This window comes from Mus caroli, unplaced genomic scaffold (assembly GCF_978045245.1).
Source record: "Mus caroli unplaced genomic scaffold, Mus_caroli_1 scaffold_5, whole genome shotgun sequence".
Taxonomy (NCBI): Eukaryota; Metazoa; Chordata; class Mammalia; order Rodentia; family Muridae; genus Mus; species Mus caroli.
In genome coordinates this window covers 68,431,053-69,007,768 of record NW_028227260.1, presented here as the reverse complement: position 1 = coordinate 69,007,768, position 576,716 = coordinate 68,431,053, and the positions used below count along the sequence as shown (strand labels likewise).

Here is a 576,716-nt window from a genome sequence, read left to right as displayed (position 1 = left end):
AAAGAAAGAAAGAAAGAAAGAAAGAAAGAAAGAAAGAAAGAAAGAAAGAAAGAAAGAAAGAAAGAAAGAAAGAATCTCAATGAGAAGGTTTCTAAGATTTCCATAAAACGAGGCTAAAAGAAAAGCCGCTGAGCTCAAGTTAAAGCTGTGTGCCATCTTGAATCAAAGACCAAGTCTGAGAGCTTTTCTTATCTAAGATCCAAATGTCAGGGGTAGGCACCAGAATAGGAGCAGGATTGGAATGACTTCTAGAGAGAATTTGGACATTCATTCATCCAATAGGACTTCACTAAATACCTACGACATTTCAAGTGCCACTCCTAGAGGCCTTCATCACTCTGGCTGCTTAGTAGAAATATTTTGATAGAACCAAATGGCAGATATAGAGACAAGTGTGTAGGTGATGTTACTATCATCACACTCAATGAAGGCAATGGAGAGAGGTGGACAGATTAAAGACAGCTTAGGAAATGAAGGAAATGAAAAAATAGGGGAAAAACTAGACTAATTGCAAGTGGAGATTCAGGATGAGAGAGACCATTCTGAGATAGCTGAAGCTCTGTTTCTGTTGTTAACGATGGTGTCATCAGCAAAGATAAGGAACATAGGACTCTTGATTCTGTGGTTTTATGGTAGAAGATTCTAGAAGATAGCAAACCTTGGTCGGGAACACTTAAAAGTTGAAGAAGTGGAAGCGAAAAGATAGAAGATGCCCAAGCTTAGAGTTCAGCCTCAAGGCTTGACCTAAAAGGAAGATGTTGGTAATCCTCACTATACAGTTGTCTTTGGAGATAATATATGCAAGAAAATCCCCACTTGACAATTAATTTTCCAACCTTTAAAATGTACAAAAGACTGTACATTGTATGGCCATGAAGACTTAGAAGAAAGAGGGAGGGAGGTGGGAATGAGCCATGGTACAGGAGAATCACAGATGCCAATGGAGTATTTTAAAAGGCTGAAGTGATTAGCACAGATGGTGTACATGAAACAAAAAAGGTCCGGAATGTCTGAATGGGTTCTGCCCTAACCACTACTTTTGTAGTTCTTGGACTATAGAAGACCCCATATCCAGTTGAAATAGAACTGAAAAGAGAAGAAATGGAGACAATGAGTTAAACTGATTGGGCTCCAATAAATGAAGATTGTAGCTGAAAGGAAATATAAGCTCAAGAGAGACTATTTTTTAGGAGATGGGAGAAGTGTGTGCGCGCGCGCACACACACACACACACACACACACACACACCACGAGTGCATGCTCATTCTCAGTTATCAGAAGATGAAGCTGACAGAGATTGAAGAGTCAACAAAAGGAAATACATGATGACATATTCCACAACATGGGAAGAATAATTAGCCCTGTACAGGAAAAGAGTAAAAGGAAAAAGGAAATATGGTAGAAGAAGGAAACAAGCTTGCAGTTATGGAAAGGTAGTTCTTAAACCATAGCTGGTACCTACAAAAGTGCAAAGGTTTAAAATAGTGGCCAAGGAATATGAAAGACAGGTAAAAAGAGAGAGAGAGAGACAGAAAGAAAGACAGAGAGACAGAGACAGTGGGGGGAATAAAACTCACAGGGTAAACTATGTTTATAAACTAAAATTAAAAACCACATATTTGTAGCCACACTCATATAAATGGTACGCAGCTTTCTTCAGACATTCTGCCCAAAGATCAGAAAGGTTGGCGGCCATCTTGATTCAAGGTTTGGGATTTTTAAGGTTAAAAACAGTTAGGCAAGAAGGCTTTGGTGATAAGGTTGGTGATGAGAATAATCAACCCTGGGAGTCAGGATAGGTTGGGGATGGAGCAAGGATCTGGGTGCAGTCAATGGTCTGAAATTTTACTGAGATGGATGAGGAAAGTAAGAAAGCCATAAGACGGACCTATTATTCTTGGGATATCAAAACGCTGATGCAGTAAACTTCTAGGTGATTCTTATGTATGATAGCAGGCAGTAGGTTGTCTTCCTAAAGTGTAGAAGAGATGAGAATCTTTAGATTCAAAGCAGTATGTGACCAAGCTGGAGCCACAATGGACCAAGGTGGAAGTGGCAATGGAAAGCTTAAAGTCCATCCTTGTAATCCTGGTCCACTAGAATCCTTTGAGAATTTAGAAAGTCATGGAAAAATTGTAGCCCTGAAGAAGCAGATTCAACTGGCTTGAGCTAGCTGCAAGCAATCATACTTTCTAAAAGTTTTCCAAGTAATTTCAGGTTAGAAATGACTGAGCTAGAAATAGGAGTAGAACAAACCATCTACAGCAAGAGAAATCAGCCAGTGCTTCAATAAGAATTGGAATGGAGAGGGATATAACCCTGCCCTGACACTTTGTTGATACGCTGCACTGATCTATGAGTAGAGAGACAAGAATTTAGTGGACAATTTGATATTATACGAATGTATCAAACTAATGGCAGTAGTTTCACTCTCTGAGGCCCCTGAGCTCCCCAACTATAGGCTGCTGGCCAGATCTACAGTATGGTTTACAGCATATATTTCTTCTTGTGGAGTGGGTCTTAAATCCAATCAGAACATAGCTGGTTACCACCATCACATTTATTGCTCCCATGGGGCTATCTTGCCATATCTGTCATTATTGCATTTCATAGGGTTCACAGCTGAGTAAGACAGTTGAAGACTATGTGACACCCCACCCCACCCCCCAGCAACCTATATAGTAGTGCTATGGAAATTAGCTGACAAGAAGGAAGCTTCCTAGTCAGTCCCAGCCTGATTTCACAATGTCCTGGGACTAAGGTGTATGGTATACTTCAGGCCTTTTGAGGTCTCAATTGAAGATTAGTAATAATAAAAACACAGAGACATCTGTATAGTTTAAAATTTTTGATCTATTTGCTGGGGCAGTCTCTCAGCCAGCCCATCTAACTTAACCCAGCTTCTCTACCATTGAGTCCCCCATGTGGCTCTCACTGTCCCACCTCTGTGCTCTGTCCTGTCCTGTCCTGTCTGCTTTTCTCTTCCTCACTTCTGTCTGCCAGGTCAGTTGTTCTGCCTCGGCTTCAGCCACTAGCTCTTTATTTTACAAAAAGCCACGTCCCTTAGTCATCCAATCTGAACCAAACAGCAACAGGACAACACTTATCCCATCTTCGCTGCCTTTTGGCACTGACAGGCTTCATGTCCTTCATCAGGGCAGCATGCTTTATAACATTATAGTCTCAGAGAATCAGCTTTTGGGCAAGTAAAGAAGGACAAGCATTCACATAGAGAAAGCAGGTAATGGGCCATAGAAATGACAATACTAAATATCCTGCCAGCACTTGGCTCTGCTGAGGCCCCTGAGCTCATACAGGTCCACACCTATATAGCCACTTGATACAATGTGTGTTGGGGGTAAGTTATTCCAACAGTGGCATCAGGTTCTGGTGAACAATGAAGAGCAATGGCAGAATCCTATATTGTTTTGAGGGTTTTCAGTACACCTTTCACCAACAATGGGAGGGGAGATGCCCCACACCAGGCAGAGGGCTTTGTCTTTACCAACCTATGATTTCTGAGAGAAACATAATCTCCTGTGTAGGGTACTTCTAATTGAATTACTTTAAAGAGCTGAGTATATGTGATAGTTTTGCCTCCTTTCACCTCCTCCTCTGCCTTGCATCCCCATACCCCTCTCCATTTAAACCTCGTCACTGTCACTTGCCCCTTCATATCATCTATATCCTACTACCACCACCCCCCCCCGCACCCCGGGTTAATGCAGAAACTCACATCTGCTGAAAGTACAGAGAGTGTGTTTTGAGCATTTGACCATAAATAGAATATCTATACCACATACCCTCCACACAAAACTCAGGCTTCACTTCATCTCAGAGGCAGTACCTGGAAGATTTTAAGGACCATGGGCCTGGGAGGACTAGAACAAAACCTTTTTTCCAGGATCTTATAGGACTACAGCTCACGAATTCATAGCAGCAGTGGTTGTCTGCACAGGACCTGCTTACAATCCACACAGTCAATGTTTCAACACAGAATAGGAAGAGACTCATGAGCCCCTACCCTCTGCTAAGGAGCTATTGATAGTCTGGCTGTTGGGAGAGAGAAAGTCGGTTTTCCTTAAGGATATGGTCCCTGGTAGGTCTACCATGCTACAATGGGTGGTCTCACACCCATGAATATATGGGCATAAGAAATTGGACTTGGTAAATTATAACAATTTTAAAAGGAAGACATGAAGTTGGAAAGGGGTGGGAGGAATATGGAAGGAGTTAAGGGAGGAGTAGGAGGTGAATACGAGCAAAATGCATTGTATGAAATTTTCAAAAATTAATAAACATATATTGAAATTTTTCTGACAATGGAGAAAATATAAATGAGAATGTGAGCAGATGGAGCAGTAGGAAGGATGATAGCCTCAGATGAAGTGTGTATGAAAGGCAGAAGAGACCACACTTCAGCACACATCAGTGGCACGGAAGCAGCTGCAGGGACTAGGGTAATGTAGCCACCCCCATTCTGAGATCCTCTGCAGCTTGGGTTGGGAGGAGCTCTGTGGCGCAGGAAACATAGTACCAGATAAACCTGATTTCAACAGTTAGCTTGGAAGGTAGATCATGAACACTTAAGAAGAGGATTTGAGGGCAGGGAAGTTTGCTGACCTTTAAATTCCATTTCCATAGCGTATACTGGAATCAGGACTGGTACACTGCTGTGCCCAGAGGTTCAATTTGCATTGGTAATGACAGAGTTTGGGAGTAGATTATCACAGAGAAGGAGGTGAGAGAATAAAAGAATGTTTGTGAAGCTGAGACTCCTGTGTTTCTTATTCTTTTTCCCACATCACAGAGGGCTGAGAAACAGATCTGGGGTCCCATTCAAGTGTGTTTCTTCTACCGGCTTTCCCCTTAAACGCTTGTATTTCTCAATCAAATTTTTCACTTGGATTTTTCTTGGCTTCCTCAGCCATTTTACTCTGTACAATCTTCCAGCAGCTCCAGCTTGAAGGGACAATATTACAACTTGATTTCACCAAGAACTAGAAATTTTGGGCTGGGGATGGCACAGGAAACCATAGGTTCCATTCCTCGCACCATAAACAAAGAGTCAGAGAACTATCTACTCTGTGGTTGTGGCTGGCCTACTAGGCCCACTTGATCTTTGGATACAAAGATTGGATTGGCATTTTATTCCATATCTTGGTTCTTTTGGCAGAAGAGACATTACAGGAGTCTCACAGAAGATAGAAAAGATTCCATAGTTTAAAAAAAAAGCCATGAGTTAGCTAACCTAAGGGTTCTTTTTCTCCCTCCCTCCTCCTACTCTCTCCCTTCCCCTCCCTTCCTGACCCCCCTCTCCCTCCCCACCCCCTCTTTCTTTATTGAGGAAGAATATGCAACCCAAGCTGGCCTCAAACAACTCTGCCTCCCAAGTGCTAGTATTACAAGTGTGCAACCACACCCAACTCCCAACTCTGTTTTCAAAGAAAAGTCTCTTATAGTGGCAGTGGCATTGTGCTCCCTCCCACACACGTGCTTCCCTCCCCTCCGCATCAGACCTGCTTGGTACAAATAGTGCCCCATTCTAGCTTTGCTAGAAGCAGACAATTATTTTCCTAGAGATGGAAAAAGTATCAGTAGACGGTTCACAGCCTGTTACATGCAGAATTTCAGGATGGCTTTCCCCCTTAACATTATAATTCGCATCATCCCTCCTCAACAAGCCAAGGTGAGACCCATAAATACAATGGGCAGTAATTCATATTATTACATTGCTATATGGGAAAAGAGATGTTTCATGTGTAATTAAGATCCATAGTCAGTTGACATTGAGCTTAAAATAAATGGCAATTATTCAGAGTGGATCTAATTTAATCATGTGAGTCCTTAAAATCAAGAAATAGTGTTGCTGCATTTAGATAGACATAGGCAAATAATAAAACTGTTCATGAAGTAAACACCTTATATAAAAACGAATTGAGGGGCTGGTGAGATGGCTCAGTGGGTAAGAGCACCCGACTGCTCTTCCGAAGGTCCAGAGTTCAAATTCCAGCAACCACATGGTGGCTCACAACCATCCGCAACGAGATCTGGCGCCCTCTTCTGGAGTGTCTGAAGACAGCTACAGTGTACTTATATATAATAAATAAATCTTTTAAAAAAAAAAAACGAATTGAAAGGTGAGGGATATGCTGGGGTATAGCTCAGTGTTAAAGTATAGTTTGTGTTTTTGTTCAGACAAAGTCTCATGCAGCCCAGGGTGGCCTTGAACTTGTCATGTAGCCAGAGATAACCTTGAACTCCTGATCTTCCTGCTTCCATCTCCCAGGTGCTGAAATTACAGACCTTCAACATCACAGCTAGTTTTCAGTAGCAGAACATTGTTAGTATGCACAAGACACTGGATTTGATCCCTAACACCAAACCAACCCAAAAAGAAACAAGAACAAACCCTCAACTTAAAAGGGAGTATATATTTTAAATATGAAGTGTAAAACCATAAAGCACAGGAAACGTAGGAAATCTTTAAAATATAAGAACTGATGAAACATTCTTAGGCTTGATATGAAAATGATAACCCATAAGAGAAATAAGTAACAAAGTTGACTTGATTAAAATCATAAATTTTGTGGGCAGCAAGGTGGTTCAGCAGGTAAGAGCACCAGTCCTGTGGGCTGACTACCTGTTTTCAATCCCTGGGATCCAAAGAGTAAGAGAGAACTGTCTCCCAAAATTGTTTTCTGACTTCAACATGTACTACCGTGCAGGTGCAACCACGGTCACACTCATAGCACTCACACACAGGAATATATCAATGTTAAATAAAAATGTAAAAATTTAAATATAGTTTTTATCTGGTACACACTTCTGCTAAGAGGGGGAGAAGAAGCTACCTAGAGGGAAAATATTTATAAACCATGTATGTGATAACAGTCATTAGCTAGACTCCATAAAGTAGTCTCAAAATATAACAGTAATCAGATAAGTAACCCAATTAGACAATAAGGAAAAGGCATGAAGGAACATGGCACAGAAGAGCATCTGCAGATGAGACCCATGTAAGTGCAAAGATACTCACCACTGCTATCCATTAGGTAACTGCTAATTAAAGCCACCTATCCCAAAGGCTGAAGGAAATCATGGCAACATCAAATGCTGGTGAGGATGTGAGAAACAGCAGCACACTTTCCTTGCTGGTAGGAAGATAAATGCATAGTCTGGGGAGGACTGGACATGTTTATTTAAAACTAAACATCTACTTACCACATAATACAGAATTATACTTTAAAGGAAAAATAATTGGCTCAGGAACTCCAAGACCAAGGCCTCAGATCAAGTTCTCAACACAAAGGAGATTGATTTGCCCCAGAGAGATAGAGGGCAGGGATAAGGGACAAAGACAAGAAACAGAGGAAGAGGGAGAAGGGGAAGGGCACAAAGGAGAGGGGAGGCAGGGGGAAGGGAAAGGGGGCAGGGATATTTGTCCCAGAGTAGGACAAAGAACTGCCTCTGGATAGAGAAGGGACCGAGGTGGCACATAGGACAATGACAGTTTATAAAGGTACAAGGGGAAACCCCATGTTAGGATGAGGTGTTTAATTTTAATTGAGCATATCAATTACATGAACCAAGGGGGGCTTTTGATTTCTGGACTTCAATACTTCGATAGGTGGACTTTAGTAGTCAGTCTCAGGAGGAGGAAGTAGCCAAATAAGGGACTAGACATTTGTGGCTAGCTTAGTAATGTAATCTAATGGATTTTAGCAAGGTGGAGGGAATGGGAGAGATAGGAAAGGCCTGCCAGAGCCATGCTCGCCATGCTCTCACCATGCTCACGCTGGCCCAAGTCCCTTCAACACTCGTGGACATTTATTTCAGACCAAGAAATAACTATGTTGACACAAAAATCTTCACACATTTGCTTATAGTGTCTTTATTTGCAATAGCCAGAATTAAAACCACTAAAATGCCCCTTTCTAGGTCATTGACTAAAACTTGTATGTTCATAATATGGGATACGACCCAACAATAAAAGAAATGTGCCGGGTGGTGGTGGCACATGCCTTTAATCCCAGCACTTGGGAGGCAGAGGCAGGCAGATTTCTGAGTTCAAGGCCAGCCTGGTCTACAGAGTGAGTTCCAGGACAGCCAGGGCTACACAGAGAAACCCTGTCTTGAAAAAAATTTAAAAAATTAAAATAAATAAATAAATAAAATGAACTACTGATACAAACACACAGATGAGACTGAAAGGCATTAGGCTGAGTGGACAAAAAGTCATTTTAAAAAATGCCACATATTGTATGGTATATAAATTTCTCAAAATAAAGTGATTATAGCATTTGTGGGTACAAGGTAACCTTTAATGACAGGATCAATTCTGAAATTTGACTGCATTGGCTGGTCATTTCAGGAATCTACATATGATAAAATGGCATAGAATTTAACAGTGCCAGTCTCTAGGGTATGATAATGTAGTATAATTTCATAAGATGTTGAAGAGGTCAGCTGAGAGCTTTGGAATTTTCCAAAGTTCCATTGGACCCCTCCCTTCCTGGAAGAGATAGGTCAGAGAGCATGTAGGCCAGAAGGGAGAGGCTGAGTAAGCCCCTACTACCTCGTTCCCTAAAGACCAATCAGTTTAAAGGGGGCATTGTTCCACCAATCATACTGTGCCTAGTTGCTGATGCTCTATTCTATCCCTGGAAACCATATAAAAACTCGCCTAACGGGCTGCTGGAGGTTGCCACCTCTCCTTCGGGTCTGGGACCACCCCAGTGCACTGGAACAATAAATTCCTCTTGCTTTTTGCATTGATTCTGGCTCCATGTGCTTCACTCAGGGGGTCCCCAGTAAGCTAAGGCTCCCCGGAGTCTTACAATGTGATTATTGGTGGTGCTATGGACAAGGCTTTTGACATGCAAGTCTGATTACCTAAATTGGATTCCTGAGAAAGGTACAAGGAGACAACCACTCCACGTAACCTTCACATGTGCACCATAGCATACACACAATCGCTAGGCTGGCTAGTTTTATGTCAAGTTGACACAAGCTAGAGTCATCAGAGACAAGGAAGCCTCAGTTGAGAAGATGACCCCACAAGATCCAGGTATAAGCAAACCTGTAGAGCATCTTCTTAATTGGTGACTGATGGAGGGAGGGCTAAGCCCACTGTGGGTGGTTCTATAAGAAAGCAGGCTGACTAAGCCACAGGGAGCAAGCCAGCAAGCAGTACTCCTCCAGGGCCTCTGCATCAGCTCCTGTCTCCAGGTTCCTGTCCGTTTGAGTTCTTGTCCTGACTTCCTTCTATGATGGACTACAATGTGGAAGTGTAAGCCACATAAATAAGCTCTTTCCTCCCCGTCTTGATTTTGGTTATAGTGTTTTATCATAGCAGCAGTAACCTTGAGACACCCACAAAGAGGGTGAATTGTAGGGGAAGGAAGGAGAGAAATTGTTTTTGACACTGAAGAAGCAATCATATTGAGAATTACTTATGGCAAGAGGTTCATGGCAAGGACCTCAGGTTGACCCCTAGTGAGGAGAGTAATTCTTGACCAACAGCTGGCAAGAAAATGGGAGCCTAAGTCCTACAATCACAAGAAAGTGAACATTTCCAGCAACCAGATAAATTGTAGCCCTGCAGACACCTTGATTTTAACTTAGGGAGACCTGAGCAGAGAACCAGCTAAGCTGTGCCCAGATTTCTGAAAACCAGATTTTGGTTCATGAAAACCATGAACCAAAAAGTCCTGCTGTTTTAAGTCATTAGATGTATAGTAATTTGTTACACAATGGTGGATAACTAATGCACAGCCCCAAGGCCGAGATGCCATTAAACAACTGAGAGCTTTGCTCCCAAAGGCCACATCCTAGACCTACATAGTCTGACAAAAGAAAGCAGCAACACTGGGAGAGAGGAGCCAGTCTCAGAGTTGAAACAGATGCTCATGGTCTTTCCCCAAAAAATGACTTTTCAGTTCAGAGTCTTGAACTGCTTCCAAACCACCCCAGCTCTGCTGGCTGCTTGACCCTGCACTCTGCTGTCACATCCCAAATATGCTGTTCACAATCACAAATGAATTGCACATTGATGGCACTATGCACTTGCCCTTCTTGCTGCAGATGTTCAGCTGTAGCTAATTCCCTTTGCAACTTTCTTGGCCTCACTTCGGGTGGTGGCCTTGCACCCAGAGTGCCAGCTGCTCTCACAACACTGCCCTGTCCATGGACAGCTGTACCAAGCTAGCCAGAGACTTAGACACTAGCCCTTTCCCCCATTCCTCCCAGACTGTCGAATCCAACCCTGCAGGACACCTAGGCTGGCCCCCAGTGAATGCTAGAAAGGTCAAATACACTGTGCAAAGATTGCACAGTGGGCCAGGAACTTCCTTTAAGTCTTTGTTTCTGCTGCTGTGTATCATGATCACTGAAGTAGTTAACTTGAGTTGCCATAACAAAAATACTCCAAACTACATAGCTGAAACAAGAGAATATTAGTTTCTTACTCTTCTGGGGACCATAAGGCCACATTCCAGGTACTGGGTAGTTAGCTTCTTCTTGGAAGAATTTTTCAGGCTTCCAGGCTGATGTCTTCTCATCAAATTTTCATGTATTAGAAAGGCTGATCTGGTGTCCCTTCCTCTTCTACAAGGGCACTAGCCATACCAGATCATGGTCTAGTCCTTATAACCTCATTTAACTTTCTTGGTCATATCCTGGGCTCTGTCTCCCAAAGGCAGTTACACTGGAGGTTAGGTTACCAACATATGAGTTTAGATGGGACATAGCTTTCAGTCCACAGCAGTCACCATCTATTGTGCTGGCAGATTTAGAGATCCCAGTGGCAGGGTTTAGTGAGAAATAACTGCAAGAACCACCTGGTCATTTCCTTCCAGATTAGGCATTGTCTTCTTATTTCAAGACTTAGGAGGCAGTTCCAGTCTGTGATCCAATGCATGTTTCTTTTTTTTGTAATTTTTAATATTTTTATTACATATTTTCCTCAGTTACATTTCCAATGCTATCCCAAAAGTCCCCCATAGCGCCCCCCACTTCCCTACCCACCCATTCCCATTCTTTTGGCCCTGGCATTCCCCTATATTGGGGCATATAAAGTTTGCAAGTCCAATGGGCCTCTCTTTCCAATGATGGCCGACTAGGCCATCTTTCGATACATATGCAGCTAGAGACAAGAGCTCCAGGGTTCTGGTTAGTACATCATGTTGTTCCGACAATAGGGTTGCAGATCCCTTTAGCTCCTTGGGTACTTTCTCTTGCTTCTCCAATGGGAGCCCTGTGATACATCCAATAGCTGACCGTGAACATCCACTCCTGTGTTTGCTAGGCCCCGGCATCATCTCACAAGAGACAGCTATATTTGGGTCCTTAGAGCAAAATCTTGCTAGTGTATGCAATGGTGTCAGCGTTTAGAAGCTGCTTATGGGAAGGATCCCTGGATACGGCAGTCTCTAAATGGTCCATCCTTTCATCACAGCTATGAACTCTGTCTCTGTAACTCCTTCCCTGGGTGTTTTGTTCCCAATTATAAGAATGGGCACAATGTCCACACTTTGGTCTTCATTCTTCTTGAGTTTCATGCGTTTAGTAAATTGTATCTTATATTTTGGGTATCCTAAGTTTTGGGCTAATATCCACTTATCAGTGAATACATATTGTGTGAGTTCTTTTGTGATTGTGTTACCTCACTCAAGATGATGCCCTCCAGGTCCATCCATTTGGCTAGGAATTTCATAAATTCATTCTTTTTAATAGCTGAGTAGTACTCCATTGTGTAAATGTACCATAATTTCTGTATCCATTCCTCTGTTGAGGGACATCTGGGTTCTTTCCAGCTTCTGGCTATTATAAATAGGGCTACTATGAACATAGTGGCGCATGTGTCCTTTTTACCGGTTGGGACATCTTCTGGATATATGCCCAGGAGAGGTATTGCTGGATCCTCCGGTAGTACTATGTCCAATTTTCTGAGGAACCGCCAGACTGATTTCCAGAGTGGTTGTACAAGCTTGCAATCCCACCAACAATGGAGGAGTGTTCCTCTTTCTCCACATCCTCGCCAGCATCTGCTGTCACCTGAATTTTTGATCTTAGCCATTCTGACTGGTGTGAGGTGGAATCTCAGGGTTGTTTTGATTTGCATTTCCCTGATGATTAAGGATGTTGAACATTTTTTCAGGTGCTTCTCTGCCATTCGGTACTCCTCAGGTGAGAATTCTTTGTTCAGTTCTGAGCCCCATTTTTTAATGGGGTTATTTGACTTTCTGGAGTCCACCTTCTTGAGTTCTTTATATATATTGGATATTAGTCCCTTATCTGATTTAGGATAGGTGAAGATCCTTTCCCAATCTGTTGGTGGTTTTTTTGTCTTATTGATGGTGTCTTTAGCCTTGCAGAAGCTTTGCAGTTTCATGAGGTCCCACTTGTCAATTCTCGATCTTACAGCACAGGCCATTACTGTTCTATTCAAGAATTTTTCCCCTGTGCCCATATCTTCAAGGCTTTTCCCCACTTTCTCCTCTATAAGTTTCAGTGTCTCTGGTTTTATGTGAAGTTCCTTGATCCACTTAGACTTGACCTTAGTACAAGGAGATAGGAATGGATCAATTCCCATTCTTCTACATGTTAACAACCAGTTGTGCCAGCACCATATGTTGAAAATGCTGTCTTTCTTCCACTGGATGTTTTTAGCTCCCTTGTCGAAGATCAAGTGACCTTAGGTGTGTGGGTTCATTTCTGGGTCTTCAATTCTATTCCATTGGTCTATTTGTCTGTCACTATACCAGTACCATGCAGTTTTTATCACAATTGCTCTGTAGTAGAGCTTTAGGTCCGGCATGGTGATTCCACCAGAGGTTCTTTTATCCTTGAGAAGAGTTTTTGCTATCCTAGGTTTTTTGTTATTCCAGATGAATTTGCAGATTGCATTTTCTAATTCGTTGAAGAATTGATTTGGAATTTTGATGGGGATTGCATTGAATCTGTAGATTGCTTTTGGCAAGATAGCCATTTTTACAATGTTGATCCTGCCAATCCATGAGCATGGGAGATCTTTCCATCTTCTGAGATCTTCTATAATTTCTTTCTTCAGAGACTTGAAGTTTTTATTATACAGATCTTTCACTTCCTTAGTTAGAGTCACGCCAAGATATTTTATATTATTTGTGACTATTGAGAAGGGTGTTGTTTCCCTAATTTCTTTCTCAGCCTGTTTATTCTTTGTGTAGAGAAAGGCCATTTATTTGTTTGAGTTAATTTTATATCCAGCTACTTCACCGAAGCTGTTTATCAGGCTTAGGAGTTCTCTGGTGGAATTTTTAGGGTCACTTATATATACTATCATATCATCTGCAAAGAGTGATATTTTGACTTCATCTTTTCCAATTTGTATCCCTTTGATCTCCTTTTGTTGTCGAATTGCTCTGGCTAGGATTTCAAGTACTATGTTGAATAGGTATGGAGAAAGTGGACAGCCTTGTCTAGTCCCTGATTTTAGAGGGATTGCTTCAAGCTTCTCACCGTTTACTTTGATGTTGGCTACTGGTTTGCTGTAGATTGCTTTTATCATGTTTAGGTATGGGCCTTGAATTCCTGAGCTGTCCAAGACTTTTTATCATGAATGGGTGTTGGATCTTGTCAAATGCTTTTTCCGCATCTAACAAGATGACCATGTGGTTTTTGTCTTTGAGTTTGTTTATATACTGGATTACGTTGACGGATTTCCGTATATTGAACCATCCCTGCATCCCTGGGATGAAACCTACTTGGTCAGGATGGATGGTTGTTTTGATGTGTTCTTGGATTCGGTTAGCAAGAACTTTATTGAGGATTTTTGCATCAATATTCATAAGGGATATTGGTCTGAAGTTTTCTATCTTTGTTGGGTCTTTTTGTGGTTTAGGTATCAGAGTAATTGTGGCTTCATAGAATGAGTTGGGTAGAGTACCTTCTGTTTCTATTTTGTGGAATAGTTTGTGAAGAACTGGGATTAGATCTTCTTTGAAGGTCTGATAGAACTCTGCACTAAACCCATCTGGTCCTGGGCTTTTTTTAGTTGGGAGACTATTAATGACTGCTTCTATTTCTTTGGGGGATATAGGGCTGTTTAGATCATTAACCTGATCTTGATTCAACTTTGGTACCTGGTATCTGTCTAGGAACTTCTCCATTTCATCCAGGTTCTCCAGTTTTGTTGAGTATAGCCTTTGGTAGAAGGATCTGATGGTGTTTTGGATGTCTTCAGGATCTGTTGTTATGTCTCCTTTTTCATTTCTGATTTTGTTAATTAGGATGCTTTCCCTGTGCCCTCTAGTGAGTCTGGCTAAGGGTTTATCTATCTTGTTGATTTTCTCAAAGAACCAGCTCCTTGATTGGTTGATTCTTTGAATAGTTCTTCTTGTTTCCACTTGGTTGATTTCGCCCCTGAGTTTGATTATTTCCTGCCGTCTACTCCTCTTGGGTGAATTTGCTTCCTTTTGTTCTAGTGCTTTTAGGTATGTTGTCAAGCTGCTAATGTGTGCTCTCTCTAGTTTCCTTTTGGAGGCACTCAGAGCTATGAGTTTTCCTCTTAGAAATACTTTCATTGCATCCCATAAGTTTGGGTATGTTGTGGCTTCATTTTCATTGAACTCTAAAAAGTCCTTAATTTCTTTCTTTATTCCTTCCTTGACCAAGGTATCATTGAGAAGAGTGTTGTTCAGTTTCCACGTGAAGATTGGCTTTCTATTATTTATTTTGTTATTGAAGATCAGCCTTAGTCCATGGTGATCTGATAGGATGCATGGGACAATTTCAATATTTTTGTATCTGTTGAGGCCTGTTTTGTGACCAATTATGTGGTCAATTTTGGAGAAGGTACCATGAGGTGCTGAGAAGAAGTTATATCCTTTTGTTTTAGGATAGAATGTTCTGTAGATATCTGCCAGATCCATTTCATTCATAATTTCTGTTAGTTTCACTGTGTCCCTGTTTAGTTTCTGTTTCCACGATCTGTCCATTGGTGAAAGTGGTGTGTTGAAGTCTCCCACTATTATTGTATGAGGTGCAATGTGTGCTTTGAGATTTACTAAAGTTTCTTTAATGAATGTGGCTGCCTTTGTATTTGGAGCATAGATATTCAGGATTGATAGTTCCTCTTGGAGGATTTTACCTTTGATGAGTATGAAGTGTCCCTCCCTGTCTTTTTTAATGACTTTGGGTTGGAAGTCAATCTTATCAGATATTAGAATGGCTACTCCAGCTTGTTTCTTCATACCATTTGCTTGGAAAATTGTTTTCCAGCCTTTCATTCTGAGGTAGTGTCTATCCTTTTCTCTGAGATGAGTTTCCTGTAAGCAGCAAAATGTTGGGTCTTGTTTGTGTAGCCAGTTTGTTAGTCTATGTCTTTTTATCGGGGAGTTGAGTCCATTGATATTAAGAGATATTAAGGAAAAGTAATTGTTGTTTCCTGTTATTTTTGTTGTTAAAGTTGGCATTCTGTTCTTGTGGCTGTCTTCTTTTAGGTTTGTTGAGGGATTACCTTCTTGTTGTTTCTAGGGCGTGGTTCCTGTCCTTGTATTGGTTTTTTTCTGTTATTATCCTTTGAAGGGCTGGATTCGTGGAGAGATAATGTGTGACTTTGGTTTTGTCGTGGAATACTTTGGTTTCTCCATCTATGTTAATTGAGAGTTTGGCTCGGTATAGTAGCCTGGGCTGGAGTTTGTGTTCTTTTAGTGTCTGTATAACATCCGTCCAGGTTCTTCTGGCTTTCATAGTCTCTGGTGAGAAATCTGGTGTAATTCTGATAGGCTTGCCTTTATATGTTACTTGGCCTTTTTCTCTTACTGCTTTTAGTATTCTGTCTTTATTTAGAGCATTTGTTGTTCTGATTATTATGTGTCGGGAGGTATTTCTTTTCTGGTCCAGTCTATTTGGAGTTCTGTAGGCTTCTTGTATGTTCATGGGCATCTCTTTCTTTAGATTTGGGAAGTTTTCTTCTATAATTTTGTTGAAGATGTTTGCTGGTCCTTTGAGTTGAAAATCTTCATTCTCATTCACTCCTATTATCCATAGGTTTGGTCTTCTCATTGTGTCCTGTATTTCTTGGATGTTTTGAGTTAGGATCTTTTTGCATTTTACATTTTCCTTGATTGTTGTGCCGATGTTCTCTATGGAATCTTCTGCCCCTGAGATTCTCTCTTCCATCTCTTGTATTCTGTTGCTGATGCTAGTATCTATGGTTCCAGATTTCTTTCCTAGGGTTTCTATCTCCAGTGTTGCCTCATTTTGGGTTTTCTTTATTGTGTCTACTTCCCTTTTTAGGTCTAGTATGCTTTTGTTCATTTCCATCATCTGTTTGGATGTGTTTTCCTGTTTTTCATTAAGGACTTCTACCTGTTTGATTATGTTATCCTGTTTTTCTTTAAGGATTTGTAACTCTTTAGCAGTGTTCTCCTGCAATTCTTTAAGGGATTTTTTGTGCTTCCTCTTTACTGTCTTCTACCTGTTTACCAGTGTTCCTTTGTATTTCTTTAAGTGTGTTATTAAAGTCCTTCTTGAAGTCTTCTACCATCATCATGAGATATGCTTTTATATCCGTGTCTAGCTTTTCCGGTGTGTTGGGGTGCCCTGGACTGGGCAAAGTGGGAGTGCTGGGTTCTGATGATGGTGAGTTGTCTTGGTTTCTGTTAGTAAGATTATTACGTTTACCTTTCGCCATCTGGTAATCTCTGGGGTTAGTTGTTGTCGTTGTCACTGTTTAAAGATTGGAGCAGAAGCTGTGTTCCACTCACCAGCAGTCTCAAAATCCTGTGGCTGGGGTCCTGGGTAGCTGGCAGGTGTCAGCTGACCCTGCGCTCTAGCTACCCTGGTGCTGGTCCAGCCGGAAGAGGCCTGTGGTCCTACTCAGGCCGGTTTTCTGCTTCCCTAACTAATGCAGTCTCAGGTCCCGCGCGCAATTGGATTGGAGCAGAAGCTGTGTTCCACTCATCAGAAGTCTTAAGATCCTGTGGCGGGTGTTGTGGGTAGCTGGCGAGTGTCAGCCGACCCTGCGCCCTAGCTACCCCAGCGCTTTTCTGACCGGAGAGGCTTGTGGCCCTACTGAGGCCGGATTTCTGCCTCCCCAACCAAAGCAGTCTCAGGTCCCGCGTGATTGGACTGGAGCAGAAGCTGTGTTCCACTCACCAGCAGTCTCAAAATCCTGTGGCGGGGGTCCTGGGTAGCTGGCGGGTGTCAGCCGACCCTGCGCTCTAGCTACCCTGGTGCTGGTTCGGCCGGAAGAGGCCTGTGGTCCTACTCAGGCCGGGTTTTCTGCTTCCCTAACTAATGCAGTCTCAGGCAGGTGTTGTGGGTAGCTGGCAAGTGTCAGCCGACCCTGCGCCCTAGCTACCCCAGCGCTTTTCTCCCAATGCATGTTTCTTTGTAGAGGTTGTAATGCTTTGGATAAGTTTCTAAGCCTCAGTTTGCCTCTGTCAAATGGACATATGAAACATTTCTCTCTCAGTTTTTAAACTCAGCATCAGCACCTTGTACAACATAGGTATATGGAACAGATGAGTATCCCACAGCATTGCCCAGATCATTCTCCATCCTAGCCACTACACGCTTACCCTTCTCCAGATAGTCTTCTCCTTTACTCAGAGGTGGGAAATAGTATCAGTCCACATCCTTGGAGCAGATACTGAAATAAACAGAATTTCTAAGAAAATCCCCAAGATTCTAAGTCCTAATTCCTAGAATCTATACATGTAGTAAGCTATGTCTCTCCCAGTCATTATATTCCATGGCCCATTTGCTCTTATAAAAGGGAGACCCTGATACATGCTACAACACGGACAAACCTGTAAAACATTATGCTACGTCAAAAAATTGATAAAAACATATATATGCCAGGTGATGGTGGTACACGCCTTTAATCATAGCACTCAAGAAGTAGAGTCAGGAACAACACTGTGAGTTTGAGGCCAGCTTGGTCTACAGCGTGAGTTCCAAGACAACCAGGGTTACACAGAGAAACTCTGTCTCAACACACACACACACACACACACACACACACACACACACACCAGGTTTCTACCCGGCTTGAGTTCCTGTCCTGGTTTTCCATTGTGCAGGAATGTAAGCTATAAGATAAAATAAGCCTATGGATATGGAACCTGAAGAGGTAGCCAGGCAGGACCTCCAGTGGAGGGATAAGGACACCAACCCACCCACAAATATTTCAACCCAAAATTTGTCCTGTCAACAAGAAATGTACGGACAAAGATGGAGCAGAGAGTGAAGGAATGGACAACCATTAGAGGCTCAATTTGAGACCCATCCTATAGGCAAGAACCAATCCCCGACTCTATTAATGATACTCTGTTATGCTTGCAGATAGGAGCCTAATATAACTGTCCTCTGAGAGGCTCTACCCAGCAGGTGACTGAAACAGACGCAGAGGCCCACAACTAAACATTGGACTTAGCTCAGAGACTCTTATGGAACAGTTGGGGGAAGGATTGAAAAACCCAGAGGGGATAGGAACTCCACAGAAAGACCAACAGTCAACTAACCTGGACCCTTGGGGGCTCTCAGAGACTGAACTAATGAGCAAACATGGGACAGACCTAGCCCCCTTCACGCACAGATATGCAATTGTTCAACTTGGTCTTCATGTGGGTCCCCCAGCAATTGGAGCAGGGGCTGTCTCTAAAACTGTTGTCTGTAGGTGAAATACATTCCCCTAAATGGACTGCCTTGTCTGGCGTCACTGGAAGAGGATGAGCCTAGTCCTGCTGTGACTTGATGTGTCAGGGTGGGCTGATACCCAGGCAGAGGAGAAGGGGAGGAGGAAAGGGGGAGGCACTGTGTGAGGGGGGATCAGGAGGCATCGATGAGGATGTAAAGTGAATAAATAAGTAAATTAATGGGAGAAAAGGATGAATTAAACCTTTTCTTCTCTAAGTTGCGTTTGATAATTGTCTTCATCATGGAAACAGAAAGTAAAGTAATACAGGAGGTTTTATTTGTATCTTTTTTAATGGATTCAGTGTTTCACTTTGGGGAAATCAAAATGTTCTAAGGCAGACTTTGACAATGGTGGTTACCTAACAGCATAAATGTATGAAACATATAAATAGAGTAAGTGACATATTTTGTGTCTATCAGCACCATAAAAAGAGATCTCATCAGCTGATATATGGATAATGAAAGTGTGGTATATTTACACAGTGGAGTATTGTTCAGCTGTAAAATCACCATGAAATTATGCAATCTTTAGGTAAGGTGACAGAGCTAGAAACAAAAAAAATCATCCTGAATGAGGTAACCTAGACCCAGAAAGACAAATATTACATATGTTACCTTGCTTATGAATGTTAGATTTGAATCTTCAGATATGTGTGTTTCCTTTGAAATATTCATAGAGGTCAGGAAAGGAGAAAGGGCTTAGAGGGGATTGGGGGCTTTAGAGAGAGGAGAAAGGGAAATAATGGAACAGAAAAAGGTTAAATCTTGCTGGGGGATGGAAGAGCAGCAGATAGGAGGAAATAAGGGAGGGATCACTGACACTAAAGATCTTTCCAAAATGCCATGTAGACATGTACTGCTCCAGAAGCTTCTTGAAATACATACATGGATATGAAATGAGTCTAAATAGGCCCACCCTATAATGGGATGGCAGTGCTCCTACTAGACGTCACAAACTAACAAATAAAAGCCCTGGTGCCAGGGATGGGTTACCCCTTTTAGTGTTGTTGGTCCATGAGGTCCTATTGACTCCTCCAATACTACAGGCTATTGCCAGTTATCTTAGTTATCTTCCACACTTGATAGTAATACCTTATTGCTGAAGACAGCACACTACCTGAGTCACAGAACTTGGAGAAGTCAGGTTAATATTCATCTGAAAGCAAGGTTAATACTGACTGGCTGTCATAGGCTAGAAAGTGCTATACACACTTGAGGAGAAAAGTAATAAGGAAAGTCTTACCCAGCTGCCAATCTCCAATCTCCAACAGCTACAATAATGACTGGCCTGGAAAGACAAGAATACCATAGGAGTAACCAACCACTTTCTGATTGGATTTAAGGCTTGCTCCACAAGATAAGACCCATACCTGGCACTGTTACTGGAACTAAGAACATAAAGCTAGAGAGACATCCTAGGGGAGAACCTACCAAACTAACTTCTAGTGACTTGTTCTTTATAACCATAGATTATTACACCTCTCAACCATCATCAGAGATGCTTCTTTTTGTGGAAGATACAGTTTAACACAGAGACCAAAACAAGACAAGGTTCAGAGAACAAGAGATTGTGGGGTGGTCATACCCCTCTTCCCAAGGCTCAGGGATCATTAAGAGCCAACTGCAATAGATGACTATAACAAAACAGTATATTCTGGACACAGCAGAGCGGTTGTACATAAAAACTCACAGCGATTATAACAGCATGCACAAGATCTGTGCAAGTTCAAGCCAGACCAAATCTCAACATGGAAAGGGGAGGTGGACATGAAGTTTCACTACTAGCTGGGGGGCTATTGATAATTGATAGCTTCTGGAAAGGAAGAGTTCCTTTGCTGTAGGGATATGACCCCGGTAGGTCAATCACACTGCAGTAAAAGGCCACACATTCAAGAACTTGTGGGCCACACAAATTAGACTTAATAGGTGGGTTTGTTTTTGTTTTTGTTTTTAGAAAAAAGGAGGACACAAACCAGGACAGGGGACAATCTGGGAGGTGTTGTAGGAAGGAAAGTAAATGCGATCAAAAGACATTGTAGAAAATTCTCAAAGAACTAATAAAAAGGGCGAAAGAAAAAGGAGGACATCTGGATGGATCTAATCTAATTATGAGAGTCCTTAAAAGCACTGAACTTTCTCCATCTGTTGGCAGAAGGCAACGACAAGGAGATGAGAAAGACTTGAGGCACTGTTGCCAGTTTGAAGAGGGTGCATGAGAAGAAATGCAAGCAACCTCTCCTAGCAGTGAGTGACCTCCAATGACAGCCAACAGGGAAATGTGGTCTGAGACTAACAGCCACAAGGAAGTGGAGTCTGCCAATAACCTAAATAAACTTGGAATTCAATACTTACTTGGCTTTAAACTTGCAAGCCAGCTCAAACCTTGATCTTAGGCTTATGGGACCTGTAGAGAATTCAGCTGAGCCCACTCAGATTTCTGATCTACAGAGCTGTGAGCTTGTCCACGGGTGCTGTTATAAGCTGTTGTTTTGTGCTAGCTTGTTATAGCATTCCCAGAAAACTAACTCCTGAGCCTACAGATCTTACTTACAGAGAGAAGGTCACAGCAGGCCCTGAAATGTATTGCTGTCAGCTTTACTCATTTAGCTATCTCCCCCATAAACATTTCAGCATATTTGAGTGACTCCTATGTGATGGATACTGTGCTAAGGCTTAAGAGTACAATACAAAGCATGGCTCTATCTGTGAAACTTGAAGCCCGGTCCTAGAACTGGACAATGACTGTCCATCCCCATTGCCAAGGCTGAAAGCTAGGACATATAGGAAGCCTCACTCTTTACCAATCCCTCTATATATTTAAATGCTTGGTACCAGCACCTAATGCTTCTTCTGGGAATGGCAGAAAGGGACAAAGATAGGAAAGTACAAGTTGGCAGCCTGCCTGATACCCAGAGCCTGGGTGTTGTAATGGTCCCACAGCATGTAGGTGTTATGGAGATTGAACAGGGCTCTTGGTGACTTCAGATAACTTAAATAACTATATATCAAGGATACTGAAACAGGGAAGGGCAGGAGGTAAAGTGTTCCATGGGGTCATTTTCACAAATCCTAGGGGCATTTGAAAACTAACCCATATGGGGTGGTGGTACATGGTGGCAAAACCATTTTGTGGCTATTAAAATGTGGTTCAGGATGATGAAAGACTGCCAAAAGATGGCAGAGATATACAGAGGAGATGGACAAGAGCCCAGGCTTTCAAGCAAAATGAGCTGGAGTGGGATTCAAGATGGAGAGGCCCAGGAAGAAAGAGGCAGTGATTGACAGGGAGGCCCACACCATCCAGCTCAGCTGCTCAGAGCTTGGGCAGAGATTAGGTTTTAGAGACTCAATCCCACTTCCAGGCCCTCCTGGGCAATCCTGAGGCCTAAGCGTTGGGGTAAGTGCCAGGGACAGCTTAGAACTCTCCAGCCCTTAACAGCCCTTCCTGACTCACTGGTAATCATTTGTTTATATGTTTGTTTGCAAGATTGGTTTCTGCTTCAGTGAGGGGAGTTTGGATCCCTGCCCTGGGGGCTCAGGGTTCTGAGTTAAACAAACCCTCTTGGGGCAGACTCCCTGCCCCATTTGGCTGACTTTCCTCTGCCCTCACTTGTTTGTTAGGCTCATGAACAGTGGACAGAGATGTTGGGAGTGGGAGGAGTCTGGTCTTTCAGAACTGGCCAGAGAAGCAAAGGGCTCTGGTTCACCACAGGCCCAGACATCTGTGGGGGGAGCTCTGGGCAGAAACTCTGGCTCTATGGGAATCCTGAGAAAATCAGACTGAAATCCTGCCCAGGGAAAACTGCAGTTGTCCAAGGAGAGCTTCATTTCAATACATGTGGTAAGTTTTTTTTGTTGTTGTTGTTGTTGTACTCATTCAGTCTGTAGCAGCTGCAGAGGGAGAGGCCCATGAGGGGAGCAACGGGGCTGGAGCTGGGTGGCAGGGAAGGGAGATGGTAAAGGCTGAGTTACTACCAGAAGGAAGAGCCCAGCAAGGGGAAAAAAGAACAAGCTGAGGCAACCAAGGCTGGACAGAGAAAGTTGTGGGGAACGCAGGGCTGTTTCAGGGAGAAGAGAAGGGGGAGGGCTGCAGCCTGTGCCCGGGGTGTGAGCCTGATTGGAGTGGCACGTGATGTAGAGACAGAGTTGGAGGGGCCAGAGGAGGGAGGGCAGGAGAAAGCAACTATTTTGCCATTGATGGATTTTGTCTGTTCCTAAAACTCAGCATGTGAAGTGTCTTCCTACTGCAAAACTGAAGAAAGAACATTCTGGAAGGTCATTCCCAAGGGTAAGGGAGGGGCAGCTGAGTGAATCATCAAAGAAAACCTGGGGAAGTGGGTTCATAACCTGAGCAGAAAAGGGGCTGGTGACTCCTGGGGCTCAAAGCCTGGCTCCTCTCCACATTGCCAACGAATGGAGAACTGGAGATGCCTTTCGACAAGACACCAGAACTCAGGGAGTTCTGTTGCATAGGGGAAGCAGACTAGGGGTTGGAGGAGCAGGAAGAGATGGGGCATCTGATGTTGACCCTTGAAGGAGGCTGTCCTGGTCCATAGAACTAGCAGAGACCTTGTGATTGTCTAACCCAACCTCTATTTTACACACAAGGAACTGGAGCTCAAAGAAAGCAAGAAATCTGTCCAAGGTCACAGAGTTAATGAACTAGACAAACAGACATCAGAAGGAGGCCACACAGGCTCATAGGCAGAAGCACTCCCAGATATTAGCTCAGAGGAGGTCTGAAAATACCTGTCAAACAATGCTACTGTTCGCTCCTTCGCCTTGGGAGAAACTTAAGCCTAAGTTCAGTGCTGATTCTGCTTCAAAGTCATTCTTAGCGGAACAGCTAGCAAAATGCTCGAATAGGTAAGCATTTGCATGAACAATGAAAACAATCTCTTTTCAGGCCCAGGACAGTAGTCAGAGAAGGATAGAGTTGCCCATGCTCCTCAACTTACAATGGTTGTAGAGCTGGATATACCCGTCATAAATTGAAGACACTGTAAAAGTTAAAGAAATCCAACTTGATGCATAAAACTCATGTTTAGCAATATGTTATACTGTGGAATGTGAGTTATTTAGCCTTGTGATCATATGATTGACTGGGAACGAGGCATGTCACTGGCTCCAGAAAAGATGAAAATTGAAGGTATGTTTTTTTTTGAATGTGTTTTACTTCCCCACACTACAAAACAGAACAAAAAAACACTGTAAATGGAGGACCATTTATAGTCCTGATGCTTTGTTCATTACATGTCAATGTCTAAGTCTTATTTGGGTGCAAGGCATAGAAGAAAGAATTGCTGCAAGTAAGGACAAGAATCAGTACTGTTCTGCAGCCTCAAATGGAAGTTAGTGGCCCATCTTCATTAATGCATCACCACTCATGGTGGCCCAGCTTTAATGACTGGCTGCCACGCTATGTATCCCAGTACCAGTTCCAGGTTCCAGAGAATTACGTTGATTGGGTTAACTTGGAACAGATTATCAAATCCTGGAACAACAAACGATGTGGAGGGAATGAGATCATACAGCACAAGGTTGGCTTGGTCTCTGGGTCTATGAATGGAGGGAGGCATCCCTATTTAAATGAGTCAAGACCTGCTCAACAAAAAGGATACTCTATCTAGCACTGGAAACCTTGTTAAACACTCAGTGCTAATGAAGTCATAGTTATTAGAAGAGCATCTACAACCAATAATTTAATAAATAAACCAGCATAATACCATCAATCTATAAAAATTTGTCCTTATAGATACAGGAAAGTGGAGTCTTTACCCCTCATAAAGGAAACTTCTCTTGGCAACAGAGCCCAGTACAGAAGCCACAACCAATCAAATGCAGAGTTGTGGAGCTCAGTACCAAATCAAACAACTCCCACACTGAAGGCTCAAGGAACATTGAAGGAGAGAAGGCAGACAGATTTTAAGAGCTAGAGATCAGGAACTTTGCTGTGAGATTATGTCTCCTAGTAAAACAGGAGCTATACACTTAACGTCTCCCTACTATGGAAGTCCAATTGTGAGCTGAACAAGGATGATGCCAGTGAATATGCCAGGTGGATGAGGAAAAGTCCATGAGGCCTCAATCCTACACAAAGAACTAGAGGTAACAGAAGAAAGCTGGGAGAAGACAAGGTGGTCTTCCCCAGGGAACAGTACACCAATTGGTTGTCCAGTGCCAAAAGGTCAGCCCCCAAAACGAACATACAAGCTGCATAATAGGGACAGAACATGTTATATTTAGGAATATATATATATATATATATATATATATATATACCCACATACAATAACAATAAAAAAGAGTCAATGAATTTGAGGGAGAGTGGGAGGGGTATACTGAATGGAGAAAAGAAAGGAAAAATGTAGTAATTAAATTACAATACCAGAAAAACAGTAAAACATTAAAAAAAAAGAAGCAGGCAATGAAAAACAGAAAAAAAATCACAGTTTATTTTTAATGTTATTATTATCATTATTTGGTTAGCATACAAAATAATGGTTTCCATTATGGTATCTTCATAAGTGCATATCATTGTGATTTTCTCACTGAGCCACCTAAGAAGAGTTATGGAAGCACTAGCTGGATAGCTAAAGTATAACAGAGACCTCTTTTGTGTTACAAAGGGAAAGTGCCCTCCTTACCCATGGAAGCAGACTAATTCTCTCAGGAACCAGAAAAGGTACTGGGCAAGTACAGAGTTTTAGAGAGCCAAAAGATAATGTAGTGAGCAATACTCTCCAGTCCTCTGGCAAAGTTAGATGGATAAATCGGATTCTGGAAAGGACAGGGAATCCTACCAGACCGTGTGGTGGCACCAAGCCAAACTTTCCAGGTAACAAGTCTGAGTAAGATGGTCAAGCATCCAAGGCAGACAGGACCAAGGCCAAAAATAAGAATGGGGATTGCGTGCTCTGTAACATGTGCCAGCCGAGCCCATCTGACATCTACCAGAAAAAAAAATCATCATAAACTGTAAACTCATTGATTTCAAGGCTCAGCAGATGAAGAGCATAGTTCTGATTCCTAGAACTATCATAAATACTGACTGGTCAACCTGTGATCCCATTGCACAGGAGGCAGAGACAGAGTCCCACAGCAAGCCTGCTATGGTCATCTCTGGGTTCAACTGGAAATCCTCATCTCAGCATATAAGGTGTACAACAACTGAAGAAAGTACTCCATATCAACTGTAGGTGTTTGCATTCTTGTACATATAAAGATATGTGTGCACATGTTCACATGCATGCACACACTCACACACATATGTGCACTCACATCAGAAAACAATATATATATATGTTGTTTTCATTTCCAATGAAAAGCATTTAGCTACAGGAGGATCAGTGAGACTAGAAAGCTTATTAACTACACAGGAGAAAGGAACATAAAAGGATAGGCCCAGCTAAAGTCTCAGACTGAAGACATGGAGCTCAAGCTACAGGTAGAGGGAACATTTTCAATGAGATTTAAAGGTTCTTGTTACTTTACCTCTTGGGAAATGAGTGTAGATGAATGTGATCCTAATAGGATACTATTTGAGGACTTTGAGCCTAAAGGCAGGATGAAGCTGGTAAGAGCTGGGGATGTTGCTCAGTGATAGTAAACTTGCCTAGTGTGTGCAAAAGTTCTCTTTTTAGCACTGGAAGAAAAGAACTTGTGATGATTCTGGCTGTAAACCAATAACACACACACATCACATGTTATGTTATGTAGTCACATAAAAACACATTTTCCAACAGACAGATCAGATAGAGTTAGGTTTAAAGGAAATATATACATTCTTGAGCCACAGCAGAGAGATAAGAACCAATAAACTCAATAAAGTTCCCTTTACTCCTTTCCTGTCCCCCCACCCCTGTAATAAAACTTGTGCTACAGACTATAATAAGGGCTAGAGATTCAGATGTGAAATAACCACTGCCTTCTAGTATTTCATAGTATAGACAGAAAAGAAGATAGGTAAAGAAAGTGTCCTTTGCAATGAAGTCTCTAGGAAAGGTGTGTGTGTTTGAACAGACTCTGTGGGAACATGGGGATAAAATGACCACAGCCTACTCTATTAAGTCAGGAAAGGTTTCATTGAGAAAGGATCATGTGATATAGGCTCTAAAAGGTGAGCAAGATTTGGTGACCAAGAGGCTTGGGAGAAGCTTTTGAGGAAAGTGTACAGCCAAAGCCCAGAGGGCTGAGAGAAAAAAAAAAAAAAAAAAACCTCATTCAATATTACTGAGGCTGTATATACTAGCCTGTTAAGCAAAGGTCAATTCTATCCCAGAACCTAGGGTATGTACATACATTATTAAACACTTTGATTAAGAAAGTGTATTATTTAGAGATGGGGAGATGACTTAGTGGTTATGAGCACTAGCTGATCTTCTGGAGGCCCAGGTTCAGGTTCTATTCTCAGCACCCACATGGCAGCTCATAACTGTCTGTAACTCCAGTCCCAGAGAGACTGATGCCCTCTTCTCACCAATGAGGGCACCAAGCATACAAGTAGTACTCTGATCTATGGTTCAGGTAACACATCCATGCTAATAAAAAGAAGAATTTTTAAAAAGTGGATTATCACAATAACACTGGTATTTAGGCTAATCTGGGAGTATAGTGAAATTAAAGGTTAGATAAAATGATTCTGGGCAAAATGAGACTAATTGGAGCAGTGGTAACTAGGGTTGAAGAAAAAGAGCTTCTTCTACCTGTTTAGCAGGAGCTAAGATGAAAGGATGGACCATCCAGAGACTGCCCCATCTGGGGATCCATCCCATAATCAACCACCAAACCCAGACACTATTGCATATGCCAGCAAGATTTTGCTGAAAGGACCCTGGTATAGCTGTCTCGTGTGAGGTGTTGCCAGTGACTGGCAAATGCAGAAGTGGATGCTCACAGTCATCCATAGGATGGAACACAGGGCCCCCAATGGAGGAGCTAGAGAAAGTACCCAAGAGCTGAAGGGTCTGCAATCCTATAGGTGGAACGACAATATGAACTAACCAGTACCCCCAGAGCTCGTGTCTCTAGCTGCATATGTAGCAGAAGATGGCCTAGTTGGGAAGAGAGGCCCCTTGGTCTAGCAAACTTTATATGCCCCAGTACAGGGGAAAGCCAGGGCCAAGAAGTGGGAGTGAGTGGGTAGGGAAGCAGGGCAGGGAGGGGGGAGAGTATAGGGGACTTTTGGGATTTCATTTGAAATGTAAATGAAGAAAATATCTAATAAAAATAAAATTAAAAAATAAAATATGTTCTTATGAAAAAAAAAGAGCTTATTAGAACAAAGCTTCTGAGAAGGCTGAACCTTTGGGGATGAGAAAGAGAGGTGGTGACCCTCCTGTGACCTGTTCAGCGAGTTTTTATATGGTTTCTAGGGGCAGAATAGAGCATCAGCAACTAGACACACTATGATTGGCAGAGAAGTGCACCCTTTAAACTGATTGGTCCTTAAGGAATGAAGTAGTAGGGGCTTACTCAGCTTCTCCCTTCTGGTCTATGTGCTCTCTGACCTGTCTCTTCCAGGAAGAGAGGGGTCTGGTGGAATTTTCCGAGGGCTCTGACCTGATCATCAGTCAAAAGATCCTTGGTATGTTCAGGGTATCAGTCCATAGGCAACTCAGAGAGGAATCTGAGCTAGGAACTTAGGGAATATCATTACTAGGAACAAGAAAATGGCAGTGTTTAAAAGAATACAGAAGTACTTAAGGAGGTAGTCTGACTGTTCTTTTGAAGGTTAAACACAGAGTTTCCACTTGACCCAGCAATTCTAAGTACTTGTCTTGTTGCTGTGCAAAAATACCTGGAAAATATACTTGAGGAAGGAAGGGTGCTTTTGACTCATAATTTGAGGGCACAGTGCACCATGGTGGAGAAGCCATGATGGCAGGAACTGGAACAGTCTGGTGGCAGGAAGTTGATGTAACTGATCACATTGTATCCACAAGAAGCAGAAAGAGATAAATGCTGGTGGTCAGCAACCTGTCAGGATCCCTCTGGCATGATGCAGATCCTTTATCTGACCAGTTATCTGACTGACTGAATAAATAAATGAAACAGATGTATATTAACAAGAGAGTGTGTAAATGTTGGCATATAGGAGATGTTTAATTTCTCTGTAGAGGGGTCAGGGAGTGTGAAAATACAACGCATCAGGTTTAGTGGAGGAGAATGTAGTCTGTTTTGGCAGTTAAGACCAAGCAGAAAAAAAATGCTCCTGAGACAGTGAATAGAAACTGGTCTCAGGGGAAGCAGAGGAATGGCCAGTCCATGGCCATTCCAATTCCACAACTGAAAACACTGACGAAGCTAGCAAGCAAACTGCACAGCCAACATTGACATAAGGCATCAAATTCTTCCTCTTAGAGTTGGACACAATCACATTAAGAAAGAAAGGGATTTTTTGAATTATGGGATATGTATCTCAAGGTTCAATTGTGACAGATTGCTCAAGGGAAGGGTACTTGGAAAAAGAGAGATGAGGGACCAGCCAGAAGAGAAAGATGTGACTGGACAAATGAGATTAACTGGAGATGCCAGATAGGAGGTAAAGTCCAGGCAAGCAAACAATGAAAAGCTACCCTAGGGGAGAAAAAGCAGAATGTCTCACTTCTTCCGTTGGATACCATTGACTTAGAATACAATGTAATTGTTTAGTAGGGGATTGTTGTAATAATACAGTGAGCACAGAGCTCATACCCAACACTTCTGTGCATATGCCCCTATACCCTGTCCACGTTTGTAGACTAAATCAATGTAGAGTGGCTGAATGAGAAGAGGCATGTTGCCGTGATATATAGTTCAGGAAATCATTCTAAGGAAGGAGGGGGGCTCTATGTGTAATGATGTTTATTGTAACATCATCCATAGTAGTGAAAAACAGAAATAAGAAAACAATGTTATATCCACTCAATGAAGCATTATGTGGCCATTAAAGAGTGATAATGATGAATACACTGTAATAACTCAGCAAATGACTATGAATTTTTGTTCATGTTATATTACAAGGATGTGTAAATGAGCTATATATATAACCAAGTCCTAGTGAGAGGGACATAAAAAATAGAAACATATGACTCATTGTGGTGGCAATATTGCCAAGGAATCAATCAATCTTTCTTTCTTTCTTTCTTTCTTTCTTTCTTTCTTTCTTTCTCTCTCTCTCTCTCTCTCTCTCTCTCTCTCTCTCTCTCTCTCTCTCTCTCTCTCTTTCTTTCTTTCTTTTTTGTTTTTCAAGACAGGTTTCTCTGTGTAGCCCTGGCTGTCCTGGAACTCACTCTGTAGACCAGGCTGACCTTGAACTCAGAAATCTGCCTGCCTCTGCCTACCAAGTGCTGGGATTAAAGGCGTGCACCACCACTGCCCGGCTTCTTTCTTTTGTCTTTATGTTGGAGTTGTTTATGGAGGAAATAATGTTGAATCCATGACCTTGAAAAACCAGAGTGCTGGGAACAGAGATGAAGCTCACACAAAGTTAGCTGAAAGCAGACAAAGAGTGGATGAGGAGCTGCTGGCAAGGAAAAGGAGGGGCATGTTTGGTACACACACATGGCTGCTGTCTACCTTCTGCCACTTTGCTCATCCATGACCAGGATAGGTGGGCTTGCGGTGTAACTGAGAGTCAGGAGTTTGAAATCAGATAACTGACAATCTGCTCACTATCTGTGGGATCTACTGGATAAATCCATTGACCTCTCTGAGCCTCAGTGCAAGAGTGTGTAAAGTATAGGTAACAAGGCCATCTCTCAGGATGACTGGGTAAGGTAAATGGAAGATTGCAGATGAAAAGCTATTTGGAAATGAAGAGGACCACACACAAATATAATGAGATAGTAGAATCCTTACTGTCATCATCTTAGCTGTCACTATGTATTCCAGCTTAGCCTGGAGTTCCATCTGTAAGAGAGTTATTTCAGTAACATGGAAATATCTCTTTAAGAACTCTAATGAATCAAGAAGTCAAGATAAGCAGAATGAGTGATCCACACCTGAAATCTTAACTCTAGATCAACCTGGAGGATTGAGCTTGTGAATTTGTAACCAACCTGAGGCTACAGAGCAAGTTCCAGGCTAACCTGTGTTATGTGGTAAGGCACTGTTTAAAAAAACAAACACATAGAATAAGTACAGTCAAAATAACCTAGTCTAGTGGTTCTTGACTCTGGCTGCTATTAGTATTTCCCAGGAAGTAATTTTTTTTCCTAAATTGATGAACAGGTCATACACTCTAGAGATAGAGTCTGGGCATATGCACCTTTCAAATTCCAAAATTGTATTTGAAGCTGAGATTCACCCACAAAATGGTTCTTGGGGCAGATAGTCCTGGTTTTGAATGACAGATTGAATTTTCTATCCTCTAACTTTTATGTACTTGGATTTGGAGTAGATATATAACTTCCCCACACTTCACTGCCTTTCTCTTTGAAACAGATAACAACTCTCTCTCTCTCTCTCTCTCTCTCTCTCTCTCTCTCTCTCTCTCTCTCTCTCTCTCTCTCTCTCTCTCTCTCCCCCCCCTCATAGTTGCTGTGAGGATGACAGGTCTTAATAAACATAAATGATTTTAGCACAAAGCCTGGCACACAGACCTGTCATGAGGCACTGACCATTTTGCTGTTTGTTGTCTTTGTTTTAATCCCATGTGGAGGGACACATGGGATTGAAACAAAGACATCGAAAAGAGAATATACAACCTAGGGGTAGGCTCATGACCACTTATTCCTTCATAGACTCTCTAATACTAAGTTCCTTGTGTCTCACCAGACATTCCCATACTTGAGCACTCGGTCTCTGACTTGCTTTTTTCTTTTTTTTAACTACTTGATTCTTAGTGAAACTGGTTGCCTCCTGACTTCATATGCTTATTTCTAGCATCGTCACCATCTACACCTTCTGTATGCTATGGCCTGGTTTTCAATGCGACTTCAACCTTGCCTCCCAGAATCCTTCAATGCATTCTGATCCCACCATCCTACTTTAATCTCACTCTTACCTCATCAGTTTTTACTTAACTCAAACCTTGCTTTGTAGATATTTCTGGAAACAAAACAAAACAAATACACTGGATGTATATCTGTCTTTCTGGAACAATAAACAAAGACAAGTGAGCCCAGATTTATTCCCTGGTCGGAAGCTTACTAGCAGCAAAACCAGGCTGGATGGATGGCAGTCTTCACGCTACATAGTCTATACTGATGACAAACAAACAAACAAACAAAAAATGCCTGGCCATGTTTTGCACTTTATATAGTATTAGGTACAAAGAAGACTCCAGTCCCCCAAACTCTAAACGGCAGTCCAAATATCCAGAAATAGGCACAATCTGAACTAAAAGAGGATTTCTCATGGTTAGATAAAAGACTGCATTCCTCAGGAACTTGTGCTCCTCTCAATCAAAAGGGTGATGTTCCCTTATCACCAGCAGAAAGAACAAAAGGCTACCTGTGGTGCCTATTAGCATACCAAAGCACAAGCTGCTCTCCCGGCTTCTTCAGCATCACAAGTACCTGCTTCAAGTTTCAAAGTTCATGCTAGCATTCTAGCCCTTCCCATCTCCTCCCCCTACCCTAAAGTTCCTAGGGCTCATTGGATTCCTTCTCCCCAGCTATTCATCCTCCTTTATAGCCCTGCTATTTTTATATGCTTGTCTCCCTCTAAATTTCTCCCCTATCTCTCTCCCTCTTCTTCTCCTCCCTCTTGTTCTCTCTCTCTCTCTCTCTCTCTCTCTCTCTCTCTCTCTCTGTCTGTCTGTCTCTCTGTATCTCTCTGTCTCTGTCTCTGTCTCTGTCTCTCTCTCTCTCTCTCTCTCTCTGCTCCTGCTTCTTTCCTGGGCAGATCCAGTCAGCTGACTATGTCCAGTCTACTTTCTCTCTCTGCTCTGGGTTCTTCCAGAGACGCCTCTCTCATTTTGACAATAAGAAATATTCCCCTTGACCATACCATAGAGCTGTTATGTCTTCAGTTTATACACATAGTTGATCCTTCACTTGCAATGGTTTGACTTTTGATGTTTTTAACTTTATGGTGATATGAATGCAATAGACATTAAGTAGAAACCATTCTTTGATCCCTGAACTTTGCCTAAACTAATGATATGCAGTGAACTGCCCTATCAGGATGTTGGACGGACAACACAAGTGAACAACTAACAAGTAGAGAGCATGTCTAACCAGTGGCCCATCAGCCTCACGTGCCCTATGATAGCTATGAATGTGCTCCACCATATGTGTAGATAACAGAGTCATGTCACAACATGTAAAGGTTGGAAACCCCTGCTATACTGGACTGTTTTGCTAATATGTAACAACCAGTACAGTGTATGCAGTGAATACATTTTCAGCTTTAAAACTTTTTAAAATTAGAAGTCTGATGAGATAGAATGCCATTGTAAGTCAAAGAACATCTGTTTTAGTTTCATATGGCTGTGGTAACCAATGTCCACAAACTCGGTGACTTAGGGTAACACTCATTTATTTTCTCAATCTCCTGGAGGCCAGACATCCCAAAGCCATATCACTGGGCCGGAATAAAGGCTTTGACAGGACTACGCTCTTTCTGAAGGCTCGAGGGGAGAATCTGCTTCTCATCGCTTCCAGCTTCTGGTGGCTGCTGGCATCTCCTGGCTTGTGGCCACATCTTTCCATCTCTGTCTCCATGGTTGCACTGCCTGATCCTATTATCTGCATGTCAAAGTTTCTTCTGTCTCTCTCTTAGAAGGATGTATGCATTTAGCACTCACTCAGATAATTCTGGATAATCTCTCAAGCTTATGATCTTTAACAAACATCTGCAAACTTGTTTTCTAGCACAAAATAGCATGTACAGTTTCAGAGGATGTTTATATGGAAGTATTGTTAGGATACATTTTTAGCCTATCTCATAGTCCAAGGTGTTTTCCCCTTTAACTCCCCTTAGGCGCTTTGCCTTGTCCTTTGCTGCCTGAAAAATGAGGCCATTCAAGCTTCATGACTTTTGTTTGTGTCTCTTCTGTCTACGTTTATGGTCTGTTTGCTGTCTGTTATTCGATTGAATGGCCACTGCGGGGCTCTGAATACCCCGTGGCCAGGGGATTTTAACGTTCTTAAAAAGAAATTCTCTCTTTGGCTGTGTGGATCTGGGCCCCACAGGAGCAGACTTTGTAGAAGCTGAGTGCTTTCTCTGGAGAGATGGACCAGTTGCAGGCCTGGAGCTTCCTGCCCTGTTTGCTCTCCTTTCCCCATTCAGCTGCTTCTTGTTAGTCCCCACTTCTCAGACATGGCTTGTTTTGCGCTGTGCAATAAGGCTGCACTACAAGTTAGAGAAACCAGAAGCAACACCAATAGAGAGAAAAATAATGAAGGGAAGCCTGCTGAATGTAGTCCTAGGATGCTATAGTGCCCGAGAGGTACATATGTGGGTCATCTGGAAGGCAAGACCTGCCCTAGGTGTCCAGAACACCCTTACTTTACTTTCCCCAGTTCTTCTGGTACCAAGATTCTTCAGGATGTAGAATGCAGGCTACCAGAATAAGTACCCTTGGATTGGTGTTCTGGCTTTGTTATTAGATTGCTTATTGGACTTGGCTAACTTGCTGTACTTTTTTGAGCCTCAATTTCCTCTGTGCTAAAATTGAAGAGGTGGAGTGTTAATAACAGCAATTAGACTAGTGGGCTTTGAGAGGAGCCTGTGAACAGAGTGTGTGGAGGGCAGTATACAAATCTAAAGCACCATCACCTGTTCCAGTTTATCAGTCTGAACTCAGCATGCAGTCTTTTTCCTATTGTCCACTCTTCGGCCCCCTGAGGGAATTTCATGCTAATCTTTTGTTTCAGCTAATTCAATCCTGATTCGTTTATTGTTTCCTGAGTCCTGCCTTGCTTTCAACATACCAGGGAACAATTTGTTTCTCACCTATTGTTCTGCTTCCAAGGCAATTGCTTGCTGGTCATACATTAACATTTACAAACAACATGTATAGAGAACTGTTACTTCAAAGAGGATTGTAGTGATTTCAATGGAAAATGTCTACCCTGGGCTCATGTATTTAAGCAGTTGGTCCCTAGTTGGTGGTTCTGTTTGGAGAGATTGTGGAGCCTTTAGGAAGTGTAGCCTTGTTGAAGGAAGTATGCCACTGGTGGCCAGTTTTTAGGATTTATAGCTTTGCTGTACTTCCAGTTCTTTTCCTCTGTTTCCCGAGTGTGGATCAAAATGTGCTCTGGCAGCCTCTTGCTCCTGCTGCCTTCCTATGCTTTCCTTGCATTGCTATAGTGAACTCTATTCCTCTGGACCCATTTACTAAGATAAATCCTTTCTTAAGTTGTTTTGGTCAGGGTATTTTATCATAGCATCAGAAAGGCAACTAATAGGGAGATTGTTTATCACCTGTCCAAATGTATGCCTTGTCTAGACCAACCATGTCTGTGGAGTTTTAACCACTCAATGGAACAACTACAATATAGCAGGTACTGTGTTAAGCACTAAGTGTACAAATGAGAGCAAGACAGTCATAGTCTTTGGCTTCAGGGAATTCACAGACTAGTGGAAGAGCTAGGCCCCCAAACAGGTAATTTAACTTCACTGTGAAGTTCAGTGATTTGATACTCAGGGTACATGCATGAGTTCCTGAGTTTTATCTCTAGAACTACCAAAAAAATATCTCTTATGGTTGTATGGGAGAATAACTTGGACCCAGGATTGAATGCAAAGACATCAATTTTGAAGGCCCACACAGGGATGAAAATGAGAGGCCATCTTGCCCTGGATGGTGTGAGGGCAGCAGAGTTAGAATAAACTGGAACAATGCAGGAGAGTTTACTGGCCCTAACTGGCAGGCCTACAATGATCATTGATCAGATATAGGGACTGAGGCGAAAGAAGAGATCCGGGCACCTTCCCTGACAGAGGAGAGGTGTCCGCCCAGCCCAGGAAGCCATTGCCGGAGCATCTGCCAGAGACATCTTGGTTCCTGGATCCTGCCAAGACTAGTCTGCACAGGCTCCAGACATCTGGGCACCTTCCCTGCCAGAGAAGAGGTGTCAACCCCACCTGGGAGGGCTTTGCCAGAGCATCTTGGGGAGCCATCTTCATTCCCGGATCCTGCAAAGACTAGTCTGCACAGGAGAGAGCGTGGACTACAGAAGCTAACAGCTTCTAGCTTCTGGGACAAGCAGGAGCCACAGAGCTTCTAAGGCAGGACTCCTTTCAGGCTCCAGACATCCGAGCACCTTCCCTGCCAGAGGAGAGGTGTTCACCCCGCTGGGGAGGGCTTTGCTGGAGCATCTGTGGGAGCCATCTTCATTCCGGATCCCGCCAAGACTAGTCTGCACAGGTGAGAGTGTGGACGACAGAAGCTAACAGCTTCTGGGACAGGCCCTATTTCGGGCCTTCATCTTCTACCAGGAGGCAAATCTGAACAACAGATATCTGTGCATCTTCTCTCCAAGAGTAGAGCTTGCCTGTAGAGAATGCTCTAAACACTGAAACTCAGGAAAGAGCTAGTCTCCCAGGTCTCCTGGTAGAGGCTAACAGAATCACGAAAGGAACAAGCTCTAACCAGAGACAACTATAACAACTGACTCCAGAGATTACCAGATGGCGAAAGGCAGACGTAAGAATCTTACTAACAGAAACCAAGACCACTCACCATCATCAGAACCCAGCACTCCCACCTCAGCAGTCCTGGGTGCCCCAACTCACCCTAAGAGCTGGATCCGGATTTGAAGGCATATCTCATGATGATGGTAGAGGACATCGAGAAGGACTTTAATAACTCACTTAAAGAAATACAGGAGAACACTGCTAAAGAGTTACAAGTCCTTAAAGAAAAAGAGGAAAACACATCCAAACAGGTGATGGAAATGAATAAAATCATACTAGACCTAAAAAGGAAAGTGGACACAATAAAGAAAACTCAAAGTGAGGCAACGCTGGAGATAGAAACCCTAGGAAAGAGTGGGCTAGGTGCGAGCATAGATGCGAGCATCAGCAACAGAATACAAGAGATGGAAGAGAGAATCTCAGGTGCAGAAGATTCCATAGAGAACATCGGTACAACAATCAAAGAAAATGGAAAATGCAAAAAGATCCTAACTCAAAACATCCAGTAAATCCAGGACACAATGAGTAGACCAAACCTATGGATAATAGGAGTAGATGAGAATGAAGATTTTCAAATTAAAGGGCCAGCAAATATCTTCAACAAAATAATAGAAGAAAACTTCCCAAACCTAAAGAAAGAGATGCCCATGAATATACAAGAAGCCTACAGAACTCCAAATAGAATGGACCAGAAAAGAAATTCCTCCCGACACATAATAATCAAAACAACAAATCCACTAAATAAAGAGAGAATATTAAAAGCAGTAAGGGGAAAAGGTCAAGTAACATATAAAGGCAGACCTATCAGAATTACACCAGATTTTACACCAGAGATTATGAAACCCAGAAGATCCTGGACAGATGTTATACAGACCCTAAGAGAACGCAAATTCCAGCCCAGGCTACTATACCCAGCCAAACTTTCAATTACCATAGATGGAGAAACCAAAGTATTTCATGAGAAAACCAAATTCACACATTATCTCTTCACGAATCCAGCCCTTCAAAGGATAATAACAGAAAAAAAAAAAAAAAAACAATACAAGGACAGACACCACATCCTAGAAAAAGCAAGAAAGTAATCCTTCAACAAACCTTAAAAAAGACAGCCACAAGAAGAGAATACCAACTTTAACAACAAAAATAATAGGAAGCAACAATTACTTTTCCTTAATATCTCTTAATATCAATGGACTCAACTCCCCAACAAAAAGACATAGATTAACAGACTGGCTACACAAACAGGATCCAACATTCTGCCGCTTACAGGAAACCCATCTCAGGGAAAAAGAGAGACACTACCTCAGAATGAAAGGCTGGAACACTATTTTCCAAGCAAATGGTCTGAAGAAACAAGCTGGAGTAGCAATTCTAATACCTAATAAAATCTACTTCCAACCCAAAGTCATCAAAAAAGACAAGGAGGGGCACTTCATACCCATCAAAGGTAAAATCTTCCAAGAGGAATTCTCAATTCTGAATATCTATCCTCCAAATGCAAGGGCAGCCACATTCATTAAAGAAACTTTAGTAAAGCTCAAAGCATACATTGCACCTCACACAATAATAGTGGGAGACTTCAACACACCACTTTCATTAATGGACAGATCATGGAAACAGAAACTAAACAGGGACACAGTGAAACTAAGAGAAGTTATGAAACAAATGGATCTAACAGATATCTACAGAACATTTTATCCTAAAACAAAAGGATATACCTTCTTCTCAGCACCTCATGGTACCTTCTCCAAATATGACCATATAATTGGTCACAAAACAAGCCTCAACAGATAAAAAAACATTGAGTCCCATGCATCCTATCAGATCACCGTGGACTAAGGTTGATCTTCAATAACAACATAAATAATACAACGCCAACCTTCACATGGAAACTGAACAACACTCTTCTCAATGATACCTTGGTCAAGGCAGGAATAAAGAAAGAAATTAAGTACTTTTTAGATTTTAAAGAAAATGAAGCCACAACATACCCAAACTTATGGGACACAATGAAAGCATTTCTAAGAGGAAAACTCATAGCTCTGAGTGCCTCCAAAAAGAAACTAGAGAGAGCACACACTAGCAGCTTGACAACACACCTAAAAGCTCTAGAAAAAAAGGAAGCAAATTCACCCAAGAGGAGTAAACTGCAGGAAATAATCAAACTCAGGGGCGAAATCAACCAAGTGGAAACAAGAAGAACTATTCAAAGAATCAACCAAAGGAGGAGCTGGTTCTTTGAGAAAATCAACAAGATAGATAAACCCTTAGCCAGACTCACTAAAGGGCACAGGAACAGGATCCTAATTAACAAAATCAGAAATGAAAAGGGAAACATAACAACAGATCCTGAATAAATCCAAAACACCATCAGATCCTTCTACAAAAGACTATACTCAACAAAACTGGAGAACCTGGACGAAATGGACAAATTTCTAGACAGATACCAGGTAACAAAGTTAAATCAGGATCAGGTTAATGATTTAAAAATTCCTATATCACCTAAAGAAATAGAAGCAGTCATTAATAGTCTCCCAGCCAAAAACAGCCCAGGACCAGATGGGTTTACTGCAGAGTTCTATCAGACCTTCAAAGAAGATCTAATTCCAGTTCTTCACAAACTATTCCACAAAACAGAAGCAGAATGTACTCTACCCAACTCATTCTATGAAGCCACAATTACTCTGATACCTAAACTACAGAAAGACCCAACAAATATAGAGAACTTCAGACCAATTTCCCTTATGAATATCGATGCAAAAATCCTCAATAAAATTCTCACTAACCGAATCCAAGAACACATCAAAACAATCATCCATCCTGACCAAGTAGGTTTCATTCCAGGGATGCAGGGATGGTTTAATATACGGAAATCCATCAACATAATCCATTTTATAAACAAACTCAAAAACAAAAACCACATGATCATCTCGTTAGATGCTGAGAAAGCATTTGCCAAAATCCAACACCCATTCTGGCGGTTATCATGTAGAAGAATGCGAAAGAACCCAGATGCTCCTCAACAGAGGAATGGATACAGAAAATGTGGTACATTTACACAATGGAGTACTACTCAGCTATTAAAAAGAATTAATTTATGAAATTCCTTGGCAAATGGCTGGACCTGGAGGGCATAATCCTGAGTGAAGTAACTCAATCACAAAAGAACTTAAACAATATGTACTCACTGATAAGTGGATATTAGCCCAGAAACTAAGAATACCCAAGATATAAGATACAATTTGTGAAACACATGAAGCTTGGGAAGAACGAAGACCAAGGTGTGGATATTTTGCCCCTTCTTGGAATTGGGAGCAAGGCACCCGTGGAAGGAACTACAGAGACAGAGTTTGGAGCTGAGACAAAAGGATGGACCATCTAGAGACTGCCATACCCGGGGATCCATCCCATAATCAGCCTCCAAACGCTGACACCATTGCATGCTAGATTTTGCTGAAAGGACCCTGATATAACTGTTTCTTGTGAGACTATGCCCGGGCCTAGCAAACACAGAAGTGGATGCTCACAGTCAGCTATTGGATGGATCACAGGGCCCCCAATGGAAGACCTGGAGGAAGTACCCAGGGCGCTGGGGGGATCTACAACCCTATAGGTGGAACAACAATATGAACTAACCAGTTTTCCCCCCTCCCCCGAGCATGTGTCTCTAGGTGCATATGTATCAGACGATGGCCTGGTTGGCCATCAGGGAAAAGAGAGGCCCATTGGTTGTGCAGACCTTATATGCCTCAGTATAGGGGAATGCCAGGACCAAGAGGTGGGAGTGGTTGGGTGGGGGAGTGGGTGTTGGAGGGTTTGGGGGACTTTTGTGATAGCATTGGAAATGTAAATGAAATAGCTAATAATAATAATAATAATAAAAGATTCAGAGCTGTCAGATATCTAACTAACTTAGTTTCTTAGATGGATGGCAATACCATGTACTAGGATATGGAGTATTGGAACAAGGGTAGGTATAGGGTGAAGATTTTGGGATGCTTTGTTTTTTAAATGCCTATAAACATTCTAATAGATATGTAGATATGCATAACTAAAGATCATGCAAGAGATACATACCATGCATTAGGGTTATGTGATAAAAATGCCATGCACTCCTAAGCTCCACATGGCTTGTACAACCTACTCTGTTGCACAACTCAGGACCACCAGACCAGGGGTGGCACCACCCACAGTGAGCTGGGTCTGCCCACATCAATCAAGAAAGTGCAGCAATGCTTACCTCAGGCCAATTGAGTGGTGGCCTTTTATCAATTGGTCTTCCCCCTGTCTAAATGACTCCAGCTTCAAGCAAGTTAACACAAAACTCTCCAGCACACATGGGCTTCCTAACATTGTGCAAAGGGGGTAGTTTGTAGCAAGGTTAAAAGTTTGAAGCCAAGGTCTGCCCTACAGGAACAAAGAAAGCTTAAGATCCCTGAGCTTGCTCCAAGATCACAGAATCCCACCAAGCCCAGGCCACCTTGGAAAGCTCCGCATCCCAAGAAACCCTATAGAAAGTCTGCCTCCTGCCCGGTTCATTGCTGCTTCTTATCTGAGCAGAGGCAGCCACCCTCTTGTGTCTTTCTCTATAAATTTCTTGCATGAGGATGTTGTACAGTGTGACTTTGTGGTATTTCCTGGCTCCTGGTTGTCAGGATACCTTTCCCCTTCAGAGCTGCAAACTCCAACATATATCAGGTCTTTATTCATGATCTCTTCATATCTAAGGCGACCTAAGTTCAAGATGGCAAATATATGTGATCATCCAACTGAATAGTAGGAATTGCTTGACGTGATATACTGAGGAGTCAGAGGCTGTACATGGACATAATCTTAAAGTACTAGAATTGATTAAGGATGTCTGTCAAGGGTGAAAAAATGGGAGTTGTAGGACATGGATCAAATTTTTGTGATGTTGGCCTGGACTTTCCACTTTGGCCTTATCTTCTTCATCACCATCTGAAGCTGCGGGAACGAGGATACAACCTCCTCAGTTAGTCATGAACTTGCAAGTCTTCTCCCCTTAGACAATTTTGTCTTCATGAAAATAAAAATGAGTACTTGTTGAGAACTTATCTACTGAGCAAATACCAAATAACTTGTCTACTCTAGGAAAGGAAACTAGCTCCTAAGGATTTCATACAGGACACACAGTTGTGCGCTATATGGTGGACTACATTGTGTTGAACGAATGGGATAAGTTTCAAATGTTGGTATTCACATGGCAATGGAGCAGGATTATCTTTATTCCCAAAGAACGGGTAATGTCCACATTTAAGCTAAGTCATGCACAGACAGTGAGGGTCTCTGTATTACAATCTAGTTCCATATTTTTACCTTAACTTATATCATGTTTACTGGCTAGTAAATACAGAGAAGGAAAAAAAGCTATTTCTTTTTACAAAGACTTGTAAATCATATAACCTCTTCAGCACAGCCTAGCATACTTTCTCACACATAGTCACTGCTTAAAGCTTGTTCTGTGTTTCCTCTCTTTTTAAACACCCCACTCTTCATCTTTGTATTCCTGCGAATACCTCTGTGGAGTTCAAATTCTCACTTCAGGCTTGTTCCGGGTATGGTGTATTGCCCTGCAAAGAGAAGATAAGGAGTGCTCTCTTGAGCTCATATAAAAAGCTCCAGGGCCAGTTCTGGAGACTCAAGAGTGATAATCAGTCCTCTCCAGTAAACTGGCTATGAACTGGGTAGTCACTTCAGGTCAGACACCGGAATTGCAGTGTGAACCCTTTCAAGGCTTAGGAAATTGGAAGCAGCAGAGTGGAGTTTTTAGCTGCTGTTAGCTAGAAATGGAAAGACTGCAGGTGGTAGAGTTTGGGCCCAATGCATTTGTGAGCAAACAACAGGGAGGATTCAGGACAGAAGGCAACAGGAAAATAAGAGCTGTTGAAGCTGCAGAGTCGTGTCAACTCATCAGCACCTCTCAGTCACCTGCCTGCAAAGGGAGCTGGTGCCCACTGCAGTAAGCCATGCAACTGAGAGCTGTGGAGCAGGGGGAAGCCTGGGACAACTGTCCTAAACCATCTGGTTTGTTTCAAGAGAGGGTCTGCAGGCTCAGGTGGAACTGTGGGATTCAGAATCTGTAGTATAGAAACCTGACTTAGACTTTCTATTTTCCCTTAGGATTCAATAAAATTCTTTACAGGATGTAAACTGTGCTAAGGAAAACAGAAAGCTGTTTTGTTTTGTTGTGCACTGTGAACCTGGGTTTTAAAGGGAGAGCAAGACAGCCCAAAAGGTTAGGCATTATGTGTTCAGATATTAATTCTTTAAACAAATAGTTTAATATTTGTGTGTGCTAAGCATTATGCTAGCTGCTGAAGATTTATGGAGGAATAAAATGCATTGCAGAACTTAGTTTCTAATATGGGAACTTATTTTCTAATACAGGGGACATTCATGTAAACAGGCCAGTGAACTAAATAATTAAAAATGGCTCTGAAATCTAGCACTACGCTCAGGGATGTGGGGTGTTGAGATATAATCAGGGCAGAAGATGGTGTAATAGGGTAAGTCCTGTTAGTTGTTGTAACAGATGAACTCTCAAATCTTCATGACTAAGCTCAACAAAATGTATTTCCTGCTCTCACTCAGCAAGGGTAGATTTACTGCACAAAGACCTGTTGCATCAATCATTGTGGGCACTAAGATCACATGGCTAGAATATTAGGAGAGAGACAGAGTAGGGAAGGCATACTCTCTCATCACTATCCAGGCGCACAGCAGTACAGTATGTGCTTCAGGTAGCCCTACATAGATGTAAATCGTCCCAGAGATAAAGTCTAATGATAATTTGATGTTTGAGGCAGGATATGGTGACCACATTTTCCTGTCCATCATGAAATGGTCATTCTTGGGAAGGGAAGGAGAAGCTTCAAAAAGAAGATCATCTTTGAGTTGGATGTCTTAGGAGAAGCAGTTCTTAGGCTCTGGGGTGCTGCTATAGAGCCTTAGAATAAATAAAAAGTAGGGGATAACTTGGGGTCACTGCTGCAGCCATTTCTTCCTACCTAGAGAGTATTCTCAGAACTCATTTGTGCGATATCATCTAGCTCTCTAATCCATGCCTAAGTTTTTAAAAATGTTTTTTGAGATTATAATTATACCATTTTCCTTTTTCTTTTCTTCTCTCCAAACTCTCCCATGTATCCCCTTGCTTTCATTTAAATCCGTGGCCTCTTTTTCTTTGTTAGCACACACACACACACACACACACACACACACACACGTGCGCACGCACACACACACACACACACACACACACACTCACACACTCCAGAGTATAAAATAAATCCTGCTCAGCCTACTTAATACTGTTTGTATGCTTATGTATCAGGGGCTGATTATTTGGTACTGGATAACCACTTGGTGTTCTCTTCCCTAGAGACAACTATTTCTCTAGATATAAGGATTCTTCATTTGTGTGTAGTTCTTTTTCTAGGGCCCAGGCTTCCTATACTTTTCAGCTTCCATATTAACATTTCTATTGCTATCATCCTTCTTCAGGCCATGGTTTGGTTGCCATGTTGGTGAGATTTTATATTTATGCTTTTCTGAGACTTCTAGGAGACAGTTTCCCAGAAAAGTCCTTCTTGTTTCTCTGGTTCCTAAAATCATTCTATTCCTTCTTGCATAATGATCCCAGACTCTTAGGTGGAGGAGTTGTGTTACAGATATATCTGTTGGAATTGGGCTCCACTACTTTGTATTTTGATCAGTTGTAATTTTCTGTAATTGTCTCCATTGAAAAAGCAAGTTTCCTTCATGAGGAGTGTGGTTTAAAGGTCAGTGTTTTGAATAATGTTAGGGAGGAGGCTTTCCGGGAGATCCAGCTTGGGCCTTCTAGATACTCACTTGTTTTCACTCCTAGCAATCCTGAAAATCTGGCCTTTACTGTCACTTAGTTCTAGAGAGTCTTCTGTGATTATTCCACCATGGAGGGTTCTCCTACTAGGTTGCCCTATACCACTTACTTATTTTATGCAATTATTTAAATGTATATTCTTATATTGTATGTATCTTAAGGTCAGGAAATATGTCTGGCCTTCAGTGAAAAGGGTTAGCACTCTCTACTACACAGTAAGCCCTTGATAAGAATTGGGTAAATGAACCAGTCCCCTTTTCCAACCATGTCCTTTCATTATATTTTCCTCAGTCATTTATGTTGTCAGTCAACAGATACTCAGTTCTTATTAAGTGTTAAGTATTTTTCCATGTACTATAATTAGTGACAGGTAAAAACTTGGGGGATTTCTTTGTTTGAGCTTTATTGCCCTGAAAGGACAGGGTGACCATTCTCTTCTGTGGTATGAAATGCTCTCCAGCTCTAACTCCATCCCCATCCTTATTCCCCACAGATAAGTCACTTTGGGGAAGACTTTCTAAGCACACAAGAGTATTCTATTGATAGATTTTGGTGACAAATATTCATATATATATATATATATATATATATATATATATATCTCAAGTGACTTCCAGCTGCTGAACTTCTTGAGCCACAGACTCCTCTTCCAGGAAAACATCACCTACCTCATAAGATTGTTAAAGAATGAAGTGAAATTCTATAGGCATCTCCTAATACACTGCTCAGCACAAATAGGCCTTTCAGAAATATCTGTTGCCTTCCTCCTTCCCTTCTTTGAGAAAAGATGTACATTTATTTATTTATTTATTTATTTATTTATATATCTCTTGTTCAAGACATAGCACAGTGGGCCACAATTTTTTGCCAAGTTGAATTGTCAAATATCATGAATTTGAGGGGTGGCAAAGGCTAAGTTAATTACTATGAATTTGGTTTTAACATGTGGAAAAAAATGCCTGGCAAAACATTTTTTAGTCTAAGCAAGGCAGGATTTAATTTGGACCGTGGTTTAAGGGTATATAATCTATCATTATGGGAAAGGCATGATGGTTTTGAAGGGGCAAGAGTATGAGGCTCGCTCATATCTGTGCTGATCAGAAAGTAAAGTGCTCAGGCAGGAAGCAAGGCAAGATTCTTCCACCTAGGCACTACCTCCTAAAGGATCTACAATGTAGATTCAACCACATCCCAAAACAGCATCATTAGCTGGGCCTCAAGTGTTCAAATGCATGAACCTGTTGGAGACATTTCCCATTTAAATCATAACACCATTTCTGCCTAATTCTGCCAGTGACATCATATATGTAATAAAATTATATACCTCATGTTTAATCTTCTCAGATGAATCATAAATTCCTTCGGGGAATGTGCTTCTTTGTAGCTTCCATACACTGAAAAGTGCTGACTATATGCACCTTTTTTATGTATTTTAACAGTTGAGCTCTTCTCACTTTGACATATCTGACTTTAATATGAAACTTGTTCTTAATATGTAGGTATCATTTCTGCTCAACTAAACTGGAAGTTCTTTTAATAGTATAAGCTGTATTTCTCCTGCAGGGCTTAGTGTTTGTTCAGGTACATGGTGGGTGCTAATTGCATGCTATTTAATTGATAAATGCACGTTCCCCCACAAGAGGGAGATGCCATTTCACTTCAAAGAATTGTTCTACTCAACTAAACATTTACAAGTTTTGACATGTTAGGTAAAATTTGATTCCCACATTAAAAAAAAAGAGAACAAATATATTTTCTTTCATTTACTATAAAAATATGAAAACTAAGGGATTGCCCTAAATATCATCACGCAGAAATAATCAGCTAATCAGCCAGTGTTAATATTTAGCGAATACCATTTCAGAGATCTCCCTATGCTCATGTTCTGAAATGAGATTGATGGTTCGATAAAAAATGATTTTTATGAAAACAGAATCTTGGTGTGTAGGCCAGTTTTATTAAAAATAGTCAATTTAATTTCATTAGAATTTTAAAAATATTTTTATTACATATTTTCCTCAATTACATTTCCAATGCTATCCCAAAAGTCCCCCATAGCGCCCCCCACTTCCCTACCCACCCATTCCCATTCTTTTGGCCCTGGCATTCCCCTATATTGGGGCATATAAAGTTTGCAAGTCCAATGGGCCTCTCTTTCCATTGATGGCCGACTAGGCCATCTTTCGATACATATGCAGCTAGAGACAAGAGCTCCGGGGTTCTGGTTAGTACATCATGTTGTTCCAACAATAGGGTTGCAGATCCCTTTAGCTCCTTGGGTACTTTCTCTAGCTTCTCCATTGGGAGCCCTGTGATACATCCAATAGCTGACTGTGAACATCCACTCCTGTGTTTGCTAGGCCCCAGCATCGTCTCACAAGAGACAGCTATATTTGGGTCCTTTCAGCAAAATCTTGCTAGTGTATGCAATGGTGTCAGGGTTTAGAAGCTGATTATGGGACGGATCCCTGGATACGGCAGTCTCTAAATGGTCCATCCTTTCATCACAGCTACGAACTTTGTCTCTGTAACTCCTTCCCTGGGTGTTTTGTTCCCAATTCTAAGAAGGTGCACAGTGTCCACACTTTGGTCTTCATTCTTCTTGAGTTTCATGCGTTTATCAAATTGTATCTTATATCTTGGGTATCCTATGTTTTGGGCTAATATCCACTTATCAGTGAATACATATTGTGTGAGTTCTTTTGTGATTGTGTTACCTCACTCAAGATGATGCCCTCCAGGTCCATCCATTTGGCTAGGAATTTCATAAATTCATTCTTTTTAATAGCTGAGTAGTACTCCATTGTGTAAATGTACCATAATTTCTGTATCCATTCCTCTGTTGAGGGACATCTGGGTTCTTTCCAGCTTCTGGCTATTATAAATAGGGCTGCTATGAACATAGTGGAGCATGTGTCCTTTTTACCGGTTGGGACATCTTCTGGATATATGCCCAGGAGAGGTATTGCTGGATCCTCCGGTAGTACTATGTCCAATTTTCTGAGGAACCGCCAGACTGATTTCCAGAGTGGTTGTACAAGCTTGCAATCCCACCAACAATGGAGGAGTGTTCCTCTTTCTCCACATCCTCGCCAGCATCTGCTGTCACCTGAATTTTTGATCTTAGCCATTCTGACTGGTGTGAGGTGGAATCTCAGGGTTGTTTTGATTTGCATTTCCCTGATGATTAAGGATGTTGAACATTTTTTCAGGTGCTTCTCTGCCATTCGGTATTCCTCAGGTGAGAATTCTTTGTTCAGTTCTGAGCCCCATTTTTTATTTATTTTTTTTAAGTTAAATGAATATAAATTATTTAACCTTAACAAGAGAAAGAAATAAGAATTTTTAAACTATGAACAAAGATTCAGAAATGTGAGAAAATCACAAATATTAAAAACAAACAAATGAAAAAATCATAAAAGGAATCTTAACAAGGGATACAGATAAAGTAATAACATGTGAGGGCATAATAGATAAAAACATAAGAAACTTCATGATCAACATTAACATATCTATCAAAGAATCTTAAGTATCACAAGCAGAATAAAGACATTCATAACAAGATATAATCAAGCTACACAAAGACAAAAAGAACATCCTCTGAAGGGAAAACTATGACACAGGTGAGCATCAATATCATTAAACACTAACTTCATCCCATGGTAAAAAGAAGTCCATACTAGAAAATATTCAAAGCTTTCAAATGAATGAATGAATGAATGTGTCTGGCTGGAGAAATGGCTCAGCAGTTGACTGCTCTTCCAGAGGTCCTGAGCTCAATTCCCAGCAGCCACATGGTGGCTCACAACCATCTGCAATGGGATCTGATACCCTCTTATGGTGTGTCTGAAGAGGTGTGTACTATCATAAAATAAATAAATAAATCTTTAAAAAAGAAAAGAAAAGAAAGAAAAGTGTCAAGCATTTTGAATCTACAATATCAATAAACTGAAGGCAAAATATAGTCATTGAGAAAGAGTTGCTACCAGCCTTGCGTAAAAAGAAATATTGAAGAAAATGACACTAACTTGTAACAGAAATACATAACAAAAGATAAGCATTCCAGAACTAGTAAAATTTGTGGGTTAATTTTAACAAATGTGTAAAGCTAGCTCAGTAATACAAGCCTGTTATTGAGGTTTTTAAGAAGTAGGAAGAACAGCAGTTCAAAATCATGCTCAACTGTAGAGTAAGGTCAAGGCCAAGTTGGTCAAGGGAGACTGTCTCAAAGGTGGGGGAAAATCCTATATTGCTTCCTCCCCCAACCCCAAATTCTTAGAATATGTACATGTAAGAAAGAGAATGGATACCAGCACAACTAATGTGGTGCAGGGATCTAATGTGTATGCCAATAGCAAGATGAGAAGGGAGAAATTCAAGTATATTTAAGTAAAATAATATTTACACTTAGGATGATCAAAATTGGTCCGGTTATAAGGAATCAACTTATTTTTTTTTCTTTTTTTTTTTTTAATATTTTTATTACATATTTTCCTCAATTACATTTCCAATACTATCCCAAAAGTCCCCCATAGCGCCCCCCACTTCCCTACCCACCCATTCCCATTCTTTTGGCCCTGGCATTCCCCTATATTGGGGCATATAAAGTTTGCAAGTCCAATGGGCCTCTCTTTCCATTGATGGCCGACTAGGCCATCTTTCGATACATATGCAGCTAGAGACAAGAGCTCCGGGGTTCTGGTTAGTACATCATGTTGTTCCAACAATAGGGTTGCAGATCCCTTTAGCTCCTTGGGTACTTTCTCTAGCTTCTCCATTGGGAGCCCTGTGATACATCCAATAGCTGACTGTGAACATCCACTCCTGTGTTTGCTAGGCCCCGGCATCGTCTCACAAGAGACAGCTATATTTGGGTCCTTTCAGCAAGATCTTACTAGTGTATGCAATGGTGTCAGCGTTTAGAAGCTGATTATGGGACGGATCCCTGGATACAGCAGTCTCTAAATGGTCCATCCTTTCATCACAGCTACGAACTTTGTCTCTGTAACTCCTTCCCTGGGTGTTTTGTTCCCAATTCTAAGAAGGTGCACAATGTCCACACTTTGGTCTTCATTCTTCTTGAGTTTCATGCGTTTATCAAATTGTATCTTATATCTTGGGTATCCTAAGTTTTGGGCTAATATCCACTTATCAATGAATACATATTGTGTGAGATCTTTTGTGATTGTGTTACTTCACTCAAGATGATGCCCTCCAGGTCCATCCATTTGGCTAGGAATTTCATAAATTCATTCTTTTTAATAGCTGAGTAGTACTCCATTGTGTAAATGTACCATAATTTCTGTATCCATTCCTCTGTTGAGGGACATCTGGGTTCTTTCCAGCTTCTGGCTATTATAAATAGGGCTGCTATGAACATAGTGGAGCATGTGTCCTTTTTACCGGTTGGGACATCTTCTGGATATATGCCCAGGAGAGGTATTGCTGGATCCTCCGGTAGTACTATGTCCAATTTTCTGAGGAACCGCCAGACTGATTTCCAGAGTGGTTGTACTAGCTTGCAATCCCACCAACAATGGAGGAGTGTTCCACTTTCTCCACATCCTCGCCAGCATCTGCTGTCACCTGAATTTTTGATCTTAGCCATTCTGACTGGTGTGAGGTGGAATCTCAGGGTTGTTTTGATTTGCATTTCCCTGATGATTAAGGATGTTGAACATTTTTTCAGGTGCTTCTCTGCCATTCGGTATTCCTCAGGTGAGAATGCTTTGTTCAGTTCTGAGCCCGATTTTTTAATGGGGTTATTTGACTTTCTGGAGTCCACCTTCTTGAGTTCTTTATATATATTGGATATTAGTCCCTTATCTGATTTAGGATAGGTGAAGATCCTTTCCCAATCTGTTGGTGGTTTTTTTGTCTTATTGATGGTGTCTTTAGCCTTGCAGAAGCTTTGTAGTTTCATGAGGTCCCACTTGTCAATTCTCGATCTTACAGCACAAGCCATTACTGTTCGATTCAGGAATTTTTCCCCTGTGCCCATATCTTCAAGGCTTTTCCCCACTTTCTCCTCTATAAGTTTCAGTGTCTCTGGTTTTATGTGAAGTTCCTTGATCCACTTAGACTTGACCTTAGTACAAGGAGATAGGAATGGATCGATTCGCATTCTTCTACATGTTAACAACCAGTTGTGCCAGCACCATTTGTTGAAAATGCTGTCTTTCTTCCACTGGATGTTTTTAGCTCCCTTGTCGAAGATCAAGTGACTATAGGTGTGTGGATTCATTTCTGGGTCTTCAATTCTATTCCATTGGTCTATTTGAATGTCACTATACCAGTACCATGCAGTTTTTATCACAATTGCTCTGTAGTAGAGCTTTAGGTCCGGCATGGTGATTCCACCAGAGGTTCTTTTATCCTTGAGGAGGGTTTTTGCTATCCTAGGTTTTTTGTTATTCCAGATGAATTTGCAGATTGCACTTTCTAATTCGTTGAAGAATTGATTTGGAATTTTGATGGGGATTGCATTGAATCTGTAGATTGCTTTTGGCAAGATAGCCATTTTTACAATGTTGATCCTGCCAATCCATGAGCATGGGAGATCTTTCCATCTTCTGAGATCTTCTAGAATTTCTTTCTTCAGAGACTTGAAGTTTTTATTATACAGATCTTTCACTTCCTTAGTTAGAGTCACGCCAAGATATTTTATATTATTTGTGACTATTGAGAAGGGTGTTGTTTCCCTAATTTCTTTCTCAGCCTGTTTATTCTTTGTGTAGAGAAAGGCCATTGATTTGTTTGAGTTAATTTTATATCCAGCTACTTCACCGAAGCTGTTTATCAGGCTTAGGAGTTCTCTGGTGGAATTTTTAGGGTCACTTATATATACTATCATATCATCTGCAAAGAGTGATATTTTGACTTCATCTTTTCCAATTTGTATCCCTTTGATCTCCTTTTGTTGTCGAATTGCTCTGGCTAGGACTTCAAGTACAATGTTGAATAGGTATGGAGAAAGTGGACAGCTTTGTCTAGTCCCTGATTTTAGAGGGATTGCTTCAAGCTTCTCACCATTTACTTTGATGTTGGCTACTGGTTTGCTGTAGATTGCTTTTATCATGTTTAGGTATGGGCCTTGAATTCCTGATCTTTCCAAGACTTTTATCATGAATGGGTGTTGGATCTTGTCAAATGCTTTTTCCACATCTAATGAGATGACCATGTGGTTTTTGTCTTTGAGTTTGTTTATATACTGGATTACGTTGATGGATTTCCGTATATTGAACCATCCCTGCATCCCTGGGATGAAACCTACTTGGTCAGGATGGATGGTTGTTTTGATGTGTTCTTGGATTCGGTTAGCAAGAACTTTACTGAGGATTTTTGCATCAATATTCATAAGGGATATTGGTCTGAAGTTTTCTATCTTTGTTGGGTCTTTTTGTGGTTTAGGTATCAGAGTAATTGTGGCTTCATAGAATGAGTTGGGTAGAGTACCTTCTGTTTCTATTTTGTGGAATAGTTTGTGAAGAACTGGGATTAGATCTTCTTTGAAGGTCTGATAGAACTCTGCACTAAACCCATCTGGTCCTGAGCTTTTTTTAGTTGGGAGACTATTAATGACTGCTTCTATTTCTTTGGGGGATATAGGGCTGTTTAGATCATTAACCTGATCTTGATTCAACTTTGGTACCTGGTATCTGTCTAGGAACTTCTCCATTTCATCCAGGTTCTCCAGTTTTGTTGAGTATAGCCTTTGGTAGAAGGATCTGATGGTGTTTTGGATGTCTTCAGGATCTGTTGTTATGTCTCCTTTTTCATTTCTGATTTTGTTAATTAGGATGCTTTCCCTGTGCCCTCTAGTGAGTCTGGCTAAGGGTTTATCTATCTTGTTGATTTTCTCAAAGAACCAGCTCCTTGATTGGTTGATTCTTTGAATAGTTTTTCTTGTTTCCACTTGGTTGATTTCGCCCCTGAGTTTGATTATTTCCTGTTGTCTACTCCTCTTGGGCGAATTTGCTTCCTTTTGTTCTATTGCTTTTAGGTATGTTGTTAAGCAGCTAATGTGTGCTCTCTCTAGTTTCCTTTTGGAGGCACTCAGAGCTATGAGTTTTCCTCTTAGAAATGCTTTCATTGCGTCCCATAAGTTTGGGTATGTTGTGGCTTCATTTTCATTGAACTCTAAAAAGTCCTTAATTTCTTTCTTTATTCCTTCCTTGACCAAGGTATCATTGAGAAGAGTGTTGTTCAGTTTCCACGTGAAGGTTGGCTTTCTATTATTTATTTTGTTATTGAAGATCAGCCTTAGCCCATGGTGATCTGATAGGATGCATGGGACAATTTCAATATTTTGTATCTGTTGAGGCCTGTTTTGTGACCAATTATGTGGTCAATTTTGGAGAAGGTAACATGAGGTGCTGAGAAGAGGGTATATTCTTTTGTATTAGGATAGAATGTTCTGTAGATATCTGCCAGATCCATTTGATTCATAATTTCTCTTAGTTTCTCTGTGTCCCTGTTTAGTTTCTGTTTCCATGATCTGTCCATTGGTGAAAGTGGTGTGTTGAAGTCTCCCACTATTATTGTATGAGGTGCAATGTGTGCTTTGAGATTTACTAAAGTTTCTTTACTGAATGTGGCTGCCTTTGTATTTGGAGCATAGATATTCAGGATTGATAGTTCCTCTTGGAGGATTTTACCTTTGATGAGTATGAAGTGTCCCCTCCCTGTCTTTTTTTAATGACTTTGCGTTGGAAGTCAATCTTATCAGATATTAGAATGGCTACTCCAGCTTGTTTCTTCATACCATTTGCTTGGAAAATTGTTTTCCAGCCTTTCATTCTGAGGTAGTGTCTATCTTTTTCTCTGAGATGAGTTTCCTGTAAGCAGCAAAATGTTGGGTCTTGTTTGTGTAGCCAGTTTGTTAGTCTATGTCTTTTTATCGGGGAGTTGAGTCCATTGATATTAAGAGATATTAAGGAAAAGTAATTGTTGTTTCCTGTTATTTTTGTTGTTAAAGTTGGCATTCTGTTCTTGTGGCTGTCTTCTTTTAGGTTTGTTGAGGGATTACCTTCTTGTTGTTTCTAGGGCGTGGTTCCTGTCCTTGTATTGGTTTTTTTCTGTTATTATCTTTTGAAGGGTTGGATTCGTGGAGAGATAATGTGTGACTTTGGTTTTGTCTTGGAATACTTTGGTTTCTCCATCTATGTTAATTGAGAGTTTGGCTGGGTATAGTAGCCTGGGCTGGAATTTGTGTTCTTTTAGTGTCTGTATAACATCCATCCAGGATCTTCTGGCTTTCATAGTCTCTGGTGAAAAATCTGGTGTAATTCTGATAGGCTTGCCTTTATATGTTACTTGGCCTTTTTCTCTTACTGCTTTTAGTATTCTGTCTTTATTTAGAGCATTTGTTGTTCTGATTATTATGTGTCGGGAGGTATTTCTTTTCTGGTCCAGTCTATTTGGAGTTCTGTAGGCTTCTTGTATGTTCATGGGCATCTCTTTCTTTAGATTTGGGAAGTTTTCTTCTATAATTTTGTTGAAGATGTTTGCTGGTCCTTTGAGTTGAAAATCTTCATTCTCATCCACTCCTATTATCCATAGGTTTGGTCTTCTCATTGTGTCCTGTATTTCTTGGATGTTTTGAGTTAGGATCTTTTTGCATTTTACATTTTCCTTGATTGTTGTGCCGATGTTCTCTATGGAATCTTCTGCCCCTGAGATTCTCTCTTCCATCTCTTGTATTCTGTTGCTGATGCTCGTATCTATGGTTCCAGATTTCTTTCCTAGGGTTTCTATCTCCAGTGTTGCCTCATTTGGGGTTTTCTTTATTGTGTCTACTTCCCTTTTTAGGTCTAGTATGGTTTTGTTCATTTCCATCATCTGTTTGGATGTGTTTTCCTGTTTTTCATTAAGGACTTCTACCTGTTTGATTATGTTATCCTGTTTTTCTTTAAGGATTTGTAATTCTTTAGCAGTGTTCTCCTGCAATTCTTTAAGGGATTTTTGTGCTTCCTCTTTAATGTCTTCTACCTGTTTACCAGTGTTCCTTTGTATTTTTTAAGTGTGTTATTAAAGTCCTTCTTGACGTCCTCTACCATCATCAGGAGATATGCTTTTAGATCTGTGTCTAGCTTTTCCGGTGTGTTGGGGTGCCCTGGACTGGGCGAAGTGGGAGTGCTGGGTTCTGATGATGGTGAGTGGTCTTGGTTTCTGTTAGTAAGATTATTACGTTTACCTTTCGCCATCTGGTAATCTCTGGGGTTAGTTGTTGTCGTTGTCACTGTTTAAAGATTGGACCAGAATCTGTGTTCCACTCACCAGCAGTCTCAAAATCCTGTGGCTGGGGTCCTGGGTAGCTGGCGGGTGTCAGCCGACCCTGCGCTCTAGCTACCCTGGTGCTGGTTCGGCCGGAAGAGGCCTGTGGTTCTACTCAGGCCGGTTTTCTGCTTCCCTAACTAATGCAGTCTCAGGTCCCGCGCGCAATTGGATTGGAGCAGAAGCTGTGTTCCACTCACCAGAAGTCTTAAGATCCTGTGGGGGGTGTTGTGGGTAGCTGGCGAGTGTCAGCCGACCCTGCGCCCTAGCTACCCCGGCGCTTTTCTGACCGGAAGAGCAATTTTATTAGAATTTAACATAAGTCTGAAATAAACCCAACCTTTTGATAAGTATTATTTCACCTTAAGAGATACTGATTCCATACTATGGAAGATAAGATTATCCCTGTAATACCCCATTCACCCCTTCCTCAAATTCCAAATATTTATTAGTTATGACTTTCCTTCTTGAATATTAACTCTAACATGCTGTTCTGCCACCTATACTGTATATTTATTTAAGATCCGTATATAGAGTATAAATATTTATTTACTTTAATGAATTCAATGCCTCCATTTATCATGAGCTCTCTATTCTCAAGAATTCTTAAATTTGATTTTTCTTGTTGGATGGATACATTAGAAGGTCTTATGAATGTTTTGTACCCTGAGTCATGCTTTTTGCCTTTTTATTTGAAAAAAGTAGTTGATTAGATATGATATGTTCACTTCACACTTGACCTTTCAATGTTTTATATTGACTTCATTGTCTTTGATTTGGGAAGCTAGAGACTTGGCTGATTTTTTTTTTATATAAACAGTTCATTTTTTTTCTATCTAAAAGTCTGAAACCTTGTTTCTTTATCTTTGATATTCCAAAGTTTACTGTGCCCTGGGTCTTGATGCAATCCACTTTTTAAGTATTTGTCTAGAACACAGTATGCCTCTTTCTGCAGATTCAATTTTTATTTCTTTATTGGATATTTTCCTGTACTATATTTCTGAATACATTTCAGTACAAATTTCTAGTGTCTCTATTAAAAGTTTAGGGCTCTTGACTGGCCTAGTTAGGCTTTTTTTGTTTTCCATAACTATAAACCTGTACATGATTAGATAGTCTCTCTTTTTTAAAATCTTTGATTCACTTCAATTACAATATTCACATAAATCTAAGTAGTTACATTTCGAATTATGACTAGTTTATAAAATATTATTTCTGTGTATTATCTTTAAAACAATCTTATTTTGCTCATAATATATTCACACAGGTCATTATGTTGTATCTTATTTTTTCTTAAGTTGGTTACTGAATTCTTATTCAAATACCAAATTCTCCAATTGTAATTGTTCGTGTGTTCTTGAGCTATGTCTTCCCCATATATTTTCCTTTTCAAGTAAATTTTTATTGGAACCATTGTAACCTCACATTCTATTATGAGAAATAATCTAAGGAGAACTTGCATAGCTTTTATCCAATTTCCTGTGAAGGTGATTATAGTTTTATACCACCACACCTGAAAGTTATCACACATCTTAAGTCTAATTGGGAAATTTGATGTGAATGACTACTTTGTGACAAATCAGCATTGAAGAAGTCCATGTTGGCACTCTTTGTAACTTGGATGTCTGCATGTAGAATGAAAACTGAACCATATTTATCACCTTGTACAAAGCTCAAGTCAAAGTAGATCAAGGACCTCAACATAAAACCAGATACACTGAATCTAATAGAAGAGAAAGTGGGAAAGAGCCTTGAATGCATTAGTAGAGGAGACAATTTCCTGAACAGGACACCAATGTCTCAGGCTCTAAGATCAACAATTGATAAATGGGACCTCATGAAACTGAAAATGATCTGTAAGGCAAAGGACATTGTCAATAGGATAAAATGGTAGCCTACAGATTGGGAAAAGATCTTCACCAACTCTACATCTGCCACAGGGCTGATATCCAAAATATATAAAGAACTCAAGAAATTAGCCATGAATTTTTGAACCACTACTATCCTATGGCTAGAGCTTTTATTCTATGTAGTTGTTGCACTCCTGCCAAAGAGCTAGGGTCATCAATAGTTTAGTCTTCATCACCTGGGAAAACCAAAATTGAAACAAACAAGCAAACAAACAACCCCAAACCCTTGGCTACCATACAGTTTTTCTTTCACGGGGGTGAGAACTCTGAAGTTCAATGGACTTTCCAAAGGCCTTTGTACCTTTCCACCAGGTGTTTAATTTTGAACAGAAATAGCATTAAGACAGGTCTTCCAGTTTACAGATCTCAGTGCTCTACTTGATTCCTACTATCCCAACATACTCAGGAGATACATTAGCCATCCCAAAATATACAAACAGGAGATTATCTGGAGCAAGGATCTGGCAGAGACTGCAAAGTTAATAATGGTGAGAAGTAACTGTTGGAACTTAAGAGAAAGTCGTAGGCACAATGTGGTTGTGTATTGTGTAGAGATTATCCTTGTATTATTCAAATGCTGATTTCTGTGCCCCCATATCTGATTGAAATCCTTATTGTGAGGATATCCTGTCTGGATGTGGTGTAAACACAGCTCCCCAATTATTCCCTGATTGCTGATCAGCCAATGACTGAGAAGGGGGGAGAATAGTTTTGGACTTCCTTCCAGCCAGAGAAGGGGCGGAAGAAAGAGGAAAGTGGGGATTTGCCATGGGGAGAGAGTTCAGGAGATACCATGAGAAAACACCTGGATACCAGAGAGACAGATCAATACTAAAATGCAAATATCTCTAGAATTTTGACTTAGAGGTAGTAAGATTAGTTTAGAAGATTAAGAATAATACTGCTCAGTTGTTATGCCCTTAGAGCTTGTTAAATAAATATAATAGTCCAGTCAGAGTAAAACAGCAAAAGACACTTTTGCTGTTTTAAGCCATTAACAGAGGTTAGCTCATAAAATAATTGTATCACTGCTGACACAGTATTTTGGTCATATTTTTCAACTCATTCCAGATCCACCCCCACTTCTATTACAATTAAACTTCAAATTGTCTCTCTTTTTAAAACCCATCGAGTCTAGATTTTTGTTGCCCAAATACTTTTGGATGTGGAGCCCTCCACAGATTGTGGTTGACCTACCAGGGTTCACACCCTCAAAGAAAACTGATTCTCCCAGCAGCTATCAATTGTCAATGGTTCCTTTATCTAGTTACAGGACTTCCCTGCTTCATGCTTGGATTTTTGTGTAGCTTGATCATTCATACATCTCCTGCATGCTGTGACAATATGTGAGTGTATGTGTGCAATTGCCTTGTATTCAGAAAATTTTGTTTTCTTATGGTTATCTATCACTACTGGTTCTTACAATATTTCCCCCTTCTCTTCCAGACAGATCCCTAAGATTTGGGGAGGGGTGTTATTAGATGTCTTATTTAGGGCTGAACATTTTATACCCTTTAATTTTTTTGTACTTTAACCAGTTGTGTCTCTATGCTAATTGATGTGATGGTTTGAAGGAGAATGACCCCCATAGGCTCATATATTTGAATGTGTGGTCCTCAATTGGTAGAACTCTGGGAAATATTAGGAGGTGTAGCCTTGCTGGAGGAACTGTCACTGGGCATGGACTTTGAGGTTTCCAAAGACTAACATTACCAGTGTGCTCTCTGTTATCTCCTTGTAGATCAAGACATGAGCTCTTAGGCTATTCCTGATACCATGCTTTTGGTCTACCATCATAGACTCTGAAATGATAAGCCCAATTTAACATTCTCTTTTATCCACTGCTTTGGTCATGAAATTGTTTTCAGAGCAATAGAAAACTAACCAAGACGACTGCCAACTAGTACAAGAAGAAGTGTTGAAAGATGTACTAATCTATGGATATAATGGTAAGTCACTGAAAATTGGCTTACTACTATTCCTATTTGGAAGAAAAATAGCAGTAGTAGACCCTCCATTAGAGCTTATGACCTGTCTGGCCACAGATGCTGAGCCCTGATGATGTCAGATGTAGGTTCCATTTCATGAAACAGACCTTCAATCTAATCAGAAAGTGGTTACTTCAGTAAAATTCAAGCAACTATTGCGCCAATGAGCATATCTCACTAGGGCAGTCATTATTGTAGCTGTCAAGACTCACAAGTGTTTACAGTAAGATTGTTATTCTGTTTCTCTGCCTGTAGCACATGAAAGCCAGCCAGTAGAGATGGATTCACGGAAGTGAATATAAGCTTCATTTATTCAAGATTTGTGTGTGGGGTTTTTCAGCAAAAAATCTAACCAGTAAATTCTGGAGGACAATTAAGAATATTAGCAATAATTTGTAGTATTTGGAAGTCTGTGGGGCTCCACTTTACAATAAATGTAACCCATTCCAGGCACGGGTTTTTTTTTCAACCCTGTGGTTGCCATTTCATTATAGGGTAAGTACAGTTTGAGGACAGCCAAAGATATCTCTCTCTCTCTCTCTCTCTCTCTCTCTCTCTCTCTCTCTCTCTCTCTCTCTCCCACCCCCACTCTCTCTCCCTTGCTCTATTTCTCTCTGTCTTACATGCTTCTGCAGTAGTAGATTCTGTATGGCTTTTTTCAAATGGCCTTTAGCATTAATTATCCTTTCCCATATTCTGTTCTCTACCTTGCCCTACTATTTTAACACTGCTTAATCCTTCTTGTTCCATTATCCCCTTTCCCCTCTATACCACTGTGTTCTACCTCCCCTCTTTGAAAGATTTCCCCCTCCATCTCCTTACTAGTTTCATAACCTCTGCAAGTATTCCAAATGAAATATACATACCTAAAGGTGCAAAGCTACCATCCACTTATGTGAGAAATAAAGTGATTATCTCACTCAAGATGATTATTACCAGGTCCATTTTGTTTTTACTTTCACATTTCATAATTTAAGTTTCTTAACAGATGAATAATATTCCATTGTGTGAATATACCACATTCTCATTATCCATTCAGCAGCTGACTGACATCTGTTTTCTTTCCATATGATGGCTATTGTGACTAGGACATCAATGAGCATGGATGAGAAATTACCTCTGTTGTATATTCTTTGGCTGTACAGTTAAGGCTGGTGTATCTAGATCATATGGTAAATCCATTTTTAGTTTTTGTGGAACCTCCAGTCTGATTTCCATAGTGGCTCCAGTAGTTTATATACCCATCAGCAGGGAATAAGTATTCCCATTTCTTCACAGCCATACCAAGGCAGTAACTCTTCTTCTCCCTCAGCTCAGTGCCAGTTTTATACAAGATGATACAGTAATCTCCAACTGCAGCTAACTAGTGATCCCATGAATCTGTTAGCCTCCAATATTAGAAAACTTCAAAAGAAGTTGCTTTGATATATCATTTTTAATTTTTGTTCTCTTGTCTTGGGTTTTTCTTTATCCCCATTTGCAATGCTTTTACTATTATTTGTTTTTCAAAGCACCTTACAGGGCTTTTTTGAGGTGATGGGTGTTGAACTCGGGTTTATCTGCTTGCTACACAGTACTACATTGCGCTAACCCCTTAGTTCCCAGTTTAATTCTTATATCTATTCTTATATTTATATACTTTTACTTATATATTTTGATATGCATTTCATATATTATAATTTTACTTATATATTTCAGTTATTTATCTCTTACTTTCCCCCTCCATTTTCTCTATACTTGTATCTTTTTTTTTTTTAGATTTAAAAAATCTATTTAATCTTGATTCTTCTTTATTCTTTCCCTTTTTCCACACCCTTCAATTATTTTATTTAATTATTATTTTTGGGTTTAGCCCAAGTAATTTTAATTTCAGAGCTCACTCTACATTATTTTCTCTGTGAATCATATAATACTTGACTTTAATCAATTTAAAGCACATTTCTCTATCTAGTTTGTTTTGGTGTCACAGATGCTATAGAAATTCATTTTCTCCTGTACTGAGATTGCATCTTCTTGTGCAGGCCTAAAACTACAACACATCTAAATAACAACAGGAGAGCTAGGCATCCCATCAGGTGCACAAACTGCAATACTGAACACAACATGATAAACCAAGGAGCATTACTCCTCCAAGAGACAGTGATTCTTCAACCATCAAAGATACCAAAACAGATAAAATGCTGGACAAAAATTCAAATATTTATTTGTAAAAAGGACCTATGATTTCAAAGAATATATAAGCATGAAGATAAATGAAATCGGCAAGTGAATTCAGAAACTTTGTTAGTAACTGATCAGTCTGGGTGAGAAATAGAGATGTTAAAATGCAAAAACAAAACAAAACAAAACACACATGAAATTAATATCAACGAACCAAACTAAGCACCAGAGAAAATATCAGGGGTCAAAGAATGAGTAGAGGAAATGTAACATTGAGGTGTCCATTAAAACCTTAGAAATGGTCAAGAGACCAAACCTAAAAATCCACCGGGCAGGAGAAGGAACTCAGAAAAAAAAAAACCCTAAAGGCACAGAAAATCTATTCAATAAAATTAAAGCAGAAGAATATGAAATTTAGGAAAACTAAGTGGATATCCAACCCACAAGAGACATCTAAAACCACAAACAAACATTACCAGAAACCTCTCTATAATGTACTATAGTCAAGGGAAACAAACTGCAAAACAACAAAAACAATGCTAAAAGTTGCAATACAAAAATATCTTAACTCACTTAAAGAAATAAATGCACTGGAAGAACATCAGACCTCTCAACAGAAGCCCTAAAGGGCAGGAAAGCAGAAACTGCTAACCAGTATAGCTGTATCCAGTGAAGTTTTCTTTTTTAGTTGATGGAGAAATAAAGACACCCCAGAACAAGCTTAAGCCAAAGAAAATCATAACCAGCAAGCCAGAATTGCAGGAGATACTTAATGGAATCCTAAACAAGACAGATCAACAGTTGAGGCCATGGAAGAGAAGAAAAGAATCAATTTTATAAGAGGACTAGATGAACCAAGTAGAATAAGAAAGAATAAATTATGTACAACTTAGCAAACCACAAAGTGCTACTGCAGAGAAAGAAGAAGAAAAGAAAAAAAAACCACAAGCAATATCCCTTAACTAGAAAAAAGAGGAAAATTACCAAAATGAGCAAACCTTTCTCAATAGTAATTTTAAAATAACTGGACTTAATTCTACAATTACAAGTTGCAATCAAGCTGATTGAATTAGAATACAAGGCTGGGTTGTTATCTTCAAGAAATGTGCCTCAGTGGCAAACACACATACAGAACGTTAAATGGTAGAAATCGACTTGTTAAGAAGATGAAAACTGAGACTAAGTAAGCACAGTTATTTTTATATCAGCTAGAGCTAACTTCAAGGCAAATTGCGTCAGAAAAGTTAAAGGCTACTAGATGTAAAATAAAGGGAACAATCCATCAAAAAGAAGCGATTATAAATGCATAAGTGTTGAACTATGGTGCTCCCAGTTTCATAAGATAAACACTGTGGACATAGAAGTTGAGACAGACAGACAAATATTTCCCCATACAAAACCAGTCAGTTAGTTATCAATAGATAGGTCATGGGGACTAAAGTTCCACAAAGACACTCCTAAATTAAGCTGTGTCATGGCTCAAATGGACTTAACAGACATCTACAGAGTCTTTCACCCAACAGATACAGAGTATTTATCTTTCTTTTTCAGTAGCCTGTGAAACTTCCCCTAAAATAATGAGTATTTTGTGTCATAAAGGAAGCCTTAAAGAGAATGAAATAAAAATAATTCATTTTGAATTACTACATGATAACAAAATAAAATTAAAGTCTATCAGCAAAAGAAATCATAGAATACATACAAATACTTGGTGGTTAAACAGTATATTCTTGAGTCCTTGAAGAAATAATGAAAGAAATTTTAAAATTCTGAGAATCAAGTGAAAATCAAAATACAACTAATCAGAGCTTTGGGGAAAACAGTAAAGGCAGCTCCAAAAAGAAATTTTACAATTACGGGTGGTTACATTTTTAAGACACCAGAGCAGTCACTGTGTATGTTCCTCCACTCCTTGGCTCAACAACACAAGCAAAACCTAAAAGAAGTAGACATAAGAAATTAAAGAACAGGGCAGAAACTAATTAGATGGAGATAGATTTTTGAATAAAGAATCAATGAAGCAAAGAATTGGTTTTTTGTTTTGTTTTGAAAAAAGGAAAAGAAAAAGGAAAAGGAAAAGGAAAAGGAAAAGGAAAAGGAAAAGGAAAAGGAAAAGGAAAAGAAAAAGAAAAAGAAAAAGAAAAAGAAAAAGAAAAAGAAAAAGAAAAAGAAAAAGAAAAAGAAAAAGAAAAAGAAAAAGAAAAAGAAAAAGAAAAGTGGGCCCAATAAATCCCTGGCTAAAGCAGCTAAAAGAAAATAGACTTAGAGTAAAAAAATGGGACATTACCACAGATTGTGAATAGTGTGAGAACACATTCTTTAAAACTGGAAAAAAAATCAAGAAGGGATGGATAAATCTATTTATCCACATGTATGATGTATTGAAATTAAATCAAGAGGCTATAAACAACTCAAACAGATTATAATAAATAACAATAGTAAAACAATCATAAAGATTCCCTAATCCAGAACATCCCAGGTTTCAACAGGTTACTTCTATAGGACCTCTAAAAGAGAGCTAACACAAGCCCTTCAATTTATTCCATCCAATTCAAAAGGAAAGAACATGACCAAACTCATTCTATTAAGTTAGTATTACCCTGATACCAAACCAGATGACTTACTTAGGATTTCTATTGATATGATTTTTAAAAATGATCAAAAGTAACTTAGAGAGCCGAGGGTTTACTTGGCTTACCAATTATACTGTATCATTGAGGGATGCCAGGGCAGGAACCCAAGGCAGTAACTCAAGGCCATAACCTGGAGGCAGAGACTGAAGCAGAAGTCAAGGAGGAACTCTACTTATTTTTTTTTAAAGATTTATTTATTTGTTATATGTAAGTACACTGTAGCTGTCTTCAGACACTCCAGAAGAGGGCGCCAGATCTCGTTACGGATGGTTGTGAGCCACCATGTGGTTGCTGGGATTTGAACTCTGGACCTTCGGAAGAGCAGTCGGGTGCTCTTACCCACTGAGCCATCTCACCAGCCCGAAACTCTACTTATTAACTTGCTCCCTATGGTTTGCTCAGATTGCTTCCTTATATATACCAGTACCACGTGTCCAGGAAAAGCATTGGGACTTCCCACATCAATTATTATTTTTTTTTATAATTTCTTTTTTTTAATTTATTTTTTTATTAGGTATTTTCCTCGTTTACATTTTCAATGCTATCCCAAAAGTCCCCCATACCCACCCCCACAATCCCCTACCCACCCACTCCCCCTTTTTGGCCCTGGGGTTCCCCTGTACTGGGGCATATAAAGTTTGCAAGTCCAATGGGCCTCTCTTTGCAGTGATGGCCGACTAGGCCATCTTTTGATACATATGCAGCTAGAGACAAGAGCTCCGGGGTACTGGTTAGTTCATATTGTTGTTCCACCTATAGGGTTGCAGTTCCCTTTAGCTCCTTGGGTAATTTCTCTAGCTCCTCCATTGGGGGCCCTGTGATCCATCCAATAGCTGAATGTGATCATCCACTTCTGTGTTTGCTAGGCCCTGGCATAGTCTCACAAGAGACAGCTATATCTGGGTCCTTTCAGCAAAATCTTGCTAGTGTATGCAATGGTGTCAGCGTTTGGAGGCTGATTATGGGATGGATCCCCTGGTATGGCAGTCTCTAGATGGTCCATCCTTTCATCACAGCTCCAAACTTTGTCTCTGTAACTCCTTCCATGGGTGTTTTGTTCCCAATTCTAAGAAGGGGCATAGTGTCCACACTTTGGTCTTCGTTCTTGAATTTCATGCGTTTAGCAAATTGTATCTTATATCTTGGGTATCCTAAGTTTCTGGGCTAATATCCACTTATCAGTGAGTACATATTGTGCGAGTTCCTTTGTGATTGGGTTACCTCACTCAGGATGATGCCCTCCAGGTCTATCCATTTGCCTAGGAATTTCATAAATTCATTTTTTTTAATAGCTGAGTAGTACTCCATTGTGTAAATATACGACATTTTCTGTATCCATTCCTCTGTTGAGGGGCATCTGGGTTCTTTCCAGCTTCTGGCTATTATAAATAAGGCTGCTATGAACATAGTGGAGCATGTGTCCTTCTTACCTGTTGGGACATCTTCTGGATATATGCCCAGGAGAGGTATTGCGGGATCCTCTGGTAGTACTATGTCCAATTTTCTGAGGAACCGCCAGACTGATTTCCAGAGTGGTTGTACAAGCTTGCAATCCCACCAACAATGGAGGAGTGTTTCTCTTTCTCCACATCCTCACCAGCATCTGCTGTCACCTGAACTTTTGATCTTAGCCATTCTGACTGGTGTGAGGTGGAATCTCAGGGTTGTTTTGAGTTGCATTTCCCTGATGATTAAGGATGTTGAACATTTTTTCAGGTGCTTCTCAGCCATTCGGTATTCCTCAGGTGAGAATTCTTTGTTCAGCTCTGAGCCCCATTTTTTAATGGGGTTATTTGATTTTCTGGAGTCCACCTTCTTGAGTTCTTTATATATATTGAATATTAGTCCCCTATCCGATTTGGGATAGGTAAAGATCCTTTCCCAATCTGTTGGTGGCCTTTTTGTCTTATTGACGGTGTCTTTTGCTTTGCAGAAGCTTTGCAATTTTATGAGGTCCCATTTATCGATTCTCGATCTTACAGCACAAGCCAATGCTGTTCTATTTAGGTATTTTTCCCCTGTACCCATATCTTCGAGGCTTTTCCCTACTTTCTCTTCTATAAGTTTCAGTGTCTCTGGTTTATGTGGAGTTCCTTAATCCACTTAGATTTGACCTTAGTACAAGGAGATAGAAATGGATCAATTCGTCCCACATCAATTATTAATCAAGAAAATCGTCTACATACTTGCCTACAGGAATGTGATCAAGACATTTTCAATTGAGCTTCCCTGTTTCAAGATGATCCTAGGTTGTGTCAAGTTGACAAAAACAAAACAAAACAAAACAAAACATCAACAAAACAATAACCAGTACACCAAATAAGGACACAACAAAGAAGAAAGCTATAGAACACCAGTTCTCGGGCTCTGGGTCATGATCCCTTTGCACATCAAATGGCCCTTTCACAGGAGTCACATATCAGGTATCCTGGATTTCAGATATTTATAGTATGACTCATAACAGTAGCAAAATTATAGTTATGTAGTAGCAACAAAATAACTTTAGAGTTGGGGGTCACCACAACATGAGAGACACATTTTAAAGGGTAGTAGCATTAAGAAGGTTGAACAATGTTGCTATAGAACAATTTTTTGCTAAGCATAGACACAAAATTTCTCAATAAATACTTGTGGAATGAATTCAACAGCACATTAAAAGAATCATTCAGATTGGGGTGAGATGGAATCCCAGTGGTTTATTGCAGCACTATTTCCAAGAGCTAAGTTATGGACAAAACCTAAGAATCCAACAACAGAGAAATGAATAAAGAAAATACGTCATGGATTTTTTTGTTTAAGTGGGAAAGAAAAATGAGGTTATGTCACTTGGAGAAAAATGAATGCAACCAGTGGTAATCAAAGCAAGCAAATTAAGCCAGTCTTTGAAACACAAATGTATTTTCTCTCATTTATGATTTTAGATTATTAGTTACATGAATTCATTAGTGCCTGTACAAAATGAAAGTACGAATTAGGCTTTCTAGGGAAACAAAGGGGACATATTGAAGGTGAATGGGGGAAAAATTGGAGACATGGGCAGAACTATACTCAATATGCAAAATATACCTTTGTGAAAAGTCTTTAAGCAATTTTAAGATAGGAATTTTTAAAAAACAAAGGAAAGAAAGCAAGAAAGAGAAAAGATCACATACCATGGTGCAGAAAGTTTTATTCCAGAGATTCAAGGATGATCCAACATATGCAAATCAATGTAATACAATGCATAACTACGACTAGGGATAGAGATGATCATCTTAAAGGATGCAAACCTGACCTTTGGCAAAGCTCAACATCCCTTCATGACAAAAGCCCTGAAGAAAGTAGAAAGAGAAGAACCCCAAACTGAACATAATATATGTAATATATATCAAATACATTGCAAATATGCTAAATGGAAGGGGAGACTAAAAGTATTTCCTCTAAAATGAGGAATGAGATAAAGGTACCCACTCTTCACTCTGGTTTAATACAGTTCTTGAAGAATTAGCTACGGCAATAAGGTGTGTGAAGGGATACACATGCACACATGGAGGGAGAGGGGGGAGGGAGGTGGAAAGAGAGACAGAGAGACAGAGAGATGGAGACAGAGACAAAGAAACATGCAGATCACTTCCTGTGGAGACAGGAAGATGGCATTGGATGCCTTGGAATTGGAGTTATAGATGGTTGCGAGCACCATGTGGGTATTGAGAACTGAACCCAGGTCCTCCGCAAGAGGAGCCAATGCTCTCAACTGTGGAGCTATCTCTCCAGCCCATCATATCATTACTTTTATTGTGGAGTAATGCTCTGTGGTGTGTGTATCACCATTTGTTTAACCATTATCCCACTGAAGTACAAATGAGTTTGTGGGTTTTTATATAATTACAATTTTTCATTTCTCTAGGATAAAGCCCAAGACCACAATTGATGCTCAGTGTAAGTTTACTGTCTTGCTTGCCTACTGTTTCTTCTTCTTTTTTTTTCTCACTTTTGTTGTGAGGGTTGGTTTGCACAGCAACCATACAGTTTCTCCCTTTTGCTTGTGCCTCACATGGGAAAAACTTCTATTTGCTTTAATACAGCTTTGCTTAATTCTCCACGATAGCCTTCCTAATTTGACTATAGCCCTCCTGGTATTTCCAAGGTCTTATTGGAAACTAGAGCATTACATCCTGTACATGTACACTGTGGAAAAGGGAGAGCTCAGCCAAGACTCCTCCTATATCACTAAACAACCCAGACTCTCATTGGTTTTCAGATGTTTGGGTCAGGATTCATATATGACCCATTTGTACCTTCCAGAAATGTTTTCTCCCATTGAAGTAGAGAAACAAACAAAATACAGAGTCTGGGGGTGGCAGACATGAGCAGTCCACCCTATTTTGACTAAAATCTTCCAGTAAAATGTTAACATTTCTCCTCTCAAGGTCTGGACATGGCTCCAAATAATCTGTCTTGTTGACTACTTCCTAAATTGACTGGTTTCAGCTATTAGTAAATTCTAGGGGTTTTGTTGATTTCTTATTTTCTATTAGTGCTGTTTCTGGGGTGGGAACAGAGTTTACAGCCATGGCTGATGCTTCCAGGGCCTGCAGTTTGCTTACCCAGCTGCCAGCCCTTGAAATTGGACTCCTTTCCTTGTTTGTTTGCTGCCTTTGACACTGTGGCCATCTTTTCCTTAATGATTTGATGTGTATTTGTTTTGTTAGACATCTGTCAATTGTATTAGTCAGTCTATCATCACATCCCACCAAATAGCCAAGATAATCGATTTTCAAAGCTAAAGGGCTTGTTTGGGCCTCAGGCTTTGTTTGTTTGTTTGTTTGTTTGTTTTTGTTTTTTTCGAGACAGGGTTTCTCTGTACAGCCCTGGCTGTCCTAGAACTCACTTTGTAGACCAGGCTGGGCTCGAACTCAGAAATCTGTCTGCCTCTGCCTCCCAAGTGCTGGGATTAATGGCAGGCATGCGCCACCTCTGCCCGGCTCATGGGCCTCAGTTTTAATTATCACATTCCACAAAATATTGGTGCGGTTGCTCTAGGGCCTTTTTCCAGGTAGCACATCAGAGTTGGGAGCATGTGACATCTTAAAACTACTAACCCCATAGCCAAGGAGCAGAAGATAAGGAGAGTCCTGGGCAGTCCCACAATCCCTTTCGAGGGAGGGCAGACTCCCAAGTATTTAAAGATCTCTAGTCAGACCCTCCATCCTCTCTCTCTCTCTCTCTCTCTCTCTCTCTCTCTCTCTCTCTCACACACACACACACACACACACACACATGAAAAGATGGAGGTACTAGGGCTTTGTTGAGACCAGCGAAGGAAAAGCTACATGTGAAGTGACACTCAAGTTTCCTCCTGAGTCTGAGTTTTCATTTATTTTATTGAAAAGATTAAGAATCCACAAAAGGGAACCCCAGATTTCTCCATCACATTTGCAAGCCTGGGTCAGTTTCTAAATTAATTCATTTTGCATATGCTTTGCTTTCAAAGATATCTCCCAGTTTCCAGAAAAAACTCAGCCCCCCCCCCAAAAAGCCCCTTAGCATGGTGTAAAATAATAAGAGTTTCTAACATTTTTATCTACTTGATTCTAGGAACATTTTAATTGATTTTAGTATGATGAATGGTTTTAACCTCAAAACAAATGTTTCAGGTGGTGGTTGTAATTATTCTCATTTTACATATGAAGAATTTAAAGAAAAGGAACTCTCAAGTATTTCCAAGACCATACAAGCAACTATGTAAGAGAAATGGGATTCAAATACTGGCAGGATTGTTCCAATTCATGCTGTTAAATCATAGATAGTGTCACCTTACCATGTACCTCTCCCCCTTTCCTCCCCGATCTTCTCTCTTCTCTCCTCTCTCTCTCTCTCTCTCTCTCTCTCTCTCTCTCTCTCTCTCTCTCTCTGTGTTTCATCTGAGACAGGCTGTAGCTCAGGCTAGCCTTGAATGTACTATGTGGGCCAAGCTGGCTTTGTACTTGTGATCCTCCTGATTCAGGCTCCCAAGTGCTAAGACAACAGAAATGTCCCACACTATGCCTAGCCTAGCAATCCTTCCGTGGACAGCATCCCTGTACAGCATTCTGTCCAAATCAAGCTATGTGCTATCTTCTGAACGTACTTTCACTGCTTTGTTGATTTTCACATGGTCCACTTTCACTATCATCTGCTTACTACAACTTCATATATTTATTTTCTGGTGCTCTAATTTTGTAGTTCATGGCCTTCCACTCAATAGTATACTCACTCAGCTTTCTCACTATAGTCAATAAGGCCCAGCAAAATCTACCCTCAACCATCACATTTTCATGTTTCAGATACAGCCCTTATCATACAATCATGCAGCTAAATAATCCCCTTTAGGAAAATTATCATATATTTTAAAAGTTTGCTTCACGGATGAGCATATCAGTACACATTTATAATCCTAGCACTCAAGGAGCTGAGACAAAAGAATCATGAGCTTCGGGCTAGCCTGGACTACATAGTGGGCACTTACAAAAAAAAAAGTAAAAATGTAGACTAGAATTTGTATCTGGCATATAATTACTACTCAAAAAAACCAGTTGTCAAATGACTGAATCTTAGTTTCTCTGGTACCTAATACAGGGCAGGGACAGTGGGTGCTCAATGTGTACTATTTAAGTATGGACTTAAGAAGTGCTTAAGCCATGTCCTCACTATTATGTGCTCTTTTTGAGGCATTTTTTTAACTTCAAGATTTTTTTCAGTAAGAGCTCTCAGTACCCCTGCGCCGGCTCTCAATGCCATGGGCATAGCATGAGCTTGGATACAATGGCTTTGGGAAAAGGGCCAAGCCAAAATGTATTTAGAGCTTAGGCAAACCATTGGTTACCATCTAACAAGCTCTGGTGTGCAAAGGTAGCTCTCTCTCTCTCTCTCTCTCTCTCTCTCTCTCTCTCTCTCTCACTAATTCTTCTTAAATCCGTGATTCACAAATCTAAGTGGCTGTCAAAATGGATAGAGAGTCAAACCCAGACACTATTACATATGCCAGAAAGATATTGCTGAAGGGACCCTGTTATAGCTGTCTCATATGAGGCTATGCCAGTACCTGGCAAATACAGAAATGGATGCTCACAGTCATCTATAAGATGGAACACAGGGCCCCCAATGGAGAAGCTAGAGAAAGCACCGAAAGAGTTGAAGGTGTCTGCAACCCTATAGGTGGAACAACAATATGAACTAACCAGTATCCCCAGAGCTTGTGTCTCTAGCTGCATATGTAGCAGAAGATGGCCTAGTCGGCCATCACTGGGAAGAGAAGCCCCTTGGTATTGCAAACTTTATATGCCCCACTACAGAGGAATGCCAGGGCCAAGAAGCAGGAGTGGGTGGGTAGGGGAGCAGGGTGGGGGGAGGGTATAGGGAACTTTTGGGATAGCATTTGAAATGTATATAAAGAAAATATCTAATAAAAAATCAACCGGGCTTGGTGGCGCACGCCTTTAATCCCAGCACTCGGGAGGCAGAGGCAGGAGGATTTCTGAGTTCGAGGCCAGCCTGGTCTACAGAGTGAGTTCCAGGACAGCCAGAGCTATACAGAGAAACCCTGTCTCGAAAAACCAAAAAAAAAAAAAAAAAAAAAAAAAGGCTTCTTAAAAAATAAAAAAAATATGAAAGAAAAAATAGGGAGTCATTCTCTACTGTGTCTGCATATCTTGGGAGCAGAGGCAGTGCTGTCATTCTGGACTTTTTACTTTCAAGGGTGTATTTGTACAGCAAACAGCTTTGCAGGAAAGGTATACTACTCCCTCCAGAATAAAGAGTAGGCTTATTTCTGTCCTATATTGTATAGATGATTTTACCTTCTGAGGGTAAAGATCAAGTATGATTACCAGACATTACAAAAAACAAAAACAAGACCTACATCTTATGAGAAAAGGTAAGAAAGGGTTCTTTTATTTGACTGATTTCTCCAGCTTATATTTCAACTATTTGAGCACTTATATGTTCTAAGTACTTGCTTTAGATATTGTAAATACAGAGCAATAAATGAGACAAATTTCCTGCATTCACAAATATTGTAGTATAGTGGCAGCACACACAGCAAGCCATAGACAAAACAAGTGGATATTTCAGATAGTTAAAAAAGAAAAACAAAGAGCACCACAGAAATGCAAACGAGAATGTCATGATCAGCACTGAGGGCCATTTTAGTGACAGTACAAAATGGGCTAGAGTCCTTGATTGGAATGAATGAAGGCCTGCATTCATTCCCCAGTGCTCCTCCTCTCTGAGGAGGTAATGTGTAAGATGAGACCTGATTAAAAGTCTCGTTACCCAGGATGGTGACGCCTTTAATCTCAGCACTTGGGAGGCAGAGGCAGAGGCAGAGGCGGGCAGATCTCTGTGAGTTTGAGGTCAGTCTGGTCTACAGAGCGAGTTCCAGACTAGGCAAAGAACTTGTCTCAAAACATAACCAAATAAAATAAAACAAATTTTGTAGCTGCCATGTCTGCAGAGCAGCCACTAGCCCATTTACTAGAGCTGGCGATCTCTAGCCTTCAAATTGGCAGCCTCGTCTAACTCATGCCGTGTGTGAGCACACATGTATTAGGGGCTTCTTCCCAGTGATGGCTGATGTTCTGAATCAACCTCTTCTGCACTGGGAGAACTGTCCAGTGTATTTGAGGTACTCTAGTCTGAAAAGCTGGCTTTCATTCATTTGACAGACATTTATGGAATATATCATGTATTTGTATTACGTACTTCTCATTATTTTTACCAAATTCCTGACAAGACGCAAAGTAAGGGAGCAAGGGTTAATTTTGGTTTGGAGTTTGAGGATACATTCCACCATGGCAGAGGTGTAACTTTCAGCTGTGGCAGCAGAAATAAGAGGCTGCTTGCTCACTTCTGAGGAGAGCAGGAAACCAAATGCAGCGAGGAAGCAGGATGAGATGATAAATTCCCAAGGCTCACGACCAGTGGGTGACACAACCCCTCCCTCAAAGCCCCACTTCCTAAAGATTCCCCAACCTACCCCAAACATTGCTATCCTCTGAAGACCATTTAAATATTTAAAGATGGGGCCATGGTGGCAATCACAGCACTGTGCTAGGAACTAATATACACAGGAGATAAGGAGCAACAAGAGAGAGCCCTGCTCTTCTGGGACTTTCTGGTTTGAACTCGATTCCCACTGTTCCATCTCCGGAGCCTAAACCCTGCATACTTTCTCTCTCTGGGTTACCAGAGGAATGATGAGAACATGGCATGCTTCTTCAGCTCTGGACTGGACTGTTCTTCAACCAGATCAAACCCCTTGCATTCAGAAATTTCTTCCCATGTTTCTATGATTATGACCATTATGCAAATACTAACTATTCCTGATAGCACGATTCCATGTTGACTCTCAAGCTAATGTAAATAATAGTTGAAATATCCTTATCCCCATGAAGCTTGAGACTTGGACTTTTGGCCAAGTCCTTTTTTCATTGGGGCTGTATGTTCCTGAAGCGCCCTTCTCCCTATTGCTGCCTGCTGCTCTCCTCTATTCTTTCCCTGTTTTCAAGGTCACAGCATGCCCATTGCTGTAGGTTTGAAACTGATTCTCAAAGCTGCTTCTGGCTTGCTTAAGCTTTGCCTGGTGATCAAAGCTAAAATGTAAGCAAAGAAATTGGAGGTAGCAGGGCCTGCATTGGCAACTCCTCGCTGGTGAGGTATTTCTTCCAATAAGGAAGAGGTTGCTCTGGCAACCAGACTTCTCACTTCTAACTTATTCTAATCCCTCTCTTATCAATTTTGTATTACAATTGAATGAGTTTCTTTTATAAGACGAATTTCTCAACCATTTTTATAACCTGCTTTGTGGTGCCAATTAGCCTTTTCTTAAAGGGAACACTTCTTTATATTTCAGAATACTTTTAGTGCTCGTTAGTTTTAAAAAAAAGTATGCTGGACCTTGGTAGTTTCTACAAAAATGAAAAATAATTAGGATAGAGGAAGAAGAGCACTGGATTTGGACTCAGAATACCTGGCATTTTAAAGTAATTTATAGCTGCCTTACAAGAACATATTAAATAGCTAAGGGAACACAAAGAAGTATACCATTTTAAAAAAGCACTCAGCTATTCTTTTCAAGTACAAGTATTATCTTTCTTTTGTTAAATAATTATTATGCATGTATAAACATAGATGCTCTTCTCTGAGAATAGCATCACCTTTTTTTCCCTATGAGTTATTGAGCATTACCTCTACTGGCACATATCTCTTACATCCTTTTTTATTTTGTTGTTTTGACATAAGATCTCTCTGTGTAGGCCAGGCTCTACTCAAACTCCTGATGCTCTTTCCTTTACCTCCACAGTGCTAGGATTATAATCACGTGCTACCATCAGCTACCACTGTATTATTTTTAGTGACTGGCTAGTATTTCACCATATTGATGTCAAGTTCCTTACTGGTGACAGACATATCAGTAGTGGTTTTAATATAATGAATCTACATGGAATATCTTAATACATATATTTTGGTGGAAGTCGTAATATTTGTGTGAGACAAATTTCTAGATGTGATATTACTGGACAACAAGTATACATATTTAGCATCTTGTGAATATACTGCCAAATTGTTCTCCACAGCAATTGTAATGATCTTTCATCTCAACAGTAGTGTATTATAGTAAGTACTGCCCATGAAAGTATAGTTTTAAATCTTATTGTTTTTTGATAAGTGTGACGTTGGACAAATTACTCACCCTTGATAAATTATGGAGAGATAGAGATGATAATACTTTCTTCACAATTATGAACATAAAATTTGAGTAAGATAGTTTCAAAGATTAAGACAGAGTTACCATATGAACCAATAATTACACTCCTGGGTATAAATTTCAAGAGAAACAAAGATATTTGACAACACAAAAACAATTGTTCATAGACATTTGTAGTAGCTTTATTGATAATGGCCTCAAAGTGTGTTCATCAACTGACAAATCAAAAAATAGTGACATATATATATATATATACATATATATATAATCAAATACTACTTTGAAGTACAAAAATGAATCACTGATACATGCTTTAATGCAAGTGAATCTTGAAAAACTGTTTTGTGAAAAATATCAGTCACAAAAGGCCTCTTTATATGAACTCAATTGTTGGATATCACCAATATAGACACATATATAAAACAAGATAAATTAATTATTGTCTGAATTTGGGATGGTTGCTACAGCATTTGATTAGCATGCATGACGTCCTGAATTCAATACCTAATTGCACATAAACTGGATGTGACAGTGCATACTGTCTGATCTGTCATTCCAGGACTGAGGAGTTATAGACAGAAAGATCACAAGTTCAAAGTCATCTTTTATATATTGAGTTCAAGACCATCCCGAATACAAGACCTCCTCCTACTCCTTTCCTTTCCTCTCTCTCTCTCTCTCTCTCTCTCTCTCTCTCTCTCTCTCTCTCTCTCTCTCTCTCTCTCCTCTCTCTCTCCCCTCTCTCTCCCCCGCCCTCTCTTTCTCTCTCTCCAGAGTCATACACAGTTGCTTGGGACTAAGGAAGGGATTGAAAAATAGGTACCGTGTCTTAAATAGATAGGGAATTTATTTCTGGGAGTAATAAGAATGAATATTCTAAATTGGATTATGGCAATGGGGCAATATAATGGCCACATATATGGGTTTTGCAGCCTCCTTTTAGATGATGCAAGGAATTGAACCCAGGCCTCAAACACACCAGGCAAGTGGTCTATCTGTAAGTTACAATCCTAGTCCTGATTTGTACACTATGTGTATATGTGTGTGTACACATTTGTGTGAATGTATTTGTATGCATACATATTTATTTGTGTGTGCATATATATTTGTGTGTGTTCATATATATTTGTGTGTAATGGTCAGAAATCAATATTAGATATTTTCATCAATTGCTTTTCACCTTAATTTTGGGACAGGGTTTCTTACTGAAGCAAAAGCCCATAGATTCTGCTAGATAGACTGACAAATTCCTGTCTCAGACTCCCTAGCATTGGGATTATAAGGGTGTACCACTATGCCTGGCTTTTTATGTGGATGTTGGAGATCCAACTCAGTTCGATAGGTGTATGTGGTAAGCATCTTACAGAGTAAGCTATCTCTCTATGCCCTAATTTTTATAGTTTTAATGGGCAATTGTCTAGAGTAAACTTTATACCTCAATACATTCATATAAAATGTTAAAATGATAATACTTCTGCTTCCAGCCAAGATGAAATTGCTAATGCCAAATGTATGTTCCTATTTAAAACAACTCCCTCTAAAAACTCAGTGAAGTATTTAAAGTATTGTTTTTGAGATACATCTATCAAGCACCAAATATATGTATGTATATATATATATATATATATATATATATATATAATAACTCTTGAGAAATGAGAAGCAAATGAGGTGAATCCAACACTTGCCTAGTTTACTGTCATCAGAGAGATTTCAGGTCAGAACACACGGAAAAGGAATTGACACGAAGACCAGCAAACTCCATAAGGGGAAAAGATGGAGAACAGGTACACTTGGGGAATGGAAGTCACAGTCCATCGTCTTGAAGAGGAGACAACTGCATGAAGACTTCCCTGGAGATTTACAGAGACTCCAGCAGTCAGCAAAGCTCTGATTAACACAGAGATGTCAAGAAAAATACTTTTAGGCAGAGAAAAAGCCATTATAGAGAACACAAGAGTCACATGGGGCCAGTAATATTACTTGTTCCCACTAGCCAGAATAGAATAACTCATAATTCACAAAACATTGCTTAGAGTATTCAAGAAGGTCTTTTCTCAGTAATGGGAAATAATTAACTGTAGATTGAATAGTACTCCAGATTCACATAACAAATATTAAAAGACTTTTAAGGGTCAAAGACTTTTATTTTTCTCAAGTAATATAATTGTATCCCACAGCCAGCTTCAAGGCTTAAAGGAATGCAGAAATATCCAGTACAAAACAAGGTGAAATTCACATTTTTTAGCATTGTATCTTAGGTTACTAGGCATGCAAACAAGTAGGAAAACACAATCCATATTTGGGATAATATTCCATCAGTGGAAACCACTCAAGTGAGAAAGGTAAGCATAGGAGACAATTCAGTATCTTAGGGCCCCCATATCGTTTTGGGTTATGCTCGCCCCACCCTTGTAATGATGAACTTGACAGCCTAGCTCCTCTACTTGCATGTACTATATACACTTTTGTCCCTCACTAAACAATGCACCTAGCAATGTCAGCTCTTCATTTAACCTTCAGCCTGCATTGGGATACACAGACTTCCATCCATGAACAATAATATATGAGTTTCTTCACCCCTGGTAACAATAAAAATTTAGACAGTTTCTATTCAAATAGATTCCCAATGTATCCAGATCTGAGGAATGAAAAGACATTCCCAATGTATTCAGGTAAATGAAAAGACCCATTTGGCCTGAGTTAGTTTTGGGTGCATGTACAATAAAGCAAAGTATGGAGAAGTTCCTATTTTTTTCACAATTAGGCACACACACACACTTTAATCATATATATATCATATATATTATGGGAAGGGACACACAGCAGAAAAACAATGATTGTATCACTTAATCTATCAATTAAACTGAACTGTGCAAACTATACCCTTAGTGAGTACTCCTACTTCTCTTAAACTCCATAAAAGAAAGCCCGAACAACAATCCCTGCTTTTGAGTACACTTGTGTGGCACTGTCAGTCTTGACAGCCTATCTCCCTAGAACCTGTATTTCCCTCCAAATAAAGTTATCTTTGCTTTTGTCATGAGCCCCTATTTTCATTATTTTAGGTAAGAGGCCAAGAACCGAGAAGCATCTGGCCCAGCTCTCGGCCACTGACACCATCTTAACTGACACAGGTGCTTAATCAGCAAAGGCTGCAGGAAAGAGTTTGCTAGAAAATTTTGTAACATGTGTTCAGAGAATGAACTGGAAACATAAAAGATACCGAAAAGACCCTAATTGAACCTCTGGAGATAAAAAACTATAAGGTATAAGATGAAAAATACACTGAACAGGATTGAAATCAAATGAGACATTACAGAAAAAAATTATAAGTATGAAGGCAGAACTGTCTACAGTGAAACACGTGCAGAAAAAATATTTTTAAAAAATAGAAAGAGCATCAGAGAAGTCGGGACAATTTCAAGCAATTCAATACATATGCAACTGGAGTTTCTGAGAGGGGTGAGGAGCAAACAAGTATTTAAGGAAATAATAGCTAAATTTTTTTTAAATTAGATAAAAGTACCAACCTACAGATTCAAAAAGCTCAAAGAACCTCATGAAATATAAAACCAAGCTAAATCATAACATAATCACATTGCTTGGAATCATTGATAAAGAGAAAATACTTGAAGCAGCTCGAGGGGAAAAATAAACACATAAGTGAGGAGGAGATCATGAACGGCAGCAAGAGGGACAAAGGCACAATACATTCAAAGGAACAAAGAGTAAGCGAGTTCTTGCTGTAATGATGTAAGACAGGGGACAGTTGAACAGTGCCTTTTCAAAGACTAAAAGAGAACAAGAGCTGTCAGTATAGAGATCTTTGTCCAATGGATAGGTCTTTTACAAACGAAGATGAAATGATGGGGTTTTAGACACATAAAAGCCAAGAACATTCATCACCAGCAGGCCTGCTTTAAAAGATGTGTAAAATGAAGCTCTTCAGAAACAGGAAAATGATCCCAAGTGGAAAGATGGAAGGAAACAGGTGGAATGTGTTTAGTGGAAAGGATGAGTGTAAGCACAACTATGTAAGGGCTTTTTCTTTATTATCTAATTCTATTTTAACCTATAATTGAAGAGCACTAAAATATCAACAAAATAATCACGATGTATCACAAGGTTAATAATGTAATTAAAGGTGAAATAGATGGCAATAACACAAAGGTCAATTATTCTTTCAAAGCTCTATCAGACAAGCATGGTGGCACACACTTTGAATCTCAGCACTCTGGAGGCAGAGGCAGGCAGATTGCAGTGAGTTCAAGGCCAGCTTGGACTACAGAGTGAGTTCTAGGACAGCCAGAGCTACACAGAGAGACCCTGTCCCATTAAATTTCCATCTGGTGTGTGTAAGGCCCTAGGTTCCATCCACACTACCACAAAAACAAAAACATTTTTAAAGTTCCAATAGCAAAACAAGGCTCTCCAACAAATACACTACCAAAAGGGGTGTACTGGGATCTTTCTGAAGACATGGTTCCATAGGTAAAGCTGCTCTTCCAGAGGACCTATGTTCTACTGCCAGCACTCATGTGGCAGCTCACAAGCCTTGGAAATCCCATTTTCAAGCGGAATCTGATGTCTTGGTATACAGACACACAGGTATTCAAAATACACACACACACACACACACACACACACACACAATAAGATAATAAAAACTGGACTGGGGTGTAGCTCACATAGAGTGTGCTTGACTAGCATGGGTGAAACTCTGAATTAAATTCCTAGTACCCACATAAAATTGAGTGTGGTGGTGGGTGACTGTAATCCTAGTACTCAAAAGGTAGAGACAGGCAGGAAGATCTGGAATTCTGCTCATTTTTACCTTCAAAGGGAGTTGGAGGCTAACGTGAGGGTATATAAAACCTGTGTGTGTGTATGTGTGTAAGATAGAGAGAGATGAGTAGACTAGATTTAAACTCATCAGAAATCCTATTATATGTAAATATTTCTCCCTCCAATTACAAAGCAAAAAATAACAGATTAGATACAAATAACAAGTCTCAACTCTGATGAGTTTTTTTTATGTGCTGATTTGGCTAGGCTGTAAGTTCATAATTATTTAGTCAAACAGAAAGGTAGGTGTTGCAATGGAGATACTTTGCAGATGTAACTAAAGTACCTAATTAGAGAACCTGAAGTAAGGAGTGTGTGAGTGTGTGTGTGTGTGTGTGTGTGTGTGTGTGTGTGTGTGTGTGTGTGGTGTGTGTGATTCATGCATGGTTATTGGGGGAGAGGTGCCTTTACCCAGCAAACCACCACATCAGCCCTTGATTTAAAGAATTTTATTCTTAATAGACTTAAATGAGTCCATTGAAAAGCTGTAAAGCAGAGCTAAAATTTCCCAAGAAGACTAAAGTTTCAACTATGGAAGACCACTGGAGTTTCTGCCCACACAGGTCCACTCTAGTCATGTTTCCTTTTTGAGTGCATGAAGTGAAGACAGACATTCCTGCCTGTGTCCATAGGTTTTGAAATATTTGTGAGCCCCTGTTCAAACTCTCTCCCCTAAGAATTTTGGATTTGTCTATTATAATAGCTTAGGTTAGCCTCATACTCATGAAAATCTCCCCCAAACCATCTGGTTTACAAGACAATTCTTCATAAAATAATCTCTCTCCCTCCCTCTCTCTCTCATCTCATCTCATCATGGATTTTAATTGTTTCTACCAGTCACCCTCACGAAGCTCCTCATCTCTGAGTACACTTGGACAGCTTTATTTAGCTCTTTCATGACTTCATATCTCCCTTCTCTTCAACTGTTGAATTTCTCTCGCTCAATCTCCAGAATTCATAATCAGTCATAACTAACACCCTCTGTTTTCACCAGTCCTTCTCTGTACATTGTCTTCATGCTTACTTAGCTGAGATCACACATTACTGAACAGTCATTCTCCCCTTAAAATGGGGATGACCAACTCAGCTACCACTAAGGTTCAGAGCCAGGGTTTTGAGTTGGCCCATCCCAACACCTACCCAGTCTGAAAACTACTGGATCATGTGAAATGGCTGGCCCTGCAGAACCAAAGCTGCAGGATCTCCATGACACAGGGCAACAACGGGATATTTGAGAGGTGTCCTGGTGAGGATCCAGTGTTGATAGTGTAGCAGAAGCCAGAGGCCTCCAACAATTCATACATGTTCACGGAAATGAACATTTGCAAATAAAGATGCATGGACAAAAGGATATACTATGTGACACACTATGACACACTACAACTTCCATGGCAAGATGCTCCTTGGTGTTGTTTTGTTCTTTTATTATTTTTTGTTTGTAGGAAGAATTGCAAGGGCAGAGGTCTGATTCAAAGGCACAGGGAGATGAGTGGGATTAGGGAGCATGATGTGACATTCACAAAGAATCAATTATCAGTTTAAAGTATCCTGTCTTAATTGGGGTTTTATTGTTGTGAAGAGACATCATGACCATGGCAGCTCTTAGCAACAAATAAAACAAACAAACAAACAAACAACCAAAACCACTTTATTGGGGCTGTCTCATAATTTCAGAGGTTTAATTCATTGTCATCACGGCATGAAGCATGGTGGCTGGTGGCATGCAGGCAGACAGGGTACTGGAGCTGAGAGTTCTACATCTGGATCCTCAGGCAGCAGGAGACTGTGTGCCACACTGGGTGTAGCTTGAGCATAGAAGACCTCAAAACCCACCTTCACAGTGTTACATGTCCTCCACCCAAAGCCACAGTTACTCAAACAAAGCCACATCTCCTAATAGTGCCACTCCCTATGGGCCAAGTATTCAAATACATGAGTCTATGAGAGCCAAACAGTCCTCCATTGTTGGTGGGATTGCAAGCTTGTACAACCACTCTGGAAATCAGTCTGGCGGTTCCTCAGAAAATTGGACATAGTACTACCGAAAGATCCCGCAATACCTCTTCTGGGCATAAATCCAGAAGATGTTCCAACTGGTAAGAAGGACACATGCTCCACTATGTTCATAGCAGCCATATTTATAATAGCCAGAAGCTGGAAAGAACCCAGATGCTCCTCAACAGAGGAATGGATACAGAAAATGTGGTATATTTACACAATGGAGTACTACTCAGCTATTAAAAAGAATGAATTTATGAAATTCCTAGGCAAATGGTTGGACCTGGAGGGCATCATCCTGAGTGAGGTAACACAATCACAAAAGAACTCAAATGATATGTACTCACTGATAAGTGGATATTAGCCCAGAAACTTAGTATATCCGAGATATAAGATACAATTTGCAAAACACATGAAACTGAAGAAGAAGGAAGACCAAAGTGTGGACACTTTGCCCCTTCTTAGAATTGGAAACAATCACCCATGGAAAGAGTTACAGAGACAAAGTTTGGAGCTGAGACAAAAGGATGGACCATCTAGAGACTACCATATCCAGGGATCCATCCTGTAATTAGCCTCCAAAGGATGACACCATTGCATACACTAGCAAGCCTTTGCTGAAAGGACCCTGATATAGCTGTCTCTTGTGAGACTAGGCCGGGGCCTAGCAAACACATAAGTGGATGCTCACAGTCAGGTATTGGATGGATCACAGGGCTCCCAGTGGAGGAGCTAGAGAAAGTATCCAAGGAGCTAAAGAGATCTGCAACCCTATAAGTGCAACAACATTACGAACTAACCAGTACCCCAGAGCTCTTGACTCTAGCTGCATATGTATCAAAAGATGGCCTAGTCGGCCATCACTGGAAAGAGAGGCCCATTGGACACGTAAACTTTATATGCCCCAGTACAGGGGAACGCCAGGGCCAAAAAAAAAAATGGGAATGGGTGGGTAGGGAAGTGTGGGGGAGGGTATGGGGGACTTTTGGGATAGCATTGGAAATGTAATTGAGGAAAATACATAATAAAAAAAAAACCAAACCACCAAAACCTCCAAGTGATGCTGTCTTCTCTCATGTGCCTTTAGTATCATGAGTTGGAGAGAAAGACTTGTCTTACTGTTATGGCTTCCTACTATATTCCACTCCTCAACTGCCCCAGCCTTGCATCCCATGTTACCATTTACCATCTATCTTCAAGGCAGACAACTACTCCTCCCAGGTCATTCAGACTTATGCCTTGATGTTTGTGGCACTCTCACCTTGGGTACTAGTGTGCCTGTCTGAATTCTTGGGGATTTATTTAACAGTAAAATATATTACTAAATATATTTACTTCATATTATTACATTATATTATATTAACTATATACTATCAATACTCTAATTTCTAATTCTCCCTTTTCCAGGCACCCCATTTTCATCTTTCCTCTGCACTCTAAGTCATTCATTTGTTGCTCTGCCTCCAATGATACTTTTTCTTTATTCATTAAATCTATTACTCTCACTCTCCCTCATAATTGAATTTGAACAATCTTGCTGTTTTGTCACATCTTATGTTCATGACAGAGATCAGTCTGTAGCATTCTGTCCATGTAGCATCTTTTCCTAGATCTAGATTTAGCTTTATGATAACACCAGCCTCATTCAGTATATTGAGAAGTGCCTTCACACACACACACACACACACACACACACACACACACACACACACACGCACGCACGCACATGCATCTATCTATCTATCTATCTATCTATCTATCAATACACACACATATATACATCTATATATATATGAGAAGTACAGTATATTGAGAGGTACCTTCATATATATATGCATGTATGTATATGTACATATTTGTATATAGGTACATATATGTGTATATATGTATAAATGTGTATATATGCATCTATATACATATGTATATGTGTGTACATGCATATATGTATATATGCATATATTTTCTTTTTTTTAAATTTTTAATATTTTTTATTACATATTTTCCTCAATTACATTTCCAATGCTATCCCAAAAGTCCCCCATAGCGCCCCCCACTTCCCTACCCACCCATTCCCATTCTTTTGGCCCTGGCATTCCCCTATATTGGGGCATATAAAGTTTGCAAGTCCAATGGGCCTCTCTTTCCAGTGATGGCCGACTAGGCCACCTTTCGATACATATGCAGCTAGAGACTAGAGTTCCGGGGTACTGGTTAGTTCATCATGTTGTTCCAACAATAGGGTTGCAGATCCCTTTAGCTCCTTGGGTACTTTCTCTAGCTCCTCCATTGGGGGCCCTGTGATCCATCCAATAGCTGACTGTGAGCATCCACTCCTGTGTTTGCTAGGCCCCGGCATCGTCTCACAAGAGACAGCTATATTTGGGTCCTTTCAGCAAAATCTTGCTAGTGTATGCAATGGTGTACATGCATATATGTATATATGCATATATTTTCAAATGTGTATGTGTATATGGTTATATACACATGCATATCCATGTACATATATGTATAATATATATGTATGTAATATATATATATATATATATATATATATATATATAGAGAGAGAGAGAGAGAGAGAGAGAGAGAGAGAGAGAGAGATGGTATGGTGCTAGATATGCTGGTATGTTTCTTTTTTCAAAAACGATTTTTTATTAGATTTTTTTCATTTACATTTCAAATGCTATCCTAAAAGTCCCCTATACTCTCCTCCTGCCCTGCTCCCCAGCCCACCCACTCATACTTCTTGGCACTGGCATTCCCCTGTACTGGGGCATATAAAGTTTGCAAGACCAAGGGGCCTCTCTTCCCAATGATGGCCGACTAGGCCATCTCCTGCTACATATGCAGCTTTAGACATGAGCTCTGGGGGTATATTCTTTTAATTCCAGCACTAAGACAGAAGCACATGGATCTCTGTGAACTGGAGGCCAGTGTGATCTATATAGTGATTTCTAGAACAGTCATGGCTATATAGGAAGGCCTTGTCTCAGAAAAATGTGTGATCAGAATATAATGTATGAATTTCTTTTCTTAATAAAAGTATATTGTGTTAAATTGACTTTAATTATTTCTTAAACATTTAGTGGAATTTCTAGGTGCAACCACCCAAGTCTGCAAGGTTTTAATTGAAGTTATACACCTTATTTATTGTAGGGAGTATTGATGGTTTGTTTTTGTCAACGAATTACCTTGTTGCACTTAACATGTCAAATTTAAAGAAACAATGTTATTGTTTAGCACTTATTTATTGTACTTTTATGTTTGAGGGACTATAATAATTACCATATCAAAAGATGGTTGGTTACAACAGATAATTCAAAAGAGAAAACAAAATGTACTAAGAGATACTCTGAGCATCCCAACAAAGAGAAAGAGGAATAAGAGAACAAAACTCAGAATTGACAAATATAAAACACAGAGTAATATAATAGGTTTAAATCCAAGCATATCTAAAATTTTATTAAATGAACATAACCTCAACAGTCTAATGAAAAGACCGAGTTGTCAAGCAGTACAAAAGGAAGATCCAACTATATTTGCTACCTAAAAGAAATATGCTTGAAATATAAAAATGGAACTGGGTTAAAAGCACAAAAAGGGGGGGGGGAGAATGTGCCATGGTAATTTGTCAAAAGCAATCTAGAGTTACTATTAATATCAAACAATGTAGATTTCATAATAAAGGTTGTTATTAGGAATGAAAAGGTCATATTAGGAATAAAAGTTTTCATTTATTGGAATAAATATCATTTCTAAATATTATACATCTAATAAAAGAGTCAAAGTATATGAAATAAAAAATGGTAAGACTGCAAAGGAAAATATATACATTGGGAAGGTGGCTTATATTTATAATCCCAGCATTTGATGGAGGCAGGAGAATCCCAAGTTCAAAGCCAGACTGGGCTATGAGACTATTTTAAAATCAAAAACAAACCACTAAAGAATGAGATAGACTATCATATCATCTGCAAATAGTGACGCCTTTACGTCTTCTTTACCAATTTGTGTCCCTTTGATCTCTTTTTGTTGTCTTATTGTTCTAGCTAGAACTTCAAGTACTATAATGATTAAATATGGGGAGAGTGGGCATCTTTATCTTGTCCCTGATTTTATTGGGATTGCTTCAATTATCTCTCCATTTAATTTGATACTGGCTGTTGGTTTGCAGTAAATTGCTTTTATTATATTTAGGTATGGGCCTTGAATTCCTGATCTTTCCAAGACTTTTAACATGAAAGGGTGTTGTATTTTGTTAAATATCTTTTCAGCATCTAAGGAGATGATTGTGTGTGTGTTTTTTTTTACTTTATTTATATAGTGGGTTATGTTAATGGATTTTTGTATATTGAACCAGCCTTGCATCCCTAGACTGAAGCTCTGAGCACCAGCAGAAAGAATGGAAACAGGCAACCCCAGGAGGTAGGAGATGTGTGTGTGTGGGGGAACCTCCAGAATGTACTAGAGACCAGGGAGGTGAGAGACTCTCAGGACTCAAAAGGAGGGACCTTAGATGAAATTCCTACAGTGGGGAGAGTGAACTTGTAGAGTCTACCTCCAGTAGAAAGACAGGGGGCATCAAGTGAGGGATGGGGTTGGCATCCCACAGTCAAAAACATTGACCCAGAATTGTTTCTGCCTAAAAAAAACCTGCAGGGACAAAAATGGAAAAGAGCCTGAAGAAAAGAATGTCCGACGACAGGCCCAAAGTGGGATCCAGCTCAAGGGGAGGGCCCAAGACCTGACACTATTACTGAGGCTATAGAATGCTTACAAAAGGGGGTCTATCATGGTTGCCCTCAGAAAGACCAACAAGCAGCTGAAAGAGTGAGATGCAGATATTTGTACCCAACCAATAGACAGAAGCAGCTGACCTCTGTGGTTGAATTAGGAAAAGGCAGAAAGAAGCTGAGGAGGAGGACAATCTTGTAGAGGACCAGCAATCTCAAATAATCTGGACACCTGAGATCTCTCAGACACTGGACCACCAAACAGACAGCACATATTAGCTGATATGAGGCCCCCAACACATATACAGTAGAGGACTTCTGGGTCTGGTCTCAGTGAAAGATGTGCCTTCTTTCTGGAGAGGTGGGGGGGTGTGGAGAATCGGGGGTAGGGAGGTGAGAATATCCCTGTGGAGATGGAAGGGACACGGAGGAGATATGGGATGTGGAACAGTCAGAGGGTGGACCAGGAGGGGGATGAAATCGGGTATGTAAAAAAAAAAAAAAAGAATAGAATGAAAGGAGAGATGGCAGCCTAGGAGGGCTCTGACTGCAGGAGCAGGTGAGGGAGCCATCTTGTGTCCTGGGTCCCTCAGAGACCAGTCTGTGCAGGTGAGAGTGCGAACTGCAGAACCAACACAGCTTCTGGGACAGGTCCCATTTTGGGCTCCAGACATTCGGGTACCTTCCCTGACAGAGGAGAAGTGGCCCCCTGGGAAGGCTCTGACCACCAGAGCAGGTGAGGGAGCCATCTTGTGTCCCAGGTCCCTCAGAGACCAGTCTGTGCAGGTCACCTCGCTGACTGCTAAGGCTGAGCTAGTGACTGCAGAAGCCACACAGCTTCTGGGACAGGCAGAAGCAACACAGCTTCTGGGACAGGCAGAAGCAACACAGCTTCTGGGACAGGCCCCGTTTTGGGCTCCAGACATTCGGGCACCTTCCCTGGCAGAGGAGAATTGGCCCCCTCGGAGGGCTCTGACCTCCAGAGCAAGTGAGGGAGCCATCTTGTGTCCCGGGTTCCTCGGAGACCAGTCTGTGCAGGTGAGCACGCAGACTGAAGAGGCAACACATCTTCTGGGACAGGCCCTCTTTCGGGCCTTAATCTTCAGCCAGGAGGCAGGTCTGAATACCAGACCTCGGAACACATGGCCTGCAGAGAGTACTCTGACCACTGAGACTCAGGAGAGAACTGGACTCCCAGGACTGCTGTCAGAGGCTAACAGAAACACAGGAGGAACAAACTCCAGCTAGAGACAACTATAACAACTAACACCAGAGATTACCAGATGGTGAAAGGCAAACATAAGAATCTTACTAACAGAAACCAAGACCACTTACCATCATCAGAACATAGCACTCACACCTCAGCCAGTCCTGGATACTCCAACACACCCGAAAAGTAGGACTCAGATTTAAAATCATGTCTCATGATGCTGGTAGAGGACTTTAAGAAGGGCATTAATAACTCACTTAAAGAAATACAGGAGAACAATGCTAAACAGGTAAAAACCCTTAATTAGGAAACACAAAATCCCTTAAAGAATTACAGAAAAACAAAACCAAACAGGTGATGGAATTGAACAAAACCATTCAAGATCTAAAAAGGGAAGTAGAAACAATAAAGAAAACCCAAAGTGAGACAACTCTGGAGATAGAGACTCTAGGAAAGAAATCAGGACCCATAGATGCAAGCATCAGCAACAGAATACAAGAGATGGAAGAGAGAACCTCAGGTGCAGAAGATTCCATAGAGAACATCGGCACAACAATCAAAGAAAATACAAAATGCAAAATATCCTAACTCAAAACATCCTGGAAATCCAAGACACAATGAGAAGACCAAACCTATGGATAATAGGAGTAGATGAGAATGAAGATTTTCAAATTAAAGGAAGGGCCAGCAAATATATTCAACAAAATTATAGAAGAAAACTTCCCAGACCTAAAGAAAGACATGCCCATGAACATACAAGAAGCCTACAGAATTACAAATAGACTGGACCAGAAAAGAAATTCCTCCCAACACATAATAATCAGAACAAAAAAAATGCACTAAATAAAGATAGAATATTAAAAGCAGTAAGTAAGGGAAAAAGGTCAAGTAACATATAAAGGCAGGCCTATTAGAATTACACCAGACTTCTCACCAGAGACTATGAAAGCCAGAAGATCCTGGACAGATGTTATGCAGACTCTAAGAGAAAACAAATGCCAGCCCAGACTACTATACCTAACAAAACTCTCAATTACCATAGATGGAGAAACCAAAGTATTCCACAACAAAATCAAATTCACACAATATCTTTCCACGAATCCAGCCCTTCAAAGGATAATAACGGGAAAACACCAATACAAGGACAGAAACTACACCCTAGAAAAAGCAAGAAAGTAATCCTTCAACAAACCTAAAAGAAGACAGCTGCAAGAACAGAATCCCCACTTTAACAACAAAAATAACAGGAAGCAACAATTACTTTTCTTTAATTTCTCTTAACATCAATGGACTCAATTCCCCAATAAAAAGACATAGACTAATAGACTGGCCAAACAGGACCCAACATTTTTCTGCTTACAGGACACCCACCTCAGGGAAAAAGACAGACACACATCTGAGTGAAAGGCTGGAAAACAATTTTCCAAGCAAATGGTCTGAAGAAACATTCTGGAGTAGCCATTCTAATATCAAATAAAATTGACTTCGAACCCAAAGTTATTAAAAAACACAAGGAGGGGCACTTCATACTCATCAAAGGTAAAATCTACCAAGATGTATTCTAAATTCTGAATATCTATGCTCCAAATACAAGGGTAGCCAGATTCATTAAAGAAACTATAGTAAAGCTCAAAGCACACATTGCACCTCACACAATAATAGTTGGAGACTTCAACACTCCACTCTTACCAATGGACAGACCCTGGAAACAGAAACTAAACAGAGACACAGTGAAACTAACAGAAGTTATGAAACAAATGGATCCAACAGATATCTACAGAACATTTTATCCTAAAACAAAAGGATATACCTTCTTCTCAGCACCTCACGGGACCTTCTCCAAAATTGATCATATAATCAAATGGTCACATATGGTCACAAAACAGGCCTCCACAGATACAAAAATATTGAAATTATCCCATGCATCCTATCAGATCACCATGGACTAAGGCTGATCTTCAATAACAGCATAAATAATAGAAAGCCAACATTCACGTGGAAACTGAACAACACTATTCAGTGATAAATTGGTGAAGGATGAAATAAAGAAAGAAATTAAAGACTTTTTAGAGTTTAATGAACATGAAGCCACAACATACCCAAACTTTTTTTTTAACATACCCAAACTTATGGGACACAACGAAGGCCGTCCTAAGAGGAAAACTCAAAGCCCTGAGTGCCTCAAAAAATAAACTAGAGAAAGCATACACTACCTGCCTGACAGCTCACCTAGAAGCTCTAGAACTAAAGGAAGCAAATTCACCCAAGAGGAGTAGAGGGCAGGAAATAATCAAACTCAGGGCTGAAATCAACCAAGTGGAAACAAAAAGAAATATTCAAAGAATCAACCAAACCAGGAGCTGGTTTTATGAGAAAATCAACAAGATAGATTAAACCCTTAGCCAGACTAACTAGAGGGCACAGGGACAGTATCCTAATTAACAAATTCAGAAATGAAAAAGGACACATAACAACAGAACCTGAGGAAATCCAAAACATCATCAGATCCTACTACAAAAGGCTATACACAACAAAACTGGAGAACCTGGATGAAATGGACAACTTCCTAGACAGATACCAGGTACCAAAGTTAAATCAGGATCAGATTAATGATCTAAACAGTCGCATTTCCCCTAAAGAAATAGAAGCAGTCATCAATAGTCTCCCAACCCCCCCCCCAAAAAAAAAGCCCAGGACCAGATGGGTTTAGAGCAGAGTTCTATCAGACCTTCAAAGAAGACCTAATTCCAATTCTTCTCAAAATATTCCACAAAATAGAAACAGAAGATACTCTACCCAATTGATTCTATGAAGCCACAATTACTCTTATACCTAAACCACATGAAGATACAACAAAGAAAGAGAACTTCAGACCAATGTTGAACGCCTTTAATCCCAGCACTCAGGAGGCAGAGGCAGGCAAATTTCTGAGTTCGAGGCCAGCCTGGTCTACAAAGTGAGCTCAAGGACAACCAGGGCTATACAGAGAAACCCTGTCTCGAAAAAAACCCAACCAACCAACAAACAAAACAAACAAACAAAACAAACAAAAAACCAAAAAGAAAGAAAGAAAGAAAAAAAAACTCAATAAAATCCCTGCAAACCCAATCCCAGAACACATCAAAAGGATCATTCATCATGACCAAGTAGGCTTCATCCCAGGGATGCAGGGATGGTTTAATATATGGAAATCCATCAAAGTAATCCACTATATAAACAAACTCAAAGACAAAAACCACATGATCATCTCCTTAAATGCTGAAAAAGCATTTGACAAAATCCAACACCCCTTCATGATAAAAGTCTTGGAAAGATCAAGAATTCAAGGCCCATACCTAAACATAATAAAAGCAATCTACAACAAACCAGTAGCCAACATCAAAATAAATGGAGAGAAACTTGAAGCAATCCCACTAAAATCAGGGACTAGTCAAGGCTGCCCACTTTCTCCCTACCTATTCAATATAGTACTTGAAGTCCTAGGCAGAGCAATTCGACAACAAAAGGAGATCAATGGGATACAAATTGGAAAGGAAGAAGTCAAAATATCACTATTTGCAGATGATATGATAGTATGTATAAGTGACCCTAAAAATTCCACCAGAGAACTCCTAAACCTGATAAACAAGCTTCAGTGCAGTAGCTGGATATAAAATTAACTCAAACAAATCAATGGCTTTTCTCTACACAAAGGATAAATGGGATGAAAAAGAAATTAGGGACTTTTGGGATAGCATTGGAAATGTAATTGAGGAAAATACGTAATAAAAAAATTAAAAAAAAAATTATATATTTTTCACATCACATGTAATTGCTATTGTTTATTATTTTTTAACCACTTAAAAATGAGAGACCATTCTTGGCTCTTGAGGCCTACACAAATAGGCAGTGAGACAAGCCTTCTTAATAAAAGCTAGTTTCCTAAAAAAAATAAAAAATAAAAAAATAATTCAAAAAAGAAAGAAAAATGAGTCTAGCAGAAGGCATATTACTTACAGTCCTAATCTACAGAAACCAGTCAGTTACTGGTTTCCAGACTGGATTAAATTAGACAAACTATAGAAGAGCTAACTTACTTAATTAAGGGCACACAGACAGACTAGAAAATAGAGCCAGAATGAATCCATCTTAGAAATAGGAAGGCATTAGCACCACTGGCGTGCTACAAAAAAGAGGGGGGATTTTTTTTCTTGATAAACTTGAAAAATATTTCATTTCTAAATATAATTGTACAAGATCCTTTGGCAAATAGAAAAAAAAAAGAAAGTAAATGAGAAGGATGATGAAGGGAACATAGTGCAGTGTTGGAGTCCTTACATGGTATACACAAGACACTAGTCTCAATATCCATTACCAGAAACAGAATGGAGGGGTGAGGTGTACATGTGTATACATGTGTGCAAATGCTATTGTTTCTGTATATACATGATATGTGGGTATGTGTACATGCAAATGTGCAAGCCCATGTGTGCTTGTGGAGGCTGGAGGTTAATGCTGGGTGCCTTCCTTAGTTACCATGTACTTCATTTCACTGAACCAAGAACTTGCTTATTTGGCAAGGCTGGCTGTTAGGGAAGCATCCACCTCTCTTGTACTCCTAGCACTGAGGTTAGTGCCACAACTCAATTTTCCATTGGTAGCAAAGATCCACATTCAGTTCCTCATGCTTGCACAGGCAAGCCTTTTACTGACTGGGCCACCTCTCCTGCCCCATGAATACATTTTTTTTGAAAGAAAAAAAAACCTACTCAATCTCACATAAGAAAAAGTTGATAATCTGAATGGCATTACATTGAGTAATAAAGCTGAATGCTTAGCAAAAAGTCTTTCTCACAGAGAAAATACCCAGGCCCCAAACAGGTTCAGCAACCAATTCTTTTCTTGAGATAGGGTCTACATGGAGTCCTGGATGGCCTGAAACATGTTATGCACACCAGACAGACCTCAAACTCACACAGATCCACCTGCTGAGATTAAAGATATGTGCCTACACACTAAGTAATAAGTTAGATGTAAAAATTAAGAGGGAAATTATATTAGTTTGATATTAACTCTAACAGAAAATGGAAAATAGTGCAATATTTGCAGTTTTATCCAGATGCCAAAATTTCCTATAGGAACAGGATTTCTTATATTCTTTTTTTTAACTGAATACACTTTCAGCAAATTGACTCTAACAATATATAAAGGGACAAATAAAAGACCTACCAGAAGCCACAACCTTTAAAAAGCTCTATTTCTCTCTCTCTCTCTCTCTCTCTCTCTCTCTCTCTCTCTCTCTCTCTCTCTCTCGCTCTCGCTCTCTCGCTCTCTCGCTCTCTCTCGCTCTGTCTCTCTCTGTCTCTCTCTCTGTCTCTCTCCCTCTCTCTCCCAATAGCTCTTCAGATAAAGTTGGAACTTCTTACCCATCTCCATCATCCATGGTAGTATTCTGTTTTGCTTGAGCTTGCATAGGCCTTATGCATACCAATGGCGACAGTGGATGAATATGATTAAAAAAAACAAAGTTTGAAATTATTAAATAATTGATAACAAATTTCAAAAGATTAACAATGTCTCACAACGAGGCAGAATTTATTCCAAAAACATAGAGTGAATTATCTTAAAAATCGAGCAAAAAGGAAAAAAAACCACATAAATTAACAAAATAGCAAATGATGAAATTCAATACTTATTTCTGATACAGATTGTCAATAGCAATGTTAGAACGGCACAGTAATTCCTCTAAATGAAGAGCAGCTACAAACTCCTACTGCTCATAAGGCATCAGGATGAAGTAAAGCATGTTTCACTTTCAGTCTTCTACTCAACATTGCTTTGGATAGTCTATCCACTGCAGTAAGTCATGGCTGTAAAATAGAAGACATCCAGATTGAAAACGAAGAAGTAAAACTGTTTTATTTATAGATATGATCATCTGTGTAAAATATCTGAAGGAATTTTCAGAAAGTATTCTTAAATCATTGTGTTTATCTAGCAAGACTTCAGGGTATAAGATTAATATACAAAAATGAATTGTGGCACTATATATTAGCAATGAGAAGTCAATAATTGAGATTAAGAAAGCAATACTATTTACAAGAGCAATAAAGTTTGGGGCAACGAATCTAATAGCTAATCAGAAATCTTACATATAAATCTAATACACTGTGACAAATCTCTATAATGAAAGCTACAGAAGATTACTAAAAGAAATTGAAGGAGACCCAAATGATTGGGGAAATATATTTTGTTCACAGGGCAAAAGACCCAATATTGTCAAGATGTCAGATCCCCCTAAATTGATCATTAGATTCAAATGCAACCCCAATCAAATTCCCTGCAGTCTGCCATTGAAATGACATGCTAAATCAAAAGTCCACGTGGAAATGGATATGCAATAGTCAGAAGAAACATCAGGGAAAACAAACACATGAGCTAATGTTACCTGATCACATTTTCCTCTGAAGTTGCAGCAGCAACACAGCCACCACAGCACTGGTGCACACATGGATAAATAGAATAACATAGAAAGTCTAGAAACAGTCTTTCCTATATATGGAAAAGTGATTTTTAATGGAGATAAAAAGGGTTTCATTTGGGGCAGGATAGTTTTTTCAGTAAGTGATATTGAAATAATTAAGTGTGTGTGTGAGAGAGAGAGAGAACATGTGCACATCTACATATATAGTTTGAATACAGTTATGCCACTTGGAGTTATAATATTCCCAACAAGAGCCTTAAACTATCCAGCACAAATACTCCCATGCCAGGCATGGGAATCCTCCCTTTGAGTTGTAAGACAAGGAAGAAAAGAAATCTTCTCCAATAGTATAGGCTATTATTGTTGCCATTGGCTGTTTCTGAAGTTTAATATCAGACCCTATTGCTGAAAATATGGCACACTTCTGATACAACACCCTGAAGAATCAGGCAGGAAGTGACCTATTAGCCTTATTCCTTAGGACTGGCTTTTATAATATCCCCAAATGCTTTACAAGTTGTGGAGAGAAACAATCAGTAAATATTCTTATCCTGCAGTGAAGACTGTGACTCACAATAAGACTAGTATGGATAGATACCCCAAATATTTCAATAGTGGTACATATATTATGGATGCAGCAAGCATCTGTCTAATTGGACAGTTCATACTCATCAAAGGAGAAATCTACCAGGATGAGCTCCAAATGCTAGGGCACACACATTCATAAAAGAAACTTTACTAAAGCTCAAAGCACACATTGCATCTCGCACAATAAAAGTAGTCTTCAACACTGGACTCTCACCAATGGACAGACCATGGAAACAGAAACTAAACATAGAAACATGGACACTAACAGAAGTAATGAACCAAATGGATTTACCATATATCTATAGAACATTTCACCCTAAACCAAAAGAATATACCTTCTTCTCAGCACCTCATGGTACCTTCTCAAAAATTGACCATATAATTGGTCTAAAGCCGTCCTCAACAGATACAAGAAGATTGAAATAATCCCATGCATCCTATCAGATCACTATGGACTAAGGTTGGTCTTCAATAACAACAAAAACAACAGAAAGCCCACATATATATGGAAGCTGAACAATGCTCTACTAAATGAGAAGTTGGTCAAGGGGAAAAAAAGAAGAAATTAAAGACTTTAGAATTTAAGGAAAATGAAGGCACAACATACTCAAACTTATGGGACACAATGAAAGCAGTGCTAAGAGGAAAACTCAGCTCTGAGTGCCTCCAAAAGTAACTGGACAGCATATACTATCATCTTGACAGCACATCGGAAAGCTCTAGAACAAAAGGAAGCAAATTCACCCAAGAGGAGTAGACAGTGGGAAATAATCAAACTTAGGGCTGAAATCAGCCAAGTGGAAACAAGAAGAACTATACAAAGAATCAATCAAACCAGGAGCTGGTTATTTGGGAAAATCAACAAAAGAGATAAACCCTTAGCCAGACTAAACAGAGGGTACAGGGACAGTATCCTAATTAACAAAATCAGAAATAATAAGGGAGTTCTTCTGGTCTGACCAGCACAGGGATAGCTAGGGCGCAGGGTCGGCTGACACTCGCCAGCTACCCACAACACCCGCCACAGGCTCTTAAGACTTCTGGTGAGTGGAACACAGCTTCTGCTCCAATCCAATTGCGTGCGGGACCTGAGACTGCATTAGTTAGGGAAGCAGAAAACTGGGCTGAGTAGGGCCACAAGCCTCTTCTGGTCTGACCAGCACCAGGGTAGCTAGGGCGCAGGGTCAGCTGACACCCGCCAGCTACCCACGACACCCGCCACAGGATCTTAAGACTTCTGGTGAGTGGAACACAGCCTCTGCTCCAATCTTTAAACAGTGACAACTATAACAACTAACCCCAGAGATTACCAGATGGCGAAAGGTAAACGTAATAATCTTACTAACAGAAACCAAGACCACTCACCATCATCAGAACCCAGCACTCCCACTTCGCCCAGTTCCAGGGCACCCCAACACACCGGAGAAGCTAGACCCGGATCTAAAACCATATCTCATGATGATGGTACAGGACATCAAGAAGGACTTTAATAACACACTTAAAGAAATACAGGAGAACACTGCTAAACAGGTAGAAGACATTAAAGAGGAAGCACAAAAATCCCTTAAAGAATTGCAGGAGAACACTGCTAAACAGGTAGAAGACATTGAAGAAGAAGCACAAAAATCCCTTAACGAATTGCAAGAAAACCAGACCAAACAGGTGATGGAATTGAATAAAACCATCCAAGACCTAAAAAGGGAAGTAGAGACAATGAAGAAAACCCAAATTGAGGCAACGCTGGAGATAGAAACCCTAGGAAAGAAATCTGGAACCATAGATGCGAGCATCAGCAACAGAATACAAGAGATGGAAGAGAGAATCTCAGGTGCAGAAGACTCCATAGAGAACATCGGCACGACAATCAAAGAAAATACAAAATCCAAAAAGATCCTAACTCAAAACATTCAGGAAATCCAGGACAAAATGAGAAGACCAAACCTACGGATAATAGGAGTAGATGAGAATGAAGATTTTCAACTCAAAGGACCAGCAAATATCTTCAACAAAATTATAGAAGAAAACTTCCCAAACCTAAAGAAAGAGAGGCCCATGAACATACAAGAAGCTTACAGAACTCCAAATAGACTGGACCAGAAAAGAAATTCCTTCCGACACATAATAATCAGAACAACAAATGCACTAAATAAAGATAGAATACTAAAAGCAGTAAGGGAAAAAGGTCAAGTAACATATAAAGGCAAGCCTATCAGATTTACAGCGGATTTTTCAACAGAGACTATGAAAGCCAGAAGGGCCTGGACAGATGTTATACAGAAACTAAGAGAACACAATTTTCAGCCCAAGCTACTATACCCAGCCAAACTCTCAATTACCATAGATGGAGAAACCAAATTCACACATTATCTTTCCACGAATCCAGCCCTTCAAAGGATAATAATGGAAAAAAACCAATATAAGGACGGAAACCACGTCCTAGAAAAAGCAAGAAGGTAATCCCTCAACAAACCTAAAAGAAGACAGCCACAAGAACAGAACACCAACTCTAACAACAAAAATAAAAGGAAGCAACAATTACTTCTCCCTAATATCTCTTAATATCAATGGACTCAACTCCCCAATAAAAAGACATAGACTAAAAGACTGGCTAAAGAAACAGGACCCAACATTTTGCTGCTTACAGGAAACTCATCTCAGAGAAAAAGATAGACACTACCTCAGAATGAAAGGCTGGAAAACAATTTTCCAAGCAAATGGTAGGAAGAAACAAGCTGGAGTAGCCATTATAATATCTGATAAGATTGACTTCCAACAAAAAGTCATCAAAAAAACAAGGAAGGGCACTTCATTCTCATCAAAGGTAAAATCCTCCAAGAGGAACTATCAATTCTGAATATCTATGCGCCAAATACAAGGGCAGCCACATTCATTAAAGATACTTTAGTAAAGCTCAAAGTACACATTGCACCTCACACAATAAGAGTGGGAGACTTCAACACACCACTTTCACCAATGGACAGATCATGGAAGCAAAAACTAAACAGGGACACAGTGAAACTAACAGAGGTTATGAAACAAATGGATCTGACAAATATCTACAGAACATTTTATCCTAAAACAAAAGGATATACCTTCTTCTCAGCACCTCACGGTACCTTCTCCAAAATTGACCACATAATTGGTCACAAAACAAGCCTCAACATATACAAAAATATTGAAATTGTCCCATGCATCCTATCAGATCACCATGGACTAAGAGTGATCTTCAATAACAAAATAAATAATAGAAAGCCAACACACACGTGGAAACTAAACAACACTCTTCTCAATGATACCTTGGCCAAGGAAGGAATAAAGAAAGAAATTAAGGACTTTCTGGAGTTTAATGAAAATGAAGGCACAACATACACAAACTTATGGGACACACTGAAAGCATTTCTAAGAGTAAAACTCATAGCTCTGAGTGCCTCCAAAAAGAAACTAGAGAGAGCACACATTAGCAGCTTGACAACACACCTAAAAGTTCTAGAACGAAAGGAAGCAAATTCACCCAAGAGGAGTAGACGGCAAGAAATAATCAAACTCAGGGGTGAAATCAACCAAGTGGAAAAAAGAAGAACAATTCAAAGAATCAACCAATCGAGGAGCTGGTTCTTTGAGAAAATCAACAAGATAGATAAACCCTTAGCCAGACGAACTAGAGGGCATAGGGAAAGTATTCTAATTAACAAAATTAGAAATGAAAAGGGAGACATAACAACAGACCCTGAAGAAATACAAAACACCATCAGATCCTTCTACAAAAGGCTATACTCAACAAAACTGGAGAACCTGGATGAAATGGACAAGTTTCTAGACAGATACCAGGTACCAAAGTTAAATCAAGATCAGGTTAATGATCTAAACAGTCCCATATCCCCTAAAGAAATAAAAGCAGTCATTAATAGTCTCCTATCCAAGAAAAGCCCAGGACCAGATGGGTTTAGTGCAGAGTTCTATCAAACCTTCAAAGAAGATCTAATCCCAGTTCTTCACAAACTATTCCACAAAATAGGATCAGAAGGTACTCTACCCAACTCATTCTATGAAGCCACAATTACTCTGATACCTAAACCACATAAAGACCCAACAAAAATAGAGAACTTCAGACCAATTTCCCTTATGAATATTGATGCAAAAATCCTCAATAAAGTTCTCGCTAAGCGAATCCAAGAACACATCAAAACAATCATCCATCCTGACCAAGTAGGTTTCATCCCAGGGATGCAAGGATGGTTCAATATACGAAAATCCATCAATGTAACCCATTATATAAACAAACTCAAAGACAAAAACCACATAATCATCTCGTTAGATGCTGAAAAAGCATTTGACAAAATCCAACACCCATTCATGATAAAAGTCTTGGAAAGATCAGGAATTCAAGGCCCATACCTAACCATGATAAAAGCAATCTACAGCAAACCAGTAGCCAACATCAAAGTAAATGGTGAGAAGCTGGAAGCAATCCCACTAAAATCAGGTACTAGACAAGGCTGCCCACTCTCTCCCTACCTATTCAACATTGTACTTGAAGTCCTAGCCAGAGCAATTAGACAACAAAAGGAGATCAAGGGGATACAAATTGGAAAAGAAGAAGTCAAAATATCGCTTTTTGCAGATGATATGATAGTATACATAAGTGACCCTAAAAATTCCACCAGAGAACTCCTAAGCCTGATAAATAGCTTCGGTGAAGTAGCTGGATATAAAATTAACTCAAGCAAGTCAATGGCCTTTCTGTACACAAAGGATAAACAGGCAGAGAAAGAAATTAGGGAAACAACACCCTTCTCAATAGTCCCAAACAATATAAAATACCTTGGCGTGACTCTAACAAGGAGGTGAAAGATCTGTATAATAAAAACTTCAAGTCCCTGAAAAAAGAAATTAAAGAAGATCTCAGAAGATGGAAAGACCTCCCATGCTCATGGATTGGCAGGATCAACATTGTAAAAATGGTTATCTTACCAAAAGCAATCTACAGATTCAATGCAATCCCCATCAAAATTCCAACTCAATTCTTCAACGAATTAGAAAGGGCAATCTGCAAATTCATCTGGAACAACAAAAAACCTAGGATAGCAAAAACTCTTCTCAAGGATAAAAGAACCTCTGATGGAATCACCATGCCTGACCTAAAGCTGTACTACAGAGCAATTGTGATAAAAACTGCATGGTACTGGTATAACGACAGACAAGTAGACCAATGGAACAGAATTGAAGACCCTGAGATCAACCCACAGACCTATGGTCACTTGATCTTTGACAAGGGAGCAAAAACCATCCAGTGGAAAAAAGACAGCATTTTCAACAGATGGTGCTGGCACAACTGGTGGTTATCATGTAGAAGAATGCGAATTGATCCATTCCTATCTCCTTGTACCAAGGTCAAATCTAAGTGGATTAAGGAACTCCAAATAAAACCAGAGACACTGAAACTTATAGAGGAGAAAGTAGGGAAAAGCCTCGAAGAAATGGGTACAGGGGGAAAATTCCTGAATAGAACAGCAAAGGCTTGTGCTGTAAGATCAAGAATTGACAAGTGGGACCTCATGAAACTACAAAGCTTCTGCAAGGCTAAAGACACCATCGATAAGACAAAAAAACTACCAACAGATTGGGAAAGGATCTTCACCTATCCTAAATCAGATAAGGGACTAATATCCAATATATATAAAGAACTCAAGAAGGTGGACTCCAGAAAATCAAATAACCCCGTTAAAAAATGGGGCTCAGAACTGAACAAAGAATTCTCACCTGAGGAATACCGAATGGCAGAGAAGCACCTGAAAATATGTTCAACATCCTTAATCATCAGGGAAATGCAACTCAAAACAACCCTGAGATTCCACCTCACACCAGTCAGAATGGCTAAGATCAAAAATTCAGGTGACAGCAGATGCTGGCGAGGATGTGGAGAAAGAGGAACACTCCTTCATTGTTGGTGGGATTGCAAGCTGGTACAACCACTCTGGAAATCAGTTTGGCGGTTCCTCAGAAAATTGGACATAATACTACCAGAGGATCCAGCAATACCTCTCCTGGGCATATATCCAGAAGATGTTCCAACCAGTAAGAAGGACACATGCTCCACTATGTTCATAGCAGCCTTATTTATAATAGCCAGAAGCTGGAAAGAACCCAGATGCCCCTCAACAGAGGAATGGATACAGAAAGTGTGGTACATTTACACAATGGAGTACTACTCAGCTATTAAAAGGAATGAATTTATGAAATTCCTAGGCAAATGGATGGATCTGGAGGGCATCATCCTGAGTGATGTAACATATTCACAAAGGAACTCACACAATATGTACTCACTGATAAGTGGATATTAGCCCAAAAACTTAGGATACCCAAGATATAAGATACAATTTGTTAAACGCATGAAAGTCAAGAAGAATGAAGACCAAAGTGTGGACACTGTGCCCCTTCTTTAATTGGGAACAAAACACCCATGGAAAGAGTTACAGAGATAAAGTTTGGAGCTGTGAAGAAAGGATGGACCATCTAAAGACTGCCATATCCAGGGATCCATCCCATAATCAGCTTCCAAACGCTGACACCATTGCATACACTAGCAAGATTTTGCTGAAAGGACCCAGATATAGCTGTCTCTTGTGAGACAATGCCGGGGCCTAGCAAACACAGAAGTGGATGCTCACAGTCAGCTATTGGTTGGATCACAGGGCCCCCAATGGAGGAGCTAGAGAAAGTACCCAAGGAGCTAAAGGGAACTGCAACCCCATAGGTGGAACATTATTATGAACTAACCAGTACCCCAGAACTCTTGACTCTAGCTGCATTTGTATCAAAAGATGGCCTATTCGGCCATCACTGGAAAGAGAGGCCCATTGGACTTGCCAACTTTATATGCCCCAGTACAGGGGAATGCCAGGGCCAAGGGTTGGGGGTGGGTGGGTGGGGGACTGGGGGGTGGAGTGTATTGGGGACTTTTTGGATAGCATTGGAAATGTAATTGAGGAAAATACCTAATAAAAAATAAAATAAAAAAGAAATAATATGGGAGACATAACAACAGAAACCAAAGAAATCCAAAAAAAAAAAAAAAAACCATAAGATCCTACTACAAAAGCCTATACTCACAAAATTGGAAAATCTGGATGAAATGGCCAATTTTCTAGACAGATACCAGGTACCAAAGTTAAATCAGGATCAGATAAACCATCTAAACAGTCCCATATCCCCTAAAGAAATAGAAGCAGTCATTAAGTCTCCCAACAAAAAAAGTCCAGGATCAGATGGGTTTAGTGCAGAATTCTATCAGATCTTCAAAGAAGACCTAATACCAATACTCTTTAAAATGTTATACAAAATAGAACCAGAAGGAACACTACCCAGTTCATTCTATGAAACCACAATTATACTCATACCTAAACCATAAAAAGACCCAACAAAGAAAGAGAACTTCAGACCAATTTCACTTGTAAATATCAATGCAAATATACTCAATAAAATTCTCACAAAGTCATTCAAGAACACATCAAAACAACTGTCCATCATGATCACGTAAGGCTTCATCCCAGGCATACAGGAATATTTCAATATATGGATATCCATCAAAATAATCTAATATATAAACAAATTTTAAAAAACCCACATGATCCTTTCATTAGATGCTGAGAAAGCTTTTGACAAAATTCAACACCCCTTCATGATAATAGTTTTGGAAAGATCAGGAATTCAAGGCCCATAGCTAAACATAATAAAAGCAATATACAGAAAACCAGTAGCCAACATCAAACTAATTGGAGAGAAACTTGAAGCAATCCCACTAAAATCAGGGACTAGACAAGGCTGCCCAGTCTCTCCCTACCTACCTATTCAATATAGTACTTGAAGTTCTAGCCAGAGCAATTAGACAACAAAAGGAGGTCAAAGGGATATAATTTGGAAAGGAAGAAGTCAAAATATAACAATTCACAGACCTCAGGGAGCCAAAGAAGGAAAACCAAAGTGTGGATGCTTCATCCCTTAGAAGGGGGAAACAAAATACTCATGGGAGGACATACGGAGACAAAGTGTAGAGCAGAGACTAAAGGAAAGGCCATCCAGAGACTGTCCAAGCTGGAGATCCTTCCCTTATACAGACACCAAACTTAGTTAATATGGTGGATGCCAAAAAGTACTTGCTGATGGAAGCCTGATATAGCTGTCTCCAGAGAGGCTCTGCCAGAGCTTGACAAATACAGAGGTGGATGCTCGAAGCCAAACACTGGACTGAGCACAGAAGTCCCCAATGAAGGAGCTAGAGAAAGGACCCAAGGAGCTGAAGGGGTTTGCAGCCCCATAGAAGGAACAACAATATCAGTCAACAGATACCCCAGAGCACCCAGGGACTAAACCATCAACCAAAGAGTACACATGAAGGGACCCATGGCTCCACCTGCATATGTAGCAGAGGATGGCCTTGTTGGACATCAATGGGAGGAGAGGCCCTTGGTCCTGTCAAGTCTTGATGCCCCAGGGCAGGGAGGCAGGCGTGGGTGGGTGTTTTGGGGAGCACCCTCACAGAAGCAGGGGGAGGGCAATGAGATAGGGGATTTCCAGAGGGGAAACCAGGAAAGGGGATAACATTGAAATGTAAATAAATAAGATATGCAAAAAAAAAAAAACTGTAAGAGTCAGAGAACCAGGACATCTGCTGTAAAACTATGTTTTATAGAAGATAGGAAAGCTTCTCTCATGAAATCTCAAAATTGTGGTTGCCTAAATAAGCCCCACATGATGACAACACCAATTGATATTCTATTGTAGATAGGAGAAATACCCCGAGGCCCCATCCTTAGATGAAGAGTTACAGACAATTAATGAATGATTGCTGAGAAAGAGAGAATAAGTCTTCTCTAAGGATGAACATTTTGATAGGTTATATAATAATTCCAATAAACTCAGCGGGGTATTTCATATATTACATGTGCATTTAAAGAGGATATCATAAATTTTGAAGGTAGTGAGGGAGGGACACAGGAGGAGTTGTATGGGAAGAGAGAGGGGAATAAATGATAGAAATACATTACTCATGCATGAAATTCTAAAAAAAAAATAAAAATTTTATTTAGACATAGTGGTAGATGCTTTTAAACCCAGCAATCATGAAGTAGAGGCTGGCTCAAGCACTGAATTCAAAGTCAACTTAGTCTACCTAGAGAGTTCCAAGAGAGCCAGGCCTAAATAGGGAGACTCTATCTAAAGAAATTAGAAATTTTAGTTAAAAACAGAGAGAACACATGAAGTTAGGAGGGAAAAGTAGTGAGGGACCAGGAAGGAATTGAGACAAGGGAATGGGGCAAGATTTGACAAAAACACATTGTGTGGTGTTCTGAATACAAATACCTTGACATAGGCTCATCAGGGAGTGACACTACTTGAGAAGAAATAAGAAGTGTGACCTTGTTGGATTAGGTGTAGGTTTGCTAGAGAAGTATTTCACTGGGGGTAGGCTTGAAGTTTCAAATGCTTAAACCAGGTCTAGTCTTTCTCCATCTGTTTCTGTCTCTGTCTGTCCATCTATCTCTCTGTCTCTGTCTGTCTCTGTCTCTCTCTTTCTTATGCATCAAGATGTGGCTCTCATCTATGTCTCCAGCACTGCACCATGCCTATCTATGAGCTACCATACTCCTTGCCATGGCCGTGCTGATAATGGCGTAAATCTCAGAAACTGTAAGCAAGCCCAATTAATTTTTTAAAAAATTATTAGTGATGCCGTTGTTATGGTGTCTCTTCACGACAATAGAACAGTGACCAAGACAATACGCATGTATGAAATTGTCAAATAGTAAAATTAAATTGTGTGAACTTGGGTTAGACAAGTTTTTCTTAGACAAAACTCCATCCCTATCAAAGGAGCTAATGGCAGCAACTCTTCAAATGAAAGCATTTAATTGGGAATTGCTTATAGTTCAGAGTTTATTGTCATCATGGCAGGGTGTATGGCAGCAAGCAGGGAGACATGGTTTCAGAGAAGGAGCCAAGAGTTCGACATCTGGATCAGCTGGCAGCAGGAAGGTATAGTAAGCCATTGGGTCTGGCTTGAGCTTCTGAAACTGCAAAGCCCACCCCTTCAGTGATAAATTTCCTCCAACGAGGTCACATCTACTCCAACAAGGCTACATATACTAATCTTTCCAAATAATGCCACTTCCTAAGAGCCTTGAGGGGAGACTTTCATCAAACCACCACATATTATATTTATTTATTGATTATCCCCCTTTTATTGAGAATAGATTCTTTTCTCATACAATACATCCTGATTACAATTTTCCCTCCATCTACTCCCCCCAATTCCTTCCCACATCCTCTCCTATCTGGATCCACTCTAATTCTGTCTCATTAGAAAACAATAGGCTTCTAAGAAATAACAACAAAGAATAACAAAATAAAATGTGATAAGATAAAAACAAAAACCATCCACAGGCCAGACCCGCCCCCGGAGTTCCTGGGAACTGGACCACCAACCAAAGAATACACATGGGGTGACTCATGGGGCTGGCCACATATGTGGCAGAGAATGGCCTTGTTGGACATCAGTGGGAGGAGAGGCCCTTGGGCCTGAGGGTGTTCAATGCCCCAGTGTAGGAAAATGCCAGGGCGGAAGGATCAGAGTAGGTGGGTGGGGGAGTACCTTCATAGAGGCAGGGGGAGGAGGAATGGGATAGTGAGTTTCCAAAGGGGAGACCTGGAAATAGGAAAACATTTGAAATGTAAATAAAGAAAATATCCAGACAGAAAGGAAGGAAGGAAGGAAGGAAGGAAGGAAGGAAGGAAGGAAGGAAGGAAGGAAGAAAGAAAGAAAGAAAGAAAGAGAGAGAGAGAAAGAAAGAGAGAAAGAAAGAAAGAAAGAAAATTTCCAAAATATTTAATCACATTAAGGAAAAAATGATATTTAATAAATAATTTCACTTTGAGTGATTAAAAAAAATTGCATCAAAGTTGGACAAGGCAAATCAATAGAAGAAAATGATCTCCAAGAAAAGGCACAAGAATCAGAGACATAGTTAATCACATACACAGGAATCCCATTAACATACTAAATTAAAAGTCATAATATCTATGCAGAGGACCTGGTGCAGACCCATGCTGGCCCTGTGCATGCTGCTTCAGACTGTATCAATTCATATGAGCTTTGGAGTTTATTGAAGACAACAATTTATAGCTGTGTGTTTCAAGGTATCTCTCTTCCTTTTTCTTCTCTTTCTCTCTCAATAATGCTCGGCTGTAGGTCTCTGTATTTGTTCCCATCTGCTGCAGGAGGAAGCTTCTCTGATGATGGCTAGATAAGGCACTGCTCTATGAGTGTAGCAGAATGTCATTAGGAGATGTTTTGTTACTTTTTTTTAACCAGTAGTAGTATTTGGTGTGACCCCAAGTCTGTGGGCTATTCAGTCTTAGCTTCTTGGTCATTGAAACAGTTTCATGTATGGGTTGCACCTTGTGGAGTAGGCCTTAAGTCAAACCAGACTTTGGTTGGTTATTCCCACAAGCTTTGTGCCATCATTGCCCTAATTTATTTTGCAAGTAGGGCAGCATTGTAGATTGAAGGTTTTGTGGCTGGGTTCGTTCTTAGGTTTCTCTTTTGGTAGCCTACAGAGTCCCTTTCTATACCAAAGACACTAGAAGGAAGGAATGAAGGATTTTTTTATAGGCTCCAGCTTGATCCCTCTGTGTTCAATGAGGTGTGTGTGTGTGTGTGTGTGTGTGTGTGTGTGTGTGTGTGTGCTGTCCTTGTCAGTGGGACTATTGTTAGTTTGTGAAGAGCAACCTATTGTCTTGGCAACAGCCTGGGTTGTTTGGGGCTTCCCATGGGAATCCCATTGACCAATATCACACAGTCCCAGTACTGGAAGTGTCCTTTGGTAACAAGAGATGGCCAGTCTCCCTCATAATTGGAAACTTCATTAACATAGCTTTCATATGTAAAAATATCACTTTTAATACTGCTCAGATATGGGGAGTTGGATCCAGGGAAAGAGAGAGGAGAAAGGGAGAGAGGGGGAGAGAGAGGGGGGAAGAAGGGAGGGAGGGAGAGAGAGAAGAGAGAGAGATTTTTAAAAATTTTTATTAGGTATTTTCTTCATTTACATTTCAAATGCAATCCCTAAAGTCCCCATACCCTCCCCCCACTCCCCTACCCACCCACTCCCATTTCTTGTCCCTGGCGTTCCCCTGTACTGGGGCATATATAAAGTTTGCAAGACCAAGGGACCTGAGAAATATCTTGGGCTGTCCTCAAACTATTTAGTTATGTGGTGCAGGATAACCTTGACCTTCTGCCTCTACCTCCTGGGTTTTGGGATTGGAACACCACACTGCTTTATGTGGCACTGAACATCACAACCAGGCCTGCAAGTATGGTAGGCAAGCATTTTGCCAAATGAGCTACATCCCCAGCCCCTTGACAATTGCATTTTTATTAAGAAAAATGAATACAGTAAATACAATATAACAGAAAATCTAGAAATAGACATGCCCAACTGATTTTTGACAATAGTAGGAACTCTATTCAACTGAGCAAGCAGATACTTTACTAAACAATGCTAGAGTAAACATCCATAAACAGGAAATTTATGTCTATCTTGTGTAAACCATGCCAAACATGGATTACAGGCTTAAATTTATTACACATAAAGCTGTAAAAACAAGAAATTAATTGGGATTCAGTTTTAGGGTAAATTCTGTACCATATACTAAAAATATGATCTGTTTTAAGAGGAAAAAATCAGTAAATTGGGCTATACCAAAGTTAAAATAAAACTTTGCTTGTATCAAGAACGGTGGAACATATATGCAAATTCCAGGTCTTGGGAGACTAAAGCAAGAGGGTCACTAGTTAAAGGCCAGTCTGAGCTTTAGAGCAAGATCTTGTCTGAAATAATAAAAAGAAAGAATAAGGAACGGAAAAAAAACCCTTTTGCTTTGTGAACAATTATATTAAGAGGATGAAAAGACAAGCTGCACACTGCAATATTTGAAAAAGAAGCTGTATAGACTATTTTATAAAGAGCTTCCAAAATTAAGCAATTAAAAAATGATAATCCAGCTTAGCCTGCAGTGGTACAGCCCTTGAATCCCACCTAGGGAGACTGAGACAGGTAAATCACAAGTTCAAGGCCTACATAGTCTACAGAATGAGCTCCAAATCAACCTGGGTAACTTAGATGGATCCTCCCTCCAAATTTTTGGGAAAAACAAAAGATAAAACAGGGCAGTAGAGTGCTTGACAGTGAGACACCCTCCCTCTGATACCCTACACACATGCATGTGCACATGAGTGCATCAGTGAAACAGACAGAAACACAGACAGAAACACATAGAGAGACAGGGTCAGAAAGCGACAGAGACATAGAGACACAGAGAGACTGGACCTGGTATGGGCTTTTGGAACCTCAAAGCCTACCTCCAGTTACACACTTCCCCCAGCAAGCTCATACCTCTTAACCCTTCCAAAACAATTCCACTAACCAGTGAGCAAATATTAAAATATATGACCCTATTGGGGCCATTCTCATTTAAACTACCACATTTGGTTTAGGGTAAAAGGAACAGAGCTCTGAATATTGGGCATGTTTTAGACATGTTAATGCTTCATGCTAATGTCTCAGTTGAGGTCCTATTGGTGTGATAAAGAACAACAATGACTAAAGAATAGGTATGAGAATCATTGTAATTGGTATTATGATTGTGCATAGGGATAAATAAGATCATCAAGGGAACAAAAGAAGCTAGAGAGACCATAGAAGGTCAATAGTACTTGTTGGGATAGCATCTCTACTACATAACACATAACATATACAACTTTGAATTGTCTTTGAACTTTCTGTGAAGCCCATGCTGTCCTCAAACTGATAATCCACACCCCATAGCCTCCTAAGTGCTGAGATTATAAGAGCATGCCACCATCCCTGCCAGGACCCAGGTGTTTCTTATTTCTGCTAAGAACTCCTTTTAGTTATGAAAGTAATATAACCTTATTATATAAGATTCAGAAATTGAAATGATTTTATTATTTTGAAGTATCTTTGTTTTAAGCATTTTACGTGCATATTTCATCTAGGGTGCACTTACTGCCAGAGTCTACTCCCAGAAGTTCAGAATAGCTTACAGGCTAGAAGATAAGATACCCTGGCAAAATGAACAGAAGTAGTTAACCAATGAAGACTGACATAAAGGAATGTGATATTCAACTGTTACTGGTAGCTTTATAGAGCCAAAACAAATCTGAGAGTAGATGACGAGTTTTTAGTTTGCTGACCAAAAATGGGTGTGAGGGGGAATAATGTCTTGAAATGTTACTAAATCCAGGGAAGTTTTTTTTTCCTGTTTATGTGAGGGTGTCAGGTCCTCTGGGTTACAGAGAGTGTGAGCTGCCATGTGGTTGCTGGGAATTGAACTCAGGTCCTCTGGAAGAGCAGCCAGTTCTCTTAACCACTGAGTCATCGCTCCAGCCCTTGAAGGGTTTTTGCTTGTTTATTTGCTCATTTATTTTTAACATGAATTGTATATGAGTATGTGTACAGAGGAAGAAAGGAGAAGAAAGAGAGAAATAGAAAACATTGTCACCAGCTGTCCTGGTGTCCGGGATGCCGTTTCTATGGAAAAAGAGATTAAGATAAAAAGATGAAAGAATAAAAGGCTTCTTTCTCTGACACAAGAAAGAAGAGAATGGATAAGAGAGAAAGAGAGAGAGGGGGGGGGAGATGATGATGATGATGATGATGATGATGATACAGCTCATACCATGTGAAGAATAGCTGCTAGTCCCAGCCTAGTAGAAGGTGGATTCAGGGTCAATTTCTGAAAGTGAAGAAGACAAAAGAGGAGTATGGGCTTTCTGGACTGAAAATTGTTTGGATTTGTTAGAGCAAAAAGCCAACAGGGGGTTGGAGAGGTTGCTCAGCCATTCTCTTGTAGAGGTCCCAGGTTCAATTCCTGACACCCATGTCAACAACCACTTGGAACTTCACTTCCAGGGTTTCTCATGCTGGCCTCTGTGGGCAGGAGGCATGTATACAATACACACACATTCAGTCACTCACACATAACATAAAATAAATGCAGTCTTTAAAACGAAAGTTAACAAGATTGCAGAGGAGACTAATGGGTAACTGGAGACTGATTTTGAATTAGAGGAGGCTTCCAGCTTCATGCAGTCCAACTCCTCCCAGAGGAGAGATGACTGAAAGGTGTATCCACCACCCAGTTAGTCATAGTTGAAGACAGAATGTGAATTTAAGGCTTTTAAATCCCTCTTCAGCCCAGGAAAGCAACTCCAGGGTTTTCCTTCTGATTTGTCCCATGAGAGTGATTATTTCCCCCTGTCTAGCCAGAAACAGAATAGAGCAAAACCTAGCAACAATTTAATTCCAAACTCTAGCAATCTGCAAAAGCTGCTTGTTGTCTGCTTTCTCTTTGAGAATTACCTTAATGGACTGTCCATTGTCCACAATATTGGAAAGATCTATGTTGGCTTTCTAAGAGGGCTTGGAAGGCTTTAGCCTCAATCAGCTAGATAGTACTCCTCAAGAAAAGCTTCCTTCTTTCACAACCGAAGTAAATGAAGGCATAGAAAAGAGCTGAAAGCATATTTCAGTGACCAGTACTATAGACATAGCTCAATGAGTGCTGATCCATCAAGAATGGGAAATATGCAGCCATTAAAGTGGCTACAAAGACTGAGCAAAAAACTCACATTTATGACATGGTGACAAAAGAAAATATAGAATTCGATTATACACAATAGAGCTATAAATATGTAAAATAATTCTTCCTATTGCAATTAACATTCAGAAAGGGAAATTTTGTCCACATGATAGAATTATCAAGTGTTATGATTTTAAAATATCCTTTATTTTTGAGATAAGGTCTCACTTTATATCTTGAGCTACCCTGTAGGTTGGCCTTGAACTCACACAGATCCACCTGCTTCTGACTCCCCAATCTGGAGACTAAAGAAATATTGCCATCAAGCATAGTGAATTTTAAATATTTTTCATTGTTCTTATATCATTGTACTGGCTATTTTTGTGTCAACTTGACACAGCTGGAGTTATCACAGAGAAAGGAGCTTCAGTTGAGGAAATGCCTCCATGAGATCCAACTGTAAGGCATTTTCTCAATTAGTGATCAAGGGGGAAAGGCCCCTTGTGGGTGGGACCATCCCTGGGCTGGTAGTCTTGGGTTCTATAAGGGAGTAGGCTGAGCAAGCCAGGGGAGGCAAGCCAGTAAAGAACATCCCTCCATGGCCTCTGCATCAGCTCCTGCTCCCTGACCTGTCTGAGTTCCAGTCCTGACTTCCTTTGGTGATGAACAGCAGCATGGAAGTGTAAGCCGAATAAACCCTTTCCTCCCCAACTTGCTTCTTGGTCATGATGTTTGTGCAGGAATAGAAACCCTGACTAAGACAAATTGGTACCAGCAGAGTGGGGTATTCCTGTGACAACCTGACCATGTTTTGGGGAGGACTGTGGAAGGACTTTGGAACTTTGGGCTTGAAGATCCATTTGTTGTTAAGAGCTCTGTCAGATGTTGTGTAGGAGCTTGGAAGATAATGCTGAGAACAGTGCAGAAGATGGAGGCCTGGTTTGTGAAATTTCAGAGGGAAAATTAAAAACTTTCTTCAGGGCCATGCTGTTTTTATTGTGAAGATTTTGTAGTTCTGGTTAGCTGGGGCTGAAGAATCAGCTGTGATTAACAAGATACCAGAACTACTAAAGCAAAAACTTTGCATTACTGGGACTATTGATGCTGGTTAGCTGGAGCTAAGAAATTAGCGGTGATTAAGAAGAGACTAGCATCGTTGAGGTGACATCTTCTGGGAAGTGTTTTCTGAAAGCACAAAGAAGCTGTGTTCCAGAGATAGGCAAGGTTGTACTCCTTCTGCAGTGGGACTTGGTAATGTGTAAGGGTCACTCAGGTGGTACTGGTTTTGAAGGCATGAAGGGGTCATGCAGAGGAGCTGAGGCTCGGCACTGTGAGAGGCCATGGAAGGCCATTGGTGAAGGTGCAGCCTCAGTTGCAATTGAAGGCCCAGGACTGAAGGGGTCATGCAGTGTTTTGGAGATGCCAGTACCACGAGATGACCACCAAGAGCAGCAGCAGCAGTGGAGTACAGGCATCTGGAGCCCAGAGGACGACGTGTGTGCTACAAAGGGCATGGCTGGAGAAGTGACCCAAGCCCTTGGAGGAGCCCAGAAGATCGTGAGTTGGATCCCAGACGTTGGACGGTTGGAGATTGATTTTTGCTTTGATTGTGACTGTGCCCTGATATTTTCCCTCTTGAAGGAAGAAACTGTTTTAGTGGAGCCCACAGTTAAGAGACTTTTAATTGTAAAAAGACTTTGGATTTTAAAAGAGATGGATATTTTAAAGAGATTGAAATTTTAAGAATATGTAAAGACTGTGGGACTTTTAAAGTTATTTAGATCTTGGGGATGAATAAGAATGTAAGGGTTGAGGCTTACTAGTGATGTGTTTGTGTGTCAAGTTGACAAGGGGTCAATTGTACTGGCTATTTTTGTGTCAACTTGACACAGCTGGAGTTATCACAGAGAAAGGAGCTTCAGTTGAGGAAATGCCTCCATGAGATCCAACTGTAAGGCATTTTCTCAATTAGTGATCAAGGGGGAAAGGCCCCTTGTGGGTGGGACCATCCCTGGGCTGGTAGTCTTGGGTTCTATAAGGGAGTAGGCTGAGCAAGCCAGGGGAGGCAAGCCAGTAAAGAACATCCCTCCATGGCCTCTGCATCAGCTCCTGCTCCCTGACCTGTCTGAGTTCCAGTCCTGACTTCCTTTGGTGATGAACAGCAGCATGGAAGTGTAAGCCGAATAAACCCTTTCCTCCCCAACTTGCTTCTTGGTCATGATGTTTGTGCAGGAATAGAAACCCTGACTAAGACAATCATCTACCTAAATAATCATTCAATTAAATAAGAAATAACCATTGTGTCCTCTAGGAAAGAAGCAGCTATTTTGCCAGTTGCTGACAGCCAAGGTTTTCTATTATTAAATAACACTTAGTGGGATTGGAGTGATCCTGGTCCTTTGGAATGCTCACGTTCTTTGCCACAATAAGCAGAGGTAGTCCAAAGCAGTTTTCCTGCCTTCCACAGACACTTTTTTTCTTGGTTGCCTCTTCTTTAGCAACTCCCCTTTTTTCTCCATGTCCCTTCTTCAGGAGTAGGAGCAGATGACAAGAGCTGGTAGATCTGTAATAGCTGCGCGGGGAGGGTGGATTCAAATATTAGGCTTCTAGGTGTTCGACCAGCACTGCCTTTATTCATTTATTTGCATTAGAGGTTTGAAGTTTATTTTTACAACTATATGCCATGAAAGGAATAAAGGGGGCAGGATTTTGTCTTTCTTATCCTACCACAGAATACAACTGTATCCATGTGTCTCTTTCTTTTAAATAAAATATAATGGTACAAAACAAAAACTAACACTGGAAGTGGATAAAACAACAAATAAAATGAAACCCCCAGGAGGCGGCACAAGACTCAGAGACCCAGTCATTCATAGACTCAGGAGTCCCATAAAACATTACACTGCAAGTCACAATAGATACACAGGTGTAGGCCCATGCAGGCCTTGTGTATGCTGCTTCAGTCTAAGTGAGCTCATATGAGCTTTGAGCCTTGATTTAGAGGATGTTGTTTTCTTGGCGTCCTCCATCCTCCCTGGCTCTTAACACTTTCTGCCTCCTCTTCTGTAGGCTTCCTTGAGCATTGAAGAGAGGGATTTCATGGAGACATTCCTTTCAGGGAATGAGGGTTCCAAGATCTCTCACTCCCTGCATGATATTTAGCTGTGGATCTCTGGAATTGTTTTCCATCTGCTGCAGGAGGAAGCTTCTCTGGTGATGGCTGAGCGAAGCACTGATCTGTGAGTATAGCAGAATGTTATTAGGTGTCATTTTATTGCTATGTTCTTTTAGTAGGACACTAGTATTTGGTTTTACCCAAAGTCTCTAGTCAATCTAATCTCAGGTTCTTGTTCACCTAAGCAGTGTTGGGTATGGGTTCTATCTTATGGCATATCAGATAGTGGTTGGTTACTCACATAGGGTTTGTATCACAATTGCACTACTATATCTTTTAGGCAGAACATCAAAGTTTGTGGCTAGGTTGATATTTATGCTTCTCCTTTGGTAGCATGCAGAGCACCTTCCTGTACCAAAGATGCTAGAACATGGGGGTGAAGGCTCTATATAGGCACTGTCTCAACTTCTCCATGTTCAGTGGGCTGTGTAATTGTTGTCTTTATCAATGGGGCCTTGCTGCCAATTTGTGTACAGCAACCTATAGTCTTGGCAATAGCCAGGGTGTTTGTGGATTCCCATGGATCCCCTTTGGCCAACAACTCAATTATATCAATTAGATACAACCCAATTCTAGTATTGGAAGGTTCAATTTGGTGACAACTTGATGGCCACTTAGGGCTCTGTCTTCTCTCCTTATCTGGTAATCTCACTTAAATTGCTTTCATATATGCATATATTTTAGGAAGCTTCTACTGAATTAGGATTCCATACTACCCCTCAAATGGCCCTTAGTTTTGGCTGTCTCTGTATATATTCCCTTCTCACCCCCATGTTTCCCACCCCTCCCTACTTGATCCTCCTATTCCAGTCCCCACATCTCTCCATAACTAACTATTCTATGTTTCTTTCCTAATAAGATCTATTTGTATTCCTCATCCCCTTACCCTTTACCTAACGTCTGTGGTTCTATGGATTGTAGTTTGGTTATTTTTCACTTAAGAGCTAATACCCACATATAAGTGAATAAAAGCCACATTTGTCTTTCTGGGTCTGAGATACCTCACTCAGGATATTTTTCTAGATCCATACATTTATCTGCTACTTTCATGATTTCACTATAACAGCTGACTAGTACTCCCTTGTATATACTTACCATATTTTCTTTATCTATTCCTCTGACAAGGGACATTTACGTTGCTTCTAATTTTTGGCTCTTAGGAAAAAAAGCAGCAATAAACATTGTTGATCGAGTGGTTCTATGGTAGGATAAAGCATCTTTTCTTTGGGTATGGGCCCAAGAGAGGCCTACCTGGGGTATCACATTTTCTTTACTCATTCTTTTATTGAGGGTCATCTAAGTTGTTTCCAGTTTCTGGGTGTTATGAAAAGAGCAGCAATGAACATGTTTGAGCAATTTTCCCTGTGGTATAGTGGTGCATCTTTTGGATATATGCCCATATTGAGGCACACGTATTCTCATTTTCACGAGGAAGTCCTACATTAATTTCCATAGTGGAAAACACTGTACACATTTGTACTTCCACTAACAGTGGTTGAGTGTTCCCCTTACTCCATATCCTTGACTGCATTGCCACTGGTTTTATTGTTCTTAGCCTTTCTGATGCATTTCCCAGATAGCTAAGGATGTTGAACATTCTTTTAAGGGCTTCTCAGACATTTCAGTTTCCGGCTTTGAATGTTCTCTGCTTATATCTTTACCTCATTTAAGTGGATTGTTTGTTTTATTGCTACCTAGTTTTTTTGGAATTCATTACCTATTTTGGAGATTAGTCCTCTATGGGATGTATAGTTGGTGAAAACCTCTTTTCCCATTAATAATAGCCAGTGTGGATAAAGAAATTGTGATAATGAAATTTGCAGGTTAATGTATGGAACTAGAAAAATATCATCCTGAGTGAGGTATCCCAGACCCAGAAAGACAAATGTGTTATTTATTTACTTACATGTGGATATTAGCTTTGTCCAAATAATAGCGCCCTTTGCCTTATGAAGCATTGCTGCTTCATGAGATTCCATTTATTACTTGATCATCTTAGTGACTCTGCTAATGATGATCTGTAAATAGTTGAGTTTTGTGAAGAATGATAAGTAAACATCTATTTGGATTCTTCTACGTGCAACCATCCCGTTTGACCAGCATCATTTGTTGAAGGTGCTTTTCCCCACGTACGTGTATGTATGTGCCTTGTTTATTAAAAATTAGGTGTCTATAGGTGCGTGGATTTATGATTTGATTCCATTGATCTATGTGTCTGTTTCTATGCCAATAAAATTATTTAGATACATTGAAGGGACAATGCTCTATTTCATATCTAAAAACAACAACAAAAAATCCCAGCCAAAAAAAAAAAAAAATCTTACCAATAAAAGAACTCCTAGAAGCATCACCATCTCTGGTTTCAAGTGGTACTACAGAGCTGTTAGAATAAAAGCATGCATGCTGTGTGTGTGTGTGTGTGTGTGTGTGTGTGTGTGTGTTTCCATATGAAGCTGAAAATTGTCTGTTCAAGATCTCTGAAGAATGATGTTGGAATTGTGATGTGGATTGCATTGAACCTAAGATTGCTTTTGGTAGGATAGCCATTTCTATTATATTAATCCTACCAATCTTCAAGGACTTGAATTTTTATCATGCAAATTGCTTGGTTTTTATCATACACTTGCTTGGTTAGAGTTACTCTAAGATATTTTATATTATTTGTGGCTCATGTGAAATGTTCTGTTTCTCTGATTTCTCAGTCTGTCATTTGTATATAGAAAGGCTACAATTTTTATTTTTTATTTTTGTTGTGAGATAAGTTTGTAATCAGTTACTTTACTGAATGTGTTTATCAGCAGTAGGAGTTTCCTGATGGAATTTTTAGGGTCACTTATGTCTACTATCTCATGTATGATAGTATACATCATATGTATCTTTTGCAAATAAAGATACTTTAACTTCTTCCTTTCCAATTTGTATCCCCTTAATCTCCTGCAGTTGTCTTATTGCTCTAACTAGAACTCCAAGTACTATTTGAATAGAGAGTGCACAGCCTTGTCTTTTCCCTGATTTTAGCGGAAATATTTTAAGTTTCTCTCCATTTAGTTTGATGTTAGCTATTGGCTTGCTATGCCTTTATCTTGTTTAGCTATGTCCCTTGTATACCTAATCTCTCCAGGACTTTTATCGTGAAGGGGTATTAGATTTGTCAAAGGTCTTTTCTGCATGTAATGATTATTGTGTGGTTTTTGTCTTTCAGTATGTTTATATGGTGGATTACATTGACAGATTTTTGTATGTTGGACCGTAGTGCCAGGGAAATGTTAATGGTCCCCCCCCAAAAAAAACAGACAGGAGCCAATCTGATGCAACTCATATCAGGGTATTTAAGCTAGCTCTAGACCCCCCAAGGCACTACTGTCATGCAGAACGGTTTTGGTGGGGTGGGGGAAGCCCTGAATGTCTATAGGGGCAAGGCTTTATAGTAAGCAGCAAGCAGGGACTATGTGTGCAAGCTACTGTAGCCTTTAACATAATTGGCTGGTGCTGGGAGTCATATCATAAACTTAATTTCTGCTCCCCTCTGCATTGGTTGTCATTAGGCAGGGGGTGGGCTTGTAGGTTGAAGGTGCAGGTTTGTTGGCAGAATAACCTGGAGACACTGGTCTTGTTAAGGGTGTAACCTGGAAACCCTGGTCTTGTTGGGGATTAGCCTAGAGACTGGAGCTAGGCTCAGGTTTTGTTGTGGGACAACTTGGAAACTAATGCTAAGTACCAGCCCGTTAGTTTATCTGAGTTCAAACTTAGGTCAGGTTCTCTAAAATGGAGTCTGAACTTAAAAGATTTGGCATCTCAAGATTATCCCTCCATCTCTGGGATAAAGCCTACTTGTTCATAGTGGATGATCATTTTGATGTGTTCTTGGATTCTGTTTTCAAGTATTTTATTATTATTCAGCCATATTGCAATGGCCAGGGCCTTCTGTAGTAGGGTTGCTGGGCTCTAGTGGAGACATATTGTCCTGGTTGTTATGATGGTGTTTACATGCTGGCATCCAAGCATTTGGATTTGGGAAGATTCTATTTCTTTTATTTTTTTCTTCTTTGTTTTTAATGGAATAGAGTTTATTTGGGGGCATGGGAAGGGAAGTCAAGAAGGGGTAGAGGCAGAGAAAGAGAGGAGGGAAGAGAGAAAAAGAAAGAGGAAAAGAGGCCAGCCAGGAACACGGGAAAGGGGAAAAGGGAGAAGGGGAGAGGAAGAAAGGGGTCAGAGAGAGTGAAGGGGGTCAGAGAGAGAAAAGAGGCAGAGAGACAAGATTCTATTTCTAAGTGCTGATACCTGGTCATGTCTTGGTATTGGTTGCTTTCTTTTGTTCTTAGGAGAGTGTGATGACTATGTGTTGCTTAGTAGGAAGCTTTTCTGGTATTCTGATATATATGTCCCCTGGGGTGTCCAGGTAAAATGGGTTTCTGGGTATTAGGAGCTGATACTTAGGAACAGGTTGGGCTAACAGGGAGGTGTTGAGGGGTTGGTTCCACAGGAAGGAAGAAAACATAGTTTTCCACCAGGATCTCCTTAGTCCCCTGAGAATGGGGGCAAAGAGTGAGGAGAGGATGTAGCAGATAGCCTGTTACAGATTGGAGGGAGAGGTGAAGATCTGAAGTTAGCCTACCCGATTCTATGGCTGGAGCATCATGTGTCTTTACCCAGAGATACTGTTCACACAGTGGAATGAAACTGTCCATGCAATTGTGAGTTCTCTTTTTTTGTCTCAACGTTTATTGCATTTAGGATTTTCCATGTTGTAATCTTCAGAATTATGATTCCTTTGAGACAAGGTCTCAATAGCACAATCTACCCTTCAATTTGCCATCTCCCTGCCTCAGCATCCACAGAGCTAGGATTACAGGTGTGTGCCGCCATAGCCAACAGAGCTATTACTTTTATTCTCTAAGCAATATTTCATTCAATCTGTGTTTTAATTCACTTTAATCTTGTTGGACACTTGGCTATAACTGTAGGGATTTTTTGAGATTACACTTAATGGCATTTTAAAGTATATTTATGTATATAGTTTTCCATTCTTTTGAATGATGACCATAATGACAAATTTCCAGGAGTGAAATTGCTACATGAAAGGTCATGAATATTTTTATGACTTCTCATACTTATATATTGTCAAATCACCCTTTAAAAGAATTGTAGAATTGTTTTAGTTTATCTTGCTATTAGAACAGCATGAAGGTTTTTATTTTCCCCATTTTTTGTCCCTTTAAAGCCAAACTAACATGTGCTTGATATTTATTGACTTGGCAAGTATAAAATTGAAACTCATTATTGTTTTGCTTATTTATTTATTTATTTATTTATTTATTTATTTTTCATTTTCTTTGCTCTTTATGTGTACTATTATTTTTACAGCTTCTCATGTATGTACCTTGACTACTGACCACTCTCACCTCCTACCTCCCTACCACCCCTATCTAAACTACCCACAAATAATCTCTCTACCTCCCTACCACCCCTATCTGAACTACCCACAAATATTCTCTCTCTGTCTCTCTCTCTGTCTCTCTCTGTCTCTTTCTCTGTCTCTCTCATGTTACTATCTATTCATTTTGTTTTGTGACCTACCAAGATTAACCAGGGTTCTCCGTGGAGCCATGGCTTTGCAGCTACATGTTGGAGCCTGATAGGCTCAGCAGGGAGTGCATAGCTGAAGACACCGAGTCTCGCCTCTCTCTAAACTAGTGAGCAATAGTTCAGAGATAAAGTGTAGAGCCCTGGGAACCCCTCCCGCTTCCTTGACTGATTGTTGATTGGGCTTGTCTTGTGTGGGCCCAGTATAGGAACCAAAGCTGAGGTGGGTTAATGATTGCAACAGGTTATATGGAATCTAGTGAATGGCATCTCGCAGCCCTTTGTCTATCTTCCAGTTCCTGTATACTCCCTACTCCATGGTGTTTGCTGAGCTGCTGGTGGTACAAGTGACTTAAGGCTTGTCACTTATTTTCAGTATCCTGGACAGCCATGAGTCTCCTCCTTCACTGTTCATTGTAAGAGATTTCTCTGATTAAGGCAGAATCTGTCTATAGATATGAATATAGATCTTTTAACAGCAGTTTGCTGGTATGTCAGTTAAATTTTATTCATGTGTCTGTGCTTCCCTAGGCATACACCAAAGCCCAGAGGTGTTGGGAGTCACTTTTCATCCTTCCATGTGGGTGCTGGGGCTTGCCTGCACTCAGGTGCTTGGCAAATGCTTTAACCTGCTGAGCTATTCTTTCCACCAGCCCATCTAAAACAAAAAGGGTTGAGAGAAGGTTTTTCGCTGTAGCCCAGATTTAAGCTTCCAATCCTCCTCCCTCCACCTTCCAACTGCTGTGATTACAAAGTGTAGTGCACCATACCCCCCAGCTACCGCAGTGCTCATGTTTAACTCATGTGTGTGTGTGTGTGTGTGAGAGAGAGAGAGACAGAGAGAGAGAGAGAGAGAGAGAGAGAGAGAGAGAGAGAGAGAGAGAGAGAGAGAGAGAGAGAACTGTCTGTTATATGACTTTTCTGGCTGCCTAAGATTGTGGGCTGGTGCTGGAATACAGGCAGTGAGAAAAGCAACAAGTACGAAAGGGTCCCAAGGTTACCACCACACACACGTTTCCTCTTCCACACTACACAAGGAATGCCAAGCTCAAGCTGAACAGAGAGGGAAGCTGATAAATACCGTGGAAGAATAGAGAAAACCATCAACCACACCCCTCTGGTTTGCTTTTGATTTGGGTGCCTCTACTGGTTTTCAGACATACCTCAAACTCAAAGGTGGATGGGCAGTCAATAGAAAATCAGTTACACAACGTGTGAAGTGCAAGAGAAAAATGACAGAATTCTTCACAATCCTCCCTAGTGTGTTCCTGAGGTTCCCAGTGAGCCTGTTCACGAAGATTGTATTTATTTGTACTCTGTTGCCAGGCAAGGATCAAGGTGTATTTCAACCAGATGTCTTTGCTGGGCTCTGTGAGAGTAGGCAAGGGGAGAGACATGTGTTTTCCTTTAAGCAGAGCCTGTCAGGCCATCACCGGCTGCTTTCAGTCTCATGGGTGGATCTCTCCACTTGTCAGATTTCCTAGCTCCTGAGGTTTTGGACAAACCACCCTTGGTTTCTTTAATCCATCTTGGGCATTGTTAACTCTCTCTTAAGTGTCAAATTACCCTTCCAGCAGTTTTCTTAGGCCAACATCTAGGCTGCCATCCCTAACCTGTTCCCCAAGGGTTACACGGCCTGCTGACCTAAAAGCTAGCTGATTACACCAGTTCTTTCCTGTGTCAGAGAAAATTGTGAAAGACTAAATGGGCAAAAAGCGATTACTGGATGTTCTGCCTGGTGCATTCCTCAAGGTCATCTGGGCCTCCCATTGGCCTTGAACTATTTAACAATTTATAAGTTGTAGACAACCGAGAACAATGTAAAACGCTCTTATCCTCAGAAATGTAAAGGAATTCACAATGGTGCAGTGCAATGGATTTCTGTCCCTTGGAATAGAGCAGTTTTCCGTTAATGTGAAAATCCCTTCATTTTTGAGTTCTGTTCTGAACTGGTTCCATCTTCTGGTTTCTTTCATTGGCTTATGAGTTAAAATGTCTACATGTGTTTCTTTTCTGTTTTCACCAGAGACAGGATTTTAACCTTTAAGGACTTAATCTTTAACCCTAGATTATCTTTGTGCAAGGAATTACAGGCTCAAGTGGGGCCTATCCTTTGGTCCTTTTTTTTTCTGTACAGGAAGGATCAGCTTAGTTCACCATGATTGTTTCAATGTAACTAGTTCTTTTTAGAAGACTTTCAGAGCAACAATGGTACCAGCCAAGTCCAACCAGTACTCCCTCTAGCCAGTTAACCTGAGAATTCTGATCTTCAGCTTCCACCAAAGGCATTTATCCAAACTATTTATACAAGAAACATTCCATTTTTCTCCTTAAATTTCAGAATGTTAGGAGCACACTTAGGGGCCAACTGAAGAAGAAAGGTTCCTAATTAAAGAATCATGGTCAGTTGCAAAGATCCCTTTTGGTGGCGGGGTCTGAAAAGGCAGAGGGAGAAGGAGAACTTACTGCTCATCTGGTGATGAGCATAGGAATGAGATGCAGGAAAAGGTCAAGGACAAGTACGATCGGAGCAAACTGTCAGAGCTGGTAGGAATGGAACAAGAAGTCAGAAGCTAGGGCCTGGAATCTCTAGTGGATTTCACCTTCATCCTTCTGGAGGCAGAAATGAAACAGAAACAGGAGTAACTCCCGTGTTTTGAAAACGACTTAAAGATTGTCTTATGGAAGAATGTAAAGTAGTTTCTTGAGTGATAAAAGACAGAGAGAACCAGTTGGGTTTTAGCCCAACATATTTGTTAACTTAAAGTATGTTGAAAGCTTTACTTTCTTCTTGAAAAATACTTGGGCAGACTAGTTGGTCTCCATAGGGCCTTTCATGATGTCTAATTTCTTGAATAGAAGATGAGAAGATGGGTTTGAAAATTTGTTTTTTTTTTTTTTTTTTTTTTGGTTTTGCTTTTCATTTAAGAAGTTAAAAGAAAGAAGGATTCTGATGCCCTTGGGGTGTCATGTCTGGTGTTGCAGTGTTAAGGTTTTAAGTCTAAGGGTCCAACTTCTGATAAATATGAATAGCAGTGACACTCAGATCATGCAAGGTCTCTTCTGTCAGGTGGCTAGTCTCTCTACTCCCATATAATTTGGCACATTTTGAAAGGCAGCTTTCCGCACAAGGCATGGGTTTAATGTCTCGACTCCTGTCTCTATGCATCCTGCTTTCATTTGCTAGGTAAAGCTTAGTTTGCAATCTCCTAGCCAAGGAGTTTGTGGAAGCGTCTTCTTCAGCAGCCAGCATGTAAGGCATCTTTCAGTCAAGCAAAGCTTGTGTTACCAGTGTTAATTGGATAGAAGTTCCCACAGGCAAAACAAAATCCTTAAATTGACTGAAATGAACTTGTGTGAAAAGAAGGCTTAAGATGATGGTCAGGGCTGCTGTAGGTTTATGGGATGCTGGATTTGTTCTCCTGGTCTTTCATCCTTTAGCTCACACAGTGTACGGAAGTAAACTGATAGTCAAATCTCTCTGAAATGTGGGTGGATGCATGAGTGAAATAACAAGTGGACAAATAAAAGAACAAATATAAAGCCCCCGAGATGATTCACCCCACCTCCTTACCATGATTCTTCTCCTCCTCAATGCTAAGGATGTAACCTGTAGCTTCATGTATGCCAGGCAAGGTCTCCACCACTGAGCTACATTTCCTAGTCCCCACTAAGGCTACTTTTTTTGTGGTAACAATTTTCAGACACTTTCAGAGCCCCAGGCACATGCCAACACTTCTTTTGGACTGTACCTTGTGCAATCTTTGGAGTTTCTACTTTCTGTAGTTAGAGTTTTCTTATTTCATTTATGACTTCAGGGAAACATGGAGAAAGCTTAGCAACCTGGGACTCCACTTGACTTGAGCAACACACACACACATTTCACAGAAATTCATTTAGTAACCTTGGGTTCCAACCTATGTTAAGTGGCAGTTATAACACACTCCAAACAATGCAGTGGGATGCTCCTCTCTAGCAACTCCTTAGTAACTCACCTTTGGTGATCAAACCCATCCTGAACTCAGTGAAAAGCACCAATCCAGTCTAAGCTGGTTGTAGGGACATGTGAGTAAAACATCTGGCCTCACAATGAACTTTCAGGGAAATTTTTCTACTTACTATAAATCTTATGCCTATGCATGACTAGGTATGCAAATGATTAAAATCAGGTGCATCATAGGAAAGGTCATACATGATGAGTACTAACATAACCCATGCCTGTCAATCAAAGAGCAGAACACTTACACTTCATCCCTAGCAACTTGCTCTTCCATCCCAATAAGGAGGTACTCTTGAGTACTAGAATTCAGATGGTGTGCTGTTTCCTTGCAATGTACACATTTTGTTGTTTTTATTTTTTACTTTTTAATAAAATTATCCTGCTACTTTGTTATTTTTGTGAATTTTGCCTTTTTAGAAAACATGCCACAAAACGTAGACCTCTGGTCCAGAAAGAGACTACAGATTACACTCTTACTTTAATATAATATACTTAGATAATATTTTGCATTTTACAAATTCTCTCATACCTTCTTTCATCCATCCCAATTCTATCATTTGATTTATATGTATATTATACAAAAGTATAATTGTATTATTAAACATTGATATCTAAGACTCAAGTTCAACTTGGAGCTTGTAGAACTGAAGCTTCTATAATTTCCATATTTCCAGGAGCCAGAGAGTTTACCCAACTATTTCTGAGCCTTCAGCAAGCACTAGGCAGACAAGAAAATTGCTTAAATTCTATATGAGAGGCTACATTTTTAGTGTTTCTCAACCTATGGCAGCTAGTTTTCTCAGCAACTTTAGTTGTGAAGTATTACCTTTAATGAATGAATCATGTCTCCACCCCCACCCCTTTCTCAGTATTTTTAAGGAAAGCCTTTTTTGTTTTTAATTTTTTTACATTTATTTATCCAGTGTGTGTGTGTGTGTGTGTGTGTGTGTGTGTGTGTGTAAGACAAGACAGCAGGCAGAAGGTTGGAGTTGGTCCTCTCCTTCCACCTCATGAATTCTTGGGATGGAACTCAGGTACTCAATCTTGGTAGCAAGTGCCTTTGCCTACTAAGCCATTTTGCTGTCCCAGGAAATTATTTGAATGGAATAATTTGGATCGTTTTTTCCAAAGTGCACCTGAAAGTGGTAAGATTTAGCACTCCTAGCTCCTAGAAATATCCTGGTGATTTGGCCCAACTCAGAAGTTTGGTGGTGGTGGTGGTGGTGGTAGGATACCAAGACCAGTTCAAGGCATTGTTCTGTGAAGTTGCATTTATGAAAAACAAAGTTCTCTTTAAAATATGTATACTGATCATTCTTTGTATTCTTATCTCTAACACTTAAGCTGTTGCCTGGCATGTACCCTCTTACTTTTGGATGAGTGGAATACTTATCTCTCAACACCAACACTTCATTCATCTAAATGGGAGAACTCTATAGAATGAAAGTCTGCACTTTAGCATCCCCAGCAAGCTAGGCTTGGCTACTTGTCACAATGGTGAAAAGCAGAAAAAGACTAATTCAGTGTAGCACATTGCAAAGAGAAAATTGTAAGTTGGTCCAATGTCCCCAAGTCTGGTGGGATAGACTTAAGTGTTGGATTTCAATAGGGGTCAAGAGACATGTACAATTAAGTGGTACACCCACCCTTAACCCATTAATCCCTGTGCTGTCTAGTGTTTAACATTTTGACACAATCTAGAGTTATCTGAAAAGAGGGAACCTCAACTGAAGAATTGTTCCCATTCGATTGTCCTATGGGCATGTCAGTGGATATTATTATTATTATTGCTATTATTATTATTGATGATGATTGGTATGGGAAGGCCCAGTTCATGGTAGGCAGTGCCTTCCCTAGACAGGTAGGCTTGGGCTGTATAAAATGTATCTGAACATAAATTTGGGAATACGCCAGTAAGCAGCATTCCTCTGTGGTCTTTGCTTTAGTTCTTGCTTCCAGGTTCATTTTTTGAGTTCCTGCTCTGGCTTTCTTTTATAATAGACTATAAGCTGTAAGCTAAAATAAACCCTTTCCCAAATTGATTTTGCTTATGTTGTTAATTATAGAAACAAACTAAAATGCTGTCTCAGCTAGTCTGTCCTGTGAAGTGGTCTGATAAAATGTCAAATTGTTAATCTGTTAGTTACTGGTGATGCAAACTTGCCCTTAGAGATGAGTGTCCTCTTCTTGTAGGACTAGTGTCTCCTGTGAGGTTTCACTGTCCCTACAATCCAAGATAACTGCAGGTTCAGTACAATGATTTGTCTCTGTGCAGTCAGGCAAAGTAAAAGAGACAGAAACAAAATGAAGGCAGAGATGTCAGACTTATATCCTTCTTTTAGTTACCTGTGGACCCAAGTGAGAGGTCAATACTTTCTAGAAAAAAAATGAGTTTTAACATGCCTGTTTCGAGCTGTGCTGAGATTGGAGTAGTTATTACAACTTAAGGCGCCTTTAGGTGTTTCTTATAGAACTAAGATCATTTCCTGGAGAAAGCTTGACTTTCTGGAGCTCAGATCCTTGGGGTAAGTTTCATATTACCTATGACTGGAAAATTCAGATCATGGGGAAAAATCAATAAGAGCTTTGGTCAGATCAACTACACAAACACAAGTGTGATAACTGAACACCACAGTGTTCGTAAGAAAGTGAACCCCGGGCTGGTAAATTGGTCTAGTTCTCAGAACTTCGTGTTCTTTCCTGCTAAATCAGACACAATGGCTTCTCTGACACACACAGTTATTCTGAATATAAGAAACTGTAAAAAAAAAAAAAAAACCAAAAAAACCAAAACAAAACAAAACAAAAAACAAAAAGAAAACCACACACTGTAAATTTTCTCTTAAAGTCCCACTCCACTAAAATGTAATCTGTAGCCTTTTTCTGCATCTGAGGTAAATGTAGCGTGGCCCTGTGTAATAATCTGTAGCGTGTGTTTTAATGGTACTTGATGGCCTAAACAGTGAGTCTGAAAAGCATTGTTGGGGACATAGATGCAAATGACATCTACCACCATTAAGGCTTTCTGTTTTTGAATGAAAATGCCTCTTAGGGAGTGAAAGTTCTCCCATATGTTCATCCGCTCATGAGTAGAGATAAAGTTATTGTAAAATAATTATTCCATGTTGTCCCATTTTGCGTGTTTATAGCAAGAGGGATTTCTATAACCTTATCATTCTTTGTGAATTTCTGCAAACATTTCTTTGTCAGTTATGACTATACTCATTTCTTCCATTGACTAAAAGATCTGCTGTTCTGTCTCCTTTGTGTGTGTGTGTTTAATTTTTTTTCTAAATACTCCTGGCTGCCTTGCTTATATAAATGTGCTCAGCGTATTATTTTACTGAGCCTTCCACCTAGAGCAGCTGTCTTCTTTATGTCAAACGCAGACCACTTTTGCCTTCAAAACCCTGCTTAAAATTCATCTGTGCAGAGTGCTTAATCCATTAGCAAAGATTTGGTAAGCCCTGGCTTGAGGTAGGCCCTATGGGGGCTAGGACAGGGTCCTGTCCTTCAAGGAGAATTGAAGGTATGATGGGGAAATGAGACACTTGCACAGAATGGGGATGAATTAGCAATCATGAATAGCATGCTGTGAGTGGCAGGTAAGCTGTACAGGCAGGGTGTCCTGGTGGAGGACACAGCAGGCAGGCACGCCACATCAGAAGCAGAACATGAGCTAGGTCTTGGATGAGGCCTAAGGAGATAGAAATGCTAACTATTATGTGATTATCATGTGTAGTATACATGAGCTGAATTATTACAACATATTTCATAAATGTAAACAATTAAAGGTAATCAACAAGGACTGGGGAAAACAGCTCTGTGAATAGAGTAAGACCAATGCAGCCTGGAGGACTATAGTTCAAATTTCTTAAATTGATGTAAAAAGATGGGAAGATCTGGTGACTGTTTGTAATCCCAGCACTTGAAAAGGAGACAGGGCATCTCCAAGGCAAGCTAGCTAGCTAGAGTAGCAGGAATCAGAGAGCTCTTGCCTCGGCTCGTTGCTTTAATAAATAGAATGGAGAGTGATTCTGGAAGGCACCTGACATGGATTTTCATATAGAGATGCAGACTTGCTGGTGCATTCATTATGCTGGTGCATAAACACACACACACACACACACACACACGAGAGAGAGAGAGAGAGAGAGAGAGAGAGAGAGAGAGAGAGAGAGAGAGAGAGAGAGAGAGAGAGATTATCATATAGAATTGAAAAAAAGGAGAATGCATTGCTTTCCAAATAAGTAGAGGAGATGGTAGGAAGGAGACAAAGAGGAGAATGGAAACTGAAAGGGGTCTGTATAAGGCAAAGAATTGGGGATGTAGACACTTGTTCCTGAGTAGTGAGAGTCCCAGAGGCAGCAGTTGCAGAGGCTTAGTGAGTGGCAGCACAGCTGAAAAGGGAGCTCAGGGTCAAATGAAGGGCTTGGATACCAGGCCAAGGAGCCAGATCAATGTTCTGTCATCAATGGGAAGTTATAAAGGACTACTATATAGGAAGATGACCTGATATAACCCAATCTGAGTATACTCATCTAAGGATAGCATACATGATAGCCTAGGAGTTGTAAGTGAAAGATTGTGGCAACAGCAGACAGACAAAAGAGACTGTGACTTTGAGCTGGATTATCACTCTACCCTTCCAGGACTCCAATAGTCTGCATCCTTAGCTCTCTCTATGAAGCTTCATTTGGGATCTGATAATAGGTGGGAGCTAATTTTGAGGACAGAACGTGGAATTTTGATCCAGTCAGACCTAGATGCAAATTCATGTTGTACCACTTAATCTCTGTGGGTTTGTTCCAATGATTTTATCCCTGTGGACCTTGGTTTCCTTATAATTGAAATAGTCTCATGGAAGTTAATGAGAAATCCTGTCACCCAGGAGATGAATGTTAAACTAACATTCCTCACCTCCATTCTTTAAGTTATCAGTGTGGCCCTGAGCACCCTTTTCTTCAGAGGAGGTGTCACCTACGAGGAGACAGATATCTCTTTCTGCATCACTGTATTGGAAAACATCCTTGGTTGTCTTGCAAAATGTCTGACCATGCCCCAGCCTCATTCTCCTTACTCCCATAGGAGAATTCATTTATCACACCAACAAACGTTTATTTAAAACCTATTGTATGGCATGCATTGTCTTGTAGGGAAAGCAATTGTGGTGGCTTTAATATGCTTGGACCATGGGAAGTGGCACTATTAGGAGGTGTGGCCTTGTTAGAGGATGTGTATCATTGTCAAGATAGGTCTTTAAGGTCTCATATATATGCTCAAGTCTGGCCAGTATGATCCAGACCCTCCTCCTGGCTGCCTGTGGAAGACAGTATCCTCCTAGCTGCTTTCAGATAAAGATGTAGAGTTCTCTGCTCCTCCAGCACTGTGTCTGCCTGCATGCTGCCATGCTCCCCACTATGATGATAATGGGCTAAACCTCTGAAAGTGTAAGCAAGCCCCAATTAAGTGTTTTCCTTTATAAGAGTTGCCTTGGTCATGGTGTCTCTTCACAGCAAGGACACCCTATCTAAGACAGTAATGCACAAAATTAAACACAAATCTATGTCATTATAGAACTGATATTTTATCTGTGGCTGCAAAAGAATCTCACAATCAATAAATATCCAGTATGTTAAATGGTAAAAGAGGGAACAGAGTGTATTAGAACGTTGGTTAATAATAGATTTCTTATTAGGTGACACTTTAGAAGAGACCTGGAGTAAAGAAGAAGCCAAGTAGCTATATGGGGCAATAGCTTTCCAGCAAGGAGGGACTGCAGATGGAAGAATTTTTAAGTGACAGCGTACATCAGGCATACTTTAGTGGTTTAAGGAACAGTAAAGGTCCTAACATGTTTCGAAGAGGGTAAGAGTGGTGCTTTAGAAGATAAATGTTTCCCATAGACTCATGTATTTGAACACTTGGTCCCTGGCTATGGGTACTGTTTTTAAAGATAGTAGAACTTTTAGGAGGTGGAGACTTACTTGGAGGAATTGTGCTACTGGAGGTAGCTTTTGAGAGGTTGTAGCCTGCCCCACCTCCTGTTTTCTCCCTTTGTGTCCTGTTTGCTATCAAGCATGCAAGTGCTTCAGTTTTATGCTCTACTTCCTCACTACCATGCCTCTCCTGCCATTATAGACACTCCTTCTGGAATTATAAGACCAACTAAACCCTTCCTTCTATAAGTTGCCTTGGTCATGGTATTTTATCACAGCAACAGAAAAGTAACTAACACAGTAAGCATGGAGAACAGAATTAGGACAGGAACCCATAAATAAGTTCAGTATTCGGATGAGGTAGACTAAAGTAAGCAGTCAGAGAAAACCAGTGAGCCATGGGAGGATTTGATGCAGAGGAGACTGACATCATTTTAACAGAATGACTTTATAGGGAATATGTTGTAGAGCAGGAGAATCAAAAGGGCTTAGACTTGGTAAAAGGCTTTACCAATCCAAGAATCATCCAGCTGACACAGAGTATAGACCAGGGTGATGACAGGGAGGTAGTGAGAAATAATCGGGCTCTGGATATATTTTAAAGGTATAAATAACACAATTCACTAACAGATGGGAAGGTCAAGGCATTCAAGGATGGTCTCAAAGGGGCATTGTTGTTATTGTTATTGTTATTTTTGTTGTTCTTCCTCCTCTTCCTCCTCCTCCTCCTCCTCCTCCTCCTCCTCCTTCTTCTTCTTCTCCTCCTCCTCCTCCTCCTCCTCCTTCTTCTTCTTCTTCTCCTCCTCCTCCTCCTCCTCCTCCTCCTCCTCCTCCTCCTCCTCCTCCTCCCCCTTCTCCCTGAGCAATGGAAGAGTGGAGTTGTCAATGGCTGAGCTACAGAATACCAAAGCATAATACATTTTTGGAGAGAAAGCCATACTTTGGCTATGCTGAGTTTGAGATGTCCATTAGACAGCTACAAGGAAGATGAATACAAAGAAAATGGATACAAGGAAGATGGATATTCACATCAAACAGTCAGTGGAGGGTGGTGAGTACATATGGCCTCTATTTCAAAATTTAATACATGTAATACATAAAAGGGGACTAGCATTTGGTAAGTACAAACTCTGGAAACTATGTAACTTTTCTGCATTTCTATCATGTCCTTGAGAACTGCTATATGTGGTTACTCTTACTCCCTTTGGGTAAAATCCAAATATATATATATATATATATGGTGTGTGTGTGTGTGTGTGTGTGTGTGTGTGTGTGTGTGTGTGTGTGTGATACTAAGTTTGACAAATAGATTCTGAAGGATGTCATACACCTAATATGTTACTTTGGAACAATTATAGGGAAGGGCTCCACTGAACTTTTCTGAAGAAAGATGTTTTCTAAAAGGAACTTAATTGTCTTGAATTACTTCTCTGGTAATCTCAGCAACTGTGGCTGACTAAACAGTTACCACTGAAGTGAACCCTGGAGTTCAGGATCATACCCAGAGGAACTTTGTCACCATCTTTTTTTTCCCCTCAGGACCTACTCACTTTTCTAAACAAAACAAAACAAAAACCAAAAAACAACAACAACGCTCCCCCCCCAAATCTCCTTAGTTGACTACATTTGCCTCCCTCTCCCTTATGAGGATAGATAAATTTCTAAATCTCATTGCATATTTGACATTCATTTTCTTTCATGTGGATGCCTTTTTGTACATCATACATTTTGCATTCATTTTCTCTCACTAATCTGCCTGCTGTCAGTTTATTTAATAGGCTCAATTACCGAAAGCCCTGAGAGAGTAGAGCAAAACTCTTCCCTCTTCCACACATCCCACTTAAGCACAGCTATCTTACAAAGCATCTCTTCTAAAAGTATATAGTGTCATCTCTATTTTCCACATGAGAAAACTGAGGTGGTCTAAGACAAACAACAATCACTTGTATTAAATCAAATAACTGAGATGTAAATAATCTAAGATGAGAATCTATCTCCAAAAGCGCATAATTCCCCCAGCTACCTGCAATCACGAAGTGCGCCATAGTTACCCCTCTGATCTCTATGCCAGCAGAGGGAATGAATATGTACCCCGATTCTTGATTTATCAAGCTTCGAGGAGGTGGGGGATGCTTCTGGTTAAAAATACTAGCTTGGGCTAATGTGCAGAGAAATGGGCAGAGAGTGAATTTAGCAATGTGGTAGCATGGCTTCTTTGCAGGTTAGCAAATAATAATGATGGACTATCAGATTATATCCTGGCCAAGAAGCCCATGTAAGCAAGTCAAGAGTCTGACAAGGGCAGAATTGAAAACCAGAGTCCAGGGGGTAGAACGGTGATATAGAACTTTATTTTTCTGTTTAACACAAAGGGGCAGTTTTAGCTGGGTGTAGCCATATGAGAATGTGGATCTAATGTTAACAGGCCTTGTGATTTTTGTTTGTTTGTTTGTTTGTTTTTGTATTTAGAAAAGTAGGAAAGCAGCATTCTAAAAATGTGAAACCTCCAGATTTCTAAATGCTACAACTGAATTTTCTTTTCAGTTCCAAGTTTTAGGCCATAATACACCAAACACAACACATCTGTTTGCTGACTGTGGCCCATAGGTTTATCGTTTTAAGACTTACGCTGTAGGGGACAGGGCTTTGTGGAAACAGAGAGGCAAGCTGAAGGCAATGCATCAAAACACATACACCATATTCATAAAAAGGGAACTCATGGCCTGAGGTTGTAGCTCAGTGTTAGAATGCCTGCCTACTGAATGTGAAACTTTTAGATTCAATACACAGCACTTCATTAATATAATGATAATTATTATAACCACATGCATTTCTCTCAGCCCCTGGCTCCCTGTGATATTTCTAAAGTACATGAAGTCTTATTTTCTGTCTCTTGGGAATCAAAATGATGTGCTGGGTTAAATGCAGTTCTGAAGGCTTCTAGAGGCAATGGTGCAAAGGGAGTCTTTCTTGGTCCAGTTATTAAGAGAAAGGGCCATGGTAGGATGGCGCATCAGATGAAGGCATTTGCTGCTCTACAGTCACAAATCTGATGGCCTGACTTTGATCCTGGGAACTTATGCAAAGGTGGAAAGTGAAAACAAATTCCACAAAGTTGTCCTCTGACCTCCTCATGTGCTCAGTGGCATGTGAGCCCCTCCCCCACCTCTCTCTCTCACACACACAGTGATAAATTTAAAAAAAAGTTGGTAGAGCATGGGAAGCAGGAACCAGTAAGACCCCTCCAGCATCACCACTCACGACCTCTCCCACCATTATCAGGAAATGGATACATTTATTTCCCTCTCATTTTAGAGGAAGGAAAGAGAGCCTCTTTAAATTGTGTGAGCAATAAAGTCAACACAGCCAGTGATGCGGCTGATAAGGAACAATGTAATAGCTGTTACAGTTTAAACCCTTCATCTTCCAGTTGGAGAAACCAAGCTAGTGTTTCCCCCACTCCCTCTGCTCAGAGTGACCCAACAAACTAGTGCTAGGGTGACGCCTCCTGACTTCTGGTCTAGCATTCTTTCCAATAATCCTGGCTGTGATAATTAAGGTAAATCAGCTTGGCGGTTTTCCTAGCATCTAGAATTCCTGGTCTGGACAAGTAGATCTTGAGAAGCGCTGTTGCAAGCCTTTCTTTTCCCCCTTATCTGTGTGATGATGAGATCCTTTGCAAACGTCCAGTTTCATTGGTAAAGGTTAAAAAGAGGACAAAAAGATGTTTATGAAGCACTGAGGCCATGCACTAGGCTATGAAAGAAAGCCTGTCTGTGGCTGATATATTTAAAGCTTATGACCCCTGTGCTCTGACCTCCCCACCATATGCTTTTGGTTTTGTTTCTCTTTTGTCTCCTTTCTACACTCTTCTGTGTTTTTCTTCTCCCTTATGAGCCCAGGTCTTAGGCCTAGCCTTAAGTGCTCTGGCGCACCACTGAGCCTCCTCAGTGGCTTTTACTATGCTTACTTCAAGTTAATAAAATTGCTAATTATTCATTTCTCAATTACATGGAAATGAGTGTACCTACTGGGTAAAAAAAAAAAAGTGGCTGCTTGCTCTGCTACAGTTATTTAGTTCTCTAAAATCTGAGACTACTAACACTTGTCAATTGTGACTCTTGACAACTAATCTTTTCCATCCTTCATTTCCAGGTCTATTGTTCTGACATTTGCCATTTTTTCCCCTCTGACCCTGTTTCTGATTGGTGCAGCTGTTGAAGATGCTGCCGTTGCAGCAGTGTACATCTGGAACATTTGGCTGACTTGTTGAACTTACCCCAGGGAATACTCCAGGGGAAGCATGGGAAGGGTGGAGAGGCCAGAACAGTTGCCTGCGAATACAGATGCCAATAGTGTCTGGCCATGCTGTGGACCACCCCTGTAAAAATTCACCTCATCATGACCCTCAGTTTCCCCACCTGCTCCTCGAAGGCTCAAGTTCTTCCAAAACTTGTGCAGCTCTGGAAAAAGATAAACTTTTGGCTGAGGGTTCTCTCACACGGTACTTTCTGCACTGTGAAAGGGATCAATGCATATCTGTTGAATGAATTAATATATCAAGAAATCCTAGGAAACGGTTTTAGCCTTCAACGGACAGCATCACTTCAGTTTTACTTGGCACTAGACACCCTTTCTATGCCCTCAGACTGTGCCCCAAGACTCATTTTAGGAGTGAGGTTGCCCGGTTCCCAGTCTGTTTGGCTCCCAGGCTCCTAGGTCTCCTTTTCTTCTGGCGAGCCATTGAATTGCAAACACAGCAGGCATGGTTTCATTCCAAACCCTGAACTGTTTTAATTAGTTTAACGTCTGTTAAACGCTTTGAAGATTGAAAGCAACAGATAAGTACTGGATGATGTTATTAGCAACTGCAGTTAATTGCAAACATTTCTATTAATGCTAGTTTCTGCCTCCTTTTCTTTTCTCCACGTTCTTTCCAAGGTTCCCAAAATTCTTCTCAGCCTCCCCCTCCTGCCCTCCCCCATAGCGGCGCTGAAGGGTTAAACCGGGGTGGAGTCTAGAGATGAACGACAGCAGCCCTCACCAACTGCAACGGGGCAAGCGGGAAGAGCTGGGTGGGGCTGCCAGGCAGAGGTGAACCCCCACGCCCCCAGGCCCCGCCCCACGACTGGAGGCCCGAGTGGAACGGCAGGGGGCGGGGCAGCCAGGCCTGGCGGGCCCGTGGTTGGGCGTCCCGGCCGCCCCTTGAGGCATGGGGCGGGGTAGGTGAGGACCTCCTCCCTCGTTCCCTCTCTGGCCGCGCCGCCCCTCTCGCCCGCCCCTCCTCCTCCCTTTCCCACCCCTCGGAGTGGAGCTGCACATGCGGCTGCTCCCTGTTCTGTCCCGCCCAGCCACCGTCGCTCAGGAACGGGTCCCTGCAGCCCCCAGCCGATGGCAGGACAGTAGTCGCCTGTCAGGGGTCGTGAAGGACTGAGGCAGAGGCAGAGGCTCCCGGGCCTCAGATAGTGGTTGTCTCTGGAGGCCATGGGCTACCCAGAGGTAGAGCGCAGGGAACCCCTGCCTGCGGCAGCGCCAAGGGAGCGGGGCAGCCAGGGCTGCGGCTGTCGCGGGGCCCCTGCTCGGGCGGGCGAAGGGAACAGCTGCCGGCTCTTCCTGGGTTTCTTTGGCCTCTCGCTGGCCCTCCACCTGCTGACGCTGTGCTGCTACCTAGAGTTGCGGTCCGAATTGCGGCGGGAACGGGGAACCGAGTCCCGCCTCGGTGGCCCGGGTGCTCCTGGCACCTCTGGCACCCTAAGCAGCCCTGGGAGCCTCGACCCTGTGGGTCCCATCACCCGCCACCTCGGGCAGCCGTCCTTTCAACAGCAGCCTTTGGAACCGGGAGAAGATCCACTCCCCCCTGACTCCCAGGACCGGCACCAGGTGAGTCACCTAGGAGGGGCGGCGGCCTTGGAGGCCCCCTCCCCTGCTCGGTTGGGCGGGGGCCTGGGCCTCAGGGCTCAGGGGACTCTGCCACTCAGAGCCAAGTTCCAATGCAGGAGCTGGGAGTGGGCCGGAGTGCTGGGGAGAGGTTGTCCAGGGCAGGTTGTTCTCGGTTCCTTGCCTTGGCTCATCCAGACCCTCTCGGGTCCCGTGGACTTGGAAAGCCCAGCCTGCACGCGCCGCCCCCGGGGGGTGTGGGCTGCTTCGCGAAAAGTTGGCCTGCCTTGCACCCATCCGGGCGCGGAGGTGCCTGCGCCGCCCCCGTGGCCGTCTAACGGCGAGCAGCTTGGCCCCTCGTGCCCCCTGGTGAGTTTCTCTGCCCGTGGTGCTTGTTTCTTCGTGTCCCGAGCTGATGCCAGCACTAGCAGGCTCCTCTTTGGAGTTGGAGCTGTAAACAGCTGTACTAACTGTTCCACGCCCGTTGAAACAACTTTTAACCATACTTTCAGCGCTGGGTTCTTGTGCGCTGACCAGGACCTGAGCTTTTTCACACTTACCTGCAACTTGAGACAGATTCTCTTCTGCGTTCTAGTTAGGATCAGCGCCCCTGAGGAATTCTGGTAGAAATATGCCGTCTTGCTAGACAACTTCTGAACAGCAATTTCAAAAATCTATGGAAATAAAACTCACCCTTTGCATGCCGGTTCTGACACTCTTGTAGATGGAGTTGGATGCAGTGGATGTGAAGAGTTTTTTCTGCCTTTGAAACAGGAAGTCGGATTTTTGTTTTGTTTTTTGACAATCTTTAGAGTGTTTGTATCTCTTTTAGCAAACCATTATCGTAGTTGTTTATCTTACTCGTTATTCGAACAAATTTAGTGTACTTGATATTAAGTCTTCCTGTGGTTTCCATAGCTGTCTCACACTTGAATCTTAGGCAGAACATCCAAGAATCTTTTTGAGGTGGTTAAAGACTAATGGTGAATTTGTAACTTCTGGAGAAAATGACACGTTGTGTAAGTAAGCTACTTGAGATGAGGCATGGAAGCCTTCTGTACTCGGTGCTACACCCATAGTTATTGTCACAACTCTTTAAACATTATTTGTGTTGCTTTGACTTTCCAAGTTGTACACTTTAGAGGTGTCACATTCATAATAATACTCTAGTGTCAGAACACACACTTTCTCTTCTCTTCTTTTCCTTTCTCTCTCTGTCTCTCTCTCTTTCTTTCTTCCTTTCTTCCTTAACAATGTGCTTTGTAAAATTGCCTCAGACCTAAAATGTCTTTCAAAGACACTCAAATTTATATAACAGTTTATCAAAGAAAAGAATCAGTAGACGGGCTTCTCATACTTGAAATTGTAAACACTGGGGCTAAATGAGAATGAATTAGGACTCTGGGTCTTTTATTTACTACCCCCCTCCAGGATCCCAGTAGAGGTACTTAGCAGCTGCACATTGATATTCTCTCTCTCTCTCTCTCTCTCTCTCTCCCTCTCTCCCTCTCTCTGTATGTATGTACACACACACACACACACACACACACACACACACACACACATTCATTCAAATGAAATCAGGGAATTCAACTTCTTTACTCAAATGGTGGTCAAGGATTTTTGGCAATCAGGATGGACAGTGCTGGTTAGAGATTGGTGGGACAGCAGTATACTAGAGCTTCTGTGATGGCATGGGACTCTCACAGCTTTGCAATGGCCTTAAGTTGCTTACATCAGATGTAGCAAAGATACTTACGTGTTTCAGCACAGCTTCTTATCTGCTATCCTTTAGTCTAGTTTAGTCTATGGGGCAGTCAAAGCAATGATACCAGTTCTTTACATTTATAGCATTAATTGGAATTTATGTTTTCCAGATTTGTAAGGTACCGCCTGAATCTATTTTATTGATTCCTTTGGAGAACATACAGGCCTCAAGGGAGAAGTAAGTGGCCCAAGATATCCTAGCTTGAGTCAAAACTAGGATGAAGGTGCTCTCCCATCATCCAGTTTAGTACACAGTCCTCCATAATAGAGTTTCTCCATACTGAGAAACTTTGTTTATGAGGGGGGCGATGAAGGGACAACAGGTTGAAACTCCATAGTAGGCTTTTTACAAAATGAAGGGCTCAGATCTGTGTCATTTTGTTCTGCTCTAACTAATTTTGACCAGACTAAGTTTAACCATGTATTCCTTATTCATCTTGAATTTCACTTTCAGGAGAATTTTAGCCCACTGAAGACATTTTATCCCAGATTCAACTAATTTGTTTTGGTGATATTAACCTTAGCATATACACAAACAAACAAACAAATATATAAACGAATGAGTAAATAAATAAAGGAAAAGTTGATTGGCTAATCGATTTACATTGCTGTGCTATATCTTGGGTAACATTTCTAGTGCCCTGCTGCACCCTCTGCTGGTTTTTCAGTGACATTTAATCGTAGTATCTGCTGACAGTCAAAATTCTAAGTTGTGCTGACAGATTCTGATTCATAAATAAGAAAGTAAATAGCCTTGTGGGACTTGGCCATGTAGGTCTTATTTTATATTTTAGTTTTTCAACATAAGCAGCTGTTGTTACAGCAAACCTTGTACGCAGAGGACTAGAAACAAAGCCGGCATCTTCCAGTGGGTACTATACTTGGGTTTCCTACCAACATATTTAGAAAGAGTAAAGGGAAACTGATGCAACTAAACTGTGGTGAGCCCAACAATCAGTGGCTTTTCATTATGAGTGGTCAGACATGTATTTAGGCAAGGGAAAAGGTATTCATACTTATGAGATGGTTGGACTGTGGGCTCTTAATTATGACTCAAGGAAAGACTCCAGAAATCATTGAAGGTGTGTCTGTACCATACTGGAATTAAACAAACAAATAAAGCAGGATATGGAAAGAATTCAGGACACAAAGTAGGAATATAAGCAATTCTCTGCAAGGGAGATCTTGGAAAGGTAGGTACATGGTTTCATAAAAACTGAGAGGTTGACATTAGAGTTTCTGGAATCATGGGCTGTCTCCCTCAGCTGAAGAAGTAGCTGCATTTGGGTACTTAGTGAAGATAAATTTGATGGCTAGAGATGCACCAGTAGTGTCTGATTTTGACAACAAATAATTCAAAACATTGAAAATCACTGGATAGCACTATAGAGAAGAAGGTCTGGTCATGATTATGTCTCTCAAATGTCAAAAACATGGCGGAAAATCTCAGCAACATGTCAACAACAAAACAAACCTTTTTTCCATGAAGAAGAACAGACGTGATTTTTTCACTACAGTCAGAAAGAAAATTCTGATGGCTGTTACTCAAAAAAAAAAAATCTTATAGCCGATTGATAAGTCTCCAGAAACCCAAATGAATTGATCAAAAGTGGGGATTTTCTAGTTGTTGTTTTTCCAAACTGGAGAACTAGAGAGAAGTGGGGGAGGGAGGGATGGGGAGAGGATCAAAGATCAGAGTCTTCCAAATCAGGAGAGAGATGAGTAACATTGTTGGTATAATTTAATAATCTCAGCTCAATTTCTCTGTGGCAGATACAGTGTTGTTAAGTATCAGATGCTGGAGAGATGGCTCAGAGGTTAAGAGCACTGGTTGCTCTTCCAGAGGACCTGGGTTCAATTCCCAGCACCCACATGGCAGCTCAGAACTTCCTACAGCTCCAGTTCCAGGGGATCTAACAACCTCACACAGACAAGTATTAGTTGTCTTTTAATGTTGGTAAAAGTTCTGTTGAGAGAGACAGAGGTGGCATCTCATCAACTAAACTACAAGCAGATCAATAGGAACTTATTCAGGACTGTTTGAGATCTTTGAGATATATTCTTAATTATTTGAGGTGTTGTCATAGAAGACAGCTTTAATGATCAACATAAATCTTTGGGTATAACTAGCTCTGTTATTAGAATACCAAGTTTTGATACTCCTAATAACTAAGAATCATTCTGGGTGATTCATGCCAAACATAACAGATCCCACAAATTGTGTATATGGAATCTAGATAAAATAGGTTTTCATGAGTTTAAATGCAGACGTTCCAGTGTCTTATTTAAGTCTTTTGAAGAATGGCTATCATAATATCACTCTCATTTTTATCCCCACTAATTTTACTCCTGGAAGTCACCAACCATATTCTCTTTGGGAATTATTCTGCCGTTGTTACTGAGTTTCATCTTAATATTCTCCTTTCTTCACCTGAAAGCTCCTCAGAAATCTACTTTCTTCACGATTCCCAACATATCACTAGTTACAGCTAGGTAGAAATATAGTTGTTGAATTAAATTATTTTGGGACTTAGGTAACATTTATATAAAACAAAGCCATCAGGTCTGCTTCTCTCTGATCCTGCTAAGTCTGTGAACTGTCAGTTTTGCTTAGGTGAGTAAATAGTTGGTATGTTTCGCTGGTTTTGAAAATAATTGGGAAGTGAGGTGGAAATGAGGAATCCTAACTGTGTGATCTATTTCAGAGTTTCATGCCTTTCCTCTAAGATGGTACTAAAGGGTTTTTGTAATATATTGTTTGATGTTTCATATGCTGTTAGGCTCATCCTTCTCTCTTAGATCTTGTGAAAAACAAAAAAGAACTGTAATCTATTTGTAACTATGTTATAGAGAAGATCTCTTTATACTAGAGAATTTCTGAAGCAAATTTAATTCCTAAGAGCATTACCAAACCTTGTGCCTCTGACTGCAGCTGTTGTAGAGAACCCTCTTTGTCTGATTCCTCTGTAACTACTCAGTGCTTAGTCTCTCATTTCTATTCTTTTTCTTTACATTTTATTGACATATAACACACATACAGAAACACATGCACTTCATGATTGTGCCATTTGGTGAAATATTACAAAGTAAGGACACTCATGTTGCTTGCACCTAGGTGAAGAAATAAAACATTTTACCATTCTGCAAATCCTTAATTGTGTCCATCTTTATCACCAAATGATCCTCACTCTCCAAAGATAATGACTGTCTTCACTTCTAGTATCAGAAATAATTTTGTTCATTTGAACTGTACATAAATGGAATCAGATAGATGTATTCTTTTGAGTCTTGTGGTTTTTGGTTAGCACTATATTTGTGATAACCATATTGTTGCAAGGAGAATTTTTAAAATTTATATCTTTGTGTGTTCTGTTGTTGAAATACATCATAATTTATAAATTCCTTATCATGATAATAACTATGTATGATATTTCCAGTTTGAAGTTATTATGAATAATGTTTCAGATATTTTTATACAAGTCCACTTATTAGAATTTCCATTGACTATTTATCTAGGATTAGTTTCTGTGTAGTGGAGAATACATATTTTGAAGTTATTGATGATGTTCTAAGTTCCCGACAATTTGTTTCTCACCAGCAATGAATGAGAAGTACTGTCATGCTGGTGAGTGGGTTTGTAGTGAACTTTTCTGTTTGTATGTGATCTTGGGAATCAAACCCAAGCCTTCAGGTTCTCTAGGTAAGTAGTCTACACGTGACTTACATCCTTAATTTTATCTTAAAGGATTTTAAAGGATTCTTCACTGAAGACTGATGAGGTTGTACTCCTTATCATGTGCTGTTATCAATTTAGGCATCTTCATGAAGTACTTATCCATCTATTTATATCTATATCTATATCTAATCTATGTCTGTATGTAGATGTTTATATAATATATAAACTATTTTCCTGTCCACTTACACTGTTTTTACAGATTTCTTATATAATTAAAAATCCGTTATTTTTATTTTTAATTATGTGTATGTGTGCTTGTGTCTATGTGGGAGTATGTGAGTGCAGAGAGTAGAATTCCCAGGAGCTGGAGTTGTGAGCCCCCTGACATGGGTGCTTTCAAGTCCTCTTCTGGAACAACAAGCTCTCTCAACTGCTGAGCCATTTCTCTAGCCCTAAAAAATCTTTATATACATTGGAAATTACTTCTTATGTTTTGAAAAACAGTTTCAAATTTGTGGCCTACTTTTATAATATCTTTTGATGAACAAAAGGCTTTAATTTTAATGTGTCAAATTTTTCTTTCATGGATAGTGTTTTTGTAACCTGTTTAAGAAGTATTTTTCCAGGGCTGAAGAGATGTCTCAGTGAGTTTGGTTCCATGCACCCACTATTAGACAGCCCATAACCACCTAACTTCCTCTGTGATGAAGCTCTCTTACACACATACACACACACACCCCACAAACACAAAACAAGCCTGTTTTTAAAAGTATTTTCTCACTTTGAAATCACTAGACATGCTCTTCCATTATCATTTCGAAGTTTTGTATTTGTGCCATTCACAGTTAGAAAAGCTAGCCACCTGGGATTGATTTTGTGTATGGTAGAGACATAGAGGTCAGGCCCTATATTTTTCCATGTAAGTATCCAACTGATCTTGTCCTATTTATTATATGGATTTTTTTATACTTTTCTACATTCTTACTTTTTCATCCATCCATTGTTTATATACACTCAAAATTGTTCCTGAGTTGTTTATTCTATTCTGTTGATCTGTTTCTCATCAGTCTATTTTCTGTTGCTAGAACAAAATAATTGAGGCTTGGTATTTGAAAGTGAAAGAGATTACTTAGGTCATTTTGGAGATTCAAAAACAACCATTCAGCTTGAGTGAGAGTACCCTTGGCTAGATAACAAAATGGTGGAGAAAGGCAAAGAGACTACATGCAGAAAAGGGAAAATTTGTATGGGTTGGCCTCATTTCAGAGCAACTTACCCCTTTGAGAACTAATGTACTCTGTAAGAAAAGGGTGTATACCTTCTAAAGGCAGTACCCTCAGTGATGAAATTACCTTGCATGTAGCCTTACCTCTTAAAAGTTCTACCATATCAACAGTGCCATACAGGGTTAAGCATCCCTCACATGAATCCTTGGGATACAAAACCACAGCCAGGCCATAGCACACCAGTACTAACAGTGTTAGTTACTGAACCCTATAATAAGCTCTTGGTATCTGGGAAAGTAAGTCCTTCCAACTTGGCCTTTTAAAACCACCTTGGATACTCTTAGCATTAACATTTTCACATGTATTTTAGAATTGGCTTTTTATGTACCTCAAGAAAAGGGAAACCTCTTAGAATTCTTATTGCGATTACATTGAATTTAAAAATTGTATTAGTTAAGGTTTCTTTTCTATTGCTGAGATAAAACATTATGACCAAGAGTTTAACTGAGCTTCCAGTTCCAGAGGGTGTTTATGACAAAAGGATGAAAGCCTGAAGGGGTGGCTGTAGACAGAGCTAGAACAGCACCAAGAGCTCACATTTGGATGTTACAGAACACAATAGGAATGGGGAAGTCTTTTGAAACCTCAAGCCCTCCCTATAGTGACACACCACCTCCAAGAAGGCCATAGCTCCAAATCCTTCCCCAAGAGTTCCAGCAACTGGTGAACAGACATGAACCCATGGGGGAACATGCTCATTCAAATAAAAAAATCAACTTAGGAAAAAAAAATCACAGCATCCAATTCAGGAACATCATATATTCTTCCATGTCTTTAATTCTTGCTCATTTTCCTACTGATATTTTTTAATGTTTATATAGAGGTTTTCCAAGGTGTTTTTTATGCCATTGTATATGATAACTATGATGGAGGTTGTGTTCCACCATGTAGATTCCAATCCCTGCCCCCACCCCCCGACTACCAAGAGTTCACCTGAGAATTGTCTTCTGAGGCACACTTTTCAACCAAGGAAAGACCTCCTTCCTTGACTGCCTGTGTCTAATGACTAATCACTGTAGAGCTATAAATCACTTCCCCTTTCTTTTAAATTAGGAAAACATTGAAGAGTCATATACAAGCCATACTAGCTCAAGAGTTCAATATAAATTTGGTTAGGACAATTTGGGGATTGACTTTTTCCTTGTCTTGCACATATGTGGATCCCCAAAGCACTATCTATAAAAAGTCCTTCATGTTAATATAAGACTTTCAGTTGACTTCGTAGGAATTCCAATGTAAGTCTATATAATTTAAAAAAAAATTTTGTGATTATAACATTATGACATCATTTCCTCTTCAAACCCTCCATCCATCCAAATTCTCTCATGTAGCTTCCCTTGTTCATTTTCAAATTCATGATCTCTATTTAAAAATTGCTTTAAGTTTAACTTTAATTGCTTTTTGCTGGTGTTTAGAAATGTAGTTTAATTTTACATATCAAGTTTGTATCCAAAGATTTGCTAAACTCACTTATTTATCCTAATAATTTATTTGCATGTTCTTTTGGATTTTTCACATGTCTACTAAAGTGTTCATGGAAAATATTTTTAAAATGTTATTTTTTTCCTTTTTAATCTAGATAGCTTAAAAGTTTTCCTTTGACCAAAGAGCATACACCACAGCCTGGACCTAGGTCTTCTCACACATATGTAGCAGATGTACAGCTTGAACAACTGGAGTGGGGGCTATCCCAAATCTGTTACCAAAAAGCTGTTATCCCAAAAGTTGAGCTGCCTTGTCTGGCCTCTGTGGGAGAGGATGCACCTAGCCTTATGGAGACTTGAAGTGCCAGGGTGGGAGGATACCCTGGAGGGCCCCACCCACTCAGAGGAGAAGGGGATGGGGGATGAAGGAAGAATTGTGGGAGGGAGTGACTAGGAGGGGGCAGTGAGCAGGAGGTAAAGTGAATAAGAAAAATAATTAAATTAAATTTTAAAAAGTTTTCTTTGTGTTGGTCAATTATTCCTGGGTTTGGGGCCTGCCCTGGAGTGTAGTTGATAGTAGTTGATATACCCAATGACTGTCCATGGGAGAAACCTGACTTTCCCTCTGCTGGAAGCTTTCAGTTGCAAATAGATTCTTGGTTGGTTGAGGGTGGGATCCAGAGTTCACCTTACTCTCTCATTATGGGGATCCTGTCTAGCTTGAACCTGTCCAGGTCTTGTGAATGCTTTCACATTCTCAGAGTTCATTCCTGTTATTGTACCATTCCTGTTGTGTCTGCAAGAAACATTGTTTTTCTTGGAGTCATCTATCTATCCTCTCTGGCTCTTACTATGTTTCCTTTTGTTTATTTGACTTGATTTTCTCTTTTTGTTGTTTTCTTATTTTTACACATATGGATACACAGCTCACCCCGGAGAGAGAGAGAAAGAGAGAGAGAGAGAGAGAGAGAGAGAGAGAGAGAGAGAGAGAGAGAGAGAGAGAGAGAGAGAACATGAAGTTTCGGGAGAAAGGTGTGGAGAATCTGGGAGAAGTTGGGGGAGGGAGAAAGAATATGATCAAAATATATTATATAAAAAAACTTTAAAAGTAAGAAAGTTTCCTTTATTATAATGTCTAGAAATTTCCAGATAATGTTGAGTGGAAGTAGTAATAGGCCTCGTTGTTCACTACTGATCAGAGCAAAATTTTATTTTTACTGTTTGTCATAGGTTATATTATTATTGTTAGTTTAAAAAGATATCAGTTTTAAACTTTTAGTTTTCAAAGGTTTTAAAATCACATCAGGAATGACATCATTGTATCATGGTTTTCTTTTATATGTTAAACTAGTCACAAGATTTTTCCCTCTTTATTCTGTTAATGTGGTCTGAAGCTAACCTTAGACCCTTAGGATAAAACCTTTTAGCTCCAGTGTACCATTCAGTTCATATATGTCTAGAATTATTTTACTAACCTTTCATTTAAAATCTTTGATCTTTATTTATGAGCAAGATGAGCATGTAATTTTCTTTCATTATCAAGTTTGGATATCAAGGTTATTTTATGCTGTTATTACAATTGTGTTTATTTTATTTGGTCCTTACAACCATTTATATAACATTGATAATATTTTTCCCTTAGCTGTTTGGAAGAATTCATGAAGTCATTTTACCCTAGGGGAGGTTAAATTGTGTTTGATATCCTAATAAACATAGGACTTTCAGACAATAGCTAACAATATAATAAAATACTTAGAAATACATTTAATCAAGAGCATCAGAGGCCAGAACACTAAAATCTATAAAACAATGATGAAAGAAGTTGAAGACTGCAGAAATAAATGAGAATAGATTCCATATCTGTGTATCAGAAGAAGCAAAATTGGTGAAATTTCCATACTATCCAAAGAAAACTGCCAATTCAATGAAAACTCCAATATTCCAGTAACACAAGCCAGGTATGATGTCTCATAACTATAACTCTAGCCCTTGGGAGGCTAATGCAGAAGGATTGTCAGTTCAAGGGTAGCCTTGATGACCTTATCTCAAAAAACAAAACAAAACAAAATAATCAATGACATGTTATAGAATTAGAAATTGTGAAATTCATAGGGAACCACAAGATATCTCAATCGATTTCTATTATCAATTGTATATCTTATTTTTGTACTACATGACTGTTTTGTCATATGCTTGTTTGCTTTTTAATGAATGGCATAATATATAATGTTATTAATTATGATATATTATATAAAATATTTGTGCTATATGCATTATATAATATAATATATAATGATAACGTATTATTTATATTGTATTTAATATAAAAATAATATTGTATAATACATACACACACATATATGGCTTCAGTTGCTTTTATCTTTATCAAAATAGGATTTATGTTTCTGGAAATTGGCCTCAGATACTAACAATCCTATGTTATCTTAATCCAACATGATACTGAGATCATCAGAAACTGGCTTTCTATCCAAATAGAAGTTGATTTATCATTTATTTAAAATATTGTTATAGTTTAGAACCTAAAAGTTGGTATTTTTTTCTGGGTTCTTCTTTCTAGATGGGTCATAAATTTCAGTTTTTTCTTTTTCTCCACTGACTCCCAAGTTTGGCCTTTTAATAGTATGACATATTATGTAAATATCATACTAATTTTTGTATAGTTTTCTTGGCAGGAAATGTCGTTCAAATTGCTAATTAGTCCATTACTAAAAACATAAGCAACTCATCATATTTATAGATATTTATGCATTATCACCTTTTAACATGTACCAAGGGGTACACCGATGTGGAGATACAACTGTTGACCCGGTCAGAGAGAGTTTCTGCAGTCATGGAATTCTGAGTCAGGTGAATAGGCTAGAACAAGTCAACTTGATGGTGAAGCAGTAGGGTTAATCTTACAGCTTGGAGTATCTGGAACACATGGTAATTTGGAACAAAAAAGATGAACACCTGGCTCAAACTTTTGAAACCAAGGGACATTTTCTTGATGAAGCATCTTTTGAGTTTAAAACTGAAAAAAAGTCATTATCTGGATAATTTTATTTCCAGTAATAGGAGCTGATTATGCAAAGTCTTGGAGGTGAGAGAGAACATGGCATATTCAAGGGATGGAAAATCTAATATTTATAAAGCCATAGTTATGAGTCCATTATGGTACTGGCATAAGGTAGACATTATGGATCAATGGAACAGAATTGAGAACCCTTATATTATAACCAACTGATCTTTTACAAACATAAAAGACAGTTCACCAAAGTACAAGATTCCCTATTGAAATTAAGGTGCTAGGAAAATCATGTATCCACATTTTTAAAAGGGGTGAACTTAAAAAAAAGGCCTAAATGACCTTGATAGACATTTCTCAAAAACAAAACAAAACAAATAGATGCACAATATCTATATGAAAATAACTATAGGAATATCACTACCAACCATGGACTGCAAATTAAAATTGCCATCAAAGCTACCTCTCCCCATTATGAATCACTAATATCAACAACACAGACTAAAGATAAGCAATGTTGAAGATGTTGAGGAAAGGGAACTCATTTCACACACTACCAGTCAACTATGTATACATATGCCATAATATCAAATTATGGAAGTGTTTCAAAAATTTAAAAGAGATCACATATGATTCAGCAGTCCTGCTTCTGAGTATATGTTATAGTTTGACTATGAAATGTCCCCCATAGACTTATGTTTGAATACTTGGTCTCCAGCTGGTAGAGCTGTTTTGGGAAGGTTGTGGAACCTTTAAGATGTGGAGACTTGCTGGAAGAAAGGAGTCACCAGACAGGCTTTGAGGCTTTACAGTCCAGCTCTGTCTCTCACTTATTCTCTGCTTCTGTACTGAGGATTCAGTGTGTGGAGCCAGCCTCCTGCTGCCAGCAGCCGCTATGCCTTCCCCGCCTTGTTGGCTTGGGTTCCCTTGAACTCTAATCCGAAGTAAACTTTTCCCCTTCTAAACGTGCTTCTTGTCAGGTATTTTTGTCACACTAGAAAGAAAAATACCTTGTACTGCATGTATCCAACAGAAATGAACTATGTCTCTGGAAGAGGTATCTGGGCTCTGGAACATTATTTGCAGGAGCTAACAAATGGAAATAACCTATGTAGTGCTCGGCTCAGGTGATGATGAACGGGTACAAAATGTGGTACGGCCAGGTAAGGCTGTATGAGTGGTCACACTTCACAGACACAGGAGGCAGGGGGATCGCAAGTTCAAGGCCAGCCTGGAGCATAGAGCAAAACCCTACCTGAAAGCAAACACACAAAACAACCCACAAAATGAAATAGAAAATGAAAAAAAAAACAACAACAAAAATCACAAAAATGAAATCCTGTTATTTGTAATAGAATAAACAGAGCTGGAAATTATTATTAAATGAAATAAATCAGGCAGAGAACGGAGATCTCACGCACATGTAGAACAACAAGTTAATTGTATACAAGGTAAGAATAGAAAGATGGTTACTAGATGGTGGGGAATAGGTAGGTGGGGAGGAGTGATGAAAAATTATTGATCAATGAGTATTAGATTACAGATATATGGAAAAGGATGATCTGTTATGCTGTTGCAGAGTAGAGTGACCATAGATAAAGTATGTTTCAAAAGCTATAAAAAAGATTTTGTGTAGGGGCTCACAGACACTGAAGTGGCAATTATGGAGCATGCATGGATCTGCTCTAGGTCCCCTGCATATATGGTATAGTTATTAGCTTGGTGTTTTTGTTTTTGGGTCCTAACAATGGGAATGGCCATTGTCTCCTGGGACCTTTCCTTCTCCTACTGGGTTGACTTGTCCAGCTTTAATATGACAGGAGGTGTCTAGTCTTTTTGTAACTTCTTATGCCATGCTTGGTTCATATCCCTGGAAGACTTGCTTTTTTCTGAAGGGAAAGGGAGGCTGAGTGGATCTGTGGAAGAGGGCAGATAAAGGGTGGGGACTGGGAAGAGTGGAGTGAGGGGAAACTGCTATTGGGAATTATAGTATGAGAAGAATAAATAAAGATTTTAAAGTTTTTTTCACTATAAAGAATAATCCTTGGTTGATTAGATAGATGTGTTTAACCTGATTTAATCACTATGCCTTAGATACTCTGGTTTCGTTTTATTCTTATATATATCTTGCCTCTTAGATACAGTCTACAGTGCATTCATGTGTTAAAACATTATACAGTGTGCTAATATATGTATATATTTTATGTTTTAATCTATCAATTTAAAAAGTTTAAAAAGCCATGAGTCAAATTAAATAAAAAAGTGAATGTTGGTATATGCAACACACCATACCCCTGAATTTACTTTTGAATAGCCTTAGTTTAAAATGCTAGAACAACACTTTTAGAAGAAAACAGAAAAGAATTATGACCTTCATATTGAGCAAAGATTTCTTAGACATGGAACCAAAAACATAGTCAAACAACAACACACAGAAGTGAATTGTATTTGGGAAAAAATGTTTTTCTAAAGAAGCCTTTGAAAATATGAAAAGAAACATGAAAGTAGGGGAAAATGTTTCCAAAATAGGCCTCTTGAAATGTGATGAATAAGAAGACAAAGTAGAGAAAAGATGCATACATTTTTATCAAAGACGATGCACAAATGTCCAAAATACACAAAAATATGCTCAACACTGTTACCTTAGAAATGCATCATTTTATACCTATTAGAATGGCCATAATGAAAAAAGTAATAAACAATGGAGGTGTAGAGAATGGGAACACTAACACATTGCTGGTGGGCATGTTAAATGATAGAGTAGTCTTGAAAAATGGGTTTCCACCCCTTTAATAAGTTAACATAGAATTACTTATTGCATAATGACCCAATTCTACTTGTATGCTTGTGCCCAAAAGAATTGAAAATGTCTGTTCACACAAAAACCTCTACAGGAATGTTCAAAGTAAGTGGTATTCATAATTTTCATTTCAAACCAAATGTCTGATGAATAAAGAAATGTGGCAAAAATTCTAATAGAATATATTTCAGCCATAAAGAGGAATGAAGTTTGAATATGTTACAACATGGTAGGATCTCAAAAATATGGTAAGTGAAAAGAGCCAGTCACAAAGACCTGCATCATATTGCATAATTCTATTTGTATGAAATATCCAGAATAAGCAAGTATGTGGAGACAAAAATGAGATTAGTGAGTATCTGTGGTGAGTAGTAGGACTGAAGATCCACTAACTATGGACATGAGGGCACTTATTGTGGGAAAGAAAAGATTTCAAAACTGATTTTTACTATGACTAGGGTAGGAGTAGTGGTGCTTTAAAGAAAATGATGCAAGAGATATCATGAAATTACACAGTTCAATACAATTCCTACAAAAATAAGTGAATTCTGTGGTGCGTGAATTATATCTTGATGCATTTGTTATTCTTTAAAAAATCATAAAGTAAATGTCTAAGAGATGTTAGTTGTTTCAGAGTGATATTTATCTTCATATGAAGGGAATCTTCAAGACTGTTCATTCCAAATGCTTAAAACTTTTTCCATAATAGGTGACTTCAGGATTCTAACGCAGAATTAAACTCACCCAGCAGCATCAGGGCTGTCAGGCTATTCATTTTTACTGTGAAGGACTGTACTGGCCATTTTGTTGTGCACTTCAGAGTAAGAATCTTTAATTTGTGGGACTATAAATGAGTTAGTGTAGATAGATGCTAGCATGCACAAATAGCCATCTGTGGTTTGAATATCTCCCTCTAAGACCCATGTTGAAATTTAATTAGCATTGCAAGAGTATTAGGTAGTGGGACCTTTAAGTGGTGATTAGTCAATGAGGCCCCATGAATAAATGCTATTATAGAAATGCATCAGGAGTCATGGGAGTAGACCCCCAATTCATATCCATCTGTGTTATATTCTCAATCGATCATCTACCTTCCAGTATCATTTCAGCCTTCAGAATTGTGAGAAAGAAAACAAAGTTCTTTCTTTGCTGTGTTTGTTTGTTTCTTTGAAACAGGGTTGCGTGCAGTCCAGGTCGGCCTCAAACTTGTTTGGTAGCTGAGGATAAAGTGTTGACTACTATCCAAGCTTTCGCTTCTATTCTTACATGCTAGGGTTATAGGCATGTGCCACCATGCCTGGCTCAATACATTTATTTACTTTATGAATTACCCAATTTCTGGTATTCTGTTACAGCAGCACAAAACAGACTGAGATAAGGCCTAGCTAATTACTTACACTACAGTGGGCAGTAATTAATTCTGGCTCACAATTGTTATCTCTCTTTTCCTCTTCTGCCCTGTCCATTACTCACTTCCTTTGCCTCTATGTCTCTATGACTTTTATTCTTACTCTTTCTGATAGAGATAGGGGAAATATTCTAAGATTCTGCTTAGACTCTTTTTTCAGACTTCTAGGTTTAATATATATCATTCAGATGAATGTGAATGTCATTTTAACCAGTGTATTAGTGTTGGAGAACTTTTTAAAAACCTACCTGTGTGTGGCCACAGCTTGTCCCACATCTTCAGACTCTTTGGAGTGTATCTATGGCTTCTTCGATAATACTGATGCTCGTCTCCATTTGGGAATCACTGCTCTTAAGGGAGAAAATAAAAACAAGAGTGTGAGTGATATCAGCGTTGATCGCCTTCCTAGCTTCAGTTCCTTTATTGTTGGCTATTACACTTTTGCCACTTTTGTGACTAGTCCTACCTTTGATAATCACTGATTCAAGAGTTTGTGTGGTAGTGAATGCTTAATGAGCACACCATTTAGAAAATTAGCTAATGATTGTGTGTCTTTTGGGGAGAGAGGAATTAGACTTCAGTTGTCATCTCCGCAGCCAGATGCTAGGGCTATGTGCTTGCAATAACTGAGGGAAAGAGGAGTTCCCTGTCCTTTGTGGCTTCCTAGGGATTTTCCTGCTGGTAGCTGCTAAGACCACTTTAAAATAATAGGCCGCTGGGTAATTTTCCCCATGTATACCCACTTGTCAGTGGGCCTGCACTTCCGAGATGAAGAGTCATGTTTATTGGAGTGAGAGTGTATAGTATGGTTTGAAAGCAGACAGCCACAAAGAAATTGATTTTCAAAAGGAGATTACTGCTCAATTTGATTTTGTGGTTTACAGATCTTTAGTCTTTCAACCTGCCACGCCATTTACCTGCAAGGACAATCAATCAAAGTTTAAACAGCAGTGTGTGCCTAGAAGCATTGGATGGTTCTAGAGCACTTTTAAAAATATTCATTTATTATTATTGTTGGGGTGGTGGCTGCCATAATGCAATGCATATGTGTAGGCCAGAAGAGTATCCTGTAAAGTCAGTTCTTTTCCTGTTATCCTGCTCCTGGGGATCAAACAGGTCTTCTTGCCTAGCTCTTCAGCCAGCCGAGCCAGCTCACTGGCCCTAAAGTCCTTTTAATGTATAAGCTAAATTATTAAGGTGGTGAAACAGAGGGCTTTTTCTGGAAGGAATCTTACATCTTTATTCAGACTCATGAAAAGGAGAGTGGCAGATTTCAGGTGGGCGTTTCCTCAAATTTTCAGTGAGTTACTATCAAGGATAAAAGGCAATGCTTGTGACGGTTCTAGTTCTCAAAACTGATTTAGCTAGCAGAGTCAACCAAGAAGTATAAACTTCCTTTGTTCTTAATGACATCAGACAACCCTGTTAGGTGCCATTAGTTTTTGCATGGATTTCCAGCTGCCACCTCAAATTTAGTTAGCTAAATTGAATTCATCTTCACTTTTCCCTTCCCCTACCACACACACTACATTTTAGAAAATTAAACTGTGGTTTCATTCTTTCAATAACGGAGGCATAAAATCTCAGATGCATTTTAACCTCTCCTCTTCCCTATTCTACTCAGACTTAGCATTCCAGTTGCTAAATCGATTCATCCTTTCTGATGTTGATTTACATTGTTTGTGTCACATGCATCTAGTTGCTCTGTTAGAATTCTGATTGTATTTGGTTTAGCTGATCTTCAAGTTCCCTCTTCCAAATCTGTGATCCTTCCTCAGCTTATTTCCTGTAGTATTAATTATGAACTAGGGAGTTCTTTTGTTCTCTATTGCAACTTTTCATGTCTCCTCCCCACCCAACTAACTACCTTTGCTCTCTGCTTTGTTGCCTATACAGAAAACTTCAGAGTCTTTTTTGTAAACCTTCTTGAACAGTTCTGTCCCACTGGTCATTGCTCGCTATCTCTGTGAGTTCAGTTTCCTCCAGAGCAACCCCACTGTCACACCTCTCTCATTCTTGCCTTTATTCACATATTTCCAAAAGCTGAATGCTCAACCTCTTCGTGGAGCCTCGGGCTCTGAGAGCTTTGCTCAAATTTTATCTTTCTGATAAATTCATCCATCTCAGCATTCTAAATCCTTCATTTGCCATTGTATTGAACTGTAGATTATCTTGTTTCCTTAATTAATTGAAAAGGGTTTTGAAGGCAGAGACTGAAACTGTTCTTTATAAATTACAGCCGGTTACACTGACTTTTAGCAGAAACCTCTAGTTACATATAAATTGGTTTTCTCCCTTTGCATTCATACCTTCATTGTTGCGTCATTTCTCTTGTTAAAATTTTTCTTTTGATGATAGAATACTCTTATATTTAAGGTCAAATTTAAATATGTGAAACCTTTTCTGATCATTTAGCCCTTAGTAATATTTTTCTTTATTTTGTCTCAAATAAATTTGCATTTATGACATGCTTGACACTCTATGTGGCTATTTAAGAGTTTGAAAGGTAAAATTAATCCCTATTATTAGGGACAGGCTAAAATTGGGAAGGGATATTTGAGGTAGAGGAAGCAACATGATCAAAGACTTAGAGACAGTGGATTGTATGCTTGGGTAAAAGCCTGGAACCCATGAGTTATTTGTTTGGTCTAGAACTATGTGTCATCTTACATCAGCTCTGTGATAGTGTTCTATTGTATAATACAAAATCGGGGTGAATCTCCCACTTGCTGAATACTCAGCTTCTGTTTTCTTTTCCATTTTCATTGTGGGAAGAAAGTTGGTGACTGGGGAAATCTGGGTTCCTGTATTTCACAAGAGAAGACAAAACTGATGAAGACCTTTGGAGCAGGGCCACATGAAGGTCAAACCTTGTATGTTCTCTTTGAGGACTAGCTAGACATTTACTTTGCTAAATTAGCTCCTTTAAGCCACTCTTGCTAAAGTTCCTTTTCGGGGGGGGGAGACATAAACTACATTTACCCATCCTCCCAAGGTTCCAACAAGAAACTGAGGCAAGAGTCCACCATAGTTTACTCTGGGGAACTAATGAATTTGTTGAGCTTCATCACAGAGCCCAAGTAGGGGGTTACTTACAGGGATCCAGATATGCTCCCCCCTACTTCCCATGCCTACAAAGTGTTACCAAGCAGGAATGAAGGCTTTCCATAGTCACATAGATGATTCACCTTTGCCCCCTCCAGTCTTCTTTAGCCTCTATATAGTCTAGCCCTTCCCCACCAGGCCATGTGAAGGTGAAGAATTGCCAGAGTGGCTTCAGTAGGATACTTAGGTGAGACTCTCATACCCTATTCCCTCCATCCTTTCCCCCACCTGTGCGTGTGTCCGCGTGTGTAAACTGGCCGCTAGCCCATCTGGGATGATCTTTTGCATTTTGCAAAATGATGAAACAGCCAAAGATGGGTGTTTGGCTTAAAGGACAGGGCAATCACTCAAGACTCCTTGTTCCAGTAATCAGCAACTCTCCGGACCCTTTATTTCCAGGTCCTTGTGCCTTAACAAAACCCAGGCCTAGAGTCAGCTGTTCTATTTGACGGTTCTCAGTTCTACATGATTGGAGAGAATTCTAGATTAGTGGGACTGCAAATTCAGTTTTTAGTTCTTTCTCCCTTTGTACCCCCAGGTCTTCTTGTCCCCTCCTTATCTCCCTGCCCCCACTCCCTGGTTTGGTCCTTTTTCTGTTCACAGCAGCAATTCCATGCTTTCACTTTGGTCCATAAAGCCCCTGCTGTGTTATATTCACTTTATTTTCAACTGTTAAATTTAATTCCTATTACAGTAAAAAAAAAAATCAAGATTGGCATTAAGATCACTCACAAATCCCTTTCTTCCCTCACTGTTAACTTCCACAGATGGAACCCATACCTTCTGTGCTCCTTTCTCAATAGAGGAAGCATGTTCTTCATTTCAAGACCAGACCTTTCACTTGAACTTCAGATTCCTTTCCCCCCCTCATCTTTCCTTAGTACTTTTTCATTGTCAGTTTCTTCTGTATCTTTTTGGTTTTCTTTTGAGACAAAATCGTATCATGAATCCCAAGCTGACTTCCAACTTTCAGTCTTCCTGCCTCAGCCGCTGAAATTCTGAGATAATAGATGTGTGCCAGAATGCTCAGCTTCCCCTGTATCTTCGATCTTCTCAGAAGTCTTTATTGTTTATACAACCATGCTTATGTTTTATCCTGTATGTGTGTATGTGCGTGTGTGTAAACTAATTTGACCCAGCATATTTTTTTTTATTTTTCAATTTTGTCATAGTCTTTATTTTACTTTAATTTAGTTTTATTTATGTAATTTTTAAAATCTCATTTAATCCTACAGGTCCTTTGTGTATGTATATAGTATGGCATCCAGTTTGGGGATTTAATTTTTATTTTATTTTATTTAATTTTTAGAAGATTCCTCAGTGTGAGAATGAGTGGGTCTCTGTTTCTTTTTTTTAATTAGGTATTTTTTTCATTTACATTTCCAATGCTATCCCAAAAGTCCCCCATACCCTCTCCCCCCCACCCCCACTCCCACTTCTTGGCCCTGGCGTTCCCCTGTACTGAGGCATATAAAATTTGCATGACCAATGGGCATCTCTTCCCAATGATGGCCAACCAGGCCATCTTCTGATATATATATGCAGCTAGAGACATGAGCTCCCGGGGGGGCCACTGGTTAGTTCATGTTGTTGTTCCACCTATAGGGTTGCAGACCCCTTTAGCTCCTTGGGTACTCTCTCTAGCTCCTCCATTGGGGGCCCTGTGATCCATCCAATAGCTGATTGTGAGCATCCACTTCTGTATTTGCTAGGCCTCGGCATAGCCTCACAAGAGACAGCTATATCAGGATCCTTTCAGCAAAATCTTGCTAGTGTATGCAGTGGTGTCAGCGTTTGGAGGCTGATTATGGGATGGATCCCCAGGTATGGCAGTCTCTAAATGGTCCATCCTTTCGTCTCAGCTCCAAACTTTGTCTGTGTAACTCCTTCCATGGGTGTTTTGTTCCCAATTCTAAGAAGGGGCATAGTGTCCACACTTTGGTCTTCATTCTTCTTGAGTTTCATGTGTTTTGCAAATTGTATCTTATATCTTAGGTATTCTAAGTTTCTGGGCTAATATCCACTTATCAGTGAGTACATATCATGTGAGGTCTTTTGTGATTGTGTTACCTCACTCAGGATGATGCCCTCCAGGTCCATCCATTTGTCTAGGAATTTCATAAATTCATTCCTTTTAATAGCTGAGTAGTATTCCATTGTGTAAATGTACCACAGCTAATTTGTTTCCGTTTTCCCTTAACAGTTAAACTTTGGGAAGTAACAATGTAATCTTGCTGTCTTGGCATTTTAGCCACTCGTGATTCTTCATATCCTCATAGTTTGTTTCTGTGTTTTCTTTACTACTGAGTCTGTACTTACTAGGGTGACTTGTGAGCTCCATATTGTAAAATTCAGCAGGACTTTTTGGTTTTAATATTTTAAATTATTCTTATTGAAAAATTTTTATATAACATACTCTGGTCATACATTTCCCCTTCCCCAACTCCTCCCAGACCCTCCATACATCCTGCAGGCATCCAATTCCATATCCTTTCTTTCTCTTCCTATTTTATTTTAAACAATACACTAGCAAACAAGCAAAATAAACAAAGCAAGCCCCCAAACCCAAGAAACTCTGTTATATACACCCACAAAAATGGAAACCAAAATATACAAGCAAATGACTAAGACAAACAAACAAACAACAACACAAAATGTCTATAAAGATACCATTGAGTTTGTTTTATGTTGGTTATGGCTGGCATACAGCCTATCCGAAGTGTGGTTAATACACTCATTGAAACTCCATTGAGAAAATTAAGTTTTCCTTTTTTTGCAAGTGGATGTCAGTTGCAGATAGCTTTTTGGTTTTGTTTCTGTCACACCAGATAATGTCCAGTCTTTTAACTTTCATTTAAACCTTCAATAACATATGCTACAATGTAGTGGTGATAAAGTTAGCTCAGTGATTAATGTTTTTCAGTGAATATTTATTGAATGTGGGAGTTAAATTATATTTTAAATGTTGAAATTGAGATATAATTCACACATAAAACTCATCTATTATAAGCATAGCATTTATTGATTTTAGTGTATTCATAGAGCTATATAACTGTCACCACTACCTGATTCAGGAACATTTTCATCACCCTCAAAAGAAACCCTGTGTCTATTAGGAGTCACTACCCAATTCAGCCATGTCCAATTCAGCCCTATGAGCCACAAATCTACTTTAACCACTAATCTGCATGTTAATCTTAATGTTTTCACTTATTGTAGATATTTTACATAAATGGAATAATATGTTCTCTTTTGTGTGTGTGTCTCTTTTCAGTTTTAATAATTTTAAAGGTTCTTCCGTGTTATAGCATGCATCAAAATTTCATTCTTTTTATGCCTAAATATTTCATTATTATTAATGATAATAATATGTATTTACAACATTTTTGTCTAGCTACTCATTTATTGATGGGTATTTGAATTTCTTTCTGATTTGGGCTATTGTGAGTGATGCTGCTATGGTCAAAGTTGTATAACTGATTAAATACTGTTTTTACTTGTTTTACTTTATTTTTCATTCTTTTTGATGCAGAGTATCAAGCCCCGAGTTTCATGCATTCTGTGTGATTACTCCGCCACTGAATTATAGCCCCAGCCCTAAGTAATGCTTAAATTCTTTGAGGTATACACCTATGAGTGAGACTCTAGGTCATATTGTAACTATATGCTCAATTCTTTGAATAAGCACTAAACTGTTTTTTCATAATTGCTGAACCATTTTATATTCTTATCAGTGGCATATACGGGCTATAACTTCCTCTTTTAGTTTCATTTCTATTGCTATAATGCAAAACAGCTTTAAAGGAGAAATAATTTATTTGACTTACAATTTCAAGCTATAGTCTATCAAAGTGTGGAAGTCAAAGCAAGAGCTAAAAGCAGCTAGTCACATCCACAGTTAAGAACAGAGTTAATGCATTCACGCTTATTGCTCAGCATACTTTCTCCACTCTTGTTTCTTTTTTTATTAGATATTTTCTTCATTTACATTTCAAATGCTATGCCCAAAGCCCCCTATACCCTCCCCCGCCCTGCTCCCCAACCCACCCACTCCTGCTTCCAGGCCCTGACATTCTCCTGTACTGGGGCATCTGATCTTCACTAGACCAAGAGCCTCTCCTCTCAATGATGGCCGACTAGGCCATCTTCTGATACATATGCAGCTAGAGACATGAGCTCTGGGGGTACTGGTTAGTTCATATTGTTGTTCCACCTATAGGGTTGCAGACCCCTTTAGCTCTTTGGGTACTTTCTCTAGCTCCTTCATTAGGGGCCCTGTGTTCCATCCAATAGATGACTGTGAGCATCCACTTCTGTATTTGCCATGCACTGGCATAGCCTCACAAGAGAGAGCTATATCAGGGTCCTTTCAGCAAAATCTTTCTGGCATATGCAATAGTGTCTGGGTTTGGTGGTACTTTCTCCACTCTTAACACAGTTCAGGGAACTCTGTCCAGGGAATGATCCCACTCACATGGGTGAGTCTTTCCATCCTAATTAAGATAATTAAGATAATTCCCCATAGACGTACCCATGAAGACAATATTCATTAAATCTTTCTTTCAGGTGATTATAGATTTTGTCAAGCTGGCTTTTTTTTTTTTTTTAGAATTAATTTTTTATTAGGTATTTTCCTCATTTACATTTCCAATGCTATCCAAAAAGATCCCAATACACTCCCGCCCCCCCCCACTCCCGTACCCACCCACTCCCACTTTTTGGCCCTGGCATTCCCCTGTATTGGGGCATATACAGTTTGCAAGTCCTATGGGCCTCTCTTTCCAGTGATGGCCGACTAGGCCATCTTTTGGTACATATGCAGCTAGAGTCAAGAGCTCTGGGTACTGGTTAGTTCATAATGTTGTTCTACCTATAGGGTTGCAGATCCCTTTAGCTCCTTGGGTATTTTCTCTAGCTCCTCCATTGGGGGCCCTGTGATCCATCCAATAGCTGACTGTGAGCATCCACTTCTGTGTTTGCTAGGCCCCGGCATTGTCTCAAAAGAGACAGCTATATCTGGGTCCTTTCAGCAAAATCTTGCTAGTGTATGCAATGGTGTCAGCGTTTGGAAGCTGATTATGGGATGGATCCCTGGATATGGCAGTCTTTAGATGGTCCATCCTTTCGTTACAGCTCCAAACTTTATCTCTGTAACTCTTTCCATGGGTGTTTTTTTTCCCAATTCTAAGAAGGGGCACAGTGTCCACACTTTGATCTTCGTTCTTCTTGAGTTTCATGCGTTTAACAAATTGTATCTTATATCTTGGGTATCCTAAGTTTTTGGGCTAATATCCACTTATCAGTGAGTACATATTGTGTGAGTTCCTTTGTGATTGTGTTACCTCACTCAAGATGATGCCCTCCAGGTCCATCCATTTGGCTAGGAATTTCATAAATTCATTCCTTTTAATATCTGAGTAGTACTCCATTGTGTAAATGTACCATAATTTCTGTATTCATTCCTCTGTTGAGGAGCATCTGGGTTCTTTCCAGCTTCTGGCTATTATAAATAAGGCTGCTATGAACATAGTGGAGCATGTGTCCTTCTTACCGGTTGGGACATCTTCTGGATATATGCCCAGGAGAGGTATTGCTGGATCCTCTGGTAGTACTATGTCCAGTTTGCTGAGGAACCACTAGACTGATTTCCAGGGTGGTTGTACAAGCTTCAAGCTGGCAACTTAAACTAACCCGCATACTTCCCCACATCTTGGTTAACATTTGGTATGCTGTATCTTTAGGATTACAACCATCCTACTAGGTGTAAGGTGGTGTCTGCTTGTTTTGGTTTGCTTTTTCCTCAAGACTAATGATAACCAGACATCTTTACCTCTACACAATATTATTTAGAAAAACCTGTTCAAATTCTTTGCTCACCTCTAAATTGTTACTTGTTTTTATAGTGTGAACTTTTATAAGTTCTTAATATATTCTGTATACTAAACACTTAGATTTGCAAATGTTCATTTAATTCTCTGCACATTTCATTCTTTAAATTTCTTCTTCATGGTTTATTTACCAATGAGTATTAATTTTTTCCTAAATCTCTGGCTTTTTTTTCTCAAGTTCTCATAGAAGATCCTTTTCTTCTAATATTGTGAATGTTTATTATCCCACAACCAGGTTATATTGCCTTGGTATTTCATACACTGCCTGCATGTGTGATCTCTTAATTGAACTCATATTTTAACTCTTATCTCTATATGAATAGCTTTGAGGTCAAGATATCTTTTCTGTGCCTTATGCTGACTGAACTCTAGGACATTTTTTCCTTTGTCTCTCTTTGGAATTGTTCTTTTGTTTTGAGAATATAATATAATTATGCTGTTTCCTCCTTCTGTCTTCCTCAAGTCACCACCCCATATACCCCTTCTTGACCCTCCTTCACATTCATGACCTTTTCTTTCATTAATTTTTGTTACATGTATATGTGTGTATAAATATATCTAAATAAAACCTGCTCAGTTTTTAGAATGTTACTTGTATGTATGTTTTCAGGGATGACCATTTGACATATGGTTTTCCATTAAAAAATTTTAAGCCAGGTACAGTGGTGCACACCATTAATCTCAGCACTTGTAGACAAAAGAAGCTGGTGGATCTCTGTGAGTTTGAAGCCAGTCTGATCTACATAGTGAGTTCCAGGTCAGCCTGTCTCAAAACACACAAAATTTTTCATATAATATATTTTGGTCATATTTTCCTCCTTCCCAAGTCCTCCTAGCGCCTCCTCGCTTTTCTGCACACCCAACGTTACTTTTTCTCTTTATCCCTCTCCATCTCTCGTTTTCAACCCCCAAACCCCAAAATAAAACAAAACCACAAAAATGAAAATCATAACAAACAAGGAACAAAAAACTCAAAACATTCCATGGAGTTTGTTCTGTGTTGGGCAACTACTCTTGGACACAGGGCCTACCTTGCTGTGTGGTTGAATAATGGTGTCCTTATCTTTTCAGTGTCACGAGGTCCTATTTATTGTTGATTTTAGTGCCTGTGCTGTTGGTAGGGAACAATTTTATGTGATGCATTTTTCAGGGCTGGGAACTGAAAAGCAGGGCTTTGCACCTGCTAAGCAAGCACTCTGTCACCCACTAAATATTCAGTCCTCAGTTCAATTTTTATTGGAAATGCTCTTAGAATCTAATAGGAAACTTAAAATCAACTTATTATAAATTACATTCATGTCTACCCCACCTTAGTGCTACTTCGAATATTCTGTTCATTTGAGTGAGTAGCACCCCAGCTACCTACCTCTCCAAGCCAGAAACGTGGTAATTGTTTTGGATTATTTCTTCTTGCACTTCCTTACCTGCAGTATAATGTCTATTAAAATAGATTCTACCCGTTTAATGTTCCCTCAATATATTATCCTATTTTAGTGCCCTTCACTTCAGATATCACCATGTCAGTTTGCTTTTTCACCTCAAGTTTCAATCTACTTAAAGAAAAAATTCCTTGACTATTCTTAGCCAGGTCTGAAACTGTAGTGATTTCAATGATAATGGCTCCCATAGGTATATTTGAATACTTGGTCCCCAGTTGGTAGAAGTGTTTGAGAAATATTAGGAGTTGTGGCCTTATTGGAAGAGGTATGTCATTGGGGGTATGATTTGAGATATCAAAATAACATACCAAGCCTTCTTAGCTTGTTCTGTTTATGGATTGGGCTTAGAAGCTCTCAGCCACTGCTTCAGAAACATGTCTACCTGCCTGATTCCATGCTCTACCATGGTGGTGACGGACTTACCCTCGGAAACTGTAAGCACCAATGAACTCTTTTCTATAATTTGCTTTGTTGTGGTGTCTCTTCACATCGAAAAGTAAGACATAAATAGGTGCTTTTGATGTGCTCCTATTGAATCCAATGCTTAATAATGGTGTTAAATTATAATACATGCTAGTCTATAACTGTTATTTAGTTTACCTGCCTTCTCCATAAAATAAAGTATTTCTGTAGTAGTCCTTGTTTTATATGACTTTACAGTTATAGTGTCTGTAGCAAATTATAAACACAGTAGTTACTCAAACTTGACTATCGCTTATTTCTGATACATAACTTCTTTTTTGAAAGATAGGAGAGTAAGATAATTTATTATTCATCTTTGGGCATACTAAAACTCAAGGAAAATGTTTTTATTGCTAATATAACTTTGGGTTATCATAGATGTTTATTGAGAGAATTCTGTTCTTAGCAGAACCCTGACCTCTGTGGACAAATGAAGATGAATTATTTATACCCCACTGGATATGCAGTCTTTCCTCCTTATGCTCCAGTGGTATGTTGCAAGATTTTGGCCTTGTAATTAGTGGGACAAGAATTGAAAAGGCAGGACAGTAGACTTTAAAATAGCAATATTTTAAGCATTGTCTCAGGAAGCTTCATAGACGTTGAGCTGAAAGAGTGTCAAGAGGTCATCTTGTCAAGCTACTTTACCTTTAAACTGGCAAAGTCTAAAGGATTCATGGCAAATGGTCACGCAGGAGCTCCTAATAACTCTTTGCAAAGAATACTCATTGTGAAAGGGAAGAAAGGGCAGAAAGAAATGAAATAAAAGTTTAAGGTGAGATGGCTCAGTGGGTAAGAGCACCCGACTGCTCTTCCGAAGGTCCAGAGTTCAAATCCCAGCAACCACATGGTGGCTCACAACCATCCGTAACGAGATCTAGCGCCCTCTTCTGGAGTGTCTGAAGACAGCTACAGTGTACTTACATATAATAAATAAATAAATCTTAAAAAAAAAAAGTTTAAGGTGATGAATATGCTAATTCCCCTGAGTTGATCATTATTCAATTTGTACTTGAATGAAAAAACCCACATTACACTTGCATTTATGTTCTCTGTGGTAATAAGAAAGAATTAAAAAGAATATACATTAAAATACAACTATTAATCTAGGCATTTGGAAAGCTGAGGCAACAGAATGGCCTAGGATAACTGGGGATACATTGAAGTTTCTAGTCCAGTCTGGACCATTTTACAAGATCTTGTCTCAAGAAAATAGGCTCATATATTTGAGTGCTCGGTTACCAGTTAAGAGTGTTTGGGAAAGATTAGGAAATGTAACCTTGTTGAAAGAGGTATGGCACTGGGAGTGGGCTTTGAGGTTTCAAAAGCCCTGATCAGGCCCATTGTCTCTCTCTCTCTCTCTCTCTCTCTGTCTGCTTCTGGATCAGGATGTAAAGCTCCCAGCTACTGTTCCAGTGCCATGCCTGTCTGCTTCCTGCCATGGTTATGGACTAACCCTCTAAAACTGTAAGCAAGCCCCCAATTAAGTACTTTCTTTTATAAGAGCTCTCTTGTTCTTGGTGTATCTTCACAGCAATAGAGCAGTAACTAAGCTTTATCTATAGGTGTGTGTGTGTGTGTGTGTGTGTGTGTGTATTAAAGAAGGCTATGTAAGGAAATGAATAAAGAGAAATGTTCTCTATAGAAGTGTTTAACTTACTGAAAAAATTACTAAATTATTTCCCATAATCATGCACTTGTTAGTTTTAAATGTCACTTTACACAACCTCGAAACCCCTGTAACAAGAGCCTCAATATGAACTGTGTAGATCAGGTAACCTGTGGGGAATGTCTGCAGGTGATTATTCTTGATTGACTTAATTGATGTGAAAAGACACAGCCCATTATGGGTGACTCCAGTCCCTAGGCAAGCGGTCCTGAACTGTATAAGAAGAAAGAAAACTAGTTAAATGAATAAGCATGCATGCATTTATTTTCTTTGCATTTGGATAGCATATAAGTATTTATTTCAAGCTCCTGCCAATGTGGACCGTAACTTGGAATTGTGAACTGAAATAAGCCATTTCCCCATAAATTGTTTGTTGGCAGAATATCCTATCACAGCAACAGAAATGAGTATGTAACACATATTCTTTGTATCTCACCAGTAATATATGAGGATTCTTATTTCTCTACATATTTGCCAAAAGTTACTATATCTGTCTTTTTTATTGTTGTACTTGTCTTACTGAATTGAAAGTACTAGATCATTTTGGTTTTGATTTGTATTTCCCTAGAGACAGATGACATTGATCATCTTTTCATGTTTATTGGCTATTTATGTATCTTATTTGGAGACATATATATTCAAGACTTTTGTCCATGTTTGAATCAGGTTGTTTTTGTTTCTGTTGATTTATAAGAGTTAACCATATGTTCCAGACAATAACCATCTATCAAATATATCATTTGTAAATATCCTCTCTCATCCTACAAGGTGCTTTCTTGCTCTGTTCTTAGAATTGTTAGATGCACAAAAAATAATTTTAATGTAGTCCACTTTAGCCATATCTTTTGTTGCCTGTCCTTTTTGACATCATGTAAAAAAGTCATTGTAAAATCTAAATGCAAGTAAGCTGTTAGTTTTTTGCCTAAAATTTTATAGTTTTATGTCTATACCATTTTGAGTAATTTATTTATTTGTTTGTTATTGTATCACTAAAACCCAGGGCCTTATACATGGTAGAGAACTTTCACTAAGCTATACCCCTAGTTTGTGTCATTTTTTACAAATGGTATAAGGTAAATGTACAGATAATTTCTTTTATTTTGGATATCTAACTTACATAATATCATTTGTTTAAAGATTTTCTATTCCATTGGCACCCTTATCAAAATCAAGTAACTACATCTGTGAGGGCTAATTTCTGGGCTTTCTGTTTTATTCAGAGACTTGCTTTTGAGGTTTTGTTACATACAGTGTGGCAATCTGTGAGTAGTTCAACTTCTCTAGTAAAAACCTCCCTATGATGGAAAGTTTTCATAAAGGTAGACATTTAAAATTTTTTCTACTATGTCCCTGGTGTTGAAATCAATGGTTGATAATACAAATGATAGTAGTTTCTATAAGATGATGAATGACAGTAAACTATTTCTGAAAGCTACTGAAAAAAAATAAAACAACATAAAACATTCAGCATACATAGTGTGTAAGAAAGGATTCTTGTTTAAAATATTCCTACTAATAGTACCCATGAATGAATAGAATGATGGATGCTTTTATCTTCAAATATGAGAAACACGGTGATGTGGATCTAGAGATACCTGGACTTGAGTAGCTCTCAGTTGTGTGTGTGTGTGTGTGTCAGTGTGTGTGTGTAGAGGAGGGATACACAAGGACTGGGCACAAACACCTTACTTCCTCATAAATTGTTAAGATTGGCTTGCTTGTTTCTAGCGTGCTATAAACACTAAATGAGAACTAGTGTTGAGATGCCAAAGGAGAAAATGAATTTAGGGTAAAGTAGAAGGAAGGCAGACATTTGGCAGGCAGCTTTATAGTTCTAAAAGGAGCAACGTCTGGAACACCATGAAGCACATCACCAGGCCAACCTAAGAGATTAGAGGTATTTACATAGATTTAAATCTAATCTTCCCGATTTTTCTGCAAAGTAGACATTATCCCCATTATATAGACAAGGAAGCAGCCTCTGAGAGATTAAAGAATAGGTGGTAAATGGCAGAACCAAGATTTAAACCTAGGTTTACCTGGATCCCAAGGCCTGTAATCTGAAGCAACATAGATTTTATTTAGTTTCTTTGTTAAATGTCATCCTTATTGGTAAGTGTAAGAATAGCTAAGACAAATTTCAGAATCATTTGATGTTTTTTTCATTGTTATTTTTCTGGTGTGTAACTAGTACGCCTTTAAAAAATTAATATCCTGTACTGCTGATTTAACTGGTAGATTAGAGTATTCAAAACTGCTAGCAAAGTTACTATAAGAATGTAAATTTTCTAAGTTATAAGCCTTTGTATTTTTCTGTAATTTGCAGTAGCAACAATAAAATGTAATAGCATTTTTGCTATTTGTAGTATGTTGCATTTGACAAGATATATGGTAGAGTAGGTGGATGGGTATGGTGTGAGTCTCTGTCGTCTTCTCTCTCTCTCTCTCTCTCTCTCTCTCTCTCTCTCTCTGTGTGTGTGTGTGTGTGTGTGCATATGACAAGAGTAGAAACATCTGAGTCAAGAAAATGGAAAGATACATTAAAAATGGTTCCCAGTTAAAATCATGTAATTCTAGTGCTAAAAGATAGCTGTTTCTTTCACTCTGCTTCTAAGTTCAGCCAGTCATTTTTATAATCCCATGTTGTTGGTTGCAAGGTAATAAGAGCAGAAAATATAGCTAGTTTATCCAAGTTAATACCTTTGTATTACCTTTGTTATAACTTGCCACAGGGAAGTATCTTTCAGTACAACTGATGCCATCTTCATAGAAAAAGTATGGAATTGTTTGGATGTATTTGTGGGCATGTATAGTGGTTCAGAAAGAATTGTGCTAGTGGTCCCCCGAGTACATTCGGTGAAGTCTAGGAGAGGAGTTCAGACTGTAGAGCTGAAATGTGTGGTTTTGAATCCTTGTTCAGATGCTGGCACTGTGACCTTGAAAGATTTACTTAAGGGAACAGGCAGTAGTGGTTGCTTATTTTGAAACAAGGTCTTACTCATCATATAGTCCTGAATTCCCTTTCCCCCTACTTTTGCCTTCAGGGATCTGGGATTATAGCTGTGTCTCCCTGCACCTAGCTAGGTTTGAGGTTTATATCAAAAGTGTGAATAATAACAGGATGTTTAATTCAGGGTGGCTATAAGAATAAAATAATACATGAAAAGCTCTTAGAAATGTTCCCGGATCCTAAAGTTTTCAATAAATGCCAGCTATTTTGTTTGTCATTGTTGATTACTGTTATTATTGTTATTATTATGTGCTGTGAAATAAGCAAAGAGAATAGCCAAGGTTTTTCCTTTGTGCTCTTGCAATGTGAAATATAGCCTTTTCTTTGAGCTTGAAGAAAGTTGTAGTCCCCATCATAGAGAAATTCTTTAAACCAAAGATCTGGAATTGTATGTGATTGCCACATCTTTATGGAAATTTGACTTCATGACGACATTATTGGATTTGTGTTGATACAAGAAAAAAAAAAGTCCCTTTTGGTGGGGCAGTATAAACTAAGAGCATTGCTTTTGTAGTATGGAGACTGGTTCTACTTAAATATATGTTTTAATTGTTGGACATTTCTACTTCACAATTTAGGACAAAACAATCTCTATATATCATAGGATATAGGTATATCAAAAGGAAATGGTGGATGTTTCTTCATTCATTTCTTCTTCTTCTTCTTCTTCTTCTTCTTCTTCTTCTTCTTCTTCTTCTTCTTCTTCTTCTTCTTCTTCTTCTTCTTCTTTCTTCTTCTTCTTCTTCTTTTTCTTCTTCTTCTTCTTCTTCTTCTTCTTCTTCTTCTTCTTCTTCTTCTTCTTCTTCTTCTTCTTCTTCTTTCTTCTTCTTCTTTTTTTTTTTGAGATTAGGTCACACTGTGTAGGGATGGCTGCTCTGGAACTTGCTGTGTAGATTAGGCTAACCTCTTCTGCATTCCAGCTACTGGAATTACAAGTGTGCATCACAATACTTGGTTTATTTATTTAATTGTTTGTTTATTTAGTAAGGTATTTATTGACTAACATTTTGTGCCAGGTATTGTGTATTACGTGCTGAATATTTTTATTACAATCAAGAAAACAAGCAGCATTTCAGATCCTGATGTAACTAATGGTTTCTCAGTAGAGATACCAAATATATAAGAAAATGCATGTTTATATGTGAGTGAATAACAGAAAAGGGTCTTATTTAATTAGAATGAATACACAAAGACTTACTAAAGGAGAATTGTTATACTGAGAGGTAGGATAAGAAAGGCATTGAAGGGATGGAGAGATGGATTAGTGGTTAAGAGCACTGGCTGCTCTTCCAGAGGACCAGGGTTCAATTCTCAACATCTACATGGCAGCTCACAAATGTCTTTAATTCCAGTTTAGGAGATCTGACACTCTCTTCTGGCCTCTGAGGGCAACAGGCACATATGGTATCCAGACACACATGCAGGTAACACATTGATAATATAAAATATTATTTAAAATAACGAATGGAATTCAGATAGGGAAGTTCTGAAAAAGCATGTGTGAAAGTCTCAAAGCAAAGAAGATCTCTGGATGATGGAAGAACTACCAAAAGAGCAGTGTAAGTGTGAAGTCATAAGGGGGAAAGCTGTGTCTTATGAGCTCGAAAGGTAGGAGGATCAATATGTTCCTGCCCACAGTGGTCAGGAGACTTTACCTATTTTTCTCAGAGCAGTCCTAAGACAGCAATGAGTTTGGTGTGTTGAAGGGATAAGAAGGTGTCAGTGTGAATGGAGTCCAATGTGAATAAGCCAAGGCTGATAATGATGTTTACTTATTGATTGTATTAAAATGGGAAGCTGAGGGTTTCAATCACAAAAGTAAGTTGAAAAATAGGGATTTTTAAAAGATGTAATAGTGTGCATGTGCAGAAGGAAAATTAAAGAGAAGCCATGCACAGTAGCATATGCCTTTAACCCAGCACTTGGGAGGCAGAAGCAGAGGCAAGTAGACTTCTCAAGTTTAAAGTCTAACCTGCTCTACATAATTAGTTCCAGGCTGACCAGGCTTTCACAGAAAGACCTTGTCTCCTATGAACAAATAAATGAATTCAGATCAACATAAAGGCTCTTTTATTTCTGGATTAAAATCATGTTAGCATTGCACTAATGTGGTGTGTGTGTGTGTGTGTGTGTGTGTGTGTGTGTGTGTGTGTGAGAGAGAGAGAGAGAGAGAGAGAGAGAGAGAGAGAGAGAGAGAGAGAATAAAAGGCTTATTTTGCATGTAACACTTCAAAACTTCGGCAACCAGGAATGTAACCTTCCATATACTCACATGAGAACAGTTGCGGAGTAACAGACTTGGAGATTGGAAGGGATGTGGAGATTAGGTAGGATGGTGTTTGCCTTTAGTCCAGCACTCAGGAAACTGAGGCAGGAGGATCACAAGTTCACAGATAGTCTGTACCACAGTCAGTGAAGCATTGACTTTAAAGTAGAGACTGAGGGTATAAGTCAATGGTAGAGGCTAATAAGCTCCAGGCTCTGGGTTTGATCTCTACCCCCACAAACAAAGGGAAAAAAGTAAAAGAGGAGTTGATGGCATCATTAGTTGATGACAACTTAGAAAACATTAATCTTACTATTTTCCCTTTAAAAAAAATCAATCTTGCTATCTACTCCAGATAACTTGAACTCACTGTGCAACCCTAGTTAGCTTTGAACTTCCTTTCAGTCCTTCAGCATCCACCTCCTGCTGAACACTAGCATTTAGGCCTACTGTACCATCCCTGGCTTGGAAGTTATTAATCTTGATAAGAACAGTTTCAATGGCACTGCAGGGTTCAAACATGTGTGATGGAAGTATGTGTTTGTAAGCTCCTGAAGATAATCTATGGAGAAGGAATTGATGATTTAGGAGAGAGATGATGTGCTGATTAATTTTATGTCAACTTGGCAGAAGCTAGAGTCATTGAAAAGTAGAGAGCCTTAATTGAGAAAATGCCTCCATAAAATCTGGCTATAGGGCATTTTCTTAATTAGTGATTGATGTGGGAGAGCCCAGCACATTGTGGGTGGTGCCAAACTGGGATCAATCCTGGTCCTGGATGCTATTAAAAAAGCACACTGAGCAAGCCAGGAGGAGCAAACCAGCAAACAGCACCCCTCCATCAGCTCCTGCCTCTAGGCTCCTGCCCTGTTTGAGTTCATGTCCTGACTTTCATAGATGATAAACAGTGATGTAGAAGTATATAAATGAAATAAAATAAATCCCTTCCTCTCCAAGTTGCTTTTGGTCATAACACTTGATAACATTGATAGTAACCATAATTAAGATGGGTGGGATAACCAAAATGATGTTTGAATGCAAGATAAATATAATACAGAGAAAAAGGAGAAAGCTTATCCTTTGAGAGTGGGGAATAGGGATTTATGTACTATAATAGAAAATAAAGATGAGAAAAGTGTTTAGATTAAACTGGTAGACATAGTAGTGAGAAGGGAGTGTGTCTGTGTCTGATAACACCGTTCTTAATAGCATAAGGGGACAGGATCATGAGGGTAGAGAAGAAAAAGCAGATAATTGTCTTGTAGAGCATTAGTTGAGAAAAGTCAATTTCAGACAGACAGCATTTGATACCTATTTGTAGTCTGTGATCATGAATTTACATAAAGCTTTTCAGCAAGATTATATGATTTTCTACAGCAACATTAGGCTGCTTTGGTATAAATTCAGGACAGAAAAATCTCTGAATTTATTCAGTGGTGAGAGGATTTGTTTTATTATTGACAGAGATGAAGAAGTTTCGGAGATGCTTATAAAGGTAGATCAGTGACTATGCTGAATAAGGAAGGAGGACATTGAGGGATATTGTGAAAGTGGCATCTCAGTGAAATTCATTTATTGAATATCAGACAAAGAATTGAAAAGAGTAAAAATTATAGAAACAAATATAATATTAATGTTAAATACCACTATGCCAATAGCTATAAAAGCCTACATAGGATAGGGTGACAGACAAGCAAATCTAGAAATTATATAATATCAGCTGGGAATAAAGGATGAGTAGCAAAAAAGTTAGAAGAATAATTAGTATAACAAAGACATAGTTTTAGAGAAGCCAAAGAATAGCTTATAAAATTTTCACTGTCTTGAATATGGATAGACAGTCTTGTGAATATCATCATTTTTAGTACACTTCAAGCTTAAATATTCCCAATGAAAAAGTAGCCTTACTGTTAGATCACTATTCTCCACCATCTTATATTTGATTTTTGTTTCTGACTTTAATGGACATATACTCTAGGGCAAAATTTTAGGATCAACTGCTTATATCTTCTAACTGTCCTATCACAGCTATTGTGAGTACACAAACCTATGAGAGAAATGAGATGGAATGTGCCCCAAACTATGAGCCAAAATAAACCTTCCTTCCTTAAAAAAAAATAACATTATCTAAATAATGTAAATGTCTTCAGATATGTGCCCCTTTTCCCAACTGAAATAAATTCTGGCACATGGAGTGGAGTGATGTTACCAATAATTCTTCAAATTTATCACAAAGCAGCAGGACAGTGAGGAAGCTGGTAACAGTACATCCATGGTCAAGAAGCAGAGAGAGATGAAGGCTGTTGGATCTTTGCCTTCTTATTCACTCCTGGATCATGGCTAATGGGATAGTGTCACCAGCAGTTAAGGTGGGAACTTACACCTTGATTAACTAAATCTGGAAACTCCCTCACAGACATGAACAGAGAGAGAGTTGCTTCCATGGTGATTCTAGATCCTGTCAATATGACAGTAAAATCTGCATTCATGTATTCAAGGCTCTGAGAGGCTCTACAGTCTTGGGTGACCTTTGGCTACATGTCATCTTGTGTTTCCCCAATAGCTTTGCTTTTGTCTCATTCCACAGTATGGCTTTCCATTTTTTCCAGAGAAGGCACTCTGAGGAATTCTGGTTTCCCAAGACTGCGCATTTTTCTTTTTAAAAAATATTTTTCAGATCCCATCATTAAACCATTCCCCCCCCCCCACTCCTTTTGCTTCCTACAAACCTTTCCATGTACTCCTCCACTGCTGCCTTGCTCTCTTTCAAATTCATGGTCTCTTTTTAGTTGTTGTCACACACACATATGTATGCACACACACCCAAATACATAAATATAACCCATTAAATCTGTATAATGTTACTTGTAGGTATGTTCTCAGGGCTGACCATTTGGTATTAGATAACAAGTTGGTGAGCTCTTCCCTGGGGAAGACTATTTAGCCATATGCATTTTTTAGTTGTCTATTGTTCTTTGTATAGAATTCAGGCCTCTTGAGCACCCTCAACCCCATTTACATTAGTATGTCTATTGCTGTCGTCCTTGTTCAGTTCATGTTTAGGCTGTCATGTTTTTGAGGCTTTATGGTTATAGCTTCTGATGTAACTAGAAGATGCAATGTCAAATTCTTTGTTCTTCTGGCTCTTACAGTCTTACCCCCTCTTCTACAATGACCCCTGAACCTTCGGTAAGGGAATTGTATTATAGATGTGCCCCTTGTAGTTTTCTTCAGTGATCTCCACCTATTGCAAAGAGACGTTTCCTCTATGAAGGGTGAGGACTACACTTACCTGTGAGTATAAGGATAAATATTTAGATGTAGTTAGGGATTATGCTGGATTAGTAGGGTGGTGATTGTAGGTATTTTTCTCCAAGATCCATGACTTTAGTACTTTGGGGTAGTCATCTAAGTTTTCAGTATTCAGAACAGTTTTCCTCAGATTATTTGAATTTTTAGTATTAAATTACACTGGAAGCCATAAGGGGCTAAGGAAAAGAGCACACAGATTTTGAGTGAATTCACTGATAAAAAATTGGTTTATATTACTTTTTAAAATTCTGGAGTGAGTTACAGTTATATGGGTAGTTACACTCATTTTAGATATAGTGATGTTTTTAGAACTGTCATAAAACGGACCTTATTTTTCACAGGAACTATATTACATTGTCGTGTGATATTGTCAGTCTATATTTAACTTTGAAAGAAACCAGTACCATGTTTCTCATAATGGATGTAGTAATCTAAAATCCACCAGTAAATATTTCACACTTCCCCTTTATTCCCATCTTAATCTACATTATTTATTATTCATTTATATCTTTTGTGTTAAGCTCAAGATGGCATAGAAGCCCTTATGAAGTGGCTTTGATCTCATGATACTCCTGCCTCTGCATAAGGTACCTGCCTTGACTTTTTGATTTTCCATCTGAGCATATGTGTGTTGTAAGATATGTGTCCGTTGTTTTAGTGATATCTGTTCTGTGTACAATGATTATTTATAATAATTTTTGTTTATCATTCTCTGATTATTATTGAACATAACTTGAGATTACCTGTTAATAGCCTTTAAAAACAGTTTGCTTACTAAGTCAGCATCTCATGTAGTTCAGGTTAGTCTGGAAGTCACTGTATAGATCTCCATTTTCAACTCCTGGGATTAGAAGTGTGTGCCACCATGCCCAGTTTCTGTTAGCAACTTTTAATGTCTTCTGTGGAGAAATGTTTCCTCAGGTCCTTTACTCATTTTAAATCAGGTTATTTGTCTACCATTAGGTTATTTGTATTTTTATAGTACATGTTAGATATTAACCCTCATCAAAATACAATTTTTGCACCTATCTCCTAATCTACACACTTCCATCTCATTTTCTTGGTGGTGATAAAGTCACCACACAATGATAGCTTTGGACCTATGATGATAGAAGATGACAGTGGTCCAGGCTCTGTGAAATTGAGTGCAGCAGCAAAAAGGATGTAATGATGGCAAAATGTCACCATGGCTTGGTTCTAATGGTGGGAGCAATATAGCAATGACTACCCCTCTGAGAGTGAGGAGACCTCAGTAATTCAGATTGGAAAGCTAATCCAAATGCTGATAGACAAGGCACTATGTCTTTTGGGCCTGGAACATCAATTCTGGTGGGATGGCACAGTTTAGCTAAAATGGTATGAGAGGCACAATATTTACTTGGCCCTGGAAAGAATGTGTATGCATGTTACCAGAGCCTCCAGATCCCTAGGGTATAGGACATGATATAAACCCTGCAGCTAGTTAGATGTATCAAAGACTCTGAGGCTTTAGAGTCCAAGGTCATGCTTTACCTATGGATTTATATTAAGAGAAGAACTAGGGTCAATTGCTCTGGTGCGCTGGAGGCCTGAAGTCCCTCTTAGGGATGGAGTCCTACCTTGGTGGAGAATACAAATCATACAATACACAGAATGCTTGTACTGGGAGAATGGAGTTGGGCTTCAACTTGCCCCTAAGGGAAGCATGCACTTGTTGGTTGGAATGAAGGAAATGGGAAGGATTCATGGTATGCTGGCTCTACGAATTAAGAAAGAGTAGCATCTTGGCTGGGAATGGCTACCAGATGGGTGTATTTCAGTGATGGCAAAGCCTCTAGTTGAGAGGCCTTTATGGCTACTTGCCTGCAGAACATGTGGTCCCAAGATGGTACCGTACAGTAGCAGCATAGGCTATGAGAAGTAGAATACAGCATTATCTCCTTCTCTGGGGGTAGCTTAGTATCAATACTGGGTAGTTTTCTGATATGGGTTCAGAGGCTGTTCTTCCAAATGATTCTTATTTGATTCCTAGCACCCACATGGCCACTCATAACTCTTTGTAGCTCCAGTTCCAGGGGAACTGACACCTACTTCTGGCCTTTATGGGCACCAGGAACACAAATGGTACACAAGTATATATGTAGCCACAACACACATACACAAATAAAACAAAGGTTATGTGTGCTTGTTTATTATGTATGAGTACATGAGTACATTCCTGAGATATATGCACATGAAAAAAATGATAAAACCAACTAAAAATACTTACATTGTTTTCCTTTGCCTAGTAGACTGAAAACCACATCTGGGCAAAGATTAAATTTTGAAGGAACATGGTAAATTGAACATTGAGCATTGAACATTGAGTAAATAACACCTCTCTCTATTAGCAAGATAAGCAGAAGATGGTATTGTATGACATGTTCACTTTTGAGAAACTCATTCTCTAAATAGGCTGCATTCAAAGATCTCAATATGTGATCCTAAACTTCATTATTATAGCATTAAAGCTAGAAGCCACTTAGATAATATTATATATCTACTACATTTTTTAAGGTGAAGAAACTGGGGCCTTTTAAACAATTATCATGTTGGGTTATTTTCACTATTTTCTTTCCTTTATATATTTATTATGTATTTCAGCATCTGTGTTCCAAAGAGCTAATGGTGTTTTTACTCTAGGACCTAAGAGCCAAGGTCATTTTCTGAAAAGGGTGGAGCTGAGGAAAAGGAATTCTTTAAATGTTTGAAGAACATGAGAAACAAATGAAAAATGTGGCAGAAAGTGAGAAGAAAACACAGCAAAATTAATGAGAAATGCTCAAGGTCCAGCTGCAACTGTTTGTTTTGTGGCTTTATCCCACAACTAGCTTTTGGATTTAGGATTGGAGAAAAGATAGAAGAAATGGTCAGTGGTCAGAATTTAACTAGATAAGTTAAACCATCATCATTGAAGTTATAAATAACAACAACATTTGTAATGAAGGAAGAGAGCTTATGATTTCAGCAAGTATGTAATAGAAGTAATCTACTCGGACACTTAAGCTTGCTAAGGAGGAAGTGAGAAAAAATGTAAATGGCAAAGTAGAGGAAAGATCAGTGAACTAGCCTTGATAAACTAAAAGAATGGTTTGTAATCTGGAATATTGTTATCGAGGACTATTGTGCTTATTATATTGGTGATTTGGAGATTGAGTGGTAAGTGGTCATCTATGGTTGCTTCCAGTTGTGTGAGGAGTGAGTGGTAGATGCGGTATGGAAGGAAGTCACTGGGGATGAGGAAATTAATGACTCAGCATATTAGATAAGCTACACCATACTTCTATATGTTTATCTTCTCTTTCTTTTTTCCTTTATTACTTTTTTTAAATTTAATTTAATGTGTATGGTTGTTTTGCCTGCCTGGTGTATGTCTGTGCACCACGTGTGTGTCTGGTGCCCTTGGAGGCCAGAAGAAGGCTTTAGATCCCCTGAGACTGGAGTCACAGATGGTTGTAAAACATCATGTGGGTCCTGGGTATTGAATCTATGTCCTCTAAAAAAGCAGTTACTGCTCTTAACCACTAAGACATCTTTCCAACACCAAGGACAGAATCTTTATTAGTGTTCATTAGAGACATCTAAATGCCAGCTCTAGGACAGCTATTCTAAACTATTCAGAGTTTATCCTCCAAGGAATTTAGGAGCTCTTAGGATAAGTGTATTAGATTAGATGTTGTGGTAAGAAAGATGTATGAATTTTCAGTCTTTTCCTGTCTGCTATCCTCTTTGTCTCTAGACATAGTCAGATTTTTTTTCTTTTAAAAGCTCTTTCCTCTATCTTGGGATATAACTCAGTAGGAAAACTAACTTTTGACCCAACTTTAAGCTTTCTTTAAAATTCTCTCTCAAATCTATTATTCTTTTCATTGTTATAAATATTTATTTATTGGAAATACCTAATTTTCATTGAGCATTATTATGTGGAAAAGAGTAATCATCATAGTATACAACTTTTGTCATTTGGGAGTATACATACATATACATGCATCTTATTTTTCTTAGAGTTTGAATCATAAACGGTAATATAAGAGAACAAAGGCTTTTTATCACACACATACATGCGTGTAAACACACACAAATATTTGTGCTGGGGGTTAGAACTCAAGGGTTTATGTATGTAGGCAATCACTCTATCATTGAGCCCTATGACCGATACATTTTTAATTTTGTATTTTTAAAGTTTTTAGCTTACATTTCCTGTTTTCTTCATATTCTGTAAAATGTTCAAATATTTAACTTTTTATGTATTATAAATTTCTAATCTGTTTTCTTATGGTCAGACCTTTCAAGTAATTCACAAGTTTTGCTGTTCCTGGTAACAATATTTTATATTTCATGTTGTGTTCATGCTTTTTTAAAAACTCTAATTCTTTAAAAATATTTTTATGTGTCTCTATGTGTGCACATGGATCTTTGTATGTGCATCATTTGTGTGTGTGAGTGTGTGTGTGAGTGAGTGTGTGTGTGTGTGTGTATTGAGGCCTGAAGTTGATATCTGAAGTCTTCCTCAATCACTCTCCACCTTATTGGAGGCCTCAGTTGAATGTAGAACTCATTCACCTATATGACTAATCTAACTAGCAAGCCTGCTTTAAGGAGCTTCTGTCTCCTTTCTTAGCACTAGATTTACGGGGAGGTCACCGTAATCACTCAGCATTTACATGGGTTCTAACTACACAACTTCTTGTCCTCAATCTTGAAGGCAAATATTTATCTATTGAACCGTGTTTCTAGCCCCTAATTTTTTTGTTGAGCTGTTTTAAGAGATAAATTCCTAGAAGTGAGATTAGCTGGCCAAAGATTATGAGCATTTTCCTTCCGATGAATTTACTGAAAGAACTGTATACCGTTTGCCTTCATGCCCTAACACTTTCCTTAAGTATCTTGGAATTTGTCATCAGTCAAACATCTTTCAGAGATTACAAAGTGACTTCCTATTTGGAAAATTCTTATAATTTATAAGATGTAACACTTTGTTGCAACTATCTTCTTGAAGTTCTCCTGTCTTGGTTCATGATATGATATTATTTAGTTCTCTTTCTACCTCTGACTGATTCTGTTCCTTGAATGTCTGAAACGTAGCCTTCTTTAGGTTGTGTTCAGTCCCTTCCAACATATGAATAAACTACAAACCACTTTCTCTAGTTCTGACTTCTTCCTTCTTAAATTGAAAATAAAGTTATTTTCATACACTATGTTCTAATAATGGTTTCCTGCCTCATCTTCTCCTTGATCCTGTCTACCTCCCAACCCATCCAACTCCCCACCTTCTTTCTCTCTCTTAAGAACACAAATAGGCAAACAAAATAGACAAAGATAAAACAAAATGAAGAAATAAAAAAAAGATACTAAGAAAGAACACCAGAAATGTATACATACACACAAACATACGAAATCCTTAAAACCTCAAAATTGAAAACCAAATATACAAGCAAAAGACCAGTAAAATGTTAAAAAGGGAGAAGGCAAACAAAATAATATGAGATTTTAAAAACCTCCACAAATACCTTCGCATTCATTTTATGTTGGCCTTGTACTGCTGGCCATGGGGCCTCCTCTTAGTGTGGTTTGTATACCCCCCGTGAGATTCCCTTGAAGAAAGTAAATTTTTCTTTGTGAGTGATTGTTCATTGGAGATAATATCTTGGTTGAGAGAGAACATTCTCTACTGTCTACCCCAGCACTGGGGCCCTGTCTGGTGCTATCTGTGCAGATTCTGTGCATGCGAACACAGGCTCTGTTAGTCCATGTGTGCACCTGAGTTCTTTATTGCTCTAAACATCCATTGCTTGTTTTTTTTTACCATGTAGCACTGTATCTACAAATGAAATAATTTCCACTCTTCAATTCTGATAATACTATTGGCATTTCTAGAGTTCAAAGATTATGGGTAGACACATTGCCAGACCCTTTTGCCTCATTCCATCTGTTCTGCTGGTTGTTGTATTCTGTTAATTCTAATTATTTTACAACCTCTGGGGTTTTCTTCGTATTTTTGTATGATTCTTTCATTTAACAAATATTTTTAGAGAACTGTCATATGCTTGGCTCCAAGGGTACACCAGGAGAACGACAAAAATCCTGGACATATTGAAGATGATATTTTTTTTTTTTTTTTTGGTTTTTCGAGACAGGGTTTCTCTGTGTAGTCCTGGCTGATCCTGGAACTCACTCTGTAGACCAGGCTGGCCTCGAACTCAGAAATCCACCTGCCTCTGCCTCCCGAGTGCTGGGATTAAAGGCGTGCGCCACCACGCCCGGCTTGAAGATGATATTTTTATTGCGGGAAAATATGCAAGCATGAAAGTAAAGCATGCAGAATATAAGATAAAAAGTTACATGTTGAAGAACTGGGGAAAGTCAAAACAGGGTGTATATGTATGCACAATTAGTCCAGGAATGTAACCAAGAAAGTAACATTTGGTCAAAGACTTGAAGGTAGTCAGAAGAGAAACCCACAGACTGGAAGAGAATGATGGTTCATTCCAGATAGAAGGGCTAGTGGTTTAAAGGTTTTAAGAGAGAGAGAGAGAGAGAGAGAGAGAGAGAGAGAGAGAGAGAGAGAGAGAGAGAGAGAAACAAACAAACAAGTGCTCAGAAAGGACAGAGTATTTAGTGTTAATGAATCAGAATGAGAAAAGGGAAGGTTAGTGGGGTGGGGTCAGATGGAAAGTGAAAGAACCAGATCTTGTGAAGATTTTGATGTGCTGTGAGTGAAATGGAAAGTCATTTGGGCAAAAGATTGAGCTGACTTGATTTCTTATTGATGTAACTGTAGCTTCTGGATCAAAGCTAGATTGTCAAGGGTAGAGGCAGAAAGCAAGTGAGGAGGCAGTTAGAGCAAATGAAATGATGATGATGCTTTGGACCAGGGATGGCAGTAATGAAAGACTGTTGGATTCTACATTGAATATTGTTGCGATGTGAGATTTAAGAGGAAAGAAGGCTATCAAAAAGGACTTCAAAATTTTGGCCTGATGTGAAAAAATTAAGTTTCCCCCTCTCTTTATTTTGCCTTTTTTGGAGCTAGGGTCTTTGGAATTCCCTTTATGTAGCTCAGGCTGATCAAAGTCATGATGCTCCTCCTACTTCAGCTTCCAAGTGCTAGGTCTACAGGTATAAGGCATTTACACCCAGCTGAGTTATTCAGTTACTTTTATGTATTTACTCTTTTATAAATCCCCGAATACTTAATTCTGTTCTACTCTGTTCTGTTGCAATTTTTAATTACTTTTTACCCTGGCTGTGTCAATATTCTTGATAAATGTTCAGTGGTCAATCGGATCATCCTCTCCCAGCCTTTCTCCTTAATCCAGTACATCCTCAATACAGTGAAGCACTAGTCATATATTCTGTTTAAAATCTTCCACAGTTTTCAGTTGCACTTAACAGGCAGACTCTTCTACTTTGCAATTAAAACCTTTCATAATATGAGCTCAACCTATTTAACCGGTTTTATCCTTTATGATTTCCATATGTCTTTCAAATTAAAATGGCTTGCTGTCTCTCTGAAGTTAGTGTTTATCAACACCTCCAGTTATAAATCATGCTTAGTTGATATAACATGGTGGTTAGGAGCATAGACTCTAGCTGAACATTCCAAGTTTGAATCATGTCTCTACATCTCATTGTGTTTTGATGCAGTTTACGTTTACCTCTCAAGTTTCAATCAGTCAAAGACAATAGTTGTGTACTTCGTAGAAATGTTTGGGAAATTAAATGGGTTTATATATACAGCATTTGAACATTGCCTGACCCATGTTTAGTTCTCAAAATTGTTAGCTCTTACTGTTGTTGTTATTAATATCATTATCTTTTCCTAGTCTCACTGTAGTACCAGGCTCATGTAGGTAAGGACTTTATTCTGTATATTGCTCTATTTGCAAGACCTACAATAGTGTTTTGCAGATAATGAACAGCTAGTAAATAAATGATTGCAGTTTCCCTGGCCTGAGATTCTAGTTGCTGCTGCCACTTCTCCACATTCTTTTAAGAACCTTATGAACCTACAAAGCTCATCATGAATGACATTTATTCCATAGAACGCTCTGTGATTTTTCTGATTCTTATTCCAAACTAAATTTAACCTCTCATTTCTCTGAATTCCCGAAATATCTTGTGTATGCTTCTTTTACATCCTTTACTTTCCATTGCCTTTCATCTTAGTCATTTGTATCTAATCTTGCTTACTAGATATTAAGGTCTTAAAGCACGTACTGTGTCTTACTCATTTTTTTTTATTCTCTGTGGTGTTAGCATAATGCCTTGAACATGGTAGATGCTCAATAAACTTTTGCTGATTGAGTTGAATTGAATTCATTCTCCTATTTATATGCTTAGTTTTATATGAATTTTTAGATTTCTAAGTCATGCTTCCAAAGTATTAAATCTCTCTGCAATTTACTTCTTAGGTATCCTAAGTAGTCAAGCTTAGAAAGACTATTTATATGCAGTTGCAGAAGAAGAAACTTTGTCTCTGCCAAGTCTTCTTCAGATGGCCTGAGGATTTGTGCCAGATCACAAAATTGTTCTAAGTCAGTGAAAGGGAAAGTTTGTTAAATATGGTAATATACAGCTGAAATTCAGTATTCTAATAAATATTCACCTAAAAACCCAGATGGAGAAAAACAGCTTTTGTGCAGATGATAAAGTGTATGGTGTAAAATATCTGCACTTAAGCTCATGTCCTTACAGGATAAGCTCCTCAAATCCTAACTCATAATTTATTTACTGATCATTACTCTTAAATTACCATTTTTAGATTTACTAGCTAACAGCTGTGGAGAGGTAAATTATAAATGCTAAGAAAGTTCACAGAAGATAGTAGGAGGGAGAGACTGCCGACTCCAATGTAAAAGACAGAAAAATTAAAAACCAGGTGAAGAACCTACAGCAGTGTGGAACTAATAGCCCCATAGAGCTTACCGATGCCTTGAGGGTATCAACAATACAGTGGTATATTATCAATACAGTGATTGATAAATTGACGTTCATAACGATTCATAAAAGCATTAAATTGATACCCACCACATTATATTGATGAGATAAGCAGTGGGGATTAAGTGTTCAGATTTCATCCAGAAGATTAAAGTACAGATTATATTGTATATAAAATAGTAAATCCTTATCTAGCCAGCTAGATAACTCATTCCTGAGTTAAGCGTAAGTTAAATTTAAAATTCCTGCTTTTTATGCATACCTTTCTATACCAGTCCCTCTAACTAGAATTGAAATGCAATGCTAAAGCAGAACAAGGCAGTAAATCCATAAAAATGAATTGTTCATTCACACTACATTTATAACATAGGAAATACGATTATAGAACAGATGTTGACTGATTGAAATGCTGTATGCTCAATCATGTTAGTGTTTATTTGATAAGGAATGCCATTTGTTTAGCTTTGCTCATTTATTTAGTGACTGTGGTCTGGAATTTGATTAGATGCTGTCTGGCTGTATATCTCTACCCACCAAAACCCTGACTCAGTATGAGCTTACAGGAGAATGGAGAAGTTACAGCTTTTTAGCTTTGAGAATGAAACTAGGAAGACAGTTTTGTCAATTTCAACATCTTTGTTTTTCTGTATTTCACTTATGTATTGGTATTACAACGCAGATGTGACTAATAGTCTGGCAATAGTCCTTCCTTGTTTAACTTTACACTGAAAATTACATCTTCCTAAAAGTCTTTTCAGTGACAACCAGGGAGAGAGAGAGAGAGAACCAAGAATATTTCCTGAAATGAAATCATTTACAGATGATGTGTTTCTGAATCATGGGAAAGACTAAAAGTTAATTGTAAAGCTACTGTGATCCTAAATAGTCTTATATTTAAAATAAATTACTCAACTAATTTTTGATCTCCCTTGGAGACAGCAAATGTCTTTTCTGTGTCAGCAAGATTACAGCAAATGATTTCATGGGAACATTTATTCAGATGTTATATTTTATTAGCTGATAATTCTTATGCCGTTATGATATACAATGTAGTATAATAAATATTTGAATGAATAGATTTAGAAAGCAGTAATTTGGAGTAAGCATTTCAAAACATGGATTAACTTTCATTTCTAGAAGTAGTACATCAAGCTATTTTGTGATACATTGTAAAAATCCTGTTTCAGTGAAATAAAAATTAAGACCTTACTTAGATAAAACATTTCAGAAAGAATTTTCTTTACATTTACAGGAAGTAAATAAGATTTTTAATACACCACTGAATATTTCTGTGTTTTTTCCATCTTTAAAAATGTTATAAAAAGAGTAATTTGTTTATCATCATCATCATTTTACATCTATATATTTGTGCTTGTATCTGTGTGTGTGCTTGTATATGTGAGTGTGTGTGTGTCTGTCTGTCTGTCTGTCTGTCTCTCTCTGTCTGTGAGGTGTGTGTGTGTGTGTATGTGTGTGTTGGTATTTTGCTAAAATGCAAGTGTGGAGGTCAGAGAACAACATGAGAGTTGTTTCTCTTCTTCCATCATATAGGTTCCAAGGATTAAAGTCAGGTCATTAGGCTTGGTGGAAAACACCTTGACTAGCTAAGCACTCTCACTGGCCTAGGAAAGATTTTTTAGTGGTTGCCAATACATATCAAATATTGTTGAACTTAAGCCAGGCCTGTTGAAGTGTCTGTCATCCCAGAACTTAAAAGGCTGAGGTAGAAAGATTGTGGCTTCCAGACCAATCTGGTCTATATAAGAAAATAAATCTCTGGCTCAAACAAAACAAAACAAAATAAATTAGTATATTCTCTTAAAAACTACAGAGTAGCCGGGCGTGGTGGCGCACGCCTTTAATCCCAGCACTCGGGAGGCAGAGGCAGGCGGATTTCTGAGTTCGAGGCCAGCCTGGTCTACAAAGTGAGTTCCAGGACAGCCAGGGCTACACAGAGAAACCCTGTCTCGAAAAACCAAAAAAAAAAAAAAAAAAAAAAAAAAAAAAAAAAAACTACAGAGTAAAACTGAAGAAAGTGCCTAAGACTATGAATATTATATAAACATAATATTTTAATGCAGAATTTGAAGTTTCTTCTATAATCTCTGTCTTAGGGTTTCCATTACTGTGAAGAGATAGCATGACCAAGGCAACTCTTATAAAGGCTAACATTTAATTGGAGATGGTTTACAGTTTCAGAGGTGTAGTCCATGATTATCCAGACAGGAAGCATGGTAGCATGTAGTCAGACATGGTATTGAAGAAAGAGCTGAGAGTTCTATATCTTGATCCACAGGCAACATAGGGAACTATGTGTCACAATCATCCATAACTTAGTTGCAGGAAACCCACTACCCTCTTCTGGCCTCTATGAAACCAGGCATGCATATAGTGTACGAGCATAAACATAGGCAAAATTCTCATACATATAAAATAAAGTTAAAATAATAATAATAATGATAATAAACAACTGCATGTTAACACAAATAACATCTTAATGACAATAACTATATTCTATTGCATAGCAATAACATTGTTAAATTCAATGTCATTTCTTTTTCTGAATGCTGGTGAGACTATAATGCCCATTTGTATAATTTAATATCTGTTACCTTATTCCAAGTCAAAGCCCCAGCACTTTTCTCTACACCCACTTTAAAAATAATAATGTATTAAGGTACTTAGTACCATAAAATTTATTCACTGAAGCAGCATTGCTTCAACTGTCAGATTGTTTTATAGTGGCAACTATGGATATCCAATTACACCACACCCCTTTCTTTTCTCTTGAGACATAGTGTTGCTATTATACAGCCCAAGCTAGCATCACATTCACGGTGTGCTGGACACTGTCCTCCATTATAACTTCCCAAGTGCTTGCATTACTGGCATGCATCGTCATAATTGGCTACTTCCACATTTCAAAAAATTATATTTATCACAGTGAGTCCAAAGTGATATTTCAATTGTGGTTTTGATTTGTATTCCATAAATGATAGTGATAGAGATCATCTTTTCATGCAAGAATCTTCTCTTTGTGTGTGTTCTTTGGATAAATTTATATTTAAGTCCTCTACCTGTTTTTTTCAATTGAACATTTACTTTTTATTATTGGGCTATAATTTTGGAACTTCTGAGGATTTTTTTTAGTTTCAGCTCTTATATCACTATCACCACCCCCCCCACCCCCACCCTTTCCATCAACCACCACCACCACTACCACCATTTTGAGACAGTATCTGGCTATGTAGTCTAGGGTATCATTGAACTTCTCATCTTCCTCAGCCTCTCAATTGCTAAAATTATAGGTGTGTATCATTGTGCCTAACTGCAATCCATTATTTATTAAATTTTTATGTATTATAGTGAAGGTGTCTGTAATCGCTACATTATATTGTCAGGGTACATCTGTGAAGGTGTTTCCAGAAAAGTTTGACAGATCACAGAAGCCTTACTCTAAGTGTGCATGGCACTATCCCATTGGCTGGGGTTCCAGACTGAATCAAAAGGAGAAAGTGAATTAAGTACCAGCATCTGCTTCTCTCTATTTCCTGACTGTGACTACTATATGATGAGCACTTTTGCCTTCTGCCTCCTTCATTTCCTCGCTACAAGGGACTGTATCCTCAAATTATACCAAAATGAACTCTTAAGTCTTTTTGTCAGGACAAAATGTCACAGCAACAAGAAAAGTAACTAAAATGTGTCCACATTCATTGTTTTGCTACGTTGTTTGAAGATTATTTTTCTCCTCCCCAGGTGACCTGGTATCTTTGTAAAAACATAATTGATTGGAAATCATATATATATATATTTATATATATGTGTGTGTGTGTATATATATACATATATATGTATATATATGTATATATATACATATATATACATATATATATATGTGTGTATGTGTTTGTGTGTGTGTGTGTGTGTATCCTTTGTGGTTGATATATACGATCTCTATCTAAAATGTATTTCTAGTTAAAAATAGTGTGTGCCACTATGTATGTATGTACACATGAGTGTAGGTATTTCAAAATGCAGAGCTGGAGCTGGAGATATAGGAAATTGTGAGCCACCAATGTAGATGTCTTCCCAGAACCTAATGTGATCTTCTGAACAGGCATTAAACACTCCCAAACACTGAGCCATCTCTTCAGCCCCTGTTTATGGATATGGATATTGATATATGGATATAGATATATTCTTCTGGCAGTAGAGCACTCAATTACCTTGTAGTTTCTCTAAGGTTTATTTTTAATCATGTGCATATGTGTATGCTTGTGAGTATATATCACATGTGACTACCCCGTAGAGGCCAGAGCTGTCACATCCTGATGTGAGTGCTTGGAATTGAATTTGGATTTTCTGGAAGAGCAATATGTGCTCCTATCCACTGAGCAACCTCTTGTGCCTGTACTTTATAGTTTTAAAGTTAAAGTTTACATATATGGGTATGTGTGTGCACATATGTCTTCACTTTGTGTGTGCCTGGTGCCCATGGAGGCCAGAAGAGGGTGTCAGATTCTCTGAAAGTGGAGTGACAGTTCTCAGCCACTGTGTGGGTGCTGGGATTCCAACCCTGGTTCTCTGGAAGTTCAGCTGGTGCTCTTAATCACTGTGCCACTTCTCTAGCCCTATTTTGTAGTTTTGTACTCAGTTTTGATATTAGAAGTGTGTATCATTTGTTTTGTTTTTAAGATTGTTTTTGGAGTTCTGTGCCTCTGAACTTCAGTATGAGTTTTAAAGTCAACTTATATAATGATTCTAACTGAGATTTTAGTTGGTGGTTTTGCATCTGTAGATCAATTAAGGGGTTATTGCCACCTAGATAATATTGACTTCCACTCTATGAACATGGATATCTTTATTTAATCTTATTTTACTTGCCTTATTTCAAAAATATTTTGTACCTGCTATTAAAAGCCTATACTTCTGTTTGCAAATTTATTCTTCTGGATTTTGTTTTATGTTTGATGTTGTTATAAATGGGCTGGGGATTAAACCTAGGTTCTATTACTTGCAAAGCAAGAAGAGTTCCATCACAGAATTTCATCCACAGCCATATAATAACTTAACATTTTCATTTTCTAATAGTTCATTACATGTATAGAAATACAGATAATTTTTTACAGTGGCATTTCGGACTTGATGAATTACTTTATTAGCATTGGTAATTAAGAAAAGAAAAACTTTTCATTGATTCTTTGTGAGTTCTGCATCATGCACCCCAATCTCACCCAGCTTCCATCCCTTCATATCTATCCTCTGACTTGCAATCTCCCCCCCCCGAGAAAATAATAAACAAAAGTAAAAAATAAGCAAAACAAAAAATAAAATTTCAGCCGGGCGTGGTGGTGCACGCCTTTAATCCCAGCACTCGGGAGGCAGAGGCAGGCGGATTTCTGAGTTCGAGGCCAGCCTGGTCTACAAAGTGAGTTCCAGGACAGCCCGGGCAATACAGAGAAACCCTGTCTCGAAAAACCAAAAAAAAAATAAATAAATAAATAAATAAATAAATAAATAAAATAAAATAAATGAATAAAAAATAAAAAAAATAAAATTTCATTGTGAAAGCTGTAATGTCACAGTGTGTCCCACACTATACCCTTTTGACCATACACATCTTTACTTACAAATGTACATTGCAATGTGTCTCGTGCAAGGTGTCTGGTTTTACTATACCATCAATATTGGATCCTCACCAGAAATCCTCTTGGATATCCCGTTGTTTCTCTGTGGAGCATCTACAGCTTTGGATCTGCAAGTCCAGCTCCTTCATGTGCTCTAGCAGTTCATAGATGAGATAGATGTTGGGGTGGGTCAGCTCAAAGCCCTGGATCTGAGCCTGGGCGGTAGCTGAGCTGATTAGCCTGCCAGCTCTCCTACACCCACACCACCAGGGTGAGCCCTCCAGTACTGTCCCAACTAGGTCACCCAGTGTTGTAGCCAGCAAGGAGCAGGGACAGCTCTCCTGGTCTCATGCCCTTGGGCCAGCGTACCTGCCCCCATACCACCAGGGCCAGCTCTACTGTGCTGTCCAGATGAGGTATGGGGACTGCTCTCTCAAGTGTTGCAGCTGGTGAGGAATAGGGCCAGCTTTCCTGCCCTCATGATCTCAGGGCCAGCATCCCCACCTGCTGCAGATGTGTAGAGATGAGGAAGTAGGGAGGGCATCTTTTCAAAGCCTACACCATCTCAGGGCAGGCTAGCAGTGGGGCCAGCTCTCCTGTGCTTATGCCCTCTGGTCTGGCTCACCCACATGTGCTGCTCAGGAGAGGTGCTTTAGCTGCTGAAGAGCATGGGCAGCTCTCCCACACTCATGACCCCAGCCAGCTTTCCTGACTGCCACAGGTGGCAAGAGGTAAGGGAATGATGGTAATTTTTTTTTAAAGGAATACTCATTTTTTTATAATACTCTTGTCATCTGAAAATAGAGGTAATGTTATTTCTTTTTTTCCAAAGTGGGTGCTTATTACTTATTGTTATTTCTTAGTTTAATATGGAGAATAGGAGTCATAAGAAGACACCCTTGTAAAGGGAAAAGCATGCTTTCTCTCTCTCTCTCTCTCTCTCTCTCTCTCTCTCTCTCTCTCTCTCTCTCTCTCTCTCTCCATTCCAAAAGTTGCTACCCTTTCCAGTCCCCCCCCTCTCAAGTTCTTCACCGCCTTCCCTTTCCCCCACCTCTGAAAGAGTGTCCTCCAAACCTACTCACTTCCACCAGCATTCCTCTTCCCTGGGGCATTAAGTTTCCACAAGTTTAAGTGAAAATTTTCCCACTGAGGCCATGCTATGCATTTGCCCAGGGCCATGAACCAGTCCATGTATGCTCTTTGGTTGGTGGCTTAGTCTCTGGGAGCTCTGAGGGGTCTTGGTTAGTTGACACCGTTGTTCTTCCTATGGGGTGGTCCTCCCCTTCAGCTCCTTTAGTTCTTCCTCTAATTCTTCCCTATGGGTCTCCAACCTCAGTTCAATGGTTGGCTGTAAGTATCTGAATGTGTCTCAGTCAGCTGCTTTTAGAGCCTCTCAGGGGACAGCCATGCCAGTCTCCTGTCTGCACGCACAATATGGCCTCAGTAATAGTATCAGGATTTGGTATGTGTGAATAGGATGATCAAAAGTTGGGTTAGTCACTGGCAGCCTTTCTTTAAGTCTCTGCTCCATTTTTGTCCCTGCATTTCCTTTAGACAGGATACATATGATGTTAACGTTGGGTCTTTCCTAGAGTTATTTTTCAGCCATCTGAGGAAGTTCCTTTCTATTGTTTTGTTTTAAAGGTTTCATTTTATTTTATGTGTGTGGATGTTTTGCCTGCAAGAATATCTGTGCACCATTTTAATTTGTTAAGTATTTTTTCTTTTAACTATGAGAATTTTCTTACATTGTCTTGCTGTATAGCCCAGATTGGCTTCTTATGATCCTCCTGCTTCACCTTTCTAAGTGCTGGGCTTGCTGGTATGTGTTTCCATGCCCAGCTAAGGATATTTCATGTTGTCAACATTTTATGTGATTATTAAGATATTGTAGTGGTTTGAATAGGTTTGGAAACTCATGTGTTTGAATGCTTGCCCCTAGGGAGTTTCACTACTAGTAGGATGTGTCCTTGTTAGAGGAAGTTCATCACTGTTGGGTGGGCTTTGAGTTTTTCTATGCTCAGGTTCCACCCAGTGCAAGAGAGACCCTCCTCCTGGCTGCCTGTAGAAGACAGTCTCCTCCTGGCCACCTTTCGATCAAGATGTAGATCGTGCCGGGCGTGGTGGTGCTTGCCTTTAATCTCAGCACTTGGGATGCAGAGGCAGGTGGATTTCTGAGTTCAAGGCCAGCCTGGTCTACAAAGTGAGTTCCAGGACAGCCAGGGCTATACAGAGAAACCATGTCTCAAAAAACCATAAAAAAAAAAAAAGTAGAACTCTGGGCTCTTTTAGCACATCTGCCTGGATGCTGCCATGCTTCCCACAATGATAATAATGAACTAAACCTCTGAAACTGTAAGCCAGCTCCAATTAAATGTCTGCCTTTATAACATTTGCCTTAGTTATGGTGTTGCTTCACAGCAATAGAACCCTAACTAAGGCAGAAGTTTATGGATTTCTTCTTTTATCTATGGTACATTGCATTAGCTGATTTTCTGATAGTAAATGAACATTGCAATCCTGGGATAAATTCTACTTGATGATGATATATAATTATTTTATATATGGTTAGATTCACTTTTAAAGGATTCTGGTGCTGGGTATGATGCCTTACACATTTAAGCCCAGAACTTTGGAAGTGGAGATCAGAATTGCCACTACTATGGGGCCTGTCTGGGCTATAGAGTGAGACCCCATCTCAAGAAAAACAAACAAGCCCCAAGTATTTTGTTGAGGAATTTTTATGACCATATTCAGAAGTAGTATTTGTTTGTGTTTTTTCCTTATTGCTTTTGTTTGATTTGGGCATTATATAATAATAGACATAGAATAAAATAAAAAATCTTTACCATCTTAATATTTTTTCAAAGCGTTTATGAGCCTTAACTGTAATCTTTTACTGGAATTCATTAATAAATCCATTGTCTGAGCCTAGGATTTTCTTTGTTAGTACATTTTGGATTGGAATTCAATTTCTTTCTTACCTTCATAGCTACCCTTATTTTGTTTTTCTTCTTAAATAAACATCACTTTTTGTTTTTCTAGGAAAATTCCTACTTCATTTTGGTTATGTACATAGAGTTCAAGTTATTCCTTCATAGACCTATGTGTGGTCAATAGCAATGCCCTCTTCTTCATTCCAAATTTTAACAATTTGAGTTTTTTGCTGCATAATTTTTCTGTTAAATACGCTTAGAAATTATTTGTTTCTTTTTTCAGTGATTAATTTATTTCTGACAATTACACACACACATATAGTGTGCATACATGTGCACACTGTATTTTGATTAATCTACTCCCTTATTATTATATAATTTTATGATGTAATATACAATAAATAATATAATAAATAATATGCATTATTATAATATTATCTGACTATTCTACCTCTCCACTTATCAATTGCCATCTCTCCATAATAGAAAGTCTAGCATTTTAGTAAAGTTCTGTGATATCTGTTGTAATTTTGTAGTATTATAATAATGAATCAGATGCTCTACAAAGTTACCAAAACTCTTCAGATTGTGGTATACAATCTGTTTGAGCAAAGGGGAAAAAAAGGCAACTTGGTCAATTTTTAATCTTCCTTTTACAAGTTTCTATACCCTGCTATCAGGATTTACTTTCACTTATTACTGAGTAACCCACTTATTACTGAGTAACCTTTGGCTTTATTGTTTTCATTTGAGGAAATGAGAAAACTTTCCTTCTAAATGTTTATCAACAAGAAGTTATTCCTTTTGGAAATAGTAATTGAATTCTGCTGTCCTGTGTGATGCCAGAGATGAGCTCAACATTTGGCCTAGGTCTCTTTCATTTTCCTGAAAGGAAGAAAATGTGGTGGCCCTTCACATGTACCTGGCCAGCAAGTGTAGCATGAATCTGCAGTAGCTTCATCACTGACTTTACCTTGTATATAATGTATAAAAAAGGAATCATTGAAAAGTAAAATGGGATCAGTGATTAGGTTTCAATAGGTCATTTGTAGCCCAGTCTGATGTCAGTAGGTCATAAAATACAGTTATAACACTAATGATAGCAAAATACTCTATATTCCTCATTCCATGCAAGTACTGTTCCCTGTTACAGCCTTGGATCTCACTAGCATTCCTAACTTCAACCAGGATATATGTTATTTTTTTCTGAGTCATAGATTGTGAAAACTTCTGAATGGATGAAAAAATGTATTTTCAAGGGATGTGCCCTAGATAGCTCATGTGCTTCATTATCAATATGAGGTTAAGGAAATTATTCAACCTCTGAAGTTCACTTTTCACATGTAATAAAATATGGGTAGCATAAAAGAGTTGTAAAATTTTAATTTTATAATGTGTCTAATACTTAAAAATATACAAGTTATAAATAGTCTTTGTAAAAATATTTTCTCTTCTATGGTCCATCTGGATGTTGTAACAGATCATTAAAACATTCTTAGGCTGTATTTGAAATGTCAAGATTGGACTATCTGAACTTAAATCTGTTGACTTTTAGTTTATTCTCTGAAACTTTCAAGCATTTTTATAATGTATTTTGAACATATCTATCCAATGCTACTTCCCTCTTACTATCTCTGTGCTTTCCCTTGTCTCCTTCCCTACTTCACATCTTCCTTTTTTACTGTTGTTAATAACTTCCTAAGTTTGAGTGCTGTCCATATGTGTATGCCAGGTGTAGCTAACTATGTGTGCTCAACTGTCAATGGGTCACCATATCAACCTCTCTGACCCAAATCTGCTGACTTTTTAAGATTTTTTAAAACAAGAGAAGTTATTATTAATAAACCGTACTTGTTTACCCCATCCTGTTACTAAAATGTCTTCTGTCATACTTTGGTTTCTGCCCAGCCCCTGGCTACACAACTATTTTATTTTTCTATCATCTCATGTAGTCCTGGTATGTTCCAGCTAATATTTATACTTGCTGGAATTGGAGTAGAATCTCAACTCAACCAAAGCATTTATCCTACCTGAAAAACATTCACTTGATTGGTATAGTATTATGATAACAGAAAGTGTCTCAGAAGAGGGGAAGAGTGTTTTAGATTATAAGAGGAAAGAGATTTACATCCGCTTTGGTGATATTACCAAACTTGCTTATAGACCCAAAGGCTCTTATAATTAAATGTATAAAGGTTATATATCTAATTCAGTAATTAGGATACTAGACATTTATTGAGTTTTCATTATATGATAGGTGCAGTGATAAATGCTTACCTGTATCATTTAGTTTAATCCTCACAACAGCTATAAAACTTATTTCTGTTTTTATCTCCATCTTTACAAATGAGTAAATACATGTACAGATATCAACACATTAAGGTTTACATAGATGACAAATGGAAGGCTGAGGTTTCAAACTGACATGATTCTAGCACTACATTCCTAAACATAGTATATGGTGTTTCTTATGTATTGTGAATGTAGCTTCTACAGTATTCCAGAATGTTTGTTTCTTAGTCTGCCAGGATGGTCTGAAATATTGTCTGTTTATTATTTTCTTAAGGCAGCCTTTTCTGTTATTTGAAGAATTAAATGGGAGCTGAGGACGATGTTGAAATAAAACCCGATGCTGTATATATAGATTAACTCAAAACAAATAATTGTCTGTAATATGAATACCCACTTCTCACATTAAACATGTTATCCTTACCAAAAATAAATAAATAAACATGAGAGTTAAATGACATCATAGGTCAAAGGGATGTAGCAATCTTCTACCAACCATTCCAGTTATACACTGCAAAATGCATTCTTTTTGGTACCTCATAGAATATCTTTAAAAATAGATCATATATTAGGATGCAGAGCCAGTCCTAACAAATACAGGGAAATTGAAACAATTTATTTTATTCTAGCTGACCACAATAGAACAAAACCAGACATCATGAACAAGCTACAAAAGATATACGAACTCATGAAGTTTGAACAGCACACAATCAAATGATGAATGTGTCATTGAAGAAATTAAAAATAAATTTAAAACATTTCTAGAATCAAGTTAGCACAGGATATAGAACAGTCAAGTTTATACTGACTAGGAAGCTTCCTCCTTGCTGGCTAGTTTCAAGAGTACCCTGTCAGAGGATGGCCATGTGGGACATCAAGGAGAGAAGAGGCCCTTGGTCCTGTGAATTCTCCATGCCCCAGTGTAGGGGAATGCCAGGACAGGGAAGAGGGAGTGGGTGGGTTGGTAAGCATGGGGGAGGGTGGTGGAATAGGGGGTCTTCAGAGGGGAAACCAGGAAAGGGGATAACATTTGAAATGTAAATTTAAAAATACCTAGTTGAAAAAAAAGAGTACCCTGTCAACTGTGATAATGACCATAGTGGCAAGATATGCACTTGGGTGCAATAGTGGCAGAAATTTTATGTGCATAACATGTGCTTTCTGATTGGATTTAAGGGAGCTCCATGGGAGGAAGCACGTGCTTTATATTACAAGTGTGGCTGTGGTAGTTTGAAGAGGACTGGCCTCCATAGGCTCATATATTTGAGTATGTTAGGTATTTGACAGGGATTATTAGGAGGTATGGCATGTTGGGGTAGGTGTGGCCTTGTTGAATGAAGTGTGTCACTGGGTGTGGGCTTTGGAGTTTGCATGCTCAAGCCAGGCACATTGCACAGTGTCACGCTCTTCTTCCTGCTGCCTGTGAATCCAGATGTGGTACTCTGAGCGCCTGCAGCACTGTCTCTGTAGTATGCAACTATCCTTTTTGCCATGCTCATAATGGACTAAACATCTGAAACTAAAATTCATCTCTATTAAGTGTTTTCCATCATAAGGATTCCCATGGTCATAGTGTCTCTTTACAGTAATAGAACATTGACTAAGACAGTGGTCAAGAAGCCAAGTTCATAGGCCTCAGGAATTAACCTACTACTATTGTTTTGCTAATTTCTCATAGTATCCAACTGCCTCTAAATTCTTATTTCCATAGCTGTAGATTAGTGCAACTCTAAGACCTCATCAGAAAAGTTTCTTTGTGCAGTGGGTGGTAGTTAATGAAGAATATCAAAAGTGGTCAAAGTGCAGAAAATAACTATCAATGGAATACTCAGCCACAAATGGGGCATCTAAGTCCCACAAAATCCCCAGTGTGCAATGTACAAGGACCATTGTAGAAGAGAGGACAGAAAGATTATAAAGCAAGAGTCCAGGGGAGACCTGAGCAAAACTGTGTTCTGGACAGGACAGGATCACTGTACTCATGAACTCACAGGCACTGTAGTTGCTTGCACAAAATCAAGCCAGTCACCATTCAAGCATGAAGTGAGAAGTTCTTGAGCCTGTACCCCTAACTGAGTTGATGGCTTCTGTGGGAGGAGGGTCAGTTTTATTTAAGGGTGTGTGACTCTGAATACACTGACTATGCTCCAGTGGATGGGCTTATATTCAGACGTATATGGGCAGCACAAATAGGATTCAATGGGTTATTAAATGAAAATAAAATTAAACCTGGTACTTAGGAGACAGAGACAGTGTCTACATAATGAGTTTTAGGCCAGCCACAGCTATGCAGAGAAAACCTTTCTCAAAAACATAACTAACTAACTAACTAAATAAATAAAAACGAACATGAAGGTGGGGAGGATTTGGGTGTAGGGATGTGTGTGGGGGGGAGTTAAGGGGAGGAGTTGTCAGTGAATATGATCAAAGTACATTGCGTAAAAATTTTAAAGAATTAATAAAATAGGCTTTAAAAAAGCAAAGGAACAGGAATGATGATTTAATGATTGAGAACACTTGCTGCTCTTAAAGAAGAACTGGGTTTGAATTCTGGCACCAACAACAGGTGGCTTTCAACTCCTCTGTGGGCACATGCATATTTGGGAACACACACACACACACACACACACACACACACGCACACACATACTCACACTTTGTATATGCCCAATGTACTGGCTAGTTTTGTGTCAACTTGACACAGCTGGAGTTATCACAGAGAAAGGAGCTTCAATTGAGGAAATGCCTCCATGAGATGCAATTGTAGGGCATTTTCTCAATTAGTGATCAAGGAGGAAAGGCCCCTTGTGGGTGGGACCATCTCTGGGCTGGTAGTCTTGGTTCTATAAGAGAGCAGGCTGAGCAAGCTAGGGGAAGCAAGCCAGTAAAGAACATCCCTCCATGGCCTCTGCATCAGCTCCTGCTTCCTGACCTGCTTGAGTTCCAGTCCTGACTTTCTTGGTGATAAACAGCAGTATGGAAGTGTAAGCCGAATAAACCCTTTCCTCTCCAACTTGCTTCTTGGTCATGATGTTTGTGCAGGAATAGAAACCCTGACTAAGACACCAGGTAACTGTTTTAGATAAGCTCTATTACATACAAAATACAGACACCCAGGGAGTGGCACTATTTGGAAGTGTGGCCTTGTTGGAGTAGGTGTGTCACTGTGTGTGTGGGCTTTAAGACCCTAGCTGCCTGAAAGCCATCTAGCTGCCTTCAGATGAAAATATAGAACTCACAGCAACTCCTGTACCATGCCTGCCTGGATGCTGCCATGCTCCCACCTTGATGATAACAGACTGAACTTCTGAACCTATAAGCCAGCCCCAATTAAATACTGTTTTTTATAAGAGTTGCTTCTTATGAAAACATGGTGTCTGTTTACAGCAGTAAAACCTAAGACAGAAGTTGGTACCAGGGACTAGGGTATTGCTGTGATAAGCCTGGCCATGCTTTTGTTTGGAAGAATGTGGATTTGGGAACTTTGGATTTGGAAAGCAATGGAATCATTTAAGTGGGGCTTACACTAGTAGGAATACAGAAGACTTTGTTACTGAGAGTGATTTGAACTATGCAGACCTGGCCCAAGAAGTGTCAGTGGAGAACATGTGTGTGTGTGTGTGTGTGTGTGTGTGTGTGTGTGTGTGTGTGTGTGTGGTATTTTGGTGAAGAATGTGGCTGCCTTTTGCCATTGTCCAAAGAGTCTGCCTGAGGCTAAAGTGAAAGTGAAGAGATTTAGATTAATTGCTTTGAAAAAGGAAGCCTTAAAACAGCCTGGTATAAAGTCTGTTGTGTGGTTACTAAAGTTCACTCGAATGAAGAGCATTTTAATGAAATGTAGCAAACTGAGAAAGGAAAAAATACAAAATACATGGCTCAAGTATTAAAGGAGCACTGGGAAATAGAATGGAGCTGAATCCTATGTTCTGGGAGATAACAGATTAAGGGAGTGGGACTTTGGGGCAAGATCCCACCCAGCTAAGTTTAGATCAAGGCATGGTTGTACATACCTTTAATCCCAGGAGACAAAGACAAGCATATTTAAACCATGATACATATAAATTCTAAATTTCAATTTGAGAATATAATCTGGAGTAGTCAATGAAGAAGATAGGAATGTGGAAGGCTTTAAACAAAGCTCTAGAGAGGGGGCAATAAGACCCAGGTGCTACAAAGCAGATACTGAGGAAATGGGGAGGCCTTTGACTGGGTGCTGGCAAAAGAGTAATACAGGGGGAGAAGGAGGAAGGACAGAGAAATAGCACTAAGGATATTTGAAGAGGCTATAGGTAAACATTTTTATGAGCTTATTTAAAAATACATGTTGTATTAACCTCTTGCCTTCATATTCACACTACACACATGCATTGTACCAATATGTACAGATACACACATTCACATATATATAAAACACACACACACACAGAGAGAGAGAGAGAGAGAGAGAGAGAGAGAGAGAGAGAGACTCCACCAGAAAAACTTTTAGATCTGACTAACATTAACACAATGATTCTTAATCTTCATAATGCTGTGACCCTTTAATACAGTTCTTCATGTTCTGGTGCCCCCCCAACCATAGAATTATTTTCATTGCTACTTTATAACTGTAATTTTGCTATTGTTATGAATCATAGTTATATATCTAATATGTAGAATATTTAATACACAACCCTCAAAGGAGTTGTGACCCAGAGGTTGAGAAACACTGCTTTAACAAGTTGTCAGTGTACAAAGTTAACATATAAAACATAGTAGGCTTCTTATATTTATAACAAATATGTTTAAAAATAAATCAGAAAAACAATTTCATTCACAGTTGATTCAAACAAAGAAAATAACTTGGAACAAATTTAACAAAGAAAGTAAACAACCTATATACTGAAAACTTTAACATACTGAAGAAATTGAAGATAATACCAGATAATGGAAAGACCTCCCATGTTCATGGATTGGAAGAGTTAATATTGTGAAAATATCTAGACAACCAAAACACCTATAGACTCAGTATGATCCCCATCAAAATCCCTATGCCATTCTTCATGGAAATAGAAAAATTCTTAAAATTCATAAATAAATTACCATGGAGAGTTAAAGCAATCCTGAGCAAAAAGAATAATGTTATGTTTATCACCATACCTGATCTCAAGTAATATTATCAAGTCATGATAACAAACCAAGCTTGGTATTTTCACAGAAACAAATCAATGGAGTAGAATAACAGATCCAGATATGAACTCACACAGCCATAACCACCTGATTTTTGAGAAATATGTATACATCATAGAAAAGACATCTTTTCCAACAAATGGTACAGGGAAAACTGGATATCCACATGTAGATTAATATAAAGTGGATCCTTACTTCATCCCATCTAACTATCAACTCTGAATCAAGCACTGAAACTCTGAAGCTGAAAACATAGGGGTACAAATAAGGACTTTCTCAAAAGCATAAAATCACTCAGGAAATAGTAGCAACAGCTGACAAATGGGGTTTAATGTAATTACAAGTCTTCTGGACTGAAAAGGAAAAAGATAATTAAGTGAACAGATAGTCTATAGAGTGGGAGAAAATCTTTGCACACTACATGTCTGGCAGATGATTAATGTTTAGAATATACAAAGAACACCAAATATGAAACAAGAAATCAAGCAGGCTAATCAGTAAATTGGCTAATGAAATGAACAGACAGTTCTCAAAAGATAAAATACAAATGGCCAAAATAGTACGTATTCACTATTAGCTGCTAGGCAAAGGATAATCATGCTACAAATCCACAGACCCAGAAAGGCTGAGTAACAAGGTAGGCTCAAAGAAGAATGCATGGCTCTCCCTGGGAAGGGAAAATAGAATAGATTTTTTGCAGGTGTGTTTGGGGCAGATGGAGATGGGAACAGGAGGGATCATGCACGGGGCTATAGAGGGAGAGATTACTGGAAGAGACTAATATAATTGGGGGGGGGGGTCATTTGGGGGGTGATATGAAAACCTAGTACAGTGGAAACTCCCTGGAATCTATAAGAGTGACCCTAGCAAAGACTTCTAGTAAAGAGGGATTTGGAACCTGATCTGGCCATCTTCTTTAACCAGGCAAGGCCTCCAGCAGTGAGACTGGGACATCAACTCAGCCACAAGACCCTTGACCTACAATTTGTCCTGCCTGCAAGATGTTCTGGGGTAATGGTAGCCTATAAGTTGTGGGAGTGGCCAACCGAAGACTGGTACAACTTGAGACCCACACCATGAGAGGGAATTCATGCCTGACCTTGCCTGTGTGGCCAGGAATCAGAGGCTGGATAGCCCAGAGGCCTAGGATATAACATGACTCACAAACAAAACAAAACAAAACAAAACAAAACAAATCAAAATAAAACCCTCAGTGAAATTATTCCTAATGCTATTCTGCTATACTTATAGATTGGTACATCCCAAATGTCATTAGAGAGGTGTCACCCAGCAACTGATAGAGAGCAACTGTAGAGACCCACAGCCAAACATTAGATGGAGCTCAGGAAATCCTGCAGAAGAGAGGGAAGTATTGTAGAAGTTAGAGGGCTCAAAGACACCATGGGAACATGACCCACAGAATCAACTAAGCATGGCTCACAGGGGTTCACAAAAAATGAAGGGGTTCACCAAAAAAAAAAAAATCACTGGATTCTGTATGGGTTAGAGCTCGGTCCTCTACATATACATTATGGTTGTGTATCTTGTCATTCTTGTGAGACTTCTAACAGTGGGAATAAGTGTGTCTCTCACTCTTTTGCCTGATCTTTGGACCCCTTTCCTCCTACTAGGTTGCTTCATCAAGCCTTGATATGAAGGTTCGTGCCTAGTCTTATTGTAAATTGTTATTCTATGTTCAGTTGATATCCCTGAGGCCTGCTATTCTTTGAAAAGAAACAGAGGAGGCTTAGATCTGGGGAGGAGGGGAGGTAGAGGGTACTGGGAGGAGTAGAGGGAGAGTAAACTGAGGTTAGGTGGGAGGCAGAGGGCAGGAGGGACCTGAATGAGAGAGGGGCGGGGGAGGGGAAAAGGGGGTAGGATCAGGTATCAGGGGAGACAGGAGAGAAGCCCAGAGATCCAGGAGAATGAATGGAAATATGTAGCAATGTAGGGTGAGGGATGGGGGAACCACTAGAAAGTCCCAGACACCAGGGATGTATGTGAGAGGCTCTCAGGACTCAATGGGGGGGTGACATTACCCAAATGCCAAAGGGGGATGGGAGATGGAACCTGAAGAGACCACCTCCAGCAGGTAGACATGGCTCCCATTTGAGGCAGTGGGCCACCCACCAATCTTCAAAAATTTTGACCCAGAATTTTTCCTGTCTAAAGGAAATGCAGGGACAAAAATGGAGCCGAGACTGAAAGAAAGGCTGCCAGTGACTGGCCCAACTTGGGATCCATGCCATGCATAGGCAACAAACCCTGAATACCTGACAATATCACTAATGCCACATTGTGCTTGAAGACAGACGCTTAGCATGGCTGTCCTGAGAGGCTCTGCCAGCAGCTGACTGAGACAGAGGCAAATACTTACAGCCAATCATTGAACTGAGGACAGGGACCTCTATGGAAGAGTTAGGGGAAGAACTGAAGGAGCTGAAGGGGATTGCAACCCTGTAGGAATTAGAACAATATCAACTAACCCAGAGCCCTCAGAACTCCCAGAGACTAAGCCTACTACCAAAGAGCATACATGGGCTGCTTTGCGGCCCCCAGCACGTATGGAGCAGAAGGCTGCCTTGTCTGGCCTCAGTGGGAAAGGATGCACCTAATCCTGTAGAGACTAGATACCACAGCGAAGGGGGATGCTGGGGTGAGGTTGGGTGGGGAACACCCTCTCAGAGGCAAAAGATTTGAAGAGGGGATTAAGAACTCAGGGAGGAGAACCTGGAAGGGGGCAACATTTGGAATGTAAATAAATTGAATAATTAAATAATAAAAGAAGAATTATAAAAAATTAAAAAATAAATAAAAATAAATTAAAAAATGAAGTTGTTCTGGGAGACTTCTCTTATAGTGTATGATCACAGAGAGGCCTCTCAACTGTCTTTCTTGTGCATTGATTAATAATAACAATAGTAATAAAATAATAACAACAAAATGTCCAATCTAAATAGCCATCAGAGAAATAAAAAATAAAGTTCTATCAGAAATTCATTAAAATACAGCAACAATTGCTGGCAAGGGTGGGGACAAAAAGGAACTCATACACACTTTGGGTGGGAATGTAAACTAGTCCAACCTCTATGGAAGTTAGCATGGAGGTTCCTTGAGAATCTAAAAATAGATGTCCCGTAAAACTCAACTATTCCATGTGGTGATTTGAATAGGTTTGCACCCCCCCCCATAGGCTCATGTGTTTGAATGCTTGGCCTATAGGGAGTAGCACAATTAGGAAGTGTGACCTTGTTGGAATGGGTGTAGCCTTGTTGAAGGAAGTGTGTCACTGTGGAGGTGGGCTTTGAGGTATCATATATAAGCTCAAGGTGGAATCAGAGTCTTCTCCTGGCTGCCTGCAGAAGATAGTCTCCTCTTAGCTGCCTTTGGATCTAGATATAGAACTCTTGGCTCCTCCAGCACCATGGCTGCCTGTACAGTGCTATGCTTCCCACCATGATGATAATGATTTAAACCTCTGAAACTGTAAGTCAGCCCCAATTAAATGTTTGCCTTTATAAGAGTTTCCTTGGTCAAGGTGTCTCTTCACAGCAATGGAAACCCTAACTGAGACATTCTACTTTAATTTGTCCACAGAACTCCAAGCCAGCATATCATTTGAATATCAACATTTATTGTATTACTGTTTATTATAACTAAGTTACTAAACTACCAGCATGTCTATTAATAGGGGAGTAAATACAATGTGGAATATAAATGCAATAGACATTTTTTTTCAGCCATAAAGAACAAAGTCATGCTCTTTGTGCGAAAATGGATACAGCTAGAGATCTTCTTCATATTAAGTGTACTATTAAGACACTTCAGACAATTTCAGAAAGACAAACATTGCACACGTTCTCTCAGTCTGTTCCTTGATTATATATGGATACACCAAAATTCTGATAATTTAACATTTTATTGAATTAATTTTATTATATTTGTTTATTTATGTGAGTGAACACATGCATTGCACAATCACACGTAGAAGTTGGAGCATAGCTTTTAGCAGTTAGTTCTCTCCTTTTGTGTGGGTTCCAAGTATTGAACTCAGTTGAACTAACTCAGTATCGTAGGCTCGGTAGCATGTATGTTTGTCAACTGAACAATCTCACTGCCCCCCAAAACAAGTAAAAAACACCCTGATACTTTTTAACAATATAATCATGGAGTGTTTATATAAGCGGTATTTAGAGATCGTCTAATTTATTTTCTCAATGTTACAGATGAGTTATTTCATCCTACTGAGGACAGATGAACAAGATTTTATAGGGCTTTCTGAAGTTTTACTTGTTTGACGCCTCTGGAATAACTATTCTACATTCTTCAAATAATGCTTTCAATATTTAAAATTGCCTTTTGTTGTTCCTCTCAACTTTTCTCCCATGCCAAGCACCCTGAGGTTTTCATTATTATTATTATTCCTTTTTAATATGAATTATTTTCAGGCTGGATCATTCTGGACAGCCATCTTGGTAACCAATTCTGATTAATTATTTCCTTATTAAAATTGCAGTATGCAAAACTAACATCCATATGCTTCATATATTGCTTATACAGCTTAAGTCACTTATTAAGAGATTTCTCTAGTAATGTTAGTATAGACTGCTGATGCTATAGACTGTCCTGCTCTGTGACTCTTTCCCTTTCTTATCATCATTATTTTAGACAGCAGGTATATCTGAAATCATAGTTCTGAACACTGATTTAATAATTGTTTTCTTTAGCATGGATTGCTGATGTCATGATTAGTTTATTTCTTAGACACTGGTTTATTGGGAAAAAAATGAGATGGCAGGTAAAATTATATACTACACATTTTTATTCTTCTAGCTATATTGATTGGTTAAATTACAAGCACCAACATTTTCCACATTTGTTATTCAATTTTTTTTTTAGGTAGACTAGCTTGTATGCCAGTGGACTGTAGAACTAATCATGATCTGAAACCTAGGTAATGAAAGGCTTTATTTTCCAAGTATAACTAGTATTGACCTTCTGACTCACATGAGAATGACCCAATATGGAAATCAAGAGCATGTTGTTTCCTCACATTATGTTCTTTTTCTTAATTCTCAGAGGAAGGGAGAAGGTATCTGTGAAAGGAGGTGTAAGAGACAGGCAAGCTCACCAGAGATTGTTACAGAAAAATAAAAAATGCAGCATGGAGGCAGGATCGGATTTTACTGTACTATTGTTACTTGTCCTTTAGGAGGAATTTTTAGTGGAGAAATCTTGAAGACTAAAGGAAACATGCTAAGTTAGGACTTTAGATGATGTCCCAATTATCTTGTCACATTAATGGTCAAAATGCAAATGAATATTTATATATTTATATATTGTTATTTACAAATGTTTGCCCTTGACAAATCTCAGTTCTGTAGAATATTCTCCTGTCTATTTCCTTATATGTGAAATCAAGATTAGAATATAGAGAGTGTTTTGTAGCCTCCACATTATCTTCTAGGGGAGTCTGTTTCTACTTAGTTCTTTAAACTGCTCTTAGGACTTCATGTATGTACTAATTTGTGTAAATTGTGGTTACCTTTGTTCTTTATGTCCCCTACTGTATTATAATCTATTTCAGGTCAGTGTCTAGCTATATTTTATCTTTGTTACAACCATAGTTCCTGAATTTTTAAAACACTTAAATATTCATTACAATTATTTTAGTGACTTTCTCTAAGTTATGAATTTATATATTTTCTGATTGTACAGTGAGAATTTTATTTAAGCAAATACTTGAACAAGGACCAAGTAGAAAAAAATGAAAGAACAGAACAAAGTAAGTATACCTGACATAAGAGCTGAATTAGTAAATGTAAGAAATGAAAAATTATATGAATACTTTAAAATTTAAGTAGAAAAGTATCCATGACTATTTTAAGAAGTGTGAGGATGAAGACTGAAGGATATGGTTTTGAGATAAGTGAAAAATGGCTTAATTAAGGACTGTAGCTGTACTGGAAAGGATCAAAATTAGAAAAGAGAAGACAGTGAGAAGTCAGTGTAAAAGAGCATGCAGGACATATGACTAAAATCCCTAATGATGGCTGGGCAAGTTTGTGCATGCTCATAATTCTACACTTTAGCAGCTGAGACAGGAATATCTTGAGTTCAAAGCCAGCAAGAACCTTTCTCAAAAAAAAAAAAAAAAAACAAAATAAAATTCGACCCTGTCTCAGAAAATAAAAACCTCAGTACTTAATTAGTAGCAGAGAAATCACAGGGAACCATAGTGGTTAAGCACACACGTCAGAGTCGCTGAGCTCTGCTACTTTCTAGTGTTTGAAATTCATCAGATTAGTTTTCTTTGCCTTTCCTTCCCCATTTAAGAGAATGGGATTAATAGTGCCTTTCCCAGGATCTGTTCCACAGATCAGATGAGGAGATGCATGTCAGTGTAATGGTGTAAACATTTAGTAATTAGCTGTTGCAGTTTCAGTTGTATCTTCAAGTTTATTTTCAGTAGGGAACTGAATTAAGTTTGATTCAATAATTAAGTGATAATGTATGTATAACAATTTATAGTTCCAATCGAGTATATCATTTGGCCCCTATGTCACTTTAATCCACCAGCACCATCCTTTGGTGATTTGACTGGTTTGGGCATGTGTGCAGAAGAGCTGTTAGTCAAGGAGAGTTGGGATTACCAATCCTCTCACCTTTGCTGTTTTCCACCCTCTCATCCCCTTTCCACAATCATTTTGTTTGGAAAGAAGTAAACTTTAGTCAAAATGCTTACCAGAGAATGAGACATAGTCACTTTGTGTTTTCTTCCTATTTTTGTCACTCACACACAGTGTTTTGAGCAGCACTAATATGGAGCAGTGTTTTAGAATTTATGTGCAGAGTGTTGTCTTTGAGGTTTGGATTAAAAGCATCAGTGAAACCAAAGGAAAGTAATCAGGCACATAATTGAGCAGGTGGAACAAATTTGTTAACTTTGCTTTGGGAAAACAATAACTGTTTTTTAAGAAATAAATCAACCTTAGGTTCCATGATCCTTAATAAGAATGGGAACAAGGGAGATGATAAAGCATTGGTTTCTGAAGACATCAGAGACTGTAAGCCTTGCATCTAATATGGTTGATTCCAATTGGGGGAGGGTGTGGAAAGGAGATGCTTGTCATTGGCTCCCCTGTAATGCAGATGTTTCTTCAAGAGAACTATTTATCTTGTGCATGTTGTCATGAGATATTTTTAAGATATCATAAAACAAGGAATTGAAGTATAAGCTCAAAATGTAATGTGCTACATAGATGAACATGATTTCTTTTAAGTATTGATCTTTAAAACTGAGCTGGACAAATATATTTAGCATAGGATTTTTATTTGAAAAGATTGATTTTTCACTTCCGCTCTTTCTAAAGAAGAGACTGAAAACATCAGAGAATCTTTGAATTAGAACAGACACAAAGGTCATCCACCTCAAGTCCTTGCTGTCTTTGTGAATCAGCTTTGCTTGTCATCATCCTAAGCTTGAAATGTGTCAGTAATGGAGAACTTGACCTCACCAGAGATAGTGCATGTCATTTGTAGGCTGATTTAGTTGTTATAAAAATCTTTCTTATTAAATTCTACAGGCATAAATTGTCTTCCATATGACGGCCAATGACGAGAACTCCCCTCAATTTTCTCTAACCCCACCCTCAAGCCTAAGCATGTTATTTCTACTGTTCCCTTATTGCTTTGAATCTGTATTGTTATGCATCCTCTCAACTATGAGCTCCTTGAGGGCACGGGCCACATCATATCTTTGAATGTGTCTGGTATGTAAAAAGGTGTTTGAATGGAGAACAACATAGTATTCAACCCCTTCACTGTTCAAGCTACTCTTGTTTGTTCTCTGACTTACCTGACATTAAATAAATATTTATTAAATGTCTTATGGTATGAAACACTGCCAGCATTTAGATATACAGCAGTTAAAGATATATGGGCTTCAAGTACTAGATATAAACAAGAAAAGAGCAATGCAAAACAAGGTGATTAGGATGTGGTAGTATCCTATATATATTAGGATATATATAATATATAGTTTCCAATTTTGTTGTTAAAATAAGGAACTATTCTAAGTGTGCTTTGACTAGTCCCACTGAATATATATTTTACTTGGATTCGTATCTGCTTAATGTGGTTTTAGGTGATAATTGCTTCTAAATACTAGTACATTATTGTTTAATCATTCAGTAAGAATCTATTTAGCTTCTATCATGTATGATGAACTGAATCAGGTATTGAAGCTATAACAATTATTAGAAATAGATACACTAGTAAGCTAATGAAACAAATTCTCAAAACAGTTTAACTAATTTTGCATTCTGTTCTCTAATGAGACTTCTGCATTATATGTATTTGCATATTATACATATACATCTAAGCAAAATCAACTTGTATTTGTCTTTGCTTAAGACAAACACAAAGTTTTGTTCCATACTAGAATTCTGATGTCAGCTGAGGTGTAGGAGGATGGGCTGGGAAGAAACCAACAAGCAACAGCTTCATATGCAGTACATCTAGAATTTGTCAGCTGGAAGCAAATACAAAAGATGAAGGAACAGAAATGTGGAGTGGATGCTCTGTTGCTATCCCATTTAAGTGGTTAGAAAGGATTCAGAGAAAAATATCATCTGTGGGAAATGGGTAAAGCCATGTAGACAGTTAAGAGATACAGCTATATGGAGAAAAGTGTGCAAAGGTCCTAAGTCTAGAATGTGTTCGGTGTGTTTGGGGAATGCTGCAACAGAAGCTGTGATAAGAAATGAAATCTGATGTCATGGTGATTTGTTGAGTGTTTTATTAAGTCATAATTTTCTTTTTTAAATTTCTTTTTTATTAGATATTTTCTTTATTTACATTTCAAATGGTATTCCCTTTCCTTGTTTCCCCTCTGAAAAAACCCTCCCTCTATCCCCTTGCCCCTCCCCCTACTTACCAGCCCACCCACTCCAGCTTCCTGGCCCTGGCATTCCCCCATACTGGGGTATAGAACCTTCACAGGACCAAGGGCCTCTCCTCCCATTGATGACTGACTAGGCCATTCTCTGTTACATACGCAGCTGGAGCCATGAGTCCCATCATATGTACTTTATGGTTGGTGGTTTAGTCCCTGAGAGCTCTTGGGGTACTGGTTGGTTTATATTGTTTTTCTTCCTCTGAGGCTACAAACTCCTTCAGCTCCTTGGGTCCTTTCTCTAGCTCCTTCATTGGGGACCCTGTGATCAGTCCAATGGATGACTGTGAGCATCCACTTCTGGATTTGTCAGACACTGTCAGAGCCTCTCAAGAGGCAGGTATACCAGGCTCTTGTCTGCAAGCACTTTTTGGCATCCACAATAGTGTCTGGGTTAGGTGACTCTATATGGGAAGGATCCCAGGTAATAAGGACTCATGCTCCACTATGTTCATAGCAGCCTTATTTATAATAGCCAGGATCCCAGGTCTCTGAGTGGCCTTTCCTTCAGTCTCTGCTCCACACTTTTTCTCTGTAACTCCTCCCATGGGTTTTTTGTTCCCCTTTCTGAATAAGACAGAAATATCTACACTTGGTTCTTCCTTCTTCTTGAGCTTCATGTGGTCTGTGAATTGTCTCTTGGGTATTCCAAGCTTCTGGGCTACTATCCACTTATCAGTGTGTGTTCTTTTGTGATTGGGTTACCTCACTCAGGATGATATTTTATAGTTCCATCCATTTGCCTAAGACTTTCATAAATTCATTGTTTTTAATAGCTGAGTAGTACTCCATTGTGTAAATGTACCACATTTTCTGAATTCATTCCTCTGTTGAGGGACATCTGGATTCTTTCCAGCTTCTGGCTATTATAAATAAGGCTGCTATGAACATAGTGGAGCATGAGTCCTTATTACAAGTTGGAGCATCTTCTGGGTATATGCCCAGGAGTGGTATAGCTGGGTGCTCGGGTAGTACTATATCCAATTTTCTGGGGAATCACCAAACTGATTTCTAGAATGATTGTACCAGCTTGCAATCCAGTCAGCAATGGAGGAGTGTTCCTCTTTCTCCACATCCTTGCCAACATCTGCTGTCACATGAGTTTTTGATCTTAGCCATTGTGACTGGTGTGAGGTAGAATCTCAGGGTTGTTTTGATTTGCATTTCTCTGATGACTAAGGATGTTGAACATTTCTTTAGGTATGCTGCTATATCTACTCATTTGTATTTTGACCTTTGGTAAAGGGTTTTAATTTGTATTCCAGATTTTAATTGCATCGTATCACAGCCAATGTAGTATGCTAACCTTTACATCTAATAATTCTAATGTTAATGTTGTAATTTGGACCTTTACCATTCTTCAAATTCTCATATCTTGAAGGATTGGTCTCAGGTACTATTGGGAAATGATATAACTTTTTGGTGGTGAAACCTAGTGGAAGTAAATGAAATCTTTAAGAGAGTGTCCTTGAATAGATTTTTAGACCAATGGCTCCCCACTCCTTGCCAGCTCCTTGCTGTCATGAGGTGAGGAGATTCACTCTACTGTGTACATCTGGCCATAATAATCTGCCACATTTCAGGCCCACAAACAGTAGGGTAAGTAACAGTATGTTAAAATTTTGAAATTATGAGACAAAATTAATATTTTCTTCTTTTAAATTATTTCTTTCAGGTAGTTTGTCTCAGGAAGGGAAAGATGATTAATTCATTTAGGCCATATGCAGGTTTAGTCAATGTGATTTTGTTTGCTATATAAGTAATTAATAGAAATCTTGAAAAGGGTGAACTTCTCTTGTTTGGAAATTAAATTGACATTTAATCTGGAAATCATTATTTGGAATATGCTTTTTGAAATACCACTTTTCTCAGCTTCAATGGAACAGATTAATTTTTATTCTTTCTGTAAGTGTATTATGAAAACCTACCAAATATATTCCTAAACTCAAGAAATAAAAACATAACTTTTACTTGGTAACTTTTATGACAAAGAAGAAGAAAGGAGCAGAAGAATGGAGTGAAGAATAATTTTGTCTAGGATTTTACACATGTTAAGCACATCCTCAAGCCAATGTATTTTTCTTGGAAAAAACTGTGTGTGTGTGTGTGCGTGTGTGTGTGTGTGTGTGTGTGTGTGTGTGTGTGTGTGTGCGTGTGCATGTGTACATGCCCGCACATGCACTCAGTAGCATACACAAAGTATAGCTCTGGTATGGATAGCCTTGGTGTTGGTCTTCAGATTTTACCATGCTTAGCATTTAAAGTAGGTTCCCTCCCCTTCCCTTTCCTTTCCTCCCCTTTCCTTTTCCTTTCCCTTCCTGCTTCCCTTTCCTCCCCTCCCTGCCCTTTCCTCCCTTCCTTTTCCCTCTGCCACCTCCCTTCCCTTCCCTTTTTCTCCCTTCCTGCTTCCCTTTCCTTTCCTTCCTTTCCCTTCCAGTTTCCTCCGCTTCCATTCCCTTGAGTTTTCCCCCTCTCTCCTCCCCTTCCTCCCTTATCTCCTCCCTCTCTCCCTTCCTCCCTCCCTCTCTCCTTTCCTGTCTCCATTTTCCTTCCTTCCTTCCTTCCTTCCTTCCTTCCTTCCTTCCTTCCTTCCTTCCTTCCTTCCTTCCCTCCTTCCTTTTTGCCACTACATGGGCCAGGCTAGCTGGCTCACAAGCTTCTGGAGATTTTTCCTGGACCTCCAGTACTTTAGAAGTGCTTTAGATTACAGATGTGTGCTACATATAGTCTGGCTTTATGTGGATTCTGAGCATCTAACCTCAAATCCTCACACTTATGCAGCAATTGCTTTATCCATTGATCCAGTTTCCCAACCTGGGACTTGTTAATAAAATCATATTAACTATGAGGTCATTTTCCCACCATCTTACACACATGCATAGGCTCTCTTTATATTTTTGACAATTTCCAATAAGTAGCTATACAGTCCGAATTCCCATCCTTCCCATATATCCTCAGTTTTCAAATTTATGTCCTCCTTTTTCATTAGTTATTATGGTATATATGTATATACGTATATATTCTTAAATACATAAGTACAATCTGATCAGTCAGTGTAATTTTACTCATGTGTATGTATTCAGAGCTGACCATTTGGTATTGGATAACCATTTAGTGTTCTCTTCTGTGGGGAAGACTATTTCTCCCACTGTTAGCATTCCTTAGTCATCTGTAGGTTGAGGCCTCTTTCCATCCACATTAGCACTTCTTTTGTTCTCCTTTCTCAGCTGATATTTAGGCAGTCATTTTGGAAAGACTTTGTGGATGCAACTTCTGACATCAAGACAGTCTCACAGCAACGTCTCTAATTCTCTCATCCACAATGATCCCTGGTCCTTATGTCTTCATTCTTCTGCATTCATCTCCTTCCCCATTCCTAATTAGAGACCCTTCCTTATACAGTTCTTGATTGAAGGATATTTAGGTAGTTTCTATTTCTTGCTATTGTGAATAGATCATCAATGAACATGACAGAGAAGGCATCTGTGGGGAGTGATATAGCTGTGTCTTATGGTAAATTTAATTTTTGCATTTTGAGAATTCTCCACACCAATTTTCAGAGTGGCTGCACCAGTTTGCAGTCCCATCAATAGTGAATGACAGTTATCCCTTTCCCTACATCCCTCCACCATTTGCTATTGGTTGTTTTGTTGAACTTTGTCATTCTTGGCAACTTGGGTAAGATGAAATATCAATTTGTAATTTGAATTTCCCTGTTAGGGACTATGAACAACATTTGAGATATTTCTTTTTTTTCCTTTTTAATATTTTTAAAAAATTTTTATTAGGTATTTTCCTTATTTACATTTCCAATGCTATCCCAAAAGTCCCCCATACCCTCCCCCCCAACTCCCCTACCCACCCACTCCCACTTTTTGGCCCTGGTGTTCCCCTGTATATAAAGTATACAATATACAGTATATAAAGGCATATAAAGTTTGCACGACCAATGGGCCTCTCTTTCCACTGATGGCCAACTAGGCCATCTTTTGATACATATGCATATGCAGCTAGAGACAAGAGCTCTGGGGTACTGGTTAGTTCATATTGTCGTTCCACCTATAGGGTTGCAGATCCCTTTAGCTCCTTGGGTACTTTCTCTAGCTCCTCCATTGGGGGCTCTGTGATCCATCCAATAGCTGACTGTGAGCATCCATTTCTGTGTTTGCTAGGCCCCGGCATAGTCTCACAAGAGACAGCTATATCAGGGTCCTTTCAGCAAAATCTTGCTAGCGTATGCAATGGTGTCAGCATTTGGAGGCTGATTATGGAATGGATCCCTGAATATGGCAGGCTCTAGATGGTCCATCCTTTTGTCTCTGCTCCAAACTTTCTCTCTGTAACTACTTCCATGGGTGTTTTGTTCCCAATTCTAAGAAGGGGCAAAGTGTCCACACTTTGGTCTTTGTTCTTCTTGAGTTTTATGTGTTTCGTAATTGTATCTTGTATCTTGTGTATTCTAAGTTTCAGGGCTTATCAGTGAGAACATATCATTTGAGTTCTTTTGTGATTGGGTTACCTCACTCAGGATGATGCCCTCCAGGTCCATCTATTTGCCTAGGAATTTCATAAATTCATTCTTTTTAATAGCTGAGTAGTACTCCATTGTGTATATGTAACACATTTTTTTTTTTTTTGTATCCATTCCTCTGTTGAAGGGCATCTGGGTTCTTTCCAGCTTCTGGCTATTATAAATAAGGCTGCTATGAACATAGTGGAGCATGTGTCTTTCTTAGACATTTCTTTCTCTTGTTTTGAAAAAAAAACTCTGCTCCTTTCTTAGGTCAATGCTTTGAAGGGGTTTGGTTTTTTGAGTTCTTCATATACTCTGGATATTCATCCTTTGTCAGATGTAAAGCTGGCAAAAATTCTGTGTCATTCAGTGTGTTTCCTCATCATGCTATTGATTGTTTCTTTGGCTTTGTAGAAGCTTTTTAGTTTTATGAAGTCATACTTGCCAATTGTTGGCCTTAATTCTCTGATAAATGGAGTCCTATTCAAAAGGTCCATTGTTACACCTCTATTGCATAGGTACTGTCTTTTTTTTCCTAGCAGTTTCAGTGTTTCACAGTTAGGTTGCTGATCCATTTGGAGTTTTTGTGTGAGATGATAGATAAGTGTATGACTTCTTTCTTCTGCAGGCAGACATCCAGGGTTTTCAGCACTATTTTTTAAAGATGCTTTCTTTTGACCAGTATATGTTTTAGGCATCTGTCAAATATTAAATGGCTAAAGTTATATGTATTCATGTTTTGGTCTTTTGATTTTGTTAATTGGTCTACATGCTTGTTTTTGTGTTGATACTATATTATTTTTATTAACATGGTCCCTTAATATATTTTAAGGTCTAGGATTGTAGTCCTTCTGGAATTGTTCTCTTTTGTCTGTGTTATTTTGGCTATCATGGGTATTTTGTGGGTATTATATGGATTTATGGCAGTTTTTTCTATTTTGTGATGAGATGGGTGTTTTGATTAATTATATATATATATATATATATATATAGTTTATAGTTATATATATATATATATATAACTATATATATATATAACTATATATATATATATATATATATATAGTTTTTGTAATATGGCTATTTTAACAATATTAATTCTACCTAGCTGTGAGAAAAGGATGTCTTTCCATTTTCTGGTGTTTTTTTTTTTTTTTCTATTTCTTTCTTCAGAAGTTTGAACTTTTCATTGTAGATGTCCTCCACTTCCTTGGTTATGTTTATTCCTAGATGTTGTCTTTTCTTTTAGGATATTGTGAATGGGATGATATCCATGATCCCTGCATCTTGCTTGCTGGTGTATAGGAAGCTATTTATTTCTCCTGTTGATTCTATATCCTGCCCCATTGCTGATTTTTTAAAAAAAAATAATTTCTAGAGGGATAAAATGGTATAAAAAAGATAGCATTTTGGTTCTGATAGAATTTTGTGAATCTCTCACATATGACATATCATCTGCAAATAGAAAGTGTTTGAGTTCTTTCCGTATTTGAATCCCTTTAGTTTCCTTCTTTGTCTTACTGCTCAAGCTTAATACTGAAACGAAGTAGGAGTGGGGATACTGGACATCCCTTTTCTAGTTCCTGACTTTGGTAGGATTGCTTCAGGATTTGTTCATTTAGGATGATGATATCTGTGGGCTTCTCTTTATATAGCTTTTGTTTTGCTGAGGACTGTTCTCTGTAGTCCTTCATTCTCTAGGATTTTTATCAAGAAGGCATGATAGGTTTTGTCAAGGACTCTTTTCTGCCTTGATATTGAGATGATCATATGTTTTTTTTCTTTGTGCCCATTAATGTGTTTTATTTACATATATTGACTTGCATTTGTTGAAACATTCTTGTATTTTCATGGATAAGGCCAACTTGCCTATGGTGGATAATCATGTTGATGCACTCTTTTTTGAGTATTTTGTTAAGCCCTTTTGAATCTATGTTCATCAGAGATCTTGTCCTGTAATTTTCTTTTTTGTTGTGTTTTTACTTTTTTTTTTTTTTATTAGCGTGACGAGCTTCATAGAAGGGATTTAGGAGTGCTTCTTTTGTTTCTATTTTTAAAAATAGTTTAAGAAGTATTGGCTGTGAATCTTTGTTGTTTTGAAAGAATTCTGCTCTGAGTTCATCTGGACCTGGCTTTTCTTTAGTTGGAGAATTTTTTTATTTTCATTTCCATTTCCACATTTATTATGGATCAGTTTAGGTTGTTGAATTATTCTTGATTTAATTTTGGTTGTTTGGCTGAATCTAGAAATGTATCCATTTCTTTTAGGTTTCTAACCTAATGGAGTAGGGTTTTTAAAACAATATTCCCCATCAATATTCTGAATTTCTTTGGTGTCTGTTGTAATGTTTTCTTTTTCACTTTAATTCTGTTAGTTCTCTTCTCTTTCTTTCTTTGGTTAGTTGGCCTGAGGTTGTGTCAATCTGCTTTATCTTCTCAAAGAACCTGCTTTTAGATCCCTTGGTTCTTTGTATTATTTTCTTTGCTTCTATTTTGTTGATTTCTTTTCCATGTTTTTGAATTGTATCATTAAGCTATTTTTTCACTTCTTCTGACTTTTCAATGTGGACACTTAGACCTGAAATGCACCTTTTAGGTCTCCTTTCAATGTGTTCAACAGGTTTGGCTCTGGTGTGTTTTCATTTTCATTTTATTCCAGATCATTTTTTTCAACTCTTCATTTCTTTTTATCAATTCACTATTCAGTGATGAGTTGTTTAAGCTTCATAAGTTTGTGTGTTTACTGGAAATTCCTTTGTTATCAATTGTACATTTTATTGCACAGTTTTCAGATAGTATCCAAGGAATTATTTCAATATTTTTTAATTTATAAAAGTATGTTTTGTATCCCAAGATATGGCCTGTTTTAGAGAAGCTTCTATGTGCTGCCGAGAAGTATGTGCATTTTGGGGTGCTGGAGTGCACTATTCTATAGATATCTATCAAGTTCATTTGTTATATGATGCCATTTATTTCTGATGTTTCAGTGTTTAATTTTTTCTCCAGATGATCTGTCTAATGGATAAATGGATGTTTAAATCATTGCTATTATTAATAGATTGATGCTAATTTGTGCCTTTAAATAAATCTTGCTTTCTTTTTTAATCAAATCCAGGTGCCCCAGAGTTTAGTGTGTGTGTGTATACATACATATATACATATATATGTATGTATGTACATATATATAAATTTAAGCATATATGCTTAAATTGAATTGAAAATTTTTGATGCGGTTTACAATTATTTTTTTAACTTCCATGTTCTAGGATTCATCTAGGTAATATCATTGACAGTCATTTTTTCTGGATTGGTAGATATTGGAGAGAAGATATGGGCTTGATCGTTCATGTTGTTTCTATTTTTGTGATGATATCTGGGCATTTGAACTTTTTTTTTTGCTAGTTTGTGTCATATGAAGAAAGCAGTTTGGTGCTGAGGAGAGGATGTTTGAGTAGGTTGGCTCTAGAGGTGTATAATGGCTTAGAAGGAATGAAATTGTATGGACACAGGAGACAGGTATGTAGGATGTGGCTTCCTAGTTCAAGCCTGGAGTGTTGATAGATGTGGATCTGGGTTTGGGGGAGTGTACAGAGAGGGGAATATCAGGCATAATCACTAGATTAGGCCCTGGAGAGGGACTTGTAGTATCTTGGCTGGGTCATGTGCCTGCGTGAGTATGTATGTATGTATGTATGTATGTATGTATTTTTCCTGAAATTTGTGTGTTAATTTTGTATCCTTCCACTTTTCAGGAAATGTCAGCTCTAACAATTTTCTGATGGAGTGTTTAGGTTCTCTTATGTATACAATCATCATCTGTAAATAAGGATACTTTGACTTCTTCCCTTCTTGTTAGTATCTCCTTTATTTCTTTCCTCTGTCATGTTGCTATAGTAGACTTCTAGCACTATACTGAATAGTAATAGAGAGACTCTACACCTTTGTATTCAACCTGATCTTAGTAGAATTACCTTTTAATTTTTCTCCATTTAGCATAATCTGGCTATAAATTTTCTGTAATTATCTTATTATATTGCGTCTATTTCTTGAATTTTAGGGCTTTTATCATAAAGAGATGTTGGATTTTTGCCAAAGGCCTTTTCTGCACCTATTGAGATTATCCTGTGACTTCTGGCCTTAAGACCATTTATGTGATGTATTATATTTATTTATTTGCAGATGTTGAACCATCCCTGCATCTCTGGAATGAAGCCAACTTGATCATGCTGAATGATTTTCTCTTGATGTAATCTTGAATTTGGTTTGCAAGTATTTTATTGAGAACTTTTTTCATCTATGTTCCTTAAGGAAAATTAGCTTTTGCTTTTTTGGTTGTGTCTTTATCTGGTTTTAATAACAAAATAATTTTGGCTTTGTTGAAAGAGTTCTCTACTATTCCTTCTCCTTTATGTTATGGATTCATTTGAGGAGTATTAGTGTTAGCTCTTCTTAAAGTTGGGTAGAATAAGCAGTTAATTTATCTGGGCCTGCATTTTGGTAGGTGAAAGATCTTTTTAAATTACTATTTCAGTCATGTTGTTTTTTTATAGATCTACTAAAATTATTTAGCTCATTTGGCTTAACTTTGGTAGGTCATATGCATCAGAAATACACCCATTTCCTTTATGTTTTCCAATATAATGAAATACAAGTTTTTAAGGTGCATGATTATGATTTTCTGAATTTCGCTGACATCCATTGTAATTTCTCCCTTGTTTCTAATTTAATTAATGATTAATTTGGGTCTTTGATTTCTCTATTAGTTTGTCTTTGTCTTTGCCTATCTTGTCTATCTTATTAAAGTGTATATAGACTTTTTGTGTCATTGATTTTGAGTCCTTTTTTTATCCTTGTTTCTATCATTTATTTCTGCCCTGATCTGACTCATTTATTTCTACATACTGATTTTGAGTTTTGTTTATTCATATTCTTCTAAGTACCTTAGATGTAGCATTAAGTTATCTGTTCAAGGTCTCTGTGGTTTTTAACTTATAGATACTGATAGATGGGAACTTTCCTTTCAGAACTGCTTTCATTGCATCCCATTGGTTTTGGTCTATTGTATTTTCATTATAATTCACTTCTAGAAAATTCTGATCTTCTGTTTGATTTCTTCAGCAGCCTAGTCATTATTTTGTAATGTGTTTTCCATTCTATAGGAGTTTGTGTATATTCTGAAGTTTCTCTTGCTGTTGATTTTTAGCTTTATTCCATTGTAGTAGATAGGATACCTGAAGTTATTTCAATTTGACTGTTTGTAGAGACTTGCCTTGTATACTAATATTTGATCTATTTTAGATAAAGTGGATGGAATACTGAAAAGAATGTGTATTTCAGAATTTGAAAAGAGTGTTCTATAAATAACTATTAACTCTTGACGTTTCTCTGTTTACTTTTTGTTGGGATGGCCTGTTTCTTGGTGAGAGTAGGATAATATTCTTACCCTCTATTACTGCTTTTATACTTGTTTCACGAAATAGGGTATATCTATGTCCATTGTATAGGGTATATCCATGTCGGCTTAGATTGTAATATCTTATGTGTGGATGGATTGTCCCTTTTGTCCATATGAAGGGACCTTCTTTATTTCTGTTGAGTAATTCTGATTTGAAGTTTGTTTTGTTATATATCAGAACAGCAACATTTATCTTAATCTTAGTTCCTTTTTCTTAGCATATCCTTTGTTTTACTTTTTTTTTTTTTTTTTTTTACACTGGAGTAATAGCTTTCTTTTATAGCTAGGTGTGTTTCTTAACAGAAGTGCTCTCAATCTTCTTTTGTCTAGGTCCTCTATTTTATTTTCAAGCCCTGATGTTGCTTTTTACTTGATGTATTGTTCTACTTATAATGCTTTCTCCTGAATTTTGTAATTAGCCTGTTGAGTTTTTCAAGTCCATTTTCATTTCAGGCCACATTCTTTTAAATGTTTCTGTTTGTTGGGTTTGTTTTTTAAATCCTGAACTGCCTTTGCTTTTTCATTCAGCCTTATATTTGTGTTTTCTTTAAGTTCATTGTTTGGTTTTTGTCTTATTTAAACTTCCTGATTTTTCAGTGACATTTATGATTGATTTTTCAAGATCTGTGTCCTAGAGTTTATGAAGCTAGTTATCGTTGGAGAACAATTTTTAGGTTCAGTGGAACTGGGGAGAGAGAGAAATAGTTTGATATTTCATGTTATTTTTTGTTTTTGTGATGAAACCTGGGCAACTGGATGTCTTTGATTGATTGATGTGGACACAGTTGTGCATGGCAGTTGGGAATGGTATGGATGGGGTTCCTCAGATTGCAGTGGACATTGGATTTAGGAACTGGGTGCCATCTGAAAACTGGGATATGTGAACCTCCAAAATGTAACTTTGTGTGTGTCTAATCCTACATTTAATTCTATCAGGCTTTGGGTTTTGTATGTTTGAATTCTGCTGTTTGTTACACATACAGTTAGGGCATTGTCTTTTATTACTTTGTAAGTTGTCTTTATTTTGAAGTTTATTTTATCTTATATCAACATAGCCATTTTTCTATTAAAGCGTTAATGTACTGGACAACCAGTTGGTATGTTCTTAGCTGTCTAGTGCCAAACAGTCAGCCCTAAAATCATATGTACATTAACATTATGTGGTTTAAAATGGTACATTAGGGAATATATATATATATGCATATATACATGTATATATAGTCATGCAATACCAATTAGTGAAAAAAGAGGACGTGAATTGGGAGGAGAGTGGGGAGGGGTACATAAGAGTATTTGGATGGAGTAAAGAGAAGGGAGAGATGGTGTAATTTCAAAACTAAAATTTAAAAATAATACTTAAAGCCAGAGCAATTCGACAACAAAAGGAGATCAAAGGGATACAAATTGGAAAAGATGAAGTCAAAATATCACTTTTTGCAGATGATATGATAGTATATATAAGTGACCCTAAAAATTCCACCAGAGAACTCCTAAACCTGATAAACAGCTTCGGTGAAGTAGCTGGATATAAAATTAACTCAAACAAATCAATGGCCTTTCTCTACACAAAGAATAAACAGTCTGAGAAAGAAATTAGGGAAACAACACCCTTCTCAATAGTCACAAATAATATAAAATATCTTGGCGTGACTCTAACTAAGGAAGTGAAAGATCTGTATAATAAAAACTTCAAGTCTCTGAAGAAAGAAATTCTAGAAGATCTCAGAAGATGGAAAGATCTCCCATGCTCATGGATTGGCAGGATCAACATTGTAAAAATGGCTATCTTGCCAAAAGCAATCTACAGATTCAATGCAATCCCCATCAAAATTCCAACTCAATTCTTCAACGAATTAGAAAGTGCAATCTGCAAATTCATCTGGAATAACAAAAAACCTAGGATAGCAAAAACTCTTCTCAAGGATAAAAGAACCTCTAGTGGAATCACCATGCCGGACCTAAAGCTTTACTACAGAGCAATTGTGATAAAAACTGCATGGTACTGGTATAGTGACAGACAAGTAGACCAATGGAATAGAATTGAAGACCCAGAAATGAACTCACACACCTACGGTCACTTGATCTTTGACAAGGGAGCTAAAACCATCCAGTGGAAGAAAGACAGCATTTTCAACAAATGGTGCTGGCACAACTGGTTGTTATCATTTAGAAGAATGCGAATCGATCCATTCCTATCTCCTTGTACTAAGGTCAAGTCTAAGTGGATCAAGGAACTTCACATAAAACCAGAGACACTGAAACTTATAGAGGAGAAAGTGGGGAAAAGCCTTGAAGATATGGGCACAGGGGAAAAATTCTTGAATAGAACAGCAATGGCTTGTGCTGTAAGATCGAGAATTGACAAGTGGGACCTCATGAAACTGCAAAGCTTCTGCAAGGCAAAAGACACCATCAATAAGACAAAAAGACCACCAACAGATTGGGAAAGGATCTTCACCTATCCTAAATCAGATAGGGGACTAATATCCAATATATATAAAGAACTCAAGAAGGTGGACTCCAGAAAATCAAATAACCCCATTATAAAATGGGGCTCAGAACTGAACAAAGAATTCTCACCTGAGGAATACCGAATGGCAGAGAAGCACCTGAAAAAATGTTCAACATCCTTAATCATCAGGGAAATGCAAATCAAAACAACCCTGAGATTCCACCTCACACCAGTCAGAATGGCTAAGATCAAAAATTCAGGTGACAGCAGATGCTGGCGAGGATGTGGAGAAAGAGGAACATTCCTCTATTGTTGGTGGGATTGCAAGCTTGTACAACCACTCTGGAAATCAGTCTGGCGGTTCCTCAGAAAATTGGACATAGTACTACCGGAGGATCCAGCAATACCTCTCCTGGGCATATATCCAGAAGATATTCCAACTGGTAATAAGGACACATGCTCCACTATGTTCATAGCAGCCTTCTTTATAATAGCCAGAAGCTGGAAAGAACCCAGATGCCCCTCAACAGAGGAATGGATACAGAAATTATGGTACATTTACACAATGGAGTACTACTCAGCTATTAAAAAGAATGAATTTATGAAATTCCTAGCCAAATGGATGGACCTGGAGGGCATCATCTTGAGTGAGGTATCACAATCACAAAGGAACTCACATAATATGTATTCACTGATAAGTGGATATTAGCCCAAAACTTAGGATACCCAAGATATAAGATACAATTTGCATGAAACTCAAGAAGAATGAAGACCAAAGTGTGGACACTATGCCCCTTCTTAGAATTGGGAACAAAACACCCATGGAAGGAGTTACAGAGACAAAGTTTGGAGCTGTGATGAAAGGATGGACCATCTAGAGACTGCCATATCCAGGGATCCATCCCATAATCAGCTTCCAAACGCTGACACCATTGCATACACTAGCAAGATTTTGCTGAAAGGACCCAGATATAGCGGTCTCTTGCGAGACTATGCTGGGGCCTATCAACCACAGAAGTGGATGAGCACAGTCAGCTATTGGATGGATCACAGGGCTCCCAATGGAGAAGCTAGAGAAAGTACCCAAGGAGTTAAAGGGATCTGCAACCCTATAGGGGGAACAACATGATGAACTAACCAGTACCCCGGAGCTCTTGTCTCTAGCTGCATATGTATCGAAAGATGGCCATCACTGGAAAGAGAGGCCCATTGGACTTGCAAACTTTATATGCCCCAATACAGGGGAATGCCAGGGCCAAAAGAATGGGAATGGGTGGGTAGGGAAGTGGGGGGGGGGGTATGGGGGACTTTTGGGATAGCATTGGAAATGTAACTGAGGAAAATACGTAATAAAAAATATTAAAAAAAATACTTAAGATGTTGTAAAATCAGTCATCAAAAATGTTCATGTAGTATTCTTTCTCAACAATTTTATTTTGAATTGTCTATTTCACTAAATTTGAAATAAGTTTCTTATAAAGAATATATATTTGAGCTGGGTGTGGTGATACATGGCTCTATTCACAGAGCTTTAAACTAAGCAGAAGGATCACAAGATTGTGCTCTGCTAGAGCTATGCAAAAAGTTCAGTTGAACAGGCTACATAGTGAGATTGTGGAATACAAACAAACAACTGAGAAGTCTAGTGCATACATAGTCTTTTTTCTTTACCCATCTGCCAGTCCCTCTCTTTAATTGGCTCATTAACACAGTTTACATATATGAAAATTATTGACATGTAGAGATGCTCAAGTGTGCTATTTATTATTTTTTTATTGCTGTCATCATCATCTTTTCTTATCTTGGGTTCTCAGACCTAAGGTTTTATCAGTTAGCTCTGCCTGGTCTTAAACTCCAAGCAAGCATTTCTTCCTTCCATTAGATGGGAAGCAGGGACACTGCCACACACCCAGGATTTTATTTATCTGCTTGCTTTCTCCATGACTATATCTCCTTGTGTCATATGTATATGTATTATATATGTGTGTGTGCATGTACATATTGCTTTTATCAATAGTTATTATAATATCTATGATACTCATAGATATATGGATGTCTGTATATATATATACCATATATAATATATGACACATATATTTTATACACATATCATATGTATATACATACATGTATTATATATGCACACATCAGAATATATACATATATGTGTATATATGCTCATATATTTATAAATACCTACAATATATATATACACACATATGTATTTATACATACATACATACATACACACACATATATGTATATTGTAGTATTCATGATGCTATTAATAGACTATTATATGTATACAGATATGTATACATATTCATATATACAATGTGTACATATGTGTACATATATATGTATATATGTATATATACATATAATACTAGTGTATTGATACATTTGGGCATCTAATTACAACATAATATATGTTGTTTTTAATTTAAAATTTATATTTATTTAAAGTATATGTCTGTATACACACACAGACACATACATACATATGCATGTGTATTCCCTAGTATGCATGTGGCATTAGAGGATGTCTTGTGGAAGTAAGTTCTCTCCTTCCACCATATAGATTCCAAGGAGAGAAATGTCATCAAGTTTGCTGGAAATTTTCCTTATATGCTGAGCCATTTTATAATATTTTTGTCTTGAGTATTAGATGGTATTATAATTTGTTTCCATGGATATATATTCTTGCTGAGTTTTTTCTTCTCTATTTCTGGTACTTTTAGATTGTTCTTGTTGGTTTCTCTTGTGTTTCAAGAAGTTCCCTTGAATGCTTTTTAAGGCTGGTTCTTCTAGCAATAAACTCTTTTAGTTTCTGTTCATTTAAAAATGTTTTACATCCCCTACACTCCTAAAGGAAATATACCAGATACAAAATCCATGTTTGACAGTTGTTTGCTTTCACAACATGAAAACTATTGTTATCTCTTTCCCATTGGCCTTCACTCAGACCAAAATTCCTTAGCCTTTTGAATTAGTGTTCAAATATAGGTCAATACACATTTCTTTTGGTTTTCTTTTTACAATTGTTTGTCTTAGGATTTGAGAATCTTAATTATAATGTGTTCTGGCAAGGGTGTTTTTGAATTTATACTGTTTGGAATTCACTCAGCTTCCTAGATGCATGGCTTGTACCAAATTTTGAAAGCTTAGAAGTATTGTTTTTTTGAATATGCCTTCAGCACCTTATGCTTTCCCTCTCTCATTTTGAAACTCTAGTTATATGAATATTGAAAACTTTTAAAAATTTCTTCTTAGGTATCTGAGACCCCTGGTTGGGTAACTTTTGCACTTTGTCCAAAAGTTTACTTATTCTGTCCTTCATAATTTCTGCTGTAGTATTGAATCCTCCAATAGTCTTTTAAAAATCCATCATTATATTTTTATTTATATAGATTTTATTAGGCTTTGAGCTCTTTTATGATATTAATATCTTTACTAAGGTGTTTATTCTTTCCATTAATTTCAGGAGAGTTTATCCTTGGTGTTGAAACATTTTTATGTTAGCTAATTTAAAGTTTTGTCAAGTAATTCCCAGTAGAATATGCAAGCTCCAATATCTTAGGTATACAAAGTAAGTCTCAGAATGAGAGAAGAGTGTTTATCTCCCTAGCTACTTAATTCTAGCTCTTTTGTGCTAGTGCTAGAGACAGTGTGCGCATCTCATGTTGTCAGAGGAGTATTGTTTCATTTAGGAGAGGAATGAGCCCTTCCTAAACTGACCTCTGTTGCTGGCATCAGGGATTCAGAAACACCAGGTCTATTTATAATTCCAGAATTTGGGAGGTTGAGGCAGGGCTATTGCAAGTATGAGGTTAGTCTGGTATATAATCTGTAAGACATTGTCTTACAGAACAAACAGCCATTAAAACAATTGGACCCACCATATATGAGTATTCTTTTTCTGTGTGTAAGTGATTGCACGATCTGTTATTGTTTTCCTATTCCCAGCTCAGCTCAGCCTCTTATTACCCTTCAAAGTTATTTTGTTTTCTCTGTGATTAGCAGAGATGAACAGAGAAAAATACTATCTTACTCAGAGTAGATTTTAAAAAGTTCTATAGTGCCTACCTATAATCATGGTTACATTCAACAGCTTGAAGACGTGGCTTTTTAGAAAATAATCAGGAGTGTGTGTACCTCTTTCCAGACTTCTGCCCATGTCTCATTATTCACATTACTGTCTAGACAGTAGTTTGAAAATCTTAGCCCGTGGTCTTTTCTATATCCTGGAATTTATTTCATTTTATTTATTTTGCTTCCTTCTATGAATACTTCTTGTACCCTTTCCTGTCCTGGATTTTGTTAACAGTGGCCATATGGAAATAATACAGGAATTGAATCATTTTTGTTTTTCTGTCTAACATTGTTACTGATTGCAGTTTGGACTTCCTTTTTATTATCTTCAGTGTATCTCTTTCTAAGGCTAAGGTCATTTGGACATTTTAGGTGTTTTGAAGATAGATGCCACTCTTGGAGTTCTCGTTGGACAGTTCTTTATACTCAGTCCACTGACTTATGTAGATAATTGCGAGTGTCAGAAAAATCTTGTATGTGGAGCTCACCTGTAGCAGTCTCTAGAGCTGTGTGCTTTGGGGTTGTTAACCTCTGAGCTTATTTCCTCACCTGTCAAGTAGAAGCAACACTGCTGCTATCAAGCAGACCAACTTCAGACTTCTTATAAAGATTAAACAAGATAATATGCGTTAAGCTAAGTGACACAGTTCCTTACAGAGAAGAAGCATGCTAACTGTGGTCATCCATGTTAAAAGCCAAGGTGGTAGACAAATCTTTCTGTTGCTTCTTTGGATACCGGTTGTTCCTTCTCTGTGATTGTATAGTCATAATTTCAGTTTTGAGAGCCTTCCAGTTAGATTATAAAAATTAAAGTTCTCAGGGAAGATTGCATAGCTTTTAAATTATGAAATTTCATCTAATTACAACTGACACTCTTAATACAGTGCTGGTGATGATTTTCTTACTGAGTAGTAAATGCAAATATTTTACAGCGCAGTCTCCATGGAATTGATGTGTAGGTGTTAAATTAGCCTTTCTGGTTAACCATCCATAAATATTTCAAAATACATACCTTGTGTGGGTACCCAGCTTGCTTCTACATGCTGCAAAAGTTTTTGCTTGTTAGACACTTCATTATGTCTTACCTGTATTTCTTGACATATTTTAAGTAAGTGTATGGTTGTAGTACATCTGCATTCCTTTAAAAAATGAAGTTACCAGACATTTAGTTTGAATCTTCTAAGTATGCGTATTATTATATTTTGTACAGTATATAACATGTTTTAATTCAGGTGTTTATTACTACTTATTGCACCTAAAATACCAGCAGTTTCAGGAAGGCCAAAAAAGGCATTTGTATTAGAATAGCCCAAGCAACCTATTTCTTCCAGTACACTTTTCCTTGAGTTAAAGCTGGTAATCTTTTTAATCTTGGTAAATTCTTTAGGTTTCATGTTTGATAGCTATAATTCTGGAACCTCCCAAAACTACCTTAATTAGAGGCATGTTGGAATGTGTTTGAAATTTTTTTGCTGTAGTTGAGTTACTCCTGGCAGTATTATGTAATCTTAAGGATATGCACTTTCTGCAGGGAATCAAGCTTTCTTTCTAGCATTTACTTATTTTTTTAGTGCTCCATCCTCACCCCTGGGGAGAATAGTAATCCAAATATAAACTGTCGTTAGGCTTTTGCAGATGTTTAGAACTTTAGGTCTTGCTAATGCTAACCTTCCAATGTTCTACCTTGTTTTTGAAGGTCAGAACTGCTGTTGCAACCAAATTGAAATTTCACTAAGTTAGACTCTGGCAACAGAAAGCTAAATGAAATAGTACAAGGTCTAGTGTTTTGTTTCTTGGTGCTTTGAAATGCCAATGTACAGTAGCTTCATAGTTGGCTTTCTGTGTGATTTTTTTTTTCATGAGCAGATTTCTAGATATAATTTTATATGGGTGAAAAGTGTTCACCAGTCCCTGAGAGGAATGAAGTATTTGATTAGTAGTGGGGCTTTTGTGCTCTCTCCTACAGAACTATAGCCACAAAAACTAAGATCAAACAACCTCATTCCTTTTGCTCAAACTACAGCCCTGCTTGAGATATTCCATGACCACTGTGCTTTCCCCATTTCTTTTAGGTCACTTATGGCCCAATTTGTTTTTTTTTTTTCTTAATTTTGAAGTTTCAGATATATAATGACTTTTAGTTATTTTCAGCCCCTCATCATCTTCTCTCATCCCTCCTAGTCCTGCTGAAACCTCAGAAACCCTCCTCTTTCCAAGAAGGGCACATCCTACTTTCTTTGGTGTTTATTTGTCTTGGTGAGAGATTGGTAACACTTCATTATGGGTGAGGGAAAAGTTCACCAGGCCCCACCTTTCCCAAGGGGATATTGATCGTCAGTAGTTACTGTGGGAGAAGATGCCATTTGGTTTAGCGGTGTAGCTATTGATAAACTCTAGTTCATGCTCTAGTAAGTAACATGGCTTCTCGTTTAAAGAGGGTTCAATTATATAGCCTAGGCTGTCCTCAAACTTGTGATCCTCATTCCTCATTCTCCGAGTGTTGCATTACAGGTATGTGCCACCCTGGGTTCATCACTTGGTATTTCATAGAGAACATCAATTCTGGCTTCTCTCTGTGCAGAATCTTTATTTTCTGACTGCTTCCATTTGTGTCATGCATAGAGAATTTCTTTTGTCTGCCAAGCCATTTCTCTGGTGTCATCTTGAAAGAGCTAGAAATTTTACCTCCTTCATTAAACTCTACTGGCCTGAGTGTCATGGAAGTGACAGTTCCCTGAGTCATAGATCATGTAAACACTTCTCCCTGTCAGTTTATGTAGATGTTTAGTGTTTTATGCTGCTGTCTTGGTATCTTTGTGGGACAGTTATATTTGTTTGTTTGTTTGTTTGTTTGTTTGTTTAGATTTTTAAAATCATAAAATAAAGAAGTGCTTTCTGACTTTCTGGTTACTCGTTATTAGAAGTCAGTATTTAATACATTGTTCTTAGATGGTAATATTGTTGGGGGAAAGTATACAAATCACTTCTATGAAAATATATAACTCATCCTGCTTATTGAACTTGCTTATAGGCATCAGAAATGATACTTGGATATTCAACTTTTACATTCTTGGTCATACAATATTTACTCATAGTGTTTTAGAAGATTTATTTTACTTTTCTATAAATCAGTCAGATGATACAAAGACTTGAATTTAAGACAGTAATTTTTGTATGCATGATGATGTTGCCTTTGAATTTATAAGCCTTTGACTGCAGAAAACTTAAATTTTAATTGTTAATAGTTACCATAAATTTCTTTTAAAAAATCCTTACTAAATTAGTTTATTTATTTACATTCTAAAATTTTCCCTGCTTTCTGCTTCACCCTAGCTGAGTTCTTCACCTCATCTCCCCTGCCCCCACCTCTGAGAGGGTGCTCTCTCACCCACTCACCTATCCCCACTGCACCCCCACCAGCATCCCTCTTCCCTGGGGCATCAAGTTTCCACAGGATTAGGCTCATCCTCTCCCACTGATGCCATACAAGGCAGTCCTCTGCTATACATGTGCCTGGGGCCACAGACCAGCCCACGTATGCTCCTTGGTTTTTGGCTCACTCCCTGGGTGCTCTGAGGGGTCTGGGTTAGTTGACACTGTTGTTCTTCCTATGGGGTTGCCTTCCCCTTCAGTTCCTTCAGTCCTTCCTCTAACTCTTCCATATTGGTCCTGGACCTCAATCCAATGGTTGGCTGTAAGTATCTGTCTTTGTCTCAGTCAGTTGCTGATAGAGTCTCTTAGAGAACAGCCGTGCCAGGCTCCTGTCTGCATACACAGTATAGCTTCAGTAATAGTGTAAGGATTTGGTGTGCATGCATGGGATGGATTGCAAGTTGGACTAGTCACTGGATGTCCTTTCCTTCAGTCTCTGCTCCATCTTTATCCTTGCATTTCCTTTAGACAGGAACAATTCTAGGTAAAAAATTTGGAGATATGTGGGTGGCTCTCTGCCTCAACTGGGAACCATGTCTATTTACTGGAGGTTAACTATCTGAAGAAGATTTCATAGAATACAGATAACACCTTCTACAAACAGAGTTCTGCCTGACTTTCTTTCTTTTTGTCATAACCTACTCTGACCACAATCAAACTAGCAGTCATGTCCCCTGCTCACTACTGTACTATATTGTACCTTTGTTTCTTTCTGCTTAAAGCACCTGAGTGTTTTCAAAGCAAAAAGGGATCAAATTTCCAGAAAAAAAAAAGATGATAAATTGAGATGAGCCCAACATTCTGTGCTATGTCTCCTTCAGGGCATTTGCCAGTGGAAGTAGTATGGACAAAGAAACCAAGAAACTAAACCCAGAGTGGTGAAAGAGACAGAAAATGAGCAAGAGTCCAACGGGCTTATAGGCTTTAGAGACACAAAAGAGAGTTAAGAGATATCCTGATGATCCAAATCTGAGCTTTCAAATTGCCAGAGAAAAAGAACACACAATGAAATGAATTGAGTCTAATATTTTGTATTATTTTCCCTTGGAACAGTTCCTGATGTATAAGTGGGAGGGGCAGATGTAAAGCTCAGCAGCTAAGCAGAGCTTTTAGTAATTCTGTAATGCTGGGGAGACATAAATTAGAGTTCAGAGCCTGCCAACGAGTAGGAACCCTGAATAATTATCCTAATTATTCAGTTGGGATCCCCAAAGGGCTAAAGTCTAGGAGTAGGGATGAACTGGAAAAAAAATTCCCTATAGAGACTAAAGTACAGATTTGAATTAGTTCAATGTTAGACAGAATTGAGGTGGTTTGTCCCTTCCTACTTGATAAAAGATAAGTAAATCTCTAGAGGACAACAATAATGTATTGAGCTTTATTAACTTTTAACAACCAATATATAACATGAATAAACAGTCACTGGGCTTACCAGTATATTAATCTTCTAAGACTGGCATGACATAGTACTACAGACTGGATATCTTCAAAATTCTAGAGGCTGTGTCCAACTAGATTTGGAATCTGTGGAAGGTACTCTTCCTGATTCATAGTTGACCATTCTCCCTGTTTGTCCTTACAGTGAAGGTATTGCAGATGTCTATAAAGGGATTAATTCCACTTAAGAGAGTCTTTATGGCTAAAGGACTTTTATATACTAATACCATTGCTTTTCAGGTTACGATTTCAACATGGAGAATACAAACATCCGGTAAACAACAATAAAAGGGAAGCAAATTCTGAAAGTGAGGATTATAATAATTAAAATATATTGATTGATACATGCATTTAGCAATAAATTAGCAGCTCAAGAAAATATTGACTAATCAACTGGAAGATAGGCCAGTAAAAATATTCTGACTGAAGAACCAAGCAAAAGAGTTAGAAATGTCACCCCTCCAGAAAAAAAAAAAAAAAAAAAAAAAAAAAGCTTAACACAACTATGTAACTTTGGAGGATTCCTTGAGATCAAGATTTCAAACAGCATGGAAAAGGGAGGGGCAAGGGAAGGAGAAACGGGGTGGAGGGCAAAGGCACAGAGAGTATATGTAAATATGAGAAAATGACAGTGAACCCAAACAATGGACTGGCTTTTATAGGTATCCCTGTTGGGAAGCCATGGCAAATCTACTCAACTAAATTGTAGAGAGACCATAGATTTACAGGGTCAGACCTGGGTCTATGTGAGCTGCGCCTTTTGCTTTCTTACATTATCTTTGATTTGTGATTCTCTAAATTGCAGTTTCCTCAGATATGAAAGAAAGTTCAATTCTCTTATAGACTTATTATGCTAAATCATTGATATAAACTACAAAGTCATATGACATATTTTTTCTTTATTTTTCTTAGGGTGTTTACATTATTTTGAGCTAAAATTTATAGATTCTAGAGACATTATCTTCCCTAATAAATGTTGAAAGTTTTTACTCCATCCATTGTATACTTAATGAAAATGGAGGGGTGTCTACTAGGTCTTTAAATTTTCTGAGGTTATCTTTTTGCTCTGTTAATCTTAGTTTTGGATGTGTTAAGTACTTCATTTCATTGGATATTGTTTTCTTTTCTTGTTGTAAATATAATTAAATCATTTCCCCCTTACATTTCTTACCTCCAAACTCTCTCATATACTCTTTCAAAGTCATGTCCTCAGTTTTCATTATTTTTTTTATTCCTAAGTATCTCCTGCTCCATCTATATAATGTTACTTGTATGCATGCTTTCAGGTCTCATCATTTGGTATTGAATTACCAGTTGGTGTGCTCTTCCCCAGGGAAGACTGACTATTGTTCCAGCTTTCAGCATACTTTAGTTGCCTGTAGTTCCTTTTGTAGTATTTAAGCTTCCTGGCTCCCCCTACCCCCATCCACTTTGACATGCTTAATGTTGTTGTTCTTACTCAGCTCATGTTTAGTGAGTCATCTTGGTGAGACTTGATAGGTGTAGCTTTTGACTACTAGGAGAAACAGTATCATAGCAAACTCACAGATTCTCTGGCTCTTAAAATCTCCAGACAGCTTACTTCTTCAATGATCCCTGAGCCGTGGGTATGGGGGTTTTCTTGTAGAAGCATCCTTTCAGACTGGACTCCACAACTCTGCATTTGTTTGGTTTGGTTTTCTCTAGTGGTCTATAGAACTTTCCTTGATAAGGCATGAGGACTCTGCTCATCTATGGATATAAAGAGAAATATTTGGAATCTAGTTAGGGATTATGCTGGTTTAATAAAGTGTCAATTAATTTTCCTCTGCCCACTTTGAAATATCTGTTGTTTTGTTCAGCTCATAGTTAGTCATGTTAGTGAGACTTTATAGGTATAGCTTCTGACATTACTAGGAGAAATGATATCACAACAAACAGGTTCCCCTCCAAGTTCCAAGACTTCACTAGCTCTGAGTAATTGGCTAGGTTTCCAGCAATAGGAATGATTTCCCTCTTGTTAAATAGAAAGCTGCTGGCTACTGCCAAGGTATACATGCCACTATTGCATACTTAGGGTAATTGTACCATTCTTGTCATTGGTGTTGTTCAGAGGCAGTATATCTGGGTAAGACTGTTAGTTGCTTCCTTCTCTTAGAACCTTGCATGGCACCTTCTGGTCTTTGGGGAGGAGTCTTTCAGGTCAGATCCAGCTCAGGGGACTCTAGGCCCTATATCTGAAGCACATGGTGTTTTCAGGACTAGGGACTTGCTTTCCATCTCTGATGGAAAACCAAGAGCAATAGCAATAGCATGTATGTTTGGGGAGTATTTTGGATAAGTCCAACCAACAGCTCAAAAGAGGCTTCTCATACTTTGGGTTGGGATTTGTTGTTGTTGGTATGTGGTCTTTGTCTCTTGGAAGGAGTTTTGTCAGTCCATATGAGAAATTTTCATTTAAATCCATAATTCTCAACCTTCTTTAAAAGTTTTTTTCCTGGGATGGAGAGATGGCTCAGTGGTTGAGAAAACTGGCTGCTCTTCCAGAGGTCCTGAGTTCAATTCCCAGAAACCACATGGTAGCTCACAACCATGTATAATGGGATTTGATGCCCTCTTCTAGTGTATCTGAAGACAATGGCAGTGTACTCACATCAAATAAAATTTCAAAACTTTACCTCTAAAATTTTTTCCTATTATTATTATTTACATTGGGACCAAAGTTCCTACCCCTCCCAATCCATCCCCCACCTCCCTTTTGCCTCCCCCATCCACTCCTCCCCCATTTCTCTTCAGAAAAAGGCAGGCCTCCCATGGATATCACGTAAACATAGCATACCCAGTTGAGGCAAAATACAGCAAGCCCATAGCCAACATCAAACTCAATGGAGAGAAACTCAAAGCAATTCCACTAAAACTGGGGATAAGACAAGGCTGTCCATTCTTTCCATATCTGTTAAACATAGTATTTGAAGTTCTAGGTGAAGCATAAGACAACTGGAGTTCAAGTGGTTAAAATTTGAAAGGAAGAACCCTAACCCTAACCCCTGAACTTTGGGTGTGTACTTCCCACAGCTCAGGTAAGCTACTGAATGCAGGGGCCAGCTCTTAATCTTCTTAATGCTGTGACCCTTTTATATAGTTCCTCATGTTGTGATGACACCAACCATAAAATGATTTTCTTTGTGATTTCATAACTGCTAGTTTGCTGCTGCATTGTTATTGTCTGCATTTTCTGATGGTCTTAGGTTGACCCTGTGAAAATGTCATTGGAGCTCCCACAAAGGGGTCATGACCCACAGGTTGAGAACCATGCATGTAAATTATTATATCTATATTTATACACAGATTTATGTGTGTGTTATATGGTATTTTTGGTAAATAGTTAATGTCAACTTATAGATTTGACTTATTTTTGTTCCTAAAAGTCAATTCATTCACTCAACGTCTGTTATTGTTCTCTGTGCCAGGCACTGTACTAAAAGCTTGTCATAAAAGATGAGTGATAGAACCAGTGGGGAAGCACCTGAACACTTCCGATGTGGTAAGATGACTACTACAGGAGACAAAGGCAGGCATAAATGACGTTATTTTTTCCTTGGGCACTGCTGGGAAGGAGCCATTTGAGCCAAGTCTCTAAAGATTGGAAGATAAGCATTCCATGCAGAGGATATAGTATGTAGGAACACAGGACAATTGAAAGATTGGTTGTAGTCAGGGATCAAGTATTATTTTATGTGGCTAGGATATAGGATATTAAGCAAGAAAGGGGATGTAGTGAGACATCAAGTGTGAGTGTTGCATAAACTTGGATTGGCAGTAATTTGGTAATGTGCTGGGGAGGGTCGTGAAGAAATATAAAGAACTGGGATGCTGATGCAAGAAGGTTCTAAGTAAGAAAGGATCAGGGAGAATGGCAGTGGGGATGGAAGGTTGACACAAAGAGTAAAGCACTTGATGCTCAAGCATAATTACCTGAGTTTGGATTCCCAAAACTCACGAAAGGCTAGATGTATTAGTGTGTGTCTTATCATCCCAGGTATCCCACTGTGAGATAAGATACAGGAAAATCCTCAAAAATCATGCTACACAACAGCAAAGAAGAGGCTATTGCAGTCAAGGAGCAAGGTTAGGACCAACAGTAAAGTTTGTCTTTTGACCTCCATATGTATGAGATACATACACATATACACACACAAACACACACAGACACAGAAAAATACAGAAAAAGAGGGGGAAGAGAGGGAAGAGAGGGAGGGAGAGAGAGAGAGAGATTCTTTAATAGCAAGTCAAATGAATAAAAAACTCCACTATGATAATACCTAAATTATTTTAATAAAGAGTTATGATAAAATTTTATGTAACAAGGACATAAACACTACCCATCTTTATGAAATTTTTATCTAATATTGAAAAATTCCATAAGAACTATTATATTCTGAGGGATTTATAGAGATTAAGTTTTGCTATCTTTTTAACAACACAATGCTGTTATTGCCCTGTTATAAGAAATGGAAAGAGTAAACATCTAAGGTCACACAGTGGGTAGAATGTGAGCCATCATCAATTTCTAGAACATTAACATTTATATTTAGCTACCTTTTAAATATCACCAGTTGGTAGTAATTGTTTAATAGCATTTAAAACACAATAGAGAATTAACAGAGAAATACTTAAGTAACTCCTTGTTATTCTCCATCTTACAGAAGTAAATATTCTCCTGAGTGTATTTCCTTCAACTGCAAACATGTTTCTATATTATTACCAATTCTGTGTGCACACATAAGAAATATTTCTGTATTCATGTTTATAAAACTGTTTTTATATTTTGTGTATTATGAATCATATTTTATACTCATTAAATTCTAACACCATGAATAGTCTATAGCACCATCATTTATTTTTTCAATTCTACTGCTTAAATTGTCAGGGATTTTTATTGCTCTCTAAACATATTTAACACCATACTACTTCTCTTCAAACATACGTAAAAGTAGATGAAGTATTGGATTAAATGTTTAATTAATTAAATTAAACATTAATTATTTTAACAAATTAATTGGATTTTCATATAACATTCACATTTTATACTAAACTTATTTTTTGTTGTGAGTTTGTGTGTGTGTGTGTGTGTGTGTGTGTATGTGTGTGTGTATCAGTATTGCAGAGGGCATAGGACAATAGCAGCTGTCCTGCTCTATCAATCTCCATCTCATTTCCTTGAGAGAGGGCTTCCCACTGAATCTGGTCCTAGGCTGACAGCCAGCATGCTCCAGTGACCTAAGTGAAGTTCAGTTTAGTGAAACCATTTTAATTTCAGAAAGCAATACAAAGCTAGTTTCTTTGTGGGGAGGACCAATGTAATTGTTAAACATTTAAATATGACTAATATCAAGAATGAAAATGAGGCTCATATAACACATTCTGTGGATATGTAAAAATTAAAATGAGGTTCATGCACACATTTAGGCACATACATTTTACATTTAGAAGAAATTGACCAGTTTTAAAGACAGAAAATAACAGAGCTCATGCTTATATAATTAACAATAATGTATCTAGTAAACAAACTGAATGTATAGAAATGACTGAATACTAAAGGGTTTACATGGGCTGGCTGGAAATTTAACCAAATATTTAAATAAAATTAATATGTAGTAAAATACTTCAATTTTAGTGAAAATGTTGATGAGATTTGACATATATAAATGTACTATAAAGATAAAAATCAGAAAAATTGATATCTAGGAGTTAAGCTTATTCATTTTCCATACATTAAAGTAGAGAAGAAAATGCACTATATGTAATATTCATTTTTCATGAATGTGTTCTGCTGATTTTGTTCTACTGATCAAAAGCCATATAATGTAGATCATTTTTCACCAACTAAAGCACTCAAAACACCAAATAATTTCTTTTTCCAATATCAAGCTTACACTTTCTGAGTACCTTTTAGGTATATGCGAATAAATCACAGTTCCTGTCCCAAAGGAACAATGTACTTATGAATGGGAAACTTGTAGTGTTTAATGAGCTCCCAAAGAGGCACAATTTAAAGATTGTTAAGATTGGAGAGGCTTTTATAGACAAGAGTCTGGTGTGGTGGCACACACCTTTTAATCCCAGCACTCAGGCTGCACAGACAATTGGATTTCTGTGAGTTTGAGGTCATCCTAGTCTATATAGTGAGTTCCAGGACAGCCAGGCTCGCTACAAAGAGAAACCCTGTCTCAAAAAAATCCAGACAGATGATACATAGATAGATAGATACATAGATAGATAGATAGATAGATAGATAGATAGATAGATAGATAGATAGATAATCTCTTCCATTTATACCTTGACTGCCATTTCATGATGCTAAGACAAAATGCTTCCTCTCCCCCATACCACAAGAGCTCATTCTTACATTCCTATCTCCATAAAGAACACTGACCCTGCCAATAACAGTGTCTGTCATCTTCCCTCCATGTTATATATAGCTCTCCATGCCTTAAGAACCTTCCTCCAAACTCACTTCCAGGACAGGGCCACTAATTATTAATCAATCTGGTCATTCGGAAGTATTTACTAAGCACCTAATACATCTAGGAGCTATGGATACAGCAGTGAACAAACAAAATCTACCTCAAGGATCTCTTCCATTAGGAGGAAACAACATAAAATAAGCAAGTAAGTAAATGTAAGAATGTAAACATTTACATATTATATGAAGAAAAATAATGCAGGATGAATCGTCAAACTTCGTTTATGACTTGGATGTTTTGCATGCTAGAAAGACTTGCAGTATATTGAAGGACGTGAAGGATATTGGGGATTTGGGAAGGAAACCTAAAGAGATAAGAAAACAAACCATTTGGTGTTAGTCTGTGAGGAGAGGAAGACAGATCAAAAAGCGCAAACATCCCAAGTCTAGAACATGCTTAGCAAGTTTGACTGGCACTAAGAGCAAAGGGTGGAGTGGAATAAAATGACCAGAAAGATATCTTTGGGCAGATCACATTAAAGACTGTTGACTTCATTATCACATGATGGGAGTAAAATCAGCATATGAGTTGTTTTTAAAGGATCACTCTAGCAACTAGATAGAGATGAGAATGACATAGGCGGTAACAGTGCAGAGTAGCTCCAAGGTGTTGATTTGTACCAAAGCAATAGCAGAGGACATAAGAAACCATATGGAAAGTATTTATGATGTTTACTTGATACAATTGCTAGGAGACTGATTGGACTATGTGGGGAGAGAGAATTGGGTTATAATTGCTGGAGCAGTGCTCTCTTGTTGGAAAATGAAGATGGAATGTAATGCATAGGAGGAGGAGGAGTTGGCTTTAGATTAAAGCATGGACAGTTCACTAGAGAAACATGAGAAGAATTTGGCACAGAAGCATCCAGGTGAGTAAGTATGAGGATAGGAAACCTGAGGGCTCAGTACTGACTGCTTTCTCTTGCTGCAGAAAGAATCCTGGAGCTAGGAATGAAAAGGAGAGATTTGAATATGAAATAGTCATCCAAACATAGCCACTAAGTCTTAACCTCTGTATCCATTTCCACCCAGCTGGATTCATTTTCCTTGGTTTGTGTGTGTTCTTAGAAGCTCTTTCTTCATTAAATCCTCACCTTGAATGATAGAAATATAAGTAGTTTACGAAGGAGAAAATAGTAAACCATTGATTTCCTTATAAAGGAAATGTCTACTTGGAGAAATGATGATGTGGTCTATCTACTACTACCTCTGTCCTGCTGCTCAAATCTCCATCCCCACTGCCATTCTCCCTGATCCTTTCTTACTTGGAACTTTACGTCAGCATGCTGGCTCTTTATATTTCTTCACGACCCTCTTCAGCACATCACCAAATTATGGCCAATCCAAGTTTATGCAACACTCACACTTGATATCTCACTACATCCCCCTTTCTTGCTTTATACCCTATATCCTAGCCACATAAAATAAAATCTGATAGTTTTATCCAAAATTGCTGTAATCCAGATTGGCTTCGCATTTACTAAGTATCTTAGGATGGCTTTGCATTGGTTGATCTCCTGCTTCTAATCTCCATGTGGTGGGTGTATAGCAAATCCAACTGTTGTGTAGAGATTTCCCAAAGCTATAAAAACCACTGGAAAATTATTAAAATTATAAATAACAAGAAAAATGCATTTAGAAAAGAATACATGTTGAATTTGATCAAATATATTTTGGACTTATTGAGATGATCATTTCTCTTTCCTTTTTATCCTGTTAAACAGTGACAAAAATTATATTAATTAATTTTGAACATTTTATTAACAAGTTTCATTCACATCTACATTCACAAGTGGTGTTCTCCTATAATGCTTTCTCTTGGTTTTCTTATCAGGGTAATACTTGATTCAGATGAAATGGGTTGGAAAGTTTTCCTTTCTTATATTTTCTGCAAGTTTATGAGAGGTTGGTATGATTTCTTTATTTTAAAATGTTTGGTAGAATTTATCAATGAAATAACTAGTGCTTGAATGTTTCTTGCTAGAATTTTTATAATAGCAAACCAGACTTTAAGAAAGTCATAGAACTATTCATATCATCCCTTTCATTACAGGGACCCTTGATAGTTTGTGACTCTGAAAGAATTCATCCATTGTGTGTGTGATTTTACCAATTTCCAGGCACAAAGTCTTGTCTTTTAAATTTCTGTGGGGTCAAGCATGGTGCCTCTTCTTTATCTGATGCTTATAGTTTATATCTTCTCTACTGTTTTCTTGGTTAGGTTGTAGGCATCTCAGTTTTACTGAACACCGCCCCCCCCCCCAAAGGACAAGTTAGCTCTTGGTTTGATTAAAATCATGCAAATAACTGATATAAAAATTTTATTGATTCCTATTTTTGTCTCTTTTTACCTTTTGGTTTAATTTCCTTTTTTTTTTCTAGTGTTGAAAGTTTTGCGAGCTTAGTTGCATAGTGTCTTTTCTTCTAATATAAGCTTTAGTGTTTTCATTTTTAAGCACTACGTACTATAATTGTATCCCAGACAATTTGATAAGCTAATTATTTCATTACTAAATTTTGATGCTATGGATTGAACTGTGGGCCGTGTGCATGTTTGACAAGCAGTGTGCCACTGAACTACTCCCTCAGCTAAATTTTTGTTTTCACCCAGCTCAAAGTATTTTAAAGTTTTGCCTTAGATTTCTTTTTTGATCCATAAGTTACTTACATATATGCTTTTAAATGTCCAACTATTTAAGAAATAGGGGTTATATTATATACATTTTTTCTAGTTTAATTTCATTATGGTTAAAGAACATACTTTATATGATTTCAATTCCTGTAAAAGTTTCCCATGTCCATTTAATGTACTGCTAGTCTAATTATAAAACTAAGCAGCTACTAAGGAAAACAAGGAGGTTCCTCAAAAAATAAATGCAGAAAGCTATAATGTAATCCAGCAATCCCAATAGAGTCTTGAAAAGATACTTCACACCCACATTTGTAACATGAGTATTTGCAATGTCAAGAGCTAGAAGCAGTACAAATTTTTTTTGTCAATAGATGGATCAACAAACTGGCTTATATCCACAATAGACTTAAAATTCCACCTTAACAGAGAAAGAAATGCAGCTACATAGATGGATCTTGAAGGTTTTTTATATTTTCTGAAATAAGCCAAAGATTTTATGTCTCCATTTGCATGAATTACCTTAAGTAGTTAAATTCATAGAAACAGAAAGTATAATTATGACTATTCGGGAGTGGGGAAGGAAGTACAGGGTAGTTGTAATCTAATGAGCATAGAATTTCAGCTTTGCAAGGTGAAAAATTCCCTAAGATCTGTTTACAACAATATGAATATACTACTGAAATATACACTTCCAAAAATGGCAAAAAAAAATAAGCTTTGCATTACATGGGTATTTTTACTGCAATTGGATATAAAATAAACCTTTTTTGAGATTTGTCTTATGGACCAGAATATCATGAAAGATGGTGAATACTCTTTGTGCACTTGTAAAGCCTGTTTTTTGCTCATGTAGAATAGAGGTTTTTTTTTTTTTAATAAATGTCAATTAACTGAAATTAGCTAACAGCATCATGCAGTTCTCTATGCTTACTGATTTTCTGCCTAGTCGTTTTATTGATTGCTGAGAGAAGAGTGTTAACATCCACAACTATAGCTGTCAGTTTCCCTACTTAGACTTTTTAGTTCTGCCAAATTTTGCTTCATACATCTTGAACCTCTGTTGATAGTTGCAAACATAATCTAGATTGTGAGGATTTCTAGTTGAAGTGACCCTTTTAGTTTCATGTGATCATCTCTGTTCATTTCAGCTGATAGTCTGTATTTTGAAGTCTATGTTTTATTACTATGAAGTGAGCTTTTTATATGGAACATGTGATTTTTTAATTTCTATCTTCTTAAGGTATATTTATTCAGATGATTTATATTTGATGTAATTATTGATATAATTGGATTTTATCATCTGCTTTCTGATTATTCTTGCTGGACTTGGTTGTGATTTTCTTCCTTTAAGATCACTGTGGAATATTTATTAGTCCATTTTAATTTATGTGTTACTGCTGTATGTTACATTTGTATATTGATGTTTGCTGTATGAATTTCAATCCATATTCTCAATATTGCAATGTCATGTTTGAGTTACTATGGTCTACTTCAGGTACAATATAGAAGATTTAACTGACCATGTGGCTTCATTATCTTACCCTATTTGCATTCATAAGTATTATGAGAATTATAGAAGATTCAAAGTACTATTTCGTAACATTTTGCTTCCAATGGTTGCCCATATTTTGAAGAACATAAATTTAACTTGTAACATTTGTAAGAGATTTATACTTCTCTTGTATTTTCATTGTTTCTGATTATCTTAGTTTCCATCTAATACATTTTCCCTCACCTAAAAGAATTTCCTATATAGTTTTTGGCCAGAATCATTATATTTTTAGTTTTCATTAATCTGAAAATATCATTTACCTTTATTTATATTTTAAAAGTTTTTTTGAGAATGTCATATATGAGTGTTGTACCTTCCATAATTTCTATCTCTCTCTTTCCCCTTCCAATTCTTCTTGTGAAAGTAATTTCACTGTATGTAAAAGTCTTACGTATATTTGTTAAGTAATTTAAATATGAAGTTCTACTATCTTCTGACTTCCATTTTTTTTTCTTACAAGAATTCTCATATTACTACTGTTTTGAGACAGGATTTCTCAGTGTAGCTCTGGTTGTCCTGGTGGAACTCACTCTAATCCAGGCTGACCTTGAATTTAGAGATCTGCCTGGCTCTCCCTCCCAAGTGCTAGAATTAAAGGCATAGACCATTACTGCCTAGCCATCTACATATAATTTTAGTTGTTTTGTTTAAGATGGAGGTCTAACTATGTAAATAAGGCTGACCTTAAACTCCTTATGTAATATATAACATTTTTTAACATTGTGGCCATGATTTTCTTTGTCCTTATCATGTTTGAGATTTGTTGAGTTTCTTAAGCCTTTAATTAAGCCTTTTACCAAGTTTTAGAAGTCTTCAATTGTAATAGTTTAGGTATATTTTCTATGTTCATTTCATTCTTCTCTTCTAGGACTCTAGCACATGGAAGTTAAAATTTTCGATGTTATTCTTCAAGTCTCTCATCATTTCTTCACTTTCTCAACATTTTTTCTTTTTATTAATCTTACTGGATAGTTCCTACTGATCTATCCTAAAATTCTCCTTTTTCCTGTCATTTCCATTTCTAATTTACTATTAAGTTTATCTCATCATTTTAATATTTTAGATCCCTTACCCCTCAGTTCTAAATTTTCATATGGTTCTTTTTATAGTTTTTCTTTTTCTATTTAAACTTATCTAGTATGTTTACCTTTATTGCATATAGCATGATTCTCATAGCTATATATTAGCTCTCTATTGCTAGGCTGTGGGCACCACCTCCAGCAGGAAGACAGGGCATTTGTGGGGTTGCCATCCCACAGTCACACCTCTGACCCATAATTGTTCCTGTCTGAAAGAATTACAGGGATGGAAATGGAGAGGAGCCTGGGGAGAAGGTCCAGCAACAGGCCCAAAGTGGGATCCACTCAAGGGGAGGTCCCAAGGCCTGACACTATTACTGAGGCTATTCAATGCTCACAAAAAGGGACCTATCATGACTGTCCTCTGAAAGACCCAACAAGCAGCTGAAAGAGTTGGATGCAGATATTTGCAACCAACCAATGGACAAAAGCAGCTGACCCCTGTTGTTGAATTAGGGAAGGCTGAAAGAAGCTGAGGAGAAGGGCAATCCTGTAGAAGGACCAGCAGTCTTAATTAATCTGGACCGCTGAGATCTCTCAAACACCAAACTGACAGCATACACCAGCTGATATGAGGCCCCCAATGTACACAGAGCAGAGGACTTCCAGGTCTGTGTTCATTCAGAGATGATGCACCTAACCCTCAAGAGACTTGAGGCCCCAGGGAGCTTAGAGGTCAGGTGGGGCGGTGGGTGGGGGCATCCACGTGGAGACAGGGGGTGGAGAGGAGGTGTGGGATGTGGAGCAGTTGGAGGGTAGATAGGAAGGTGGGGAATGGAATATGGAGTGTAAAAATGAATTACAAATAAAATTAAATCATATATATATATATATCCCTTTTTAAAAACAAATAAAGCTGCTATGAAGAAAAAAAGAGAAAAAAAACCAAAATGTTATACAGCTATACAGCAACAAAGTGTATCTGTGTACTATGCTTCTTGTTCATTACAAAGAAGTAAAAGCTTGAAAAAAATGAAAAAAAAAACCCAATAAATAAATAAATAAATAAATAAAAATTGTGGGCTCTTAGCAGCTTAAAACCTTAATTTGTTATCTATAAATTTACAAGGGCCAGGGTCTTAGATTATTGTAATTAAGTTGTTGCTAGAGTCACCTGAAGCTTGGGGTCTTCTACTGAGCTAACATAGTTGTTGACAGAATTTAGCCCCTGGAAGCTGAAGGACTGAATTCCTCAATTACTAAAATTGCCTGTAGTTTCCTTGCCACAAGGCCCTCTCAAGAGGCATTTCACATTTTATCAAGTCACTCCTTTAAGGATAACAGACAGCTGGGCTAGGTGGCATGTGCCTTTAGGGAAGGCACAGGTAGGCAGATCTCCGAGAGTTCAAGGCCAGCTGAGTCTACAGATTGAGCTCCAGGTCAGACAGGGATACACAGAGAAACACTATATTGTCAAAAAAAAAAAAACCAAAAAAAGAAACAACAACAACAACAAAAAAAACTAAAACCAACCAACCAAACAAACAAACAAACAAAAAACCCAAAGAAATCCCACAAAAAAAAAAAAAAACAAAACAACAACAAAAGAAAATCTGTCTGGTGTACTAAAACTGGTGTGTTTTTCCCCTTTAAAAGTTTTAAAAGTCATTTTTAAAATTTCTACTATTGTTGATTTTATTACTATTTTTATTTATTTTTTCATTTTAATTTTTCTCTTTTTTAAATTAGATATTTTCTTTATTTACATTTCAAATGTTATCCCCTTTCCTAGTTTCCACTCTGAAAAAAATCTCATATCCCCTCCCCCTCCCCCTCCCCCTCCCCCCCTTCCCCCTCTCCTTCCCCTGCTCACCAACCCACCCACTCCTGCTTCCTGGCCCTGGCATTCCCCTATACTGGGACATAGAACCTTCACAGGAGCAAGGGCCTCTCCTCCCATTGATGACTGACTAGGCCATCCTCTGCTACATATGCAGCTAGAGCCATGAGTCCAACCCTGTATTTTCTTTGATTGGTGGTCTAGTCCCAGAGAGCTCTGGGGTTACTGGTTACTTCATATTGATGTTCCTCCTATGGGACTTCAAACTCCTTCAGCTCCTTGGGTACTTTCTCTAGCTCCTTCATTGGTGAGCCTGTGCTCTCCTTTCAATGGATGGCTGTGAGCATCCACTTCAGTATTTGTCAGGCACTGACAGAGCCTCTCAGGAGACAGCTTTATCAGGCTCCTGTCAGCAAGCTCTTGTTGGCATTCTCAATAGTTTCTGGGTTTGGTGATTATATATGGGATGGATCCCCAGGTGGGGTAGTATCTGTATGGTCCATCCTTCAGTCTCTGCTCCAGTCTTTGTCTCTGTAACTCCTTCCATGGGTATTTTGTTCCCCCTTCTAAGAAGTGTATCCAAAATTTGGTCTTTCTTCTTCTTGAGTTTCATGTGTTTTGCAAATTGTATCTTGGGTATTCTGAGCTTCTTGGCTAATATCCACTTATCAGTGAGTGCATATCATGTTGTTTTTTTTTGTGTGTGTGTGTGTGATTGGGTTACCTAACTCAGGGTGGTATCCTCCAGATCCATCCATTTGTCTAAGAATTTCATAAATTCATTGTTTTTAATGACTGAGTAGTACTCCATGGTGTAAATGTACCACATTTTCTATATCCATTCCTCTGTTGAGGGACATCTGGGTTCTTTCCAGCTTCTGGCTATTATTAATGAGGCTGCTATGAACATAGTGGAACATGTGAGGAACCACCAGACTGATTTCCAGAGCCGTTATACCAGCTTGCAATCCCACCAGCAATGGAGGAGCATTCCTCTTTCTCCACATCCTCACCAGCACCTGCTGTCACCTGAGTTTTTTATCTTAGCCATTCTGACTGGTGTGAGGTGGAATCTCAGGGTTGTTTTGATTAGCATTTCCCTAATGACTAAGGATGTTTAACATTTCTTTAGGTGCTTCTTGACCATTCCATATTCCTCAGTTGAGAATTCTTTGTTTAGCTCTGTACCCCATTTTTTTTTGATTTTTAATATTTTTATTACATATTTTCCTCAATTACATTTCCAATGCTATCCCAAAAGTCCCCCATAGCGCCCCCCACTTCCCTACCCACCCATTCCCATTCTTTTGGCCCTGGCATTCCCCTATATTGGGGCATATAAAGTTTGCAAGTCCAATGGGCCTCTCTTTCCATTGATGGCCGACTAGGCCATCTTTCGATACATATGCAGCTAGAGACAAGAGCTCCGGGGTTCTGGTTAGTACATCATGTTGTTCCAACAATAGGGTTGCAGATCCCTTTAGCTCCTTGGGTACTTTCTCTAGCTTCTCCATTGGGAGCCCTGTGATACATCCAATAGCTGACTGTGAACATCCACTCCTGTGTTTGCTAGGCCCCGGCATCGTCTCACAAGAGACAGCTATATTTGGGTCCTTTCAGCAAAATCTTGCTAGTGTATGCAATGGTGTCAGCGTTTAGAAGCTGATTATGGGATGGATCCCTGGATACGGCAGTCTCTAAATGGTCCATCCTTTCATCACAGCTATGAACTTTGTCTCTGTAACTCCTTCCCTGGGTGTTTTGTTCCCAATTCTAAGAAGGTGCACAGTGTCCACACTTTGGTCTTCATTCTTCTTGAGTTTCATGCGTTTAGCAAATTGTATCTTATATCTTGGGTATCCTAAGTTTTGGGCTAATATCCACTTATCAGTGAATACATATTGTGTGAGTTCTTTTGTGATTGTGTTATTTCACTCAAGATGATGCCCTCCAGGTCCATCCATTTGGCTAGGAATTTCATAAATTCATTCTTTTTAATAGCTGAGTAGTACTCCATTGTGTAAATGTACCATAATTTCTGTATCCATTCCTCTGTTGAGGGACATCTGGGTTCTTTCCAGCTTCTGGCTATTATAAATAGGGCTGCTATGAACATAGTGGAGCATGTGTCCTTTTTACCGGTTGGGACATCTTCTGGATATATGCCCAGGAGAGGTATTGCTGGATCCTCCGGTAGTACTATGTCCAATTTTCTGAGGAACCGCCAGACTGGGTTATTTGGTTTTCTGGAGTCTAACTTCTAGAGTTCTTTGTATATATTGGATATTAGCCATGTATTGGATGTAGGATTGCTAAAGATCTTTCCCCAATCTGTTGGTTGCCTTTTTGTCCTATTGACAGTGCCCTTTGCCTTACAGAAGAAGCTTTGCAATTTACGAGGTCCCATTTGTCTATTCTTGATCTTACAGCACAATCCATTGGTGTTCTGTTCAGGAAAATTTCCACTGTGCCCTTGTGTTTGAGGCTCTTCTCCACTTTCTCCTCTGTAAGTTTCAGTGTATCTGGTTTTATGTGGAGGTCCTTGATCCACTTGGACTTGAGCTTTGTACAAGGAGATAAGAAAGGGTTGATTTGCACTGTTCTCCATGCTGACAGCCAGTTGAACCAGCACCATTTGTTGAAAATGCTGTCTTTTCCCCACTGGATGGTTTTAGCTCCTTTGTCAAAGATCAAGTGACCATAGGTGTGTGAGTTAATTTCTGGGTCTTCAATTCTATTCTATTGATATTCCTGGCTGTCACTGTACCAATACCATGCAGTTTTGATCATATTGTTCTGTAATACAGCTTGAGGTCAGGGATTGTGATTCCAGCAGAAGTCCTTTTTTTTTTTTTTAATTAGATATTTTCTTTATTTACATTTCAAATGCTATCCCGAAAGTTCCCTATACCCTCCCCATGCCCTGCTCCTCTACCCACCTACTCCCACTTCTTGGCCCTGGCATTCCCCTGTACTAGGGCATATAAAGTTTGCAAGACCGGGGGCCTCTCTTCCCAGTGATGGCCAGCTAGGCCATCTTCTGCTACATATGCAGCTAGAGACATGAGCTCTGGGGGTACTGGTTGGTTCATATTGTTGTTCCACCTATAGGTTTGCAGACCCCTTCAGCTCATTGGGTACTTTCTCTAGGTTCTCCATTGGGGGCCCTGTGTTCCATTCTATACCTGTCTATGAGCATCCACTTCTGTATTTGCCAGGCTCTGGCATAACCTCACTCGAGACAGCTATATCAGGGTACTTTCAACAAAATCTTGCTGGCATATGCAATAGTGTCTGGGTTTGGTGGCTGATTATGGGATGGATCCCTGGGTGGGGTAGTCTCTGAATGGTCCATCCTTTCGCCTTAGATCCAAACTTTGTCTTTGTAACTCCTTCTATGGGTGTTTTGTTCCATATTCTAAGGAGGAATGAAGTATCTACACTTTGGTCTTCATTCCTTTTTTTATTTTCTTGTGTGTTTTGCAAATTGTAACTTGGGTATTCTAAGTTTCTGGGCTAATATCTACTTATCAGTGAGTGCATATCAGGTGACTTCTTTTGTGATTGGGTTACCTCACTAAGGATGATATCCTCCAGATATATCCATTTGTCCAAGAATTTCATAAATTCTTTGTTTTTAATAGCTGAGTAGTACTCCATGGGGTAAATGTACCACATTTTCTGTATCCATTTATTTGTTGAGGGACATCTGGGTTCTTTCCAGCTTTTGGCTATTATAAATAAGGCTGTTATGAACATACTGGAGCATGTGTCCTTATTACTAGTTGGAACATCTTCTGAATATATGCCCAGGAGAGGTATTGCTGGATCTTCCCGTAGTACTATGTCCAATTTTCTGAGGAACCACCAGACTGATTTGCAGAGTGGTTGTACAAGCTTACAATATCACCAGCAATGGAGGAGTGTTCCTCTTTCTCCAAATCCTTGCCAGCATCTGCTGTCACCTGAATTTTTGATCTTAGCCATTCTGACTGGAGTGAGGTGGAATCTCAAGGTTGTTTTGATTTGCATTTCCCTGATGATTAAGGTTGTTGAACATTTTTTTCAGGTGCTTCTCAACCCTTCGGTATTCCTCACTTGAAGATTCTTTGTTTAGCTTTGTACCCCATTTTAATGGGGTTATTGGAATTTCTGGAGTCCAGCTTCTTGAACTCTTTGTATATATTGGATATTAGTCCCCTATCAGATTTAGGATTGGAAAACTCCTTTCCTAATCTGTTGGTGGCCTTTTTGTCTTATTGACAGTGTCTTTTGCCTTACAGAAGCTTTGCAATTTCATGAGTTCCCATTTGTCAATTCTTGATCTTGTAGCACAAGCCGTTGCTGTTCTGTTTAGGAAATTTTCCCCAGTGCCCATATCTTTGAGACTTTTCCCCACTTTATTCTCTATAAATTTCAGTGTCTCTGATTTTATGTAGAGTTTTTTGATCCACTTAGACTTGAGCTTTGTACAACGAGATAAGCATGGATCAATTCACATTCTTCTATATGAGAACCTCCAGTTGTGCCAGCACCATTTGTTGAAAATGCTGTCTTTTTTCCACTGGATGGTTTTAGCTCCTTTGTCAAAGATCAAGTGACCATAGGTGTGTGGATTCATTTCTGGGTCTTCAATTCTATTCCATTGATCTACCTATCTGTCAGTGTACTAGTACCATGCAGTTTTTATCACAATTGCTCTGTAGTACAGCTTTAGGTCAGGCATGGTGATTCCACCAGATGTTCTTTTATTGTTGAGAATAGTTTTTGCCATCCTAGGTTTTTGATTATTCCAGATGAATTTGCAAATTGCCCTTTCTAACTCAATGAAGAATTGAGTTGGAATTTTGATAGGGATTGCATTGAATCTGTAGATTGCTTTCGGCAGGATAGCCATTTTGACTATATTAATCCTGCCAATCCATGAGCACGGAAGATCTTTCCATCTTCTTAGATCTTCAATTTCTTTCTTCAGAAACTTGAAGTTCATGTTCTACAGATGATTCACTTGCTTGATAAGAGTCACACCGATGTATGTAATAAAATTTTAAATATTGTGAATTGAATGGTGTCATTTCCCTAATTTCTTTCTCGGCCTGTTTATCCTTTGAAGAGGAAGACTACTGATTTGTTTGAATTAGTTTTATATCTAGCCACTTCGCTGAAGTTGTTTATCAGCTTTAGGAGATCTATGGTGGAATTTGGGGGGGGTCACTTAATTATACCATCATATCATCTGCAAATAGTGATATTTTGAGTTCTTCATTTCCAATTTGTATCCCTTTGACCTCCATTTGTTGTGTAATTGCTCTAGTTAAAACTTCAAGTACTATATTGAATAGGTAGGGAGAAAGTGGGCAGCCTTGTCTAGTCCCTGATTTTAGTGGGATTGCTTCGAGTTTCTCTCCATTTCTTTTGATGTTGGCTACTGGTTTGCTGTATATTGCTTTTATTATGTTTAGGTATGGGCCTTGAGTTCCTGATCTTTCCAAGACTATTGCCATGAAGGGGTGTTGAATTCTGTCAAATCCTTTCTCAGCATCTAATGAGATGATCATGTGGTTTTTGTCTTTGAGTTTGTTTATATAGTGGATTTTTTGATGGATATCTATATATTTAAACATTCCTATATGCCTGGGAAGAAACCTTCTTGATTGTGGTGAATGATTGTGTTGATGTATTCTTGGATTTCTTTGTGAGAATTTTATTGTATATTTTTTGCATTGACATTTACAAGTGAAATTGGTCTGAAGTTATCTTTCTTTATTGGTTTTTTTGTATAGTTTAGGTATCAGTGTAATTGTGGCTTCATAGAACAAATTGGGTAGTGTTCCTTCTGTTTCTATTTTGTATAACATTTGAAGAGTATTGTTATTAGGTCTCCTTTGAAGATCTGATAGAAATCTGCACTAAACCCATCTAGTCCTGGGCTTTTTTTTTTTTTTTTTTTTTGGTTGGGAGACTATTGATGACTGCTTCTATTTCTTTAGGGGAAAGGTGACTGTTTAGATCGTTAATCTGATCCTGATTTAACTTTGGTACCTGGTATCTGTCTAGAAAATTGTCCATTTCATCCAGATTTTCCAGTTTTGTGAGTATAGGCTTTTGTAGTAAGATCTGATGATTTTATTCGATTTCCTTGGTTTCTGTTATGTCTCTCTTTTCATTTCTGATTTTGTAAATTAGGATACTATCTCTGTGCCCTCTGGTTTGTCTAGCTAAGGGTTTATCTATCTTGTTGATTTTCTCAAAAATCCAGTTCCTGGTTTTATTGATTCTGTGTATAGTTCTTTTGGTTTCTACTTGGTTGATTTCAGCCCTCAGTTCGATTATTTTCTGCTGTCTACTCCTCTTGGGTGAATTTGCTTCCTTTTGTTCTAGAGCTTTTAGGTGTGCTGTCAAGCTGATAGTGTATTCTCTCTCCAGTTACTTTTTGGAGGCACTCATAGCTGAGTTTTCCTCTTTGTACTGCTTTCATTGTGTCCCATATGTTTGAGTATGTTGTGCTTTCATTTTATTTAAATTCTAAAGAGTCTTTAATTCCTTTCATTTTTAAAAAATTCCTTGACCTAGTAATCATTGAGTAGAGCATTGTTCTGCTTCACTGTATATGTGGGCTTTCTGTTGTTTCTGAAGACCAACCTAAGTCTGTGGTTATCTGATAGGGTGCATGGGATTATTTCAATCTTCTTGTATCTGTTGAGGCGTGTTTTGTGACCAATTATATGGTCAGTTGTGGAGAAGGTACCATGAGGTACTGAGAAGAAGTTATATTCTTTTGCTTTAGGATGAACTGTTTTATAAATATCTGTTAGATCATTTTGGTTAATAACTTCTGTTATTTTCACTATGTCTCTGTTTAGTTTCTTTTTCCATGATCTTTCCATTGCTGAGAGTTGGGTGTTGAAGTCCCCCACTATTATTGTATGGGGTGTGATGTTTGCTTTGAGTTTTTAAAAATTTCTTTTATGAATGTGGGTGCCCTTGCATTTGGAGCATAGATGTTCAGAATTGAGAATTCATCCTGGTAGATTTTTCTTTTGACCATTATGAAGTGTCCTTCCTTATCCCTTTTGATAACTTTTGGTTTAAAGTTGATTTTATTCAATATTATAATGGCCACTCTTGCTTGTTTCTTGGAAACACTTGCTTGGAAAATTGTTTTCTAGCCTTTTACTCTGAGGTAGTGTCTGTCTTTGTCACTGAGGTGGGTTTCCTTTATGCAGGAAAATGTTGGGTCCTGTTTAAGTATCCATTCTATTAGTCCATTTCTTTTTATTGGGGAATTGAGTCCATTGATGGTAAGAGATATTAAAGAAAAGTGATGGTTACTTCTTGTTATTTTTGTTGTTAGAGCAGGAATTATGTTTGTGTTGCTATTTTCTTTTAGGATTGTTTAAAGATTACTTTCTTGCTCTTTCTACGGTGTAGTTTCCCTCCTTGTTTTGGTGTTTTCCATCTGATATCCTTTGTAGGGGTGGATTTGTGGAAAGATATTATTTAAATTTGGTTTTGTCATGGAATACCTTGGTTTCTCCATCTATGGTAATTGAGAGTTTTGCTGGGTATAGTAGAATGGGGTGGTACTTCTGTTCCCTTAGGGTATATATGACATCTGCCCAGGATCTTCTAGCTGTCTTAGTCTCTGGTGAGAAGTCTGGTGTAATTCTGATAGGTCTGCCTTCATATGTTACTTGACCTTTTTTCCTTACTGCTTTTAATATTCTTTTGTTGTTTAGTGCATTTGGTGTTTTGATTATTATGTGATGGGAGGAATTTCTTTTCTAGTCTATTCTATTGGGAGGCTCTTGTATGTTCATGGACATCTCTATTTTTAGGCTAGGGAAGTTTTCTTCTATAATTTTGTGGAAGATATTTACTCGCCCTATAAGTTGGGAATCTTTGCTCTCTCCTATACCTGTTATCCTTAGAGTTGGTCTTCTCATTGTGTCCTGGATTTCCTGGATGTTTTTTGTTAGGATCTTTTTACACTTTGCATTTCCTTTGACTGTTGTGTCAATGTTTTCTATGGTATCTTCTGCCCTTGAGATTCTCTCTTCTATGTCTTGTATTGTGTTGATGATGCTTGCATCTATGACTCCTGATCTCTTTCCTAGGTTTTCTGACTCCAGCATTGTCTACCTTTGTGATTTCTTTATTGTTTTTATTTCCATTTTTAGATCTTGGATGATTTTGGTTTTTTCCTTCGACTATTTGATTGTGTTTTCTTGTAATTCTTTAAGGGATTTTTGTGTTTCCTCTTTGAGGGCTTCTACCTGCTTACCTGTGTTCACCTGTATTTCTTTTTTTTTTTAAGATTTATTTATTATATGTAAGTACACTGTAGCTGTCTTCAGACACTCCAGAAGAGGGCATCAGATATTGTTACAGATGGTTGTGAGCCACCATGTGGTTGCTGGGATTTGAACTTCAGAAGAGCAGTTGGCGCTTTTAACCACTGAGCCAACTCGCCAGCCCCTCACCTGTATTTCTTTACAGGAGTTAGTTATGTCCTTCTTGAAGTCCTCTATCATTGTCTTATGAAGTGATTTTAGATCTGAGTCTTGCTTTTCTGTTGTGATGGTGTATCCAGGACTTGCTATGGTGGGAGAATTGGGTTCTGATTATGTCAAGTAACTTTGGTTTCTGTTGCTTATGTTCTTATGCTTTTCTCTCAGCATCTGATTATTTCTAGTGCTCCCTGCCCTCCATTTATCCGACTGGATCCTTTCCTTCCTGTAATCCTGGTTGTGTCATAACTTCTCAGTGCCCAGCTATCTCTGTGATCCTGTGATTCAGGGATCCTGTGATCCTGAGATTCTGGGTGTGTCAGTGTTCCTGGAAGTCAAGCTGCCTCTGGGACCCTGAGAATCTGGTGTGACCAAGCTCCTGGGATCCTGGTATCCTGTGATCCTGTCAACCTGAGCACCTGCGATTTGAGCCTCCTCTGGATGCTGTGGGACTTGCTGTGGAGTTAGCAGCCATGGTAAACTGGTGCAGAACAGAAGGAATGGGAGCCACTGGTTGGGCGGGGTTCCTGAGTCCCTGGATCCTGCTGGTCCCAGTTATTCCTGATGGTGTTGGAACAGATGTTGTGTCCTACTCACCCCTGATTCTGTGATCCTTAGGGTGCTAGAGTTCCTGGGAGTAGAGCCTCCTCTGGGTGTTGTGGCTGCAGAGTTCTTGCCCAAGTTTTGGGTTCCTTTTAAGTAGATGGTTTTTGTATTTTCTCCAGAATTTTATATTATTACAAAAGGTCATTTCTAGTGAGCTTCTTCCATCTTGACGAGGAGTGGAGGTTTTTATTTATAACATATTTGCACATTTACAGTGGGTTTCTTAGAGACAGCACATAATGTACTTATTTTTTAACCTAACCTCAATTTTGACATTTAATTTGGATGTTCAGATAATTTTTTTAAAAGCTTGTGGACAATTTTATTAGTTTGAGAGAAAAACTACAAGGCAGGAAAGCTGTAAATCTCAGCAGCTACTTAGAGTAGGAAAACAGACAAGTCATTTCATTTGTAAGCAGCCATGTAGTGGGAAGGTGGGGGAAGCTTCAGAGAAAGACTGAGAAAACCCAGTGTCAGGGAAAGCATGCGGAGACTTTGGAAAAATAGATAAAGAAAAATTTTTTTTTGCTTTTATCTGCAACACACAAAAAACCTTGTTCAGGCTTCACATAGCCACATTGTGGTAACTCCATAAGTAAGTGCAGTGAGGAGAGACTTCTGGGAAAGAAAAGTACATTATGTAATCAAGAGAATAATTATTCCTCCACTCTCCTCAGCATGTCTTCAGGTGAATAAGATATCCTGGGGGGATGTACTCTTGGGCAGGTGGTTGACAGGCCCAGTTGGACTAATTCTTATTCCAGGATACAATAGTGTATAGAGTTCTGATCTTTGGAGCCATTCAGAACATTGCATCTCTGCATCTCTGTCCAGGGCCAGACACAGATCCCATTCTTTTCTTCTTCTTTTTTTTTTTTTCTTCTTTTTTTAATCAGGAAAGAAGTAGCTTTATCGTAATGGCCCTCAACAGAGCTCTGATACTTATCCTCAGTGGTATTTCTGTAACATACTTTCTTAAAGAGTGAAGACCCTAAAATCCTTTAGAAATAGACAAAAGTAAAAAAAAAAAAAAGTTATAACCTATTTCTGCCATGAAAATGCAGATGTAATTGTAAACCTGTTTACCAGAGGGAATTAGTGTCTGGACTGGTGGTTTCTGTCATACCCTCATGTATAGCCTCCAAGCTGGGGTGCTAATTTAGGAGGAGATAACAAGAAATAAGAGCTCCTGTCTGGCATTCTTGGCCTCTGGCTAGAATAGAACCAAGGACATTTCCGGCTTCTGGCCAAGGACAAGAATGAAAACTGTTCCCTTTGGGGTCTCTGCCCCTAAGTCTGTCTAAGCTGTTTCTGTTTCCTGTCCTCATCTAACTGTTTAAAGTGGAGAATATTGTTGGGAAATTTGGGCAATAACTGGTTCTGGCATATGCCTGCTGGATGGGGGTCCTCAAACCGTCCAGTGGGCCTAGAAAAGGGACTTCAAAAGTCCATTAGTGATTCCATTTGTATACCAAACAGGTGTAGGGAGGAAAAGCATCCCCTGCCTAGACAGAGATATGAGGGTGGAGAAAAAGCAAGAAAGGAGTCAGAGAGAAGTGAAATTGGAGCCCTTTAAGCAGAGGAAATGATTCCATCCCACGAGGAGCAGGTAGAGGAGTTTAAATGATACCTTAGAGTTATAAGCCCTAGTCAGAAAACCAGAAGTCAGAACAAAGGACATTTAAAGATATCTAAGTCAATTAGAATCCCTTACTAGACTCACAAGAACATCTATCAGTATAGGGCTTATTGGGTTTCTCCTTGGAGTTTTTCCTATAGCATTTAAAGTCCGACTAAAGAGTGATGAACTGAGGGTCTCCTTTCAAATAAGTACTTTGATACTTATTGGAGTCATAATAAAAATCAAATGATAAAACCTACAGAAGGTGGCTCAACAGTTAAAAGCATCTGTTCTTCTTATAGAAGACTTGAGTTCCGTTCCCAACATCCACGTTACTAGTGCACAACCAGCAGGAGATCTGATGCCCTCTTCTAGCCTCTTTGGGCAATGGTACATGGCACACACACACACACACATTTTAAAAGATCAAACAGAACCTACCTAGAAGGGACCTAATTAATTATTTTTTAAAGAAAATATTACTTGGTACTATACAGGGGGCAGCAATCTGGGAAGTAATAACAATACTTAATGTTTGCCCATAATTTTCATTTAATATCATTACAATAATATTTGGATTTAAATCTACCATTTTGCTATCTATATTCTATTTATTCCATCTACTTTTTCATGACTTGTTTCTTCTCTTCTTGTCTTCTTTCAGAGTAATATATTTCTATGATTTCATTTTATCTTGACTTTTAGATCACTAGTCTTAGTTCTTTGTTTTTAATGGTTGCACCAGTTAATATTTATCACAGTACATTTAAAAATCTTTATTCAACACCACATATAAATCATACAGAGCTATGTCTGTGTGTGTGTGTGTGTGTGTGTGTGTGTGTGTGTGTGTGTGGTGTTGAGGATAGAGTAGGGGAAGGCTAAAAGATTGCTACACACTGTTAATGACAACTCTTGGCTTTTGTTTGGATAGGATTTGTTTAGCACTTAAATTTGAAAGACAATTTCATTGAATTAAATAATCTAGGTTTACAGATTTTTGTTTAATCACTTAAAAATGTTACTCTACTCTCTTCTGAATCTCATAGATTCTGATATTATGTTTGTAATTATTCTTAACCTTTTTCCTATGTCTTTAAATTTGGGTACTTTTAACATTTTCTTTTTATCACTGGGTTAAATTAGATATGACATGTTTTACTGTGTTTTTGTTTGTAATTATGCTTCTTGAGGCTTGTAGACTTTATTAAGTTATCAGAATTATCATTTTCAACCATCTGGAAAAAGTTTGGTCATATTTTTCATTAAATTCATTTTTGTCTTTGTCTCCTTGTATGGGTCCAGTGCTTTGTTTATTTCCAATTTTCTTTCTTGGCATAATTCCATTTGCATTGTTTCTGTTACCTATTCTTCAGCATTGCTTATTTGTATAGATTGTAATTTGTCATTTTGCTTTTATATATTTACTGATTTAATTTAAATAACAGTTTACTGATACATATATTCATCTCTCCCCTTTGTGTGTGGTAGTGAGATATTCCTACAAGTGAAATAATATATTGTTATATTTACTACTTTATATAACATGTTTTGTTCATTTGTTTTGCAGCACTAGTATCAAATTCATGTTTTTATACTTGCTAGGCAAGTGTTCTACCACTGAGCTATATCCCCACTTCTCTGTATGACATATTTTAAAGTAGCTGACAGATTTAAGGAGAACAAAACATATTCATAGGGTTTATTATCTTTGTGTTCCTGGGTTCTTTACATGTTTTTTGCCTCAAAATTCAAGTTACCATTTGCTATCATTTCCTTATTCCCTTGGTGCTATTATTGTCATTAATATATTTCTATATATTATATATACATTAATTCAATTATAAACCTATAGCTTCATTCAATTAAATTAATATGTACAAAAAAGTAAGTAGAAAAATATACATTTTACAATAGTTAATACTTATATAGTTATCTTTACAAGTCCTATGCTCTTTGTGTAAGATCAAATTACCAACAAAAATAACCTTCCTTCGTAATATCTCCCACCCTTCTCTCTCTTCTGAGAGGATCTCGCTATGTGCACAGGTTGGTCTAGAACTTGTGCTGAGATTGCAGTGCCATTTTAGGCTTCTTTAGTATTTCTCATCAGGCAGGTAAAGTAGCAACATTTTTGTTTGAATATCTTCATTTCATTTTAAGTTTTGAAAGGTTGGTTTGCTGGAGAGAGAACTCTTGGTTGACCCCTTTTGTATTTATTTTTCTTTATAATTGCATCCTTCTGCCATTTGTTGTCCTCTATAATCTCTGATGGGAAGTCACTTTAAACTTAGTTGGTTCTCCTGTATATGCTACATTCATGATTTTGACTTTTTCTTTGATCATTATTTCTCTTGTCATAAGCCTTGATGTAGATCCTATTGCCATTATCTTCTTGGTCTTTTTCAGGATTATCAGGTTTAGGTTAATGGATTTTGTTGTGTTTTGTTATGTTTCATTGGTTTTAGTTTTGGTTTTCTAAATCTGGGATTTTTCCATTCATTATTTCTTCTTTTTTTTTCTTTAAAAAGTTCTTAACTCTTTTTTTTTGGTATTCTTTTAATTGTATGTTGATTTTATTAATGAAGTCCTGAATTTCTCTGAGACTTTGTTTTTTTTTTATTTGCTGATCTTTCAGTTGCACAATATGCTGCTTTTCTATGTTTGCTAATTCTTTATCAGATCTACTATTGACATTCCCTTGCTCTCTTTATAAAGAAAACTGAAATTATATTACATACATTCAATAATTATATGTTAATATATTTCCTATTTCTATTGAGATTATGTTTAAAAAGACATAGTTATAGTAGTTTACTTTTTAATCATTGCTTCCTTTGGCTTTTTAAAATGTTTACGTCTTCTTTACATATTTTGCTCAGTCAGTAACTGTGCTTTTTTTTAACAATAATCTCTCTTTTCTACTTTTTAAAAAGTTATATGGGCCACAATTTATTAATTCTTTCTATATCTGAAAAGACCTGCTTGGCTTTATAATTGACCTGAGTAGGGTAAAAGAGTGAAAACATCACAAGTATAGAAAGGCTGGGATCAGGTGGGCCACGCACTGTGCTGAAGTTGCACCAGAAGCCGGGAAATTCAACATGCTTATTACATCCAGCAGAAGGAGGAGACAGGTTTATTATGTATAGTGGAACAAGGAGGCAGGTTTATTATATACAGATGAACGAGTAGGAGAGGGAACAGATGTAATCTTCATGGGTGATCTCTGTTGGGGAGTAGTTTCCTGCTGAAGTCCTCTGGAAGTAGGAACTTTTGGTTGACATCCTTCTTTAACCAGGAGAAGGCATCCCAATTGCCATATTTTGATATATTTGAATTGAGTCCTTGACATGCTATCAATATACATTCACTCAGTAATTAATCTGTTCCTTTAGATATCTGTTAAGTTTGTTTGTTTGTTTAAAACTGGACATTTGCGGTTGGAGATGGAGCTCAGTGATAGAGTACGTGCATACCATGTACAAGGCCTGCGAGTCTATCCCTAGCACCAGAAAAAGAAACATAGGTATTTTAGATATATAATGTAGTGTTTGAGGACTAACCTTCTCCCCATGCTCTTTTCTAAGTAAAATCAATCACCTATGGCAGAGTTACACGGAGTCCTTTCTGCTTATGGCTGTGCTGTCCCTATGGGAAAAGGTGTCTATCATTCTTCAGAGGTGGAGGCAGTGAAAATAGCCCGTTATTTTTTTTCTTCTCATAGTTATACTTTGTTGCTGGGAGTACCATCTTCTGAACTCCTTGGTTTTCCTCTCTGCATAGTAATTCACCTTATGAGAGAATTGAGTTAAGGAAATATGAGACCCACAATTCTTGGCCAACTATTTCAAGAGGAGCTTATAAAGTGGTAGCTCAGTAAAAGAAGGGAGTCTCAGATTCTTAGCCGTATCTACCTGGATTGGATTACAATTTCTGAAACTCAACATTGGGTGCTATGTATGAACTTTCCGCATTCTACACTATGTCACACAACACCATGATTTAGATACAGCAAACTGGAGAGAGAGAGTATTGCCTGTGTTCTTGTTTATAATTGTCTAGGGTAGTTTTTGTCATTAGAAGTTGGGGAAATGGGTTGGAGTCTAGGTGATAATAGTGTCTTAAGTGCCACATATTGATATTGTATAAATATTTTGATATTAATAAATATTTTGATATTTTTGATAGTTTTAAAGAAATGCTTTTCATTGTTCTATGCTCTTAGAATGATTTCCTGGTACCTTTTTCTGTCCCTCTTCTCCCTTTTGTGTGTGTGTGTGTGTGTGTGTGTGAGTGTTCTGTATGCACATGTATGTATGAGTATACTGGACATGTATATGGAGGCAAGTCTGTGGGACATTCTTTAATTTATTTATTTATTCACTTTACATCCCAATATTAGATCCTCTCTCCTTCCAGGCCCCTTGAAGCTCCTCCCCCATGCTCCCCTCCTATTCTCCTCTGAGAAGAGGGAATCTCCTGGGTCCCTCACCCCCAGCACATCTCATTGCAGGACTAGGCACATGCTCTCTCAATAGGCCAGAGAAGGGATCCACAGACAGGTGACAAAGTCAAGGACAAGCCATGCTTCAGTTGTTGGGACACCCACAGGAAGACCAAACTGCACATCTGCTATATATGGGGGGTGGGGCTAGGTCCAGCCCATGTTCACTCTTTGGTTGGTCATTCAGTCTCTGAGCTCCCCAAAGGTCCAGGTTATGTAGGATTGTAGGGAAGTGCAGAGACACCGCTCTGGGGGTGGAAAAACAGTGTGAGATGTGGGAAAGACAGCGCTGGTTGGAGGTCTCCAGGCCTGCAATGAATCCTGGGCCATGGGGTTCTCAGGCTCATGGACAACCAGGCACTGCAGGGAGTGGCAGAAGAGGAGAGAATGGAATTGGGGGCTCAGGCTGGGGAGTGTCTAGCCTGGGGCCCAGGGCTAGGGAACAAGGGGAGCTCCAGCTTGTCACACAGGGGATGATTGTCTGTGGCTTGATGGCAGCAGTTTGGTGGTGGTTGTGCCTGGGAATGCAGAGAGGCCTTCTATGGGAGATTAGGTTGCAGCTCTGTAGGTGAAGGTCTTCTTCATGGCTCCCTATGGCAGATTTTTGGGGATACCCTCCTTCTCAGGGTGGACCTGAGATTAAATACGTTTTGCAGGGAGGGATGTCTGGGAAGGGAAGCTTATTGACTAAGCCCTCCAGGCCTCTAGGTACCTCTTTAGAGGGAGAACTCTGTTTTGGGCCTACGTGACTGTAATCATGTCTCTTCTCCTATTGTCTTGGTCTGAGATGTTAGGGATTCTTCATCTACATGTGGAAGGGATTGGGGCATTGCCCCTACATGACTGATGGCCACAATTCTCTCTACAGAGGGCTGTGGATACATGAGAGGTACCTGGTGCCAAGAGCAGGTGAAGCTCCTATCGTCCCTTCAGGGTCTCCAGGGCTTCTAGCCTTTAGCTCAACCTTACCAGGCTTCTTTTCATGGTCCACCACCCCACAAAGTTAGTTGACTCTGTTGGTCTTCCTGTGGAGTTCCTATCCTCTTCAATTCACTCAATCCTTCACCCAACTCTTCCACAGGACTCTTGAACTCCATATAATGTTTAACTGTGGGTCTCTGCATCTGTTTTGGTCAGCTGTTGGGTGGAGCCTCTCAGAGGACAGTTATGCTAGGCTCCTGTTCTACCATCCTAGCAGAGTATCATTAATAGTGTCAGGAATTGGTTTTTGCTCATGGGATTGATCTCAGTTTGGCCATTCCCGCCATCTCTGCTCTATCTTTGTCCCTGCATTTCTTGCAGGCAGGATACATTTTAGGTCAAAAGTTACGTAAGTGGGTTGCTGTCCTCATCCCTCCACCAGAAGTCCTGCTTAGCTAAAGGAAGTGGCCACTTCAGGATCCATCTACTGTGGGGCATTTTTATATGGTTCCATCCCTGGTTAGATAGTTTTGAATGGTAACAGAAAGCAGGCTGAGCAATGTGTGGCAAGGAAACCAATAGGCAGTGCCCCCATGGCTTCTGTTTAGGTTCCTGCCCTGTTTGTGCTCCTGTCATGCTTGAGTGCTTGCCCTAACGTCCCTTCATGTTAGAAGGTAAGTTGTAAACCAAATCAAATCCTTCTCTTCCCTAAGTAGCTCCTGGTCATGGTGTTTATCACAGGAATGAGAAACAAACTAGGATACTCTTCACCTTAGTTTTGGAGGTAGAATCTCTTACTGAACCTAGAGATCCAATTTTGACTAAGCCGGGTAACTAGTGTACTCTCAGGTGCTACCTGTCTCCTACTTCTCAGCACTGAGGTTACAGGTTAAAGGTGAACATGGCCATGGTCAGTTACATAACTACTAAAGATTTGAACTCAGGTCCTTTTGGTTCATCAGTAAGCATTCTTACACATTTTAGCCATCATCCTAGCCCCCAATTTTCTGTTTCATTACAATTGCTTCTTATAATTTTCACTAACTCTGGTTATCTATCTGGGTTGAGAGTGACCAGTGGTGTATGCTATTATCCTTAAATCATTCCTTCTGTTTTTTTTCCCTGAAAATCCTTTTTCTCAGTTTTGGGTAGCTCCTGGTCATGCATATACAGATTGAATAATCAGCTAATTACTCATGGAGATTCCCCTTACCCAAGTAAATCATTGAAGTTCTTATATTCTGTGGCTCTCTCATTCACAATTATAAAACATATTGACCAGTAGGAACTTCAGTCTGTTTCTTCAGTCCTGAGAATACATTGGTTCTCTATTTCAGTTCCTTCTTGCCTGTGGCTTGAAAACTGCCTCAGTGCCATAAACTGGAATAATAATAATTTGCCTGGTCTTTCCTTAGCAATTACAGTTTTGTGCAGCTTGCCTAATATCAGAATGAAGATTTTTCTAGCTATTTTCCTGTTGAAGGAAGGAAGGAAGGTAAATCTGACCTTTTTACTACACTTATCTGGATATAAGATCCTTACATCAATTTTTTCCTTTTATTTTTCTTGAAAAGGCACTATGTAGTAGTTAAGGCCACTGCTCCATTTTTCTGTGCCTCATTATTGGCCTCTGTGGATTAGAGATAGTAAGACTCTTACCATTGTAGTGTTGTTAACATGACTGAGTTAATGTATGCCAACAGTTTATAAAAGTTTACACTTAAGCTGAAATAAGTTTTAAATTCTACATCCAGCAATATTTTTCACCATCATTACCACTGATACAACTGTCTTTATTTCCCATATATCATTGGAGAAATTTTCCAGGGCATCACTTACGAACTGTATGTAAAAGTGGACTAGATCAACATATCTAAGTTACTTGTAAATATTAGACATTGTATAACAGTTGTTTTTTGTATGTATGAACACTTATATATTTGTGTATATATAGACAAACCTTAGGTTGGTAGACTTTGGGAGTTAAAAGGATTACATATATTAATTTACTTGGCCCATGAACACATTTATGCCCATTATGTTGAGTAACTTGATGAAATTTCCATAGCAAGCCTTTTAAAAGTTGTCCGTGAAGCATTCTTTTACACAATGTCACTAGTTGGCCCTTTGGTACCTAATACCACCAACTAAGTATAAAATTGCACTAGCAATTCTGTACAATTATCTAGTTTTAAAAATTGAGAGCCAGGCATGGTGATTCATGCTCTTAATTCCAGTACTTTAGAGGCTGAAGCAAGTATCTTAAGTTCAAAGCCATCATGGACTATACAGTGAGAGCATATCTTTTAAAAAATTGAGATAAAACTGATGATAATTGACCACATGGAACTTTAGGGCAATTTAATCCAAGTAGTTAGAAGGGTCCAATATCCAAGCATTAGCAGAATATCCATGGCATGTTTTCTATTTTATAAAGATCTGGAAATAGTTAAGGTGGCTACTTTTAGAAATATATTGCATTTCCATCTGGTCTAAATCAATAAAATTAAACTTTATGCTATGTGAGATGGAGATTCCAGATTTAGAGACTGTTATATAATATTCTTAGAATCTTCATTTAGTATTATTTGAGAAACTTATCTAGTTATCAGGACACAGGTGATATGGTATACATATTTTTTTATGAGAAAAAATGATTTTTTTTGTAATTTGGACATATTGATTTTGAGCCTTCCCTGTATAGATGTTCTTTATCAAGTGAAGTTTATGTTTTAGTATAAATTTTTTTCATCATGACAAGATGATTTAGTATAATTTATAAACTAATATTGATCATTGTGTGCCAGGGATTGTGTGCTAGAACTATAACATACCCTTTGTGTATGTTATATCATCTAATCCTCACTGAACCAGTTTGGGGACTGGAGCAATGGCTCAGTAATTAAGAGTATGGACTGTTATTCTCAGGACCTCAATTCTAGTCCCAGCACCCACATTAGGCAGCACACAACTGCCTGTAACTCCAGCTTCAGGGGATTGTACACCCTTTTCTGGACTCTGATCATGCAATCAAGTATGGAAACCTATATGTGTGTGTGTGTGTGTGTGTGTGTGTGTGTGTGTGTGTAAATGTTTGTGTGTGTATAATTTAAAAATAAAAGTAAAAAAACCATTTTGATGTAGGTGCTATATTCCAGTTTTATAGAAGAGAAAGATGAAGTTCAAAATATGTAACTTCCAAGATTATAAAACAATTCAATAGCAGATTTAGAATTCTGACCCAGGGTCTTACTGATATCCTGTTTTTAAAGAACTTCATCATTAGTATTACTATTAAGATCTTTGCTCATACCACTGTTACCTAATGATAGTTCTAGCATACAGATTGTTAAAGGCATTGTTAGAAAGATAATACAGTGTGCTTTTATACCCAGAAGATTACCAGGGGGAGTAAGTAATTAAAGATTACATGTCAGATAAGACTTTAGTGAAAGTTTAACAGCCACCAGGTGGTCTTAAGAGAAAAGAGATGTTTTTAAAGCTAAGCAGAAACAGCAAAAAAAAAAGGACTGTGGTTTAGAATTGTAAGAATTGGTAGTGGGAGGCTAGTTGCTAGGTGCCTGTAGGATTCTGGTTTGATTATAAGTAGAGGTTATCATTCCTATTTTCAGATAAAGAGTTTAAAGCTTAGTAATTGGCTTAAGGGGACGAGCTGTGTATTCATAGTTATCCTCCAGGTTGACCTGCATTTTACTATACCCTATTTTCCCCTCCCAAGTAGGATTCTGGTAGCACTGTCCTTGCGACTAACTTATTTTCCTCTTAGCTTTTTTATTACTTGCTTCTTTTTCAGTGGGTTACAGGAAGAAATATTTCTTCAGCCTGTAAAACTTTTCACTGGAGAGTAGTATGGGGTTCTTCAGACTGTACTTAATCTGTCTGGAGTCAGTGAAGGAGAGGTTTAAATATCTTCGAAACTGTTTCATGTCCTAATTAACATGTTTCCTGTCACGTTTGCTTTATCAAATGAGGGTGGCACTCATTGTCACATAGTTACATACCCAAGTTCCATTGGGTAGCTATGTATTTTTTTATTGATAAAATCCAAAAACTGGCCAATTTACCCATGAGATTAAACTTTCAAAAATGAGATACTTTTGGGCAACTGGGAGCAAAAGAGGCTTCAGTGAGAAAAGTTCTTATAGTTGATGTTTTGGGGGATTGGCGAATCTTGTTAGATTGATAGATTCTGCTTCTTCCCTTCTATTAACTACCCTTTAATCACAGCTATCACAAAGAAAAATGAGTAAATAAATATCTAAATACTTGACTTTGCACTCCAAATCCTTTCACTGTGGTTGTTTGGTACATCAAAGCAGTCTTTTTTTTTTTTCTCTCATTAAGAGTAGACCCTATAAGTCAGCTACTAAATATTGCACTAATGGAATTAACTTATTAGTGCTCCAAAATATCAAGTGCCCCAGAAACATTCTGTCATAAATGGTAAATCTATCATAAAATGGTAAATGGAAAAGAATGATCCTGTATTCCCCCTTCTCCCCACTTCCTTTTCATTCAGCTGCCCTTACTTCTCCCTGTCCCTCCTATGCCCCTCCTTTTATCTGATTCTCTTACTTATTCTCCATTGTGTTTTCCTTTCCTCCTGCTTTCCCTCTTTTCCTCTTTGTTTACATTAAAACTGCTGCTCCTTTATGCGAACACTAAGTAGCAGTCATGTTTGTTCAGGTTGCCATGGAAATATTGCAAGTAGGCCTTTACACAAACTGGCTTGCTCTATTAATGAATCACACCTAGATCTTCTAAGGATAATAATATAGGAAAAAAATTCTACATAGAAATTAGGTCTCAGAACTCAAGTCCAATTAGTTTCTCCTTCAGCTAGAGTTTTTATCCATTGTATCATTTTAGAGATACATGTATGACTTTATTAATAAGCTATTTCTTTAGACTTTATTTCATTTCACCACAGAACAGTGACTTCCAGTATGTTTCATTTCAGAGTAGAAGGGGAATTTACAAATTGAAATCTTGGTTTGGGGTAGAAATAAAAGTGTTTTAGAGTAGAAGGAGAGAGACTTGTTGACTCTCTCAAAGGCTCATGAAGGTAAGCAGCAGCAGAGGCCTCTTTTGTTTGGTGTGTGTGTGTGTGTGTGTGTGTGTGTGTGTGTATAAAGACTTCCCAACCCCTGTCTCTAAAATAAGAAGAAAGCAGTTGAAGGAGGGCTTCAGCCTCTGAGGGATAAAAAGTGGGCATGTTTTCCTTATGTCTAGGGAAGAGACAAAGGAAATACTGGATACTGTGGGGGAGATAGTGTGAGAAGGAAAATAATATGCCCAACTGCGGCTTCAGAAAGGCCCATGTATCATTTACAAGTCTGTTACTCTAGCTCTATGATAAACAGCTGCTTCCTCCTTTCTCCAAATAGGCTTTGAGGTTTTGTTTTTGTTGTGGTGGTGGTTGTTTAAATTCCTTGAGATACTATTGTAAGTAGATCCAATCTCTTCCTTCCTAGAGGTTAGGTTAGTTCTGGGGCGGGTGGTGGGGTGGGTAGTGGGTCTGAGGGTAGGTAACAACTTTCAAAGACAGCAAAAGGAATGTAAGATGAAGAAAAACATAGGATAGTGATAACAAAAGGAAATTAAAATGGGAAGACAAACTCTTTGATAAGATAATACGCAAAGTGAGACTTAGATTTGTGCACACTTAGAACCCTTGAGAAAGACTGATTCAGATAGAGCAAAAGGCAAGTTCAAAAGGCAAGTACTATTATACTGATAGTAGGAAAACTTCCAGCCTTTATTAGGAACCAAGAGTAAGTGAATAAGTGAAGACTGGGAAATAGTGACAGAACTCAGATCATGTTGATTAAGATTTATAGGCCATAATAAGGGATGAGTATTTTATTCTAGATATAGCAGGAAAAAATGGAGGATGAGTCTTTAACAAGATGATGCTGTACAGAATGGATAATGGATAGAAGGAGGTCAAAAGTAAAAGCAGACAGACTAATTAGGAAGCTGTTGCTTTTATTCAAGACTGAGATGATGGCTTAAATCAGATAACAAAGGAGATAGAAGCAGTAGGACTTTGTTGATAATTTAAAGGTAGTTAACAGGAATTGCTGAGGGAATAAATGTGGTGATTTAAAGATGTCTTTTTAAACTTTGGTAACTGGGTAGCTTGAAATAGAATGTGGGAAGAGTGCTCCTTGGATTAGAAGGAAGGGCAGTGGTTTGGAAAAATAAAAGCCCACATGAGACTGGCAGAGCTCTGAAATTGATAGGCTGACAACAGTCAGTTCAGTAGCTGCCAAATGCAAGAGAAGTAGCGTCCTGGAACAGACTAAAGTCAGGACAGTTGCTCAGCTGTCTTAACTCCTGTTGTTCTGTAGCAGTTAGAGGTGCAGAAGAAATCCTGTCTGGAAAAGAAGAGGAGGAAAAAACCTGGTGTTCTAGGATTGGGGTCAGAAGGGTTTGATTTTCTTGGCACCTTCATTGTGACTCAATAGTCTTCTCCACTTCCCTCAAAAACCATAGGATGCAGATTAAGCCTGTAGTGGAAAAGTTTTGGAAGTGAAATCCCCATTTTTCTGTTTCTAAAGTGAGGATTGATGAGATGAAAAGAACGAGTGAAAGAGGACTGCACAGTACTGTTCTTCCCAACCCTGGGACTTTACAGAGTTTTCTTATTAAGCCTCAAAGGGCCCTGTGGTGCAGTATGCTATAAGTAGTCATCATGTAAACAAACTTAGGACGTTTGCCACCTCTCTGTTTGCCTTGAAAGAGCTACAACATCAATAGTTTACATTTTTTAGAAGAAAGCAAGGCATCTTTAGGATAATTGCTAAAACAGCCCTCATAATTTATTTTCTTCTTTGGGAGGATGGCATAACATAATTGCTAAAACCATGACTCTTGATCTATCTGTGGTCTAATCTCTGCTCTACCAAATAAGCTTTTCTTATCTGTGAAATGAAGCTAACAGAATCTCCCTCCTAAGGATTTTGTGCTAATGAAATATGTTGACATTTACAACCTTCTTAGAGCAGTATCTATGTGTTTGTTTTAAAAGGTTTTTTTTAAAAAAAAGTGTTTAGATGGGAAGCTAATCAAAGAATATGACTGACCCAGAATTCAGGTTCACTGGGTTAGGTCAGTCAGCAAGGCAGGCATTGAACTCGGGTTTAGAAAAAGCTCTAGAGTAGGACTGGTATGCTTACTATGCAGTACCCTGGTTTCAGGCTGGGAGTTGATAAGGTTTCGATAGACTCTTGAGTTCCAGGCACAGGTGAAGAATCCCCAGATTCTCTCAGTGTACTAAATTATATACAGGTAGTTAAATAACTTCCTGTTGACATAAAATTCAATAGGATATTATTTCTTTTTTTTATTAGGTATTTATTTCTTAAAAGCACTATTTTTCAAAGGTAGGTGTGACTCTCACTGTGTCCTTATGGAAACTATTCCTTACCAAGGTTTCTTTTTTTGTCAGGAAAAGTCAGAAATCAGGAGGAGAGTGGTTCAAAAGAATTGATGAAGTTTGAAAAATCTTTGTCTTGCTTTATCTTTGTCATAAAAGTGACCCTGCACTCTTCTGATCACATAATGTATACTGTTTCCTTTATAAATGAGGACATTTCTTTTATCTTCTTGTATTATTACAAATACCCCATCCAAAAGATTTATAATTGGATTCTTTATATATTAGATGAACTACCAAGTGGTGTGTTATGAGCATCAGATTGCAAAAGGCAGCATCTCTTGATGGATCAAGATAGTAGTTATAAGTGGCTGTTTTATCTTACCCCATCTGTGCAGTACAGCAGAAACAAGGCCTTTTTTAAAGTTATAGGACTATATAGGACTGTATAGGTTTGTAGTGGTCTCATATATCTTCCTCCCTCTATGCTTATCTCTAACATTTCTAGAAAGATGACTTATTTTTAAAGGGCCTTTGAGAATTAAATTTCATAACCCTCCTTCTAAGTCATTTCGGTGTTGAGAACTTTCACAGTCAAGACATTTTGCCTTTTATTCAAGTGAAATCTCATTACAAAGATATCGTTCCTCTTTCTTCAGATGTTTTATAGGAAAGGCGCTTTGTTGCACTGAGTACAATGGACTACATTACTACAAGCAAGCCTATTCAAGCAGGCTTTTTTTTTCCTTGCCCTAATTCTGTATCCGCTAGTTTACAAGACATATATCTAAGTGTGTGTGTGTGTGTGTGTGTGTGTGTGTGTGTCTGTGTGTGTGTGTGTGTGTGTGTTGTGAGAGGAAAAGGAATAAAAGGTATGGGGGATGTATAAGAAGTTTGTTTTATAATCTTTGTTCTTTACTGCTAGGCTATGATCACTTGCTGATGTATCATTGACATTGACCTCTCTTGCTTTGGGAGCCCATGGATCTGTAATATAATTTCTAGAAATACAATAATTAAAAAAAAATATATATATATATATATATATTCAGGCTTAGTGTGTCTGTAATCCCGATGCTTGGAAAGCTGAGGCAGAAAGATCACTTCAAAGGAAGCCTGCACATTACACAGACTGTCTCAAAACATCAGACAAAACAACAAAAGACAAAGATTCTACGGTATAGTGCTAATCATCCGGGCAGAATATGCCCACCTATGTCATAATATCATGAATGTTTGGAGATTAACAAAACACATTATGATTATATGTGAAGACCACTCCACAAGAGGTGATATATGCCTGATTCTGTAAACCTCTGTGAAAACTTATGGCTGCAGATTTCAAAGGCATTAAGGGAGAAATTACTACTAATACTTTGTGATGTGCACATAGAGTCAAAGTTCTCGCTAATCAGGTATTGTTTTCAGTCTAAGAGGAACCTCAAGCCTGTGTATTAGTGCCATTCTCAACTTCGATCAGAGAAGTTTCTTTTTGCAGAAGGCAGTAGTAAGTACAGAAACTCATAACTTACCAATACACTGAGAAAAGGTGACTATTTTGTCTCTTAAATAGAATATCTATGTCATGTCTTCTAAAATCTAAGAAACACTTCAGAAAAGGGGCAGAAAGATTGTAAGAGCTGAAGGACGGAAAGGGAGCTTGGAAATGGGTTTTCTGGAGATGACATGTCTATTTCAATCATAAGCACACAACAGCTATGCCTAGCTGCACAAAATCTTTGTGTGCAAGTTCATGAGTACATATACCCAAAAGTAGAAGGGGAGCAAGGGACTCAAGTGGGAGTGGAAGCTGATAAAAATAATGGGGTGAATATTGAATATATTCATGATACATTGTATACCTTTATGAAACTGGCATACATGCTTAAAATGAAAAAGGGGAAACAATGAACCCTTATGTTGGCAACTTACTTTTAAGAGGTTGACAAAAACATGTTATTTAAAACCCTTTCGTCCGAGGTTCCATAACATAATGGTTAGCACCGTGGACTCCGAAGCCTTTATGTATATTTGGAAAACAAACAAACAAGCAAGCAACAACAAGCCTGTGTGACCCGATCTGATAGTGGCACAAGTTCAAGCCAGGAAAAACCTCATTGTAGAACAGGAGGTGTTCATATATTCCAAACCCTAGCTGAGAAGTGTTTGGCAATTAATAGTTGCTGGGGAGGCGAGAGGAAGTTTTCTTCAATGATGTAGCCACTAGAAAGCTCCCCATGCTCTAGTAGATGGCAGGTTTGATCAGAACACATTAGATAACTGTACGAAAACATTTCTCCAACATTAAAAATGACCTGTGTGAAGGGAAAAAAAAGAAATAACTGATAAAAATGAAGGCTGACAAAGGATATATCAATTAGTGATAATTGTTATCTCTATTTAACAATTCCATGTGTCTTTCTCAATATTTGAAATCTTCTGGTCCTTTTGATTTTCACGTTTTTTTTTTTTTTCAGAATGTAGCCCATAAAAACTTCGTAGTAGATGTTGTTGGCTAAGAAGGATTCTCAAGCTGTATTTCTTTAGGAGTTAAAGTGAGTGCTACATATGATCAGATAATTAGTGGACATGCTGACCCACCATGGTTGATGAAATGTGATACTTCACAGTTCATATCTGCTTAGATAACTTAACTCCAAGATTGACTATTAGTTAAAAATCTCTCTTTTTAAGCTAATACTGATTGCATGATCCTGAGTACTCAATATTAAATCATCTTAAGCCAGCGTATTTCTTTTAGGAGGTAAAGGGTATCATCTGGTAGGCATTAAGTCTCTAATGTAGTCCATATTTCTTTCTTTATAACTAAAAATATTCTAACTTCATCTCAGCAGATACTATGATAGCTACTCAGCAGCAACATGTTCAGATTTAACTCTGCCCCGAGGGGTACTGTAAAGCATTGTGAACAGAAAACTAAACTTTCATAATGAAGCCATTGTGGATAGTGTGTCAAGATGTCATTTTAATAATCCATATTTTAATCATACTGACTTCACCTGTCAGATCCTATTTCAGTTCCTATTAGCCACGCACTTCTGAGAGGCTCGGTAAGAGGCAGTGGTGATAGAATCTACACCTGTCCTAATTTGTTTGCTTTGCCAGGTATTGCTGGAGAGTAGGTTTAACATACAGTGTATAAAGATCTCCATCTGGGCTCAGTCTCTGTATGGAATATGTTCTTTATGTGGGTACAGATAGGAACTTGTCAGCATCTTTTGGGTATGGAGTCATTTTCAAGTGATTTGTCTGTGTTTTTATTGTATATCACTCAGAAGTAGAGTTTATATTGAAGTTTATATGAAATGCTCTAGTGGTGTAGACAGAAAAGGAAAAAAGAGCTGGTACTTCCAATGTCCTTAGAAAGAACAAGCTGAACAATCAGAATTTATAGATAATCATTGTGTGCTTGCTTTTCTCTCTGATACTGTTCTCATTTGAATGTTTTTCTTTAACTGTTACTTGGCCCAGGGAACACTATTTGTAGATAGAAAACTTTTTAAATGCACTTTAAAAAATTATCTTTAATCTTTTCTACAGTCTAGTTGTTATCCTCCTCCTGGTTTGCCTTCCAACAGTTAGTTCTTCATCCCATTCCCCCTGCCCCATCTCCAAGAGGATATGCCCACTTCCAGGCCTTCCCACTCCCTGGGGCCTCAAGTCTCAAGAGGGTTAGGCGCATCTTCTCTGACCAAACCCAGTCCCAGCAGTCCTCTGCTGTATATGTGTTGGGGACCTCATATCAGTTGGTGTATGCTGCCTGGTTGGTAGTCCAGTGTCTGAGAGATCTCAGGGGTCCAGATTAATTGAGATTCCTATGGGATAACCCTCCTCCTCAGCTTCTTCCAGCTTTTCTCTAATTCATCCACAGGGGTCCCTGACTTCTGTCCATTGGTTGGTTGTAAGTATCTGCACCTGACTCTGTCAGCTGCTTATTGGGCCACTCAGAGGGCAGCCATGTTAGGCTTCTATGTATAAGTACACTATAGCATCAGTAATAGTTTCAGGCCTTGGAGCCTCCCCTTGAGATGGATCACAATTTGGGCCTGTCACTGGACCTCCTTTCCCTCAGTCTCTTCTCCATTTTTGTCCCTGTAGTACTTTTAGACAGGGGCAATTCTGGGTCAGAGTCTTTTTCTGTGGGATAGCAACACCCTCCCTCCAATCGATGCCCTGTCTTTCTACTGGAGGTGGGCTCTACAATTCCCTCTACCCACTGTTGGGCATTTTATCTAAGGTCCCTCCCTTTGAGTCCTGAGAGTCTCTCACCTCCCAGGTCTCTGGTCCATTCTAGAGGGTCCCTCCACGCAACTCCTGAGGTTGCCTTTTTCCATTCATTCTTCTGGCCCTCTGGGCTTCTCTCCTGTCTCCCCCACCATACCTGATCATGTTCCCCTCTTCCCCTCCCTGTTCCCTTTCCCACCCAGGTCTCTCCCTCCCTGCGCCCCCTGTGATTGCTTTCTTCTCCCTCCCAAATGGGATTGAGCCATCCTCACTTGGGCCCTTCAGCTTGTTAACCTTCTTGAGTTCTGCAGATTTTATCCTTGTATTTTGTACTTTTGGGCTAATACTACACTTATGAGTGAGTATACACAATGCATATCCTTTTGGGTCTGAGTTACCTCACTCAGAATGATATTTACTTGTTCCATCCATTTGCCTACAAAACTCATGATGTCCTCATTCTTAATAGGATGAGTCGTATTGCATTGTGTAAATGAAACACATTTTCTGTATCCATTCTTACATTGTGGCTATCACAAATAGAGCAACTATAATCATAGTGGAACACGTGCCCCTGTGCCATGGTGGGGCATCTTTTGAGTATATACCCAAGAGTGGTATAGCTGGGTCTTCAAGTAGATCTATTTCCAACGTTCTGAGGAACCTCCAGATTGACTTCCAGGGTGGTTGTACCAGGTTGCAATCCCACCAGCAATGGAGAAGTGTTCTGAATCTAATAGAAGAGAAATTCGGAAAGAGTATCAAACTCATTGGCACAGGAAGAGAGGATTTCCTAAACAGAACTGCAGTGGCTCAGGCTCTAAGATTAAGAATTGATAAATGGGACCTCATGAAACTGAAATTCCCCCCGCCGCAGGATTTTGGGACTGCTGGTGAGTGGAACACAGCTTCTGCTCCAATCTTTAAACAGTGACAACGATAACAACTAACCCCAGAGATTACCAGATGGCGAAAGGTAAACGTAATAATCTTACTAACAGAAACCAAGACCACTCACCATCATCAGAACCCAGCACCCCCACTTCGCCCAGTCCAGGGCACCCCAACACACCGAAAAAGCTAGACACGGATCTAAAAGCATATCTCCTGATGATGATAGAGGACTTCAAGAAGGACTTTAATAACACACTTAAAGAAATGCAGGAGAACAATGCTAAACAGGCAGAAGACACTAAAGAGGAAGCACAAAAATCCCTTAAAGAATTGCAGGAGAACACTGCTAAAGAGTTACAAATCCTTAAAGATAAACAGGATAACATAATCAAACAGGTAGAAGTCCTTAATGAAAAACAGGAAAACACATCCAAACAGATGATGGAAATGAACAAAACCATACTAGACCTAAAAAGGGAAGTAGACACAATAAAGAAAACCCAAAATGAGGCAACACTGGAGATAGAAACCCTAGGAAAGAAATCTGGAACCATAGATACAAGCATCAGTAACAGAATACAAGAGATGGAAGAGAGAATCTCAGGTGCAGAAGATTCCATAGAGAACATCGGCACAACAATCAAGGAAAATGTAAAATGCAAAAAGATCCTAACTCAAAACATCCAAGAAATACAGGACACAATGAGAAGACCAAACCTACTGATAATAGGAGTGGATGAGAATGAAGATTTTCAACTCAAAGGACCAGCAAACATCTTCAACAAAATTATAGAAGAAAACTTCCCAAATCTAAAGAAAGAGATGCCCATGAACATACAAGAAGCCTACAGAACTCCAAATAGACTGGACCAGAAAAGAAATACCTCCCGACACATAATAATCAGAACAACAAATGCTCTAAATAAAGATAGAATACTAAAAGCAGTAAGAGAAAAAGGCCAAGTAACATATAAAGGCAAGCCTATCAGAATTACACCAGATTTTTCACCAGAGACTATGAAAGCCAGAAGATCCTGGACGGATGTTATACAGACACTAAAAGAACACAAATTCCAGCCCAGGGTACTATACCCAGCCAAACTCTCAATTAACATAGATGGAGAAACCAAAGTATTCCACGACAAAACCAAATTCACACATTATCTCTCCACGAATCCAGCCCTTCAAAGGATAATAACAGAAAAAAACCAATATAAGGACGGGAACCACGCCCTAGAAACAACAAGAAGGTAATCCCTCAACAAACCTAAAAGAAGACAGCCACAAGAACAAAATGCCAACTTTAACAACAAAAATAACAGGAAACAACAATTACTTTTCCTTAATATCTCTTAATATCAATGGACTCAACTCCCCGATAAAAAGACATAGACTAACAAACTGGCTACACAAACAAGACCCAACATTTTGCTGCTTACAGGAAACTCATCTCAGAGAAAAGGATAGACACTACCTCAGAATGAAAGGCTGGAAAACAATTTTCCAAGCAAATGGCATGAAGAAACAAGCTGGAGTAGCCATTCTAATATCTGATAAGATTGACTTCCAACCCAAAGTCATTAAAAAAGACAGGGAGGGACACTTCATACTCATCAAAGGTAAAATCCTCCAAGAGGAACTATCAATCCTGAATATCTATGCTCCAAATACAAAGGCAGCCACATTCATTAAAGAAACTTTAGTAAATCTCAAAGCACACATTGCACCTCATACAATAATAGTGGGAGACTTCAACACACCACTTTCACCAATGGACAGATCATGGAAACAGAAACTAAACAGGGACACAGAGAAACTAAGAGAAATTATGAATCAAATGGATCTGGCAGATATCTACAGAACATTCTATCCTAAAACAAAAGGATATACCTTCTTCTCAGCACCTCATGGTACCTTCTCCAAAATTGACCACATAATTGGTCACAAAACAGGCCTCAACAGATACAAAAATATTGAAATTGTCCCATGCATCCTATCAGATCACCATGGCCTAAGGCTGATCTTCAATAACAAAATAAATAATAGAAAGCCAACCTTCACGTGGAAACTGAACAACACTCTTCTCAATGATACCTTGGTCAAGGAAGGAATAAAGAAAGAAATTAAGGACTTTTTAGAGTTCAATGAAAATGAAGCCACAACATACCCAAACTTATGGGACGCAATGAAAGCATTTCTAAGAGGAAAACTCATAGCTCTGAGTGCCTCCAAAAGGAAACTAGAGAGAGCACACATTAGCAGCTTGACAACACACCTAAAAGCACTAGAACAAAAAGAAGCAAATTCACCCAAGAGGAGTAGACGGCAGGAAATAATCAAACTCAGGGGCGAAATCAACCAAGTGGAAACAAGAAAAACTATTCAAAGAATCAACCAATCAAGGAGCTGGTTCTTTGAGAAAATCAACAAGATAGATAAACCCTTAGCCAGACTCACTAGAGGGCACAGGGAAAGCATCCTAATTAACAAAATCAGAAATGAAAAAGGAGACATAACAACAGATCCTGAAGACATCCAAAACACCATCAGATCCTTCTACCAAAGGCTATACTCAACAAAACTGGAGAACCTGGATGAAATGGAGAAGTTCCTAGACAGATACCAGGTACCAAAGTTGAATCAAGATCAGGTTAATGATCTAAACAGCCCTATCCCCCAAAGAAATAGAAGCAGTCATTAATAGTCTCCCAACTAAAAAAAGCCCAGGACCAGATGGGTTTAGTGCAGAGTTCTATCAGACCTTCAAAGAAGATCTAATCCCAGTTCTTCACAAACTATTCCACAAAATAGAAACAGAAGGTACTCTACCCAACTCATTCTATGAAGCCACAATTACTCTGATACCTAAACCACAAAAAGACCCAACAAAGATAGAAAACTTCAGACCAATATCCCTTATGAATATTGATGCAAAAATCCTCAATAAAGTTCTTGCTAACCGAATCCAAGAACACATCAAAACAATCATCCATCCTGACCAAGTAGGTTTCATCCCAGGGATGCAGGGATGGTTCAATATACGGAAATCCATCAACGTAATCCAGTATATAAACAAACTCAAAGACAAAAACCACATGGTCATCTCCTTAGATGCGGAAAAAAGCATTTGACAAGATCCAACACCCATTCATGATAAAAGTCTTGGAAAGATCAGGAATTCAAGGCCCATACCTAAACATGATAAAAGCAATCTACAGCAAACCAGTAGCCAACATCAAAGTAAATGGTGAGAAGCTTGAAGCAATCCCTCTAAAATCAGGGACTAGACAAGGCTGTCCACTTTCTCCATACCTATTCAACATTGTACTTGAAGTCCTAGCCAGAGCAATTCGACAACAAAAGGAGATCAAAGGGATACAAATTGGAAAAGATGAAGTCAAAATATCACTTTTTGCAGATGATATGATAGTATATATAAGTGACCCTAAAAATTCCACCAGAGAACTCCTAAGCCTGATAAACAGCTTCGGTGAAGTAGCTGGATATAAAATTAACTCAAACAAATCAATGGCCTTTCTCTACACAAAGAATAAACAGGCTGAGAAAGAAATTAGGGAAACAACACCCTTCTCAATAGTCACAAATAATATAAAATATCTTGGCGTGACTCTAACTAAGGAAGTGAAAGATCTGTATAATAAAAACTTCAAGTCTCTGAAGAAAGAAATTCTAGAAGATCTCAGAAGATGGAAAGATCTCCCATGCTCATGGATTGGCAGGATCAACATTGTAAAAATGGCTATCTTGCCAAAAGCAATCTACAGATTCAATGCAATCCTCATCAAAATTCCAAATCAATTCTTCAACGAATTAGAAAGTGCAATCTGCAAATTCATCTGTAATAACAAAAAACCTAGGATAGCAAAAACTCTTCTCAAGGATAAAAGAACCTCTGGTGGAATCACCATGCCGGACCTAAAGCTCTACTACAGAGCAATTGTGATAAAAACTGCATGGTACTGGTATAGTGACAGACAAATAGACCAATGGAATAGAATTGAAGACCCAGAAATGAACCCACACACCTATGGTCACTTGATCTTCGACAAGGGAGCTAAAAACATCCAGTGGAAGAAAGACAGCATTTTCAACAAATGGTGCTGGCACAACTGGTTGTTAACATGTAGAAGAATGCGAATCGATCCATTCCTATCTCCTTGTACTAAGATCAAGTCTAAGTGGATCAAGGAACTTCACATAAAACCAGAGACACTGAAACTTATAGAGGAGAAAGTGGGGAAATCCCTTGAAGATATGGGCACAGGGGAAAAATTCCTGAATAGAACAGTAATGGCTTGTGCTGTAAGATCGAGAATTGACAAGTGGGACCTCATGAAACTACAAAGCTTCTGCAAGGCTAAAGACACCATCAATAAGACAAAAAAACCACCAAAAGATTGGGAAAGGATCTTCACCTAACCTAAATCAGATAAGGGACTAATATCCAATATATATAAAGAACTCAAGAAGGTGGACTCCAGAAAGTCAAATAACCCCATTAAAAAATGGGGCTCAGAACTGAACAAAGAATTCTCACCTGAGGAATACCAAATGGCAGAGAAACACCTGAAAAAATGTTCAACATCCTTAATCATCAGGGAAATGCAAATCAAAACAACCCTGAGATTCCACCTCACACCAGTCAGAATGGCTAAGATCAAAAATTCAGGTGACAGCAGATGCTGGCGAGGATGTGGAGAAAGAGGAACACTCCTCCATTGTTGGTGGGATTGCAAGCTTGTACAACCACTCTGGAAATCAGTCTGGCGGTTCCTCAGAAAATTGGACATAGTACTACCGGAGGATCCAGCAATACCTCTCCTGGGCATATATCCAGAAGATGTCCCAACCGGTAAAAAGGACACATGCTCCACTATGTTCATAGCAGCCCTATTTATAATAGCCAGAAGCTGGAAAGAACCCAGATGTCCCTCAACAGAGGAATGGATACAGAAATTATGGTACATTTACACAATGGAGTACTACTCAGCTATTAAAAAGAATGAATTTATGAAATTCCTAGCCAAATGAATGGACCTGGAGGGCATCATCTTGAGTGAAATCACACAATCACAAAAGAACTCACACAATATGTATTCGCTGATAAGTGGATATTAGCCCAAAACTTAGGATACCCAAGATATAAGATACAATTTGCTAAACGCATGAAACTCAAGAAGAATGAAGACCAAAGTGTGGACACTGTGCACCTTCTTAGAATTGGGAACAAAACACCCAGGGAAGGAGTTACAGAGACAAAGTTCGTAGCTGTGATGAAAGGATGGACCATTTAGAGACTGCCGTATCCAGGGATCCATCCCATAATCAGCTTCTAAACGCTGACACCATTGCATACACTAGCAAGATTTTGCTGAAAGGACCCAAATATAGCTGTCTCTTGTGAGATGATGCCGGGGCCTAGCAAACACAGGAGTGGATGTTCACAGTCAGCTATTGGATGTATCACAGGGCTCCCAATGGAGAAGCTAGAGAAAGTCCCCAAGGAGCTAAAGGGATCTGCAACCCTATTGTTGGAACAACATGATGTACTTACCAGAACCCCGGAGCTCTTGTCTCTAGCTGCATATGTATCGAAAGATGGCCTAGTCGGCCATCAATGGAAAGAGAGGCCCATTGGACTTGCAAACTTTATATGCCCCAATATAGGGGAATGCCAGGGCCAAAAGAATGGGAATGGGTGGGTAGGGAAGTGGGGGGCGCTATGTGGGACTTTTGGGATAGCATTGGAAATGTAATTGAGGAAAATATGTAATAAAAATATTAAAAAAAAAAGAAACTGAAATTCTTCTGTAAGGCAAAGGGCATATCAATAGAACAAATAAGCTACCTACAGATTGGGAAAAATATCTTCACTAACTCCATATTGGATAGAGGGCTAATATTCAAAATACATAAAGAACTCAAGAAGCTAATCTTAAAAAACCAAACAACCCACTTTTTTAAAAAATGGGGTATTGAACTAAACAGAGAATTCACAACTGAGAAATCTTGAATAGCCAAGAAGCACTTAAAGAAATGTTCAGAGTCCTTAGTCATTAGGGAAATGCAAATCAAAACGACCCTGAGATGATTAAGTGCACTTGTTGTTTAACTGTAAATCTAGATGGGCAAGTATGCCTTTTAAAAAAAAGATAAGAAAAAAACAGAAATCACATAGTGATCGCATCCTTTTCTTTCCATATGGACACTTGTGAAACTAGTTGCTGCGGTATTGGAGTTTATGGATCACACTTGAATCCTGGATCCACATAAGAATATATGACCTGTCTCATCCAGTTAGCTTCTAATTCATTTTGATGTTTAGAGCTACTGTGAGTCTCTAAATGTTTGGCTTCATGGCAGAATGGGTTTTATTATTCAGCAACTATCTGTATCTTAAGATTTTCTTTGCTCTGGGGAAATCAGTGGCTTTACTTTTAAAAAGCAGAATTGTTTCCCGGTAGAGCATTGTAACTGATGATAGCTAGGATATGTTCAATCCCAAGTGGAACCGGGTTGATTTTCTATAAGACTGGAGGAAAAAGTTCATCTGTAGATAAGCTTGAAGGAAAATGGCCTGTGTTTTACCTTTAGAGGAGCATCTTGAAGGGTATTTAATTTGATATTCTTATCTGTAAGAAATGCAGCAGGATGAAGCATGTACACTCAGATCTGTAGCTGATAACACTCCTGAAAACTGGAAGTTCCATTTTTTTACTTTTAAAAATATGCAAGAAGGGCCCAAGATAATGCAGGGAAAGAAAAATGATACCAAACTGAAGTCACAGGACTCCACATATAATTCTGGTGAAACTCAGGAAGAATACCGTATTAGTGATAGTCTAGAATATGCACAGTGCTTTACAATGGGTTGATTGCACTAAACAAAAGAGAAAATCCTTTCTCTGAAGAGCTTACAATCTAAAGATGCAAGTTTGTTCCAATGTGGAATGAGAACAATAAGAGATCCCCATGGTGGGTGGCCATCATAGATTAAATACTTAAAAATAAGGTGAGGGTTAGAGAGAGTTGAAGGAGGATAGAAGCTTCTTTGAGACTGGTGAATAGGGATAAGGAAATGAAGATTGGACAATGTGTCTGAAAAGAGGCTCAGCATAAGAATGGGCAAAGAGATGAGACTGATGACATTACAGCGCTTGGAGATTTAGTGAACAAGAGAAAAAATGCCAGCAGAGGAGAATTGAGACATTCTATAAACATTCTATAATAAGGCTCTGAATTACAGAGAATACCACAGCTTTAAAGACACAGATTCTGAGAATGCAGCTTGCAACAGCTTTCTTGCCACAGTGTTGGCTTCGATAGCAGAAGGAAGAGTATAGCAGGCTTGAAACAATTCAGTGAGATTCTATATGTGCTTCATAAGCAGTAAAGCAGTACAAATGTACATACAGTCATCATATTTTGCTTAACTTTGATTTTATTAAAATTTTGGTTAATATAATATTTTAAGTCAAATGATTATCAGTAGAATGTTCCATTACAGAGATGTTATAAGGAATTTATCTGATTATAAATGTCTCATTTGTTTCCATGTTTTTACAAGCTCATTGCAAATTCTCCTCATGAGTGTCACAGAGATTACCCTTTCTTTGAACATACACACATCTTCATGTCAGTGAAATTCTCATCGCCATCATCCCTGCCCTCTCACTTGCTTCCAGCCTCATCTATACCTTTGCATTTATATGTCATGCATTTGCTTTGATGTAACAATATTGTTTTATATTCTGCCTAATTTCAATAAGGCTTTCAGTGCATTTACTGTTTAAATTAAAAAAAAAAAAAGCTTAAGCTGGGCGTGGTGGCACGCGCCTTTAATCCCAGCACTCAGAAGCCAGAGGCAGGCAGATTTCTGAATTCTAGGCCAGCCTGGTCTACAAAGTGAGTTCCAGGACAGCCAGGGCTATATAGAGAAACCCTGTCTTGAAAAACTAAACAACAACAAAAACAAAAACAAACAAACAAAAAGCTTAACACATTGACAAAGAAATGAGCCTGTTAGAAAAATATATGTAAGTTAAAGGGGAATCAGATAAGGATAGTACAATAAACACATAAAGTTAAGGATTTTATACTTATGCTCTGACATAGGTGCCATGCTTCTCACCAGACTCATAAAAAAACAGAAGAGTTAACGAAAGGATTTGCAGGTGTCAATAAGCTGAGAAGCACAGCTTTTTAAAATTTGTGAGAAATTTCTGTCTGTCTCTCCTCCCCAATCTCTCTCTCCTGTGTGTGTGTATTATTTCTCTCTCTGTCTGTCTGTGTGTGTGTGTTTGTGTGCATAAATATAACCTACAAAGTCCATATAATGTTACTTCTGTTTGTTTTCAGGGCTAACCATTTGATACTGGACAATCAATTGGAGTCTCTGGGGGAAAACACCTCTCCTGCTTTCAGCTTTCCTCAGTTGCCTGCTCTGTGTGTGTGTGTGTGTGTGTGTGTGTGTAGGGTTGAGGCCTCATGAGCTCTTTCTACCATCCACTCTGACATGCCATCTACATGACATATGTGTCATCTATGTTCAGCTTATATTTAGGCAGTCATGTTAATGAGTCTTTATGAATGTGGACTCTGATTTTACTAGGAGATTCATCCTCATAGCGAACTCCCCAGTCCTATGGCTCTTATGATCTTTCTGCCTACCTCTTCTGTAATGTCCCCTGAGCCATAAAGTTCAGAGTGTTTTGTATCCATTGGGACTGGGCTCCACAACTCTGCATTTTGATTGATTGTGGTTTTCTGTAGTGGTCTCCATCTGTTGCAAAGAGAAGTTTCCTTGATAAGGGGTGAAGACTACACTTCTCTATGGCTATAAAGACAAACATTTAGATTGTAGTTAGGAATTATGCTGATTTAGTAAAGTGGTAGTTTTGCATTCTCCTCCAAGTTACATGACTCCATAAGCACTGAGTAGTTGGCTAAGTTTCCAATACCAGACATGATTTCCCTCTTGCTGAGCAGCTCTTAAGCCCACATAGAGAGCTGTTGGTTACTGGCAAGGTATGTGTGCTATTATTGTAACCTTAGGATTATCCTGCTATGCTGGTTGTTGATGTTGATAGAGTTCATAGGCATCATAGCTGGGTAGAACTGCCTCCTGACTCTGGAAGCTTTCATGGCAATTTCTGGTATCATGAAAGCTAGTCCTGAGGATGAAGACTTTAGGTCAATTCCAGCTCAGGGGTCTCTGGGCCCTGCTTCTGAAGTGTGTGGTGTCTTCAGCAATAGAGACTTACCTTCCACCTCTGGCAGGCAACCAAGGGCAACTCCTGGACAACAATTCAAAAGAGGACTTTTCATGTCTGTTATTAGAGTTTTGGTTAATTGGTCTTTGGCTCTTGGGGGAGCATTCTCAGTACAGATAAGAAAAGCTCATTAGGTAAGTAGTCAGTAGTTTGTTTCCTTATGGCTTTTTCAGAAACCCTCATCTACCCCCCATCACTAAAAAACCCTATCCTGTCATAATTCCCTGATCATATCACCTGCACCCTAGTATTCCCTTCTGTATTGCTCCCCAAACCTGGGAAACACTCCTATTTTATGTTACTTGATTTCTGTAGTTACTTAAGGTATATCCTCACATGTGAACATTTGGAGCTAGGATCTTTTAAAGAGTCTTTTTGGATCTGAATTACTTCATTACAATGATCTCTATTTCTATCTATTTACCTGCAAAGCTAATTATTTTATATTTCTTTGTGCTGAATATTATTTCATAGTGCATATGTACCACATTTTATTAATTGGAGAACATTTAGTTGTTTCTATTTCCTAGAAAATGTGAATAAAGCTTCACTGAATATGTCTGAGCAAGTATCTATAGAGTAGGATGTCAGTCCTCTGGGCAAATGCTGAGGAGTGCTATATTTGGGTCGTATTGTACATTTATTTTTATCTTTCTGAAGGTTTTTCACACTTATTACCAGAATGGCTACACCAGTTTATTATCCCACCAACAGTGAATGAGGGTTCCCTTTCCCCCAAATCTCTCCAGCATTTATTGTTATTATTTCGTTGATCTTTGCCTTTTTGACTAGAGTAAAATTAAATCTCAAAGTTGACTTCCTTTTGCATTTTCCTAATTGCTAGGAACCATGGACATTTTTTGAGATACTTCTTAGCCATCTTTGTCCTTTTTAGAACTTTTTGTTCAGGTCTCAGGCCCATTTTTCAAATGAGTCATTTGGAGTCTTTTTTTCTTTGTTTCTTGAACTCTTTATAGATTCTAGATATTGCTCCTCTGTCAGGTGCATGGCTGGCAAACATTCTCTCCCATCCTGTGAAGTTTCCTCTTTACCCAGTTGATTGTTTATTTAGCTCTGCAGAAGCCCTTTATTGTCATGAGGCCCTATGTGTCACTTGTTGGTCTCAATTCTTGGGGAAATGGAGTCCTATTTAGAAGTCTTTTTCTTCACCTATATTGTGTAAATACTGCCTTTATTTTCTTCTAGTAGTTTCAGTGTTTCAGGTTTCACATTGAGGTATTTGATCAAGTTAGAGTTAGTTTTTGTGTAAGGTGATATAGGTTTAATCTCATTCTTCTATATGTGGATATCCATTTTTAGCACCATTTGTTGAAAGTCCATTTTTCCTCCAGTGTATGTTTTTGGCATCCTCAACAAATATTAAATGGCTGTATTTACATATATTCAAGCTTTGGTCTTCAATTTTGTTCCATTGGTCTATATGTCTGGTTTTTGTACCTGTACCATATTGTTTTTATTACTATAACTCTGTAATATATTAAGATTTTATTTCCTCCAGTGTTGTTCTTTTTTCCAATATTATTTTGTCTGTCTTGAGTCTTTTGTGCTTCCATATAAATTTTAAGAGTTTTTTTTCTATTTCTGTGAAAAATAGTATCAGATTTTGATTGAGAGCACATTGAATCTGTAAATAGTTTTTTTTTTTTTTAGTAAAACAGTCATTTTCATAATGTTAATTATCAATCTGTAAGCATGGGATATCTTTCCATTTTCTAGTGTTTTTCTCTATTTCTTCACAATTTTAAAGTTTTTGTTGTAGAGTTACTTCACTTTCTTGTTTAGGTTTATTTCTAGATACTTTGTTTTCTTTGAGGGTTTATTGTAAAGGGGAATGTATTCATGTTTTCCTTCTCTGTATGTTTGTTGTGATTCTATAGAAAATATGTTGGTTTGTGTAAGTTGATTCTATATGCTGCTGCCATAATGCTGAATTTGTTTATTATTTCTAGGTATTTTCTAGTACACTATTTAGGATGTCTAATGTATAATATGTCATCTGCACATAGAGATAGTTTGACTTCTTATTTTCCTATTTGCATCCTTTTAGTTTCCTTCTCTTACCTTACTACTCTAGCTATTGCTACAAGCATATTAAAATGGAGTGTGGATGTTGGACATCTCTTTCTCATTCCTGAGTTTAGTAAGATTGCTTCTTTTTCCATTTAGGGTAATGTTGTCTGTGGGCTTCTCTCTATATAGCTTTTATTATGCTGAGGACTGTTCTCTCTAGTCCTTCATTGTCTAGAACTTTTATCATAAAGGCATGCTGGATTTTATCAAAGGCTTTTTCTACATCTATTGACATGAACATGTGATTTTTATATTTAGATTGATTTATGTGGTTTACTTAGTTTATGGAATTGCACATGTTGAAGCATCCTGCTTTTGAGGGATAAAGTAAATTTGTCATAGTGTATAATCTTGATACATATTTGTATTCTATTTGTAAGCATTTTTCAGTATTTTTGAATGTAGGTTTATCAGAGATGTTGGCCTACAGTTTTCTTTTTGTTGTGTCTTTACCTGTAACTGGATATTAGAGTTGTTAGCATTCTGTCCTAGCTTTACACCACAGTTACCTGGCAACAACCAGGTATGCTCCTCCCCACAGTTACCTGGCGACAGCCAGGTATGCCTGACTCACTATAAAAGGGACTGCTTGACGCCTCCTCTCTCTTGCCCTCTCTCTTGCCTCTTGCTCCCTCTCTCTCCCCATTCTCTCACGCTCCTCTCCATGTGCTTATGGCCATGGCTGGCCTCTACTTCTCTACTCTCTCCCCCTCTCTGCCTTTCTCTGTCTCTACTATCCTCTTAACTCCTATCCCAATGCTTTGAATAAACTCTATTCTATACTATACCATTGTTATATGGCTGGTCCCTTGGGGGCGGGGGAGGGATGCCTTGGCATGGTTCTGCTGAGACATTCTCTTCCCCCATACCTCACCACCACCTCCCAGAGAACATATTCTTATATCTCTTTATCTTCTTATAAACACATCAAGAATGATTCTGTCTCCGTGAAAGGATTTTCCTTTCTTTCTTCCTTTTCTTTCTTTCTTTCTTTCTTTCTTTCTTTCTTTCTTTCTTTCTTTCTTTCTTTCTTTCTTTCTTTCTCTCTCTCTCTCTCTCTCTCTCTCTCTCTCTCTCTCTCTCTCTCTCTCTCTCTCTCTCTCTTTCTTTCTTTCTTTCTTCTTTTTCCTCCTCCTCCTCTCCCTCCTCCTTCTCCTTCTTTGTTGTTGAGACAAGGTCTCATGATGTACCACTGGCTGTTCTGGAACTTGATCTGTAGACCAAGCTAGCCTCAGATGCCTCTGCCTCCCAAGCGCTGGTGTTAAAGGTACACACTATTTTGGGGTATTTGCTTCTTCTCTTCTTTTTTATGTTTTGCTTTTGAATAGTTTTAGAAATGGTTGGAGATCTACTTTGAATGTCTTATAGAATTCTGCTAAGAATCCATCTTATCCTGGGATTTCCTTTTTTTTTTTTTTTTTTTTGCTGAAAGCCTTTTAATTACTATTTCAGACTCCTCATTTGTTATTAGTTAATTTAGGCTGTTGACTTCTTCTTGGTTTAATTTTGGTGGTTTGGCTGAATTTAAAAAATCCATCCATTTCTCTTAAGATTTTCTGTTTATGCCATTGACCTGGAATTCTTCTCCCTCATCTACACCTATAATTCTTGTTTTTTGGTTTTTTATTCATGGCGTCTCATATTTTCTGTGTGTTCCTTTATTTTTATTTTTTTATATGTTCCTTGCTTATTATTTGGTCTAGATCATCTACTTTATCTTTGAGTTCTGATATTCTATTTTCTGCTTGATTAGTTCTACTTGTAAGGCTTTCCTTTAGTTCTTAGTTGAGTTATTGGATTTTTCAATTTTATTTTCATTTCAGCTTGAGTCCTCTTCATTTATATCTCCTGACTGAATTCTGTTCTCAAGTGATGTATTGTCTTCATCAGCCTATGTTTCTGTTTCTTGGTCATTGTTCAGTAGTTTGTTCTCTTTGAGCTCTTTCTTCTTAATTTCATAGAGCTGTTTCTTTGTGTCTTCATTAAACTCTCCCAATTCTTGTTAGAGTTTATACTTGTTCTCTTAAATTCTGTTTCCTGGAGTTCATCTAGGTAATTCTCATTATCAAACATTTCTACACAACTTTTAAATTTCAGAGAGAAGATACCGGCTTGATCTATCATATTGTTGGTATTTTTGCAATGATATCTGGGAATGTGGACTTTTACTGTTAGTTCTGGGTCTGATATGGACAGAGTAAATTGGGGAAGAAGACAATTTGTGTAAGTGGTTTGGGTCTCAAGGTGTGGAATGAAGTCACAGCAACACTGGGACAGGACTGCTCTACAGAATATGCTTCCTATGCCAGGCCTGGAGTATAAGGGTAGACCAGTCTAGGTGCAAAAGGTTGGCTATGTCATGGAAGAATACTGTGGGTTAGAGTATAGCTAGGAAGGATCCTAGCCAAAGCCTAGTGTTCCTTCCCTGTGCAGGCAGGAGAGGTCAGGTTAAGCTGATGCATTTGTTGTGGGACCCAGGCTAGATTTGGTGGGTTGTGGAAAAGGCATGGATGAATTGGAAGGTCAAGGGGACTCACGGGACCTTGATGGGGATATGGGAAGTTTGCATAATGAATGAGCTGGTTGGAAGCTATGCAGAAGGGACTTGTGGGTGGTTGCAGTAAGACGGGTCCTGGTATAATCCTGAAGTTGTTTGAGCAACAGGCATAGAAGGTCAGACTAGACTGGGGCAAGGGATGTGGGACCCTAAGAAAGCCTAGAGGCTGGCTAAAGTGCAAGAGGGGATGTGTAGTTGTAAGCCGCCCGTGGCCTACATGAACCAGGTACTCCTGAAAGGCAGGCTGGGCTGAAAGAGACTAGACGGGGAGAGAAATAAAGATGCCAAGACAAAAGTACTCTGTTCAAGGCACCTTAAAGTTTACTTAGAGCTTAAGCTTATATAGGGGGTAGGCCCATCTCCCCCCCCCCCCCCCCCCCCCCGCCAGTCCATCCAGGCACCTGGATCCAGCCTTCCAGCCTGAAGAGGAAGTGGATTGTCTCAAAGGTGTCTCTGCAGGCAGCAGGATCCCGGTGAAGCACAGCTGCAGTTGGCACAACAAAAGAAAAGCTTTTGTCTTTCTGTCAGAAAGCTACACTGCAGGTGGCCCCACCTCAGTGGTGACAAGGTCTGCACCAGCCCGCTTCAGGCTGGGGAGGCTACAATTCCTCCCTAAGTATGAAAGACCCAACACATGAGGACTCCCCCACGTTCTGACTCAGGAGAGGCGACACCCCAAAATCACCAACAAACTGCAAGAGGATTTTTATTCAAGAGCACTCTCATACACCATGCAGGGGTAGAGGACCGTGGCGCCCCGAGTAGCTGGATAAGGGGGTATTTAAAGGAAGAAACCACAACTCAAGGAGGTGAGGAGGGCGTTGTTGGAAAATACCAAAAATACCAGTTAAGATTCACAGGGAAGTGCAAAGTCACAAGAGTCATGAGGAATACCTGGTAATTGTGAGGGTTATTTCTCAAAACAGTTTCTAAGAGCCCCTAACAATAGCACATTTGCATAGCGGGTTCCTGCAATGGTCAGAGTGGGTCAGGGTGACTTTCTTTGAATGACCTTGAACCCAGGAAGTGGGTGGGTGGAGGGGTGTCACTATCTGTTTTATGATTAGCATACCTTGGAGCATTGAGTCACAGAGGTCACATTCCCAAGCCTGTGCCTAAAGGCCTAGAATTTTGCTTTTACTTTGTTATACTTTCAAGTATATAATAAAAATAGCTGGACCGAGACATAAAATTTATTTCTGCTCCATAGTCCTGCCTGGGAGTTATTGTGGCTGGTGGCCGCGCCTGGCTTGGGAAATCTCAGATTTTCCCTAACTATTCTTATCTATCAAGGAGTATATATATGCAGCTTGTTTGTGTTTATTTTACACAAACATTGCTCTGTGGTGTATTATTAACAAACCACGGCCTCTTAGCATAACCCTGTCTTAGACTGATATAGTTCCGAAATCTGGTTGCCTGTCATTGGCTGACCAGCCCTCATAGCACACCTTATTCCCAAATCAGACCAAAGCCACAATATATACTTAAAATGCTTCTTCATTTCTGCCACCTGCGCTTGCTGGAGGCGAGGCTGCACGCTTGCTGAAATCAGGCTGTAAGGAGAGACTGACCTGCTTGAAAAACAAAGTAGAAACAGTTGAAAAACAACAGGATAATAGCTTCTTTGGGGATGTCCAGGTACTTTATTCAGTTGCAAATTAGCAAAGATCAAGCTCAGACTCTGACCTCAAGGTGTGGGGGAGGTGGCTTTGAGAATTAACAGAAAGACTGTAAATTCTCTGGAAGTGGAGGTTGTACTCCAAATTAACTCTTCTGGCTAAAAAGGTTAGAATCATACTTACTAGAAGATTCAGGATCTGTGTCCACTTGACGAACCAATCTTTCAGGCAGCTATCTCGATTCATCTTCTTTTTGTGAATAAACACAGTCCGAACCTCTTCTCCAGATTAAAATGGGGTCTGGACCATTCCACGAATTAGTTAATGGGTCCCGCTATTTAACCATGGCATAAGAACTGGAAGTAACTGGATGCCAGTGGCGATCTGCTGCAGACTGACCTTTAACATCAGTTTGCAAAAAATTTAAAATGAACAAGACAAAAGCAAGATGTGCTTTTGGTGACCTTGGGGGGTATAACTGTCCCTGTTTTGTTTTTAAAAGCCAATTTTTCAGAGTGCAATGAGCACGTTTAACAATTCCTTGTCCCATGAGGTTATAAAGAATTCCAGTTTTATGTTTGATACCAAATTCCTTACAAAATGAAGTAAAATTGTTGCCAGTATAGGATGGCCCATTATCTGTCTTAATGAGTTTAGGCAATCCCATAGCATTGAAGGCTTGTAAACAATGATCAATTACATTTCTAGAGGCCTCTCCCATATGTAGAGAAGCAAAAAGAAATCCCGAACAAGTCTCAATACAAACACGTATATATTTTAATTTTCCAAATTCCACATAATGAGTTACATCCATTTGCCAAATATGATTAGGCATAAGACCTCGTGGATTAACTCCTAAATGCAGCACTGGAGATAATGTAATACTTTTAGAACTTTTACAATCATTCTTGCCTGTTCTTTAGTGATCTTGTGTCGGAGCCTTAAGGTATGGCTAGAGAGATGAAATTTATCATGATCACATCTAGCCAAAGCAACAGGATCTGAAATTAAGGCCTCTCCTATTAGAGCTCTATCTATGCAATCATTGCCTGCAGCTAAAGGTCCAGGAAGACCAGAATGAGCTCTTATATGACCAATATAATATGGATGTTTTCGGGCAAGAATGATGTTTTGCAATTGTGAAAACAGAGATCCTACTGGCATATTAAAGTTAAACATACCACAAGTCTCCAATAAGGGAATCTATTGTGCAACATATAAACTATCAGTAAAAATATTAAAAGTATCATGTACAGACTGAAAAACATTCAGTACTACTGTCAACTCTGCTAACTAAGCTAAGAGGCCAGGAGTCTCTATGACTACTTGTTGATTATTCGTAAGATAACTAGCTGGTCCTTTAGAGGAGCCATCAGTAAAAATCAAAAGAGCAATATACAAAGGCTGTAAAGAAGTCATATTAGGAAATATCACCTCATGTACATTTAAAAATTCTATCAACCTATCTTGAGGATAGTGATTATCTATAGTTCCTATAAATCCTATTTGAGCAAGCAACCAATCCATATTGTGCTGCTTCAGCCAAGTATCTTGATCTACACTATAAGAATGAACAATGATATCTGGCTCTTTGCCAAAAATAAGTTAGTGCCTGCTTCCTTCCAAGTATGATCATCTGAGCTACTGCTTCATAATATGGCAAGATATGACGTTTAGGAGAAATCCTCAAATGTATCCACATTAGAGGTGCCTTTTGCCATAACAGCCCTGTAGGCATATGAATCATATTAAAAATTAACAGGTGTAAAGGCAAAGAGTAATCTATATAAGTAACAAATTGTTCTTCAGTAGCTTTTTCCACTTGTTGTAAGGCCAGCAATCCTTCTGAGGTTAAAGATCTAGGAGAGGTAGGGTCAGAACTCCCTTTAAGAATACCAAATAAAGGTTTTAATTCCCCTGTAGTAAGCTTTAAATAGGGGTGAAGCCAATTAATATCACCTAACAATTTTTGAAAATCATTTAAAGTTTTTAAGTTGTCCTTGCGAATAACTATCTTCTGGGGGAAAACAGCTTGATTTGTAAGTCTAAACCCCAAATAATTATAAGGATCCTGAGTTTATATCTTCTCAGGAGCTATTTGTAGTCCTTTATCAGCTAAGGCCTTTTGTAAATCTGTATAACACAAAAGCAAATCCTGGGGGTCTTTTCCCGCCATCAAAACATCATCTGTGTAATGAATGATGTAAATCATAGACCATTGTTGTCTCACAGGCTGAATGGCTTGTGCCACAAACTTTTGACATAAGGTAGGACTATTAGCCATGCCCTGTGGGAGAACTGTCCATTGATGTCTCTTCATAGGTTCTTTAAAATTAATAGCAGGAACACTAAAAGCAAATCTTTCACAATCCTCAGGATGTAAAGGAATAGTAAAGAAACAGTCCTTCAGATCTACCACAATTTTATAATATCCTTTAGGAATGGCTACTGGAGACAGAAGCCCAGGTTGTAAAGCTCCCATAGGTACCATGGTTTCTTTAACCTTTCTTAGATCTTGTAACAATCTCCATTTACCAGATTTTTTCTTGATAAAAAAAAAAAACTGGAGTATTCCAAGGAGACTGAGATTCTGCTAAATGTCTTGCCTCTAATTGCTCCTGCACTAGCGAGGCGGCTTCTATTTTCTCTTTAGGTAAAGACCACTGGTAAATCAACCCACACCGGAATATCATTAAGCCATTGAATTTTATCAGCATGGGATGCAGGCAAGATAGTAGCCATTACTGAAAATACCCCAAACCTCTTGTGTTAGAGTGAGTTTTAGGACCTTCGAAAGTCTTAATGCCTTGTCCTTTCTTTCCTAGCCCATGACCAGGCAAAAATCCTTGTCTGAGCATCTGCTTGGGTGTTTTTCAAAGCTTCTCCAACTCTCTCCCAGGTTCTGCTATCTAAAGGTTTTTCTTCCCTGAACCATGGGCAACAAGAATCTATCTTATCTGAAATTTTTTCCAACAATTGTTCTTCAAACCCTACTCCTCTCACCTGTAGGAGCTCTTGAAGGCTGCGGACAACTGCCTGTTTGGAAGTTTCTAGACCCATATTTCGATGCCAACCCTAAGTGGAATCAGCGCTGGGTCAGCACTGTTCCAACTTAGCCTGTATCCTATCGCACCTCCAGCAACACTTTAAAAAATGAAGTTTAAAGCCAGCGCTATCATAAATACCTGTTGCTCACTGTGCCCGATAAGACAGCGTTCCTTCAGTTTTACCCCGCGGTTTTCAAGTCCGTGTTCGTGGCGCCAATCTGTAGTTCTGAACTGCCCATGGCCTACATGAACCGGGCACTCCTGAAAGGCAAGCTGGGGCTGAAAGAGACTAGACAGGAAGAGAAATAAAGACGCCAAGACAAAAGTTCAAGGCACCTTAAAGTTTACTTAGAGTCTAAGCTTATATAGGGGGTAGTCCCATCCCCCCAGGAGTCCATCCAGGCACTTGGATCCAGCCTGAAGAGGAAGACACTGTGCAATGTGGATTGTCTCAAAGGTGTCTCAGCAGGCAGCAGGATCCTGGTGAAGCCCAGCTGCAGTTGACACAACAAAAGAAGCCAGCCAAGTTGGAAAGCTACACTGCAGGTGGCCCCACCTCAGTGTGGACAAGGTTTGCACCAGCCTGCTTCAGGCACAGGGATGGTCAGACTAGCCTTGTGCACTGGTTGAGAGACCAGTGCTAGATCTGGTGGGTTGTGGGAAAGGCTTAAGTGGGGATTTCAGAGAGACTCACTAGGGTAGAATATGGAAGAGAAAGAACATGGGACATTTGGGTGCTAAGCAGGGTGGCTCAAGACTGTACAGAAGGGGCCTGTGAGTGATTGTAGGTAGGGTGAGTAGTAGCAGAAATGCAGGTGTGGCTTCACACTAGGTAGAGGCAGTGCTTTTGAAACCTGTGCTAGATATGGAAGGCGCAAAAGGCATGGATCAGAAAGTCAGAGGGACTCACTCACCTGGCTTGTCTTTGGAAAAAGACATGTGAAGTCGTGTACAGAGTGGGATAGATTGAAGTGGTGTAGAACAGACTGGTGGGTGGTTCTGCTCTGAGCTCTTATCATTACATTTTGGAGCAAATACAACAAAGAAAATGGGTGTAGCTCATTTTTTATAAGGTGCTTTCACACAACTCACTTATTTTGTCTTTGTGTAATTCCTACATGAAAAGTAGTAGTAAGCACATTTTACAATTTAATAAACCTGGGGCTTAGATGAACTAATCTATGTAATGTGATATAACTGATAAGTTCTTTGCTTTCTTCCATATGAAACCACAGTGCTTTACCATAGAGCTCTTTGTGTAATATTACTTGAAGACTAAGTTGGGACAAGTTAACAGTATTGTTATCGTTATGTTTTTTTTCTACTTTGCTTTATACAATTGTTGACCTGGAATCTTTTGATATGAATGACACTGCTTGCTGGGGCACTAAATATCCCCCAGACTTCTATTCTTATAAATTGTCCTATCTTCTTTTTTTTATCCTTTTTAAATCACTTTCGCTGCTCTGAGCTGTTACTATTTGATGTATCTTGCAGCTTCCCTACTTCTAATCAGTAGGTAAGTACATAGGACTTTCATCCGATAATACAAAACCTAACTAATGTTTTCATTATTTGAATATACATTTTCGCTCGTTTTCTATGTTGTTAGCTAATTCTGGATAGTTGAAGGTGCTAGGTAAATTACCTCCAGAAGTGAGATATTCTTATATTTCTTTACCACCTGTGGGCAGCTACATTTTGAGTTCTTATTGTTACATTTTGGAGGAAATACAACAAAGAAATAGAGAGTAGGACATATTTTTTGAAGTGCTTTTATACACTGTCTTATTTTGTCCTTGTGAAATTTCTGCATGGGAAATAGCACTATCTACATTTTACAATTTTTTTAAAAAACTGAGACATTGTGATTAACTGATCTATATAAACATATCTAATTAATAAGTGTAGTACTCAATACTTTTGTTTTTATTTATTTTTTTGAGGCAAAGTCTTGCTATATTGTTCAGACTTAACCCAAACTCATAATCTCCTGGCCTCTACCTCCTAAGTATTGAAATTACAGGCAATGACACCTGGCTTGACTCTTACTTTAAATAAAACATTACTGTGGCCAAGCATATGATTCAGTTGGTACACAGAAACCTAAGGATCTAAGTTGAGATCCCCATAACTCCTGTAAAAGGCAGGAGTAGTAGGGTATGATTTCAGTCCCAGTGCTTGGGACTCATAGACAGGAAGATCCCTAGGGCTGGCTGATCAGCCACTTAAGCTGAATTTGTGAGCTTAAGGTTCAGTAAGAGACTCTGTCTTAAAAATAAATTGAGGAGTGATTGAAAAACACACTAACCATTGACTTCTGGCCTGCATTCAATCTGTGTCTGTCTATCTGTCTGTCTCTCATATTCCTGTTACCATACTCTGCAAACAGGATTCTGTGAAATTTTAGAAAGCTATTTATTGAAGGTTTGAAGTGACTGCCCAATGTACCTTATTCCATAGGAGTACTTAATTTCTTTTTTTTCCAGTCTTTTTTGCTTGAAAAATTGAAGACATTACCTTTTGTCTCCCTGTAAGTCTTCCCAAAATAGTCACTGAAGCTTCCCATATAGCCCTCTCTGCCTAGGTTTACTCGTTAACCTCCCTTCCATTTTTGGATAAGTCTTGACATAAATATGTATTGGCCATCTACAGGGACATTGCTCTTATATAGGTAGCACTGCACTTCATGTAAAATTTGTGTCTCCAGCTGGCTGAATAGTCTTATAGTACTCAGTTCCATGTATACATAAAATTCAGATGTGAGAATTGTAAACATGGGCAGATATGTTGTGTCTGAATAGAAATGGTATTTTTTTAAATTTTTATTCATTGTGATTTTCACATCCTGCATCCCAATCCTACTAGTCAGCCTGTTCCTTCATATCCACCTTCCACCCTTGCAACCTCCCACCTGAAGAAAACACATTCTGCAGCAGAAGCTGCAGTGTGTCATGCATATCGTGTCACACAGTATATTTGTCCACTCTTCTTTGCTTGCAAATGTTCATTGCAATGAGTCATTTGTCTGGTTTAAGGTCTCTGGTTTCTGCTACATTATTAATACAGGATCCCCACCAGGGCTTCTCTCAGATATCCTGTTGTTGCTTTGTGTCAGAAAGATCAGGCAGCTTTCGTTCTGTAAAATAGTCCCTGCATGTGCTCTAGCAGATCATAGATGGGGTATGTGTTGAGGTGGGCCAACTCAAGACCCTGGATCTGGGCTTGGGTGGTAGCTGAGTTGGTCAGCCCACCAGCTCTCCTGCACTGGAACCACCATGGTCAGCTCTCCCATCTTATGCTATTGGGGTAGCTCTACTGTGCAGACAAGGTAGGGTGCTAGGCCTGCTCTCTCCAAATTTACTTTTTAAGTTATGTATAAGGTGATGGAAAATTTGTGGCTAATCAGTATATGCATTAATTCAATGGAACTTGATGAAAATGAGATAAAAGGATGCAGATTTCATCCTCTGTGAAGTACGAAATTAATAAAAGTTGATGTCACTAGCTAAAACATTTGGTTTTAAAATTGTCTTAGGAAAGATTGTATTGAATGAGAAGGCAAAGTGCTTATTTTTGTCTATATAATTTAAGGTAAAATAATTACTTTACTGTTACAAATTACATATGCGTCACCTAATGTAAACAAAAATGGGAATGACTTTGGAATTTCTGTGGTCTATGAAAAACATGGAGCTGTAATGTTACTAACTTCTGCCTTTGAATTGGGCTTTGGGAAAATATTTTTGGTTTGATGCTTTTTGGAACTCACAATGGAATGTAAGATTTATGAGATGATTGGTAAGATACATGTCCAAATGCCCTTGCATAAATCCATTTCTGGCATGAAAGTATTTTCTGGAAATAGATAGGACGTCCAAGCCTTCCAGTGATCCTGGAGGTCAGTTTCCTGGAGTCTCCTTGTATTATTTACTTGTCAGTTTGCTGTGATAAAATATCATGCCCAAAGGCAGCTCAGAAAAGAGGGAGTTTATTTTGGTTTATGGTTCCAGAGGGGTAAGTACCCATCATATTTGGAAGGCATGGCAGCAAATGGTAGCAAATGGTAGCAAGAGCAAAAAACAGAGATTGCATCTTCAGCCACAAGTGGGAAATAGAGAGAGCAAACTTGAAGTGAAGCTATAAACACTCAAAGCCCTTCCCCAGGACATACTTCCTACAGCAAGCCTGCATCCTCCTTCAAACAGTGCTACCAACCAGGGACCAAGTTTTCAAATACTAGTGCATATGGGGACACAGTCTCATTCAAACCACCACACCTTTTTTCTTTAGTAGTTGTTATGTTTTGCATGTGAACATGTTGGTAAATAAATTTTGGGCTGACTTTTCAGAGAGAAATCTGTTTTTTTTTTCTTTTATATCTAAGTGTCCATTATAGGAACATACAGTTAGTAGGCATTCCAATGATCCTGATGAGATGCTTATTGGTAAGTGAAAAGGTGTTCTCTGAAGGGTGAAAGTGCTCTGCTCTCTAAAGATAATCAAGGTTATCACTTCAAAAATATTTCAAAGAAACTGAAGTATCTGGGCAAAATGGTAAATTATGAATTATGTCTCTAGAATACAGCATCCGCTCCTTTATGTGACCTCAACTCTAGCAATATAATAAAGGTAAATGACTAAACATTTATAAACAGCCTCACTTATTGAATAAAGACAATGAGTAGCTTGATGTGTTATGTTTGGAGGTAGTGCTACAGATACTTTACATGGTATAATGCTTGTGAGGTCAGCCCCTGATATTTGAAAGACTTGCAAATTTAACCAGAGCAGCACAGTTTGGAATTTTCTTTGATGTATCCATTAGCTTTAGTTTCCTGTAGATGATGATGAGTGGGTATCAAGTGTAGGCTATAATATAAACAAATGAGATGTATACTTTTGGGTTTTCAATTACTTTTCATCTGTTAACTGCATTGAACTTTCATTTAGTGAACCAAATTGACCGACTGGCAACTGTTGTGAGACTCTGCTATAATAAATCTTGATTAAGCATCAGCAGATGTAATAGGTATAAGAGTTGAGCTAGACAGAAAGGGTCAGATGGGTGGACATTTTCGATCTGTAGAGCAGATAATGAGATGATATCAAAATGAAACTTCCATACCTCTTCACCCTTCCTTTGCCATTATTTTATTCTGAGAATGGAACTTATAGATCAGTGATCCTTATTTAACTTTTCTTGTACCATAACTGCTCCCATTTATGCTTTAATCCATAAGCTTTAAAAAAGTTATGTCTTTTTGGAAGTTGCTTATTAATGAATCACATAATTAAAGAAAAACATCAAGAATGACTTTGCTTATCTTTTTTTACTTGTTTTTTTTTTCTATTTATTCTCTTATTTAACACATCCCAACCACAGCTTTTCCTCCATTCCCTCTTTTTAGTCCTTCTCCAACCTCTTCTCCCCCCCCCCAGATCCACTGCTTCTCCATTTCACTTCAGAAAAAAGCAGGCCTCCTAGGGATATCAACAGAACATGGCATAACAAGATGTAGTAATACTAGGCATAAAAACTGAAGAAAATCAACCTAGTGGGAGTAAAAGAGTGAGTCCCAAGAGCAGGGAAAACAGTCAGAGACAACCCCAGTCCCACTGTTGGGAGTCTCACAAGAACACCAAGCTACACAACCATAACATATATGCAGAGGAACTTTGCAAAGATCTATGCAGGCTCTATTATTGTTGCTTTAGAAGTCTCCATGAGCCCTTCTTATTTGATTCTATGGGCCATGTTTTCCTCGTGTCCTTGACTCTCTGGCTCTCCTACAATCCTTCCTCCCACTATTGTGAGAGGTTCCCTGAGCTCTGCATAGTGCTTGGCTGTGGGTCTCTGTGCTGGCTCCCATCAGCTACTGAAGGAATCCTCTCTGGTGATTGTTGGCCTGGGTACTGGTCTATGAACATAGCAAAATATCCTTAGGAATTGTTTCATTAATTCTTTTTGTCAGTTGTGTTTGGTTCTACCTTAGGTGTCTGAGCATGGTATAGGTGTCTGAGTATGGTAGTTTGAATAGATATAGCCCTATGGACTCATATGTTTGAATGATTGGCCATAGGGAGTGACACTATTAGGAGGTGTGGCCTTGTTGGATTAGGTGTGGCTTTATTGGAGGAAGTGTGTCACTGTGGGAGCAGAGTTTGAAGTCTCCTATGCTTAAGCTGCATCCAGTATGGCATGTAGTCTCCTACTGCTGCCTACAATTCAAGATGTAGAACTCTCCGCTCCTCCAGCACCATGTCTGTCTGTTCACTGCCATACTTCTTACCATGACAATAATGGACTAAATTCTGAAATTGTAAGCCAGCCCCAGTTAAATGTTTTCCTTTATAAGAGTTGCCTTGGTCATGGTGTCTCTTCATAGCAATAAAACCCTAACTAAGACACTGAACTATCCAGCTTCCATTTTACTTGTTTTGAAAAATACTGCCTAATTTTCATCTTACCTTTCTTTACTGACACTGTGCAAATAAATGCCTTATAAAATAATCTTATACATACTTGTTATAAAAGGATTCTCATAAATGACTGAAATAATTTTGCTTATCTGAGAAATAGTATTCTTTGGGTCACATCTCAATCATTCTGACACCCTGTCATCTAGGGTGGCATCCCAGGATATTTATAATCTTCTCAGTGGTTACCATGAAATTATCAAACTAAAATTAATTTGAAGTCACTTTATGTAAAATGATTTAGATAAGATTTCCAAATTAAATTGTTATACACACAGAACCATTTAACAGTTAGAAATTGGTGCTTTGGAACAATGGTTCTTAAACTATTTCATTTCTACAGGAAATAATTTATTACACTCCACTCTATGAACAACAGTCATTTAGAACTAAATATTGTAAACCATAGTCTGTCAAGATTCTGGGAACTTATGTTGGTGTTAGAACCTTTATATGAACAGGAAAAAAAAAGACTTAAGCTATCAAACTTGCTGTTTCTGGCCTTGATACCTCATTTGGGTTATCATGAAGAATAAAGACCCTAGTGGATGATGAACAGATACTAATGCCATGGTCTTGAACTTCCGTGCTCCTAGAACCATGATGTAAACAAACTTGTATTCTTTATAAATTACCATGTTTCATGTATTTTGTTATAACAGAAGAAAGCAGACTAAAACAAACAGTACATAGTTGGGGGTTATCACTTTCTACTATTATGCTTTTGTTTCTAGTCTAGGATGCTTCTCAGGTCTATAGCATTTGTGTTAGTTAGGGTTTCTGTCAAAACGACATGACCAAAAGCAACTTGGACAAGGAAGAGTTTATTTCATTTTACAACTCTCATGGCACATTCTCATCACTGATGGAAGTTGGGGCAGAAGCCTGGAGGGACAAGCTGATACAGGGGCCGTGAAGGAGAGCTGCTGCCTAGCTTGCTCCTTGTGGTTTTCTCTGAGTACTTTCTTTCTTTTTTTTTTATATTTTTTTATTACATATTTTCCTCAATTACATTTCCAGTGCTATCCCAAAAGTCCCCCATACCCTCCCCCCCACTTCCCTACCCACCCATTCCCATTTTTTGGCCCTGGCATTCCCCTGTACTAGGGCATATAAAGTTTGCATGTCCAATGGGCCTCTCTTTCCAGTGATGGCCTACTAGGCCATCTTTTGATACATATGCAGCTAGAGTCAAGAGCTCTGGGGTACTGGCTAGTTCATAATGTTGTTGCACCTACAGGGTTGCAGATCTCTTTAGCTCCTTGGGTACTTTCTCTAGCTCCTCCATTGGAGGCCCTGTGATCCATCCAATAGCTGACTGTGAGCATCCACCTATGTGTTTGCTAGGCCCGGGCCTAGTCTCACAAGAGACAGCTATATCAGGGTCCTTTCAGCAAACGCTTGCTAGTGTATGCAATGGTGTCATCGTTTGGAGGCTAATTATGGGATGGATCCCTGGATATGGCAGTCTCTAGATGGTCCATCTTTTTGTCTCAGCTCCAAACTTTGTCTCTGTAACTCCTTCCATGGGTGATTGTTTCCAATTCTAAGAAGGGGCAAAGTGTCCACACTTTGGTCTTCGTTCCTCTTCAGTTTCATGTGTTTTGCAAATTGTATCTTATATCTTGGGTATACTAAGTTTCTGGGCTAATATCCACTTATCAGTGAGTACATATTGTGTGAGTTCCTTAGTGAATATGTTACCTAGAGCCATTTCTCCAGTCCTTCTGAGTACTTTCTTATAGAACCTAGGACCACCAGCCCAGGGCACCCGTAGTGAGCTGGGCAATCCCACATTAATCATCAATGAAAAAGAGCACCCCAACTTGCACCCAGTCTAATTGAGGCATTTTTTTCTTGGTTGAATTTGACTGGTGTGGATTTGACAAAATGAAAGCAAACAAGAAAACCCTAACAGAACAGCATCATATCCATTCTCAACTATCCTTCCTGTTTGTTGAGTTTTTCCAGTGTCTTCACTTTATTTTTTCTTTATTTTAAAAAATCTTAACATAACCTTTTACTTTTAAAACTCTGCAGTAAATTTCAGAAAGTTGAAAGGTCAGTTTCTCACAGTGGTTGCATTTTGTATAGCTACAGTATAATATCAAAGCAGGAAACTGATACTGGTATACTAATTATATATATTGTGGTAGTTTGAATGTAATTGGTTCCATAGGCCCATCGGGAATGACACTATTAGGTGTGTCCTTGTTGAAGTAGGTGTGGCCTTGCTGGAGGAAGTCTGTCACTGTAGGGGTGGGCTTTGGGGTCTTATATGCTCAAGCTGCACCTGGTGTGGCAGATATCTTCTTTCCTATTGCCTATATATGAAGATATAGAACTCACAGCTCCTTCTCTAGGATCATGCCTGCTTGCATGCTGCCGTGCTTCCCACCATGCTAATAATAAACTAAATCTCTGAAACTGTAAGGCAGCACCAATGAAATGTTCTCCATTATAGGACTCGCCATGCTGGTCATGCTTCTCTTCACAGCAATGGAACCCTAACTAATACATATACCTTCTGCCATTTTATCACATGATATTTTTATAATCAACCAAGACATAGAAACATATCAACCACAAAACGCTACCTCTTACTACCTACATTTTAGGGTCAAGCCCATGCCTTCCCATTTTTTAATATTCATTAAAACCAATCAACAACTAAATCTTTTTTTAACACTAAAACATGGTCACTCCTAGATAACTATTATTATAAATATTGTCTATATATGTATGTATATATAAATTCTACAAAGTTCGTTTAGTGTTGTTTGTATGTACTTGTGTTTAGGGCTGATCACTTAGGATTGTTTAGCTATAACCATATGTGCATGTGTTGGCATACATTGTTAATTACTGTACTCTGAAGGTATAGGCAGGTGAATTTCTGTGTGTTCAAGATTGGCCTGAACTATATAGAGAGGCCCTGTCTTAGGAAAACAAAACCAAAAACTAAAACTAAAAAAACCTTGTATAATCATAACCATTCATGAGCTTAAGGGCATTTTGTCTGTTTCCAGTTTGGCTATAATGATATGAACTATTATATAAAGTTCCCTTACATAAGCATAAATTTCTCTGGAATTATTATTCAAGAGTATAAGCAATTCTGGTTACATTGTTTTGTTTTATATGAGACTTCCAAATTGTTTTTCAGATTATCTGTGCCATTTTATAGTCCCACCAACAATGTGGGATCCCATCTTGCCAGCATTTGATATTATCAGTAATCTTTATTTCATTTACCTTTACTGTCTACATGCACACATGCATGTGTAAATACATGTGCCTGCACATATATGTCTGTCACACGTGGGGAAATCAAAAGACAACTTTTGGGAGCTATTTTTTCCTTCTACCATGCGTTCCTGGAACTCAAATCATCAGGATTATGTCACAAGTGCTCTGAGCTGTCTTGCTAGCTATTTTAGTCTCTCAGGCCTGTAATGATATCCCATTATTGATACAAGTTGCATTTGTTTAACAGCTAATGAGGTGGAACATCTTTTCATATGCGTATTTCTCTTCAATGTATGATGAAATATGTTTTCGTGTTGCTTTCAGTCTCTCTCTCTCTTTTTCTCTTTCTTTCCTTCTTCCTCTCTTTCTCTTTCTCCTCTTTCTCTCTCTTTCTTTCTTTCTTTCTTCCTTTCTCTCTTTTTCTCTTTCTCTCTGTCTTTCTTCCTCTTTCTTTTGCTCTTTCTTTCTTTCTTTCTTTCTTTTGGTATCTATACATGCTATATATATGTATAAATGTTCTTATGTGTGCATATGTGTGTACAATTTTGTGTGTGTGTGCATACATCTTGAGATCAGAAGTCAATGTCAGATGTTTTCCTTACTCTCCATATTGTTATTAAGCAACTGATGAAAACTGATGCAGAGACCCACAGCCAAACACTAAGTGGAGTTTGGGGAGTTCTGTGGAAGAGGGGGAGGAAGGATTGAAGGAACCAGAGGGCTCAAGGAAATCACAAGAAAACCTACAGAATCAACAGACCTGGGCTAACAAGGGTTCATAAAGACTGAACTGCCAACCAGGGAGAGTATGCATGGGACAGACCTAGGCCCTCTGCACATATGTAAAAGTTGGGCAGATGGATCTTCATGTGGGACTCTTGAAGTGGGAGCATTGGCCTTCTCTGACTCTGTTGCCTTGGCACCCTTTCCCCTAATTGGGATGCCTGGTCTAGCCTCAATAGATGTGTCTAGTTCTACTGCATCTTGCTATGCCAAAGCAGGTTGATATCCATGGGAGGCCTCCCCTTCTCTGAGGAGAACGTAGGAGGGATGGATCAGGGGTAATGAGAGGAGAGACTGAGAGGGGAGGAGTTGAGGGAAACTGCAACTGAGATGTAAAGTAAATAAATGAAAAATGAATATGGGTAAAACAAAAGCAAAACCAAAGGTTCCATACATTTATAGAATGTGTATTCATCATATCCACCCACCACCACCTCCCTTCAGCTCCCTCTAGTGACAACACACTATCTTGCTCCCAGCTTCATGTCCTCTTTTTATTTATTTTTTTTTTCGTAATAACTACTGCTCCCTTAGTCCATTTGGTTCCACTTATATGCACACGGAGTGTGTGTGTGTGTGTGTGTGTGTGTGTGTGTGTGTGTATGACATTGTACCGGGACATGAACAACTTTCAAGTAGCCAAATACCCAAAGAAAACAGACTCTACATCAGCAGCTATCAACAGTCAATGACTACTCTAAAAGTTATGGTGCCATAGAGCCCGTCCTCTGTCCATGCTGGAATTTTGGCAGGCTAGCTCTTATGCAGGTATTGTGCAGGAAACCACAATTGCTTGGCACCTGCAGCCCTCATATCATGACCAGAGTCATTATTTCACAGCTCTCCTCCCCACTCACTTACAGACTCTTAAGTTCTTAGTGTCTCTTATTCTCTAAGCCTTGCTTGGTAGGAAATTGATTGCCTGTCCCTGCCTCCCCAGCATTGGGATAACAGGTACACAGCACTGTACTTGTTTTTTGTCTTTTTACATCACTCCTGGGGAGCTAAACACAGGTATCTATGATTGTATAGGCAGCACTTTATCAACTGAACCATCCACCCCACCTCTTTCCCTTATATTTTTATTCTCTCTCTTTCTTTTCTTTCCATTTTTTCCCATTCTTTCTCCTCATCCTTTCTCTTCCTACTCTCACTAAGGTTGGAACTTTTATAGGCATGATTACTATTGACAGACTGTCCCATTTTTATTTTTTAATTATTTCGTGGTTGTTTTATTTACTTTTTGATAATCTTACATGTTTATAATACATTCTAGTCAAATGCATTTATCTGCTCTGTTTTATCTTTATCCCACCCCTACAACTCCCTTGCCTTCTTGTAACCAAGTCCCTATTTGACTTTTTTCGTCTCTTTGCTTTGTTTTTAGTTTTGCTTTGCTCCTCACTTTGTTCAATCAAGCCTACCTTAGTGGGAATGGCAATGAAGCTATCTCCTGGAGCATAAATAACTTACCAATTGACTACATAACTGAAGACAATGACTTTCTTCACTAGTCATCCTATACTGCAGTCATCTCCTGTAGTAGGGCAATGTAGTAGGGCGAACAAAGACCCTGTAGCCCCTTTGTTCATCTATGACTGAATATTTACTGAATCAGCTTTGTGCAGGCCCTGTGTAGGCAAGTGTAGCTGTTAGTCATGTCATTCCCCCAAACCACTCTTCATCAACCTACCTTATCATCACTCAGCTCATAAATTCTATATACCCAATCTTCTGTGATTTTTCTCAGAACCTTGCACATAGTACTGAACGTGAACTCTGCTCTGCTGAGTAAGCCTTGGATGTATTCAGAATAATCATGCCACTATTGCACCATTAAGTAACTATCATCTGCAAAATTAGTAGGACAACATGTAATTGGGGATGACTGTTGCTGACCTTTTAGTTTTTCCTCCAGTTGTCTGCATGGGAACTTCTAAATACAATAAAGATGCCTTAGTTACTTTCTTGTTGCTGTGATAAAACACCATGACCAAGGCAACTTATAGTAGAAAGGGTTTGTATTGGCGTAGAGTTCTAGAGGGAAAATAGTCAATCACCATCATGGGCAAGAAGCATGGCAGCAGGAACAGCTGAAAACTCATATCTCTAACCTCATGCAAGAAACACAGGAAGAGAAAGTGGACTCAAAATGGTGCAAATCTTTTACCTCTCAAAACCCACCCCTAGTGTCATACTTTCTCCAGCAAGGTCACAAACAGACCCACGAACTGGGGACCAGGTATTCAAATGCCTGGGAATATGGAGTCATCTGCTATCCAATTCAAACCACAATAGAGGACTAACCAACAGGAAGGAAGCTTCTAGCTCAGTTCTATCACAATTTCTCTGTATTTGCATACAAAGTATCTTCAAAAATAATCTCTTACCTTCCAATTTTGCTGGGTAACCAATGACAACTTGTATAGTTTTTGAGGACTCTGGGACCTTTCTGTTCAACAGCATCTAAGGAGGTGCCTCATATCTGGCACTTGGATTTTCTTTGAACAACTTATGACTTCTGAGATCAGCATTATCCATCCAATATATATATACATATACATATACATATACATATACATATACATATACATATACGTATACGTATACGTATACGTATACGTATACGTATACGTGTGTGTGTGTATATATGTATATGCATATATATGCATGCTTTATAAGCTAATTATAATATATATGTAGTTATATATTATAATTAGCTTAGAAAGTAGTCGGCTTCCATGTGGTTTCATTATGAATACTTATCTTTGGTTAGTCTTTTCCACGAATTCCATCTTCTTCCCCATCTTTCATGCCTATCCTTGTTTAAACTTGCCACTGCCAGTATTTCTTTCCAATGTTTCCATATCATGTGTATACTACCTTTCTTACCTTTCTTCAAATCTCTTTCCTACTTCACCATGACCCCTTTCTTGCTTCCATATCTCTACAGGCATACCATGATAACCAAATCTAAAAAATGAAATGCTGTGTTCCACATATGAGAAAGGGGATATGGCATTTGACTTTCTGAGCCTGAGTTACCTCATTCAATATAATTTTTCTAGTTCCATTCATTTTTATACAAATTCTGCTTTTCTTTCCAGCGGAATAAAAATACATTGTATACACGTGCCACACTTTACTATTTATTGATCTGTTGGTAGATATGTTTGATGATTCCATTTCTATGTATTATGAATAGGGCAGCAATGAATAAAGATGTTCTTGTTTTTAATAACTGAGTAGCATTCCATTGTGTTAATGAATCACATTTTCTGTATCTATTTTTCAGTTGACGGGCATCTGGGTCTTATCCAGCTTCTGGATATTACAATTAAAGTTGCTATGAACACAGTGGAGCATGTGTCTTTCTGATAGTGATAGACCATCTTTGGGTATATACCCAGGAGTGGTATAGCTGGGTCTTAAGGAAGAACTATTCCAAATTTTCTGAGAAACACCAAATTGATTTCAGAGTGGTTGTGCAAGTTTTTACTCCCACAAGCAAAGAAGTGTCCTCCTTTCTCCACATCCTCACCAGCATGTACTGTCCCTTGAATTTTTGATCTTAGCCATTCTGATGAGAATTAGATGGGATCTAGAGTTGTTTTGATTTGCATTTCCCCAATGACTAAGGGAAAATAATCCCACATTGACTCAAAGCATATTATGTTGTAAGTTATTTGTAGCATATTTCACCAAATTTATTGCATTATCTCTAGAAAATATGTCTAATTTGTCTAATTTACTTGGGAAATTCAATTTTAACATGTGATATTAAAGCTACAAAAGTTTAATATAATCACTTTAAAGGGTACCAAAAATTGGAAGAAGTAGTAATAGATGATAGATATATTCTATAGCTATATCAAAATCTATTCTATATAGTATAGAGATTATGATTTGTTCATAACTATAAAAGACAACAAAAGTAATAGCTACTTGCTAGTCATAGATCATTAATTTTGAAACTTAATAGAAGACTCTGGACTTAATGGGTTATATTGAGGAATATACAGGTTACTTTTAGGACAACATATGTATATATTAATAAATGTATGCATGTAATAATAATAAAAAAGAGATCATATATTTGAGGGAGAATGAGCAGGTATATAAATGAGATTGTAGCTAAATTGCAATCTCAAAAGTAAAAACTAAATGAATAGAAGACTCACAGTTAACTTTATTTCCAAGTTGAATCAATACATTTTAAAAAAATATATAAGAAAAATTCTAATAGGCATAATGTATAGATAGGAATGGATATGTATTAAAGTCTTTAATTGTTATTTTACAACAAATTGTTATAATATGACAAAGACATAAATTTGATGCCAGTAAAGCTTAATATTGTACTTGTGTCTCAAAATTTTAGATGAGCAGAAATGTGAATATGATTTCAATACACATATTCATGCATAAAATTCTAAAGAATTAATGAAAATAATTATTTTAAAAACTATATATTCGTGAAAGGAAGTCTGACCTTGTTAGTTAGCAATGTGCCTCAAAAAATCCATACTAGTTAACCTGATAAAACAAGTTAATGAGTTAGGTGGCCATTACATATTTAGTATATAAAAAATTTAAGTGTGTGTGTGTGTGTGTGTGTGTGTACATGATGTACCTATGTGTAGTTACGTATCACAGTGTGTATGTGGAGATCAGAGCACAGCTTTGTGGAGCTATCTTTTTCCACCTTTTATATAGGTTCTGGGGATTAAATTCTGGATTCCAGACTTGTGCAGCAAGTAGATTTACTCATCAAGCAATCTTGTTGACCCTGTTACACAGAATTTAAATTAATTTAAAATATTTTAAATCGTTGGCAATTTTGTAAGTTGATTGGTGTTCCCATCACCCCACTGGGGGTTCTGTCTGGCTACTGAAAGCGATCTCTTCAGGTTCCATATCCCCACTGTTGGGCATTTCAGCTAATGTCACTTGCATTGAGTCCTGGGAGCCTCCCCATCTCAGGTCTCTGGAATTTCTTAGAGATTCCCTATACCCCCTCCCCCAGCAGCTGCATATTTCCACTCATTCTCCTGACCCTTTCAGCTTCTCTTCTGTCTCTCCCTATACCTAATTCTGCCCAACCCCATTCCTCTCTCCTCATGTCTCCCACACAGATCCCTCCCTCCCTCTGGCTCCCAGAACTATTTTGGTTGCCCTTCATTTTTTTTTTTTAATTACCAACTCTTTTTTTTATTTTTTTTTAATTTTTCAGGCATTTTCTATTAGACATTTTAAGTAGGATTTATGCATCCCTACTTGGACCTTCCTTCTTGTTTAACTACTTTGATTCTTTTGGGGTATATCATGCATATCCTGTACTTTATGGCTAATATTCACTTACCAGTGAGTACATACCATGAATGCCCTTTTGGGTCTGAGTTAATATCAGAATGATATTGCTCCTGTCTAAAAGAAATGCAGGGATAAAAATGGTCCAGAGACTGAAGGAATGGCCAAGCAGTGGTGGGCCAAACTTGGGATCCATCCCATGCATGCCATGCATGCACAACAAACCCCAACACTATTGCAGATGCCAAGATGTGCTTGCATACAGGAGCCTGGTATGGCTGTCCTCTGAGAGGTTTGGCCAGTACCTGACTAGTACAGATCCCCATACTCACAGTCAAGCATTGGACTGAGCCTGGGGACCCCAAGGAAAAAGTTAGGGGAAGGATTGAAGGAGCTGAAGGGGATTTCAACCCCATAGGATGACCAACAGTGTCAACTAAGCCGGACCCCTCACAGCTTCCAGAGACTAAGCCAAAAACCAAGGAGCATACATGGGCTGGTCTGTGGCCCTTAACACATTTGTAGCAGAGGACTGCCCTTTTTTTGGCCTTAATGGGAGAGAATGCACCTTATCCTGTAGAGACTTGAGGCCCCAGGGAAGAGGGATGCTTAGCTTAGCATTTGGCAGGGTTGAAAATTACCACCAGTGGGATTAATGCAGCTCACTTATTTGTTTAATAAGCCAATATAAGATTAAAAGAAGAATGTCTTTAATTATAAATATGGACACAGTGATCTCTGACTATCATTTTTACTATAATCTTTTAAGTGGTCTTGTCACTTTTTTATGTTTCATGTGTATGACCAGAGCCATAGGCCAAGACAGATAATGTTACCTTATTTTTGATATTGTGTGAATTTTATGAGAATTGCCAGGTACATTGGTGTTGGTGCATGATTGTCGTCATAGCATTCAGGAGACTGGGGCAGGGGAATTTTCATAAGTTCAATGTGACCACATGTAAGATAGTGAGACTGTTTCAAGGGAAATATAAAAGTGATATTTATGGGGAAAGTATTTTGTGAGATTGCTTTACAAATTACTAAAATTATAGTTAGGAATGACTTATAAATTATACATGTAAGTTAAAAGCAATTTAATTGAATAATATTGAAGGACTTCTGAAAAGCTTTTAGTCAAATGTGTGTGGGTACTGTTACATATGCAGTACCTGACCACAAGCTATACCTTATTTCATTCAAGAAAGGAGTTTTGGCATGTATCACCAGTAAAGTAGTAAACTTGTATGTAGATCCTCTTTGTATGCTTTATTACCCTGATATTAAAAGGCACTACTCTATTTTGTAACACAGTAAATTTCCCTTTTCCTCAAAGTTATGGAGGGACCATGTTTAGCTGAGTTTATGAGGTTTCTCTATTAATTCAAACCTTTTAGATAATATTGACAATGTAAGCCCCCCCAGGCTACTTTTGCTTGATTGATGAAATATTACACAAAACTTGAATTTACTATGATGAGACTTTAGAAATACTGATGAGAACAAGCTCTCTCTGTATAGTTGTCTACATTAAACACTTGAATCAACAGAAAGTTAGCTGTAGCTACAATTAAATGAAATATGTCTTTGCTATTTGTTTCTAATACTATTGATTAAGGAAAGATATAACTGGGGCAAAAGATAATCCCCAGATTCACAAACAGTGATAAATACTGTTCTCAGTATTATACAACTGAAGGTTTGAGAGCCAAAATACCAGGCGTACTTGTTCAGTATTTCATCGATCATCTGTTTTGACACTTCTAGCTCTTATGTGCCCCTTCATTTTCCTCTTTAGAGACACTTAGTGAATAAACCTTCTAAAACTTGTAGTGAGTTTACTGGTTGGTTTTTGTCAACTTACACAAGTCAGAGTCATCTGGAAAGATAGACCTCAATTGAGAACATGCCTTCTTCAGATTCTCTGTAAACAAATCTATAGGGCATTTTCTTGATTAGTGATTGACATGGGAGGGCCTATCCCCTGGGCAGGTGGTACTTAGTTGTGTAAGAAAGCAAATTTACTAAGTCATGGAGAGCAAGACAGTAAACAGGGTCCCTCCATGGTCTCTGTTTCTGTTCCTGCCATCAAACTCTTGCCTTGAGTTCCCATCCTGACTTCCTTTGATGACTGTATGGTTGTGTTTTTTTTTTAATCATAACTAAGATAGAAGGAAACAATGACTATATACTATGATTTTCACCAATTGCAAGGTTCATTGAATTTTTATACTTTGTTAAATAAAATACTCACCAGTTCATGCATCCCATAAGTTTTTTTGGCTGTCTTTTGGATTACAGTTAAAATAACCTTCTATTTGAGTCTGCATCTTGCTACATCAATTTTGTTGTTTTGTCTTAGAAATTGTAAGGACAAACCAATGAATGATCCTGAGCCTTCAGAATGCTAGAATAAAAATGTTTACTGCAATGTTAAAGCCTAAAACTCTACTTCAGTGTTGGGAACATTTTTTCTTTTTACAAAGGGCCAGAGAAGAAATAACGTTCAACTGTACTGATAGTAAGCTTCCATAGACAATACAGAATAGAGTGTGTCTGTGTAGTATTAAAACTGTTACCCCAAGAGATCTCTGGGACTAAACCACCAATCAAAGAAAACACATGGTGGCACTCATGACTCTAGCTTCATATGTAGCAGAGAATGGCCTAGTTGGTCATCAGTGGGAGGAGATGCCCTTGGTCCTGTGAAGGTTCTATGCCCTAGTATAGGGGAATGCCAGGGCCAGGAAGCAGGAGTGGGTAGGTTATAGAGCAAGGGGAGGGGGGAGGATAGGGGACTTTCAGAGGGGAAACTGGGAAAGGGAATAACATTTGAGATGTAAATTCAGAAAATATCTAATAAAAAATAAAAAGAAAAAAAAGAAAAAAAAGTGCTTTCTAAAACAGGCTGCAATATATTTCAAAAATAAGTACAGATGTCCAACAAACATATGTGAAGAAGTTCAGTATTATTACTCATTAGGAAAATGAAAATGAAAGTCACTTCACATTTCACTAATGATGCGTACAATTAAAAAAACCTGAAAGTAGTTTTTAGAAGGATTCATAGAAATTGGAACAAAATATATTGGCATCTTTGGAATCTAAAACTTCAAGTGTGGTAGTTTGATTAAGCAAATAAGTCATCACATGATATAAAATTTTCATTCATAGGTACTGCCTTAGTTAATTTTCTATTGCTGTGTAGAGACACCATGAGAAAGGTAACTTACATGAAGGCATTTAATTGTGGGCTGCTTACAGCTTCAGAGGGCTAATTCAAGATCATCACAGTGGAGATCATGGCAATGGCCATTTGGGCATCTTGTTGGAGCAGTAACAGAGCTTACATTTTATCTGCAATTTAGAGGCAGAGAAAACAACTGGGCTTAGGCTTTTAAAACCACAAATCCAACTTCCTATGACATATCTCCTTTAACAATGCCACAGATCCTAATCCTTCCCAAAATCCTTCCACCATCTTGGAAACAAGCATTCAAATGGTATTATCATTAGAGTATCATTTTCATTCACGCCATTGCAGGTACATGCCCTTAAAAGCTGAAATGGCTATTCTTTACATACTTTTACAAAAATGTTCATAGCAGTATTATTCACAATAGTCAAAGCTGGAAACGATCTAAAAGTTCACTGCTGAATGAATAGATAATCAAATTATAACATACACACACAAGAGCATTGTGTGGCAACCAAAAGGAATGAAGAACTAGTACATATTGTGACATGGGTAAACCTTAGTACTATGCCAGATGACAGAAGTCAGATGCAAAAGGTATGATTCCATTTGTATTAAAGACCCACGATAGGTAAATCCATGGAGACTGCAGATTCATGATTTTTTAGGCACTGGTATAGGATGAGAACTAAGAATAAGGAATGGATGATTAATAAACACTTCCTTGAGAATAGATGAAAATGAATTGGAATTAAATATAGATGATGAGACGACAGAACTCCTGTCCTGTTCTCTTGCTTTGCTCTCCTCTTCAGACAATATGAGCTTCACCATCCTCTCCACTACCTTCTCCACCAACTACCAGTCCCTGGGCACTGTGCAGACTCCCAGCCAGTGGGTCTAGCCTACCAGCAGCCCAGCCAGTGTCTATACAGGTGCTGGGGGCTCTGGATCTGGGATATCCCTGTCTTGCTCCATCTGGGATGGCTCTGTTGGATCTTCAGGCCTCGTGGGAATGGGCTGAGAGTCTCAATGGTGCCCTGGACTCCAGCAACTCCATGCAAACTATGAAGAGGACAACTATCAGTAAGATCATGGATGGCAAAATGATGTCCAAGACCAATTACACCAGAGTTCTGAGGCACTGAGGCTGAGAAGGAGAGAGCCCCTGGAGACTGAGGGACCGATAAAAGTTGAGAGCTCACTGGAAAAAAGTTTAGATGATGGGTATGCCCTACTGAATTAATGAAGTGGACAGTTTAAAATCCATCAACGTAATCCATTATATAAACAAACTCAAAGACAAAAACCACACAATCATCTCCTTAGAAGAGGAGAAAGCATTCGACAAAATCCAACACCCATTCATGATAAAAGTCTTGGAAAGATCAGGAATTCAAGGCCCATACCTAAACATGATAAAAGCAATCTACAGCAAACCAGTAGCCAACATCAAAGTAAATGGTGAGAACCTGGAAGCAATCCCACTAAAATCAGGGACTAGACAAGGATGCCCACTTTCTCCCTACCTATTCAACATTATACTTGAAGTCCTAGCCAGAGCAATTCGACAACAAAAGGAGATCAAGGGAATACAAATTGGAAAAGAAGAAGTCAAAACATCACTTTTTGCAGATGATATGATAGTATATATAAGTGACCCTAAAAATTCCACCAGAGAACTCCTAAACCTGATAAACAGCTTCGGTGAAGTAGCTGGATATAAAATTAACTCAAACAAGTCAATGGCCTTTCTTTACATAAAGAATAGAACAGCAATAGCTTGTTCTGTAAGATCGAGAATCGACAAATGGGACCTCATAAAATTGCAAAGCTTCTGCAAGGCAAAAGACACTGTCAATAAGACAAAAAGACCACCAACAGATTGGGAAAGGATCTTTACCTATCCTAAATCAGATAGGGGACTAATATCCAATATTTATAAAGAACTCAAGAAGGTGGACTCCAGAAAATCAAATAACCCCATTAAAAAATGGAACTCAGAGCTAAACAAAGATTTCTCACCTGAGGAATACAGAATGGCTGAGAAGCACCTGAAAAAATGTTCAACATCCTTAATCGTCAGGGAAATGCAAATCAAAACAACCCTGAGATTCCACCTCACACCAGTCAGAATGGCTAAGATCAACCATTCAGGTGACAGCAGATGCTGGTGAGGATGTGGAGAAAGAGGAACACTCCTCCATTGTTGGTGGGATTGCAAGCTTATACAACCACTCTGGAAATCAGTCTGGCCGTTCCTCAGAAAATTGGACATAGTACGACTGGAAGATCCAGTAATACCTCTCCTGGGCATAAATCCAGAAGTTGTTCCAACTGGTAAGAAGGACACATGCTCCACTATGTTCATAGCAGCCATATTTATAATAGCCAGAAGCTGGAAAAAACCCAGATGCCCCTCAACAGAGGAATGGATACAGAAAATGTGGTACATTTACACAATGGAGTAGTACTCAGCTATTAAAAAGAATGAACTTATGAAATTCCTAGGCAAATGGATGGACCTGGAGGGCATCATCCTGAGTGAGGTAACCCAATCACAAAGGAACTCACACAATATGTACTCACTGATAAGTGGATATTAAACCAGAAACTTAGGATACCCAAGATATAAGATACAATTTGCTAAATGCATGAAACTCAAGAAGAACGAAGACCAAAGTGTGGACACTTTGCCCCTTCTTAGAATTGGGAAGAAAACACCCATGGAAGGAGTTATAGAGACAAAGTTTGGAGCTGTGACGAAAGGATGGACCATCTAGAGACTGCCACATCTGGGGATCCATCCCATAATCAGCTTCCAAACGCTGACACCATTGCATACACTAGCAAGATTTTGCTGAAAGGACCCAGATATAGCTGTCTCTTGTGAGACTATGCCGGGGCCTAGCAAACACAGAAGTGGATGCTCACAGTCAGCTATAAGATGGATCACAGGGCCCCCAATGGAGGAGCTAGGGAAAGTACCCAAGGAGCTAAAGGGATCCGTAATCTTACAGGTGGAACAACAATATGAACTAACCAGTTACCCCCCCCCCAGCCCCCGGAGCTCGTGTCTCTAGCTGCATATGAATCAGAAGATGGCTTTGTTGGCCATCAGTGGAAAGAGAGACCCATTGGTCGTGCAAACTTTATATGCCTCAATACAGGGGAACGTCAGGGCCAAGAAGTCGGAGTGGGTGGGTGGGAGAGTGGGTGGGGGAGCGTGTGGGGGACTTTTGGGATAGCATTGGAAATGTAAATGAAATAAATACCCAATTTAATAAAACATCATTCACTATAATCAAGTAGACTTCATTCCAGGGATGCTGGAGTAGTTCAATGTATGAAAATTCATTGATATAATCCATTATGTAAACAAACTAAAGGAAAATAATCACATGATCATCTCATTAAATGTTGAAAAGGTGTTTGATAAAATCTAACATTCCTTCATGTTAAAAAAAAAAACATAGAATGCTTCTCTCAGGGTTTTTTCAGTACCTGATCATCATCATCATTGTTATCATCAACAACAAGAACAACATCACCATCGATAACAATAACAACAACAACATGATTATTTTTGAAGCAGAGTGTGACTATGTAGTCCTTGTTAGCCTAGAACCATGAATTCATAGTTCCATCTGTCTGCCTTCAAAGTACTGGGAAAGGGGCTTAACCCCATACCAAATTGAAAAATGTTTATAGAAGCAGCCTTGCTAAGATATAATCCATACACGCATGTACGTGTACACACACACACACACACACACACACACACACACTAGAATCCACCTAAAGTTACATGATTTAGTTACATGATTTATTTTTTAAAATCATATTCTATGAAAGGTCTAACTATTTCTATATTTAACTTTAGACCATTTTGGTTGTTTCTATATTTTAGCCAGTATAACAACACACCTGGGGTGTTGGAAAATGATTCAGTGGTAGTACCTAGATTTGGATCCCCAGAACCCAAGTCAAAGAGCCAGGTGCTATGGTCCATGTTTATAGTCCTAGCACTGGGAAGGCAAAGGTGGGAAGGTTCTTGAGTTTCACCTTGCATTCTATCAGTCAAGCTGAAGAAACAACACCAGACCAATGAGAGATATTTCCTTATAAAACAAGGTAAATATTTCCTGAGAAACAACACTCATTTTATCAAACTTTGGCCTCCACATGCCTGCCTACTCAAATGTGTTCACACAGACATATGTATACACAAATAATACATCTATGAACATTCATGTACAGATGTTTGTGTGGACATATGTAATCATTTATCTCTACACATAGGGGTAGAATTGCTGGATTAAATTACAAGTCTATGTTATCCTAATATTATCCAGTCAGCAGAAATTTGTGAAATTTCTCATTTTTTTCTCAACCTTACCAGCACACATTATTTATCTGTCTGTTAATAAAGATATATTTGAAATACCACCATATTCCTTCTTTTACATGTTGTCTGCCACTGCTTTTGCAATACAATCATTTTGGTGGTTACAACAAAGATATTATATTCCACTATAAATTACAAAGCACCCAGTAGTTACCTGTAGAACTTTTATTGTTTTACTAACTTGACTTGTGAATTAAAAGTTGCCAGCTGCTGCTATACAGGGATTCTCATTAAGTTGAAGTTAATTGTGTTTTTGAATGTCTTAGTGAAGTCTGATAATGAGGATTCTCTTTTCTACATTGTTTTTCTTTGAATGACACTCCTAAGTGCCCTGTAGTCACTTTGTGTGTGTGTGTGTGTGTGTGTGTGTGTGTGTGTGTGTGTGTGTGTGTGTATGGCGTATCCTAGATATAAAGTTTTATCTATTAGGTAGAAAGCCTATGATTTAAAAAGAAATGACAATTTGTTGTCATAGTTTATCATCCAAAGCTTTGACAAAGAGTACAAATATCAAAAGGGTACCAATAAATGTGCTATTGCAGAACTTGAGTTATATAGCTTGGAATATCATAGTGGAGAGGGTAAGATTGAATTAGTAAGTTAAAAATGAAATGAGAAGGGAGTTTGGCAGGTAAAGATCTGGGTATAAGGCGGGTGCTAAGTCTTGGAAGAAGCTATAGTGCTAACTTTGTTCCCAGAAGGGTCTATAGCCAAGTTCTATCCTGCTGTATTTTCCACCAAGGGAGCCAAATACAAACTGGAATGGTCAGAGATATGGAAAGCTGCTATCAGAACCTTTCCTCTTTGTTGATAAGAAAAAAGGATTATATATGAAAATGCCACTGGGATCGAGATGGTGTAAGTGAAGAAATAGAAAAGTGAATCAGGCAAAATTTGTCATATTCGATCTCTGAAGAGTTTTGATCCCTATTAATTGTGTTCAGGAAACATAACATTAAGTGTTCCAGAAGACATACAGCAGCTACTAAGGAAACTTGAACTTAATGGAAGAAGAGGGGTTACAGAGCCTTGCCTAGAAGTTATTTTTGTTTTGCGTGGTCACACAAATGAGTAGCCTAGCAACTGAAAGCAACTGCGAGGTACATTAGTGACGCTTTGTGTGATTATACAGTCCTGCTTGTTTTAAGCAGGATGTACTTCATTATGGAAGGTTTTTATTTTTGAGACATTTGTTAATTGAAATGTCCCGGGGAGGGACTTTGTTTTGAATATATTGAAGGAAGTTACAAGTCTAAGCCAAGGAGCAGACAAAATGTAGTACTTGTCTTCTGTGCTGTGAGTTAACTAATTAATAAAACAAAATGGATGGAGCAGGAAAGCATCATAGTACGTATGGTAACTCAGATTCAGAAAGACAAAACGTACATGTTCTATTTCATAACTCACCCTTGTTTATAAGGTGTGTGGGGGTGGGGGAGAGAGAGAGCAGGGGGGAGAGGGAGAGGGGGAGGAAGGAGATGGGGAGGGAGAGAGAGAGAGAGAGAGAGAGAGAGAGAGAGAGAGAGAGAGAGGAGAGTATAGGAACAAATTATAAAACTAGAAGGGAAACCATGAGAAGTCTAATGAGGCATTGTGGGAACAGTATAGGGCACATGGGACATGAAAGAGGAAGCAATGGGTGGTAGATGGAGGAGTAGGTGGAGGAGTGGGGTCAAGAGAGTTGAAAAAAAGGGGAGGGAGAGCAACAACAAATACAAAATTTGCTTTAAAATGCCCAAATGGAACTTAATTACTGTGTATGTTAATTCAAACACTTGAATATAAAAAAAATCTCTTGTGCAAAGAAAATTCTGTTAACACAACTAAGGACTTGGAGGCTGAACTTGATAAAGCTCCTTCTCTTCTGTAGAAAATGCACTAAGACCATAGCAAAGTATCTATTTCCGTGCATTGTTCATGACAGTAAATGAAAACACCATGCTCATTGTAATCGGACTTTCACTCTTATAGGGATAAAATATGATCTGTAAGCCGGGCGTGGTGGCACACACCTTTAATCCCAGCACTCGGGAGGCAGAGGCAGGCGGATTTCTGAGTTTAAGGCCAGCCTGGTCTAGAGAGTGAGTTCCAGGACAGCCAGGGCTACACAGAGAAACCCCATCTCGAAAAACCAAAAAAAAAAAAAATATGATCTGTAGATCAATAAATAATATATAAGGATTTATATCATTATGTGCCATAAATTATGTCCTTAAAAATTAAAAACTAATGGGACTGGAGATGAATTAAAAATATAGGTAAAGTGGTGAAATAAATATCATTCAACTAAATGATTTTCTGGGGAGTTGGAACTCATGGGATAGTTTTAATGACAGAAGAAATATTTTGGGGGCTAAAGTGGTAAATATAATCTGATCTTATTTCATGACAAAACTAAGGTAGCAGCAAATTGACCAGATAAAAAAATTATGAAATCAGTATCATATAATGAAGGATATCACATTCCTTGAAATATAATCCAAATGAGTGATAAAGGCCAGATGTCTTCATTTCCTCCATATTCACTGTCACCATTCTGTTCAAATTGTTGTCTAGAAGAAAGATGGCAGCAGCTGCCTGGATCTGCAGCAGAGCATCCTGGAGTTTCAGAGACCCAAGGAGGTTCCAAGGAGTGGCCCGAGGGCAGGAGTTTGCAGGGCCAGCAATAGCTCCAGAACAACTAAGGGGGAAAATAGACAAGTCTTATGAAAAAGTGCTTTTAAACTGTGAACTCATGAAATCAGAAGGAAAAATGGCTGAACAGAGCTGGCTCAGAGAATGATGAATTTGTACCCTTCACTGCCACTAGTTTCAGCTTCAAGAACAAAATGTGTTTCTGATGAGCATTGGGGTATAGACACCAAGGACTGGGAGATGTGCTGCCCCCTGGAGTTCCTGCAGAAATCCATTATTGTTGAATAGGGCCAGCATAGGCCCTAGGCACCCAACATGGAGGCCCTGAAGCTGCAACCCCATGCTTCCTGTCCTGCTGGGACGTGGAAAGTGCTGAGCAGCATCACTGTACACAGGCTTCAAAAGGTCACACCTGGTGAGCCTCATGGTGGCAGATATTGAGGGCAGGGAGGTGTGTGACTGCCAGCAGCTCCCACACAACTTACCCCAGCCTCCATCCCTCCCCAAAGCCCCAGTTATTGACACCCTGCCTAGCTCCAACATTATCCTGACTCTGGGAAACGAAACAATAGGATATCTGAGACAAATCTCAACAATGGTCCAATATTTATGGTGTAATAGAAACCAGAAACCTTGATCCAGACCACCACCTCATTGCAATGAATATCTGCATGCACAGCTGTCTGAGATAGACAGACAGACAGACAGACAGACAGACAGAGACACTGCAGTTTCTAATGCTACTATTATGGATGAATATTTGATAGAGAGGTGGGAAAGACAGAGGACTGTAGCAGTGAGCGAGTGGTGGAAAAAGGAATGCGGTGTTGGTGAGTAGGGCCAGCCCAGTGGTATGCAGCAGATTGAACCTTGCAATCTTACTCAGTCCCCAGACATGCTGTGCAGACTCATGGTCACTCTGGTTCTGAACAATAACAGGATTCCAAGGTGACGAACAGTACATTTTCTGAATTGGATCTCCTTGAAATCCCTCTATGATCACTGTTGCCTCTGGAGACCACTTTAGTATCTGTGGTCTGCTGCCCCAGGCTCTATTGAAGGCCTAGATTCAGGTAGATGTTTGTGATCCTACAGCAGCTCAGAGACTTGTTGATGTCTCTGGCCCGAACTTACCACTGAAAGCTATATGGATATCCTTGGTCTGGGCAACCACCTGAGGCCATCCTGATATCTATGGACTGTACTTCTACCTGGATCAATGTTGTGAGTAGCCTGGGAAGCCACCTGAGGCCATCTTGATTGATATCTGAGTCCATCATCCTACCCTATCCAGGACCTGTGTTGATGTTTGTGGCCTGTGCTACCACTAAAGGTTATTCAGATGTCTGTGGTATATGGTACCACTGGAGCAATGTCTGGATGGTCCTACTGCAGCAGGGGTTTGTTGATTTCTGTGGATCATGTTGCCACTGAAGGCTGTGTGAATGTCCTTGCTCTGTACTGCAGTCTAAACCCATTAAATGGCTATGGGCTGTGCTGCCTCCAAGGCCATGTTGATAAAAGTAGCTTGGGGTTGCCACCTGAGACCATGTTAATGGCCTTGGCCTATGTTGACACTTAGGGCTATGGTGCTATCTGTGGCCCACAGAGCAGTCACACAGAGGGCATGATGTCCATGGTCTATAGCCACAGGAGACCATTTTTTTGTTGTTGTTGTTTTTAAGGCATTTATTATTATATATTTTCTTCATTTACATTTCAAATGCTAACCCCAAAGCCCCCTATACCCTCTTCCTGCCCTGCTCCCCAACCCACCCAATCCCGCTTCCTTGCCCTGGGATTCCCCTTGTATTGGGGCATATGATCTTCCGAATACCAAGGGCCTCTCCTCCCATTGACTACTGACTAGGCCATCCTTTGCTACATATGCAACTAGAGATACAAGCTCAGGAGTGGGGGGTGTTACTGGTTAGTTCATATTGTTGTTCCTCCTATAGCATTGCAGACCCCTTTAGCTCCTTGGGTATTTTCTCTAGCTCTTCCATTAGGGGCCCTGTGTTCCATCCAATAGATAACTCTGAGCATCCACTTCTGCATTTGCCAGGCACTAGCATAGTCTCACAAGAGTCAGCTATGTCAGGGTCCTGTCAGCAAAATCTTGTTGGCATATGCAATAGTGTCTGGGTTTGGTGGTTGAATATGGAATGGATCCCCAGGTGGGGCAGTCTTTGGATGGTCTTTCCTTCCATCTCAGATCTGAACTTTGTCTCTGTAACTCCTTCCATGGGTATTTTGTTCCCCATTCTAAGAAGGAGCAAAGTATCCACACTTTGGTCTTCTTTCTTCTTGAGTTTCATGTGTTTTGCAAATTGTATCTTGGGTATTCTAAGTTTCTGGGCTAATATCCACTAAACAGTGAGTGCATATCATGTGAGTTCTTTTGTGATTGTGTTACCTCATTCAGGATATCCTCCAGATGCATCTATTTGCCTAAGAATTTCATGAATTCATTGTTTTTAATTGCTGAGTAGTACTCCATTGTGTAAATGTACCACATTTTCTGTATCCATTCCTCTGTTGAGGGGCATCTGGGTTCTTTCCAGCTTCTGGCTATTATAGATAAGGCTGCTATGAACATAGTGGAGCATGTGTCCTTCTTACCAGTTGGAACATCTTCTGGATATATGCCCAGGAGAGGTATTGCTGGATCCTCTGGTAGCATTATGTCCAATTTTCTGAGGAACCACCAAACTGATTTCCAGAGTGGTTGTACAAGATTGCAATCCCACCAACAATGGAGGAGTATCCCTCTTTCTCCATGTCCTCACCAGCATCTGCTGTCACCTGAATTTTTGATCTTAGCCATTCTGACTGGTGTGAGGTGGAATCTTAGGGTTGTTTTGATTTGCATTTCCCTGATGATTAAGGATGTTGAACATTTTTTCAGGTGCTTCTCGGCCATTCGGTATTCCTCAGGTGAGAATTCTTTGTTTAGCTCTGTACCCCATTTTAATAGGGTTATTTGATCCATCTTATAATCAGCCACCAAACCAAGACACTATTGCATATGCCAGCAAGATTTTGATGAAGGGACCCCGGTATATCTGTCTCATATGAGGCAAATACAGAAGTGGATGCTCACAGTCATCTATAAGATGGAACACAGGGCCCCCAGTGGAGAATCTAGAGAAAGCACCCAAGGAGCTGAAGGGGTCTGCAACCCTATACGTGGAACAAAATGAACTAACCAGTACCCCAGAGCTCTTATCTCTAGCTGCATATGTAGCAGAAGATGGCCTAGTCGGCCATCACTGGGAAGAGAAGCCTGTTGGTATTGCAAATTTTATATGTCCCAGTACAGGGGAATGCCAGGGCCAAGAAGCAAGAGTGGGTGGGGAGGGGAGCAGGGTGGAGGGATGGCATAGGGAACTTTCGGGATAGCATTTGAAATGTATATAAAGAAAATATCTAATAAAAAAGAATTGATTTGGAATTTTGATGGGGATTGCATTGAATCTGTGGATTGCTTTTGGCAAGATGATCATTTTTACTATATCAGTCCTGCCGATCTATAGTCATGGGAGACCTTTCCATCTTCTGAGATCTTCTTCAATTTCTTTATTCAGAGATTTGAAGTTCTTGTCATATGGATCTTTCATTTACTTAGAGTCACACCAAGATATATTATTTGTGACTATTGTGAAAGGTGTTATTTCCCTAATTTCTTTCTCAGCCTCTTTATCCTTTGAATAGAGGAAGGACACTGATTTGTTTGAGTTAATTTTATATATAGCTAATTTGTTGAAGTTGTTTATTATGTTTAGGAGATTTCTGGTGGAATTTTTGGGTCACTTAAGTAAACTATCATATCATCTGCAAATAGTGATATTTTGACTTCTTCCTTTCCTATTTGTATCCCTTTGACCACCTTTTGTTTTCTAATTGCTCTGTCTAGTATTTATATTACTATATTGAACAGGTAGTGAGAGAGTGGGAGCCTTGTCTAGTCCCTGATTTTAGTGGGATTGCTTCAAGTTTCTCTTCATTTAATTTGGTGTTGGCTACTAGTTTGCTCTATATTGCTTTTACTATGTTTAGGTATAGGCCTTGAATTCATGATCTTTTCATGGCTAATATCATGAAGAGGTGTTGGATTTTGTCAAATGCTTTCTCAGCATCTAATGAAATGATCATGTGTTTTTTTTCTTTGAGTTTGTTTATATAGTGGATTATGTTTATGGATTTCCATATGTTGAATCTTCACTGCATCTCTGGGATGAAGCCTACTCGATCATGATGGATGATCATTTTGATGTGTTCTTGGATTCGTGTTGGGAGAGTTTTCTTCAGTATTTTTGCATCGATATTCATAAGGGAAATTGGTCTGAAGTTCTCTTTATTGGGTCTTTGTGTAGTTTAATTATCAGAGTAACTGTGGCTTCATAGAATGAATTGGGTAATGTTCCTTCTGTTTCTATTTTGTTTAACATTTTGAAAAGCATTGGTATTAGGTCTTTGAAGGTCTGATAGAACTCTACACTAAACCCATCTGGTCCTGGGATTTTTTTTGGTTGGGAGACTATTAATGACTGTTTCTACTCTTTAGGGGATATGGGACTGTTTAGATGGTTTATCTGATCCTGATTTAACTTTGGTACTTGTTATCTGTCTATAAAATTGTCCATTTCATCCAGCTTTTCCAATTTTGTTGAGTATAGGTTTTTGTAGTAGGATCTGATGATTTTTTGGATTTCCTCAGTTTCCATTGTTATGTCTCCCTTTTCACTTCTGATTTTGTTAATTTGGATACTGTCTCAGTGCCATCTTGTTAGTCTGGCTAAGAGTTTATTTATCTTGTTGATTTTCTCAAAGAACCAGCTCCTGGTTTGGTTGATTCTTTGTATAGCTGTTTTTGTTTCTACTTGGTTGATTTCAGCCCTGAGTTTGATTATTTTCTGCCTTCTAGTCCTCTTGGAACTATTTGCTTCCTTTTGTTCTAGAGCTTTCAGTTGTACTGTCAAGCTGCTATTGCATGCTTTCTCCAATTTCTTTTTGTAGGTACTCAGACCTGTGAGTTTTCCTCTTAGCACTGCTTTCATTATGTCCCATAAGTTTAGGTATGTTGTGGCTTCATTTTCTTTAAATTCTAAAAATTTTCTTTTTTTATTTCTTCCTTGACCAAGTTATCATTGAGTAGAGTGTTTCTCAGCTTCTACTTGTATGTGGGATTTCTATTATTTCTGTTGTTATTGAAGACCAGACTTGGTTCATGATGCATGAGAGAGGATGCATGGGATTATTTCAATCTTCTTGTATCTGTTGAGGCCTGTTTTGTGACCAATTGTATGGTCAGTTTTGGAGAAGGTACCATGAGGTGCTGAGAAGAAGGTATATCCTTTTGTTTTTGGATAAAATGTTCTGTAGATATCTGTTGGATCCATTTGTTTCATAACTTCTGTTAGTTTCACTGTGTCTCTGTTTAGTTTCTGTTTCTGGGATCTTTCCATTGATGAGAGTGGGATGTTGAAGTCTCCCACTATTATTGCATGCAGTGCAATGTGTGCTTTGAGTTTTACTAAAGTTTCTTTTATGAATGTGGGTGCCCTAGCATTTGGAGCATAGATGTTCAGAATTGAGACTTCATCTTGGTAAATTTTACCTTTGATGAGCATGAAATGCCCCTCCTTGTCTTTATTGGCAACTTTTGGTTTAAAGTCGATTTTATTCGACATTAGAATGGCTACTCCAGCTTGTTTCTTGGGACCAAATTGCTTTCCAGCCTTTTACTCTGAGGTAGTGTCTGTCTTTGACCCTGACATGGGTTTCCTGTATACAGCAAAATATTGTGTCCTGTTTACATATCCAGTCTGTTAGTCTATGTCTTTTTATTGGTGAATTGAGTCCATAGATATTAAGAGATAGTAAGGAAAAGTGATTGTTGTTTCCTATTATTTTTGTTATTAGAGGTGGGGTTATATATATGTGTCTATCTTCCTTTTGGTTTGTTACAAGTTTATTTTCTTGCTTTTTCTTGTCTGGTGTAATTCTGATAGGTCCGTCTTTATATGTTACTTGACCTTTTCCCCTTAGTGCTCTTAATATTCTTTCTTTGTTTTGTGCATTTGGTGTTTTGATTATTATGTGATGTGAGGAATTTCTTTTATGGTCCAATCTATTTGGAGTTCTGTAGGTTTCTTGTATATTCATGGGCATCTCTTTCTTTAGGTTAGGGAAGTTTTCTTCTATAATTTTGTTGAAGATATTTACTGGCCCTTTAAGTTGGAAATCTTCATTCTCTTCTATACTTATCCTTAAGTTTGGTTCTCTCATCATGTCCTCCATTTTTGGGTTATGAGCTTTTTGCTTTTTGAATTTTCTTATACTGTTGTGTCAATGTTTTCTCTGGTATCTTCTGTACCTAAGATTCTCTCTTCTGTCTCTTATATTCTGTTTGTGATGCTCACATCTATAACTCCTGATCTCTTTCCTAGGTTTTCTATCTCCACAGTTGTCTCCCTTTGTGATTCTTTATTGTCTCTACTTCCATTTTTAGATCCTGGATGGTTTTGTTCAGTTCCTTCACCTGTTAGGTTGTGTTTTCCTGTAATTCTTTAAGTGAGTTTTAGGTTTCCTCTTTAAGTGCTTCTACCTGTTTACCTGTGTTCTCCTGTATTTCTTTAAGAGAGTTATTTATGTCCTTCTGAAAGTCCTCTATCAGCATCATGAGATGTTAATTTTAAATCCCAATCTAGCTTTTCTGGTGTGTTGGAGTATCCAGGGCTTGCTATTGTGGGAGATCTATGTTCTGATGATGCCCTGTAGTCTTGGTTTCTGTTGGTAAGATTCTTGTGCTTGCCTTTTGCCATCTGGTTATCTCTGGTGTTAGTTGGTCTTGCTGTCTCTTCCTTGAGCTTGTCCCTCCTGTGGGCCTGTAAGCCTGTGTCAGCACTCCTGGGTAACCAGCTCTCCCCTGGCAGGACCTGTGCACAGAGGGGCTCCTGGGTACAGCTGGAGGCAGGAAGGACCCTATCCCACTGCTTTTGGGGCCTGCCCTGTGTGCTCCTGGCTGGTCCTGCCTTAGATAGTCACTGGAGAGAAAATGGCTATCTCACCTCCTAGTCCAGGAGTCAGAACACTCCCTGGAGATGAGCTCTCCCCTGGCAGGACCCGTGCACAGAGGACTGTGGAACAACCCCAGCTTCTGGCTGCAATAGAGACTGGAAGGACCCTGTCTCAGCTGCTTCACCACTCCTGGGCCTGTGTACTCCTGGCTCTTAAGTACAGTTTTATAAATAAATAAGAGTGAGCAAGCAAATCATTTAAGTCACAGACTGGAAAGATAACATGTTAAATAACCAGCTTCCATATGACAGGGCTCAGATTTGATTTCAGTAAGCCTGAGATCATATTTCAAAAAATCTACCCTCTTAATCACTGTCAAATGGACAAAATAAATAAAATCAATGTGGTATCTAATTAAATGTCAGTCAGAAATTGAAGTTCTATTTTAGGAAATGATATATCAATAGAGAAATGGTATCTTTATTGAAATTTAACTGATATCATTTCAGGACTATATTTGTTGTGTAAGTCAGCTTTCTGTACTACATCAAAAACCCTGACAATATGAGCTAAAAGGAAAAAAAAAGGAAAGATTTATTTTGGCTCAGACTGTCACAGGTTTTAGTCTATGATCACTTGGCCCCAATGCCTTTAGTGCTGAGCAATTGCCTTAACATGATAGAAGTACTTGGTGGAGGAAAATACTCAACTTATACTAAAAATGAAGCAAAGGGAGAAAAAGAAAGGGCAGCAGTAGTTGAGTCCCCCCCTCAAGCATGTAGTATTACTTCATTTTGCTAGGTCTCACCTCCTAAGTAGCTCACCATCTCCATTAGCCTCATCAACTTGAAACCATACTTTGACACAAAAACATTTGAGAGACATTTAAGTTATAGAAAATAACAATTGTTTCATGATATAAAAGCATACTTCCATATTGAAAAGCAATCCTTAATTAAGGTGTTAGAAACTGTCTTATATAAGTTTTATTTTGCAGTCTCTATTTCATCACTCAATATGATTATTATCAATTAATGTTTCTTTGGGTAGAAGTAACAGAAAACCCAACCAAGTCAAAGTGACTTTTAACTGTTTTATTTTCTCCAGGAATATGCTAGTCAAAATCCTAGAACTGAGAAATTCTAAGTCACCTGGTACCAACAAGGATCTGGGGTCTTTCATCATTTGTCTTTTACCATCCTTCACACAGTAGCTATTGTCTATAATCTGGACCTCTAATAGCTGAACACGTTTTGCTGCAATTTAAGAGTTTATATCTTTAGAATATTCATATAGTAAGAATTATTACAATAGTCATATACATGTCTACTATTTATTAAAACAAAATGTATAAAAATACATTACAGTCTTTTAGAAAAAAGGATATAGGATAATCTAAAATAATTCAGGATCCCCCCAGTACTTTCCTACGAATCTCCTCACAGTGGAGCCCCAGAGAACATATTTAATTCTCTCAGGTATTAATTGAAGCAAACTATATGCCGAAAGCTTACTAGGGATTCAGTATCTAGGGGTTTCCTTGGGAGATGATTATGTAGGAAACCTCTGCCTAGCACATAATCAAATTCACTCTCCCGAAGGGAATTAGGTATTCCACATGTTCTACATTGCTTGTACAAACAATCCAGGTATAGTGATGCACCCTCAAGGTACACACCAGAAACTCAAATTCTCTGATGCAAACCAAAGGCCAACCTTTCTAGTGGACTTTGCTATGTATACCAACTCCAGGCTTGCTATGTTATCTCTTTTCTTCACAGATAGTAAAGTTTTCTTGCAAGCAAAACTTTCTTTGAAGACAAAGTGTCACTGCCAATACTAGAACAGTTGCCCATTCCCCCTCTTAAATGGATAGTTGAAAGAATCAGGTGTTTTGCAATTTTAGCCTCACACGGAAGATGGATTTTTATAATGACGTAATGAACAAGGGTTTCTGAATAGAGACAACTAGTAACCTCTTCCCAAACGTCTTTACATGTTCCTGGGTTTAAAAATTCACCATTTGAACTTGCTCTTGTTTCATTCAATAACCATTAAATATTTATTGAATGTCTCTTATCTAGAAACTCTTTAACTGCAAAAGTGGGTGATGAAAAGGAGAGATCTTAGACAGAAGAAAAGAGTACCACAAAAACATGGTTTTTTTTTTTTTTAATTTATCCAAATAACTAAAAATCAGGTATAGCAAACACAGATAGTGCAACAGGTGTTATTTTAAAAAACAAGCCAGGTATGCTCTATAGGACTATGTTAGACTCTGAAGGACATTGTTATAAGGACAGGGTTGTAAGGATTTGGGCCTTTAGCTTCATTATCAAGGGAAGCCATTGAAGGTTTTTAAATAGTCAGTTTCACATCTAAGTTTGTTAAAAGTTTTTTATTTGAAAATAATTTAGACACACATTGAATTTCAAAGTAGTAAATGAGTTCCAGTGTTATATTTACCTGTGGAAATCCTGTATATGGAGGTTCATTTTAAATAACCATCTTAAATGATCTTACATGAGTATACTATAGTTTATCAAAACCAGGAAACTAATAAAGTATCAACTGAAATACAGACCTGAACTAATATGTTACTAGTTAAATATTTTTAAGCATTCTCCTGTATACAGTGTAGAAAATCTTCTCCATAATACACTATTGACAATTAGATTCAGTAGATACATAAACCATAATGTAACAAAATAAGGTGAGTCATTTAGTGGGATGTTCAGAGAAATAATGTCAGGAATGGTTTCTAAATTTCTGGTTTAGAAAACTTGATAGAAGTGGTGTTATATGCTGAGCTAAGGATTATCTTGGTATGTGGTCAGGTAGAGTTCGGCATGTGGAGCTGTTGAGTACACAGTCGGATGTTAAACTCTGGAGCTCAGATAAAGGACTATATGATGCTCTATAGCATTGATACATCATGACATGTCTAGCAATCATTTTCTATTAGATACCAAAAAGAAATTTTCACTTACAGTATGTAATATCTGTATTTGTTGATACCTATTTGTATAAATCTTCATTTTCTCATGATTCTCAGAAGTGAAATTTCTGGATAAAAGAACATGCATGTTTTATTTTAATACTAATATTGGAGTTAATTCCTTTCTCTTTGATACTAATGTAATTCCTCATTAACAATTTAAGCCAGACAATTTGAGGTCAAATTAAGAATATTTGATGAACTATAATATTTTTTGAGCACCAAGAGATACCACAACATGTGGTTTGATGCCTACATGTACATATGCTAGAATATTGGTCTTCAATATAACAATACTAAGATTTAGTAAAAGTTTTTTTGACAAGGTGAGGCTTAGTAGGATGTTGTTATGTCATTGGAAGTACTTGGAAATTATTAATCTGGTCTTTTAGTATCTCAGTCTTTATCTGACGTCCTGTCTTGCTGTGAGATCTTTCCCACCATGATGCCATCATCCATGAGTTGACCCAGCCAGCAAGGAATTGATTGGATGCCAATTCCATCCTTGGAATTTTCAAATCTTGGGTTTTCAGCTTCTTAAAATATGAGCTATATTAACATCCTTGCTTTATAAAGAACCTGGCCAAAAAGCTTTTGGTATCGATGGGCAGTAGATTAAGATACCAGTAAAATGGTTTTGAGTTTATTTGTGGAATAAGTTGGTTCCTAGGTATCAAACCAACTTAAATAGTTTACAATAAGCTAGAATCTTGTGAGTAATATAATTGAGAAAATATGCATCCGAAAAGTAATGTCTTTATTCCAGTCAGCTATTGGTACAGTAAATTGTACTACTAACTTGATCCATTATTTTCCACATTTAAAATTTTTAATATTACTCTAATTTATATTTAGTTTTTTTAATTCTTTATTTACACCCCAAACATTGCTCCCCTTCCTGGTATCCCCTCCAAGAGTTCTTTACCCCTTACCCTCCCACCCTCACCTCACCCCTTCATATCCCCCTTCCCTGGGGCCTCAAGTCTCTACAGGATTAGGTACATCCTCTCCCACTGAGGCCAGACAAGGCATTCCTCTGTTACATAAGTGCTGGTGGTCACAGACCAGCCCCTGTATGCTCTTTGATTGATAGCTTAGTCTCTGGAAGCTCCCAGTGGTCCAGGATACTTGACACTGTTGGTCTTTCTATGGGGTTGCCTTCCCATTCAGCTTCTTCAATGCTTGCTTCCCCTAACTCTTCCATAAAGGTCCTGATCTCAATCTAATGCTTGTCTAAAAGTATCTGCAACTGTCTCAGTCAGCTGCTGGTAGAGTCTCTCAGAAAACAGCCATGCTAGGTCCTTGTCTGCAAGTACAACATGGCATTAGTAATAGTGTCAGGGTTTGGTTCCCACCCATGGGATTGATCCAAGTTGGGCCAGTCACTGGGTGTCCTTTCCTTTCCCTGTATTTCTTTTAGACAGAAACAATTCTAGGTCAAATATTTTGAAGGTAGGTTGATGTCCCCAACCCTCCACTTGGGTCTCTGTCTATCTACTTGAGGTGGTTTATTAAGGTTCCATCTCCCCACTGCTGGACATTTTAAGGTCATCCCCATTGAGTCCTGGGAGCCTCTCACATCCCAGATCTCTGAGACTTTCTAGATGTCTCCCTCCCCCAACATGCCCCTCAGCTGCATATTTCCATTCATTTTCCTGACCCTTTGGTCAGGATCTCCTGATTCTGTCCATGCCTGATTCTAATCCCCTTTTCCCTCCCCTTCCCCTCTCCCACCATGATTATTTATTTGTTCCCCCTTCTAAGTGGGATTGAAGCATCCTCACTTTGGCCTTTTTTCTTGTTAAACTTCTTATGGTCAGTGGGTTGTATAATGGGTATTCTATACTTTTGGGCTAATATCCGCTTATTAGTGTATATACATATCATACAGGTCCTTTTAGGTCTGAGTTACCTTACTCAGGATGATATTTTCTAGTTCCATCCATTTGCCTGCAAAATTCATGAAGTCCTCCTTTTTAATAGTGGAATAGTATTCCATTGCATAAATGAATCAATTTTTTTCTATCCATTCTTTGGTTAAGTGACATCTGAGTTGTTTTCCAGCTTCTGGCTGTTATGAATAAGGCTGCTATGAACATAGTGGAGCACATGTCCTTGTGCTATGGTGGAACATCTTTTGGGTATATGCCCAGGAGCAGTATAGGTGGGTCTTCAGATAGAATTATTTCCAATTTTCTGAGGAATTGCCAAATTGATTTCCAGAGTGGTTTTACCCACCAGCAATGGAGGTGTGTTCTTCTTTCTCCACATCCTCACCAGCATGTGCTGTCACTTGAGTTTTTGATCTTAGCCATTCTGACTGGTATAAGGTAAAGTCTCAAGGTAAGTTTGATTTGCATTTCCCTAATGACAAAGGATGGTGAATGTTTCTTTAAAGCTTCTTGGCCATTCGAGATTCCTCTGTTGCCAATTCTGTTTAGCTCTGTACCCAAGTTTTGGGGGGTTATTTGGCTTTTGAAAGTCTAATTTTTTGGGTTCTTGGTATATTTTTGATATTAGTTCTCTGTCAGATATAGGGTTAGTGAAGACCTTTCCCCCAATCTGGAGGTTGCTGTTTGTCCTTTGGATGTTGTCCTTTGCCTTGCAAAAGCTTTTCAGGCTGAGCAGTGGTGGCACATGTCTGTAATCCTGGCACTTGGGAGGCAGAGGCAGGCAGATTTCTGAGTTTGTGGCCAGCGTGGTCTACAGAGTGAGTTCCAGGACAGCCAGAACTGCACAGAGAAAACCTATCTCAGTGGATATTAGCCCAAAACTTAGGATACCCAAGATATAAGATACAATTTGCTAAACGCATGAAACTCAAGAAGAATGAAGACCAAAGTGTGGGCACTGTGCCCCTTCTTAGAATTGGGAACAAAACACCCATGGAAGGAGTTGCAGAGACAAAGTTTGGAGCTGTGAGGAAAGGATGGATCATCTAGAGACTGCCATATCCAGGGATCCATCCCATAATCAGCTTCCAAACGCTGACACCATTGCATTCACTAGCAAGATTTTGCTGAAAGGACCCAGATATAGCTGTCTCTTGTGAGACTATGCTGGGGCCTAGCAAACACAGAAGTGGATGCTCACAGTCAGCTATTGGATGGATCACAGGGCCCCCAATGGAGGAGCTAGAGAAAGTACCCAAGGAGCTAAAGGGATCTGCAACCTTATAGGTGGAACAACATTATGAACTAACCAGTACCCCGGAGCTCTTGACTCTAGCTGCATATGTATCAAAAGATGGCCTAGTCGGCCATCACTGGAAAGAGGCCCATTGGACATGCAAAGTTTATATGCCCCAGTACAGGGGAATGCCAGGACCAAAAGAATGGGAATGGGTGGGTAGGGAAGTGGGCTGGGGGGTATGGGGGACTTTTGGGATAGCATTGGAAATGTAATTGAGGAAAATACGTAATAAAAAATAATATTAAAAATTTAAAAAAAAAAGAAAAAAATGCTTTTCAGTTTCATGAGCTCCAAATTGTCATTAATCTTAGAGCCTGAGCCACTGGTGTTCTGTTCAGGAAATTTTTCCCTGTGCCAATGCATTCAAGGGTATTTTCCACTTTCTCTTCTATTAGGTTCAATATATCTGGTGTTGTGTGGAGGTCCTTGATCCACTTGGAATTGAACTTTGTACAGGGAGATAAGAATGGATCAATTTATATTCTTCTACATGCAGACCTCCAGTTAGACCAGCACTATTTGTTGAAGATTTTTTTTTCCCACTGGATGGTTTTGGCTTCTTTGTCAAGGGTCAAGTGACCATAGGTGTGTTGGTTTATTTCTGGGTCTTTAATTCTATTCCATTGATCCATCTGTCTGTCTCTGTACCAATACCGTGTGGATTTTATCATTATTGCTCTGTAGTACAGCTTGAGGGCAGGAACAGTGATTCCCCCAGGAGTTCTTTTATTGTTGAGAATACTTTTCACAATTCTGGGTTTTTTGTTGTTGATTTGGAATTTTAATGGGGATTGCATTGAATCTGTAGATTGCTTTTGATAAAATGGCCATTTCTACTATGTAAATCCTACCAATCCATGAGCATGGGAGATCTCTCTATCTTTCGATGTCTTCTTTGATTTCCAGCGTCAGGGACTTGAAGTTCTTTTCATACAGATCTTTAACTTGCTGGTTAGAGTTACACCAAAATATTTTATATTATTTGTAGCTATTGTGAAGGGTGTTGTTTCCCTAGTTTCTTTCTCAGCCTGTTTATCATTTGTATAAAGAAGGACTGCTGATTTCATAAAGTCAATTTTATATCCAGCCAGTTTGCTAAAGTTGTATATTAGGTATAGAAGTTCTTTAGTAGAATTTCTTGGTGTCACTTATGTATACTATCATATTATATTTAGGTATGTGGCATGAATTTCTGATCTCTCCAAGACTTTTATCATGAAGGGGTATTGGATTTTGTCAAATGCTTTCTCAGCATCTAATGAAATAATCATATGTTTTTTTTCTTTGAGTTTGTTTATATTGTGAATTATGTTGATGCATTTCCATATATTGAACAATCCCCACATCCCTGGGATGAAGCCTACTTGATTGTAGTGAATGATGGTTTTGATATGTTTTTGGATTTGGAGTGCAAGACTTTATTTATTTTTTTACTTTTATAAGTGTATAATCCTCTTTAATATTTATAATTAATTCATAGATTTAGAACAAAATGATATCTTCACATAGTCTCCTATGTTTACATATATATATATATATATATGTATATATATATATATATCTTCTTCATTTATATTTCAAATGCTATCCAGAAAGTCCCCTATACCCTCCCTGTGCCCTGCTCCCCAGCCCACCCTCTCCTGCTTCCTGGCCTGGCATTCCTCTCTACTGGGGTATATAATCTTTGCAAGACCAAGGACCTCTCCTCCCATTGACCGCCTACTAGGCCATCCTCTGCTACATATGCAACTAGAGACACAAGCTCTGGGTGGGGGTGGGGCGTACTGGTTAGTTCATATTGTTGTTCCTCCTATAGGGTTGCAGACCCCTTCAGCTCCTTGGGTACTTTCTCTAGCTCCTTCATTGGGGGCCCTGTGTTCCATCCAATAGATGACTGTGGGCATCCACTTCTGTATTTACAAGGCACTGGCATAGCCTCACAAGAGACAGCTATGTCAGGGTCCTGTCAGCAAAATCTTGCTGGCATATGCAATAGTGTCTGGGTTTGGTGACTGATTATGGGATGGATCCCCAGGTGGGGCAGTCTCTGGATGGACCTTACTTCTGTCTCAGCTCTGAACTTTGTCTCTGTAACTCCTTCCATTGGTATTTTGTTCCCCATTCTGAGAAGGAATGAAGTATCCACACTTTGGTCTTCCTTCTTCTTGAGTTTCATGTTTTGCAAATTGTATCTAGGGTATTCTGCATTCCTGGGCTAATATCCACTTAACAGTGAGTGTATGTCATGTGTGTTCTTTTGTTTTGTGGGTTTTTTCTTTTTTTATTTTCAAGACAGGATTTCTCTGTGTAGCCCTGGCTGTCCTGGAACTCACTCTGTAGACCAGGCTGGCCTCGAACTCAGAAATCCCCCTGCCTCTGCCTCCCAAATTCTGGGATTAAAGGCATGGGCCACCACTGCCTAACATGTGTGTTCTTTTGTGATTGGGTTACCTCACTCAGGATGATATTCTCCAGATCCATCCATTTGCCTAAGAATTTCATAAATTCATTGTTTTTAATAGCTGAGTAGTACTCCATTGTTTAAATGTACCACATTTTCTGTATCCATTCCTCTGTTGAGGGACATCTGCGTTCTTTCCAGCTTCTGGCTATTATAAATAAGGCTGCTATGAACATAGTGGAGCATGTGTCCTTATTACAAGTTGGAACTTCTTCTGGGTATATTACCAGGAGAGGTATTGCTGGATCTTCTGGTAGCACTATATCCAATTTTCTGAGGAACTGCCAGACAGATTTCCAGAGTGGTTGTACCAGCTTGCAATCCCACCAACAATGGAGGAGTGTTCCTCTTTCTCCATGTCCTCACCAGCATCTGCTGTCACCTGAATTTTTGATCTTAGCCATTCTGACAGGTGTGAGATGGAATCCCAGGGTTGTTTTGATTTGCATTTCCCTGATGATTAAGGATGTTGAACATTTTTTTTTCAGGTGCTTCTTAGCCATTCGGTATTCCTCAGTTGAGAATTCTTTGTTTGGCTCTTTACCCCATTTGTAATAGGGCTATTTTATTTTCTGGAGTCCAGCTTCTTTAAATTTTTGTATATATTGAATATTAGTCCCCTATTGGATTTAGGATTGGTAAAGATCCTTTCCCAATCTGTTGGTGGCCTTTTTTGTCTTATTGATGGTGTCCTTTCAGGCTAGGGATTTTTCCAGGGTCTACTGAGCTCCAACTTGACCACTTGAGGTTTTGCTCTTTCTTAAAACAAAGCATATATGTAAAGTTATTCTTACAGAGACTTATAAAATATACTTGCTTTCTATGATCTCTGTACATTTTCTAACGCAAAAACCGTAATTTAAGAAAACTATTTGGTACTTGCAGAGTCATGCACAATTGCAAATTATATCCAAGGATTGGTTTAGCTACACTTATACCCCTTATTATTCAGAGCTGGAGTGGACATCTAAGTATGAAGAACATATTTCTTGTGTGTAGTACATTCTTTAAAATACATAATTTCAATGTGTTGAATACAGAAATTAAGCAAAACTTTTCAAAATTTAGGTAAAACTTAATTACTTTGGAATCAGTCAAAATTTATATATATCAGGTTATCTCTCAGAATATTGAAAAATATTAATTTTTATTTACTAAAACATTGCATTTATGTTCATTTTAATCTAAATATACATTAAAGGCAAAAATACAAATATGATAGATGATGTTTGTATCACATATAATTGGCAGATGATCATTACTCAGAATATATAAAGAACTAAAATAATTATAAAAGTTGTTGGAATAACTAGTTCTTAGAAGAGTAAATGATTGACTGATGAACATGAAAAAATTAGCATTCTTATTAAAAATTAAAAACATGAATTTACAAAGCCCGGCTAAAACTTTATATGTGTCAAATTTACAGAATTGTGAAGTCTGATATTTCCAGTTATTAACTAGAATTTACAGTAGTGGAACTTTTTTTTCTGCCTAGTGGGAATGTAGATATGCACAGCCACTTTGAAGAACAACATGGCAATATCATTTAAAGTTGAAGAAGTAAAAATTTCTACAGATAAATGACATTGTGAGTAGAAACTCTGTTGAACTGCCAAGGCAGTCCTAAAAGGGAAGTTTATAGTGATGAACATTCACATAAAAAAAATTAAGAGATATTTCAAATAAACAGCCTAATGTTTCAACACTCTCAAAAAATAAAAATCAGCCCATTCAAAACCCAATAAATAGCAAGAAATAATAAATATTAAGGAAGAAATTAATGAAAAAGAGAATAAAAGAACAGTACCCAATAATGCCAGAGGCCTTTCCTTTATTTTAACACATTTCTGAGAACACTGTGTTTAAATTGCATTGAGATCTCTGAGTACCCTGATAGCTTATAGAGTTGTATCAGGCCTACAAACAGAAAGCTCTATGTCAGTAGTTCAGAACCTTCCTAGTATTGCAACTCTTTAATGCAATCCCTCATGTGTGGTGACCCCCAACCATAAAGTCATTTTTTTTTGCTACTTCATAACTGTAATTTTGCCCTGACATGAATCGTAATGTAAATATCTGATATGTGGGATATCTGATATGCTACCTTTATGAAAAGGTAATTTGACACCCCCTGCAAGGAGGTCACGACCTATAGGTTGAAAATCACTTCTACTGCAAGACATAAAGCAAGGAAACCTATATAATCATTGAAGATTCAGTAGTAGCTGTTTTAGTCCCTTAATTGGTTAAGATGTTTGTGGGTGGTTTAACCAGTTGTGTACAGTGATACAGATACTACAACTTTGAGATGCATCTGTAAGAAATGATCTGTAAACATCCTCTGTACTGTAATGTATCTTGTCCTTTTTAGTACCTCAAAAAGATGATTCACTGGGTGGTAATTTTTGATAAAAAATGACTTTAGGAAAATGGCTCATACATGTCACTGAGTTTTTATTGTTTTTAATCATAGCTAACTTAATTTATATTCAAAAAAGGATGTGGTCTACTTCTTAATATTTCTTTGACACAGAGCAGATAAGATTTCTTATTATTTCTTTCAAGACATACAACTAAAAGGAGATCAAAATCAGTGTTGTAGACTCTCAATGTGCCAAAAAGGCTGAGAGTAAAATTTAATCATTGTCACACACTTATGAATTATCATTAGTGGATCCCTACCACTAGCCCTCTTTCTCTTTCTAGAGCAAAGATAAAAGAAACAGGCTTAATATACATTGGGAGTGCTAGTTTACACATAGGAAGAAGTACTAAATGGTGAGGTTTCTTCAACAGTAGATCAGCTAAGCAGAGGAGACAGTTGGACTTTACTCCTGGGTAAAGGCTTTATGAAATAGGACAGACAATCATCTAATATGATTAGTTAGGGAGAATGATCTTCATGTAACTAAATGGCCTCACAGGATGCCTTCTACACTCTACTTTCTGTGAAAATAATTGAATTAAAACCTGTTTCCAAGACAAAATGTACTGCTCAAGACTATAACCTGGCACTGATGCAGTCAGCTCCTGAGCTGTGCTCTTCTCACTACTGAAACTAGAGTGCTGGACCAGAACAATTATTCAAGGATTTTGTAAAATTTTTTGCTACATAAGGAAAATTACCCTTTATTCACGGGGAGGTAGATATTGTTATTATAGATCACTGCCTATTTTTAAAGTTGTGTATAAATCATTTAATTTTTAAAAAAAAATTTATGCCCTGTTCTTAGAAAAATGAAAACAAAATAAAACTAAGCCATTTTCTCACTAGTTTCCAGGTAAAACTTTCTGCATTGATTTGCGTCTTGTGGTACAGTCAAGCTTAGCACAGTAATTAACATCTACTATTAAATCAGCTCAAACATAAAACACTTTAATTAAGCAGCCATGTATGTGCCCAAGAAATTAAGAACATGCTGATTGGAATGAAGCAGCTGTTGTTCCTGCTTGTGATCTAACTCGGACAATACTGAGCAAACATAACTGAAGCAGAACAAAGAACAAATAAACAATTATGTATATACATGAATTTCACTTGTTACATACTCTGAGATGTCCCCCATTTCCTAACTCCCTATTATTAGCCTAGCATTATGCTCTGTACTCTCTCTATATCTTTTCACACATATGGCCAGGAGATATAGATAGATAGATAGATAGATAGATAGATAGATAGATAGATAGATAGATAGATAGATATAGTCTTGTTCATACTACCTTTTAAAATGTAATAGAAGAAATAGGAGCGCTATATAAATAATGAAGATACCTATAGTTTAGATTATGTGCTGCCTTGGAGAATTAATTCAATTATGCTAGTCTCTCTTCCTCTGCAACTCTCTCTCTCTCTCTCTCTCTCTCTCTCTCTCTCTCTCTCTCTCTCTCACACACACACACACACACACACACACACACTCACACACACTCACTCATGGGAGGGAGAGAGGGAGAGAGAGAGAGAGAGAGAGAGATCCTACCTATGGAAATAATATTTTCTGAATAAATAGTCTTGACTTTTTCTGTGCACAGCAGAGAGCATATAACATTGGGATTCTTAATATAGATTTATATTCTTTATATTTAAGTACCATTATATATTTATTCTTTCATCAAATATTTGTTTAAAAGTTAAAATATGCAAGGTGCCAAGGAGCTCAGTTGGATTTTCCACTTATATACTAAAGGGTATGGTGGCAGAAAAAAATACACCACAAATATATCTAAAAATATCAATACTGTTAACATGCTACAAAAGGGATGCTATGGTGCCAAGAAAGTTTGTAATAAGATGCTAAAAGAGGTTTTATGATTACCTAGCAGTCTGAAGGAAAAAGTGGTAATTGCCTAGATTGAGGAGTAGCTGAGAGAGTTCCAAGTAGAGGGGAAAGTATGTCTAATGTCTTGTAATGGGAAGAACGCAAGGAATTGGGACAGATGAAAGGAGTCCTGTATAACAGAAAAAAAAGAGAAAGAAATGGTAGTCAAAGAGACTTAAGAAGGTGAAATTGAACTATGCTCCCATTTATATGTCATGGAAAAGTAGTTGTTGCACAAGGTTTTAAAAAGGTTTTATGAGAAGAATTGACTCAATGTTATATTATATTCTTGTGTATACCAAGTGCTTTTTCCGACTAAGTTATGTTGGCAAGTGCATATATATGCAGTTATAACTAACAAGATTATACACAATTGGAAAAATTAGTAATGAATTACATACAAGAATGGAAACTAGCAAGACAATTCTATGTGGGGAAATAATTGAAATGCCTGGTACACAGTATCCTAAAAGAATTCAGTCTATTACGTAGACAAAAGATATGTTTTGAACAGCTATCATAAGAGATAATAATAAATAAAGGATATCATGAATGAGGGAGAGCTAAAATGTGTAGAGTGAAAATGTGAACATGTTGTGAAGGCTAGGAGATGACTCAGTGGATAAAATCACAAGTCTGATGACCCTAGTTTAGTTTTGAATCCCAGAATCAGATGTAAAAGCCATATACAATAGCACAAGCATGTGTGATGCCAGCTTTCCTACTGTGAGATGCAGAGACAGCAGCATCTTCTGGAGCATGTGGTCCAGCCAGCTTCGCTTGTACAATGGCAAAGACCTTTCTCTCAAATAAGGACCAGAGGAAAGGACCACAACCAGAGGCTATCCTCTGAACTCTCCCTTCCTCCCTCTTTCCCTTTCTCCCCTCCTCCTCTCTTTACACACACACACACACACACACACACACACACACACACACACAGAAGCACACAGAACAATAAAGTGGCTATGAGCTAGTATAGTCCAGAAAAACAAGAGGATAATTTAACTTGAATTTAGTTCTGAATGCTAAGTAGTGTATCATATTATGTCACAAAATCTCAAATTATAAAACTTGGGGATCAGAATGAAAAAAACTGTTTTCTTCGTCGTTGCCTTGTTAATATAATTCTTCTATTGAGTGGCCTGGATATAAATTAGTTCTGTGTATCTATCTAGCAACCACTTCTAAAGCCAGATTCTTTCAAAGTACAAGTTCAACAGGCATCCCAAATTTTCTTTCTTTATTAACTTAGTTTTTACACTCCATATTTTATTCCCCCCTTCCACCCTCTGACTGTTATATATCCCATACCTCCTCCCCACTCCCTGACTCCACATGCATCTACCCATCCCCAACCCCACCTGACCTCTAAAATCCCTGGGGCCTCCAGTCTCTTTAGGGCTAGGTTCATCATCTCTGAATGAACACAGACCCGGCAGTCCTCTGCTGTATGTGTGTTGGGGGCCTCATATCAGCTGGTGTATGCTGCCTGTTTGGTGGTCCAGTGTTTGAGAGATCTCGGGGATCCAGATTAATTGAGACTGCTGGTCCTCCTGCAAGATCGTCCTTCTCAGCTTCTTTCAGCCCTCCATAATTCAACAACAGAGGTCAGCTGCTTCTGTCCATTGGTTGGGTGCAAATATCTGCATCTGACTCTTTCAGCTGCTTGTTGGGTCTTTCAGAGTGCAGTCATGATAGGTCCCTTTTTGTGATCACTCCATAGCCTCAGTAATAGTGTCAGGCCTTGGGACCTCCCCTTGAGCTGGATCCCACTTTGGGCCTGTCACTGGACCTTGTTTTCCTCAGGCTCCTCTCCATTTCCATTCCTGTAATTCTTTCAGACAGGAACAATTATGGGTCAGAGATGTGACTGTGAGATGGCAACCCCATTCCTGACTTGATGCCCTGTCTTCCTGCTGGAAGAGGGCTCTACAAATTTCCTCTCCCTACTGTCTGGCATTTCAGGTGAGTCCTGAGTCTCTCACCTCCCAGGTCTCTGGTGCATTCTGGGGGTCCCCCAACTTCCTACTTCCTGAGGATGCTTGTTTCCATTCTTTCTGCTGGCCCTCAGGGCTTCAGTCCTTTTCCCTCACCCAATACCAGATCAGGTTCCCCTTTCCCCCCTCCTCTGCCCACCAGGTCCCCCACCACCACCCTGCTTCTGATAGATTTCTTCTCTCTTCCAAGTGGGACTGAAGCATCCTCACTTGGGCACTTCAGCTTTTTGAACTTTATGAATTCTGTGGACTGTATCTTGGGTATTCTGTACTTTTGGGGCTAATATCCACTCATTAGGGAGTACATACCATGTATGTCCTTTTGGGTCTGAGTTACCTCACTCAGGATGATATTTCCCAGTTCCAACCTTCAAAACTCAGGATGTCCTCGGCCCTTCCTTCAGTGGGTTTTATCTAATTCTTGGCTATTTTGTTTTCATCTATATTGGGCCATATTAACCATTTAAATCCTACCACAGGTCATGTTCATGGGTCACCATTTGTAACAACTTACCGGGAATATGAAATATTTATTTTATTTTACTTATTATCCTTTAGTCCAGAATACCAATATGTATTATGAGATATTTTAGATTTACTGTAGTGTTTGGGAATATAGGCAAGGAAATAATTCCAATTATTAAAATAATACAGTTCAATCTGTCCTTTATTTTATGTCTAGGAACTCCTTTTAAATTTAGTATGATGCCATGGTATACCTATAATCAAAATCCTGACATTAATTAAAGGCATGACAATTTGCCAATTGGTACATCTTGGTAAGTGCTAAAATTAATTCAGAAGCTATGTGCCTACAAGTCCAAGCAATCCTTTTTCTTTTCTATCACATAGTCTTATACAATCATACAATTTGGGTTTCCAATTAGAGTGTTATTATAGTGTTTCTGAACCTTGCACATGCTAGGCAAGGACTACACCACTTAGCTATATCTTAGCACTTCTGCTTCTTATTTTTTAAAAGTATTTTTAATTATTCTGCATATTTCAGGGGGGAAGAATCCTTTCCCTCGTTCACATTTATGTTTGTGCCAACAGAAAATCCCAACTCAATATCATCAAGTTTAATGGCCTCCCAAATGTGATAAATTTTAATTTCTTTGGTTTGAGAAGCCTAAGCTTAAGTCAAGTTTGTTTTAACAATAACACTGGCAACTTTGTTGAACTCAGAATCACTGTTGCTTCTTTTTACAGTTGTCCAGAATGAGCAAGGGTCTCCTCTGAACATTTATTTGTTTGTTTTCTTTTTTAGATAGGGTCTTGGCTATCTAAAAAAGCAGGTGTTAAACTCACTGTTTCGATCAATGGATCCTCCTGCCTCGCCTTTCCTTAATAGCTGAGTCTGTAAGCATACCACCAAACAGATCTACTACAAATTAAAAACAAAACAACTGGACTTCAAACATTCAGAGCTACCTTTTATACTGGCCACTGGGTGCCACTGGTATCTATATATAACCATGCTGGTCGGAAGATTTTTGGAGATATAGACAATAGCTGAAGCATTTCAAAGAGTACTGATGAACTATGATATTTAGAATATTCTCTAAAGTATGTTCCATTAGTGATTTTTCTTTGTCTCGTTACCAACTATGCAATGGGCTCATACATTATAGATGATGTGATTTTTTTTTCTAGGCTCTGTATAAAATGAGGGAAAGTCCTCATTTGCATGTATAACCAACAGTTATAGGATAAGAGCCATTCCTCTGAGCCTAGCATCACTTGTCTTCCACTACAATCAAGGCACCTGATTTGATCTGAAACACTCACATAGGCCAACAAACTCAGTGTAGTACTACTTTAAATAGAGCCCTAATTTCATATTCCTATTCCTAAATGTAAGTCATCAAGACATATGAATTAGAGAAGTTAAATTTATAACAGAAACTCAGGCGGACTTAGCAAATGCAGTACAGCACAGCGGAACTTGATGCAAAGTGATATGAAAGTACCAGCATCATTCTAATATGCCCTGTAAAACACACAGTGCAGAGCCAGTTAGTATGGAGGGAAGAAAGAAAGCTTTCTGGGTAATTCACATTGATATGCTATTTAAACGTCAGTTGTCTTGTGGGGGTTGCTCTACAAAGAGAGAGAGAGAGAGAGAGAGAGAGAGAGAGAGAGAGAGAGAGAGAGAGAGAGAGAGAGATCAGATCAGCCTCCACCCCAAAATATGATTTGAATGCTGCCCATGGACTAAAAAGAGTATAAGAAGATTTGTTACTAACATAATTAGTCGTGCTTTTTTTTCTTTTTTTTTTTGAGATAGAGGTGGCTCTCAAGCCACAGATATCTTGAATGAAGGGAAGGGTGAGTAGCTTTGAATTTTACATTGGTTGGTGATTCGTCCTGTGCATGCTCTCTGAATTTGCATATGAGCAGTATAGAAAACAGAGAAAAGCCTGAAGGAGCTTGCAACCCCATTGGAAGAACAACAGTGTCAACCAACCGGACACCCCAGAGCTCCCAGGGCTAAACCACCAACCAAAGAGTACACATGGAGGGACCCATGGCTCCAGCGCATATGTAGCAGAGGATGGCCTTGTCAGGCTTCAATGGGAGAAGAGGCCCTTGGTCCTGTGAAGGGGAATGTGAGGGTGGGGAGGCAGTACTGGGTGGGTGGGTGGGGGGAGCACCCTCATAGAAGCAGGGGGAGGGGATGAGAGGTCCAGAGGGGAAACCGGGAAGGGAGATAACATTTGAAGTGTAAATAAATAAAATATACAATAAATAAATAAACAAACAAATGAATAAATAGAAGAACAAAAGGGAAAAAAAACAGTTGCCACTGCTAACAGTTCTTAGTTGTCCTAATGTGGCACAAAGGAGAGAAGGAAATTGTTGGGAAAGGGATAGGCAGGAGTTAGAGGGGAATAAAAGAGAATAACAGAAGCTTAATGTGATCAAAATATATTATATGCATGTATGGAAGTGAATTTCACAATGAAGTTCATTATTATGGGAAGTTAAACATTTGAAAATAATAAAAACATCTTAAAGGGAAAGAATGAAGATTATGGCTTGAAAGCTGCTAATATCAAAATGGTAGTCAGGCTCTTTATTAAAAATTTTAATCTCTAAAAATAAATTCCAGTGTCACCAGTTAAAGTTTGCCAGACAAACAAGAGCTCTATTAATAGTCTTAGATGTATTCTTAAGTTTATCAGCATTCTTTTTGCTGTTATAGTGAAAATGATGATTTAGTGGTAAGATCCATTTCCTTTCCTCTATGTGATTCTGGTTTTAGATGCTTTGATGGGATGCTTTACTTTCAAAATATGCCCCTTTATTTCTAAAGACTTCTTATCTGTCTTAGAATAAAACTAAATATTGTCTCAAAGAAGACAAGACCTCTGGCCTACATCTATGGGCTTTTTTCTACACTGTATTCTAACTGTGCTGTTTTGGGGAAGACATTCAAGCTGTTCATCAGCTTCATGTTCCTTTCATCAGATAGACATTACAAAGGATGGTGAACATACCAACATAAGTAAGTTTTCTCCATGTTTGTAAGGAGCTTCCAATATGCTTCCCATACCATAGACACTGGTAATTGCCAAGGCAGCAGTGTGCGTATGCTGCTGGGAATTATAAAGTAAATCACAGATGCATTTTCCTAATTTATCAATTTTTTGCAATTAAATATTTAGAATGTGTGGTATTCCTAAGTTATCTGTTTAGAAATTGGGAAGATTTGGGAGCTGTGTTGGTTGTATTTCTAAGTAAGATTCATTTTTAGTTCCTAATGGTTTTATTTTCCAGAATAAGGAACTGTGTGTTCCTCTTGCCACAGTGACTAAGTGCTGCTGGCACAAATAACACAACTGTGAAATTTTTTAATATTATAAAATTATGGCTTCCAAAGACCCCAACTGCCCCTGTAGAGTACAATTTACTAATCCTTCTTATGTGTTCTTAATTCGTCCCCTTTTCTGCTGACAGTGGTAGCTATTGCAAACTTTACTGTATCCTTTCTCATCAACATGTCTCCATACATTTTCTCTGACTCAAACCACTCCCTTTGTTCCCTGTCTTCCTACATACTCTGAGATACAGTACCTGTGCCTCAAACTATTAAGTGGGCTATCCATGCCGCCTTATAGCTCTCTCCCTTTCTGTAGACTATTTCTGACTGAATACCACCACCATACAACAAACTTTACTAATCCCCTTTCTTTCCAGATTCAGACAACATATCTCAAATTTGTGAGGCCTTCTTCGGCAGCTGAAGTCTAGCTAGGCCCTTCCTTGTTCTACCACTAGGCATACTTTCTGCTAGCAAAGAACAGCGTATACAACATTCTCTTGTTTATTTTCATATCTGTCTCTTGTAATAAACTATAAAATCCTAAAGAACAGGTAAGGCACTATTTAATTTGTCTCTGAGTTCTCTGAACAAATATAGTGTTGGCACAAATAACTATTTATTGAGATTGAAAAGAGAAGGAAAGAGACTAAATATGAGAAGTATATTCTTCTTTCAGAGCACAAACCCCTTTCTTTCAGCCTTTGAAAGTAATTTTCAATGGCGTACCCATTTACATTTTCTCTCAACCTTTACAAAACTTTCTTTGCATTTAATAGATACATGCTGAAATTTTTAAAAGGAACTTCAACAAAGACAGCTGTCTGACAGCTGTACACCATCTGTGCTTTTCAGCCTGAGTAAAAACATCTGGCTACTTGAGAATAGGAGCTCTGTACTGAAGAAGTTTCCCAGGCTGCTGATTATTAGTATTCTACCAATGTGCTTTGCTTTGTCCCACGTTGACATAATAATTTATACAACTTGTCCATCTGAATTATAAAGTTTCCTTTTGCTTACATACCTCAACAAAGGTAAACGTAAAACAAACAAAAAATTAAACAGAAACTGTAGCATGTTGCTTTATTTCTTCCATGAGCATCTTTTATAGTAAAAGTTAATATCATAGAAAATATCTACATGTACATGTAAACTTGTACATTTGTGCTTTGGGTCAATAACCTCCACGGATTATGAATCTCCAGTTAAACAAAGTTAGTTCAATTTTAAATGCCTTTTTCTTTCTTTCCTTGATTTGGAACTACTTCAGGGGCTGTGTCCAACAGGACAAAGGAGAGATCTTAATTTGAGAGCAATGGAATTGAGATGAAATGAAAAAAGAACAGAGAACTATTTGGTGAGAGGAAGGGAACCAGCAAGAGTGGAACAGAAGGGTTGGAGGAGAGACATAGAGGAGAGGGATGGATGAAAACAAAGTATGGTGGCATATGCAAGAGAGAGAGAGAGAGAGAGAGAGAGAATAATTTCATATGCTTATTCTCAAAAATTAAGAAAAAAGAAAATGTAAAAGAAAAAACAATCCCTAGATGGGGCAGTCTCTGGATGGCCTTTCCTTCTCTGTTCTGCTTTGTTTCTGTATTTCCTTTAGACAGGAGCAATTCTGGATTAAAATTTTTGAGATGGGGAGGTGGCCCCATCCCTCAACTGGGGGCCATGCCTAACCTCTGGATATGGTCTCTATATGTTCTATCTCCCCTTTTTTGAGTATTTGAGCTAATATCATCACCATTGGGTCCTGGGATCCTCTTGCTTTTCTGGCATCTGGGACTTTCTGGTGGCTAGCCCCAGTTCTCCATCCTCCATTGCTACAAACCTCTGTTCAATTTCCTGACCTTCTGTACTTCATCCCCATCTCCTCCTGTATCTGAACGGCCCCCTTTTCCCTCTCCCTCCTCTCTCCCTCCCAGATCCTTCTCTCCTTCTACTTCCCGAGATAATTGTCTTCCCCCTTCTAAGGAGGACTGTATATAGGACTGTAGCATTCACACTTTTGTGTGGTCTTCTTTCTTCTTGGGTTTCATATGGTCTGTGAGTTGTATCGTGGGTATTCTGTGCTTCTTTTTAGCTAATATCCACTTATCAGTGAGTATATACCATGTGTCTTCTTTTGTGACTGGGTTAAATCACTCAGGATAATATTTTCAAGTTCAACCCATTTGCCTGAGAATTTAATGAAACAGAGGATTGCCTTATTAGGCATCAGTGGGAGGGGAGTGCATTGATCCTGTGGAGGCTCAATGACCCAAGGTAGGGGAATGCTAGGGCTCTGAGGCTAGAGTGGATGGACAAGTGGGGAAACACCCTCCTAGAGGCAGAGGGAGGGAGAAGGGGATAGGGGGTTTGTCGAGGGGTAACTGAGTTTGAGGCCAGCCTGGTCTACAAAGTGAGTTCCAGGATAGCCAGGGCTGTACAGAGAAACCCTGTCTCAAAAAAAAAAAATGAACTTATAATAGCAGTTGGGACTAACCCATATACAACACAGTTTTTACTGCTGAGTTCCCGTTGATGTTTTCAGTAATACATACTTTATATACAGATGTATGTTGTAGTCTGCATTTGTGTGCATGATCATGTGTTTGTAGGCACATGTGTATGTGTGTGCATGCTAATAGAGGCACACCTATTAGCATGCAGAGGGCAACCTCAGCAGACAGTCAAGTTCTGTCCACTGTTTTTGTTTTTGTTTTTGTTTTTTTTTAAAGATAGAGTCTCTCGATAGCCTAGTCAGGGTAGGTAGCCATTGATCCTGAGGGATATTCTTGTCTCTGACTCCTTAGTGCCGGGATTACAGACAGACAAACAAACCCAGCTTTTAATGTAGGTTCTGGGGATCTAATCTAGGTCCTCCTGCTTGCTAGGAAACCACTTTACTGACAGCCATCATCCTATCTCTTTTTCAATATATTTCACTAGCATGTCTTTATTGTACAAAGTAGCTTATATTATAGCCATATTTTGGAATAGCAGTATTATTGTGAAAAAATATATGCAACACAAAAGATTTCAACCATGTGAAGTATTAATATTATTTAGAAATTCATATTGTAAATCATGACTGCTGTTTATCTTTATTACTTTTTGTCTTACAAAATAAATTATTTTAACATACTTGACAAGTCTGCTATTATATGATTGTATTATTTTAAAAATGGAAACTTTGAGTTTATATTTCCAGAGGTAGTTTGGTTTTAAGTAGCTCACTAAGACACTATGTTGTATGTGAAAATACATAGCTTCTGGATGGGCTACAAGACCTAAATAATGGTTGAAGGACTTGGACTTAGAAAACAATAGTGAATAGCAATATATTATTTAGTTTTGAAAGGCTATATCTAGAGTCAATTATTGAGAATTCCTGAACACCATGTTTGGGTTATAGTAAGATGTTTTCTAGCATCTGGGACATCTCAGAGTGTAGTGTAATGCCTTCAACACTGAATGTATTTAAGCAATGATTAGCAGGGGGGGGTTATATTGTATGGGAGATTAGATTAAGTTCTATCATCCTTCCAATTATATTAAAGTTTAGACAGGCATTGGATGGTAGTCATTTTTCCTGTTGTATCAGATGTCATATTTGCCTATCAACTAAATACTTAGAGCATTTTGTCCGTCCATTAGTTACCAATATGGTGTTTGCTATTTTTGTTTGTTGCACCCAGAAATTACTTTCCTTAGATCTACAAACAGCAGCATTATTTTTATCACTCAGAGTACAAATGTATCACTTCAGATAGGCCTTCTCTCACCATTTTATTTAAAATAATCCACCTCTATCCCACCATCACCGTCTCCCATTACCTTCTAGCATATTGCTCTGTTTATTTCCACCAGAGAAGTAATGAGTCTGTAATTCTCTTGTTTGCTTTTTACTGTCTTCTTCTACAAAAAGAGAACCTAACTTTGGCTTACTCAAAAGTAAATTCGTATTTTCCAGACCAGTGGCATGCATGAAATAAGAATTTGGTAAACATTTGTTAAATGAATAAATAGAGACCTCTCCATTGGTTAAGGTTTCTATTATGTTAAAGCACTCTGATTGTAGAAGATGCTTGCTCAGAGACATTTTGCATTTCTCCACAACACAAAATCAGGTATTTGGATGTCCAAGGGTGATAATTTTTCAGTTTTTCTTATTTTTCAAAAAAATTGCCTTCTGTCACTATTTTCAATGAAACTAGGTTTTATGAATTATAAATATAAGAACTGGGGCATTCATGAGAAAATATTGTAATTGAATTTTATGGGTATTTAAGAGTAAATGCTGACCATTACAGATGGCCATTTGCAAACATAGATATGAGTGCTTAGTTGCTTGGCCTTCATCCAGTGATTTGCTATAACTTAATTACTTAACTGATAGATCGGAAATCGAGACACCTGGGACATGATAACATCTGCTTCTGAAACCATAATGAAAGTGTGCTTTATAACAGTCTCATCTCCAAGATCCATTGAAGGTACTTACATGCTTCCCTTGGCTTGTCTTTTCTTTAATGCTCACTAGTTGTGTTTCATTTTCTTGCTTCCTAATATTAATGGTTTAAACAGCTCATTTGTCAGTTTTATGTGGGTATTAATATTAAACCACCTTTTTCTTTTTATAAATTCCATAAGAGCACATATCCTTTACCAAAACTTTTCATTTGCAATGACCCTGTGGTAGTTTCCCATTACTTTCTTTTTTCTATATTCAGCAGTATTACATAATGTATTTTGGACAGGCTGTTTGATCAGATATTTTTTTTCCAGGCAAGTATTTCTAGTAAGCTTTGGCTTCCTTCTCATTTTATCACTATATTCTTTCTTGTTTAGCCCTGCCTTTTCATCTTTCTTCTTCCCAAGTCACTTTTTTCTCTTTATCTTAAATTGTTTTCTTGTGTGATGAATTAATATTGATAAAATGGTATATATCAATAAATGGCTTCTTGGATTTACTGAAATTTTTAAATGGTTTCTTTTCTTTCATAAAGACAAAAAAGCTGTTTATTATCCATATCAGATCATGTAAGCTCCAGATTCCAGGTCCTGTGGAAACCATGAAAGAGTAGTCAGCATTTTTAAAAGTTATTTGTGCACACCAGAATACAGTCTTATTATAAAGTATTATTTACTCGTTGAACACATTATACATAATCGTGTATGTTATCATGTCAACTGAAGATCCAAGAATAAGGAATTCTACAACTCAGGTTTGGCAGGGTTGGGTAGGAGAAAGCAGCCAATTCTACATAAATCTCAAAATATTGAACTTCCACAAACATTATTTTCATAGGTATTATGTGAGACAGGGACTTCTTATGGACCCTAGACTGGTTTCAAATTTAAGGCACTCTTTTCCTGAAAGAAAAATAGGAAGAGAATGGGGTAGTGGAGGGAAGGAGAGGGTAAAAAGAAACAAAGAGAGAAAGAGAGAGGGAGAGGGAGAGGGAGAGGGAGAGGGAGAGGGAGAGGGAGAGGGAGAGGGAGAGGGAGAGGGAGAGGGAGAGGGAGAGGGAGAGGGAGAGGAAGAGAAACAGAGAACTAAAGCCAGAAGACAGCACTTGGGAATCTGCTCTCCCCTTTCACCATATGAGTCTTGGGTCCTTGAGGTCACTCAGTTCTCAGTCTTGTTGGCAGGCCCCCTTACCTACTAAGCCACCTCACTGGCTCAGAATATTTTTTTAGATGTTGTGAAAATGCTGTAAAGTGAGTAGAGCAATGTTTGATATGAAGTGAACTAGCTAGATAACAGGCTAGGTACTTACTGCACCAGAGTGTTTCTCAAATGCATCAGTTAAGGTCTTGAATTTCTATATCAGGGTAACTTTTACCAAACTTTACTCTTTGGAACCCTAGCATAAAAAATATTTTAATAGTTTTATTTGAGGGAAACAAGCAATTTCATAACTAGCAGCTTGGGAAATGCTGCATACTTTATGTATTTTGAGACAGGGTCTCTCTATGTAACCCTGACTTTCCTGTAGCTCATTATGTAGGCCCAGCTAGCTTGAACTCATAGAGATCAGTCTGCCTCTATCTCCCAAGTGCTGTAATTAAAGGCATGTGCCGCCACATTCAGCTCATTCATCCTTTTTTTCACTTAGATCATTATACATCATCACACTAATGGCAGTAAAAATATGCATGGTTTACACTTACTTTAGCCATTGCTTTCAAAGTTGAGAAATCCTTTTACTATGGATCATACATTAGTATGTTAGCAGACATTAGTTTGGGGAAGCACAGTTTTGAGAAACAAATAGGGCACTCCCCTTGTCTTTAGCTGGACAAACCATTCTTTTTAATTTACAATTGCATAATGAGGGGAGTAGAGAAATGGTTTAGTGGTTACGGTCTTATGCTGCCCTTGCAGAGGACCTGAGTTTGGGCCCCAGAACTCCTCTCGGGCAACTCACAAACACCTGTGACTCCAGCTTCACAGTGATCCAAAGCCTCTGACCTAGGGAGACACTGGCAATCATATGCACATATCCACACAGACAGACAGAGGCAGACAGAGAGACCGTCAGATAAAGACACACACACAAATTTAAAAATATAAGAAAATTAAAAATTTAAGAACCTGGATAAAGTCTGCTATACCTCATTGGCAAATTGGAAAACCAAACTAACATTTAGTGTTGTTGCCTAGTGAAGTTCTCTAGTCTTTATTCCTACAATTACAATTATTCCTTGATACTGCCACACAACTACTGTGCTCCTGCTTATCCTGGCTTTTTTCTTGGATTGTTTGTTTGTTTGGTATAATCATCCCATGAGATTATACAACATTTTGTTGTATTAAAGACTAGTTGCTTGCCTGGCACTACGTAAGAGACTCATAAGCCATTGCTAAAAGTTCATAGAAACAAAAAAAATGGAGTTGTAACAAACAGTTTTGTATAGTCATTGCACATTTTTTATATTGATTATGTTTTTATTCTCATTTCCACTTACTCTCAATACCATACTATAGAAAGCTTTCTATGTGATAAGTGACTTAGGTGAAATTCAATATCTGCAATTAGAAGTGTCTGTTGTGCAATTTATTTGTCTCAGCGATACCAGGAAATGCAAATCTTTTCAAACAAAGAGGCCATCCAAAGGCATTGATGATGTAGAGAGTCAATTCTTTCCATTACCACACCTTTGAAAGGCACAATTGTAAGACCTAGTACTGAGGGAAATCCAGTTGTTCTTCTAATTAAACTCTCAAAGATACCCAGAGACATAAGAAACCTATTTTCCTTTCCTTTTCTTTCTTTCTTTCTTTCTTTCTTTCTTTCTTTCTTTCTTTCTTTCTTTCTTTCTTTCTTTCAGGTCTATATTGTACTTTAAAAAAATTAATATGTAGTTAAATCATTTTCCCCTCCCTTCCCTCCCTCCAGCCCCTCCCTATCAAATTCATGACCTCTTATTTTCAATTATTATCACATATGTATATACAAAAGTGAATAAATATATAAACTTAACCTGTCGAGTCCATTTAGAATAGTTTATATGTTTATGTCTTTTTTTTTATATTTTTATTACATATTTTCCTCAATTACATTTCCAATACTATCCCAAAAGTCCCCCATAGCGCCCCCCACTTCCCTACCCACCCATTCCCATTCTTTTGGCCCTGGCATTCCCCTATATTGGGGCATATAAAGTTTGCAAGTCCAATGGGCCTCTCTTTCCATTGATGGCCGACTAGACCATCTTTCGATACATATGCAGCTAGAGACAAGAGCTCCAGGGTTCTGGTTAGTACATCATGTTGTTCCAACAATAGGGTTGCAGATCCCTTTAGCTCCTTGGGTACTTTCTCTAGCTTCTCCATTGGGAGCCCTGTGATACATCCAATAGCTGACTGTGAACATCCACTCCTGTGTTTGCTAGGCCCCGGCATCGTCTCACAAGAGACAGCTATATTTGGGTCCTTTCAGCAAAATCTTGCTAGTGTATGCAATGGTGTCAGCGTTTAGAAGCTGATTATGGGACGGATCCCTGGATACAGCAGTCTCTAAATGGTCCATCCTTTCATCACAGCTACTAACTTTGTCTCTGTAACTCCTTCCCTGGGTGTTTTGTTCCCAATTCTAAGAAGGTGCACAGTGTCCACACTTTGGTCTTCATTCTTCTTGAGTTTCATGCGTTTATCAAATTGTATCTTATATCTTGGGTATCCTAAGTTTTGGGCTAATATCCACTTATCAATGAATACATATTGTGTGAGTTCTTTTGTGATTGTGTTACTTCACTCAAGATGATGCCCTCCAGGTCCATCCATTTGGCTAGGAATTTCATAAATTCATTCTTTTTAATAGCTGAGTAGTACTCCATTGTGTAAATGTACCATAATTTCTGTATCCATTCCTCTGTTGAGGGACATCTGGGTTCTGACCACATGGTATTGGATAACCATTTAAAGGACTCATCCCTGGGGAAGACTAAATCTCCTCTCGGTAGTTGTTCATTGCCTAGAGCTCTTCATCCAGGGTTGGGTCCCCATAAGATTTCCCCCATTCATCTTGGCATGTCAGTTGATGCTTTCATCGTTTAGGTCCTGTTTAGGCAACCATATTGTTGATATTTTATGGGTGTGACTTACCTGACATATATGGAAGACACAATCTTGCAGCAGACTTCCTGATCTTCTGGCCTTTACAATCTCTTTTTGCTCCCTCTTCTATTATCTTCCCTAAACCTTAAGTTGTAAAGCAGGGATTCTCAACCTGTGAGTCATGACCCCTACAGAGATTGTATATCTGAAATCTTGCATATCATATATTTACACTATGATTCATAACAGTAGCGAAGTTACAGTCATGAAGTAGCAACAAGAATAACTTTATGGTTGGGGTAACCACAACATGAGGAACTGTATTAAAGGGTCAGTGTTAGGAAGGTTAAGAACCACTGTTGTAGAGACTATGCTGTAGGTGTCTCAATAGGGCAAAGATTGAGAGTGAGGTAGGACAACAGGAGATATAGTGGAGGAGATTGTAGAGATTACCATAGAACGTGGAACCTCTTATCCCCACTGGATTTCATTGGACCAAGGGAACATGCTTAAATATCACCACCACCACCACCCCTTATACCAACTTGGAAGAAGTGGGTTTGATATAAATGACACATGGACGGTCACACACACTCTGCAGTCAGGTGAAAGGCCAGTCTGACACACCACCAAACTCTTTATATCTCTCTATTAATAAATTACCTCCTTAACCATCCCCTTGCTCTGTACAAGATAAAATCCAGAAACAAGAAATGTTAGATTTACAAAATAAATGTCATTGAGAACACTGGACAGAGTAAGATGGAAGGAAAAGAATTTCCCTTCCCACACTATGAGCTACCACAAGCAAAAGAAAGGAGGAAGATCTCTGAAGCAAACTATATAAAAACCAAACTCTGAAAAAGAGATCTGCACAAGGCCCAACAGTAGTCACTTAGAGGGTACTTGCCCAGAGCTGTGCCTCCCTTCCTCCAAAGCTGGGACAAAAGAGGAAGCTGTTCGTGAGGCCTTGCTATCAAACTGCTCTGTCAGGAAGAGTAGAAAATCTGGCACTAAACTTTATATACCTCAGTACAGGGGAACGCCAGGGCCAAGAAGTGGGAGTGGGTGGGTGGGGAAGTGGGGGGGGAGGGTATAGGGGACTTTTGGGATAGCATTGGAAATGTAAATGAAGAAAATACCTAATTTAAAAAATAAAAAGTAGAATGAATCTTTAAAAAAAAAAAGTCTTCATACCATTTCAACTTCAAATTTACCTCTAATTTAAAGTGTTGGTGATAAATACTGACAGTGTGGACTTGACATGTGCATTAAAACTGATACTGCACATAAAATGGTTGTAGTATCTGTATTCATCTGATAGTTACTGTGATTATAAGATCGGCAAAAGAAATGCTTGTATAATTGAATTTTAAAAAAAAAAACTTGTTTGTTGGCAATGAACAATGGCAAAAAAAAAAAAAAAAAGAAAATCTGGCACTATAAAATCTCCAACCCCTAGTACCCTTTCCACTAATTAGATCAGCAATGACCCTGACAACTAGGAACAAAAGAAATGAGCTGGACCTGACTGAGACTCATGAATGCAAACATAATCAGGCAAGGGCTGTGGGTCACAGGTTTGGAAAAGTTGTCTGGGTCCTAGAGCGAGGAGAACCCAGAGGCAAAGGTAAATACAAGAATGGGTGCCACCCCTCCCACACATTCACCATAAGAGCCTTAGATAGTGACAACCATGCATAGAAAACAATGTGATCACTCAGCACAGCAGAGAGCAGGCAGTAACTGGTAGGGGCACATGGAGGACTAGGAAATTCCTACCACGGGCCAGGGTGGAGGGCTGATTCTTGTGCAGGAATCTAACCCTGCAGCAGAGACATTCTGGTTTAACTAGTTTTGAACTGCATAGAATTTAGCAACCTTCTTCCTACCTGCAGAGTCAGCTAGAAAAGACAACCTATAGGGTAGGAGAAAGTATATTCACCCTACAAGGAAGAAATATAGATTGATTGGTTGCTTGGTTGGTTGGCTGGTTGGTTTGTTTGTTTGTTTTTAGCTTTATTTTTTCATACATTTCACATTTGTATGTTGGTTTGGGGGGTTGGGGTTTATTTGTTTTTAGCTTTTTCATGCTTGAATAAAATCTTATAACTGACCTTTCTTTTTCTACACCTAACCTAGAGTAATTTCTCTCATACCTTCATCTCTACTTTACTATTTTACTCCTGTTTCCCTCTTCCCCATTCCCTTCTCCTTTTGCTTCTTAATTATTAATATTGAATATCCTTAAAAATACACTACATTTATCCTAATGGTGTCTTAGTTTCATTTTCTAACCTTATTGGGGATATAATTGATGTACACAAATAATTTTTACTGTATTTAAGTACAGCCTTGCTGTCAAATCACTGTTTCAGTTACTGCTGCCTGTTCCACACACTAAATGGCAGTAGGACTCATTACCTCAACTAAAGACTATACATTAAAAAAAGACATAAAGTAAAGGGAATAAAGAATGCACAGAGGGACTCAGAATGTAACTCAGTGGTAGATTTCATTCCTAGCATGTGCAAGCTAGTGGTCAGTTATCAAGACTGAACAAAAAAGTGTAAATGTGATAATAAAAATAACAGCTGGAGAACATATCCTTCTCAATAGATACACAAATCACAACAAAGAGACAGAAAATATATGAGAAAACAGTACTTCTAAAAGTCCACAAAATCTCAATAATAGAGAACAAAGATAATGAAATAGCCATCATGCTAGAAAAAAATAGTTTAGAATACTGCTTTTTAAAATGTTCCATGATCACATAGCAGACAAAAACAAGAAGATGAATGAAATATGGAAATCAATTCAGGACCTAGATAAGAAAGTTAGCAAAGTAGATGAAATATAGCTTTTTATTGTTTTGAAATTTCCTACAAAGGCAGACACATCACAGTAATATCACAGCCTTCATCAGCAACCCTAAAGGCCAGGAAAGCATGCAATGATATATTTCAATTTTTGACAATAATCAACTTCCAGATAAGATTGCTATATACAGCAAAGCTATCTTTTAAAGTTGGCAGCAAGATACAGTCATATTAAGCTGAGAACATGAAACAATGTTGAACTGAAATTTAAAAAAAAAAACTTTGGAGAAAAAAAATTGAGCAAGGTGATTGAAATTTTGGGAAAAAAACCCAAATGCTAGAAATGAAAGCTAATCAATCAAATAAAAATAAAAAGGACATGATAAAACCTCAACCCACAAGATTAATGAGGGGGAAAAAAGAACACCAAGGATGGAAACAATGTCAAGGTAATATTTCGTTCAAATATCAATAAATAAAAAGAAGTATATACAGCCACAACACCTAAGAACTCAGCTGTTGGATCAAGAGACCAAACTTAAGAATCTATATGACATGAAGAGGAACTGAGATTAAAACAAAAACACAGAAATATGTTTCAATGAAATTATATCAGAAAATTTCTCAATCTTAAAGAAATGAACATCCAAGTACAAGAGGCATTTAAAACGACAACTAGACACAACTAGAGAAGAACCTTCCCACAATGCAGGCAAGGTGACAAAGAAAAAAACCACATACCTACAAAGCTATAAAGGCAAATCTATCAGAAGAGCACCAGGCTTCTCAGCAACCCAAAGCCAGGAAAGGAACGTACTGATGTATTTCGAGTCCTGAAAGTAAATAACTGCCAACCACGATTGCTATTTCCAGCAAAGCTTATTTAACATTGAAGGAAAGATAGGGAGATTTCAAGACAAATGCAAACTGGAGTAATTCATGACCACCAGAATAGCACTACAGAAGATGTTTGATGGAATCCAAAGCACACAGGAGAAATAAAGACAGTCTTCATCATAGAGTACAGGAAAGAATAAATTTTATAAAAGAAATGGATAAATAAAGGAGAACAAGGAAATAATTCATCAAGCCAAACAGAACCCTAATCCTAGTAGAGGCAAAAAGGAACAAACCAAAATTTAACCAGCCAGAAAGATAATGAACACAATTGGAAAAACTAGACACATCTCTTTCAGTAATTGAATATACATGGCCTCAAATCTCCAATTAAAATATGTGGACCAGGTGACTGAATCAAAAAACAAGATCAAGCTATCTGTTGTCTCCAAATCATGCTGTCAAGGATACTTAAAGATTGTCAGAGGATCGAAATAAATTTGTCAAACAAATTGAAGCTGAAAAAAATCTGTTTTTGATATTCAAAGAAATAAACCTCAAACAAAAATTAACCAGAAGAAAAGAGGCACCTCATCTCTTAAAGATACAGCAATTATAATTGCACATTAGGACTACTAGTTTTATTTAAAAAGTGAAAATAAAATGTAACACAAATCTTGATTAAAATGATAGTAATTTCAATATCTACCTCTTATCTGTAGATAGGCCACCCAAACTAAAACTCACAATTAAACTACAACATATCAAGTGAGCATAACAAGTATCTCCTGGTTTGTATATTCAGCAGAATCAGAATGCACATTTGTATTCCTTACTTTTCTGTTACTGTGATTTAAAAAATAAGAAGTTAGTAAGGAAGGGGTTTATTTGGTCACAAATCCATGTCACAGTTCATCATTAAAGCAAGACAGCAAAAATTCAAGGCAAGAACCACAAAGAAGTGTAGAGTTAGGGTATATGCTTTGAGTTAGAGTTTAATATGGTAGTTTATCCTATAGCTAGGATTGACAGGTCTAGTGACCCATAAGGAAAGTTTTTACTTATTATCCCTGGGATCTTATGCTCTGTAGACTAGAAGTTTTGGTTCCAGAGCAACAACCACTTCTGCCAGGAGATACTGGCAGACTAACCACCTGGAAGCTAGAACTATCTCCCAGCCATTTGGGCTCTTGATACCCATAAGTCAATGGGCTAAAAAGGGAATAGTATTGATAGGACAGGTGATTCCAGACTTTCAGGAATTCGTTTGTTTTTTTCACAGTGAAGATAAGGAAGATTATGTCTAGAGAACAATAGATTCTTTAGGGTTTCTCTTGGTGTTACATGTCTTGTGATGAAAATAAAAAATAAAAAAATAAACTGGAAACTATTAAAATCCAATCCAGACAGGATGACAAAGGGGCTAGGCCATTCAGTGATGAAGGTATAGGTCATCCTTCCAGGGAAAGAACCATGACCTGCCTACATAGGAGCTTGCTGAAAGTAGAAGAAATATAGAATGGATAGTAGAGCAAGGCAGATAAATACCAGATAAAGCCACATGATCGGTTGCAGAAACAAGGATTATAATTGACATGAGTATTTTGCTAAGAACATGTTTGTGCAGATATACACATATATTAAGGTGACATTTGCATTTCCCTCTTTATCATGTAATGTAACATAAATTGAGATAATATCAGTAGTTAAGTGTTGTAAGTCTATAGTATCATATTTAGGTTATGAGACACTGAAAGACAAGTATTCCTCAATGGACTTTGCAACCTAGTCTAAAAAATATATAGTGTGCTAGCACTTTCATATGCAATAGTTATAACATGATAATTGGAATTATGACCTTATTTTTTTTCCATTTTAAAATGAAGCATGACATAAAAAATGTGATTGGAGGCTCTTAATGGTGGCTCATGCCTTTAATCCCAGCACTCAGGAGACAGAGGCAGGTAGATCTCTCTCTCTCTCTCTCTTTTTTATTAGATGTTTATTTACATTTCAAATGTTATCCCCTTTCCTGGTTTCCCCTCTGAAAAACCCCTGATCCCCTCCCCCTCCCCGTGCGCACCAACCCACTCCTGCCTCCCCACCCTGGCATTCCCCTACACTGGGGCATAGAACCTTCACAAGTCTGGTCTCCCATTGATGACCGACAAGACCATCCTCTGCTACATATGCAGCTAGAGCCATGAGTCCCTCCATGTGTTTTCTTTGGTTGGTGGTTTAGTCCCTGGGAGCTCTGAGGGTATTGGTTCATACTGTTGTTCCTCCTATGGGGCTGCAAACCCCTTCAGCTCCTTGGGTGGCAGGTGGATCTCTGAGTTCTGTTACACACACACACACACACACACACACACACATACATACACACACACACACACACGTGATTGGGCGTCATGCTGATAAAGGATGGACTTGTGGTGGATATTCTTAGTTGTCAACTTGACTGGTTCTAGAATCTACTGAAATGTAAGACGCTGGCACTCCTTTTAAGGAACTTTCTTGATCAGATTATTATTTTTTTTTTTTTGAAGAAGGGAGACCCATCCTAAAGTGGGTGACACCTTCTGGTGGCAACTAAGATAAAAGAACATAAAAGAAAACTTTGGGTTTTTTCTTGCTTGCTTTCACACTCACTGGCAAGTTCTCCTATCTTGTTTTAGTGGCATTCATTCACTAATATCAGACCCTGCTTATTCAAACTTTCATTGTTTCCTGAAGACCAACAACCCTCCTAAATTGCATTCTGAAAGCCAATCTAAACAGCAATTTTTAACTACTTCCAAAATCTTCCTTTAAAAGAACTCATTCTAGGCCAAAAACCAAGCTTTAATGAATACAAAAGAAACAAATAATTTCTTATATCTTATCAAAGCATAGTAAAACAAAACCAGAGATCAATAGCATGGAAGAAATGAGGACACTATACAAACAAGTGGAGAATAAAAAGTATACATTTGAGTGTGTCATTGAAGGAAATAAATATTTTAATTCCTAAAATCAACTAAAACTGAAAGAACAATTTATCAGACCCTTTGGGATATAGCAAAAGCAGTCATGGGAAAGCTCATAGGTGTAGATATTCACATTAAAAGAATTAAAGTCATATCAATTAAAGAACTTAATCATGAACCTCAAAGTCTTAAAAAAGAAAGAAGCCAAACTAAAACCTATTAGATGGAAAAGAATAATGAAGATGAGGGTGGGTGTTAATGAAATGAAGACTAAAAAACCAGTACAGGAGATTAATAAAAGAAGAAATAATTTCCTTGAAAAGTAAACAAGACTGACAAAGCCCCAGCTAAACTAACCAAAGAACAAAAAAATCCCAGGTTAATAAAATTATAGATAAACATAATAACATTATAACAAATTCTTGTGAGATCCAGAGGGTCATTGAAAACTACTGTCATGAAAAATTGAAAAATCAAGAAATGGATAATTTCCTAGATACAAATAACCTAACAAAATGAACTTAAGAGTATATAAGACATTCAAGCAGATCTTTACTAAACATTAAAAATGAAGCAGTAATATTCTCTCAACAAATAAAAATTCAGAGACACCCAGGATTACTGCTTTTTTACATATCATCATCATTGTTGTTGTTGTTATTATTATTATTATTATTATTATTATTATTATTATTATTATTATATTTGCATCCCAAATGTTTCCCCCTTCTTGTTCCCTCCTTCAGATCATTCTCCCCAACCCCGAGCCCCTTTGCCTTTTAGAGGGTTGGGACAAGAAGGGGTAATAAACCTTTGGGTATCCTCCCACCCTCGGGCATCAAGGCTCTACAGGATTAGGTACATCCTCTCCCACTGATCGCAGACAGGGCTACATATGTGCCAGGGGCTTGGGAGCGGCCCTTTTGGTTGGTGGCTCCACTCTGGGAGCTATAAGGGGTCCAGGTTAGCTGACACTGTTGCTCTTCCTATGGGGTTTCCATCCCTTTCAGCTGCTTAAATCTTTCCCCTAACTCTTCCATAGGGGCTCCCAACCTCAGTCCAATGTTAGGCTGTTAAGTATCTGCATCTGTCTCAGTCAGCTGCTAGTAAAGCCTCTCAGAGGACAACCATGTCTGCAAGCTCATCTATCTTGGCATCAGTAATAGTGTCAGGCTTTGGTGTCTGCACATGGAATGGATCCCAAGTTGGGCCAGTTCCTGAGTGACCTTTTCTTCAATCTCTGTTCCACTTTATCCCTGCATTTTCTTTAGACAGGAACAATTTTGGGTTGAAATTTTTGAAGGTGGGTTGGTGTCCCCATCCCTCCACTGGGGGCCCTGAATTCTGCTTTAAAAAAAAAAACATTTTTTTTTATTGTTACTGTTTTTGGTGGTGGTGGTGATGGTGTGTTTGTGTGTGTGTGTGAGTGTGTGTGTGTTAGGGGTAGGGGAGGCAATGTCTGTAAACATGCGTATAGGTGTGTAGACAGGTGCCAGCCACAGAGTGCCTGTAGAGGTCAAAGGACAACATTCATGAGTTAATTGTTTTCTCTCACTGTGGGGATTCCAGGGATGGAATTCAAGGACTGCCATCAGGCTTTTGATTAAAAACATTAAATAAACAGAAGTATATGGTTTCCTCTTTTTAAAAAAAAACAATGGTGGGATTTTCTTAATCCATTGCAGCAGTTCTTTAGCACTTCCAATTTGTTAATTGGACCCTTGTAGATACTTAAATATTAGCAGATTGTCTTTAAAATGTATTTCATTTATCTTAAATAAAAATTGTTGGAAAGTTTTTGGTGCCAATGAAGATCTAATTGCACTAGGTTTGGAGTTAAGAGGTCAGACTCATTGTCTTTCTTTCCATTAGCTGGCTGTGTCGTCACTCACCTGTAAACTGAGAACGATAAGAGTTGCACTTCTTCCCTTGTATAAGACAGATGCTTTGTAAATTATGAAGTTCCATACATGCGGTGGGATCAGAAGAAAGTCATTAAATTTATAGAATTTAAATACCACCCCTTTGAGAAAAAAGAAAAGCAAGAGTTGGAGACATAATGAAAAATAAATACAGATTGTCCTAAATATTATCCCAATTTTTGGTTCATATGCACTAAGAACAGATCCATGGTCTAATTTTGACTCAATTAAGGGGGAGAGTTTCAAGGGTTGAGGAAATGTTGAATAGTCTCATATCTGTTGAAAAATAGGCTGTTCAAAATATGTATTGATTGCTATCACTATTTTCTGAGTTCTGAAAGGTACAAATGGACTTTTAATTAGCCCATGTTACAGCACTGATGGGATATGAGCTTTCCCACTGCTGCTGTTGTATTATCATGATCAAGCTGTTTGTGTATTTGTTGCAATTTCATGTTCACAAGCATGTTGGGAATTTTCTGCATTAGCAGAGCCACTCAGTACTCCTGGGCATTGTAACCCTGTTCCTCAAACTTCATCTTTGAACAGTATTGAAATATAATAAATTAATCCATAAGATTCCCATAAGCCTAGAGGTTCTAGAAGAGGTCCTAGAAGAATGTCCATTACATGTCCCCATCCTTTAACTATTTGAGGTTAGATTTCTGACCACCACTGTCTTAGAGTTTCTATTGCTGTGAAACACCATCACCAAAAGCAACTGGGGGGTGGGGGGTGTTAGGTGTTTTGTTACACTTCCATGTCATTGTTCATTATGGAAGTAAGTCAGTTGGGACAGGAACTCAAACAGGCCAGCAACTTGGAGGCAGGAACTGATGCAGAAGCCATGGAGGGGTGCTGCTTAATGGCTTGCTTCACAAGACTTGTTCAGCCTGCTTTCCTATAACATCCAGAACACTAGCCCAGAGATGACCCAACCCACAATGGGCTGAGCCCTCCTCCATCAATACTAATTAAGAAAATGCCTGACAGCTGGATCTTATGGAAGCATTTTCTTAATTCAGAGTCTCTGCTTTCAGATACCCATAGTTTGTGTGTCAAGTTGACATAAGACTAGCCAGCACCACCACTTATTTTTTCCATCTAAGAATATTTGTTTAGCTAGAACATCCCCACATGTGCTTGTGTCTCCAAAGTTTAGCAAGCACATTTTATTCGATCCTATATAAAACTGGCAGGAAATGATGATAAAACCTACTGTAGTAATAACCAGTGATTTTTGTCCACCACCACCTGACAGGATTGACATGTGCTACAGTCCAGTTCCATCCGTTCTTTCCCAGAAGTGACCTCAGAAGAAGTACATTTGTCCTCTTCAGGATTAGATGTGTTTCTTCTGGAATATGTAATTGAAGTCTTGATGATTTGAGAAGGAAATGAGGGATGTGAAAATAAATAATTACCACCAGTTGGTAACCTCATAAAACTTAGCTTTTCATGGAACCCATAAACTAGCATGCAAAGTGTATTCAACTATAGATACTCTCTTAAAAATCTCCAGACATCTTCAAACACATTCATGTATTGGGGTAACTTTAGTTCAAACATAGTTTAACATGAATAAAATTTCAGTAGGCATCTTTAATTGGAAACAGAAACGTTGCTTCTGTGGCAGTTTGTGGAGAACCGTTCACAACTAGTTTTGTTACAGCTCATTTTAGTGATTTTTCTGTGTATGGCAGCAGAGATCAAATCAAGGCTTTGTACATTCTAGGTAAGCACTCAATCACCTATGCTATAGCTTTTAAAAATACTTCCTTTATTTTTGAAGATTATAGTCATATCATTTCCCCCTTACCTTTCTTCCTTCTAAGCCCTCTTATATACTCCTCCTTGTTCTCTTTCAAATCCATGACCTTTTTAAAATTAATTTTTGATATTGTTGTTATTGTTGTTGTTTTTATATGTGTGTAAAAAACTGAAGTAGCCTGTTCAGATGATGATAACAGTAGAAATTGTGCCTGTTTTATTGGTTGACTGATGAGTTGAAGTTTTCATTAAAGGCACAAAGCTTATGAATGGATTTTAGGAAAAAGAGAATACTGTGATAAGGATTATTCATGTTTACTAAGAGATCTAACACAAGGCTGGGGAGATGGCTCACTAGTTAAAAGTTCTTATTGTGCAAGCAAGAAAACCTTAGTTTAAAGCCCCGAACCTACAGAAAAAGCCAAGCATAGACAAGTGCATGCCTATAACTATAGCCCTGAAGAGGGCGGAGACAAGGAGATTCTTGGGGCTTGCTGGCCTTCAGTCTAGCTATACCTTGAATGAGAGGTACTGCCTCAAGGGAGTAAGGTGGAGCATGACAGAGCAGGTGTCCTCCTTTGACCTCTTTGTGGGAATGTGCACACATAACACACATGCACATACAACACACAAGCACACGAAGAATTCCAAGCCAGAAATAGAGAAAAATGCATATTAACATCAATGAACAAAGTTTTAAATATTGCCAGCCTGTTTGTAGATTATGCTATACATATATGTTTAGACAAGTGTTATTTATAAAATCCTGGGAGAACTAAAAAAATCAACATCTGATTTTTGATTAACATGGAATAAAATAAGGGTCGCTAAGGGGCGTTTTATGCCTTAATAAAGTTTAATTTATATATAGATTAATTTAACTACAGCACTAATCACTTCTACACCCCTCCAAAAAACTGCTTCATCCTACCTGCTTATACTCATATTCCCTTTTCTTCCCTTCCCATGGCTAACCTCTTCTCCATTGTTTTCTTTTCAAAATATAGAAATATGTACAACTGTATAAACACAGCTTGTAATGTTTAAGTCTGCACTAGTTACTTTTTGGTTGTTGTGACAAAACACCATGACCAAGACAATTGATAAAAGAAAGCACTTAATTAGGATTACAGTTTCATAGTGTGAGAGGCCATGATGGTTTGTGTGTTGGCATGATTGTAGGAATAGCTGAGAGCTTATATCTCAAACTCTAAGCAGGAGACAACAACCGGAAATGGCACAACTCTTTTGAAATCCCAAAGCTCACCCCCAATGACACCCACACACACAAAGCTTCACCTCTTTATCCTTTACAAATAGTTTAGACAACAGGGGACCAAGTATTCAAACATATGAGCCTATGGGAGCCATTCTCCTTCAAACCACCACAGAGACTACTTTCATAAAGCATAATACCTTTGAGATTTCTCTAAACTTTTGCAACTAACACACTGGAGGATATCTAGGGATTTTTTCCAGCTTTGGGTAATTATGAATAGAATTATAAAACATTCAAGTGTATTTATGTATTTTGTGTGAACCTGAGTTTTCACTTCTCTGGGATAAATGCCTAGGAGTAGAATTTCTGGCTTATAAGGTAAGTGTATGTTTAATTTCAAAAGAAACTGCCAAACTATTTTCCAGAGGAGTCATTTTTCATTAACACTGGTAGTACAGGAGAATGTCAATTGTTTCATACTTTTCCAAATATTTGATATTCTAAATATTTTTCCTTTAATTTTAGCCATTGTAGTGGGTAGTTAATGATTTGATTTAAATTTAATTTTGCATTTAATGGCTAATGATATTGACCAGTTCTTCTTATATTAAATTGCTTACTTTTATTTTGTAAGCTAAGAGGAAAATTTAAATTTTGATATAAATAAGAATTTAGAAAAATTTTGGTTGGACAGCTTCATGTATTTATATAATAAATTTTAGTCATTTTAAAAATCTTTCACCCCTCTCCTGCTGGAACACTTGACAACAAGCCCCATACTACTTCCATGTCTTTTGTTTGTGAGTCACTGTGCTTAATTAGTTTGTTGTTGTTGTTGTTGTTTGTTTGTTTGTTTTCCCAGAGCATGCCTGGGAAGTTATTTATTGGAGTAACTTATTATCAGTAGTTATAATACTGAGAAAAAAATGATACCCCTCTCCCAACAATTATTAATTGCCAATAGTACCTCAGGGGAAGTAGGGCATCACCAATCCCTCCATGAATGGGCATTTTTAACATCAAAAAAGTAAATAGAGTCATAATGGTGATTTCTAAAATTAGAGAGAAAGAAGAGATGGAGGATGGGTAGCAGATTCTAAAATAAAGTTTGACATGAGGAATGGAGTCTAGTATTCTAAAGTACATTAAGGTAAATATAGATTTTAATATCTTATGTATTATATGCATAAAGCCTTGAAGATAGGATTTTGTAGAGTCAGAATATAAAGAAACATTAAATATTAAAGAAATGGAAATGCTGACTTCCCTTTGATCATTACATATTATACATGTATCCAAGTATCACACTGTATTTCATAAATATATACAATTCTGTGTCAATGGCATTTTTTTCCAAAAAATGTAATAAATAAATGTGCCTTCATCAAAGGTTCAGAGTATCATGTTGACTATTCTCATTTTACCCCAGGCTAATTGAAATTTGATAGTGAATCAACACTGATCTACTGACAAGACTTTAGAAACCCAACTGTTCAGTACCAGGGTTTTTTTTTGGTTTTTTGGTTTTTTGGTTTTTTGGTTTTTTGGTTTTTTGTTTGTTTGTTTTTTACATTAACCTTATTGCTATCAGAAAATCTGGTGAATCCCACCAGAGTTACCACATTTTGCCAGGGAATTTAGGGTCCTTCCCCACCGCCAGGTTCTTAATTTTATGAAGGAAATAATTTAAAATGGACTGAAATGAAAATGAAAAAGACAATGTTATTATTAGAGTTTAAATGAAAATCCCCCAAAGTGGATCTTGGCAGTTGCCCGAGGAGGGAAATGGAAAATAAGAGTGAAATCCATGCTGTTTTTAAGCAGACACATTTCAGACAAACAGGTACAAGGCAGAAAGGAGGACTTCAAAGAAAGAGGAAAAATCCCAAAGAACCAAAGAAAGCAGGCTTAGGCTGTGAAAGAGACCAAAGAGAGAAAAAAGGTAACGTTATATCTTTCTGAAAGGTGAACAGGCTTAACACACTCTTATGGTGACTCTATAGCAACTACACCCAGAACAGTGTTTCTAGGAAAGACATGTCTATTTTTCCTGTCAGTTTAGCATGGCTTCAAAGTGAACGTGCCTTCCTGCTGGGTCATGCCTTTGCCAGGAACTGGCTGGTAACTGGATTAACTCTTAAGAGAGAAAACAGTAGACTGCTTCTACCCAGAGATAGACTCCATTCTTTTTATACAGAAAGACCCTCATAGGCCTTCAGTACTACTGTAACAATGGGTCAACGCAGTTAATTCAGTTTTACTTCATTGGCTCTGTGCAATTTACCAGAGTCATATGCAAACTTTCTACCATGATGGCTGAAGTACTTTATAATTTTCTTTCTATTCTTTCTATATAAAATTTTCCTTCCCTTTTGAGATACTTGGGAGGTGGAGGCAAAAGGATCAGAAGTTCAAGGTCATACTCTTTCTACATATGTGGCTTGTGGATAGCTTGGGATATAGGAGACTGTCTCAAAACAAAGAAAATAAACCAACAATAAATAAATAAATGGATACCAAGTCTGAGGAAGGAGTTCAGATCCTTCTGGCTCTGCCTACCAAATGGTAGGATCCTGAATGTGCACCACCAAGCCTTCTTACCTACAACATATCCCCACATAGTACCCCCTATTATTCTCTCAGCCACATACCTCAGGACTGTACACAAGACCTAAAAATCAATAGACAGGTGTCCTCTCAGTGTACTATATCTGCATTTTCCCTTCTGAAACAGATTCTTGCTATGCTGTCCAGGCTGGTCTTCCACTCATAATCCTATCTCAACCTCCCACCTGCTGGAATCCCAAATCCATGCCCCCACTTCTGACTCTACCTCACGTACTTTACTGTCTCTATGTAATCCCAGCTTCATCCTTCCTTTGAAATGTTCAGCAAACCTGCTTATATCTTACTTTGTTAAACTGTTAGTGATTCACACAGTATATTCTAAGGAGCACCTGCATTGGAATATAGTGGAATTTCTAAGTGTATGGGCTCCTGTGCCTTGCTATATTGAAGTACTCAATTAGATTTTTCAGAAATGGGTCTCATAATGTACATTTTTATTGGATATTTTCTTTATTTACATTTCAAATGTTATCCCCTTGCCCTGTTTCCCCCAGGGAAACCCCATCCAATCCCCTCCCCTTGATTCCATGAGGGTGTTCCCCCACTCTCCCGCCCCACTCCTGCCTCTCCACCCTGGCATTCCCCTACACTGGAGCATCAAGCCTTCATAGGACCAAGGGCCTCTCCTCCCATTAATGCCCATCAAGGCCATCCTCTGCTACATGTGTGGCTAGAGCTAAGACTCCCTCCATGTGTACTCATTGGTTGGTGGTTTAGTTTCTGAGAGCTTTGGGGGCTCTAGTTGGTTGATATTGTTGTTCTTCCTAAGGGGCTGCAAACCCCTTCAGCTCCTTCAGTCCTTTCTCTAACTCCTCCATTGTGGACCCCGTGCTCAGTCCAGTGGCTGCAAGCATCCACCTCTGTATTTGTCAGGCTCTGGCAGAACCTCTCAGGAGACAGCTATGTCAGGATCCTGTCACCAAGCATTTCTTAGCATCGGACATAGTGTCTGGGTTTGGTAACTGTATATGGGGATGGAACCCCAGGTGGGGCAGTCTCTGGATGGCCTTTGTTTCAGTCTCTGTTCCACATTTTCTCTCCATATTTCCTTGTGTGAGTATTTTGTTCCCCCTTCTAAGAAGGGCTGAAGCATCCACACTTTGGTCTTCCTTGTTAGGTTTCATGTGGTCTGTGAATTTTATCTTGGGTATTCTGAGCTTTTGGGCTAATATCCACTTATTAGTGAGTGCATATCATGTGTGATCTTTTGTGATTGGGTTATTTTACTCGGGACTATATTTTCTAGTTCAATCCATTTGCCTAAGAATTTCATGAAATTGTTTTTAATAGCTGATTTAAAACATTGTGTAAATTGTCCATTGTGTAAATTCCTCTGTTGAAGAACATCTGGGTTGTTTCCAGCTTCTGGCTATTATAAATAAGGCTGATATGAACATAGTGGGGCATGTGTCATTGTTATTTGTTGGAGCATCTTTTAGGTATATTCCCAGGAGGGGTATAGCTGGGTCCTCGGGTAAGACTACATCCAATATTCTGAGGAATCCTCAGACTGATTTTTAGAGTGGTTGTACCACCTTGCAATCCCACCAGCAATGGAGGAGTGTTCCTCTTTCTCCACATCCTCGCCAGCATCTGCTGTCACCTGAGTTTTTGATCTTAGCCATTCTGACTGGTGTGAGGTGGAATCTCAGGGTTGTTTTGATTTGTATTTCCCTAATGACTAAGGATGTTGAACATTTCTTTAGGTGTTTCTCAGCCATTTGATATTCCTCAGTTGAGAATTCTTTGTTTAGCTCTGTACACCCGTTTTTAATAGGGTTATTGATTCTCTGCAGTCTAACTTCTTGAGTTCTTTGTATATATTGCATATTAGCTCTCTATCAGATATAGGGTTGGTAAAGATCTTTTCCCAATCTGTTGGTTGCTGTTTTGTCCTATTGACAGTGTCCTTTGCCTTACAAAAGCTTTGCAATTTTATGAAGTCCCATTTGTCTATTGTTGATCTTATAAAATAAGCCATTGGTATTCTGTTCAGAAAATTTTCCTTTGTGCCCATTGGATTTGAGGCTCTACCCCTCTTTTTTTTTTTTTACATATAAAACTATTTTTTATTACATCTTTTCCTCAATTACATTTCCAATGCTATCCCAAAAGTCCCCCATACCCTCCCCCCTACTTCCCTACCCACCCTTTCCCATTTTTTTGGCCCTGGCGTTCCCCTGTACTGGGGCATATAAAGTTTGCATGTCCAATGGGCCTCTCTTTCCAGTGATGGCCGACTAGGCCATCTTTTGATACATATGCAGCTAGAGTCAAGAGCTCCGGGGTACTGGTTAGTTCATAATATTCCACCCATAGGGTTGCGGATCCCTTCAGCTCCTTCGGTACTTTCTCCAGCTCCTCCATTGGGGGCCCTGTGATCCATTCATGAGCTGACTGTGAGCATCCACTTCTGTGTTTGCCAGGCCCCTGCATAGTCTCACAAGAGACAGCTATATCTGGGTCCTTTCAGCAAAATCTTGCTAGTGAATGCAATGGTGTCAGCGTTTGGATGCTGATCATGGGATGGATCTCTGGATATGGCAGTCTCTAGATGGTCCATCCTTTCCTCACAGCTCCAGACTTTGTCTCTGTAACTCCCTCCATGGGTGTTTTCTTCCCAATTCTAAGAAGGGGCATAGTGTCCACACTTCAGTCTTCATTCTTCTTGAGTTTCATGTGTTTAGCAAACTGTATCTTATATCTTGGGTATCCTAAGTTTTGGGCTAATATCCACTTATCAGTGAGTACATATTGTGTGAGTTCCTTTGTGATTGTGTTACCTCACTCAGGATGATGCCCTCCAGGTCCATCCATTTGGCTATGAATTTCATAAATTCATTCTTTTTAATAGCTGAGTAGTACTCCATTCTACCCCTCTTTCTCTTCTATTAGTTTCAATGTATCCGGTTTTATGTGGAGGTTCTTTATTCACATGGACTTGAGCTATGTACAAAGAGATAAGAATGGATCGATTTGGGCTGGTGAGATGGCTCAGTGGGTAAGAGCACCCGACTGCTCTTCCAAAGGTCCAGAGTTCGAATCCCAGCAACCACATGGTGGCTCACAACCATCCGTAGCGAGATCTGGCGCCCTCTTCTGGAGTGTCTGAAGACAGCTACAGTGTACTTACATATAATAAATAAATAAATCTAAAAAAAAAAAAAAGAATGGATCGATTTGCATTCTTCTACATGATAACTTCCAGTTGAGCCAGCACCATTTGTTGAAAATGCTGTCTTTTTTCCACTGGATGGTTTTAGCTCCTTTGTCAAAGACCAATTGACCATAGGTGTGTGGGTTCATTCCTGGGTCTTCATTTCTATTCCATTGATCTACCTGCCTGTCACTGTACCAATACCATACATTTTTATCACTATTGCTCTGTAATGCAGCTTGAAGTCAGTGATGGTGATTTCCCTTAAAAGTTCTTTTATTGTTGAGAATAGTTTCCGGTATTGTGGGTTTTTGTTTATTTGTTATTTCAAATGAATTTACACAATGCTCTTTCTAACTCTATGAAGAATTTAATTGGAATTTTGATGGGGATTGCATTGACTCTGTAGATTGCTTTTGGCAATATGGCCATTTTTACTATGTTAATCCTGCCAATCCATGAGCATGGGAGATCTTTCCATCTTCTGAGATCTTCTTCAATTTCTTTCTTCAGAAACTTGAAGATCTTGTCATATAGGTCTTTCACTTGCCTGGTTAGAGTCACACCAAGGTATATCATATTATTTGTGACTGTTTGTTGTGAAGGGTGTCATTTCCCTAATTTCTTTCTCAGCCCAATTACCCTTTGAGTAGAGGAATTGTCCTTTGAGTTAATTTTATATCCAGCCACTTTGCTGAAGTTGTTCATCCGGTTTAGGAATTCCCTGGTGGAATTTTTGGGGTCACTTAAGTATACTATCATATCTACTGCAAACAGTAATATTTTGACTTCTTCCTTTCCAAATTGTATCCCCTTGACCTCCTTTTGTTTTCTAATTGCTCTGGCTAGGACTTCGAGTACTATATTCTATAGGTAGGGAGAGAGTGGGCAGCCTTGTCTAGTCCCTGATTTTAGTGGAATTGCTTCAAGTTTCTCTCCATTTAGTTTGATGTTGGCTACTTGTTTGCTGTATATTGCTTTTACTATGTTTAGATATGGGCCTTGAATTCCTGCTCTTTCCAAGAGTTTTACCATGTAGGAGTGTTGAATTTTGTCACATGCTTCCTCAACATCCAATGAGATAATCATATGGTTTTTACAAGTGGCACATATATGATCATTAGACACAACTGAATATAAAATTCCATGAATCTAGATGCACATCATGTATGACTCTCAGTACACAACAATTTCTCCTTTCTATGAACAATCAAAGTCTCTTTTTTATTTACCCATGTCAGTATTCTTGTTTGGTCATTTCATCTGTTGTATTGTTTTACAATTTAAATGTTAGGTGTGACTTAATTTATAAGCCACTGAAATACAGGGATTCTCTTCATATCTTGTTTATTATGTTGCTTAATATAGTGTACATAATGTGTATATATTAAAATTTGCATATATACACATAAAATAGTGTGTGTGTATATATAAACTTTGTACACATTTCAGTAGTGGAGTTATGACATTCAAGGAGAACAATTGTTTTTAATCATTTTTCAAAGGCATAGTTACTCTGTGAACAATGGTGATGTAAAGCTTTGAGAATTTTGCCTTTGATTCAAGATAGTTTGTACTCCAAGTGCTAAATTGATTTAAGCCTTTGAATATTGCATTGACACTTCAAAATATCTTAAATATTTGTGATATGAAGGGTGATGGTGTACCATATTCGTTCCACTTGTTCTTTGCTATTTCAATCACACCATTAACATTACCATCCACCCTCCCTTGCTGGCCCATGCTTTTCCCATTATACAAGTCCCACAGCAGTTTCCATCTCCTCTGACTTATTGTTACCACTTAGGCCCACAATCCACATGATCCCTTACCAGTGAATCTCTAATATTTCCTGTTGGTGATTCTGTTTTGACACCTAACATACTGGTTGGTAACTTGCTGGCTTTTCCTCCTACTCATTCATTGTTGAACTCTCCACAAATTAGTAGCATGATGTGTAAGCTAACACAGGTTCCTGGCTGCTAAAGGTTAGAAACTACTTTTTTAATGCTAAAGAAATGCACTAAACTTGAGATAATTGTTGATGGTTAGATAGCAAAAGATGCCGCAATGCAAGTTTTCAAAGAGGAAACCACCATGGAAATATTAAACATAGGCAATCTACTGGGGCATTGCTACATCTACATTCACTTACAATAAGATTCTTAATTTGTACTTTATAATGAATAATGATATGAGGGTGTGGTTGAAGTAATATCTTTTTGGGTTTTTTTTCTGAATGGTAATCTATAATAGGCATAGTGAAACTGCTCATTTTTGGCATCTTTGTATTTAGGAATAGTTTTTGAATCCAAATCCATCATGTGATGAGTCTCATTGGTTACTAATACAATCCTGAAAAACAGATGGCTTTTGCTTCGGCCTGCTGGTCACAAATTTGGAGGTGTAGCTTCATATTCTGAAGGACAAGATGATCATAAATAGTATCACTGTGGCTTGTTAGTAGAGGTGATTTGCCTCAGATTATATATAAAATTATAATATTATATATTATGTATATGCTATTTTACAAGGTACAGTGGAATGGGAATGGTGTGAGCCTCTGTCATTTCAAATTTTCTTTAGGTTAGAGGCTACTTTACCCAACCTACAAATCTAGGAATCACATTTAGTAGTTCCTTTCTCTGGTTCATTTACTCTAATTACATCTAATCAAGTCCTGTGCTGTCTAACTCCATACCATCTCTTAATTCTATCCTCTGTTCCCATATACCCTTACTGCTACTTTCTTACTTCATGGTTTTCTATTTCACCAAGATTAGCTACTTTTCAGCTCTTGGATTGGTAGAATAAAATTTGGGCAAAAGAATACAATGGCTTTCTGTTTAAGCATAGTAGATGGACTTCCTGCTTCTGCCATTTACTAGAAGTTTAAAATAGAAATAAATGGATAAAAATTCATAAGAATAAAGAGATGAGAAGAAACTGATTCACAAAGAAAATATAAGGAAGATGGAAGAGAGCAAGTATTAACTACCTGTTATAGAAAACAATACTTCAAAACTTAGTGATTTAAAATGGCACAATATTTAGAGCTCTTTTCTCTGAATATTGAATTTTGTATGAATCATTTATTTTCCTACTATATAGGAAATGGAAAAGAGATAGTATTTGACAGTCAGGAATCTGATAGTTGTTTAGTCTGGCACTTCAGACTGAAGATTGTGCACAGGAATATAGTGAGAATACCTATAGTCATAGATAAAGCTGGAGAATCTACTTCTAGGTTCCATCATAAGCTGCTTTGCAGGAAGCCTCAGTTCCTCACCACGTGTGTCTAATAGACAGTCAGCTTGGGTCATCTTACAACATGACACCTGGCTTCTAACAGAGTAAGTGATGGAAAAGACAAACAAGGATGAAGCCAGAGTACTCACCTTCAAACTTAACAGCATCATGCCCGCTTTATTCTGTCTATTAGAAGAAAGTGATAAAATCCAACTCACACATGAGAAACATCAAGTTTCACATACTGAATGAAGGAATATAAACACTCGTGGGCATACATTCAAACCGCCACATAGTGGCAACTAGGTTAGCAGAATATAATAACTATAATATAGATGAGTTCACAATGGGTACTTATTAAAAGGAGCCAATTTTTCCCTGAGAGATTTTTTTTCAAGCATTAGCTTCTACAATTTAGAGTGATGTTCAAGGCTGAATATAAAGCGTTGGTTGAAATCCACATATGAGAGAGCTGATCTCTCAAGTCTCTTCACCTCCACACAAACCACATCACCACTAGCACCATTAGGAAGGAGAATGGAGCTTTAGTCTCTAAAACAATTAGGTGAAAATCTCCATGTTAAGAGATGACAAACTGGATGCTAGTCTTCTCTTAAAATGCTGTGCATTAAATTATATTCCTTCAACCTCTTTTCCATTTCCTCTGTAGTAGGAAAAGAAATGAATCATAAGAAATTCAATATTCAGAGAAAAGAGCTCTAAATACTGGTATATATATCCCCAATCAAATAAATGTCAGCTTATTCCTAATACTCCCACAGAATGATAATCCATCGGCAGTTCCAACCATGCACACAAGGAATATAACCAAGGATTAGCAGATAGTTAAGGAATCCTTAAATCCTAAAAATAGGCTAAATATCACTGAAACAGAACAAAACAGTTGTTGGATGGTACAGGAAATTACAAAAGCTATTACGTATGTGTGTATATCTCTACAACACACACATATGTATATGTATATGTATATGTATATGTATATGTATATGTATATGTATATGTATAAATAAGAGATAAGATAATTGTGTAATATATTTAATATTGGATTAATATGTATTTGGGGATGATAAAAATGGAATTAGATGGCTGTGATGGCACATGCTTATAATCAAGGCACTTGGACATTGGAGGCAGGAGGATTGGGAGTTCAAGGACAGCATGGGCTACATAGTGAAACCCTGTTTTACAAAGTCAAAAACTAAGGGACCAAGCTCTAAAATTTGGAATAATCCTAATATATCATTGCAACAACTGACAGCTGCATTTATGTTGTACAACGCTATCATTCTACTTGATTGTCTTAAACAACTAATGGATTGACCTGACATTTCTGCTCTGTTCTGTTGTGTTCTGGAACTAGCTTATTAAAACTAAATTTAAATAATATATTTTGATTATATTGTTTTCCATCTCCCAACTTCTCTCCATCTACATATTCACCCAAGTTCGTATTCTTTCTCTCTGGACAATGTGCAGAGCTTGGAAGACTTTGGAACATTCAGTTCTAAGTGAGCTCTTTAACACACCCTTCCCCTCAAGGCTCAGGAATCTATGTGAAAAAGGAGGCAGAAAGATTATAAGAGTCAGAGGTAGTGGATGTCTCCAAGGAAACAGCATCATTTAGACACAGAGGGACTGATCCCATATGAACTCATGGAGACTGTGACAGCATGCATAAGACCTGCACAGATTCAAACCAGACAAAAATCTCAGCACAGAAAAAGAAGGAGAAGTCAACACAAAGTTGCAACCCTAGCCAAGAAGCTTTTTCTGTTCTTCATTTACAGTATTTAAAGACAAATCTTCATTTGTTTCTATGCATTAATGTAAGAAATAGTTTCTAGGAAGGAGCTAATTTAATTGATCTTTATTTCACTGTTATTATCTTTAATGCCTACTTTATAGGGATAATTTATATACAGACATTTCGCTTTTTAATTGTACAGTTTTGATATTTGAACAACTCATAGAGCCATGTAATCAGTCCTGCAATAGTTGTATAAAATTACCCCATCACCCCTAAGTTTTGTCAAGGCCCTTTTATAGACAGCTTTTACACCTATCATCAGTTCTTTATAAACACTTATCCTTATACCTCTAGGTTCACCTTTTCCAGACCATCTTAAAAGCACACACATAGTGTATATTGTTTCATGCATCTGGCTTTTTCATGTAGCATAATTCATTTGAGGTCAATCCATGTAATTGTGTACTTTAACTATTCATCATTTTTGTTATTGTATGAGATTCCACTTTATGCATACAATGCATTGATTATCAGTTCAAGGATATTTAGACTGTTTCCAATTTTGTGGGGAGTGTGTGTGTGTGTGTGTGTGTGTGTGTAGGTAGGTAGGTAGGTATTTGTGCATCTTTCTGTATGAAAGCTAAAGAACAATGTTGGGTGTTTTCCTCAGTCAAGTAAACTAGACTGTCTGGCCCCAGGAAGCCTCCTGTCTGCACATACCTAGCACTAGGATTACAAGTGTACATCGCCATATTAGGACAAATGCTTTACTGCCTGAGCCATCTTCCTAGCCCCAAGCTGTTTCCAACTGTCAATGATTATAAGTACAGCTTTTATAAGCAACCATGTATGGGATTTTGTAAACATAATTTGTCATTTCTCTTTTGTAAATACATAGGAGTAGCATTACTAGATTGAATGAAAAATGTGTGCTTAATTTAGAAGGAAATATCAGCTATTTTCCAAAATGAAAATACCACTTATGTATCTATGAAGAAATGCATAAGAGATACTATTGCTCTTTATTGTTTCCAGCACTAAATTCTTAGCTTTTTGTTGAGCATTATTATTAGTACAATACCATTCAAAAATTCCTACTTCATGAATCATAACCTCAAATATTTTAAAATCTTTTATTTCTATTGCCCATTTTTAATATTTAGGTTTGTTTGTACTGAGTTTTGAGAGTCCATTGTTTGTTTTCTTTTCTTCTGCTTTTCTAGATAGAAACAAACCCTTTAACAGACATATGATGTGTCAATATTTTGTTTAAGAAAACTCTTGTTTTCTTAGAAGTGACTTTAGAACAATGGGATTATATAACAGTTTTGTTGGTACAGTGTCTCACTCTGTAGCCCAGGTTGACCTTAAACTCCTAGCAATAGCCCATTAACTGTGAATTATATGAACTACCACCTGGTTTGTCATAGTAAGAATTTTGTTGAAATCAGTTTTATCAGGTTGAATATCTTAGAGATTACATTTTGGGTATTGTATCAGTTTTTGGTGTGTGGTGTGGTGTGTGTGCATGCGTGTGCATGCACGTGCAGGCATTCAGAGACCAGAACCAAGTCTCATGTATTGTTCCCCAGGTAATGTGCACTTTGTTTTTGTTTTGTTTTGAAATCGGATCTTCTAGAACCTAGCCCTTACCAAATAGTCTAGGCTGGCTGGCTAGTGAGCCCCAGAGATGAGTGTGTCTCTAATCCCCAGTGGTAAGATGATAAGTGCAAAATACCACACCCAGCTTTTTCTGTGGGTGCTGGGGATCAAACCCAAGTGCTAATGTTTGCACAACAAATACTTTACCTACTGAGTTCTCTCTCAGCCACTATGTGCCAAATGAGGACTACACAGATTTTCTTTTTAGTTATCTATTTATATCTTTATTTGATACTTCTTTATTTTAATGAAAATATAATTGCTTTATTTTCTCTCTTCCCTGTCCTCTCTCCAACATCTTCTATTCCCACTCCCCCCCAACTCCCTGTCAAAAATTTAATTCTGCATATTTTTTGTTATTAACACACACACATACACACACATACTGGTGGAATGAGATTCCACCAATGAGTAAGAGAGAGAGAGAGAGAGAGAGAGAGAGAGAGAGAGAGAGAAAGAATATGAATATGTATATTGTGCCTGGTTATGAGAATGTGACCAGCTAAGCTACAACAAATGGAATATAAACCAATTTCTTTGTCCTATTGAGTTAATACAAGGAAACACATTTGTATTGTCATTCATCTTTTTAGACAAAAGAATGTTTTTTGCTAGTCCCTTGACCTATTCACCCTGTACTTTGGAAAGCTTGGCTCTCTTACACGTAGGTTAAGCGAAGGACAATATTGAGATAAGAAATATCTCATCCTTGTCCTGGGTAGGGGATATACAAGGGGGGAGGGCATCTCCAACAACAACTGAGTATAGCCTGTGAATTCCTGGAGAGGAAACCGGTGTTGAAAACGTAGTGTGCTAAAGGAGATAGGACATGAACTTGCTCTCTGCACATCAGAAGATCCTCAATGTGTGGTATACGGCAGGAGGGACTTTCTGCCTCAATGACTGAATTCTATCATTTGTGCTGACTTGCCTGATAAGAAACTAAACCAATGATATCCTATCCTCGAAGACCCAGAGTGGCAGGCTTAGAAATCAGTATATATGGCTATAAATAAACCAGAGGGAAAGATGGGCTTATACTAGAAAATTGTAGAGAAAATTAGATAGAAATGAATAGAAGTTTTGAAAATTTATTTTGCATTGAGCCAGACTCCTTTCAAAGAGAAAGGCTTCTGGTAACGTCTAGAGCCATGGTTCTCAACCTTCCTAATGCTGTGACCCTTAAATACAGTTCATGTTGTGGTGACTCCTAACCATAAAATTATTTTCATTGCTACTTCATAACTGTAATTTGGCTACTGTTATGAATCTTAATGTAAACAGGTTTTTTTTGGAGATACTGGTTTGCCAAAGGGGTCATGGCCCACCGGTTGAGAAGCACTGACCTAAGAGTCTGTTCTCTTCAGCATTACCTCTGCCCCCTACTGTGGCATGTTTAGTGTACTTGGATGGAGGATTGTTGCGCTCATCTCATCCGGCAAGGAAAAACACAACAAGTCGGGTTCTTCTCAACAGCTTTATTTCAGGAACACCTAGATGCTATGGGAACTCCGGAAACCCAGGGAGGACTGCTTATATACACCCCAGCACTGGGGAGGGCTATGTGTTCTCCTGGGATTGGTCAGTCTGCCAGCACTTTAATTTGTATGCACCCGCTCGGGAGGGGCTGGCGCCAGATTCCGGCTAGCTCCTGCACAGTGGCTTTGTTTATGGAGACGGTGTACCAGAGGCCAGCGCCATCTTTTAGGCGCCCGGCTGCCTACAGAGGATCTTCACTCTTCTTTCACTGCTTGAAGCACCAATACTATATGCAGGGACCCTTTTGGTGCTCACTCTTTATTTCAGTTTAGCAGCCTTTACAAACAGTGATTTTTGACTGCTCTATCAGGCTCCTGTCAGCAAAATCTTTTCTTCTTCTTCTTCCTTCTTCTTCTTCTTCCTTCTTCTTCCTCCTCCTCCTTCTTTTTCTTCCTTCTTTCTTCTTCTTCTTCTTCTTCTTCTTCTTCTTCTTCTTCTTCTTCTTCTTCTTCTTCTTCTTCTTCTCTCTCTCTCTCTCTCTCTCTCTCTCTCTCTCTCTCTCTCTCTCTCTCTCTCTTTCAACACAGGGGTTCTCTGTGTAGACCCAGCTGTCCTGGAACTCACTTTGCAGACCAGGCTGGCCTCGAATTCAGAAAACCGTCTTGGCTCTGCCTCCCAAGTGCTGGGATTAAAGGAGTGTGCCACCACGCCAGGCTGCTCGCTCTCTCTCTCTCTCTCTCTCTCTTTCAATTAGATATTTTCTTTATTTACATTTCAAAAGTTATCTCCTTTCCTAGTTTCCTCTCCAAAACTCCCCTATCCCCTCCCCGCTCCCCCTGCTCTCCAACCCACTCACTCCTCCTTCCTGGCCCTGGCATTCCCCTACACTGGGGCATAGAATCTTCGCAAGACCAAGGGCCTCTCCTCCCATTGATGGCTGACTAGGCCATCCTCTGCTACGTATGCAGCTAGAAACACGAGTCTCACCATGTGTTTTCTTTGATTGGTGATTTAGTCCCAGGGAGCTCTGGGGGTACTGGTTAGATCATATTGTTGATCCTCCTCTAGGGGCAGCAACCCCCTTCAACTCCTTGGGTACTTTCTCTAGCTCCTTCATTGGGGACCCTATGCTCCATCCAATGGATTACTGTGAGCATCAACTTCTGTATTTGTCACGCACTGTCAGAGCCTCTCAGGAGACCACTATATCAGACTCCTGTCAGCAAGCACTTGTTGGCATCTGCAATAATGTCTGGGATTGGTGATTATATATGGGATGGATCCCCAAGTGGGGTAGTCTCTGGATGGTCATTCCTTCAGTCTCTGCTCCGAACTTTGTCTGTGTAACTCCTTCCATGGGTATTTTGTTCCCCCTTCTAAGAAGGAACAAAGTATCCACACTTTGGTCTTCCTCTTCTTGAGTTTCACAAACAGTGATTTTTTTGATTCCAGAAGTACCAGGAGAACATGGATTGCTTACATTGGAGAAAACAGTTAACTATTCCCCATTTGTCATTACATTCCTTTTCAGTGGAGGACAATGGCTGATATTAATCTGGTGGTTTAGAACAGAAAATGCTTCTGTTAAGGGGTAAGTCGGTCTTTAACACTTACATTTAGGGATGCTTTTTGTTAATCTGTTTGTACTGACAAGTCTCCTGGTGTACCTAGTTTACAACAGAAATAGTGATGTGAGGATAGATAGGTTACTGGGTTTCACCTGTTTATGAGGTCTTGGCGAAGAGATGCCATTTCACTGGCTTCAATCCTGCTCAATTTATGTAAAGATCATAATCTTGATTTCCTTGAAGAAATCTCTCTGTATACAAAACATAACAACAGCCAAGTACAATGTCATGTTAGTTCTCCAAAGAGCCTTTGAGTTCTAGGGTTTGCTTCTTTGCTATTATTCAACTATTAAATATGTAGTAGTTAAGCCTTCATCAATAAAATGAGCATATTTGGGCAACTTTAACTTTCTCATCCATCTGTAGAAAAATCTTAGCCTCTCAAGGGAGAGCAAGTGGAGATGGTAACAAAGCCCAGCCATTGTGACACCCTCTACTAAACAAAATGTCAATGGCACCACAAAAAATAACTAATTAATTAATTAATTATTAAAAAGACACTTAACATCTGATTTGGCTGCACTCTTGCAGCTAGATAGATTCTTTTTGTCCTGAAAAATCTTTAAAGACTAGCTCTTAGAGGCTGATCCTGAGAAGTTTTTGCAGGGGAGGGAGTTCCTTCCCAGTACCCCATTTTCACTCCATATCTACCTGTCTCTTACTAGACACTGCCTTTCATAAAAAAAGGGAAAATGCCTCAGGCCTTGCATGCAGGGTGATAGTGATCCTTCCAAGGTCACTGACAGCAATCATGATCTTGTTATTTTCTTTAATATTAAAACTTAGAGTCTTAGAAGAGATTTAGCCATTAGTTCTATCCCTACCAGTACATCAGGGCTCTGTCCTCAGCCTGGTTGCCACAGTTGCTTAGCTAGATTTCAGATCCCTGGCATTATAGTCTTCTTTCATCCACCCAAATCAAGTTTTCTGTTCTTTGCCCCAGCTTTCTTTACTATAACCACAATGCCTAAGGATCTTTACTTGAAGGGAGGAGATTTGTGTTTTTATTTCTCTTTAAAGTTAATTCAGCATTGATTCCATTTTTAAAAGGCTGTATACGTTGCCATTGGAAGATCTCTCGAATAGTGTAGTTCCTTATGCAATGCATATTCCACAGATTAAGGCAAGTATCCTAGATTCCAAAGCAAAACCAGTTCTCCCATTAGGAGCAGAGAATAACTGCTATCTATACTGCCTGAGAATACAAGAGTTGGCCAGTTGCTATATTCTCTCATTCCAAACTGCTGTATAATGGTGAATAGAGGATACAAGCAACAAGTGTGTGTTCAAGACTGTTTAAATTTGTATTCTGCTGCTATTTTACATATGCCTGAGGGTAAATATGGTCTAAGAGCATACAAGTTGAGCACTGGATTAGCCTCCAGTTAAAGTTTTATTTTCATTTTGGTATAGAGATTACAATTTTCAGTAGAAATGCTGATTGACTTTTCTCAGTGAACTCTTAAGTACCTAGAAAAAGCCTGTGCCCATTAGACAAAAGAAGCATCTATCATCTCTACAGTGGTTTCCAACTTGATTTGGTGGAAATGAACACTAGCAGTGCATGTTCCCTGCCTTGCTATAAAGCTCAGGCTGACCTCATACTTCCTATGTAGTCTAGGCTGTCTCAAACTCATGCTCCTCCTCTTCATATACCATCATCCTTATAACCACTTTAATGTTTTTTAGTATTTCTTTATTTGTGTGTGAGAGATACAAAGAGGGAGAGAGAGACAGAGAGAGAACACACTTGTCTGCCATGACATATGTGTAGAGGTCAGAAGACAATCATGAATGAGTTCTTTTCTTTTACCATGTGGGTCCTGGAATTTGAGCTGAAGTTGCTAGTTTTTACCTGCTGAGCCATCTCGCCAGCCCTGATAACAAGTTGTAATATTAGAAATAAACAGTATTGGTAATGTTTTGTTAAACTGGTTACTGAAGGGTATAAGGTTAACTTTTTATATAATAGTATAATCTGTTTCCTCTCCCTTTGAACAGGAATTGTTTACATTTCTCAAATGATTGCCTAGAAAATATTTCCACAAAGGAATATGGTATTTCTTCTATTTCGCCCAACCCCACATGGCTCGTATGTACTTACCACCTCTCCTGTGTTTCAAAAATGATTAGGGAGCCAGAATAACTGGCCAGTACATCTGAATTGCCCACATGGACAATAGGCCATGTTATTCAGAAAAGTCCTATCTGCACCTCAAAATCCATTAGCTCTCAGCCTTTCCCAGAAGTTAATAGAAACCAAACTGTGTTCCCTTTCATTTGTACTTGTTTTTTCTGTGTGTGTGTGTGTGTGTGTGTAGGGTTGATGCTTTTTCCAAACTGAAAAAAAGCACCGTCTCTTCTAAGTGCTTGTAGAGTTATAAGCAGAATTTTAGATAACGTATTTAGAGTGTAAATATCATTCTTAGGTGTCTTTGATCAGAAAAGCAGTCTTACAACTAAGCTTTTCCTAAATCATATTGCAGGTAACTGAGTGAAAACCTGTAGGCTTCTGCATTGTATTTCAAATAAAAAGTACATTCCCCGTGTAGCAAATAGTAGTAATAGCTCATCTTGTCTCTCAAAATGGAACCCAGAAACATACCCCAGTACCTGTCTGTAGATCAACTTTCAAAGTCAAAGCGAACCCATAATCCATACATTTACAATGTAATTCCCAAGCTTTTGTCATTTTCTTCTTTCACCTCCACCCCCACCTTTCTGGAGTCCTCAGGAGCTTCACAGTCTCAGAGCAGAGGATTCTGCATGAGGGTATAATGCACAGATACCAAAAGTACCAGAAAAGGATAGCTGGCTTGAATTTTCCCAACCCCAGTTTCAGAATGGATTCTACATTTTCAGTATCTTCTTTATAAGTATCAGACCAAAGCCCAGACCAACTCCTACACTGAAAGCTTGCTTTCTTTCTTTCTTTTTTTTTTAAGAGGAAGCTTATTGTTCTTTTAAGAATGTCTCAGGAAAGTTGAGCCATTGCTTTTGGTGGGTAAGTGTGCTTGCAGATAAGTGCATGTGATTGCATGTGTGGGCATATGTTTGTGCTTCAGCTGTGTGCATTTCACTTTTAGACAAACTCATAGCGCAGGCTGCTGGGGACCAGATGTTCCTAAAGATTCTTAGAAGTAAACAGTGACAAGTGAGCTTCTCAACTCAGTATTGGAGCAGTCTGGCTCGAGGAATGAGGCCCCTCTGTAAATCAGAGAGGAGAGCAACAGCAGAAAAGATGGATATGAAACCACAGATATTGTAATCTCCTCAGTGAAAAAAAGCTGATCCAGCAATTCCCACTGGATCCATACATGTTGTAATTTATTATTTTATGACTTTATCTTTTCCTTTAACCTTTGTCCGTTGTACTTTTGAAAAAATGTTGGGATACTGATTATAATTTTTAAAAACTGCAAAATATATGAATCAGCTCCTGAGTCATTTTTAAATGTTATATGACTATAATTAGAGGTTTTTGTTATTTGCCTTTTGAAGGCAGGTATTATTATTTCATAAACTCCAGCACAGGTTAGAAAGTTCACTATGAAATTAACTTTATAGCATCCTATTTTGTGGGATTTTACTCGTGAGATTTTTAGAGTTCTGAGAATTTTACATAATATATTTACATATCCAACCCTCCCTCTCTCCCCATATTTCTCTCAGAGTACCTTCTGCATGTCTATCTTTCAAATTCATGTCCTCTTGTTCTATAAATGCTATAAAATCTACTTAGTGTTATCCATATGTACATGAGTTTAGGGATAACTACTTTGGCATGGACTCATCAAGAGGCTCATCCCTGAAGAAACCTGACTGTCCTTCCCTCAAAAGCTGTTGGTTTCCTGTGGATCTTCAAGCCAGAAGTAGGGTCTTTTGAATCCTTACTTCATCCATGTTTGAATGTCTCTCAGTATAGTCTCATGCTGATCTTGTGCAGACAAGACAATATTTGGAGTTTATGGATGTGGCATCTCCTTCAGGTCCCTCTAGCTCGTACTATCATTTTTAATCCTTTTCCATTAGTAATAGGTGAAGGGATTATATTACAGATCTACTGATTTGGGATGCACACCCCACCATGACTTATTCTCTACATTCGATTAATTACAGATCACTATAGAAGCCCGTGTCTGCTACAAAATGAAGCTTCTTTGGGAAGTGACATACATGAAGTCTGTGTTTATCTATGTATGGGTTTAAGGATAAGTATTTAGAATGGAGTTAGATACTCTATCAGTTTAGCAAAATGATAGTAATGGGTTCTCTTCTAGTGTCTATGACTACTCCAACCACAGGTTCTTGACTAGGTTTATAGTATCAGCCATGAGTCTCCTATTATTGAGCAGAACTTAACCCATATCAGTGAGATGCTGGTTACCCCAAGATATTAGTGCCACTATTACACTACTGAGGATATCTTGCTAGTTGTTACTGTAGTCCACAAAATTTACAACTGAGTAGAATCGGTGATATTTTTTACTCTTCTGCCAGCTTGCATACTAAGTACCTTAAAGTAATCATAGGAGGCTTGCAGGTCCATCCCAGCTCTATTTATCTAACTCCTGTGACCATGTGGTATCTTCAGCAACAGGGTTTGACTCTTTTAAGTACTAGCAGGCAACCAAAACTAACAGAAATAGCCTGTGTTGTTGAGGGAAGACTTTAGTGGCCTGTGGCTAACAACTTGCCAGGCACTGGGCTTAAAACCAGAATTCCTACATCAAGTGTATGTGAAAATGGTTCTTCTGAGTGAGAGAAGTGGATTCAATTCAAATCAATTCCCATGCAGAGGAATAACTTTCTTTGAAGAGAATGGAAAATGTGTTCTATGCTGTCTCAGAGAAGCCCATTTCCCAGGCACCATGGTTAACCCAAATGTGATCTTTAAATCTAATTCTCCAATTGAGGAGGAAATTGTTGCACCTCCATGCTTTTGGGCATGTAAAATAAAATTTCTTCCCATAAAAAAATAGAACTAGGTAACTTTGGGAGTGTTCCCATTTTGCACCTGTAGCCCATATTTGGAGTTGGACTTGCCTTGAATTCAGAGTGATGCCAGAAGAAACATTTAAAAGTTACCTCTAGTTTGATGATACTTGGAACTCTGGACTTCTTGTGTTTTTCTGATACCCTTTATTTCTTACAGTCTTCAAATGGCTGCTTAATTTTGTTCTGTGTAATTTTACATTGGCATTCAGTAGAAAGGACAGGATACTATATAGTAACCCCACCCTATGTGAAACCAGGACCCGCCTACAGATGCTTTAGACAGGAAATGGTATTCTGTAACATTTTTAAAGGAATTAAATTACAACCATTTAAAAACATTTTCCAGAGAACATTTCTTTGTTTAGACCCAGGCTTCTGTCTAAGATTTTTTTTTTCTCCATGAAGAAATCCCTTCTATATTTATTGAAATGCAGGTTTTCTGATATGACTTCTGTTGGTCCTTATCTGAACAAAAGTATTGTTTGATTTTTATTTTGAAAGATAGTTTTGGTACGGTGGAAAGTTCTGATTTGATTTTTTTGTTGTGTTTTCTGCTCCCATGCTGTATGGGAGTGTCACTCCATGATCGGACATAGTTTCTAACAATATGTGCTATAATTACCTTTGTTTTCCCATAGGATTATATTTTCTATTCCTTTAGGTATTGTCAAGATTTTATCTGTAATTTTAAACAATTTGATATGTCTATATGTTTTTAAATGGTGTTTATCCTTTTTGGCATTTTCTCAACATCTTGCATGTATGTTTTAGAGTTTTTCATTGATTTTGTAAAAGTTTTTTTAAAAAATTTAATATTAATTTCTTTTTTAATTCTTTTGTTACTCTACATACATATATGTTAGGTCTTTTGATATGGTTCCTCAGCAATTGGCTCTTCTATTTTGCTTACTTATTTTCTGCTCTTACTATTAAAGTTTGTACAACCTTCATTGGTTTATCTTCAAATTACCTGAGGTAATTAAAGGCATTCTTTGTTATTTTATTGATTACTTTTCTTGTTGCTGACAAGAAGCAACTTAAAGAAAGTAAAGTTTATTTCCAGCTCACAGTTTTGAGTTGAGGGAGCCCAATCTGGCAACGACCTGTGGCAGTAGCTCACTCCAAAGTGGCTGGACCATGAGCCTGGCATGGTGCAGGTAGAGCTAAGAGTTCTACATCTGAAAGTGCTAGGAGAAGACTAGCTTCCAGGCAACTAGGATAAGCCTATACCCAGAGTGTCACACTTCCTCCTATAAGGCCACACCTCCTAATAGTGCCACTCCCTGGGCCAGGTATATTCAAACCAACACAAGTCCCTTCAGTTTTGATCATTGAACTCCCAATACAATCACTCATTAATCTCTGATTATGGCATTCTAGGGGTTCCAAACTAGCCCCCAGTTCCAAACTCTCTGCATTACACTTCTAAACTTATTCCAAAGGCCTATGGAGCACATAGCAGGTTTACCACAGCAGTGACTCCACTTTCATACTAGTTTTCTATAGTATTTGCTTTTCTCATCACTGTGACCCAAAGCCTAAAAAGAAGCAACTTAAAGGGGTGAGGGATCATTTTATTTTGAATCATGATTTGAGAAGATATCAGCATCATAATGAGGAAGGCATGGTGGCAGACATCTCTAAAACAGCAGGAGCATGAAACTCAGAATTATCATATTTTCACTTCATTGCACAGTAACTACATATATAATAGAAAAACTAAGGATAGGCTATAAAACCCGAAGGTCTGCTCTCCAGAGATCCACTTTCTGCAACTAGATAGCACATTCCAAAGATTCTACAACATTACTAAATGATGTCACCATCTGGGGACTAAATGTTCAAACACATGAATCTACGGAGGGGGGGCATTTTATATCTAAGCTGTAACAATTATTCTGTTTCAATTTTTTTTTCTGGTGTGCTGTCCACCTTTTTCATTAATGCCTATAATAATATTATGAAAATTGCTTAAATTTTAGTTTCTTGTATATTATTTCCCAAATCAACATAATTCAATTTTTAAATATTATATATATATATATATATATATATATATATATATATATATGGAATATGGACTGCATTGAAGTGTTTGGTGGTAGGTTTTTTTGTATAGAGCAATGGAGATTGTTATAAACAATAATTGTCTTAGAGGCAGATGACCATCCAATATTTGACAAAGGCATCAAAACATAGACTGTGGGGGGAGGAGACATCCTATTCAACACATGTTGCTGACAAAATTAGATATCCAACTACAGAAGAATGATTATATCCTGACTTTTCACCATGCAGAAAATTCAATTAAACTAAGCCAAAGACCTTAATTTAAATCCCGCAGCTGTTAAAAGAAAACAGGGAATATATTTCAAGTTATAGGGATAGTCCAAACCTTTCTGAAAAGGCTCTAATAGAAAACAAAACAGGAAATAGTCCTCAATGTTAACAAATGGAAATATATAAAACCAAAAAGTTTCTACATAGCAAAAGCAGCTATCATCCAAGTGAACAGACAACCTGCACAATGGAAGAAAAACCTTTCTGAGCTATACCTCAGATAGAGTGTTGACATCTATATAAAAACCATAAAAAGTAAACACACACTCTCCAAAAAAAAAAAAAAAAACCTACCAATCAGTAAATGGGCTAATGAAGTAGGCAGTTTTCAAAAGAAGAAACAAATAGCCAATAAGTATTGTTTTAAATGTTTAATACTCTTAGTCATCAAGAAAATGAAATTTGAATGCACTTTGAAATTACATCTTTCTCCTCAATTAGAATCGCTATTATAAAGATAGGAAGGAGAGTGCGATGCTGTGTATGAAGGTAGCATCATCACTAAAATAACGATGATCATTTTGAGAAATACCATGAGGACAAAACCTAAGGACTTCATGGTTCTTATTGATTATTTTTTTCTAAGGAACATGCTTCATTATTTATTTATATTTAAGAGTTTTACCTAAATTGATGTGTAAAAATTATTTTTCACTGATTACATCATCCATGATGAGGAATGAATCAGAATTTTATTCCTTTTTAAGGCAGAGCAGGAGAGCCATATCAGCCACATGACAGTATACTTCCCCAGCAACAGAAATTTATACCCAACTACAATTAAAATTACTTTGGGGATCCTTAGAATTCAGGTAAGAGTTTGAACTTTGGTGGAAAGCTTATTTTAAGAGGGTGTCAGACTTGCCAACCTTTGTCCTATATCCTGAGGCTCCATATTCTAATAAGTTGAGCTACAAGTCTACTTAGTATTGGTATTGCTACTAAAACCATCTGATAGGGTTCTTTTGAAGGAGTTACATATACCAGTACCTCAAAGGATAAGCCTGCACACGTTAAACCTCACCTGTCCACTGGAAATATCAAACATTCTTTGCCATAGTCCAAGGTCAATTGTGTGTGTACAAGTATTCAAAGAGAGGTATACCCCTGGATTTTGGAATCAGCCCCTTTCCTGCCTGTACAGAAATTCAGAGATAAGCATGTTTATCTGTAATCTTATAACCAGGGAGTTCTCATGGAATATCCCAAAATGGACCTGAAATATATTTCTAGCTCCTCTCAACCTTGATTTGAAAACAGTCTACCACTCAGAGACTTTGTACACTGGAACTGTCCACACAGCAAGGGATATACCCATCATGCTCTAGTAGGTGGAGCCACCAATTTTCTTACCACTATGAATCTTGAAACTGTATTAGTAATCAGCTCTAGCTTCTCTCAGCTATGGTCTGTGAGTAGATCTTCTTGCTTATCTAGGGAACAGTCAGTAGCCTTTTTCATCCATGAGTACAGAGAAAAATTCCTATAGATCCCAGGTCTTAGTCTCAGCTGATGGTTCTAAACCTCCCAGTTTCATCAGTCCAGAAAATTTACAGATAGCTTTAACCTGTTAAAAATCAGTCTAGAAAAATTCAAAGAGTCATGTCACGTGGTGCAGAATACTGAAGTAGAAGGATCAGAAATTCAAGCCCTGCCTGGTCTACAAAGGAAAATCCAGGCCAACCCTTGCAATGGTGACAGAGACTTAGGTACTATCTGACTACAATGTGTTGAAAAATATATTTCACATTTCCAGAAAGTAATTAACTGCCCAAATTCAGTTATAGGATGCATGCACACTTCTTGAATAAGCACTTGTAAATGTTGGAATGTAAAAAAATTAACTGGGATTATGGATGCTTTATCTGCGGAACAGGTTAGTTTTAGGTATAAAAGCCCTCCCTTTGTTAGATATGAAACAATATTAGGTTCTCCTTCACCTTCAAAAGACTGACAGTAGGTGGAAACGTTGCACATGCAGAATGTCCTTCCTGAGTTTTAGTTTAGAAGTAAACGTTTCTGAGTTAATCAATTTCAAATTCCCTCAAAAGAAATTGGAGAAACAAATATGTCACATGTGACCCACGTCACAGCACTGGGAGGAGGATGAAGAAGCATCACTGTTTACTGCATAACAAATTGCCAGGCAGCCTATAAAACATAGTGAGACAAATACAGACACGGACACACACAGACACACACACACTAAAACTGTATGCATGGGAGGGAGGTAAAATGGGAGAGCAATAAGAGAAGGTGTGGAGGAGGGAGTTGTCAGAATACATTATAAAATGTATAAAATTGCCAGAAACAAAACTAATTAGAAAACTATAAGGCATGGCTTCTCTTTTAGAAATGAACTAACAAAACTATCACATTTATACTGTGACTACAGGTAATATTGTCCCAACAAAGCTGGAAACCAGTCTCCCACTTACAAAGCCGTATTTCAATGCTAGGATTAATGAATTTAAAACTGAAGATAAAACTCATTGAGAAATGTAGAGATCATGTAGAATTTGGCCCATCAATTTTTAATATCAAACATTGAAATTAGGTTGCCCATTTTTAATTGGGTATTTATTTTATTTACATTTCCAATGCTATCCCAAAAGTCCCCCACACGCTCCCCCACCCACCCACTCCCACATTTTTATATGGAAAGATTTCAAATAAATGATTAAATTGTCAGCTCTTCTTGGAAGCCAGACATTGTGGCAATGCTTGACTGCTTGGCTGCTGAGGAGTGTGCAGATCATTGTGCACTGTGTTGTATGTGATGCTAAGGTGCTTGTCTCCTACCTATCAATCATTACCGTTACACTTGTGTTACATGTAGCAGTCAATTTCATTCATTTATGTTACCTTCCTAGAGCCTTAATCACATGTAACCCAGTTCTCATCCCCTTATGTTCTCTATATTTCCTAAGAATGCCATAAAAGTTACTATGAACTTGGTTGCTCAAAATACATATATATGTATATGTGTGTATGTGGTGTATGTATGTATACATATATATATATATATATATATATGTGTGTGTGTGTGTGTATGTATGTATATATATATGTATATATATATTTAATATTTATTTATACTTATACTACTGGAGGTCAGAAGTCCAAAATCAAAGACTATTCAAAGGTGTCTATGTCCTTTTTCTGTGGCTTAGTTGCTGAGGTTTGGTAGCAACCTTAGGTATCTGTTGATTTGTCTTTGTTCTCACATCATCTTCTTATGTGTGTCTATACGGCTTAAGTTCTCCTTTGCCTATTTCTTACAAGGACACCTGGATTTGGATTTGGATTTGGATTTGGATTTGGATTTGGATTTGGAACTTACACTAAATGCAGCATAGTATAGCTTAAGTTCATGAACTTAGATCTGCGAGGACCATTTCTCGAAACAAGGCCACATTACAGGCAATAGAGTTGGAGTATAGAGGCATAGTTTTTTGTAATTACTATTCAACCCATCACACCCCCATTTACAAATAATACTGAAAGCAAGGTAGGTTTATGCATGCCTGCCAAATATACAAGTATTTGTGATAGTTCATTCAAGAATCTTGATTTCTGCCAGGCGTGGTGGCGCACGCCTTTAATCCCAGCACTCCGGAGGCAGAGGCAGGAGGATTTCTGAGTTCGAGGCCAGCCTGGTCTACAGAGTGAGTTCCAGGACAGCCAGGGCTATACAGAGAAACCCTGTCTCGAAAAACACCAAAAAAAGAAATCTTGATTTCCTGACACTCAGAGTTTCCTTTTCATTGCTTTATGCTTGTATTCACTTCTGATCAACTCATGTTCTAAATAAAATATAAAACAGAAACAATAAATTTCCTTTACCTTTGCTATTTTGCCTGTAGAAACATTTAAGGGTACAGTTCCTTTTAAACTTTGAGTAATTCTCTTAAGAACATGAGAAATAACCGGATATGGTAACATATACCTGTAATTTTTACTTAGGCGATAGAGGCAGGAGGATTTGAGTCTAGCATAGATCACACAGTAAGACCTTATCTCAATCCCTGTTCTCCCCCTAAAACAAAACAAAACACCATGATGGAGTAATAAGAAACAAATTATATGGTAATTAAAATTTCCCTGAAAATTTTTAAGTTCAAAACCTAGCTCTGTGACTAGCCTGCTGTGTTATCTTGGGCAGGCTCCATCTTTTTGGGACTTGAGTTTCTGAACTGTGAAACAAGGAGCATAGACCTGGTGATGTCTAAGCTTCCTTCTACCTTTAACTCTCTGGAATGTCACTTGTACAGAATTGTCCTCAATGGAGTTATATAGCCATTTTCAAGGTACTGTTTATTGTCCAGCTTAGCTTTTAGAAATAATAGTCTCTAGAAGAGCTGATCTGTCCCACCACTAGCTCTAGTTTAGTGATGCTACTTAAATTTAATTTCCAGTGTTAGGAATGAGTTTGTCTTGAGCTGTCTATATTCCTCTCCCATACCCCATCTTTGTAACCTTCTTGTACACACACACACACACACACATACACACACATTACTGTACAGTAGTTAATGCATATACCCTCATGATCATCTTCTGATCTAGGATATATGACAGATTGATATGTCAAGCCAACTGGCAGACCAAGATATCAGCCCTGACTTTAGATGTAATCTTAAATTTGGTGCTGATGTACTATGCCTACCTGGCTGCTTTTTGCTGAAGTTCTGTGTTTCAATCCCCTTGACTGAAGCACATATCACGAAGCCTACACATGCTGAAATGAAGAGCCACAAAAATTGATCTTCTATCAAAATAACCATGAGCATAGTTTATGATATGATGTAAAAAAAAAAAGGTCAAAGAATCTTTTGGTTTTACACAAAGAGTATATGCTGTTCATTGGCTAAGGCTATGTGGAAAATTACCACAAAACAATCTTACAATCCTAAAGGCTAATGGCTGAGATGAAGATAGCAGTAAGGTTAGTTTCTTCTGAGGTTTCCCTTATTGGTTTGCAGATGGTTACCTTGTTCCATTTTCATGTGATCTTTCTTTTTTGAGTGAATATTCCTTATGTTTGTGCTGAATTTAGGCTCCTCATGCCATACTGAATTTAGGTCCACATTATCAGCCCTGACACACTGCTTGGTACTGAGGCTTAACCCTTTAATATATATGAATTAAGGCAGACAATTCAGCTGGCAAAATGCATTACACTATGAAATATTGGAGCTAGACTTTAGAGTTTGCTTACTTTTATTTTACAGACCATAAAGATTAAGGTGGAGGACAGTTAAGACCCTATCCTAAGGCAAGTCAGATGAAATTAGTAGTAGAGGCAGGCCCAGAAATCAGATCTCTAAGTTCTTGTCCTTCCCAGCATCCCATGCTGGCACATCATTTCATCTCACTTATTCACACCTTAAATATCCCATGCACTTGCCCTTGCTTGTTCACCACTGACTATTTGGAATAACTTTGGCAAAAGTAGGAACTCATATGCTTTAAAAACTATGTTTAATTTTTCTTATACTTATTTAGCTTCACCACTTATATTTTAAAAGAAAAAAAATCGAGGTTTTCAACTTAACTGCTTTCCCTCTTTCTTTTAATACATTTTTTTCATTGAAAATAATAGCAATTTTTTCTAAGGTAATGAACTCGACTTTGTCAAAACTGACAGTGGATTAAAAGAAAAGCAACCGCAGCTTTTAAAACAATAAATCACCTTTCAGATCTGAAGTAGCAAAATATGATTAGGACAAACCTTTGCCCTCCACCTTCCCCTGTCTTCTTTCCGTAGAACAGGAATTCAGAGCTTCTAGAAACCTTGATGTACACTCTTCCACCTACAGACAGTAAATATCAGAATGGAACTGGTGGGTTAAAATGGACTAAGTCTTTGACCAGAGGGATTTAAGCTCAGACCTTGGAATCTAAAAAGAAATTCAAAATGCAAATGCTTCCTGTCTTCACTTGTAAATCTTCTGTACTTTTTTTTTTTTTAGACTGAAATATCAAGAGAGAAAAATGAAAAACAATTTGAGTTATACAGACAGGTAAAAGGTCTGATAGTTCAAAAGATTTATCAAAATCAAGTGTACTCTTCCATTTAATCCTCGAGGAGTTTGCTTTTACTTAACTACTGGCAGAGCTATTTCTTCTCAACAGCAGTTAGTTACTGCAGTGGACCATATAATGCTTAATTCGATCATCCCTAAATCCCCACTTATTTGCATCTTGAGAGGGAGAGGGGTGTTTAATGACAAAAAGCTTTTCTTCAGCTGAGTTCCTGAGTAACAAGGCCCCAAGGCTGCCCTCTCAGGTTGTAATCCACTGTGGAGATTAGAGAGAGACAGATTTGTACCTCCTGTGTATTGTGTCAGAGCCCCTCCCTTACTCAGGACAGACAGCAACCCTGGGAAGTACAAAAATATATACAGTTGTGCCTTTGAGGTAGAAAAGACATTCAAAATTCAAAACACTTCTAGCAAGCAGACTCTCAGTAATTTTCACTCCATATGAGATACAAATATAGATTAAATTAGACTGATATGATTTTATACTGGTCTTGAACAGGGGGGGGTAAAAATCAGTACGGAATCATATAATTCTATTTGAAGTTGAGATAATAAAGCAATAATTTCTGTATTAAACTATAAAGTTTTATGCTGTGTGTATGTTAGTAACTTTGTTTCTATTTAATAATTCATTTGAACACAGTTTCTTTGGCCTGACACATATTCTAATGTACTATCAGAATTTCTTTCTGACTTATAAAATAGTTTATGTAATTTTCCTAATTAGGTTTTATTGTCACCTGGGAAAGGAGAACCTCAACTGAAGAGTTGCCTGATCGGATTGGCCTAAGGACGCATCTGTGGGGCTTCTTCTTGCTTGCTAATTGATGTAAGAGGGTCCAGAACACTAAGGGCAGTACCCTCCCTAGGCTGATGCAAGTGCACTATAGCTCAGAAGGGTTGAATGTGAGCCTATTATTGAGCCAGCCAGCAAGTGCTGTTTCTCCATGGTTTCTGCTTTAAGTTCTGGCTTTAGTTCCTGCCCAGACTTTGCTCAGTAATGGGCAGTGTGACCTGAAGGTGAAGAGCTAAATAAATTCTTTCCTCCCCTCAGTAGCTTTTTTATCAGTGCTTTATCACAGCAACATAAAGAAAACTAGAACAGTAGTTAAACAATTTAATGGAAATAAAATTAAGGTTACAACGGCTGTGCCTATTGAGCTTATTCCCTCCATTCTCTCTCCATTTGCATTTTAAGCAGTCAGGTGGCGGGCATCACCATATTCTTTATGTTCCCAGAGTTAGGTAATTAGACACTTAAATGCTTGTAAAGCCTCTTGCTTTGCTTTCTTGTCTCTGTGCATTTACTAAGGCTTTTGGCAGATATTTGTACTCCTTTAAGTTGGTGACTGCCACTCTTACAATGATTTTTAAGTGTTTCTTGAATATAATTTTACATGTAAAGAAGAGCTGTTGTGTCATAAGAATAGAGCTGTTGAGCTCTGCTTGATGTGTCTTTCCTTAAATGTGAGATCCTAGCATCCAAAAGTGCCTGAGAGGAATATATTATAAGAAGATATGTGCAAATCACTTGCATTCTTCTGTAGCTCATCATAGGGATGGAACTATTTCAGTGAGGAACACAATAAGAATATATCTAATAGGTTACACATGCTGTGATGGTCTCATCAAATGGTCCCTGTTAATCATACCAGTTGCTGATTGCCATCCCTTGGGTTACCATTGAAAACACTCTTCCATTGTTTGGTAATGAACAGTCCCTAATCTCACTGCTGATTTCAGGTAAGTGTGCCAGACTTGAGATATCATCAAAAATATATCATTTGTCATAGCGTGTTTTAGAATTCTAAAAGACCATGGCAAATAGGAAGGAGACCATGATTCTTCTCTTTTGTTTAATTTTTCTTTTTTTTATAAAGAATAGTCAGTATCTCAGTCTGACCTCAGATTCACTGTTTTGTCAAAAATAACCTTGAACTCCTGATCTTCCTGCCCTAACTCTCAAGTGCTGGCATCATAGAAGTATGCCATTGTGACTGGCCAAGAGATCATAGTTTTTTCTGATTATTAGAAATTCAATTTGTTACAATATATGTGTTAGCTATTTACATATATAGTTAGTAGGCATATAGAGAATAAATATCATGATATGGTCAAATATATTGTATATAGCATATATTATATGTATGTGTATAGTTGGTTAACTGTTCCTACATGCTTTCTGCAATAATTTTCTACAAATACATAACGATATAACTATATACATATATAAACATATATATAGCTATATAAATATATAAACACAAACAAATACATTCTCTAAAAACATCTTACATACATCCTCTCTTTTAACTTTTAATCCTTAAAGAATCTCTGTAAGTAACCAAAAAAAAGTAAGGCTAAGAGATGTCATATATCTTACAAGGTTTCAGAGACAGGAAGCAGTTGATCCTGGGTCATTTTTCTAAGTTCTTACTCTACTATTTTGCCTGTATGCCACAGCTATCATTATTACAGAGATAATGTGCTAAAATAGAGCCAGACCTCCTGTATTTGAAACATAGCTATTTTACTTCCTGGTGGTGTTATTTCTGACAATTTTAAGCATCTCTGTGCCAAAGGTTTCTCACTTGAAAAATAGAGACAATAAGAGTACCTACCCCATAGTGTTATTGTAAAGCTTAAATAAGTAGATTTATAGGAGGCATTTTGAACAGTGCCTTGAGTAGTTAGCATTCTCTTAGTGTTTGCTGCTATTTTTGTGTTATCTTTATTATTCTTATGATCAACAGCAACATTATTGCATAGCATGGCAGCTAAAATTCACAGTCATTATGTACAGACTACCTTCATTTAAATCCAAATTCCATTAATTATGTCAACTTGCACAAATTTCTTTGATTTCCCCATGCCTCGGTTTCATCACAAATATATCAAATACTAAACACATAAAGCTAAAGCTGCTGTGAGTTTTAATCTGTGAAAGATGTCTGATGTACAGAATCCCCATTTGCCTTTTTCCTGGTGTCTTGCTTGCAAACTCAGAGCTACGAGGTGTCTGTATGGCAGTTATATATTGTATGTGTCATATGTAACTCATCAGTCCTCTGTAGTCTAATCACAGAAGCCAGTGGTTTAGTTGTCATGGCAGTCCTTTGGTAGGAATGTATTTGTCATATAAAAGTTATTTTGGTCAATCAGTATGGTATGGTGAAATGAACATTTGCTGGAGATTCAGTTCTATTGCTAAGTCGTTTTACAAGTGAAATTCCAGAGCGTGAAGAAATCACTTAGAAAGAGTAAGAAATAATAACTTTCTAGTCATGCCTGTTTGTTCTGTGAAGAGTGGTGCTATATTTTCCAGCATATAATAGTTTGAGTTTATATTAGACAATGTGATAACTGTGCTTGGGGAAAAACATTCCAAGTTTGATGTTTTTTCCTCCACAATTATATTAGAAATTAATTAGAAAATGGGACACACTTAGCAGTTACTTCAGAAATGACTTGTTAGGCTCTGTTCATTAAATACTACTAATTGGGATACTATGGATATATTCATGGGCAACACCTCAGTTTATGAAGTGATTTTATTCCAAAAGATTCTAGGCTATTTAATTTGTTAGAGTTTCCTGTACAAACTATGTTATTATTGTGAGGAAGTGCCCAGGTTAGCTCACAACCTGTTATAAGACTTGTATGTGCAGTTTACATAAGAATGCTGCTCGGTGTTAGTAATTAAAGCAAAAAAATATATATAATTGAGCAGAAAATAACACCTGGATGCTAAAATGTAAGAACAGTAGAATTAATTACAGGCTGAGGAGAGAGATGGCAGATTCAAGAGAGTCTTTCTGAAGAGCACTTCTAGCCACTTTGAGAGGACATTAGGTGTTGATGGCCCAGGATTTTTTGGTCTAATTTCAGTTCGAAAAGGATAGCAATCTCACTAACATTGCTCTTATAACTGTCAGTCATAATTATAGTCATTCAGTGTCCACAAATAGAACAAAAGGACCGATAGAGTTCTTGAAGATACTGGACAAGAGAAAGGGGAAGAACAAAAGGGTGATCTGGGTCCATGAGATGACATACAATAGGGTAAGGTAGAATTAGCCCCAGCAAATGATGAAAGAAGAGAAATGGAGAGCTCAGCTTTTATGCAGGATCCTGGTAAAAAAACAAAGATGGGAACATTTCCATAATACCTGAGCACCTGCTTAACTTTTATTCTCATTCTCTCCTCTCTACTAGGCTGGCTCTTAAAGGGCAAAATGATTTCTTATTCATCCCTCTGCTGCCAACAATAGCTAGTACATAAGTGTTGAATATACTAGATGCTAAATGAAATCAGATTTCATCTCACAAGTGAATTTCTTTGCTTGTATCTGATCAGAGCTTTAAAAATCTGCAAAATTATGCCTTTGATCAGTATGAGGTTCATAGTTTTAGAATTTACCATAATTGAACTCAGAGTTTGGAATTGTGGTGTTGCAAACGGAGAACTGAAAATCCAGTCACAGGTTGTTGATTTGATGACCAGCAAAGTCCCTTCTGCCTATTTCATAGGTTCCAGCTCTTCTGACTCCATCTCTCTCCTTGACGATATCTGAACAAAGTAATTTGTAACACTCTGCACATAGGCTCCCTGATTGACAAAACTCTGACTGCTATAGCTTCTCACAACATCCTGTCACACAAAAAGGTGATGGGGAGTTTGACTGTTGATTCTTTCTCTTCCTCACTATTTTTTTTTTCTGTTTGACCCCTTCCCTGATGCATTCCTGCTGGAGACAAAACCACATGCTGAACCATGGGGAACAGACCGCAGTGAAACAACAAGCTGCTCCCAATTTTAAATATTGCGTGTTGGGGCAAAGGCAGAGTTCCTTTTACTCTAAAGCTATAACATTAAAAAAATTCTGTTTGATATTCAGAGTTATTTGATCTGGCAGTTTAACAACTGTTGATGTTTTAATTGCTTCTTTAAAGGATTTCATCTACATTTTAAGCTTCATTTTTATTTTACTCTGAAGGAATGTCAATATTAGCCATCACTTTGCCCAGTAACTTACCACTGCAAGATCTTGGAGTAAAATCCAGTAATTACTGGCGCTGGTAACTTAAGACCCTGCTGAGAAATTTGGCAGTTTCCCTTCTCCTGAGGAGGCTCTCTTCCCATGGAGCTAGCAATCTTTTATTGTTCTGAATCAATTTTAAACAAGTGTTGTACCTTCAAGATCAGCTTTCTATGTTCCTCTGGAAGAGATTGAGGTCACTCTATTCTGAGTGAAAGAGAAATCTTAGGTCACTCTTAACATGGACAAATGTACAATTGTAAGATGTGTTAACATGAATGACTTAGAGATTTTATAATCCCATGGGGGTCTTAGTTCATTTTTATTTGTCTATTTGTTAGTCTACTTCCAGGACCAAATAGAATGCTTAATTGGCATGCTACTTACATGCATGTAACTATCCATTTAAATCCTCTGAACAAAACTACTAACATTAAAAGTGCTTTAGAGATGAAAGTGCCCTCTGAGATCATCTGGTCCAGCCTCTTCTAAATGCTTTAGCTTGTATTCATTAATAATAATAATAATAATAAAAAGATGCTGGCTTTCAGACCTCATTAGAGGAGTTTCTTTGTGTAATGGGTTGTGATTAACTCAAAAGCTCACAACAGGTTGAAGTGCATAGGATAATGTCTGTGGAGTGCTCAGTTACAAATAAGGCATCTATATCACATCCAATGCACAAGGCTCAGGGACCATCTAGGAAGACAGGGAAGAAAGATTCTAAGAGCAGGTTTGAGAGGAGCTGAGCAAAACAATGTGTTCTGTACATGACAAGACAACTGCACTCATGAACTCACAGCAGCAGTGGTTGGCCAGTAAAAGACCTGCACAAAATCAAGCCCGTCAACATTCCAGCATGAATGAAATAGAAAGTTCATGAGCTACCACTAGCTGGGGAGCTATGGACTGTTAAATGCTTCTAGGAGAAGGAGAGTCTATTTTATTTAAGGGTATGATGGCTTCTAGTATTCCAACCATTCTCCAGTGAATGACCCCATACCCAAGAGTATGTAGGTCAATAGATTATTTATAAAAAGAACACGAACTTGGGGGCATAAGAAGGTAGTGGTGGGTCTGGAAAGTGCCGAGGGGGAAGTTTGAGGAAGAATATGATCAACATTCTGTAAAATTCTCAAAGTATTAATAAAAATATTTGAAAAGAAAGCATAGAAAATAAAGAAGTATGCTAGAGCTCACATTGTCATCTATTTGCATCTATATGTCATTTGAATTATTTACATCAAGAAATATTTATAAAATGCTTACAATACTGAACCCAGTCTGAAAGAGTTTGAGAGCTTACACACTAAAATGAAAAGCACTGATAGACCACACTTTGAGAATTATATTCTCTCTTCTGAAGCTTCTTTATACTCTCTGTCCAACACACACACACACACACACACACAGAGAGAGAGAGAGAGAGAGAGAGAGAGAGAGAGAGAGAGAGAGAGAGAGAGAGAGAGAGAGAGAGAGAGAGAGAATGATTTTGAGGCCATAGAAACTAATCTCCAAACCAGTTGCTTTTCTTCATGAAGCAGCACTGCCATATAAGACTTCCTTTTTCAGGAATACTTCATCCTTAACAAGGATAATCAAAAGTTAATTTAAAGGACCAGCCAACTGGTTGATGGGGGCAGGGACCCCTGGGTAGGATATATGGAAAGCAGTATACTTAAACATGAGGTATATTATTCAGTCATATTATCCTTTTCTGCCTATACCCTATCTCCTCAACACAGAAAACAACTATATGACTTTGTGCTTAGAAACATAATGCCTAAGTTTTCATACTTACATATCATTCTCAACCACCCTTTTGGGAAAGTGGGATCAAATACTAGTTTAAATAATATTTACAAGTCAGAAGCTTCCAAAAGGATCTCTTGACTTTCTACTGCTTCTTTCTGGTATCACTTCAATAGCCTTAAAAGGCCAACTTTTTGTGGGTGATGATATGATTATAAGTCTTGGCATCCTTTCCTGATAGACATCTCTCAATCTTTGAAAAGTTTAAATAATACTCTGTGAAGAATTTTGAAATATAATTTATGGTAGTTAAAAAATTATATACATGGAGCTGGAGAGATAGCTCACCACTTAAAATCACTGGCTGTTCTTCCAAAGGACCCAGGTACAATTCCCAGCACCCACATGGTGTCTCATAACCATCTTTAACTCCAACCCTAGGGGATCTGATACCCCCTTTTGTCCTCCATAGGCACTGCACACTTGCAGTGCACAGACATACCTGCAGGTAAAATATCCATCTGTACTGGCTGTTTTGTGTGTCAACTTGACACAGGCTGGAGTTATCCCAGAGAAAGAAGCTTCAGTTGGGGAAGTGCCTCCATGAGATACAACTGTAAGGCATTTTCTCAATTCGTGATCAAGGTGGGAAGTCCCCTTGTGGGTGGTGCCATCTCTGGGCTGGTAGTCTTGGGTTCTATAAGAGAGCAGGCCGAGCAAGCCAGGGGAAGCAAGCCAGTAAGGAACATCCATCCATGGCCTGTGCATCAGCTCCTGCTTTCTGACCTGCTTGAGTTCCAGTCCTAACTTCCTTTGGTGATAAGCAGCAGTGTGGAAGTGTAAGCTGAAAAAAACCCTTTCCTCCCCAACTTGCTTCTTGGTCATGATGTTTGTGTAGGAATAGAAACCCTGACTAAGACACCATCCATGTAAATAATAAATGAAAATTTGCAAATATAAAATATAATAAATGAAAATGTATACACATATAGCATAATATTAAAACTTAATATTTTCTTGGATCGCTTTTTCTGAGTCTATTGATGTACATCTAACCTTCTCTGCCTAAGATTTCAGTTTTTGTTTCTGCTTGATTTCTGTAGATCATAAGCTTGATAGAAGAGGAGACTACCTTGTCTATTTTAATTTATACTAATAAGTCTTTATTATTATCTCCTATACCAAAAATAGTACTTAGCAATAAATGGCATTCAGTATTTTATTTATCCATCCATTTGTTAATTTTTGAGTTGTGTTCTCTCTATGTAGTCCAGGGTTGTCTCAAACTCTAACTCCATCCTCAACTCCTCAAGTCCTTGAATTGTAGGAGTGTACCACCATGCTCATCTTAATACCTAGCTTTAGACTGGTCTATAGTCTTAGCCTCATCCCATGTTTATGACTATCTTTGCTCTGATTAGATGCCTCTATGTGAACTCTGGGTATTTAGTGATAAATCACAAGATTCTCTGTGGGCATTAATGTTTGATATCAAGTATATCTGGTATTTCCCCAAATTCCTTCCTATGTCTGGAGACATTTCTCTGATCACCTACTCTTGAAACTCTTTAAGTGTTCTCTTTTCACACTAGATTTCTCTCCTAATTGCTTCTCAGACTTTTGGCAAAGATCTAGTGTAGATTTCTCTCCTAACCAATTCCTCTCCTTCATTTCTGACTCATCTATTCCTTTATCTATTGTTCCCCGTTTAACCTAGGTTGTATTTTGGTTCAAAGCATTTTATATATTACCATCCAGTCATGTCTGTCTCTTGTTTGATATTCTATAAAGTACAAACTAGCATTTATATTTTATTTTTGTAATTAAGTACAACTCCTTTCTACCTGCAATTTATAAGCAGTAAAAAGGATCTTCAAAAACAAAGACAAAAAGTAGCTGCGTAATTGTTTTTTAAAAATAATTTTAAAATCATAACAATGAGATAATAGTGTGAAAAGGACTTTCCTAAAGTTAAATTTGTAAGTTTCTACCTATCTTCTTAATTTCCCTACATATATATTGCACTGATATATCTACCATTTGAATTGGATTTTGTGAAGCTTTTGATTTGGGAGTTATGACATAACTATGACTTATAGAATGTCTTTGTATTATTACCTCCTGAGAGCTGGGATTATGGCATATAGTACAGTGGTTCTGTCTCTATTCCTAATCACCAGTGTAAATTGATACCAGTACCATGAACTCAGGTATATTGGCAAACATGCAAATACACACACACACACACACACACACACACATCACGGTTTAAGTTCTACAATATGCCTTAAAAATACATCACTTCTTAGCCTTTTGGCTAAGATAAAGTATAAAAATATTTATAGCTAAAAGCAATCTCTTTCCTATTTCCATGCATAGCTTAGATCAGAGAAAATTTCAACTAAGTAGATGGCAAAGTTAGAATTGTTGACTTGATGACAATTTCATTTCTCAGCATGTAGAATAATTCAAGCAAGTAATTGCTACTGTGATAATAATTCCAAACATGAAGAATAACTATTTGGTGAAACAGTGGTGATAAGAACCTTGGAGAAAGAAGATGTGCATCTTAGAGTTTGTAATGACAGAAGTGGTATTGATGACCACTCATCCTTACAGAAATGTGGTTCACGATTTGACTGAAATATAGCTTTTTCATCCTGCTACTGAGATCATGAAGTCTTTCAGAACTGAACAATTCTAATTTCTGGACAATAGACAAGGAAAAGAAATGTCTAAAATAGTCAAATTCAACCTTTCTTATGTCCCAGTACACCAGAAGGGACATGGCATATATCACTCCAGAAAGTACATGAGCACATATCACAATTTTCAGAGAAGAATATATAATTTAAAACTCCACCCAAAAGGGCATTCTCGATTCCCTAACCCCCTCACAAAGACATCATTTATCTGTGGGACTGCATGGTACATTCTTCAATATGTCCATATGTGACATGATACAACGAGTACACAAATCTAGTTTTAGTAAAGAACATAATTCTAAGAATAGTGTCACAGAGGTTAAAGCCTTTCGAAAATGCTAAGGACCTCTGAATGTATGCATAATAAATAGAACTAAAAATAGTTCTCTTTAAAGCAAGAAAAAGAAAGATCTGGTCCCACTTGGCATCCTGTTGAAAGTGACAGCTGGCAGTACTAGTTGCCCAGACCTCTATCAATGAGAATGGTATCCAAATAGAAAGGCATGGATAAAATAATTAAGAAAGAAATTGAAGCTCAAAGTTAGTAAAAAGTATGAAAATTTACATATTCTTTTTTTGAGTCTCTAAGACCAGACAAACTAGAGCTAAGGGTACAGAAAAAGGCTGTAATCACAGAACCACTACAAGGTGACCATCCTTAATATGAAAATATGAAATATACAGGAGCATTGCCATAAACCTATAATCCCAGCACTTGAAAGGCTGAGGCCAGAGGATCACAAGTTTAAGACCATCCAGGTCTACAGAATAAGACCCCTACCACCAAATATAAATAGATAGGTAGGTAGGTGGATAGATGGATGGATGGATGGATGGATGGATGGATGGATTGATGGATGAATAAACATACAGACACAGACAGACACATGAGACATAGATAGATATATTTGAAATGCAAACTGCACTAGATGCTAAACTATTTGAAACCCAACAAGTGGAAAATTCTGTATTCAACCTTTTGAGACAGATTACAATAAAAACAGGCATATTTAAAATGTATTACATTTCTTTCAGGTAGTTATACATGAAAGAAATGAATTTTATATTTAGACTTAAGTCCAAATCCCAGGATATCTTATATGAATATACAAATACACTTAATTTTTTTTAAAAAATCTAAATTTGAAACTTTTATGACTACTGTAATTTCAAATAAAGAGTATTTAACCAGTGCTCCAGATTATAAGAAATTATATTAAGAATAATCTCCAAAAGGCAAGAATAAACAAATTCTTTTTTCTCAAACTGAGAGGCTTGGATTGATTTGGAAATACTGTGTATCTCTAAATTGGGCAATTACTATCAGGAAAATTCTAAAAGTATTGTTTCAGGGAAACACTTTATGGTGTAGCCAGTGAAGAAAATGTTTGACCCCAGAACCTTCAAGTTCATTCTCTGAGGATAAGTCACTAAGGAAAGTATAGATTTTTGTGTTTTCTTTGTTTAGTTGGTTGGGTTTTTTGTTGTTGTTTTGGGTTTTTTGTTGTTGTTTTGGGTTTTTTGTTGTTTTTTTGTTTTTGTTTTTCTTTTTTTGAGACAGGGTTTCTCTGTGTAGCCCTGGCTGTCCTTTAACTCACTCTGTAGACCAGGCTGGCCTAGAACTCACTGAGAAATGTGCCTGCCTCTACTTTCTGAGTGGTGGGATTAAAGAATGCACCATTTTTTGATAGGGTTACTAAATTAGACATAAAAAAGAGGACATGAGGAAATTCTGATCCTTCAGGGGTGCATGCTAGAGCAGGTTGAACTTCATTTGCTGTAACCTAGAGGGATTATCCAGTGGATTACTGTAGAGCATTGTGCTGTTTAAAATTCCCACCAATAACTTGGACAAAAGTATTGAAGATTTGCATATTGAATATTTAGATCATAGAAAGCCATAAATAATTACATATTTGAAAATTGGTATAGATAAGAAAAATTAGAATGAGATAATATTTGAGAATAAGAGGAAGAAGCCAAGAGAAGAAGGTTTTTTGTTTAGTGTAAAACAAATTTCTGATAGGATTTGACAGTTTAATATTTAATATTACAGTGGTATGTCTGATATGATAGTGAGTACCCTCATTTCCAGTAGATGGATTTAAACTGAAATTAGATGACCAACTCTCAGACTGATTGTTAATGTAACTCACTAGGTAGAAAAGTTTAGGAAACTGAGTTCTAAGATCTCTTCCAGCTATGAGATGGTACAATATTCCCTGTACAGGCTGTTTTGACAATAGCTATTTCTATCATTCATTTCAAAAACTAAAATTCAGTAATTCCAAATGTCACACCACAGATACTTCATTCAAATCCAACCCAATGGTGATATTTACATTTTTGTGTGGAAGGGGTATGTCCTCCTTCGTCTTGCAAATATCAGACAAATTTCTACCACTGGGCTATATCCTCAACCCCCATATATACTCTGCATGGAAAGCTCCCATGTGTGGTTACTTTCTTCTCTCATTCTCCTCTGCCTCGAAATATCCATTAAAAGGGGTTCATTAAATTAGTAGTAGACCTTTTGTGGTAGAGTTCTACTTGTTTATGTCTCTGTACAAAACATTATCCCTGCCATCAGAGTAAACAATAGACTTATTCTTTTGTTTTGTATATGTATATTTCAAAAATAAACATCATAATCATGTTTTTTTAAAGTCAGTGTTTCCTTTGTAGAAGCAGTATAGGCTCCATTTCCACATCTAGCCAGTGGAACACTCTGTCTTTTAGAAGTATGGGGCACTGTTTTATAATTTAGGGTGTTTTCTGAAAGAAGTCTAGTATTCTGTATTAAACTACTGTGGATTTATCATTTATCTATGAATGTACATGAATTTCTTAGACTTTCTTTCCTATTTGTGTATCTAGTCTAATTAATTTCTAAATATGATGTTGAAAATGTACCCAGAAAGCTAGGTAAAGTAAAATATATTTTCTTCAGAACAAAGGTTTGTCATTGTTGCTTATCTCTTTTAACAATTATCAGGCCCCTATTATGTGCTAGACAGCTTCATAGTCATCTGATCTTCATAGATTTTTAACTTCAGTTTTCAACAGTATAAGCATGCATGCATGTATGTAAGAATTACCCTTAGATATTTGCTAATCATTTTTCAACTTCCTGCTAATTGTCTTACATTCTTACTATTTTCAGCAGTGAGTTTCATTTCAGAAGAAACAAAAAGTCTGTTGCCTTTTTTCAGGGACCTTTCCAAATGATGCCTTAGCAAAGTCTTCATAGAATGGATTATAGTGTTCTTGGGTATTGCTGTGTTAAAAGCAGAAGGTGAGAGTTTAATAAATTCCTATTATTCTCTTCCTTAATATGGTACCTTATTCATTCATAAGAAAGTTTAACATTTTCTTCTGTTTCATTAGGTATCTTTTTCTTTTAGATTTTTTTGCTTTAAAATGTTATGATTCTGAGTTGTAGTAGATTTAAAACAGCATTACAACAGTTGCATGTCTGTGTGCAAGTGATTTTGTGAGTACCTAGTGTGCTAGTCATTCTGGTGGGAGAGGGAACAAAACAGACATAGTTCTCACCCTGCTAGAACACTTCTGATGTATGGGGAAAGTCCCTCATGTAATATGCAATAATACAATGACAAGATCATATATATGTGTGTGCCAAAGATAACCTTTTTAGGGCACTTTAGAGAAAAGAAGACTCTAAAATGAAGGCATACATTCCAATCCCACTTCTAATTTCTTTCTATGGCTTCCTTGTCACTGATTCTCCCTAGCTTCTTTTCTCTCTCACACACACAAAATGAACATGTTGTGCAAGATTGCTTTCAACTTCTTCCCTAGTCAGTTAAATACTCAGTCTCACCAGTGATACATAGGTACAGGCTTTTAAGACAGATACATGAATTCACTCCCTGCATCGCAAGTCCAATTTGTACACTATGTAAATGAATATGTCAGATCTTGGGTAAGAAATTGATCATTTTTATTTTTTAAATGTTTATTTTACTTATGTGTGAGTATGTATCATGCTAGTTGCCTTTAATCCCAGCATTTGTCAGACAGAGGCAGGCAATGTTTGTGAGTTTGAGGCCAGCCTGGTCTAGATAGCAAGCTCCAGACAACCCAGGGCTACATAATGAGACTTTGTCTCAAAAATAAAATATAAGTCAATTAATAGGTTTAAATTAATAAAACTTTAAAATAAAAAAATGGAGCCGGGCAGTGGTGGTGTATGCCTTTAATCCCAGCACTTAGGAGGCAGAGGCAGGTGGATTTCTGTGTTCGAGACCAGCCTGGTCTACAAAGTGAGTTCCAGGACAGCCAGGGCTACACAGAGAAACCCTGTCTCGAAAAAAACCAAACCAAAACAAAATAAAATAAAATAAAAATGGGGCCTTTGTGATTGCTGAGTGGTTAAGCATACATATTGCTCATGCAGAGGACCTGAGCACAATTCCAGGCACCTATGTCCAGTAGCTTACAACTGCTGTAATACCAGCTCCAAGATACCTGATGTCCTTTGGTCTCCATGGACACTTGCATTAATGTGCACTACTCCTAAATGATTGGAGTAAAGCATTTACCACGATATTTGGGCTGATAAAAGAATTATATGAGGTCAAATATGTAACCTTGGTATTAGAAGAAGATACCATTTTCCATTTGTACTTAGGTAAAATAAGCAATTTACAATAATAATTCTTTTAATAAAATTATAAAATACAATTTAAAATTTGCCAATTGTTAATAAAAACTAAAATAATTTTCTACTTTTGCATATACCTTTTGACATTACCAGCATTAGAACTCTTTGGCTTTAGTTGATGCTTTCATTGTAAAGTTTTAAGAAGCATTTCATAAAAGTCCCTACTAAGGTGCATAGTACATAATGGGACTTCAGTAGATGGTAGTCCGTATTATCAGTATAGCTCTCAGAAGTGTTCATTGCTTATACATTCCAATCCTGAGCTTATGTACACCTCTGATTTGCTATCCTTAAAATTGTTTTCCTGGTTGTACCTCTTCATTAATTCATTTCCATGTTGAAGCAATCTTTGGTATGTGACTGTGGAAAAAAGAGAAAACTCCCTAGAACCTAAATAAATTGTGCATCCATTGATTTTTCCACTGGCTACATCTTTACCTCCTTAACGAGCTCCTACAAATTTAATGAGCATGATTTCTACTTTTAAAATGTGTTGCTACTTCCCACTGAGTTATTACCTTGTAGACATTTGTTCTTAGAGATTATGGTGTTTAAACTCCAAAGAACATTTCCAAGCACAGCAACCTAGGTGAGGTCCAAATGCTAGTGTATGGCATTTCTACACAGAGTTATCAAAGATTAAATAGGATCCATAGGTCAGTGCCAAACTCTCCCTTATCTGCTGCTCTCTTTTTCAGAAGCCCCTTGCCAGAAGACAAAATAATCTAATTCCATTTCTCCTCTGGTCAAGTAATAACACATTTAGTCTATTTTGTGTTAATAACATATTAATCCAAGTTTCCATATATTTCAGCTTTTCAATTTTCTTTTGTCGTGACATAAGGGCTTACTATGTACACAGGCTAGTCTTGAACTTGCTATATAGCCCAGCATTACTCAGAAATTTCACTGTTCCTATCTTATCCTCTCTTCTGCTTTGATTATAGATATGCAACACCAAACCCAGTTAAATTTTAAACAATGGTATTATTTTTAATTGTATATATTTAAGGCAATGATGGATTTCATATACCTTACATTTTACTAAAAGATCTTAAGCCCATGTAGCATGGTGGCATATACTTCTTATCCCATAGTTTGAGAGACAGAAGCAGAAGGACCAGAAGTTCAAGGCCAGCCAGCCTAAACTTCATAATCAGTGTCTAGCCTGGGATGCATACTATTTATCTCAATCAAAATGCCAATGCCATCCTTCACAGAAATAGAAAAGATAGACTTGCCCTTCTGGTCGGCAACAGCACCAGGTCACCTTGGGCACTGAGTCGGCGCACACCCCCAAGGTCCCCTAGAGGACTCTCCATGCAATCTTAGGACCACTGGTGAGTGCAACCCAACTTCTGTTCCAATCCAGTCACGCAGGACCAGAGACAGCATTAGGGAAGCAGAAAACCCAGCCTGACCAGGGTCACAAAGACCCTTCGTGTCGGCATCAGCACCAGGTCACCTTGGGTGCAGAGTCAGTGGACACCCCCAAGGTCCCCTAGAGGACTCTCCACACGATCTTTGGACTACCAGAGTGGAACACAACTTCTGTTCCAATCCAATCACACAGGATCTGATCTTAGGACCTCTAGTGAGTGGAACACAACTTCTGTTACAATCCAATTGCATAGGACCTAAGACAGCATTAGGGAAGCATGACCAGGATCACAAGTCCCTTTCGGTCAGCACCAGTTCACATGGGCAAAGAGTCAGTGGACACCCCCAAGGTCCCCAGAGGACCCCTTCTGAGGCAGACCCCAATACAGAATCCAGACGTCCGGGCACCTTCCCTGCCAAAGGAAAGGTGTCCACCCTGCCTGGGAGGGCTTTGCCAGAGCACCTGGGGGAGCCATCTTGGTTCCCAGATCCCTCCGAGACTAGTCTGCACAGGTGAGAGTGAGGAGTACACAAGATAACAGCTTCTGGGTCAGGCGGAAGCTACACAGCTTCTGGACAGGCCCTGTTTCAGGCATTCATCTTCTGCCAGGAGGCAGGTCTGAACGCCAAATATCTGTGCACCTTCCAGGTAAGAGGAGAGCTTGTATGCAGAGAGTGCTCTGACCACTGAAACTCAGAGGAGAGAGCTAGTCTCCCAGGTCTGCTGATAGAGGCTAACAGAATCACGAAAGGAACGATCTCTAACCAGAGACAACTGCAACAACTAACTCCAGAGATTACCAGATGGCGAAAGCCAAACAGAAGAATCTTACTAACAGAGACTAAGACCACTCACCATCATCAGAACGCAGGACTCCCACCTCGCCCAGTCCAGGGCACCCCAACACACCTGAAAAGGTAGACCCGGATTTAAAAGCATATCTCATGATGATGGTAGAGGACATCAAGAAGGACCTTAATAACTCACTTAACAAAATACAGGAAAACACTGCTAAAGAGTTACAAGTCCTTAAAGAAAAATAGGAAAACACAACCAAACAGGTAGAAGCCCTTAAAGAAAAACAGGAAAACACATCCAAACAGGTGATGGAAATGAACAAAACCATACTAGAGCTAAAAAGGAAAGTAGACACAATAAAGAAAACCCAAAGTGAGGCAACACTGGAGATAGAAACACTAGGAAAGAAGTCTGGAAACATAGATGTGAGCATCAGCAACAGAATACAAGAGATGGAAGAGAGAATCTCAGGTGCAGAAGATTCCATTGAGAATATCGGCACAACAATAAAAGAAAATGCAAAAAGATCCTAACTCAAAATATCCAGGAAGTCCAGGACACAATGAGAAGACCAAACCTACTGATAATAGGAGTAGATAAGAATGAAGATTTTCAACTTAAAGGGCCAGCAAATATCTTCAACAAAATTATAGAAGAAAACTTCCCAAACATAAAGAATGACATGCCCATGAACATACAAGAAGCCTACAGAACTCCAAATAGTCTGGACCAGAAAAGAAATACCTCCCGACACATAATAATCAGAACAACAAATGTACTAAATAAAGATAGAATATTAAAAGCAGTAAGGGAAAAGGGTCAAGTAACATATAAAGGCAGGCATATCAGAATTACACCAGACTTTTCACCAGAGGATATGAAAGACAGAAGATCTTGGACAGATGATATACAGACACTAAGAGAACACAAATGACAGCCCAGGCTACTATGCCCAGCCAAACTTTCAATTACCATAGATGGAGAAACCAAAGTATTCCACAACAAAACCAAATTCACACATTATCTTTCCACGAATCCAGCCCTTCAAAGGATAATAACAGAAAAAAAATCAATACAAGGACGGAAACCACGTCCTAGAAAAAGCAAGAAAGTAATCATTCAACAAACCTAAAAGAAGACAGACACAAGAAGAGAATGCCAACTCTAACAACAAAAATAGTAGGAAGCAACAATTACTTTTCTTTAATATCTCTTAATATCAATGGACTCAATTCCTCAATAAAAAGCCATAGACTAAAAGACTGGCTACACAAACGGAACCCAACATTTTGCTGCTTACAGGAAACCCATCTCAGGGGAAAAGACAGACACAACCTCAGAATGAAAGGCTAGAAACAATTTACCAAGCAAATGGTCTGATGAAACAAGCTGGAGTAGCAATTCTAATATCTAATAAAATCAACTTCCAACCCACAGTTATTGAAAAAGACAAGGAGGCGCACTTCATACTCATCAAAGGTAAAATCTTCCAAGAGGAACTCTCAATTCTGAATATCTATGTGCCAAATGCAACGGCAGCCACATTCATTAAAGAAACTTTAGTAAAGCTCAAAGCACACATTGCACCTCACACAATAATAGTGGGAGACTTCAACACACCACTTTCATCAATGGACAGATTATGGAAACAGAAACTAAACAGGGACACAGTGAAACTAACAGATGTTATGAAACAAATGGATCTGACAGATATCTACAGAACATTTTATCCTAAAACAAAAGGATATAACTTCTTCACAGCACCTCATGGTACCTTCTCCAAAACTGACCATATAATTGGTCACAGAACAGGCCTCAACAGATACAAAAATATTGAAATTGTCCCATGCATCCTATCAGATCACCATGGACTAAGGCTGATCTTCAATAACAACATAAATAATAGAAAGCCAACATTCACGTGGAAACAAACAAAACTCTTCTCAATGATACCTTGGTCAAGGAAGGAATAAAGAAAGAAATTAAAGACTTTTTAGGGTTTAATGAAAATGAAGCCACAACATACCCAAACTTATGGGACACAATGAAAGCATTTCTAAGAGGAAAACTCATAGCTCCGAGTGCCTCCAAAAGAAACTAGAGAGAGCACACACTAGCAGCTTGACAACACACCTAAAAGCTCTAGAACAAAAGGAAACATATTCACCCAAGAGGAGTAGACTGCAGGAAGTAATCAAACTCAGGGGCGAAATCAACCAAGTGGAAGCAAGAAGAACTATTCAAAGAATCAACCAAAGAGGAGCTGGTTCTTTGAGAAAATCAACAAGATAGATAAACCCTTAGCCATACTCACTAGAGGGCACAGGGACAGCATCCTAATTAACAAAATCAGAAATGAAAAGGGAGACATAACAACAGACCCTGAAGAAATCCAAAACACTGTCAGATCCTTCTACAAAAGATTATACGCAACAAAACTGGAAAACCTGGATGAAATGGACAAATTTCTAGACAGATACCAGGTACCAAAGTTAAATCAGGATCAGGTTAATGATCTAAACAGTCCTATGTCCCCTAAAGAAATAGAAGCAGTCATTAATAGTCTCCCAACCAGAAAAAGCCCAGGACCAGATGGGTTTAGTGCAGAGTTCTATCAGACCTTCAAAGAAGATCTAATTCCAGTCTTTACAACTATTCCACAAAATGGAAGCAGAAGGTACTCTACTCAATTCATTCTATGAAGCCACAATTACTCTGATACCTAAACCACAGAAAGACCAACAAAGATAGAGAACTTCAGATCGATTTCCCTTATGAATATCAATGCAAAAACACTCAATAAAATTCTCGCTAACAAAATCCAAGAACACATCAAAACAATCATCCATCCTGACCAAGTAGGTTTCATTCCAGGGATGCAGGGATTTTTTAATATACGGAAATCCATCAAAGGAATCCACTATATAAACAAATTCAAAGACAAAATCCACATGATCATCTCGTTAGATGCAGAGAAAGCATTTGACAAAATCCAATGCCCATTCATGATAAAAGTCTTGGAAAGATCAGGAATTCAAGGCCCATACCTAAACATGATAAAAGCAATCTACAGCAAACCAGTAGCCAACATCAAAGTAAATGGTAAGAAGCTGGAAGCAATCCCACTAAAATCAGGGACTAGACAAGGCTGCCCACTTTCTCCCTACCTATTCAACATAGTATTTGAAGTCCTAACCAGAGCATTTTGACAACAAAAGGAGATCAAGGGGATACAAATTGGAAGGAAGAAGTCAAAATATCACTTTTTTTCAGATGATACGATGGTATATATAAGTGACCCTAAAAATTCCACCAGAGAACTCCTAAACCTGATAAACAGCTTCAGTAAAGTAGCTGGATATAAAATTAACTCCAACAAGTCAATGGCCTTTCTCTAAACAAAGGATAAACAGGCTGAGAAAGAAATTAGGGAAACAACACCCTTCACAATAGTCACAAATAGTATAAAATACCTTGGCGTGAGTCTAACTAAGGAAGTGAAAGATCTCTATGATAAGAACTTCAAGTCTCTGAAGAAAGAAATTTAAGAAGATCTCAGAAGATGGAAAGATCTCCCATGTTCATGGATTGGCAGAATCACTATAGTAAAAATTGCTATCTTGCCAAAAGCAATCTACAGATTCAATGCAATCCCCATCAAAATCCCAACTCAATTCTTCAACGAATTAGAAAGAGCAATCTGCAAATTCATCTGGAATAACAAAAAAACCTAGGATAGCAAAAACTCTTCTCAAGGATAAAAGAACCTCTGGTGGAATCACCATGCCGGACCTAAAGCTTTACTACAGAGCAATTGTGATAAAAACTGCATGGTACTGGTATAGCAACAGACAAGTAGACCAATGGAATAGAATTGAAGACCCAGAAATGAACCCACACACCTATGGTCACTTGATCTTTGTCAAGGGACCTAAACCATCCAGTGGGGAAAAGACAGCATTTTCAACAAATGCTGCTGACACAACTGGTGGTTATCATGTACAAGAATTCGAATTGATCCATTCCTATCTCCTTGTACTAAGGTCAAATCTAAGCGGATCAAGGAACTCCACATAAAACCAGAGACAGTGAAACTTTTAGAGGAGAAAGTGGAGAAAAACCTCGAAGATATGGGCACAGGGGGAAATTCCTGAATAGAACAGCAATGGCTTGTGCTGTAAGATCGAGAATCGACAAATGGGACCTCATAAAATTGCAAAGGTTCTTGTAAGGCAAAAGATACCGTCAATAAGACAAAAGGGCCACCAACAGATTGGGAAAGGATCTTTACCTATCCTAAATCAGATAGGGGACTAATATCCAATATATATAAAGAACTCAAGAAGGTGGACTCCAAAAAAGTCAAATAACCCAATTAAACAATGGGGCTCAGAGCTAAACAAAGAATTCTCACCTGAGGAATACCGAATGGCTGAGAAGCACCTGAAAAATGTTCAGCATCCTTAATCATCAGGGAAATGCAAATTAAAACAACCCTGAGATTCCACCTCACACCAGTCAGAATGGCTAAGATCAAAAACTTAGGTGACAGCAGATGTTGGTGAGGATGTGGAGAAAGAGGAACACTCCTCCATTGTTGGTAGGATTGCAAGCTTGTACAGCCACTCTGGAAATCAGTCTGGAGGTTCCTCAGAAAATTGGACATAATACTACTGAAGGATCCAGCAATACCTCTCCTGGGCATATATCCAGAAGATGTTCCAACTGGTAAGAAGGACACATGCTCCACTATGTTCATAGCAGCCTTATTTATAATAGCCAGAAGCTGGAAAGAACCCAGATGTCCCTCAACAGAGGAATGGATACAGAAAATGTGGTACATTTACACAATGGAGTACTACTCAGCTATTAAAAAGAATGAATTTATGAAATTCCTAGGCAAATGGATGGACCTGGAGGGCATCATCCTGAGTGAGGTAACCCAATCACAAAAGAACTCACATGATAAGTATTCACTGATAAGTGTATATTTTCCCAGAAACTTATAATACCCAAGATATAATATACAAGCTGCCAAACTCATGAAACTCAAGAAGAATGAAGACCTAAATGTGGACACTTTGCCCCTTCTTAGAATTGGGAACAAAACACCCATGGAAGGAGTTACAGAGACAAATTTTCGAGCTGAGTTGAAAGGATGGACCATCTAAAGCCTGCCATACCAGGGGATCCATCCCATAATCAGCCTCCAAATGCTGACACCATTGCATACACTAGCAAGATTTTGCTGAAAGGACCCTGATATAGCTGTCTCTTGTGAGACTATGCTGGGGCCTAGCAAACACATAAGTGGATGCTCACAGTCAGCTATTGGATGGATCACAGGGCCCCCAATGGACGAGCTAGAGAAAGTACCCAAGGAGCTAAAAGGGTCTGCAACCCTATAGGTAGAACAACAGTATGAACTAACCAGTACCCCCCAGAGCTCGTTTTTCTAGTTGTATATGTATCAGAAGAAGGCCTAGTCGGCCATCATTGGAAAGAGAGGCCCATCGGTCTTGCAAACGTTATATGCCTCAATACAGGGGAACGCCAGGGCCAAGAAGTGGGAGTTGGTGGGTAGAGGAGTGGGGGGAGGGTATGTGGGACTTTTGTGATAGCATTGGAAATGTAAATGAGGAAAATACCTAATAAAAAGTAAAAAAAAAATTTCAAAAAAAAGAAAAGTTAGACTTAAAATTCATATAGAATTATAATAGCCAAAGTCACCCTAAACAAAAAGAATAGTGTGGGCAGTATCACCATTCTGGCTTTCAAATTATACTGAAAAGTGACAGTTTCAAAATCATCATGGCACTGAAATAAAACAGACATATATATCAATGGAGAAAGTATGTTGTCTCCAATAAATGGTTCTAGGAAAACTATTTATCTACATGTAAAAGAAAGAATATTTGTGGAGTGCAAATTGGTCTTTTGGGGTTTTATTTTATAAATGGTGGGTAGAAAAGATGGTGGGGGCGGGACTGCAGAGAGTTGAGAAAGGTTAGTGGATATGATCAAGATGTTGAATATAACTATGAAGAGACTAATAATTTTAAAATATTGATAGTCTCTACAGAGCACAACTCTGCCTTCCTGTATTTGCAACAAAACATAAATTTATAATAATAATTTGTAATAACTTGATGCAAATTCTGGAGGTGAACATGAACATTGGCGCACAAAGCTTATAAAATTTCCTGAATCACAATGTAAAATGCAGCATTGTGAAATGACAATGAAAATATATAAAAAGAAAGTTATAACATGCCATACTTTTAAAATAAATACTTATTTACTAAAAAATGAAGGGAAGGAAGGAAGGAAGGAAGGAAGGAAGGAAGGAAGGAAGGAAGGAAGGAAGGAAGGAAGAAAGGAAGGAAGGAAGGAAGGAAATAGAACCATCTCTCTCACCATACATAACAGTTCATTTCAAATGATCAAAGACCAAAACTTTTGATATAAAATCTGTTCTATCTAAAAGAAATTCAGGGACAAAAATGGAGCAGAGACAGAAGGAATGGCTGACCAGCGAGTGGCCCAATTTGAGACCTATTACAAGGGCAGGCACCAATCCCTAACATTGCTGATGGTATAGTGTGCTTTCAGACAAAAGCCTAGCATGGTTGTCCTCTGAGAGGCTCTACCCAGCAGCTCACTGAGACAGATGCAGAGACCCACATCCAAATATTGGACTGTGGTTGGGGACCCGTATGGAACAGTTAGAGGAAGGATTGAAGGCCCTGGAGGGTATGGCTACCCCACAGGAAGACCAACAATGTCAACTAACTAGGACTCCTGGGAGCTCCCAGAGGCTGAGCCACCAACCAAAGAGCATACATGGGCTGGTCTGAGCCCCCCTGTACATAGATAGCAGACAGGTAGCTCAGCCTTCATGCGGGTCCCCCAACTGGAGCGGGAGCTGTCCCTAAAGCTGTTGCCTGTCTGTGGAACCCCATCTCCTAAATGGGCTGCCTTGTCTGGATTCAGTGGGAAAGAATGCACCTAATCCTGCAATAACTGGATCCACTAGGGTGGTGGATACTGGGGAGGGGGGAACCCTCCCAGAGGAAAAGGGAAGAGGGGATGGGAAGAATTCTATGAGAGGGAGTTGGGAGGGGGCATTATTGGAATGTAAATTAATAATAATAATAATAATAAAGATCTGAAACTATTAAGAGAAAAAAGTAAGGAAACCATTTCCAATTATAGGCAAGGACTTCAGTTACTCAAGAAATAATGCCAGCAGTTAACATATGGGACTTCATGAAATTAAAAAGCAAGTAAAACAGTTAATTGGTTGAAGAGGTACCCTACGGAATGGAATAAACCTTTGCCAGCTCTAACCTATCAAGGTCCCAATATCCAGAGTATACAGATAATGAAGAGACAAAGCTGAGAAGTGAAATGTCCCAATCAACAAGTGAGGTACTGAAATAAGCCAGGAGTTCTCAAAAGATGAAATACAAATGGCCAGTACACTGATAAAAAAACGTCCAGCCTCATCAGCCATTAGAGAAATACAAGTTCAAACTACACTGAGTCCAGTTCATGCTGCTCATATACTTACAAATTTGAGTTTCTGTTGGTTGAGGATTTTTTTAAAAAAATGATGAAACAAAGTTGGGGATATGGAATGTCGGTGGACCTGGAAGGAGTTATAAGAGGTGGTCAATATAATCAAAATATAACACCTGAAATTCCCAAAGAATTCGCATTTTTGAGATTATAATTTAATCATAACATTTTCTCCCTTAAATAGTCTTTTTAAAAACTACATTGGTGGGCTAGGAAGATGGGTCAGCTATCAAAAAACCTAGAATACAGAGCGCATTTTAATCTATATCTTATGGGCTGCACTATAGTATGCTCTCAATAAATGCCTATTAGACTGAGGGGGAAAAAACTGCATTGAGACCCAATCTCAACCTACTCAAAATGGCAACTATTTTGGTCAGTGTTCTATTACTATGAAGAGAAGCCATGACTATGACAAGTCTTATAAAAGAAAGCATTTAATTGGAGCTTAGTGACAATTTCAGAGGTTTGGTCCACTGTGATGTCAGGGAGCATGGTGGCATGCAGGCAGAAATGTAGCTGAGGGTTTTACATCTGGATCCTTAGGCAGCAGGAGGAGAGAGACACTGAGACTGGCTTGGGCTTTTTGTTTTGTTTTGTTTATTTTTCGAGACAGGGTTTCTCTGTGTATTCCTGGCTGTCCTGGAACTCACTTTGTAGACCAGGCTGGCCTCGAACTCAGAAATCCACCTGCCTCTGCCTCCTGAATGCTGGGACTAAAGGTGTGCACCACCACACCCAGCTGACTTGGGCTTTTGAAACCCCAAAGCCAACCTGCAGTGACACACTTTCCCAACAAGGCCAGACCTCCTAATCCCTTTCAAGTAGTGCCATTTCCTGATGACTAGGCATTCATATGAGCCTATTGGGGGCATGTTTATTCAAACCTCCACAACCACTAATGGAAACAAATGTTAATATAATTTAGACAAAAGAGAACCTTTATATAGTTTTGGTAGGAATATAAACTAGTCCAACTACTATGTGAAGTAGTAGAGTAGTCTTTAAAAAATGAGGTCTACCATAGAACATAAATACACCATGCCCTAGATTTACCCAAAAGACTTTGAAGTCAACAAATCACAGAGAGTCTCGCATATTAATTGTTTAAATGAAATCCTATTCACTATAGCTGAGCTATGGAAACAACCTAGGTATCCATTAACAAAAGAATAAATAAAGAAAACACACATATATACATGTATATGCATATATATGTATATTTATATGTATATATGTGAGAGAGAGAGCCTTAAAAAACAATCCCTATCAAAACTCTAACACCATTCTTCACAGAAAAACTGTATATACAAAGTATATTCACATTGAAAATAAAGAATAAAATTTTGTAAGGAAAAATCGATGCAAATAGAGATAACCATATTATGGAAAATAAGCCAGTGTCAGAAATGCAAATATTGTGTTTTCTCTTATTTGTGGTTCCTAGATTTTGTGTAGACATAAAACCATAATGTACAAGTAGAAGAAACAATGTCTATGGGTACAAAGAACTAATGGGAGCAGAGACATGGGATAGTGCGATTATAGAGGAAATATGTTCAACAAGCTATATATACTTATATAAAATGGTCCTTATGTTAAAAAAGTACCATGTATAGTAAATAAAATAATAAAAACCATGAATTTTTTTAAATAAAAAAGGATAAAAAATATCCCAGACTCCTGTGCAAGCATGAAATATATTTCAAGGTTCTCCTTATTTTTTCTGTAATGTCTGTGATTTATAAACTTCTATATAATGTAGGTGTTTAGTTAGTGTTAACTGGCTTTACACTGTCTCATAGCTGTAAGTACATTAAAAGGGGAGCAAATAAGTATTAGCAAAAATATACATGCATGGAAATTTAAGATGGTACATGATTGTAAGGATGAATTAGCACCAAAATGACTAAATTCCCAATATCAGAAGTAAACTAATTCATCCTTTCTGCTAAAGGAAGCTGGATTCCTATTGAAAATGAAAGGCAATTTGAACAGTCTGCAAAGATATCATTATTCTGCCTGGGAAATATGAGACCCTGCATCTCTCCTGCAACCCCCAAAAGAAAGAAAAATAAATCACTATTCTGAGATAACTTGCCTTTCTGGGAAGTGACAGTTCTTTAAGAAATGCATTTACTACTTCCTACAAAGGTAACAACCAAGTGAGTTAATATCCTTTCAGCTTTGTCAAAACCATTTCTATACCCCATGTTAGTGTGTGAAGGCAGTCAAATCTGGTAGCACAATACTGATTTGGAAAGAAAATTTCCAGAAGAATTAAACATAGGGTTCTTTCCTAAGCAACTGGCTAGATTAAATCTAAATAAATGTATTTTTTAACATATACTGGAAACATTTGTGACTGCTTAATAGTGGGGACTGTAATAGATTTTGTAGTGTGACAGGAGCTGAAACTTGATAAATGGACATTGATGAAAACCCATAACTGGTCAATAATTAACCATTTGGAGTTCAGAACATGGGACAGAAAAGGCACTGTTGATTTATTATATTTTTGTTCCTTCTACAAAAGCCCATTGGGTATATTTACAAACATGTAGACACCAAACATACCCAGGATCACACCTGTGCTATACACCTTCTCCAGACTCATTAACTGAGAATATATAGATTAATTGGAGGGAGTTCAGAGAAGAGTAACAGAAATGATTAAGGGGCAAGAGGGATTGATTTATGAGCAAAGATAAAAAGAATTTTGTCTATACAATTTAGCTAAGTGATGACTAAGGGAGAAGGGGGGTGGGGACCCAACTGTCTGAAGGATGTAAACACCAACGAGTAAAGAGAATAATTTACTATGCAACGTGGGAATATAAATAGGGCTAATAAGCTGTAATTACCCAAAGGAATAACAGAATAAGTATTTCAGGTAAGCTTAGAACCATGAGACTGCCAACTTATTTCACAAGGAGACACCAACAGACATTTCTAGTCTTATCCAAATTAACAAGTATTTCGTGTGAAATAATCATTTGGTGTCACTAAGTTTCCTCTTCCTCAGCCTTGTCAATGACCATGCCTTTTCTATCACTATGATACAGTTCAAGTCTAGTTTACCACAGAGTTCTGCATAACTTGCTTAGCACTGGTGGATCTTTGAGCGTTTTATTCCAGTAGTAGCCATGTAAGAATTTCTCCTTTTGGATGAGTCCTCCTTAAGTACTGTGAACTTAGCTGTAAAGCACCAGAACAAGGGCTCAAACCTGGAGGAGGGGAAATCTTGGATCCAATTTAGGATTGTAAACAAGCCAGAATTCAGAGTGTTTATGTTTGGGTCTCCAGTATAATTTTTCAAAATGTAGCTCATGTTGAGAAAAGTTCAATTTTAGCATTATTGGAAAAAAAGGGGACACTAAAAATAAATCTTTGTAAGCTTCATGATTTGTGTAAACTTTGGAATGTGGTTCTTCAAAAAACAAGTTGGTCTGTGGGTTACTGCCGGCTAAGTTATTTGGCTAATTCCTATTGTGCTATCATGACGTTCCAAAAGCAGTGCATTTAACTGCTCCAGATAAGATTTTGCATGTCGCTGCAGTGAAAGCAGCTTCTTTTGTATGCATACTTTTCTTCTTTTCTTTTTTGTTGAGAAGCTTCACAGCATGATTCAATTCTGGAAATCATTTTGGGGGTTGAGTTAAGGTTTTCCCTTGGTCACTGTGTTGACATGTTCCTCTGGTTTTACCTTACATTTTATACTTCCTTGTCATCATCTTTGGGGGCAAACAACATCTTAATGCAATGCTTTATTTGTCCTATTAAAGTGTGTTTTAATTTTTACATGGAGGAGTTTGAACTCTGAGGCTCACACATGCTAGGCAATTGTTGTAGTACTGAGTTATTGTTTTGGTCTAGTTTGTTTGTTTGTTTGTTTGTTTTAGAGAAGCTTTAGATTTCCAGAAAAGCAGTGGCAAAGACACCCTGACCCTGGTGTCTTTTATTTCTATAACAGAATTATCAGGTGATACATCCTTATGAACTAAAGTTCCCGGTTGACTCACATTGCCTTAGATTTGATCTATTATCTAATATCTGTTTTATTTTCCATGGTTCCATCCAGGACACCATAGTATATTTCATAGTCATCATGGCTCCTTAATTTCTTCTTGAATGTAGTAATTAATCAGACTTCCCTTGCTTTCAAAAACATTTAACAATTTTGTAGAATGGCAATCAATTTGATTAATCTGATGTTTGTTTCATGATTAAGTTTTGGAAGGAATTAAGACGATAAAGCTAATATATATATATATAGAGAGAGAGAGAGAGATAGTATCAAAGGTACGTGGTTTATGTTCAGAGTTAACCTTGGTCACAAGGTAATATTTTTTAAGATTTCTCAACTCTAAGATTATTTTATCCCTTTTAAAACTGTATTCTTTGTAGAGGAGTTGTGATGTCCAGCCCCCACTTAAGAAATAAAGATTTGTGCTTCATCTACTTGAGAGTGGAAATAGTTACATAGATTTTTTTGGAATTATGCAAGGTTGACTTTTCTGATCTCATATATATGTATGTATGTATATATGTGTATATATGTGTATATATATATATATATATATATGCATGTGTGTGTGTGTGCATAGTAGTAGTTTAAAATTAACACAAGCCTCTGTGGGAATGTTACTGTATTAGTATTCATGGTTATCTAGAGTTTCTTTACCATTATGAATAACACTCTTCCCAAAGTTCCCAAATTAAACTTTCTTGCTTAAACCCTTTCAAAACAGTTTCTCAGAATGAGTTACATATGGCCATTTTCATAAAAGTATATAATGTACATTGAACATATTTTTCTCATACGTCCCTGTGGCTCCTTTAGTCCCCTAATTAGTTTGACTTCTACTTTCATAGTATATGTGTGTGTATACAAACATAATAAATAAATTATATATTGTATTTATATTATATATAATAATATGTATGATTTTATGTATGTATATAAATTCTATGGCCTACAAATTAGAGAAAATGTGCAACATTTTTCTGAAGCTGGCTTAAATTCCTTAAGCACTGTTCTCACCATGTATTTCAGTGAGGTTGTTTCATACATAATAAGATTCTCTTATCAAATTCTGTATCCCACCCTCAGATCAATCCCACCATGACTTTTTAAATAATAATTTTTTTCATTCTGTAAGGTTCACTCTGCTATAATGTTCTGTGTAGTTTGAAAAATGCCATGTATCTGGTATCTGGTAAGTGCTATTTAAAGTCTATTTATCATCTGCATAGGCCATCCCTTTCTAAAATGTCATGTAAATAGAATGATAAAGTATATAGAGTTTTTAAACATTTTAATTTATTGTGGGGTGTGTGTGTGTGTGTGTGTGTGTGTGTATGTGTCACATTCCAAGGGGTTTGTGCTGGCTGGTTTTGTGTGTCAACTTGACACAGGCTGGAGTTATCACAGAGAAAGGAGCTTCAGTTGGGGAAGTGCCTCCATGAGATCCAGCTGTAAGGCATTTTCTCAATTAGTGATCAAGGGGAGAGGGCCCCTTGTGGGTGGTACCATCCCTGGGCTGGTAGTCTGGGGTTCTATAAGAAAGCAGGCTGAGTAAGCCAGGGGAAGCAAGCCAGTAAGTAACATCCCTCCATGGCCTCTGCATCAGCTTCTACTTCCTGACCTGCTTGTGTTTCCAGTCCAGACTTCCTTTGATGATGAGCAGCAGTGTGGAAGTGTAATCTGAATAAATGCTTTCCTCCCCAACTTGCTTCTTGGTCATGATGTTTGTACATGAACAGAAACCCTGACTAAGACAAGTTGGTACCAGCATAGTGGGGTATTCCTGTGACATCGTGACCATGTTTTGGGGAGGACTGTGGAAGGACGTTGGAACTTTGGGCTAGAAGATCCATTTGATGTTAAGAGCTCTTTCAGGGTTGGGTGATGACTGGTGATGACTCAGCACTTAAGAGCACTGACTGCTCTTCCGGAGGTCCTGAGTTCAATTCCCAGCAACCACTTGGTGGATCACAACCATCTGTAAATGGGATCTGATGCTCTCTTCTGGTGTGTCTGAAGAGAATGACAGTGTACTCACATACATAAAATAAATAAGTAAATAAATCTTTTTAAAAAGAGCTCTGTAGTATGATATGTAGAAGCATGGAACAAAATGTTGAGAACAGTGTAGAAGATGGAGGCTTGGCTTGGAAAATTTCAGAGGGAAGATTAAACACTCTTTTCAGGGCCATTGCTCTTTTGTTTTTTTTTTTTAATATTTTTATTACGTATTTTCCTCAATTACATTTCCAATGCTCTCCCAAAAGTCCCCCATACACTCCCCCCCCCACTTCCCTACCTACCCATTCCTATTTTTTGGCCCCGGCGTTCCCCTGTACTGGGGCATATAAAGTTTGTGTGTCCAATGGGCCTCTCTTTCCAGTGATGGCCGATTAGGCTATCTTTTGATACATATGCAGCTATAGTCAAGAAGCTCCGTGGTACTGGTTAGTTCAGAATGTTGTTCCACCTATAGGGTTGCAGATCCCTTTAGCTCCTTGGGTACTGTCTCTAGCTCCTCCATTGGGAGCCCTGTGATCCATCCAATAGCTGACTGTGAGCATCCACTTCTCTGTTTGCTAGGCCCCGGCATAGTCTCACAAGAGACAGCTATATCTGGGACCTTTCAGCAAAATCTTGCTAGTGTATGCAATGGTGTCAGCGTTTGGAAGCTGATTATGGGGTGGATCCCTGGATATGGCAGTCTCTATATGGTCCATTCTTTCATCACAGCTCCAAACTTTGTCTCTGTAACTCCTTCCATGGATGTTCTGTTCCCAATTCTAAGGAGGGGCATAGTGTCCACACTTCAGTCTTCATTCTTCTTGAGTTTCATGTGTTTAGCAAACTGTATCTTATATCTTGGGTATCCTAAGTTTTGGGCTAATATCCACTTATCAGTGAGTACATATTGTGTGAGTTCCTTTGCGATTGTGTTACCTCACTCAGGATGATGCCCTCCAGGTCCATCCATTTGCCTAGGAATTTCATAAATTCATTCTTTTTAATAGCTGAGTAGTACTCCATTGTGTAAATGTACCACATTGTCTGTATCCATTCCTCTGTTGAGGGGCATCTGGGTTCGTTCCAGCTTCTGGCTATTATAAATAAGGCTGCTATGAACATAGTGGAGCATGTGTCCTTCTTACCTGTTGAGACATCTTCTGGATATATGCCCAGAAGAGGTATTGCTGGATCCTCCGGTAGTACTATGTCCAATTTTCTAAGGAACTGCCAGACTGATTTCCAGAAAATGGAAAGATCTCCTATGCTCATGGATTGGCAGGATTAACATTGTAAAAATGGCTATCTTGCCAAAAGCAATCTACAGATTCAATGCAATCCCCATCAAAATTCCAACTCAATTCTTCAATGAATTAGAAAGAGCAATCTGCAAATTCATCTGGAATAACAAAAAACCTAGGATAGCAAAAACTCTTCTCAAGAATAAAAGAACCTCTGGTGGAATCACCATGCCTGACCTAAAGCTGTACTACAGAGCAATTGTGATTAAAAACTGCATGGTACTTGTATAACGACAGACAAGTAGATCAATGGAATAGAATTGAAGACCCAGAAATGAACCCACACACCTATGGTCACTTGATCTTCGACAAGGGAGCTAAAACCATCCAGTGGAAGAAAGACAGCATTTTCAACAAATGGTGCTGGCACAACTGGTTGTTATCATGTAGAAGAATGTGAATTGACCCATTCCTATCTCCTTGTACTAAGGTCAAATCTAAGTGGATCAAGGAACTTCACATAAAAACAGAGACACTGAAACTTATAGAGGAGAAAGTGGGGAAAAGCCTTGAAGATATGGGCACAGGGGAAAAATTCCTGAATAGAACAGCAATGGCTTGCGCAGTAAGATCGAGAATTGACAAATGGGACCTCATGAAACTGCAAAGCTTCTGCAAGGCAAAAGACACCGTCAATAAGACAAAAGGGCCACCAACAGATTGGGAAAGGATCTTTACCTATCCTAAATCAGATAGGGGACTAATATCCAATATATATAAAGAACTCAAGAAGGTGGACTCCAGAAAATCATATAACCCCATTAAAAAATGGGGCTCAGAACTGAACAAAGAATTCTCACCTGAGGAATACCGAATGGCAGAGAAGCACCTGAAAAAATGTTCAACATCCTTAATCATCAGGGAAATGCAAATCAAAACAACCCTGAGATTCCACCTCATACCAGTCAGAATGGCCAAGATCAAAAATTCAGGTGACAGCAGATGCTGGCGAGGATGTGGAGAAAGAGGAACACTCCTCCATTTTTGGTGAGATTGCAAGCTTGTACAGCCATTGCTCTTTTGATTGTGAAGATTCTGTAGTTCTGGTTAGCTGGGGCTGAAGAATCAGCTGTGATTAACAAGATACCAGAACTACTAAAGGAAAAGCTTTTCATTACTGGGACTATTGATGCTGGTTAGCTGGAGCTAAGAAATTAGTGGTGAGTAAGAAGAGACCAGCATCACTGAAGTGAAATCTTCTGGGCAGTGTTTTCTGAGAGCACAAAGAGGCTGTGTTCCAGAGATCGCCAAGGTTGTACCTCGTGCTGCAGCAGGACTTGGTAATGTATAAGAGTCACTCAGGTGGTACTGGTTTTGAAGGCATGGAGGGGTCATGAAGAGCAGCTGAGGGTTGGCACTGTGAGAGGCTATGGAAGGCCATTGGTGAAGGTGCAGACTCAGTTGCAATTGATGGCCCAGGTCAAAGGGGTCATGTCATGTAAAGGAGTTGAGGCTTGGCACCATGAAGAGAGCCTATGAGAGGCTATTGTTGAAGCCTAGTTACATCAGAAGACAGCAGTGTTTTGGAGATGCCAGTACTATAGGACGACCACCAAGAACAGCAGCAGCAGTGGAGTATAGGCAGCTGGAGCCTAGAAGACACAGTGTGTGCTACAAAGGGCAAGGCTGGAGAAGTGACCCAGGCCCTTGGAGGAGCCTAGAAGATCCGGAGTGGATCCCAGTCATTGGGTGGTTGGAGTTTGATTTTGTTTTTGATTGTGACTATACCCTGATATTTTTCCTTCCTGAAGTAAGAAGGTATTTTAGTGGAGCCCGCAGTTAAAAGACTTTGAATTTTTAGAAGACTTTGAAATTTAAAAGATATTGGATATATTAAAGGAATTGAAATTTTAATATGTAAGAATTTGCAAAGACTGCGGGACTTCTAAAGTTATTTAGATCTTGGGGATGAATAAGAAATAAGAGTTGAGGCTTAATAGTGAGTGATGTGTTTGTGTATCAGGTTGACAAGGAGTCAATTGTACTGGCTGGTTTTGTGTCAACTTGACCTCAAGAGCAATGTGGCAGTGTAAGCTGAATAAACCCTTTTCTCCCCAACCTGCTTCTGGGTCATGATGTTCTGTGCAGGAATAGAAATCCCGACTTAGACAGCGTTCATATGGTAGTCAGAGGATGACTTGCAGAAATCCATTTTATCTCCACCACTTGAAGCCTAGGGCTAGAACTATGGTCATGAGACTTAGTGACAAGCACCTTTGCCTACCCAGCTATCTCTCTGATCCCAAAAGTCTATGGAATTTCAAAGTGGCTTACTTACTTATCAATATGGTTTTCAGGTTAATCCAGGTTTTGTGTGACCTCATGACATACTCCCTTTTTAAAAATAGCATTCTATTATATGGATATATACTATATTATATTCATATATTCATCCATTTAAATTACATCTTGGTTGCTTTTAATTTGGATAAGTATAGGTAAATCTGACCTAGGCATTTTATTCATATGTTTATGTGAATATAAATATTGAAGTTGTTGGATAAATGCCATTGGTAGATTTGTACATTTAGTACATTCTTCCAAAATAGTTCTGTTAATAAGCTTTATCATTGCTGTTGCCAAAATACCTGCCAGGGACAACTTTAGAGGGGAAGGATTTATTTTGACTCTTGGTTTCAGAGATATCAGTCTATCATAGCAATGAAGGCATAGCAGAATGTTAATGTCAATTTATGCCAGGAGGCAGAAAAGGGGTGAGGGGAAGCCAGTACTCAGCTTGTTTTCTCCTTTTTTCCATTTTACTTTCATCTAAACCTTCAGTCCGTGGGATAATGCCACCCACATTCACAATGGGTCTTTTTTATACATCATTTAAACCTTCCTTGCAACACACAAGCATACTGAGGTATATATCTAATCAATCTAATGAATTCTTCATGCAGTCAGGTTGACAATGAAGATTTACAACCACAAATGATTTATCATCATTTCATTCTCACTAGCAGTGAGTGAGGGTACCTCCTGCTGTGTACCCTTGCCAACAATTGGAATTGTTTAAAAAGTTTTAACCTTTTTAATGGTACCTTATTGTCTTTATATTACACTAATAACACGCTAAACTTCTGTTTTTTTATTTTGTTATTAGATATTTTCTTCATTTACATTTCAAATGCTATCCCGAAAGTCCCTTCTACTCTCCCCATGCCTTGCTCCCCAACCCACCCACTCCTGTTTCCTGGCCCTGGCGTTCCCCTGTACTGGGGCATATAAAGTTTGCAAGACCAAGGGGCCTCTCTTCCCAGTGATGGCCGACTAGGCCATCTTCTGATATGAGCTCTAGGGGTACTGGTTAGTTCATATTGTTGTTCCACCTATGGGGTTGCAGACCCCTTCAGCTCCTTGGGTACTTTCTCTAGCTCCTCCATTGGGGGCTCTGTGTTCCATACTACAGATGACTGTGAGCATCCACTGGCATAGCCTCACAAGAGATAAGCTAAACTTCTTTTGAATAATAGAAAAGTAAAAGCCTCTCTCTTTCCTTCTAGCCCCCCCCCCCGTGTGTGTGTGTGCAGTACAAACACACATGTAGTCCAAAGATCAACATTAGGTATCTCCCATAATTGGTCCTAGCTTTATTATTTTTTGAGACAGGATCTCTCACTAAACCTAGATCTCAATTCAGTAGCAAAGTCAGGAATCTGCCAGACTGTGTCCCCTCTAAATCCCCAGTGCTAGGATTACAGACACACCACATCTGGCATTAATTTGGATGCTCATTATCACAGCTCAGGTCTTCATGGTTGAAAGGCGGGTGCTTTACTAATGGAGCGCTCTCTCTAGCTTCTCCAAATACAACGTTTTAAGGAATACTTCTAGTTTCACCATTTCTTCCTTTATCGAAATTAAAGGACCAACTGCTTATCAAGTGTTAGAATTAATTTATATAGGAAAGGGATTGCTTAGCATTCAGGCTGCTACATTTTATAACTGTGTAGGTTCTGTGCTTCTGTATTAATTAGCTACAAGTTAGGCAAAAAGAAAGATTTACTAAGGTGAACATTAAGTCACTGGTGGCAGAGAATCAATCCTATGTGGTGATTATGAAGAAAGTGGAAGGAGTTTTATTAGTAAGCAAAATGCCTATAAGATCATTGTCTCTCTCTTAGGCCCATCACACCCTATACACACAGTCACATCTCCCATTCTCCATCCTTACCACATGAATGTGGAAACAGTGGTGAAGAAGACTAAAATGAACTCAGGATATATACTAGCATGATTTCTTCAGTAACTTTAATTCCTTTTAAAAGTTATTAATTAATGCCTGACTCTTACACACACACACACACACACACACACACACACACACACACTTGTACAAGGGATAAAACTAGGGCCTCTCGCCAGGCGTGGTGGCGCACGCCTTTAGTCCTAGCACTTGGGAGGCAGAGGCAGGTGGATTTCTGAGTTCAAGGCTGGCCTGGTCTAGAAAGTGAGTTCCAGGACAGCCAAAGCTATACAGAGAAACCCTGTCTCGAAAAACAAAACAAAACAAAACAAACAAACAAACAAAAAACCTAGGGCCTCTCATTCATGCTAGATAAATAGTATACCACTGATCTCTACCCACAGAACCAAATTTTGTTTAATGTTTTTCAGTGCTAAGGATTTAACCCAAGGTCTTGTGCATATCAGGCAAACATTCTATCACTGAACTACATCTTAAATTCTATTACATTTAACACTGACTTAACTTGTATTTTGTGAAATATATTTAGAGCATCTATGATTTGGGTAGCTCTTCCAAGCTGCAAACTTGCATTTCCCTCTTCAATCTATATTATATCTTTATAGTTTCATGTAAGGTTAAAAAATGCTTAAACAAATTTTATTTTAATTGTTAATAGAGAACAATACAGATAACACTGATTGGACATCTATGAGCACCAGACACTTTTATACATATTCTCATTACACCTCTTGAAGTAATTGTTGCTCCATCTTATAGATTACAAATTTCAGAGGAAAATGACATACTCTAAATGAGGCATTTGTATATGTGATTCCTTCTGCCTGGAATAGCACTTCCATTCCATTTCTAATAGCAAAGTATCAAACCTACAATAATCACTTCAGATACCATCTAACTCCCTACTGAGTCTCAGCCCAGTTCATCAGAAACCTGATACTTACCCTTGTCAAGAGTCACCATACACAGAACTGTGCTATCTGCAAATAGGGACGTTTTAACGTTTCCCCTTTTGTTGCAAGTATTTTACTGAGAATTTTTGCATCTATGTTCACTAAGAAAATTGAGTAACACTGGTGTTAGTTCTTCTGTGATGGCCTAGTAAAGTTCTTCATTTAACCCATCTGGCCGAGCAGTTGGGAGATATTTGCTTGTGGTGTGAACGTTGATTAATGCAGAAAAGACACTAATGGTCCAAGTGCAGAGAAAGAGACTTCTGGAGAGGGACAATAAGTTTTCTTTAAGGGTGTGATCCTGGTAGGTGTAAATGCTGCTTTCATTTCTTCAGATGAAGGGATGAAAGGAGAGCTGTACCCAAGCTATGTGAATACACAGATCGGGCTGAGCCCAGAGCATTTCCTTCTCTGTTCCAACCATCCCTGGGCCTAGGCCTGGAAGTTTCTAGCCTCTGTACAATCTAATCTTCCAAGCTTACTGATTCAATCCTGTTGTGGGTTGCCCTCCTGTTGTTTGTATTTTGATGTTAATTTTGTTTCCTTAAAAGGGACTGCCCTGACTAGGAGTGGATCACACACTCAGATGATTTCATGTGAACCTTCTCCCAATTCTAGCTGGTCAAATAAAGGCTAGGGCCTGTGGTTGAGCAATTATAAGGAAAAGGTAGAGCTGGAGGATTGAGAGCATGGAGGAAGAAGGACAGAGGAAGAAGAGGTGGAAAGAAGTTGGAGCAGAAGCACATGGCCTGGAGAAGATAGCAAGGGACCTCATAGCCAGGAATAGATCAGTGTAGTGGTAGATCTGTCTGAGTTCTCTAGGCTTCTGACTACATTGCATTGCCTGGCCTCATACTAACTTTGGCAAAATATTCTAATCTTCCGGCTCCTTTTCATTCTCTGACTCCTTCTGTCTTCACCAGTGTCTAGCTTGTTCTCTCTGTAACTTGTCTCTGTAAAACTATCCTGGTCAAACTGCCACACAGACACACCTACCACCACCACCCCTTTTCTCTCTCTCTCTCTCTCACTGTTCTTAGGTAGCCTCTCTTCCCCTGCTGTTCTCATATGGGTTGGGTGTAGCTTATCTCTGAGTCATTCTGTCAAATCTTTCTCTGATTCATCACTTTGCCCCTTAATTAAATGTCACTTTCAAACCTATCTCCCTCCTTCTACAAACTAATCCTACCTTCATTGTTAGGGACTAAAAGTGTATACTAAGGACGTGTCTACATTCTTTGGAGGTGATCCCCTGCTAGAACAACCATGGTGCTGGATTAAAATTTCGTTACAGGTAGATCTATTAAGCTCCATGGATGGCTTTAAACCTGTGAGTGTATGATCAGCAAAAATTGAACTTGGTAGGTTATTACAAAATTTAAAAAGAGGACATGAATTTAGGAGGGGGAAAGTGTTGGAGATGAGTATCACCAAAAGACATTGTATGCATGGATGAGATTCTCGTATAGTTAATAAAATACTATAGTTCTAAAAAGAATCACCACACGGATATGTATATTCCTATTGAATTTCTCAGTCCCTTTTGCAAAATACAGTAGTTTGTCACTCACTACATTTAGCAAATGAATCAGGAGCTTATAGAAATGCATTTCTTTGTTGTTGTTGTAGGTGAATGGATGAATGGATGTAGAGCCACTTGAACAAACTTACTCAAATAAATGCTGAATCTCTGGGAATGAGTAGAAGTGAAAGATTAAGAACATTATTCTACCATGAAAGGAGTGGTTTTCCTATGTATATTTTTGTAAACAGAATTAGTTATTATCTTGCACACTATAAAGATAAATTTTGCTAAAGTCTTTTGGCAGGTGGAGATGTAGGTAATTTTACATGAGGAGTACTTGTTGGGGAGCAGGTTGCCATCAGGAAGAAGGACTGCACATTAAAGCAAACATGAGCTACATAGTAAATACATATTAATCCAGTTGACAAACACTGTATTGGGATCGCATAGAAATTTTTAAGAAATGTACTACAAAAATTAGTTATTCACACTTTGGTTACTTTGATCTTTACTGTATTGAACATTGCTAGCAATATGGATATCTTTTAGAGTGTATTTTAATTCAATGAAATAAACTTACTAGTATAACAAGAAATGAAGATGAACATAAATAATACAATTCCTTCTTTCTTTCAACATAGTTAACATCTAGTTCAGTTTTCATCATGTAAGACCTACATAGGAAAATATTGTATGTGCAATCATGCATGTACACATGCACACACGGGGGGGGGGATTTTATAAAAACTATTTGTTTACATTACATAGTTGGGATATTTTGCAACTTACAAAATGATTTCATAAGAGATCCTAGGAAGCTAAAATTAGTGATATGTGTATGTTTATGTGAATATATTTAAGGTACATTTTCATAGTGTGATGACACTGTAAGTAAATGGCATAATAGCTGCTACAGGATTGACAGCTCTGTCTAGCAAATGCTAATCCCACTTTATGTTTTTGCATTTGAATGATATGGAAAATTTGTCATTTTACAAAAGTTTCTAGCCAGGGGTGGTAGCAAATGCTTTTAATCTCAACACTGGAAAGACACAGTGAGGTAGAGCCAGCCTAGTCTACATAATGAGTTCTAGCCCAGCCAAGGCCACAGAGTTTCTCTTGTATGATAAAGGTACTTGTTGAATACCATCTCACTTCTTGGCAAGGAATGATACAAAACATTTTATTTTTTATTAGATATTTTATTTATTTATATTTTTAATGTTATCCCTTTTCCTGGTTTCCCTTCCAAAAAATCCCTATCCCCTCCCCCCTGCTCCTCAACCCACCCACTCCCATTCCTGGCCCTGGCATTCCCCTACCCTGGGGCATAGAGCCTTCACAGTACCAAGGCCTCTCCTCCCATTGATGACCGACTAGACCATCCTCTGCTACATATGCAGCTGTGGCCATGGGTCCCTCCATGTGTATTCTTTGGTTGGTGGTTTAGTTCCAGGGAGCTCTGGGGGTACTGGTTAGTCCATATTGTTCCTCCTATGGGGCTCCAAACCCCTTCAGCTCCTTTGGTCCTTTCTCTAGCTCCTTCACTGGAGACTCTGTGCTCAGTCCAATGGATGGCTATGAGCATCAACCTCTGTATTTGTCAGGCCCTGGCAGAGCCTCTCAGGAGACAGCTATAACAGGCTTCTGTCAGCAAGCACTTCTTGGCATCCACAAAAGTGTCTGGGTTTGGTGTTTGTATATGGGATGAATCCCCAGGTGAGTCAGTCTCTGGATGGTTGTTTCTTCAGTCTCTACTTCACACTTTGTCTCTGTAACTCCTTCCATGGGTGTTTTGTTCCCCCTTTTAAGATGGATATCAGTATCCACAGTATGGTTTTCCTTCTTCTTGAGTTTCATGTAGTTTGTGAATTGTATCTTGGGTATTCCGAGCTTTTGGGCTAATATCCACTTATTAATGAGTACATACCATGTGTGCTCTTTGATACAAAACATTTTCAAGACAGCACTTTCCATACAACTATATATGATCCGAGGTAAGGTCTTTGATTACTATTTCAACCATTAGTGTAAGTCAGACTGAAGATTGGTGCTGACCCAAGGATTTCAGTACTGACATGATTATTTATTGCTTAGAACTTGACTCTGCATAGTCCCAGTTCAATGACAATTCAAGACCCCAGGAAGATATTATACAGATGACTAGATTTGCTAAAGAAAATTTAAAACTTTTTAAAAGGTATTTAAAATACTTGCTTCTTTTCAGCAGTGCTAGGTGGAACTTGGCTCATCATAGAGCTGGAGTAATCAAAGAGTGAGCAAATGGTAATTTAGATCCTTAGGCAAACTTACAAGCTTTGAAGCTACAGTATTTCTAATTGCATGACTAATGGCTGATTGACGGGAGTCTGACAATTACCTCAAAATACTACTCTTAGTTGTTGATTGTTTACCAGTCACCTTCCACTCCTCCACATAGAACTCTGATTCACAGACTGACAATGATCTGCCAGGGTTCAGGTTGTATCTTGCTACAGTGTAGATTTTACTTGGGATTAAATGAAAGTATTTCATATTTACTTGAATGTGTATTATATGGCATATATTCACACACATACATATAAATTCTTCTAAAGTAGAAAACATCGTAATACTTAGGACTGTTCTTCCTTCTTCTGCCATGGGAAAAGCAGGGATAACAGAAACATTGGGAAGTGTGGAGAAACTTAAAAGACACTGCTGTGAATTATGGCCACTTTTGTGGAGTTCCCTTCTCTCTCAGACCTGCTCAGAAATCTCTGGTTACTTCCTAAAAGTCAGCTCACAAATCATCCTCCCCAACTTCCCTACATTTTAAGGAAAAGCTCTCTCTTCTGTGGCTCCACTGAGTTCCTTCAGTGACCTTACTATATAGCCTTGGTCCCATTGGAGTATTCAGTCTTAACTCCTCACTAAATTGTAAGCCTTAAAGAACATCTACAATTCATTAGATGTGCATTGTTGTGCACAGTATTTGATTAAGACAAGTACAAGTGAATTGTTGAGAAATGGATGGATAGATGGATGCTTAAGTGGATAAGATGGATGGTTAAGTGGATAAGCAAGAAGACAAACAGGGAAAGTACATCCATTCATCAATGTCTGCATACTTCAACAAAAGTCTAAACTTTCTTCCTAATGTTAGATTTCAGGCATCTGCATGAGTAGATGTTCACTATGTTATATATCATCTATGGATATCATAATTATAATATGGAAAAATTCAATATTATCTACTTCATTAAAATTTCAGGAAGAAAAATCATATGATCATATAAGTACATGCAAATAAAGTATTTAATGAAATCAAACAAATTGTAATATACAGATATATTCTCATTCTTATAAAGGACAATCTATGGCTAGTGTTATCTTGAGATGAAAATTTGAAGACTTTTTTTCTAAAATCAGAAACAAGGAAATGATGTCTGCTGTCATCACTTGTAGTTAATGTGCTAGAAATTCTAGCCGAATATATAGAAAAAAGGCAACTAATTTTGATGCTGTTTATTACAGTGTTTGAAAATGATACTATCTTTATATGCAGACAGCCTGATTATCTTTGTAAGTCATTAGAAAGTTGCAAAGCAATTACAAGAACTAGTAAGTCAGTATAACTAGTTCACAGAATATGTCACTATTAAAACCAATCATATTCCAGAGTTAGCATGCCACACACTCTGCCCCAGAGATTCTTCCATGGCCCATTTTCTTACTGTTTCATTGTCCTCATATCTGCACCTTGTACGATGTAAGATCTTTTGACATGATAATCCAATTATTTAAAATTTGTTACTTGAAGCTGAAGGGATCTGCAACCCTATAGGTGGAACAACAATATAAACTAACCATGTCTCTAGCTGCATATGTAGCAGAAGATGGCCTAGTCGGCTATCACTGGGAAGAGAGGCCCCTTGGTCTAGCAAACTTTATATGCCCCAGTACAGGGGAACACCAGGGCCTAGAAGCAGGAGTGGGTGGGTAGGGGAGCAGGGGCTGGGGGAGGGTATAGGGAACTTTTGGGATAGCATTTGAAATGTAAATGAAGAAAATACCTAATAAAAAGTTGGAAAAAAATTTGTTCCTTGAGAATAATTCTAATTCAAGAATTAAATAAACTGGTTAAAACTCAAAATAACGGATCATATTCCAATGTATACTACTAATAAACAATCATAAATTTTCAAACACTATAATAAAAGCATCAAAATTTTGCAATATTAAAATCTCAGTTTTGGTTTGCAACCTCATAGGAAGAACAACAATATCAACCAACTAGACCCCTCAAAGTTCCCAAGGCCTAAAGCACCAAGCAAAGAGTGCACAGGGGGTACCCATGACTCCAGTTGGATATGTAGCAGAGGATTGCCTTAACTGGAATCAATGGGAGGGGAGCCCCTTGGTCCTGTGGAGGCTTGATGACCCAGGATAGGGGAACACTAGGCCACTGAGGCAGGAGTAGGTGGGCAGGTAGAGGAAGGGGGAGGGAGGAGGGGAAAAGGGGCTTGTGGAGGGGAAACTGGGAAGCGGTATAATATTTGAAATGGAAATAAATAAAATAACCAATAAAAAACTGAAAAAAAATCTCAATTTTCACAAATTTGATTTTATAAATGTAATGTAATCCTAGATTTTGGCAAAAACCAAGATGATTTTAAAACTTCTGTTGACAAATGATCCAGAATGTCTAAAGCATAAAGGAAAAGTTGAAGGTCTTATGCTGACTGATTTCATAGTGTATTAAAAAGTTATAGTAATCAAGACAGTGTGTTAACAAAAATCCCAACACAAAGGGGAAATGGACACAAAATTCTACCCCTAAGAAGTTATTTGCAATTGGTACATGTTGGAAGACAGAAAATCAGTGTTCTTCAATGGAAGGACACTGGGTGTATCTGCCATGGCTCAGGACAACCCCATGTCCAGGAGTAGAGAGCCAAGTGAAATCTCAGTTATTTTAGTGCTTTTTAGTGGCTTTTTGCTTTTTTTTTGAAAAAGAGGGAAATATCATAAAGTTGGGTAGGTGGGGAAGAGAGGAGGTTCTGGGAGGAATTGGAGGACAGAGAAGAATATGATAAAACTGTACTGCATGGAATTCTCAAAGAAAAAAGAAACTGAAATACATGGCATAGATTAAAATAAAATATTTGCATAGCACTTACCTGGCTTATATCAAGACTTTTGGATAAATTATTAAAACCTGGATAATAAATAGATATATCACTATTTGAAAATAAATAAAAGGTTTGAACAGAAATTTCTCCAAAGAAACATATGAAAAGATGTTCATTAATCACTGGGGAAATGCAAACTAAAACAGCACTGAGGGCTGAAGAGGTGACTCCATTTGTAACGTGCTTACCATATAACCATGAAGACCTGAGTTCAGCTCCTCGGCACCTGAGCCAGGAGCATATGCTAGATCTGTTGCTAGAGTTTTGAGGAATGGCCATACTGATTTCCATAAGAGATGAACCAGCTTGTACTCCCACCAGCAGTAAAGAGGTGCTCCTCCTTCCCCACATCCCCACCAGCCATTGTTATCATTTGCTTTGGTTTTTGTCTTTGGCCATTCTGACTGGGCTAAGATGAATTTTCAAAATAGTTTTAATTTGCCTCTCTGCAATGACTAAGGATGTGGAACATGTTAAAAAATATTTCTCAGTTATTGCATTTCCAATTTTCAGAACTATTTCCATGCCACAAGTATTAATTATGTTTGTTTTCTTTATGCTTGTGTGTGTTTATTTTTTTTTTAGTTCTTCCCATATTCTAGACAGTAACCCTCTGCCAGATGTATACCTGGTAATGATATTTTTCCCATTCTGTGGGCTCTCTATTCATTCTAATGGTGATATACTTTGCTATACATAAGCTTTTCAGTTTCATGAGGCCCCATTTTTCAATTGTTAGTAGCCTGTGCTACCTCTTCAAAAAGTTCTTTCCTGGGCCTATAAGTTGAAACATATTCCCTACTTTAACCTCTAACAGATTCAGGATATCAGGTGTTTTGTTAAGGGCTTTGATCCATTTGTAGTTAAGCTTGTGCAGGAGAGAGATGAAAATCTAGTTTCATTCTTCGCCATGGAGCTATCCAATTCCACCAGCAGTGCAGAGTTAAGATTCTTTCCTTTTCAGTGTGTATTTTGGCCACTTTGCCAAAAATCAGGTGGCTGTAAAGGAACATAGGCTTATATTGGGGTGCTCAGTTTTGTGCCCTTGATCAGCGTGTTTGTTTTACTATCAGTACCATGCTGGTTTGATGGCTGTATAATAGAACATGAAGTCAGGGATGGTGCCATCTCCAGCCATGCTTTTATTGTTAAAGGTTGTATTGGGTATCTTGGTCTTTGCTGTTTCCATATGAATTTTGAGAGTGCTTTTTTAATTATGTAAAAATTGCACTGGAATTTTGATGGGTACTACATTGAGTATGAAGATTGCTTTTGTTACAGTGGACATTTTCATGATATTAATACTAACAATCCATGAACACGGGATTGTTATATTTTTCAATCTTATGTTATATTTTTCAAATCTTTAAGTGTCTTAAAGTTTTTATTGTTTATATTTATTCCCAGATATTTTTGAAGCTATTGTGAATGGAATTGTTACCCCGATTTCTTTCTTAGTATGTTCATTATTGGTATATAGGACAGCTATTTCAGCTGTCCCACTCCTGAGCATATTCCCAAAGGACTCTATCCTACTACAGAGATACTTAATCTTAACTCCATGTTCATTGCTACTCCATTCACAACAGCCAGGAAATGGAAAAATGGACAATGAAAATATGATACATATACATAATGGTTGGAATTTTTGTCAACTTAACAGAAACCAGGATCATTTGGGGAGACTGAACTTCACTTAAGAAAAGTGCCTCCATCAGACTGATTTGTGGGCATGGCTGTGGAGCATTTTCTTGATTAATGATTGATGAGTGGAGGACCTGACACATTGTGGGCAATGACAGCTCTGGATGGGCTGTCACATGGAGGGACCCATGACTCCAGCCCCATATGTAGCAGATGATGGTCTAGTTGGTCATCAATGGGAGGAGAGCCCCTTGGTCCTGTAAAGGCTGGATGCCCCAGTGTATGGGAATGCCAGGGCAGGGAAGCAGGAGTGAGTAGGTTAGTGAGCAGGGGGAGTGGGGAGGGGATAGGGGATTTTCAGAGGGGAAACCAGGAAAGGGGATAACATTTGAAATGTAAATAAAGAAAATCTCTAATAAAAAAAAAGAAAGCAGACTGAGCAAACCATGAGGAACAAGCCAGTAAACAGACTTCCTCCATGGTCCATGGTCTCTGCTTCAGTTTATTCCTCCAGGTTGCTGCTTTGAGTTCCTGCCCTGACTTTCATTCATGATAGAGTGTATGTTTTAAAGTAAAATAGACCCTCTCCTTCCAAAATTGCTTTTGGCCATGATGTTTATCATGGCAATAAAAAGTAAACTAAGAATTGATCAGCTATAAAAAAAATGAGGTTATGAAATGTCCAGGTAAATGGATGGAGCTGAAAAAATGATCATTCTAAGTGAGATAGGTAAACCAGACAAACCATATAACATGTCCTATCTTATATGTGGATGCTAACTTTAAGATGTACATCCAAATTGAAGTATCCATAGAAGTTGGAAAACTAGGAAGGAGCCAAGATTTCAACAGAAGAGGGCTAGAGCACAGGTGGTATGAAAGTCTAAATTGGAGTTCTCCATTGAGTCCCTTTTTTGCCTTGTCTTATTTCTATCTTGTTTTGTCCTGTTTGGCCTGTTTGAGGCCTACTCTTTTCTGAAGGGAGATGGAGGGAAAGTGGATCTCGGGAACAGGGGAGGTAGAGAGGATCTTGGAGGAGTGGAGGGAGTGGAAACTATGGTTGAGATGTGTTATATGAGAGAAGAACCTGTTTTCAATAACAAAAGAAGTTTTGCTGGAAAAAAAAGAAAGAGAAATAATAGAACAGGAAAGATTAAATGGGGAGGGGGTTAGGAGATTGGGGTAAAAGAGGGAGTATGGGAAGGGATTGCTAACACTAAAGGCTTTTAAAAATACCATATGGAAGTCTACTGCTCTAGAAGCTTCCTGAACTATATATGCATACATATACAAAAAGAGTTAGGGTGGAGTTACCCTATAACATGTGAACAACCTCTCTCTCAGATCCCATAGTCTATCAAATACAAAGCCCGGTGGCAGGTATGTGTTACCTCCTTTTGTGATGTTGTCTTGTCTGACACCATTAACTGGGTGAAAAAAGCATGGCTGGCTAGGTCATAGGTCCTAAGGGAGAAGCAGCTAATGCTATTACTCTGCTAAATGGACTTAGTATTACACTGCCCCCTGAATTCTCATCTTTATGCCCAGAGAGATTAGTGCTCTGTCAGCCTTTATCGGAGAAGCTTCTTTTCAGCCGATGGCAGTTAATAAAGAGAATAACAACTGATCACTTTACAGAGACTAGGGGATTTCAGGATGCTCAATTCTAATTGGACATCTGTCCTACACTGCTACTCCAAAGCTCAAAAAATATTTTGGAAGAAGGGAATAGAGGTATAAGGAGAATCGGAAGTTTAGAGTGCCCGTAGCAAAACACTATTGTTGAACGTGACAACACCATTGCACACAAGAATTAATAGGGAATGGATATGACTATATGCTTCCGAACTCTACAGGCTCAAGCAACCCAAACTTCCAGCATGAATGGGAGAGGGGGTCATGAAGTCCCACCCCTACCTGAGGAGGTATTGACAAGTGGCATATCCCTAAAGCAAACTCTCTGCTAGGAGAGGGAGAGAGTTTGCTTTAGGGATATGTCCCCTGAGAAGCTACCCATGCTCCAGTAGACAGTCCTATGCCCATGCATATGCAGGCAACATTAAAGAGGCTAAGTTGGAAATGAAGTTGGGAGAGAAATGTGGTTTAGGGAGTGAATGGGGATGAATTTGATCAAAACACATTATATACATGTATAAAATTCTCATGTGTATCCATGCACAATGCCTTGTAATTTCAGCTCTTGAGAGCATCGAGACAGGAACCTAGAGTGCTTGCTAGACAGTCAATCTAATTAGAACTGTGAATTCTGCTTCACATCTGCAAGAGAACCTGTCTGAACTATACAAGGTGGAGAGCCCCCATTTGCCCCCTCCAATTCCTCCCATCTCTATATTGTATCAATCGAAAGGAATACATACACACACACACACACATGCAAAACAAATATTTAAACTGCATGGAGAAACTTTTCTGGGTGTTAGACATTGTCATTATTTTCATTGCGATGATATTTTTACACATATGCCAAAATTTACCAAGTTTTACACTAAAGAATTTCCAGGTTTTATAAGTATAAAAGAACATAAAATAACCTCTGTGGATGAAAATAAAGCAGGTCATAACTGTATCCACAATTTGTGTTAAGTTTCAATAGTTTAAGAGAGAGGGCATAGGCTTTAAGGCAGATGACAGAGGGGGTATGTAGAGATGGCTCCTTGTCAACACTCTTTCAGGTGAAATTTCTCAGGCTGGTTTGAATTTAGACTGCTATTTTAAGGTTCTTGGTTAATTTTGAAATAGCCATATGATTATTTTTATAACTTATAAAGTAGTCAATGCATGTGGTTTCAGAAAGTATGAACTATGTACATATAAGCTTATAATATATGGAATTTACTGGGATCCAACTCAAGGGGAGACCCCAAGGTCTGACACTATTACTGATGCTATGATGTGCTCACAAAAAAAAGGGATCTATCATGACTGCCCTCCAAAAGGCCCAGCAAGCTGCTGAAAGAGTCAGATGCAGATACTTACACCCATCCAATGGACTGAAGTCAGAGACCCCTGTGGTTGAATTAGGGAAAAGCTGGAAGAAGCTGAGGAGGAGGGTGACCCCATAGGCAGACCAGTAGTCTGAACTAACCTGGACCCCTGAGATCTCTCACTGAACCACCAACCAGACAGCATAAACCAGCTGATATGAGGCCCCCAACACATATACAGCAGAGGACTGCCAGGTCTGGACTCGGTCAGAGAAGATGCACCTAACCCTCAAGAGACTTGAGACCCCAGAGAGTGGGGAGGTCTAGTGGAGTGGAGGGAGCATCCTCTTGGAGAGGGGGGCGGAGGAGCAGGTATAGGTAGTGGACTGGGAGGGGAATAAAGTCTGAACTGTAAAAAAAAAAAAAAAAAAAAAAAGCTTAAAGAATAAAAAAATTCAAAAACACACACAAAAAAAAACCAAAATAGTTGGAAATTTTAAAAATAAATTTTAATTAAAAATTTTCTCTCCATCAGTTTTTAAAATAGAAATTATACTTGTGTGATTTTTTTTCAATTCTCTGATTCTGTTTTTCATTGTATTGTCTATGATACCATAAGTTTCTCTACTTTCTTCATGATGAATGTAGTTAGGAGCCTCTGCTCCTGCTTCTTGTGGACGCTACCCTAGTTGTCATTAATTGTCAAGTTGACATAGCCCCGTGTCATCTAAGAAAAGAGGCTTGAGAGGCATTTCCTAGGTCAAATTAACCTGTGGATGTGTCTGTGGGACTTGTCCTAACAATTAATTGATACAGGAGGGCCCAGCATTCTTTGGGTTTCTCTTCCAAGGCAGGTGGTACAAAGCTAGCAAAGCATGGGCCTGAGAGGTAGCCATCAAGCAGCGACCTCCCATGGGTCTGCTCTAATTTCTTGCCTGCAGTTTCCTAGTCAGAAGTAATGTCGTGTGGAATGACAGTTCTGCCATCATGTTCCTTCCTTGCATTCCTGCCCTGACATTGCTCAGTGGTAGATGGTGATCTGCAAGAGTAAGATGGGGCAAATTCTTTCCTCTCCAAGTTGCTTTTGATCAAGATGTTCTGTCACAGCAACAGACAACGAATGGTAACAGGCACCTTCCTTTTTCAGAGCCTTGGTTGCTTCAGTTTGGATTTTGTGCTCCGCAGGCCTGCTGTGCAGCCCTCAACCTTGGCCTTACTTTCATTAGTCTCTGGTTTTAGGTCCACTGTTCTCAGAAGCTAATATATGTGTCAATCTTTGCTTACTCTTACGTTTTCCTAGAATATATCCCTAAGTAACTTTGTAGGAATAGGGTGTAAAATGTGAAGTTTTGGAATTTGTAAAAATAAAAACATCATTCTTTTGCTGTCAGACTCAATTTTGAGTTAAGAGACAGATTACATTTTCAAAATAATTTCCCTTCAGATCGTTGAAGGTGTTTCTCTATTGCTTTCTCTTAAAAATAGGTTTTCTGGTAAGAGGATCAATTTATTCAAAATCTTGTCCATTTAACTGTTGATGTTTTTGCTTTCTGAAAGCTCTTAGGGACTTGATTTTCTGAACTGTTCAAAGGTGTCTACTTGTTGAGGAAAGTGCCTAGCATACTCTGTATGAAGCCTGCAAGACAATAAACCACACCCATCTCTATAGTTATTACGCTTGGGAACTTATAAAGTCCTCTGGAACTGTACTCTTCATACTGTGTGCCTCAATTCTTTCCCATTTTATTTAATCTCTTTAGAAAAAGCTTTCTGATTTGTAGGGGGAACACTTGGAACGAAATTCCTGATTACTACAGATTGTATACATGGGGAAAGAGGTGACTGTTCTGTATGTAGATGCTCAGTGCACACATCCTCACATTTACACCCTTTTTTATGGTTCTATAACTCCAGGTCTACGTGCTCCAAGATGCACTGTGTTCCCAGGACCTCACCCTCTTTTCATTTGTCCTTTCCAAATTTTAAACTACTCCATTGTCTCTTTGGGCAGGCCCCTATCTCCACAAGCTCTAAACTCCCTCTTCTACTTTCTCTTTATTAGCCCATCTTTATTATCTAGAATTCTACCTACTTTATGTCTTTCAGAGACCTATTGAAATCTCTTTTCCCCTGATATCCTGTATTGCTTCCTTATTTGCTTAATATCATTTTAATGGAGTCTTGGGAGGCAATGGTGCTAACATGGCTTGGTTAGTCAGCTTCCTTGTCTATATGTCTATATCCCTGCTAAATGTTAGCTTTTATTAGTTTTCTTATGATTCTTTTGAAAATATTTGCAATTAGGGGCAATTAGGTATGAGCTGGACAAATGTACACTGTTTACCCATCAGTAGAAACTAGAGAATTCATTAGGATAAAAGCTCTGTGAGAGAGATTAGTAGACAGTGGTGGAATCTGATTCTCCATTGCTCTGTGGGAAGATGGCTTTCTCCTGAAAACTAACAGGCAAACATAGGATATACATAGAATTAACTCTACTGAAACTGTTGTTTTGTTATACTTCATTTGATTATATTTTATCCTAATTTCTTGTCAGTGGCTAGCTCTGCTGTGATACTATGGGGAAAAAAGTTAGGAGACAATAGTCAGCAAGAGGCTTTCATTGTGCAGTGGTGTGGCCACAAATGAAAGGCAGGAATTTTCCTCTGATCAAACAGATTTTTTCCATAGACACAGTCTAGAAGTGGATTCTAATCAGGAGCCATGTTGAATTTTGTTTCTTCTTGTCTGTTATACAGCTACTATAACAATTTTGGCCTGTCATTATATCCCATAACCAGTTATTTGGTATTTACCACTAGGAGGCCTGGCCCCTCTTGGACAGAGGAGGAACAAGAATGCCAAGCTGACTGAGAACTGAACTGTAACTTTGGATTTGTCTAATCTCACAGTGAAATGGTCTTTCTTTATACCCCTGCAACTTTCTTGCCAATCCCTTTAAACCACTTGTGGATCTCGTTTTACAGTATTTAAAATGATGAATTTGAGGCCCAGGTCTTCTACTACTTTTTTTCTAATCTTTTGGCTTGTTTCAGACTATTATTATGGGCTGAATCTCTCCTAATCATATCACTAGTGATTAACCTGCCTGTCCTTAAGATATTTATATCTTAGACTCCATCTTATCTTCCCTAACCTTTCTCTTTGAAGTTATCAACTGGTATCTGAGATTTTTCTCTCTCCCTCCTTCCCTCCCCCCACACACACCCCACCTGCCCTGTCTTCTCTCTTCATCTTCCCTCCCCTCCCTCTCTCCTTCTCCTTTTGCTTCTCTGCCTCTTTTTCACCGTCGCTCTCCACCATCATGATCCTCTTACCCTAGCCTTTCAAGTACTTGGATTGAAGGTCTGTACCACCATGGCTCTTGAGATTTGTTTTCTATTTTCTCATTTTAGAAAGCCAGTTTTGGGTTAAAACTAGTTTACAATTTATTTTCGCATCAACTTAAACAGACTGTGATTTATGTCTCCCTAAAATCCTCTCCACTTAATTTTCCTAAGATATCTGAAACATTTGTTTCTGTCTCAGAATCAGTAGTGACCTGTTTCTTACTTTTATTTTACCTAGTCCTCACTGATAAGTTCTTATGGTTATCACTTTATAGTCACAGGCTACCTCATTTTACCCTTCTTCCATACTTGATTTTTAATATCATGGCCAAATATATTTTAATTTACATAGTTTACAGGGCTTGGGGCTCTATAAAGAACAAAACAGATTTTGTAGAATGCTGCTGACAGAGAAATTTTGAACAAGCAGAAAAGTTCTAGTTTAAAATACATTATACAAACAATCTCATTTTGTTCACCTTCGTGCTCTGACCTGTCCAGCTCTATGAAGATAAACTATAACAAAATTATACAATGTTCAGTCTTTAATTCACAATCAAGAGGATGCACTTGAACTTATTTTCTTAACCCAGAGTGCAGCTAGTTTATAATATGGTCCTACTCCAAGTATTACAAATGGAGGTGCTTCTTTGCCCTTTAATATACCAATGTGCTTTGATCTTTAGAAGTATGAGGACTTACAAATTAAATTAGCAAACACTTCCTAAGGGAAGTAAGTGATAGCCACTATATATCATTGTCTTTCCTCTTAATTAAATATGTTACTTCTAAATCTTGAACCAAAAGTCCTCTCTAGATGACATACATAGATACAAACTACTTTTTTGATTTATGCTTGCAGATGCTATTTGTACGGTATGCCACTGCCTGTATTTCTGTGTTCAACTTGTGGTCAGCTAAAAGCCTTTCTCCAAAAAAGTTTCCAAATTCCATATTGGATTCCTAGCTGGTCTCTGCTGCTATTTTACCCAGCAACCCACAGCTATGCTATGTTATTTGAAGCTATGCTTTAGTGCATCCTTTACAATATGTCTTATATTCTGCCTGTTTGTGGTTATGCTATAAAGCTCGCCATACCAAAGATGCTTGGGTATCCTTCTGTCATTGTGTCTCCACATATGTCACCAATGAACATAGACCAGCTGACTTCCAAAATTCCAGTAGTGGTGGTCCTCACTTGCCATTTCACATTAAGCATGATTCTGACTCTAACAATAAAATAGATCAATGAGATAAATGTGACATCTGTGCTGGTTATGAATTTCAAAGTCATATAAAAGCTGGGCATGTTTGTATTGTCCATTGATACAAATAAGTTCAAGAAGCTTGTCTTTTTCCACCTCTGTTTTGAACATAGGATATGGAAAGGTGAAAGCAGTGCATTCCTCCCTCTTTCATTAGTAGTCATGTTTTTATAATAGCTCACCTTTCCCCCTTAATATGCATCATAAGCAGATTTCACACTTGTCCTACGGACAAGTCTAAACACATTCTGAACCCTCTTTGAGGTGCCTATAAAGAGAATAAAATTTATATTAAGATATATAAAGCATTATTTAATAAAGGTTAGGTAACTTGTTCAAGCCAAAACTGAGTAAGAAAAAAACTAAACATTGAGCTGGTTTGTTATGCAATTTAACACTGATACCACACTAAGATAATCTTCATAAGCAGAGGTACTGTACTTTCTATTTTTCAGTAACTTGCATTGTTTGACATTGATGGTTTTTACTCAGGCTGCCTAGGAAGCGGTATCCAGAGACTGCATTTAGCTCTATGTGTGATGCAAAATGTTCATTCTGTTTAGCTTTACTACATAATTTCACATGCCTTCCAGTGGATCTATTGAATGGATGAAAAAACCTAGCATCCCCATCAGAGGTACTCAAGGAGCCAATTTTGTGCATAGGCACACTGCTACCACTGCCACCCCAACTCAGCTGGTGGTATCTCCTATGGGGTGACGCTTTGATCACTGTTGAATGTCCTGTTTGCTTACTCCCAGAAAGTGGCACACAGCACTGTACTCTGTTCAACAGTCAGCAAATACTCTGCCTTTCTTCGTACCATTGAGTTGGAAACATTTTTATCTCCAATTAACTACTATCATTTCACTTCAAATACATTGTGTGCTTTGCCCTTTGTCTATGGACGTTTAAAATATTGTCTAATTCAGAACCATCCATGTGCTGTGGTCAAAATGTTTCTTCAAAAGACAGCACTCTGAATGACCCTCTCCAGACCTAACTGTTTATAATCAAAGCATATTAAGTGTTCTTAATAAGATTAAAATTGTGTTCAGTACCACCTTTTGATTCGTTTTATATCTAAGATGTGTTAACCAAGCTCAGTGCTTCACTAATTACTACAGGAACACCCCTATCTTGCTATGATGGAAGCACTTGAAGATTTTGTTAAGCATTTAAAATATAGCTTAGTAGTAGAATGCTTGCCTAGCATGTGCAAAGTCCTGCTCAATCCCTAGCACGGCGAGGGGAAACAACTCACATTTCAGAGAATAAATTATCTTATTTTTAAAGCTGTAGTGTGTGTGTGTGTGTGTGTGTGTGTGTGTGTGTGTGTGTGCACGCATACACACATACAACACCTGTGGAGTTTCAAAGAGGGCAAATGATCCCCTGGAATGGGGTAATAGGCAGTTGTGAGCTCCCAGAAATTGGTGCAGGTAACTAAACTCAGTCTTCTGAAAGAAAAGCAAGTGCTTAGCCACTAAGTCTTCTCCTCAGGCCCTCAGAACATATGGCATTTTAATGTTTCAGAAGTCTCAGCTGATTATTGATAGATGATAATAATGATGAGATGACATTGGCTATATTAGGAAAGATAGATTAAATAAATTAACTCCAGAATATTGAAAGAGAAAACTTTTTAAAGTAAATGATGTACTAATTTTAGAAAGTCTGATATGCACATGTCTCCTGTTGAGATGAAGTATTGGCTTTTTATAACCTGATTAAGATTGACAGAAGAAAAGGTAGAAAAACACTAGCTGTCCAGGAACCCTGTTTTACTAAGGAAAAGAAAGACAACTTAACCTTTTCAGTCTAGGTTATAAACTAGTTTCAGAACACACAATACAGAAGTCTCTTGAATGTAACTCAGTGACTGTGTGTGTTGCGAGCCCCTAAAGAGCAAATTTGGGTCAAGTTCTTGGGTTTCACCTCAGGTCTACTCAATCTAAATTTAGTGGAGGATGGGATGGAGGCCTGGGATTCTGTACTTTTAATATTCATATGTAGTGATTCTGAGATATATATATATATATATATATACATATATATATATGTATATATATATATATATCAAGAATGTATAACACTCACCTACAAAGTCTCTCAGTTTTAGCATCCTATCAGTTTCATTCATTATTAATCATATAAGATTTAGCCTGTCCCTTCCTGGTTGGTCTCCAAAACAGGCCCAATTAGAATGAAATCATACTGTGGCTTCAAGAAATGTGTAATAATACAGTTTGAATGTGGACTCCCTAAAAATTCAGGTATTGCTCATAAGATGACATCATCATATGGCAGGACTCTAAGATTTAATTAGGCCATGAGAGTCCCTTCCTTATAAATGCGATTAAGTCCATATAAAAGAGTCTTGGTAAAAGAGTCTGTTGTCCTTCCCTTCTTCTTTCTACCTTGCAGCACACAGTATTCCTTCCTTCTGGAGGATGCACTGCTAAGGCCCCATCTTGGAAATGAGCGCAATGCTCACCAGTCATCTGAACATTCATTTTGCCTTTTCAGCTTCCAGAACTATGAGAAAATGAAGTTCTGTGCTTTATAAATTACTCAGGTTTAAGTGCTTTGTGTTAGCAGAAAAAAAAAAAACTTGACTAAAATAGTTTAGATTATTCTCTTAACACGGAGATATTTCTTAGGGGCCTACTGTGTGCTAGGACCAGGTCTGGGCACTAGTTATAAAAAATTGGATGAGCTGTGCTTCTTCCCTCAAAAGGCTTCTGAGTCATTTCCTGTGAATCAGCTAGTACAATCCAGTATCTTTGCAATGAAATAGAAAATGAATTAAATTCAATTCATTCTATGTCACATGAAAAGTATCCAATAAATTTATGGGGTTTGATATTAGAAAAAAAGTTTGTAGTAGTAATCCTTGGAGAGTCACTACAATAATGTATGTTGCCTTTGTGTCTCACTGTTAGCAAATTGTTTCTAGCTGTGATCCCTGTAATCTGCAGGTGCTGTTTACCATGTAATTTTACCATAAGAAACACGAATGTAATCACATAATAAAGTGTAAAGAATTAGATTTTCTTCCCCTTGAGCAAAATGCCTGACTGTGGCCAACATTCCTGGTGCTCTCTCCTTGTGCAATAGGAAAGCAATATGCTGAAAGAGAAGACTATTTTGTTCATATTCTACAACGTGCCTCTGGAGACCATGCTAATGAATGCAGAACTAAAGCTAGAATTCAGTATTCTTGTATGAGAAGCTACTGATGGTTTTTTTTGTCTTTATCATTATTCTATATAGAATATCGTTTCCCTCATGCCTTTAATTGAGGCTCAAATAGGGCACTGTGAGTAGGGAAACATTTTGATTAAAATGTGTTTTGTGTTGTTTTCTTTCGTTGTTTGAGAAAATATGACATATTCAAAGAATTTTCATGTTCAAGCAATCCATTTCTAATGAACACTTGACTTATGAATATCCTATACTATCAACAGCTTCTCTTTGAGAGACTTTGAGATACTCCTACACCTGTGGAAATTGGAATTGTTTCTGTTGATTGCATAAATTTGTTTCTCCCCCAGTACTCCTGTTTTGGAAGGTTGAATTCTTGTAAGCTGTCATCAGACACTTTGGAACAAGTGTGAACAACTTTAATATGTGAACAACTTCTCTTTCTACCACCACCAGGATATAAGAATGCACAAAATTCCATACCAGACCTCACACAGAAGTTGTGCTTAAGAGGAAACCCAAAGCACATGAAGCCATGTCTGGGAGTGTAGTTGGCAATGGTAAAGAGGTGCTCCACTTACATTTGGAGACCTTTATCCCAGAAATACCATTGTACTTTAATAACATACCCTTCTAGAATTTGGGTATAGACAGACTCATATTGCAGCCACAATTGAAGCAGTAAGCAAATGGTCTCTAATACAGTCAATGTGCATCTTACTGAAAGCACTATTCAAAACTACATTGCTTCTTGCTTATTGTTTTTACATGAGCTTAATCGGTTTTTTAATTAGATGATATGTCTATAGCCACAAATTTGAAGGATCTAGAGAATACATTCTAGATGGGTGACTTGAAATCTAGTAGTTGACAACAAGGTGACAGTAGAAAAGAAATTTAAGAACTCAAAAAACAGTCATAATGAAAGTTTCATATCTACCATGAATGAATAAAATAAAAATTACTGGCATTACCAAGTATTAGTGAAGATGGAAAACACCAAGACTCTCATACATTGATGGTGGGCACATCCAGTGCTGCAATCACTCTAGAAAGCAGTTTGGTACCTATCACATAACCCTGAAGGCCAACTCTTAGATGTCTTTCCAGGAAAAATGAAGATGTATCTGCACAAAACTTACACATAAATGTTCACAACTAGAAGTAACCGAGATGTACATCAGTAAGAGAATGCACTTAAAGAGTGATAACCCTATGCTGCAAACTTGGGGATATTTTAATATCTTGGAAAGAGGGGTTGAAAGAACATGTGAGTTCTGGGAAACACTTTTCTGGAGAAGACATGGATATAACACTCATGAACTCATAGCATCTGCAGTTACCTACATAGGATCTATATGACACCGGACCCATTAACATTCCAGCATGGATGAGGGAGGGCCATAGATAACCTTAGGAGCTATTGGTAGTTCATGGCTACTGGATGAGAAGGAGTCTTTTTTTCAGGGTTTAGCCACTGGTAAGAAGGCCAGACTCCATTAGTAACACCACACCCATGCACATGCAGGCAACCCCAGTGAAACTCAAAAGAGTTAAAAAGAGAAATAAGAAAAAGAAATACATAACACTAGGGATAGGACATGTTGGGGAAAAGCTTTAAAAAGAATAGGAAGGCAATAAGAGAAAGAAATGGGGTAAATAGAATGCAAATACATTATATACATGTATGAAGTTGTCAAAGAAAAACTTTTAAAAATTCAAAGGACAGAGTCTTACGATAAAATACTACTAATTACTAAAAACTAATGGAATGCTTATACATATAACAGGAATTAATGTCATAGGCATACTGAATGAAAAATTATGCATATGCATATGTGAAAGTTTAGTCTAGGATGGGAGAAACCAAACTGTGACAATAGAAATCAGAACTGAAGTCAACTTGGGGCAGAAGATACTAGAGAATGACTAGAAGGGGCATAAAGGAAACTTGTCTAGTCATGGAAATGATCTATATTTTGAGTTGAGTAGAGATTATAAGGATTGTACATTTGTCAAATCTCTTGCTTTAAAATAACATTTTTTAATTATAGGTAAAATACATCTCCATTTTCACACGGCAAAAATTTTCAGGAAGAAAAAAAAAAAAACCTTCACCTGACCCCCTCCTGTTGATTTGGCATAAATTCCTTAACCTGATCCAATCCCATAACGCCCCCTGTTCATCTCTCACCATTCTTCTCCACCTCCTATTCTAAGTTACAAGTAGTTTTAGAAACTGTGTTTTTTTTTCTTGGACTTTCAATACAATGTTCCTTTCATCTGGAATTCCTTTTCCATTTCCAATTAATCATTAAATCCTTTCCGTCATTCAGGGCCTATGATGTTACATCTCCTCTAAGAAGCCTCATTTATTAGCCATCTGTAGTAGGTGCTTCCCTCTTGCCCACCAGCTGATCTCAAGCTCCTTTTTAACAAAGCATGTATTCATTTGTAATGTGATTATAATAACAAAAGCCCCTCAGGATTGTAGTAGACTGGGTCATTTAGTGTACAAGCAAATAAGCCTTCACTTATTCTGCAAAGCCTTGAAATAAAAGTAAATTCTATCCAAAATAGCTCAGGTTCTAGTACTCAAAGTTATAGAAATAATGGATAAATAATTAGGTATATAGATGGAGAGATAGATAAAAAAGTACTCAGTGTTAAAAATAATAAATAAATAGGTAGATAGAATAAAGTAGTTATAAAAATTAAATAAATAAATGTATGGATAGATAGATAGATAGATAGATAGATAGATAGATAGATAGATAACAGCTTGTTCTATCCCAAGATTATTGGCAGTCTTTCTGATTTAGGAGTTTGATTTGAGTCTTTATTTTGTTTATTTATTTGATTGTTTGTTTTCCAGACAGAGTTTTATTAAGTAGCACCTGACATTGGGTTTATGATCTTCTGTCTCAGCCTGCAGAGGGCTGGGATTATGAATATGGGCCACCACACCTGGCAGGACTGGGATCTTACTTTAAATGCCAGTTTGATTTCATTAGTGTTGTGTTAGCTCATTTATATGGTGGTTTAAGTAACATTTCTGTGGGCTTAACCAGATTTTTTTTTTGATTCTATGGAAAAATACATTCTCTATTCCAGTCAAGTGACCCCAAAATACTAACCAGTTGAACCATGAGAGTATGCATGTGTGCATGTGTGCACGTGGAAGCTCCCCAATGCTGGGATAAGTATAAATATACATATTTAGAAGGCAACTTGACTGCATGTTCATTTAGCAAAACATCAAAATAGTAAGCTTCCATCTAGGGCCTATTATTTCCCCCAACATGGACTTTTGAGCACGTTTCCAGTACCAAGCATGCATTTCCTCCTATGAGGTAGGCCTCAAATCCAATCAGAAAACAACATGTTGCCCTCAACTATTGCACCAGTGGGCAAATCTTGTCTGAATAGTCAGTTTTGCTAAATGCAGGGTTCTTAGCTGGATAAGACCATTGATGACTTTTCTCCCTAAATAGCCTGTATAGCATCTTTCAATACTACGAAAGCTACCAGGCAGTATGCTTCTAGCTAAGTTCCAACTTCATTTCTCTGTGTCCTCTAACCTAGGTGTGTTCCGTCTTCAACAACAGGGTCATACCATCTAGTTCTGATAGGTAATTAAGAGCAATTGGCAATAACCTATATTGTTTTAGGGGAGTCTGTGGGTTCCCTGGAGAATAGCCACTTCATGTGGATCAATGTAAATGTTTTGAAATGTAACATGATTAATAATATGAAGGTTACATATATTCATTTATTCATTGAGACTTAATAAAAGAATCTATTCTCCTAGATGACTGTGCTTAAGTCTACTGGATATAGTTGTTTGATATAAACAATGACTCATAGGAACTTAAAGAAAGCTGTTAGGGTTTTCATGGGGCCAGCCCATTTTTTTTAACTAATAAATGCACCATACATGCAGACTCAGGAATTACTGTTTTTCCAGCTGGCAATAGAATGAAAATGCATTCATTTTAATTTTCAAAATCATTAAGGTATTTAAACATAGTAATATCTAACTTTTATTCAGTATATATTATATGAGATAGGGCCTGTGATGGTCCTATCTCATGGAATAAAATGCTATTTTCAAATGAGGAAATGGACGCTTAAGAAATTTGTCCATTCTAAGGAAGAACGAAGTATCCACCCTTTGGTCTTTGTTCTTCTTGATTTTCTTGTGTTTTGCAAATTGTATCTTGGGTATTCTAAGTTTCTGGGCTAATATCCACTTATCAGTGAGTGCATATCAAGTGACTTCTTTTGTGATTGGGTTACCTCACTAAGGATGACATCCTCCAAATCTAAGAATTTCATAAATTCATTCTTTTTAATAGCATTCTTTTTAATAGCTGAGTAGTACTCCATTGTGTAAATGTACCACATTTTCTATATCCATTCCTATGTTGAGAGAAATCTGGGTTCTTTCCAACTTCTGGCTATTATAAATAAGGCTGCTATGAACATAGTGGAGCATGTGTCCTTATAACCAGTAGGAGCTAAGACGAAAGGATGGACCATCCAGAGACTACCCCACCTAGGGATCCATCCCATAAACAGCCACCAAACCCAGACACTATTGCATATGCCAGCAAGATTTTGCTGAAAGGACCCAGATATAGCTGTCTCTTGTGAGGCTATGCCAGTGACTGGCAAATACAGAAGTGGATGCTCACAGTCAGCTATTGGATGGAACACAGGGCCCCCAATGGAGAAGCTAGAGAAAGTACCCAACGAGCTGGAGGGGTCTGCAACCCTATAGGTGGAACAACAATATGAACTAACCAGTACCCCCAGAGCTCCTGTCTCTAGATGCAAATGTATCAGAAGATGGCCTAGTTGGCCATCACTGGGAGGAGAGGGCCCTTGGTCTTGCAAACTTTATATGCCCTAGTACAGGGGAATGCCAGGGCCAAGAAGTGGGAGTGGGTGGGTAAGGGAGCAGGGCAGGGGGAGGGTATAGGGAACTTTCGGGATAGCATTTGAAATGTAAATAAAGAAAATATCAAAAGAAAGAAAGAAAGAAAGAAAGAAAGAAAGAAAGAAAGAAAGAAAGAAAGAAAGAAAGAAAGAAAGAAAGAAAGAAAGAAAGAAAGAGAAATTTGTCCAAGGTTATAGGGCAGTAGGGTACAACTCTAAACCCCTGTGCATCTTCTCACCTCAAGTCTATACTTACTGAAGCTATGGTTATCATTAGTGAAACCAGACCCATTCACATAGCAAACATATAAGCAATGAGTAGAAGATAGCAGAGGACCAAATATCAAAATGAGTACTTTTTATACAAGATTTATTTCATTCAGATACATTATCTTATAAAAACATTAATAGTTGAATGAGAATAGGTTTATGTTTTCCTTAAAAACTGCCAAACAGAGTGGGAAAAATAATCAGCTTTTGTTTTTCCGCTAAAATGAGTCTTCTGGACTACATGTTCTGGAGTTTGGGAAAAGGCAGAGAGTTGTATACTTTACCATAACTTAACTCCCATAAGACAGCTGACATACTGCTACCCTAGTATTATGCTCTCTGCTCTAGAGACAAGTTAAAAGCAGAGCATAAATAAGAACATGACAAAATTAGATGTGTGTGATAATCAAATCCAAGGGGTAATAGAAAATCCAAGGCTAATTCTGGATAGCCATCAGTAATGTGGAAGGAAAATTAGAAATGTATTGCAAATCCCAGAAGTCTGTGGACAAATGTAACCTAAGGGATTTCTCATAGTGCTATTCAGAGCAAAATAGAGAGACTTCAGATATTAACCAAAAATTCATACCTACATGATAAGAATAGTGATGATTAAAGTCATTTGAAAAGTAGAAGGAAAGGGAGGCTTAGACCTTAGATATCTGAAATTTAAGGGAAAGATGGAATCTGTATTGAAAGCTAGTTGGTTGGTTTTTTATGTAGGATATAGCTAACAAAGGCCAACCTTTGATGCATCTACTTGTTAATTTTACAGATGGCCCTCCTGAATTTCTTCTTTCCTGATGAAAAGGCATATTCTGAAGAGGAAAGTAGGCGTGTTCGCCGCAATAAGAGAAGCAAAAGTGGTGAAGGAGCAGATGGTAAGTCTACTCAAGTGATCTTTTTTCCATGATATGCTAATAAAAATATTCTTCATTCTCATGTATTATCCAAAGATCATGGATTTCTCCAGCCTAACCTGATAATCAATCTTTTAACATAGAAGGATCCTTCATCCTCTAATTCCAGATACGTTCAGTCTTTTTCAGTATGTTTGGAGGCCATGCTAGCATTTATGTCCCTCAAGGCCACTCTCAACAAGGACCTCCTCTCTCCTGGGGACATACTATATCAGCTACGTCTACCAAGATAATTTGATCCTATTTTTGTAACTGATAGTGTTTTCCCACGCTGGCATTTATAGTATGTATTGTTTCCAATGATAATTATAACAGTTTTGGTTTCTGTTACTATGTCCAAATCTAAACCAAAGCCTGTAACATTACTCTGGAAGTTCCTTGAGGACAAAGATCCCTTCCCCTTACATAACCCTATAATATGGCCTAGTATTTGTCTCACCAGTAGTATCGTAATGTAACTTGACAGTGTTTACTGTCCCTTTGGCTAGGCAGTGATTCACCGAGGAAAACCATTCCCATTATGGGTGTAATAGCTTTGAGTTAACTAGTAGTACATTCAGGGGATGACAGAATGTTGAGGGAGCTCCTGGGCAGGGACTCTGAATCGCTGTATTTCAGTGTTACTCTGTCAGTTGACAGAATGCTACCCCTTTGGCACAGAGGTTTATAGGATACATAGCTCTGGGCTGTTGAAAAGCCATCTGGATTCAAAGACAATGTGTCTGGCTACATCTGCTGATGATATGTGTCTGTAGGGGTTTACAAAGCAATATGATTTTATAAAGATGAAAATGAGATTTTTAAGCTGACATTTGTCAGTGTGAGTAAGGGCCAATGATGGAAGCAGTTCCAGAAAGTGGAAACAATTGAAGAAATGGAACAAGTACTGCCTTAGAGTTAAGGATAAAGGGTGCCAGGGGATTGTGAAATCGTCTAAGATACTTAACCTTTCACCTGGGAGGCTATAGAAGCATTTCTTTAGATGTGATGAGTGTCTCAATGAGTTAAAAGGTAGCAAAGCAAGCCACCTTTCCTTTTGGAAAGTTATTCGTGTTATTTTGCTGGCTATGGACTGTGTTTGTCAAATGCATTCTAAAAATATTTACTGAGTAAACAGATCCAATTTATATCACAGTAGGATAGAAACACTAGAAGAAGATCTGTATTTGTTTAGTTAATGTTTATATTCTTACCATGTAGACAAGGACATGGTACATGACAGACTTCAATGAATATTTCTGGTTCCCCATGGGGACTTCATTTCTAGTGCAGAGATAAACAGAAAACAAAGGTTGTGGTGGTAAGGGCTGTGAAGAAAGATACAGCAAAGAAACAGTGAGAGGGGTAATGGAGTATACTGAACAGTGATGGGGTGGGGGGTATTTGTGAAAAGGGGGTGGCTGAGGACAGACCTGAGTGAAATGAAGGGAAAGCAAATGGAAGAAAGCAACCAAAAGTTTTTTTTAAACCCTCTGAAACAGAGAATGCATGATAGGTTTCAGGAAAATCAATGTGACTGGGATCATAGGAAGAGAAAGAAAGGAGATGAGGGCAGACAGTAAAACTCGTTCTACAGCCTTGTAAGCCAAAGGAAAGGTCCTGGTGTCTTATTCTGCATGGACTGGGGAACTATATTAGATGAGTTTGAGTAGATGAATGACAGTATTTGACTTACATTTTAACAGACTCCTTCTGACTTCTCTAATGAAAAAACAAGGAGACTCAAAGGGGGTAATATCCAGGCAAGAGATGACAATAGCTTAGAATAGGGTGGAAGCAGTATACTTAGTAGGAAGTGCTATGACTCTAGAAATATTTTGAAGGAATGGCTGATAAGATTTAGGGATCTATTAAAGGATATGAAGATGACAGACAAGAGCCAAGAGTGACCTCGAGAGTTTGGGATGTAAAGAACTAAATGACTTGAATTGCTATTTCTGAGATGGAGAAGGAAAGGGAGAAGTGTAGAGATGTGTGAGGAAAGAGTTATGAATTTATAAATCAGATTTGTGGAAGGAGGATATAGATAGAAAAGGGGGTATCAGTGATGAATAGAGTTCAAGTTTATAACATATTTGAATTTGTCTTTCTGAAGCTAATGACTATGTACAATGACTATATATTAGTATTTTAATTAAAACTACCAAAACATAAAAGAATTTAACTAGGCCTGTTAAATTTGAGATGCCCATTTAGATAGCCAAAGAGATATAATTCAACATCACTATCTCAAGATAATGAGCGAGTTCTGTTTTATACAAATAATGAAGTTCCCAATAAAGAGTAAGCCTATTAGTAATTAATTTTAAGTCTATCATTATTTGATGTTATAATGCAAGTTTAGATTATCTACCTCAAGTTTGCCTCACAAGTGTCAAAGAAAAAGCGATTTGCCTTAAATAGTTAAAAATTTATTTTTAAAAAACAAAACATTTTTCAAAGATCAAAAACAGGACTAAGGGCCAGCATGATGGCTCAACAAGTAAAGGTCTTAGTGCAAGACTGACAACCTGAGTTCAACTCCTCAAATCCACATGGCAGAAGGCAAACACCCACTCTTGCAAGCTGTTCTCTGACCTCTACTTGCATCATAGCAGGCACATGCATACAACACACACACACACAGAGAGAGAGAGAGAGAGAGAGAGAGAGAGAGAGAGAGAGAGAGAGAGAGAGAGAGAGAGAGAGAGATGAACACAGGAATGCATGCACAGATGTACAGACACTAAAAATACAGAAACTCATTTAAAACATAGCAGAAAAACAGTTCTAAGTTTCTATTAGTTTTGTAATCTATTGATATCCTCAGATTGAATTTCAATTCCCAAACTATTTTACTGTTTGTTATTTAGAGAGCCTTCTACATACAATTGAAAGGAGTAAAACATGAACCAGGCCTCAGAGAAGTTTACAGAGAAGCTCTGGTAAAGGGGCTGGTAGATTTATAGGCAAGAGGTGAGGGTGAAGCACATATATAGTAATGTGGTAGATTCCTAGAGTATCATATAATATGTTGATAACATTTCTCCTCAAAAGAGAGAATCTCAGCTAAGAAAATATTTCCATAACTTTGACCTGTATGCAAGTCTATGGGGTCCTATTGCTTAATGACTGATGTGGGCAGGCCCAGTTCACTGTGGGTAGTGCCATCCCTGGGCTGCTGTTCCTGATTGTTGAGCAAGCCATTCTTTCACGGCCTCTGCTCCAGTTCCTACCTTCAGGTTCCTGTACTGAATTCCTGACCTGACTTCACTCAGTAATGGAGTGTGACCTGAAGTAAACCCTTTCTTACCCAAGTTGTTTTTAGTCATTTATGTTTTATTACAGCAATAGAAACCGTAACTTAGGGACTGACTTTCCTGTTCCATTGGTCTTTTATACTAGATGATTAGAATTATAACATAAGCAATCCCTGTTTTATCTTCAAAACAAAAGCAGGGCCATCAAGATAGCTGAAAGGGTAAAGGCACTTGTCAACAAGCCTGATGACCTGAGTTCAATGTTCTGAGGCAACATTTGGTAGAAGAGAACTGACTCCTGATATTTGTTGGCTGCCCTTCACACATGGTACACATGTATACACACATGCACACATGCATACACACACACACACACACACACAAATAAAGTTTGGGCTTGGAGAGCTGGCTCAACAGTTAAGAGCATTTGCTGCTCTTACATGAGTACCTAGATTCAATTCCAAGTACCCACACTGAGCAACTCACAACCATGTATAATTCATATTTCAGACAATCTGATACCTTCTTCTGGCCTCTGAGAGCATTTCCATCCATGCAGTCCATTACATATACACAGGTACACATAGATATACATAAAATTAAATAATTAGCATAATAAATGGTAGCTTTTTCTTTAAAAAGATAGTAGCTATCTCCAAGATGTATCAGTTTTTTCTAACCTGCAATTTAAGAATGATTACATTCTCCACTTTCTCAATTCTGTGTACTCTGTAAGGAGGGGGATTGACTCGTAAATAGTAGTTACAAACACAAGGTTACTTTCTCCAATATAAATCTTACAATGTTATTGTTATAACAACTCTTTTTTTTCTTTTTTTTTTTGTTTTTGTTTTGTTTTTGTTTTTGTTTTTTCAGTTTTTTGAGACAGGGTTTCTCTGTATAGCTGTCCTGGAACTCACTTTGTAGACCAGGCTGGCCTTGAACACAGAAATCCGCCTGCCTCTGCCTCCCAGGTGCTGGGATTAAAGGCGTGAGCCACCACGCCCAGCTTATAACAAGTCTTAAAATGAATTTCTTTTTGGCTTTATATTTGAAATGTATAAATGTTTTTCCTGCATGTCTGTCTGTGTACCATGTGTGTACAGTACACATGGAAACCAGAAGTGGAGTCAGGTCCCCTGAAATTGGCATTACACATGGTTATTAGATGCCATGGAGGTGCTAGGAATAAAACCCAGCTCATCAGCATGAGTAGCAAGTGCTGAGCCAGCTTTCAAGACCATAGATTAATTTTTTTCTGTTCTACATAGCTATATATCTGCATTAAATTTATGTGTTTTGTTGGCCAGAAATTTTTTAGTAGTTTCTGAATTTATTTATGCTAATTAATGAGACTTTGGGGTCACTGTTATTGTTTCATTTCATAGTGTTTGCTGAGGCACAATACATAAGCAATCTGTGTCAAAATTTTCTGATAAAGTCTGTACTCTGAAGTCATCATTGCTCCAGTGGCCATCTCTTATAGGCTACTACATGGGCTGTGGAATGGATTCAGGAGCTCATGAGGGGAAAAGGTGCAGTGTGGTATAAAAGAAAAGGTACTTGACCAAGTTACAGTCTAAGGATTGCAAATCCCAATATCCCCATATATTACCTGTCATGTGATCTTGGAGAAGTCACATCCCTCTGAGCTTTCCTTTTCTTGTTGGTATAATAGAGACAGTGAACCTGGCTTAAGACATGAGGTTACTGTATTGATCCAAAGTGTCAATAGATTTTTTAAAAGGAAAAAAATGTAAATTACTAAATGTTATTACTCATTTCTCTCAAACATTGTCATTATTCTTGTAAACAAACATTATAACTCAGCAGTGATGTTATATTTCAGCAAAATTCTTTCTTCTCATTGGTACTGTTCAGTAGGGTAGCATGTAGCAGCCATAGGGAGAAAACTCTAAACCTCATATTCTGACCTACTTCATCACAACAAAGATTGATCACAACTGCATATTTTTCCATGACAGTTCCTTGCTCTATCTGCTTGGCTTTGTCTACCTACCTATTTGTTTATCATACCCATATATGATAAAGACATAGAGATAGAAATATGTGTGTGTGTGTGTGTGTGTGTGTGTGTGTGTGTGTGCGTGTGCGTGTGTGTGTGTGTGTATCTTGGGATTTTTCTTCTTTGATAATTACTTTTGAACAGATAAACGAAGTTAGTATCCTTTTCTACTATTATAAATGTATAAAAATGATAAATTAAGATTAAAATGTATCTTTTGTTTTTAATTTCTTAAAAATAAGAATGATTTAGGATATAGCCACCATTCAGTTGATACAGCTGATCATAAAAGGCTATGGCATCAAAGAAAACAGATGTCTTGTTTGTAAATTGTTAGCTAGAATTAAAATCGCCCTATGCTGGTATTGCTACTATATTTATTGCTTTTCAGTGCCCCATCACTGAGCTAGTGTCAAATGAGAAAGACTAAAATCATTTCAATAACTGATAGGATTTCAGAGGCTTATTCACAAGATGTAATTTAAGCTTTTGAAAGCTTACCATGTGTGGACTTGAAGAGGATTGTTGATTTCAGTTGTAGAATCCCCAAGGTTGCCTGCTGTTTGTGGCTGCCAACAGCTTAAGGGCCCACAATATAACACTCTAGAAAGTGGCTTTATATCAAATAAAACATTAAACAAGCCAAAATATCTTAGCTTGTTCATACTCCAACATAGCCTTTAAAGCTATATTTTCTTTGATAGAACTAGCCCCACAGTAAATGATCTCAATAGGCCATCAACATTGACACTTGGTTAACAAGCATTTTTCGAATAACAACTATTTTAGACTATCCAGTAAGACTTATTTCTAGGCTCTGTAGTTGGTATAGCTACAAAACTCCTATTCTTATTATATATAAACTAAATTGAATTGAATATAAGAGGTTAAAGTTTGTCTCATAAGACAAATATATATTTGTTTTCTGTTTGTTTATACTTATTAACTTTTATATTGATGCATGAAATCACGTACATACATGGGAAAGTAAAAATAAATGTTGAAGAATGTAAAGAGGGCTAACAGTAGTGGGGAGAAGGAAGAGAAAGAGGAGTAGGAGAGCATGGTGGGCAGAACATGCTCAACATATAGTAGATATCCATCCACAACCCTTGAAAGTAAATTGATAAAAGTAGAAGCTATTTAAAAATATTTATTGGGTTAATTCTTGGCGATGTGGAGAACTGAACCCAGGTCTTGCATGTGCTAGACAAATATTCCATCACTGAGCTACATCTGTATTCCATGTTCATAGAGTTTTCACAGTTATAAAAATAGTACACATTCGTTGTAGAAAACAAAACAAAACATTACATGTAACCAAGAGCCAGGCTTTGGTGGGGCATGCCTGTAGTGCCAGCTGTTTTGGAGGCTATCATTCAAGTCAGGAGTTTGGAACCGGCCTGAACAATAGAGATAGACTCTGTCTCAGGTAAACAAATAAATATTAATAAGTGGTTTAAGCAATACAGAATCAGGTAAAGTAAGCTGAATATGACATACCAGCCACAGAAGTACTATAAAGATAATTGTCTACTATTTGCCTGAAGGAGACAACATACCCAGATATCCTGAGATTCTCTAAAGGTCCTTCCAGTCTTGCTTTCACTATAACTGTTTTTTTCTCAATATTAGGGAGCCTTGTGATCACTAAGCCAAGAAACTTGGATTCTAACCCCCATGCCATTAATTGTTTACCAATAACTCTTATTTCACTCATCTCAGCTTATTATGGATCATCTCAATGTAGGAACTAGTAGTACCTAACTGAGATGTCAAGAGTTTCAAAACCATGTAAGGAGTTTTTCTTCTAAGTATATGCAATTCTAGAAATTCTAGTCACTGTACACCATGCTGAGAAAACTCTAGTGGGGTATGTACTGTTCCTGATGAAAATTTGTCATATCCCTCAAATATATAGTGTTACAAAAAAGATGCTGAATTACTACACTAGAAAATCCAATTATTTCCTTCCAATTCTAATACAATTTCTAATACAACTTCTAACTATTTCTGATTTCTATAATATTGTAATAACATCCAGGCTAGTTTTAACCAATTAGATGGTATCTGAATGATTAAATACTCAGGATTTCTATTTGGATGGTCAATGAGCCTTTTCATTAGTATCCATGAAGAGGCTCACTAAGGCATAAGAGCATGCAAATGGCTTTAAGAAGTGAAGGATAAGAATGTTAATGTGTCAGCTAAGTGGTGAAGTGTTTCTGCATGGCTCCTCAAAATACCATAAACAGATGTGTAGGCAGAAGGTATCTGTTGGCTCACCCTGCCTTACTTTAGACATTCTATGTCTTAACCTTCTGGGCCTCTTTGGCCTGAAAAATTACAGAACTTCTACACTGTGTTGTTTTTGTTGTTGATGGTGATGGTGTTGTTTTTATTTGTTTTTTATTAATTTGATGCATCTTTATTAAGTACAATGTTTATTAATCATTGCTCTGGATACTAGGGACATGGTAATGGATAAGATTAGCCCCAAGATCTCCTTCACCACATTCATAATAAACGATTATACTGTAGTGTACTAAGTGGTACAGTGAGGTAAGCATAAGGTGTTATTAAGTACACTGGTGCCTGAACTAAACTTAGGAAGTCAGGAAAGATCTCCTAACAAGTGTAACATCTGAGCTACAATCTGAAAAGTGGCAGAGGTAGCCAAGAGAAGACTTGAGGGAAGAGTGAACCCAGGAGAAAGAACGTAAATGCTAAAAAGCCTTGAGTAAGTAGGGAACTTGAATCATTTAAGAAACTGGAAAGATGATGTTGGCTGTGGCTCTGTCACATGTAGCATCTATTGTGCTGATATATGTTCCCTCCAATTCTACCTTCTCTGGGACTTTTATCATGAAGGCATGTTGACTTTTGTCAAAGGCTGTTTCTGCACTTACTAAGATGATCAGGGAGTTTGTGTCTTTAAATTCACTTACATGACGTATTATATTTATTGATGCATATTGAACCATCCCTGGATCTCTGGGATAAACAACTTGGTTATGATAGGTAGTCTTTTTGATATGTGCCTATGTGCAGCTTACAAGTATGTTATTGAGGATTTTTAGAATGATGTTCATCAGGGATATTAGCCAGTTGTTTTTATTCTTTGTTGTATCATTCCCTAATTTGGATATTGGACAACCTTTGTGGGAGTTTGTCACTAGAAGCAACCAGTTCTCTCTCTCTCTCTCTCTCTCTCTCTCTCTCTCTCTCTCTCTCTCTCTCTCTCTCTCTCTCTCTCTCTCTCTCTCTCTCCTCAGCAGCCATCGACCTATTGTAGCTCCTCATCTAGATGTGGGACCATGTGAAATTTCCTCTGTTGGCATTTACATGTCATTATGCTGGTCTTGTTGGGACAACCATATTGCTGAGAGTGAATAACTGCATTACCTATCAACAGGTGCCCTGGGCTCTGCCTCTTACAATTTTTCCAGCCATCTCTTCCATGATTTTCCCTGAGCTTTAGATTTAGGGGTTGCATTACAGATGTAACAGCTGGGGTTGGGAAACCCGCAGTTACTTATTCTATGAATTATCCAGTTTTATATATCTGTAATAGTCTTCATTAGTTGCAAAAAAGAAACTTCTTTGATAAGAGGCAAGAGCTATACTTATTTGTGGGTATAAGGATAGGCATTTAGAAAACAGTAAGAAACTATATTGGTTTAGGAAACTGCTAGGAATAAGTTCTCTGAATCTGTGATTTTTCCAGCTATGAGTAGTTGGCTAAGTTTACACTAGTAGGCATGAACTCTCTTCTGATGAACAGGTCTTAATCCCCAAGATAAAAGTTCCACTGTTTTACCATTGTGGGCATTTTGTAAGTCCAGTCATAGTGCTTTATAAGCTGCACAGATGGGTGGGATCATTATTTGCTTTTCTCCATTGGCAGCTTGCATAACACCTCGATTCTATGAAAGCTGCTTCTCAGGCAAATGGCTTTAAGGTCAGTTTCAGCTCAATTCCTCCAAGTCCAAGTTTAAAGTGTGTCTCTTCTTTAGCAATTTGGCCTTAGCTTCATATTCTGAGAGTCAAGCAAGAAAAATGGCAATAATTTATATTGTTTGGGTGGACTTCTTAACTAAACACATGCACATACAAGCAAAGCTCAATGCACTCAATAGGATATATACATGTGTGTGTGTGTATATATATATGCATATATGCATATATACATACATTCATATGTGTACATATGTAGTGATAGTAAAGAAGAGATCATAAATATGAAGGGGAGGAGCTGAAGGGGAGAAAAGGGAACAGGAGTGATGTACATGTAATGCTTGTGTATAAAATTACCAAAAATTAAACCAGCCCTATTTCTTTAAAAAGGAATAGGAAGCTTGTGTGAGTAGAGTATAGATCCAAAGGGGAACTGATGATAAATGAGCTGTCTGATATGACTAGATCATTCAGGACTCTGGAATCCATTTTATGGAGCTCAGAAACTCCTAAAGGCAATGGAGAAGCACATGATCAATGCCAAGAATAGATTATATGACTCGTGTCTTTAAATACTAAATGCACATAATCTGATCCAGCAGGTCTAATAGATCTATTTCTAGATATACTCACACATGGAAGATCATTTCTCAAAAAAGATCGTCTTTGCTGTACTATTTGTAATATCATAGGACTGAAAATCACCTAAATGTCCATTACTGAGAAGCTGGTTTAAATGTGAAAATCTGGGACATAAAGTGTTTCTCATCAAGAAAAATCAAGTTTTTGCAACAGGTGTTAGAGGAAGCTGGCTTAATGTCCATTTTTTTTTGTATCTTTTCATTTTTAGCTTACATTTCTAACAAATTTAAAATAAATAATAAATAAAATTTCAATCTAAAAATAAAACATGCATAGCATGCCACTTTTCTCCCCAGAGCTAAACAGTCTGGCAGCATCTTCATTACATAATAACATATACTAATTAAGAGATAGAAAGCATGTTTTGGTAGAGAAAATATAGGTTGCTACAATCACTTTGTATATTAATCAAATTAAATATCAGAATACTTTTGGCCTAGAACTCATGGTTAGATGCATCCTATAAAATACAAGGATATTGCAACACCAAAAGGAGGAATCATTTTAACAACTAAAATAAATTAGTAAATGATTACATTATGATATATAGCCATGCTATTGGCTGTTGGACAATTATGAAACTATATGTAGATCTGAAGGACTGACAGTGTTCTTTCTACTACTGGACTTTTTAAAAGAGCAAATTCCAGGGTGATGTGTATGTTTCCATCTTCAGAAAAAAAGGGGAGGATCTTTTAATCCATCAAAATGTTTGCACAAAAACAGTCATAGAAAGAAGCAACATCAAACAAAATACTGAAAATTTCGGGTTGAAAGGGTTTGAGTACAAATGAAATAGACTGTGAAGTTACTATTTATGTAGTTCTGTGTTATTTCAATTACAATGAGCATAAATACTACAATGCTATGGAAAATTTTAATTAAAAATGGATAAAGGAGGGAGAAAATGGACTGAAATGGCCAAAAACAAAACAGAGAAAGCTATATCATCACCAAAAGGACCGAGGGTGAATAAATTAGAAGAGCAGAAATGGAGACTAGCAGGCAGATTACTTAGTAAATGGAAACATTAAAGATTGGTTGTGTGATTGAAAGAAGACAACGATGTCAAGGAAGCCACCCAGGTTTCTGGCAAGCTGTTGTAGTGTTCACTGAGATAGTGATCAAGGGAGGAATATGTGTGGTTTTAGACAGGTTGGAGCTACAGGCACCTTTGGGAAATTCAAGAGACAACTATAAGCACTCTGAGATATGCATCTTAAGCTCAGGAAATATATGCAGGCTGAAAGCATAGATATAGAGATCCTTAGTATTAGGACTCCATTAGTTCCAAGTGATAGAGTGTTGGTCTAAACTGGTATGTATGTATGTATATATATATATATATATATATATATATATATATATATATGAAATAAAGGAAGGTTTATTGAAGACCTCAATGCAGATAGCTTTGAACATTACTTAACCTTGGGGCATAGGTGATGTCATTAGGACTTTTTCTTCTATGCCTCCTTTAAACATGTTTTACATCTGGAATAGCAAAGATAGCTGTTAGCAGCTCTGCATTTATCTTAACAATTTAGGAAACCCAGTGGAAAGTGTATGCTTCATCCAGCTGAATTCAATGAGAAAGATGTTGACAACATTGGTGACAATAGTTTTAATAGAGAAGTTGGAACATAAAGGTTCAGGATGAAACCAGATGATGAAGAAAATACTATGATTACATAGTGCTTTTCACATAGTAGGTATTTAATAAATTTCAGGTTATTATTTTGTTCTTTCTTTTCCATGCATTTCTAACAAATGGAGTATCAAGTTCAAAGGCTAATGGATTCCCTGTGTTTGCTTCTTTTGGACTCTTAGGGGCTTGAAATAAACACCAACGAAAAATATAAGTACTGAACAGAGAAGAACAACAAGAGCCCCCAAACAACCAAGGGTGCTTTTAAATACCCATTCTAATTCGTTTAAAAAAATGTGTTTTAATCCCAAATTACCTTGGTATTGTCTCTACCTCACTATTCCTTTCCTCTATTCTCCATACACTTGATATGTAAACACTAGCAAGGTGAAGCAAAAATTTCCTTGTTACTAAATAGAAGACTTGAGCTGTGTACAATGGTTATTGTTGGCAGCAGTGTTCACCTTCAATCTTCAACGTACCAACCTACAGACAAGGGAAATACAATTAGAGCTATTCTATAATTTAGAAGCAACAGTTAATCCTACTTCATTTGTTGTTTAGGACTCTCAACTTAGAAGAGATAGATCTTATATAATTTACATGTTCACAAACATAGTCAGAGCTTTTGAAATGGCAAAGTACTAAGGAGGCTTTGCTATAGCTTTGTGAATCTTGTCTGCATTCTACCACATCTTTAGTGACCTAGTGCTGTGATTTATTAGGGCAGTTGTTTATGGGTCCAACCACACGGAATTCTCTACATATTAAGCCAGGGGTCTAACCAGCCTGTGCTTTGTCAAGTGGTATTCTAGAAGAAAGTGGCTTCACACATATCTGTTCTCCTTGTAGCAAAACAAATCGTGGGCCTGGCCTGATGCCAGAAAGTTCGTAGTGTCATCTTTACAGATGAAATTCTGCACATTGTTATCTTATATTTTGCTAGTAGAGCAGGAAGAAAACTGACTTGGTAATTTGCTATATTCTGATCCTAATCTGCTTAGAAATATGACTTCTTTAAAAGGAAATGGGAACAGAATATGTTTCTCATGATAACCTCATGGTATCTCCTGAGAGGATGTTCAGTTATTGTAAATACAGAAATTTGATTCTCTCTTTGAATTTCAGATATATTTCATCTTTTAAAAATAAACTACATTGTCAACACACAGACATTGCAATCACAAAGTCACAGCAGTTGCAGATACCTACACAGGGTCTGCATAAGAATGGACCCATCAATAGACTGACATGGATGGAAAGGAGACTATGGGTGGCCCTAGCCCTCACTGATGAACTAGATGCTACAAATAAATTCAAGGAGAGGAGGAATCAGTGACTTCAACTGTGTTCCATTTCATGATTCCAATGCAATGGTCACGCAAAGATATGGTTAAACTAAAGGTGTCCCAGAACAAAACAAAAGATATCATTGTGGGAAGACTGACAGGATAGGAACAAGTTAAATCAGGATAGAGGGAGAAGGTAATCGGTAATTGGAATATGTTTTACATGTATATGTATGTGTATTATATATACATGAAATTGCCAAATAATTAATAATACTTCAAATATTAAAGCATGAACTGAATGCATCCAAAAATGAACTTTTTGAACTTCACGTCACACATTAGAAATTTCTATTTGGGTGGAGTACAGAAGCTAACAGCTTCTGGAACAGGTGGAAGCCACACAACTTCTGAGGCAGACCCCATTTCTGACTCCAGACATCCAGGCACCTTCCCTGCCAGAGGAGAGGTGTCTGCCCCATCCAGGAGGGCCTTGTCGGAGCACCTGGGGGAGCCACCTTGGCTCCTGGACCCCTCTGAGACTAGTCTGCATAGGTGAGAGTGTGGACTACAGAAGCTAACAGCTTCTGGGACAGGCCGAAGTGACACAGCTTATGGGACAGGCCCTGTTTCGGGCCTTTATCTTCTGCCAGGAGGCAGGTCCAAACACCAGATATCTGTGCACCTTCCCTGCAAGAGGAGAGCTTGCCTGCAGAGAGTACCCTGACCACTGAAACACAGAGGAGAGAGCTAGTCTCCCAGGTCTGCTGATAGAGACTAACAGAATCACGGGAGGAACAATCTCTAACCAGAGACAACTATAACAACTAACTCCAGAGATTATCAGATGGTGAAAGCCAAACATAAGAATCTTACTAACAGAAACCAAGACCACCCACCATCATCAGAACCCAGCACTCCCACCACGCCCAGTACTGGGCACCCCAACACACCCAAAAAGCTAGACCCGAATTTAAAAGCATATCACATGATGATGGTAGAGGACATCAGGAAGGACTTTAATAGCTCACTTAAAGAAATACAGGAGAACATAGCTAAAGAGTTACAAGTACTTAAAGAAAACCAGGAAAACACATCCAAATAGGTGATGGAAATGAACAAAACCATACTAGACCTAAAAAGGGAAGTAGACACAATGAAGAAAACCCAAAGTGAGATAATGCTGGAGATAGAAATCCTAGGAAAGAAATCTGAAACCATAGATCCGAGCATCAGCAAAAGAATACAAGAGAAGGAAGAGAGAATCTTGGGTGCAGAAGATTCCATAGAGAACATCAGCAAAACAATCAAAGAAAATGCAAAATGCAAAAAGATCCTAACTCAAAACATCCAGGAAATCCAGGACACAATGAGAAGAACAAATCTAGGAGTAGATGAGAATGAAGATTTTCAACTCAGAGGGCCAGCAAATATCTTCAACAAAATTATAGAAGAAAACTTCCCAAACCTAATGAAAACCTATGCCCATGAACATACAAGAAGCCTACAGAACTCCAAATAGACTGGACCAGAAAAGAAATTTCTCCTGACACATAATAATCAGAACAACAAATGCACTAAATAAAAATAGAATATTAAAAGCAGTAAGGGAAAATGGTCAAGTAACATATAAAGGCAGGCCTATCAGAATTACACCAGACTTTTCACCAGAGACAGAATATCCTGGACAGATGTTATACAGACACTAAGAGAAAACAAATGCTAGCCCAGGCTACTATACCCAGCCAAACTTCCAATTACCATAGATGGAGAAACCAAAGTATTCCACAACAAAACCAAATTCACACATTATCTTTCCACGAATCCAGCCCTTCAAAGGATAATAACAGAAAAAAAAAAAAAAACAATACAAGGATGGAAGCCATGCCCTAGAAAAAGCAAGAAAGTAATCATTCAACAAACCTGAAAGAAGACAGCCACAAAAACAGAATTCCAACTCTAACAACAAAAAATAATAGGAAGCAACAATTACTTTTCCTTAATATCTCTTAATATTAATTGACTCAATTTCCCAATAAAAAGACATAGACTAACACACTGGCTACACAAACAGGACCCAACATTTTGCTGCTTACAGGAAACCCATCTCAGGGAAAAAGACAGACACTACCTCAGAATGAAAGGCTGGAAAACAATTTTCCAAACAAATGGTCTGAAGAAACAAGCTGGAGTAGCAATTCTAATATCTAATAAAATCAACTTCCAACCCAAAGTTATCAAAAAAAAAAAAAAGACAAGGAGGGGCACTTCATACTCATCAAAGGTAAAATCTTTCAAGAGGAACTCTCAATTCTGAATATCTATGCTCCAAATGCAAGGGTAGCCACGTTCATTAAAGAAACTTTAGTAAAGCTCAAAGCACATATTGCACCTCACACAATAATAGTGGGAGACTTCAAAACACCACTTTCATCAATGGACAGATCATGGAAACAGAAACTAAACAGGGACACAGTGAAACTAACAGAAGTTATGAAACAAATGGATTTAACAGATATCTATAGAACATTTTATTCTTTAAAAAAAAAGGATATACATTCTTCTCAGCACTTCATGGTACCTTCTTCAAAATTGACAATATAATAGGTCACAAAACAGGCCTCAGCAGATACAAAAATATTGAAATTGTCCCATGCATCCTATCAGATCACCATGGACTAAGGCTGATCTTCAATAACAACATAAATAATAGAAAGCCAACATTCACGTGGAAACGGAACAACAATCTTCTCAATGATACTTGGACAAGGAAGGAATAAAGAAAGAAATTAAGGACTTTTTAGAGTTTAATGAAAATGAAGCCACAACATACCCAAACTTATAGGACACAATGAAAGCATTTGTAAGAGGAAAACTCATAGCACTGAGTGCCTCCAAAAAGAAACTAGAGAGAGCACACACTAGCAGCTTGACAACACACCTAAAAGCTCTAAAACAAAAGGAAGCAAATTCACCCAAGAGGAGTAGACAGCAGGAAATAATCAAACTCAGGGGCAAAATCAATCAAGTGGAACAAGAAGAACTATTCAAAGAATCAACCAAATGAGGAGCTGGTTCTTTGAGAAAATCAACAAGATAGATAAACCCTTAGCCAGACTCACTAGAGGGCACAGGAAAATCAGTCTGGTGGTTCCACAGAAAATTGGACATAGTACTATGGTAGGATCCTGCAATACCTCTCCTGGGCATATATCCAGAAGATGTCTCAACAGGTAAGAAGGACACATGCTCCACTATGTTCATAGCAGCCTTATTTATAATAGCCAGAAGCTGGAACGAACCCAGATGCCCCTCAACAGAGGAATGGATACAGAAAATGTGGTACATTTACATAATGGAGTACTACTCAGCTATTAAAAAGAATAAATTTATGAAATTCCTAGGCAAATGGATGGACTTGGAGAGCATCATCCTGAGTGGGGTAACCCAATCACAAAAGAACTCCATGATATGTAATCACTGATAAGTGGATATTAGCCCAGAAACTTAGAATACCCAAGATACAAGATACAATTTGCAAAACACATGAAACTCAAGAAGAACGAAGACCAAAATGTGGACACTTTGCCCCTTCTTAGAATTGGGAACAAAACACCCATGGAAGGAGTTACAGAGACAACGTTTGGAGCTGAGACGAAAGGATGGACCATCTAGAGACTGCCATACCTGGGTATCCATCCCATAGTCAGCCTCCAAATGCTGACACCATTGCATACACAAGCAAGATTTTGCTGAAAGGACCCTGATATAGCTATCTCTTGTGAGGCTATGCCGGGGTCCACCAAACACAGAAGTGGATACTCACAGTCAGCTATTGGATGGATCACAGGGCCCCCAATGGAGGAGCTAGAGGAAGTACCCAAGGAGCTAAAGGGGTCTGCAACCCTATAGGTGGAACAACAATATGAGCTAACCAGTACCCCCGGGAGCTCGTATCTCTAGCTCCATATGTATCAGAAGATGGCCTAGTCAGCCATCATTGGAAAGGGAGGCCCATCGGTCTTGCAAACGTTATATTCCTCAGTACAGGGGAACACCAGGACCAAGAAGTGGGAGTGGGTGTGTAGGGGAGTTGGTGGGAGGGTATGGGGGACTTTTGGTATAGCATTGGAAATGTAAATGAAGAAAATACCTAATAAATAAAAAAAGAAAAAAAAAGAAAAAAAAGAAATATCTATTTGGTGTACTATGTGGGGTGGTGGGTTCCCCAACCTCCTATTTCCTGAAGTTGCTGTTTACATTCTTTCTGCTGGACCTCAGGGCTTCAATCCTTTTCCCTCACCCAATACCAGATCAGGTTCCCCTCTATCCCCACTGCCTGCCCACCACCTCCACTTTCCCTCCCACGTCCCTCCCTCCCTCCTCACTTGTAGTTGCTTTCTTCTCCCTCCCAAGTGGGACTGAGGCATCCTCACTTAGGCACTTCAGCTTGTTGACCTTTATGAGTTCTGTGGACTGTATCTTGAGTATTCTGTACGATTTTTTTGGCTAATATTCACTTATTGCTGTGTACATACCATGCAGTCCTTTGGGGTCTGAGTTACCTCACTCAGGATTATATTTTCTCGTTCCATCCATTTGCCTTCAAAACTCAGGATGCCCTTGTTCTTAACAGCTGAGTAGTACTCCATTGTGTAACTGAACCACATTTTCTGTATCCATTCTTCTGTCGTGGGACATCTAGGTTGTTTCCAGCTTCTGGCTATCACAAATAAGTCTGCTATAAACATGGTGGAACACGTGCCCTGTGACATGGTGGGCCATCTTTTAGGTATATTCCCAAGAGTGGTATAGCTAAGTCTTCAGGTAGATCTATTTCCAATTTTCTGAGGAACCTCCAGATTGATTTCCAGAGTGGTTGTACCAGTTTGCAATCCCACCAGCAATGGAGGAGTGTTCCTCTTTCTCCACATCCTCTCCAACATGTGTTGTCACCTGAGGTTTTGATCTTAGTCAATCTGTCTGGTATAAGGTGGAATCTCAGGGTCATTTTGAAATGCATTTCTCTGATCACTAAGGACTTTGAACATTTGGAGACACACACACACACACAGAGTGCACCAGAGACCTGGGAGGTGAGAGACTCCCAGGACTCCCAGGGAGGGACCTTTTATGAAATGCTCAACAGTAGGGAGAAGGAACTTATAGAGCCCACCTCCAGCAGGAAGACAAGACATCAAGTCAGGGATGAGGTTGCCATCCCACAGTCACACCTCTGACCCATAACTGTTTCTGTCTGAAAGAATTACAGGGATGGAAATGGAGAGGAGCCTGAGGAAAAGAAGGTCCAGTGACATGCCCAAAGTGGGATCCAGCTCAAGGGGAGGTGCCAAGGCCTGACACTATTAGTGAGGCTATGGAGCACTCACAAAAAGGGACCAAGCATGTCTGCCCTCAGAAAGACCCAACAAGCAGATGAAAGAGTCAGATGCATATATTTGCACCCAACTAATGGACAGAAGCAGCTGACCCCTGTTGTTGAATTAGGGAAGACTGAAAGAAGCTGAAGAGAAGGGTGATTCTGTAGGAGGACCAGCAGTCTCAATTAATCTGAACCCTGAGATCTTTCAAACACTGGACCACCAAATCGACAGCATAAACCATCTGATATGTGGCCCCTAACACATACAGTAGAGGACTTCCAGGTCTATGTTCATTCAAAGATGATGCACCTAACCCTCAAGAGACTGGAGGCCCCAGGGAGTTTAAAGGTCAGGTGGGGTTGGGGGTGGGGGCATACACATGGATATGGGGTATGGTGGGGAAGGAGGTGTGGGATGTGAAGCAGTTAGAGGGTGGATGGGGAGGAGCGGGAAAAGGAATAGAGAGTGTAAAAAATGAATTACAAATAAAATTAGATTTTAAAATAAGAAAGTGGGGAAGAGCCTTGGCTCATGGGCACAGGGGAAATTTTTCCTGAACAGCACATGAATAGCTTATGCTCTAAGATCAAGAGTTGACAAATGGGACCTCATAAAATTGCAAAGCTTCTGTAAGGCAAAGGACACTGTCAATAGGCCAAAACAGCAACCAACAGATTGGGAAAAGATCTTTACCAACCCTATGTCCATCGAATAGAGGGCTAATATCCAATATATATAAAGAACTCAAGAAGTTAAACTCCAGAGAACCAAATAACCCTATTAAAAATGGGGTACAGAGGTAAGCAAGGAATTCTCAACTGAGGAATGCCGAATGGCTGAGAAACACCTAAAGAAATGTTCAACATCCTTAGTCATCAGGGAAATGCAAATCAAAACAACCCTGAGATCCACCTCACACCAGTCAGAATGGCTAAGATCAAAAATTCGGGTGACAGCAGATGTTGGTGAGGATGTGGAGAAAGAGGAACACTCCTCCAGTGCTGGTGGGATTGCAAGCTGGTACAGCCACTCTGGAAATCAGTTTGGTAGTTCATCAGAAAATTGGATATAATACTACCAGAGGATCCAGCAATACCACTCCTGGACATATACCCAGAAGATGCTCCAACTTGTAATAAGGCCACATGCTCCACTATGTTCATAGCAGCCTTATTTATAATAGCCAGAAGCTGGAAAGAACCCAGTTCTTTTCTCATACTACAATAATGTTGTTAACAAATGGCATAACCAAAGGACAATATTCATAATATTCCTTTTTCACATTTAAACATAAATGAAGAAATATATATTACAGTGTATACTATTATGCCATATTTACTCTCTCCCTTAACTCCCTTGTTTGTATTGCTTCTCTGAGGTATAGGATGGGACAACTGACCTTTTATTGGCATAATAAACATCTTGAATAACATTCCCATACTTCTGGGGGTTTTAGTACATTTTTCTAGTCATTGCTCATAATTAGACTTACTTTTTATTCCTGTTCCATAAAACTTATCAGAATGCCATTATAGAAATAATATTACATGTGTTTCAATTTTAAAGTAAATCATTAACCTTTAACACATTTTTAGTAAGAAAGTACAACACATTTTAATACTGTAGTTGTAAGTCATTGGAGCAGTAAACTGGACTTTGGTTTCTCGTTTGAGAATTAGCATTCACATTGCAGGTTTGCAACCCACTTCCCATGAAATCTTAAACATGTTTATTAATCTCTTGGCTTCACTTGCCATAAAATGCCAATAATGCTGATACTTCGCTGGCTAACTGTGGAAATGAAATAAAATGGTTTTTGAAGACTGATTTTCAAAAAACCTGTAAAAATCTCAGTTCGGATTCCCCATATGCACCTGCCAGGTCTCTCCTTGGCTTCAGCCTTGAACTGCTTTTATTTCCTTCTGATCCTATACGAACTCTTCAGAATCATTTCCTTAGAGCTGATCCACCTATTAGGCCCTAATTCACACTGTTTTTTCCATTAAAACTTGCTATGTGAAGCCCTAGTTCTTAAGGTATTTATTATGGCCTCTATACTCTTCCACTTTAATGCACTCTGAAATAGAAAAAAAATAGAATTTTCTATCTTTTTATGCTCCAAAGTCAAACTCTTTTTTTCTCCTCCCAGTACCTCCACATATAATCAAGTAGAGAAAGATGGCTTAGGAGACCACCAAGAACAAAGAGTTTTAAGGAGATGAAAACTGTCGCTGGGCCACCCCTGGATAGCGCAGATGGGCATGTGGGACTGGGCTGACCTGAAAGACCTGAGGGTCTGACTAGCCTGCACTATGCTGGTACGAGGCTAACCCACTGATTCTGCAGAGCTGAGAACTGCTATGGAGAGCAGGTGCTATGGCTGTGCTGTCCAGTTCACCCTCTTCAAGAGTGTGGCTGTAAGAATTGTGGCCGAGCCTTCTGTAATGACTCTCTTAGCTTCAGTGTTCTGATACCCCAGGCTGGCAACACACAACAGAAAGTCTGCAAGCAGTGCCACACAGTCCTGACCAGAAGGTCTGACACTGCCTCCAAGTGATCGCCACCTCAGAACTATAAGAAGCGTGTGGCAGCCTTGGAAGCCAAGAAGAAGCCCAGCACTTCCTAGAGCCAAGGCCTGACTCACAAAGACAAAGACATTGCTGAGTGCCTAGCAGGGATTTGGCAGGAAAACAAGCCCAAGTCAGTACCCTCACAAGCAGAGATAGAGGCACAGCTAGCCACACTGAAGGATGAAGTCCAGGGCCCCATTCCTTCCACACAGGAGATGGAGAATCAGCTTGCAGCATTGCAGGGCACAGTCCCACTTCTTCACACTTTGAGACTGGCACACCAGGCACCAGATATCAGGACCCAAGGCCAGCAGATGTAGTATCTGCTAACACAGTTGACAGCTGAGGTGGATATTGATGAAAGCTGGCAACCAAGAGCATCAGCCCCCCTCCCCCTCCAGAATGGCCTCAACAAGGGAGCTACAAGAAACCAGCACACAAATTCCCAGGGGCAGGCCACCCCGTCTCTGGAGGAAGAGGAGAACAAGCTGCTAGCTGAGGCAGCAGTTGAGCTACAGGAGGAGAAAAACCAGGCAGGAATAGATCCTGGCTCTTGACAAAAGATTGGTTATGTACAGCAGAGTGACCCTCCAGGATGATCAGCACCCAGTGATGAGGATGAAGAGACAGCCATCCAGAGAGTCATACAGCAGCTCACTGAAGAAGCTGCCCTGGATGAGACAAGTGGCTTTAACATTCCTGAGGAACCAGCTCCAGGATCCCAGGCCCAACCCTGCAAGGCAGAGACTGGGGGTCCCCAGGCTGAGGAAGAACTCCCCTGGTGCTGTATCTGCAATGAGGATGCTACTCTGCACTGTGCTGGCTGTGATGGAGACCTTTACTGTGCTCAGGGCTTCTGGAAGGGCCAAGATAACTTTGATCTTAAAGAACATCAGACTTCTCCCTACCACCCCTAACCACCTTGCCAAGAACACTGAGGATAACCTAATGATCTCCTAAGGTGGCAGTGACACAGAAACCAGCAGTCTGGGAAGAAACCTGAGGCTAAGTCTCAGTGCATCCAGGGGGATGCAAACCCTGCTCTACTGATGGCAAACGCACCCTTTTGTGAGCTACCCAGTCCCTGGAAGGAAGAAAGATAATAACGCTGAGAGGGGCCAAGTGAAAGGAGGAGTCAGGGTCCTCTTCTAAGAGGCTGGCCTCAAACAGAGACAGATGGAGAAGAGACCAGACTGAAGCCAGGAATAATACCTGAAATCTGCTTCCCAGGCACAACCCCCCCCTGGCCTATAGTGGAGCTAATAAAATGTGTTGAAAAAAAAAAAAAGGAGATGAAAACTAAATATAAAAGGTTGAGACAAGATTCCAGCTTTTCTTTTAAATGATCGGTTCCCAAGGGTTTATTGCATTTTTTAAAATAACTACTACATATAAGCCAGTGTGAATTAAGATCTTTAAATATAAAACATATCCCATGCTTAACCCCCCCCCCAAAGCAATGTAAACTATCTAATTAATATATCTACATTGATTCCATGGTTAAATGAATGTATTTTAAATATATGCAGCTCAGTAAAAAGAAAGTATGGAAACTTCAACTGTGTGTGTATTTATTGTATTTATGTATAGTGCATACATACATGTGTATTCAGGTTTACATGCCCAAGTAGGGACAAGAAGGGGACTTTGAATGTTTTGTTCTGTGACATTCCTCCACCTTATTCCTTTCAGACAAGATCTCCACTGAACCAGAGCTAGGCAAGCAGCTAGCAAATCCCCAGAAATCTTCTTGTCTCCAGCTTTCTCACATAGAGTGTTGGGGTTGCAAGCGCACTCAGCCACACACAGCTTTTTTATATGGGATCTGAACTTGGGTCATCAGTCACCTCAAATCTGATTTTTATTTACTAACAAAATTATTTAAGGTATTATATAAAATTACTGCTAGATACTGTGAAGAAAGCTTATGTAAAATATAATTGAATATTATATTTAGACTTCTGTCCATTCCCAACAACTTTATTATATATATATATATATATATATATATATATATATATATATATATGAAGATGTTCCACAATCTGAAGGAAAAGAGGATCCAAAATGTGAAGCCACTCTAGTCCCTACATATTTTGGATAAAGAATATCAAACCATTATAACAATTCTGTAACACTTCTCTTTGTATGTATACACTGATATTTTTGGCTAAAATCTATTTAGTTTATATTTGAGGACTTAGTAACTCTAATGTACTTTATTTGGGGCCTTCTGAAGCCTCGATTGAAACTTTTAATGACTACAATAGCAATATGTGCTTCTTCTAAAACAGAATTCAGCATTAGAAAAACGTGTATTATAACACAAGGAAACCATCAACTCAGTCTCAGCTCCTACACACTGTCAATATTAACACTTAAATGAGTTTTCTAGTTATATTCACTCTAAGGTCTTAGAATTTGAGTGTTAACATTTTTGTTCTTCCTTCTCACTTTATCTGATACTATACATGCAATGGAAAGCTGTAAGTCTATGTGTGGTCAATCATAGAGCTAAAGCAGTGGTTTGTACCACTAGAATAGAATACTCTATTGTTTGTTTGGATTTATTTTCCTGACCATATCTTCTCTCCCCTCAGCAAAAGACGTGCCATTTGACTTGTATTTATGCTAAAAGCTACAGTGAATCCAAATCAATGTTGCAAGATTTTCTTAATACCCTTTGGGGGGAAAAAATCAGAGACCTAGAGGCAAACTATAAAACTAAAAATCACTGTTTTAGTGTATTGATCTCCAGCAAAGTATCTGATCATTTCTCCCAGTGGGTATGAAACAGGCTTCTGAGGGGAGCATAATGATTTGGAAACATCACATGTATCCATTTCACCTTCAGTCATAGGCTTCTCTCTATTCTTAGGAATCTGCTTAACAGGGGTAGTTTATAAGGGAGAGAAAAGAATCTAAATGTGAGTTTGGGACTATGTGCTGCATCTTGACATTTTTCTTTCCAAAATTCCCAGAGCTCTATACAAAAACATTAACAGAAAAACAACTAAGTACCACAGACATTACAGAAGCTATTTTCTTTGTGCATGCTACTGACTGACAAATTCAAGGATTTTTGCATACTTTTTCTTTACTAGATACCAAATAGTTATATTTCCCTTTTCTTTCCAATTAAGCTAAGTCATCTATTCAACATCATATTCTCAGAAATTACAAAAATGGATGTTACAATTTTTTAAACCTATTTTTTTATATATGGGTATTTCGGACTGCATCTATGGCTATGTACTATGTTTGCACAGTGCTCATGGAAGCCAAGAAGGCATTGGATCCTGCCTTGAATCTCTGGAACTAGATCCAATTCAAGGCTCTTAACCACTGAGCCATCTCTCCAGCCATCTCTCCTAAAATGGGTTTTAATCATATGCTATATGATCCCAGTCCCAGCAATAGTTGAGACCTAAAAGAAAAATAAATCCAAAAAATTTTCTTATTGCTATTCTAATGAGTTTCTCTTTCCTTTCTCTTTAGAAAAAAATGGCACACTTAAAGTAGAAATTTGTAGCATGGCTTTTCTCTAACCTAACCCTATTTACTCAGCACTTCCAGTTTATTTTTGTTATGTGTGTGTGTGTGTGTGTGTGTGTGTGTGTGTGTGTGTAAAAGTACTATAATATACAGGCTAAGAAAGGACTCCTTAGAATTTCTATCCATAAACTGTTTTACAAATTCTTCCTGGAATCATGGTTATTCACTGTTATATGTGATCCCATATAAGAATGCTAGGCTTGTTCCGAAACAACAAAAAGATAAGTTGGAATTAGATACCAAAAGATCACTTTCAATAATTTTAGATATAATAGTACTTATGTATTTCTATGATTTCAGTTTATTTTTGCTATATAAAATTACTGGATTTATGAAGCACCATGTGATCATGTCTATTAAACAGAATGATTGTTACACAGAACAGTTAGGTAAAAATATATCTAGACTGCTTATCTAATTTAGCCATTAATTGGCCGTGATGCTTAGATCAACCCCACTTAATGTTGAAAGCACAGGAAGGAAATGACCTAACTCTAGTCTTAACAACCATAAGGATATTACCAAGATCAATACATCAGGAATATATTGGATTATAGAGTACTTGCTTAGCATATGGGGGACCCTTTGTTCAATCCCTATTCCTATAGAAAATGAGAAATGTATAAAGAGTTGCTAGAAAATGCTTTGTATATTAAACATTATGTACACATACGGCTCTTCAGATGTGATTACATTTTCAGCTCCAACATTCAAAAGAATATTCATTTCCTGTTCACTTCCCTTGTACTGTGAAGATATGACCACAAGGTCCTCTGTGCTTGTCAGTATAGTTAGAAATGCCAGCCATTGTACAAAAATATATTTTATTTGAGAAAAAGAATATTGTATCACATTATCTCTTATAAAAATTAGAATAGAACATTTTGTTAAAATGACTAGACAAATAGAAATGCTATATTATATGTGGTATGCACAAAACAAAATTTCTAGGTACCTGAATAATACTTTGCTTACTGAAATATAATGAGGATTATGATAGTCGTTTCCTTTTTTGTCTTTTTAAATTAATACATGTATTATGGGACCCATCATGGCATGATGTTTTGCTCTAGATGTGTATTATACAGAGATTCCATTGAGCTAATTAAACATATCCCAACAACTTAAGATTTTGATGGTGAAAATGTTAAATGTCCATTTTAACAACTTTAAAATATATATTACATTATTATCCATTATGGTTACTATATAATATAATAACCAAATGTATTTCCCTACTATAATAAAGACTTTTTTTAATTAGGTATTTTCTTCATTTACATTTCAAATGCTATCCCAAAAGTCCCCCAACTCCGCCCCCACCCACTCCCCTACCCACCCACTCCCACTTCTTGGCCCTGGCGTTCCCCTGTACTGTGGCATATAAAGTTTACAATACCAAGGGGCCTTTCTTCCCAATGATGGCTGACTAGGCCATCTTCTGTTACATATACAACTACAGATAAGAGCTCTGGGGGGTACTGGTTAGTGGATGCTCACAGTCAGCTATTGGATGGATCACAGGGCCCCCAGTGGAGGACTTAGAGAAAGTACCCAAGGAGCTAAAGGGGTCTGCAACCCTATAGTTGGAACAACAATATAATTAAGACTTTTTAAAACTAAGTTTCTGATTCATTTTTTGATTTGTGTGCATGTGTGTTTGTGTGTGTGTGTGTGTGTGTGTGTGTGTGTGTGTGCAAGCATGCGCACACATGTACAAACACCACTGTACAGGTGTGGATTTCAGAGGACTACTTGCAGGGAGTTGATTCTCTTCTCCTATCAGGCGGGTACTACAGATCAAACTCAGGTCCTCAAGCTTGGCAGAAAGTGCCTTTGCCTGAGTCATCTTACTAACCCTAAACTGAAGTCTATATCCTTTGTTCGCTCTCTTTCCTTTTTCATATCTCCCTCTTGGGTGGAGAAGGTACCCATCTACCTCTTGCAACCCCTTTTCCTCTATGTTTTTATGAATTCCACTGTTTATACTCAGATTGTACAGTGTTCACCTCTCTGTACCTCGTCTATGTCATGTCACTTAGCATAATGACCTAGGGAAAAAATATCTATATATAACTTTTGAAAAAAAACTTTGTTTTTAGATACATATATATATATATGTGTGTGTGTGTGTATATATGTATATATATATATATACACATATATATGTATATGTGTATATACATATATATATATACACATATATATGTATATGTGTGTGTGTGTTAACCCTCATTATATATGGGCACTACATGCATGCCTGGTGCTCACAGAAGTTAGAGGGCATCAGATCCCCCTAGCACTGGAGTAATGAATGGCTGTAAGCCAACAAGTGGGTGCTGGGAAAACAACCCAGGCCTTCTGCAGAAACAATATGTTTTCTTAATTGAGCCATCTCTCAAGCCCCCAGAATTTCTTTTCTAAAGTTGTATAGTTTGAGTTTATCTCTGTCTGTCTGTCTGTCTGTCTGTCTGTCTGTCTCTCTCTCTCTCTCTCTCTGTGGGGGGGTCACACAGGGAGTTGAGAGGTCAGGTGGGGTGGGAGCTGGGGGCATCCACATGGAGACAGGGTGGGGTGGGGAGGAAGTGTGGGATGTGGAGCAGTGGGAGGGTGGATGGTGCAGGAAATGGAATATGGAACATAAAAATAAATTTAAAATAACATAGCAATTCCTTTGAATATGTAACCAGAAGTAGAATTCTTAGGCCATACAGTAAATTCTATTTGTAGGGATTTTTGTTTAAGCTTCCATACTATTTCCCAAAATGTCCATACCAATTTATAATCTTACGAACAACATGTAAGGGTTCTTTTATTCTTATTTTCTCTTGTTTGCCAGCATTTATCATGTATTATTATGTTTATAAAAGCAACCCTGCAGTAGTTTGTGATTGCAGTTTTTATTTTCACTGTCTTCATAGAGACACTGAATATTGTTCATGTACTTGTCCACTTGTAGCTTTCTATTAAGGAATGTTTATTCAAATTCTGGTCTTACTTTGAATTGGGTTGTTTTGTTGTTGTTGAGTCCTTCTAGACTTTACCCTCTTCCTAGCTATGTAGTAGGTTGTCCCTGCTCTCTATTGTTTCCTTTGCTGAGAGAAGTTCTCTATGTCCTCACAAATACTTGTTCCCATCCTTTTTTTCTAGTCATCCTTGTGATGTGAAGTGTGTCTCACTGTAGCTTTGTTATTGTTTTTTGGGATGTATTGTGATGCTGAGGATGGAAGCAGTCTTGTTGGATGTAGGGAAGCACCCTACCAACTGGACACATCCATAGCCTCATTGTAGCTCTGATTGACATTCTGTAGTAACTATGCCAATTACCATTGGCCAATTGTATCTTTGGAGAAATATAAAGACAAGGCACAATTAATAATAAACTAATTACAAATAAATATACGTCAAAACCTCAACTCATTTTCAAATGAGTTTTTACTGTTTCTGTGGTGACATAAGAAAGTCTACGGTATGTTTCTCACTGTATAATTTGATGTTCAGTAGTAACTCAGATGGTTCTCTGATTTTGTGATGAATTTATAGCTCTGTTGCTTCTTGACAAATGTGAGCCTCACCTTGCCATCCTCCTTTCTATTTTGTTTGCCTCCCTGTGGAACTAGATAGTATGAACTTGAAACAAGAAGTCAATATTTCATCGCCATGACACTTCTATGAGGACCATTTCTTTCTGTCTTACACTTAACAAAGATGAAACAATATTGTAGTCATAGAGGTATATCTATGCCTTAACATTCAATCAACATATATATGGCCTCTTTAATAATTTTTTGAATTTCGAGTTTAGGAGTGTAACTCAGTGGTTGAAATGTTCATGAAGCCTTGGGATCCATCTCCAGTACTGCTAAACAATTGATGGAATTTTGCCTGTAGAGTCTATTCTATGATGTTAGCTGGTAGGCCCTAGCAACCTGTGCTTTTTCTGAACAGCTTAGTTACAGAATGCCTTAGCAAAAGGATCTGCTGATTGCTATAATATACCAAATCTCTGCCACAACAAAACTGTTACACATTTAAATCAAAAACCTTATCTCTCAACCATGAAATTATATCGCTTTTAAGTAATGTTAAAATTAATTTATTAAAAACAAGCCTACTTGACAACCCATTGCGTCGGATAAGGCAGGTGCTGGTGACTGCATTGTGTGCGAGCGACGAGGCCGCAGCCTGGTTAGGGCACAGAGATGTCCAGCTACACACGGCAGCGGCGGCGGGGTGTGCCCCCACTATCACAGACATGGAGCCGCGTGGTTCCTGACAACTTTGGCTATGGAAAGTGGAAATGTACTAAACAAGGTCCATCGGGAGCCCATGAGACACACTTTGGAGGTGACAAACTTGAAGACCTTGAAAAAGCCAATCCATTCTCCTTCAAAGAGTATTTGAAAACCAAGAACCTCAGCCTGTCAAACAAAGACATGACCACCAGCCGAATCTACCCGAAGGAAGCCTCAAGGCACCCACTGGGACTAAAGCACAGCTCCCCTGCCTCCAAGCCCATGGGATATGGCCTAGAATATCAGCAGCCACTCTTTGAAGACCCAACAAGAGCCAGGAACTTAGCGGAGGATGAAGAAGATGGATGGAATAGAACCTATCTGCCATCTGCTGTGGGGCAGATTCATTCCTCTAGAGCCACACAGAACTTGTCACACCGTGGCACCTACCTTTCCTTTTTCTCCAACGCATCAGAGCTGGCAGGTCCTGAGTCTTTGCCCCCGTGGACGCTGAGCGACCCTGACTCCAGGACCTCCCCAGCATCTCCAGCTGGGAGTCCTAATGCAGACTTTGCAGCTCATGAAGACTCCCTAGGGCACAGACACCTGCGGACGTTGCAGATAAGTTATGAAGCACTGAAAGATGAAAACTCTAAGCTCAGAAGAAAGCTAAATGAGGTTCAGAGCTTCTCTGAAGCTCAAACAGAAATGGTGAGGACACTCAAATGGAAGTTGGAGGCAAAGATGATCAAGGAGAAGAGTGACTTCCATGGCCCCAAGTCAGCAGTCCAACAAGTCAAACAGAACCTCGAACTGATGACCAAACGGGCTGTAAAAGCAGAAAATCATGTCTTGAGGCTGAAACAGGAAATAAATTTGCTTCAGGCACAGCTCTCAAACTTGAGGCAAGAAAATGAAGCCCTGCAATCAAGCCAGGATGCCAGCCTTACTGTAGTGAAGCAGAGCATGGATGTGGCCTTGCAGAAACTCCGTGTTGTCATGCACAGTGCACAGGCATCCATAAAGCAGCTGGTGTCTGGAGGAGAGACACTGAACCTTGTTGCTGAACTCCTTAAGTCTATTGACAAAATTACTGAAGTTAAAGCTGAGGCGGACTCTTAAGAAGTTCTACCTGCCACCGGGTCCCCGAAGGCACCACACATCTTCCAAATATGTTCCTATCTATGCGTCCTCACCAAAGTATTTCACAACCTAAGCATGTGACTGGTCATCTGCAGTACAGGACTCCTTTCCACCAGTTGCACCTAACAGTTTACATGAAGTCCCACTGTTCAATAGACTCACTGATTTACTGGAAGACATTTTTATAAGACCCAGCAACTTTTAGAAACCAATAAAGCTGAAACAACAGTTGTGCAAAAAGCTTCTTTCACTGTCCTCTCAAATTTAGCTCTAGGATGAGGTCAGGCTCAGCCTCAGTTTTGTCCTCCCACCAGGACCATAGGGCCAAGGTGACACACTGTGCACATTGCAAAGCTTCATACACCCTCGACTGTGTGCTGTCAGCTTTGGAAAGCCATTTGGGGCTGTCGGGTTTGATGCAGGTTAATGTGTCTGTGTGCCTTTTGCATAGTGCAGTTCAGACTGGAATCAAAGCACACACCCACTGGGGGTATCAGCACCAGCTCTTTGGGCTGGCTGGCTGGCTGGTTTTTGAAGGACAAGCAAGATATAAGCAGCACCCTGTGCTCTGCTGAGGGGTCAAGGTTTGGGGGACACTTTCCTATAGGTTTTTTTTTTTTTTACTTTCCTTTTCCCCTCCTGTTGAGATTGACCGCTTTCTTATCTAAATAAATCCTGAAGATCATTAAAAAAAAAAAAACACCATTTGACATACCTAACTCATATATTCTTTATTCACTTATCTAAGATGAGGATTATGAGTGACAATATGAATCTCTCTCCTGAAACCACTGACACCATATCTCTTGGCCAAAGAATGCCAGTAAGTAAAAGTCACCAGTGCACAACTGAGATAGAGCTTAGTGGCACAGTGCTTGCCTGGCATCCATGGATCCATGGGTTTTATTCTGAGCTCTGCAAATAAAAAACATAATCACTAGTGCAGAGAGAAGACACACACAGGGGGCGGGGAGAGTGCATTCTTGCCATTGTTTATGTGAGACTTAGAGCTCTGCTATTGCAAGCTCCAAAAGGACCCTACTCTCACCAACGTTAACTTCTACTCTACAGTAATTGTGAATGTCAAAACTTGCTTTAGACACAAGGAGCTAAAGTTTCCTGCCACTTATTTCTTTTATTAGAGAAAAACAAAGCGCTTTACAAACCTACAAAGAAGTATTGTGTAGAAAAGAAAGTTGGCTCAGACCAAAAATGATCAGTTTAACATTCAAAAAATTTCTAGTGCATGCCTTTCTAGTCTAGAAAAAAAAATCTCCATCTCTGAATTTCCTTAGAAATTCTTTTGCTATCATTTATCCCTTCAACTATTGCTACTGTCACAGATAACTTTAAAAGTTCCTGAAAATGCATTCTGAGGGTGTTTGGTTCTCTGCTGAATTATAAATAAATAAAAAGAATAAAAATGTTCTGCTCTAAATTAATCGGGCCTCTGCATCATAGCCCCTCTTTCTGAAGCTCAGGAATCTGTATGGAAGAGAGGGCTGAAAAGATTGTAAGAACTGGAAGCCATGGAAGACTATAAGAAAGTATTTTGTGGCCATGACAGGGCAGCTGCACACATGAACTCATGGCCACTATGATTGCCTGCACAAGATCAAGCAGCCAAATTCTAGCACATACGCTGGAGGGGAGCATGAAGTCCTGCCCTAGGTGAGGAGGTATTAGCAGTTGGTAGCTGCTAGGGAAGGACATGTTGGTTTTCTTCAGGAATGTGACCCTTGGCAGGTCATGATGCAGTGGATGACCTGCGTCCCTATGGATACACTGGCACTGAGAGAACTAATGAGTTTTCAAAAAGAAAGCAATCAAAGATGGTAAAGCAAGATGGTAGGAAAATGGGAAGCATTTTGGAGGGGAAGAAATTAGGGGTGGAATTGACAAAAATACATGTATGGACTTCTCAAACAGTAAAAGCAACTAAAAACAAATACAATAGTCCAGATATATCACAAAAGCAAGGCTGAATGTTGGAAAGAGGAAGCAGATTGCTTGTTTTGTTTTGTTTTGTTTTGTTTTGTTTTGTTTTGTTTTTTAGCAGTTCCATGTGAGGTTTATTGAGAAAGAAAAGGGCAAGGTGGTGGCAGAAAGAGGCAGGGTGGGGGCGAGAGATTTTGAACTTGAGAAACACTGTGATGTTAGGCTCCATGGGTTTCCTGTTGCAGCCAAGATAACTCAGTAGGTCTGTACAGGATCCTCCTATCCAACCACCAATAGGCACAGAAGAAAGACTGCTTAGAAAAGCCCATCTTTTATATCCAAAGGAAAGCAGATATGGGTAAGATTACAACAGGAACATTTTTTGCCAATACCTGTCCTACCTGGTCAAAAACCAATGAGAAAAAAAAATCTAATTTTCCCACTGCTCTGCAGTTTCTTTTTCTTTTTTCTTTTTAAGCTTAGTTAAAACGTGAAATTTTTATTTTTTTAATTTTTTTATTTACATTTCAAATGCTATCCCAAAAGTCCCCTATACACCCCCCTGCCCTGCTCCCCAACCTACCCACTCCTGCTTCCTAGCAATGGCATCTCCTGTACTGGGATAATCTTTGCAAGACCAAGGGCCTCTCCTCCCAATAGTGGCCGACTAGGCCATCTTCTGCTACATATGCAGCTAGAGACACGAGTTCTGGGGGTACTGGATAGTTCATATTGTTGTTCCTCCTATAGGGTTGCAGACCCCTTCAGCTCCTTGGGTACTTTCTCTAACTCCTCCATTGGGGGCCCTGTGTTCTATCCAATAGATGACTGTGAGCATCCACTTCTGTATTTGCCAGGCACTGGCATAGCCTCACTCGAGACAGCTATATCAGGGTCCTTTCAGCAAATTCTTGCTGGCATATGCAATCGTGTCTGGGTTTGGTGGCTGATTATGGGATGGATCCCCAGGTCAGGCAGTCTCTGGATGGTCCTTTCTTCCATCTCAGCTCTGAACTTTGTCTCTGTAACTCCTTCCACGGGTATTTTGTTCCCCATTCTGAAAAGGAGCAATGTATCTACACTTTGATCATCCTTTTTCTTGAGTTTCATGTGTTTGCAAATTGTATCTTATATCTTGGGTATTCTAAGTTTCTGGGCTAATATCCACTTATCAGTGAGTACATATCATGTGAGTTCTTTTGTAATTGGGTTACCTCACTCAGGATGATATCCTCCAGATCCATCCATTTCCCTAATAATTTCAGGAATTCATTGTTTTTAATTGCTGAGTGGTACTCCATTGTGTAAATGTACCACATTTTCTGTATCCATTCTTCTGTTGAGGGACTTCTGGGTTCTTTCCAGCTTCTGGCTATTATAAATAAGGCTGCTATGAACATAGTGGAGCATGTGTCCTTATTACAAGTTGGAACATCTTCTGGATATATGCCCAGGAGAGGTATTGCTGGATCTTACAGTAATACTATGTCCAATTTTCTGAGGAACCTCCAGACTGATTTCCAGAGTGGTTGTACCAGCTTGCAATCCCACCAGCAGTGGAGGAGTGTTCCTCTTTCTCCACATCCTCGCCAGCATATGCTGTCACCTAAATTTTTTATCTTAGCCCTTCTGACTGGTGTGAGGTGGGATCTCAGGGTTGTTTTGATTTGCATTTCCCTGATGATTAAGGATGCTGAACATTTTTTCAGGTGCTTCTCAGCCATTTGGTATTCCTCAGGTGAGAATTCTTTGTTTAGGTCTGTACCCCATTTTTTAATGGGGTCATTTGTTTTCTGCAGTCCATCTTCTTGAGTTCTTTATATATATTGGATATGAGTCCCCTATCAGATTTAGGATAGGTAAAGATCCTTTCCCACTCTGTTGGTGGCCTTATTGTCTTATCCAGAAATTAATCTTCTAGATGGCTCCCAGAAACGTGTTGCTAGCATGTGTGAGCAGATAGCTGGTCTTTTCCCACTACTGACCAAAACAGATGGCACTCCTATTCTGCTGCTGTACTGTCTTAAATTGGGCTAGTGGTGAGCTAAGTTGCCATTCCCACTGAGCAGCAAGGCAACACTATCTTCATTTCAGTGAGTGCTGATAGGGGCAGGTGCTGGGCCTTCACCCCTCCCCACTAGCAGGAAGGGTATAGTAAGTTCCCTGCTTTCCCCTCCACCTAGTGTCAGAAAAGCTCCATACTCACGGGCAGCAAAGAAACTAAGAGGCAGCATGAAGTAGGACTACCCAGCACTCCCAGCCCCAACCTCTGAGGTCAAAACTAAAAAGACCCACTGGGGAATCTGAGCCTCTAATTCAGTAAGGCTTAAGGTGGTACAGGTAGAACTACTTAGCATTCTTCATTCTGCATATCCTGGTTGTCACCAAAGCATAGCTGGAAGCTGAGCTTGTGCCCTGCCTTCAGAAGCTGCAGAAGCTTTGGGGGTTATTCTGCTATCACTTGCCTACTGTCAGCACAGTCAGGAGTGGCTGAACTCATGCTTAACCTATTTGGGACAACAAAGCATAATTTAGTTGCAGATGGCCACAAGAGTCTGAGCATACTGCATGTACAGACTACCTGAGTTTTAAAGATTTCAAGAAGATCCAGAGTTTCATGATACAGTAGCTTTTAAACTTTGACAGTTTAAAAGTAACGGTTTTAAAACTCACTCTCCAATCAGATTATATCTGACAGGGAGATATAATAATATCAATGACAAAATAACCCACTAACAATAAAAAAATCTCTTGAAACAGATACACAAAATCTCATCAAATAAATAGAAATTATAAAACTATGAAGGTTGGGAATTTAAAAACCTCAGTTGATAGACTGCATCAGCTAGAGACAACAGAAGATGGAATCAGTGATCTTAAAGACAGATCTGTAACTTTAATTCTTTCAAATCCTATTTTTAATGATGGTTCTTAAATGCTTTAACCTCCCTTCTAGCCCACCACCCACCAGAGGTAGTAGAAAGGAAAGGATACAGGGGGAGGGGGGCATGGATCTGTTTAGAAAGGTTCTTTGGAGAAACTCCCATCTGTGTTGTCTGGAAATCCGAAGTTCAGTTCACAGGTCAGCAGCAGCAGCTCAATCCACTCACATACACTTTACAGATACACCAGCAGTCCAGTTCTGTATAGTAAGGATAGCAAACACAAATCAGTAGTCATGGCACTACCTACCAGAGGCAGCCGGGCTTCACTCAGCCTTGGCTCAAGTCAGCAGGAGGAACACCAGGAGAAGTTCTTTCTCAGCCAAGCAAGAATCAGTGAAGACTGGAAACCCACAAGCATTGCACAGCTAACTCTATAAGCAAGCCTAACTCTAATTAAAGAATAAATAAATAAATAAATAAATAAAAGCCTAACTTAGCCCCCATGACTGTCCATTGAATTCTATTTATACGCCCTCCAAACATCACATGCCCTCCATGTGTCTTGCTTCAGCACCTGGTGTCTGTTTCAGCTGACATCACTCTGCCTATCAGCCCGAGCCTGCTGAAGTGGCACACCACCAGAAGTAGTTTTGTGACATGTTTCTCTCTATAGTATCCCTACAAATGCAGCTCAACTATGAAATGTAAAGTGGACCAATATATGTGTGTTGTTAGCAAAGAATCTTTCATCATGTGTCTTTTCACATGCTTGCTTTAGCAGTACATCTTCTCACCTGTGTCTGCTTCAGCCAAATGTTCCTTCTTGAGTCTGCCTTAACCTTTCACCTGTGTCCACTTTGGGAAAACACTTCTTTCATGTGTTTGCCCCAGTAGAACACCATCGAACACAACTGACTTTCCAAAGAACCCTTAAGTTTCCACTTCACAAATTAGCCAATAGGCTGATATACTTGAATGCTTAGTCACCATGGAGTGGCACTATTTGAAGTATTTGGAGGTGTGGCCTTGTTAGAGGAAGTATGTCCCCGGGGGTAAGCTCTGAGGCTTCAAAAGTGCATAACTAGCCCACATATAATCAGTGTCCAAAGGATAAGAGAAAGAGGTGTATAGTAAGAGAAAGAGGTGTATAGTAAGGACTTGTAAGTTAACGGATGTTTTGGAAAGGGAATTCTGGCACATACAATGTCAATAAACCTTCAAGACATTGTGCAAAGTGAATTGAGGCAGTGAAAATAGACAAATACCATACACTTCTATTTATATGACATTCTGAGAATAATCAAATTGATAAAGAGAGATCATGGTGGAGGGGATGACTCAGTGGCTAAGGGCAGTTGTCACCAAGCCTAAAGAGCAAAAATTAATGCCCAGGACCCATGTGGTGGAAGGAGAAAACTGACTCCCAGAAGGTATCCTCTGTCCTTCACGTTTGTGCTGTGGCACACACCCCCAACACACAAAAAGGTAAAGAAAAAGAAAACTTTTAAAGAGAAAGGAGAATGATGATTGTAAGGAGGTTGGGGGTAGAGGGTATTGCAAGATGAAAAGAGTTTAAAAATACCAATATAAATATACTAAACACTTCTGATCTATACCCATAAAATTGTTACAATGGTAAATGATATATATTTTATCACAATTAAATTGATTGTTTAAAAAATAAATTTTGGCTGAAAATTCCACAAACTTGGCAAAATAAACAGTTACAAATTTAAAGAGCTGAGTGATATCAAAGTATGATAAATCTAAATAACTCAAATCTAAGGTATGTCATAATTAAGCTCTTTGGTTTCGGGGGGTTAGTTTATTTATTAATTTATCTATATGTCTGTCTATTTATTAGACGATCTGGCAAGCTGTCTGTGAACTCCCTAGTTAGCCCAGACTGACACTAAACTTGCAAATCTCTTGGCACAGCTTCCTAAATGCTAGGATTATTATATTGTGCCACCATGTCCAGCTCTCATAATTAAACATCTGAAGGCTAAAGGTAATGAAAACTATTCAAATAATCCAGGGGAAAAGATGCATTAGTTATAGAGGAATACCAATTTAACAATAAACATATTCTTGTGTGGCATACAAGTATTGAAGCCAGAAGAAAATGTCATATTTCTCAAGTGTTAAAAGAAAACAGCTGTTAATTGCAGATTCTATATCCATAGAATCCCTTCAGACGTGAGGATAAAATAAATGAATTTCTATGCAAAGAAACTTCAGAGTATTTGTTTCTGGCAAATATATTCTTAAAGATTATCTAAAACAAGTTTTAGAAACAAGTGATAATAGAAGAGACCTCAGAACTTCAAAAAGAACAATCCTGAAAGAGTATATATAATCGAATATCCTAGTTCTCATAAATTCCATAAATTATTTTGATAGTTGAAACAAAAAATGTGCCACTATCTGATGAAATGTTGAATGTATAGAGGAAATACCTAATCATAATACCTAGAGTCCTAAGTCCATAAATACACAGAAAATTAAAACCATTATTCAAATAAATACTTGTGCATAATTATTCATAGCACTATTATACTATTTCCAAAGCAGAAACGACCTAAATATCTATCCACTAATAAATGAATGAATAAAATGTGGTATATGCATGCACTAGAACACTATTCTTCAGAATACCAATATGTGCTGTAATGTCCTTGAACCTTGAAAGCATTGTGCTTTATGAAAGACACCTGTAACATATGGTATGATTCCGTCTGTTTAAGAAATACTCAGGATAGACAAATTCATAGAGACAGAAAGTAGATTAGTGCTTCCTTTGGGGTGAGTATAGAGGTTGGAAGAAAATTAGGAGTTTGATAAAATATAGAATACAAGGTTTCTTCTCAGGATAATGAAAATCTATTATGGCAGTGTTTGACCGCACTAAAGTCATTAAATTTTACACGGGGCTTCTTTCCTCCTTTCTCTCTTTTTTCTTTCTTTTCTTTTTTGTTTTTGTTTGTTTGGATGGCACAGGAAATGTCAGAGGAGAACTCTAACAAATATTAGAATTAACTCAAACTTTGTCCAATCTCTTCTAGAAAATAGGGAAGGAATGAACATTGTATCATTTACTTTATGAGTTTAATGGCACCGTAATACCAAAATGAGATAAAACATGACAAAATGTAGAAAATATAAGGACCAAAGTCCTTATCAAATTTGATATAAAAATTATCAACAAGATATTAATACTACAATTACAAAACAGTTGTACTTCATGATAAAGTGGAATTTGCCCCAGGCTTTATGCAAGACTGGTTTGGTATTTGGAAGTAAGCAAATTTAGCCCCACATATTGAAAGGACCAGTGAAACAGCTCAGTGAGTAAGGGCGCTTGAGTTCAGTCCCTGGAACCTCCATAGGAAAAGGAGAAAATGGACTCTGCAAAGTTGTCCTGTGCCTTCACACATGAGCTGTCTCATAGACACACAGGTCTAGTCCAGAGAGACAGCACAGCAGTTAAAAGCACTTGCTGCTCTTCCAGAGGACCCAGGTTTTATTTCCAGCACCCACATTAGGCAGCGTACAATCATCTGTAACTCCAGCTCTGAGGGATCCAATACCTCTGGCCTTTGCAAGCAGCTGCACTCAGATATAGCTTTAAAAAAAAGTACAACTAGCATCATACTTTATGAAGAAAAAATAGTGACAGCTTCCTTCCTAAGACTGAAAGAAACAAAGCACTTGTAGTTTCTTATTGTTATTGACACAGTACTGGAAAATACTAGCTGCTTCACTAAAACAGGGTGTAGGAAAAGACTACTGGTTCAGTTCAGGTTTAGGTTGATGAGACCTTATAGGTGTCGCTTCTGACATTCCTAGGAGACAGATCTCATAGCAAACTCCCTGATTCTCTGGCTCTATGATCTGTCCACTCCCAACTTCCACGATGATTCCTGCACACTCAATGGTTATCCAATACTAAATGGCCAGCTCTAAAAACATACATGCAAGTAACATGATACGACTAAGCAGGTTGTATTTATGTATTTAGGAATATTTGTTTATTTATATATTATATATGTACATTATATATATGTATATATATATATATCACAAAGATTACTGAAAAGTGGGCCATGGATTTGAAAAAAAAAAGAAAACAGGGGACTATATGGGAGGTTTTGGAGGGAAGAAAGGGGGAAGTGATTATATTATAATCTCAAAAAATGAAGAAATTAATTTTTAAAGGTATAACTGGTGTTTTTTTTTTTAAGGAATGGGGATTTTTGTTGGGTGGTGGTAGCTCATGCCTCTAATCCTAGCATTTGGGAGGCAAAGGCAGACAGATCTTTGTGAATTTGATGCCAGCTTGGTCTACAGAGCAAATTCCAGGACAGCGAGGGCTCCACAGAGAAACCCTGTCTCAAAACAAAACAAAACGAAATGAAACAAAACAAAACAAATAGAGATTTTTGTCTGGCTAAAGCTTGAGCAGGTTCTTTGTATACTATCACCACTGCCGTGAGTTCTTACCTGCTTCTCCGCTGTCTTGAAACCAGTTTCCTATAGGCCTCACTACCTCTGGCTTCTACAGTCTTTCTGACACCTCTTCTGAAGTGATCCCTGACTCATTGGAGGAAAGAGTGTTCTACAGATGTCCCACTGAGGGCTGATCAGTCCATGGTCTCTTATTTTCTGCATCTTGATCAGTTGCAGGTCTCTGTGTTAATTACCATCTACCCTGAAAAGAAGTTTCTCTGAGGAGGGTTTCAGAGATCAACTGATCTGTAGTTAAGATGTTTAACCATTAATAGTCAGCTTAATTAATACTGTTGTCTATCTTGAAAAGTAATGGTAGTATGTACCCTATCTTAGGTTCTTGGCCCCAATATTTATGCCAGGTATGAATTTCAACTTGCAGATCAGACCTCAAATGAAGTTAGAGAGTGGTTGTTTAGTCCCATGCTATTATTGCCATTACTGCACCAGTCAGACATGTCTTAGAGGTAAGCCTTTAAGTGCTACTCCTACTAAGGAACTATTGAGTTTGGTAGCTGTTGTAAGATGATTAAGGATGTGGCCCCTGGTAACATCAACCATGCTCCAGTAGAAGAAGCACACATCACAAAACAACTTTTATTTAATGAGATTTTTATGAAGTGAAGCAATGTAGAACAAGGTCTCACTGTGTAGTTGTAGCTTTCCTGGAAACTTGCTGTGTAGACCAGGCTGGCCTGTAACTCATAAAGATCTACCAGCCTCTACCTCCCAAGTGCTGGGACTTAAGGTGTATGCCACATGCTTGTTGGTGTTTTTTTTAATAATAATAAAAGAAGGCCACAAAGTTAGTTGTATAGGGAAAGAGGGGTTGATCTAGGAGAGTTGGGGAGAGGCATGACTATGACTAAAATACATTTTATGAAATCCTCAATGAACTAATATAAAAATGAGAAAAAGGAATAGAGTTGATATGCTTCTCACTAGAAAAGAAAGTAAAACTGCTATTTGTAGATTATGTGATTGTCTATATAGGAAACTTCAAGAAATCTATTTTTTTATTTTTTATTTTGTTATTAGATATTTTCTTCATTTACATTTCAAATGCTACCCCCAAAGTCCCCTATACCCTCCCCCCGCCCTGCTCCCCAACCCACCCACTCCTGCTTCCTGGCCCTGGTGTTTGCCTGTACTGGGGCATATGATCTTCACAATACCAAGGGCCTCTCCTCCCATTGATGGCTGACTAGGCCATCCTCTGCAACATATGCAGCTAGAGACACAGCTCTGGGGGGTACTGGTTAGTTCATATTGTTGTTCCATCTATAGGGTTGTAGACCCCTTCAGCTCCTTGGGTACTTTCTCTAGCTCCTCCATTGGGGGCCCTGTGTTCCAACTTATAGATGACTGTGAGCATCCACTTCTGTATTTGCCAGGCACTGGCATAGCCTCACAAGAGAGAACTATGTCAGGAAGAAATCTATTTTTTAAGAAAACCTAAGAATTAATATTATCTCAGCAAATTTGCAGAATACAAAATAAAAACACAAAATCACTTCGACTTCTACATGCATTTGTCATTTATAAAGTTTCTTACTTAAAAAAAAAAAAAAAACGTGGTTAAGTCATAGGTCTTTGTTTGCCTTGAGTTTCGATTTTTGAGACATGGGTTTGCTTTGCAGCCCAATCTGGCTTCACACTCACTAAGTAGTAAAAATGATCTTGAACTTATAGTCGTCCTGCCTCAACCTCTCATGTGCTGCTGCTGCAATCTAGCACTGACGTGTGGCATGGAGGTTAGTATCTCTATATTAGAGGCTGCAATCCACCAAATGTTACATTTTGTCATTTTGGATTTTTATTTTTTATCTCCATTTTGCTGTTCCATGTGTTACAGTACCATTTCAGTGCTGCATCATGGGTATATTTCTCTGTCTAGTTTTGTGGTGGTGGTGTGTAGATAGATAGATAGATAGATAGATGGATAGATAGATAGATAGAATGTATTACATAATGCCTATGAATTTATTATATAATACATGTGAATCATGCCTTTGTTAAAGTCATCATTTTCCTTCCTTATGCAAAGATAGAAATCTTACCACTCTTAAGTCCCTTCATTTATACAGTATATTCTAATTACCTTAATATCCTTAGCATATGTCAGGAGCTACATGACACAATATTGCAGCTTTGATTTATTTATTTAGTTCTTTGCTATACTTCAGAAAACAAGAGGAATAGCATGTATTGGACTTTATCTATAATCTTCTTCCTTTTTCTGTAGGTTCCTATGTGGTTATGCAAGATTCCTTCTTTCTCACTTATTTTCTTTTTTAGACCATTCTTCAGGGTAGGTCAACTGGTAACACACTCTCTTTGTTTCCCTCTGTCTGATGAGTTTTTGGTATATCTTTAATTCCCGCTTTGACTAGGCAGAGCTAAGACTGGAGTTTAACAGGTCTTTTGACAGTTGAAAAAGTATGCAGTGCTTCCCCGTGGCCTTCCTAGTTTCTGATGTTGTATACAATTAGCATCTAGGTTGCTTTTTTACTACACATAAGACTTCATTCTTCTCTGTACATTCAAGGTTTTAAACTTATGGTTACTTTCCAGAAATTTAGAGATTATATGTCTGCTCTTGACTCCATCAACTAAGTTTTTTCTGTTTTTTTTTTCTTTTTTTTTCATTCATATTTTTTATTAGATATTTTCTTCATTTACATTTCAAATGCTATCCCCAAAGCCCCCTATACCCTCACCCTGTCCTGCTCTCCAACCCATCCACTCCTGCTTCCTGGCCCTGGCATTCCCCTGTACTGGGGCATATGATCTTCACAATACCAAGGGCCTCTCCTGCCATTGGTGGCTGACTAGGCCATCCTCTGCTATGTGTGCAACTAGAGATACAGCTCTGCGGGGTGGGGGGGGTGGGGTACTGGTTAGTTCATATTGTTGTTTCTCCTATAGGGTTGCAGACCTCTTTAGCTCCTTGGGTACTTTCTATAGCTCCTTCATTAGAAGCCCTGTGTTCCATCCAATAGATGATTGTGAGCATCCACTTAAACTCTTTTTTTTTTCCATTTTCATTTCTGTTATTTCAATTTGGTTCTTATTTGTAGCTCCAATTTCTTTACTAAGACGATTTATTTGTGAGATGACTCTTTCAGTTGTATCAACTGTGTTCATAATTATTCACTGAAGCATTCCTTTGATGGCTACTTTACAAATATGTGTCATATGGTCCTATAATATCTGTCGTCTCACGAGTGCCTTCTGGTTTTAATTTTTTTTTTTTTTAGCTTAAGATAGACTTTGTTTGTAGTATAATGTGTGGGTTAATTGAAACTTCAATGGTTCATATTTTATTCAATGTTCTAGATTTTGTTTAAAATCTTTTGCCTTAATTGTCTTTACAAGACACCATTCCAGTAGGAGAAGAGAAGTTTTATACCTCATTATTCCCAAGTATAGGTAGAACCACAGGTCCTATTCTTGGTCCTCTTTGACACTTAAGGGAGAAGGGGCTTTTTATTACTCATTGGTAAAAATGGAAGTTCTAGCTACCAGTAACTTGACTGGAGTCTACTTTACCTGCTGAACATGGATATGTATGATTGTCACGTTATTACTTACAGCCCATTTCTTTGTTTTGTAATTTTTAATTTCTTTCGAGGGAATTTATAATTGATCAGTAGAGGAGTGATTTTATGATAGTGCTTTGAAGCTTAGATAGTCCCACCAATCTGATTTATGACAGTATTACATCAAGTGATTTTTCTCATTTGTGTTGTTATGTGCCTGGTCTTTACTATAGATGGGTGATATTAATATATCCTATACAGTGTGCCTATAGATGGTCCCTGACTTACAATACTCTGTCTTATTTTTTTTCTAGCTTACAGGGATTCAAAAGATATATACTCAATAAAACTATATTTCAGATTTTAGATGTTGGTCTTGCCCTAAGCTAGCAATACGTGGTATTCTCTTGACAGTTTTCAGGAACAGAGAAACAAGGCTCTCAGTTAGTTATGGAATCACAGTAGGAAGCAACCAGTGTTCTACATTCTCAGTGTGGGTATGCTGGATAGCTTTTCTCCTCATGATATTTTCAATTTGCAGTGAGTTTGTCATTAAAACGCCACTGGAAGTCAAACAGGACCTGTGCTGTACTAGGAGACTCTTAACAAAAATTATTTTTTCCCCTGAAACATTTTTGGGTGTAGCATATCAATACTGGTCTATTTTTTTAGAACAATTTAGTAGAGATGGAGAATATTCCATCTTTGCTGGTGCTATCTTTTGCTGCTAGGGAATGAGTCAATAGACAAAGACTTTGTTTGAGTCTTTCTACTAGGTTAAGGTTCAGGAGTCACTGAAAGTGATTTCCCTTCTGGGGCTCATTAAATGATCAGGAGACATCAGGCCTTGGTTGCTTTGAACATTGAAATTTGGCAGATACCTTGCCTATATTATCTGATTCTGTTTAGTGGTGGGTCAGGGCCCATTAGGTCTGGGCAGACGGTTATAAAGCACATGGACATATGGCACTCTCCAATGCAAGACTACCTGGTTCTGACTGGCACAGAGCAAGGGCCGGCTTGCTTGAGTTCCACTAGTTCCACTTTGTTATGAACAGATGATGACTTTGCCACTGGGTAAAAGTTTCTCTCATGAGTTCCTATTAGTCTTCCCCCTTCCTTTCCCTCTGACAGAGCAGATATCCTACTTTCCCCCTCTATTTTTGTCTGTGCTTGTAACTACTTGTAGGCCCATCCAGTGGGTACCCAGGCTGGAGCATAAGTGTCAAAGAAAGAAAACCCAAGGACTTCACCCTTATATAGTTCCTTCTGTATGAAATCCGTGACTCATCTTCAACTTTCAAAGTCTTCTTATGATTGTCTGCTTTCCTAAGGTACCTACCTAGCTGTAATTACAGGAGAGGAACCATTATTCCAAAACCAGAAGTCTAACTTATATTTGTTTTAAATTATGATAAATGATAGTGTCTTTATATTTTTGCATTTAATTCTTTATATAATATCACCGTTTTAAAATCCATTCATCTTGGTAAACATAGATATATATAGTGCATTCATTTTAAATACTGTAGAATTTGCTGTTGTGTGAATATGCAGCAAGTTGTTTATTTGTTCTCCTGCTGGTGGGCAGTGAAGCCCCCACTCCTTTATAAACAAAGCCAGGATAAATGTTCCCATACATGTCTCCTTGGATACTGACTGTATTTGTGGAAAGTTTATCTAAGCCTGCATCTCAAGTGGAACTGCTAAGCCATAGGAGACAGAGAGCATTGTCATCTTCATCAGATATTACCAAACTGCTCAACAACTGTGCATGAGATACTGTTTTGTCACTGAAACCTGTGTTGAAATAGTCAATTTGATTCTCCTTTAACCTATGGATTGGGTTTTGACTTGTTTAAGAAAAAAATCATTCCATAAACTAAGGTCATAAAAATATCTTCAGTATTTGCCTCTACATTTACTCCAAATTAGATATTTAGTCTTTATCTGTAATTTACTTTTGTGTATAATCTAATAAAGGAATATTATTCTACTTTTTCCAATATCGATAGCTAATTTTTCAATGCAATTAATTATTTATTTAGAATTCCACTTCAACCATATATCACACTCCCATTTTACTTATGCTGATTCTGAAGTTTACAAATAACCCCAAATGAGATTAGCTAAAATATTGAATTTAAATACATGTATTACAATAAAATAAAATAAAACCTTATTCTTAATCCCATTTTCTATTATTACTGGAACTTTGAGGGACAGGAAAAAAAAGATTAGTACTGATTAAGTCCCTACTAACATCAATTAATTACTGATTATCTATTAGGTACTGCTAGGCAAATTAATGCCAGGATAATTTTAATTTATTCCTTGTAATAACATTGAGGAGCCATGATGTTATTTTTCTATTACAGATAAAAATACAAAAATGTTGAAAGTCATGTTGCAAGTTGCATGTTGTAGTAGTATGATTGCTCATCATATACAGGGACTTGAGGTCAAACCCCAATTTTACAAACATACATACATACATACATACATACATACATACATACATAGCTTGTCTTGGTTCACACAGTGAGATTGACAGAGTTCAAATTCAGCTCCAGGTGATTGTAAGTAGTGCTCTGTCTTGCTGCTTTACTGCACTATTATATTAGTTTCTTTTCTCATTGCTGTTACAAAATATCTGACAAGAAGCAGTTTACAGAAGCAAGAGTTCATTTCAGCTTACAACTTGAAGGCATATCATGGCGGGGAAATCATGGTGCCAAGAGCTTGAGGTGGCTGGTCCATCTACAGTATATCCGCAGTCAGGAAAGAAGGAGCTAATGATTTTCGTGTTCAGCTAGCATTCTTTCTATCCAATCCAGGACCTCAGCCCCTAGAATGTTGCTACCCACAGTTAGGATGGGTCTCCCCACCTCAGTTAACCTAATCCAGGTAACTCTTCTTAGGTATACCAGGAAGCTTGTCTCCTAAGTGTTTCTTAGAGTCTATCAAGTTGACCACACTAGCCATCACAACTATCTTTAAGAGAAATGTGACATCCCTCCACTGAGAAAGATACAGATTTGTACATTATAAGTAAAGTATATTTGGCAAGTAGTATTGTGCCTTGAATGACCAAGTTCAAAGAATGAGTGTCTTGCACTTTATATACTTGATCATTAGGAAACATCTGCTAGGATGAATTCTTGGTTACTCTTCCATCACCTCATTTCTCTATCTCTCTATCCCTTACTTCTTGAAGTTGTAATATATAATTTCATTGTCAATGCACTTCCTGCTAAGCTGAAGCTTTGAGGAGGAAAAGGGCACAAAAGTATGATGGTTGAATCACTTATCCTTGTTGTAATTTTTATACAAGAACGGATTCTATCCATTAAAGGCACCAAATGTAGTGCTGATATGATAACAGCCTTTGCATGATTTTATCATATTATGATAATTGATTTCTTATTGAGCTATCATTTTCCCTCATTTAAAATCAATGCCCTAATCTAAGACTGTTAAGAAGTTATAATAAGTAGCAAAAATAAGAGATTTGGTGTCAGCCTTAAATGAACCTTTTACTGAAAGATCCTAGAACTCTTCATGTGTGGAGCAAGTGGAACCCTGTCACCAGACAAAAACTGAGAAGGCTGAGCTGATTCAAAACTCCAGAATACTAGGCGTTTCATCTACTCCCGACCCGGTTTCTGTCCTGGAGCATGTGACCACAACACCCCACATGAGGATCGATCATGACAACTAGTTGAGTAGCAGAGCACAGCATTCTCCATGCTAATGAGGTGTCTAGATGGGCCCTGAGGGTTTAGCAAATAAGCCTCCCTTCCAGGACATTCCTTCCTGCAAAAGGTATTTAGTCTCTGGTCTACCCTGTGTAAGTAGTATGCATCCATTGTCCACTGCAAATAAACAGTTTAGTAAAGCAAGGACTGTCTCTCTCATCAAGAGAAGGCTGCGGGCAAAGCCTTCATCATGCAAGGCCATGTTGCCTAAGTCTCTGCGCTCCAGATACTCACCCTTAAGCTAATCTGGATTCCTCTTCCCCCAGAGCTTATGGTTGGCCCACGGGCCCCTTAATTCTCAACTCCTTGTGGTTTCCAGCTGGGTGCCCAGGAGTATGGGAACCCCAACCTTGTCCTCAGCCTGTGATGCTTCTCACCCAGGCTGGGAGCTTAGGCAGTGTTCTGCCTGGCCGTTCCTCAAGCCCAGCCCAAGATGGAATGTAGCCTAGAACCTCCCCCATTTTGTTGCCAGAGCAGCATTCACACACCCCAGCGGCAAGGCGGAACCACATTCATAGAGGTTTAATTTTTTATCTGTAGATTGGACAGTAATAGAAAGGCGATGCTAGAATTAAATAAAATGGCACTTGAAATGTACTTTATAAGATACTGCATGCTGATGTTTTCATGTATCTACTGTTTTCTAACTTACTTTTTATATAAGTCTACCACTAGTACCCTGCTACATGGCCCTAATGCTGCCAGTTTCATAGTAATCACTCTCTCCAAATAATCCCTTAAACACAAACCAGATATGAGGCAGACACACTTGTTCTGGAACACTTAGCACCATATATACAAGAAACAATTTACTGCCCCTGAATGGGATTCCCAGCTAAAAGCAGGTTACAATAAGAAGTTGCAAACCAGCTTTCCTTAACGCTCCAAATTCCTACCCCTCCTAGGTTATAGGAAACCCAGCCTCGTGATCTCTTAACACCCCCCTCCCACTTCTGTGACTCCAGCTGCATCCTGAGTACTTCGAAGCAAAGACTGGTAAATTGAGCCAGCAATTATTGCCTTTTAAAATGATTATGAGGGTTTTCTTTGAAAAGTCTTAGTCAATAGGAACAGAAGACTATGAATAACACCAAAATATTTAGCTGTCTATTGAAACTTCTTTACAGTATCATGTAAAATGGGAACAGATGCAACTAGACCAAAGCTTGGTTAGTAGGTAACAGATTTATGGACTTGCTCATTTTAAAAATTAAGGTTATAAACAACATATGTCAAAATCCTATAAAACTACTCTGGAAAGCATCTTCCTAGAAAGCCCAAATCCCTGTTAATGTTCTGAATTTGCTTTCAGAACTGAAAGATGACATTGTATACATATGCTTAAAACAATGCTTCCTTGAAACAAAACGGACTCTGTGTGGGTGTGCATTCAGTAGCCACCCTAAAGTTTCAAGCACCTAGTCTCTTCCCAGAATGGAATCTATCCAATCCCTTGAGAGAAGAAAGCTTTTTCTATTTACAAATACAGGTGGTGTTGCTATGAGTTACAGTTTTCTGGAAGCCTTTGCACATAGCTCATGCTTTTAAGACAAAGGAAGTCATATGAGAGTGAAATCACCAGGTCTTTGGTCTATCCTGAAGCCTAGAGACTTGAGAAGAATCTCAATTGGCTCCTTTTCCTTTTACTGTCACATCTGCAAGTCTCCTGTTGAAGCTCTCTAGTCCACTGTTCCCTCTAATGAAGTCATGTTCTGTGCTCAGGGCAGTAATATCCTCAGAAGCAGATGTCTCCCATAAAGCATGACCTCATTCCTTGGAATGGGAAAAGCCCGCAGTCGACTGTTGGGGTAATATTGGGAAGGACTTTGTTTAAAAATAGTTTCTGTAAATAATGTGTTCAACTTTTTATATATTTCTATTAAAAGGCAAATCTAGTTTGTTGCTGTTTTTTGTTAACCTTGCTCCTCTCTTCCAGAAGTGGCAGTCACTGAGCTAGAAGTAACAGTCCTCACAGAGCTCAGACAATTCCACCCAGTTGTTTGGGCAGATGGGCAAAACTTAGGATTTGTCTAGATGTTAAATCTATGCTCTGTATGAGACCCCACTGAGTCACAACCTACATTTCAACCAGCCTTTTCATAATATCCCTGGAGCTTAGGAAAAATAAGCCAAAGTGTCCAAGGAAAGTTACTGACCCAGATGTTCCCAGCAAATGAGGCAAGTGAGAGGATCACTAGACAAGGAAAGAAATGAGGAAGAGAAGAACAATTAGAAGCATGCAGCTTAAAGCTAATACAAACTTGTTTAGAAACTTAGATGTATGGTAGTTCCTAGACACTGGCCTCTCAAATCACTTCAGAAAACTAGAATATAGAAATAGAATATAGAAAACTCGGACCCCCATAGCCTTTTCGTTACAACCTGCAAGTGCCAGTGTGCTCCTCACTTCTCTTTGTGTCTGTGAATAAGGTAAATGCAAAAGAGGAATAAAAGGTCTAAATATTGAATTTACTAAATATGGAAGGATTTTACAGGATCATAAGGCAATAAAATACATATCAGTTAAGCATGATACCTGCTATTTGTAAATTAATTACTATATTCCCATAAGATGTCTGTTTCAGGAACATCTATGCATTAAAAATGAAGAATGCTAATAATTCTATGAATATTAATTGATGAGAATAAATATTGAAAATACATTTCCTTTCCCAATTCCCATATTAGTCACCTTGGCTAGCAACCAGTCCCTTTCCAATGATCTATTAAAGCTGCATCCTCACCATAGTGCTTTTCCATGGCAAACCTCCCAAGAATCCATTTCTCCTTGAAACTTTTCTCCACACTCTAACCTTTCATCCCTCCTATTTCTAATGTCACTGGAGATAACATTGGCCCTTGATAAGAAAGTCTTGGAGAACATTTAAAAAGAAATCACGACAGGCTTTTTTGCTGCTGGTGGTGATGATATTTATAAGTCTGTGTGTGTGTTTGACTAGCACGGTTGAGAGAACTGTTAAAAATGTAAACTAGACTAAAATTGTATACCATTTATCCCTCAAAAAGTGCAACAAACTAAGAAAAACAGAATTGTTTTTATTTTTTGTAATATTAGAGATTGAACACAAAGCCTTTTGCATGCTACACAAGCACTATACTGTTAACATGTATACCCAGCCCTGTTTGCATGTGTGTGTGTTTTGTGTGTATGTTCTTGTGTATGTGCACACATGTGTAGATGTGGAGATCAGAGGTCAACATTGGGTGCCTTCCTCAACTACTTTTGATAGAACCTAGGGGGGAAACCCCCACTCAATTTTTAATCCAGTGTGCCCCCAAAGAATCAAGAAAAGGCCTTGATGTAATTACGTGAGGTAGTTTAATGATGGAGCTCTGGACCGACATGCATCCTACACAGGAGATAACAGATGTCAGCCACGAGGCTCGAAAACTAGGGGGTTTTATGGGGTAAGGGGCTTAGGGGTGTGGAATTCAGCATAGCGACACACTATTGGCTTATTCAACCATCAGCAGAAAAATTACATGTACGTGCAGGGTGTCAGAGTTCTGTGAGTTGTTGACACAGTTCAGATAGCCCTGTTATGTCTTCACATTCCTCTTTATCTTTAAGGTTAAGCTGTTCCCAGGAATGTTTTAACTATGGGGCATACCCAGGTTTGTTTTTCTTTATTCTCAGCCCAGGCAGCCTCTAGCTCACAAACAACCAGCAATTTCTGAGTACTTTATATGACTTACAGGTCTTGAAATTTCATCTTTCTTTCATTTTCCAACATATGTTTTTGAGACAAGGCCTTCATTAAATCTTGAGATGGACAATTCAGCTAGACCCAGGAAGTCTTCTGCCTTTGCATCCAAAATTCTGGGATTATAAGCACATACTGTCATGCCCAGCTCCTGCATGACTGATGGAAAATGGAGCTCAGGTCCTCAAAATTGTACAGCAAACACTTTATTAACTGAGCCATCTCAGTTAATATTATTAAATGGATACTATTGGGCCTTTTTTTCCTACCAGGGTCATACACTACCCAATGACATCCTAGAAAACAGGAGTTATACCCAAATCAATCAAATTGTTATAAAACCAAACACTCCCAAACCAAATACTATAAACTGTTACAACACATAAATAAAGAATGGACGCTTCCTGGCTCATTTTGTGAAATGGATATGACCTTGATAACTTGTTTCCAAGAAGGAAACTTAAGATTTCTCACATTTACAAAAGGTCTTAAATAACTAGTCTGACAAGACATAGCTACTGATACACTATTGGCATGAATATCATCTTCATTAGGGTTTCTATTGCTGTGATAAAACATGACGAAAAGCAACTTGGGGAACAATGGGTTTATTTCATCTTACTGCTTATAGTCCAAGCAAATCCGGACACTAACTAAAGGCAGGAACTGATGCAAAGGCCATAGAAGAGAGGTGATTCTTGTTTATTCTCCAAGGCTTATAGAGCCTGTTTTGTTATATAGCACAGGATCACCTACCTGCCCAGAAGTGGCACCCTCCACACTAGGCTGGGCCTTCCCACACCAAACACTAATGAAGGACATGTACCACAGGTAGAAGGCATTTGCTCAATTGAGAATCCCTCTTCCCAAATGACTCTAGCTTGTATCAAGTTGATATAAAACTAGCCACCACAGTAACCAACTACTTTCTGATTAGATTTAAGGTTCACTCCACAGAAGGAATCCATACCTGGTACCATTATCAGGAGCAAAAAGCCCATGGCTATATAGATCATCAACCCAGGGAAGAGCCCAATGCTATTATTATTATGCTCAATGAACATAGTATGAAATCAACTCCTAGTGAATTTTCATTATGCCTATGAATTAGTGTATCTCTCACATGTTATAAGAGGTGTTGCTTTTTACAATAGATTATGAGTAAAATCTGAGACCCACAACTGGTCAAGGTCTAGAAAATAGGAGACTATAAAATGCTTAGCCCTTAATTGGATCACACCTCCTCCTCCATCCAAGAGTTGGGGATCATTGCAGAAGAAGGAGCAGAAAGGTTGTAAGAGGCAGTAGATGACTACAAGGAAATAGTGTTTGACAGAGCAAGGCAGTTGCCCAAATGAGCTCACTGCAGTTGTAACAACATGCCCAAGACCTGCATAAGCTCAAGTCAAACAAAAGTCCAGCATGGAGAGGGGAGGTGGGCATAAATTCCCACCCCTAGGTAAGGAGCTATTGGTAACTGGTAGGTGCTAGGAGAGGAAAAGTCAGTTTTCTTTTAGGATGTTGACCCCTGGTTAGTCAACAAAGATCCATTGGAAGACCACACACCCAGGAGTATATAGGCAGCACATATTTTATTTGATGGGTTTTCTCTTATTTTTTCAAAAACCAAGGTGGACCCAGAGGAAGTTGGACAAGGGGTGAATATAATCACAAATACTGTATTAAATACTCAAAAGAACTAAGTTTTTATATGTGAAAAGAGGTTGATAGGCATTATAGAATAATTTCTAGAAATTTTAAGGTTATTTTCTTTGTCTTCCAATAAAGGAATAATTTATAAAAGCCATCAGAAAAATCTGAAACTAGCAAATCAATCCTGAAAAAATATTCACTGTATTATGTGTCATGACCATTTTGTGCTAGGAATGTAAAGACGATTCAATGATATGAAAATGTTTAATGGTGCATTACATCAACTCAAAGAATATAAGTCAATGATCATCTCAGATAAAAGGCACTTGATAAAAATTTAGCATCCTTTTATGATACTTCTTAGTAATTGCAGCATAGCTTGGTCTAATAAGCATCTTACTAAAGTTGGGATGCTCAACATTATTCTTGAATTCCTTTTTTTAACATTTATGTTATTTTGTGTATGTGAGTGTTTTACCTGCATTTATGTATGTACACCACATTGACATCCGATGCCATTGGGGGCCAGAAGAGGGTATCAGATGCCTTAGAACTGCAGTTACAGGTGGTTGTGAGCCAGAATAAGGTGCTAGAAACTGAACCCAGGTCCTCTAGAAGAGTGGCCCATGCTTTTAACTGCTGAGCCACCTTGAATTTCTTATTAATACAATGAAAGAAGTAGAAATATCAGAGAGTTACATAAACACTCCTCACTTACTAATCAAATTCTGTAGCTAGTAAACACAAGAAATGTAACTGAAAAGATACTGTAAGTAGAAAGCTCCAAGGTGGCTAGGCCAGGAGTGTCCATTTCTTATAGGACGAGGACAGTATCAGCAAACCTTCTGTTCAGAAAACATTTGTAAGTTGAATATAGTTGAAAAACTCAGCTGGAAATTTTTTTATAGGCAGGTAGATCCTTTAAGGCCATTTCAGCATCATGTATGCCTTGAGATCATGACCCTGAACAGCAATTTGTATTAGATAAAAAGGCTTGGTTATTTGAGCTTTCTGCTTACTTAGGTTTAAACTGATTGATGTTTGTACTAGATTTTTCCCCAAAGTGATGAGTTTATAGTTATTTAATGTCCAGAAACTATTTTATCCACTTTCTTTGTTATCTTGTATAATCCTTAAAACACCTCTATCAAGTAAATGTCATTATCCCCGTTGTACAAATGTGGCTGCACTAACTCAGAGTTGCAACCATTTCCTCATTGTCACACAGCACTTGGTAGAGAGGAGCTTCAGCTTGAATGTAATTCTGTGACTTCAGATACCAGGCCTTTTCCAACACCAGTTCCCATCCGTGCCCACAGTCTTCCCTCCAAGTATTTCCTGGAACATAATTGGAAAATGTGGCAAGATCAGTAATGAAAACAGAGAAGGCAAGAAAAGACCTTGTTGAAGAGTAACTAGTTACCTCTACTCTAGGGCAGTCACTAAATGACTAGAGTACACTCACACTGGACACCAGAACTCCCCTGTCGACCCCACTGTAAGAAGAATCCAGTAAGTCACAGAATAAACCTCATCTCTGGTTAAAGTGAAACAACATGCACAGCGGCAGAAGAACTAGCCATCTTGAACTGTTCTGGGACCCAATCTAGAGCCATATTGTAGAAATGTGGTTCTCAGTGTAACCAGTTTGTGGTTTGGCTGCCCAGCAGTTGCGGCTGTATTCCTCAAAGGCGAGGCTTACAAAATTACTTCTGGGAACAGCACATGTTACCTACCATCTGGGATCCTTCAACCCATGGATAGGTTTAACCTGTCCACAGGAAGATGGTGTAGCTTTGATTAATTACATCATGTTCCAACAGTAGATTCTCTCTGATTCCTGTGCTTTGTTGGGCAGGAATATTTGGATGATGGATTGCTATTATAACCTTTAACATATTTAATGAATTAACACATCTCAACTACTAAAGCAATCCATTTGATTCATATGCATGCAGCTCAAAATAATTCCTTGAATCTGCTTAACACTTCACACTTTCCCAAATTGTTTTTATTTCTATTGTCTCCTCGATGCACACACTGAAAGCTTACTACCTCAGATTTTGAACCAGATAAAGGAGAATAGTGCACTTAGTACTCAGCATTTGACCTAGGTCAGGGTTCTCAACTCCAGCCAGGCATTAGAGTCTCCAAAAGAGCTTTCACATTTTTTTCATGCCCACCCAGCAGGCTGACAGCATCAGAATCCTCAGGACGGGAGTCTGTGCAGTGAAAGGTGTTGACTCTCTTCAGGTAATTCAAAAGTGTAGCCAAATTTGAGGCAATGAGTTTAAATCTAAGTCCCGGGTGACAGGAACACATTCAAATTTCAGTGTCACCATGGTAGTCAGAGGCTGAGATTTAGAAAGTAGCATTTTCTATAAGGGTTGAATCTTAGAACAGAATGTACTCATGAGAAAGTATGGAGAAAGGAGAGAAACAGGAGCCTGAAGACTAACCTTTCATATTCATAGTGGTTAAGAATTTTACGTCTGTTAACCTAGCTTTTTGAGAAAAAAAAGCCGCATGATTTCATAATAAGAAAAACACACATGACTAATCAGAGGCCTTTGTGGAGAGAACTGTGCATGTGTCTAAGGGGATCAATGGGAATAATTTATTTAGACTTTCAAAATGCCTCTAACTGGCGTTTGTTAGCAAAGGTTATTATTATGCTTAGGTTGTGTCACCATGCACTACGAAATCAGAGGGGCCATCCAGTGAAGAGGCCTTGAAAGGCAGGGATAATGGGCAGGGATGTATGCATCTCTTACTAGAGTGAGACACATAAACAGTAGAGTTTGTAATCTGCTTCTGGTTTTATTTAACATTTTTAAATACTGATTGCATAAAAGACTGCAGTAAAATCTTTAACAAACTCCTCAGGGCTCTGCCACTTATTGCTGTGTGACCCCTGGCAAGTCTCTTAACCTCTCTTGTTCTATTTCCTCTTCATCTGTAAAGTAGTGGCTCTGGATCTAAAAGTCTCCTAGAAATTCTATACATGAGCTTATCTTAGCTCCTCTCTCTGCATCTGAAATGAAAGCAACACATGATCCATGATCAAGTTCTGTCATTGATTAGAGCAATGGTAGGAAGTGACTAGCACAGGGTCAAGGACCAGAGGAACCATTTGTTATACAGAATTATGCACGATATGAAATTCATTGTAACCAGATTGGCAAAGCACTCTTTCTGCCAGCCATCTGCTGGAACATAAAAATAGCTTTTTATATAGGACTGTTCTTTATAATTGGATTTAACGTTTACCACCGATTTCTTTAACAATAAATTTATAAATCTCTTAGAGCATTTTATAGTTGAAGCTTGTGAGACATTAGAGGAAAAAGTTATCTAGTGCATATGTACATTTAAGAGAATTGTAGATAGATGAAGTGATTCACCTAAGGTCAGAGAACAAAAATAACACTACAGAGATGTATCTCTGGACAACTTGTTTAGCTCTCTTCACCTTCTTCCTAGACTTGATTCCAAAGCAATAAATACATGGCTTTAGAAAAAGTTGAGTCCACAGGACAGACTTATCTTTTGGCCATCCTTTTTAGCTAGGTATGTGGTTTGGTAATGGTGATAATGACATAGGAATATGAAGATTATAGTTATCTATGAGTGCTTAGATATTATCTTATATGCTTTGCATTTTCTCACTTATCATTTCTTTTGAGATAGATACTATTTTTAAGAATTCTACATACAAAATATATCACATCATTTCCATCCCTCTTGCTCCCACTCCCACTCCCCTGCCCCCTCCACTCTCTCTCAAATTCATGACCTCTTATTCTTTAACTATTGAGCTATATATGCATACATATTTGTGTATAATCTGCTTATTCCATTTAGTGTTGTGCATAGGAATATATATTTAAGGCTGACCACTTGGTATTTGATAATCTCTGGAGGGAAGGCCCTGGAGAAAACCAATTCTCCCTTTCTCAGTAGACCTTAATTGTATCTCTTCCTCTAGAGTTGGAGTCTGGTGACATTCTGCCCATCCATATTTGCATGTCGACTGTCACTCTCATCATTCAGATCTTTTTCAGGCAATCATATTGTTAAGATTTCATGTGTTCAGCTTCACTATCATATATAGAAGACACTATCTCCAAGCCCTCATATTGGTACTCTGCAGTCTTACTGTCCTCTCATCCACAATGTTCCCTGAATGGTTGTGTTGTAGATGTTTCATTTGGGATTAGACATCCTGTGATCTGTTGCTTTCTACATTTTGACAAGTGTGGATTCCTGTAGTAGTCTTCATATGCTTCAAAGATAAGGTTCTTCAGTGAAGAATAAAAATGACAGGGTATACGTAATTAGAATGGGTATAAGTAATTAGAATGCAATTACAAATTACACTAGTGAAAGTAGCAGTAGTAGATTCTCCCTTAGGATCCATGACCTCAACAGCCACAGGTAGTTAGCTAAGTTTACATTACCAGGCATGAACTCCTACCTATTGAATGGACCTTAATTGCAATTAGACAGCTGTTAGCTACTACCAAGATATAAGTGCCACTATTGCACCCTTGAGAATATCTTGTTAGGCTGATGACTGTTGTAGTACATGGGCTTTATACAGGTATTACTATTATTAATTTTTAAGTATAACTGATTCAGAGAGCTAAAGTAACTTGCCCAACATCATGTAGGGATTGAATGTTAGCACTAGAAATCAAAGCTGGTTCAGAAAGGATAACAAGGTTAATGATCTTTCTACAATCCAATTTTCCCAAAGAGTATAAGCCAGAGTATTAACTCAACAACAAAAAAATAGATAACTCTTAGAAAAGATTCTTGACCAAACAAGTTTGCCTTTTTGTCTCCATTTCCCACTGCTGAATTTATTGAAATTTTTGAGAAGCCTTCAGCTGAAAAAATATGTATTTTTCTTTAATGCTATGTTTCTTAAACTCTTTTTAACCAGCTATTTATTTTTTCAAGAGCATCTTCTAATATCACAGCTCTTTCATATTCCCTATAATGGAGGACTACAAAATGTATAAAACTTGGGAGATAAAAACAGGAGGATCAAGGTTTCAAGACCAGTCTCAACTACATGAAAACCTATCTCAAGATGCCAAAAACTAGGGATACAAAAATGACTTAGTAATGTACTCCTTGCACAAGCATGAGGGCCTGAGTTTGGATCCCTAGCACCTACATAAAATCTGGACATGGTAGTACATTATTGTAATCTCAGCACTAGAGAGGTGGAGACAATGAGATCCCTGGAACTCACTGGCCAACTAGCCTAACACAATCAGATAGCATCAAGCACTGGTGAGAGACCCTTTATCAAAAACCAAAATGGGGCCAGCAAGGAAACACACTTATCACCAAGCCTGACAACCTGAGTTCCAACTCTGGGGTTCATATGGTATAAAGGGAGGACGGGTAACTACAGATTACCCTCTAACCTCCACACAATGCTATGGCACACGTGTCCCTGTGCTTATACAAGCAGTCTCTCATAGAGAAACTCCAGCAATAAATAAGTGTAATTTAAAAAAAAAGAAAAGAAAAGCATGGTGGATAGCCCTTGGTAATGACCCTGACGTTGGCCTGTGGCCTCTACATGCACCTGCACATATGTCCAGACACGTGCACATATGTGTGTACACACATACATTCAAGCATGCACACACACAACTATTTAAACCTGTACTACTTCTCAATTCATCTTCATAGATTGCATCCTAGGCCTAGCTTGTTTCATCTTAACCACTTGTGACCAAAGACTCAATGTTGCAGAATGTTTCCTTAGCAAGAGCACATGCTTGTCACTTTGAGTATGTCTTTGATAACGAGAACAAACCTATCCCTTATGGAACTTTAAGGCACTATTAAACTTCTGAACTGTCAGCAGTTAGTGGGGCTGGTTTACTGTTGCCCTAACCACAGTAATATTTTTTGAGTCTTTCCCAAACCAAGACAGAAGTGAGCCAGAAAATTTCATAGCTGCTAATAAGTTAAGTCATGTTTGTAGAGCTTGAAACCCAGATACGGACCTCTGCTCTAAAGCATATAAAGGAAATTATTGGATGAAAGATTCAGACCCTCTCACATCAGAAATAATTGAGATTGGGGTGGGATGGAGTAGCGGTGGGATCAACTTGCACGGTCCTACCTCTTCTGGCCCTTTCCCTCATGCTCAGAGCAGATGTTGGAATCATAATCTGGGTTCTGAGCATGGACATTCCATGTGGTTTACATTCAGAATTCTCACTCTTCTTTGAAGCTAATGGCTTCCATCTTCTACAAATGTATTAGGCTTGCCACACTTATCTGTGCATTCTCTGTTTATAATTCTTATGGTATAAAGGAAAATATTAAACTCTTAAGATTTCAAGATTTGAAGACATCAACTATGTGGCTACTTGTTGTTTGTTTGGTGGTTTTGGTTCCTTGGGTTTGTGGGACTAGGAATTGACCCTAGGCTATCACTTGACTGCTGAACATGAAGCCCCCTGCTTTGAAATAAGAAATATCTAGTTCTATACTTATTCATCTGCTATCCATCTCTTTTCTTTTCTTTTATCTCTTTACTGACTGGTATTGGGGAAATTTTGGTCATGCCTAGTCCCTGGTGTTACTCTCTACATAAAGAAAAGAAGACTACCTGTGCAACCAACAAACAATAAAATGTACATTTATTGAGTACTTACTTCATATAGATCACTTTCAGTTATTTAAACTGAAAAAATCTCTATACATTGATGTAATTGTTCCAGTTGTACAGGTGGTCAATTTTGGAAACTATTTGTCTATATACTTGGTACTACGGCTAATTCAATGTAATGGAAGGTGAAGTAAGTTGGAGTCTGAAGAATCTTGGTTCACATCTCCAATTATCACCTCCTTCAGCCATTCATTTCTTCATCAAGCAGTCAGTTTTTAACTCCTATTATAAAAAGAAATGCTTTAGGAACTAAAGACACAGAGGTGAACAATTCTTACCCTCAAGGAGTTAACAATATTGTAAGAAAAACAAACACATAATAAAAGATTATAATCTGAATGCTGGATAAATGGCTTAGAAGTTAAGAGAACTAGCTGCTCTTTCAGAGGAGCAGGGTTCAAATGTTCATAACTCCAGTTCCAGGGGATCCAACACCCTCACATGTACATAAAGGCAAAACAGCAATGCACATAAAATACAAAATAAAAAGATTACAATGTGATAAATGCATCAGTATATTATGGAATACAGAAGAACTGGTATCTAGAAGGCATCTTACAGGGTGAGCAGGCACTGGAAGAGAGTGGCGCTGAAGGGCATTTCAGGCACATACAATGGACAGAGGCAAAAGATGTTGCATGTTGGGGGTGTGCAGCTAAGATCCATGCTGAATTACATATAGTATGGTTTTACTTTAAACCAGTATTAATTTTATTAACATCCTTTTATGATTATACTCTATTTTTAGAAAGCCATGATCCACAGAAAATTGAACAGAAACAACGTTCTAAAATATTCTCTCTCTCTCTCTCTCTCTCTCTCTCTCTCTCTCTCTCTCTCTCTCTCTCTCTCTCTCTCTCTCTCTCTCTCTCTCTCTCTCTCCCTCCCTCCCTCTCCCTCTCCCTCTCCCTCTCCCTCTCCCTCTCCCTCTCTCCTCCTCCTCCTTGGCAAGCATTCATTGTTTACCCTTTCTCCAATGTCACGCGGCAGTATATAGACTTTTCAGCCTAGTTTCTTTCACTTAGCAATATGCATTTAAATTTTCTCTGAATCCTTCTGTAACTTGAAAGCTCATTTTTCTTATTGATGAGCAATATATCCTGTATAGGTATATAGCAACTTGTTTCTCAGTCATTTGTTAAATAATTGTTGACAGTTTGAGTCAATTATGAATAATGTTGATAAAAGGCACCTGTATGCAAGTTGTGTGATCACACATTTCTAGCTCTTTTGAGTAATATTTAACACTGTGATTTCTGTGCCAATTTCTACAGAATTGCCAAACCATTTTCCCAAATGTGCCACTTTGCATTCACCCAGCAGTGTGACGGCAGGACCTGTTGCTTCGTATTCTGTCACAAATTGGATATCAGTGTTTTACATTTTGCCATTTGTGGACTGCTCTCTCCTCATATTAAATTGCAGTTTCATCATGGCAAATAATATCTTTTTCCCCATCTTAATTATCTCCTTTGGTTAAGTGTCTGTTCATATCTTTTGCCCATTTCTTTTTATTCATTCATTCATCCATCCATCCATCCATTCACTTTACATCCAGATTGTAGCCACAGTCCCTCCTCCCAGCCCCACCCTTACAAATCCTTCTCTCCATTACCCTATCCCCTTCTACTTAGATGAAGGGAAGCCTTCCTTGGGTACCACTCCACCCTGGGACATCCAGGCACCTTGTGCTTATGTGCATCCTCTCTCACTAAGGCCCTACTAGGTAGTCCAGTTAGGGGAAGTGGTTCCAGTGGCAGGTAACTAAGTCAGAGACAGCATCACTCCAATTGTTAGGAGACTCACATGAAGACCAAGCTGCACATCTGATACATCTGTGCAGGGAGAGCTAGGTACATCCCCTGCATGCTCTTTGTTTGGTAGTTCAGTCTCTGTGAGTCCCTATGGGCCCAGGTTAGTTGAATTTGTAGGTCTTTTTGAGGTGTCCTTGATCCCTCCAGATTGCTCACTTCTATCTCCCACTCTTCCTCAATACTCCCCAAGCTCTACCTGATGTATGACTATGTGTCCCTTCATCTGCCTCTATCCCCTGCTGGATGAAGCAACTCAGGAGACAGTTATGCTAGGTTCCTGTCTGCAAGCATAGTATCACTAATAGGGTCAGGAGTTGGTTTTCTTACATGGGGTGTGTTTCAACTTGGGCCACTTATTGACTGGCCATTTTCTCAATCTCTGCTCCATCTTTATCCCTGCTCATCTTGTAGGCAGGACAAATTTGGAGTTGAAGGTTTTGTGGAGAGATTAATGTCCCCCTCCCTCCACTGGAAGTCCTGCCTGGCTACAGGAGGAGGCCACTTCAGTCTCCATATTCCCAGCTCATAGAAGTCTCAGCTAGGGTCACCGCCATAGACTCCTCAGAGCCTCCCCCATCCCAGGACTCCAGTTACTCCCAGAGATGCCTCCCATTGATTTCTGTTCTCTTCCCCAGTCCTCTAACACCCACCTCTCCCCACACCCAATCCCCATCCTTGTTCCCCTCCTCACCCCATCTCCCACCAAGATTCTTCCCTCCATTCACCTCCAATGGTGGTGAATTTGTTCCCCTTTCTGAGTGAGATTCACCCATCATCCCTTGGGCTCTTCTTTTTACCCAGTTTCTTTGGGTCTGTGGAGTGTATGCTGTACTTTATGGCTATTAACAACTTATAAGTGAGTATATACCATGCATGTCCTTTTGGGACTGGGTTACCTCCCTCAGGATGATATTTTCTAGTTCCATCCATTTGCCTAAGAATTTCATAAATTCATTATTTTTAATAGCTTAGCAGTATTTCATTGTGTAAATGTACCACATTTTCTGTATCCATTCCTCTGTTGAGGGGCATCTGGGTTCTTTCCAGCTTCTGGCTATTATGAATAAATCTGCTAGGAACATAGTTCAGCAAGTGAGCTTGAGGTATAGTGGGTGTAGCCCACTTCTTAATTTGATTCTTTCTTAATTATTAGGTTTTCTGTTTAGATGTTTGCTGGTTTCTTAACTGGGTTGTCCATTTTTTTTCTTGGGTTTCAAAGCTTTAATTTCAAATATCTTTTGGATAGAAGTAGGTATATGACATGTTCCATGTGTTTTTGCAAATGTTTCTCATGGTTCTTGTTTGTTTGGGAGTTGTGTTTTTTGATACAGTGTTTCTCTGTGTAACCCTGCCTGTCCTGAAACTCATTCTATAGACCAGGCCTGCGTCACTCAAGAGATCTGCCTGCCTCTGCCTCCATAGTGCTGAGATTAAAGGTGTGCATACACTGCCACAGCTTTTTAAAAATTCACTTAAGGACACCATTTTCTGAACAAATTTTAATTTTAAGGAACGCCAAGTTAACTTTTTTCTCAGTTGTACTTCTAATTTTCTACCTAAAAACTCGTTACAATGAGTAAAGTTGACTAGAGGTTTATTATGTTGTGTCATGAGATTTTTATGGTTTTTGTATTTAAGGTTTAAGGTCTGACCCCTTTTGAGTTAATTTTGTGAAAGGCATAAAAGTCTGTGTCGCGATTCACTTGTGTGCATGTAGATGCCCAGGTGTTCCACCACCATGTATGAAAATAACTCTCATTTTTTCTGTTGTGTTGCCTTTTGTCCTTTGTCAAAGATCAGTTGACTCTATTATAAGTCTGTTTCTATGCTCTCTGTGTTCCGTTTCACCTGTGTGTGCTATTTCACCAGTACCACACTGGTTTGATTGCTATAACTTTCTAGTAAATTTTGAATCAAAGAATGGCAGTTCTCCAACTTTGTTTTTATTTCACAATATCATATTTGACAGTCTGTATCTGTTACCTTTGTGTATAACTGTTTGATTCAGTTTGTTAATATCTACAAAGTAACTTTCTAAGATTGCATTTAATCTATAGGTGATGTTTGGAGGAAGTGACATTTCTGCAATATTAAGTTCTTTTCCATGGACATGGGCCATCTTTCCATTTAGATGTTTATTTCTTAAATCAAAATTTTTCCCATATGGATACTCATATTTTGTTAAATCTATACCTAAATGCTACCCTCCTCTCTCATTTTAAGGTAAATAGTGCTGGAATCTTTTATATCGAATTTCAGCTGTTCATTGCTGATATTTGGAAAGAATTTGACTCCAGTATATTAGAGTTTAACCGTGAAACATTATGTTAATTGATATTTAGTTCCAGAAGCCTTTTGTGAGATTTTCTACCAGAAAGTTATGGTATTTGTAAGTAGACAGGCTTAATTCTTCCTTTTACTTTATTTCTTTTCTTAACTTGTCACATGAGCTAAGATTTACAGAATGATTGCTGAATTGTAGTGTTGCGAATGGACATCCCCTACTCGTTCTTGGATCTAAAGGGATAACTTCTGATTTTCTCATCACTGTGCTATACAGGATTTCTTATAGCTTTCTTGATTAAATTGAGGGAATGCCCTTGACTCCTATTGGGTGGAATTTTTCATCATAAAGGGATGTGGAATTTTATTTAAGATATTCTCTACATCTAGCAATATGACTATTTGTTTTTCTTCTTTAGCTTATTGATATAAGGTAGATTAAATAGATTAATTTTATGCTATTCCAGTCTTACATATGAGAAATAAATCCTTCCTGGTTGTGGTCTCAGTACATTTTCTGCTATTTTAATAAAATACCTACAGCTAGAAAATTTATTTTAAAAACTTATAGAAATTCATTTGTTTTGTTTTTTTTGAGTTAGTATCAGCATGTATATAATGGTGGTTAGCTTTTGTCAGCCTGACACAAACTAGAGTCACCTAGAGGGAGATAATCCCACAAGCCAGTAAGCAATCCTGCCTCTTCTCCTTCTTGAATTCCTGCCTTGACTTCTCTTCCAACTGTGACTGAGATGTGTAAGTCAAATAAATCTTTTCCTTCTCAAGCAGATTTTGGTCGGTGTCTTATCAGAGCTACACAGAAACAAACTAGACTAGAAATCAATGCCAGAGAGAGTAGGTCCTTGCCGTGAAGGATCTGACCATGTGACTTTTATGCCTTGGAATGTGTTGTGGGAGAAATGTGGAGAGTTTTGGAGCTTTAGGCTAGGAAAACCATTGAGTGATTAAGCTTAATGAACTGTATCGGGAATTTAGAAGATACTGCGAAGAGAAATACAGGTGGTGGGGGTCTGGCTTGCAAAGCTTCGAAGGGAAGTAAAGACCTTTAACAAGGCTGTTCACATGATAGTTTGGATTAAGAATTTCTGGAAGTAACACCTTTGTTTAACAGAAAATGATATCTATATTTCTCACCCTGCATAAAAAATAAAGTCCAAATGGATCTGGGATCTCAATGTAATACCTGAAAATTTGAAATTGCTAGAACATGCAGGGTGTATGCCACAAAACATAGTCATATGTGCAGGCTTTCTGAATAAGGCACTGTTTGATCAGAAAAAAAAGACTAACAATTGACAACTGGGACTCTATTAAGTTAAAAGAGTGGTCAACATCTGTAGCCATCAGGCAAATGCAAATCAAACCCCACCTTGAGAGTCCATCTCACCCCAGTTCTAGTGGTATGCAGGAGAAAAATAAGCAACAACCAATGCTGAGGGTGAGGGTGTCAGGGAGGAGACTGTTGACAGGGATGGAAACTTATACAACTGCTGTGGAATCCAGCATTGTGTTCCTCAAAAAGGCTAGAAATTGCATCTACCACATGACCTGATGACTAGACCATTCCTGGGTGTATGTCCAAGGGACTGTCTACTCTCCAACAGAACTACCTGCCCAACTATGTCCATTGATAACTCCTTCACAACAGCTAGGAAAACAAATCAGCCTAAACAATGTGCTGGCTTATTTTTTTAAACTTGACACAAGCAGGAGCTACTTGGGAAGAGGAAACATCATCAACAAAAATGCCTCTAAGCAAACTGGCCTGTGGGAATGCCTGTGGGAGAATTTTCTAGAAGAATGATGATGGGAGTGGACCCATTCTATGGCAGGGCAATGCCACCACCGAGCATGTTGTCCTGAGTTATATAAGAAAGCAGGCTGAGCAACCCATGAGCAATAAGCCAGCGAACACCATTCTCTATGGCCTCTGCTGCAGTTCCTGCCTCCAGGTTCCTGCCTTGAGCCTTGATTTCCCTGAGAGTTGCTTTTGATTATAGTGTTTTATTATAGCAATGGGAACCCTAAATAAGGCATATGTCAATGGTAAAGTGATAATGAAAATTTGTGATACAGTTGCACAATGGAATTCTCTATAAAGCACTAAAACATGTAATTGTGAATTTTTTAGGAAAGTTGGTGAAACTGGAAAAATTATGCAGGGGGAAAGGCCTAGAAAGATAAACACTGCATGTTCCCTCTCATTTCAAAATTTTAGATTTTTGTATTTAACTTGGAATATCCAGAGAGCAAGAGGTTTTATAATGGCCATGGGTTGGGCAAAGAGGCTTGAATGAGGCAAACAGTGAGAACTCATGTTAATTAAAGTACAGGGGGAAGACTACTACAGTGGTAAAGTTTAAATGGGAAGGGCTTATAAAGGACAAAGGTCAGGAGGAGGTAGAGACAGGGAGTTAACCAAAACTAAGGATATAAGAAGACATGTAGACATCTCCCTACGTGGCCACCTAACAATATAGGCTGTTACCATTATTCTTGGTTGTCCACCAGAACTAGACAATAATACTCTATACCTGAAGACATTACATACCTCCGTTTCATGACACAGACAAATCAAGTTGAAACTTAAGTAGAAGCTCCCTCCCTATTGACTAATATAGATTGTGTCAAAAAAATGCAATAAAGGCTGCCCGGGGAGGAAACTCATCAATACAAAACTCATCAATATTTTCAGCCATATGTGGACCTTGTACCCTACAATGCCACCTGCCTACCAACACATGCCCACTGGTGTAAATGAATGTTGTGAGCACAGCTTCAGACTCTGTGATAAATTTGAGACCTGCTCCTGAGAAGGAAATTCATGCCTGGTACTATAAACCTGGTTTAAAAAAACAAAACTCATGGAGTTTGCTAAATGAATATGGCATCAAACCACTTTCTAAATATTTATACTTAGATTTATACAGATACACACATGGGATTCTCAGCTTTGAGTAGAGAAACTTTTTATAATGAATAGCAGCGAGTGAAAACTCACGGCTGAGAGTAATTGACTGTTGAGTACTCAGGCCTAAACAATACCACCTCTTCTGTCTCAGGGAACATCATGACCCAAGGGTAGAAAGAATATAAGAACCAGATGATAGGGAGAAGGGCTGTGAAATGCTACCTTCTGGGCATGACACAGTCTTTGCAGTTGTGAACTCAGCAGCTGCAAGTTGCCTATACTGGATCTGCACAAGACTGAGCCTGTCAGCAGTCAGTCAGGAGGCAGAGAAGTACATGAAGCCCCCCTGTTCCCTGGGAAGCTATTGGCTATTTACAGAGGCTCAGGGAGGGGAGCTGTCTCCCGTTGTGTAGCCGATGATGAGCCTACTGTGCTCCAGTGGATCCAATGTCCATGGTCACATGGCAGCCCTGGCTATCATTTCTTCCACAGATCCTTAAGCTATAAATAAGGAATATATATTTGCTATTATTATTTTGAACAAAAGTATTATCTACTAAGTTGAGATTAAATAAAGTGTTTAAGGCATATTTCTTCCTGAAGCTTATTATTTTTAGCTTTTAAAAATAAAATTTAAGTACACCATTTTCCCCCTGCCCTTTCCTCCCTCCAGCCCCTCCCTTGCTTCCTTTCAAAGTCATGGGCCTTGTCAGAGCAACCTACTTAGTCCATTGAGTGCAACTTAGTGTTGCATGTGTGCACATGATTTCAGGGCTGACCACTTGGTCTTGAATAATCAAGTAAGAGACTCATCGCTGGCAGGGACTAGTTCTCATCCTCTCAGCAGTCATTTCTTTGTCTGGATGAGGCCTGTGGAATTTCCCCTTCATGTAGTGTGTCTGTTGGTGTTTCACGTCTTCTATCTCCTTTCTTTAGCTTCCCTTATCTGCTCTTCTTTCTGTAGATCCAAACTTCTGGCCTGTGTCATACTCGTTCTCTGTTAACATTTCTTGAAATCTACTGTCAATAAATTTCCTCAGTTTTTATGTGTTAAAGAGTCCATTTCTCCTGTTTTTAAAAAGATAATTTCATGTGATACATGATTCAAGCTTCTTAGTTTTATTTCATTGATCTTAATCCTCAAATAAAGATAAACTGTGTGGTGTTCCCTAATGGAGCAGACAAAGAATGAGGTAGAAACTCACTTGCCTTAGGGTTATTTTGTTTTTAGCTGTTTGTTAGCCCCATGTCTATCATAAGGCATCCTTTTCCTAATGTCTGCATATGTTAGCAAAGCCTGTCTCATCTCCACTTTACTTTTACCAAAGCAGTCTGAACTACTTTACAGCTGGCTGTCCCACTCTGATATGTCTGTGGAGTTTCACATGTAGAAATCATGGTGGTTACCAATAGAGGGAATGGGAGGATATAGAAATGTTGGTTCTTATCATGAAAGCAACACATGATGATGGTAGTACTCTGAATTGGGGAAGAATAACGTTCTGAAGCATATTAAGAAGACAGATCAGTTTATCTTAAAAGTTATGGAATTGAAAAGAAATTATTGACTCGCTCTCTGTTACTTAGATACCGCAGGTATGGGAACAGCTCTAGCTCACCAGCATTTCCTCTCTAGAAACAGGAAACAGGAAACCTACAGTGACCTCAAAGACAAAGGGATACATGTGACAATTAAAGGGAGTGAACAAAACACCCATGGAAGGAGCTACAGAGACACAGTTTGGAGCTGTGACGAAAGGATGGACCATCTAGAGACTGCCATGTCCGGGTATCCATCCCATAATCAGCTTCCAAACCCTGACACCATTGCATACACTAGCAAGCGTTTGCTGAAAGGATCCAGATATAGCTGTCTCTTGTGAGACTATGCCGGGGCCTAGCAAACACAGAAGTGGATGCTCACAGTCAGCTCTTGGATGGATCACAGGGCCCCCCAATGGAGGAGCTAGAGAAAGTACCAAAGGAGTTAAAGGGATCTGCAACCCTATAGGTAGAACAACAATATGAACTAACCAGTAGCCCCCGGAGTTCTTGACTTTAGCTGCATATGTATCAGAAGATGGCCTAGTCAGCCATCACTGGAAAGAGAGGCCCATTGGACACACAAACTTTATAAGCCTCAGTACAGGGGAACACCAGGGCCAAGAAGTGGGAGTGGGTGGGTAGGGGAGTGGGATGGGGGGAGGGTATGGGGGACTTTTGGGATAGCATTGGAAATGTAATTGAGGAAAATACCTAATTTTTAAAAAAGGGAGTGAATTTTGAAACTCATAAAAAATGATTTGCTGGCCATAGTAATCAATGTTAGAACAAAGAGGAATCCTTATATTGTTGAGAGGATATACTCATTAGTGCTTTAGGAAATGTGATATATTGTAATAATATTATGTGCCGCCCCGCCCCCCCCCCCCCCACACACACACACAAGGGATATGGCAATTGCTTACTAAGCAGAAGTTCTATGGGAGTCCTTCTGTGACCAGAAGTGAAGTAGAAGCCAGGATTTGGAGCATCAGTTCTCTATGTGACCTTTATGTTATAGCTATTTAGAGAAAAAGAAAAATGTGGCTGATCCTTTACCTCACATAGTACAATATAATTCCTGCCACATTAATCACAATTTAAAAAAACATTAAAAAGCTAGAAAAATATCCAAAAATGATACCATGTATTACTTTAGGGAAAGCCCACTAAGCATGAAAACTGAGGGCAGTAACCATATATATTTAACTACATAAAAGGAAAGCTTTTATAGTCTTTGATCCAACACTGCTATTTATGACACATTCTTTAAATATTTTGATAAGTGAATGAAATGATACACACATGAAAACATAATTTTTAAACATTGTTTATAATTACAATTTATAATTGTGATAAAAACAAAGATCATTAATTAAATGCCTTTTAAAACAACAATGTAGTTTGAAAGAGTAAGTAGCAGGGAGACAAAACAGGGTAATGGGAGCAGTGAATGGATCCGAATATGTTATGTACATGTATGAAAACGGCATAATGGAACCATTATGCATAATGTATATTTGCTAATAAAACTTTTAAAAAAGAAATCAGTTGAAAGTATATTTGAAAATGGATATTCCAATGAAACACATATATCTGAAGATTCAAAACTAATATCCATTGGGTGGACTACCACTCAAGAGGCAAAGACAGGAGGAGCTCTGTGAGTTCAAGGCCGGCCAGGTCTACATAGTAAGTTCTAGACCTCCCAAAGTTACATAGAGAGACCCTGTTTCAAAAAAACAAAAACAAGGGCTGGAGAGATAGCTCAGTGGTTAAGAGTACTGACTGCTCATCCAGAGGTCCTGAGTTTAAAATTCCCAGCAACCACATGATGTGATTCAAAACCATCTGTAATGAGATCTGGTGCCCTCTTCTGGCATGCAGGTGTACATACAAACAGAACACTGTATACATAATTAATAAATCTTTTAAAAACAAAAACAATAACAACAGCAACCAACATCCACAAATGACAGAGGAAAATACATGACAGTTGCCTTTCTGAGTCTGAGTTACCTCACCCAGAAGTTTGTTTGCCTGCAAGTGTCATGGTTTTGTTTTTAACAGTTGAATGGTACTTTGTTGTGTAGATGTGCCACAGTTTCATTATCCATTCACCAGTTGATGGACATCTAGGTTGTTTCCATTTCTTGGTTGACCCCACTGAGTGTAATTTGTACTTGCCAAAATACTTACTGTGTGGGGCACTGGAACATGGTAGACCTACCGGGACCACGCCCTTAAAGAAAACTGACTCCCCCATGACACCTCCATGCTGCATTGTTGACTGGCTTGGTCTTCTACAGATGTTGCATAGCTGCAATGAGTTTGTGAGTACAACTGTCCTGTCACATCCAACAAAACACCTCGTGTTCTTACAGTCTTTTCTTGGTCCTCTTCTATGATGGACCCTGGGTGTTATGGGGAAGGGGAAATATGTTAAATAGTTGTGTTAGTTAGGTTTACTATTGTGATGAAACACCATGATGGAGAGGAAAGGGTTTATTCAGCTTATACTTCCACATCACAGTTCACCATTACAAGAAGTCAGGGCAGGAATTCAAACAGGGCAGGTACCTGGAGGTAGGAGCTGATGCTGAGGCCATGGAGGACTGCTGCTTACAGGTTTGCCCCTCCTGGAGGACCACCAGCCCAGGGATGGCACTACCCAGGATGGGATGGGCCCTTCCTCCATCAATCACTAATTGAAAGATGCCCTACAGGCTTGCCTACAGCCCAGTTTCATGGAGGCATTTTCTCAGCTGAGACTCCATCCTTTCAGATGACTATAGCTTGTGTCAAATTGACATAAAACTAGCCAGCACAATAGTTTATGGCTGAGCTCTCCACTAACACTTATTCCCTGCACTTTGACCACTTGTAAGTTTCTGCAATAACCATCCACTGCACAAAAACATTTCTCTGATGGGCTCTGAAAGCAGCGCCAGTCTATGGTTAAGGAGATAGCAATTTAGAGAGCAGTGTGATATTATATCTATTTAGGAAAGCAAATAGTAGGTAGGTTCTCCCATGGAGTCTAGGAGCTCCCCAACCATAGATGCTCGGCAAGATTTAAAGTAGAAATCTTTTTTTTTTAATTCTCTTTCGCAAGTCAGATGCAGTGTGGTACATGACTGCAAATCCCAACACTTGGGCAGAGAGAGGAGTGTGAAGCAAGAGGCTTGCTCTAAATTCTGAGTTCAAGACCACTATGGGATACAAGTGAATTCCAGGCTAGATAGGGTTGCATAGCAAGACCTTCTGTCCAAAAGCAAACAAATGAAACTTGTCCTCTTTCCCTTTTATCACCCGTGTGTTTAAGGTGAACCTGTTTTTAAGTTTTTTTTTTTTTATTCCTCAACTAGCAAGCATGACTCCCGGGTCCCCTTTGAATGAAAAATACTAAAAGAAAAGAAAAAGAAAGCGGAAAGGAAATATTACTGTTCCTAGTTGTGGTGTAGGAGAAAGTTTACTTTATATAAAAGGTAGAGGCAGGGACTTCTGGGAGAGTGTACATGACCCTGAGCTGGGCTACGTGGGGAGAGGTGGGGGAGAAAGGGAGAGAGTGGGGAGAGTCTAGCCAGATGCAGCACCCAGGAAGCCCAAAGGTACAAAAAGAGCAGGTAACCAAAATGCCTGGATTGTATAGGGAAGAGCAGCCCAGTCCCCTGGACTAGAGTTCAGAGTAGGGAGTGGGGAGAGGTATGCCAACCAGGAGGGCCCTGTAACAGGTAGAGACCAAGGGATGCATGGAGAACCTGGTGGCCAGGTTGTATTTAATATGTTAAATAGGCACTTCAGCCATTTGTCCCAGGTTTGAAACCTAACACCCCTATCCAACTTGTAAGTTCTGTGATGATGGTGTTCTGGCACTATTTACTGTGCTACCACCTTCCATAGAGATACTCAGAAAAGACCAACTGACTGGTGATGTCCTGGATTGCCTCAGAATCTGGTGCAACAGCTCTATCCTTTAGCTAGCAGAAATGACCAAAAAGTAAAGCAGGGATATGCCATCTTGGCTATAAGGGCAGGGCAGCTGCAGTAGCCACCACCTTGCTTCTGAGGCTGGAGTAACTAACTGGCCAGTTGGTAGCTAGCTGGTGGGGCTGTGCCCTTTCTGTGTAAATCCTTCCTTAAACAGCCATCTTATTCAAGAACAAAGTGCTTCTCTGGTTATGTTGTTGTTTCTCATTCAGTCATAGCCATCCAGAATGCTTAATGCTGTTTTGAAAAACAACATACAGGAGCCAGGTATGCCTCATGCCTGTGCCCCAGCTCTCAGGAGACTGAGGCAGGTGGATTACAGTTCAAGGCCAACCTAGACTACACATTTAAACAATATCTCAAAAACTCAGAGCACAAATAAAGATGACAACAGAGGAGGGAGGAAAGGTGTGAGGAGACAGAGGATATAAAAAGAGGAAAATCATGATCTTCAATTGCTCCACTGAACCTGAAACATCTTCTGCACACTGCACACAATTCCTACTGCTGCACAGTTCTTTTTGAGAGAAATCTAAACAGACATTGAGTTTTTGAAGGGGCATATTTGCTCTGGGGCCACACTGGAGATCTTCCAGGCTAGAGACTCTATTAGCTTCCTATGAAACCTGATTTCATAGGTGGAAATCTTTCTATACTTTTACAAGAATCAAGTTAGATAATACACAGAAGCATGAAACAAACTGTAGACTACAGAACTGCTCCTAAGGACATTGGCTGTGGTTTAGAGCTAGGCTATATTGGCTTCATAACAGTTTGGAAAAGAATTTAAGTGCCTGTGTCTAAGGAAAGTTATATTCATCCAAAGAAAGAAAAAGCCTGAGTCCCCATGAATAAAAATGAGCTCTGTTGATTAAAATGGCTTTCTTTTAAAACAATACATGAGAAGACACTTCCGACTCTACTACAAAAGAAGCTGTTGACATTTCCTTTAGAGCACCTATTAAGTTATGGCAAATTGTGGGAGTGCATGTGGCCCCACATGAATGTATTACAGCTGCATGCTTCTAATAACTAACAAGTTAAATCACAATAAGGAAGTGACTGCGAAGGAACTACTATTGTTCTGCTTCTTCTATAAGAGCACTGCCTTTTCTCTTCTAGTGTCCCAATCTGAAACTTTGCATCACTGCTTCACCTGAATGCATGACTCTACAACCTTAGGACTTGCAGAATTAAAGGAATGCCGTCCTGAGGTTGTTGAGCTGTGCGTTTCTGGGCATTTCATCTCTACAGAAGAATACCCTTCTCCCTCCTGACTAAAGTGGGAAGAATTGTTCTTTTTCAAGGGAAGCATCTTTCATGTATTTTGTTCTAGTCTCTATAATCAGCAAACAAGGATTTTGATAGATGAATGGTAGATACCTTGGGTAAAATCTGGCCCATGACTATGGGCTCCCCTAAATTTGCAGTACCTCTTACTGGCTTTTTAGAGAATAACCATTTTTAAAATGATCTACTAACTTAATCTTCCGTCTTTTATTTCTAATAGGTCCTGTTAAGAACAAGAAAAAGGGTAAGTTGAGTTTTGTGATTTTACTAATTAGAAAAAAATGAATGAGACAGGATTTTGCATTAATTTCTTTCAACATAGATTGCCCATTACTTCATTCAATCATTCACATGAGTTTTGCACTTTATAAAGAACAAGAATTAGTTCTTCAACAACAAGCCATGGAAGGTAGAATTGACTCTAGCAATACATACAAGTTGTCCTTGTAGAATCATTCATTTATTTATTTATTTATTTATTTATTTGTCTGTTTATTTGTTTATATATTTATTTGCTCTGTGTATCTTCTTCCTCTTGCACTGGGGATACAATCCATAACTTCTGCCCTAAGAATATTAGGCAGAAGCTTTACCACCGCATTCTACTCCAAGCCCGCATTGTGGTTCTTCTTTCTTATTCCTTCTACATATGTTTCCAGCTCATATTTATTTCCTTCTCTTACTCTGTCCACTGCCTTCTTTTTTCTTCTTTCCTTCCTTTATCAGATCAGTTGTCAGGCACTAATGAAGACCTAAGACTGTTTATAGAGAAAAGAAACTCTACCTATGGAAAGGTATCATCAATACATTGGTCCTTCACCTTAAAGCTGTCTTCATTCAATTTCCCAGATGATCAAAGATGATACCTCTTGCTCTGAGAATTTAGCATCATTTGCTCAGTGATAGATATAAGAATCTATGTCACTGTGTTACTCTGCTCCTGTCCTGTTTTTATAGTAGATGCTAGTTGGAGCTATTCACTGTGCTGTCCTTGGTTTCTTAAGTCCACTTTGTACTTAACAAGGGACTTGCTAAGGGCACATGAAGTGCTTGCTTGCTTGCTTGCTTGCTTGCCTAAAGAAGATAATCCAACGAGAAAGCAGCTTGTATTGTAAAGACTAGGCAAATGAAATTCACCCTTTGCACTAGAAAAAAAATGAACTGTAAAATCAGTTTATGTACCTGTCTGTTTCTGGGTTCTGACATTAAAGGAAGACAGAGATAATATGAAACTAATGAGTTTCCCTTTAGAAATCCTTCCTTTTTGCCTTTGTCTATATGATACTGGGAATTTAACCCAGGGCTTTACATGTACTAGTCAGATACTCTATCATTGGACTACATCACTCACCCTCTTATTACTTTCTTTGAATGAGACGTGATCTCACTTCATTGTCCAGGCTGGCCTTGAATGGACTCTGTAGCTCAGACTGACATTGAATTTAGTGATCTGCCCTCATAAGCCTCACAAGTAACTTAGATTATGGACCTTACAGTTCTTTACCAGGGGTACAGACATAGCTCCACTGTTAAGAGCACTCATTGCTCTTATAATGGACTTGGGTGTGGTTCCCAGCATCTCCTTGATGGCTCACAACCATCTGTATCTCCAATTCCAGGGAATGCAGTGCTGCCTTCTGTCCTCCTCAGGCAACAGGCATGTGTGTAATGCACATACAGGCATACCTGCAGGGAAAACACTTAGACACCTAAAATAAAATAAGTAAACATAAGAAAGTTCTTTAAGTGATTTTTGTCTGTTTATATTTATGGAGCATTCCAAACTGCACAAAATGGCTAACTACAGAGGTAGCCTGGCGATCCTCTGAGCAGTAGGGTACTCTTATCACTTCAGGTACCCTTAGCTACATGTCAAACTCATATTCCTACTGAAAAAGAAAAGCTGGGAAAATGCCCAGCCTTCTGACGACCTGAATTGAGCAAAGTTAGTAAACAGCAGAGAGCCAGAGTGAGTGCAGAATCCTTCTGCTCTTTCCTGGGTGCTCACTCCCAGGATGCTTCATCTTTTAAAGAAGTAAATTTGAATTTAGAATATTGGATTCTTGAGTCTTGTTGCATCCCTTCAAGATAGAAATTATAGCTCACGTCATTGCTTAGCATTGCCACCTTCTGTATGGAACATTATTGAGAAGAAAATGCGTACAAGCCTTAACCATCTACTTTATTTAAAAGTGATTTAGAAGCCAGTTAATATGGGTTTCCTTGGACACAGTGAATAGGCACATACTTGAAGAGGGAAATTGAACTGTTCACTTAATTTTCACCCTTTAATGGAATTTTCCTACTCACATAACTCTCTCCCTCTCTTTTCACCTTACCCCACCACCACCACCTCCCTTTACTCAGTTGCTTTCCATTGTTCTTTCAACATTTAGAACTTAGCTGAAGAGGTTAGGGAAATGCCCCTTTGATGAAATTTGGCTCTGAAATGATAGTATTATTTTATCTAAGACTGCACAGGCTTACTTTCTCAGTATAAACATCTCTAGGCTTTTGTATCATGAAGTATTCTGTCAAGTTAGGGAATCTAAAGACAGAATTCAATCTCTTGGCCCAGAGGTCATTTTCTGCATACCCTTCTCTGCCCCTAACTTTCCTTTTCTTTTTAATTTTTTATTAGATATTTTCTTCATTTACATTTCAAATGCTATCCCAAAAGTCCCCTATACCTTACCCCCGCCCTGCTCCCCTACCTGTACAGGGGCATATAAAGTTTGCAAGACCAAGGGGCCTCTCTTCTCAATGATGGCCGACTAGGCCATCTTCTGCTACATATGCAGCTAGAGACAAGAGCTCTGGGGGTACTGCTTAGTTCATATTGTTGTTCCACCTATAGGGTTGCAGACCCCTTCAGCTCCTAGGGTGCTTTCTCTAGCTCCTCCATTGGGGGCCCTGAGGGGCTTCCTTGTCCAAGTGTTGAGAATCGAAGAGGGCCAGCTGCAGAAACAGATTTCAGCACAGGCTTTTTCTCAGATGCCTTCTAAATTTTCATAAGGGATCACTCTCTGTTTGCACTGCAACCATTATTCTCTTAGACTAGAGGAGACTCTGGATGTAGTTCTTCTAAAATGACATTAAACAATTATAAGGGACACACATTCTTGGAGCTGAAGTTTGTGATACCCACAGCACCCTTAGCTGGAAAATCTCTGTGGAGCCTGGAAATGCTGCTACCCAGCACATCCAACTTCTGTGTCTACTCCATCTGTGTTTTTGTGTCAACTTCTTTGTCTCTTCCAACTGGAAAATAAGGAGGGAGGCAGACACTTTACATCCAGGCTTTGGAAGTTTTCCCAGCTGACATTGGTTCAGTCTTTCTTGTGGAACCTCAGTCTCAAGAAGAGACATAAAGCACCAAGGCCAAGCTCCTTGTTCTTGGGTTCCGAGTGCCTGTGTGGAAGGACTGGAGTTTACATCCTTATCTCCAGAGTCCAGATCCTGTGTTATTTCCACTATACTAACTAGAATTGAAATTTGGGTGCCGAATAAGCCTGATTTGGAAGCTACACAAATTCAAAAGGAGATGGTTTTCCTATTCAGCATCTTAAAATTGGCTAGATCGAGAAACTGGGCAGATCCCATCTTAACCACTAAGCTCGGGGCCTCTAAGTCTTTAAGGCCCTATATAGGCCCTCTTGAAGAAACGCTCTCAGGACTACTCTTTCTTCTCTGAAGAGGGAGTCTGTGATGGTTTATATATTCTTGGACCAGAGAGTGGCACCATTTGGAGGTGTGGCCTTGTTGAAATAGGTGTGACCTGGTTGGAATGGGTGTGTCACTGTGTGTGGGGGTATAAGATCCTCACCCTAGTTGCCTAGAAGTCAGTCTTCCACTAGCAGCCTTTGGATGAAGACATAGAACTCTAGCTTCTCCTGCACCATGGCTGCCTGGATGCTGCCATGCTCCCACCTTGATGATAATGGACTGAACCTCTGAACCTGTAAGCCAGCCCCAATTAAATGTTGTTTTTATAAGACTTGACTTGGTCATGGTGTCTGTTCACAGCAGCAAAACCCTAACTAAAACAGAAGTTGGTACCAGGGCCTGGGGTATTGCTGTGATAGGCCTGACCATGCTTTTATTTGAAAGAATGTGGATTTGGGGACTTTGGATTTGGAAAGCAGTGGAATGCTTTAAATGGGGCTTAATGGGTCATCCTAGTAGGAATATGGAAGACTTTGTTGCTGGGAGTAATTTGAACTGTGTTGACCTGGCCCAAGAGATTTCAAAGGAGAAGAATTTCAGAATGTGGCATAAAGACTGGTTTTGTGGTATTTTGGTAAAGAATGTGGCTACTTTTTGCCCTTGTCTGAAAAGTCTGTCTGAGACTAAGGTGAAGAGACTTGGATTAATTGCATTGTCAAAGGAAGTTTCAAAAAAGCCCAGCAGAGACTTTGTTCTCTGGTTAACTCTTATGAGGAGAAGTTTGAACAAGCATAGCAAGCTTAGAAAGGAAAAATATAAATTATATGGTTCGAGTATTAAAGGAAAACCAGGAAGTGAAATGGAGCAAAATCTTGTGTTCTAGGAGATAACAGATTAAGGGAGTAGGACCTTGGGGCAAGATCCTACCCAGCTAAATTTAGATCCAGGCATGGTGGTACACACCTTTAATCTCAGGAAACAGGCATGCTGATCTCTGCATTCAAGGTCAATCTGCAGAGCAAGATCCAGGATAGCCAAGCTTAGGCAGTGAAGGGTTTAGAAAACATAAAGCCAGTGATAATGTAATAGTATAGAGGGGTCATGTTCTAGTTCCTGCAAGCAGCAGAACTCGGCAGCTTCAGCCATGTGGCTCTGGCTCTAGAGTTAAGAATGGAAAGAACTACTGGGACAATTGAAGCTGGTTAGCTGGAGCTAAGAAATTAAGAAGAGACCAGCATCACTAAGGTGAAATCTTCTGGGAATTGTTTTCTGGGAGCACAAAGAAGCTGTGTTCCAGAGATAGCCAAGGTTGTACCTCATGCTGCAGCTGGATTTGGCAATGTGTAAGAGTCACCCAGGTGGTACTTGTTTTGAAGGCATGAAGATGCCATGAAGAACAGCTGAGGTTTGGCACTGTGAGAGGTCATGGAAGGCCATTGGAGAAGGTGTAGCCTCAGCTGTAGTTGATGGCCCAGGACGAAGAGGTCATGCAAAAGATTTGAGGCTTGGCACCATGAAGAGAGCCTATGAGGGGATATTGGTGAAGCCTAGTTGGAGTGGAATACCCCAGTGTATTGGAGATGTCAGTAACATGGGATGATCACCAAGAACAGCAGCCATAGTGGAGTAGATCAACCTGAGCATAGAGTGCTACAGAGGGCAGAGATGGAGAAGTGATGCCAGACCTTATGAGGAGTCCAAAAGATCAAGTGGAATCCCAGACACTGAAACAAGAAGCTGTAACATTGAAATTGCCTTGGAGACTCAAAGATGTTAAAGATGCCAGAGCCATGGGATACATGCTGAGGAAAGCTGCTAACAGAAAGTGGAACCAGCCCAGGAGAAAGCGGTTTGTTGCAATCAACAAAAATGAAAAAGGAGTGGAGATCTGAAGACTGCTTTGACATCAGCCATGGAGATGCAGAGTTTGGAGTTTGCCTAGCTGGTTTCCTATCGTTCTTTGGGGATTACAGTTAAGTGATTGGATGAATCTCAGAAGAGACCTTGAACTTTGGATTTTTAACATTGTTGGGACTGCTATAGACTATGAGGACTTTGAAAGTTGGACTAAATGCATTTGCATTATGCTATGTTTAAGTATGGCCCCCCCATAGACTCATGTTTTTGAACAAGTCTATGAGGGCCAAGGAGTGGAATGTGACGGTTTGTGTATTCTTGGGCCAGGGAGTGGCACCATTTGGAGGTGTGACCTGGTTGGAGTAGATATGCCTCTATGGGTGTGGGTTTAAGATCCTCACCCTAGTTGCCTAGGAGTCAGTCTTCCACTAGCAGCCTTTGGATGAAGACATAGAAGTCTCAGGTCTGCCTGTGCCATGCCTTCCTGGATACTGCCATGCTCTCACCTTGATGATAATAGACTGAACCTCTGAGCCTGTAAGCCAGCCCCAATTAAATTTTATAAGACTGCCTTGGTCATGGTATCTGTTCACAGCAGTAAAACCCTAAGACAAGGTCCCATTCTGACCCACTGTTTCATTCCAAATGAGCATGTAGTTAGATGCGGATAGCTGGCCTCTTTGTGGGCCTTTCTTGGATTCATGGTGGGTTTTTTAGATACATAGAATTATTCTGTTTTCTATTTTTTAACTTTTATTGATTCGTTGTGAATTTCACATCATTCACTCTAGTCCCACCCATCTTCTGCCCCTCCGTATCCACCTTCTGCCCTTGTAACCTCCCCACAAAAGAAACCAAACAAGCAAACATCTCTCCATTGTGTCACATAGTCTGCCCTTTTACCCAGCTTTGCTTGCAAATGATCATTGCAGTGTGTCATTGGTCTGCTTTGAGGCCTCTGGGTGAGGTTTATTATTCTTAAAAGGGGGGTTGATAAGTCAGGACAGAATTCACTAAACTAAAATATCTAAGGAATGAGTTGTTTAAAGGGAAGCTGATTTGGTTGTCATTGTTTTGTTGTTGCTGTTGTTTGATTTGGGGATTTCATTTGTTTGTCAACATAATACAAGTCAAAGTTATTTGAGAAGCAGAACCACAATTGAGAAAAAAAAAATGCCTCCATCAGATTGTCAGTAGGCAACTCTGTGGGGCATTTTCTTGACCAACGATAGGTTTGTGTAGGCCCTGTGTAGGCCCATTCATGGTGGATAGTGACACCCCCTGGGCAGGTGGTTGTATAAGAAAGCAGGCTGAACAAGCCATGGGGAGCAAGCCAGTAAGTCAGGAAGCCAGAAGTCTTCCTCTGTACTCTCTGCTTCAGTTCCTGCCTTGAGCTGCTACTTTGTCTTCCCTCAAAGGACTGTGACTCAGTGTATATAAGCAAAAAAGAAACAAAACAAACAAAACCGCACCTTCTTTCCTAAGTTGTTTTTGGTCATGGTGTTTATTGTAGAAACTCTAAGACAAAAAGGTAAAGAAATTTATATTTGAAATTGAGAAACTGTCTCAGGAGAGGACATTGTAAAAGATTTCCAATCCTGGGACTCCCATTAAAATTCTAAGACAGGAGAAATTAGAGAAAGAAGCCTACCCATGACCACTTATAGTCCTTTGGTTAGCCTGCTCAAAAGAGAACAAGTCTATAGGAGGAACAGTTATGATCCACTTACCATGACTACAGTCTAGAGGAACTGTTAGAAGGACTAGAATATGAAATGGGAGGGCTGAGATTGTTCTGGAAAGACAGTGAGAGAGAAAGGAGGAAAGGTTGGTAGACAGGATATAGTAGTGCATTTGAAAATACAGCCTCTAAAGAAAATCTCGGGGAAGGTGGATTGTTTGGCCTGCAATGATAGAAATTGATAGGTAACCTAATATCTTTGAGCATATGAGGTTTTATGTACATGGTGCTAACTAGTTTTCTCTAGCTACACAAAGAATAGAATAAAATTTCAAACGGCCACAGGAGGGATTTCAGTTAAATATACCAAAGAACTTCCTAACCGTGAGCAGTGAGGGGTGATCAACACTGGAACATGTAACCAAGAGAGTTTGCAAAATTTCTGTTCTCAGTGATCTTTAAAAATAGAGTTTAGAGAGGTCAGCTGAGAAAGCAGAGCCTGCTGCCTCTGTCAGGTTTGTCTGCCTGTGATTCCTTCTTGTCTGTTGTTTCTTGATATCTTCAGTCTCTCACCCTATCTCTCCACCTCCATTTCCAAAACTCCTTCCCACTCCTCTTTTCAGCCAGTGTTGCCCCTATCCATCCCCATGTCGTGCACACCTGACTCCTGACAAATCTTCCTGGAGCTGATGGTGTTCCTGAGATCAGACTTCCACTATCCTTTGGTTAATAGTAGCAAGTCTGTGCAATTGAACAGCTAAATGAAGTCCTGCACTTCATTTTATTACCAATGATAATCAAATTCTAAAAAAAATCATGAAGTGACCCCTAAGTCTGAGTTTCTAATAGTCCTTTGGACTCAGATCAGAACCTCCTTTTTGAAGTCTTGCCTGACCTGTTTCAGCATTTGGTCTGCCTCATTAATGTGGCACTCTTAATATCTTAGAACATTTTCCCTACTATGCTGGGCTCCTTGAGAACTGTTTATTTCTGTGTCCTCTAAATATGTTGCAGAAAAGGGATTATAAGCATGTTCAGCTCTTTAGCAAAAACTAGATGGCTGACTTGGTGTCATTGAAGTCTCTAGAACTCCCTGAAATTATACTCCTGACTATACAGTCTTGACAGTAACTAACTCCAAATATAACACTGAATCCTGTGTTTTAGGAAAGAAGGCAGGGCCACCTGGGCCCAACGGCCCCCCAGGACCTCCAGGACCTCCAGGACCCCAGGGACCTCCAGGGATTCCAGGAATTCCTGGGATTCCAGGAACAACTGTTATGGGACCACCTGGCCCACCTGGCCCTCCTGGTCCTCAAGGACCCCCTGGCCTCCAAGGACCTTCTGGTGAGTTCTTCTGTCTCCCACCCTTTAGGAAACTTTCCATTGCTTTTGTAGAGTAGAAACAGATAATCTTCAGGGAATTTTCAAACAGTGGCAATGTGCAGTAAGAAATCCCTAGTCTAGTGTAGAGGTGGAAAGTGAACAAGCTCTGATAGTGTCTGGCCTGCTCTAAGTCTTGTTGAGTTCAAGCTGTGCCAGACAGGCCATCTGTTCTTGCCCCATGCCAATCCTTCCATCCCATTCCATCTTTGGCTCTAGTCCTTCATATAGCGAGCCAATAAGCTCATATGAGCCAAAAACAGAGGTATGAGAAAGAGGTCCCAGCCATTCACTGGAGTTCCTGTAGTTATAGATTTGGCTTACCCTGATTTCCAGCATAGAGTACCACATGACATTTGCATGGAAATAGTTTGTGGGAGGAATGTTGGGGACTGGACAAAATGGCAACCCTATTATAATGTCTTCCCATGTACTTTGAGACTCCTTGCCTAGTGGTGTAGAAATAGCCCCTTCTAGTCGAGTGGTTAGAAATGTATGAATCACTCAAGCTGTGTCTAACAAAACCAGACACCAAGACCACTCTGTCCCTAAGCCAAATGTGTCTCACACTAGACCCTTAAATAACCATGCTGCTCGTTTAAATGCCATTCCATCCCTTTGCCTCTTTCTCCTAGCGCCCAATGGGGCATGCAACAGGTATAGCTGCAGATCCAACCCTGCCTAATTAGTGTTGACAGTAGGTAGACGGCCTGAACTCATGCTACTTGCTACGTTTTTCTCCTGCTCCCCTCCTCTATCTTGAGGTTTTCTTAAACTTAATTTCCCCAGGTCTAAGAATTCAGCAGCAGGATTCAGATTCTTTCACTTGTAATTCAAACAGGCTCAGCAGTGTTACCATGGCCACAAGAGATAAAAGTTTTTTTTTAAACCCAATCATTCCACAAATATTAATTGAACAATTTCTGTGTACAAAGAGATATATTGCTAAGTAGTCCCTGTTCTCATAGAGTTTATTTCCTAGAGTCAAAGAGACAAGATCTTTATAAATGACAGTGGCTCTTGTGAAATCAGTAAGAAGAGAACAAAGAGCTAGAAAAGCAAGTGCCATTGTTTTAAGGACATACAATGACACAAATAGCCTCTCTTTCCTCTCTGTGGGTGCTCAATGGGGCTTGCCTTGAGCCAATATTGGCCAGAGGCCAACTTCCCTGCTGGGCTCTAGACCCTCTGAAGAAGATGGTCTGTTGGTAGGGACAGGAATGGGAAGGAGGGGATATTCTCTTCCATCGACAGCCCCGTGTTGTACTATGACTCCCTCCAGCTGTAAGACCTGGAGAAGGAAATTCCTACAGGGCTGGCTGTGGAATCCAGGCTCTGGAGCCCTGGCTGCTGAAATGGGAAAGGGAAGTAGAAAAGAGCGCAGCACTCTGACTGCCCCATCCTATTTTGCAGGTGCTGCTGATAAAACTGGAACTCGGGAAAATCAGGTTGGCTGGGGATTACTGTCTTCCTGGGGAGGAGGGATGGCCTCAGGCTTGGGGTCACCTTGAAGGCTTTTGCCTATGAGATTCCCAGAGGCTTTATTTGATGTCTGGAGGGTCTGAGGTTTTCACTGGCAGCCGTTGCCAATACCTATGAATTGGAAAGGTTCGCCCTAAGGTGCTTTTAGCTAAAGGAACACAAGTCTTGCCTGGACCATTTTACTCATTTTGTGAGTGACAGAGGGTCGTGACAGCCAGATCCAATAGTCCATAGAAATAACCTGCCTGTCAGGCATATATATATATGCCTCTGACTTCTAAGCCACCTCAGATGCCTGATGGCATTCAAACTGCCTAGAATCTGAAGCTGAGAGTTTGTGTGTCCATGAAAAGCAGCCAACTAGCTGTAGGCTGAGGCCAGCCTGGGCTTCCCCCTTATAGGGGGAAGGCCTTATAGGTTCCTTCTTAGTCCTTGAGTTGTCCAATCTGTGTCTTTTGGCAGGTTCTACTGCCTAGCCTCCTTACCTTGCCCCTCCTAGCAACTAGCCTCACTACACTTATTTGGCCACAATGATAAATCTACAGAGTTGCACAGTCCTTATGTTTTGGTAGGCAATTTTATATTCACTACCTTATTCAATCTCGCCCTGTGAAAGTGGCCAGCAGAGATTCCTCTAATTCCCGCTTTACAGTTGGAGGAGATAAAGCTCAACGGCCTCCTGTTTGGCTGAAGGTCGGAGTGAAGACATGCTAGAGCTAGCGAGGCTTACTGTGTTTTAGGAGAAATATAGCTACTGATAGCTCAAGACAGAGGGAGCGGTCCAGAAATGGGATACAAAGAGTCTAGAAGCCAGAGGTAAAAACACAGGACTGCATGACACGGCAAGCAGTCATTATAGTGACTCTCTTCTTCTCATCTTCTCAGCCAGCTGTGGTGCATCTGCAGGGCCAAGGGTCAGCAATTCAAGTCAAAAATGGTAAGAATCAAAGTAGTATGTCTCCCTCCTAGGAGTTTCCCTTCCCTCATTCCCAGCCTCCAAATAATCTCAGCCAACCTAACTCCTCCCTAGTCCCTGAATATCCTTGGCATAGAAGGGCATTTCCTACTCCGTCGTGCCCTCTACTGGTTGTCCTAAGTAACTGCTTGCACCAAGACCAGATGCTACACCCAAATTGCATTCAATTTTGCTTTTTGCAGTATAAGGGGGCAAACCCGGGGCCTCGTGAATGCTAACCAAACATACTACCTTTGAACTACATCCTCAGCCCCTAAATTACATTTTGAATCCACTAATGCAGGATCTGAAAAGGACTTGGGAAACCATCTACCTAGACTGCTTTGATGTTTATATCAGTCACCATGGAAATATGTGTAATTTGATAAGCACTTTCACAGTGGAAACTAAGGAAGTTAGAACTATATTAAATAAATTATCTTGTCTGATTGCTCTATACAGAAAATGGCTGGAGAGAGTGCTTCTCCCAGAGAGGGGACATGTTAGTGTCTAGGAAGCAAGAGACACTAATGTCTATCAAAAGCAAAAACATGTTAACAGGGCTTAGAAATACTGATTTTATGTTCTACCTTCATTTATGAGATGGGGAGACAGAGTCCCAAAGAGACTAGAAATACCAACGTAAACCATACTGTCTTATGTTTGCATGGTACTTTAGAATTCCCAAATGGTTTGTCTTTTTATTTAACCTTCACAGCCACCCTATGAGGGAGGTGTTGCAATGCTCCTTTTTTTTTAAAACAGCAACAAAAACTAAAGCTCAGAGAACTTAATTTAACTAGCCCAAGATTTTGTAGTGAAGTAAGGAGCTGAGATTCAAAACCATATCTTTCTAGCTCTCTGCGCTGTGCTACGCTGCTCCAGTGATGTGTGTGTACACTCCACTGAATGATTAGGTTCATTTTCTTCCCCCAAAGAGACATGAACATTCATTAAAGAACAGCGCTTTGAAATAATGTCCAGTCTCCAGGGTGCCCAAAGCCTAAAATGCATGAACCCCCAGGAGTCTTGGAAAGCAGCAAGCCAGCTAACATAGCAGCTACTTACAGAGCTTGGAGTGGAAGGGAGGGGCTGTGAGCAGACACAGTAAAGGAAGGTTACAAAACCTCTACTTGGGGACAGCTTCTAAGAGCACAGTCAGTCCTGAAGTGTCTGTGCTGAGTTCCTCTCACCATTGGGCTTAGCTACTCCCTTGACTGCCACTTGAATACCCAGCCTAATAGCCTGGCAAGTACAAGTCAGAGTAGAGGAAGAGGAAAACACTAGCAGCCCTGTGGGAGGCCAATCACTGTGGGACCCAGGGTCTTGGGTGGGCGATCGTCACCATCCTTCCTGGAGGAATGTGGTCAGACAGAAAATAGATTTGTTTGGGTATCTAAGTGGTGGCCTTAGACTAAGTTCATTCTATAGCAAAAGCTGTTCAAATTGCCCCCACTACCATAACAGAGCAAGATAATTTCCAATCCCTGCAGGCAAATTCCCAGTAGCAGTGTCTGCTGACAGGCAGACAAGAGGAGCAAGGCCACAGTGAGAGGACACTAGGCAGAGCAGTCCACTGAAGTACTAGAGCCAGGACTTAGATGGCTTTCTTTTCCCCATGCATCAGAGAGGCAGACCTGAGACTGACCAAGAATGGATGCTTACAACATAATGTTTTTGTATGAAGAACAAATGGCTGAAGGAAAATGCCTCTGTGAACTTAGTTTCCCTCTTCTTATTGTAGGAAGGAGCAACTTTCTATCTGCAGGATGAGAGGAGAAATATACCTCCACCCTCTCATGCTTCTGTCCCCAGCATCCCCAGCTGAATTAAGGATATGAAACAAAGGCTTTGCCAAGGCTGCCTCAACTCCTAGGCACATTCAGTCTCCTGAAACCTGGCAGGCTCTCCCCCCAGCATTGTAAAGCTCACCCTCTCTGGGGCCTGGTTACCGCTGGTCACTATCCCCAGCTGCCATGGGGTCTGAGTGCCAGGGGAGCCTGATACTGAATTACCACCAACTTAGTTCTCTAGACAGATGGATTGTTTGATTAAGTGGTTTCCTGTGGGGGGGGGGGGGGGGGCCTCGGAGGCTTCCCAGAAAGGAGTGGCTGTGGAGGAGCCATAGAGAAGAATCTATTAAGAAGAGACAAAAGCACAGGAACCTCTGAGACAAGAGAGGAATTCGGGTGAAATTGCTAGCAAAGTGAAATTGAATACTAAGACTTAGCCTGCCACTCAGTGTCTGGATTTTGCCTGTGCAGTCACCATAACAACAAAGAAAATATGGTTCTGTGCCTACTCTCCTCTTTCACCATCGCCACCTCAGATTCCAGCTAGAAGGTAAAGAGCTTTATTGATGGAATGGTCAAGAATGCAAGGACAAAGACTGATACGTAGGTCCATAGGTCCCCAGGCCAGCCTAGAAGCCACTTTACAAAGAGTACACCTTTCCTGCTTCCAAATGTTCTTTTAAAATCTTGGTCCTTGAAACTTTTGTGGTCATTGGTATTAGATAGGGTTGATGGGGAACGGGGTGGTTACTGCTTGGTATTTATTTCTGTTGCCCAAATTATTTTGACATGTACTGAGTGACTGCCCTTCTCTCATACTGAGATCTTTCAGGTGGAGTGCTCAATGACTGGTCTCGCATCACTATGAACCCTAAGGTGTTTAAGCTACATCCCCGCAGCGGGGAGCTGGAGGTACTGGTGGACGGCACCTACTTCATCTATAGTCAGGTAGAAGTGAGTACGGTCTTAGGCCTAACTCTTCTTATATCCAGGGTGCAGATATGGTGCAGGCCACCTAGGGGCACTGTGGAGCAAGCCAAAACCATCCAATGGCTAACTTCTTGCAGTGCTGGGGAAAGGCGTGGCGGATTTCACACTGGGAGGGAGTTGAAGGGAGGGAAGACCAATAAACCCATTTCATTTTTCCCCTAGAAAACTATCACTGAAAAACTGTAAAGAGGCCTCTCCAACACCCTGCTGTCTGATCCCCTCTTGCAGGGCCCAAGGCCCTCATTTCCCCTCTGAGTTGTTTGGTTCCACAGACGGACCTGACTTGCTCTAAGTTTTTAAGACTAAGTTCCAGAGCTACAGAGACCCCTCCCCCACAATACTGCTAGCTTGGGCATGATAATGAACAGTGCTCCTGTGAACCTTCTCTCTACCTCAAGAAGATTTCTGACTGTCTTTCCTTCCTCTTTCTCCCATTTGTTTCTGTCTGTTTCTGTTGTTGTCACCTTCTTCTTACTGTCATTCTCCCAGACCTTGCTCCCCTCCACTTTTGTCCTTCTCCTGCCCTGGGCCCATTCCCCACAGGTCTGCCAGTGGCCATTCGTTTCCATCCCTCATTGCGTGCCTCCATCGGGGCTCTCCTCAGAGCTACAAGTACATAAGCCTTGAGGTCAGGGTTACCAGGAGGTAGGCAGCAAACAGGGAGATGAACAGAAGGACTATGCAACTGACAAACGGCTCTCAAGAAAAAAAAAAATGAATAGAGAAGTTGGGTTAACCAGCACTAGTCTGGCACCCAGGAGATGATGTGCCATTTAAATATGTTACTTCCAATCAAAGAGCCTGTGGAGTCACTTTTATGAAGTGATTTAAGGTATCAAATGAAGGACAGTCCCCACTCCTATGGGGCACTGTGGCCATAACCCCAATATCTTGTAGACTAAATTCCATTTAGTAGTGGTGAAAAATCGGAGCTGAGGGTGGGATGTGCTGGCGAAAGGTAATGAAGGATGGAGATTAAATGTCTGGACTCAGGAGAGGATTAGGAGTAAGGTCCATGTGAGCTAAGAAAGTCTCCATGAGGCCAAGCCATAGGCTATACTTCCTCCTGGCCACAGAATGAAGTTAGGTGCCTAGGATTTGCATCCAGTGTCTCACTGTATACGCCAGCTCCCCATCTCTCAGGATCTGCTTCTTCAGGCAGCAAGAGAGAGGGCCGAGCTGTGCTGAGTCTGGGAGAGGACTGCAGGACAGAAGAGTATACCGTGAGCTTAGGAAGCTCCTGTTCACAGCCTAGAGAAGTGAGAAGTCAGGACTGCGACCTCCCTGGGGCACCAGGGATCTCTAAGTGTATTCCTAAATTGTCTTTAGTGTGGGAACTGGAAGTTGGTGTGTCCAGAGCATTGATTAAGCGCCCAAGGAGTGTGAAGCACTGCTTCGCGCCAGGGTTATGGAGTGGAGCCAGTGAAATGGCTCATAAGGCAGCTCTCGGCCTCAGGGAGTCCATAAGAAAGGTTTGCTCAGCCCTGCGAACCCATGGAGTAGGGGAAGGGCATTGTGATCCTGTCACCCTGCTGTTCCCTGCTGACCAACAGGCACAGTTTCGGGTGGCACTGCCCCTGCATAGGTTATACTGGCAGCTCATCTGAGGAGGTTCTATCTGCTCACCAGGGGAGGGCCCTACCCTTTTTTCCTCTCTCCCCCAATCCCTTCTTGTTGCCTCTCACCCAGGTCTACTACATCAACTTCACTGACTTTGCCAGCTACGAGGTGGTGGTGGATGAAAAGCCCTTCCTGCAGTGCACCCGCAGCATTGAGACAGGGAAGACCAACTACAACACTTGCTATACTGCAGGCGTGTGCCTCCTCAAGGCCAGGCAGAAAATCGCCGTGAAGATGGTGCACGCTGACATCTCTATCAATATGAGCAAGCACACCACCTTCTTTGGGGCCATCAGGCTGGGCGAAGCCCCTGCATCCTAGATTCTCCCATTCCATCCTGGCCCATGCCCCTGCCCCAGGTTTGGGAGCCAGGACTCCCAGAACCTCTAAGTGCTGCTGTGTGTGGAATGAGGTATATTGGCGTTGCAGCCACAAAGAGAAATGCCCCATGCTATTTATTCCCCAGTGACTCCAGGATGACAAGGCCTATGTGACTTCCCAGAAAGACCTTGAGTTGCCAGGACAGTTGATGGAGCCCCAGGGTTGTCAAGAAGCAGAACCTTCTTAGGCTCCCTGCTGACTGGCTTATGGTGACTCCTCAACCCTTAGGTCCCTCATCAGATGTATCATTTGTTGCACTAAAATGAGGATCCAAGACAGTAGGCCACAGAAAGCAAAGGTGCACTCCAGATTCTAGGGGTGATGGGGGGCTTCTTCTCTCCTGGCTGGGGGTGCCATTAGGTTGCAACTTAAGGAGAGGGTCAGGTCAGAAGAAGGCACATCCTTGTGGCAAAGACCTGGGCAATAACCTACCAAGTTAATATCCTTGACAGAAGAGGCATTCTTGCTGCATTGCACTATAACCTACTAGAGGCTCAAAGAAAACTTCCCACTCAGGCCGAGAGGTATACTGTGGCAGCTTGCTGGACTCCAGAGCTAGGAACTTTGCTTTGCCTTGGAATCATGCAGGAATGACCATATGCCTGCCTATGTAAGAAGCTATATTTGGGGTCATGCATGTCTCACTGTGTTTACAGCTCTGTTCCACTCTCAGAAAACTACCTGGAGTCTTCCCACCTGTCACCTCCCACCCCAGCCTGACAGGAAATTCTATCTTCTTTCTCCTCAGTGCCTACCTCTGCTTGAGACAGGTGCTTCACAGTGTACTCTTTAAATTACTTGGGCACAAAGAATTTTCCATTGATTAGGCATACAATTATTATTCATCTAATTCTAATAAAATTGTGTCTGGGAACAGATGGTTAAACTGGATAACCTCCAAAAGCCCCTTAGAGTTTGAACATAGGTGGCACTTGATAGTTACCTGCCACAGTAGATTTTGGAATTCCCAAACCCTACACTCCCTTGGACATCAGCACAATATAGCTTTTCTACCTTTCCCAGGGAGGGGGAGAAAGTGGGGATAGAACAGGAAATGTTGTCCATTTTTGTTGAGACCCAAGCTCTTATCTGAAAGACCAGCAGGTCATGGCCCATTAGCCCAGTCTTTCTGTGGTGCTTTCCTAGAGCATCTGTCTGGCTATTGAGCAGGGCTCTCACACCTACTTCAGATCCAAAGGCACCTCCACCAGTTTTCCTGCATTATCTTATGCTAGGTTCATGAGACTTCTTTCCAATTGCCTAGCTTCAGGGTACCAGGCACAGCCTAAAGCTGGAAGGATCAACCTGGTCCAGCCGGTTCCTCTTGCTCCTGAAATGTATTTCTTTTTGAGGAGATGGAGAATGCATCCCTGAAATTCATCAAGAATATCAGGTACTGAGTTCTCAGCTGTACCTCCATTTCCCAGTAGCCACATTGCTTGGTCCTTCATGGGTCAGGACAAGAGGTGGTAGGCCAGGACTCTTTTATGCAATGCTAATGACAGCCTTACAACCAGAAATGAGGTCAATTTTAGACATGCATCTGCCCCTGGAGGCCTTGAACAATCAGCAGTGGTAGCAAGAACTAACAGACCCTCTCCTTAGTGTTTGAAGGTTGCTTCCTCTTAATTTCCTTTGAAGAAGATGGGGCAGAGAATTATCACAGTTACCATTGTATAGGTACGGCTGGGAGAGAAAGCGCTTTCACTAAGAACTCACCCATAAGTCACAGACCTTAGCTTTTAGTGAGGTCTGACTCCCAAGCTAGTGTCTTACCACACACTGTGTGGAATTTAGGTTCCGAAAGAAAAATTAAAAGTGATCACATGGAACTGATATCATTGCAGAGTCCTAGGGAGAAACCTAGCAATGCTCAGTTTTCATTGCTATGGTACTGCCTAGTCTCTTGGCTGCCACAGGCTCTGTAGAGGAAGTCTTGGATGTTTTCTAATCCTGAGTTGAGCTCTGGGACCCACAGAACTGGGAGCCTTCATGACCTTTCACCCATCTGATAAAAGCAGCAACCATCACACAAGGAGATGCTATGTGGGGCAAGGTCTTCTGTCTTCCATTCCTGACCCTAGCTACTAGTTCTGGGAGCCAGTCTGCTTCCTGGGGTTAAGTGTGACTCCTCTCCTCCTGCCATATTACAAAGGCCTTCATGTTGCCAGAACATCTTCCTCGTGTTGATGTTGAGAGGTTGCCCTCTTGAGAATGGAGGGAAAACCTAAAAGCACCATTCCAGAGCCACATGGCTGTGGAGAAAGAGAGGAAGTTTCCTAACTGTGCCCCTGCAGGACATGCCAACCCCATCATATGCTCTGTGCATGGAGATCATAGGAGAAGTGGGCTTCTTACTTCCCTGTCTTCATTCTGAATCCTCACAAGGAGCCCCAGATGAAGAAGGCTGGGGGAAGGAAATAGGAAAGAATGGGGGCGCCTGCTGTGCTGTACTCATTGGCAAAGTAATGAAGCATTTACTGATAGGGAAATAGGGATATAGATTTACAGTTTGGAATTGTCATGATGTGAAGTTATCCCAAGGTTAGCATAGAGAATGGGATGGGGACATGTTTGTGTAAGCAGATGACATGTTAGAAGAAAAATTGCACCGCAGGAGCCTCTACCAGCTGCTTGAGCTTCAAAAGCCAAGCTGGCACAAAATTGTACCTGCTGGATGAACGTTATGTGGCTACCGGTTCCCTGGAAGGTGTATCATTTTGCCTTAGTTGCCCCTGCACCCATCCTGAGCCTAATCTCTGCAGCTTAGTAAGAAAAGGCCAAGGACCCTAGAGACAAGGGCTTTGGTCCTCATGTGAGTGCTTGCATTTTATGCATCTTCTAGTGGATGCAAACAGATGTAGAGAAATCTTTGACCTAGAAAGGCTTTTAGAGGGAATGCAGCCCAACCTACATCCCATCCTGTTACTCATATGCAATTGATGTCCAGACAGGGAAACTGGCCCACCTAGGACAGTGTGCAGGCAGGCCCCCACCTCCAGACTCAGCAGGAGAAGGAGGCAAAGCAACCTGTCCCATGGGGCCTCCTCTTTCATACACTTTATACACCCACAGACTCAAAGCTAGAAGTGTTTATCTCCCTTCAGGAGCCTGGTGAGGCAGGGTGTGGGTCTACAATCTCCATCATAACTTGCCTCCCCACACATAGTCCCCCAAGATATTTGTGCACCTCCCACCTCTGGGCTGGAAGCTTTAGGCTGGCTCTGAGCCAGACAGATTTTAGGCTTCTCTTGTGTTGCCTGAGGCCCCACCCTTGCCTGGGCTTTCCCTGGGCCATGCCTACTACAGAACCTGATTTGTTTTCTTAATTCATTTCAGGGCTCTCTCCAGGAGAGGGTGAGGTGTGTCATTTCTTTCTTCAAAAAGCTTCCAGCTGATGAGGATAAGGGGAGAATGGCCTGGAGCAGGCCCAATGCTGCTTTGGGGAATCAGCATCCTGTGTGAGATACTGTGTATAGAAACTATATATATAATGTATATAAACAGGGATGTAAGTTTGTGTAAATTAATGGTTTATTCTTTGCAAATAAAGTGCTCCCCTCACCATCCTTGACATTATCTTGAGCTCTTCCCACATGACACATGCTTCTTTGTAAATGATGATGCCACCACAAATGAGGACCAAGAAACCCCCTTTGGTGAGAGCACCAGAAGGAAGCTGGTCCAAAAGTCCTATCTGTGTATCCCACATGGTCTCTCTGCTCTAAACTACATACCTCCACCCTATTCACCTTTAGTTCTTCTAGAACTACAAGTCTCAGGGGCTCAATGTGTTGCCAGAAGGCATATTTCCACAGGACAAGAACACACAGCATGGGGCTACTTTCAACTTGAATGGGACATCTACAAGGCTCCAAGCCTTCCCTAAAACAGCTTGGAGAAATCTAACCTTAGACCCCTCAATTGACATACAAATTGACTCCTTTGCTGACCAAACAAATGCCCAAGGATGTTAAGTAGCCCCCCTAAGACCACTCAACTATTAAGTGTCTCAGCCTGGCTTGTTCCCTGGTATGCTTACCACTGTGCCCTGCTGCCTCAATTGCCTGACCCTATGCTGCTTGCTGGAAGGTATTCTAAGGAAGAAGAGAAGAATAGCAGCCAGTAAGGAATAGGTAGCTCAGAATAATTATGGGAATGTCTCACAACCCCAGCAACTTTGGCCAATTATGGAGAATATGACCCTCAAGTAATGTGAATGAGCCCACAATGGCCAAATAAGCATGGCTTGGATACTGATACCCAGGTTGGTCCTCTTGCTGCTTTGGAGAGAGGGTTTCAGTTAAAGAAGCCTGGAAAACTTAAGAACGCCTTTGGATGTCGCTCAGTGGTAGACCATATCTTTAGTGTAAGACCCTGGATTTGATGCCTGCACTCCTAAATAATAATAATAATAATAACACCTTATGGGAAGCTCAAGGAAAGTAGACTCTCTGGCACAAGAAACAGCACAGGTAGAAAAAAGCAGGAGACCACGCCTTTTGCCATACCATGCACAAACAACCACATAAGATAGGCATTCAGGACAGAGGGAGAGTGTCACACTGTAGTAAGTACACAGGATGTCTTAAACCAACTTGATAAACTTGATGCAGGTAAATAATTGGACCAGATGACATCCATCCAAGAGGGCCTATTTACCCAATTGTGTAATATGTGATTGCAACAACCACTGGGCTAAGAGTGACTTGCCACTCAGAGACTCAGAAAGCAAGGTTCTTCATGGGTACTGGAGGTCAGGTATCACATCAAAGAGCAGAGTTAATGAGGCCAAGCTAGTGCATGCAAATTTCTGAGGGGGAAATGGGAAATTAGGTCTAAACCACTGACCATTCTAGTATAGCTTTAGTAGATGGAAGGTAGGTATGACAATGGTCACTAAGGTATATAAAATTACTTCACCGTTCAACACACTACCCTGTACTTTCTTTTAGAAATTGAGACACCATGAACCTTAGGACATTGTTTCTTAGGAACAAGAAATGGATTAGCTAGCTGGGGGAGAATAATTTTGTGTCACTCTCCAGTTTATCATGTTTAGTCACATGCAGTAGCATTTAAATTTGACAGAAACCTTTGAGGTAAGCAAGGGAAGGATTGTTAGTCCCATTTTACAGCTAAAGAAAAAAGATAAAAGGTGATGGATTGCCCTTAAACATCATAGGTCTTGAGGATGCTACGGACTGAACCCAATGTCCCCTGGCTCTTGAGATACCCAGTCCTGTAAGAGTCTTGAAGCCAGGACAATGGCAGACACACAAGGTCTTAGAGCCCTCCAAATAGACCAGCTGGAGCACACAGTACCAGAGATGGGCTGTTTATTCTACCCACAGGTTTCCTTGCTAATGCTAATGCTTTCATGAAAGTCCAATGACTTCAGTGGACTTCTGCCTAGAGTCTTCTCTGTCTCGGGGGAAAGGACAAAAACTAAGAGAAAGAAGAGGGAGGTGGGAAAGGATGGGCACAGAAAACAACCACATGGATGCACACCCCCACCTCCCTCCAGTGAGGACCAGTCAAATCAGAGGTGAAGCTCCACAGGTAACTTTGGCCTGTTGTCATCATTTCCACACCATCCAGTCAAGGGAATGTCTTTCAAATTATCACCAGCTCCTGGGTCTCTGAGATGCCAAACTTTGTCTTATGCTGATCAAACAATTTTCGTAGGGCATCAATATAGAGTGTGTGGTATTTGGCCACAATCTCCTGGCTCGGATTCTCAATCTTGGGCAATGGTAGAGGTTCTCCGACTGCCAAAGGGAATGGAAAAGGGGAAAACATCAGAAAAGCTTACTCCTAGGCACAGCCTGGAGCCCAGATCACCCTGACCCTCTTGCTCATCACTCCCTACCCAGCCTCCCTGCCTCCAACCACAGTTGGGGCTGAGGCTCAGCCACAGAATGGATCCTAGAACTTAAACTAAGTCTTTTAATAGAAGGGCTCACTCACCAACAGTGGTTACTGGCTGAGAATAGGGCAGAAGGCCCCAGGAGTTCTTGGTGAGGCCACGCCCATAGAAAGCACAGGGGTAGATGTGTACCATCTTCTGGAACCACTTCTGGAAGCGATTGACAAAGCCCCCAGGAGTGAAAATGTGCTGGTCATAGAGGTCTGCCTCTCCAAAGGCATAAGCTGGGATTAGAGACACCCTGCAGAAAAAGACATGCTAAACACCAGCATCCCCTGAGTTTACCTACAGGCTCCCTAGAACTCAAGTCCATCTATAGCAAGGTCCCAGCTAACTATGGTGCCTAGACTAGACTGCCTTTAGGGACAAAGCAGCAGCTTCCACAAGGAAGCAAGCACAGTGATTCCTTGAAATGCCCAAATCTGAAGCACTTGTCTCAAAATGCCCAAAGTCCATTTCATATGTTTTCTTCGCTCTTAGGCCACATGGTAAGAAGTTTGGCTTTCTCTGCCCTAAGATGCAACCCAGTCCTTTTGTAGAGAAATTGACTATGCAAAGCCTCGAGGACAGCCCCCCTGCACAGCTCTACTGCAACCCATAGGTGGAGTTTCCCCTTTGTGCTTTCTTTTTAACTGACAAAATTGAATACAATTTGTACACAGAAAGCTTGGTAAAGTGGTTTCTATGAAGGCATGAGGACCTGAATTTAATGACCAGAAACCACATTTAAAAAAAAAAAAAGCCAAGTATGGCAACATGCTTGTAAACCAAGTGCTAGGGAAGTAGAGATGAGTGTATGTTTAAAGCCTGTTGGTTCAGCCTACTCTACCAGGTAAATTCCAGGCCTGTCTCAAAACAAAAAGTAAACACACACACAAGTGCACGCATGCACACACTGTTATGTTGGTTCTATTTAATAATAATTGTTTGCATATTTCTTCCTTTCTCTTTAAATACCACTTCCTTAAAGCCCAATATTCTTTCCTGCTGAACTTTTAGACAGCTTCTCCACTCCATCCCACCCCCATGTCCCTCTGCAGCTATCCTTACCCATGTTTAAGGGCTGTGCGCACAAAGCCTTGCCGCTTCTTCAAGAACAGGGTGGTAGAGCCTGGCGTGCTGTATCTGCACTCAGCCAGGCCACCAACCACCACCACAAGCATGTTGCCTGTGCCCTTCTGGGTAAGCAAAAAGTCCATGGAGGATCTACTCACAGAGCAGGACCCTAGTGTGCAGAAAAAGCCAAAAGTCGTTGGTTACTTAGCGATCCCTGTAAACTATCCCTCCCCACTACCATGACTACAAGGAGCATCTTCTCCAGCCTGGGACATGGGGAAGCTGGCAGTTAGCACCTGAGACAATCTTGGATTTGACCTTGCTCCCACACATCCTCTAGGTTCTCCTTATGGTAGCCCTCTATGTGGCTTTATCCCCTATGAGCCACTCACCTGTAGACATTACATACTCTCTGAGGAAAGGCACCCAGAAAAAGGCTCCTAGTGTGAGCATATAAGGAGTGATACCAGGAAAGGTCTTGGAAAAGCCTGTTGTGTCAGTGGCAAAGTGACCAAAACATGAATGGGCCATGAGCCCATGAGGATGGCAGACAAGGATGTAGTTGTGGTCAGGTGAAATATCTTTCGTCTTCACCATCTGTAGAGGAAAGTGGAGATAGGAGAGCTGGAGACAGAGAAAAAGACTTCTCTTTTGGCCAGAGAACTGGAAGAGAAAGGACTGAATTTCAGCAGTTCAGGGTGGGCAACGTGCATGTCCAGGAGTCACTGGTTCCTGGGCCCCCATGTGGCTATACCCTGTACCCCAAGTCTGACCCAAATGCTCACTCAGTAAGCCATTTACGTCTATGTGGCTTACCTTGAGTGGGAAGTAGTCGCTGTAGTGTTTCCACAGACGCCACTTCCTCACACAGGTGAACCGGCGGCCACCTGAAAGCACAGAAAAGCTCTGTCCACCCTGCTCTCCCTTTCTGGGCTCCTTCAGAGCTACCATGGGGTCCTCTAACTCTCTGCTGCTTCCTATTCTCCTACATGGAAATTAGAATAGGCATATCGGGCTGGCGAGATGGCTCAGTAGTTAAAGCGCCGACTGCTCTTCCGAAGGTTCCAAGTTCAAATCCCAACAACCACATGGTGGCTCATAACCATCGGTAATGAAATATGATGCCCTCTTCTGGAGTGTCTAAAGACAGCTACAGTGTACTTACATATAATAAATAGATAAATCTAAAAAAATTGTCTAAATATAATAAAAAGGCATATCCAGACCAATCTACAATAGGCCCAGCCTCTGCTTACTTATCCCAACCCAACCCTATCTTCCTCCTACCAACAGCAGTTCCAAGACCTTAAAAGGACCTTAAAAGCCTCAGTTTTCCTAGCCCAGAGAGGGACAGGCTGAAAGATCACCTTGAAATTAGCCAGAGCCTCTCAGGATTAGGAGAGAAGCAGGGGGAATATATGTCAATACATCCCAGTGGGCCCTTACCTCGCTCAGGGGTCTTCCAATCAAAAGCCAACCAGGTGAGCATCAACATGGTGACAGGCCAGTACGATGTGAACACCACCAAGTAGAGGTTGACAACGATCACAGTGATGACTAGAGGGAACCCAGCCCAAAGTCAAGGAATTGTAAACAGTCCCTCACATTAAAAGTCCCCCTGCTGAGTTCTGTCCACCTCAAGATCACACACACACACACACACACACACACACACACACTGACCTAGGCCTATTCAACAGTCTCTTCATCCTTACAGGTGGCCCACATGGCCATGTAACTCATACTGTCCTCCTTAACCATCCAAACCAGATTCTGGTCTGGAAGAAAAGTGTGTCCCTCATAGCTAAGCTTCAAACAACAACAACAAGGCCTCCCACCCCCAGAACGTTCCACAGCACTGTGCTAGGCTCCGCACATAGTGTGCGTAGGTGGGGGAGAAGCCACTCATAGCCACTGGACATTTGAAGTCTCAGAGCAGTTTTTCTCCAACTTATATTTTCTTCTCAACATCGACCCTTTAAGTCAGTAGTTCTCAGCCTGTGGGTCATAAACCCACGGGGTCCAAGAACCCTTTTGCAGGGGTCACCTAAGACCATTGGGAAACACAGATATTTACAGTATGATTCATAACAGTAGCAAAATGACAGTTATGAAGTAGCCGTGAAAACATTATGGCTGGGGGTCACCAAACAAGAGGAGCTGTATTATAGGGTCGCAGCATTAGGAAGGGTGAGATGCACTCCTATAAGGTGCCAGAGGAGATGGAGAGAAAGCCAACACCTATCTTCACCAGATTAGAAGTACACAAAACAAAGAGCAATGATAAATAAAAGCTGGAGTAGAATAAGATAAGGGACTGTGCTCAGCTGAAGCACGATAGAATTCTATATTAGGGGAAAATGACTTAAGAGTGATAGGGTGCCACATTCGATGTAAGCAGCCAAGACTAAGATTATATGGGGAAGTGGGTCAAAATAGAGGCTACAAAATGCAAACCAAAATCTATAATAGAGTGAATAATTCTGTGTTGACTTCTTGTTGGAGCCTCATGAAAATGATTTAAATATTTTAGGACTATAGGCCCACAAGGGAAGAATCAGAAAAGTGTCTACAGTAGATGAGAGATTTCGGTAAAACTTTTGCCCATGTAAAGTGCATGAAGAGAGAAATAACAAGCTTAGAAAAAAGCAAGCCAATCTCTCGAAGCACCTGCAAAGGATATGAATACAGGAAGTTCGCTTGCTTCTTTGGAAAAATAAGGAAAGACTCAGAATCTGGAGGATCAGGTATGCCAAGAGGTAGGGATGAAGCCCAGGCTCAACCATCAGAAGCCTGGATGGATTCCTGACCTGACAAGAAATGAATTAGAACGATAGGTCTTTTCTCCTCTTCTCAATGGTTGATGGGAGAATTATTCCCTGAACATTTGAACTGAAAAGATTCTGGATTCCGACCCAAGTGACTTTCAACTTACAACAGTTTAACTTAACAATGTTTTGTTGCTTCTGGTGGTGGAAAGGCAACAGGAATCTGGCAGAAACTGTATTTTGCTCTTTTCCTGGGCTAGCTAGCAATATGTGGTACTGTTGTGTTTCTTGGTGGACAGCAACAAAAAGTCACATCTTCCCATCAGTCACGCTGCCATGAGGATACAGACGAATGCCCCGTGTTACTAAGCTATCACAGTAGATGTATCAAATGTATTGTTTGTTGGTTAGTTTGTTAGTTGGCTTGCTGCTTTGAGACAAAGTCTCATAATACAGTATGACAGCTCACACTGGTCTCAACTCATAGCAGTCTGCCTGCTCCAACTTCCAAACTATTAGGCTTACCCTTATAAGACACTTTACCTGGCTAATGTATTCATGATTCATGGTATTTCAAACTTACTACATTTGGAGAACTTCTGTACTTACATGAGCTACAGCTGACACAGCAAAATTACTGTTGAAATGAGGGGACAGAGAATTTGATATATACAGTCTCAGATAATTTGTCTCCCATGTCTTCCCTCCCCCCCCCCAATACTACTAGATAACATGCTTCCTCAAAATGAGGGAGAATGCATAGAATTCGTGGTGGAAATAAAGGTCCAACAAAGGAGGAAACCAAGGAGGGACAGGGCTGAAAACAAGCAAGCAAGGTACCTAGGGTAGCAATTTAAAGAGACTCCCAGTCTTGGCCACATTCAAGTTCAGCCCACTATTTGCATAACCCAATAGTGAGTACCTTAAAATTTGCACACAGGTTGCCTCAAGCACTCTGGTTATAACAGCCAGACTGTAGTAGGGGGAGATCCTATTCTCCCTAGGTTCCAGAAACGCTGTTCTCAAGGAAAGAAAATGTGAGAGGTATCAAAGAATTCCCAGTGTGCTTGCAGATATTGAAAGGTTACTATGTGTGTGAAATGTTTGTGTGTAAATTAGTAATAAGTACAAGGATATCTAGTAAATGAAAAAATGAGGGAGCTAGAGAGATGGCCCAACAGCTAAAAGCTCTTGATGCTCTTAGAGAGTTGCTAGGTTGGATTCCCAGTACTTACACATCATGGTTCACAACTATCTCTAATGCTGTACATATGCATACAGGCAAAACATGCATACAATAAAGTGAAAAATCTTTAAAACATATTAATTAATTTTAAAATGAGTCAATTATTAGTTCCAAGAAAAAAAATCACACAAGAAAATACAATGTTGGTACACTATGTTTCCTAATAGTCAGACATTTAACCAAAACTGTGCTATAAGAATTCTGGAAGGGGCCTGATGAAGTGGTGCATGCCTCTAATCCCAGCACTGGGGAGGCATAGGCAGGCGGATCTCTGTGAGTTGAAGGCCAGCCTGGACTACATTGTGAGTTTCAGGACACCCAGGACTATGTAGAAAGACTCTGTCTCCAAAAAGAAGAAAAGGGGGGAGGAGGAGGGGGAAAGGAGGAGAGGGAGGAAGAAGAAAGAGGAAGAAGAAAATACAACTTTGGAAGGAAGAGATAAAAAGATCCAAGCAATATCATATAGAGCTCAAGTGTCATTTTCCATGTTGGGAAGTCAACAGAGAATGCCTAAAATTATATCACACAACAACAGTGGTTAGAAATTCCATATAGTAAACTTCAAGGCCAGCAGTTGGAACCTCTGGCCGTGAGCCACAGAAGATTTCTTGGATAATTAGAGGTGTAGGTCTCATCCAAAGGACACCTCATTTCTTTTAGCGTTTGCTCAAACTCATGCACAGCTAAAGACATCTCATGGTGTCTTTCTTTTTTCTCCCTGGCTTTTTTATCCCCATATTACATTTATTCTCTGATTCCTTGACCTTTCTTCTTCTTCTTCCCATCCCCATCATGACTAGCCTTGTTCAAATCCCACCATTTCTTAATAACCTGCTAACCCTGGTATCACTGCTACTCTCTCTGGCTCTGTGTAATTGGTTTGCTTCAGAGAGCTACAATGGACACTCAAACTCACAAGCCTCATGTCAGCGTCCCATGTTAAACCCTTTTCTGACTCCTTTCTTGCAGAAGACTAAACTCCTTCCAACAGTTTTCAGTGCTATCTATCCCTCCCCCGCCCCCCGTCCCTCCTTCCTTCAGTAAAAGTATATTAAGCAGCAATTCTGAGTTCATTCCCAACTCACCTAATCCCTGCCAGCCCTTTGCCTTCCATTTGACTCTCATTGACCCTGGCCTTTTCCAGTGCTGTGCATTCACTGTTCCCAAGGCTCATTCCTTCCTTGGCTGCTTCCTATTGTCATTCAAGAATCAGCTCAATCTGGGTGTGGTGACCCAGCACCTTGGAAGGCAGCAAGAGGCAGGTTAGGCAAGCTTGAGGTCAGCCTGGTTTACATAGGGATTCTAGACCAAGGCTACATCGTGAGACGAGTCTCACACAAACAATCTAAGAAAGAAAGAAAAACACCAAAAACCCAAATAAACAAAACAAAAAGCCCCAAATCAATCTAATTGCCAATGAACAGAAAGAAGACGCCCAAGCTCATTTTAATTGAGGATTTTCAGGTGAAGGCTGTGGCTTATTTATCTATTCAATCCACAGTAGCTAGGGCTGTATATAGGTTCTCCTTGCACTTGTCTTCCTGTGCTATGGCAACCCCTGAAGCTACATTTTGCAGTAGACAATTGGCTGTGCCTGTACCAATCTGAACAATAGAGTCCACAGTGAGCTGAGACTCCTACCAACGGGCTTGGTGCATTTAATGTGAACAAGAAATGATTATTGTTCAATTAAGCCACTAAAGGGTCACCTAGAGTGTCCTGACAAATATACTGGAAATATACCCATTTTTCAAAGAAAGAAGATAAGTAGCTTGCCAAAAGTTGTACACATAATAAAAAGTAAAGCTAGCATCTGAAGTTTGACTTCAGAAACTGTTTTCAACACCCATATTATATGTATGTTCCATGGCTTATAAGTATGTGTGCTGTGTGTGTGTTATATACACATATATAATGTATGCCATTTAGGTGCTCTCTCTCTCTCTCTCTCTCTCTCTCTCTCTCTCACACACACACACACACACACACACACACACACACACACACACCACTGTTAACAGCTATGTCTGAGGAGCATGGCTGAAGATTGAGTGAGAACTTGTGAAGGAGAGAAGCCAGCCAAAATGTTCACACTTCCTCAACCTTCAATGAATAATCATTCTCCCCAAATTCAAACTCAGTTCTTTGACCCTGGAGACTTTGCTGTCTTGTGGAAACAGTTGCAGTGATAGAAAGGTGGATAGTAACAAGATTGGGGATAGAAGAACTTGAGAAAAACAATGCCGGTTGAACATCCCTAATCCAAAAAGTCCACATACAAAATGCTCCAACAGCCTAAAATATTTGAACACTGATAGGATACTTCTACTAGAAAACTCAATACTTGACCTCATGTCACTGTCAAAATGCAGGTATACTAAAATATTGCATAAAAAATGCCACAGACAGAAATTCAATCTTGGCAATACACTAGCATGGTTCATTATGTATTTGCAAATATTCCATCCTATTCCCCTCCAAATCCAGAATCGGAAACACTTCTGTTCTCCTGCATCTCAGACATGGATACATATCCATTAAACAGGAGCTTTGCAGGTGTCACAAACTCAAAGTTCTAAAAATCCTACAACTAAAGTCAAAGCGCCCTGTTAACCTGCAGAAAAGCCCTGCCTGCAGCTGGAGGCATGACAAGACAACTGAGCTTGCAGCCAAACAAAGAGCTTGGCCCTTACTTAAGAGAGGCCACTGTAAACTGGTCTTTATTACCTTTCAGTCAAGAGCTTTTGCAAATTTAGAAGGCCCACCTGCCTCCTTCTAGACTCAGTAATAATAATATGATTCTTATTAAATAAGGCTGTGGCTAATTTAATCACTTCAATCCACAGTAGCTAGGGCTGCATATAAGTTCTCCTTGCACTTGTCTTCCTGTGCTATGGCAACCCCTGAAGCTACATTTTGCAGTAGACAATTGGCTGTGCCTGTACCAATCTGAACAATAGAGTCCACAGTGAGCTGAGCCTCCTATCAATGGGGTTTGGTGCATTTAGTGTGAACAAGAAAATAGTCTCGCTAGACTGCCAGTCTAGTGTGCACCAAGCTCCACACCCAACCTCCCAATCTGCAGGGAGCAGATGCAAAAGACAAAGAAAGGGACTCTCAGGCAAACTGCTAGCCTTTGAGAGTTCAATGACAGTACAGCTCTTCCATTCCCTAGCTGTGTGAGCTTGGGCAGATCACTTCTACTGCATGGAATTCACCTCTTCAATTATATAATGCATATTATTAGCCACATAAGGTGATTAGACTAAAGAGGCTAATATAAGTTAACTAATACTATGTGCTTGTTATTTAGCATTACATGTGTAGCCATCATTATGACTTAAGATTAGCATCAGTTAAAATGAAAGAATGCATATAAAAATAGTTGGGGCAAAATAATATAAATGGTTCTGGTGACTAACTCTACCCCTCCCACTCCGTGTCTTTAGTCTGGTTGTTGGTAGAGGTAAGAAATGACTACTGTACTACTATTCATTGGCATGCCATTGTACCAGGTTCATATTCCCAAGGCCTACCTCTATTCTTCATTCCCAGAGTGCTGACAAAATCAGTAAACCCATGCCCTTGACTCCTGTCAGTATTCACATGAACGACTACTGTTCAAGCAAGAACTTTTTTCAGGCCCCCTCCAGCAGTGATGGTTATTTCTGGTATAGAACACCAGGACCAACGTATACTTTTTATGAAGGATCAATGGTATAGATGTTAAAAAATGGTAGATACATGGTTAAATTCCTCTGGGCAGCAAGTTTCCAAAGACCCCTCTGCCATCAAATTAACTCATCACAGTTTGCTTGATTTCCTGTGGTTGCAGCCACATTCCTCCTCTTGGCTTGCTTCAGTGAATTTGCTTACCATGTCTCCATAACCTGGCCTCTGCACTTCACTGTGGACCTTGTGGTGCTCACTAGACAAATCTAAAGCAAGGCACACACACACACACACACACACACACACACACACACACACACACCTGCACAGACACATGCACATCCATGTAGTCCTTCATGCACAGATACCACAAATACCCTGCCCATGTGGGGGGGGGGGCACAGGACAGAGTAAACAACTGTTCGAGTTTGCCTCGGACAACACAAAGTTTGATCACTGAGCATCATACTACCCTAAACCCTTCAATACCAGGCAAACCCATGTAGCTGGCTGCCCTGAGTAACTTGAAGACTCACCTATAACCAAGGCACTGAGGGCCCACTGGAAAAGAGCAAAGACCTCCATGGCGGTCTTGAGGTCCTTCTTGGTGGGCCAGAACATGGTGCCCAGAATCTCAGGAGTTCCAGGTAGACGCTGTTTGGCTGTCCAGCCCTGATTGCTCTGGAGCGTGCCATGTTGTCTCTCCTGGTCTTTCTGCTCCAACTGTTGCATACTCCCCGCCCCTTGTCCCACCCTTCCACAAGACTGCAGGGCCTCCTACCGCCTCTGCTTGTCCAATTCCTTCCAGCTGCCTACCCACCTGCACTTTTACCCATTTGAGTTCAACCTGAGTTGGGATTGTGACACCCCCTTGCACACCTGGATAGTGGATAGATCCCTGATGTGAGAAGTGAGTGGGTGAGACAGGGTAAGAGAGCAACTGCCAAGGCCAGTCTGAAAATAGGGGAGCTGTGGGTAGGAAGAAATCCTGGACTCAGATAAGAGAAACTCAGTGCCTACATCTCTGTAGGTCCAAGTGTTGATGATCTTGGTAAGGGCATAGCTGGAAGGCTGACCAGGTCATAGGCTAGGTCTAGAAACACCTTCAGCCTTCAGGGCATTGCTCACAGTAAAGATAGCACATGTATAACTGTGGGCAGATAGTGGGTGCTGAGCAAAATTCTTACTGAGTAGTTCTACAAATGTTAGTACATACTATGCAAAAGTTGTCTATCATGAAAAATCAGAGCACTCGTTGCTTCTGCTAAGAATGACTGAGAAGTAATTTGATGGAAATTGGGGGAGGGACAGTAATATTCTCAATATTTGAATGGGGGGGTGCAGAGCTCACAAAATGTTTACAAACATTTGTTGTTCTTATAAAGGACCACGGTTCAATTTCCAGTACCTACACGGCAGCCCACAACTATACATAACTCTAGTTCAAGGGGAGTCAACACCCTTTTTTGAACTTCTTGGGTAGCAGGCTTTCAGAAGGTTCACAAACATACATGTGACCAAAGCACTCATGAACATAAAAATAAGTAAATACTTTTTTGTTTGTTTGTTTGTTTGTTTTTCAAGACAGGGTTTCTCTGTATAGCCCTGACTGCCCTGGAACTCACTTTGTAGACCAGGCTGGCCTCGAACTCAGAAATCCTCCTGCCTCTGCCCCTCGAGTGCTGGGATTAAAGGTGTATGCCCCCACACCCGGCAAGTAAATACTGTTTTAAAATATTTTTTAAAATACAATGAATAACTCAGGCTGATGAGATGGCTCAGCAGATACAGGTGCTTACACCAAGGCTGGCAAGCAGAGTTCCATCCCTGGGACCCATGTGATAGAGAGAACTGGATCCTTTCAGTTGTTTAAGTTGACTTCCATACATATGCCTTGGCATGCTCAGGTCCCATCTCAACACAATAAATGACTGCAATAAAAAGTGCTCTTTGAGGGGGTCGACTCAGGGTTTCTCTGCTTAGCACCTGGAGCTATCCTGGAGCTTGCTCTATAGACCAGTCTCGAACCCACAGAGATCCACCTGTCTCTGCCTCCACAAGAGTAGTCTCTTTAAATGCAGTACATATGGTTACAACTTCTGCATTTTACCACATGTAAATTTTACCTAAAAATAAAAAATATTGAACTTGTGTCAATGCTGACGTGCTTGGGGTGAAGAATATGATGTTTGCAATTTATTTTCAATGTATATAAAGTGTCTCTATGTGTAGACAGAGGGATGTATTGAAGGACCAGTAGATGCCATATAAAATAGATCAAAATCTTGTCTGCTTGTATATGTGCTCTAAAAGTAGATATGTATGTAGTTGCCAACATGTTTGCTATATCTCTCTGTAAGTTTGTGACATCTCCAAGTGTGGATGCAGGGAAGATGCAGTGAAGATGTGGTGAAGATGCGGTGAAGATGTGAGCATGAAAGCATCTCTGTCCAACCATGTGTGTGCTAGATATAAGGCCCAGTAAACTGTGAATGAAGAAAAGTCCTTCTTTAGGCAATATAATTATTGATGGTATCGTATGTGCCAGGCACTGTTCTACACAGTTGGGCTGTATTCAAGAAATAAAATAAACCAAAACAAATTAATACTCTCATGAAGTTTGCATTCTGATGAGGGATGATAAATGATTGAAATTAATTACCTAATTAGAATATAAGGTGATATAAGTTAGAGCAGAGAACGAAAGATGCAGACTACTGAGTTTTCACAGACTGAGAGGGCTTGGGTAGGAAGAGCAGGGTTTGTAGTTTCAAAATGTGTGTTGTGTAAGGCCATGCTGTGAAGGTAGCACTTGAGCACAGGTTTGAAAGGGATGAGGAAGCAAGTCATGTAGCTAATGATCCAGGCAGAGGGACCAGTCAGCACCTAGCCCTTGAAATAAGGTGTGTTTGGCAGGTTTCCAGGAGCATCAAAAAGACAAATCCTTGACAGGAACTGAAAACCTAAGGTTGGTGAAATCAGTAGGGCTCACACTGAGAAAGGCCTTATAGGACATGGAATGGACTTAGCTTTGCATTCTGACCAGAATGGAGAATTAATAAAGGGTTCTGAGAAGTCAAAGAAGATTGGATTATATTTTTGGAGGGGTAAGAAAGAAAGAGAGGATCTTTGAAGGGCTATTTTTGCTGCAAGCTAAGTTAGCAATAGTGGCAGTGATGAGACATAATGTCTCTCCTAAAACAGAGGTGTGCACCACCTTCCCCTTTATGATGTCCAGACACCTCAAGAGGGAGGTTATAGTTCTGAGTGCCTGCCAGGAGCCTTTCTCTGGTTTAGAGCAATTCTTACATCTGGTCTTAAGTCATGCAGTTCTGAAGGAAGCACACAGGGGATGGTGAGCACAGCTCACCTGCCCGGCTAGATTGCTGGTTCTGTGAAGGGCTGGAGAAAAGGGGGGGATTAAAAAAAGGAATCAATGCCTGTCTCCAAAATAGTCTGAACCCAACACAGGGAGTCTACACTTCATATTATTGGCACTGAAGAGGTGCCATCAACTTCTAAACAGGGAGGGTGACTTGTCTCAAATGCCAGGGATGGGCAACTTTGGAACAAGAGTATCTCTCAGAACTTTGCTACCCCTGTGATTAACAAATGGCTCATCCCCTTCCCCTTTATTGCCTACTTGCAGGACCAGGTCCACTAGTACACAGAGTAAACGACTCCTGGTCTAAGTCCCCTTAAGGGCTTCTGGGGACTTGGCCAGCATAGAAAGACCTGTTGCTCCAGATGGTCTCTTTATTTGACTTACATCATTGTTCAGGGTGGGAGTATATTAGGATCCAGGCTCCTGTCAGGGAAACTTGTTTGATTTGGGTTCTGGTAACATCTTTGAGATAGGTCTCATTGTGTATCCCAGGCTGGTCTCAAACTCACAATCTTTATGCCTCAGCCTCCAAAGTGCTAGGATTATAGATGTGTAGCACTACTACTGGCATGTTTGAGGAACTTTCTGAAACTCTTCCCATTTGGGAAACACTGAGATAGGTGAAGGACAGAATAGTCATAGGAAGGCAAGAATGAGGCTGGCTCACGGACCTAGTGTGCTGGTGCAAAAGAAAAGTCACTGTGATGTCCAAGATTCCAACTTTGTCTCAGTGGGCAGCAAGAAGGCCTTTCTACAAGGACACTGTTAGTGAGAGGGGCCCGTGACAGGTCCTCTGACGAGTAGTAAAGGTTTGTGAAGTATGGACTTTCAACTCTGGGTTTCCAGAGGCAACTGTAGCAGAGAAGTCAAGGGAATGCTGAATAGAAGATTCTGGACTCAACACCCCATCGTCAAACAGAGCACCAAGCTGGAGGTGGTGGCGCACGCCTTTAATCACAGTACTTGGGAAGCAGAGGGAGTAGATTTCTATAAGTTGTGGACCAGCCTGATCTACATAGCAAGTTCCAGGACAGCCAAGGCTACACAGAGAGACTCTGTCTCACGAGAGAGACAGAGAGAGACAGAGACACAGAGAGACAGAGACAGCTGTGTTAATCTGTTTAATGTTGGAATTACATGAAAGGTTGCATTTAACAAAATGGTTGGAGCTGAGTGTTCAGTGATGGCCTTTGGGGTTCTAAAGGAATAAAAATATGTACTTCTTCATTAAGAAGATGTCATTTCAGTTGAGAGCTGTGAGCCGAGTTACCCAGGACACCGACAGGGGCCAATGCCAAAGGCAGTAAGTAGAGACTTGCTAAGAGAAAGAACCACCTGCTGGAAAGGAAAGGTGCATGGACTGAGTGATCGCACCTTCCCTCCAACAAACCGACTCCTCACTCCTGTCAAAGCTGCCTCCCAACACAGTGCACCTCTTCTCCTGACCCTGCTTCCTAACCACCTATTCTGCTCTGGAACCTCTCTGGTCCTGGTCTTACTCTTCTCCTAGCCAAGCTGCTAACACAGGCCATGGAAACAGATGCTCGCTGCCATTTGTTATAAAAATGCCTACATGGATGAAGGCTCAGCCTAGGGGGCACTGAAAAAAAAAAAACCTTTTGGTTTCCTCATTTCTATAGGAGGTACTGAGCAGCAACAGATGGCCAGTCAGTTCGTAAACTGTAAAATGGTATTCACATAGGCTGCTGATGTCACTTTCATTAAGAGAATGAGGGGGAAATAGTGAAGAACATTAAGGAAAGCCCGAAGCTAAAGTATTCCTGTCCCAGAATGGTCTTCCTTCTGAGTGGCATTATCTTGTAGGTGTTGAACACTAAAGAGCTCACACTCACAGTATGAGCATTTGGAATGTTCTATAAGCTCTGCCTTCCTAGCTGTACAGAAAAGGTCATGTGCTTAACTCGGGTATATCCATCCTTATCCTAAACTTCGGAAATGGCCAAGACTTCTTAGGATCTTCCAGTCTGTAGTCCCACCCCTTGGATCGCTGCTCTGCTCTGTGCTCACTGATCCTTAGAAAGTCTGAGACTGCTGTGTTTAGATAATGCACCAAAGACAGAACAAAGGAAGCACCACACCCAAGGCTAACTTGAAGATTTCACTTGGCTTAGAGGTGTGTGGGTCAGGGTTACCTACAGAAGTCTAAGAGGCCATGAAAAAGCTATATCACCTAAAAGTTCCATCCCTGCATGGTTGAAGACTTCACTGAAGGTGCATGGATGAGATCTACCTTCAGTTAACCTACCTCTTACACTCTAGCATCTACTAAAATCACATAGAGCTGGGGGAGGGCAGGAGAGAGTGGTGGCTTCTAGGTGAGGGTTCTTGACCCTCCCATGCCCCCTCCATTACCATAGAGCTAATTATCACTGTATTGTTTATTTCATAGCTATAACTATGAGGCTAAGCATTGTATAGATCACCACGGTAACCCCTGCTCCTTGATAGCTGATGGCCATGGGTGACCAAGAAAGAAAACAGCTATTCTCCAATAGAGCCACAACTTGTCCAGTTGAAAGCCACCACTGGAGGTGTCCTGTCCATGGCCTTCATTGAGCCCTTACTAGTGAAAGCGTTTTTCCTGCTTTGGACTCAAAGACAACCCAGGCCAGTTCTGCTTCAGAACTCTGTAAATGGATCAAAAATAAAACCGATCCTTTCCTTACATACTAATTTTCACTTCACCTAGGCATGGTTACCAAATAAAATACAGGAGACCAGCTAAATTTGAATTTAGGATAAACCATGAGTAGTGTTGTCTGAATATATCCCATGCAATATTCTGGATATATTTGCTCTAAAGCATCACTGCTTCAGGGAAAAATGTATTTCATAGGACATACTTATATGAAAATATTGTTGTTCATATGAAATTTAAATTTAATAGAATTCTATACCTTCATTTGCTAAATTTTGCAATGCTATGTATGATTCAGGGTCATATGATTGAGGCAAGTCACACGCTAGAAGTCACATTGTGGAAGATCCATCTTAGTGGCTTAGGGAGGTTTGCATATCACATGTAATTTCTCAGCTGCCCCAGCGGTCAGGCCATCCCTTATGTCCTGTTGAACAAAGTCTTCAACTGCTCAGGGAGGGATGGGTTGCTCTTGAATGCCTGGCATCCAGCCTCATACTCCTATGCTGCTCGTCCCTAACAAAGTGGGGAGGGCTTTTAGGTATTCTGACTCAAGTGCACTTTTCCATTTCTCCCATTTGGCAAACTAAGAATGATCAGGGACAGAGGCCTGACAAAGAAAACAAAAGATTAATGATGAAGGGGGAAAGAAAGTTCTAACTCAGTTCAGAGGAGCCAGAGTGGGTCCCTGGCAACTTAGAAGGCTGGAGATAGCTATCTCCTCTACTCTGACACACAGGCTGACATAAGTGTTCCATGCCATTCTACAGGTCCTGGTTTTCATCTGTCTGTTCAGTTATAAACTCCTTGAGGTTATGGATCTCTGTTTACTTCACTCATTGTTGCTTTTGTAGTACTTAGAACAGTGTCTGGCACATGGTACAGCTGGCACCTGGTGGTAGAATGAATGAATGAACACAGCAGCTGAAATCTAGGAACACAGTCAGGAACAAGGTTGGGGGTCAGCACAGAAAAGAGGCCTAACAGTACAGAAACAGCTTGTGGCTCTATTGCCCTAGGGAATAGGTGGGAGGATGAGGGAAGAGAAAATCTCCAGTAATTTATTTAAAAGCTTTCAGAGAGGTCAGTTCTCTGTTGCTCAATTACCTCTACCTCCGGATTCAAATCCCAGCACCTACAGCCCAGTAAGATAACCCCTCATCTGCCTGCTAAGACAACTCTCCAGACGCCCAAGCACTGGGATACTAGGACAGGAAGGCATGCTTTCCCCATACCCCTGCTCTTTAGGCTAAATAACATCCTGTACTAATGTCTCTAATGAGGATGACTTAGATATGCCTTCTATATGACAATTTCTCAGTGGCCTTCTGAACATTGTTTTCAATAGCTCCCTGAAAACACGCCTTTGAAGTGGGCTAAAACCCCAGTGCAAACACTCAGGGACCATTATATATCAAATGAATGAAATACTGATTACCATGTCAAACCACCATCACTAAGAGCCTTTGGAGGCCTTCACAGGTCAGGGAGGATGATAAAGTAGTGAGTGGAAGAAAGATGATGTGGGATTATGGTATAGGGAGCAGGAGCTAGGAGGTAGGGACTGGGAGTGTGGCACAGGAAAGGAATTGCCACTTATTCCTGATTTCTTTAGAGACAAGACATCATGGTCCCTTGCAGGACTGGCTCCAATCACCAGCCACCCCCATCTCACCGACTGGCAAAGCTAACCTTTAATCAATAAGGTGGCCTATATTATTTCCAGCACTTCTCGTTTGTTTGTTTGTTTGTTTGTTTGTTTGTTTGTTTGAGACAGGGTTTCTTTGTGCAGTCCTGGCTGTCCTTGGAACTCACTTTGTAGACCAAGCTGGCCTCGAACTCAGAAATCTGCCTGCCTCCCAAGTGCTGGGATTAAAGGTGTGTGCCACCACTGCCCGGCTCCAGCACTTCTTATTAGGGAAGAAAATTTTAAATTCTTTACTATCTACTCCTTATCCAAAGTTCAGTTCAGAGGAAGGCCTAAAGAGCAGACAGCTAATCTATTGCCAGTTATATAGGCAAAGCATGTGCTATAAAGCGTAGGCTATAATTTCAATATGGGTGGGTGTGTTGAAAGAGGAAACTTCAGTGTAGAGATAGAGAAGACATATTGGATACTACAATAATTATGGCTTCCTTAACACAAGAGATGGAGGGTAAAGCTCAACATTGCAAAGCTGGTGTTTTTGACTTCAAGCCATAGAAATAAACCCACACAGTGAAGCTCACCATTTATGAGGATCTCAAGCATCTGTCATCCCCTCTGCATAATATGACAAAGTAATTTGATTGCAGCAGACAAATATGACATACCTGCCCATTGATACTGAGCTATCAAAGCTCAAAAGATTTCTCTTTCATGATCAACATAATGATTTTTCTAAAATAGTGTTAAAATCATTTTAAGTCATGGTATTTCTCTGAAACATTAATGACAGGAAGGGAAGGTGTTTAGCATTTCTATTTAAGAGAAAGAACATAAAGTTGGATGGTTAGGGAGATAGACAGGTAGGACCTAGGAGGGATGGGGGAGGGGAAACATAATTAAAATACATTAAATGGAAAAAGTATAAATTAAAAAAATAGAATAGAAGAAAGGGGGCTGGGAAGATGGCTCAGTGAGTTTGCCTAATAAACTGAGTTCAATCCCCAGGATTCCTGAAAAGGGGGAAAGAGAGAAAATGCTCCCCAAAATACTCCTCTAAGAGTTTGTCCTTTATCCTCTGACAAACTGTCCATGACTTCTGTCATGGCACACACACATCTCACTACAAACAAACAATCAAATAAATAAATAAATAAATAAATGTAATTTAAGAAAGAAAAAGAAAGATAAACTATAAATCCTTTGATGTCCTCACCCTACCATTAAAACTAAACTCCTCGGGGCTGTCGAGATGGCTCAGTGGGTAAGAGCACTGACTGCTCTTCCAAAGGTCCTGAGTTCAAATCCCAGCAACCACATGGTGGCTCACAACCATCCGTAATGAGATTCCTCTTCTGGAATGTCTGAAGACAGCTACAGTGTACTTACATATGATAAATAAATAAATCTAAAAAAAAAAAAAAAAACTAAACTCCTCTACATTGTGTGTTAAACAAACAGAATACGGGCCTTAAGAGTAGAAAGAAAGCAGACCACCGAAGCATCTCAGAATGGGAGGAACGACAGCAATCTTCTCTTTTTCCTACCTATGTCAGGCTTGGAATTGAAAAATATAGTGACCAAAAGCATTAACAGGCATAGACCAAAAGAGCCAAGGAATTACAAAATATTAAACTTACAAGACACAAAATTTGCAGACTAAAACCACCCTACTTCAGGCAAAACTGGAGAAAAACCAGTGGGCCTCCCTCCACCCCACCCCCACATCCATGTCAGCAAAGAGGAATAGAGGAGCCTAGCCTTCTCTTCAGGAGGCTGTATGACATACACCAACACTCTGAATCCTCTGACAGTGTAAAGCCATGGAAGGTACAGTCTGGGGCAGAAACTACCTTTCCTGTAGCTGGATAGGCACCAGCTCTCTTGGATGGATGACAACTACCCATACACACTGCACTGGCACAGACAGGAGGAGCTTACATTTCTGGTCCTATCTAGAAGCAAGCCTCCCTTCTGATGTTGTATAAGAGGGATCTTAGAGTTTAAATTTCACTATCTAAAAACACCACACATTTTGTTTGCAGCACATAGATAAATCAGTCTGGGAACTGACTAGGAAAATTCCCCCTCGATGGATAACTTACATAGTTTCAGAAAGTGCTATGCAAACTTCTAGGTGTGGGTTGATGGTGGTAGTGATGGAAATGATGATCTTGCCTAGTGTTGGATCATACATGCTATAATACCAACCTGCCATGAAAGACTTGCTCACTGGTACAATAACATCATGATGATTATGTGATAGCCAGCCACTTTCTCACTGGATTTGAAGCCTCCATCATAGGAGGAAGACATCTTTGCCTTGTACTGAGAATTTGGTCAAAAGCCTATAGCTTGGGCGGTCATAGGCACAATGGGGGAACCTACTATCATTATCTTGCTAAGTGGTTATGTTATTAAGCTGTCTTTTAAATATTTATGCCTATACCGCTAGATGTGCTGTTCTCAACCCTGGTCACAGAAGTCTGTATTTGTAGTGAGTAGAAGTTAATGGAGAGAGTCTCAACTAGTCAGAGGGATGAGAGTTAGTGAGTGGGTGCTTAAGTCTAAATAAATCACCTATACTAAACACCCTCCCATCCCCAAGGTGCTGGGAACACCATGGAAGAGGAAGAGGAAGGGGAAAGAAAGTAAGAGCCTGTTCATGGAAAGGGGAACTATGAAATGGGCATCACGGCATCATTGGACATCACATGACTATTGCAAATCCAAACCCAGAGCATCTGACTAAAACCTGAAAAATAGCTTGATCAAGTGGCTTAATCAAGCCACTTAAAATTCCAGCATGGATTGGGAAAGAATGCCTCTTAGCTGAGGAGGTATTGGCAGTTGATGACTTCTGAGAAGGGGAATTTTTCCTTGGAGGTATGGTCACTGGTAGGCTGCCCATGTTTCTGTGGGTAACCTCATACACACTTTTCATGTGCATAAGAGCAGCACTAAGTGAACTCAGTTAGATACCGAAAGAAGATGACATGACATTGGGAGTGGGTGCATTGAGGCTGGTCCAAGGTGATGGAATATAGCCTCTCAAGTCATGAGCTGAAATAAGGTTTTCCTTTAGGCCGCTTTTGTCAGGTATTTTATGACAGCAGGGAGGAAAAGTAACTAATGTAAATGCCATACATAATCACTCAAAAACAGAAATTCAGGAGAGTAAATCTAACATGACACATATAGATTTTACAGGCTGAGAATGATAAAGTGGTAATGAAAGAAACCATCAAAAATTTTTATTTGAATAAATATAGGTATGGGCACAGTGTTCATAGGTTAGAAGGATCAAGATAAAAAACATCAACTTTCCTCAAAGGGATTGCTAGACACCTTGTGGTGGTTTGACTAAGAATGGCCCCCATAGACTCATATATTTGAATGCTTGGTCACCAGGGAGTAACACTGTTTGAAAGGACTAAAAGGACTAGGAGGTTTGGCCTTCTTGGAATAGGTATGGCCTTGTTGTAGGATATATATCACTGGGGGTGGGCTTTGAGGTTTCAAAATCCCATGTCAGCCCCCACCCCTGTCTGTCTGTCTATGGATCAGGACGTAGCTCTCAGCTACTGCTCTAGAGCCATGCTTGCTGCCATACTCTCTGCCATGATAATGGAGGACTAACCCTCTGAAACTGTAAGTAGATTCCTAATAAAAGTTTCTTTTATAAGAGTTGCCTTAGTCGTGGTGCCCCTTCACAGCAATCCAACACTGGCTAAGACAAAAATTGGTACCAGAGACTGAGGTATTGCTGTAGCAGGCCTGACCATACTGTTGTTTGGAGGAATATAGAAAATTTGGGGGGCTTTGGACTAGAAAAGCAATTGGATGCTCTAAGTGGGGGCTTACTGTCCATCCTAGTAGGAGCAAGGACAGTGGTACTAGGAATAATATGCACCCATCTCAAGAAGTTTCAGAGGGGAAGAATATAATTGACTGGTCTGGAGGCTATTCTTGTAATGTTTTGGTAAAGAATGTGACTGTGTTTTACTCTTGTTCTAAAAATCATCCAAACACTAAATTGAAGAGTTTAGGATTAATGGCATTGGCAGAGGATATTTTGAGACAGCCTAGTATTGATTGTATCAAGAGGTTATTAGTGGTCATTCACACAAATCTACAATAAAAAGGATCAAATTGAGCAGAGAGAAATGCAAAGTGTATGAGGAGAAAAGGAGAATCAAGAAATATTTTATTGGAGCCCAGTGCTCAAGGAAATAGAAATTTTATAGGAAAGTGTGATAGTAAATGGATTAAAGGGAGTGGTGACCTCAGTGTAAGATGTCACCCAACTAAGCTTCCAACCTGTAAAAAGGAATTTTAAAAAAAGCCTAAGTACTGAAGAATAGAACATCAACAATAGAAAGCAAATGCCACTGTAATTAAAGAAGGAGGCCATGTTTCAACTCCAATGAGCCAAAGAACTTGACAGTTTCAGCCACATGGTCCTGGCTTTATCAAGGAATATATAAGAAAGAGATTGTGCAATCTTCCTCAGTGGCTAAGGAAAGCTGCTGAGGACAGGCTTGAGGCAAGGAAGCACCTGCATGGAGGCTTAGAAAGGCCATTAAGTGAAGCTGTGAAGGTGAAGGCTGGGTTATGTTGGAAACTACCAAGGTCTTGGAGATCCCAGAGTCATGGGATACTTCCCATTTCCTTCATCATGGTAGCAATGTTCTACTATCCACCTCTCTAGAGTTCTTTCCCCTTGTGTATGTTTCCTTTGTCTTTCCTGGTTTCTGTTGTGTATAAGTAGGGTTCTCTACAGGAACAGAACTTATAGAATAAATCTCTGTATATAACATAGAAAGGAGGACTTATTAGAATAGCTTACAGGTTGTGGTCCAGCTAGACCAGCAAAGGCTGTCTCCCAACAGAAGGTCCAAGAATTCAGTAGATGTTTACCCCACAAGGCTGTATCCTTCAGCTGGTCTTCATATACACCAGAATCCTGAAGTAGGCTCTAATGTCTGTGAAGAAATTAGCAAAAGCAGGCATACAAAGAGAGAGCAATCTTCCCTTTCCCATGTCCTTTGTATAGGCCACCAGTAGAAAGTGGTGCCCATATTAAAGGTAGATCTTCCCACGTCAAGAGATCTGGATTAAAGATATATCTTCCCACATCAAAAGATTCTAACTAAAGGAGGGACTTCCCACTTCATATGATTTAATTAAGAAAAAAATTCTCACATGTGTGTCATTTGGGTTTTAGTTAATTCCAAGTTTAGTCCAATTGAAAACCAAGAATAGATGTGACAATATGCCGGTAATATTTTTTTTCAGCTATAAAGAAAAATATTCTAAAATTTACAAAGGGAGTTAAAGGAATTAGATCACTAAAAAAAAATAAAACTTTGAAAGAGAAGATTAAATTTAAAGAAAACTGTTTACCTGATTCTAAAACTTACTACATAATACAATTAATCAAAACTGCCTGGTGTTGGTAAAGGAATAGATTTCCAGATCATTCCTTGTGACAGAGCAGAGTGCCCAGAAACAGACTCACAAAAATATACCAAGCTGATTTTTTTAAAGTATAAAACCCATTCAATGGCAGAATTTTTTTTTTTGGAAGCTATTGGATAGGTCTAGGCAAAACTCCACATCCAAACCTAAACCAATACCAAAGGCCTAAGTTTCAAAACTTAAAACAAAATATGAAAACGAAATCAAAACATATCATGATGGAACTTTAAACCCTGAAGCTGTAAGTCTTTTAGTTAAATACAAAGACAACTTTACCTATCTCAGAGTGTTTTGGAGAATGTTAGTGGTTAAATGCACAGTGTACAAGTGTTCAAACACTATATCTATACTTGTGCTCAAACAGAATGGCTGAGTGACTTCAGCTCCCTTGGTTTTTTTCTACTGAAGAACCTCTGTCTGTTCCCTGAATTGGCTGTATCAATTTGCATTCTTACCAATGATCTGTACAAGCTCTGATTTCTTTATATCCTCCACATTTGTCATCGTTTCCCTTGTCGATAATAGTCATCTTAGTAGGTGTGCTATGGTACTGCAGTGAGATTTAAATTGTGGTTCCTACACAATTAGTATTATGGAGCATTTTTCATGGCCCTTTTGTTATTTGTGTGCCATCTTTGGGGGGGAAATCTCTTTTGGTTCTTTGCACACTAAAAAAAAAGTCAGAACTTTTGCTGTCAATGTGTTACAGAAAAAAAATACCAGATAGATAGATAGATAGACAGACAGACAGACAGACAGACAGACAGATAGTGTCTTTCTGCGCATATGTGTCCATGTGTGTATGCACAGTGTTGAGGATCAAACACAAAGCCTTGTGAATTTTAAACAAAATAACTAACTTATCACTCAGCCAAACCTGCAGTCTCAGATTCTGATTTTTCAACAGATATATACTTTACAAATACTTTCCCCATTCTGTAAAATGACTTTTGGGGTTTGTTAGTTACAAAGGCCAGTAGTAAGTCTCCACACATAGGGTCAACTGACACTCCACAAGGGTACCAAAAGTACACAATAGGGGGAAGACATGAAATGAAGCGCATGCTAGGAGAACTGAATGCCCATGGGCAAAACAAGTAATTTACCCATCATCTTATCCCCAAACCAAAGAGCAAATCAAGACAGAATAAAGATTTAATATAAGACCTTTAACTTTTAAAAACTTCTAGAAGAAAATAAAAAATGTATGACTTTGTCCTTTGTGGTGATTTCTTGGTTATCACACATGCACATACACACACACACACACACACACAGAGAGAGAGAGAGAGAGAGAGAGAGAGAGAGAGAGAATGAAAACAAAAAATAGATAAGTGGGGGTTACATATAGTAAAATTTGGAGAGCTGTCAAAATGTCTCAGTGGGGAAAGAAACCTTCAGCAAGTCTGATAATCTGGACCCACATGGTAGAAGGAGAGAATTGACTGCCAATTCTTACCTTCTGACTATTATGTATACACATATATACATATGTATATGTATATGTGTATATATATATATATATATATATATGGGATCACACACACACACACATATATATGTATATATGTATGTATATATATGTATATATGTATATATATGTATATATGTATATATATATATATATATATATATATATATATATATATATGAGTGATCCCATGCTATTGTTTGGTAGGTGATGTGGGCTAATCAGCATGAGTAGTGGCTTTTGTTTTCATATAATTTTAAAAGAGAACTTGCTATATTAGTATATTCCAGTGGTATCTGCAGAAAACTGATGAATCCTTTTCTTCTTTAGATTTTTACAGGTCATAAAGGAAGGAAGGCCCATATGAAAAGACTCTTGTCTGAATAAAGTTTGTCCCCTTCAAAAAAAAGGAGGGGGGACATAACCTTTGAGATTTAGGATCAGACAAAGAGTTCTTTAAACTCATGTAACCACCACTGGCTAGTTATACTTAATCCAAAAAAACCCCAAACAAACAAAAACAAAACAAACAAACAAACAAACAAAAAAACAAACTTCATGTAACCACAGCTGGGTAGTTATGCTTAATCCAAAATAAAAATGTTGCCAAGCATGATGGCTTACATCTGCAACCCAGCACTTGTAGCATAATGCAGGGGATTGTAATTTTGAGGCTAGCCTGGGCTACATAGCTCCCATCTGAAAAATTAGTTATAATTAAAATCCTTTTGTGGCATTAGTAATCCAAAACATGTCCTCACACATGCTAGGGAAGGGAGGTCTACCACTCAGATATAAAACTAGCCTTAAAATTAAATGATTTTGCTTTGAGACTGGTCCTGCTAAGATGAAAAAGGAAGCTGTAGACTGGGAGGAAATATTTGCAAACTACACATCTGACAAAGAGCTAGTTTTAGAATATAAAAGAACTCTGAAAACTAACAGAAAGTATGCAAATTATATACACATTTTATTAAGAAATGTATTTTATAGCTGAAAAATGAGGCCATTACAAGATGAACATCAGGCAAGATGTCTCAATGGTTAACAGTGCTTGCCTCATAAACCTGACATGACCTGAATCTAATCCCCAGAACCCACTGTAAAAGGGAAAAACAGCTCCACAAATTTGTTCTCTGACTTCTACACATGCACAGCAAGACATGCAAGTTCATACACAAATATCTTACACACACACACATACACCACTGCCACCACCACCACCACCACCACTACCACCACCAGTACCAATAATAGTAATAATAATAATAAATTTAAAATTTTAAAGATGACCACCAAGGTACAGCAAATTCCTAGTGCATACAAGGCCCTGGGGTTTGTTTCATCTACAGTACTAAAAACAGTTACACAGGAGAACATTAAAGCCATAATAGCACTTATCTAGTGTAGTCTTTTTTTTTTTTAATGGAAACACCAGATACTGGTAATTTCAGCCTTTCTGAAAAATAATATCTTAAAAACATCTATATGCACTTAGAATACAGCACAGCAATTTCATTCCTGGTCATTTTGTCCAGAGAAATGGGGGCTTGTGTTCACACAAAAGCCTTAACATCAGGTGAAGAATAGACCTCAGTGGTAGTGTTTGTCAAGTATGGGTTTTTTTGTTTAGTTTTATTTTGTTTTTTTTTGTTTTGTTTTGTTTTTGGTTTTTTTGGGTTTTTTTTTTTTTGGTTTTTTTTTTTTTTTTTTTTTTGGTTTTTTCGAGACAGGGTTTTTCTGTATAGTCCTGGCTGTCCTGGAACTCACTTTGTAGACCAGGCTGGCCTCGAACTCAGAAATCCGCCTGCCTCTGCCTCCTGTATTTGTTTTTTTCTGAGACAGGGTCTCAATATAACCCAGGCTGGCCTGCAACTTGCTCTATCTCTCAGAATAAGCTTGAAATTTTTAATTCTCCTGCCTCCACCCCACAAGTGCTAAGGTTACAATAGTCTTGTGTTGCTGAACGTGGTTCCCAAGTGGGGAATGGAGCAGTATCTAAAGGCCAGTTTGGGAACTAAGGGCAAAGCGACAGACTAGCGCACAATAAAACCGCTATTTTGAATTTGAATTTAATTTTTTTTCAGAAATTTTGCAAGAATCTTCTGAAGCAAACTTTTTAAAAACAGCTAAGAATAATATAGAGGGCCCATTTAGGGAGCTGGGGGCCCAGAAGGGGCATGTGAGTGATTTCTGTCGGTATAAGCGAGGAGAACCGCTTGTTGCCATCTTACACTGAGGTGGGACTCGTTGGTTTTGAAACAATTTTAAAAGACTCTGTGTTCCCAGGAATGTAAGGAAATGCTTTTGTTCTGATACACAAAGATTAGAAGTTCAGTGGTCAAGAGACCTGAAAAAGTAGAGAGAGTCATTCTGCCTCCTGGACACTTCAGGGTCAGAACATAGTCGGCTGATAATATTTACCATGTGGGTACCAAACATGGGCTATGCCTGCTTTCTGTCCAAACTTGGGAACAAAGTGGGCAGTAAGAGTGAACAGTTCTACGAGCCCGTCATGGCACGCTCTGTAGAAAGGCGGACTCCTAGGAGCGACTTTTGAATTTAAAAACTGGCGCCATTACGTGCTACGGGGACCTAAGGGGGACATAGTCAGGGGTTCTCAACCGCCAGTCACAAAGGTAGGAGTGTCTGGGGGCGTAGCCCCGAGAGGGCAGTAGCCAATCCCAGAGAAGGCTGGGAATAAAATTCGTGGCCACCAACGTCTGAGGCAAGCAGACTGCCACAGCTACCGCTCAGAGAGGTTGTGCTGCCTGACTGGCGATTTGAACTGTTCCTGTTTCCTCCAGACTTGAACTCCCATTTTCCACTGGTAAGATGTCTGACAACGAGCAGGAACTCCAACGGGTGATCCGTCGCCACTATCGCGAAAAAAGGGAGCTACAAGCACACATCCAGACTTTGAAAGCTTCCGTCCCAAAGAACGACAAGGGCAGACGGAAGCAGATGCTCGCCGACATCTCCCGCCTCGAGGCCGAGATGGAGCAGAGGCACAAGCAGGAGCTGGAGAAATTTGGAGAAAATCCTGACAGCAGTGTGGATTCGGTTACAGCCGACCTCGAAAAGATGAATCTCGAGAATATGCCTCCACGCCCACCCAAGTCCCAGAAACGGCGTGACCGAAGAGCTCACCAGGAGAGACGGCACCAGGAGAGGATGCCTGCGGCCCAGGCCGAGCAACTGGCTGCCAACCGTCGTGAGGAGGAGGAGAAGGTCGTTGCCATTCTAGGGGCTAAAAATTTGGAGATGAAGACCATCCCAGCTGACGGCCACTGCATGTACCGTGCCATCCAGGATCAGCTGGTGTTCTCCGTGACAATCGAGAGCCTTCGCTACCGCACTGCCGACTACATGCGGAAACATATTGATGACTTCTTACCTTTCTTCACCGAGCCCGAGGCCGGCAACTTCTACACCCGGGAGGACTTCCTGAGGTACTGTGATGACATTGTGCACAATGCTTCGTGGGGAGGTCAGCTGGAGCTGAGAGCCCTGTCGCATGTCCTGCAGACCCCCATCGAGGTGGTACAGGCCAACTCACCCACCATTGTCATCGGGGAAGAGTACACCAGGAAGCCGGTCACGCTGGTCTATCTGCACTACGCCTGCGACTTCGGAGAGCACTACAATTCAGTGAAGCCCATTGAGGTTGCTGGAGCATTTGGAGGAATGGCACCGCGCCTCTTCTAGAACTTTCCAGCAGACGCGAAGGAACTCTGCCTTAGGCGCCATCTTTGTCACCTCTGCAGCCGCGGTTCCTGGAAGAACGGAAGAAGCTCCGGCTGCTGGAAGAACTGAAACTGCTACGGCGTCTCTTAGTAAGAGCAGTTGCTTTTCCTTTGCTGGTTTGCATTTATGTTTGGTTTTCAAGATTTGTTTAACGTCTATGTCCTGCCTCTTTTTTGTTTGTTTGTGTGTTTGGGGGGGGGGGGTGTTTTGGTTTGGGAGGCGTTGGGTGTTTTTTGTTTGTTTTTCCCCCTCTCAGATTTTTTTTTGTGTGTGGCTCCTTTCATGTGGCAGGGAATGGCAGGCAGTTTATACACAGGATAATATTCTTTGGGACACCTAAGAGGCTTTAAGATTCAACTCTAACTTCATTTGGCCCTTAGGTACCTTTTTCTTGAAGTTTTAATTAATGTTAGGCTGAAAATGGAAATTGTGGGTTTTCTCAATGTTTACCTGGGCTGAAATAAGTTTAGTAGAATGGTTCAGGTTGTGGGACTTTCCCTGCAAAGTAGAGTTGGTGTGGCTGAAATGACTTATAAGTGTTTTTCAGTTAAAAAAAAAAATGCCCCAGCCAGCTGGCTTGCTCTTAAGCAATGTTAAAATGCCTGGGTTATGAACAAGCCTTCAAGGAATAATTTGCTTGTTTGGTTTTATTTTTCATTCAAACTTGTGAAGCCAGCCATAAATGGGTTTTAGCTGCCCAGATATTTTCTTTTTTCTTTTTTTTTTTTGGGGGGGGGTGGTTCACAGACTGTTGATTCAACAGTGAACAACAAAGAAAACGTTATCACTCCAGGGGCTTCAACGTAGCTGTGAAAGCCACCCTTGGAAGCCCAGATAGTTTCTAAGCACTAAAACAACTGTTTTTTTTTTTTCTAATAGGTAAATGTAACTGTTAGATGCAGAAATTCAGTTTAAATGAACCAGTACCTGAAGTAAGCTTTATCTTAAAGATGTGAAAGACCTGAACTTAGTGACATGGTTTGTTAATTTTTAGAGAGAAAAATATATATTAAAAGTTTTTGTATAAAGGAAAGCAGAGAACAATACAGCTAGGTTTCTGTTAGAAATTCCTTGTTCTCTTAAATGTGGCATTCAAAAGGAAGAGCAAGAATGGAATGGTTTACAGGTTTAAAATTCACCACGGTATGTTAGTGAACTTACTTAAATACATTTTAAAAATGCATTGTCCCTTCCAAATGATCTCAAATAGTATATGTTAGTTTAAAAACTTTTTGGAAAACTTATGCAATGTGTTAAAAATAAAAGCAGCTTTTGAAATACCTGGTTTGCATTTCTTGTGCAGCTGACTTGGTCCACATGAAGTTTGTATCCCAGATGGCTTTCAGCAAAGGGCTCCTGAAGAATAGGAGCAGGTTTGGTGGGGACAGATGAGGCTCTGGATGAGACACCTGCAGTCTTGGAGGAGGCCAAGAGGAAAATGCTTCCCAGGCTGGAATTTAAAGAGGGACTTATACGACGGATGCCCTGGGTTGATATTTCACTCAGTGAAACACATGAAAGGGCTTCCTTTAATATTCTCTGCTGTGTTTTAAAAGTAGCCCTGATGGTGGGGAGGTTGCCCAGGGAGGGGCCCACCCACTCAGAGGAGAAGGGAAGGGGAATTGTGGGAGGGGGTGACTGGGAGGGGGCAGTGAGTGGGATGTAAAATGAATAATAATAATAGTAATAATAATAATAATAGTATCTAGAGATAATAAATCCAAATTAGACTGCCATAAAGACTTTGGAATTTTACTTTCACAAACGAAAAAAAAAAAAAAACCCTGTAGTAATTGCAAATTAATGAAAAAGAAATCACTCATTTTCTTGGACTTTAGCTTGTGTTTTAGTCCTGTAGTTTTAGTGAATAAAATTCAAATGATTTAAAAAAAAAAAGACCCCTGACTTCCAAGACCTCAGCCAGATCAGGGCTACATTGCAGGAGGGGAGGAAATGCTATTATAATCTACTTTTCCGAAATACAAGTCTGGAAATCCCAACAGAGTTCTCACTAGGGAAAGAGATAAAGTTTCAAAAGCACACTTCTGGGCTCCATGGTGAGAAGTCCTTTGTAGGAACAGGAGCACTGTACGGGGAAGGGACTGTGAGTTAGGGAGCAAGCAGACAGGCTTTGGGAGGCGGCACAGGCAGGGGAAGGGAAAATGCACTTGAAGCTGTGATGAAATCCAGGAAGGTTGGCTGGGAGGAGGGTAAAGGCTGAGTACAGAGACAGCCCAGGGAAAACCTGGATAGGCTGGACTGGAAGGGTCAGCAAGCATAATAAGGGGGTAGGATGAGAAATAGGCCTTAAAGTATTTGGGGGGTCTTGTTTTGTTCTGTTTTGCTTTAAAGAAGCCTGGCAAGGGCAGAGGACATGGGTGGGGTTTAGGGAAGACTCCCATCCTGACCAAGGATGTGAGTGAAGATTGTGGAAGGGCTCTAGAACTGGGAAAGATGCTTTATGGGGTGGACTGTGTAAAGGGGTTGTGTGGGGCCTGCTTGGCTAAGGCAACAGGTGTTGACAGACAGAGGTTCTGACTGACTAGAGGCAACATACTGTGCTGTGAGGAAAGATGTGGCTAAAGGTCAGAGACACAGATGCTGCCTGAAGAACTCCTGGTAGGGGAGGTGAGTCAGCTGGGGTGAGTTATGTAGGGAAAAGAAGGAAAGAGACAGAGTTGGGGGGAAGGGAAATTGGCTGAAAACAGAACTGAATTCTGGAGGGAAGGGGTCCTGGCCAGGGCGGGATTGTTTGGATTAATATGACATGGAACTGGGCTTCCCAGGGAAGGCATGCCCAGTCACGGACAGAGGAATGGGCTGGTAACGGAGTAACTCGCTGAAGTAAGAAGCCAGGTTGGAAAGAACATACATGGGCTGGACCGAGGCCTCCCACAGATGTAGGAGATGTGTAGCTCGGGCTCCATGTGGGTTTTCCAACAACTGGATGGGGATCTCTAAAGCTGTTGCCTGTCTGGGCAGTCCATTCCACAACTGAGCTGCCTTGTCTGGCCTCGTTTGGAGAGAATACACTAACCCTGCAGAGACTTGATGTGCCAGGGGGTATACCCAGGAGGGCCCTCACTCTCTCAGAGGAAAAGGGGATGGGGGAGGGACTCTGTGAGGAGGGATGGGGGCAGCAATCAGGATTTATAATTAATTAATTAATTAATTAATTAATTAATTAATGGAAAAATTAAATTTTAAAAAGAGGCCAGGTTGGACAGGTACAACAGATTATGAACAAGTCCATGGCTCTTGAATGGGGAAATTATCAGGGCGGGCAACCTGGTAGGGCAAGAGATACTTTCTGAGGAAGGGGCTCTGGAAGGAGATGAGGCCTTCCTGGGGAAAGAGTCATTGCTTGGGGAAGCAATCAGCTTGGAAGAAGAGGACTAAGTAGAGGATCCTGACAGGTAAAAGCACTGGCAAGGTTTGGAAAGGTTGATGCAGGCTGATAATAGGGACACAAACTGGGGAAAACAGCATTGGGGAGAGGAAGGTAGCCCAAGAAGGGAATAAAGGCATCTGGGGTCTCTGTTGGAGACTTAAGCTTGGTTTGAGGAGACCTAGTTTGTCAGGGGACACAAACTGGAGAAGCTACTCTCCTGTGTATGGTCATGGAAGGAAAAAAGAGCCTATCTTCGTCTAGGGTATATATATGGATGCAGGCTCAGGTGGGCAGAGGAGCCACGGCATAGGAGTAGCAAAGCAGAGAGGAAGATCTTAAGGAAGAAGCAATAGGTTAGAGAAGAGGTCCCAGCTGGGTAGGGAAGCAGAGGGACAACTCTGGGCAGGGAAAGGAGGGGAGGTTTTAGCTGGGGAAAGAGATCATACATAAGGTTGGGGCATAGAGCTAACCAGAAAGACAGGACAACTAAAGGATGCCTAGTTGAATTAGGAACCCAAGAACAAGGAAAGTGTCCCTGACTGTTAGAGAAGAAAACCTCTGCAAAAAAGGTCCTCACAAGTAGATGACATGCCTGTTAGTACAGAGTCAGTATTTACACAGAGACCCTTACTGAGGACAGCACAGAGTTGAGAAAGAAGGGGATTTAGCAGATGAGGGAACAGGCTAGGAATGGAGCTCTTAGAGAAAGGAGTCAGAGACACCCAGGATAGGAAAGGGAAGTCGGGATTAGGAAGCTTAATTGGAAACAGGAATATACTGTCTTAATTAGGGTTAGCATTGCTGTGATGAAACATCATGGCCAAAACAAGTTGGGAGGAAAGGTTTTGAAAGAAGCCAAGACAGGGAATGCAATATGGGCAGGAACCTGGAGGCAGGAGCTGATACAGAAGCCAGAAAAGAGTTCTGCATACTGGCTTGCTCTCTAAGGCTTGCAGAGCCTGCTTGCTTGCTTGCTTGCTTGCTTGCTTGCTTGCTTGCTTCCTGCTTCCTTCCTTCCTTCCTTCCTTCCTTCCTTCCTTCCTTCCTTCCTTCCTTCCATCTTTTTTTTCTATTTATTTATTTATTTATTTATTTATTTATTTATTTATTTATTTATTTTTGTTTCATTGTTTTAGGGTTTTTTTATTTGTTTTAACTTTTCACTGATTCTTTGTGAGTTTCACATCATGCTCCCCAGTTCCGCTCATCTCCTGTCCCCTCATATCTACCCTTTGCCCTTGCAAACCCCCCCATAAAAAACACACACACAAACCAAACAACAACAAAAATAAAGCTTAGAAAACAATTCATTATGGAAGCGGTAGTGTGTCACAGTGTGTCTGTCCCACAGGACCCTTCTGTCCACACATCTTCCCTTGCAAATGTGCATTGCAATGAATCCTTTATTCTGGTTCAAGATCTCTGGCTTCTGTGACATCATGGATCTTGGATCCTCACTGGTACTCCTCCCTGTTATCTTGTTACTTCCCTGTGTTATGGAGATGCTGCAGCATTGGATGGATCTGCATCTTTTACGAGTCCCAGCCCTTCACAGATGATAAAGATTTTAGTGTGGGCCAAAGAATCCTGGGCCTGGGTGGTAGCTGAGCTGGTCAGCCTGCTCGCTCTCCCTTACCCACACCACCAGGGCGAGCTCTCCAGCACTGCTTGGGTTAGGTCACCCAAATGCCTCCATTGGCAGGAGGCAGGGTCAGCTCTCCTGCCCTCATGCCATTAAGGTAGTTCACTTGTACCCACACCTCCAGAGCCAGCTTCACTGTGCTGCCCAGTCGAGGCACAGGGCCACTCTCCCAAGTGATGCAGCCTGTGAGGGGCTGGGCCAGCTCTCCCTACTCTCACACCCTCACTCTCATATACCCTTAGGGCTGACTCATTCCAGCCTTCACCATCAGGGCAGCTCCACATAGAGGCAAGGTGTAGGGGCCTGCTCTCCTGTATGCTATGGCCAGTGGGAGGTAGGGGGCAGGGCCAGCTCTTCTCACTACCACAGGTGGCAAGGCAGAGAGGGAGACCAGGGTCAGCACTTCTCTGCTGCCCAGGTGAGGTGCAGGGCCTACACTCCTGAGTTGCTCAACATGTTTTCTTATAACAGCGGACCACCGGCCCAGGGATGGCACCACCCACAATGGGCTGGGCCCTCCCTGATCAATCACTAGGAAAATGTTCTTACAGCCTTGCATACAGCCTGATCTTATGGAAACATTTTTTTAAATCAAAGTTTTCTCCTCTCAGATGACTATACATTGTGTCAAGCTGCCATAAAATTAGCCAGCACATACACCTTAAGAGTCCCTGGCAGATGAAAGGATCCTGGCTGGGGTCATGTTCCTATGTGGTTGAAATGGTGCAGGCTAGAGATGCTAGTTCAAATGGAGGAAGGTTGCCTGGTTACCAAAGAGGGCCTGCCTGTCCATGGAACACAGCCCAGAGAACGGTAGTAAATGTATTAGCAGGCCTTGGTGTGACTGCTGCACAAGGGCTGGGGAGTGGGGCCTGGAAAGGAAAGGGGTACACGAGGGTGTTCTGTTTAGCAGAAAGGGGGACCAGGTTGAGAATGGGCTTGAGAAAGGATCTTGGCTGTGGACGAAGGCATAAAGAGATGAAGACATACTGACTGTATAAGGGCTGAGTGAATGAGGAGAGGAGTAAGGGAGCAAACACAGGCAGGTTAAAGGTTATGGAGAGTAGATAAAAGGCAGGCTGAAAGGTGCTTAGTTAGGACAGGGGATATAGGTGGCTGAGGATGAGAAAGGAATTCCTGGCTTTTGAAGTGGGAAAGGAGCATGTGATTAGAGGAGGAAGCAGACAATTGCTAGACAAGAGGTTCTGGGACTATCAATACACAAGTTGAGTCTGAGGATTGTGGGAGAAGGATGAGCTGACTGGAAAAGAGGCCTTAGGCCCATCTTGGAGGGAGGAAACAGAGTTTGATGAATAGAGCACAGCCTG

At 39.1% G+C, this 576,716-nt stretch overlaps 4 protein-coding genes and 1 pseudogene across 9 annotated transcripts; 4 read left to right on the top strand and 1 right to left on the bottom strand.

The window, feature by feature from the left end:
* The first annotated feature begins 133,344 nt into the window (after positions 1-133,344).
* Eda (ectodysplasin A) lies at positions 133,345-540,851 on the top strand. 5 transcript variants are annotated; one of them, XM_021152870.2, is made up of 8 exons: positions 133,345-133,912; positions 449,092-449,197; positions 521,709-521,732; positions 529,860-530,039; positions 531,489-531,523; positions 532,443-532,494; positions 535,138-535,253; positions 536,985-540,851. In XM_021152870.2, exons 1-8 carry the CDS (start codon positions 133,517-133,519, stop codon positions 537,234-537,236), a joined length of 1,161 nt encoding a protein of 386 aa, XP_021008529.1. In that variant the 5' UTR covers positions 133,345-133,516; the 3' UTR covers positions 537,237-540,851. The 5 variants fall into 5 exon arrangements, with proteins under 5 accessions (XP_021008529.1, XP_021008528.1, XP_021008527.1 ...); XM_021152869.2 differs by having other exon boundaries at positions 535,138-535,259; XM_021152868.2 differs by having other exon boundaries at positions 535,129-535,253.
* On the top strand, positions 469,782-470,929 carry LOC110286505 (abscission/NoCut checkpoint regulator pseudogene; annotated as a pseudogene).
* LOC110286504 (endosome-associated-trafficking regulator 1-like) lies at positions 477,749-478,903 on the top strand. Of its 2 annotated transcripts, XM_021152879.1 has the most exons (2): positions 477,749-477,830; positions 477,894-478,903. In XM_021152879.1, exons 1-2 carry the CDS (start codon positions 477,749-477,751, stop codon positions 478,901-478,903), a joined length of 1,092 nt encoding a protein of 363 aa, XP_021008538.1. The 2 variants fall into 2 exon arrangements, with proteins under 2 accessions (XP_021008538.1, XP_021008537.1); XM_021152878.1 differs by having other exon boundaries at positions 477,749-478,903.
* Positions 540,852-542,912: 2,061 nt separating the features above from the next.
* Awat2 (acyl-CoA wax alcohol acyltransferase 2) lies at positions 542,913-552,588 on the bottom strand. The gene is made up of 7 exons (XM_021153920.2): positions 552,504-552,588; positions 545,728-545,838; positions 545,098-545,168; positions 544,674-544,878; positions 544,276-544,450; positions 543,267-543,466; positions 542,913-543,067 (listed from the first exon to the last, which is right to left on the bottom strand). The coding sequence occupies exons 1-7, from the start codon at positions 552,586-552,588 to the stop codon at positions 542,913-542,915; spliced, it is 1,002 nt and encodes a 333-aa protein (XP_021009579.1).
* Positions 552,589-569,443: 16,855 nt separating this feature from the next.
* On the top strand, positions 569,444-570,498 carry Otud6a (OTU deubiquitinase 6A). The gene has a single exon (XM_021154060.3). The coding sequence runs from the start codon at positions 569,444-569,446 to the stop codon at positions 570,314-570,316; it is 873 nt and encodes a 290-aa protein (XP_021009719.1). The 3' UTR covers positions 570,317-570,498.
* Positions 570,499-576,716: the final 6,218 nt, after the last annotated feature.

Bases quoted from the DNA above. Each gene is read 5' to 3' on its own strand.
- LOC110286504 (XM_021152878.1), top strand. From the start codon at position 477,749: ATGTCCAGCTACACACGGCAGCGGCGGCGGGGTGTGCCCCCACTATCA.
- Otud6a (XM_021154060.3), top strand. From the start codon at position 569,444: ATGTCTGACAACGAGCAGGAACTCCAACGGGTGATCCGTCGCCACTAT.
- Awat2 (XM_021153920.2), bottom strand. From the start codon at position 552,588: ATGTTCTGGCCCACCAAGAAGGACCTCAAGACCGCCATGGAGGTCTTT. The intron at 545,169-545,727 runs GTAAGGGCCCAC...CTGTGCTTTCAG, and splicing joins TTGGAAGACCCCTGAGCGAG to GTGGCCGCCGGTTCACCTGT. The intron at 543,068-543,266 runs GTGAGTGAGCCC...TCCCTTTGGCAG, and splicing joins TCAGCCAGTAACCACTGTTG to TCGGAGAACCTCTACCATTG.
- Eda (XM_021152867.2), top strand. From the start codon at position 133,517: ATGGGCTACCCAGAGGTAGAGCGCAGGGAACCCCTGCCTGCGGCAGCG. The intron at 133,913-449,091 runs GTGAGTCACCTA...TTAATTTTACAG, and splicing joins ACTCCCAGGACCGGCACCAG to ATGGCCCTCCTGAATTTCTT. The intron at 449,198-521,708 runs GTAAGTCTACTC...TATTTCTAATAG, and splicing joins AAGTGGTGAAGGAGCAGATG to GTCCTGTTAAGAACAAGAAA.